A 559,096-nucleotide genomic window follows, 5' to 3' on the forward strand; every position below is an offset into this window, starting at 1 on the left:
GGCAGCCGCGGAATGAACAGTGCCGGTAAGGGACCGTCACCGTTCATTCCGGGTTGCCCTATTACGAGGTCTGCACTGGTCCTGCTAAGGAACACCTGGTCAGACCACGCATCCTTAGCAGGACCCGCTAGCAGACCAGGATGCTAACAACGGACCCGTTATTAACAGGCCCGTTGTTAGCATCCTCCCCATTCCCATTGAGCCCTTCAGGCTTCAGTGGGAATGGGGATTCATTTTTACCGGCGCCCAGAAAAGGGCAATTACCGGGTCCGCCAAGGTCAGCATTACCCGGTTATTGCCCTTTTTTGGGCTCCGGTAAAAATTCATTACCAGCGGCAGCCGTGTCCTTAATAAGGGTACGGCTACCGACAGGGTCGTAATGAGGTCCATTGTGTATCACACATACTTGCCTTTGTGGTAAAAGTCCTGGTTACCGATCAAGCAGACACTCAAGTCTTCTGAATCGGAGAACACTCAGATCAAATAATGCTAGCCTTCTGCAAATCCCAAAATCCAAAGTCTCACTTTTGACTGAGGGATCCTTTCCATATGCCACCCCAAGATGCTGGACTGTTCTTCCACCAGACCTGAGAGCATGCTCCTCCTTGGTTGGTTTCAAACAGGCTTTGAAAACAATCTTGTTTGGCTACAATCCTCACCCTCTCTGCTACTAAAAGCCATCTTGCTTCGGCCATGATCTTGTGATTCTTGTTCATGTCTAACGCTGCCATGCCTAGGGGCTTCCTGTAGTTTAGTACATTATAAATAAAATAAATAAGTACGATGGTGAGGCCTTACGAGGATCGAGCAGCCAGCAGTGTCAGGGAGGGGTTCCCTGGAGTTTCTCTTTGTATTTGTATTTATGTGATGCTTTAATCCAAGGCGCTTTACAAGAGTTACATGCATAATACAACAAGCAATACATGGCAAATGAATCTGACCCAGAAATCAGTACAAGGAACAATTTACAATATTGATAAGGAAAGGTGCTGATGGAGAGGGACTAAGTGAGAGAGGGGGTAGGAGGAGTAGGTAGAGGTAGAGTCAGTAGTGAGAGAGGAAGTAAAAGGATGGTAGGGGGGTGAGTGGAAGAGATAAGATTTTAGAGAAGTGCGGAATGAGGGGTAAGAGGTAATAGAGCAGACGGGGAGGGGTAGGTGGTTCCAATGGAAGGGAGCGAGAGGTTGGAAGGAGCGGAAGCGGGAAGGGGCACTTGGTGGAGGAGGTGGAGAGAGAAGGAAGAGATCCGCAGAACGGCGTGAACGAGAAGGAGTATAAAAAGTGAGGAGGGAGGATAGGTAGGGAAGGGTAAGGCCATAGAGGGATTTAAAGACTAGACAGAGGAAATTCAATTTGAGCTGTGAATGAAATGAGAGCCATCCTAGTGAGTTGAGAGAAGAGGAGATAGAGTCGTGAGGTGAGAGAAGGCAGAGGGAGTGGATGGCAAAGTGGTAGATGGATTTGAGAGGGGAGAGGTTAGAGGAAGAGAGTCCAAACAAAAGAGTGGAGCAGTAGAAGAGTCTGGAGAAGATAAGGGACTAAGAGTTTAGTAGTGTGAAAGGTTAGGAAGGAGCGAATTTTGCAGATGCTGTAGAGGTGGAAGCGGCAAGATTTGGCAGTGAGAGAGATGTGGTGAGAGAGAGAGAGAGGTGGGGGTCAATGTGGAGACCAAGGTTGCGGGCGTACGGAGAGTTGGGAAGGGGGGAAGAGGAGGAGGGGAGGGAGGAGGAAGAGTGTTGGCAGGGAAGAATAGGATTACAGTTTTGTCTGTATTAAGAGTAAGGAAGTGAGAGGACATCCAAGATTTAATAGCATATAGGCAAGAGGAAAGCTTATGGTGGATATCCGGAGAGAAGGAGGAGAAAGAGAGGAAGAGCTGGGTATCATCAGCATAGAAATGGTGCGAGACACCAAAGGAGGAGATAATGGGAGCCAAGAAGGAAGTGTAGAGAGAGACGAGAAAGGGGCCAAGGACAGAACCTTGGGGAACACCGTGGTTAAGAGGAAGGGTAGGCGAGGTGGAGCCACCCCAGGAGACTGAAAAGGAGCGGTTAGAAAGATAGGAGGAGAACCAATTGAGTACAGAGTCTTTAGGCCAAAAGAGAACTAAGGTGTAGATGGTGGTCAACAGTATCAGAGGCAGCAGTGAGGTCAAGGAGGATGAGGATAGAGGAATGCATAGAGTAGCGGGCAGAAAGGAGAGAGTTGAGAACAGAGATGAGAGCAGTTTCCGTGGAGTGTAGAGAGCGTAAACCGGATTGGGTGGAGGGGAGGAGAGAATGGTTGGAGATGAAGGTGGAGAGTTGAGAATAGACAATGCGTTCAAGAAGTTTAGAAAGGAAGGGTAGAAGAGAAGTGGGGCCATAGTTGGATGCAAGATGGGGATTAGCAGAAGGTTTTTTGAGAATGGGTATGATAGTAGAATGCTTGAAAGGAGTGGGGAAGGAGGATGTGGATAGACAAGTGTTGAAAAAGGAGGTGAGATAGGGTATGAGGAAGGGGTAGATTTTAGGAAGGAGGGAGGTGGGAATGGGGTCAGAGGGAGAAGCAGTGGGATGAGTTTTAGAAAGGAGGACAACTTCAGATTCAGAGATAGGGGTGAATGAGGACATGGAGAAGGGAGGGGGAAAGGTGGATGAGGGGAATAAGAAGGGGCAGAGAGGATAGTTTGGCAGAGATTGAGGACTTTGCTAGAGAAGAAGGTGGCAAGATTAGAGGCAGAGAGAGGAGAGGCGATGGAATGGTCGAGGGTAGGTGGAGAGAGAAGTCGAGTTAAGGTTTGAAAGATACGGCGAGGATGGGAACATTGAGAGTGGAGAAGGTCGAAGACGTATGTGCGTTTAGCAGAATTGAGACAAGAGTCGTAGAGAGTGTGATAGACGTAGGCAGCTTGGTTGGAGGGGGTAGGGTGCTTAAGCCAGGATCGTTCAAGGCGCCTAAGAAGGTGGCGCATAGAGGAAAGATGAGATGAAAGCCAGGGTTGAGCAGTTCGGCGAGAAGGGCGAAAGGAGGAGAGAGGGTAGAGAAGATTGTGATGCTGGAAATGCATCTGAGGGACAGGGCCTCTGAATCCTTGTCCTATTACTGTTTTTACCGTGTGTTCTGTTATGTTTTCTGCCCAGGAGTCCATGTGGGACTCCTGGCAGTGCAGCTCTCTCTTTTGGTTTGGTGAACAGACCCATGGGATACCCTTATGGCACCCATGGGTAGGGGTACAACCCTGTGCCCCTAGTGTATGTTTTTTGGGCACCTGTGGGTGGCCCACAGAGCAGGGTATGGGCTGGTGGCAGCTCCATGCTGAATTTGACAGGTGCTCTGGGTGTCCTCCATTTTGGGATACCCAGGCCCTGCCATGAGGATCAGTTGATTCCTGATAGAAAACAGGATGGCCCCTGTGGCCTCTTGCTTTCTATTGCCTGTTGTCTTGTTTTTCCCAAAGTCCTGGGAAGCCCTGACTCTGTCCCTTCCCCCTGACTGGCTGTTGGGTGGAAGTTCCATGTATGGTATTGTTGTGAAGGCCCAGCTAGACTGGCTGGAGCCTTCCCAGTGACTGTATGTTGTGGGTACCTCCTGTGGGTGGGACCTGGGTGAATGGAGTGTGTGACCAATATACACTTCTTGTTGTGGTTGTCTGGTTTCTGGCATGCGAGACAAAGACTGAGACAGCCCTGCCCGAAACTGGCCTGAATGCAGTGTGTAGTGTTGAATGGCTGGGTACTTGCCCCAATCCACATTCCTTGTTGTGAGTGTCTGAAAGGGAGGAGTGTGGCCTGAATGCACTGTGTGCCTGATTGGCTGGCTGACTGCATGAATGCCCTGCAGTATGATTGGCTGCTGAGTGTGTGCCAGCAGCGTGGATGAGAGAGAGGATAGTATATCTGGGGACCTCTCACCACTGGAAATTGTTCAGAAGCGTTCAGAAGCTGAGTCTCCACTCAAGAGTAACTGGAACTGCTGATCCTCGACGTCCAGCTGGAAGAAGAAGACTTGCTGTGGCATTTGCTTCGACCGATCCGAAGGCTGACGAATTCGTCAAGGGCTGACCCGAGAGAGGACCTGGTAAGGCGCCATCTTCCCGTGCTCCGAGGGACCATCGAGCACCGCTGAATCTTCGCCGAAGCGCCCTGGAAGTCAGACCCTCGAAAGGCTGCCGACCCGAGACAGGACCGCCGAGGAGATCGAAGTGCAGCACCCGGACATCGACGCCGTCGAAGTCCATTGCCGTCGACCAGGGTTCGCAGGTTTGTGTAACCGCTGGAGGCCCGTCGAAGTTGTGTTGCCCAGCCGTGGGAACCACTTGACGCCGTGCCGCCGACGACCGGAGCCGTCCGCTCCTTTGCCTAAGAACATTCAATCGAAGGACTCTCTCGACCACTTCGTCGACCGCTTATCCTGCCGGAGAAAGTCGAGGACGACCAACGCGCTGAGGAAAAACCTGCCGGTGGGTTTCCCGCCACCCGACGACCTCAAAGACTCGGACGACTTGACGCCCTTGCTGGGCTCCCGTCTCTACAATCTTTGCGGTCCAGAACTATTGCCATCGAGGTGCCCCGCACACCTCCGCCTTGCAGGACGCCGACGCCCCGACGCCGACGAGTACCGCTCGTACGAAGCTGCCGCCTCTTCGACATCGTTCTACCTCGTTTGTCGACGGACGTTCGACGCCCCGTGCCTCCCGCTTGAAAGGGAAGGCATTCAAGAAGGGCCGTCGATTCCCCGTCGCCGAACAGCGAGTCCCTCGACGTTTGTCGACGCCTTTTCGAGGAACTCGACTCCACCAGGTACATTGGGGGGGTAAAAACATTATAGGAGAGAATAAGACTTGCAGAGCAATATATGGACTGGGCTTGTGTTATATCTTTCTTTACAGGTTGCCCAGGTGGGGGGATCTCCACACAGAACTGTGCCTAGTGGTAGGGGTCAGTATTCTGCCTATTGCTCAACCATCTTATTTTCTCCCCTCTCTCTATTGCTGGTTTCCCTCTATTGGTCTGTGTGACATTGTACAGTATTGTTCATGCACTTCAATGAGATCTAGGGTAGTACCACTTTAGGATTGTAAATATTTGCCATTGTAGATTTTGCCAGAGTACAAAGTGAGTTACTATGATAAATGTACATAACCTTAACTATTGATTATATAAAGACTGTGTTCTAACCAATACAGAGTGTGGATATTCCTTTGTGGGGGCTTGGGGATACACTGTACTTAAGAACCAGCCTGCATCACCTCCTGAGAAGCTAAGCCTTGATTGCTCGACCATTGCTACCGAATAGAGAATCTTGGCTGGGGTCTCCTGTGCCTCTCCTCCACCATATAGGGAGTGGGAGTACAGACACCCCCCACCGGTCGTTGAGGCCCGTTCTCTCACAAAGATCAAGAGCGGAGGTGAGGGAGGAAGTTAAGGTGGAAGAGGCTTCAGTGGCTGAGAGAGAAGAGAAGTGGGAAAGGGAGAGGGAAGAGGAGCAGGAAGAGAGGAAGAGAGAAGGGTTGAAGTTACGTAGGACACGTGGGAAGAAGGGGTGTAGGAAGGAGGGGACATTGAGGGGGGTGAGGGAAAAGGAAAGTAAGGAGTAGTCAGAAAGATAAGTAGGTAGAGAAGATATTGGAGACGCGGTAAAGGAGGAGGAAAAGATGAGGTCAATGACTCTCACAGTGATAGTGTGACTCAGGAGTATAGGCTTCCCACTTATCTAAGTGAAGCTTACACAGACAAATAAGCACACAAAGAGTGTCCATACATAAAGTATATCACTGAAAAGCACACGCTTTAAAATATTGTAAATGAATAGCTAGATTGTCAGTTTCGTATTATAATCAGAAATAGAGTATTCAAAACAGTAAGGGGACCCCTAAAGGATAACAACAAATGAACCAAAGAAGTATTCAACAGTTATTAACAAGCAAATAACAATTTTCAATACTTGAAAATGGTGTAGATAGTTTCAGGGTTCACTCCTAGGAAGTAGTGAGGCAAAGTCAGCAGGCAGTAGCCAGCTACAAGGAAAAGGTGGTTAAAAGCTTCCTGGTTTAGATGATAGCTGCGGAGAGAGCAATTGATGGGCCGCTGACAATAGAGTACCCCACCAGAGTAGATGCAGAATAGAAGACAGTGAAAAAGAGGCCCTGGAAAGAAGCTTGCTGCTTTGACTACACAACTCCTGTGCGTAGAGTGGATGTTGCGGTGCCCAGGAAGGTGTTCAGAAGCAAAGCCCCAGGCACTGAAGAAAGGAACTAGCGACAGATTGGGAGCCTTCAGACCCAATACATTGACCAGACTGCTTGAGTGAGAGGAAGAAGTCCAGGAGACAAGAGTGCAGAAACCAGTTTCAGTGTCCGGTTTCTGATGGTCACAGCTATGGTTCTGTGCAGCAAGGACTGCAGAGAGATCCCCTAGCATCAAAGGGATGAGTCCACTGATGGAGATGAAGTCAAAGGACCCCCAAGAGATGACCCTAAAGTTGGTGGACATAGGCACATCAGCTTCAGAAGGATGTCACAACGCTTATCCATCAGGACAGATTATCTGAGGATCCAGGTAGGACTTTAGCACCAAAGGCAGGGCAACGATGAATCTTCTGAGGAAAGCTAGAAAGGTCTTGCATGAATGTTTGGGATGAAATCACTTAAGGACAGTAGCAACAGTGACATCCACACAGTCCAAGAGTTTCAGGGCAGCACACATGTAACGCTTACGTGCCAGGGGCACCAATGGAACCTCCGACGTCTGTCCTCACCACTCACACCCCCAATCGCATATGGCACTCAAGTATGCTATACAGAGTTGAGATAGGAGGGACAAGGGTTGTGATTCAAGGCGGCTTTCCCTGCACCAAGGTACCATAGTGTGAGACTTTGAGAGACCAACAGTGTTACTGGTAGGTGACCTAACACTCTACACCCTCCAAACATCCCTTGTAAGACTATAGGCTAGGCCTTAACGTGGTGCGAGGTGTGGGGTTCTTGAAGCTGCTTAACCGAGTTCCGTCATTGGGGCTAACGTCACTGGGGCTAATGACCATGGCAATGGTATTGTTTTCCATTGTTACCAGCCGTTTGTGAGAGGAGCTTTCCAGAGTAAGCCAGACTTCCTTTACAAGAGAACATGGCAGTGTTTGCAGAGTTGCTGCACTTTGAACTGCCAAGCGTAAAAACAGGGCGCGTCACAAGTGCATCTAAGTGCACGGTTTGGCTGGACTCTTGCCATGTGGAAACAGTCATTCTGCCATCAACTCTTTTCCCTGGTGTCTTAGTGGCTCTGCCCTCGTTGCACTTACCTGGAGGCATCTAAGTGCATAGTTTGCAGAGGTGCAGAGTTCCTGGACATCTGCTTGTGAGTTAATCGGAAGGATTACCCAAGGGGCTACCATTAAGTGCCTTTTGAAAACTCCCAGGTGTTAAGTAACTGTCAGCTGCGACTAAAGATCGCAGAGGCCTGTCAGAGTGATATAGGTTGTAAGGTAGGAAATCGAGTAGCATCCTAAATTTCGTCCGCACTGGCTTTTTGCCGACTTCATCTGGGTCACCATGCTGAGGAACGCCGAGGGGAAAACAAACAATTATAGTTTGCGCCAAAAGAATAGCAGTGCTAAAGAAATAAATATCTCTGCGGTAATTACCAATAATGTGGGTAACGGGAAGAAGCATGATGTTCCCACAAGTCCTAGTGTCCCTCCCCCATGATACAAGGTGGTAAGGAGCACAGAGGTGAAATTACGTCATTTTACTACTGAGGCTCCACTGGCTACAAGTGACAAGCCGACAGAGAAGGCTGCGAGTGGTAGTGAAGAAGGGAATTCAATACTAGTCAATAGCAAGGATCCGAAGTAATCCAAGTTTTCTACAATTGACAATTATGTGTTACTGGAGCTGTGCTATTCATTGCAAAAAAGTATTGCGGTTGCTGTTGAGGTAGACTGTATAGAAGTAACATCTAAAACCCCAGACCGTAGAGAAGGAGACACCTTTGATGAAACAGGCCCCCATTCAAAGGCATAGCCAAAGGTTCTCTGCCTCCTCTAATCTTTATGGGGAAAGTGAGGAGACGGAAAACTTTAGTGTTGGAAATGCCACTTCTGCAACAATTCATACAATTTGCAATGAAAATATTGTTAAAGTTGTGTGGAAAAATAAATGAGAATGTTAAAGCTTTGAGCGACTCCGCACAGGGTTTCGGGTTTGGCATAGACAGGATCCAAATTGAGGAGCTGTAGAAAATGATAAAGCACAGGAATCCAAAATGGGAGGAGCAATCAAGCAATGGGTAACTAGTTTGACAAACAAAGTCCAGATTGAAGTTATTACCTCGTTATCTAATATAACTGGAGAGATACACCTAACACGTAAACAACAGAAGAAAATAAGACAGCAGAACACACATCGCTCGCCAAATGATCAGAGGAATTGTAATGATCTTGACTGTCCTAAAAGTACTTTAGCTACTAATAATGGGGCAAATAAGCCAGGAAATGTGCTAATTGCAAGAGGAAAAAGACCATCCAAAAATGTGGGTACAAGGACATGCTGATTGGTTAAAGATAGGTCTTTGCGCCAAGTGATGGGATTGAAGATGACAGTGAAATTGAGGACACAGATGTTGTATTGGATGGCAGCAATGTTAATTTAGAGGACAAGTGCCCTACTCCTGACTAACATAGAAGTGTTTTGGAATGCATTAAAGGTACTACTGATGGTGACAAGATTGTACCCGAGTACTACAGGCACGGCCAATAGTCAAATCTTTATGATTAAATGCTTACGGGCCAAAAATCCAAAGAAGAGGATATACAGATCTGATTTATTACATGTGTTACAATTCATTCCACCGCTACGCGTCCTTGATACTAGGGACTTTGGCGTTATAGAGCCTCTTGATTGTGTAAAGACTAATGTTTCGCGTATCCATTGTTACTCTGTAGTAGGGGTGTACCGAATAGTAAATGTACTATTCGTCTGAATACCAAATAGTTGTACTAAGTATTCGGCCAGAACCAAATAGTGAGCCGAATAGTAGTTTACTACTAGAAATGTGTCAATATATGTGTAGAAATGTTCCTTTCAAATATAAATATAGGGAAATTGCATTAATTGGTCCGACAAAATAAAACTGATGGCAGGAATTCAATATAGCTGTACTATATATATAACAAAATCATACAGAGTGCCACCCAACAATGAGCAATGCAGCAGTAATTTGGTGGAGTAAGTAGAAGGCTGCTACCAGCAAAGGTATGCAACTACTGTGCGTATGTCTATTGTGTGCTAAACCGGCCATGTGATACGCATCGGGCGCAAACTAATAGCACAGTGTCACAGTTTGCTAAAAAAAACAAAGACAATATACATTCTGCAATATCGAGTTTATTATTTGAACGTATTTTTTTCAAGTTGGTATTTAAATGTTGTCTTAATTCATTAAAATGATGTTTACTTTCATAAATGAAACATTATTTAAAAAAATGTGGGGGATTACTGGGCAGGGACCCTATCAACAAGAACTAAATCAAAGGACCTTTTCAGAGGCGTCAATCAGAATGGGAGTTATTTGATTGGAACATGCTTGCGACCATCATTCAGAAATGAAGTGCGAATTATTTGAGAAAACACGCAGATTCATGAAAAACACATCAACTAACGGAATGGCCGGTCGAGTATCCTATTTAAGAACTCGTCCTCTTTTTTTGTTTACCATCAATAAAGCCCACAGTGCACACATTATACAGGAATATAATGCAAGCTGACACCGAGATGCACCCTTGGTGGAAAGAGGCTGGTGTTTTAAGTGCCGTGGGATAGCCATTACAATGCGGGCGGTGGGGGACAATGTGATACCCCCTCCCCTGGCCCTGAGGCAACACCTCAATGACACAGGCACATTAGCAGAAAAACAGGGGGGGAACAGCAAGATGAGTTACTGTTAATAGGGGCAGTTAGGCAGCAGAGTGGCATGTTCTATGGCAGGTGAATGGCAGTAAAGTTATGGGGACGGCAGGGGTCGGGTCTAGTCAGCTTAATGGCTGCAGGCAGCATGCATTGGCTGTCAATCAATCAGCTGACATTTACCCATGAGTTTATGCACATTGTGTAAGGTCGTGCACCCACAACCATCCCAGAGCTGTGGGGCGCTCACTGCCATGCACAGTCTCCCAGCTATGGCACTGCGCCCATCAGCCTCAACTGTGTGGGGGGGTACATAAATCCTCCCTCTCACCCCCTTTGGAGTCCCTGTGCTTTTTTTGCACTGCCCTCTTTCCCTTATCCTCTGTTCCCGGCCCCTCACCCGCTGCAGCATTGTGCAGTGCTGATTTGTAACTTGGGGAACCAGGCTTCCAGGGCTGTTTAGTCCTGACCTGCGCCAGCCTCAACACCACAGCAATGATCTGAGGGCCAGAGTGCAGCTCTGGGAACGACCACCAGTTGAGTGGCTTCTGCTGCCGCTGCTGTTTACTCTAGGAGACAATGGTATGTTTGAGACCACCAGTGAGGCACGCAAGTGATGAACAAGTGGCGGCTGGCAGGCCCCTGAGACATGTTGACGTTCAAACACAATATCGCAAGCCTCAGAATTAACAGTTTAGGAAGATGTTAATACTTCGGTAAACGCACATTTTCGTTTTCTCGCTTTGCCCACTGCGGTGCCATCTACTATGGAGCACTATTGTACTGTGTGCTCAATGAGGAGTGATGCACGCTCTTTGCAGACTTAGGAATAAGGGTGTTACAGAACTTCGGCTTCGAGTAAGGTTTCAAGTAAGTATTTGGCCGAATGCCGAATAGCTGTTTTTCAGCTGAATTTCGGTATACCCCTACTCTGTAGATACAGCAACTAGGATTCAATCAAATCTGATAAAGTTCCTAGAACTAGGTTACGAGCTATATATTAAAATTGACCCTACTACTGCCGTAGGTTGCTCTGAGGTAAATGAGTTATCAGAGAGCATGAAAATAACTAAGAATATTGGACGGAAAATGGTAACTAGAGAGGCCTTTCAACAGGATGCCCTGATGTAATGAAATGCTTCTGTGTTCCACAATGGACATTATAGATTGTCATATATAAAAAAAATCTACTGAAATGCTTTGCACAAAGAAAATAAGCATCAGCTAAATTTATAAAAAGCTGCAAATTTTGTAGAAAAGAATTGGAATTTTGTACATGATTACTGTATTAGAGATATCTGTTTGACAGCAGCAAGCATGCTTTTTCCTCCAACGGTTGCCCAAACTGCACGGGCACCCATAAGGGTCTAAAACCAGTGTGCACTGAATCCACCCTGCGCACCCCTAAGATCCATAGTGGGTAGGACAACCCCCCTTGTTATAGCTGATGTAATGAAATGGCTTTTAGGTCTTATGACCACATAAAAAGCTCCCATTCATGATTATGTAAAATCTCGACCTGGAATACTCGAGGCTATGGCCATCTAAGTTTGGGGAGCTCCCTAGACACATTATTGTCTAAGGATATCTTTACTACAGGAGTGCTGACTAAGTTCATGTTTCTATGCAGATGGCCATCCGATCTATCAAGCTTTTGAAGAGAAGGGAGCGATAGGCAGATCTTATGGTCGACTCCTAATCAGGGTTAAGAATACCATGAAAGCTGTGAGTGTTAAAGTGCTGAATAATGTGGAAATATTCTGGCTACTGAGATCATGGTCAGAAACGAGGGAGTGCCCTGTAGGTTATTGGTACTAAATATTTATGACCCTCCCCACCCCCTGGGGGTGTTGGTATGGAAGACATATTTGAAGGTATCTCTGAATTGCTGGGCGAGTGGATAAAGGAAGAAAATGGAGATATGATTTTGTTAGGTGGAAAAATGTACGTAGAGGGAGTAACCCAAGTGTTCTGCAGACATTCCATATGAATAGCTATTTTTAAAACGGGAACTAGTTCATCGCCTTCTAATTGCTGGTTGCTGGTATGTTATGTTACGGGGCATTTGTATAGCGCCTTTTTTAACATTGGTATGACCTTGTCAATATAAATGGGTAAATGTGTATATGAATATGACACAAGAAGTAGTGAGTTCTGTCAGTACTGTCTGTACTCTAGAAATAATCCATTGCACTTGGCACTTTACAGGGTATGGTGGATAGTTAATAAATGTTATGAGTGAATCAACAATTCATTTGGCAATAGTTTATTCAAATGGTCTAGTGTTTCGAATTTTAAAACATTGGTGTAAAATATTTGATGTATAGATGAAGTGATGGAAGATTATTTGTTGACTGTATTATATGTTTAAATGTTAATGAAATTATTTTGTGAAAAGTTTGTTTTAAACTCATCACATTATAATAATATTAAAATAAAAAATGTATCCGGTCTGTTCCTTTGCAGGGATCAAAATGCTGCACGAAGAAGTGCAGGTTCCATGAGCTGTGATATCAGGTAAGTGCTCTTCTTCGGTTCACGGTCCGTTGTTTCTTAATGGTTTGGGGGTTCTTGCGTCCTTTGGTTCTTTGTTTCAGGAATGCAGCGTGCTTCTAAGAACGCTGAGCAAATGCAGGAGGTTGGGCAGGTTTTATATAGCCCTACCCAACCAAAATGGCCCTTGTAATATGCAAATCCTGTGAGACTTGGAAGTCACTTTGTTTTGTATTTCTGGTACAGGCCAGTTGGTCTTGTTTTATGCTTCTGGTATATGGATCCAGTTGGTCTTTTTTTGTCTTCTTGGCACACTGAGTCAGCTGTACTTGCATGATGGCCCCCTCACGAGTCTCACCAGAGCCGCTCAGCCTAAATAGGCGTGTGATGGCCTAACACGCCCATGAGGTCCCTTATAAGGTATTTTACCCATGGCCTGGTCTTGCCACTTCTTTTGCCGGACCGGGGTCATGACAGCTGTAAGGAAGGCATGGTATCAAACAGTAAGACAGACACAAGTGATCAGATGTCAAGGGTGTTGATTGAACTTAATTTGTTCTGAAAAACGCCCATCTAAATCTAAAGATGGAAGCAAGCTACGACCGTCAAATAGTAATGCAGTCCTAGTAGAGTCTGCCAAAATAAAAGGGCCTATACTCATACACATATTGGTAATCCTTACTTCTAAATTCAAATAATGTGGAAAACAATGTTATGCAAAAGAAAAGTGTTCAAGAAAATTTATGTCAGGAAATTCAAGCCGTTGCCTTACCTTGCCCAAGTTTTCAGCACGGGACAAGACAGCACACTCTAGCTTAGCACACTTCTCTAGCATGAGGATGCAGTTAAAAACCTCAACATTAGGGCCTTCTGTGCCAATGTCTCTTTGCCATCAAAGTCTCTTATTTCAGAGAGCCTGATACAATACGACAAACATGAAAGTTCCTTTCTTCTTAGGATTTCACATATACAACTTCTCAGTTGATTGTCTGTTCACCCCGGGTCCCACTCTGCCGGGCTTAGACAAAATGTATCTACATTTCCAAAGTTTCTTTACTTCATCAAAATCAAAGACTTTCGACTGTGCGCAGGATTTTTCTCGACCCATTGCAGGACCACTTCGATTCACAATGACTCTCTTCTTGATATAACCTTTTTCTCACTTTTACTTTTGCCACTTCTCAGCTGGATACGTTACAGAGACCTTCGATTGAGCCCCCATGCAGTGCCGAACCACTCTGTCAAATGTATTGTATATTGCTTTTAAAGTTCAATCACTCATAAGCAGTTCAATTTTACTTGCATCTCTTATCACATGCGTTTTAACAATGGTCGTTCCAGCGCTCGCCACACAATGTTGCTGCTTGCAACATTCACTTCAACACAAACCGGTCTTTTATTGGTCTCCCCAACTCACCGGCTGTGTTGATTTAATTGATGCTGCTTTGATCTTGGAGCCAAGGATGGTACCACAGCGGCTGCTGCTTCTCCCCGCCTTGATTATTAACGCGAGAGGGCCCCAGATATCTCCAACACATAATGCAGGATTCTTCAGCCTGGTTTGCTGGTCTCACGCTTTCTATTCTTGAGGTTTCTGGAAAGTAACAGTTCCTTATCGAAAAAGGTCAAGGGAATTTCCTGCCTTGTGATCCCTTTCTGTTTTGCTGTCTTTCTTCTCTTGTACAGCTGCTGTCTCAAAACTGTGGTTTCCTCGTGTGCTTTGACTCGCTCAGAGTGCGCTCTCGTGTTCCACATTTTATCCGTGTGGGAAAGCTTAATGGGAGTCAGGCGGGTGTGATGGTCAGTGATTGCTGACCCCGCCTGATCACTGTATTAGGACACGTCAGTTATACCGCCCGAGTGTTAGTCTGTTTTTACCCATAGCGGGCTGTCCGTGTGAAAGTGTGCGTGTTGTAAAAGGGTGTGTGGATGTAGAGTTTCCTACACACATGAGACGGGGTGGATTTGTAGGGTAGTAGGCAAAGTGAGTTTGACTGAGACTGATACTACCAAGGCTGTAATGGAATAAAGTCCAATGAATCGTGGTAATAACGTCTGGGCCCTTTTAAGTCGAATGTGTCTTGTACTAAGCCATACTTGGTCTTCCACCTCATATGATGGGGCAGGCTTCCGTGTTTGATCAGCATTTTCTTTTCGTATAAACAGACTATTTCAAGAATGTCTTCAGGGTCATATGTTGAAGTATGAGGGTGCCAACCATGTAGTAGATAAAAATGGGTGTACCCTGTGGGTGCATGCAGTGTATTATTATGACATGCATTACTTACCGTAATAGCATTTCTGATGATTGTATCTGCTTAGATTCACATGCTGTGCATATAGTCTGACATCTAGTGGCAACTGCAGAGTATTGCATCTTGTCTTTCGAGGATCGAAAGGGGACGTCGACATGGGAGTTCCTCTAACGTGACGTGTAGTGTACCCAAAATCCCTCACGCGTCGAGGTCCCTCCGATTGTATTTTTTCTGCCGTGAGGAAGCCTTATGACTATCGTGAGCGAGTACAGAAAAGAGAGAATAGTAGTAAGATGTCTATGTTCCTTCCATCCAAGCGGGGAGGAAGGATGGGTGCATGTGAATCTAAGCAGATACAATCATCAGAAATGCTATTACGGCAAGTAATGCATATCTTCTGATGCTTGTCCATCTGCTTAGAATCACGTGCTGTGCATAGACTAGCAAGCAGTCCCCAGAGTTGGAGGTGGGTTGTGAGAAGGAACAGTAGTGAAAAGATGTCTTAGTACTTCTTGTCCCACCTGAGAATCAGACCTAGAATGAGTGTCTAGGCAATAGTGTTTTGTAAAGGTGTGTACAGAACTCCAGGTTGCCGCTTTGCAAATGGACTCAAGGGGAACATTTGCAATGAATGCTATGGAAGCCCCAGTAGAGTGTGCTCTAGGCTTGAAGGGCAGTTCTATCTTAGCAAGAGCATAGCAGAGTGTGATGCAATTGACAATCCACCTTGAGATAGCTGATTTAGAGACGGTATCCCCTTCTCTACCAGCTGCCACTGAAACGAAAAACTGGTTTATCTTTCTGAGTGGTTTAGTTCTTTCCAGGTAATACATGACTGCCCTGCACACATCTAGTGTGTGTAGGCTTCTTTCTGCCAAGTTAGTGGGGTTCTAGAAGAAAGTCGGCAGTTCTATAGACTGGTTCACATGAAACTTGGAAATAAATGTGGCCGCAAATTGAGGATGAGTGTGCAGAACCACCTTATCTCTGTGAACTGTAACAAAGGGGTCTAGAACAAAGGGGCTATAGTTCACTGACTTTTCTTTTTGGAGTGACTGCCACTAGGAAGGCGGCCTTGTATGTAAGAGCTTTGCGACTCGCTTTATACATAGGCTCAGAAGGAGACCCCCATAAGTCTAGTTAATACCACATTCAGGTCCCACCCGGGAGACGGGTTAGAAATGGGGGGAGGGGGTGAATCATTTTAACCTCTTCCATGAAAGCCTTAATAACTGGTATCTTCCACCACAACACTTTTTGTTAAGACCTAGTGTAGGCTGAGGGTGCAGCTAAGTGAACCTTCAGGGAATTAAAAACCAGGCCTGAGTCTAGTGAGTGAGTCAAGTACAACACAATATGGGTAGGTGAGCAGTCAACGGGATTGATGCTCTTGGAATTGCACCAGATGACAAAGCGCTTCCATTTGCCGGAGTAGCAATGTCGGGTGTTAGGTTTTCTTGCTTCCCTAAGTATGTCCATGTATCTCTGAGGAAGTTGGAGGTGCCCCAACTCTATGACTTCAGGAGCCAGGCCGCTAAATTCAGAGTTTGCGGGCATGGATGAAGTGTTTCCCCCTTGTCCTGAGATAGCATGTTTTATGGGCAAGGACGTTTCATCGGAGGAGAGAGAGAGACATCTCCATCAGATGGGATAACCAGGGTTGGCAGGCCCACAATCATGGTGACTGGTTCCTGGTGCATCTTGTGCAAGATCTTGTTGATTAGGGGAGTCGGGAGAAAAGCATAAACAAATTTCCCTGACCATGTTATCCAGAGACCGTTCCCCTTGGATTGGTTCTGAGGGTACCTTGTAAGTGATTTCAACCCGACACTCCACCTAAGTCAATGCCTAGCGTGTGATGCACAGCTGGAACCCTTAATTATTTATGTCTATAAGTTATTTTATTTCTGAATGATGTACCCTTATATCACGCCCCTCTCTTTGACTCCCCCCCGGTCACACTGACCCAGGAAGCAGGCTTTTTTGCAAAGTTAAAAAGATTTATTTTAGGTATCTTCACCATATATATATCTCACACTATTTCATGGTTTATACAATGATCACCAATGGGGTGATGTCACAATAAATCTCTTTAATCAGAAGGAGTAATGATAGGAAAAATAATGCAACATAGAATAATACTTTGTGTGGGTTCAATCAAAATGCAATGGGATTACTCTTTCCCCCTGCACACTACTCATTCCCCCCAATATGCAGTATAAAGAGATGGAAGTGAGAAAACAGGGTTCAGGAATACAGAATTCAACAAAGGAGTATCAATCGCAATTTCTCCCAGCAAACACAGAGAAAAACAGGAATGTTTGCAACTTGTCAAAAATGGTTTTAAAGTTGGCTTTGCATGAATGGTAAAAACACTGAAAATGGATTTAATTCACTAAAATGGTTTCAATACTAGTGGGAGCCGCATGGTATGGTTTCAAACAAACACTAGCAATGATTATTGAGTAACTAGCAGGTTGAAAACTTAATATTGAGGTCGGATGCAAAGAACAGCTATTTCACATGTGATAGATTTGAGCCAAACAAAACATTTGCGGCAAACTTTTCCGCGTGCGGCAAGCGTGATTGCGGAATAACTATAAGGAGTTGGGATGCGGTTTTGGGTTCCTTGGGACTTAAGTTTCTAGCATACACGATGTAGAAGGTTTTTTTGGAGGTTGTTTTTTTTCAGAAAGGGTCAAATAGCAAAATAAAGATGCGCTTTTCAAAATTAACAAACAAGATTTCTTTACACTAGGGAAGACTATCAAGATGCAAACTACACGACAGCGCAGTCACCAGCCCAGGATATCACTGGTTGATTTGGCCTGCTGAGACGCTCGCCTTTCTTCAGGAAAATATATTAGCGCAAAGATGATTTTAACACTAGTATTACCAAAGGACTATAGGGTCAGAGAAAGAGTTCAGGTAAGATAAAAGATTTTTACAATGCAGTTCTGGATATAGGAGAATGGGTTTGGATAGGATGACTTATGGATAATATATTTGCTAGCGACAATCCTATGCTATGGATACTCACTACCACTGCTTGGAATGGACCCATCAGGGATCTGGTCAGGGAGACTTTCTGGACAGGAATTCAGCTAGCACACCGGACTGGACTCAAGGCGCTCTGGTTCTGCAATTAGCACGGCACTCTGGACACTGCAAGGCAGGATTGGACTGGATCTGATGGGTTCTGGTTGGCAGCTATCTGGTCACAGCTCTGCTCTACTGGGTTGGATCTCTGGATTCTGGCAAGAATGCTTAGCAAGAAAGCAGCAACAGCGCAGCCAGGCTGTTCTTTTGTTCCCCTTAGAGGTCTGGGGTAAAATCTGGTTTCTGAATTTTTAAAGGCCAAGCTGAGAAGGGTTCAGCTTTGGAAATGGGCCTTTCTGATTTCAAAATTCTGGAGTATGGAGCCTCGGAAATGGCTTTCTCTTGCTAAGTGCTCCGCTAGCAAACGATTGGTGGGTGAATGTCTGTCCTTCTAGGTCCTAAGCTATCTCTATTTATGTATTTCCTAAAGGGGTGGGTATGCTGAATTATACCAGGCACACCCCTAGGGATTGTATTGGTTAGGGTATTTCCTCTCCCCTCATTTAAGAAGAAAACAGAGTGTCATGATGACGCTGTATTTTATGATCCAGGGAGAACCTCCCCTTTGTTTCTGCACATGAAATCTATTTTTCATACAAGACATATTTACAATTTTACAAACTTGCTAGCAACAGCATATTGATATCACAGATTTGATGGAGCAAGTATTCATCCGAGCCCCGTCTCGGTGAGAGCTTGGGTCTAGATTTGACACTTTATTGCACTTTTGGTCTGATACCCAATGTCAGATTTGTCCACATTTTTGCACATTTGTGCGCATGATATCTGGGCATAATCATATGAAGTTTCATGTTTCTGGCATCACCACAATTGCTACAAAACCACAAACTCTGTAGTCTTGTCCCTGAACATAGCACAGAGTTCTGAGTACTTTTAAAACGTGACCAGAATGTTCATATTAACAATACTGTCATTTTACATTTTTTATAATTTCGCACAGTACTGTGTCAGTCCTTTTCAAAAATATACTTTCTTGTGTTTTCAGAATATACAACACTGTCTGTCCCGCCCCCAAATTTTGGTGGGTCAAGAGCAATCCCTGCCTCTTTCCTCAGGCACGAGTTTCTGTTGACACTCGCATCTGCATATTCTTTTCAATCCAGGAAGCCCTTTATCTCTCCCAAGAGCAACAGGCCAAAATCTCCTCCCCTCTCCATTAACACCTGAATGGGAGTTCCTGGGGCAGAGAGCAGAAGGAAGGTGCCTTTTGTTTGGGGCACGCTGTGGAATTTGCTTTGAAGTTCTGTGGCTGGCATCAGAGGTTACTTTAAAACTCAAGTAAACGTATGAATAACCCGGAAGGAGACTGCGCCCAATTATCAAAAAGGTTTCTTTATTTTGAAGTGCCCTTTGAATGATGCACGTGTTTCGGTCTCCCTGAGACCTTTTTCAAATCAGGGCTATTAGTCTTGAATTCTTCTAGTGACCCTATTACATTTGGAATTAGTCCTCCACAATAAACGGGTTAGATCCCTCTTGTACCGATACAGCGTTTAATCGCGTGTTGCACAAAATCTCGAGGAGCCATGTTCGACCAAACCGCTGCAGCCAAGAGTTTCTGAGAAAATACTTTAAAACTTAATTTGTTTAAAATTGTCTTTGATAAAATAAACTTACATTTTCAAAATAGGCAAACAGATCTCTAATTCCAGTCTTTTTAAACATAGAGATTAAATAGTGGCAACCTATATTGCTTTTGATGGCAAGTCACTTAATTTCAACAATTTGATTTTCTGCACAAGTTTAAGCTTCCAATGTACTTAATTGACAGCTGTCACACAGGCAGCCGGCGGTACTGCGCCCATTTTCTGATAGATTTTTACAGACAAGCACACTTTTTAATGTGGATATTCTTGTGATGGAAACTGCTTTTCCTGACATTGTGTGCTTATGTGGATTCTTTGAATAAGGTAACGGGTAACACCCAGCAAGGATGTTGGATATTTTCTGAGGCTTGGGAACCATTATTTTGTAATTTCAGCAACGAAGGAAAAACAGATTTCAAAGCACTTCTGGGTTTCCTTGCAATGAAGCACTGCCTTTCATGTAGTTTCCATTTTCACTCTGTGGGCAGCCCAATGACAGGTCTCAGCAGTGTGGACTCCTTTTTCCACCACTGACACAGGCAAAGTAGATTGGCAGCCAACTTTCTGGGTTCACTGCACGATTTTCAAAGGTTTTAGCGCGCATAGGGCTTTTTGCAGCCATTTTGCTGGTTCTGGTGCCACCAGCACACAGCGATGTCGCAGAGATATGCCTAGTGGGTCAATACATCCCACAACCTGGAGGCGTAATCTTAGCATTGTGTGTTCTCCAGAGTTGCGAACAAGTCGATCTCTGGGAAGCCCCATTCTTCGAAAACATTGGAGACAATGTCTTCGTCTAGTAGCCGTTCGTATTCTAAGGGCAGTGGGAAGTCTCTGCTGAGCACATCCACCAGAAGATTGAATTCCCCTGGAACGTGTTGAGACAACAGGAACATCTTGTGTTTGAGTGCCCACTTCCAAATGTTCTGGGACAGTTTGGATAGCCCTGGAGAGTGAGTGCCCCCTTGCTTGTTCAGGTAGTACATGGCTGTGGTGCTGTCTGTGAGGATCAGGCCAGTTTTCCCCTGCAACTTTGTATGAAAGGCCTTCAGTGCTTTGAATACCGCTAACAGCTCCAACAGGTTAATGTGGTAGGACACTACCGGTTGGGACCAAACGCTGTGCGCCATCTGCTGAAGCAAGTGTGCCCTCTACCCCGTGAGAGATGTGTCCATCTGAGAGTGGCTTCTACTGCAGGTGTGGTGAAGGTTGTCCCTTTCAAGAGGTTTTCCCTCGACCACCACTGCAGAGAGAGAACAAGAGCTGCCGAGACACCGCCTAGATCGTCACATTGTCCTCTGGCCTGACCCAATCTTGCATGGGACGTATGCGCAAAGGTAACTGAGGAACTAAGTAAATGCAGGACGCCATCATTCCTAACAGTCGCATGGCCTTGTGTACCGTCACCTCTCGACTGGCTACATATTGAGGGATCTGAAAGAGCATGTTTTGTACCCTCTCGTTGGAGGGGAAGACAAGGCCGTCCTTTGTCCGCATTAAGGCCCCCAGGAACTGCTCGACTTGACTGGGGTCTGGGCTGGACTTCTTCTCGTTTATGGAGAATCCTAGACTGAATAAGACGTCTATCGTCTTTTGGGTATTCAACAGGCATGTGCCGTAGGAATTCCCTGTTATGAGCCAGTCGTCGAGGTAAGGATAAACTGGAATGGACTCTCTGTGCAGGTGTGCTGCTGCCACTTCCAGTACTTTTGTAAACACCCTTGGGGTGGGAAAGTCCTTCCGAAGGGAAGGACCTTGAATTGGTAGTGCTTGTCCTCTTTCATGAACCTTACTTATTTCCTGTGTGCCTTCAACATTGAAATATGAAAGTATGCATCTTTCATGTCCAATGTTGCCATGTAATACCCCTGTGTTAGCAGAGGAATTACCTCTTGTGTTGTGTGCGTCCCTGTCGCCGGAATGAAAATTCCGCATGGCAGGACTTTCGTCGTGTCTAGCAGGGCCAGGGACGGACGCCGTGGAGCGACAGCGTGCAAATGTAATGTCAATGGTGTCCGAAGTGGAGCCTTGGTCGTTGTTTATCTCATCACACTCTGCGGCTGCGGCGGCGGGGGAGCTACCCTCGGCCTGAGGCATAGCGCAGGCTGCCCACCGCTTTACTCGACGTCTTAGGACCTAGGAGCTTACAGGACACCTTGTCGTGATTGAGGGGAAGACATTTATTGCACCGACGGTGCTGGTCTTTCCATGTGAATTTTCCCTTATAGGAAGGCCAGAATCTAAATGGTCTCCTGTCCATAGCTCAGGAATTTAAAAGCGACGACACAACCAAAAGGGACAAAGAGAGGAGAGAAGGAAAGACATTCTTGAAAAGAATAGAAGCCCCAGACCTCACTCTCCCTACTGTATAGGCCGGCCAGAAGGCCCGACCACACGGGTGGCAGCGCTGACCAGAGCACCAGCCATCAAAGTTATTTTCTTAGCTGTCTTCGGCAGTGGTTCAGGAATTAACCGTAGAGAAGGGGATGATAATATAAATGTGACCGGAGGACGGGAAATATAACAATATTGGAATTTGGTAAGAGCTCTGCATAAGGTGACCAGCTAGCTGGGCGGAAAAAAACAATGTGAGGGACCTCGACACGTGAGGGATTTTGGGTACACTACACGTCACGTTAGGGATAGTGTTACAGGCACGCCCATATCGATGTACCCTTTCGATCCTCGAAAGAGAAGATGCAATACTCCCTAGTTACCACTCGATGTCAGACTATATGCACAGCATGTGATTCTAAGCAGATTAACAAGCATCAGAAAAGCGTATTCAGCCGCCAAGAGGTGGTCAAGCCAAATCGGTATTTGTGTTTCTCAACATACATAACAGGTATTGTGAGAGGTTTTGGTTGAACCTCTCCTTTTGTCTATCTGTTTGTGGATGGTGGCTCGTCGGGAGAGGGATGTCAATCTGGGCTGAACGATAGCAGGTCGAACAAAAAACAGGATAAAATTGACTATCCCTATCAGATATTAAGACTGATGGATCATATGGAATCCTGTGTAAGCGAACGTCATGTAGTAAGGCATGTGCTAGAGTGATGGATGTGGGTACCCCTTTCAAGGCAATAAAATGGGCTATTTTGGATAAGAAGTCCACTACCAAGAGGATAGTGTTGTACCCTAAACAGGTGAGTAATTCAGTGATAAAAATGCTTTGATACTGTATGCCAAGGTGCCGGGGGGATTGGCAGCAGGTGTAGGAGTCCCTGTGGACTTTATCGTAGAGGTTTATTTTGCACACACGTCATGTCCGCACTTATTGTGCTAGGTCCTTGGTCAAGGCTGGTCACCAATAATAACATTGCACCTTCATGGTAGTTTTCTTAATACCGGGGTGGTCTGCAAGCAACATATTGTGATGTGCTCTGACGACCTGTTCTTGTAGGGCTTTTCGATGGGTGTAGAGGCATTCTTGGTGATCTGGTAATCCTTTAAGTGAATGCGTAGGGTCCACTTGCACCCAGTTTCATAGTTTGTCCAGCTATAGTGCTCTTCGGAGGTGGTCTTGTAGAATGGTGAGCTTATATTGACCTGTGTTGAGCCTACCAATAATTTTATCTGCACTATTGATGGGTGGTGGTTCTGGGGGAGAATGTGCTTGTTCTTCCTCTTCTTGGTTACTGCTTATCCATGAAAGAGCATCTGCCTTCCCGTTTCCGACTCTAGGTTAAGAAGTTATCACAAAGTTAAATTTGTGAAGAACAATGCCCAAAGCAAATGGTGAGCAGAAAGGGCTCATGTGGATGCAGGTTGCAGTGATCTGTGTAAACTGTACCATGGTGTTTGGCCCCAAGCAGGTAGTGCCACGATTCCTTGAACGCTGATTTGATCGCCAGCATTGCTTTATCTGGGATTGCATAATTGAGTTTGGTGGTGTGCATTTCTTGGACCAAAATCCTACCTGCTGCAAACCACCCATTGTAGGATTTTGGAATAGCACTGCTCTCATGGTGATATTGGAGGTGCCCGTTTCCACCACAAACGGTGGTACCGGGTTTGGGTGCAGTAGGATAGGCAGAGTGATGAATCATTCTTTCAGAGTGTGAAAAGGTCTCTCAGCTTCTGGACTCCATGCAAATGGTTTGTTTTTTCTGAGCAGGGTAGTGATGAGCTACACAATCTTGGAAAAATCCGGGCTGAAGCGGCTATAAAAATTGGCCAATCCTAAAAAGCTTTGAACAGCTTTCACAGTTGTTGGTGACTGCCACTGGATGATGGTTTCTACCTTCCAGTTAGCCATGATTATGCCTTGAGGAATTTGAATAAACCCAAGGAACTCTACTCGTGTGACAAGGAAAGAGCATCTCTCAAGATTTACAAACAGGCGCTGTTGTTTTAACCATTCAAATACTGCTCTTACATGATGGACGTGCTCCCGACTGATTTTGGAATAGATCAGGATATTGTCAATATCCTGCAACGATTGCACAAACGTCATGTAGGTTGCATAGCACATAATTCATAAAATAATTGGTAGGCTGACGGGGCATTGCACAGGTCAAATGGCATCGACTGTTACTGGAAGAGTCCATATTTAGTACAGAAGTCTGTCTTCTTTCACCCGTACCAGATGGTGTAAGTTCCCCTAAGATATAAATTGGTATATATGGTAGCATACTTCACCTAATCAAAAAGAATGGGTATGAGGGGAAGTGTGTACCGCTTCTTGATCGTGATGTGGTTCAGAGCTTGGTAATCAATGCATGTCCACTGGTCACTTTCTTTCTTCGGGATGAAGAACGGCAAGGCAGCTGGTGATTTAGATGGCATGATAAAACCATTGGCTAAGTACTGGTCCAGATAGGCATGGAGATGTTCAGTTTCGGGTGCAGTGAGGATGTAAATGTGACTGCATGGTACTTGGGCGTTGGGCACTAGATCGATCTGGCAGTCATATGTGCAATGTGGAGGGAGAGTGTTGGCCTGTTCCTTTGTGGAATAGATCTTTCTAGTCATGACATTCCTGTGGCAGCGCACTCAACATACCCAATGTGGGTTTGTCAGTCCCAGCAAAGGAAGCGTACCAGTGTCTTGGGGAGGTCTTTTCCGCCTGCTCCATGAAACAGGTATTTTTCCAAGTCAGAGGAAAGTTAACGTTTTTCGTCTCCAGTCAATCTTTAGGTTATGCTGTTCCAACCAAGGGCCTCCCAGGATAACTGGAAATTGTGGGGATTTATCAGGTCAAAGGAAATACTTTCACAATGCCCTTCTTGAAATACCATAGTAAGTTCTTCGGTACAGGTGGTTACCGGGCCCAAAGCCAACTGCGTGCCATCCACAGCCTGTATGTTCTCCGGAATAGCTGATGGTTGTCATGATGCCTACCCCCGGGGACCCAGACCACGTCCAGCAACCCCAGAAGCAGGCATCAAGTTATCCTAAGCAAGCCCAACAACCCCTGCTAGGGGCTATTTGGGTCCAGTCCTGGCACCCATGGTGCCAGGCTCATATGGAGAGTCAGTCCTGGCGCCATAGGCGCCAGGCTCAAAGATTAAAACTTACCTGATGCAGACCATGCTGCAAACTTACCTGATGCAGACCATGCTGCAAGAGCTCCAAGCCAAAAGAGGCTTGGAAGGGACTACTTTACTTAGGGACAATTTTTTACTCGGGCGCGGCTGGGGAGGAATAGTTACCTAGGACTACTTTGGAGGCTATTTAAACCACGGCCGAAGAGCAGCGCACGCTTCACGTTATTCTGCATCCAGCAGCGTAACGCTCACCATGCCTGCAAGTTTGCATCCAGCCTTCTGCCACGCCCGCCTCGAGTTTGGAGCTCCTAGAAAAAGGGAGAAAGAAGGAGAAAAGGTTAGAACAAGAGCAATACCTTTAATCCTTACCTGAATTCCCGATCCATCGCGCCTTCGAGCTGGAAGAAAGAAGTTATTTTATGCGTGCCGCCTCGCCTGCTGCGGCGCCGTGCTGAACTCACCGGCCTTCGCAGCATCTTCACATTCCACCGCATCCTCCTGCATGTTCCCGCCGCACTCCGGCACCTAAGGAGAAGACAAGAACAGCAAGGTGAGCTAAGGGAATACACAGAGGAATATTAGTTAACCCCCCATAGACTTACCTGATTTTACCACCGGGGGTACTATTCCTCTTCACGGGTCGGCGCAGCTTCCACTGCTTCTTCGCCGAACCCCGGCCCCTAAGGGGAAACAAAGGACAGCAAGGTGAAACAAAGGGACTAACAAGGGGAACCCTCCTACCACAACAGACTTACCTGATTTTACCGCCGGAGGTATTATTTCCCAAGACTTCATACTTTCTCTCAGCGCCTGAATAAGGGAGAAAGCAACAGGTTACATATTGACTTTATTTTATCGAACTGTGTTGTAAAATACAAATCCTTACCAGAATACTACCGGTTGCCACGAGGAACTCTTCATTAGGGTCAAGCTGCAACCTGCAAGGAATCGGACAAGAGTGAAAGTCAGGCATTAGAACTCTTACGAACTTTATACTTACGGCGTCTTGCCGGGAATCTCGGAGTCAATATTGTTCTGGAACTCACCAATTCCTTCGAGCCAGTGAAGCAAGTGTTATAAACGCGCCCCTGCGCTCAATGCAGGATGGAGAGCTCATCTTTTCAAACCATCAGGTGAGACTATAAGAGGGGACATCAAAGGCGATCTGTGGGGAGAACAGCGGGGGTGGGGGGATTTACGCTCAACTCCACGGGTAGTTAATTCCCTTTCTCCATTTGCAGAAGAATATTCCTACGGGCCAAGCAAACAAAGCTAGGTGGGCCAGTCCAGTCCGTCATCTCGGCCCTACGCGTATCTTTGATGGAGACTGCAGCTGTCCGGTTCCGATTGACGCCACTGTGGGAGCCAGGTGAGCGTAACAATGGTTCCGCAATCCAGGAAGGCTTCAATGCCTGTCAATCTTTGATTCTCCTTAGGGACAACTAGCATGATGGGAATGACAAAATATGAGACCTGGGTCTTCTCTTTGCACAGCAGGCAGGTCTCCACACATGCCAGGCTTCTTTGTTTCCCGGCAGTGATGATTCACGGTCTAAAGGTCCTGCGATTTTCCATGGTGCCTTTGGGGAGCAAATCGCTCAGAAAATTGTTTGATCTCCCACAGTACAAGCAGCATCATTTTCCTTGGTTATGGGGCCAAGTACTCCCCCCTCACCCCCTAGCTTCAATGGTTCTGTGGTCATGTCACAGTGTGGGGGCTCTGTCCTTGGGTCATATATAGAGCCAGCGTGACTTATAACAGGTGCAATCTATCTTTCTTTTGGCTAACTGTTGATCGGGTTGCAGCACTATGTCAATCTAATCTGGAAAACGATCATTGGGGTTAACTACCTGGGCCAGGGCATCTTTGCGCTCACTTTGCAACCCGCAGAAGGGTAGTGCTTTTTTCTTCAGGCCAGTTTGTTTGTTACCAGGGGGTTGAATGTGGAGCTATAGGCCAGATGGTTCTGTGACCCTTGTTTCAAGCATAGAAGTTTGTTGCCCAGGGACTGCACTTGCGTCTTAGTGCAGAAAACGTTTCCAGCTCCTCCTGAAAGCCTGAGCTAACATGTAGCAGGGGTATGGACCAATTTCCGTCATGTTCCCATAAACATGGCAATATGAAGGCGACCTGGGTCTGATCATTGAGAAATGCATTGGGTCTCAACAAGAAATGCAACTTGCACTGGTTAATAAAGACTGCGTACGTCTGTGGGTCTCCTAAGAAGTGTTCTGGTGGTGCTAACGGGACAGGAATAGGGGAAACTACCTGAGACCGGCCCGACAAAGTGGATTCCTTGGGAAATGGGAGGAATAGCTAAATCCTCCTTTCTATCAAGATTTACCACCAACTTCAGGCATTGTTTTCCACCCTGGCTGCATGAATCTCAGCCCGGAGATAACCCAGCAATTGAGCAAGGCCATCAACATCAGAGGTTTCCATGGTGTCAGACAAGACAATAACATGGGCTCAGCGTTCTGTAACGGGTACCTGCCAGGCTCTTGCAGGGGTACTATTGGATCCCCCAATGTCTTTCCTCACCACTCACAGCCCAATCATGTATAGCACACAAGTATGCACATACACGATTGAGATAGGAGGGACAAGGGTTGTATTTTGAGACAGCTTTCCATTCACCAAGGTACCACAGTGTTAGGCTGTGTGAGCCAAACAGTGTTATTGCTATGTGGCCTAACACACTCCACCATCCCAACCTCCCTTGTAACACTATAGGCTGGGCCTTACCGTGGTGCCAGGCTGTTAGGATATCAAGGTATCATTTAAGCAATACTTGTTTTCAGTGTCATGGTTTGCATGTGCTTGGAATGTGGATTCCCACCCCGGGAGTTCCAGGTTCCAGGCACGAAAAGAAGGAGAATGGCAGACAGTGGACGGTGGTTGAAACCCTCCCGGGGGTCGTTGGATTTCATGACTTAAGTAATAAAAGAATATTACTTTTCACAAGCCTGAGTTCTGGTATCAATGAAACATAACAACTGGCGACGAGGATAAAGGATTTTCAGAGACGACCTCCGGCACAATATCAACCAACAACACTACATCTACGATTGTGAAAAGAGGAAGCAATCGGTCACCCTACGATACGTTATCGAGGTTTACTAGACAAGAAAAGAATCAGCGGGACACCGACAATACTTCAGGCAAGCACAGAAAGTGACTTTGTGCGAAGCAGTTTACGTTTAAAATACCTGCATGCGCATCCCAACGCCATTCCGAAATATGCATTAACAGCGTTCGGAATACATCAAGTGACGCAACTATTACAATTGAGAAAAGGACCCTACGGCGTAACGGACGCTGCAATTGACATCCTCACGCAACAATAGAAACACATAGGCGGGCCAGCGATCGCAAATAAACCAACGGAATCAGACTGATTCAGAAGAAACGCAACGATCCGGCGAGATGGAAGCAGAGTAGTGTACTGCAGGACACTGGATGAGGGTGCGACCCAACACCAGAGGAACTATAGCACCACATCGTACAAGTTGGCGGGTGAGTCACATTACGCAGGTATTTACATGGTTGATTTGAGGGAAATTTCAAACCGTTCCACAGCATAGCATATACAAGTACTGGTACAAGAATACAATGGCAAATGTTCCGGCCCCAGTATTCTTCTTGCCTTCACCTGGAGAACCTAGAATACGATGGACAGATTGGAAGGAAGGCTTCCATAAATATGCGTTAGCAGTATTTGGCCCTAATTATTCCAATGAAAGGAAAGAGGCCTTACTGTTTCATTGCCTAGGAACAGCAGGCCAGGAAGTGTTAAGGAAATTACCAGAGCCTACAGACATACCAGACACAGGCCCATATGAGAAGGCACTAGCCAAGCTGGACAAACATTACAAAGTAGAGGAGAACATTATTTTAGAGAGATACAAATTTGCCACCAGGGAACAAAAGGATGGTGAGAACATAGAAGACTTTATCACAGCCCTGAGGGGTTTAGCAGTGAAGTGTAGATTTACTCACTGTCAAGAAGAACACATACGGGATCAATTAATGATCAAATGCAACAATGACAATATTAGGAAAGAGCTTTGGAAGGAGAAGGACCCTACATTAGATAGAGCAATAGAGATCGCAAAGATGGTGGAACACACTGATAAATGTATAAAGTTACTGCAAGCAGACAATCAGATGAACATAGAGAAACCCAAGTTGGAAGAAACAGGGGGTGCAGTTCAGAAAGTATCAAAAGTTAAGGCGAGGATGGGCTCAGGTTTTTCTAAAAGACAGCTACACTATGAAAAAAGAGGCGAGGATCGACAGGAGAGCAGACCTCCAGCGGGGAAAAGTTGGAATCGTCAAGTGTGGGTCAAAGACAATAGGAATTTCTCCAGAGAGGCTAACTTTTCCAGATGTCCAAAAGAATCAACGACAAATAGAGATGCCCCGACAAGAAGGTGCTTTCGGTGTGGGAGTTTCTCACATGTAGCATCGGACAAGGAATGTTTTGCAACACATGTCATATGCAATAATTGTGGTATACGTGGGCACATCGCTAGATGTTGTAAAAATGTTAATTTCAATTCAGGTCAGGTTTTTGATGTCAGTGTAAATAATGAGGAGGAGGAGTATGTTGAGAATGGCAGAGAGGTAGTATTCATGGTGAATGCCATTGATGGGCAAGTGAAGAAGAAAAAGCCATATGCCATGGTGTTGGTTAATGGGATACAAATATTGATGCTTATGGATAGTGGGGCGGATTACACATTAATAGGAGTACAGGTATGGAAAGAGAGATTTAGTTGCTGTACATTGAGAGAAAACAAAGTTATGGTGAATGCATATGGTGACAAACCAATAGAGATTATAGGATACTTTGAGGCCAAACTGCAGTTTAAAGATAGAGAAGCCACCACGACTATTTATGTTGCCAACAAAGGGGGAGAGTTATTATCGTGGAGTGACCAAGCTGAACTGAAAATCAGACTTGAAGCAAGTCATCCGGAACAGGTCTTAACAGTGAATGGTGAGAGCGTGATAGAGAAAGGAAACAAGCTTGGATGTATGAAGGGATTTGTTCACAAAATACGATTAAAAAAAGGGGCGGTTCCCAAGATTGCGAAATTGCGCACCATTCCCCTGGCACTTAAGGAGGGTGTTGAAAGTGAATTAAAAAAAATGGAGGATGAAGGGGTTATTGAAAGAATTGAATCTTCAGAATGGGTGAGTCCCATAGTAGTAGTTCGGAAAGCCTCTGGGTCCTTGAGAATATGCATTGACTTAAGACACCTTAACAGTATGGTGGTAGCAGATAGGTTTCCACTACCCAGGATTGATGATCTATTGGTGGGTGTCTCTGGATCTAAGATATTTTCAATTTTGGATCTCAAGTCAGCTTACCACCAAATTGAGTTGCATCCAGATTCCAGAGATTTAACAGCATTTATTACTCCTAATGGTTTATTTAGGTGTGTACGAATGCCGTTTGGTTTGGTGTCGGCGGCGAGTGTATTTCAGAGTATTATGTACAAATTACTAGGTGGAGAGAAAGGAGTGATGTACTACCAAGATGATGTTCTAGTTTGTGGCAGAGACGAGGAAGAACATGACAGACGGTTAAAAAGGGTGTTAAACATATTAGGAGAAGCCGGTCTAACAATAGCATCAGAAAAGTGTACATTCAAAGCAAGTGGTTTATTTAGGTCACGAAATCACTGCTGAGGGAGTCAAACCTAAAGAGGAGGCTATTGAAGCATTAAGGAAAATGGAAGATCCCAAATCCAAAGCAGAAGTGTTATCATTCTTAGGGTTAGTTGAATTCTATGGTAAATTCATCAAGAATCTGTCAGACATGTCAAGACACATGAGAAAACTCACGCGCAAAGGTGTGACATTTAAATGGAGTGAAGACTGCAAGTGTGAGTTTGAAATGATAAAAAAGGCCATAATTGAAGCTCCCATTCTAAAAACATTTGAAGAAGGGAAACGCACACTACTTTTTGTAGATGCCAGTGACTATGGCATAGGTGCAGTGCTTATGCAGGAAGATTCAGAGGGGCTGCATACCATAGCGTTTGCTTCAAGGTCACTTAGAGATCCTGAAGTCAGATATTCAGTGGTGGAGAAAGAGGCTCTTGCTTGCATTTGGGGTGTTGAGAAATTCAAAAGGTTTCTTTGGGGAAGGAAATTTGACATGTGTACTGATCACAAACCGTTAGTTGGTATCTTTACCAAGGGTGGTTTGGAAGGTGTATCAAGACGCATAATGAAGTGGGTAACAGCTCTTCAAGGCTTGCAATTTACCATGATCCACATTAGCGGTGAAGTCAATGTCGTGGCAGATGCCTTGTCAAGATCTGTTCATAGAGAAGGTCACATCAGAGTAGAACAATCAGATCAGGAAGAAACATGTGAAATTTTTCAGGTGCATGAGTCTTTAAAAAAAGATGAGTGGGATAAAGCGTGTAGTGAAGATTCAATATATCAGAAAGTATTAACATTAGTGAGAGAAAATGGAGTAATGAACTACAAAGGTGATATGGGTGGATTTGCCAGAGTTAAAGGAGATTTATGGATTAATGATAGGTATCTATATAGAGGGCATCAGATGATAGTCCCGCAGGGAATTAGGAGACAAGTAGTTGAGATAGCTCATGAAGGACATTTAGGTATAGCTAGGACCAAAGGCATAATAAGAGCTGAGTTCTGGTGGCCTGGAATTGACAAAGAGATTGAAGAGCAGGTCAAGGATTGCACAGAGTGTCTGGAGGGAAACAAAGGCTTGAGAATACAAAAAACGCCCATGGTTATTAGGGAAACACCGAGGGTACCATGGGATGAGATTGCGATAGATTTGTTGGGACCATTTAATATAGGAGGGACTCGAGACAGTTACTTGTTGGTGGTCATAGATTTATTGTCCAAATGGCCAGAGATTTGTTTACTTAAAGATATATCTAGCAGCAGTATTATCAAATTTCTAGAACATCTATTCTGGAGAGAAGGTTTTCCTAGGAAATGTTTGTCGGATAATGGATCTCAATTGACATCCAAGGAGTTTAAAGAATTCTTAGATAAGAATGGTATCGAACAGGTAAACACTTCTCTCTATCATCCCCAAAGTAATGGGTGTGTTGAACGCTTCAACAGGACGTTGATGGAAGCCATAAGAATTGCAGTAGCAACTGGTGGGGATTGGTTCATGACGGCTATGGAAAGGACATTCCAGTATAGAATAACACCTCATAGTGTTACAGGATTGACGCCATTTGAGATGTTGAGAGGTAGGAAACCCAATTCCCATTTATGCCCTGGATGGATGGGAAAATCCAGGATGGTTGAAGTGGATGTGGGAAAAGTGAGGAGTAGAATGTTTGAGGCAGGAGTTAAATCCAAGGTAAGGTATGATCTAAGAAACTGTTGCAAAGAATTTAAGATTAATGAAGGTGATTGGATCAATATTAAGCTACCCATCAAGGTACGCAAAGGAGCATCTTTGTATTCTGAGCCCAAACAAGTGGTAAAGGATTTAGGTTCATCGGTATTAGTCAGAGGTGGAGGTGTTTGGAACAAGGAGAGAGTAGCAATCATCAAGTGCTCCAGAGGAAGAGAGTGACAGACATACATAAGGTTTTGCCATCACCACCACTGTACACATAGTTGCCATCTCACAATGTTTAAGATATAGTTAAAAAAAAAAAAAAAGATAGGCTGGAGTTAACTTATTATAGGCTCTTTATACCTGCACAGCAATATTCTATATTGGTTACGTTTTAAGGTTTTATCACAGTTATATCAATAACATTTGTTCAGTCATTAGAGGTACATTTATTATTTTCAAATGTTAGAAAGGAAGGAGGTGTTAGGATATCAAGGTATCATTTAAGCAATACTTGTTTTCAGTGTCATAGTTTGCATGTGCTTGGAATGTGGATTCCCACCCCGGGAGTTCCAGGTTCCAGGCACGAAAAGAAGGAGAATGGCAGACAGTGGACGGTGGTTGAAACCCTCCCGGGGGTCGTTGGATTTCATGACTTAAGTAATAAAAGAATATTACTTTTCACAAGCCTGAGTTCTGGTATCAATGAAACATAACACAGGCGTGGGGTTCTTGTAGCTGCTTAGACCAGTTCTGTCACTGGGGCCAATGACCCAGTCCTACTGTGTCCTGCTTCTGACCTCTCTTAACTTAATGTTCAGTAACATATATCCATGTCCGTTATGGCAATTGTTCAACTTGTCTTCAATGTTTGATTTATCCGGTCTGTTCCTTTGCAGGGATCGAATTTCTGTCCGGAGACATGCAGGTCCAAAAGCTGTGATATCAGGTAAGTGCTCTCCTTCTATTTGAGGTCTGTTTCTTGGTGGTTTGGGCTCTCGTGTCCATACATTCCAACATTCCCACGCACCTAGGAGGGAGATTGTGAGAGAAATGGGGAGATGTCATTTTCCCCATAGGAATGTATTGGCGCTGGAATTATTTTAGGTGGGAGAATGTGAAAAATAGCAATAGTAGAAGCCTGCACTCTGTGCTTCTCCTTTGTAATTGCCACAGCTTTCAATTCTCTGGCCAATCAGCAAGCTTGTAATAGAGGCTTTAACACCTGTTTAGATTGCATTGCAAGAACCCCTTTGTACACAATGGGCACTAGTCAAGGAGACATGGACACTGTCACAGGAAGCTCAGGTGAGGCTGCCCTTTATTCTGCATAAGCTTTAACTTTATAGACATTACCTTCAGGGCTCCATTTGTGATTTGTGACCTTCACTCTTGTAAAGTGCTTTCTCGTCCGGCTCAGGGCAACTAACTTAGATGACGGTCACCTCTGGGGCATACTCTAATGCTTCAATACGTTACTGCTGTTTTTTACCTTTTACATACAAAATAAAATGATTCAAGTTATTAACTTTCATTGAGGGCTTGTGTGGGATGCAGTATTGCTTAAAAAAGTGTCTGAAAACAGACTTGGTTAAGAGGGTTTTATTACACCAAAAGCTACTAGATAACAGCAATTAACCAAATATATGCTTTAGCAAGCAGAATTGGCTGCTTTAAATGAGTTAAATTTTACCAGAATTTGGATACATGGTTGCAATTACAATGTAGGCAGTTGTATGAAGAGACAGAAATAGTTGTTTTAAATCACCTTAATGTGACAAGCTCACATAAACCTCATACACCAATAATGTGTTCTTATAAAAGGTGATAAGTGGGACTTATATGAGCCAAAACTAAAACATAAAAAATAATAATCGCCCAGCCCAAGGTTTGTTAAAGAGCAAGTCAGACCATAGACAGGGAGGGAAATTGGAAGAAAGAGGCCAAGCCCATCACGCACATAGAAACCTAAATGTCATTGAGCCTGCATAACTTTTACAATGTGGATTCACCTCAATGCATTCCGCTCCTTTCAAGGAATACCACATAGTGCAAAATGGATTTGCAGATTTTCCTTTGAACCCCTAAATTCCCTTGATTCCATAAGTACTCTGAACCCGACTGCAGCATGGTGAGTGTGATACAATGAACAATAAAGGGATCAAAAGTAAACGATACAACAAAATAGGAAATACAAAAGGCACATTTTTATAAATGTTTTAATATATCTTTTTTTGTACAGCAAATGTCAAATAATAAATAAAATATTTATATGTACACAATTCTATACAATAACGACAATAATTTATTTTCGTCCCGCTTAGGCGGACGGACTACTGCTTCCAAAGATAGGTAAATGGTACTTAAAACCAACTCTTGGTGTGCCTCTTCACTGTGGAAAAAAGGAATCTTTTGAAGTTCTGCTACAAAGCACATTTAATTACAAATTCTCTACAAACAAATTAAGTGCACTAGTGGACTGCACAGTGTGTCGGGTATGTGCCCTTGCACTGTGCCGCTGCATGGCTTAACTCTAACCACTCCCACTCTGTGTTGTCGGTGAACAGGTTTTCCACCTATTTAAAAAACAGGCAAAACAAAGCACCATTTGGCCCACAGAAGTTCCTGTGGAACTAGATCATTTTTGCTTGCATGTCATTTTCTACACACAATATTTTCTTTTAGAAAGGCAGTGGGCTTAAAATACAAATAAGGTACACAAAATGTGGTTGTTTGTGCCTATGACTAGTAAAAAATTTACGACGGAATAGATGAAATTTGTACTGACTAAACTGGGATTGTGCCGTGACAATTAAAAGGATTTTGAGCGAAACAATTATCTGGGGTAAGATAATGGAGACCATTTATTTGCAACTGGAAATGGCACATTGGCGGGAATTTCTAAACTACCTTGGATTCCTTTGTACTGAAATGTACCCCAAAAGTAAACCAAAGTTACTAACTACCACTTCTGACAACATGGCTCCACATACGCTTAAGGGAAGTCCCAACTAATGAGTGCTGTCTGACTTCCCTTGGACACTCCTTCAAAAAAGAAACTATTTTTTCCACTTTTAGTTGTATGCCCCGCCTTTCCCACAGCAAAACCCACCTGTTTGTTGTGTAGCCCTCTGGGAAGCTCTTCCTCTCTGCATGGCTTGACTTCCTCTCCTTTGTATCCCCATCAGGGGCGATGGCCTCAGTGTATTGAAATGAGCAGCAGGCTTCCAGGTAAGGAGGTGGGGCTCAGACTGTGAACTTGGCCAAAGGCTGGGGTCACGGCTTGAGTGAGACCCAACAGGTGAGTCAAAGAACAACCACGCCTAGGAGAATAGGTGAATGTTGTCACAACAGGGAAAAAGACATGAGGCTGGATTGCTTTGAGTGGTGAACTGCCCCCCACGCACCAATGCTGTGAAGCCACTTGTCGGGTCATGCCTTTCGCTAGTCGGGGAGGGGGACACTATCAAGGAGGAGTGTCCCATTCAGGCCATGCATATTTTCAGTGTTCTGCTTTCTGTGATGAATCTGCCCACAGTATGCAGCCAACACTTATCTAGTAACAGACACACACTTTATTTAGGCACTCCTAGACAGTACGTGGCATGCTTGTTCTTCCCTCCTCAAGATCTTAACAGCGCCAGCAGTGGTAGTAACACTGTTGATGGCTACTGGTATCATTGAGGGGCCCATTAAACACACAGACATGCCCCAGGATATAGAGGGGGGATATCGGACTCCAGCCCCCCTTCACATCATAGACCAAAGGGAAAGACCCGCCGCATATCATCCTCTCAAGCCCCAAAGCCATTATCGGGAAGACTCAGAGGGTGGAAAGGAGGAAAAGCAGGGGCAAGGCAGGGACCAGAGGCAGAGATTACCCTTCCTTTTCATCCTCCTCTTCATTAGGCTCCTCAATCTCCCTCTTCTCGGCCAACGTCGAATGAGGAGTCGAAAAGATCTCTGGGGCAAGAGCCCGGATAGTGAGAGCGTGGGCAAGGTACTGGAACACGTCGCTGTTTGGAAGGACTTTACTAGAAGTGATAATCCTGACCCCATTACAAAACGGAAAGGCAGGCCATTTAAGTGCACTGGGCAATCGGTCCCCTAATTCCTGATTAAAACGACAAGCCCATAGAGGAAAGCCAGGCGCCGATCCGCTTTTGGTTCCAAGATTCATTGGAACGTGCTATACCTTGAGGGGAGAGTCCAGAGTCTCTTCCAACCTATCTGCAAGTCCAAAAGGGCACTGCTCTAGGGCACCTGAGGAAGCAGCCATACGGGATGCTGGCAACAAGGTGGTCGATGCCGCACTAAAGAATTCTGCATGCTCCTTTTGTCTCTGTGGGCTGCAATGTAAGCCTCCTATATGTACTCCACAAGGGCACCAGCCAGGGTATGTCAGACACTGCCAGAAGGTACCTACACGTACAGGGTTAGCAAACAGAAGCCTCCCAGAACGCTGCAGTGCGCGATCGCCCCTTTCCAGGGCCCCTGAGATTATGGAGAGCAACTTGAAGGAAAGATTCCTCCGATCTGCAAAGAGTAAAAACATTCTGGCACCCTCGGATGGAAACGCTACATCCTAAAACCGCAGGCCTTGCTATTCTAATGGGTCTAGTCTCACTGTAGCAGCAACATGGGGAATGCATGGATCTAGTAAGAAGGCCAGGGATTCCAATTGGCAGCCCTACCCACTCCCATCACCGGCGGGTGATGGGGTACAAAGACTCTTTCTGGGACATCTGGGCCAGCTCTGCCACAGATCCGTGGGCCTTGACCATGGTTCAAAAGGGCTACGCAATCAAATTCAGTGCATTCCCTCCAGACACATTGGCTTTCATTACCCCTTGGAGCCAAAGATCCAGGGACAAAAGTTGTAAAGCTAAGGGGGATTCTAGATGTACAACAGAAGAGAGCGACTGGTGCAGTCCCTCCCTAGGACAGCGGTCTGGGTTGCTACCCAAGGTCTTTCTGGTTCCCAAAGTGTCAGGGGGCTTCAGATTTGGTCTAGAGCTCAATGGAGTTAACACATGTCTCTCTAATATAAAATTCAGAGATTTGATATCTGCACTTTGAACACTTGATCATTCCTTTCAGCCTCTGCTTGGCACCAAGTGTGTTTACAAAGAGTAGGCACCCTTAGTGGGGAAGCTCCAAAAAGAATACTCCATGCCCCTCTCTGACTTGAGCCAGATCTCCTTAAGTTCCAGAAGCTTCTAAAAACCTTCCTTTTCTTCTCCTCCTTCCCTTGCTAGCCTCCACCTGCCGCTGCGACTGGTTGCCTGTGTCCCCTTTCGAGTCTTACCAGGGCCAGGCCCTCCTTTGGCAAGTCTTCCCCTGCACCCTTTTTACCAGCACTTGTCCTTGGGCACCCTTTCCGGACTAGCCTACTGTGTCTGGTCCACCCCTGTCCATGCACTAGTTGACCCCCTACCCCTGACCCACAAGGCACTTGCCCTCTGGTCTCCGCTTAGCACTTGTCCAGCCCCTGGATTCCCCATGCACATGCTCTCCTGGGCTCTCCTTAGCACTTTCCGTGCCTCTGGAGCACCCTCCCTGGCCCTCCTGCACTTCTTCCTCTTCCCCTTCCCCTTCTCCCTACCCTATCCCTTCCACCTGATCTGCACCCCCCCTGCTCTTCTTGTTACTGCACTTGCACAATCCAAATGTCAAAAGGCCTAGTAGGACCGTTATTGTTATTTTCTCTTATGTCCCCCTTTGAGAAACCAGAAGGTGTTTGACACACTAGTCCCGGGGTATCTGTCATCCAGGTGGCCAGGATACGGCCATTGCTTTTGGATCCAGTTCCTGGGGGTGCACCAGTGCGGGAGGATCACCTGGATGGGGGCGGGGGGTCTTTGGGGAGAGGGACACCGGATGGTGAGATGCAGTGTCCCCTTCCCTGTCACACCATTTTCCCCATTCTACCAGGTAGAATACTTAGGAACTCAACCCCCTCCCCCTTTCCCGACACAAATACTTTCTCACAGACATCTCTCTGCGAGAGAAAATGGACTAACACCCGAGCAGTATACCAGACATGTCCCAACACAATGGTCAGGCAGAGTCAGGCAATTACTGATAATTACACACACCCGACTTCCATCACACTTCCCAACATGGATAAAAGGCAGAGCACGCAAGTAGACTCTGAGAAAGGCAAAACACATGAGGAAGCAGCAGTTTGAATGTGGCAGTTTCATACAAGGAGAAAGACGTCAAGACCAGAGAGGGTTACAAAGAGGGAAGTGCCCATGACCTTTTTCAGAGAACAAATGCTACTTTCACGAGCCCTCCAGAATAAGAAGCATAAGACCGGGAACTAAAGCTGAAGAAAGCTGCATTGTGTGTCGATGGTACCCAGGGCTCTCCCGTGTCGATAGCAAAGGCAGGGAGGAGCGAGTACTGCCATGGTACTGTCATTGGCTCCTACAACAAAGCTGTATGAAGAAATTTGCAGAGAACAGTAAGTGAAGCGTGTGTGATGAGCAACGTGAATATAATTGAACATCCAAGGAACAACTGAACTTTTGAAGCAAAGATAGATAGCATATACAGAGTGGTCCACGTTGGTGCCCATTTGAAGGTCTCTGTTCAGTAGCCAACTGAAAGGTGTCAAATTAAATTGTGAAATCGAAGTTGTCCTGCAACGGATCAAGCTAAACCCTGTGCACATTCAAAAGTCTTTGATAGCTAAATCTTAACTGCAATTGGTCTGAGCCTGGCTGAGGGAGACTAATTGTGTAAGAGGAAGGATCTGAGCCCAGTTTAGGGGGATCCGGGGTGAACCGTGAGACACCAGAGAAATAATATTCTCTGAACATTGGAGAAAGGGGATCAGAGCCTGGAATAGGGGGATTCAAAGTAACGATTGTGTTCTAAAAACGTATCTGAGCCCGGCTCAGGGGGATCCATGGTGAAAAGTGAATCTCCTGACTTAAGTACTTGAAAGGGAACTTTTAGTTTGTTTTGGTGCATCAGGCCCTCTGAATCAAGAGACTTTGATAACTTAAGAGACTTGGGCACCCAAGGTCCTGATGTTGGTAATGGAACTGTGTCCTCGTGCCGAAGAAGCCCGAGAGTGTTCTATGCTCAAGTGAACCACCTTGTCTTGTGCTGAAAACACGGGCAAGGGAGACCAATGGCCTGAACATCCTGACATATTTTTGTGACCAATTTTCTTTTTCATTAACACTGCCCCACACTATTTGTATTTAGAGGTAATGATTGGCAATATGTTTTTTAGTATAGGACCTTTTATTTTGACGAGACTCGACTAGGACTGCATTATTATTATTTGATGGTCATAGCTTGCTTGTATCTGTAGATTTAGGATTAGATAGGCGTTTATCACACCCTTGTTAAAGTTCAATAAACACCCTTAAAATGTGGTCACTTGTGTCCGTCTTACTGTTGATGCCATGCCTTCCTAATACCCCCCACCCCTACCTTTTGCCTTGTGGTGCCTGGAAACACTTTTTGCTGTATAGGCACCATAAAAATGTTCAATAAATAAAATAAATAAACAGGAGGGAACTGGAGGCCATCTACCCTACTCCCCTGGGCGTTGTGCCCTGGATCAGGATCCAGTCTGTTTAAATTCTCTCAGACAACACATCATTGTTTTATGTGAACAGCAAGGGGGTGGGGTTCATAACCCTTCTCTGACTTGGATTGCCGCTTGAGCTACGATTCTGGGCAGAGAAGAATGTTTTGGTTCCCCCACCTCCTTTCATTATTCCAGTCTCCGCCTCACATGCTCCCTAGGCTTTGTCCTCCAATTCCTGCAGAAGAGTGGATTCTGGTCAGAAATTGGCTATGAGTTGCCTTGACCTTAAGAGGTAAGGACTCAGAAAGCAGGGTCTTTCTGCTCCCATCTCCTTAGTGGTCTAGGAATTCAGGTGCCCCTCTACTCTCCAGGCCTTTGCCAAGCACTGGTCTACTTTCTCATTGGGGTGCAGCAAAATATCCTCTTCTCCATTAGGAGTGTAGTCTGGCAGATTTTTTTCAGTTCAATCCTTCACTCTCTAAACTTAGAGCCCAGTGGGTGGCAATCTAAGCCTTCTGACCCCACTAGGCAGAGGCCAATTGAACCAACATTATGGATGCAAGTCTACTTCTTATCCCGTCTACTGTTCGTCCTAAGGTCAAATCTCTATTGCTCCCCTGGGATTTGCCACTGGTACTTCAGACTCTGCCGAGTCATGCTTTGAGACTCTTCTTCTGATGGTTTCGAAACATCTTACGATGGAAGCCACTCTGGTAGAGATCACTTGGGCCCGAAGGATCAGGGAATCACAGGTTCTACTTGGCCATCCTCATTACCAAGTTGTCATTCCGGAAGCGGTTACCCTGCCATGTGACCCTGCATTCAGCCCAACATTGGTTACCATAAGCGCTATACAAATCACCTAAGAGAAGTTTCTGCCGGCGCAATCGCCAAACCTTTCGGAGGTTGATGGGTCTTGTTGTCTTCTAGGGATATCAGATCATTTCCCTACATCCATCATGACAGGACTTTTGTTTGGGAGTATTAACAAGGGCCACAAGGCCTCCTTTATATTGATAAGTAATTGGCTAAAATGGCCTATGGTTTTTTCCAGCACATCCCCTAGCTAGTGGGACAGTGCATTTTTAGTAAAGATTTGGTATCACTCAATCCACTCTCCGGGCAACCATCCATCTGCAAGGAACTTTCGAGTCACCAGGGTGAATAAAATAATAAAAAAATCCTGATGCCTCCAATTTTGCACTTGTCATTTCTAGTCGTCTAGATCTAAGATTACGAGATTTAATCCCCCTCTCGCACTCTGTTTTATATAATAGTGCTGGTTGCCCCACTCCCATCCTGTTCCCCCCCCCTTCCATCTGTCAGGCTGTTGGTGACCAAAAAAACAACTCACACCAAGCCAGACTGCCCTCCAGTTAGGTAGCACGTCCATCATCGCCTGTGGCTAGATATCCCACACGACACCTCCCCCTACCCCCGGCTTCCCACCGGTGGGGTCTGGGTGTCTCAACAGAGCACCAGATCAGCTTTCCACCCTGTGTCCAAGAGAACAGGACCACCGTTCAAGCATTTCCATTAGTTGTTCTGTCTTGCCCTGATTGGCAAGCTGACAAACCTTTTTCCCCAGAAAACCGTCCCCTGTGTGCCTCTTCCTGGACCTGTGGCATACTAAATGTTTCTATGATCGGGCCAGAGGTCAAGGCGGTGTCCCTCATTGACATCAGTAGTACTCGCTGGGATAACCCAAGCAGGTTTGTCCATCACTACCTCTTTTTCCTTCTCAGGAGGTCTGACCATGCCTTTGCCTCAACTGTCCTGTAATCTGTTCTTGTGCGATGGCCCCATTTGTGTTATTGGTATTTAAAGGTGCACTGCATTTCACACTTATCGTTGGGTTGGTCTTATTTCGGGCCGATCTCTGATCTTTGGCATACTTCAATAGCTGAGACTGGGACAAGGAAGAGGGGATTGTTGTAATGCCAGGATTACTTATCAGTAATCTTGATTACACATAGCCCTTTTCTTCCTCGTCACAATTCCGGCAACCTTCCTCTCCTGCTCTTGGTATCACCCAAACTCCTTGCATATATGAACAGGAAGATTCTGGGCAAGTGTACCTTTAAGTAACCTGGTAATGGGAGGGGTGTATAATAAAAAAGACGAAACTACAGAGGATATTTTGGAAGAGAGCCTGAGGGAAGACAGACAGCCTGATTAAAGGGGACTGTGACGTGGAAGCGAATGAAGAGGTGTAATGAATATTACCCGTAAATAATCGGGGCATTATCTAATCAGACACCGTTTCTAAAGTATGAGAAAAAGGAAACCCTGTCTACCCGTTGAAATTATTCTACAGAGGGGACTTGTTTTAGGTATTTTTCTTTAAGTTAAAGTGCAAAATGTTGTAGTTTTAAACTAAGACACAAAAGATAATACAAGATTCAAATGGAATTAAAAAAAAACACAGAGGGGATTTTACAACATAGCATGAATGCCACATGAACAAAATTGTACGAAAGATGAATTAAAATACATACAGCATTTACACTACGTTTGATATGTTTCCTACAGAGGCTCTTATGTACAGTAGGTTAGAACAGATTTAAAGTAATACCTAATATGTCATAAATAATGATGCTGATAGCATTGCAAATCTAGAACTCTCTGAAATCCCCTACATGAGACTATGCACACAAACTTTGAGTTAGTTGGTCAATGGAGAGGGCTCGGTTGGGCGCTTTGTATGAACAATTTTCTGTTTTGGACATTTCATCTCGTCTTCCTCCTCCTCCTCGTTTTCGCTTTCACAAACATGGACAACGACGCTGGGTGTGGACTCGGTTCCTGCATGAAGTTCATACTTCTCTCCTGTAGCAGAAAAAACAAACCAATATAGGTATTGCAACCTCAGAGCACTTTAAACAGTCACATCACAATCATAGAGGAACACTACGAATGTTATAATCACAACCATTACACACCACTGGCCAAACCTCCCTGGCCTTTACAAATGGCAGTAGTATGAACACACCACCATTAGTAGCAACTGAGCAGGCCATAGACTCCCTCCAACTACGACAGGTGATCGGCTTGTCGGACAATATTTTTACATTAATAGAACCAAGCAGTATTAGTTAGTTGAACAAGAGTGTCTTGAGTTTTTTTCTGAACGGAGGATACAAGGGTTCAGATCGAAGGAAGAGTGGTAAATTATTATATAGGCTGGCCACCACTACTGGAAAGCTCAATACCCCTCTTCCCCCATCTCTTTTGTGCCTGAATCTTGGTAGATCTTGGAATGATGAGGCAGTGGCTATGGGTGGACCTTAAGGGTCTAGTAGGCATGTGTGTGATGAGCGTCTGAGCAACATATGTAGGGGCGTTACTTGACAGGCAGCAATGGGTGATAAGGAGGACATATCTTCTAGCTTCAGAGATGCGGTTGTACTTATTCAGGTCCAGTCCAGCACAGAGAGCATTGTTTTGAGGTCACGTGCAGCCTGTTTACATTTTTCCAGAGGTGCCGCACAACAGGGCATTGACAATAGTATAGCCTGTCCCACGTGGGCACGGGCAACCCTGACGCGATTATCTAAGGATAGGAATGGTTTGTTAGCTCGGATGAGAATCGTGGCGTATGCTGCTGAGGAAGTGAAGTGGTTCATGTGGCAGGACGTATTGAGAAAGGTATCAAGGTGGACACCCAGAGTTTTTACTGAGGTGGAGACGGGGGATCTTGTGGCCATCGGTGTTGAAGAAACCAAAGACGGGCTGGTGTACCAACTTGCAGAAGCTATGTTTTCTCATTGTTCAAGCAGAGACTGTGTAGGGCCATATAAGTTTGGACCATTTCTTAAATGTTACTCACCTTGGTGGAGTCCTGCACATGTTCCCCTGAGAGGGGGATGAGGATTTAGGGCCGTCAGCATAGTTGGTGAATGAGATTCCCAAAGAGTCAAGCTGGTCAAAAAGCACTTTTGTATAGATATTGTAGAGAGGGGAGGTGAGACACGGCGCCTTGCAGGACCCTGCAGGAGTTAAAAGTAGGGAGGGCAGCAGCATCACTTGCAAAGAGTCTGGATGGATGTTCTGTTATCGAGGAAGGAGGAGATTCCCCAAAGCTGTCAGTTGGGCCAAGCCTGCAATCGAGGTCAGGTGGTGGCATTAAATCCTGTGGTGGACAAGATCCAAGGACACCAATAGGTCGAGGAGCAGGCACAGTTTTCTTGCATCATTAGCATCGTCAAGTTGGTTCTTTAGGTCGATGAGGGCTGTTTCCATCTCATGTCTAGGGTGGAAGATGGACTGACGGGGGCTGAGGATGTGGTGGGTTTCTAGGAAATCTTGTATTTTGGTGTAAGTGACTGTCAGTGATTTTCAGGAGGAAGGGAACAGTGGTGATGGTTCTGTATTTGGTCTAGTGAAGGTTTTTTTGAGCATGGAGGTAACCCAGGACTCTAAGACGGGGGAACATTACTGGAGGCAATGGATGAATTGACGATGGTGGCGATGAGCGGGAGGAGGGGGTCTGCACATTGCTTTAACAGGACGGCGGTAGATTTGAATTTGAAGAGATGCGACTCGTCAAGAGAGATAGCCAGGGTGTAGTCAGGCAGGCAGCCCGACAATATGGCTGATTTGGAGTTGATTTTGCCTTGCAGTTGCGTAATTTTTCTGATGAGGGCATCTTTGAGTTTAGTACACCCGATGTTATCTTTCGGAACGATCATGGGGAGGGGGGCAAAGGGAGATTCCAATTCATGAAGGATGGTGAACAATTCTCTGGAGCTCGAGGAGACCTCTGCTATCGTCACTTGGATGGTTTGTTTGCATTTCATGGGTGCGTCTTATAAGAATGCTGTATTGGCAGCGGTAGGTGCCGTCTGCAAAGAGGCTTCTGCTTGTTTTTTTGCACATAACATTTGGAGCTATGCAGTGAACCAGGTGTTATTGTGTCTAGTATTCTTTTTGTAAGTTGCTTGAAGGGCGAGGTGCTCAACAGCGTTAGCTAGCATGGAGTTGTATAGTGCTCCACCTAAGAGTTGACGTTGTGGCGGGCAGGTATCAGAGTTATGGGGAGAAGACGGTCGCTACTAAGGGTGCGGGGGAGCTTTGTGATAGTGTGAGGGATAAAGGGGTGAACGTTTTGCTGTGGTGGGCAGTCCATGAGCAAAGTATGTTGGAGAGGATAGAAATGTTGCAATTGTGGTCCAGGAGCCAGTCTAAAGTGCGACGTTGTGAGTGGATATGGTTGAGGATGGGGTCAGACGTGGCTTTAGCGAGGGCTCAGGCGTCTGTGTCTGAGGGGTTATTGTAGCCCAGATTGAAGTTTTGCAGAATAATGAGCTCAGTAGTGGGTTAAGGTTGGCAGAAATTGATTGGATGAGGGCATCTTCGAAGGAAGCCAAAGGTCCTGGAGCTCAGTAGATAAGGTGGAGGGAGATTGAGGAGTTAGGTGACCAGTTGAGTTTGGCACAGATGGATTTGCAATGTGGGATTGGGATGATCACAATAGAGCAAAGTGGAACGGAGTTCTTGCAGATAAAGGCGACGCCACCTCCTTTGCTAGCGGGCCTGTCTTCCCAGAGTATGGCATAACCCAGAGGTGCCACGATAGATAGTGCCGCGCCAGCTGCGGGGTTAAGCCAAGTTTCAGTGATGGCCAGGATGTCAGTGTTGTTGGCAATTCTAAGTTAATGGATGTCTGCAGTGTGGGCACTAGATCTGGCATTGGTCTAGATGCATACGAATGAGAAAGTTGAAGAGAGGCTAGCGGTAACACAATCCAAATTCAGTAAAATTGTGTGTGTGGTGCATGAAGATATAGGTTGTTGGGGGTAGCCAGGGGCTGAAGTCCGGTAACTCACAAAGGATATGCCTGCTAGGATACTGCAAGAAGGAGCCTCTGTCATAGTGGCTGGTGGAATAGTGTGGACTGTGAGGTGTGTAAGGAATGATTTCTCTTTACTACACCTTTCCTTCCATCTTTATGGAACCCCAAAACTTGTTGCTTTTATTTTTGAATCCAACCTGTACTTTTCACAGTGCAGTGAAGCCTTAAACTTCACTACACTGGCCTTTGTGGATAGGTAATGGGGAAACCGATATGTCCTTCAGGCTGTCAGTACTGGGAAACCTGGTTTCCCTTAGTCGTGTTACTCAATTTCTACTTTTGGTTACTTTTGTATCACTTGTGGTAACTTTTTATCATTGTGCACAGCAGCTTACACTACAGTATAATGGGGTACATGTTTATTTTGCCCTAGACTAACACTCTGAGGATTTTTGGTTACTCTAGGTGTGCTAAAAGGATAAGCTGGTGGCAGCAGTGACTTTTCCCCACTTTTTGGGATTTTCGTTTTAGCCTTACCGTGTTTACCACGTTTGGCTACTAACTGTGGCTAGTGTCCAAACATGGTTTTTCACCTGTCCCTTTGCTATCTTGTTCTTTAGCATACTTCCTGGCCTGGGAGACCAGGAAAATCCTTTTGACAGGCTACTGGGGGGGCTGTGTGTGTTTGCTGGCAGGATGTGGGCTGGGTCTGTCTGACCCTGTGCCTTGAGCGGTATGCATGAATGTTCCTGCCAGCGGTCCTGATTGGACCACTGCTGGGGGGTGTGTGGGCTAGTCCTGCAATTGGCTAGTAAGGGCAGCAGCTCTTACCAGGCTTTTAGGATAAGAAGAGGACCTCTGCAGCCATTCTTCAGAGATCCTGGAGAAACCTGAAGGAGCCAAGTATCCTGTCCAGTTGTGAGACCAACGAAGAAACCCAAGACCTGACTGAAGGAGGCCTGGCAACCAACTTCTGCTGCTGTCTTGGAGGAGCCCAGTCTTGCTTGTGATCTTTAGCAGTCCTGCGAAGGAGCTGCGACCCTCGGAGTGGAAGGACCATCCATTCCTGACTCTGGTCGGTGCCCTGCCAAAGGAAGCCTTCGGATGTGCCCTGGAACCATCCTGTGGCTGACCAGCTTCTATTATGGACTACCGTGCTGCCGGCGTCACCGTAGCATGTGTCAGCCTGAAACAGGGCGGATCCTCAGCTGGCTCTACAAGACTACCTCCTGCGTAATTTCAGCATCCTAGCAACAAGAGGACCCGAGATGGGAGGGACAGTCCGACTTTGGCTGCTGAGTCCTGTTGCGTCACCGTCAAAGGTAAAAGGTAAAAGAAATGGGCCTTTCTTTTGCCATCCTTCTCACTCCCTTTGCAATGTATTGCATTGAAGCGTAAATGCTGACAGAGCTGTACGGAAACACAAAATTAACAAAAAGTAATATGGGCTTTTCAGAAATACTCCATGTAGCATCTCTGAAAATATCCATCCACTTCCATTGCATCCGCAATATTCTCCTAATAAAGTGTAGTGCTGGGATTAGTTCAGGCTGTAATGGGAATGAGTAATCCTAATATTTTGACTACCACTCCAATGCGGGGTCGGATTGGACTATCGGCCGTTCGGCCAGCCGAACACAACTGACCTTTGAAATATCCTTGTGCCGGTTTTATGAGGCACCCTGGGGCCGGTTTTAGCTGCACAAGATAAATAATATGCGTTCTTTTTTATTTTGAACTGAAGTTATAAGGAGTCATAATTTCTGCCCTGCCGCCGTGCTCCATCCATGCTGACAGGCCTGCATATGCCCTGTGATTATTCATCAAAGAAAGCTAACACTTACTTCCTAAGTGTTCACTTTGCTTTGATGAATGCAGCATGCATCACAAAAGCACTGGCAGAGTTGTTGCAAGCACAGGTCCGGCAGAGTGGTGCTGTGGTGCCAGCCAGCAGGTCCAACCGCACGTTCTCTCTCAGACTCTCAGAGTGTCAAGAAGTGAAGTTACACAGAAATGGTGGGCCTGGCCGGGATGTCTGTGTGAGTTGAGCTGTGCGTTCATTCACCTCACTCATACTTTGTTTCCTTTTGCTAAATTGGGGGCAGGGCTAGCCCTGGGCTGCCTGACTGCGCGACACCAGTCTGACTCCTGAGCCTTGACTCGAGGAGCGACAGGGATGGCCAGGGCACGGGCAAGGCCTGCTGTTGCTGCTATAGAGGCCAGAATGTTAGACGCCCATTAATCTCTTATTTGAAGCCTAAGCTTCTGTCCGTCTTTTATCTCCCGCATTGCACACCTTCTCTATACGTGCTTCACGCTCTATGCTTCAGCTTCCCTCACTCAGCTCTCCCCCTAGGTCTCTTCCTCCCTCCACTGCACCTCACCCTCTTTATCTACCACTCCTCTATCTCGTATTCCTGACTGTGCATCTCTGCCTTATCTCCATTCCCTCTCTGCCTGAGCCCGAACAAAGGTTGCTCTAGTGTGCTGTGGCCCGAGTCTCCCGCCGGCCGGTGCCATGCCACAATTTCTTGGAAGTCTGCTACCATGGGGGTCAGAGGTAGGCGGAAAGGAAGAGGAATCAAGGTTATTCTGTGGGGTGACCTCACCTTCCGCATGCCAGTCACCCCTGTATAACATTTACCAAAGCCTTATACATGCGAGTGTCCCCAGCCCCTGGAGTTCTGTAATGTTCAAGGCTTCACTGCAACCAGTGAATTGTGTGTTCCAACCCCTCCCCCATTGCTCCCTGCACTGGCAAGAACACCCTCTTCCCTGGCTCACACAATTCTCTGTAATAGCCTGCTACCCCTACCCTGTATTGATTGCCCCATTCAGAAAGAGATAGATTGCACTATCCAAGAAGCGCTACCCCCCCTTGCACTGGCAAAATGGTGGTGGTGGTGCGCTACCATCCCAGCTGACTAAACCATATCCCACACTGTTACGCTCACCTGGTCTATGCGGAGGCGTTGGGGCATGGTTGCAGCCCACCCGGGGGTGAGGTCGCTCAGGTCTGACTTCGCCCTCTGTGCTTATGTGGCGACTGGTGGTTATAGGTGATGTTGCTTGGGACTGCTCCTGCGTGTAGAATAGGTGGCGTGAGTATGCCACCTTGTGCGCCTGAACCCCTTCCAGACCCCTTCTCCCAAACCGTGGTACCAGTGGGATGCGCTGTCCTTAGTTTTGGCGAGCACTCCGTCCTGCTGCTTCTGGCAGGGGCGCTTGATCTGGACTGAGTTCCTTCACTGGTCCCTTGCACGTGGTAGTCCAGTCTTGCTGAGACTAAGCCACTATACTTCAGGTAAGTGTTCCGTTTGCCTTTGTCTTTCCTCATCTGTTTTTGTTGTATTGTAAAGTTTGTTGTCTTGTATTGCTGTCCGTTCCACTTTTGATGTTTGCTCTTTTGATTTCTTCCCTTGCAGGTGATGTTGCCGGCCCGGCAGAAGCTGTGGAGCTCGAGGCAACAGTCGGAAGGAATGAGGAATGAAGCTGCACTTCACTTGGGTCCTAGACCCTGATGTGCTGTTTTTGTGGGTTCTCCGCCCCTGTCTTATTCAATGCCCCACTGAACAGACCTGGTGTACTCTCCTACCAGGTACTGTTCTACTTAGGATACTCTGTAAAGTTTGTTCAAGCTTTTTCAGTTTATTTGTTAATTTCTTCTCAGGATATTGATTTTTTTTAATCTATTTTTGGTGCCCTCCGCATCCCACCAGCCGGCCCAACCCTTTCCCCTACGTTTGAGAAACATTGTTGCGGTCTCTGGTGTGTCTTGGGAGTTTAGCCGGGTGGGGCTTCTGCATTGCTTCTAGGGTCGGCAGAGGTAATCTCTCTCTCGCGTACTAGGCTGCGCTTCTTTCCTTCGTTGTGGCTTCTTCGGTTGGGTTTCCTCTTTCCCCGTCACCGGACAGGTTCCTGTTCCATGGAACCACAGGAGACACTTGTCTCTCGACAGCATCGAGTTCCCTTCTCCTTGGATCTCTTGCCATGGAACCAGCATCTGGTTCCTTGCTCCTCCAGGGCTGGCTTGACAATCTACACAGTACTTTGCTTTTTATGACTGGCAAGGTTTTTAGCAGACCAACGTGCTTTTTGGTTCCGTGGTGGGCTTTTGCCTCCTTGCCTCATCTTCGTATCAGTGATGTTCTGCACTCCACGTGTGTGAACCCCACTCTTCCTGGCTCCAGTATAATCTGTGTAAATGGAATCCTCTCCTCTACAGAGACACAGAGGTGTGGGGGACAATAGGGAACATAGTGGGGTAAAAGGATAGAGGGGATAGTGGTGAAAACCTCAGTCTCCCAAGGCTATCGTCACTGGTCCCATGGAGGGCTTCCTTCCCCATGAGATCCACCCGCTAAGTATCACCCCGCGGGGGGCTATCGTGTAGCGACCTCACCTCCCTGGCCTCATGGGAAGGTGCTTTCCCCATGGAAGCAGCAACAATACCGTGGGATTCCTCACGCCTGGTAAAACCTTCACTAAAAACCCTTCTCTGGGATTTGGAGTATTCTTTGCGTCATCTGTAACAATTGTTGGTATCCAGTGAAACGTGATTTTCTGTTACCCCCAGTCACTTAAATCCTTCAAACAATGGTTCCTTTCTCATCAATTTCACTTAGGGTTCTAAGATCAGGGCATATAGTGCAGCAAGACTTGTGACTATAGTTCTAAATCTTACATGAGAGCCATTCATTTACTATGACATACCTATCCATCTAGGAACACTACCCATCCCTTGTAGCCTGGACACAATTGTATATGACCAATTAAAACATTTGCACCTATATTGACTCATATGTCTGTCTGCAGGCCCGATGTAGCCCCCCGGTACCATGAGGTGCATCTTTGCCAGTTTATGTGCATGCACCTATTCTGCCTGTAACCATATACGTAATCATGCACTTCGCAAATGAACTATGCACGTTCTGTAACTGGCACCTAGGGCTTTGTGTGCTGAAATAAATGTAAAAATAAATAAATAAAACATGTTGCTCCACTCCACAGAGTTAAAGGACTTCATATAGCCTTTTAATCGGCAGATCATGCACAAATTTCCCAAACTCTTAGTCGTCACTACTTCTCTGCGAAGAATGAAGATTTCATCCCCTACCGTTTACAGGCAACCTCCTACATCTCAAATAGTTTCCGCATACCTAGCTTCCTCGTCTCACTCGGACAACAATGCCAAAAACTTGTCTCCTTTTCTACATGCTCATACATACTACAATGCCTTTCAAATTATGTAAAGTGTGGTTCTGTGGTGATTATGCCCTTAATCAGTATTTAATCTGAGGGTTTTCATCTCCCTCAAAGGGTTTTCCTGAGTCAGTGTTCCTCTATTTCCTTTTTAATCTTGTTGCCTACCATTTTCTTTCCTTTAATTCAGCTTTTCTCCAATGTGTACTGGGTTTGGAAGAAGTCATTGCCTTACCCCATAGCACCTTCTGGTACACATCCCATGACATATGTTTCAACTGGGAGGGTGCTGCAGTGAAAACATTCTTTTCACATGCTAGTGTCAAGACCACCTCGGCATCCAGTAGGTGAAACAAGTTAAGACTTCAGGTCCCATGTGGCTTGGGGGTGTCCCTGATGATTGAGAAAGTGAGAGGTGATTGTTCAGCTATCCCCCTCACCATTACTGTAACCCTCCCCGGTAGAAATATATAGTTTAGGCTGAAAAAGATCAAGGAGAAGAGGGATGTCCCCCTGTCTCCTTGGTGATTTTTATCTCCCATCCCAGGACTTGTTCCCTTGGTCATCAATCTATCTTCAGACAACAGATTCTTTATAAGGAGAATGCACAGCAAGATGTCCCCCTGACCACATGCCAAGGAGTGTGGATTACCTGCCCATTCATAAATCCTGCATTACCCCACGTTCTTCCCTGTTAAGATGGATTTCTAAACAGAGGTTTAGGAGGCCACCCTAGTTTAGTGAAACGTGGGAACCTTCCGGACAAATCAGACCAATCTAGGTAGCTTAGCAGGCGGTCAAAACCAGGTCTGAGGAGGGGTGAGAGTGATTGGAGGCCCACCATGAGCACACACAGTAACAAACCACAAATTATGATAAGTATCTAGACATTCATGGTCGGCCGGATAAATTGACACAAGTAAAATTCAGTTATATAAACACAGTTGCCACACAAATACTATACTAGACAATATATATACAATAAGTTTCCTAATGCGACATAACGCGATAGGAGTAAAACACAGCCACGACCTGTAAAGAGAAGGGTGTGTTAACACACTAGGAGCATTAGACAATTCTTTGGAGTCGGCCCCTAACTTTTGAGTCCAGCCCTAAGAAGTGGGGAGCTGTGTGCTCAACAGTACAGTTGTGCGTAAAAAGACACGATCGTGCAGGTAGGACAAAAAGCGGGTCTTCTTGGGGGAGCTGTAGCAAGTCAGGAAGAATTGGTTCCCACTACTCGAGTAGGGTCTGCCCTTGGCAGCAGAGCAGTTTTCTAAAGGTGAGAATAGCTGGGGAGCGCAGGCTAACCCAGACAAAAGTTAATACCTTTTTAGGGATATTTGTGCGTAAAAGAGATTGGTTGTGCCAGGGGACCACCGGTAAGTAACGCAAGTACTCACCGACCATCGGCACAGTCTGCACCAAATTTTGACAGTTTAGTTGAGGTCGCTAGTAGGTTCGAGTCCTGCATTTTTGCAGCGCTCTGCATCTCAGTGGCTGCGGGACAGTTGCCTTTTCTCAGCTTCCGAAGGAGACCCAAAGACAATTCCGGTGCAGCAGGCTTTAGGGCATGGGAAAGCAGGTCAGCAAGGCACCTACAGTGACCTGCACCAACAGGTAGTGACCCAGGAATCACAAATGTGTGGACCGTTATGCACTCTCCTAATTCGGGACCTAGAGGAGCCAATCCTAAAAAACTTGTTGAGAGAGGGCATGGGACCACAAGCAAGCGATGTCCAAAGTCTCGGGTTTCAACTCGAGGCGGCAGTGATTCTGCAGGATACCCCGAGGTAGAGCTCGACAGTTTACTGGATGGCCCAGGAACACTTCCGAAGGGGCTCGTTTGATGGTTAAGCAAGAGGCGCTGAGAGTAGTTATTCCCACTACTCCAAAGGGGCGAACCGCCCTGGCATGTGGCCTTGATCAAAGAAGAACACAGGGGTCCGACGGGACAGCAGAGCGTGAAGGGTGCTAAAACCTTGCATTGCGTGTCCGGCGGTTTCACAAGTACGTTTCTTCAGACTTGGATACTTCTGTAGTTCAGGGAGAACTCATGTGATCAACCTGGAATGGATGCAGACCCCTATTCTTATCCAAGGTTAGCTTTGTGCCAAAATGAAGGACTTCCAATCCAAGATAGCATCCCATTTGTGGGCCAATCACGGCCCACGGTGGTCCCAGTCATTCAGGCACTCCAGACATCCTAGCACCAGTAGTATGGATTGGGACCAGAAAGTCCCAACCTGCTTCCTGGGCACATACACGTGACATGCAAAAGCCCACAAAAGAGATTGGTTTTCACAGGAGGCTGCATGCCCAAATAAGGAAAGCCCGGGTTACTCGACCTGGGTGAAGGCAAGGGACAACAATGCCATGCGACAGAACAAAACACTTTGTGGCTCTGTCATTTTTGGACCTTGAACCAACTGCGGTAAAAGCAATGTGATCCTGTAAAAAGAAGTAAAACACTTACAAAAAGTAACTGCTGCCACCAGTTGGTCCCAGGCACACTTGTAGAATCACTAAAATCACAAAACACAAAATAAATTCCTTCGAGGGTCTCTAGGGCTATAAAACAAAAATGACCCCAGCACACGGTACTGGAAGGTACATTATGCACGGTTAAAAAGTTACCAAGAAATGGCAACATAGTCGAAGACTAAGGGAAACAGTTTCCCAGTACTGACAGTCTGAATGACGTGTCAGTTTCTCCATAACAAGTGAGCAAAAGCCCAGGGGATCCTAGCTGAAGGCTGTGCTCCACTAGAAAAGTCAGGATAGGATGGCCAAACAAATACAACAGGTTTGGGGGGCTAGAGTGCGGGGTCCACAAATGGAGAGGAAATGAATCATTGATGACATTTTTCCTAACATTCCCTTATAGTGAATGTCGAAGGGGTGAAATTCCTGCATTTATCAAACCCCAGGAACTCTGTGTTGGCGTCCCCCACCAAGAGCTGGTAGGTCGCTCCAGGTGCTCCATCGAGTGCCCTGAGCAAAGCTGCTTTCAGTCGCCTGCTCAGATATGCCTAGGGCCCTAACACCCACCTTTGAAAGTAGGGTGGGAGGAAGGAGGCTGAAACCAACAGTTAGGGTGCACCCCACCTCTTCTCTGTGAGCCAAGTGAGCAGCCTTACATGGGCACTTTGCCAACAGTGTTCAAAGTGACCACGTGGCCACCACCTTCCTCTGGAGCAGTGTTTCGACACACACCTGCTCAAAATGTCTTTATTTCCACCATGCCTCGTCACAGCCACAGCTTTGCTAAGGGATACCAAGCAGCCACTTAGTTCAGTTCAAGGTGTCTGCTGGATGGATTCTCAACAGATGGATGGGGGTGGGGGAGATCAGGTAGGAGTGTGCAGTGCTCACTCTCTCATTCCTCAGCTCTCAGCCATACCGCCCCAGATGTAACCCCATTCCGTCACCCTTAATGATGGGGAAGTCTTTCGAAGATTAGGGGGCCAGCTTTGTGATGTTCTTATTGGAAACAATGCAACAGTTAAAAGGTACCGCTTGGCTAGTGATGCATTATCACCATCTTTGTAGTGGGGCCAATAAATCCTTTACTATACTGATGTTTGGGTACTATTATTATTAGAACTTTGTGTGGAGGTGTTCCTATGTAGCCACCTGGAGGAAACCCACGTTTTGCTAGAGCAATTGTATCCCTGAAAGTGCTAGGGCATAGACAAAAGGTGAAAACAAAACAACAACAAACATTGCTGGTGCGGAATACACACAGTTTTCCACCTTATCCAATGACCCATGCAAAAAAGGATGCACGGTACCCTGTAGCCTCTCCCGGTGGGTTCCTGCCTGGCCATCAGAGAAGGTTACAACATGCCAAACGCTGAGTGAGTAACCGAGGGAAACACTGTATAGATATATAGGCGCTTTCATTCTCAGAGGATTAGGAAGGAATGCCCTATGTAATCCCACCACTGACCAACCCAAGAAACATACTGGGGCTCTTTGCCCTTGATCTTGAAAGCAAACCGAACTATCACTGGTATGGTGCATCCTGGAAAAAAACATTCCTTCTCAACCACACCTGTGGTGATGTGAAGTGCCTGCTCACCCTCGAATTTCGCTCCATGGCTAGTTGTTAGTTAGGAGTAATAATATGCCTTTAATTGTTTGGGTGTGACTTAGTATAGAAAGTTGAACAAATATAGCTTTCTCCCAACACTGAGCGGGTCTCAAAATAAGCAGTCACCACTAGGCGTTGGCTAGTGATAATTAAAGCTTGGCAAGTAAGAAATGGTGTGCTGTGTGTATCTGGAGAACTGGGGTAGTGAGTGACTTTATATGCAGAGTTAGTCATCAGACAAGGACAAGAGGTGGAGGTATCGCCATCATCTTTAACGCTAGCCTATCAGACTGCCTCCCCCCACACGACATACAATCCTGTGAAGTCATCAGACACAAACTACCCTTGCCTACTTCCCAGTCCCTTAATATTCATCTGATCTGCCATCCCCCAGGTCCAATTGGGACCTTTGAGGAAGATATCTATACAATACTATCCAAAAACCTTAAAAGCTCATCTCAAGTACTACTTCTAGGTGACCTTAACCTAGGCCTTAATGACCCCTCAGATAAAACTGCACTGACAACGGCTAATATCATAACTGAATTTGGCCTCATCCAAAGAATTAAATCTCCCACTCACAACAAAGGGAGAATACTTGATTGGATAGCAGATTACAACTGCCAGGCTAACATCCTTTCCATCTCCCCTCTAGCCTGGACGGATCACTTTCTCCTTTCATTTACCCTAGCTACTAATAGACCGCCACCCATACCGGCCCCCATTCCCCCCATCTACATTAACCAGGAACAAAAAAAACATCACAGCAGAAAGACTCATCCGCACCATTCTACCCACTCTCAGCTCACTCCCAGAGAGTACCAACCCCGAAACTATGGCTGAGGAATACAATAAAAGTATGGCATCCTCATTAGATCTGATCACCCCCTCAAAATGAGACCAAGTAAGCCTAACAAACATTTGAACAAGTGGTTCACACCTTTCCTAAAAAACCTAAAACAACAAAAGAGAAAGAAACTGTGAGGCCTCTTGGAGACTACTTCCCTCTGAAGCTGATAAACTAAAGCTTACGAACATCTCATCTCTCTATAAAAAAGAACTGTGCAAACGGGAATCTTACGACAATCGTATTTCTCAAGCTAACTCCAATATGAAAGAATTATTCACCATACTCAAAGAATTGGAGACTCCCATTGCTATACCAGACAAAAGAATTGGAGACTCCCATTGCTATACCAGACAAAAACTGGTGCTCAGATATTCAACACGCACTGGCCAACAAGGTATTGACAAAATAAAATATCCCAAAAAAAGCCTCTTTAAACGCCTGACCATCAAAATCCCTTGATAAATCCAAAATCCAACCCGTCCGTTTTAATTTTATGAAAACATCCACTATTGAGGTAGAAAAAATTATCCTGTCTCTTAAACCTTCCAAATGCCAGGGCAAACTCTGCCCAGCCCAACTTATCAAGGATGCAGCCTGTGACAATTCACCCTTCATCTCCAAACTTATCAACGCCTCATTTGCCACCGGCACAAGCCTCAAAGAATCCTAGGTGCTTCCTTTATTAAAAACACCCATGCTAGACGCTCAAATACCAACTACAGACCAATCACAACAGTTCCCTTTCTTCTAAAAGTATTGGACAAAGTGGCATGCACGCAAATCCAAAAATACCTGGAAATGCACCTCCTGCTAGGGGCAAGACGGTCAGGTTTCTGTCCTCAACACGGCATGGAGACCGCCCTTATCGACCTAAAGGCCCAGGTTGACTAACAGAGACAGCTGGAAATCCACCTTACTTCTCCTTCTTGACCTTTCAGCTGCTTTGATCTGGTGGATCATAAAGTACTATGTAACCATCTCGAATTAGCAGCACATTTCTCCAACGAGGCCATAACATGGATTAGTTCATTCTTAAGCAACAGAACCATGAGGGTCTTCTCGCCATCATAGGCGGCAGACCCTATACCCATCACTTGCAGGGTGCCATAGGGATCCTGTGTCTCGCCCACGTTGTATAACATTTTCACCAAGCCCCTTTTCGATAATTTGGACCATCTTGGTATCACCTACACTAACTATGCAGAAGATACTCAGATTCTCCTCTGACTTTCAGGGGAGTATGATAAGGAATTGGCCTTGGGAAATAGAGTGTACCTCATCATCCAGACATGGATGGCTACACATGGTCTATGCCTGAATGATGATAAAACAGAACTCATCCTCTTGGGCACCCCCAACAACCTAAAAAAAACTAGGCCCGACTACTCCTCGTTCATAATTGATGGTAACCTTATCAAGGTGGCCAAGGAGGTAAATACACTTGGATTCTATCTCGACTTCACCTTGTCCTTCTCTAAACAGGTCAACACACTAGCGTCTACTACCGCATACACGTGTAAACTTATTAGAACGGGTAAACCCTTTCTCTCTAACAATAGTTGCATTATCTTGGCCAGAGCCCTTATTCTATCCTGAATAGCTTGCTGCAATGTGCTCTACATTGGTTCGAACAAAACTATCATCAGGAGAATTCAAACTCTCCAAAGTAATGCCTTAAGAGCAGCACTAGGCATTGCCAGTAGAGATCACATCTCAGAGAGTAGGAGACAAAACAACTGGCTTTCAACCAATGATAAAATACTCCTAAAAACTGTGCTACTTACCCATAAATCACTCTTACTTACATCTCTGAAAGATTCCACAGACGGACTTCTGTAAGACCCTCCAGACTAGTCAACCTGAACTGTTTGTCCGTTCCCAGATTCAAATTATCCAAGGTAGGAGGTTGCAGCTTCCCTGTAAAAGCGGCCCAACTCTGGAACTCCCTGCCCCCCTCCCTCAGAGAAGACCAATCTTACCTGAACTTCAGATCAAACACTATCACATGGCTCAAATCCACTGACCTCTAACCTGCCAGTGTAATTTCCACTTGTGACCCTTTGCCTCGGTAGCTAAAACGTAACTTAAAATTACACCTGTAATTATGTGTGTCAAGACCGGTGGGGGGGGTCTGTACTTCCGCTCTCTATATGGTAGAGGAGAGGCACAGAAGACCCCAGCCAAGATTCTCGATTACGGTAGCGATGGACGAGCAATCAAGGCCTAGCTTCTCAGGAGGTGATGCAGGCTGGTTCTTAAGTACAGTGTATCCCCAAGCCCCCCACAAAGGAATGTCCACACACTGTATTACTGAAAACACAGTCTTTATATAATTAATATTCAAGGGTTATGTACACTTATCACAACAACGCACTTTGTGCTCAGGAAAACCAATAATGATAAATATCTACAATTCTAAAGTGGTACCACTAATATTAGACCTCATTAAAGTGCATTCACAATACTGTAAAAATGGCACACAGATCAATAAGAAGGAAACCAGCAATAGAGAGAGGAGAGATAAAAGATGGTTGAAACAATAGGCAGAATACTGGCCCTAGCTACTGGACACAGTTCTGTGTGGAGATCCCCCCACCTGGGCAACCTGTAAAATAAAGGGATATGACACAAGCCCAGTCCATATATTGTTCAACAGTCTTATTTTCTCCTACAATGTTTTTACCCCCCCAATGTACCTGGTGGAGTCGAGTTCTTCGAAGAGGCGTCGACAGATCCTTCTTGAATGACCCCCTTTTAAGCAGGAGTCACGGATCGTCGAGAGGCGTCGAGAAACGTCGAAGACCTCGGGGTTCGGCGACGGGGAATCGACGGCCCTTCTTGAATGCCTTCCCTTTCAAGCGGGAGGCACGGGGCGTCGAACGTCCGTCGACAAACGAGGTAGAACGATGTCGAAGAGGCGGCAGCTTCGTCCGAGCGGTGCTCGTCGGCGTCGGGGCGTCGGCGTCCTGCAAGGCGGAGGTGTGCGGGGCACCTCGATGACAATAGTTCTGGACCGCAAAGATTGTAGAGACGGGAGCCCAGCAAGGGCGTCGAGTCGCTCGAGTCTTCGGGATCGTGAGGTGGCGGGAAACCCACCGGCGGATTCTCCTCGGCGCGTTGGTCGTCCTCGACTTTCTCCGGCAGGGCAAAAGCGGTCGACGGTGCGGACGAGGGAGTCCTTCGAGTCAAATGTTCTTAGGCAAGGAGCGGACGGCTCCGGTCGTCGGCGGCACGGCGTCAAGTGGTTCCCACGGCTGGGCAACACAACTTCGACGGGCCTCCAGCGGTTACACAGACCTGCGAACCCTGGTCGACGGCAATGGACTTCGACAGCGTCGAGGTCCGGGTGCTTCACTTCGATCTCCTCGGCGGTCCCGTCTCGGGTCGGCAGCCTTTCGAGGGTCTGACTTCCAGGGCGCTTCGGCGAAGATTCAGCGGTGCTCGATGGTCCCTCGGAGCACGGGAAGAGGGCGCCTTACCAGGTCCTCTCTCGGGTCAGTCCTCGACGATTTCGACAACCTTCAGTTCCGTCGAAGCAAATGCCACAGCAAGTCTTCTTCTTCCAGCTGGACGTCGAGGATCAGCAAATCCAGTTACTCTTGAGTGGAGACTCAGCTTCTGAATGCTTCTGAACAATTTCCAGTGGTGAGAGGTCCCCAGATATACTATTCTGTCTCTCATCCACACTGCTGGCACACACACAGCAGCCAATCACACAGAAGGGCATTCATGCAGTCAGTCAGCCAATCAGGCACACAGTGCATTCAGGCCACACTCCTCCCTTTCAGACACTCACAACAAGGAATGTGGATTGGGACAAGTACCCAGCCATTCAACACTACACACTGCATTCAGGCCAGTTTCGGGCAGGGCTGTCTCAGTCTTTGTCTCTCATGCCAGAAACCAGACAACCACAACAAGGAGTGTATATTGGTCACACACTCCATTCACCCAGGTCCCACCCACAGGAGGTACCCACAACATACAGTCACTGGGAAGGCTCCAGTCAGTCTAGCTGGGCCTTCACAACAACACCATATATGGAACTTCCACCCAACAGCCAGTCAGGGGGAAGGGACAGAGTCAGGGCTTCCCAGGACTTTGGGAAAAACAAGATAACAGGCAATAGAAAGCAAGAGGCCACAGGGGCCATCTTGTTTCCTATCAGGAATCAACTGATTCCAATGGCAGGGCCTGGGTATCCCAAAATGGAGGACACCCAGAGCACCTGTCAAATTCAGCATGGAGCTGCCACCAGCCCATACCCTGCTCTGTGGGCCACCCACAGGTGCCCAAAAACATACACTAGGGGCACAGGGTTGTACCCCTACCCATGGGTGCCATAAGGGTATCCCATGGGTCTGTTCACCAAACCAAAAAGAGAGCTGCACTGCCAGGAGTCCCTCATGGACTCCTGGGCAGAAAACATGACAGAACACACGGTAAAAACAGAAAAAGGACAAGGATTCAGAGGCCCTGTCCCTCAGATGCATTTCCGGCATCACAGTCGCCCCCCCCAGACTGAGGTGGAGGGTGCCTAATCTCCCACGGGATAGACACCCTCATCCAGACGGTCAACATACCTTCTGGAAAGGCCATCTGCATTATCGTGACTCTTCCCTGGTCTGTGCTCTATGGTGAAGTCTAGCCCTTGTAGGCTAATCGACCACCTGAGCAATTTCGGATTCTCACCCTTCATCTGCATAAGCCACTTCAGGGGCTTATGATCTGTTTGGACCTTGAAGGTGGACCCCGTAAGGTAGGGCCTAAAACGCCTAAGGCTCCAAACTATACTAAAACATTCCTTTTCAACAGTAGCCCACCTAAGTTCTCTACCCTTGAGTTGTCTACTGATGAATATGATAGGATGTTCTCTCCCTTTGTCATCTAACTGGGACAAGACAGCTCCAATTCCGGTGTCGCAGGCATCCGTCTGGACGATAAAGGGTCGGCTGTAGTCAGGCGCACTCAACACAGGTGCCCTACACAGACTTTCTTTCAAGCCATCAAAGGCCCTCTGACAGTCTTCAGTCCAATTAACCTTCCTAGGCTGTTTGGGTGAAGTTAGAGCTGTCAGGGGTGCAGCTATGGTTCCATAGTCTGCCATGAAATTGCGATAGTACCCAGTGAGGCCCAAAAAGGCTCTCAGGTGGGTTTGAGTAGTGGGAGTCTCCCAGTTCTGTACGTCCTGTACTTTACTGGAGAGAGGTTGGATTTGACCCCCTCCTACCTCATGATCAAGATAGGTAACTTTCCCCTGAGCTATCTGGCACTTGGTGGCCTTGATAGTGAGGTTAGCCCTTTTCAAGGCCTGCAACACCTTATCCAGATGTGTCAAATGCTCTTCCCAGGTGGAACTGTAGACGGCAATGTCGTCTAAGTAAGCCACACAAAAGGCTTCCAGCCCACTGAGCGCATGGTTGACCAATCTCTGGAAGGTGGCAGGGGCATTCTTCAACCCAAAGGGCATGACCCTAAACTGGTAGAGTCCCTCAGGTGTGGAGAATGCCGTCTTTTCCTTGGCATGGTCCGTCAGAGCTATTTGCCAATAGCCTGAGGTAAGGTCAAAGGTGCTCACAAATTTGGCAGCACCTATAGTGTCCACGAGCTCATCAGCCCTGGGCAATGGGTGCGCGTCAGTTTTGGTGACGGCATTGACTCCTCGGTAGTCCACACAGAACCTCCAATCCTTGGTACCCGCCGGGGAACTTGCCTTGGGGACAAGGACCACTGGACTGGACCAGGGACTGGTGGAGGGTTCAATAACACCCAGATCCAACATCTTGGCGACCTCAGCCTGGATGTGGTTTTTGACGGTATCTGACATACGATAGCTCCTGCTTTTGACAGGCACACTGTCACCAGTGTCAATTTCGTGCTTACACCACGGTGTAAGGCCCGGTGTCAGTGAAAACAGAGGGGCATACTGCTGGAGCAAAGCCCGGCAGGCCCTCTGCTGCTCTGTTGTCAAATCTGGAGAGAGTTGTACTCCCTCCACTGAGCCATCCTGAGGGTTGCTATGCAGCAAATCAGGAAGGGGCTCACTCTCATCCTCTTCTTGCCCTGAAGCTAGCAAGAGACATGAGACCTCTGCTTGCCTGTGGAAAGGCTTGAGCCTGTTGACATGGAATACCTGGGGGGCTACCCCAGAGGCTCCCATGTCCACCAGATAATTGACTTCGCCCATCTTGGAGATGATCCTGAAGGGTCCAGTCCACTTGTCTGCCAAAGCTCTAGGCTTGGTAGGCTCCATCACAAGGATTTCCTGTCCCGGAGTCCAATCCACTTGCGAAGCTTTCAGGTCATGCCAGTACTTATTCAATTCCTGGCTGGCCTTGAGATTTGCTGTTGCCTGACCCATCATTTGTGTCATCCTCCGCCTGAGGCCTAACACATAGTCCCCCACTTGCTTGGCGGGACCTGGAGGGGTGGCTTCCAAGCCTTCTCGGATCAAGGCGAGGGGCCCCCTCACGGGATGTCCAAAGAGTAACTCAAAGGGGCTGAAACCAATACCCTCTTGAGGTACCTCTCTGTAAGCAAACAGCAGGCATGGCAGGAGGAGATCCCATTTCCTCCTTAGGGGCTCTTCCAAAGCACCTAGCATGCCCTTGAGAGTTTTGTTAAATCTCTCAACCAGACCATTGGTCTGGGGGTGGTAAGAGGTGGAGAACTTGTAGGTTACCCCGCACTCTTTCCACATGGTTTTCATGTAACTAGACATGAAGTTGGATCCTCGGTCAGAGACAACCTCCTTGGGGAATCCAACACGGGTGAAAATGCCCAGGAGAGCCCTGGCAACCACCTTGGCAGTAACAGTCCGGAGGGGTATTGCCTCAGGGTACCTGGTGGCATGATCTACCAAGACCAGGATGAACCGATGTCCACCTGAAGTGGGAGGGTCAAGGGGACCGACGATGTCGATGCCCACCCTCTCAAATGGTGTGCCAACCACTGGTAATGGCTGCAGTGGGGCAATGACCCTGCCTCCAGTCTTGCCAGACAACTGACAAGTTGGGCAGGTCCTGCAGTGGGACTCCACCTCTACTCCCATCCGTGGCCAGTAGAAATGGGCAGAGAGCCTCTGCTTAGTCTTCTTGGTCCCAAGATGACCAGCCAAGGGCACCTCATGCGCCAACTGCAGTAGGAAGGGCCTGTAAACCTGGGGTACCACCAACCTCTTGCGGGCACCAGGTTCGGGCTTAGTGGGCTCACTAACAAGGAGCTCACCCTCCCAATAAATCTTGAATGTCCTAGGCACTTCACCTTGTGCCTGGGACAGGGCCTGTTTCCTCAGGCCCTCGAGAGAGTGGCACTCTCTCTGTCCCTTACAGAAGTCTGCCCGGGAGGGTCCCCCTTCAGCTAACAAGCATTGAAGGTCGGGATGATCCTCCGGGTTGAGAACCTCTCCCACAGGAGAGTCTTCTGTCTCTTCTCCCACAGGAGTTGAGTTTGGGTTTTCCACTGGACCCAGCCCGTCCGGAGCATGGATCCCAATGGGTGCTGTCGGAACAGCAGGAAGAGAAGGTGTTCCCTCCACAGAGGTGGCCTTCTTGGTCTTCCTTCTTCTTGCCTTAGGCCTCGCCTTTGGCTCGGGTACCTGACTCACAGCCAGACCCGGTGTCACCTGTGACCTAGTGACTGCAGCAGCAGTCATGGGAAGACCATCCGAGATCAACCCCAACTCTACTAGATCATTTCCTAACAGAATGTTAGCAGGGACATTGTCCTGAACCAGGACAGGAAGCTTTGCTGTCTTGTCTCCAATCATGAGTGTGACTAGGGCTACAGGCGATAATTTGGGAGGCCCACCAGCTAACCTGGTGGTTCTCAGAGGAGCACCTACATAGTCCTCTGGCTTGAGCAGGGTCCTGTCCACCACTGTCATGCTTGCCCCAGTGTCTCTCAAACCAGTAGAAGGCTGGCCATTCAAGAGGACACTTCTCAAAAACCTACGGGTGTTCTGCGGGATAGTTGCCAGTACTTCTGCGTACTGGTCCCAGGCCCCAAGGGACACTAAGGAAATCTCTACCGGAGCACCAAATGTGATTCCTGTAGAGGAGGGGAGGACAGTGGCCTCCACCTCAGCCACGGGGTAAGGGTAGGTCAGGCTGACAGCCTGTACTCCAAGTGCCTTACCTTTACACTTGGGGTCACCCCTTTTGTGATCCAGAGCCCCACAATCCCAACAAGTGCCAGGAGTGCGGGGTACGGTACTGGAACCACTGGGAACCTGCTTTGCAGCAGGTGGACCACTACTCTTATTCCCACCCACAGAGGACTTATCCCCACTAGATTTTTGGGTCTTAGGAGAGGAAGGTTTTGGTTTACCCGACTGTGATTGCTTTTGGGACTCCTCAGCTTTCTGAGAGGTCCCCTTTTCTTTGTCCTTGTCCTTCCCACTGGAGTCCTTAGGGGACACCCGGTGGGAGACCCACTTGTCAGCCAACCTAGCCAGCTTAAAGGGGTCCAAAATGTTCTGGTCAGCCACATACTGACGCAGCTCTGGTGAACAGGCTTCAGAAAAATGCTCAAAAAACAAGAGGTGGGACAACTCAACAAAAGTTTTCACCTTGTAACCGTCAATCCACCCCATCATGTTCATGTGTGCAGTACTCACCCAGTCAACCCAAGACACATTCTCTCTTTTCTTAAAATCCCTGAACCTTTTAAGGTATTGGGTAGGTGTCTTGCCAAACTTGGCAATCAAAGCAGACTTCATACACTCATACTGACCCCTTTCTTCCACACTCAGCTTCAGAATACAGTCATATCCAGTTTGAGGCACTCTGCTTAACAAACACTTAGCCCAATCTCTTTTATCTACATCATGAATTGCACAAGCCATTTCAAACGCTTCAATCCATTGGAGGATATCTGAACCCTCCACAAACACACCAACCAAATCTTTCATAAACTTGGTGGCTGGGGACCTGCCACTCTCAATTGGTCTAGCTGAAGTCTCCACTCTAGCTCTCTCTAGCTGGATTCTCTGACATTCAGTGTCCTTGTCTTTGAGCGCAAGATCCCTATTCTTGAGTTCCACTTGCTGTGCCAGCTCCTCTTTCTTAAGCTCAGCTTCTATTTCCAACTTGCGATATTCAAAGGCCAATTTCATCCTTAATAACTCAAGTTCCATGGAATTGCTGGGGTTTGGAACAGAGGCAGCAGGAATGGTGGCATTCCCAGAAACAGATTCAGCGACAACCCCAGGGGCAGAGTCCTCACTGGTTGCATCCCCCCCTTCATCAAGGGTTTCACCATCAGTCTGGTAGTCCACCAGGGCAGCTATCAGCTCAGCCCTAGACTTATCCACAAAGTCTAACTCCCTGGCTTCACAAGCACTCTGGAGAGCCTCTAAGCTCATCCGAGTCAATTTACCATTTGCAATGGGCTCCATTGCCTGTAATGCAGTTATTTGGTACACACCCAAACCTTAATCTAATAAAGTGCGGATATTTTGTAAGTGGCACGGTTATACACTGAGTCTTAAAACCATAAGCATCCCACCGCTGCCACCAGCTTGTCAAGACCGGTGGGGGGGGTCTGTACTTCCGCTCTCTATATGGTAGAGGAGAGGCACAGAAGACCCCAGCCAAGATTCTTGATTACGGTAGCGATGGACGAGCAATCAAGGCCTAGCTTCTCAGGAGGTGATGCAGGCTGGTTCTTAAGTACAGTGTATCCCCAAGCCCCCCACAAAGGAATGTCCACACACTGTATTACTGAAAACACAGTCTTTATATAATTAATATTCAAGGGTTATGTACACTTATCACAACAACGCACTTTGTGCTCAGGAAAACCAATAATGATAAATATCTACAATTCTAAAGTGGTACCACTAATATTAGACCTCATTAAAGTGCATTCACAATACTGTAAAAATGGCACACAGATCAATAAGAAGGAAACCAGCAATAGAGAGAGGAGAGATAAAAGATGGTTGAAACAATAGGCAGAATACTGGCCCTAGCTACTGGACACAGTTCTGTGTGGAGATCCCCCGACCTGGGCAACCTGTAAAATAAAGGGATATGACACAAGCCCAGTCCATATATTGTTCAACAGTCTTATTTTCTCCTACAATGTTTTTACCCCCCCAATGTACCTGGTGGAGTCGAGTTCTTCGAAGAGGCGTCGACAGATCCTTCTTGAATGACCCCCTTTTAAGCAGGAGTCACGGATCGTCGAGAGGCGTCGAGAAACGTCGAAGACCTCGGGGTTCGGCGACGGGGAATCGACGGCCCTTCTTGAATGCCTTCCCTTTCAAGCGGGAGGCACGGGGCGTCGAACGTCCGTCGACAAACGAGGTAGAACGATGTCGAAGAGGCGGCAGCTTCGTCCGAGCGGTGCTCGTCGGCGTCGGGGCGTCGGCCTCCTGCAAGGCGGAGGTGTGCGGGGCACCTCGATGACAATAGTTCTGGACCGCAAAGATTGTAGAGACGGGAGCCCAGCAAGGGCGTCGAGTCGCTCGAGTCTTTGGGATCGTGAGGTGGCGGGAAACCCACCGGCGGATTCTCCTCGGCGCGTTGGTCGTCCTCGACTTTCTCCGGCAGGGCAAAAGCGGTCGACGGTGCGGACGAGGGAGTCCTTCGAGTCAAATGTTCTTAGGCAAGGAGCGGACGGCTCCGGTCGTCGGCGGCACGGCGTCAAGTGGTTCCCACGGCTGGGCAACACAACTTCGACGGGCCTCCAGCGGTTACACAGACCTGCGAACCCTGGTCGACGGCAATGGACTTCGACAGCGTCGAGGTCCGGGTGCTTCACTTCGATCTCCTCGGCGGTCCCGTCTCGGGTCGGCAGCCTTTCGAGGGTCTGACTTCCAGGGCGCTTCGGCGAAGATTCAGCGGTGCTCGATGGTCCCTCGGAGCACGGGAAGAGGGCGCCTTACCAGGTCCTCTCTCGGGTCAGTCCTCGACGATTTCGACAACCTTCAGTTCCGTCGAAGCAAATGCCACAGCAAGTCTTCTTCTTCCAGCTGGACGTCGAGGATCAGCAAATCCAGTTACTCTTGAGTGGAGACTCAGCTTCTGAATGCTTCTGAACAATTTCCAGTGGTGAGAGGTCCCCAGATATACTATTCTGTCTCTCATCCACACTGCTGGCACACACACAGCAGCCAATCACACAGAAGGGCATTCATGCAGTCAGTCAGCCAATCAGGCACACAGTGCATTCAGGCCACACTCCTCCCTTTCAGACACTCACAACAAGGAATGTGGATTGGGACAAGTACCCAGCCATTCAACACTACACACTGCATTCAGGCCAGTTTCGGGCAGGGCTGTCTCAGTCTTTGTCTCTCATGCCAGAAACCAGACAACCACAACAAGGAGTGTATATTGGTCACACACTCCATTCACCCAGGTCCCACCCACAGGAGGTACCCACAACATACAGTCACTGGGAAGGCTCCAGTCAGTCTAGCTGGGCCTTCACAACAACACCATATATGGAACTTCCACCCAACAGCCAGTCAGGGGGAAGGGACAGAGTCAGGGCTTCCCAGGACTTTGGGAAAAACAAGATAACAGGCAATAGAAAGCAAGAGGCCACAGGGGCCATCTTGTTTCCTATCAGGAATCAACTGATTCCAATGGCAGGGCCTGGGTATCCCAAAATGGAGGACACCCAGAGCACCTGTCAAATTCAGCATGGAGCTGCCACCAGCCCATACCCTGCTCTGTGGGCCACCCACAGGTGCCCAAAAACATACACTAGGGGCACAGGGTTGTACCCCTACCCATGGGTGCCATAAGGGTATCCCATGGGTCTGTTCACCAAACCAAAAAGAGAGCTGCACTGCCAGGAGTCCCTCATGGACTCCTGGGCAGAAAACATGACAGAACACACGGTAAAAACAGAAAAAGGACAAGGATTCAGAGGCCCTGTCCCTCATCACAATGTGAATTCATGCTCTATGTGTTTTATCTGTAACCTACACTAGATCTTCCAGTCTTCAACGATCCATGTATGTACTATATGTCGCTATATATAATTGTATCTCACTATCTGTAAATTTGTAACTAAGCTTTGCATATTCTTGTAACTGGGTCTGGTGCACATTAGAAATAATAAAACAAACAACAAACAAACAAACAGTGGGTAGCGACATGCCATTTTTACCCTTGCTCAGAGACAGGCTCACCAGCCTCTCATCAATAAGTCAACGCAGATGAACCCCTTGGTTTGGGAAAGTCTCCGAAACCCACCAGAAAAGATCATGTTGCAAGGCATGCATAATGGAGTCAAGAACGACTGATAATCTTTCTTTTGATCCCGAGAGCTTGCAAGAGGATTCATTTCTCTCTTGTGTTGCCCTGGCAGTCTTTGGATGCAAACGTCTTTGATACCCACCTCAGTCTGGACTCTGCAAACTGGTGCTGCTGCCAGAGAAGAATTGGTTTCATCACCAACCACATCGCATGTACTTACTCCAGAAAAGGGTAGACTTCCTCACTAATTAAGATCCAGTGATCTGGGACCATAGGGACGCAACAAATCTATATCCTGGACTAATTATGGGTCCCAAACCTAAGAGCTGGTTTGGGACTTCTTTTCAGATATTTCACAAGCTCCTCTGGTGAAGAGACTTCAGCAGTCATCGAGGTAGGGATATATGTGACTTGTCTAACCTCTCAGGTGTGCCAATTCTGGGGCCACTGCCCTTTTAAGCTGCAGAGTTCTCGGATATACCTGTAGGAAAGGCATACAATAGTAGACAACTTGCCAGAGATTTTACGGATGCAGAAATGCAGGTGTTATGAGCGGGCGGTGTAAGGAAGGCATGGTAGCAAACAGTAAGACAGACACAAGTGATCACAGTTCAAGGGTGATTAATGAACTTTCAAATGGGTTGGTAAAAACGGGCCTATACTAATAAACCTATTGCCAATCCTTACTTCGAAATATAAATAGTGTGGGAAACAATGTTATGCAAAAGAAAGGCGTTCAAGAACTGTCAGGATATTCAAGCCATTGGCTTCCCTTCTCCACATTTTCAGCACGGGACAAGGCGGCACACTCAAGCTTAGTAAAATCTTTGGCTTCTAGAGGATCGAAGATGCAGTTCAAAACCTCAACATCAGGGCCTTCTGTGCCAAAGTCTATTTGCCATTCAAAGTCTCTTATTTCAGAGGGCCTGATGCAACAAAAAAACATTAAAGTTCCTTTCTTCTCAGGATTTCACATGCACTATTTCTCGGATGGCTTACTGTTCACCCCCCGTCTCCCCCTCCGTCGGGCTCAGACCCACTTTAACAAAATGTTCTCAATTGGTCTCCCTCAGTCAGGCTCGGACCACGGGCCTCCCTCGATCGGGTTCGGACCTTTGATTTCACAGTTAAAGAAAGGTCCTTTATTTCCTTCTTGCTTCCTAATATCAGGGCCTTTTGAAAACGCACCTTATCTTTTCCCCAGCCCTGTCCGGGCCCATCGTGATATCCTGGCTGTGGCTTGTATCTCTGGTATTTTTAGTTTCACTTTTCACGTTTTTGCTTCTTTCTCTTTATATTCACACACTTTAAACTTCCAGTTCCACAATGCACTGCTTCTGCAGCCTTTTTATACTATTCTTTCTCTTACTTGGCTTTCAGCAATCTTGCTCTCACATACCCCTTCCTTGATGGCAATGTACTTCACATATATGTACCAGAAGGTTTCTTTCACTAGGTTTACTTAATCCTAATGCACACGCGCACCATGCTCCTCTGAGCTTTGGACACTCACCGGCTGTCGCGTGGCACTGTAACAATTTCCCTCCTTTGCCCTTGGGATAAGGGCTCACTCTCACGGCCCCTTCGACACCTGGCCTCTCTTTACCGCAGGGGAACAAGCACTTTCACACAATGTCCGTAGCAATTTCTTTGCCTGGTTCCAGCCCTCTGGAGACACGGCTCCCTTGCCGTGCGGCAGCCTTTCTCGCTCAGTGGGTCAGCGATCTGGCACGCCGTGCTCCTCCTCGCTTCCGGTCCAGCAGTCCTCTGCCTTGCGGTCTACTCAGTGTGAAACAGGTTTCAAGCCCGCTCACCGTGCTGTTTAGAACCACACCATAATACTTTGCATATTGGTTAAGTGAAGTCAGGTGTGGATGATTGAAATTAAGTGCCCGACTTTGCCTGACTTCATTAAGGTGACTGCATGGCCTTCTCCATAGGAAGCTGTTCCCTGTTGATCCCTATGGGAAATCTTCGTCCTTTTTCCTTACTCTTTTTCGTCCCAGTGATTGGGAAGTGGGATATGGGGTATGAAGGTAAGTGACCCCTCATTAAAAAGGAGAGGGTTCTGGCTTGAGTAGATGAAAAGAGGGAATCTCTAGTCTAAAGCCTACGTACTTTCCTCCCATTTTCCTGCTCTTAGTCAGTATCTGAGGCATTGTGGGACAGATAGTTTGTACACTCCTTTATGTTTTCTTACTGAGATGGGATGAACTGGGTACGGGATTTGTAAAAAGGAGGAGTAAACGGAAGAATACGATTAGGTTTCTCACAGTGGTCATCTTAACTTTCTACACATGGGAAATTCTATGACAAGACAGAGGAAAGCATTATGCTCATCTCTCATTATTGCCACCAATCCAGCATTTCAAACATCAAACATTTAAAAAGCATATTTCTCTGTTTGAGGTAGCAAAAAGAAGACATTTTCAGTTTAAAGTTTTAATATCAGTCTCTAAGGCTCCACACTGCCTAAAACTGCAGATCCAATGAGCCTCTCCGCTCCTGGTAGTCCATGGCTATTCACTCTCCACCTATCCGGTGCCTGCTTCCCCTATAAGAGTCTCCAGTCCAACTGTCCATTCCTCTCTCTTTGTGCTGCCAGTCAGTTAAGTGTTCCTCCTCATTACTTTCTGAGCAGCGTATGTATCTTGATTTATGGTATTAGTAATAAAGCTGCGCTTCAACGTTGATTTTGATATCTTTACCTAACAAATATTTTGATATATTATAATCACATCGGTGTATTTTTCTGATCCGAGGCAGCAACGCCGCCCCCACCCCTTTGGTGCCCATGTGCGACTGCAGCTTCTCCGCGGCCACACGCGCAGTTGTATTTTCGGAGATACTGTAGAGGTGGGGCCGGAGTCGCGAGCGCACACGCTGGCAGTAGGCAGCCGGCCCCGCTCCACAGCACGTCGCACAAGTAACGCGCTTTAGGACCCAGAGGAGCCTGAGCGCGGTCAGCCTCCACGGCGTCTCCCGGGCACTTCCGTAACACACGCAAACCTCATTCTGAGAGGAAACCATAGCGCGAAAGTCAGTGTTTGTGCCCAGAGAAGCATATTTTTTTAAAAAGCGAGCTTGCCGGAGAGCAGATCAAAGTCCGCTGAAAATATACATATACAGATGAATATCCAGAACGCGCAGCGCATCTCAACAGCTGCTTATGAGCGTTCATACACCAGTCAACAGCAGAATTACTGCATATTGAAGGCCTGCAGCAACAGAGCACAGCTGCTATATTTTGGTGGGTCAGCCAGCCAACACTCAATTGTTAGCTTTGCTAACTCAAAGGAAAATGGCCTAATATGGGGAGGATCACTCCACCACACCGGAGTACAGTGAGGAAGAATGGGAAGTTGAGTCCTCCCAGCAGGAAACAGGGCTCTCGCTCAGTTTTAAGACAGTGTCGCTGTCTCAAGCTATCGCAGAAGACGTTCAGCCTCTTGCAATCAGGTTAGACATGTTGGAAGCATGGATGCTAGATAAAGACCCAAGATCCTCCAGGAAAAAGATGGCGCCGAGCCCGGGAGAAGGCACGTTGGCAAGACACCCGCAGGAAGGGGTTGAGAAGGGGCGTACAGCTCAGAAGAGCAGAGACTCTTTGACCCCCCCAAGCAAGGAAAGGAAAATCGACTCCGACCCACAAGAGACGGCTGACCTTGTCACTCATCTAAAGAAGGCCTTCCTGGCAAAAACAGCAGAACGCCAGATCAGACCCCCTACCACAGGGGTGAAGAATTCAGCGGACATTGATGAGGGCTACTCGCCCGATGATGAGGGAGGTGAGGAAGAAGACCTCCCCGGGCACCCGATGCCAGTCACTCCGACCCTTGACGAAGAGGAAGGTACAAACGATATGTTCGATCCAGATGCCATCCGGCATCCCAAGTCAGCCGAATGGGTGCCGTCACCCAGAGTGGCGCTCTACATGACACAGCATTTGAGAAAGCCCATGGACAAAGAGGTGCGTTCGTGCATGAGAGCAGAATGCTCCCGCCCAGAATTACCCGATAAATTGTCTGATACCCCGATTTGGACCCAAAGATGGTCACCTTTGTGACTAAGGCCTCCAGAGCAGTTCGAAAGGGAGTAGACAGAGCATGGCGGGGATGCCAGGCCAAAGTTCTCGATTTAGCCGGGCCTTTGGCTAAAATCATGGACCTTGCAGAGAAGGCCACAGATACGGGGACCCCGATAGATCCCACCGCTCTAGCCAACTAGGCACAGCGTGCAGTTTGCCTGTTGGGTAATGCCAACTGCACCCTCTCATCAGAGAGAAGGAGAGGTGTTCTCCTAAAGATCGACTCCAAACTGAGCGACTTGCTGTCTTATGAGGCCGGTCAAGGCGCTAAAGGTTTGCTTTTCGGGGGAAGCTTTCGCCAAGGAAATGGCACAGTTCGTGGGAACCTACTCTGCCCTTGAGAAAGCACAAAGTTCGATACAGAGGCTCTTCCCAGGCCGTGTTTTTTCAGGGACCGGACGCCAGCGGGGTTGGTCGTCCGGTCGCTTTGCCTTGCATCGCAGACCCCAAAGCCATCGTGCACAATACTGGGAAGGGAGGCAGCAAGATGCCTTCTTCCCTTCCAGGGCAAGATTCCCGAGAGGTCACAGACAGAGATGAGCATACCAGCAGCCAGGTGCCGCCCGTGGTGAGTACATCGGATTGTCAAGTAGGGGGTAGAAACCTTGAATTTATGAGCGGATGATATACCTTTTCCAGCAATACATGGGTGCGCCACGCAGTAGAGGGGCTGCGCATAGATTTCCTAGGCGACCCTATCCAAGAGCGAGAGCCGCAAGCGATTCACATGCCAAAGCTAGAAGCGGCACTGCTCCAGAGCGAATTAGGGAAGCTACAACAAAAGGATGCAATAGAGCGAGAGACGCAGGCAGGCCCGGGATTTATCAGCAATATGTTTCTGGTACACAGAAAAGAGAAAGTCCGGCCCATCATCAACCTGAAAAGCCTGAACGAATGGCTAAGGTACAATCACTTCAATATGGAGGGTATCCATCTCCTCGGAGACCTGCTACGCACAGGAGACTGGCTAGCTCGTCTAGACCTCAAAGACGCCTACCTGATTATACCGATAGCGGAAGCTCATTGCAGATTCCTGCGATTCCTCTGGAACAGAGAGGTTTGGCGCTTCAAGAGCCTAACTTTCGGGCTCGCCTCAGAGTCTTGGGCCTTCACCAAGCTGATGCGTCCAGTAGCCGCAGCCATTAGAGAGACAAAGACTGATATGCAAATGGATATTTCCCATCTGTGAAAAGTACAGTGAGCAAAAAGCGTGTGCTGCAAACTCTCATCTCAGAACAGGTTATCATGCCATGTTCTTTCTGGAGAGGAGCGCCTGCTACCTTTTTTGATATATTTGAAAGGAACTTGGGGTTGGTCACCCTGAGTTACCTGGGGACAACCAGACCTGGACTCCCTGCTCACTGTGCTCAGAGAGGCGAAGCTTCACCTCACTGATGAGGCCCAACAATGCTGAAACACGTGTATGGGGTTGCTGTCGGTACTCTTGTTAAGAGAGGAATTGCCATAGCATTTCGGTGCTAGACTGCCCATGTGGGCGGGACAAAGACTGATATGCAAATGGATATTTCCCATCTGTGAAAAGTACAGTGAGCAAAAGGCGTGTGCTGCAAACTCTCATCTGAGAACAGGTTATCATGCCATGTTCTTTCTGGAGAGGAGCGCCTGCTACATTTTTTGCCATTAGCGAGAGGGTAATACGAATCATAATATACCTAGACAACATCCTAGTGCTAGGGGCGGACAAGGCCTCCTTGACCAGGGATGTTCGCTGGATCTTTTTCCTGTTGTCCTCGCTAGGATTCTTTGTGAACCTAGACAAATCGCAACTGCAACCAGTGCAGAGAGTCGAATTCCTAGGATTCATAATAGACTCGGTGAAGGCGACTTTGGAGCTTCTGACTCACAAAGTGAGAGCGATCAAGAGGGAGCTCAGAGCTGTTCTAGCAAAAAAGGTCTTCTCTCTTTGGAACCTAGGCAGGATAGTAGGGCTTCTAGCAGCTTCCATCCAGGCCATATTCCCAGGCCCCCTCCTTCAACGGACGGCTAAAAATAAGGCATTTGCTGGGGGCCGAGGACTAAAATACCACCAGTTGATCGAGCTAGGCGACGTTGGAACTATTTTGGTGGCTACAAAATATGGAGGCCTGGAATGGCTGAGCCATCTTCGGCGACGCTCCAGTCTAGGTGATAGAGACCGACAAAAGCAGGTTGGGCTGGGGAGACAGGTGCGAACAGACAGAAACAGGTGGCAAATGGTCCGAAGACGAGCTATGTCTTCACATAAACTGTCTCGAGTTGCTGGCAGGGTCCACTGCAGTAAAGATCTTTGCCAAAGGCAGAGCCAAGTGCTGTGTACTGCTGAAGATGGACAACATCTCATCAGTTCGCTATATCAACAATCTCGGCGGGACCGAATCGAAGATGCTAGCAGAGCTCGCGAAGGACTTCTGGCACTATTGCCTTCTACATCAGATAGCAGTGGCAGCGGAGTATCTTTCAGGAGCACAGAACGACATTGCAGACTGGAACTCACGGTATCTAGCAGATTCCAGCGATTGGAGACTGCTTCCTCAGATATTTCACAGGCTGCAAGAGGTGTGGGGACCTCTAGATACAGCTCTTTTTGCATCCAGGCTGAACGCACAGACGCCCAAATATTTAAGCTGCAGGATAGACCCGGATTCAGCCGGCACAGATGCGTTTCTCCTGTCTTGGGCGGGAGCGGTGCACTACGCATTCCCGCCATTTCTCATGATTATGAGAGTTCTAGCGAAGGCATGCAGAGACCTGGCGGAACTAGTGTTAGTGGTCCCGCTCTGGAAATCCCAGCCCTGGTTTCCAGTAGCGATGGAACTTTCCTCGGATTTTCTGAGAGTAATCCTGCATCACCCGGACCTCCTCCTCAACCCATCCGGCCAGGTTCACCTAGTGGAAGCGGGAACCCTGCGGCTGCTAGCTTGCAGAATTTCAGGAAGAGATGGGAACTGCCAAGAATTTCGCAGATTGCTGCAGACTGCATCAGGGACTCCCGGTTACCGTCCACAATCAGGAGCTATAGTTCAGCAGGGGAAACCTGGACGCGTTGGTGTGCGGATCAGCAGTTGGATCCTGTTTTGGCTCCTGTAGTGCACGTTCTTAACTTCCTAGAGGCTAAGTTCCAAGAGGGAGGCACGTATAGAACTTTAGGAGTACATAGGTCCGCCTTGTCCGCAGGCCACGATAAGGTAGAGGGTCATCCAGTAGGAGAGCACCCAGCAATTCACAGGTTGCTTAGAGGGATCAGGCTGAGGAGTCCTCCCGAGCCCAAGTAAACGAGTTTGTGGGATGGTTGAGACGTTCTTCAATTATTTTTGAGATGGCCAGAGAACGTAGACCTTTCACGCTCACAGCTCTCAGGCAAGCTAGCAATTTTGCTCTGCCCAACAGCATGTCGAAGGGTTTCAGATGTGAAAGTCCTGGAGATAGACAGGAAGATATTCTACCCAGAAGAGGTAGCTTTTATCATAGTAGAGAGGACTAAGACCGATTCTAGAGTAATCTCATACCCGTACTTCCCGAACAACAAAAAACTATGTGTGGCGCAGTGCATCAAGGATTACGAGGCAGCGACAGCACTTAATAGGCAGCCAGGCGTTACTCAGTTGCTGATTGCGCGTAGGAAACCCTATCATGCGATAGCTATAGCGATAATAGCCAGATGGGTGAGGGAAGTGATGCAATGGGCAGGCATAAACTTAACCTTGTTTGGCACGCACTCGGTACGTGGCGCGATGACTTCTAGAGCTTTCTCGGCTGGAGTGTCCCTCCAAGACAGCCGATTGGGCCTCTGAATCTACGTTTAAAACATTTTATGTTAAACCTGTATCAGACCTGACCAATGGAGTGGTGGCGAGCTTTGAAGAAGCATAATGCTCGCCTCTGTCTTGTCAAAGAATGAAGATTGACCATGCTAACTGCACTGGTCAGTCTTGATTCTATTAAATACAAGGAGGTGAGCATTATATCCCACCCAATTGAATGCAATGGAACTAATAGGCTTGGTATTTCTAATGAATATATTTGACTTGTGGCGAGTAGTCGCATTCCCACCCGCTCACGTTATTTTCTCTCACATAGGACATGAGCAGAAGCCGGCTTGGAGTCAGCAGAAGCAGCATGACTGAGCAGAGCAAGTTGTCCCGTTGGACCATAACACACTGAGGTCTAGAAGGAGTGTTACCTTCCAGTGGATGTTAGACAATAGTTTGATAAAGAGTTGAATTTTATTGTATGGCAGTCAAGAAACAGGAATGTACCTTGGGCAGGATACTCTTATAGGGGAAGCAGGCACTGGATAGGTGGAGAGTGAATAGCCATGGACTACCAGGAGCGGAGAGGCTCATGGGATCTGCAGTTTTAGGCAGTGTGGAGCCTTAGAGACTGATATTAAAACTTTAAACTGAACATTTATTCTTTTTGCTACCTCAAAAAGAGAAATATGTTGTTTAAATGTTTGATGTATGAAATGCTGGATTGGTGGCAATAAAGAAAGATAAGCATAATGCTCGCCTCCTTGTCTTAAATAGAATCAAGACTGACCAGTGCAGTTAGCAGGGGCATCTTCATTGTTTGAAATGGCACAGAATAAGACAACTGGGAAGAGTGATTCTTTAAATCGAAAGACATGGAATAGAAACTCTGTCAAAAGACTGTTGCTATGGCATCCAGAACCATGTATAGCATTGTTGCTACCTCTGTACGAAGGGCGTTTACTGCCTGCACTAGGGTCATTATAGGGTCACTTGCAGCCTCCATGAGCACTTTGCAAACCATACAGGCTCTTCAGTTTGTCAGACTGAATCTACCTGTGTCGCGGAGGTTGGACATCCAAAACAGAAACCTGCATGGTAGCCCAACCCACCCAACCTCTGTCACTACAGAATTCCAAATCCAACTGAGATTTTCCTAGTGACAGGTGGGAAAAAGAAACAGTATCACGGCCAACAACCCTCAAGCAGAAGAAGAGAGGGAGCAATCAGTACAAATACATATATGTTGGTAAGTAGTTATAATTAGTGGAGTAGCTACACACCTAACTCCCATTAGACTGAGTCCATAGACCAGCAAACCAGCACGGATTGTACGGGTGTGAGAAAAAGAAACAAAAACGCAAGCCCCTATCCCGGCGGAACCAGGACAAAACTATTGGAACAATAGGTAGGGTAAGGCCAGCAGAGGCATCAGCAGCAGGAAACCCAGGCATTCATAATCTAAGACAAATCCAAAAAACAGGCAAAGGTCCGGATATGACAAACAAGAGTAGCACCAAACGTAATCCAAAAGCAAAGTCTAATGAAACATGCAGGAGGTCATAACATAGTAAGCAACACAATTTGATCCATGAATGTAGTTTAGTAACACAGGCTGGGGTCAAGCAATAGGTAGAGAGGCTGAGAGAAGAAACTCTAAGAATGCTTGGGAAGCATAGAAAAAACAGGCACAGGAAGAACTCTAATAGACAGGAAGCAACAGCACAAGTGAGTGCAATACTTACTCACTGAGGAGCACTGCAGCCCAAATCCTCTTATGCTGCTGGAAAGTCTTGTTGTACAGAGCATGCTGCATGAGCACCTGACAGCACCTGCACCAGCTGACCAGTGGTGTGGTGCTGAAGTACCACTGCATCAGCCGATTGGAGGTGTGGTGCTGTAGTCCTGCCATGCGCAGAGCCTCCAAGTTGTGTCTCCATACCGAGGCGGTGCGGAAATCATGCAACAGCCTTTTCTTTGTGCTACTAGGGGGAATAAAATGAGGAGGAGAGAAAAGAGCTCCAGCGCCGCCTGCCAAGGATCAGGTTAGGTCACCTTGAGATATATGGGTGGTTCATTTGACCAGTCGCCTCCTCACAAAGGTGTTCCTGTGTATATGTTCCCTCTTAGAAAATGGTCTCAAAAAGACTTCACCAGTTTGCCTTGGTGCCTGCACAGATACTCCCAGGTAAATAGAATAGGCCACCATGCTATATTCCATCCCAAAAAGGGGCTGCCTACTTGGTTTCAGTCATGTATGAAAAGGTGGTCCATGAATTCCCTCTGTAAACTTTAGCCGAACACTTCTTTCAAGTGGTACAGTCATGACTGTCTGGCATGGAGATCATGATTACACAGAGTGTTCAGTTCTCATCTTCCCTGAAGGACAGAACGACAAAAGGCAGACTAAGTCGAGGGTCGCCACGAAATCTCCTTCCTCCACTTGGTGAAGCACGTGCTGCAATGCGACTATCCTGAATTTTGGGTATTTGACGAATGTGTTGAGGCGCCACAGGTCTAGAATGGCTCTCCATCCTCCAGACTTATTCCTTACCAGAAGGTATCTGGAGTACACTCTGGTGCCCCAGATAGTCCCTTTGTTTAGCATGGCTTGAACCTCCTTTAGCAGCTGTGCTAGATGCTGTTCTCGTCTTGAGACGGGAGCAATGCTAGGGCATTTTCCTGGAATTCCAGAGAGTGACCCTGTTGAAGGATATCAAGCACCCATTAGTCAATGGAGATCTTGCACCACGGGTTGGGGAATTGCAATAACCAGCCTCACACTGGGGTGCAGAGTGGGGGCGCAGGCCCTGGGCCGCTTCAGGCCTGCATCTGTATCCTGGATGGGGGGGCAACAACGCAGATTGCCACTTCTGCAGGACTGGGAATGTCCCCTATATATCTCCTGGGTGGTTGAACAGGAGAGCTGGCAATAGGGCAAGGTGAACCCTTTGGAGGACCAAGACATTTAGTTTAGAGGTGCAAAAGGAAGCCATCCTCTGCTGGAGAGTGCCCAAAGAACGTGCTGTCTCTGGGTGTGTCTTCTTGGCCTGCAGAGTGTCGTTGACTGCCTTCCCAAAGAGGTTGTCACCATCAAATGGCATGCCCACCACCTTTGTTTGCACATCCGTGCAGAAGTTGGTAGCTTTGAGCCAATCCTGGTGGCGGAGGTCCACTCCATAGCCCATCTGGCGAAAACCCCGATCAGCAATGTCCAGGGTGACGGTAATCGCATTGTCGGAGGCTACCTACCACCTCATGGAACAACGACAGGCCCTCTGCCTTCTTGTCGTCCAGAAGCAAGTGAAGGATGGGTCCCAACTTGTACCAAAGCTCTCTGTTATACCTCGAGAGAATGGCTAGGGCTTTGGAAGCCTTGAGAGTAGACACCGCAGTCGTGATGATGCGCTTACCAGTTGCATCCAGCTTCTTACCCTCCGGGACAGGGAGAACCAAAGAAGAGTAAGATGGGTTGGAGGACCTCATCCTAGCCACAGCCGAGACCACAGAGTCTAGTTATGGTTGGGGTCTGAGCATGTCAGGAACTGGGGCAGAATTAAATATGACACAAAAATAGTTCCTGGCATGAGTGTAACTCCACACTTGCTTCAAATCTGAATCTAGCAATTCAATGCTAAAACTTCAACAGGCAGTTTGAATTGGGTATATATAATTTATTTTTCAATACCTATTTTTAATCATTTTATTTCTTCATGATTACTGCTTTTCAAAGATGGTTGGGATCTGAGGCACTTCGGGGCCGAGTGTGGGACCCAGGACTTTTTCTCCAAATGATCCCTTTTTGACGCAGTTATGCTAGGGGAATTCATGACCAACAGGCCATCACCCAAAAGGGGAACTGAAACAATAGTCCTCTTGGAGGACTCCCATTGTTCGAAAAGGAAACCTTCCTTCTCCTCAGACATGAGGTTGAATAGCTTCGCCGCTGTTGAGATCATGGAAAGAAACAAACAAATCTCGTCTGCTGGAGAGACCCTAGTGTGCACCTCGAAGTCAGGAGGCTCCCCATCAGCAGGAAACCAGTCCTCCAACTCAGTCCCTTACGTATTCTGGGTTGTGACACTATTGGTCGCTGTCTGGGCTGCTGCTCTAACCACAGAAGGTGCAAGTGGCAATGGTCGAGGGGTATCGGGCTGGATGAGACGGCGTAAACTGGGCTCGGGAAGGCCTTGGAGGGCTCCTTGATGGAGCAGGTATGGGAGCAGCTGGTAGACGCTGCTGGATTTCAGACACCAGAATGTGTAGAGTGGTCAAAATGTCTAATGACCTATCCCTTGGTGCAAGAGCCAGTGCTGGGCCATGAGGTGAAGAGCTAAAAGGCGGAGATGGCTGGTGGGATGGAGCCCCATGTGTCGACACTAGCAAAATGGGATCAGGCTCCCCCTGACCATATTCCTGGTCAGAGTAAAATCACTCTGGCAGGTCCTCCTCAGAACTGGGGAAGTGCATGATTGGTGTGGTAACATCCTGTGAGGTGCCAAAGGAGACAGAGTAAAAAGCGGTGTGGCCTTGTTGGGCCTAGAGAGAAAATCGAGAGAGGGAAGCATCTTTCACTCCAAACTCGAGCCCCTAGGAAAAGAAGTGATGGCTGCAGCCTGCGATGCAGGAAAAGGTGCTGTCATTGACGGCTCCGCTGTTGGTACTGCTGACAGAGGTCTAGGCGGTAAGGCTCCTCCTCGCTGCTCCATACAATATGCTTACAATGCCCCAAAGACACCAGTACAGACTTCAACAGTTGTTTTTGCACGCAACAAATACATTACAGAAAAAAAAAAAAAAACTGAAAACACTGTCAGCATTGTCACTCCAGAAAGGCCTCACATGAGGACGTCACAGGCCACTGCAGCACCAGCACACCCCACCGCAGCACCAGCACAGATCTCTCAGTTTCGATTTGTTTTGTCCTAGTTGGACGTCATCAGTGAGGTGTGGCTTGGGTATCTGGGAATAGTGATCACAGAACACATGTCTGGAAAAAACTGCGGTGCCACTTGGGGCAACTTTTTAACACTAAAATGTGATGTATGGAAAGCTTTGAAATTATCAAACGCTCAGAACTGCCCAGCATGGCAAATATTGTGGACCTATGCTATTCCTGTGCAATGGGGGCGTCCTTAGATGCCCTGGATGCACTGCTCTGGTTGGTGGCAGTATCAAGATAGATCTGCAGGTGGTTAGTTCCCTTCTGTAATGGTTCAGGCCTGACAAATAATAGAATTGAAGCTGCAAAAAGGTATAGTGATCTCCCACAGGGACAGAGAATGTGAAGTACAACACAACCTTCTCTCCGTGAACGTGAGGCCACCTTGCATTTAGCGCCTGCCACACTAACCTGTCTGCAAGCTGCTGGGTGTCCATAACAGCAAGTATTATGAAATATCAATAATGACTAGAGATGGGGATGAGCGCAGCAGATGATTGGTGAAGGTGCGTCAAAGATGTAATGTCAATCACTTACAGCAATACCAAGGATGGGGATGACTTCAATGCTTTCCATCCATGAAACAAGGTGGAACACAGGACTATAAGGCAATATCTGTCCACATAACATTTATACAATATAAAAAGGGTTTCTGGATTTACTATAGGGTTAAACGATAAAATCTGATAAACCTCACCAAGATCAAAGGTTTGCTTTTCAGATAAGCATCATTTTCATGCCCACTGGATGTATTGTTTGTGTACTGCACATTTGCTGTACTTTCTTACCAGCCTGGAGCGGCAGCAGCTTTAGAAGGATCCGCTTATCTGTAGGAAAGAAGGTCTCAAATATGTTCTTTCATTGCTTCTGGCTCCACACATTTGCTGTAATAATTTATGTGCACCTTTTCCAGCTAGACACCAGACTCACCATTCCCATCCGCTCATTCCTCTACTGCACACCTATGGCAGCCCGTTATGCCTTCACCAAACTTTAAGGAAAGGCGGGCAGCCAATGGGTGTTTTGTGCTACAGTTTCAGTGAAACTGCAAAAGAAAAGAGTTGGCGCCCCGACACAATGGCTAACGTCAATGTTGTGTGAAGTATAATTGTATTATACAGAGCATTACTAGGGTTTACGTTTTTTGGGTGAAACCTGAAAAATCCTGGCAAAAGTCCCCAGAGATTGTTTTCTCTTGCCTCAGGAAATCCAGGAAACTCTGGTTTCTATTGTGCTTGGGGTGAAGTGTGACAGCAGACATTAGGTTTCACTTTGTGGAATGAGAGGACGTTGGGGCGCTCTTGGCAGGCGGTGCTGGTCAAGGATAGCGATGCATGTGCTATCGAGGCAAGAGCCATTTCAGACGCCTTGCTGTCCTCGGTCTGCAGTCTCTGCAGTGCCCTATTCTCTGTGATGTCGGCAGCTCAGGGTTCTCAGCTCAGGCTGAGCCTGCTTTGCAGCTTCTCTGAATGCATGCGGGTGACAGGGAAGCGCCACTCACAGGAAGGATGCCATCCCTCCCAAAGGATGCAAATTCCATGTCTGTGTGCTAATATCAAGGCATATTATTAACGAATGAGTGCCATTAATAAAGACTTATTGTATTGTTTAGTTAACATCATGCTTGAGAAAATAAAAACGATGGGCTCAGTGAAGGGGGTGGTGGAAATAATGGCCTTTGCGCAATGAGAGCGCGCTTCTGAAAACAGCCGTCTAATGCTTTCGAGCCCTGTGTGTGATACTGCTTCATCATGTTTCTTGATGGTGCACATTGCGTACTGAAAAAACTGTTCTCTGCAATTTTTTAAGGGCCAAACGGGAAAACAATGATAAACACAGATTCTGATCATTTTTTAAAACACTGGAAAAAGACACCTTAGAAGTTCAACAAAAAGAAACCCCAAAAACAGAAACCCCCAAGCTTTACACATCCATACCTGGACCCAGTTTGGACACGGCACATAGTAGGTCATAGTTCAGAAGCGGCATTGCATCATCGCCCTGCTTCCACCCAACCGGCGGGGATGCCGGAGGAGAGATCAGGAACTGCTTCACCGGCTGTGGCGGGAGGAGGAAAGCCTTCTCCCCATCATTTGATACCTGGATCTAGAGAAGAGGCAGAATGTTTAAAAACAAGTACATGTATTGTCCCTGCTCACTCATACCAATTCTTTATGATCTAGTTCTTGTTGTAAATATTTCACAGTAAGATATCATTGGAGTTATTTTTTGCTGTATAATTTGTTTGCTTCATTGAAGCAGGCATTTAAAATTCTTGCCATTGAGTTATTTACTCACAGTGCAACTAATAACAGCCATAAAGTGCCCACAACTTAAAGACTGCACCACTTTATTCCATATTTCCTAGTCAAGCTGTAGAAAAAGGGGACTGTTCCTTGGCAAGTTTAAGGTGAGGGGATCTTTGCACTAAATCATTGACCAGCCTGTGGGAAGAACCCCTGTACCAAAGTAGGGAAAAAAAACCAATATAAAATAAAAGTGAGATGCTATTCAGAAAGGAACAAGTTACTTACCTGTAACTGTTGTTCTCCAGCATGGGTCTGGCATGGATTCACATGCTCATGAATATTCCCCGTAGTCAGGCTGGGAATCCTCAGTAAAGAAAAAATCAGTTTCAGTTTCGTTTCTGAACTGTCTTTCTTCTAGTAACCAATCACTGGTCTTTGGGTCATACAGCCCCTAGCCAATGACTGCCCTCTACCTAAGCCCCTCCTCTGGCAGCAAGATTTGGTAGGACGTAAAGTGGCAGTAGGACCAAGAGAAGAGGGGTAGGAGGGAGGGTTTGCATGTGAATCCATGCCAGACCCATGCGGGAGAACAACAGTTACAGGGAAGTAAATTGTTCCTTCTCCAACATGGGGTCTGGTATGGATTCACATGCTCATGAATACAAGAATACATAGCAGTACACACATGCACAACCACAGGAGGTGGCAAGGCTCAACATTAAGCATTTCAACAACTCAACTTTAAGCATCTCTTACCTGTTCACCAGGCCCACCTTCAGGCGAACAGGTTGCGCAGCACTGCCTGGCCGACCCTGGACTCCTCCCTGGAATCCCGGTCGATGCAGTAGAATCTCGTGAAGGTGTGCGTCGACCTCCACGTAGCAGCCCTGCAGATGTCCAGCAGGGGCATTTCAGACAAGAACACCGTGGTAGCAGCGATCGCTCTGGTCAAATGGGCTCTCGGACTGCCGGGCAAGGGTCGGTTTGCCAACCGGTGACCGTGCATAATGCAGCCGGATAGCCATCTGGAAATGGAAGCCTTCGAGAGGGCATTTCCTTGGTTCACAGGTAAAAGTTCACAAACAGCTGTGATGTCTTCCGCAGACTCTTCGTGCGGTACACGTAGAACTTCAGCGCTCTAGCCACATCCAGCGAGTGCAAAGTCCTCTTGGCCAGCGACGAAGGGGACGGGAAGAAAAGAGGCAACACCAAGGGCTCGTTGAGATGGAAGTCCGACGGCACCTTGGGCATGAATGAGTGGTGCGTCCTCAGCACCACCCTCGCCTCATTTAAATGTCAGGTATGGAGGTTTACAGGAGAGGGCTGGATCTCTCCCACTCGTCGTGCAGAGGTGATGGCCACAAGAAACGCCGTCTTCCACAACAGGAACTTCATCGTGCCAAATGCAGAGGCTCGAATGGTGGCCCCATGAGCCTGGTCAGCACCACGTTGAGCTTGCACGCTGGGGCCGGAGCCTTCACCGGCGGGAACGATCGGAACAGTCCTTTCATGAACTCCTTCACCAGGCAATGAGACCATAGAGATGACCGCCCCAGAGTTCTGGTGTAGCGGGAGATAGCCGCCAGATGGATCTTGATGGAGGCATGCGCCAGCCCCGCCTTGGCCAGCGATAGCAAGTACGGCGGCACTTGAGGGGCCGTAATACGCAGAGGGTTAATCTTCTGTGCACGGCACCAGACAGAGAACCTCTTCCATTTGTGTCCATAGCACTTGAGAGTCAAGGACACCCTGGCCTGTGCAAGCACCTCCTCGCAGTCTGCCAGGATATCGTATCCTCTGAACAGGCCAGGCCTGCAGGTTCAGCTACCCCAGGTTCGTGGAGTAGGATGGCGCCTCCTTCTCTGGCGAAAAGATCTGTGGCCGTCGGCAGTTTGACAGGGGGGTACGCTGACATGTCCAAAAGGTCCGGGAACCAAATCTGCCTCGGCCACGCAGTTGCGACGAGGATCATCTTGCACCGGGACCGTCTGAGGTGACTGATGAGTCGCAGAAGCAACGTCAACGGTGGGAACGCATACAGGAACAGGCCGTCCCAGGGGAATGAGAAGGCATCCCCCATGCTCCCCGGCAGGGGAAACCTGCTGGTGAACTTCTGGCACTTGGCATTTGTCGACGTTGCGAATAGGTCGATCTGGGGATTGCCCCATCATCGGAACAGGAGATCACCTTGATCTTGCCGCAGCTCCCACTCGTGGCATGAGCACAGCTCCCTGCTGAATGAGTCGGCGATGGTGTTCTTGATTCCTGCCAGATGGAAGGGTACCAGAAACATCCCTTGGGCGACGGCCCGGTGCCACTGATCCTGCACTTCCTTAGATAGGGCTGGAGATCTGGTGCCCCCCTGCCTCCGTATGTAGAAAATTGTGGTGGTGTTGTCGGTGAAGACCCTTACCACCTTGCCCTTGAGGGATAGAAGGAATGACCCGAGGGCCCAGAACATGGCTCGAAGCTCCAGGACATTGATATGTCCAGGAGCCAAAGGCCTCTTGCGTGGAGATCTCCTATGTGCGCTCCCCATCCCTCCAGGAAGGTGTCTGTCGTCACCGTTTCCTGATGTGCCGGGGGCTGGAAGTCCATGCCTGCCACCAGATGCGTGCAGGTGCCCCACCAACGGATCGCTTGGCGGAAAATCTTGTTGAGTGAGATCCTGTCTTCGAAGCTGCCCGCTGCTTGCATCCAACGGGCGTCGAGGAACTCCTGCAGTGGTCGCATCTGCCGTCTGCATAGGCGCACGAGGTAGACACACGAGGACATCATGCCGAGTAGGGACTTGATGGACCTCACCCTGGCCACGTCCATGGTCAACAGCCGTTGTACCTTGCCCAGGATGGCCTTCGTCCTTTCTTCCGACGGCGAAGCCAACTGCGTTACTTCGTTGAGCCTGGCTTCCAGGAACAGGGCGACTTGCAACGGTACAAAGTGGGCTTTTGCGAAGTTGATTGAGAATCCCAGATCCGTGAGCAGTTGGACGGTCTTCGCTGTGTGATCGACGGCGAGTTCCCTTGACTTTGCTCGGATAAGCCAATCGTCCAGGTAGGGGTAGACTTGGATCCCCTGCAGGCGCAGCCGCGCCGCCACAGGTGCTAGGCACTTGGTGAACACCGTGGTTGCCGACTTCAATCCGAAGGGAAGGGCCTTGAACTGATAGTGTCGGCCTTGGACCACAAATCCCAGGAATTATCAATGTCCTTTAAGAATGGGGATGTGGAAGTAGGCATCCTCCAAGACCAATGACGATAGAAAGTCGCCTTTCTCCAGCTGTCCCAGAACGTGCTGGAGGGTGACCATCCGGAACTTCTGGGACTTGATGTACTTGTTTAGACGATGAATGTCCAGGATGGGTCGCCAACCGCCGGTCTTCTTCCGGAAGAAGGAAGTACCGCGAGTATACTCCGGAGCCCCGGAGCCTCTTTGGGACAAGCTCGATGGCTCCCTTTCTTAGCATCGCCCGTACCTCCAGCAGCAGTTAAGGGACGTGGTTTTCCTTCCTGGCCACGGGTGGAATACAGGGACACTTCTTTCGAAATTCCAGAGTGTGCTCGCGGGCCAGGGCATCCAGCACCCAACGGTCGGTGGAGATGGACTCCCACATGCTGTTGAATTTTGCCAGCCGGCCTCCCACCGGGGTGCTCAGGTGGGGGCCCGACACGACGGCCGGTTCAATCCTTTTTCATTGCGGCCTTGCCACCTTGGCGACGACTGGGTCCTCCCGTCTTGCCGCGTCCTCTATAGGCCTCCTGCGATAAGGAACGGACCGCTTGGTGGTAAGACGATGAACCGCCACCGAATCCTTTGGAGGCACCGCGCTTGCCTCCGGAGTTCCGAAAGGACAGCCGTCGTTGTTGAAGAACACCCAAGTGCCGAGCCGTCTCGGTGTCCACCTTGATGGCCTGCAGTGATTCGTCCACTGTCTTGCCGAACAGATTGTTCCCGTCAAAGGGCATGTCCAGAACCCTGGTCCGCACGTCCTGGTGGAAGTCTGTAGCCTTGAGCCAACTGCGTCAGGGATGGCAAACGCTGTTGCCCATCTGATGAAAGCCTGTGCTCGTGGCCACCGTAATGGTGTGGTCCAACGCCACTTCGCCTTCCTGTAGGATTTCCAGGGCCTCAGCCTTCTTGTCGTCCGGGAGGAAGTCCAGCAAGGGAGCGATCTTGAACCACAGCTCCCTGTTGTAGTGTGCCACGATTGCGAGGGCGTTGGTCGCTTTAATTTGTCGTCGCCGTCGACGAGATGACCCGTCGTCCCGTGGTGTCCAGCTTCTTCCCCTCGCCGTCCGGTGGGGAAGTTGAAGCCGTCACCCCGCCACTTTCTTCTTGGCCGCCGCGGAGACCACTGAATCCGGGGATGGTTGTGCCCTGAGGCACATAGGTGCAGAGTCCGGGACCCGGTACTTCTTCTCATACCGGTCTCTCTTAGCAGGAGCCGTGGACGGGTTCTTCAGGAGCGCCAGCCCCTCGTCCCAGATGTCGTCCAGTAACGGGACTGAGAGGACAGTTTTCCTCTTGGCCTCTCGCTGTTGGTAGAGGAAACCTTCCTTCTTCTGTTCTTCGAGGCAGAGCTGGAAGAGCTCAGATGCCCTGTAGATCATAGCATGGAAGGAGCCTATTTCGTCGGGGGGGGGCCCCGAAGAGGTGGTGAAGGGAGGTCCATTCTGTCATCACCACCGTCGTCGTCCGTCCCTGTCGTCGCCGTCTCCGTTCCAGTCTCATCCCTCGGGGGAGGGGATGGGATGAAGGCTGGAAGGGGGAGGAGGATGGACTTGTCTCCGCTTGTTAGGTGGGCTCCCCACCAGACCAGGCCCCGCTGGGTCGTCGGTGGGGTGTAAGGGCATCCTTGTCCTCACCTCCGTGCACAGATTCTGTATAGCCATCAAGATAGCTCCTGAATTTTCCTGTGGTACGGGCACCCGCTGCAACGGGACCGACGGTTGGGGCATGTGGTCCTCCGCAGTCCTATCTTCCTCATCTGCCCCCCCCCCCCGTTGCTCTCCTCGCCGGCCTCATCGGGATCCTTCCTGTGGGCCCTGGATTCCTCGAACTTCTTGTCCAGGATCCTTTGGACGCTCACCAACTCATCCTCAGAGGTGGTATCCGTGTCTGTTATGGCTACCGTGCCACCCCCCTCTTCCTCCTGCTGGTGTTTCACGGGGGTCTTCTCGATAGGCAGGAAAGATGATTCCCTCCGGGGTGGCAGGGAAACTCTAGCCCCTGAAGTTGTCCCCACTGGGGAAGCTTCCATAGGTTCCACCAGGGCCGCCACGACTCCCTCAATCGAGGCCTTAGCCGGGTGAATCAGGGCCTTCACGACCTTGGGCGTGCCTGAGGCCTTCACCTTGGGGGGTGTTGGGGAGTCACTGCCTCGCTCCCCCTCGACTGTCTCCGTCGGGATCGACCGGGGCTTCTCCCGAAGCTTACCCGGGTTCTCTGACTTCCTCTTCACCGAGCCAGAGCGTTGGCTCGTGGTTGATGGTGTCGGTGATAAAGCGCCCTGCCTGGCAGCCGAGGAGCCCGACTGATTGGCGCTCCCGGTGCCTGCGGACTCGCGGTGCTTAGCCTTTTGTTGGGCCCCCGTCACTGGAGCGCCCTCAAAGGTCTTAGAAGACCGCTCGGATTTCTTCTTCTCACCCGTTGCTGGGCTCTTCCCCTCCAGCCAGTTGGCGAGTCGAATATGACGATCCTTCATTGCCCACTCGGACATGTTCTTACAAAATGCAGAGTCCTTCTCCACATGCGATTTGTCATTGTGAAGGCAGTAGAGGCACCGAGAGTGCTCATCCTCAAATACGTTCTGAAGTACGCATCCAGGGCAGCTCCTGAACAGCTTGGATCCAACAGGCGTCATACTTCCTCTATCCTGGGCCATGTCCACGCGGGGTAGGCCTCAAAGATCTTCTGGAATCCTCAGAGAAGTGGAAAACACGAAGAAAAGATGCCCTTGAGGGGCGTAGAAAATTCCGAAAACGGGTCCACGTTGATCGGAAGTAGAGTTGGTGGAGCTTGAGGCTCTATTGACCGAAAATATAAGAGTAAACTCTTCGAAAAAACGCAAAACGCAGGAAAAGCTTGAGAGCTACAGCACGAGGACTCCCAACACTTGAACGTGCAATAAAAATCTGAAGATGGCTGCCAGAGGAGGGGCTTAGGTAGAGGGCAGTCATTGGCTACGGGCTGTATGACTCAGAGACCAGTGATTGGTTACTAGAAGAAAGACAGTTCAGAAACAAAACTGAAACTGATTTTTTCTTTACCGAGGATTCCCAGCCTGACGACGGGGAATATTCATGAGCATGTGAATCCATGCCAGACCCCATGCTGGAGAAGAACAAGTTACTCTCTTACTTGGTAACGTTCTTCAGATGGGATGGTCCGATGACGTATTCCAGATCTATGACAGCAATCACCACAGCTGTGCTGCTTCGGAAAATCTTTCGGCGTCTGCGTCCTGCAACGATGACGTCGATATGCCCGAGGGCCTCTGTCGAGACGACGTCACCGGATGTTATAAGTAGGATGCACGACGCCTGTCAGTTGTAGTTTTTTCCCAGAACGTGTGGCACCAATCTACTGCCCATATGACCACAGAAAGCCTTGTGGAAAAGTAAGCTGCAATCGCATAAGAAATTCTGTAGCGGAGAAGGCAGGGAGGGAGCGATATGGAATACGTTGTCGGACCATCCCATCGAAAGAACGTTACCAGGTAAGAGAGTGACTTGTTCTTTGAGGGGATTGGGTCCTCCGACGTATTCCATATCTATGACAGACTCCCAAAGCATTACCAACGTAAGGAGGTGGGGAAAGAATTTAGAATATACAAATTTAGAATGCCCAATCAAATTGCAGAGTAAAGGACCGCATTGCCAAAGGCCAGATCCTGCCCATGCATAGAATCAAGGGAGTAGTGACATACAAAAGTATGGACCTAAGCCCAAGTGGCTGCATCACAGATGTTACGAATAGGAACACCCCTCTGCAGGGCAGTAGAGGCAGCCATACCCCTAGTCGAATGAGCCTGTAAGCCTACCGGAAGATCCTTATTAGGCAGTAACATTCAGAAATTGCCAACATAATCCATCTAGACAAAGTCTGCTTAGTCACAGCTTGTCCCAAACGCCTTCCAGCGTAACCAATAAAGAGCCGATTGTCCACTCGGGACATGCGTGAAATGTAGAAACTTAAAGCTCTCCTAGGATCTAACTTATGGAGCCTCTCCTCGTCCTTACCAGGATGCAGAGGAGGATAAAATGCCAGAAGAACAACCTTCTGGCTCAAAAGAAATTCTGACACCACCTTCGGAAGAAAGGAAGGTCGAACTCGAAGGGCAAGCCTGTCCTTATGAAACACAGTGAAGGGTGGCTTAACTTAAAGTGCCTGTAACTCACTCACTCTGCGAGCGGAAGTGACCGCAACAAAAAATACAGTTTTAAGGGTTAAAACTGTCTCAAAGGACAAGAATTTTAGAAACCTGAGAACAAGGTTCAAATCTCAACTGGGCACCTGGAAAAGTGACAGAGGGAACACATTAGTGACCCCTTTCACAAACTGAGAAATCAAATGAATTTTAAAATAAGAACACTCCTCAGACGAGCGCTTAAATATGGACAGCGCCGCCAGGTAACCTTTAATGGCACCCACTTGCAAGCTCCTGTGGGCTAAAGAAAGCAAAAAAGACAGAACTACAGGAATGTCACATGAAAAAGGATCCACATTCTTAACCCTGCACCAGTCGCAGAACTTTCTCCAACAGCAACGGTACAGGGACTTTGTTGCCAGCCGTCTGGCCGAAAGCAACACCTCCATCACGTCTTCAGGGAGGTCCCAATCCGTATACCTCAACCTTTCAGAAGCCAAGCGTGAAGGTTGAGGGATCTGACCTCTGGATGGAGAACCTGACCCCCTTCCCGCGAGAGCAGATCGTCTCGGTAGGGAAGACGACGTGGAGGGCAGATGGACAAGTCGAGAAGGTCCGGGTACCACGCCCTCCTGGCCCAAGCCAGAGCAATGAGGATCATCTGGGAACCGAACCTCCGTAAGCTCCGCAGCACCTGCGAGATGACAGGGACTGGAGGAAATGCATACAGCAGTGGGAAGGACCACTCCACCACGAACGCATCTCCTAAGGCTCCTCTTGGAGGAAATTCCAGCGAGCAGAACCTTTCGCACTTCCGGTTGACAATGGAGGCGAAGAGATCCACTTGAGGGGTCCCCCAAAGGGCGAAGATCTCCAGGAGAATCTCCTGAGCCAACTCCCACTCGTGAGAGATCGCGCTCTGCCTGCTCAGAGTGTCCGCCGTCTCATTTTCGTCTCCGGCCAGATGAACTGCCGAGATCGAAATTTCCTGCTGGATGGCCCAGAACCAGAGCTGCATCGCCTCCCTGCACAGAGGAAGTGACCCTGCTCCCCCCTTTTTGTTGAGGTAGTGCATGGCCACTGTATTGTCCGTCAGGATCAGGACATTCTTTCCTCGCAGTCGGCAGAAAAGCCTTCAGGGCAAGCCTGACGGCCCTCCGCTCCAACAGACTGATATGGAGTCTGGACTCTGACGGAGACCAACGACCGCTTACTGTCAGCTCGTTGGCATGAGCTCCCCATCCCGTGAGGGATGCGTCCGTCACGATCGTCACCTCCGGCCAGGGCAGCCAAAATGGAGCCCCCCCTCATCAGATTGCCTTCGTCGGCCCACCACAGAAGGTCCTGAGCGACCAAGGGCGGCACCTGAACGGGGTCCGACATCCTGCCGGAGGACTGTGACCACTGCATCTTGCGAGCCCACTGCAAAGATCTCATCTGCAGTCGGGCCTCTGGCACCAGAAGAATGCAGGATGCCATGAGGCCGAGCAGCCTCAAGAACTCAAATGCCGGGAGACTCTGGGCATGTCAAAACTTGTGAACCATCTGCTGAATGTGAAGAGCCCTCACCTGGGGAGGAAAACACTGCCCCAGGGACGTGTCGAGCACTGCTCCGATGTACTGGAGCCGCTGAGTTGGCGTCAAGTGAGACTTCTTTAAGTTGAGGGAGAAGCCCAGCTTGTGAAGGGAGTGACAGGTGACAGACAGATGATCCAGGACTCGCTCGGGAGAGCGCGCCCTGATCAACCAATCGTCCAGGTAGGGGTAGACGTGAATCCCCCCTTTCCTGAGATGCACTGGCACAACCACCATGAGCTTGGTGAAAACCCTCGGGGCGGAGGTCAATCCGAACGGCAGGACCCAAAACTGAAAGTGCGAGTTGCCAACCGCAGACCTCAGGTACTTCTTGTGCTTTGGATGGATCGGCACATGAAAATAAGCGTCCTTGAGGTCGAGAGACACCAACCAGTCCTGAAGTTGAGGGCCTGGAGGACTTGAGAAAGAGTAACCATCTTGAACTTGTCCTTCCTGAGGAGCTTGTTCAAACCGCGCAAGTCCATGATGGGTCTCAATCCTTCGTCTTTCTTCGGAATCAAAAAATAAGGGGAATACCATCCCTTGTTCCTCTCCGCTACAGGCACCAGTTCTATGGCGCCTTTCTCCAGCAGGGATTGAAATTCCTGCGCAAGGTGTAGATCCGGACTCTTCAAAGAGAGGTTTCCTGCAGGATTGTCGTGAGGCCTCTGCCGGAAAGGAAGACAGTAGCCGTGGGCTATGATCTCCAGAACCCACACATCTGAAGTAATGGCACGCCATTCTACCAGATGCTGCGCCAGCCTTCCCCCAACCAGAGAAGCATGGGCCTCATGACTGAGCTGAAGCGGCTGCTGCAGTGCCTGAGGGCAAAGAGGCAATGGCACACGTGGCCTTGGCACCTCGAGTACCTTGTTTACCACCTCTGGCACTCCTACGGTTGCCCCTTTGACTTGCAGCTCCTCTCGATTTACTAAAGGATGAGTAATAACGAAAGGAACCTCCCCTCCATTGCTGTCCCCTAGGACGAAAAGGCGGAGGTTGGCGGACTGCAGCACCCAACGACTTTGCTGCAGCTTTCGAGGTCTGCAACCTCTCAAGACTCTCGTCAGCCTCAAAGGGCTTGCACATCCGGAGCAAAACCTGACTTCCGCAACCACGCAAACCTGCGCATTATGGTGCTCGCCGCCATGTACCGGCTGACGCAATCAACCATGTCCAAACCCGACTGAACGGATTCACACATGGCATCCTTGCCATCCTGCACGATAGCAAGGAAACCATCCCGTTCCTCCCCTTCGGGAATATGATCAGCCGCTAGGGAAATACAGTTCCACAGAGTGTGCGTGAAACGAGACAAGACACAAACTGAGTTGGCAGCCTGAAGCGCCATACCCCCAGAAGAAAATACCTTCTTCGCCCAACCGTCAAACGTTTGTCGTCCCTATCAGGAGGGATGGTAGGGTACGACGCCTGCTTTGCGGGGGCCGTATCCGCCTGCACCACAAAACTCTCCAGAGTAGGGTGCAATGTCAAGTAGCAGGGGTCGCCATTGGCTGGGCGATGTTTCCTCGGCAAGGACTTGCTCACTGCCAGGAGACTCTTCGGAGAAGTCCAAGCCGCAGCCACCCTTCTCTGCAAGGCCATATGGAATGGCAGCACCGGGTCAGTAGGACGACCTTGGCCAGATATCAGTCAGGTCATCCTGCTGAAAATCCCCAGGGGGGGCAGACCAACCCAGGTATTCAGTGACCCTCGACATGAGGCTCTGATATGAAGATTCGGCATGCGTGCCAGGCATCCGGCCTACCAAACTCCACCTCCAGAGAGGTGTCTAGACCACTGGCGTCGTGCAGCGACTGACGCAGATCCTCAAGTTGACTGTGACCAGAAACAATGTCATCAGGAACCAATACAGGAACCTCAACTTCCTCAGACCCCTCATCCACCTCAGAAATATAATCTAGAGGCTGGAAAGAGGGTACAGAAAAAGGAACAAAGACATGTTTAGCCTTAGCCATTGCCTTTCTTGGGGGTGCCACCGTGCCACGGGGTACCTCCGACAAGGCTGCCTCGAAAGGCGTCAATGGCGTCAACGGAATGGACATCCATGTCGAGCGCGGCGCCGACAGCTTCGACGGCATCGACACAGGCCTCGAGGGTGGAGCCCCAAGCGTGTCTCTCGACAGCCTAGGCTTCGATGGCGTCAACGACTTCCTCGGAGGCGGGGCCTCTAGAGAGTCCGTCGACGATCTTGGCACCGCCGGCGTCGATGTCTTCTTCGAAGACTTCGCAGAGTCTCGCGGTCTCGATGGCGTCGAGGACCGGGACCTGGAACGGGCATGCCTAGAGCGACCATCCTTGTCCGACCGGGACCTCAAAGGCGCCCGGTGGTCGCGAGGAGTGCTCGAGCCCAGGCGGACGAGCAGTGTCTCTAGCGCGGCCTCGACCGGCATCCTCAGACGACGCGGCCGGACCGGAGCCCTGCAATTGAAAAATCGCCAACATCTCCTTTCGGAACGAATCCCATTCCTCCGGAGTGGAATGCTTGTTGGGACAAGCTACCCGCCGACGGGCGGAGTACTCAGAAGAGGACGGGGAAGGCGACCTGCGACGGTGCTTCCTGGAGTGCCTCGAAGAGGCAGAGGAATGGCGGGACCGGCTCCCAGACCGAGAACCCCCGGACTCACGATGATGCAGAGTCGCCCCTCGAATCGTCTGTCGAAAGAAGGTGGAACTTCTGGGCTTGGCCACCTTACCGACCGACAGCTTCTTCTTACACTCCCGCAAGGACTTCGAAGGGAGCGATTTGCAGTCGACACAGTCGTCCGCATCATGGTCCTCCCCGAGGCACCAGTGGCAAGCGTCGTGTGTATCCGTCAGGGACATCTTGGACCCGCACACCCGACACTTCTTAAACCCGGACCGCGGGGTGGAAGAACCCGAAGACATCATATTCGATAGCAATGAAGAAACAGGTTCGAAGAACCGAAAGAACAGGATTCAGTAGAATCGAGGCGTGCCGAGATCTCCGAAGCGAACATGTTCGCGGAAAAAACGGAACTGAGGCTACGGGCGTCGTGCATCCTACTTATAGCATCCGGTGATGTCGGCTCAACGGAGGCCCTCGAGGACGGCGTATGGACGTCATCGACACAGGATGCAGACGCCGAAAGATTTCCCGAAGCAGCACAGCTGTGGTGATTACTGTCATATATATGGAATACGTCAGAGGACCCAATCCCCTCGAACTAATATCCACAATCTACTGCAACTTGTATTTAAAAACAGTGTTAATGCTATAAATAAAATTATGACATTTTAGTTGCACCTGTGAGGAATAAGGGCTGGAAGCGCACAGGAGTCACACGTTTTGTCTCTTAATCCTTTTTGGGTTAGTTTTGGAGGCAAAGACTACAATTCCCAGCAAGCCACGGGAGGTTGGTAGTTCTGTGCACAATCAGGAAGAAGGTCACGTGCGCATTGCCAGCTGCAGTGATTACAAACAGCATAAAGAGCAACGGCGCGTGAAACAGGTGTGGTTTATTACAAATCCAGGAGCGGTTGGCGTGAGGAGCATGTCGGCGAAACGCTGAGGAAACCATGGACGGCGAAGCTCTGCCCTAAAGCTACACGAGGTTTCGAGCGTTCTCTTGCACTGAGCTGCATGCGGAACTGCAGCATTTTCAGCATGCTACTAATCCTCCGAGGAGTCCCGCGGGGCCCTCAGAGCTCAGATAATTGCAGAAGGCATTGCGGGGTGGGATCTTATGATGCATATGTTTTCTCTCGCATGAAGCTGATACTTGGCAATCACGGAAGGGCTGAATTTGGGGATAAAGCAATTGGTTTTGTGTAATAAGACACGAGGACATTACGCAACATTTTTGGGGCATATTCTCTCGAATACAGCTCATTAAGGGTGACAAGAGTATTCACTCTCAAGGAGTGATGATGTGTATTAGTTTGTCTGGTTAAACAGCAAGGACATGCATTTATGTGTTTATGTATTGCAGTAGCAAACTTGCCCTACGGGCCATGTGTTTCGTTCTTCATTGATGGGAAAAGTTCCATTGTCCTGTATTCATCCCGCTGGCTACTACATGTGCATGTTTTGTGCTCTATGTTTGTTCTGGAGTCAGGGGCATATGTATTAAGGTGTGTCCTGATCTATGTTACTGGGTATTCATGTAGTCAATGTTACACTGTGTCAGGAACTAGGATATGCAGGTATATGAAAGGAAGGGTTTTTCCCCAGTGCTTCCCCCTACCTATCCAACTTAGGTTTTGTCCTAACCCTTTTCCCGGTTTCCCTAACTTCCCCTCTTCATCCACAACCTCTCCCTAACTCCTCTTCCCCCCATTGGCTGCCACGTGGTGTTCTGTGTTACAATTGAGGCACCTTTGCCAACCACAGTGGTAGGGTCGAATTCGTTCGGCTTCTGTGGTTCGGGGGAGAGTGTCGATTCTCTCCTCCATGTAAGTGTGTGTTTTGACAGGGCCTTGCTACTCAACTGTAATATGAACACACAATCACTGTGAACCAGAGGTAACTTCAGCAACTTCAGCAATTTAATTATGCCAACAACCCTGCGTTCCCTACGCATCCACTCTCTCAACCGCCCTCTCACCTTCTCACGAGCCTCTCGTTCCCATTCCCATTCCACCATGACAATCCACATTCCATACACACGCATACCGGAGCAGAGCTCAGGCACTAAATAATAAACCAATGCACTGCTCAATTTTGTATTACTTATTACAGTTGGTTGCTGGAAGTCTGATACAGGGGTTTGTCTTAAGATTTCCTTCTACTGGTCTGTTCTCAACTGCCTGTCACACCTCACAGCGATTAGTAGAGAAGGAATAAGGTTTAAAGTTACTTAACTGGAACTATTGTTCTCCAGGATGGGACTGGCATGGATTCACATGCTCCTGAATATTCCCAGTCAGGCTGGGAATCCTCGGTAAAAGAACAAACAGTTTCACTTTCACTATTTGTCCTCTAAACCAATCACAGTCCTCTGGGTCATACGGCACCCATCCAATGACCTCTCCATAAACGCCTCCTCTGGCAGCCATCTTCAGATTTGGTAAGCACGTAAAGTGACAGTATGACCAAAAAGAGCCACAGAGGGGACGGAGGGAGGGTTCGCTTGGGAATCCATGCCGCAGACCCATGCTGGAGAACAATAGCTACATGTAAGTAAGATAAACCGTCTCCAGTATGGGGTCTGGAATGGATTCACATGCTCATTAATAAAGAATACATAGCAGTACAACAATATACAACCACAGGAGGTGGCAAGGCTCAACAGAAGAAATTAATTCTTACCTCTGGACCAGTCTCGCCTCAAGCAAACAGGATACGTAGCACTGCTTGGCCGACTCTGGCCTCCTCCCTGGAATCCCTGACGACGTAGTAGAGCTTTGTGAAGGTGTGCGTGGACCTTCACGTAGCAGCCATGTAGATATCCAGCAGAGGCACAACAGACAGGAAAGCAGTTGTTGCAGCGATCGCTCTGGTGGAGTGGGCTCTCGGACGGCCGGGCAGCGGTTGGTTCGCCAACCGATGACCGTGCAAGATGCAGCCAGAGAGCCACCTTGAAATGGAAGCCTTTGACAAGGCCTTCCCATAGTTCACAGGACCAAAGTACACAAACAGTTGTGAGGTCTTCCGAAAACTGTTTGTGCGAGTCGTAGAACTTCAGGGCACGAGCAACGTCCCGCGAGTGCAAGGCCCTTTCCGCCGGTGAAGAAAGTTTTGGAAAAAAAACAGGTAAGACCAAAGGCTGGTTGAGGCAGAATTCCAACTGAACCTTTGGCATGAAAGAGGGTTGCATATGCAGCACCACTCAATTCGTGTAAAGTCAAGTATGGTTGCTTGCAGGATAGGGCCTGGATCTCACCTACCCTTCTGACAGAGGTGATGGCCACAAGGAAAGCAGTCTTCCACAAGAGGAACTTGAGTGGAGCCTGATGCATAGGCTCGAAAGGGACACCCATTAACCTCTTCAGAACCACGTTAAGTACCCACGCCCGGGCAGGGGCCTTCACCAGTGGGAGAGATCGAAAAAGCCCTCGAGAAACTCCTTGACGAGTCGGTGAGACTAAAGCAACGATCTTCCTGGAGACTAGTGTAGCGGGAGATAGCCGCCACATGTACCTTGAAAGAGGTGTGTAAAGACTGGAGGGGGGTGTCTGTACTCATGTTCTCTATATGGCAGAGGAGAGGCACAGAGGACTCCAGCCAAGATTCTCTATAGGGTAGCGCTGGTCGAGCAATCAAAGCCTACCTTCTCAGGAGGTGATGCAGGCTGGTTCATAAGTATAGTGTAGTCCCCAAGCCCCCACAAAGGAATGTCCACACACTGTATTAGTTAAAACACAGTCTTTATATATTCAATTCAATATTCAAGGTTATGTACACTATCAGAATAACTCACTTTGTGCTCAGAAAATCCACAATGGCAAATATATACAGTTGTAAAGTGGTACCACAATTCTTATAAGACCTCATTAAAGTGCATCAACTATACTCTGGTCAAATGTTACACAGATCAAGGAATAAAAGTAACCAACAATAGATATAGGAGGAAAGCAGTTGGTTAGACCAATTGGCAGAATATTGACCATACCAACTAGGCACAATTCTGTGTGGATATCCCCCCACCTGGGCAACCTGTAAATAAAGATATATCGTACAAGCCCAGTCCATATATTGTTCAAAAGAGTCTTATTTCCTTCTAAAATAGTTCTACAAACCCAATGTACCTGGAATGGCAGAGTTTATCGTCGGGTCGTCGGCGGATCCTTCTTGAGCGGTGTGAGAGACGGGCCTCAACGACCGGTGGGGGGCGTCTGTACTTCCGCTCCCTATATGGTGGAGGAGAGGCACAGGAGACCCCAGCCAAGATTCTCTATTCGGTAGCAATGGTCGAGCAATCAAGGCCTAGCTTCTCAGGAGGTGATGCAGGCTGGTTCTTAAGTACAGTGTATCCCCAAGCCCCCACAAAGGAATATCCACACTCTGTATTGGTTAGAACACAGTCTTTATATAATCAATAGTTAAGGTTATGTACATTCATCATGATAACTCACTTTGTACTCCGGCAAAATCTACAATGACAAATATTTACAATCCTAAAGTGGTACCACCCTAGATCTCATTGAAGTGCATGAACAATACTGTACAATGACACACAGACCAATAGAGTGAGACCAGCAATAGAGAGAGGAGAGAAAATAAGATGGTTGAGCAATAGGCAGGATACTGGCCCCTACCACTGGGCACAGTTCTGTGTGGAGATCCCCCCACCTGGGCAACCTGTAAAGAAAGATATAGCACAAGCCCAGTCCATATATTGCTCTGTAAGTCTTATTCTCTGCTATAATGTTTTTACCCCCCCAATGTACCTGGTGGAGTCGAGTTCCTCAAAGACGTCGACAAACGTCGAGGGACTCGCTGTTCGGCGACAGGGAATCGACGGCCCTTCTTGAATGCCTTCCCTTTCAGGCGGGAGGCACGGGGCGTCGAACGTCCGTCGACAAACGAGGTAGAACGATGTCGAAGAGGCGGCAGCTTCGTCCGAGCGGTGCTCGTCGGCGTCGGGGCGTCGGCGTCCTGCAAGGCGGAGGTGTGCGGGGCACCTCGATGACAATAGTTCTGGACCGCAAAGATTGTAGAGACGGGAGCAAACCCTGGTCGACGGCAATGGACTTCGACGGCGTCGATGTCCGGGTGCTTCACTTCGATCTCCTCAGCGGTCCCGTCTCGGGTCGACAGCCTTTCGAGGGTCTGTCTTCCAGGGCGCTTCGGCGAAGATGGAGCGGTGCTCGATGGTCCCTCGGAGCACGGGAAGAGGGCGCCTTACCAGGTCCTCTCTCGGGTCAGCCCCCGACGATCTCGTCAGCCTTCAGATCGGTCGAAGCAAATGCCACAGCAAGTCTTCTTCTTCCAGCTGGACGTCGAGGATCAGCAGTTCCAGTTACTCGTAGAGTGGAGACTCAGCTCCCTGGCTGCTGTAAGAGCACAATGGTCGCTTCTCAACCAAAGGTCCCTTCTGAACACTTTTCCAGTGGTGAGAGGTCCCCAGATATACTATCCTCTCTCTCATCCACGCTGCTGGCACACACTCAGCAGCCAATCATACTGCAGGGCATTCATGCAGTCAGTCAGCCAATCAGGTACACAGTGCATTCAGGCCACACTCCTCCCTTCCAGACACTCACAACAAGAAATGTGGATTGGGACAAGTACCCAGCCATTCAACACTACACACTGCATTCAGGCCAGTTTCGGGCAGGGCTGTCTCAGTCTTTGTCTCTCATGCCAGAAACCAGACAACCACAACAAGAAGTGTATATTGGTCACACACTCCATTCACCCAGGTCCCACCCACAGGAGGTACCCACAACATACATTCACTGGGAAGGCTCCAGTCAGTCTAGCTGGACCTTCACAACAATACCATACATGGAACTTCCACCCAACAGCCAGTCAGGGGGAAGGGACAGAGGCAGGGCTTCCCAGGACTTTGGGAAAACAAGATAACAGGCAATAGAAAGCAAGAGGCCACAGGGGCCATCTTGTTTCCTATCAGGAATCAACAGATCCCAATGGCAGGGCCTGGGTATCCCAAAATGGAGGACACCCGGAGCACCTGTCATATCCAGCGCGGAGCTGCCACCAGCCCATACCCTGCTCTGGGGCCACCCACAGGTGCCCAAAAACATACACTAGGGGCACAGGGTTGCACCCCTACCCATGGGCGCCATAAGGGTATCCCATGGGTCTGTTCACCAAACCAAAAGAGAGAGCTGCACTGCCAGGAGTCCCACATGGACTCCGGGGCAGAAAACATAACAGAACACACGGTAAAAACAGAAAAAGGAGTCCCAGCTGAGTCCCAGTTTGCCCAGAGTCTCTGTGTGTGTAACACTGTGAGGAGCTGCAGCGACTTGTGAGTCCCTTTTCTGCCTTTACTAGTGGATTTGCATAAAGACTGCATTGCCGCGCGGAGCGGAGTCCCGGCTGAGTCCCAGTTTACCCAGTTCGCCCGAGTGCGTCCGAGGGCTGGGACCAACTCTATATTCAAGGGCCGATGGCTGCAATGCAGAAGGCTCCTGCGTCGGGGGGGCCTCAGACACGTCATAAGACTTTGCTACAGCGTCGGATGCTTAACCCATGGACTCCCCTGACAAACCATGCAGTGGTCGGCCAGAAGACACAAGGTAAGCCGGCTACTTGCTTGAAGGAGGCCCCCTCAGCGCTTGCGAATCCTTCGGCAGCGCCTATCCAATTGATACAAACAACTGCACAGGTCCATCACGACGTTGCCCCTGTGGTTGATAGCTGTGCGGTCAATGTCATTGATGCAGCGGTGTCTGCAAGCACTAGTCTGGACCACAATACGCTTAGTGCGATTACACATAAGCCCTTGGTAAAACCACTATCTATGCTTTCTCTTGCTGACCTTGTGCCGATGCCACTCCCGCTGCCAAAGTCGCCGTCAACAGAGCACGTATTATCAAATGTGGCCCCAGCCACGCATTCTCATCCTTTCAAAATGTTCTCGCCATTTGATTTGACGGATGCAGAAATAATAAATGCGATTTCGGCCACACAGGAAAAGCTCAATGCTAATGAGAGCTCGCCGGTTCGAGTACATACTTCAACTATGCGACTAAAGACTACTGGACACGCTGTCCCTCCAATGCAGACGATCGCCAACTCCATGGGAGGTCGCTGCCTGACTGACTCTGTCCCTAGTGCCGCAAGCACTGGAGTCTCAAGTGTCCTCAGTGAACATCAGGAAAGTGGAACGGCCTCGCTGGAGCAATCTGGGGTGGCTCCAGAAAGTTCAGTGCCATGCCTAACAAGCACAGAAGGTGTCGATCACTCTGAACTCAAGCTCAATGCCCCTTTAATTTCACAAAAGTCAACTCTGACGACACGGGTTGATAGTGCCTTGAGCAACCCCTGAAAGGCTAAAAATGACCGATGAAGACCCGAATCCAACGTCTTCCAGCGACTCCTGCAATACCTCAACATGATCCCCTAATGATAAGCCTGCTGGCGCAACCGCCCAAAACAAGATAGCACATGATACTTCTTTGCTGCAGTTTTCGATCAATGACCGTCTGAAGTGCAGTGCCAGTCCGTCCTGCCCGTCGCAGAAAAAGCAGGTGCTCTTGTCTTCCATGAGGTCAGCGCCGCCATCATCAAAATCACGACTGGAACTTTCTGGAGCGCAGGACCAAGGGTTAGTTCGCCACTCTTTAGGAATGGCGATCTTATCTGAAGACAACAACACCACAAAAAGGCACAACGCAACTGATATCCTGCTAAAAAAGAATGCTCCATCAACAGCGCCAGCTACTCCGGCAAAAAGCACAACTCCTGTGAATGAGTTCTCACTAAATCAAACTCCGGGCAAAGATCTTTTGAAAACACCGACCTCGAAAATAAACCTGTCTGCAGGTGCAGCCATTCAACTACACACTAATGTTCTCGCTGCATCATCTCAAGCGATGATTCCGTTCGTAAAGCTCTACGAGACCTTAAATGAGACTATAAGAGACCAAGGCGCTCTCATTCTGAATCTCTCGACGAAATTGGATCAAATAGAGTCTTTTACCAAGCTTATCCAACTTGATGTTCAAGCCGATAAAGACACTAGTTCATTCTGGCAATCTCGTCTTAATGATCTAGTGACCCTGCAACAAGAACGACATGACTTACAGCTAAAATGTCTTTTAGAGGTACTGTCCGAACTAGTACCTCTGTTAAAGTCCGGTTATAGTCCTAACCGGCCCAATTCTGATGTACAATGTTCTGCCCCATTACAAAATGCTGAGCAAGGGTCCAAGCCTACGATGCAGACTATCGAACAATTGGTCACAACTACAGGCCAAACGGTTGGTGCAACACATAAACCGACGAGCTGTCACAGCGCCAAACCATCGTCTGTGGTTTGTGATGCTAATTCATCTGATTGCGTCCTCCTACATGTCTCCTCTGACATAGACATCCCAATAGGTGCCGCAATGGTACCCTCAGCTGATGTTACTCAGGCACATAAAGCAACAACACAAGCTCCTTCTCAGGATGGTGCGCCGTCCACATTTGGCATCTTTGTAGGTACGGCTAAATCTTTTGCACCGAATGGTACGGCCAAGTTGAAGGAGAAAGTGAAGCCCACCAAAACGACGTCTACAACCAAGAAAACAAAATTAGCAACTCATGCTGCAACAAAGAGCTTTATAAGAAACATGTCGACTCCACCAAGGCCGGGGCTGTTCAAGCGCCCATCGAACGGAGCAAAGGTGCCCCCCCCATCACAGCATACTGATCCATCTATATCTCTGAACCACGGTGTCAAGCGTAGATGTTTAAATTCGAGTGACAGCACGTCAGCCAGTAGGGTGGCAGCTGACGTTCATGACTTGTGTGACATTACTATATATTCCCACCGTAGCGACGAGGAGTCATTGCAACATTATATGGAAGAACAGCCACTGGATTTTAATCTGCCTATGAAATTTGACAATAGAAAACTAAGCTCCCCGACCTCAGAGTGGCAAGTAGTCCAAGGTCGCCGTGCCTCTACTATGAAAAAGGAAGTCATGCCTTCAAAGGATATTTCATCAAAACTGAACCCAAAATTCACATCTAATCAACGTAGCAAACAGCGCTGCTCCCCACCGAGGTCACAAAAGCAGCTGCTGCACCGCACAAAGGACAACAGATGTAAGTTGAGATTACAAAACATACTTAAGGATGACAATGACTTGAACCTCAACCGTGCAAATGTTTTGCGGTTATTTAAGCATATTCCACCTCTTCGACTGATTGAATCAGATGACATTAAAATAGTCGAGTATGTGACAGAAAGCGCCTCTGACGCGGTGCTCCTTCATATTGATGCCGTTGGGGTACGCAACACCATTCTTAAGGCAGCTGAAGATTTTCTGTTATTCGGCTTTGACATCTCAGTTGAACCAGACGTGGCCAGGAGAAGCTCAAATCCGGTGCAGAAAACTTCTGGTCCAAAATCGAAAAAACAAACAGTTGTGACATCTGTTCGTCACAGTATGTCTTCTGAAACACGTCAAGAAGACTCTCGTCGGTCCGAGAAACAGCTGGGGCGGCAGAGACAGTCGAAGCAGGAATAGCCATGATTGGACTTGCAGGAATCAATCTGCTCGATCCTATCATGGAACACTCGTGGCTCTCAACATTTGTTTCGGGAATTTGACATCCCATTGGATGATGTGTTTGTAATTTGTCTGCAGGAGACCTGGTTAGTTGATGTGCCAATCAGAGATGGCTTCAATATTTTTATCAATCCTGCAATACAAAATACTCAGGGCCGACCCTCGGCAGGACTCTTAACAATGGTTCGAATCTCACGAGTATGGTCTACTCCTATTTGTCGTAATCCTAATCCCTACGTCCAAGGTTTAATTATGCAAGCATGTTCAGATACTCTAAATACAATTGCAACTCTGTTGATCATAAATTGTTATTGGAATCCGGCCAAAATAAATGTCACAGAGTTTACCACAGCAATCAGCTGTCTAATGGAAGAGGCAGCCATGCAACATAATAACTTAAGCATCATATGCTGTGGTGACCTCAATGGCTCGTGGTTTAATTATGATCTCCCCAATCAAGTATACAGCCAGATTCCATATGTAGACTTAGGCGAAAAAGAACAACGTTGGTCAGATATTATGGAGACGTTTGACTGCGTATTGCTGAACGGCAATGTGCGTGGTGACATTCCAGCCCAGGCCACTTGGCATCGTGAATCCATGCACAGTATAATTGATTATTTCTGGGTGTCTAGTAACTTGGGGTCAAAGATTCTGACACTGCATTCACTGACAACGACTAAGAGCGATCATTCGCTGTTGAAAGTGAAATGTCTTCTGGCGGTGTCTGATACTTTGTCCCCATACCGAGGAGCAGTCGAAGTAAATATGGGTGGAAATCGATTGAGACTGAGCGCAAATGAGATCCGTGCTCTAACGGTTAATCTAAGTGAGCTGACTGATGATGTGGAATACACTCCACTGTTACAGAATCATATCACCTCGATCAAAGACAACGCTCAGCAACATAAGCTGCACACCCACCCTTTTAGTAAAGTCCTGGATGCTAATAAGAAAGTTCTAAGAAAAGATGTCCGCAAAATAAAAATGCAAAAAAATGTATCACCCAAGTCAATCCTGGAGAAAGTGAAGGCCAGACGAGCTACCTATAGAAACTGGTTGAAATCCCACAAAGTGATTGTAGAACAGGATTCCGCCGAGATTATGATGAAACTGATGGTTACTAAGAACACACGCGACATCTGGCGAATATTAAATAAGGGCCCCTTCAATGGTTCCAATTCCACGCAGAACACAATTTCAGGGGATACCTGGTGCAAACACTTTGGGTCAGTATTCAATAGCGTGCTGAAGGTTCCTAAATGGAAATCAGTGGATAGAATGGGTTCCTGGGATGTCCAGATGTCGCTGTCAGACATCATTGACGCTATTAAGGCCTTAAAAAACTCTCGTGCTGCTGGTCCAGATATGATAAGTAATGTCAGACTAAAAAAAAATCCAGAGATCTGGGCACCTTTCATTGAGTGTTTGTTCCACAAAATCGCAAAATCTAAGTGCTTGCCTAAATCGTGGCTAACAGCAATTGTAATTCCAATTCATAAGAAAGGCTGTTGGGACGCACCTGAAAATTATCGTCCTATTGCCCTATTAGACACCATTGGAAAACTCTTTGGTTCCAATTTGAGATGTAAATTGGTGAGTTGGGCTAAAAAGGCGGGAATCCTGGACATCCGGCAAACTGGATTCTCAAAGGGTACAGGTGTGGAAGTCAACCTTTCGATCCTGTCAGCTTTGAAATATCACGCATTACAGAGTAAAACCAAACTGCATTTAGGCTTTTGTAGACATGAGGCAAGCTTTTGATGGAGTCAACCGGCAGATGCTATGGGCCAAACTAATGAAATGGAAATGTCCTATGGCCCTTCTCAACCCAATAATGGCACTCCATACGGAGACCTCTTTTAGGGTACGCCTTAATAAACAAGGCATATTATCTGACAGTATTCCAACAACAAGGGGCGTTAAGCAAGGCTGCCCACTGGCCGCGGATTTATTCAAACTATTTTTGGCAGATCTCACACTTTTCTTGGAGCAAGCACACTGTTTTCCTCTAACTCTATTTCGGTATATTGCGTATGCTGACGATCTCGTGCTGATTGATAGAACACAAATCGGCCTTCAACGTCTGCTAAACTGCCTGCATGAATACACAGTTGCAAATGAATTGGCCATTAACCCAGACAAAACTAAAATTGTGTCGATTGGTTCATTAATGAGTAGAAGAGATCGTGCATTTAAATGGACGGTAGGTGGTCAAAAGTTAACGTCTGTTAATTCGATTCGCTATCTAGGCATCGAATTCAACAGCTCAATCGGGGAAGTCCAATGGCTAAATATGCTGAAACTGAAAGCAGTAAGACTGGCACTACAAGCAGCCCTGATTAATAAAAACTTTGGTAAATTTTCATTATCGCCGGTGATAACGTTCTACCGTCAAAAGGTTGTTCCTATTCTAACGTTTGGGGCAGAGGCGGGATGGAACATCAGTGAACAAAATTGGAATACTGTAGAGGGTCTTTTTTGGAAACGGGTTTTTAATCTCCCAAATTGTATTCCAATTATTGCAATACGCCACGAACTTTCGTTAAATTCTCTTTTCTCAAATGTGGTTTGGAAGTCCATCTCACTTTGGCGTAAGATGAGAGAAGTAGGTGGTGCGCCAGCATACAGAATACTCACCGCCCCCGACAATTCGCAAATTAGTATCTTGTTGGCACAATGGAGCTCAAGAGTGCAAGAGTGGATTGTAGCAGCGGACATCAATTACTTCGACCTGTTCTTACGCCCAAAAGTGGCAAAAAGAAAATTTGAATCCTGGGCATGGATCATAAATGTGGAAAGATACTCAAATCTTGATCTTTCCAATAAGATAGGTAACGTTCAGAAAAAATTAAATTGTCAACAACCTTACCTCCTGCAGTGCTACAATCGCCAATATCGAGAGCAATTTCTTCGTTTCCGTTTAAACACGTTGACCACGAAAGAAATTCTTTTCCAAAGAAGGCAGCCTGCTATAAACAACAATCTATGCCGTTTTTGTAAGGAATCGGTTGAATCACTGAAACACCTGATTATAAGCTGTCCAGCAATTGCTAATTTACGTTCTGTCCACCTAGGCGAATATGCCCCGCTAAATGATGACATGAACACCTGGTGGTGCCTGATAACCTCAGGCCAAAACATTAAACATGTCTGTGCGGTTGTAAATTTTATGAACGCTCTCCTGAGATGTCCCCCGTAATCAAGTGGGGCGATAGGTTGATGCTCAAAGTGCGTAACTGTTTATCTGATATGTCGACTGTTTATTTGACTTTGTTTGTCTGTTTGCTTGACTATCAAGTGTCTTATATGTTACGATGTTGTGCAGAAGAACCTTGTGGAAAGCATAATAAGACATAATGATGATGTTGTAACAATAATATGTATTGGAAGTTTACATGATTTGAAACAACTTCCACCCTGGTGTTGGAGGGAGAGAGGAGAAGAAACTGTAGCTTTTCAATAAAAAAATAAAAAAAAAAGAAAAAGGACAAGGATTCAGAGGCCCTGTCCCTCAGATGCATTTCCAGCATCACAAGCGGCTCCCTTTAAGGCAGGAGCCATGGATCGTCGAGATCCCACGAGGAAAAAGGGGTGAATGACGACAGCGAAGCGGCAGCTTCATTCCTAGCGGAGCTCGACGACGACAGAGTGTTGGCGTCTTGCAAGGAAGAGGTGTGCGCGGCACCTCGATGATGATAGTTCAGGGCCTCAAAGAGATTGTGAAGAACTGTGGCCCAGCAAGGGCGTTGAGTCGTCCGGCGTCTCTACGGTCGTTAGGTGGTGGAAAACCCACCGGCGGATGCTCCTTGGCGCGTCGGCAGCTTCGACTTTCTCCGGCGGACCAAAGCGGTCGACGGTGCAGGTGAGAGCGTCCTTGGATCAAATGTTACTTAGGCAAAGGGAGCACATCGCCTCCGGTCGGCGACGGTGGTCGTCGACGATGGACAACAGTGTCTGGGCGCTTCTCCTTGTGATTCTGCGGTGGTCCCCGTCTCCGGTCGGCAATCTCTCATAGGTCTGTCTACCAGGAAGCTTTGGCAAAGATCAGCTGGTGCACGATGGTCCCTCGTAGCTCGGAAAGAGGGCGCCTTACCAGGTCCTCTCTGGGTCAGTGCTTGGAGACACAGCAGCTTTCAGATTGATGAAGTAGAGTAGCCTCAAGACTTTTCTTCCAGCAGGGCTTCAAAGTTAAGCTTCAGTTTCAACTCCAGTTTCTCTTCAGCTTCTGAACACGAATTCTAACAGTGAGAGGCCCCAGATATACTAGTTGATTTCCCATTTATTCTGCTGGGTCACACTAAGGCAACGAATCGGTCAGAAGGGCATTCATGCAGGCAGGCATCCAATCAGGTGCATAGTGCATTCAGGCCATTCACTTCTCTCCAGACACTCACAACAGGTTATGTGTATTGGGACAGGTACCCAGCCATTCAACACTCCACACTGCATTCATACCAGTTTCGGGCAGGGCTGTCTCAGTCATTGTGTCAAACACCAGATACTAGACAACACAACACAGAATGCGTATTCGTCACACATTCCATTCACCCAGGTCCCACCAACATGGTGTACCCACAACATACAGTCACTTGGAAGGCTCCAGCCAGTCAGGACTGGACTTCACAACAACACCATATATGGAACTTCCACCCAAAAGCCAGTCAGGGGGAAGGGACAGAGTCAGGGCTTCCCAGGACTTTGGGAAACCAAGGTAACAGGCAATAGAAAGCAAGGGGCCACAGGGGCCATCTTGTTTCCTATTAGGAATCAACTGACTCCAATGGTAGGGCCTGGGTATCCCAAAATGGAGGATACTCTGAGCACCTGTCAAATTCAGCATGGAGCTGCCACCAGCCCATACCCTGCTGGGCCACACCTAGGTGCCCAAAAACATACACTAGGGGCGCAGGGTTGTACCCCCACCCATGGGTGGCATAAGGGTATTCCATGGGTCTGTACACCAAACCAAAAGAGAGAGCTGCACCGCCAGGAGTCCCACATAAACTCCTTCATGGAAAACACGACAGAACACACGATAAAAGGCAGTAACGGACAAGGATACGGAGGCCATGTCCCTCCAATGCATTTCCAGCATCACAAGACGTAGGATAGCAAGTGTGGAACGTCTGCGGGCCGTGACCCTGAGAGGGGTAATTTTCTGAGACCAGCACCACATAGTGAAGTGCTTCAACTTGTGACCGTGGCACTTGAAAGTCGATGACGCCCTGGACTTGGCGAGGACCTCCCTGCAGTCTGCAGGCAACTACTGTCCTCTAAACTCTGCGGCTGCAGTAGCCAAGCCCTCATGTTCAGCGACCCTGGGTTGTGATGAAGGATTGCGCCTCCGTCTCTGGTGAGAAGATCCAGAACCTCTGGCAGCTTGACCGGAGGCGACGCTGACAAGCTAAGATGGTCTGGATACCAAATCTGCCTCGGCCAAGCAGGGGCGATGACTATCATCTTGTATGGACACTGTCTCAGTGTGCTGAGGACTCGTTGCAGGAGAGGGAACAGAGGAAATGTGCAAAGAAACAGCCCTTCCCACAGCAAGAACGTGTCCCCCAGGCTCCTCGCTGGTGGAATCGGCTGGAAAAATTCCAGCACTTGGGAGTTTTGCTGCCTTGCAAACAGATCTATCTGGTGCTTGCCCCATTTGACGAATAGGTGGTCCGCCTGATCCTGACGAAGCTCCCACTCGTGGCAGGAGCGCAGTTCCCTGCTGAGGGAGTCTGCAGTGGTGTTCTTGACTCCCGCCAAGTGGAGAAGGACGAGGAACATACCCTTTTCCGACAGCGCGCCTGCGTTTTGTGGACAATAGTCGTTGCACCTTTCCTTGAATGGCTGCTACCCTCTCCTCCAAAGAAGACACCAGACAAGACACCGTATTGAGTCTGGCACCTAGTAACAGCGTATTCTATGATGGAGTTAAGCAGGAATTTGGATAGTTGATGGAGAATCCCAAATCCGTCATCAGCTGGACGGTCATCTCTGTGTCCGTAAACCAGCTCCCGCATGTGAATCAGTCAGTCGACAAGGTACAGGTATATGTGTATGCACTGTAGCTGTAGATGGGCCGCCACTGGTGCCAGGCATTTTGTGAACACTCTGGGGGCCAACTTCAAGCCAAAACGTACAGTCTTCAACTGTTTGTGCTGCCCCTGTACCACAAAATGTATAAACTTCTTATGTTTCTTGTAAATGGGGACGTGGAAGTAGGCGTCCTCCAAGTCCAATAACATCAAGAAGTATTTCCCCAGCTGGCCGAGCATGTGTTGCAACGTTACCATCCTGAACATTTGGGACTTTAGATATTTGTTCAGATGTCATAGGTCTAGGATGGACCTCCAGCCCCCTGCCTTCTTTCTGACCAGAAAGTATTTGGAAATGACTCTGGAGCCCGGAGCAGTTGGGGAACTAGCTCCATCGCCACTTTTTGCAGCATGGCTTGTACCTCTTCCAGGAGCCGAGGGATGTGCTGCTCCCGAGGGATAAGCGGACACCTACATTGAAACTCCAGGGTATGTCCATTGGCGAGAGTGCCCAGCACCCATCTGTTGGCGGTGATCTTTTTCCACTTGCGACGAACATCGACATGCCGGCCTCCCACCGGGTGCACGAGTGGGGGCCCCGATTTCCCGGTCGGTTCAGGCTTGCTTTGGCACCAGCGTCCTGCCCTACCGTAGGTCTGGGAACGGCCCCTGTAGGCTCCCCGAGTTGTGGCTCTGGTAGGTTGACAGTACGGTGTGGAGAAACCTTTGGAAGGCCTGCTCAACTTTCCCCTGGAGGAGTGAAAAGAAGAGTGGTGCTGCTAGAGAGTGCCTAGGGAACGGGCTGTCTCCGTATTCGCCTTCATGGCCTGGAGAACTCATCAACGACTTTCCCAAATAGATTCTCTCCATCGAAGAGCATGTCCAGCACCTTCGCTTGGACCTCCTGACGTAAATTTGGGACCTTCATCCAGCCTTGACGATGAAGGCAGACACTGTCCCCCATTTGCCGAAACCCTGTGTCAGTGACGTCCAATGCCACTGTGATGGCATAATCAGACGCTACCTCCCATTCCTGGTAGAGATTGATTGCCTCCATCTTCTTAACGTCGGGGAGGAAGTCCTGAATAGGCCCCAGCTTGTACCACAACTCCCTGTCATACCTGGCTAGGACCGCCAGTGCGTTGGCCGCCTTGATAGTGGACATTGCGGTGTAAATCACCTTCTTTACCATGGCGTCCATCCTCTTTCCCTCGCTGTCCGGTGGGACCGAAGACAAGTATGGGTTGGCCAACTGTTTCTTCGCAGTCACCAACATCACTGAATCTGGCGATGGCTGCGACCTCAGGCACCTAGGTGCAGAGTCCGGCATCCAATATTTCAGCTCCAGCCTATCCCGTTTGGCTGGAGCTGTGCAAGGGCTCTTCATGAGGGCCAGACCTCTCTTCCCAAACGTTGTCCAGAAGGGGCACCGCCATGATCATCTTCCGCTTGGCCTTGTGCCTCTGGGACAAGAAGCCCTCCTTCTTGGTTTCCTCCGGCACTAGCTAGAATAGAATAGCTCAGAGGTTCAGGAGATCATGGAGTGGAATGATCCCACCTCATCCAGTGGCGACACTATATGGAGCATTCAAATGCAGAGATTCGCCAGCTGCTGCGACAATATCCTCGTCATGGCCGTATCTGTCCCAGTTTCCGTGTCTGGGTCTGCTGGGGGAGACGGAACCCGACGTGGTGGCGGATGTTGAAATGGGGGCATCGGATGATGCTTCTTCGTTGGAGGCTGATCGGGGTCCTGGGAACCAGAGGTGCCGGAGTCAGATGCATTCTCATCTAGATCTCTGACACCAAGGTGTGCAGGGTCAACAGAATATCCAAGGAAATGTCCCTCGGCTGAGATAGCAGAACAGGAAAACTAGTCCCTGCGCCATTGTAGCCGGCGGCGTCATCCTCCTCTTCAACGTCCTCGTGGACCGCGTGTAAGGACTCCTGGTCTTCGTTGTCCATGGATAAGACCTCCATGGCTGGGCAACGGCCTGGGAGGGCTGTTTCGTGGTCTCCTCTCTCCCCTTTTCCTCCCCCCTGAGGGTCTTGAACGGGGCTGAGCCAGATTCCGTTTCTGCCCTACCAGCAGACCTTGCCAAACTCACTCCAGCAGTGTCGCGCCTTGGGGGTGGGGACACCAGAGCTGTGGGGGCTACCTTTGCAGGATCAGCGCCTCTAGCTGTCGTGGCAGTAGCAGTCGTCGACTCTGTCGCAGACGAGGTCTTAGCCTGTGCCGGTTGAGCTTGCTCGGGCTGTTCGGGCTTCTCCTCCGTCTGCGGCTTCTCAGATTTCTCACCTAGTTTAGCCGGGGTAGAGGACTTCCTCTTCGAGTAGGAGCTCAATTGCCGGCTGGCAATGGAGGTGGAAGGTGATGTCGATCATGCCCTATCCACCTTGGGACCCACTTTGGCGGCGCACCCAGTTTGTTTTGGTTATTCATTTATTTTGCACACCAGACCTCAGGGTATCAGGGCGCAGAGGTTACAGGAAGGTTCACAGCTTGGTTACACAGGCAAAAAAATAATACACACACTACAATACAAGGAAATGCAGAACATACAATGAGGATAAGCAGAGAAGAGTACATTTACAAGTCATACTGGTGAGGGCAATCCAACAGTTGAGGACTGAAGGTAGTGTCAGGCCTTACTGGTCAAGGGCTTTTAACCGAGTGATATGTTTCTGCCTGAACTGGAGGTATGGCTTGTCCGCTCATATCGTGGGAGGTAGAGAGTTCCATAGCTGAGCAGCTTTTATAGGGAAACTACAACCCCCCCCCATCTTAACTAGGTTGGTTTTTGGTACAGTGAGGCAGTTTGCATTTGCTGATCTAGTGGGTCTAGTTGAAGTTTTTCTGCAGAATCTTTTGCAAAGGTAGAAATGGGCTGCGTTATTAAGACATTTGTATGTGATTGAGGCAGTTTTCAGTTGGATTTTGTCGCACGTCGAGAGCCCGGTGCACTCAGGCTTGCGGGTCTTGGCCTTATATCTTTGACCCCCACAGATGAGGCGCCCTCAAAGGACGTAGAAGACCGCTCCTCGGACAGGCTGGTCCTGGGTCAGGCATGACCCTGCTTGGTGCATGGGTCAGAGGCCTTGGCGTTAAGCCATGCCACCAGTCTACTGTGCCTGTCCTTCATCGTCTTCTTGGAGAACCCAAGGCATATCTCACGCTCCACCTCCGTGTGGTCTGGGTGCAGGCAGTAGAGGCATTGTAGGTGCTTGTCTTCCACAAGTACATTCTGTAGCCCGCACTTGGTGGAGGGTCTGAAGTGGGACCTTCCCTCCTTCTCCATCATTGTCGGAGGGCGCGAAGTAGGTGCGATGGCCTTCTAGAATCTTTGGCGATCTTTGCCCTTGTGAGATGTGGAACTTCACTGACAACGGGTCCTCGCTGTTGGCAGGAGAAACAAAGAGCACACAGACTTCTATGAAACAAAAATAGAACTTTCTCCGTCAAAAACACGAATAAACGTAAAACTAGCTCAGAGACAAAACTCAAGGACTCCTAACACTCAAGCGTGCAGTACAAATCTGAAGATGGCTGCCAGAGGAGGGGCTTTAGAAGAGGACTGGCAGTATGACCCAGAGGCCAGTGATTAGTTTAGAGGAGAAATACAGTTTTAAAGTGAAAGTGAAACTTTTTTCTTTTACCGAGGATTTCCAGCCTGACAACTGGAAACATTCATGAGCATGTGAATCCATGCCCGACCCCATGCCGGAGAAGTTACTTACCTGTAACTCCTGTTCACCAGCATTGGTGTCCTTCGTAGATTCACATGCTGTTTTTCATCTGCAACTATTTCTCAAACAAATACATGAAGGACCAAAAGAGAAGGTTGGTGGCTTGGCTGGAGATTCTGGTCCTGTTCAGAGCTATGCTTCACTCTGCCACAGAAGACCCCAAGAGTATATTCCGTCTTTGAAGAGGTTGAAGACCCAAAAGGAGGTTTCCCATGGCTAAAGGGTGCAGGAGGATGCCACCCACACTCAGATTGCCCCATACACGACAGGTAGCACACACAGGTTCTCACATAAGCAGTTTGAGTGAACGTAGGCTGCAGCGACGGCTCCATTGACGAAGCCTTAGCATCCACATCTCTTTGTCCACGAAGCATTAGTCGGCAAAACCCTTTTAACAGATGACCCGTCAACGGCTCAAATGCATAAAGTCTGTGGACAACCCCGTCGACAACTTCTTCGTCCACCATTCCTTCGACGTTCAAGGCATCATTCACAGGGACGATAACCTAGTCGCTGACAAAATCTATCGACAGCAGCAACCATTTCAACAGTGAATAAATCTTCCACTGTTCTCATGCCTCCCGCCACCTGTCCATGGGGTCAGTCCACTACTTCGAGCTCTCCTACTCAGTAAAAACCATAGTTCGCACTGGCAAAGAAAGAGTTTGGCGCTCTAAGAGTATAGAGGAAGTGGATAGTAAGGCAGAAGCACCATTCAGACAAGAGTTGACCCTTAAAGAAGAAGTGGGGTAGAGAAGGAAGGAGAGGAAGATTGGAAGAGCAACATCATTATTAAAGTTCTACTGAGGGACAAAGGTTTCGAAAAACAGGACAGAGGTTGTTGGAAGAGCTCTAAAGGGTGAGAAAAAACAGCAAGAAGTTGGTAGAAGCCAGGACATTGGAAGAGGAAGAGGAGCAGAAGATTGGTGAAGGAGACTTTGTAAATGGAGATATCAGCAAGGATGTTGAACAACGATCAAGGTTACTTGGAAGGCCACGAGGTGTATTAGGGAGTACTCTAGGAGGAACAACCTGCAGGCCTAAAAATCAGATGGAACAGGAAGGCTAGAGGAGGCCTGGTTGGCATTAGATGGGGAGGAATAACAAGTCCTCGATAGAGAGGTTATAGCAGGATCAGGGAGGCAAAGGTCCCGAAAGATGAGGGAGCCTCCTCAGTGGCTTTGCCCATTGCCAAATGTCCATTGCATCCATTGGTGGAGGCCATGAGAGATTGTGAACACAAGCAGCAGCCCTGGTATAAACCTTAACATAGAAAGGTTTCAGGACCCCACAAAACTAGCAAACACTTCGAACGAAGACAACCATTAACCTGCAATAAATAAAAAGACTGGGAACCTCTCAAGGGAGAGAGATGGGCAATAACCCCAGACACGCAGTGGGGATAAAGAAGTGTTCAAGACCCTCCACAAAACCTGCAACGAGGAAAGACTGTAAACCTCTCAAGAGAGGGAGAGCGGAGGGACTGGCTTCTCGTTTCGCACCCTGGAAAAGGGTAACCCGCAGAACTGAGACACTGGGAGTGAAGTTGGTTTTCATGGGGGGAGGAAGGATAGCCCCAGGGCAACGTGTTTGTCTTGGAAGCAAGACAACAGCGCACAACACAGGTTTGAATTCTGATGCCCACGCTTAGAAACCACTCACTTGTATTAAGCACGTTGTAAAAGAACAATTATAGTCTATTTATATTGTTTTGGCAAATCATCTAAATCATTTCTAAGTAAAGCATGTTTGAGTTGAGTTGCTGGTCTTGGCTGTTTCTTCGACTGTTGTGAACATATGACATTACTTATTTCAAACCAGACATATTGCTTTGTAGGGTATGTTCACGGAGCTGCTCGCCATATGTTTGCTGCAAATTCCAAAATGCATTTAAGTGTTTTTTTTTACCAACTTTAACATTCAACATGTATTCTACCCAGGAGCTACTCGATATATTGAATTAGCATGCTCATCAAGCCTAGTACTGGGGGGAGTAAGAGGGTGAGTATGTGCTGCTCACCAAGCCTAGTACGGGGGAGTAAGGGTGTGGGTATGTGCTGCACATCAAGCCTAGTACTGGGGGGAGTAAGAATGTGAGTATGTGCTGCTCATCAAGCCTAGTACTGGGGGGGAAGTAAGAGTGTGAGTATGTGCTGCAAGGAGTGAAATGACAGGGTGCATATGTTAAAATTAAAAGGAGTGTATGAAGGAATTTGCCCTTTAGCCTCTTCCCTTTATGCATCAGGGAAATCTTATGCGACCTGCAATGTCCTTATCACGCATAGTCGGAGGCACTTCATTACATATACCATATATATCATGATTATTAAATTAACATCCCCATAAATGCAAATCAGAATCTGTTCAGTGATCCGGATCACTCCCATATTCATGCGATCCATCATTGGGGTCCAGTGGACCCAGGTGCGGGAGATATATATCTACCTACACAATGCATTGCACTGGTTCATTCTCAGAACGTGACGTCACTAGGACTGCATTCATGTAAAAATAGCCTATGTTTATCAATTATGGTAAGTAGAGAGAGGACTAGACATGAATGTAGTCCCAAGCGCGCTCACTTTATGCTCTCCTATGGAGTTGCATTGGGTTAGTGTGATGCTGGAAATGCATCGGAGGGACAGGGCCTCTGTATCCTTGTCCTTTACTGCTTTTATCGTGTGTTCTGTCGTGTTTTCTGCACAGGAGTTCATGTGGGACTCCTGGCGGTGCAGCTCTCTTTCTTTTGGTTTGGTGAACAGACCCGTGGGATACCCTTTTGGCACCCATGGGTGGGGGTACAACCCTGTGCTCCTAGTGTATGTTTTTGGGCACCTGTGGGTGGCCCGCAGAGCAGGGTATGGGCTGGTGGCAGCTCCATGCTGAATGTGACAGGTGCGCGGCGTATCCTCCATTTTGGGATACCCCGGCCCTGCCATTGGGATCAGTTGATTCCTGATGGAAAACAAGATGGCCCCGGTGGCCTCTTGCTTTCTATTACCCATTACCTTGTTTTCCCAAAGTCCTGGGAAGCCCTGACACTGTCCCTTCCCCCTGACTGGCTGTTGGATGGAAGTGCCATATATGGTGTTGTTGTGAGGGCCCAGTCAGAATAGCTGAAGCCTTCCCGGTGATGTATGTTGTGGGTACCTCTTGTGGGTGGGACCTGGGTGAATAGAGTGTGTGACGAATATGCATTCTGTGTTGTGGGTGTCTAGTATCTGGTGGTTGACACAATGACTGAGACAACCCTGCCCGAAACCGGTATGAATGCAGCTTGGAGTGTTGAATGGCTCGGTACTTGTCCCAATACACATAACTTGTTGTGAGTGTCTGGAGAGAAGTAAATGTCCTGAATACCTCGTGTGCCTGATTGGCTGCCTGCCTGCATGAATGCCCGTAGTCGTGATTGGATGCTTGAGTGTGACCCAGCGGAATGAATGGGAGATCAACAGTATATCTGGGGACCTCTCACTGCTAGGAATCGTGTTCAGAAGCTGAAGTCCACTACGACGAGTAACTGGAGTAACTGACGCTTGACCTTGAAACCCCCGCTGGACGAGAAGGAGTGCTGTGGCTCTCCCTCGCAATCTGAAGGCTGCTGTGTTTCCAAGGACTGACCCAGAGAGGACCTGGTAAGGCGCCCTCTTCCCAAGCTACGAGGGACCATCGTGCACAGCTGATCTTTGCCAACGCTCCCTGTTAGACAGACCTTCGACAGGCTGCCGACCCGATACAGGGACTGCTGCGGAAGTCCAAGGAGAAGCACTCGGACTGTTGTCTGCCACTGTCGACGACCGCCGTCGCTGACCGGAGCCGCCGTGCTCCCGTTTGCCTAAGAACTTTCATTGATCATCAGACGCTCTCGTCTGCATCTGCATCCGCTTGTCTCTCGCTGGAGAAGGCCCGACCGTCGACGCGCCGAGGAGCATCCAACGGTAGGTTTCCTGCCACCTACAGACCGCAGAGACGCCGACGACTCAACGCCCTTGCTGGGCCACAGTTCATCATCAGCTCTTTGCGGTCCAGAACTATCGTCACCGAGGTGCCCCGCACGCCTCTTCCTTGCAGGTCGCCGACGCTCTGTCATCGACGAGCACCGCTAGGAACGAAGCGGTCACTTCCCTGCCGTAGTTCACCCTGTTCACGTCAGATGTTCGACGACCCGTGACTCCCGCCTTAAAGGGAGGGCACTCAAGAAGGGCCGTCGATTCCCCGACACTGAACGCCAAGTTCCCCGACACCTCTCGACGATCCGTGGCTCCCACCTGAAAGGGAGGCACCCAAGAAGGATCGGTCGGGGCATCGTCGGAGAACTCTACTCCACCAGGTACATTGGGGGGGTAAAACCTTAACAGGAAGAAGTAAGACTATTGAACATTTGGACTGGGCTTGTGCTATATATCTTTATTTACAGGTTGCCCAGGTGGGGGTATCTCCACACAGAACTGTGCCTAGCGGTAGGGGTCAGCATTCTGTCTATTGTTTCAACCATCTTACGTTCCTGCCTATCTCTATTGCTGGTTTACTCGTTATTGATCTGTGTGACATTTTAACCGTACAGTTGATGCACTTTAATGAGATTTGATAACAGTAGTGGTACCACTCTAGACGTGTATATTCCAAGTACAAAGTGCGTTATTGTGATTGTGTACATACCTTTGAATGACAATGCATTACTTACCGTAAAAGCATTTCTGATGGTTGTATCTGCTTAGATTCACATGCTGTGCATAGGTCCGACATCCAGTGGTCACTGCGGAGTATTGCATTTTGTTTTTCGTAGTCGAAAAGGGGACGTCGACAAGGCGTGTCTGTAACACTATCCCTATAGTGACGTGCGTTGTACCCACAATACCTCACGCGTCGAGGTCCCTCTGTTTGTATTTTTCTGCCCTGAGGGAGCCTTTTAGCCATGAGTGAGTACAGAAAAGAGAGAAATATATATAAAAAGGATGTCTATGTTCCTTCCATCCGAGCGGGGAGGAAGGGTGGGCGCATGTGAATCTAAGCAGATACAACCATCAGAAATGCTTTTACGGTAAGTAATGCATTGTCTTCTGATGTTTGTTAATCTGCTTAGAATCACATGCTGTGCATAGACTAGCGAGCAGTACCCGGAGTTGGCGGTGGGTTATGAGAAGGAACAGTAGAAAAAAGATGTCTTAATATTGCCTGCCCAACCTGGGAATCAGATCTAGAGTGTGCATCTAGACAGTAGTGTTTTGTAAATGTGTGCACAGAACTCCAGGTTGCCGCTTTGCAGATGGACTCAAGGGGAACATTTGCAATGAATGCTATGGAAGCCCCCGTGCCTCGAGTGGAATGTGCTCTTGGCTTGAAGGGTAGTTCTCTCTTAGCAAGAGTGTAACAGAGAGTGATGCATTGAACAATCCATCTAGATATAGTGGATTTTGAGACCGCATCTCCTTCTCTTCCTGCTGCCACCGAGACAAAGAACTGATTAGTCTTTCTCAGTGGTCTGGTTCTTTCCATGTAGAACATGACAGCTCTGCGTACATCTAGTGTATTCAGACTTTTTTCTCCCGAGCTGGAAGGGTTTTGAAAGAACGTTGGTAGTTCTATAGTTTGGTTTACATGAAATTTCGAGATGAATTTAGGTGCAAACCTTGGGTGTGTGCGTAGAACCACCTTATCTTTGTGAACTGTTACAAAGGGGTCTAGTACAGAAAGAGCCTGTAGTTCACTTACTCTCCTAATGGAGGTGATAGCTATTAGGAAAGCAGTCTTAAGGGTGATATCTTTAAGAGTTGCCTTGTGCATGGGTTCGAAGGGAGGGCCCATGAGTCTGGAAAGTACCACATTTAAGTCCCATCCGGGAGCTGGGTTAGCTATCGGAGGGTGTATCCTCTTTACCCCCTCCATGAAGGCTTTGATAACTGGTATCTTCCACCACGACACTTTAAGTTGGGAAGTGGTGTATGCAGAAAGTGCCGCTAGGTGGACTTTAATGGAATTGAACACTAAACCTGAATCCAGTAAATGGGTCAAGTATAGAATAATGTCAGTAGGAGAGCAGTCAACTGGGTTGATGCTAGTACCTCTACACCAGATAACGAATCTTTTCCATTTGCTAGAATAGCAGTGTCGAGTATTAGGTTTTCTGGCTTCCCTGAGGATGTCCATACATCTCTGTGGGAGTTGTAAATGTCCAAATTCTATGATCTCAGGAGCCAGGCTGCTAAGTTCATGGTCTGAGGGCATGGATGCATTGTCCTGCCCTTGTCTTGTGACAGCATGTTGTACGGGCAGGGAAGTTTCATTGGGGGAGATAGGGACATCTCCATCAAGTGAGCGAACCATGGCTGCCGGGCCCACATTGGGGCCACTAGTATCATGGTAACCTGCTCCTGGTGCATCTTGTGCACCACTTTGTTGAGAAGGGGAGTCGGGGGAAAGGCGTAAACAAATTTCCCTGACCACTGAATCGACAGACCATTCCCCTTGGACTGGTTCTGGGGGTACCTGGAGGCGTAACTTTGGCATTGTGAGTTCTCCAGGGTTGCGAACAGGTCTATTTCCTGGAATCCCCATTGCGTGAAGACGTCTAAGACGATGTCTTCGTGCAATTGCCATTCGTACTCTTCGGGCAGGGGGAAGTCTCTGCTGAGTTTGTCTGCTAGCAGATTGAGTTCCCCTGGTACATGTTGTGATAGTAGGAACATGTTGTGTTTGAGAGCCCACTTCCATATATTCTGGGACAGCTTGGACAGTCCTGGAGAGTGAGTGCCCCCTTGCTTGTTGAGGTAGTACATGGCTGTGGTGCTGTCTGTGAGGACCATCACTGTCTTTCCTTGTAAGTGTTCCTGAAAGGCTTTCAGTGCTTTGAACACCGCTAGTAGTTCCAGCAGGTTTATATGCTTGGATGCTAAACTCGGAGTCCACACTCCGTGTGCCGTCTGATGGGATAGGTGAGCCCCCCATCCTGTAAGGGATGTGTCTGTGGTTAGAGTGGCTTCCACTGCGGGTGTGGCAAAAGTTTTCCCTAATAACAGGTTTTCTTTTGTCCACCACCGTAGCGAGAGAACCAAGGCCTGCGAGACCACCACTAGATCGTCCCATTGTCCGCTGGCCTGACACCACTGGCTGTAGAGCCACTCTTGCATTGGGCGCATGCGCAGGCGCGCGTGAGGTACCAAATAAATACATGACGCCATCATCCCTAGCAAGCGCATTGCTTTGCGTACCGTCACCTCTCGGCCTGCTACATAATGGGGAATTTGAAACAGCATGTTTTGGACCCTCTCGTTGGAGGGGAATACGAGGCCGTCCTTTGTTCGAATTAGAGCCCCTAGGAATTGTTTGGTTTGGCTGGGGTCTAAGCTGGACTTCTTTTCGTTGATGGAGAAGCCCAGTTGGGACAAAAGGTCTACGGTCTTTTGGGTATTGGAGAAGCATGTTTCGTAAGAATCCCCTGTTATGAGCCAGTCGTCGAGGTAAGGGTATACCGGGATGGATAATCTGCGCAGGTGGGCCGCTGCCACTGCCAGTACTTTCGTGAATACCCTTGGTGCAGATGCTATCCCGAAGGGTAGTACTCTGAACTGGTAGTGTTTGTCCTCTATTTTGAATCTGAGGTATTTTCTGTGCGATGTCAACATTAAAATATGAAAGTATGCATCTTTCATGTCCAGTGTTGTCATGTAATCCCCTTGTGATAACAGTGGGATTACCTCCTGTAAGGTCACCATACGAAACTTTTGGGGTTTGACAAATATGTTCGCTGGGCGCAGATCTAATACAGGGCGCATGGTTAAGTCCTTTTTGGGTACAAGGAAGTACACTGAATAAATACCTTCTGTTACCTGTGATAGGGGGACGGGCTCTATAGCTTCTTTCTTCAGTAGTTCTTCCACCTCTTGAAGAAGAATGGAGAGGTGTTGCGGTGTCATGCGCCGGTTCCGTGGGGGTTTGTACTTCGGGGAACCGTTGAACTCGATGCAGTATCCGTGGGCTATGGTGGATAATACCCAACGGTCTGACGTGATTCCCTCCCATGCTGAAAGGAACGATGTTAGCCGGCCCCCGACCGGTGATGCATGGGAGGGGACCCGAATTTTCGGGTCATTTGCTGGTATTGGGCGTGGAACCTCTGGGGCTGGAGCCACGACCTCTTCCTTTGCCACGGCGTTGGCCTCTTTGACTGAACTGGGTGTTACCCTGGTTAGTGGGCCAGTTGGAGCCAGAGTAATATTGTTGTTGTTGGTTCTGCTGCTGTCTTTGGCCACGAAAGGAGCGTTTATTACCATAGCCTCGTCTGTTAGGGGGCCTAGAAATTTGATCAAGAGTCTTGATGGTATCAAACTCTTTTTTAGCATGTTCTAGGGCCTCATCTACTGCTTTCCCAAACAGATGCGTCTGTTCAACGGGTTTGTTTATGAGGGAGGCTTGGGTTTCGGGCTTAAAACCTGAATTGCGTAGCCAAACGTGGCGCTTGAGAAGTATTCCCTGCACTAGGGAGCGGCCAGCCGTCTCAGCGGCATCTAGGGAGTTCTTAACGATGCCCTGGTTTACCAGTGTGCCCTCTGATATTATAGCTAGCAGGCGAGAACGCAGAGGTTCAGGTGCTTCCTCTGCTTCGCTGCGCAGCTTGTTCCACTGTGCATCTGCGTAGCTAGCTAAAAGTGAGTTGTTATTAGCAATTCTAGTAGAGAAGGCGGCGGAGGTCGTGATTCTCTTCCCCAGTGCGTAGAGTTTTTTGCCTTCTTTGTCTGGAGGTGCTTCACTAGTGGATAGTGGCACCCCTGCTCTTTTTCTTGTGTTGGTAACCACAAGGGAGTCCGGAATAGAGTGTCCTCTGATGTATAAAGGGTCAGAGGATGAAGGGCTGAAGAGCTTTTCTATTCTAGGGTTGACCCCTCTTACTAAAGCTGACAGGGGCTTTTTCTTTGATGACTTTTTCTACAAAGTCAATGTCTGGAAGAGTTTCCCCTGTATCAATCTCAAAATGCGCTGCTGCCTTGCGCAATAGTGCATTGAGGGAAGGTTGGTCATCTATGGGAGAGGAGTTCCCATGTGAATCCTTGAGAGGAGAAGGGAGAAAGGCATCAGGGTCTGAATGTACTGATGGGGATTGCCAAGGCTGCACTGACGGTGAATGACAGGGCTGCGAGGTAGCTGTATCCTCTTCAAACCCTGTAGCAGTGGTGTAAGGATCTTCTTCGAACCCCTCTTCCTCAAGTTCTACCTCTTCTTCTCCACCCAAACACTCCTCATCTTCTTGGAGGTATTGCTCCTCCTCAGTGAGGTCAACCAGCCTAGGAATCTTGACTCTAGGGTCATCCTGTGGCCATTCTCTTTGTCTTTTGTGAGCGGGTGGGTCTTGGTTTCCTAGAAACCTTTCCATTTTCTCCATGCAAGAATGGAGTCTTTCAAGGGTCTCATGGGGTACCCCTGAATAGTCTAGAGGGGGGAAATTAGTGTTTTCGCCTTCGAATCGTTTCGAACGCTCCCACAACGTCGACGAGAGGTTCCCGTCTCCTTCTGAAAAGCCTTCAGGTAGTTCGGAAGCGTCCTTTGGAGAAAGGGGCAGTTCCTGGCTACTTTTATGTTTTTTCGACGCGGTATTCGACGTTTGTTTTGTCGTCCGCGTACGTTTGTCTTCGGCGACAATTCTCGCTAGGCTCTCGGCCACGATTTTGTCCGTCGAGGGCTCTGGTGTCGACGTTGTGTGCGTTGCGCGTTGTACCTCGACGGTCGCTCTATGGAGCGTTGCGTCGGATGTTTTTGGGGTAGCGCCCGTGTTAGATGGAAGCCCAATCGCTGGTCGCGGCTGCGTTTGCGGGTGGGGCTTGTGACCTTTACGGTCTGCGGTAGACGCCGGAGTGCCCTGCGTCCCCTTCGGCGCTGATGGATCCTTCGTTCTCGACGAAGAAGAGCCGTGGGTAGTGTGTTTAGCCTTATGGGGTTTGTGTGCGTCCTTGTCGCCGGGGTGTTCATCCCCATAAGCAGGGCGTGAGCCGAGCCCGTCGTGGCCGGGGACGGACGACGAGGAGCGGGAGCGCTCCTTCTGGGGGTTCATGACTTCCGTAACGGACGTCGAGTTATCGCACTCCTCGTCACTTTCAGTAACAGCGGCAGCGGGTGAGGAAACTGACTTCGACATCGCGTAGTCCGCCCACCTCTTAACCCTACGTTCTTTAAGAGTCCTGGGTTTTAAGAGCTTGCAGGCTGCGCAGCTGTTCTCTATGTGATCGAGGGGTAAGCAACGATTACAGAGCTTGTGCTTATCTTTCCAAGTATATTTGCCCCTGCAGCGTGGGCAAAACTTAAATGGTGTCCTCTCCATAGCTGAGGCAATAATAGCTGGCGATAACAACCCCAAGGGAAAGAAAAGGGAGAAAGAAAGACATTCTCAAAGAGAAGAGACAAAGTTCTAACCCCCACTCTCCCTACTGTAAGTTGGCCGTCGAGGCCAGGCCACGTGTTCGGCAGCGCCGAAGGATCTCCTCCGCTCTTCCTCTCCGTCGAAAATCAGTTCGGCGGAGAAACAGCTTCACAGCTAACGTCGAGGGGGAGGGATCGTTATCAGTATATTAAGTTATAACAAAAGGACCGAGGTCCGTGGTAAGTATAGCAATGTCTCTCTAGGAGCTCCGCGAAAGGCGACCAGAAACTGGGCGGAAAAAAACAATCTGAGGGACCTCGACGCGTGAGGGATTGTGGGTACAACGCACGTCACTATAGGGATAGTGTTACAGACACGCCTTGTCGACATCCCCTTTTCGACTACGAAAAACAAAATGCAATACTCCGCAGTGACCACTGGATGTCGGACCTATGCACAGCATGTGATTCTAAGCAGATTAACAAACATCAGAAATTAATTATATAAAGACTGTTTTCAGTAATAGTGTGTGGACATTCCTTTGTGGGGGTTCGGGGACTACACTGTACTTAAGAACCAGCCCGCATCACCTCCTGAGAAGGTAGGCCTTGATTGCTCGTCCATTGCTACCGTAATAGAGAATCTTGGCTGGGGTCTTCTGTGCCTCTCCTCTACCATATAGAGAGCAGAAGTACAGACACCACCTACCAGTCTTTACAGTTAGTAAATTCAATATTAAGAAACATAGACAAGAGGTCGCTCGGTGGAGTCAATGTCCAAAATTTAATTCGGAGGCATGAAGGTTGCCCAACTGTTCAGTGCCACAATATTGTTCTGCCAATGCATTTCGGAGTAGGTCTGTCAAGAGGGCTCTAGGGCACTGAGCACGTTGCCCCCAATTGCTACGATGGTACATGGATCTCAGAGCGTCACATATCTTGTTACTCGACATCTGTTTGCCAAGCCGTAACGCTTAAGTCCACTAAATGAACCACATTGAGTGCCGCTCCAAGAAGCAGGCTTCTTGGAGCGGCCCTCTATGCAGTTGACTACACTGACAGACCCCTTGTCTATGTGATTTAGACTATGATTCTTGAATATTGAATGTATTAACTGTTGTAATGCGATTTGTCTTGAAATGGTTGATGTAACATGGAATCATCCTCTGACCATGGTTCTGATGAGGTCAGATGGTTCTTGTTTACTTTTGAGCATTCCAATATTGTCAGTTTAAGTTTTCTCTTGTTGCAGCTGGATCTCTGGCTGCGCTGGAGGTATTTATATCTTATATTTTACAATAAAGAACCAAAGATAATCGTACTTTAAGCGGCACCCATCTTTCTAACAATGGCGATGAGGATGGGATAAAGTAGACCCCCAGCAGCAACAAGAATAAATGCCACTCCGCTCCATCTGAGCGTAGCAGCGGCCATTGTGGGACGGTGGATCCAGTGCGGTATCCTGCTCCAAGCAAGTGCTCCCTGGCGTTCCCCTAGCCCCTCCGGGTCTCGGCGCAACACTCGCTTAGCCTTTCGGAGCCCCTGTCAGCAGCCGCGGCTGTTACAACGCTGCGCGTCCTTCGGCGAGCGTATCCTGGGCCCTACCGTATAAAATGGTATAGAGGCGCACTCGCAATCCCTGACGCACGAGCTGCAGCCTTGGAGCACCCTAATCACACACAAGCCCCTTTCACCACCGCAATTCTGTTCTTATTCCAAACTTGACCACCCATGACTCTCACAGCCCCTCTTAATACGGCAACAACTTTTACAGGCTCCGAATATAAGAAATCTCCTTTTCTCTTAACAACTCCCTTCTTGATTCTTACCCAATCACCACGCTCTACACGTAACTCATTACCTCTCCTTTCATTCTCACGCATATTCTATGGCGAGTCCTCCGTGGTTGGGAAGGAGCAGAGAGTCTGATTTGGTTGTTGATGAAGTGAGGAACATGTTGAAAAAAAGGAAGGAGAAATGGGTAATGCGCGAGAATGAAAGGAGAGGTAAGAAGGAGTTACGTGTAGAGTGTGCTGATTGGGTGAGGATCAAGAAGAGAGTTAAGAGAAAAGGAGATCTCCACTGGTTGAGCGCGTTTAGGACTAAATTAATTTCTAGTCCTCTCTCAACTCAGTAATAGTGCCCTTATGCCAAGGCCTCAAGGCGTGCTCCGATATACTTAACTTTGAATAGCCCAGCAGTGCCCACACATACTCCTTTCGATCAATTGTGGTAGGAACACTTGGAACTCTTATTTTGCTGGAAGCAGTTTATGCTGTGCCAGGCCTCATCATTTTACATTCACTGCATCACTGGCAGGGTAGGCATGGGACTCCACTTAGCCCCAGGCCAGTGCAATCAACACATGGCTACTGGCAGTGCTCTTGTCCTATGATATGGTGCATAAACTGTAGTTGTTCACAGTAGTCTGTTTTTCTGGATTTTTTCCCAAAAAATAATGAACAGATCCTGCAACCTATTCTTTGCATTCTTCTCACATTACAACATGCACGGTTCAAATTACAAGGAGGAATAGTGTCAATTTAGTGGGCGACACTGTTTTTATATTGTGCTTTTGGTTTATAAAATCCAACCTTGCAAAACTTCAAAATTACATCAAATGCACCATTTAATTTTTTTAAAAATGAAAAAATGTAAAGCGCTGGTGACATTAATCTAAAAATAAACCAGTCCAACAAATACAGAAATCCTTATAGAAATAGGTTCAAGAAAACAGTATGATTGTAACAAGAACTGAACCCTTCAAGTACTGGAAGACAACGTAACGTCAACCTAATAACTCTACATTGAGTTTTGCATCTGTATTTTTCAGACTAAAAGACACACAACATGAAGGACATTGCGATAAGGTTATCTGCTTGTAGTCCGTTTTGACACAGGCATTCAGCGTATTACACAAAATGTAAATAAAATCGTACGTTCTACAAAAACAAAACCTTTTTTGCATTGTGACAAGAGTAGCAGACATCATGTGTTATGTACTGAAACGGCCAAACCTTTTTGGGTAATGGGAGCATGAGCTGGAACGTTGTGATGTATGAACTCCGGGTGTGTGACCCGAGTGGGTGACCGGTGTTTGCAGAAACCAGTCTTCTTACTACTTCCTGTAACCTGATAACATTACCAGCATATAATGAAGCAAAAACTCAGTCCTACTTGTAACCTGGCCGCAGTCTCATCTGTGTGTGACGGCTTTCAATAAAATAGTTTGCACTGGGAGAAGGCGCATATGTGGCGAGCTAACTAGAGCTGTGCAAATGTGCACAACAAATGCTACCACCATAACACGCATAACATGCACAATTGTCCCATACCAGATGCCTGGATTAATTTACTCCAGTTCTCAGATAACTACACTGGCTTCCAGTCCCAACGTGCACTGTATTTAAGAGCTTAGGGATTGCACATAATAAGGCTTTTTAGATTTCAGTAAAATACGATTTAATCAGGATTCTGCCGGCCAAAAATAATTTTCCATTGTTGGGGTTAACCTGAGTATGACCGAAAAAGGCCACTAGATGGCAGCGCGGACCACGCTAAACATGGATGCCTACAAGTAGTCTTAAAAGGAAGGTCAGCGCTGCATCTAGTGGACATTTTCATTCTGAATATGATCGAAACAGAAATATGAAATATTCCATTACTATTTAATTGCATGCCCCATGCATCATTATTTTTAAGTAGCAATTTAGAGTTAACAATCTAGAACTGAAAGCACAAAAGAGAGCAGACCCTTAAGAGAAGCGAGTGTACGTACCACCGACACGAAATGGAAATGGATTTCGGAAACCTTTGCGCAAAATCATAAGAAATAGCAACAAAACCAAGGACCATATCGGATGGAGAAGAAACGCACCGGTCCCTTAAACCCTCCAACAAAACGCACCCTAAAAATGGCTTCGTGGAACACGAGAGGACACCGACATCTTACAACACCTAGTGACATAAATTTAGGTATGTTCGAACTGATCTGCCTTCAAGAAACGTGGTTGGTTCATAAACCAGCCATGGACGGATACGCAATAGAGGTCTCGCCCGCCTGCAAGTCCATTCTAGGACGCCCCTCCGGAGGCGTATTAAGAGCTATCCGGATTGGTTCAGGGATCACTCCAAAAGGGAAAATAGCAGAGGGTTATGGAATGCTAACGACGCTGACCACATGGTTCCACCAAGATTTAACCAGAGACGCTTGGATAAATTCGGAGTTAGGCATAATAAACCTCTACTGGAACCCGGTGAAAACCAGCACTACAGAGTTCTGTACCATGGTCGCCAATCAAATTGACGACCTAACGGTGGAGCGGAAAGTACCTAATATTATCATCTGCGGTGACTTGAACTCTAAATGTGAGGGGAGAGTGAAAAACAAACAAAGCCCAAATTCAACGATGGATGAAAGAGGTCGAGCCTGGTCCCTCCTAATGAAATCAAGGAATTTCCACAATGCATCATTACTCCAAGACCGAGAAACACAAATTCCTACGTGGGAAAGACTGAGCTCGACCGCCACGCTGGACTATATATTCGTCACTGAAGGGCTGATAGCCTACTTTACCGACTTCACGGTGGTGAAAACGCAGGAAAGTGATTAGAACTTCCTAAAAATGTCATGGAACGGAACAGTTCCATCAAGGTCCTTCTACCCAGCAGTGGTGGAATCTAACTTAAAACAAAACAGGCTCCGTTTAACTCTCGACAATGTAAAAAATTTTACGTCCAACATTGCGAGGAAAACTGCCCAAATAATGAAGAGTAAAAGCGATAGACGACCAGAATACGTCTCGGTTCTGGCCCTACACAAAACGAACTTCGCGGGAACAAAAACAGGGAAACCTACGCACATGCACTCTTTTGACATTGAAGTGGCGACAAAAAGGCTGAGTCTTAACAAATTGAAAAAAACGGCCGTGAGAGCTGACTCGCCGGAAACATGGTCTAATTATCGAGCGGAACAAAAGTCTTACAAATCATGGCTAAAACAGCACCGGTTGCTCATGTACCAAAATGACGCCGAAACAATGCTCCATACTTGTGCCACAAGGAACACTCATGACTTTTGGTCGCTATTGAAATCAATTAACGGGCAGAGGGCAAATGTGCTGGCTAACTGTGTCCTAGAGTCAAAGTGGATTCAGCATTTTACGGAGCTGTACCGCTGCCCCACCACCTCGTCATCGCATCCTCCTGTCCCCTCAGATTCCCCATGGATCACTCTCTCATCGGTTGAGGACATCAGAGAAGTGATCAACAAACTTAAATCCTCAAGGGCCCCAGGGCCAGACAGCTTGACTAACACTGACCTCAAGGAACATCCACTATTATGGGCGCAAGCAATTGGCGAAATATTCACCCAAACTCAGAAAACCAAAGAAATTCCCAAAACCTGGACAGAGGCTGTACTGGTGCCCATCTACAAAAAAGGAGACAGAGACATCCCCGCCAATTACAGACCTATAGTCTTATTGGACATTATAGGGAAGATTTTTGCAGCACTACTCCTACGCCACTTCAAAGTCTGGGCCAGTGCCTCCCCGGCAGCCGATATGTTTCAAACAGGATTCCAGAAGGGAGCAGGAACGTCAATCAACCTTCTGATTTTGAACATACTTAAAGCAAACACAAAGAGGGGCACTGGAAAGGTCCACATGGCAATGGTGGACCTGTCCCAGGCCTTTGACTTGGTAGACAGAGAAAGACTGTGGAGCAAGTTAGCCACCTGGAAATGTCCTGACCCGATTCTTGCACCAATAATGGCACTCCATGCAACCACTTCGCTCAGAGTTCGCCTAAACCAATAAGGCACACTCTCAGAGCAAATGTTTACAAAACGTGGAGTAAAACAGGGCTGCCCTCTGGCTCCAGCTCTGTTTATTTCGTTCATTGGAGACTTCCAAGACTCAGAGAAATTAGTAAGATCCTTCCCACCGCGAGTGGGCGTCTCTAAAGTCTCAAGATTGTGGTATGCTGACGATTTAATTCTGATTGATCAGACGGCAGTGGGCCTCCAGAGACAGCTAACAAACTTGGCCAAATACATGGAAGAAAATAATCTGCGAATAAATAAAAACAAAACCAAAATCCTGTCTTTCTCAAAAGGTACAAAAAAGACAAAGGAATGTCCAGCATGGTTTCTCGATGAAGAAAAAATCGAAGTAGTAGACGAGTTTCAGTATCTGGGCATCCAACTAGACAACACTCTGAATGACATTTCACTGCAAGCCTCATTATGGTCAAAAATCAAGAACTTGACAACCCAATCTCGAGCTGTTGACAGAAAATTCGGCAAGTTTTCCTGGACCCCGGTACTACAATTTTATAAAACAAAGGTAGTACCGGCCATAACATACGGCATGGCAGCCAACTTAACTTTACCTGTTGAATTCTGGCAGAGATTGGAAGGTTTTCTATGGAAATCGGTCTTGGAACTTCCTACCTCTGCCCCCATGCCTGCCATTCGGCGCGACCTTGGCCTTCCCTCACTGGCTTCAGTTGTTATGCAAAGTGCGATTCTACTTTATAGAAAAATACGGACTTCTGACTCTGCCAATTTTTCGGATATTAGAAAATGAACTGAAAAATGGGAAGTGCATACCACTCACTAACTGGGCGAAGAAAATTGAAAAAAAACTAGAAGAAGCCCACTGTACGGAGAACCTCCTCATCTCAAATCCTGGGCGTGTAAAGCAAAAACTTCTAGAACAAGATTGGATAAGTACTAATGAAAAAATCCTAACGTACAAATCCCTAAAAGACTTACCACCTACTTACAATCGCCCAAAGGTTCCGTTGAAATATTGTGAAAAATTTCCCGAAAAAAACTTGAGGAAAATTCTCCTGCGGGCCCGCCTGAATCTTCTGCACACGAGAGAAATTTTGGCCAAAAGAGCGCTGGCTAATTCTTCTTATTGCCGGGTCTGCCGCCTAGTTGATCAAATAGAATCAGTTCGTCATCTACTCACTTCATGTGTTGGACTGGCGCAGGAAAGAAGGGCTTATTTGACACCACTCATCACGTGCCCTTTTACACTCGACAAAGAGACAGTATGGTTCCGTCTAATTGCAGGCGACTCCACTAGATGGTCCAGAGCGGCAGCTAAATTTCTCGAAGTAGCTCTGGTAAAAGCTAGCTACATTGGCTCATCGCCTGCAACCTCAGTAAGAGACCTCCAAGGAAATTCGAGAGTGGTGTCGTGAGTCCTGGGCCAACTTCCAACTTCCAAAAGTAGTACAAACACAGTTCGCCACAACACAGTTTTGTAAAAAACCCTAACAGGTTAATAAACAAAAAAAAAAAAAAGGAAAAAAAAAAAAAAGAGTTAAATATTGGATTCCCTAAGCAACAAGGCTGAACAGGTTCAGTTAGCAACTTGTCAGGGAACACCCAAGTGGACTACTTGATCAAACAGTGCCTTGTAATCCAAAGATCCTCCATCAAACGCTTGTCCATTCAAATTCTTCTGGGGAAATGGGCCAAATAGAGGTCACTTCTATTCCCATAACGCAAAGGTTTCACCTATATGTGATTGTACCGTTCAGTTAAAGATTAGCTATTATTATGTTAAAGGTTCTTATACTGTGCACTGTTGCCACCCGGTAGGTCTCTTGGCGCTCTGTCAGATCTGTATTGCAAGGAGGGTGGCAGTTATGTTTGTAGGAATGCGCAAGGAAAAGAGCAAGAGAGCTGTGATGTGCTGTTGGCAGCTTTGCTTTGGATACACCGGTTACTGAGCGTAGGTGTGTTTTTTAGGTTGGCAGTCGCCATGTGGTGCTGGGCAGGATTATGTGTGGTTTGTTTAGTTCAGAGTTTGAAAGGTGTATGCAAAAGGGTGAGTTTTTAGTATGGTTAGTTAGTGGCAATAGGTTTCCTACGCTTCTGACTAAATACAACCCATATCCCCTCCCCCGTCATTTACTCTAGAGTGTAGCAATAACCGCCCTCACAAATTCCTCCAGGGGTAATGTGTTCCCTGTGTCCATGTTCAGGCCGGTTACTTTGTCCAGCCGTGTTCCTTGGTGGTCCGATTAAGTGCGACACAGCTCCCTCGCCTGTTTCCACCTTTGGCCCTCTATCAGGGTGGGTATACTTCAGGTCTTAAACCAGCCTTCCCAGTCAGACACCTCTCTTCTCCCCTGCCCTATGCTCCGGTCCGGCCTACTCCCCACTCCTTTTTTGTTGTGCATTCGTTTCATCATCCATGGATGTTGTTCAGTCATTTTCATCCGTTCTGAGCTGAAAAGCCACATTTTTAGAAGCTTTCTGAATTTAGGATGGTACTTCATAGTTCGTGTTTCTCTGGGGAGAGATTTCCAAAGTTTTACGACTAAGCAAGAGAATGTTGGTCCATCCGGTTTTTTCCTTGTGTATGGTTTAGGTTCTAAGCGAATGTCGTTGCTAGATCTAAGTGTTCTGTAATTCACATCAAATGAAATATCCAGCTCTTTTTCTTACTGGTTCCAGAATCCACTTAACCATCTACTTAGTAAATTTGCAAACTTTAAAATGGAACCTTTGGTAGAAATATATTTATTTATTTTATACATTTGTTAAACGCCCAGACCATGAGGTATCACGACGTAATTACAGACATCTTGGCATTGCTTTGGATTATTCAAAGCAACATGCATAAGAAAAGAATGATACAGACACTATTGAATAAACCTTTTGGCAAACATCAATTAAACATTACAGAGGCCATAAATATTGACATGTTCTAGAGAGAGCCTCCGTTGGGTGGGCGCCCAGCTAGACCTTACTTGGCTGTAAATTGTAATCTGTATGATCAGAAGATTAGTTCCCCACAAGTGTTTTGTTTAAAAACAGGCTACTTTGTCCTGCCTGCAACCTAATATGCAGGTAAACCTACTGCAGCCCCTCAAGCACCTGGCCCTCTTGAACACCAGGATTTATATGAACTTTGGGCAGTGGGTGTCTTGGGGTTCACAGAGCAATTAATGCAGTCTCTTACTTTGCCCCATGTCAGGAAACTGATACCATCAAGTCCTTATTCAATTATTTGCCTTTTTGTTTGTGTAACTTTCTGTTTCCGTTATAAATCCAGGACTAGAGAAAATCCAGCAAAGAGAAAGCAAGGACTTCACCAGCATAATCTGTGATGTGTTTTGCCTTAACAGAATTATAAATATACACAGAGCAATACAAGATAAAGGTTTGTCTACAGTGAAGAACATCGTTGTCTGAGATTTGTTTGATGAAAACAATTCGCTAAACACGGATTTTAAAAAAAGGTTTGAAAAACACCACCAGGTTCGGAAAAAGAAACACTGAAAACAGGACGCCCCACACATAATTCCCATGGATGGACAGAGCCTTCTTTTCTACTAGAGAAGCTTTCACTCTGCACGTCCTCTAGAGCATTGGGATCAGCCATCAGTCTCTGACTAGTTGAATGAAACGTAAGGTAATGGTGGTCCCCACCTACCCACCCCCCATCCCCCTTTAGCAATTTTACACCTCCTCCTTGGAAGAGTGCTCTCATTAACCTGAGAGCAGTCTCACAGCTCATGATCTTTAAGAAAAAAAAAGTTAAAGTGCTTCACAAATTACTTTGGGCACTAGTGTGACACGGCTAGTTTTCAGGGGGCCACCTGTCACAGCAGTGTGCCATAGAAGCAACGCAACATCACTCTAATGATCCATTCCCAGAGATGTCCATCAGCGACATGACGGCGGCACCTTTGAATGGTGGCATATGAAAGTAGAATGTATAGCTCGTGAAATACACATTTTCCAGTTTATAAAACCTCAAGTCTTAGAGGGCAGCATTCTTTAGTTTTACTCTGCCTTGTGGGTAGATCAGCAATGTCCAAAGCCAACCAGCATTTTGGGATAACGGGTTTATCATAGAGCACACTGGGGGTACTGCTGGACCGATTCCCTTACCTGGGGCAGAATCACTCACAGGAACGAGTGACAGATAGAAAGGGCTTCTGATTTGCTGAACCAGACATTGGTTCTGGTACCGCACGGCCTTGCCACGGTAAACATAAACTCAAAATCAAGTATTGGGCTCTTGCGGAGAGGGCGCTAGAGAGCCCAATCAAGATGGCAGACTCCTGTTGAGCTCAGGCACAATCTACCGCCGACGTGCGAGGAGAGTATAGTACGCCACCGCCCCCACCCACACTGTCCACCCACACTGTCCCCCCAAATTGCATAGCTGGCAGTAACCGGAGACCTGGACAAGGCTGGCCCATGGAGGCAGCTGCGAGGCGAAGAGGTGGGCCTTGCAACCGATGCTGGTGTGGTGCCAACAACTTGATCAGCGTGTCTGATGCAGTTTGAGGGCCGCCTGATAGTCTGCCTTAGGAAGCACAGTGGCTGGGGGTACGGAGCAGGGGGAGAGTTGGCTCGTAGGTGCAGGACCCGTGGCCGCCCCTGGAGGACATCTGGACAGTGCCTTCCCTCCTGAACTCAGCTGGCAGGCAGCTGTGGAAACCCTGGTGCACCACAGGCGGGTTGGAGATGTTGTGTTGCGATGCTGCGTGGCAGGGGTGTGGAGGCAGTGTGGAGCCCAATACGGGAGCTAGTAGGGTCATTGGACCACAGGGTGTGCTGGGTGTGACTGGGACCCGGGCTGTGACCCACTTCTGCTTCCCCTGACTCCACCTCCTGGGCGGTGGTGAGCCCGGGAGACCTCTGCGAACGTTGGAATAGCTGGGGGACAGCTCTGAATGCTCACTGACTATGGAGCTTGCCCAGAGTGTGGGACATGGCTTGGCGTGAAGGCATAAAGGCCCATCTAACTGTTGTCCCAGATAGGCCACTGGACCCCATTGCGGACCGGAGCAATGGTGGTATACCATTCCACTGTTGTCCCCGCAATCACATAAAAGAGGCTGCTGGGATGTCCCCAGCCCCCCTTAACAGTATTAGGTTGGTGGGGGGAGTGCTCCCTGTGAGACCATTCATCCATCTGGTTGGCCCAGACTTCTGCTGAGACGAACGTCCTCCCCAGGGGCTGCTCTTGCAGAACCTGAGTAGCTGCACAGTGCGGTATCACCCCCGCCCCTCGTGTGGGGCCTGCTCTGCCATTGGATCTTCCGGCACCCTTCGATTGTATTGAACCACTGACTGAGTTCTTCTCAGCCCCAGCCTGGTCACACGTCTTTCAGGGGCGTACTGAGTGAGAACCCTGGTGGTCCTTTGGTGAGGGCTCATTCCTGAGGTGCCTCGTGACCCCGGTCCAGCGGGGAGCCTAGAGGAGGATTACTGGTTCCTCTGAGACGGATCCTTCGGCCGGGTGTATTTTTCCGGGCATGCAGGCCTCGCAGGCAGCCTAGGGCCCGCGGTAGGCATCCTCTAATATGTGGAAATCAGACAAAACTCAATGGACGCTCACCTTGGGGGGGGGGGAGCCCTCCTCCTCCAAGACGCCAAGGCCAAAACCACAGTTGGCGGCATCAGAATCCATGGAAATAATGGCGGACGGAGCCGCCTGGATGCTGGGATTGGTCATTAGGGAAATGCTTTTGGATCTTAAAGCGGGCTTGAACTCCAAACTCGACTCACTCTTCTCAAAGGTCGACTTACTGGAACACCGGCTAGAAAATCATGGCGGACGGATAGACGAGGTGAAACAGAGTGTCCTGTCTGGAGGACGGATCATCTTTGCTTGTCACCAGGGTGTCCACTCTCGACGTACAGATCCGGTCGGTGACCGCCAAGAATGAGTATCTGGAGGGAAGGGCCTGCAGAAACAATATTCATCTGGTGGGCATTAGGGAGCAGCAGGGGCAGTCCAAGATGGAGGAATTTGTGGAAACCCTGTGTAAGGAGCTCTTTGGGAGGTCTGAGCCATCCCCGCTGTTCGTCGTGGCGAGGACCCCCTGTGTGCTGCCCGCACGACCAATACCTGGAGCGGCCCCCGCCCAATCATTGCTCGCCTCCTAAACTACAGAGACCGGGACACGGTCCTGCGTTTGGCCAGGCTGAATGGAGACCTCCAGTACGATGGGGATAAAATCCAAGTTTTTCTTGATTTTTCAGCTGTAGTACAGGCGTCAAGACGTTCCTTTGCAGGAGTTAAAAGACCTCTCAGAGACAGTAATATTCCCTACTCCATGCTGTTCCCACCGAAACTTCGGATCCAACATGAGGGGAAGAAACAGTTTTTCACCAAATCCTTCTTGGATGTGATTGGAGGGCGGCTCCCCCACAACAATCCAAGGCCCTGGGATGGAGCCGCGGGAGGGGGGCGGATGGATCCCTGAAATGAGGGCTCTCACAATCACAGTGTAATGGGAGTACAGGGCAGCTGCTTAACATTGGGAGGCCGCTGGCCTCTTTGTTATATAATCCAAGATGCCTCAGTCATATGTATACCACCCAAAGTCGCAGAGCTTTGCAGGCTTGGTTGCGCACTTGCGCCCTGAGCAGAGCACTGGTTTTGGTTTTTGGCATTGACGGGGAGAATCTAGCAGGTGGGTTGGGGGTTGCCTGCGGGGGGAGGAAGAACTGGTGGGTTTTGATTTGGGGTAGTGAGCGTGGGGGGATATCTGGGCCAGGTTTGGGTGGCTCATGGGGGTGAGGGCAGGATTATAGTTCAGTTAGCGGGTGAGGGGTTATTGCGGTTATGGAGGGGGAGGAAAGGGAGTCTGATTCAGTTGTCAGGAGTGCGATTTTCATCATGGCATCCCACCAACATGTCCTTCTATAACCATTTGATCCTGGAGGATGGGAGGCTTATAGACGGACAAAGGGAAGTAGTCTCCAACACCTGAATATTTGTCTTTGTTTTAAATGGTATTCTGGGTAGGCACGTGGAATATTGGTAGGGGGGAGGGGTCCAACGACTCAAAGATCCAGAAAAGGAGACATCGGGTAGAGGTGGCATTCATCCAAGAGACTCATCTCACCCCCTCCTTTTGAATATCAAGTGTGGTGCTCATTGGTGGATATCATAGGTATTTCTCCTCCTATTCCTCATATGCAAGGGGGGTAGCTATCCTGATCGGAAGTGGAGTTAACTTTAGCCTAATCACAACGGCGAGGGATGATGAAGGATGCCCTAATGGTGTATGGGGTTCTTGAGGGTGTGCTGGTGGCTTTGGTAAACTCCTATGGCCCCAATATAGACAACCCACATGTATTTGACTGGGTCATGGTGAAACTGGCCAGGTGTCAGGACGCCACCATCGTGTGGGGGGTGGGGACCTGAACACAGTGATAGACGCTCTCAGAGATAGCTCCGGAACGGGACAGAGCCCCGTCCCCAAGACGAGTTTGCAGATAAAACAGATATGCAAAACGTACAATCTCATTGACAGCTGGCAATATATCAGCACAGAGATGATCGTGACTATACCTACCCCCTCCTGGGATCACGGATCCAGTTCTAGGCTGGTGTCCTGTGGGTGGGAGTTTGAGTGGGGCAATAGTCGGATACTCCCTCTGACCCTGTCGGATCACTCCACTGTACTCTAGGAGTGTGGGTTGGGAAGGATGGAGAGGGAGGAGGCCATTCCCGGCGATTCAAATCGGATGCATAGCAGGACCCGGTATTCTGCCACAAACTACAAGAAGTGATTCAGTCCTTTTTCTACACCACAAGAGCTCTGTCTCCTCAGTGGGGGTGGTCTGGGAAGTTTTAAATCCTACATCAGAGGGCTGTGTGTCACAGGTTCAGGTGCAACGCTGATCAGGAAATCCGGTTACTGAGTCGTGGCCACCAGATACGCCAGTATGACGAGGGCAGATACCAGGGGCACTACTGGCCTGACAACTGGCGGACGATAAAACGTCCCCACATGTGACGTATATAAATGACGAGATAATTGATAATCACCATGCACACCTGTTTCACATTTGTATTTTTGAATATAGGAAAATACAACTCTGAGTAATTAGTTTGAAAGTAGTATACTATTTGAGGTGCAGGGGAGAAGTGCTCAGCCTTGGTATCTAGGCTGGGAAATATACATAGGGTAAATGGTTTCCCGATTGAAGAAACCCGCGTCCCCTGCACACTATCAACAAGGGCCGTGGCCCGTATGTTATTTCTTAGGGTACAAGTAGTAACCTTATTTATTTTCACAATAATTGGTTGTCTATTTCAGTAATTTTGTTTGCTTTGCTATGACCGCAAAATATTCTGGAGTCTCACAATTAATACTTGACAATTCATCTGTTTATCGAAAAGACAGTAATTTATTCAAAAAGGTTTAACAAAATGCATTCAAAATATGATCGGGCCCAACGTGTTTCGAGTATCTATTTTCACTCTTCATCAGGGGCAATGTGTTCTGTATTCTTAGTATAAAGTTTTAAACACTGGAGAAAAAATAAATTAAATTAATCATCTGATATTTATATTGATATTCATATGTGCATGTAAGGCAAAACAAAGTTCTTCAATGACAAGTAAGAAGCACATATAGATGTTTCTATATACATCATTAATACATTCTTTGAACTCAGGATCAGTTTCATTGCTTAAAGAAGTTGGCTAATGCTAGGAGCCTATAAAGGTAAAATACAAACAGATCTCGTAGTGGATATAACAGGTTTAAAAAGCTCCAATAGTTCCTATTGGTGGCGACATTTTGGAAAATGGCTGGAATCTTAGCCTGTATTAGTTATTGCGGAGAAATTCTGATCTACTGGACTCAGTAGTCTGTTATATGAGCAATTGAAAAAGCACTTACTTAAAGCTGTAGAAAAAATTCCATAGATTGGAAGGTTCACTTCAAACATGGGTGACAGAGATGTGGAGAATTCTAATTCTTAATAACCTGTGATAAATACTAGAATTAGGGTGGTGCAATAAAAATGACTAATGCACGCGTTAAATGGAATGGTAGATGGTATGGAACTTACTTGAAAAAGAAATGTTATGCTCCACAGGCAGGCATCTACTGCATCTCTGTGGATAGAATGTCGCTTTCTGGTAGTTTAGAAAAAGAAAAACATTTTGAAAATGGGATAAACATTGGCTAAGAGGCACAATGTGGTGGCTGGGCGGCCCTACTTATGTGGAAAAAGGATTTGCAGAATTCCCAGATGTGGCAGGAGACACTCGATCCGCTTCCGATTGAGAAACGAAAGCGCATCGAGTATTTATGGTCACGAGTGACGTCACCCGCGCATGCGCGGGATGACGTCACATCGCGGCCATTTTGTTTGTTCATCTACATTCGCGTATGTCAAAGAATGTAAATAGGGCATCTGGCCATTATTCATGACTCGCGACCATAGGACGAAGGAGTCTAGCCGGATTGTAAATGCCAATTTAAATTGGCTGTGTATCAACAGTATGGATGTTTGGCCATTTTACATGTAAATGAAAATGATTAATGTCTGATCTGATGATGTGGGCTAATGCAGATTAGCTGTATGTGTCAGATCTAACTGTATACTGAGCCATGAAATGAGAAAATGCTGATAAAAATGAAAAAATGGTATAGCTAAAAAGAAGATAAAGGAAACAGAAAAGAAAAATTACTATGGGAAACACAATTGAAAAAATCTAAGGCTGTTTGTCAAAAAACCAAAAGAGGCTCTCAAAAAGTAGCTAAAAGGTAATTAAGGTAAATAAAAAGAAAAATGTATAAGGGAAACACAGTTATAATAATATAAGGCTGTTTGTCATAGAACCACAAGAGGCTTCCATGAATTAAAAACAATAGCATTAAGACAATAGCATAGGCTGTGCATACAGTAAAATATATAACTTTTGTCTAACCCATTAAGGGGTGTACATTCTTATCGCCTAGTCATGATTTCTTGTGTATTTCTTGTAAATCAAATATCAAGGATATTAATGTGGGGTTTTACTCTTGTCTGGTCAAAAACCAAATAGTTTAGTCATAAATCTGATTTGAATTAAAACATAGGATAGTCACTAAAGAGGGGATCACTTGTCTATGCTTAGAGACATGTCTACAGAAATGGGCCCAAGTAGTACTCCTCATTTAGCCCAAGGGGGAACATAGCATCTAATTTTTGGATCCAATAAAGTTCTCTTTGTGCTAAAAGTTTTTGAAGATCACCTCCTCTTTGTAGTGGATGGACTACTTCCAAGACTACCATTCTCATTTGTTTGATATTGTGTTTTTGGTCTCGGTAATGTCTGTAGACAGGTGACTTCACGTTCTTTGTTCTTATGTTGGACTTATGTTCCGTCCACCTTTCTTTCACTTTCCGATTGGTTTTTCCAACGTAGTACATTCCACAGGGACAGCGGATCGCATAAACCACATTTTGAGTATCACATGTTGCATAGTCTCTTAAAGTTATTTTTTTTGCCTGTGTTTGGATGTCTCACATGGTCTCCTTTTATGATATTATTGCAATGTTGGCAATGTAGATGATCTCTGATGTTTCTACCCCGTTTGTATGCCATCATGGGGGGGATCTGGAAAGAGTTCCTTAAGGGTATTGTCTGTTCTTATTAGGTCACAATTTTTGTGGATAATCCGTTTAACTTGGAAACTTTGACTTGAGTACTTTAGCATGTGTATTAAACTTCTGGTTTCTTTCTTTGTGTGTCCTTGGAGGAGCTCTTCTCTTTCTTGTAAATTGGTTCTAGCTATTGCTTTGTCCACGGTTTCTGTCGGGTATCCTCTTCTTAAGAATCTCTGTTTCATGATGTCACATTCATTCTGTAAAGTAGTCTGGTCTGATTTTATCCTTTTGAGTCTTAATAATTGGCTGTAGGGCAAGTGTTCGTTTAGATGTGTTGAGTGAAAGCTTCTATGGTGAAAGCAATTCTTTACATCTGTTGGTTTTCTATATATCTTTGTCTTGAGTGTTGTCCCTGATCGTTCAATTGTGACATGCAAAAAATTGACATCTGGTCTACCGATCTCTATAGTGAAACCGATCCTGTCTTACCTGTTCAGGGATTCCCAAAATTTTATTGATTCGCTTTCAGTGCCATACCAGATCCCAAAGATGTCGTCTACATAGCGTCTCCAGCATTTCACTTTGCCTCTCCATAGTGGATTTTCTAGTACAAATTTAGTCTCAAATTGGTGCATGAAGATATTTGCATATGATGGGGCCACCGATGAGCCCATCGATGTTCCAGAAATTTGCAAATAGTATTGGCCATTGTATCTAAAATAGTTGTTGTAGAGGATGATATTGATAAATTCTATGGCAAAAACTCTTTGTATCTGTACTTCTTTGTTCAAAAGTAAAAACCATTCCATGGCTTCTATGCCTTCTTTGTGAGGGATTGAAGTGTACAAACTATTAACGTCCATGGTGAATAAAATGAGTTCTTCCTCTTGTAAATTAAGTGTGTTGATTATGCTCAAGAAATGTGTCATATCCTTCAGGTAAGTTTTGGTCTTTTGTACAAGAGGCTGTAATGCAGTATCCAGATAAATTGCTAAAGGTTGAAACACACTTTTTAAATTAATATGCAAAATGGAATTGAAAGTGTTTTTTAACAACATTGAGGATAACCTTAATCCATCAAGTAAACACAAATACCTAGAACTAAAGAACAAAAGCACCTTTCACCCTCAAGTGAATCATCCATTGATAAATCTATTCAAACAGAAGACCACTAAAGATCGAAGACGTATTAAATATGAATCATCAAGAACCAGGAATATCCGCCAACACCAACTATTAGTGATCAAACAACTAGCGGATGACAACACCTTCACCTTAAAACAAGCAGACAAAGGAGGAGTTCTCGTGCTAATGGATACCACTCTATACAACGCGGGATGTTTGAAGCTCCTTAAAGATATCAGGACCTACTTACCACTAGATGGTGACCCGATCTTAAAGATTAGAGGTCTCATCAAAAACATAGTTGACAAAGCTACAGATATGGATTGGATCAGTGAGAAAACAGCCGATTTCCTCATTCAGAAATATCCGGTTACCCCCGTGTTTTACGGGCTACCGAAAATACACAAAAATAAAGTAGACCCCCCTTTTCGACCGATTGTAGCCGGAACAGACAGTGTAGATGCCTGCCTGTGGAGCATAACATTACTTTTTCAAGTAAGTTCCTGTTGTGAAGTCACTGTGTACATACCCTGGATGATTTGGAATACTGACTTCGTCATGTTCCAATGAGGTCACAGATGTTATGCATTGCTTGTTTTCCAGCGTTCCAAGTTTTGTCAGTTGAGCTTGTCTGTTTACTAAGGGAGCCTATGTTATGCTGGGGGCCTTTTTCATATGTGTAACTTAATAAATTATATTAATTGAAGACATACCTGCCTCCTCAAGTGTCTTCGCAACAATGGCGACGAGGATGGGATGTTGATGTTCCGACCGAAGGCTCCCAGCAACGATACTAGGCCTGCTGCTCCGTTCGCCCAAGCGTGGTAGCGGCGGCCCAGAGAGAAGTTCCTGTGCACTTGAATCCACTAGGCTGGCCGCTCCGTTTTGGCCAAACGTCGAACAGCCGCCAAGAAAAAGAAGGAAAATCCTGCTGCCGGCTCCCTTTTCACCAAGTAAGAGCGTGCGCTGCCTTGCGAGACGCGAAAATTAAAAGCCGCCGCCGTAGCTGTCAGGGACGATCGTTGTGGAAGATCACTTATGTGACTGTGCTGCCGTTTGAAAAAAGCCGCCTGCACGCACATTCCTCCCGCAAGCTGCCTACAAGGACATTGCTGTCAGTGTTTTCGTTTTGTTGGTCTGTTCAGCTGACGGGTGGCGTCGTTCTTGACACCCGTTCGAAAGGGCGACGCGGCGACTCCGTTAAAGAGGAGAGCAAGGGAAATTACGGTATTGGATGCTGTAGAGGCGCATTAAGACTCTTGTGAAGGTATTCGCATGTGGCCAGTGCAATGAAGGGCTGTAAGTGAGACGGAGGATTGCTCACTCATGTGTTCTGCTGGACACTGAACAGCCATAGTGCCTATACTTTTGGAGTGTGGGTGAAGCAGAAAAATAAAGGCAAGCATCCCCCAACTTGTGTTGATAGATTCTGATCGCGCAGTGTCATAAAGGGAGAAGGATCAATATTGTTAAGAAGAGAGAGGGAGCGGGCAAGTGGAGGCATCAAAACAGGACAGTGGGCAAAAGTAAGCGCCAAAGGTGGACTGTGTGAAGCTTAATCCATAAGTGAAACAATCCCTTGTAGCAGGAGTCCGTAATGGCAGGTTTACCAGGCATAGCCGGCCCACCGATATTCATGCCTATACCGGGTTCTGCAAAAATTCCATGGGCTCAATGGCGCAAAGGATTTGCACATTATTTGAAAGCAGCCGGAGGATCATCATATTCCAGTGAAAGGAAGTTAACGTTGTTGCTGCATTTCTTGGGGTATGAGGGTCAAAGAATATACGAGACTCTTCCCCAACCTTCAGGTGATGGCGGTGGAGATGAGGCTAATGAGTTTGACTTGGCCTTGTTGAAATTGGATAAACACTTCAATCCCAAGACCAGCACTATATTGGAACGATACAATTTCCGCATGCGGACGCAGAGCCATGGAGAGTCCGTGGAGGAATATGTGACCGCGCTGAGACATCTGGCATTGTCATGTAAATTTCAGGGTGCCTTTGACGAACACATACATGATCAGTTCATGACGCATTGCAGATTGAATACAATTCGTGAGGAACTATGGTTAAGGGATGAGCCCAATTTGGATGAGGTGCTTGATGTGGCCAGACGTGTGGAGCATTCCCTGGCATGTGTTGCCAAGTTGTCAAAGTCTGAAGCGGGAGAACCGAAGGAGAACAAAATTGAAGTGTTGAGTGTGGGTGACACCAAAAGCAAGAGAAGGGGGAAGGGCAAGCAGACGAGTCGAACGGAGGCGGAAGAAAAGAAGAACCAGGACACTCCACTGAAATATGAAAGAAGAGAGGAAAAATTGTGTTTCCGATGTGCAAGCAGTACTCATTTTGCATCGTCCGTTATATGTCCTGGTCGCAAAGCTGTGTGCACAAAGTGTAAAAGGAAAGGACACTTTGCAAACTGTTGTAAAAATTATCAAATTGGACAGACTAGTCAGAAAAAGGTGTTATATGTCAACGAGGAAGAAGACGGAAGATCATCAGAGGAGGTGATAACGATTTCAATGCAGAATATTGTAGTCAATACTGTTAATGTGGTTTTGGAGGATGGAACTTTGAATGATTGCGAACGTCCGTATGCTGTGTTGAGGGTGAATGGTCAAGAGGTGTCTATGATGGCCAATTCTGGTTCAAAGATCACATTGGTTTCCAGAAATGTGTTCGAGAGAGAGATCAAAGGTGTTGTGTCTGATTTAATGAAGCCCAATATAAATCCGGGAGGTTACAATCAAGACAAGATTGAGCTTTTGGGTTATATGTAGAGTAATTTCGAATTTAAAGGACGGAGCTGCGATGGTAAAGTGTATGTTACAAAGAAGGGTTCAATCCTTACTAGGATGGAGAGAACAGAAGAATCTTGCCATCAAACTAGATCCAAATCAAGTGGAGCAGGTTTTGCAGGTGTTACCGTCATGTTCTGTTTCCAGCAAGTATGTGGGCAAATATGGCAAAGTGTTTGACGAAGCATTGGGTAAAGTGAAAGGGTTTCAGCACCAAATTTTGTTGAGGAAGGGTAGTGTGCCAGTAGCTGCAAAGTTGAGACCTGTGCCATTTGCTCTACGAGAAGGTGTCAAGAAAGAGATTCAAAAGCTGTTGTGCATGGGTGTCATAGAAAGAGCTGGAGGAGTTGAAAGGGTATCCCCCGTTGTAGTTGTAAAAAAAAGTTCAGGTGACTTAAGGCTATGCATAGATATGCGTAAACTGAACAAATGTGTGATGGTCGATGGACATCCCTTACCTAACATGGCTGAGATGTTGACCATGGTTGGGCGGGGCAAGGTCTTCTCAAAACTTGATATGGCCTCTGCATATCACCAGGTTGAATTGGAGGAGGGGTGCAGAAATATTACGGCTTTTATCACACATGAGGGAGTTTTCCAGTTTAGAAGGATGTCGTTTGGTTTGGCATCGGCCTCGTCAGTATTTCAAAAGATTATGGACCGGTTGCTCAGAGGAGTGGAAGGAGTATTCTGTTTTCAAGATGATCTGTTGATATGTGGCAAGACAATGGAAGAACATGACAGAAATCTAGATAGGGTGTTGAAAGTTTTTAAAGAAAGAGGCATTACCTTAAGGAAGGAAAAATGTAAATTTGCTGTATCCAGAGTGGACTATCTAGGTCATGAAGTGTCATGCAATGGTGTAAGACCTAAAGAAGTATTGTGAACTCAAAGGAAATTGAGAAGCCGGTTAACAAAAGTGAACTACGTTCATTTTTGGGAATGACTGAATTCTACCAAATGTTTGTAGTGAACTATGCTGATAAGATACAGGAGATTAGAAAATTGATAAAAAAGGGTGTTGACTTCAGGTGGAATCGCGAATGTGATTTAGAGTTTGCCAGGATAAAGGAAGAGATAGACATGGCCCGTCCACTAGGGTGCTTTGATACGGACAAATTAACCATCATCACAGTAGATGCTAGTGAGGGAGGCCTAGGTCCTGTTTTATCACAGAAACAGGAAGATGGGACAGAAGAAGTGATAGCGCATGCTTCACGTGTCTTGAAAGGTGCTGAGTTGAGATATTCGGTTATTGAAAAAGAGGCACTGGCGTGTTATTGGGCCGTTGAGAAGTTTAAACATTTTGTTTGGGGTGTTGAGTTTGTGATCCGGACGGATCACACGCCATTGAAGGAATTTTTGAGACAAAGGGACTGGATAAGGTTTCCCGAAGAGTAGCTGGATGGGTTACGAGGATGCAATCTCATAAATTCAGAATGGAAGTGATTCCTGGAAAAGATAATATACTTGTGGATAGCTTATCGAGAGTGAGGGTTGTATCACAAGATACATTGGAGGAAGAGAATATGGAAATGGTGTTTGTAAGCAATGAGGGAATTGTATCCAAGCAAGAATGGATGGATGAGATGAGGAAGGACATGACTATCAATAAGGTTATGTCTTATGTAATCAGTGCTGTGTGGCTTAACAAGGCAGATTTGACAGAATCGGAAAAACCTTATTGGGAAGTAAGAGAAGAGTTGTCTGTTGTGGATAACATATTATTTAGATGGGAGAGAGCGATTGCCCCTTTGGGTATTCGGAGCAGAATTATTGATCTGGCGCATGGTGGACATGTAGGTGTGACAAAGACAAAGGGTGTGCTGAGATCGGATTATTGGTGGCCTGGATTCGACAGAGAGGTTGAAAACCATTTGGGTGGATGTCAATTTAGCATCAGAAGTGGAAAAGGGAGTGTAGCTAAAAAACAGCCTTTGGTTGATGTAGGCGTTCCATTCAAAATATGGAGTGATATTTCTATGGATATACTGGGACCTGTCGACCTAGGATATGGCCGGGGAAAATTCATAGTTCTGGTTGTGGATTTGTTCTCCAGATGGACAGATTTCAGGATTGTGAGAGAAATATCTAGTGAAAGCATGGTTAAGGTGTTGCAAGAGATTTTCGCAAGTGAGGGGCTTCCAGAAAGCGTCCTCACCGACAATGGCACTCAGTTTACCGGGGGCACTCAGTTTACCGGGGGATGTTTCCCCACATATTTGAAGAAGTGTGGAGTGGTGCATAAGAGGGCAGCTCTCTATCACCCTGAAACGAATGGAGTGGTTGAGAGACTGAATAGATGTGTGATGGAGAGTGTTTGCATGGGAGAGGAGTGTGGTATTGATAAATTGGCGGCGATTCAGAATAGGATGTGGGCGTTGCGCCCCATGCGACCACAGGTTTATGTCCATTCGAACTCATGAGGGGTCGGAAGCCTTATTCCATGGCGTGTCCTCCATGGTCAGGAAGAAGACGGGAGAGTGATGTTGTGGTCGATGAGGCAAGAAATATCATGAGAGCAAAGAAGAGTGAATGGGTTATGCGAGAGAATAAGAGAAGAGGAAGACAAGAATTACATGTGGAGATTGAGTGAGGATAAGGAAAGCTGTGGTGAAGAGGAAGGGCGATCCTCTTTATTCTGATCCTGTCAAGGTTGTTGCTGTTATGAAAGGTGCTGTGCGTGTGGCTGGAGGACAAGTGTGGAATAAGGATAGAGTTGCTTCAGTTAAGAGATGTGAATTGCAAAGATGTTAAAAAAAAGGGGGAAAATGTGTTGTGAAGTCACTGTGTACATACCCTGGATGATTTGGAATAATGACTTTGTCATGTTCCAATGAGGTCACAGATGTTATGCATTGCTTGTTTCCCAGCGTTCCAAGTTTTGTCAGTTGAGCTTGTCTGTTTACTAAGGGAGCCTCTGTTATGCTGGGGGCCTTTTTGATATGTGTAACTTAATAAATTATATTCATCGAAGACATGCCTGCTCCTCAAGTGTCTTCGCAACAGTTCCATACCATCTACCATTCCATTCAACGCGTGCATTAGTAATTTTTATTGCACCACCCTAATTCTAGTATTTATCACAGGTTATTAAGAATTAGAATTCTCCACATCTCTGTCACCCATATTTGAAGTGAACCTTCCAATCTATGGAAACTTTTTCTACAGCTTTAAGTGCTTTTTCAATTGCTCATATAACAGACTACTGAGTCCAGTAGTTCAGTATTTCTCCGCAATAACTAATACAGGCTAAGTTTCCAGCCATTTTCCAAAATGTCGCCACCAATAGGAACCATTGGAGCTTTTTAAACCTGTTATATCCACTTAGAGATCTGTTTGTCTTTTACCTTTATAGGCTCCTAGCATTAGCCAACTTCTTTTAAGCAATGAAACTGATCCTGAGTTCAAAGAATGTATTAATGATGTATATAGAAACATCTATATGTGCTTCTTACTTGTCATTGAAGAACTTTGTTTTGCCTTACATGCACATATGAATATCAATATCAATATCAGATGATTAGTTTAATTTATTTTTTTCTGCAGTGTTTAAAACTTTATACTAACAATACAGAACACATTGCCCCTGATGAAGAGTGAAAATAGATACTCGAAACGCGTTGGGCCAGATCATATTTTGAATGCATTTTGTTAAAAAAAATTGAATAAATTACTGTCTTTTCGATAAACAGATGAATTGTCAAATATTAATTGTGAGACTCCAGAATATTTTGCGGTCATAGCAAAGCAAACAAAATTACTGAAATAGACAACCAATTATTGTGAAAATAAATAAGGTTACTACTTGTACCCTAAAAAATAACATACGGGCCACGGACCTTGTTGATAGTGTGCAGGGGACGCGGGTTTCCTCAATCAGGAAACCATTTTCCCTAAGTATATAAATGACCCCCAGATCGAACCAGTGCATACACAGGAGGGCATATCTGCGATAGTCAGAGCGTTCTACAAGGACCTGTAGAGATCCAAGAGCGCGCAGGATTTGGAGGCTCAGCAGCGCTATCTGGGGGAGGTGGAGTTGTACTGGTTCGAGACTCATCTTCGTGAACCTCTCAATCGTGAGATTTCACTAGAAGAAATAAGAAACATAATTAGAGAGCTCCCAGGGTCGAAATCACTGGGGCCCGATGGCTTAACCGGAGAGTTCTATAAAACATATGCCCCCATTCTGACCCGGTGCTTCTATGGGTGTATGAGGAATCCCTAGTAACCGGGTCGCTCCCCCCACGCTCCGTGAGGCAAACATAGTACTTCTGCATAAACAGGGAACGCCTCCCCAGGACTGCGCCTCGTATCGACGATCTCTCTCAATAAAATACTCGCCAAGATCCTCGCAAAACGGCTGCTCCTGCTCTCGGACCAGGCAGGGTTTATCCCTGGGAGGAACACCACATACGGTCTTCGTCACCTTTTTGGGGCTATTGAGGCACATGGGCATAGGACCCAGGCAATTGCCATTTTTTTAGATGCTGAAAAGGCTTTCGACTGTTGAATGGCCTTTTCTATTCGCAGTACTCCAGAAGCTGGGACTTGGCCCTTACTTTATCAGTTTGGTTGCTCTTTTATATACCAACCCCTTGGCCCAAATTGTCATTGGACGAGCAAGATCAGATGGTTTCGGGATGGGAAAGGGGACTAGGCAGGAGTGCCCCCTGTCCTCACTTCTGTTTGCCCTCGCAATGGAGCCATTGGCTGTGATCCTGCAGGAACATCACATGCACTCCCTCCACCCAGAACAGTCCGGTTTCCGCCCTGCCCACAGTACCGAGACAGCTATGTTAGATCTTCAGACCAAAATGCTCAGTATTATTGACAAGGGTAAGACAGGCCTTCTCATCCTACTCGACCTCAGCACCGCATTCGACCTCCTTGACCACAACTTACTCCAGAATGCTCTAAAAAAGTCCACCAACTGCTCTGATGAAGCCATCAGCTGGATAATGTCATTTTTTTAAAACAGAATATCCAGGGTGCACTGGGGGGACAAGTTCTCCTTGGAAAAAGAAATCCTTTGTGGAGTTCCCTAAGGGGTCAGCATGTCACCACTGCCGTTTAATCTCTACTTGAGGTACCTATGCCTCGTTCTCGACCATATGAACACCTACTTCACCAACTACGCTGATGATATGCAGCTTATATTTGAACTAAGTGACAATTATCAGAAAGACAGCGAGCAACTTAGCACGATATATAACCACGTGGAGCAATGGATGGACTCCAATTGGATGTGCCTTAACGGGAAAAAAACAGAGCTCATGATTTTTGGTTCAACCTCCGCCCGTGCTAAGTTATCCCCTTCCTACACATCCTTTCAGATCAAAGATACACCCATATCGGTCTTGAGCAAGGTTAAAACCCTCGGTATGCTGCTGGAAGCATCCTTGGGGTTTGATGCCCAAGCACAATACATAAAAGAAAACTGTTCCTACCATCTACGACTGATAAAAGCCATCAGACCATTTATATCAGAGGACAACTGCGCGACCATAGCAAGAGCCACCATCCTGTCGCGCCTCGACTATGGGAACGCCTTAGTCCTGTGTGCCTCCAAGCAGTGCCTACAAAGCTACCAAGTTGTACAGAACAATGCTGTAAGAATTTACACGCTCAAATCCAAAACAGAGCATATCAGCAACTCCACTGGCTGAAAATTGAAGATAGGGTGCCCTTTAAGACCATTGTGCATAGATGCATTCACGGAAAGGCACCAACATACCTAAAAATGAGGATCAAACCATACGTCCCAAATAGAACACTGAGATCGTCGCAACTCGGCAAAATTGCCATAGCCCCACACAAACTTAAAAGCGGCCTAGACAGAGCCTTTCCGACCCTAGCTGCCAGTCTCTGGAACAACCTCCCGGACCACCTAAGACTGAAACCCAACTACACTCGCTTTCGCAAAATGGTAAAAACCCACATATTCAAATAATCTGCCACCCTTCTAACTCCCATGTTAGAGTAATTTCTTGTGTTCGTCCCGTCCTATCCGTCCCACTACTTGTTTGTTCTGTCTTCTCATGTTCTTGTTTCGGCGCCCCAAAGCTCGTGAGCTACCGGCGCAATATAAATATTAAAATAAAAAATGCAGAGGGGATTAAACCTTGGCCAACCCAGGCTTATTCTCTCACTATATGTAGACAGTGTCTTTATTGACAATCCGGTGGATAACCTAAGGCCCGTGATGCGGGAGGTGCTGAGGTTAGGGGGATTTGTGGGCTTGAGGATCAATCATCGCAAGTCTGTGGTGTTCCCCCTCACGGAGGAGGCCAGAGGATTTGATGAGGAGTTTGGTCTTAAATGGGAGATAACTGGAGTTTGCTACCTGGGGGTGCTGGTGTCTCGTAATCGAGATGACCTATATCGGGACAACTATGGGAAGACAATTGGGAAATTTCAGGAGGCAGTGACGAGATGGTGGTCGCTCCCACTTACGTTACTTTGGCAGATCTCCATCGTCAAGAGGATTATACTCCCTAAAATTCTATACCTTTTCCTCAATGTTCCCTTGCTGTTGTCAAGCAGCTTTTTCCAGCGTTTGCGCGTGCTTACTCCTAGATCTGGTATGGGCCGGAAAGCAGGTGAGGCTGGCTTATACACCATTAATACAACCGATGGCAAGGAGTGGCTTGGCTCAGCCAGATTTTGAGCGGTACTATAGAGAGGCGCAGACGCACTTTCTTGGGCACTGGTATGGTACATGTTTTGTATGGCCGCACGTACAAGTGGAGAGAGCACTTGCTGCCTCAGACCTGCTGCGTGCAATGATTCTTGGGGCATCCCTAGCATCGCCCAATACCCTGAATATTGTTAAGATTGTCTGCGTGTTTTGGAAAGAAATGGCTGGGAAATTTGCACTCACTGCTCATTCCCGCTCATCATGTCCCAGGATTGACCATAACCACTTTGCGGAGCTACCGCCTGTGGGCAAATAAACTAGGTATTGAACCCTTGGGGATTTGTTTGTCAATGATGTATTCCTCTCGGTTCAGCAGGCAAGAAAGCGCTGGAGGGTGAGGGGGTGACTCAGCGCTGGATATTTTCCTGCTGTACTTTTGCTTAAGACACGTGCTTAAAACGCTTATCACCTCACTCCCGCTCAGCTCCTCCTCATCCCCCCATGTGCCCACTGTTGTATGGGGTGATCCAATCTCAGGGTGGGGCCTATTGGTCTCGTGAATTTACAGTACTATTATGTCGGAAACATCCTGGGAGGGTGGGACTCAGAGGAGATGGTAGGAGGCAGCCCTGAGGAAAACCATAGAAGATGAAGACTGGGCATATGTGTTCAGACAAACTCAGAAAGTAAGCCTCAGCTCGATATTGAAGTTGATACACTTTAACTTCCTACACCAGGTATGGCACACTCTGGCCAGACTCCACAGAAATGTTCCTACTAGCCCAGCTGCCTGGTGTGATTTTGCCCTGGCAGGATTTCTACATTTGGCCTGGGAGTGCCTACAGGTCTCCAAGTTTTGATCTTCAGTATTAACCAAAATCTCCTAGATTATTGGGGAACCGTTGGAGCCAGATCTGGTCTTGCCTTTATTGTGGTGCACAAGGGCCATACATCCCCTGGCGGGCCTGTTATTTGTGGTAGCTGGCAGAAGAGCGGCTATTGCTTGGGGGGGGGAGGGTCACCCTCCCAATGCACAGCGGTGGCTTCGGGATGTTGCTTATTGTCATGATGTTGAAACTGCCTTTATTGGATCTCTGCCATTGCATGCCCGTCCGACAGAGGTCTGGGCCCCGGATATTCAATACTTGATCACAATAGCGAATTGATGATGCTAAGAGTAGTGTCGACAGAATCAATGTTATGTGTGATGAGGTTAGGTATCCTGCCATAGTGGGTGGGAGGCGGGTGAAATCGCACTCCATGTACGTATGTTCTTGATAAACAATAAAATAAAGCATTACAAAAAAAGTATTGGGCCCTTGCTTCAGCACCGGGTCCTTTTTTGAAGGTGGGGCAAGTTGCGAGAACCTTGTGGTCATCTTGAGCAGTTTCCAGCCACAGGCAATCAACACTCCAGTTTCAGTGACAGCGGTTCCTGCGTTCCAATACCTGCGCAGTGGTTCTGGTGCAGCTGGTGATGATCTTGAATTAAGCAGAACAGCTATAGAGACACCGAGTATGCAAGAATGGAGAAAATGAGGAGGCACAGATGCAGTGACAAAAGAAGCAGACACAATGTAGCCGCAGCAGGTCATGTAGGCGAAAAACTTCTAGGGTTGCCACCATTCATTTATACAGTTAGCAGTATTTCTCTGCGTTGCGGCAGTCACAGGTTTTTGTTGCGGTTGGTTTTCTGTGCGCACGGGGTCTGGTGCTTTTGTTTTTTTTGCGATAGGTAAAAAGTCTTAACGACCTCCTAGTACCTTCTAAGGTAAAAACACCTAGAGTATTACCGGTCAGTTCTTCGGAGCCGTTTGGAGGAAAAATAGCCCCAAACCTATGTTTCATTTGGCAGACTTGGCACTGGGGCAGTGCGTCGTGGTCAGGAAGGGTCTTGGCAGGTTGCACTTTCAGGCAGGGCTTCCTCACAATCAGTTCTCGGACTAGTTGTCGCGGAAAACAGATGTGGCTCTGTTCACCAAATCATTAACAGCACAGTAGGTTGAACTCGGGACATGAAAAAAATATCCCCATACAATCTCATTATTTATAGCATTTCTACTACATCAGCCTCACTGCAATGAGGGGAAGATTTCATGAACTCACTAGAGAGTATTTCAGGCTTCCACAATGAACACAAGAACTAGTTACATGGAGCCGGGCAAACAGACACTCAAGGTCAGCTTCTAGTCTGCATGAAATAGCCCTTGCAGATGAGCACAGCAAATAAAATTAGACACCTTAGTATTCCTCTATCAGACATTTGCATGAAGAGCATGCCCCAATATTTGTTAGCAGTGCACGCAGATCTCAATGATATATGATATGATAGGTTATTTACAACGCGCTTAATACCCAGAGGTTTCCAAGCGCTGACCCGGGTTCGAACCTGTGGTACTCTGTGTCGTCTTGCATCCAAGGCTAGCACGTTGCCCCTGAGCTATACTTCCGAGACAATCTAAATAACTGGTCTAACGCAGCTGATAAAACCTACGAGTAAATACATGGTTAGTTGCCGGGCTGCCTTTCTCTATTCTTTGTGCCGACACCATTTTAAAAAGGATTTTTTCCTTAGCTACACTAGGCCAAATAACATTGAGGAAACCTCTTCGTCCAATGAACATGCTCTTTACAGTGGTGTTAAATTCACTCGCAATTACATTTTCCAGCAACATTCTTTAAGCACACATTTGCACCTGTTAGGCAGAATCACATGCAGTACCCTTGGGGAACACTACATGCAATTAAGACTACAAGTGTCAGTACAATTTCACCTTTGGTACATGCCTGTACTACACAGTTGTGGTAGCAGTGGCTGAGCAGCCAGACTTATCTCAAGAGTTGAGTGAGCAATAGAACAGGCTACACCATAGAACCAACAAATACAGTGATTCAAACAAACACTTAATCAAGGTTTCTTAGTAAAAGAATATACATGTATTTACACAGTCAGTTTGAAAACATTACCACTAGCAAGAGCAGCTCAATATCATATACTAATGAACCACAAACATACAACCAAATAAGTTACTGAAGAAGTTCAGCTCCCCTGAAGTGGGAGCAAAATGACACTTCAGATACTTTTTAAAGGGGTAAAAAGACAAGGATATAAGAATTAACAGCACAAATACTTGCATAGGCAGGGCAAAGGGTTTCAGTATATTACAGCTAGCAATTCAGTTCATAGGCCTGGCCCAAAGTCAATGGTTCAGAGTCTTTGGATAGGATAGCACAGTTCCGATAGTAAACGGTTAAGTCTTTGACACGGATCTTAGACGAATTTGGTAAGACGAAAAGTTAGACTAATGTTTAGGGAAGGACAAGCCTTCGAAGTTGGGAAAGTTTCACAAACTTTCGCCATGGCCGAAAATATTTCCGGACTGCATGTGCACAGTACCTTTAAAGTGAAGAAGAGTTAGCTGAGTCACTTGCTCCTGGCAGTTCGAACAGATCTCGCTGTTCCTGAGCTTCAGTCGTGGGGACAAGAAGGAGGACATCGGGAGGTTCATGCACTGCCCAGGGATGAGGCCACAACTTTGGAAAACGTCGGTTTACGGTCTGATTGCCTTAAAGTCCACAAGCTGGTTTCCTCCCCCCTGGCTATCCAGTTTTCAACAGCACTCTGAAGAAAATTCGACCTGGATGGGGACGGTGTCCAGGTGGCTTGAGAGTTGGTTGTGCCCACCAAACTCAAGAGAAGAAGTTAACCTTGAAGGGCTTCTCTGTTGATGGAGTTTCAGGCAATTCGGACCTGCAGCAGGGCTTCACCGGTCGTCCAGGAGTTGCAGCAGTCCCCTTCCTTCAGCTCATCTTCAGATCTTTCGTTCCAGTGGTCGACCCTGCTTTCTAAGTCCCAGAGACCTGCTTTTAAACAGTTTTCCCCCATTCATTCCAGCCTGGCTGTCATTCACACAGCAGGGTGGCTGTCCTTGCTGGACAGCCAGCCGGCCAATTATGCCAGAGTGCATTCAGGTCTCTTAGGAGACTAAGCAGAGTGAGTTTCGGGCACCTCCCTCACATCCGGTCCATCATAGACACTCAGGCGCCAGAAGAGGGCTTCAGCACTGAAGCCCGCCAAAGGCCAATAAACAAAGGGACCACACCTGGTTTGGTGCGCAGAGACAAACGGAAGAAGGACCTCTCCTAAAAGAAATGGCGATAAAAGTTGACCGGAGTCTTGGGCGTCATATTGGAAAACATGGCTGACCTTATTTTTAGCTACCGTTGTTAGCGGTCGGGAAAAATCATGATAGTTTGATCTAAACCACTGCCACCAGCCATTTAAAGTAGGAAAGGGTAACATTTGACTGTTACATGAGTGTTTTGACTCAGGGGAAGCTACGCAACCCCTCCAGCACTCTATAGGAAGATAGTGTGTGCTGGGTTTGTAAGTTTAAAGAAACTAGTAAAGTGAATTTAACTTTACATGCTCTGGGAGACAGTAGTCAGTCCCAGAGAAGGTATTTAAACCTTGGGAAGCCTAAAATACATCCCTGTGCCACTGCACTGAAGGTGCTGTGTGACAGAAAAAGATGATGCCTATGGAGTCGTTTAAAAACTCCATAACCAAAGAACACAAAAGTAAAACACATCAAAATACATGGAAGAGTGGGAAAAAAGGCTCACACTCTTCCCAGGTAAAAAAATCAAATCCTACAAATCCAGCAAAGTTGCTGGGGGTCTCAAAAGGTAAGGGAAATAAGCACATTTTAAGAATTCTCCCTAACAGCACCCCCTCCTCGCCCCAACACCTCCCTCCATGCAAAAGTGCCACATTTGTGCTTTGAGACTCATCCCCAACGGATACAATTTAAGGGAGCAGACCCACCCCTTTTATGAGCATTGGAGAGGAGGGGGCACCAACCCCCAATCACAGGGTTAAATCTATTTAGGGATTATGACAGGCAGACAATAACTTGGGGTGAATGTAGTGTGCGGTTCTACCTCATTTCCTTACCCCTTTCTCTGGGAATCCTTTAAATGCTGTAGTATACTGAAGACATTTACAGGCCAGGCTGATCCCTAGTACCTATGTAGAACACCTTCCTCAATGGAGCAGGCAAATCCACCATTTTCGACCCCAACCTCTGCACCTAGATCTCCCGTAAAACAACTTTCCAAAAGTACATGTTATTATATGGAGTGTTAAAGGTCTAGTATTTCCTGTTAAAAGATAAAACACCCAGACTCAATTGAGGACTCTGGATACCAATGGTCTCAGTGGGACGGGCAGATTTTGTACAGATTCTCAATACCAGCGCCGACAGCTCAGGTAGGTGGGTTATAGTAAAATGTATGATTGACATGACACTGCTCACAATTTTGAATCTTTATGGACCAAATCAAGCAGACTACAGATTTTGGAAGGAACTTCCTAAAATGGTACAGCCTTCAAGTTGGTGATCTCTAGTAATCGACAGTGACAGCAATGTACCTGTGTAGGTTGTGCCCGTCTACAACGCACAGGACATTTGAACAGTGTATCCCGAATAAGAAGATTCATAGGTGTGTGGCAGCTACGCAATCCGACGCACTAGAATGAACCTTTTTTCCCCCGCATACACAAATCTTGCTCATGAATGGACTATCTTTTTCTTACCAAGAGCCTGAAGACACATGTATATAGAGCTGAACTTTCACCCCTCACTCTTGGACCATGCCCCCGCGTTAATGGCTTTAGATTGGGAGGCGGTGTCCAGAAGAACCAATAAATGGCGTCTTAACATGGTTTTGCTAAGCTCTGTAGAATTGAAATCCTCGATTTTACTATTCACACAGGAAGTCTTTCAACTGAATAATACCGGAGACGCGCACCAGGTTCTGATTTGGGATGCTTATGAAGTTGCCATTTGAGGCCATATAATTGGGTATGTGGCATGCAAGAGCAGGGTGGCAAACCAGGAAGCAGCAAAGTCCCTTTGAGCTCTAAAGAATCTGCATTTGGATTACCTGCTAATGCCCTCGCCAGAAACATTAAAAACCCTCAAAGGTGCCAACACGGAGTATAATAATCAGTGCTCGTACAGCGTCCAGAACTCTGTTAAAATACTACGCCACCAAGAAAAGGAGGCACTCAACTTGCCTTATACCTAAAAACTAGGGAACACATTAACAACATTGCTGCCCCAACAGTGGAAGGCAAAGCCATTGTTAAAGAGAAGGATATGGTGAGCTCCTTTGCAAGCTACTACACACCCTTATGTAGCTCGTGAAACATATCTGCTTACCAGTCAAATCGAACCCTACCTACACAACATGCTATTTCACCAACAACGTTTACGAAATTAGGACACAAGATTACTTTGGATGAAACTAAGATAGCCATCACAAAATTGAACCAGGAAAATGTTGTCTTAGGTTTCTTTCATACACATAGAGACCCCCTTTCCCCTAGCCTTTGCATTTATTTGTATTCTACAGCTCTGATAATAAAGCACAAGGTACCTTTTGAGATTGTGATTCATGGTATTCCCAAACCTGGAAAAGGTTTTGTCACCGTTAAGGCAAAACCAATTTTTTCATATGCATAAATGGAGAGCAAACAGACACAACATCGTTCATCCATGGCAAGAAGAGAGGGATAAACCTGCACCAAGATTTGAGGGTCATCCGCATACGAGAAGCACTGAAACCCAAAAGAGTGAATCAATTTAACAGCCTGGATTTAGAGAATGAAAAGAAGAGGAGAAAGAGCAGAGTCTTGGGGGGCTCCACAGGAGGTGAAGTAAAAGGAAAAAGAGAAAGACTGCGAGCGGTCGTAGAGAAAGGACCCAAACCAGACCAGGACTGGGCCAGAGACCCCTGCTAGTGGCAGCCTGTTCATGAGGATGCCATGGTCCACATGCGGCAGAGAAGTCCAGCAGGATCATGGCACCAACACCACCCTGATCCACAGTCTGGGCCAAATCATCCACTGCCGACACGAGGACCGATTGTGTGCCCCGGGCAGGACGGAAACCAGACCGGAAAGGCTCAAGAAAGCCAGAATCCTCCAAGAACGAGCTAAGTGGGGTGACTAGAGCTTCCAAAGGTTTCATTGGGTAGGCCATGAAATGGGTCGGAAATTGGGAGGGATAGGTGAATCCAGAGTAGGCTTTTTGAGACGAGGGATAATCAGAGCATGTTTAATTGGAGCAGGGACATGGGAATTGGAGAAAGAAAGTTCAACATCTGCAGTGACAAGAGGTGCAATCACAGGGATGGCAGTTTTAAATAGGCTGAGCGGGATCGAGGCTGATTTCATATTAAGAATGGCTGGAACAGATCCCAATTACTGTAATTCATAGAGACCAATATCGTTATTAAACATCGACACGAAAATATTAGGGAAAATTCATTGCATCTCGACTGGAGAAAAGGGTTCCCAATATAGTACACCCAGATCAATGCGGTTTCGAGGGAGGGCGCAACACCTCCATGAACATCAGGAGATTGCAATTTGTAATGGAACAAGTCCAACACTCAAAGGAAGAACTAGTCTGGATGAAATTAGATGCCACTAAGGCCTTTGATTCGGTGGAGTGGCCGTGGCTCTGCTGAGTGTTAAGGGAGATTGGGATGGGACCTCAAATATTGTGGTAGATTCGGTTATTATACTCAAGCCCCCAGGCAAGAGTCAAAACAGGTGATTGGATATCTGAACAATTGACACTAGAGAGAAGAACCAGGCAAGGGAGGGTGGTATCAACAATCCTGTTCTCCATAGCTCTGGAATCCTTGGCAGACTACTTCAGGGAATACATATAGGAGACGTGGATAAGGGTTCGAGGCATTAGGCATAATATATCCTTATACGCAGACAATGCACTGAAATACGTTATTAACCCTATAGAAAATGTTCTGCTAATACTCGAGATATTAGCCAACTTTAGAAAGCTGTCAGACTGCGATGTGATCAGAGAAGAATCCCTAGTATTCCCATTAGGATCCATGCATACACAACCAGTAGATCTGCTCCTGCAACGGGGGATTTGTTGGGAACTCGAATCCTTTCACTACTTGGGAGTCACCATTTTTCATGAAATGGAGAAGACTTTCATGTTCAACACTGGGAGGGCATTGTCAAACATAGGAGACTAAATAGAATTCTGGAAATCCCTGCCACTCTCCTTGATGGGTAAAATTGCCTTATGTAAAATGGTGGTGTTAGCCAGACTGCTTTATTATTGTGTTAATATACTGTACAAGAATAAGAAAATGTTTTTTTTCAAATGATGGATGCTAAAATAGGGGAGTTGCTATGGGGCTGGAATCGCAGACGAGTGGCACTTACCACTCTTCATAGGCCATACACAGAAGGGGTACTCACCTTACCTGAATTTGAAACTTATTTAGCAGCGGCTAAAATTCAAACAGTATCTGGGTGGATAAACCAGAAGGGGATCTAAGACGACTGCTGTGAGACTTTGTCACACATGAAGGGAATATGATTGTTGTGGGACCTGATGGCATGCATATGGAAGAACGAAATGTATGCTGTACCAAGAGAGATTTGGAAACAAATACCAGGGAAAATACTCGGACCCCAGTTGTATATCCCAGACGTACCGTAGAGCTTTTGAAATCTCGATTCCTCTAAACTACGACATAAGGGGTGTACTAAACTGGGGAATCTTTAAAAAGAACGGAAACTGTTATAGTTCTAAGATTGGCACCAATGCTATGAAATGCCTCTAGGAGCTTTTTTGAGCTATGCCCAAATAGTGAAACGATTGGGCCGCTCTTTGGGACTAGACCCCAAAGGAACCGGAGCATAATCCCCTAATGCAACAAATGTTAGACACCGGAAATAGCAAGAGACTGATCTCGACCTTCTATCATAAAATTGGGGAATTTAAGCAAAATCCAGAATTATGAGTCATGGCTAAATGGGAAAGAGATGATTCGAATGTGAATGTGAAAGTGAAGATCCCCAAAGAACAATGGGCCAGAATATGGGAGCAAACTCGGAAGGTATCGAGAATTTGTAAGATTCCGGCTCATACAGTACAACTTTATACACAGGGTATACATGACACCAACTAGACTCCATATGATTAACTCACAACATCCACATACTTGCCCACGATGTACAGAGGCTTCTGGAATATGGTCTGGGATTGCCCAAAGATTAGGACATTTTGGGAGGTCTGGGATTGCCCAAAGATTAGGACATTTTGGGAGGAAGTGGTAAATCCAATTCCTGGGCACACAGCGTGTATACCTGCGCACCAGAAAACATGCTTATGGGGGATACTACCAGGAGGCAAGCTGGCCAAGACAAAAAGAAAAATAGTAGCTTTCCTATTTACACTGGCCAAACGTAGGATAGCAATCCCATGGAAGAACCTGAGAGACCCATCTATACAACTATGGATGAAGGATGCACACCGCTGGGGGATGGCAGAGATGGAGATACTAAAGACCACAACTGAGGCAGACGAGGACACGGGGATGGATTGGGGACAAATGTTGAATGAATTAATGAATACTCCAGATCTACGCCCACCATGATTGGGAGGAATAAAAAGAAGGGTGATCTAATGAGAATCCTAGGTCAATGTAAATTAGAAACTGAACCAAGAACAGTAACGACAATTTGTAATACTATTGCTGATCTTGTAATACTATTGCCGACCCGATTGCCCACACCTGATCAGTAATTATTTGCAACAACTAGCAACCCTTCACCCCGGCCGTGTAAGCTCATGTCATACATTGAAAAAGTTTAAGTTTTTATATACTGGTTTAAGATGTTCAATGCCAAAGGTAATGTTTGACAAATTGCAGAATTAAACATTGTTTATTGAAAATGCAACTGTGGAATGAAGCTGTCACAATTTAACCAATAAACACATTTAAAAGAAAAAAAAAAGAAAAAAGAGTAGCTCGAACAACATCTGCATCCTGAAAAACCAGAAAGGTGGACAAGGAATGGAGAGACTGCTAAGGGGCTGTGTCGGTTGAGAGTACTTCCGACGGGGCCAACTGGTCAGCAATATTCTGCCTGATAATGTTAATTTTGTCATCAAAGAATGAGGATAGAGTCACAGAGTCTTTGCCCTACGATGCCACGGACTGGACCAGAATTGTATTTCTTTAATACGCATCACCATTCTAGACCCTCAGTAATCGGGACTGGTATATTCTACCCCTAATTTGACCTGAACTGTGGCATGAAACAATGCTGCCCACTGTCTCTTCTATTTGGTCCATCTTGAGAACTGCTGTACAGTGGTTATTTAACCAATCGATCGAAGGTGTAGGTACGCGCTCTCTCCAAATTAAAACATCTCCATACACAGATTATATATTGACATGCATGAAAGACCTGTTCACCTCCCTCCCTGCCTTGTTAGATGAAAAATCATGTTATTCCAGCTTGTGTGGGTACAAATTAAACAGACAAAACTGAAAAAAATGACGCTAAAAAAGAAAATACTGCCTCTGGCAACATAGAAAATATGTTTCGGAAACCCCATGGTATTAAATGCAATTAATCTACTAACTAAATGGTTCAATGCTCCTCTCTTGGTGGCGCTGCGTGGAAACCATTACAATGTTAGTTAGCCCTGTAATCCTTTAAAATGATACCCTTGGAATGACCTCCTTCTCTTTTTTAAATATATTAATATAGTGCTTCCACATATTTTGTGGAAAGGGAAAACACCAAGACTATCACTTAATAGGCTTAGCTCACACCCTCCTCAGGGTGGATTTGGTAACCCCATTATAAGACAAACCACAACGCTTTCATGACCAATCAGCGAATGATATGGCATGAGACACTAGTCTCACCTGCACGCCTAGGTCGCTTGCCTTGGAAGCAGATTTTGCCATCCCTTACCTAAGACATGACATCCCCTACTTGAAAGGTAAACCATCACTTTCAGACATGCATAGAATGCTAAGCACCCGCAAGGATTTATCTGGGGATAATGTAGAGGAAGTGAGTTTGGCGCCCAGAACTCGCAGCCGCTAAAGTTCAATGAGTACCTAAAAATAGCGGACAAACCTACATTTTGGCTATCCAGGGCACAATTAGAGTGGGGGAAAATGTGGGAATTGAAAATCGTATGTACTCTCCTAGCACGTTACTGCATTATAATGCTTAATAGGCCCTGCAAACTGCCATGTTTAGGCAAATGTTACTTGCTTTTGCAAGGGGAGACTGTATTGTATTGCGCATGTACTTCCACGGAAGGCTCCTCGCACTGCACGTAGGAATGCTCGCAGTCACAGTTCCTGCTTGTGTCGGGTTTCCCTTTTGGCATATGTAAGCATGTTTTAGGCTCCAACTTTCTTGGGAAAAGCTGCATTGGTAGACAGAAGTCCTCATTTTTCAAGCGTTTTTCGCCTCCTTAAAACCGTGTGAATCTTCAAGTCATATAATCACCTTGACTAAATTGGTTACTATCCTGTCTTCCCTGATAACACCAACAAGAAATAACACAGCTGGTGCAAAAAGCCTGTATAAGGAGGCTTTGTTCTCTGCCAGCAACATTGTTTCAAGGTGAGCACTAGCCCTGTTGGGACCACCCCTTCCATTGAAACGCATGTGTTCCTTTGGGTCTCATTTGCACTGAAGTCTCATGCTGCCATTGGTTCAGTTTTGTTATTGTTTTTTTACTAAAATTGTTCACCAATCCACCAGAGCCATGAGTAGTCATTTTTTCACCACAATAGGTATAATATACATGAGGCAACTTTGGTCAAACTCTGGTTTAGTCAAATTTCTGCTCATACAGTCAACCTTTAATTACCCAGGAGGAGAATTGCTGAGGTACTTAAAACTAGTCTGGTGCAACCAAAAGCTAGAACAGAACCCGGATTCGAACCAATGCTGTTTTACTAGGACACCAACTTCAGCCTCTGCTGTTTACAAGATAATGACAGATCAACCAATCACACCCTAATCTCAAATGTGAGCTTGCTTGTGTTGGAGTAGTCAGGAAAGATCCCAATTAGAAAGAGGGGGACACGCGCCATAGTCGTGACTGGGGGAGCCGCGAAGTTGGCACAATGTTGCATTTTCCATGAATCTAGAGTAGTTAATGAGAATGGGATATGCGTTACATTTCGCGTTACTTTGTGTTTAAGTTGATAGATTTAATTTGCACGCGCGCAGCAAGATAAATGTCAAAACCAATGAGTGCCTAGAGACTGGACGAGTTTCATAATGCGCATGCGATAAAGGAGATGTCATGAAGGAACCTTTCTGAACAGAAAGCGGTAGTTTGAAAACATGCCTGCACCAGTATACATACATAGGAGTCTCAAGGGATATATGTTGAGGGCAGGTTGGGGTACATGGGGAATGTACAAATCTGTATGCTGTGCGCTTTTCATAGTTTGACCAAACCCTGCAGCCAGGTCTTTGCAAAGTGAACTCTGTGGGACCGGGAAAACAGTTTTTTTTCAAGGATGGAGGCTGAGTGAAGGCAACATTATCAGATGGTCAGTTACAGAGTTACAGCCGGGTTGGGGTTATATGATCTGGTATTCTTTCGGGAAGGAGATGCAATCTTTTGAAGTACATGATAGCCAGTTATTCATTGTTCAGATAGGTATGGCCATCTGTACGTGGCTGAGCAATAAACCTGGGGTGAAGAGATACCTAAGGGCGGTGTTGACAGTTTCAGTGTCCTTGCAAACCATGTGCAATCAGGTCTGGGGTTAAAAGGTCCCAGGCCAGCTGGAACTTGTATTGAATTATATTTATGTTTAAATGTATAACTATGCTACGACCTACCAGGAAAGGCGTGTGCTACAAATATGAGCTGATGGTAGATAACTGAATGTGACCAATGAGAACGTCGGAATTAGAGAAGACTGGATTTCTTTTGTATAGGTTTGACCAATGATGTGTGGAGGGATGATTTGTAATAAAATATGTGGGAGGTTTAACTGTTGCAAAAAGTACATAACATGAAGTGTTTTTGTGGTTCAGGGAGACTTGGGTTAGTGTGACTCGTGTAAGGAAGGCATGGTATCAAACAGTGAAGACAGACACAAGTGATCACAATTCAAGGGGGTTCATTGAACTTCAATGGGTTGAACGCCTATCTAGCCCTAAATCTAAGGATGGGAGCAAGCTACGACCATCAAATAATAATAAGGCAGTCCTAGTGGAGACTCTGTCAAAATAAAAGGGCCTATACTAATAAACCTATTCCCAATCCTTACTTCTAAATACAAATGGTGTGGGACATAAATGTCTGCAAAAAGATAAGTGTTCAAGAAATATATCAGGATAGTTGACCAGTTGGCTTCCCTTCCCCACGTTTTCAGCATGGGACAAGGCGGCACACTTGAGCTTCACACGCACTCTGGCTTCTCTGCCACGAGCATACAGATCAAAGCATAGGTATCAGGGCCGTCTGCCAAAGTCTATTTCCCTATAACAGTCTCTTATTGCAGAGGGCCCGACGTAACAAACAAGAACCAAAGTTCCTTTCTTATCAGGATTTTCACATTCACAAGTTCTCGGGTCCACTGTTCACCATGGGTCTCCCTCCTTCAGGCTTGGACCACTTAAGCATAATGTTCACAATTGGTCTCCCTCGTTTGGGTTCGGACCCCTTAAGCACAATGTTCACAATTGGTCTACCTCGTTCGGGTTCGGACCCCTTAAGCACAATGTTCACAATTGGTCTACCTCGTTCGGGTTCGGACCCCTTAAGCACAATGTTCACAACGGTTCTCCCCCGTTCGGACTCGGACCCCTTAAGCACAATGTTCACAATTGGTCTCCCTCGTTCGGGTTCGGACCATGTGATCTCACTTTCTAAGCTCTTTGTATCAAAAATCGAAGACTTTCGATTGTGCGACGGATTTTGCTTAAACCGTAGTGGGACCACTTTGATTCACTTCATTTCTCATCTTTTACTTTCACTTCTGACACTTCTTGGCTGGATACCTCACAAAGACCTTCGATTGAGCACACTCACGGTGCCAGACCACTGTCACTGGTATTATATCTTTCTCTGTTAAAGTTCAGCAATTAAGCTTTACTCGTGTCTTTCATCACACGCGTTACCAATCTTCGTTCTTGCGCTCTTTATACAATGTTGCCATTTACAACTTTGACTTCCACACAGACTGGTCTTGCATCGGTCTCCCCAACTCACCGGTTGTGTTGATCTCTCTGGCGCTGCTTTCATCCTGGAGCCAAGGAACGGTACCATGGCGGCTGCTGCTCCTCCCGACTCAGTCAGCCATGCAGGAGGGCCCCGGGTATCTCCGACACACAATGCAGGATTTCCTGGCCTTATGCTTTTTTAATCTGAAGGATTCTTGAAAGTAACGGCTTCTTGCCGGAAAGGCCAAGGGTATCTCCCTCCTTGCGCACCATTCTTGGTTTGGAAAATGCTATTCCTTTGTGTGCTTTGCCTCGCTCAGAGTGTGCTCTCGTACACTGCCTTTTATCCATGTGGAGAAGCCTGACCTTGCCTGACCATAGTAGAGCGACATGTCAGGTACAATGCCCAGGTGTGAGTCTGGCATCTCCCGAAGCAGGCTGTCTGTGTGAAAGTGTTTGTGAAGGAAAAGGTGTGGGGGGTTCCCGAATAAGATGGGGTAAAGGTGTTACAGGGAGATGGGATACCGTGTCTCACCATCAGGTGTCCCACTCCCAGAAGACCCCTCACCAGGCTGATGTAAATGGAGTAATTTTTCAGCACGACGATCATAAGTGTAAAGATATAGTATTTAATGTAAGCAGTGCTCGTTCTATTATTTGTTGTTCATACAATGGCAATACCTTGGTTTTACCTCATCCTAATGATTCACATATAAATCCACAAATCGAACAGGACCAAGAGCAACAGGCCTTATCTCCCTCTCTTGCAGCGCCGCGCATTCAGCCCCCACCCTTCTCCCCCTCCTGCTGGGTTTATGGCGAAAGGCTCTTTTCTCACTGATGCTCTGATGCTACAAATGTAACCTCTCACCCTTCCGCTGAGCCCGCACCAGGTATCCACCCCTCCCCTCAGCCCTTTGACACATGATGTCACCATGAACTCATCTCGCACCCCCAGACTCTGGTCAAAGAAATACGGACAATAAGCCCCTTACCCCAAAGCCTTTTGATGCAAGAACTGCATGCTCCATATCAATTTACCACCCCAGTTCACCCCAGACCCCTGATCCAATGTGTGGCAATATATTCCCCTCTCGATAACAAACAAACAATTGCCTTATGAAATCGAAAAGAATAGTTGATGAATGTGACCACAATCTTGTGAATAGGCTCAGCACCTGGACCCAGGTATTCTCACTTTTATTGTCCAGGTCAGACGTTAAGTGATATATTTCTCATATATCGAAATGCATAAATAACGTACAAGGTATGTGTGGCCACAAGGGCAATGTTAGATAGCATAAATTTTAGCTGCTCGGACATCATCCGACCCTGCGCATCACCCAGAAGGGCCCAGCTGACCTGCGCTCCCTGCGCTCGCACCACGTGGACCTCTGCCAATCCTGGAGCACTGTGCCTAAAAAATACATAATGTCTAGTCTGCACCATCCAATCCCCACAACTTATGTGCCCCCTATAGTTTACATCATCAATGACATACTTTTGTAACACTTTTGTAATAAATATGAATGTTTTTCTATGGTCCAGCAGAGAGCTCTCGGAGTTTGCGGAGTCCTCTGCTTGCCCTATTTGGTTTTAGATAAACTTTACTTTTTATCTTCACCCGCACTTGGTCTTGGTTTCATTCCCCTCCCGGGGCGTGTCCATTATTGACTCTCGTTGGGGAGTTATTACTGTATTTTGGGGAGACGCTCACTTTCACCGACATCCCTACACTTTGTATAGATTTGTTGCGAGGGCAAGTATAGGTTTTGTACTCAGAAAGATCAGTTAAACTCTTGAACTGTGACTTTCCTTAGTTTTGGTTTGGTAGCAGAATCCCACCATATTACAGGGCAAAATAGGCCTTTTTCCATCTTGACTTTTGTGAATAAAGTTTTATTGTTAATTCAGGAACTGTTGTCTGCGTCTTACTCCAAGATGCCTTCACAGAACAACTGTCTGGCTACTGATTCTAAGAATATGCAGCATCTCTCTTCCATTATCAAATTTCAATTCTCTGTGGAAGTGCTTATCCGGACTTCAGTGGAGACCCCATTCAAGTAACACTCCTAGATACTGTGAAGTAATCATAAACAAGAGACAGACAACAGATTCAAAATTCAAACAGAAGTGTTTTATTAACTTATATGTCTGGATAGTTGAAGGCCTTACTTGCCCTATGCTAAGGTGGGATTTCCCTACCTGAAGAAACTAAAGAAAATCTGAGTCAGCAAGTTCAACTTAAAAGTCTGTTGTGTCCAAAACCTATGCTTGCCCTCAGAACTACAGCTAAACAATGTGTAGGCATGCCAATAATAAAGGAATAGTGTTTCAAATAAAGTTCTGAGCTTCTTCCAGCTCCTGGTTTGCTTTTCAGCTCCCCTTCCCCAAGTTCAAGACAGTTACACAAACGTCTCAGGATTCTCTTCCCCAAGTAGACAACGCAGTTCCAACAGAGATCTCAGGGTTCCCTTCCCCAAGAAGATAGCATAGTTCCAAAAGAGATCTCGGGGTTCCCTTCCCCAAGTAAGCAACACAGTTCAAATAGTCACATGTTCCCTGTCCCAAGAATCCAGCTTATCAACATATTCTCCATACTGCACAATCAGCTCCAGATTGTTATCCTTTTGCTTCACTTCAGCAATCTTCGGTGTCCATTTGCCTTGACTATCGATATCAATACAGTTCTTTAGGTTTTCAAAAGAAGGGTATTCCTGGTCTAGGCACAGTTGTCAGACCACACGGTCTACCCATTGCGCAACCAGAAACCCTAAGCCTTTTAGCCCACACAGGTTCTTCTGTATCTATGCCTGTGTGCTAGTTTACGCTCACTTGGTTCTTCCTTGGCAGCCTCTTGGCTCTGCCAAAATGCTTTTCCTTCGTTGTCAGCCTCTTGGCTTTGTTACACAGTGGTTTCTCATGCAGTTCACTTGGTGGCACTCTCACTCCTTTACCACATTTGCTTTCATACTTTTCGGTAATATTCCACAATTGCTTTGTACTTCGTTTCATACGATTCGCTCTTGGCCTTTAATATACTGTATACGTGTTTCACACAAACTTAGCATTTGTTCATAACTGCTGCACAAGTTTCTCTTCAATTCTGTAGTCACCGATTTGGATTTCTCATTCTGTTAATCAAAGTTGAACTTATATTATTCCATTACTTTCGGTTCACGGTATTGTGCACATAGTCCTTCATTCATTCAGCATTTACTTTGACGTTCGAACAGCCCCCAGGAGTGCCCTGGTTCGAGTGCTCTTCCCTTTTCACTGACCGGTCCCTGGCGTCTCCCCCGGGGTGGCTGTTTCTTCGGCTCTCGCACTGCTGGTACAGTTTCTATAGATGGCGAGCCCCGCTCACACTTCGCCTTCTCTATGGGGTGATGGCAGCTCCGCCTTCTTCCCGCGGACGCTGTCAGTGACTCGCAGCTTGTGAATCACTTCCGTCCCCAAAGCTACTGATGCGGACACTCAACCAAAGAAGCTCCCACCTCTGTGACCCTCTCACAGCCCGTCCTGGCCTTGGCCACACAGCTTCTTGGGGGTACTTGCCGGAGCCCTGACTCTCCTGCAGGACCAAGCTTCTCTCCTCCCAGTCTCTCGGATAGCCTCTCTTTTTATACACCTGCAGCCACACGACAGGTGGCAGGTGAATCCCCAACCTCAGTTGCCTCACTCCAATTTGTGAAACCTTTTAGACATGCCCGACCCTTATACCAGTTAGCAGGCCTCTTCCTCGTCTCAAGACTAGAGTGGTGCAATGACAAGTCAGTATGCTCTGCTCTTAGTCGCCACTTACTCGTCCCAGTACTATGATGATCTAAATAAGGGAAAATGTTTTACAATAGACCATAAAGGCCGGGGGAGGGGGAGTTTGGCTCTCACTTGGGAAGGGAAGGGGGATACCATGTCTCGCCTGTTGATATCCTCTCCCCAATCCCCAAGGATCCTCCACCCAGGTGACCCTCCCTCACTTCTCCCCCTTCCAGGGTCAAGATCCAAAAGCAATAGCCTTTCCCTGGCCACCTGTTCACCTTCAAGCTGATCACATATAATTGGAAGGATTTGGGCCTACTTTCAATGACTAGTTGGTGGAATGAGAGAGCTTATACACATCAAACGGAGAGTTACCTCTCCCAAAAGCTGCAGTAGCTCCGGCGAAAGCATTGGTTATGGTCATTGCTGGAGGAATTTCTAAATATTTCTGCTGACTCATTGGTTTAACTACTGTTTGCCAATAATATCTCTCATGGATATATCTGTAAACCCTGTCCATACCTACATTTTGAAAATACTGATATTCGCTTTGCTACTAACAGACATCTTGATATACATGGTCTTGGAAGTGTACACAAAAATGGAATGCTTACAGCTAGTCAGATGCAACAATGTTCTTTGTAATACACACAAGCTGTGGAGATGGGACACATGGTCTATGCAACGCAATGATTTCGATAATCGCAACACACAATTATTACACTGCAGCTGGGAAGAACAATTATGATGGTACCAATATGCTGGTGTGATGCGATATTTAAATGGCTCAAAATACAAAGTTGATTCCCACTTCTCCGTACCGTATCTCTTCTCCATTTCATTTCTCCCTATGTTTCCCTTCTACTGTCCCTCGTCCTCTCTTTTTCTTCCCTCTCATCTTGTTTGCACGTCCCTTCTAATCCTAGCCATCCCACAAGCCTGATGCTCCTTCCTTGCCGCTCTCCTTTTCTCCTCCTTTGGTCACCTGCTCTACCAATAAGAGTCTTACTCTATTTATATATTCATGTTAGATTGCGCATGCCTTGCTACTGCGTTTCTTTTTTTTGTTTACTATTGAGTGTATACAGCTGCAGAGTATTACAGTTTGTTTTTCGAAACTCGAAAAGGGACGTTGAATAGCGCGTGCCAGTAATACTATCCCTAGTGTGACGTCCCCTGTATCCATGATCCCTCACGCGTGTAGGACCCTCAGATTGTATTAAACATATGTGGATGGAAGATGGTTTGGACTACAATGTTCAGTCAGTACTGGCAATGTTCATTGCAGACAATTGTATGACACAATATACTTAATAAAAGATGATGTATTTTAAAAAAGGTAACTCAACTGTGTAATTCAGTAAAATAGTGATGAGAGTACAGTGCGTGTCCCTATATGATTACTTATGCTGGACACTCTACGAGCATCAGAACCTACCTGTGCAAAATAAAGCTTCAGTTTTTTCCCATTAAAGTCCGACTCATGGAGTTCTATCCGGGCCCGGGCGGCAGCTTCAGGGTTGCTGAAATTGATCCGTACTCTCCGGAAGCTTTTAAACAGCTGAAACGTGACATGGCTGTCGTAGATGGTGAAAAGTGCTTCAAATCGCGCCTGCAAGGAGAACACAGCAGTTACACAACACTGGATTTAATTTATGGTTTCAGTATATGGTTTACATGGGGAGAACATTCTCCTGCTTGTTTTTAATCCCAGCTGAAATCTGGTTACCCCCTATGTCTGAATTGTGGGTCATATTAAGTAAAGTTAGGTCATAAAGAATCCTTGAAACTACTACTTGTGGCCTGCTGGTGGTTTTGCCTTCACAGGGCAAGTCTGGATTGTTCCATGAGGCCCTGGAGGTGAACACTCTAGCTTCCAGAGACAGGAGTCCTGCACAGCCTCTTGCACGGAAGCCCACGTGCTGCAAACTTTGAAGACCACGGAGTAGCAAATGCTATCGCTAAGGTCTAACATGGGAAGTCGGCTACTGCTCGCCCCCCATCTGGCAAGATAAGTAACATCCCGTTGTAGCCCACCTCGGCTAAATAACAAGGCTGCAGTTTATTTTAAACATTTCACACTATCACTTCAAACCAAACAATACCATCTTCCATACATTACTACAATCACAGATGATCGGCAGCACCTTTCTGTTTACACATTCCTTGGCACCCCCTTTTCACCTTTCTCTGTTCCTTCATTTATTTAGTCAGCTCTCTTTTACTCGTCCAATCCTTCGCAGCATAATTAGGCCACCACTCCCCGAAACTTCAAGAGCCTCTCGATCTGGCCAAAACACACTGGTCGGCGCCTCTGTGGGGCTGCAGGGAGTGGAGTTATGCTTTTCTTTTCCACCAGCCCAAGCTGGAAGCTGACGACCAGGGGCGCCTCTCCTGTTTATACCATGCACCACCCCGCTGTATTAGGCTAACAGGTGGCCAGTGACCCTTGGTCCTTTTAAACCTCCCGCAGGAGATTAGTTAGGCACTGCTCGATCGCCTGTATTGCCACAGCAAAAATGGGTTTCCGCCCCTTTGCCACCCCCACTCATGCCGAAAACTGCACTACAATCCTCATCCTAGCCTTCTCATGACGTCCACAAAGGTCTGAAAAAGAGGTACGACCCCATGCCTGACAGGGGAACCCTTCCTTCTCGTACTACCCAGGGAATCTAAAGATGTCAGCCAGAATGTGCCACCCTCCTTGTGACCCTCGGAATCATTTCTGACCAAGACAACTCGCAAGCCCCCCCAAGGCCTTGCTCAATGCCCACTTCATGGCGCACATATCATGCAGCAGTTGCCTTCTGCCTAGTTGTGCCAGGTCATTCCCCCTAAGCGGATCCTTACTATGCCAGGGGCCCTCGTCCATGAAAGTTCTGCCCATTTTCTCCAGTTCTTCCCCTCTCATTCCTTCCTTACCAAACAAATGGGAGTCGGTCTAACACAAGGCCATCTTCCTTCACTCCCCTTGACCCATTGCCCCTTTTCTCCCTGATCCGAATTTGCGCCCTACTAGCCGGATGGTCTCCTTCCCCTGGCTGCCGCTCAAGAGTATCCCGGATGCCCCCCCATAATAAAACGAGAGGGTGCTGTCTCCCGAGCATGGCAATGGTTGGGGACGTTTCCCTCGCCCTAAGTTCCACCTCCTTCGCTTGCTCCCTCTGCTTGAGGATGTGTTGCTACTCCCTTCTGCACCGGGCAGCAGTGTGCTCTCCGCTGCCTAAGCTGCACACTTGTCTGACCTTGAACTTGGCTCCCCACGTATAGTTACCCTTTTCAAATTTCCAGCAGGAGGTGTCCCTCCTCAATATGCTGTCCCTAGGCCAGGCACCACCCCCCACCATGAAGGGGGTGCCTTCCCCTCTCGCCATTCTGATAACTCCCATCTGCCCCAATTCGGATATTGACTCCTGCCTGGCCGCTGCTTCCCCAATGGTATGCTCTTGTGCCCATTGCTTACCTGGTAACGTTCTTTCGATGGGATGGTCCGACGACGTATTCCATATCTATGACATGTAATCACCACAGCTGTGCTGCTTTGGAAAATCTTCGGCGTCCTGCATTGTCGACCAAATGACTGGTAGCCCGGCGTATCGACGTCATCGACGCAGGAGCCGAAGATTTTCCGAAGCAGCACAGCTGTGGTGATTACATGTCATAGATATGGAATACGTCGGAGGACCCAATCCCCTCAAAATCATCTTATGGATGTATCCTGACACATCCTCGTTGTCCCAGTTCATGCTGGGAAACATTTGCATCTTCAACCTGAAACCCTCATTGTATCTGAGCCAAGCGTCCCATCCCCCCATGCTCCTCATGGGCCTCGTGGATGCGCTGTTCTTAAGTGATGAGCGCAGCAGCGTCACCCAGGCACTTCTCCACCATGGTGGAGGTGTACCTCCTAAAAGCATATAGCCAATTCAAGATGTTCCTTTCGTTCCTCACTCTCTTCCCGCTATTCCTCCTATCGTCGTCCTTCCTGTCCTCCTTTACTATGTCCAGCCCCACCTGCTCTAGCACGAGCAAAGTAAATATGTCGATGAACACTGGGTGCTGCTGCCCCTTAGCCTGTGCCTCCCACCCTTGATGGCTCCATCATTCTGCTTCTCTCCACCAGCGCTGCGCTCATGCACCCTTCCACATTTACCCCAGCCTACAACCAATAGTTATCCCAGCAAGCATTCTCTTGGCTGATGCTGGACGTCTCCCTCTTCCATGCCTTTTTAGAGCTGCGTACTATCTCTTTGGTGCTTCTCTGCTGCGGGGTGTCCAGCACATAGTCCTCCCCCTCGGTATCTTCCAGCACTACCAATGACGAGGAAGATGAGTGACAAGAAAGATAAGTCTCACTAGCCTGTGTGGTTGTTGTTGCCTCCACTTCCTCCTGCACGGTGCTGCAGGCCTATATGCAGACACCCCCGTTTCTCTATTGTCCCAGTGTCCTCAAACAAATCAAGGGATACACCTATTTGTGTCAAAGTCACTTTTAGTTACTGAATGAGGATACCATTCTTCTTTTTCCACACCCAAAATGACCACCGTGCAACCCCCATATGGTATGCTCCTTTCTTTATTTCAATTGCCCCTTCCAAAATGGCTGCCACGCTCTGGTCACGTTTTATGGGCTTTTCCTCAAATTGACACGTCTCTTTACAATTACTCGCCATGCCGCAGTACTCTTTCTACCGGCATTCCTGCTTTCTTGCTGAATGCAGTCTGATATTGTGCTGGTGGACAGATGGCTTGGTGGGCAGGTGGCTTGCTGGGCAGGGGTGGGTGCACTTACCCATGGCCTAGTACAGGTACAGTCGCCTGTCTGTTTCCATTTCCTTCCCATTCTCCCCCTCCCTTCCTTATCTATGTCTTAGCTCTTGCACTATCTGAAATGTCATCAGGCCGAGTACGATAGTTAATTTCACACCCTTACTGTTCATGGCCTGTAAGAATGTGGTTGTATTTTCCCTTGTTCCCTCCCTTGCCTTGAAGCACTTTGAAACACGTTGTGTATAGGCGCTATATAAATAAACAATCATATCATATCGTATCATGCCTAGCCCTCGCTTATGCTCCCGCCGACGGTGGTGCCGCTCTCTGCTCCGGCTCCCTGTTGGACACATGCAGGTTGCTACTTCTCTCCCTGCTCCGACACTCAGGATGCACGCGTAAAGAACGTGGGTTGGATGAAAGGATGAAGGATCTGCTGCCTTGCACCTTCAGATGGACATTAATCCTTCCCCAGCACTGACGGTGCTGCCTGCTTCAGCCACGGTCGTGCGCCTTGCTGCTGGTCCACGTCTACGGCAAGTTCTGCCAGCTGATAAAATGTTAGGGTCACTTGCGTCTACAACGCTAATCTTGCTGCAGGGGGAGCAGACAAGCAAAGAGGCCACTCCCCCTGTGCATGTAGCCTACATAGGGGCCATACTATATGGCCCCACTTCAATAACCTGCCTGCGTGTCCCATACTAAGACAGCAGGCGGGGCAGGGGGGCTTGGCCCCTCCACCCTGTTATCCCTTGGTGCTTCAAGCCCCTTTGGGTGGCATTATGTGCTTGCCTAGATCCCCAGAGAACTGCTAAGTGATTTAAGAACTCAAGGTCCACCTCTTCAAGGGATCTCTTCTCATCAACACCTAGGCCATCACCTCACCCTTGTATCACCTGACTCGCTAGGCGCTGCCCCTCCCCCATCTCCTCCGTGCTACCCGGTACAGCTGTACCCCTCCTAGGAACATCACTCTGTATCCTACACCCCGCTGTATATCTGTTCCGTTACCACTGAAAGGCACTCTGTTATGCATCTGTAATGTTGAACACCTTTGTAAAGCACTCCGTTATGGATATGTTTTGGTGTATACCTCTGTAAAGCGCTCTGTTGCTTCTTGAAATACAATATTAATAACAAAATCCGATTGCTTGAGTTCAAAGGAGGTAACCGCCGTCATAAAATGTTTCAGTGCTTATGGTCACTAAAGCAGTAGGCCATTTTACAGCTGCAATTCCACGGACCACCTTTTCACATGAAGGGAAAAAATTTAAACTAGAGCTCTGGGGGTCACAAGCTGTCCCCCATTAAAGGTAACCCAAACTAAGTGTAATGCCATACACAGATGCATCGCTCGGGTGAGGTCATGTGGGGCCCAAGTCCCTCCTATGAAATCTTGTGCCCCCCGCTCCCTTGCAAGACCGGGATATTTTTCAGAGGGACACCCCTCCCATTAGGAACCTCAATGAGGCTGCCCAACGGAAAAGGTGTCCCTCTTGCAGGACAAAGTGTGCTGAGCTATTGCGGCTCAGCATGTCATTGTCCTGGCAGCAGGACACTTAACCTTTCGGAACGGTAGAGGTGTCCCGCTGCCAGGACAATGTCCCAAGGAGCTCCAGGCAGCAGAAGGCCCTCACATTGATACGTGTCAACAGAGCATTACACTATGAGCCATTAGGCACTAGAGAGGGGGAGGGGGGTGAAAAGGGAGAACTATTAGCAGGGACTTTTGTCCCTTCAGAAATGGGAACGAGAGAAGTGATCAGAAGTGAGAAGGGTGCACAATGCTGCCTGCTTTATGACATTACTATGGCTTTAAAACCCAAAGGGGATTTGTTAGGCTCACGTTAATCTGCATGACGCTATTCTGACTTTGCAAGCAGGATGGGGAGAATAAAACTAAAGCCATACTCATTTACTCAACATATTTCTATGACAATGTATATAGTGTATAGTTGGTTTACTATGAAAGGGTAGTTTATTATGTAATGTGGTTTGTTTCCAAGACACTGCTATAAAGTATTATTTGAGCACATGAAGTGCAAAGCAAAACCTTAATATATATATATGAACTAAACCTGGGAAGATGTGCTCAGCATCCCGATTTCACCCAAAGTGTGTGATCCTGGGCAAATCATGTATCTGCAGCTCTGTAAGTGATTCACTTCATACCTTATGATAATAGATCATGCTGTCATTTAAACAAAGCCTAATGACATATATAATAAGAGTGCAATTGAGGCATTGTGCACTACTACCTCATTTGCCACTTGGCTTACTTATGGCAACTTACTCTAAAGTCTCATACGTCCATGGTGCCTCCAAGTATCAAAGACTGATGATGCTCCTTGCGATGACCATTTCTGTGAAGTCCTTTCTGTGGGTGCAATCCATATGCAAATTAGGTTTGCATGCATTTTGCGCCCGAGCGCCTGGGCACAGCTCTAATAGACAGGTTTCCTGCATCTGTAAGGTTTCTGGAGTCTTATTTTTTTGTATTGTTAAAATGCTGTCTGCCACTAATGTTACCAAAAAAGTAGATTGGGGCAGGGGTGGCCGATTTGGGGGAGGGGGGTGAACGAGACCGTATGGAATTGCGCGCACTGCATTTGAGGGGGAAAGTAGCAGGACTTTTTGTCTTGGCTCGCCCTCCACTCGTGCAATGCTGGATACTCCCCTGCCTCCCTTACGTGGGCCACTCTCTCTGCAGTGGCTGGCGTCGCCCGCATGGCACACACAGGACAGCGGCACAGAAGTGAAAGTCAGCAGTCGGTGTCCAGGGCTTGCCATTGTGACTGCGGGCAAGCACATGCTTGCACAGCTAGGTGAAAAGGCAAGCCCTGCCCTACCCGAGGGAGTGAGGGCAAAGTGAAGAAAGACCCCAATTTGAATTTCAACAATCAGGCCAGCTGCCAATAGTTAAAATTCAAATGTGGGGTCTTGCGGGTAGCTCTCCCATGACATGGGTTTCCAAGCTGAGCCCCCAGCTCCGATGAGGGAAGCAGGGGGCTTGATGATCTAATCTGCTATCTTCCTTTCCCCGGCCGCCACTTGCACCTTTGCGGTCCCTTTGCTCAGCCTGTTTTCCATCTTCTGGTCTGAAAGGGATACACTGCCCTCGAGACAGCACAGTGGCTCCATCTCTGCAGAAGACATTGCTTTAAAGGATCATATCTTGTCACTAGTTGACCGCTGGTATAATGCGCGCACACACACACACTGCGCTCCTCTAGTTCACATGCCTGCTCTGGATATTCTCAGCGCTCTTGCTACATTTGCACTATTAAATGTCCACACAAAGACACTGCTGAGAAAGCACTGCACTAACCCTCCAGAAAAGCACCTGCAGCCAGATGAGAGATGCACAAAAAGGCAGCGCGACCTCTGGATATTAATGACACACTTGTAAAAGGCCACCTACAGAAGATGCGTCCGGGGCACAATATGGACACTATCTTTTCAAAGTGCATAAAATGTCAGGTATCCATTAGCAAGAACATACAGAAAGTGCCCACAGTCTGTGGGACAACGCGTCCCCCGCACAGGTTGTGGCCACTTTTTGTAGGTTCTTGTACCGAGTGCAAGAGTTGTTATTCTCCCACGCACCCTCTATAAATATTAAGTTTCCATAAATATACTGAATGTAGGCGTGTTCCTCACCATTTTGGTCTTTTACGGTAAGGTGTCCATTACCAGCCAATGACCACAGGCAACATCTGAACAAATTGCCCATGAAGGCCCGATACCAGGAGCGAACTTAACTGGTGCTGTGTGTGTGCTGGGCAATATATCGAATGTTGGAGATAGATAGATAGATAGATAGATAGATAGATAGATAGATAGATAGATAGATAGATAGATAGATAGATAGATAGATAGATAATGAGAAAATATCGTTAACATTAAGATATATACATAAAACAGAATTGCTTTCCATATAAATGCACGATTTTTGCCACCCTCAGGCCACTTTGGACTACTTTGCCCGTGTCAATTTGGGAACAGCATACACATTGCCCTTTTATAGTCGGCTCCCCTACTGGTCTGTGGTCCCCTTTGTGCCCCCACTAAATTTGATTCCTGGAGACACCACTGCCTATGGAGTGTCAACGCCACACACACTGGATGTGTGCCGAGCGGGCTGGGACTGGAAAGGACAAAACAAGAAAATGGGCAGAGAGCCTGAGACAAGTGAGGGGCCATGATCTGGGGGGAGAGGGAGGTAGTGGAGGAGCGGGCAGCAATGGACAGAGCGTGTGTGGGGACATGTTTTGCCGAAAACATAACTTTAATGTGTCAATTAAGATGCTATACACGAGGGCCAGCCTAATGGCAGGGCGGGCCAGGCGACCGCTCGGGGCGCCATTGGCCCCCTGCCACACCAGCTCGCGACGGCGGGGCGCATATAATAAAAATAGATGCTTTGCATCAGCACCCTATTCAGATGATTACGTCGCTGCTCCGACGCTGGAGCGAGGAGGTTTTAATTGGAATATGGAGCTCATGCATTATCATGAGTGTCCTATTCCAGTGATCAACTCCCTCCCAGGCGTCGGAGCAAGGAGTTAGAAAATATATGTGTCTTTGCAGGAGACGCATACCTGTGGCCCTGGAGACAGCAGTGCAGTTAGTGGGTCATATCCACTGTGGCCGTCTAGACCCTGGGAGGCATCAGGATCTCGTAGCATTAAGCATCGGCCCCTTCGATTTGAGGAATTGTCTCCTACAAATGAAAGCCCATTCCGCAAGCAAAAACACCGTATGGTAAGCTATGGTAAAATCCAGGGCTTGGAATGATTGACTTTGCGTGACATAGAAACGTGGCATTGCCCACCTTGTATAGTTCCACCAACTGGTCTATTGTGACTTTGGTTTCTTTGGTGGCTGTGGAAAGAGTTCTCCAAGCAGCTCTGGAACCTAGTAACTGATATTCGTACTACTCAATTAGTTATTCCCAATGGTGATGAGCTGCGGGTTGTACCTAAAAAGATTGAGGCACAAAACCAGACAAAGAAGCGATCTGTTCACAAAGGTTCAAACCCAATCCGAGCAACAAAATAGCCATCTGACACCGGATGTGGTAGTCGGTGCACAGGGGCAGTTATTATTGAAGCATGGTTTAAAGATCGCGATGCTCCATTTTGTCATGGAATACGCGGGCCAGAATTCCTCTGTCTCTCACACAGACGGCACGGGGGCATTTGCCTCCGCGGACATATTTCTCCTACAAGAGACTTGGTTGAAGTCAGACCTTTTATTAGAGGGGTTTACAATTTTCAAGCGGCCAGCAACATTGAACTTGAGAGGTCGACCAAAAGGGGGGCTTTGCATTGAAGTACGAGCACACCTTGATGCAAAAATTTAACAGCATGCATATGAAAACTGTAAACAGTACCTCTCATCATAAATAATGTCCTTCTTGTTAACATTGATAGGCTAATTGTTAACATATACCATCCTCCAGGTGGCAAGCTGGCCACCTCCTTAAGAGAAGAAATTAATAAGGTTCTTGAACGGTGCCCCTACACTAATCCTGGGGGTGAAATTGTATTGGGAGGTGATTTCAATGCACCTTTTTAACCACCTTGGGAATTACATTTACGAGAGTGCGATCAATTATGCACTCGATTTAGTAAAAAGTTGGGCTGTTTGGGTGGATTTTTTGTTACCATTTCAATTAGATCCCCTAATCCCAAATCCAAGCTGGTTTAACTGCTTTCAACCTTGACTGCCTATTTGCCACCAACTCGGTCGATGACACGAGATCATACCTACATGTCTAATTGATCATGTTACGCTAAGGATCACCTTACTAGAACCCGAACAATTAGAGTAAGTACTTGTGCCCAGAATAATCGGATCATTTGAACCGAGGCTAATACGAGGAAATTGAGATGTGAGGCTGGTCACACAGGTCCTTGATTGACAAATGCAGTGGGAGGCTGCAGGATTCATTTACAAGCCGTGTGGCCTCCCATGCAGACAGTCAGGCGGGACTGGGAGCACAAGGAAAATATGCCCCATTTATTCAATGTAGCGATTCATGCCAAGAAGGGGGCTCAGAGGCTTCAGATTGCCTCTATTCGGCATAGTTGCTTAATGGGTGAGTCAATCCAAAAAAGCTAAAATTGCCACCGTTAGATCCATGTATAAAAACTGGCTGCACCAACATAAAGGTAGCATTTGTTCAGCTAATTGAAAGCTGATATATAAGCTGATTAAGGCCAATGACTCTCGCAAGGTTTGGTATCTGTATATTTATTTATTTTTAGTTTTACTAGCGCGTTACACACCCATGGGCCTCAGCGTACACACAAATGGACAGACAAGTTGAGTCAGGCAGGATGAAAGTGCACGTAACAGAGAGAGATCTAATCCAGACAGTTAAAGAGAAGAGTCTTGATCGCTTTCTTAAGAAAGGTCAGTGATGGAGATGATTTAATGAAGAGGGGCAAGGAATTCCATTCTTGGGGTGCCCTGACTTCGAAGCAAGAACCTCCAAACTCCTCCAAGCGGTATAGGTCTCATACGTCACAGAAGTCCAGTTCAGAAATTTTGGGGTAACGGAACAACAATGGACCCTACACATAGCTGAGGTCTACTAGCATTCAGGCTCAGCTGAAACTGTTGCCAATTTTCACGGTCCGGTAAGCGATGAATTAACCAACGATGTCAGCTATATGAATATTGAAAGCATTATTACAAGATCAAAATCATCACGTGCACCTGGAATGAATGGCCTGGCTAATATGCTGATAAAAAGGAGCCCTTTTTGGGAGGAGGTCCTGCATATGATGTTTATGGAGTTCCTACATGGCGAAGCGATTCCAGATAGCTGGCATTGTTCTATATGGATCCCGGTGTCTAAAAAAGGATCGCACAATGGCCCCAGAAATTATCGCCTAAGTAGAAACATTTTTGCAACAATCCTTCTTAAGCTACTGGAGGAGTGTGTGGAAACTTGCCATCTCCTTAGCTTACAGCAACTGGGCTTTCGGAAGGGCTGTTCGTTTGTCCAGGCTATATGGGCCCTCCAGGTGTTAGCGGCAGATGTGAGTGCACGACCTCTGTTTTGTTGACTTCTCGGCCATCTTTGACTCGTCGCTTCTGGGGAAAGCGTAGTGCTAGGGTAGATTGATCCCCAGTTGCAGGACTTTATTTGTCTCCTTTATATGGATACTTATGTCACTCTCCGATTAACACAAAAGGGCTTAGTTACTGCCCCGGTAGGCACTAATACGGGATTTAACCATGGTGAAGTATTGGCACCTCTCTTTTCAACCTTTTTGTGGCAGATATGGGGATGGCATTATCACAGTGTCGTAATTTCCCTCTACGTTTGGGGGCTTTGCCAATGGCATGGCTATCATAGGCAGACAACAGTGTGATAATTGACCTACCCCAGTGGGAGTGCAACATTCTTTGGGCACCTTATCTCAATACACAAAAGGAGAATTCCCTGAAAATCCACTGCCGGAAGACCAAACTATTACAACTCCATCGTAAGGGGGAAAAGATGATAAATCATAACTTGGATTGTATTGATGGGGCAAAGCTAGAAGATTTGTATCTATGGCTGGGCTGTCCATTCCCAGGTACCCCCTTTCCATTTACGTATGGGGGACTGACGTCCATTAGGTCCTTCATAAGCGGCAGGTATTGAAAAACGTTTTCAACAGGGCCGGGGGGAGAATCTGTGTAGGGTCTTTTGGAGCTAAACTCCAAATTGGCCATACTGAGTTTGCTTTATGGCCTTGAAACTGCCCCGGGAGTTACTATGGCTTGGCTCATCAGAATTGAGGGGAGAGTATTAAAGTCTATGTTGTGACTCCCTAAAATGGTCTCGGTGGTGGTCTTGGGAATGGAATTGGGTGTCGAATCACTCGCAACTGAACGGAAGTTGAGATGTACTAAACTTCTAATGAAGATTTTAGCCGCCAAGAGCAGTACACTACTGACGTTACTAGAAGTACATAGCACCTATATACCTAGTAGCATGGCAAATTTGCAATTGCTGAACATAGTCACTACATGTCTTCAGGACATTGGTTTGTTATTTCCTGATGGCTGTGATGTTGGAAATGCATCAGAGTGACAGGGCCTCCGTATCCTTGTCCTTTACTGCCTTTTTATCGTGTGTTATGCCGTATTTTCTGCGCAGGAGTTCATGTGGGACTCCTGGTGGTGCAGCTCTCTCTTTTGGTTTGGTGAACAGACCTATGGGATACCCTTACGGCACCCATGGGTGGGGGTACAACCCTGTGCCCCTAGTGTATGTTTTTGGGCACCTGTGGGTGGCCCGCAGAGCAGGGTATGGGCTGGTGGCAGCTCCATGCTTCCTTTGACAGGTGCGCTGAGTATCCTCCATTTTGGGATCCCCAGGCCCTGCCATTGGAATCAGTAGATTCCTGATGGAAAACAAGATGGCCCATGTGGCTTCTTGCTTTCTATTACCTATTACCTTGTTGTCCCAAAGTCCTGGGAAGCCCTGACTCTGTCCCTTCCCCCTGACTGGCTTTTGGGTGGGAGTTCCATATATGGTGTTGTTGTGAAGTCCAGTCCAGACTGACTGGAGCCTTCCCAGTGACTGTATGTTGTGGGTACCTCCTGTGGGTGAGACTTGGGTGAATGGAGTGTGTGACCAATATGCACTTCTTGTTGTGGTTGTCTGGTTTCTGGTATGAGAGACAAAGACTGAGACAGCCCTGCCCGAAACTGGCCTGAATGCAGTGTGTAGTGTTGAATGGCTGGGTACTTGTCCCAATCTACATTCCTTGTTGTGAGTGTCTGAGAGGGAGGAGGATGGCCTGAATGCACTGTGTGCCTGATTGGCTGACTGACTGCTGAATTCCCTTCTGTATGATTGGCTGCGGAGTGTTACCCAGCAGTGTGGATGAGAGACAGAATAGTATTATCGGGGACCTCTCACCACTGGAACTTGTTCAGAAGCGTTCAGAAGCTGTGTCTACACTTGAAGAGTAACTGGAACTGCTGATCCTCGACGCCCAGCTGGAAGAAGAAGATTTGCTGTTGCATTTGCTTCGACCGATCTGAAAGCTGCCGAATCTATCGAAGACTGGTCCGAGAGAGGACCTGGTAAAACGCCATCTTCCCGTGCTCCGAGGGACCATCGAGCACCGCTAACCTTCGCCGAAGCTCCCTGGAAGTCAGACCCTCGAAAGGCTGCCGACCCGAGACGGGACCGCGGAGGAGAACGAAGCAAAGCACCCGGACTTCGCCGCTGTCGAAGTCCATTGCCGTCGACCAGGGTTTGCAGGTTTGTGTAACCGCTGGAGGCCCGTCGAAGTTGTGGTGCCCAGACACGGGGACCGCTTGACGCCGTGCCGCCGACGACCGGAGCCACCCGCTCCTTTGCCTAAGAACATTCGAATCGAAGTACTCCCTTGTCCACGCCGTCGACCACTTTATCCCGCCGGAGAAGGTCGAGGGCGACCAACACACCGAGGAGAATATGCCGGTGGGTTTCCCGCCACCTCACGACCACAAAGACTTTGATGACTCGACGCCCTTGCTGGGCCACAGTTCTTTACACTCTTTGCGGTCCAGAACTATCATCACCGAGGTGCCCCGCACGCCTCTATCTTGCAGGACGCCAACGCTCTGTCGTCGACGAGCACTGCTCGGATCAAAGCTGCCGCCTCATCGACGCCGTTCTACCCTGTTCACCGTCGGACGTTCGACGACCCGTGACTCCTGCTTTAAAGGGAGGGCACTCAAGAACGGTCGTCGATTCCCCGACGCCGAACGCCAAATTCACCTTCCTCGACGCCTCTCGACGATCCGTGACTCCTGCTTTAAAGGGGGTCACTCAAGAAGGATCTGTCGATGCCTCTTCGAAGAACTCTACTCCACCAGGTACATTGGGGGGGTAAAAACATTATAGGAGGGAATAAGACTATTGAACAATATATGGACTGGGCTTGTGCTATATATCTTATCTTACAGGTTGCCCAGGTGGGGGGATCTCCACACAGAACTGTGTCTAGGTAACGGGCCAGTATTCTGCCAATTGCGTCAACCATCTTGCTTTCCCTCCTCTCTCTATTGGATGGTTTCCTCTTTATTGATCTGTGTGACATCTTAACATGATAGTTGATGCACTTTAATGAGACCTAATATTGGTGGTACCACCTTAGAATTGTAGATATTTACCATTGTTGATTTTCCTGAGCACAAAGTGAGTTATTGTGATAGTGTACATAACCTTTGAATATTGATTATATAAAGACTGTGTTTTCAGTAATACAGTGTGTGGACATTCCTTTGTGGGGGTTTGGGGACTACACTGTACTTAAGAACCAGCCTGCATCACCTCCTGAGAAGCTAGGCCTTGATTGCTCGTCCATTGCTACCGTAATAGAGAATCTTGGCTGGGGTCTTCTGTGCCTCTCCTCTACCATATAGAGAGCAGAAGTACAGACACCCCCCTCCAGTCTTTACAATGGCAACTATCTGGATCCTTTTATGGTTGACCAAAAGATAAAAGCTCTTCTTTGGGATCGGGTGACAACAACGGAAAAGGTAGGTCAACGAAAGTGATACGCTGAGTTTGTTAAACTGGGCTTCGCCTGGTACCAACCTCGTAGTTACCTCAAGAAATATTGTGGCTTAACACTACAACGCTTTATTTAATACCTACGTCTTAATATATTGCCTGTTTGTGAGATTGCGGGGGCCTGGATCCAGGAGCCCTATGAAGTAGGCTCTACCCCATCTGTATGGAGAAGGTGGAGTCTAGCATGCATATCTTAACGGGCTGCTCAGGGCTAACATCCCATTATGTCAAGGGTTATGTGAGATTTGCTCAGCCCATATGGGGTAGGAGTCCGATCAATTCTGGGCTACAATACATTCCGCGTTACCCTTGGTTATAGCTGCGGGCAGCATATCACATTTGGGAGATTGCCAAAGTTAGATTGTCTATCCCACCCGCCAGCAATATTGATTATTTGTGACTGACCTATAGCGAGGGGGGTGTTGGAGCGAGAAGCTCTTGGGAAAAGAAATGACTGAGCTTGAAATTGACACTATTGACCCGTCACTTTGTTTCTTCCCCTAAGATGCAATTGCATGGGTATGAAGTCCAAAGTCTATAATATATTCTGTTTTATTAAATTCTACGCGAGGATGAATTGATTGAACAAAGATTATTTTTTAAAAAGAAACTATTATGTTGATGAAATTTGATTGTATCAAATTGAATATGCAAAAGGCTTGAATTAGCCATAAGCATTAAATAAAAAATATAAAACAAAATAGTAAAAAAAGAAAAAGAAAATAGAACAATTAGAGATTTTCGGGGGGAATGCGATGTTCTTTATATGGAATTATCCCTGCTGTGTGAAGTCCCCTGGGAGTCTGCTGCAATGAGGCCGCTGGTTTAGATAAAGCAGTGCCAGTGGTTGCTTGAAATGCAGATGTCGCGGTTTTCCTTCCCCAACCCGGGTCTGTTTGTACTACACGAGGGCGACCATCCTCCATGGAAAGCGCCATATTGAGTTATGACATTGCAGCTTGCACCAACTCAAGCATGCTTAGTTAGTCCATGGAGAGCTTCTAAGGCTGGGGTTGGACATGGGGGTTGTTCCAATATACGCCAATAACCACTCGCCCCTGCAACAAGCACTCGCGGCTCTCCCGGTGCAGCCCCTGCAACACGTGTTGCACATTTTATTTTGGCTCTGTGGAGTTAATAAGCATTCGCGGCTCTCCCGGTGCAGCCCCTGCAACACGTGTTGCACATTTTATTTTGGCTCTGTGGAGTTAATAAGCACTCGCGGCTCTCCCGGTGCAGCCCCTGCAACACGTGTTGCACGTTTTATTTTGGCTCTGTGGAGTTAATAAGCATTCGCGGCTCTCCCGGTGCAGCCCCTGCAACACGTGTTGCACGTTTTATTTTGGCTCTGTGGAGTTAATAAGCACTCGCGGCTCTCCCGGTGCAGCCCCTGCAACACGTGTTGCACGTTTTATTTTGGCTCTGTGGAGTTAACAAGCACTCGCGGCTCTCCCGGTGCAGCCCCTGCAACACGTGTTGCACATTTTATTATGGTTCTGTGGAGTTAACAAGCACTCGCGGCTCTCCCGGTGCAGCCCCTGCAACACGTGTTGCACATTTTATTTTGGCTCTGTGGAGTTAACAAGCACTCGCGGCTCTCCCGGTGCAGCCCCTGCAACACGTGTTGCACATTTTATTTTGGCTCTGTGGAGTTAACAAGCACTCGCGGCTCTCCCGGTGCAGCCCCTGCAACACGTGTTGCACATTTTATTTTGGCTCTGTGGAGTTAATAAGCACTCGCGGCTCTCCCGGTGCAGCCCCTGCAACACGTGTTGCACATTTTATCAGCCCCTGCAACACGTGTTGCACATTTTATTTTGGCTCTGTGGAGTTAATAAGCATTCGCGGCTCTCCCGGTGCAGCCCCTGCAACACGTGTTGCACATTTTATTTTGGCTCTGTGGAGTTAATAAGCACTCGCGGCTCTCCCGGTGCAGCCCCTGCAACACGTGTTGCACGTTTTATTTTGGCTCTGTGGAGTTAATAAGCATTCGCGGCTCTCCCGGTGCAGCCCCTGCAACACGTGTTGCACGTTTTATTTTGGCTCTGTGGAGTTAATAAGCACTCGCGGCTCTCCCGGTGCAGCCCCTGCAACACGTGTTGCACGTTTTATTTTGGCTCTGTGGAGTTAACAAGCACTCGCGGCTCTCCCGGTGCAGCCCCTGCAACACGTGTTGCACATTTTATTATGGTTCTGTGGAGTTAACAAGCACTCGCGGCTCTCCCGGTGCAGCCCCTGCAACACGTGTTGCACATTTTATTTTGGCTCTGTGGAGTTAACAAGCACTCGCGGCTCTCCCGGTGCAGCCCCTGCAACACGTGTTGCACATTTTATTTTGGCTCTGTGGAGTTAACAAGCACTCGCGGCTCTCCCGGTGCAGCCCCTGCAACACGTGTTGCACATTTTATTTTGGCTCTGTGGAGTTAATAAGCACTCGCGGCTCTCCCGGTGCAGCCCCTGCAACACGTGTTGCACATTTTATATTTTGGCTCTGTGGAGTTGTACAACTCGCTCCAGTGCCAGAAGTTGCTGCCTCCAGTGCGATTAGCAGCGTGTCTGCCAGGCACTGCTGCCCCAGGACTGTTCCCTCAACAAGGGCCAGTCAATGACCAAGTCATCGCCCTTCAGGTCATTAGCATATTTTCGAGGTAAAGTGGAATTTGCACCTACAGGGCAGAAGGGAAGCCCGAGTTAACTTTTGCATAGCTTAGTGTATATACATGATGTCTGCTATTAAAGAGAGGCTCAGGCCTTCAACACTTCCTTCGGGTGTTTATAGTCTTTCATTCAGGATGCTCCAGCCCTACTCTCCTTAACATGTAGATTTATATGCTGTCAGATTGCTACTGTGTTCACTTTGCAACTAATCTCAGTTCTGGAAAAGCAAAACCTTTATTAGAGAACAGGAAGTATGTGTTGTGTTCAAGTGCCTACATTTTGGATCAGTAAAATTCCGGCTTTCCTGCTTAAAGAAAGGTTGCTATCCTGAGCAAATAATGTAATCTATCTGGGCTACATTTTTTAAGAAAGTGTGAATTTGCAACATTTGTAAAGCGGAGTGCAAAAGTGAACTGTAAAATGAGGCATAATCACATTACACCTCGCTTTTGCACTCCTTTCATAAAAGTGCAAATGCCGCCGGCATAACACGGAGTGGTTCTGCAGGTGGGGCTTGGAGGAGGAAACATACTTCCCCTCGCACATCCCACTGCAGAATATGGCAAAGATGTGTCGGATCAGTAAAGGGAGGCATGAAAGGGTTACACCTTGGGTTCATGGCTCGCTTTACCTCTGCGGGGCGCAGAACGTGAGCCCACTGTCTCTTATCAGGCATTGGTTGGGAGTCCCTATAGGACACTATCCATAAAATGCCTCGGTTGCAATGGGGCAGATTGAATGATTTTAGGGTTAGACGGGTGTCCTCATGTTTCTCTGCCCTGGTCTCCTCATGCCGTCTCCTAGACTTGGTCTATTGTAGGACTGACCCCTCCCCGCACGGCCCCCCACAGTTACCTCTCACTTGACCACACACTGACACACACACTGACACACTCACACACACACTGACACACACACACTGACACACACTGACACACACACACTGACACACACACACACACACTGACACACATACTGACACACACACACACACTGACACACACACACACACAGACACACACACACACACACACTGACACACACACACTGACACACACTGACACACACACACACACACACGCCCCCCCCAGCTGTCAGGTCACTAGAGTTTCTGATAATGCGGATGGACTGCAGGGGAAGCAACACTCATTTCCCGCCATGCCACTGCCAGTCACCAGAGTACCTTGGGCCAGGCAGAGCTCTTCCCCACAGTACAAGGTGTGCACACGTGCTATGCCCTGTAGTTATGTTGGTAAAGTGTCTTCTATAACACAACTTCTGCCAGTTCCCTGCCTTTTGACGTTCCTCTGTTGGATGTGAGCAAATCCTCATAGGTAAGCCGCAGTGTGGATTGGGTTACATGTTATTCAAGTTGTCTGGAGCAGTTGTTGGTGTACGCTCGAGGTTATATCAAATGTTTATGTGGTTGTCAATGTTAGATTAAATCATGCCGCTGGTCCCATGTTGCAGCTTTCTCTACCTACCTTATTGGTTTGGATTGGCTGGAGCCTCAACCAGAGTCAAGAGTAATGTCTCACTACAGTGAAAAGGCACATTTTATTTAAAAAATGGGCAAAGGTGTTCGAGTGTTTGCAAGTGATTGCAATGTGCGCGTGCGCACACAAGGCATTTTTAATGTGTGTGTGCGCCCGTTGCCGGGGCGGTGCACTGGTGCCATAATTAGGAGGGACTCATACCTTGAATAGGATTTACTGTGACATACAGATGTATTCTCTAGGCACCATTATTAAAGTGTTTTACAGTGCTAACACTAGCAATATTTTGGTAAAGTCAGCATGAAAAATGTTTTACATGGTTGTCGTGGCATTTATCGTAGACACAGGCATCATGAAAATTGGCTTTACTGTAGCACTGTTGGCATATATTGCGGACTGATCAGCCTCATGAGAGTGTTTTACAGTAGCAATATTTGCATATATTAGGTCATAGGCAACGTGTGTTTTACAAGGCAAAGGTGACAGAGACATAGGCACAGAAAGCACTTGCATCTCAGTGGCAGTGTCGGCATATATTGTGGGCACAGGCATAAAGAAATGCTGTACCTTGCTCAGGTGAACTGTTTGCGACCTGGCATTCATTTATTCGATTTTTTACAGAGCCAATTGTGAATTGCATGGCTTTCGACCCAGTTTTTAATAAAGTGTATGTGTAAAATTCACCGTTTAGATTCATGATTTTAAAAAACAATTCTTGGAGGGGAACAGAACACTCTCTAACCCTGTGACATTGCCTCCCCAGGCTCTTGCTCATTCACACACATTCAAGAAAAATATCCACTCTCCTCCAACAAAAAAGATCAACAGCCGTCACTAATCGTGCATCATTCATAATGGAAGTGCCTCATCAGCATCCCAGTCCCCCATCACCAAATTCTGCCTCCATTTCCGAGGAGCAGCAGTGCTGGCACAGGGGTAATGACGGCTGCGGCCCAGGTTGATGGAGAGAAAACCAGCCCACAGAGGACAACTCACTTTGATAACATGAATGGCCCCCAAAACCTATGCCCCTGAATTAAAGTAAGTATCCGCAGCATAACCTTGGAAGCCCACCTTTCATCTCCTCTTTACTTGGTTCATTCTCTTCTCTTGTACAGTTTAGTTGTTACAATTAATTTTTGAGTAAAAAGTGTGCGCACATTTGGTTTTAAAAGCAAGCCCATATTAAATATACGACTTATTTTTCATTGCGATGTTTCCACAAAACCATGCTACATATCAGGCACACACCTTGATCATACACTAGTCTCCCAGGAGGAGCCACAGATGACCATTGTTTCCCAATGATCAAACATGTTGAAGAGTCCGCCAGAGTCTACGGTTTAAAAAGTGCCTCGGGCCTGTATGTTCGTTCTGAATTCTCATAAGTATTGCTAACCACTAAGTGGTTAAGCAATACTTCCCTACTACAAGTGCCAACATGAATATGCAGAACCAGGACCTTCTGAAAGTAGGCCCCACTAGGCAGCTATGTGTCCTTTTTTACTGCTTATACCTCCTTTTGGGGGCATCAAATACATTAAAACATGTCCCTGGGTGTGCACGTGGGTTTCACAAACCTTAGAGAAGGCTTCACACACTCCAGAGGCACTGGCGGTTCTCCAGTTGTCGCAGATGCAGCCTGTGTTCCATCACTACATCCCTCTCCCCTCTACGCGCATCTAATACTGGTAGCAGCATGGCCTAGTGTTACAGTGGCAATGCCAGAATATATTCGCTGGACAGGAGGCTGGATTTTCTTTGGGCTTAAAAGGGTGGCAGCATTGGCATTGTTTAGGCCCCTTCTCACACGGGCAACTTTCTTTGGCACAGACTACTAGGATACATGTTGCTCTAACAAACAGAACTAGAGGAACTAAATGCAAATGAAGGACAGATTGAGGAATTGCTACTGCGCGCATGCTTGTGTCATGGGCAAACTCTGTTTTTGAAACTGCATTTGGTGTAAGCCCTACATTCATGTTTCGAGCACACTTTTGCCCCACCCCCTGGGAGCTCAGAGGGCAGATGAGGGCTCCTCAGCTGGGATCAGCGCCCAGCCAACGCGCCCGTGTAGCCCGCCATTGTCTGCACTGTTTTCAAGTACATTTAGGTACATTGTATAGGTTCTCTAAGTGACCACCAGATGGCACTGCTGCCTCGGGCACGCGTTTGAGATCAAAGCTAAAGCGCATTGCCACGAAACCAAGATTTGGTCAAGTCAAGCGTCAATCATTTGATGGTTGTTATTGTAATGGTGGGGTTATAAAGAGGGCTCTAGTGCCGCGCGCTTAGACTTCGGGACAGGACTTGGCACACTGCTGCGAGTAGACTAAATGGCGGTATGACTGTAGAATGCCAAAGCCTGTCGGATAGAAACAGCTAAATAAAGATCACGAGGAATTGAGTGCCAGCAGTGCCCAGGTTTTACCGCCCACTCCTGCACCTGAATGGCAGGCTCGAGATGAGAACCAGAACACGTGCTCCATGATCTGCCCAACATTTTAAAAGGGCATGGCACTTTACACTACTGGGGGCAATACACATACTACTGGAGGGCAAGAAGATCCTTTTGGAAGACAAACATTGCATGTAATGAAGCTGACTTCCCCCCAAACGAGCACCTGCACCAGGCAACCCTTTCTGCAACAAGAGATTGGGCAGGCCTTGCTGGAAGGACCAGGACTATGGAAAAATCTCAATAATGTGCCATTGTGGCCAGCAACCCTCTCCAGTTCCTGGAGCGAGCTTTACACACCCGGCATGAACATCACAATATGCAGAATGCCAAGAGCACTCTGCGGAGTCCCTGCCTTCTGCTGTGGCACAAAAGGGATGGGCAATCTGTCCTCGTGCCTCTGTCATGTGGGATATCGGCCACATGAGCTGCAATTACCTATGCATACGTTTGCCACATCATCGTGTAATACTAATACAAATTCGAATATCTGTATGGCTTACCAGCAACAAGGAATAGTTTTACAATCCATGGCACATACATACATATAGTATATACATACACATAACACGTAAAGTTCACATACAACAAATAAAATGCTTACTTTCGACAAACAGCTAGAAGATTGTGGAAATGGCCAGGAAGGGGATTTTTTTTTTCCTTTCTGTGATTTGCATTTCTTCACTTTGACATTCAGAACACTGGGCAGGAGTCACACTGGGCCCTGGTGGTCTAGCTTACCGACTGGGGGTAATGCTGCTCACCTGGCCCCCACCTCAAAGGGGTCAACCACACCGCAGCTAGCCTCATCATGTTACCACACCACGCCCACCTTCTGCGAGTGACACGGTCTCCGCACAGCGGCTTGGGTGTGGTTGAATACTGTGTGCCTCACTTGCAAGGCAGCCCTTTCCAGCAGCCCGGGCCCTTTGCAGCCGCCCGGGCCCTTTGCAGCAGCCCGAGCCCTTTCCAGCAGGCCGGGCCCTTTCCAGCAGCCCGGGCCCTTTCCAGCAGCCCGGGCCCTTTCCAGCAGGCCGGCCTGCCCGATTGCCAAACTAAAAACATTCAGTAGCACACCATCCTCTCGCATTAGAACCATCAGCAGACGGGAAACCAGCTGGTCTCACAGGGATGCAACTAGGAACCAGTCCTTCTCAGGCTATGCTCCGGTCCGGGGGGACCCCATCCCTATGCCAGTCTGGACTGCCCCAAGGAGGAGCTTGATGGAAACGTAGACTCGGACTCTCCTGTGCACACTCCCATCTGTACATTGTACTACTGCAGTTAGTAGTAATGTTTTGTTCATTCCTTGTTAAATTCTCACTCTTTCACCTGAACAGTGCTCTATTGCTTGTGAGCTACATGTACACTATAAAATATATCATATTAATCATAATAATAATCATAACATCCACTACGTATAAAAGGTTTTTGAACAAAACATACAAATAAAAACATATCTTTTTTTAAAATAGTAAGGAAATTGCACGTCCGAAATTATCTAGAGCAGAGAAGACAAACATTGCTCGCATTTCTATCTACTGGTTTTCAGCTGCGCTGAAGATAGGTGTGTAGTATAGTTTACTGCTGCCATCTAGTGGAGAACGCTTCTGCGTTCAAGCCATCATTTGGCTTCCAACCCAAATCCTCTCCCATTGTTGTCAGCAGCCAACAGTCAACACAACACACGCCTCACTTGAGGACATGGTGCACTCTCTCTTGCAAGGCGTCACTAGTTCCTGGGGAGGGCCCACTGTCCAGTGTCAAAATCCTAACGCTGTCCCTTACACACTAAGTTAACTAAATAAAAGGTGATGTCTTCTTGATCCAGAGATGTGACTTCTCCTGGACAAAAGGCAGTTCTGGTCTTAATCCGATTCTCTTTATCTAACTACAGCCACTCCTTGGCTGAAATGTCTCCTCAACCTTCCTCGGGCATAGAAATCAGTTATTTTGGGTCCCAAGCACTAGTTGGTAGCTTTAGCTTACCCTTACCAGCTACTGCGCTGAAGAGGAACAGCCAGGACACTCTTTCGAAACTGTCATGGGTACTCGACCATTGGGTACACCTGGTTCCCTCTCACCAACTCTGCTGTAAGGAACTCATGGTGGCAACAGTAAAGACAGACACAAGTGATCACAGTTTAAGGGCGTTTCTTAAACTGCATGAATGGGTGAGAAAATCACCTAATCTAAACCTAAAGCTAAGATGGGAGCAAGCTACGACCATCAAATAATAATAATACAGTCCTAGTGGCATCTTGTCAAATAAAAAAAGGGCCTATACTAAAAACAAACCCATTGGCAATCCTAACTACTAAGTAAAAAAATGTATATTAAAAAAAAGTGTGGGATAATGCTCAACAGTAAAAGAAAGAAGTGTTCACAAAATGATAAGTCAGGATTGTTTGGCTGGGTCTCCCTTCCCCATGTTTGAAGCACGGGACCAGGCTGGACTTCTGAGCATGGCACACAGTTCCATGTGTTATTATCCCTGCACAAATATCGCCATACAAAAATATCGCCATATTTTTGCGCCGATATTGAGGCATGGACCCTGCGGGGGGACACCCCTGCAACCTCTGCATTATTTCAAAATGTGCAGGGGACACCCCTGCAACCCCAGCTCCCACCATGGCGTTACGGACAACCATATACAAGGTGATATTTCTGGTGGGGATAATATATAGGGATACCTGGTACACTCCTGGGCCTCTCCGCACAAGGTTCACTATTCCATTCAATGATACCAGGACCTTCAGGGGAAAAGACTCTTGTCTACAAAGTCTCTTGCCTTAGAAGGCCTGATGGACCAAAACAACAAACTAACAAAAGGTTCCTTCAGTGACCTTGCACCTTTTGGCGATTGCTCTTCGCCCCTTGGATCTCCCTTCGCCGGGCTCTGTTCCTTCTTATAACGTGGGCCTCCCTCTGTCGGGTTCACTACAGCCTTGCACTCTTAATAATCAACAATGTTCTCGGGTGCATCATGCTTCTGCCCGATTCGCAAGCATCCCTCAACTGGGTTTGCATTTACCAATTTCACAGTTCACTTGCTTTTATCACAATGCAGGATTTACTTCTTTTAGCTTTTCCCTTGGCATCTCTCTGTCGGGTTCACACATGCCTTGATTCCTGATTTTCTCAGAAAGCGAGGGGGTGCGCTTCCGATAGAATTCTCTGGGCTACTGGTCAGAGATTTTGATTGTACAAGGGATTTAACGTAACCCTTGTAGGACCACTCTGACACCTCACGCCATCCTCTCCTGAGGTCTTCTGGTACTTGTAGTTTTAATGCAAACAAAAGGGACCAGTCAGAGTCCTTCGAATGAGCACTCCTACGGCACCTGACCACTCTGCGGCTGGCCCTTCTCTGGGTTTTCCAAAAGTTCAAGCATGCACACTTTGTTCATAAGTTTCTTGCCTTCACAAAATGTTGCCAACTGCAACCTTGGGCTCAAAACAATTTGGTTTGCTATCAGCTCTCTCTGACTCACCGGCTGTGCTGAACCCATTGGCTTGTCTTGCCTCTGGAGTCAAGGACGGTACCACGGTAGCCAGCATGCCTCCCAGCCTGTGTTATCAACGGGGGAGGCCCCTGTGTACCGTTGACATCTGCCACACCGCACATCAGCTGTACTCCCTGGTGTTGCAATTCCCTTTTCCGCGGCTTCGAAGGTCTGAGTTGATTAGGACAAGGGCAATTCCCTCGTCGTCGTCCTTTCAGGGTTCGCTGCTTCATCTTCTCTGCTTCAACTGCCGGTCCGGAATAGCTGTCTCCTTGTGTGTTCAGCCTTGCTCGTAGTGTGCTCTTGTGCCCCGCCTTTTATCCCTGTGGGGAAGGTAAAGGGTCGTCAGGTGTGTGTGACTTGTCAATTGCCTGACTCTGCCTGACCCTTGTGTTGGGACATGTCAGGTAAACAGCTCTAGTGTTAGTCCGTTGTCTGTCACGGTGTAAGAAAGTGTTTGTGTCGAAAAAGGAGGGGGGCAGAGCTTTGAAATATCCTACGGAGTATAATGTGGTAAAGGTGTTATAGGAAAGGGGGTACCATGTCTCACGCATCAGTGTCCCACTTCCACTCCTCGAAGACCCCTCATCCAGGTGATCCACCCCCAGGAACTGGATCCAATAGCGATGGCCGTGTCCGAGCCACCTGGATGACAGATCCTGGGGACTAGCAGGTCAAACACCTTCAGGTTTCTCACACTTCACAGAAGAAGCATGCCTGGACGCCCTCTCCAAACTGTCATGGGTCCTCGACCCTTGGGTGCAGACCTGGTTCCCTCTCACCAAATGCTGCGCAGAAGAAGCGTTGCCTGGATGCCCTCTCCAAGCTGTCATGGGTCCTCGACCCTTGGGTGCAGACCTGGTTCCCTCTCACCAAATGCTGCGCAGAAGAAGCATGCCTGGACGCCCTCTCCAAGCTGTCATGGGTCCTCGACCCTTGGGTGCAGACCTGGTTCCCTCTCACCAAATGCTGCGCAGAAGAAGCGTTGCCTGGATGCCCTCTCCAAGTTGAAAATTTGGTTCACTCTCCTGGGAAGCCTTAGTACAAATCCATGTACGATTTTGATGAGAGTCCCAGACTTATTGTCCCTTTCTGTAGACTTGGTTCACTCTCCTGCCAAGTCTTAGTACATGTGCATGTACAATTTGGGTGTGAGTACTAGACTCGCCTCTCTGGATTTGACAACAACCTCCTTGAGGTTCCCCACATACCTTGTGTTATGGTTTACACGAGTGCTGGCTCCCTCGCATAACTCTGGTAACTTTCCGGTACTTACTTCCCCCTGCAGCAGCTCTGCAGGTTTCTTCTGCTCATGAATGGCATGCTGGTGTGCTTCCCGGGTGTCTGTATCGCCTGGAGATTTGGTCCGCCCGTACTGAACCAGTGTCTGGCTGTCTGTCTGTCTCTCCCTCTCCCTCTCCTTCTGTCTGTCCCTCTCCCTCTCCCTCTGCACAGCGTCCCAGTCAGCACCCATCTGCTCGACGGGCTCTCCGCTCCTCCTTCGTTGGTTATGCTTGTTGTGCCCATCAATGTTCATGAACCACTAGACTGATGAGTGGTTACAAAGCATACTCTGTATTGCTCCACATTTCCTCCTTGTCTCAGTACGAGGTGAGTATTGAGATGGTTTTATTATCAAAAGAGGAAACCTGGTAGACCACTGTTCAAACTAGTTGGCAGTGTCTACTCCGTCTATATCCGGGTGGATCAAAATCAACATATAATAGAAGACAGAGCTAGTATAACAGGGGCTAGAGTCTAAAACTCAAAAAGGAGGGGACGGACCAGACACTTCACCGTTTAAAAAACATGATTAAATTCACAGGTCCACAATACAAAAACGTAACAAATATCAAACATAGGATTACGTAATGGGCAAAAAATGCTAGCTAAAACAAATTCAAGAAAAATTCAAGAAAAAACAGGGTACATCTAGGACAACTTGCCGTTTACCAAACTCCATTTGGATTAGTATATCATAGTTCCATGTCTCTGTTTTTAATCCAGAGAGCTGTCTCGACATGTTTCTGTCCATAAACACAAATAACGAACATTCATCAGGAGAGGGTAGTTACAACAAAAAACCTAGTTCCTATAGAATCACAGACTTGATCTGGGTCAGTCTCATAGCACCTGTAAAGTTAAAACAATAAAAACAAAAGATCAGCTGGTGAATAGCTTAAATACTTCGAAAGGTTCTAAATTAATGAACTAGAGAACCAAAAAAAGGATAAATTACCTTATCTGCTGCTCGTGGGGGCTCTCAACTTCACTAGATGAGTTGGAGTAGGATGATGAATCAAGTCCTACAAAATCAGCTTTTACACATAGCAGTAACTGTGCTCACAACACACACACTAAATCGGTAGACAACCCTAGAGGGGCAAAGTTACAAGTAGAAAAAAATACTACTGGTAAAACTGAGGGTGTAACGCTCACCTGCCTATATAGGTAGAGGGCAGGCAGCCAAAACCGTCATAGAACTGGTATGTGGAGATCTTCACTACATGATGCTGTCGTTCATTACCACAGGAACTCTGCTTGTCCTGTGGTAAGCATCATGTAGTGAAGATCTCCACGTACCGGTTCTATGACGGTTTTGGCGGACTGCCCTCTACCTATATAGGCAGGTGAGCGTTACACCCTCAGTTTTACCAGTAGTATTTTTTTCTACTTGTAACTTTGCCCCTCTAGGGTTGTCTACCGATTTAGTGTGTGTGTTTTGTAAGCACAGTTACTGCTATGTGTAAAAGCTGATATTTGAAGCTTTTCCTATATTATATATTTTGTAGGACTTGATTCATCTTGCTACTCCAACTCATCTAGAGAAGTTGAGAGCCCCCACAAGCACCAGATAAGGTAATTTACCCTTTTTTTGGTTCTCTAGTTCATTAATTTAGAACTTTTCGAAGTATTTAAGCTATTCACCAGCTGATCCTTTGTTTTTATTGTTTTAACTTTACAGGTGCTATGAGACTGACCCAGATCAAGTCTGTGATTCTATAGGAACTAGGTTTTTCGTTGTAACTACCCTCTCCTGATGAATGTTCGCTATTTGTGTTTATTATACAGAAACATGTCGAGACAGCTCTCTGGATTAAAAACAGAGACATGAAAATATGATATACTAATCCAAATGGAGTTTGGTACACAGCAAGTTGTCCTAGATGTACCCTGTTTTTCTTGAATTTTTCTTGAATTTCTTTTAGCTAGCATTTTTTGCCCATTACGTAGTCCTATGTTTGATATTTGTTAAGTTTTTGTATTGTGGACCTGTGAATTTAATCATGTTTTAAAACGGTGATGATTATTAAAAATGATGCTAATTTTTTAGAAGTGTCTGGTCTGTCCCCTCCTTTTTGAGTTTTAAACTCTAGCCCCTGTTAAACTAGCTCTGTCTTCTATTATATGTTGAGTATTGCGATGGTAACTTACTTGTACACTTCCTAGTCTCAGTACTAAGTGAGTATCGAGTTGCCTTAGCAAAGTAGATGGGATATGAGAGTACATGTGAAAAGGAATGAGGAGAGAAAGGAAAGGTGAGGTAGTTCTGAAAAGGGGCACAAGGGTCATGTGCTGTTTGGGAAGATCGTGTTCTCCCGATGTGGTCATCACTGGTCCCAAAGGGTGTCTCCCCTCCCATGAGATCCACAAGCAGAGTACCACCCCCTGCGGGACAATCGGGTAGCAGCCTCACCACCCTCGCTATCACCGAGAGGCCGGAATGGAGCATACCTATGCTCACCAATCAAGAAGAAATAACTAGTTACTTAACATTAACTGGTGAAGAGCAACGTGTTTATTATTTTTTTTTGTTTTAAACTTTTTATTTCTATCTTTTCCATCGACGAAAATAAAATATATCAAATATAATAAAAGTTACATTTTAGATTACAATATCATTAAACAATATCCCTTCAAATGACAGAATTTAAGGAATATAATAAATAATAATCCTGTTACATTGATTTCATCATCAACAATTTCAATATGTACTAATCTAAAACATAACCATGAATAAGAATCCGAAAACCACAACAAGCAGGACTACAACAGGCACAAAAAAAACACAACCCCCCCAACCCAACACACTTTTTAGTCATTAAAATAAACCCAAATTTCCAATAATACAAACCAGGATCATCCATAAAGTTCAATGAAGATTCCTCAGAGATCTTCATAAAGTTCCTCCTTGTGCTGTTTATAAAACATAATTTTCTCATATCTCGACAGAACTTGCACATCTAAAATCCAATTTTCTAACGATGGTTTCTTCCTTGTCTTCCAGACCTTTAAGATCTGTTTATTTGCCACCAACAAGACCTTCTTTTTTATTGTATATGGTAACAGATTTAACCTTTCACAAACATACAACATATTTAAAGTATTAATAAAACCAAAACTTAAAAGGAAGTAAATCCAAAACAAATAAATCAATCTTTTTTACAAACTTCAATTCTTAAAAGAAAGAGATAGTGAAAGCTGAAGGAGAAAAGAGGACGAAAGCAAAGATTGAAAAGAGGGAGAAAAAGAAACTTCCACAGAGGATCAATTGTCCAAGATTTAACATTCTCAGCGGGCAACATATTGAATTCCAGACCCTCGGGCAGCCTTTTGCCAAGATTTTACAGTTCTAGTTTGCAGCCCTCCAGCATCTTAACTACAGCGATCAGGCTTTCCCAAAGGTGGTCGTACCCCCAATATGTTGAATCAGAGATGTACCTGCTGAAGAACTGTTGCCTGGAGCTTCTCGCGCCCTCACACTCCAACATCAGTGTTTGGTGGATTGATTTTCTGGTTTAGCACAGATCTGACACAAATTCAAGGCTCGGGCTGCCAGGCCTCTTCTCGCTAGGATTTCCCCAGTGTGTAAAATATTTAATCTTAATCTCAGAAATGTATTCCTCAGTCTCCAATCTGGGAACTTAATTAGATATTTACTGAGGAAGCCCTGTTTTCTTTCCGACATTTGGAGTGGATCCGGATTAGGCCCTGATCTTATTTTTTCAAGGGTCTGGATCCAATCTATTTCCTCTCACTTTTTTTTTAGCCTTTGTTGGGTTTTCCTCCAACAGTTTTGTGTCTATATCCACGCTCCCAAGCAGTTCCTTCACCAGCAAGTCTAGCCTGCCCAAATATTGAGAGCTGCCCGCCTCCAGGTGTTTTCTCATATCTGCATATAATGAATCATCTTGGGTTGTCGTAATACGATGTTGCAGTATCATCAATTTCCACCTCGCTTGAGATTTTAATGATCTTAGGCCCAGTTCGAATCTAAGGTTATCCATGGATAAGCTCATTGGTAGACCCAAAACATACTTCCACAAAAGCCCTTTCCATATTTGTCAAGACCTATACCATAACTGAGGTTTGGCTTCAAGACCATATAACAGAACAGGGATAACTTTGGCCTGGTAGAACTTAAGGACTGGTATTATCGAAAATTTGCCATATTTCCAGAGAATTCTTTTCATCTGGGCTGCTAATGGTTTTATTTTTGCATCAAGGTCTGACTCTACCTTACATATCGCTGGGGGGGCATAGATTTTATACCCCAGGTAGAACAGGTCCTCCACACTTGTGATCACCCCCCCCCCATTGACCACCTTAGGAAGACAATTTGTTTGTTCTTTTGTCTGAATACCAACACCCTTGATTTGCTTGAATTTAGGGAAAGCCCATTTTCCACAGCATATTTGTGAATGCCATTGAGTAGACGTTGCAGGCCAATGGCCGTTTTATCCAGGACCACCACGTCATCGGCGTAGGCCAGCCAGCGTATTTTCTTACCATTTATGGATGGGCTGGCCAACGCAAAGGGCGCTAGGAAGTCCCCCATGTCAGCTGTGTACAGATTGAAAAATAGGGGGGCCCCTAGACAACCCTGCCTCACCCCCTAGTCTACTCTTACTGGTTCTGCCAAGTGGCCCTCTGCATCTAGTCTCACTCTGATGTCGTTTTCTTTATGGACTTCAATGAGCATCGCCAAGAGCCCCTCTGGGACACCTTTTGCTCTTAGCTTCAACCAAAACCTTCCCCTGTCCACTTGGTCGAAGGCCCTTGAGAAATCAACCCAGGCACCATACAATTGTTCTCCCCCCTTTGCCTGTGTTTTTTCACTCAAGAGGTTTAATGTCATGCCATTCACTGTGGTTGAGAGCCCCCTCCTGAACCCTGTTTGGCACTTAGACAGCATTCCAACTTTTTTTTCCCATGCTTCCAATTCCCCCAGCAAAATTTTCATTAAAATATTGCTGTCAATATCCAGCAGGGCGATAGTTTTTCGCAGGTTCCCTATCGCCCCCCCTTGAATAGTGGGATAACTGTAGCGGTACGCCATGATGTCGGGAGTTGTTTCTTCGCCAGGATTTCCCTAAAGTGCCAATTAAGCAATTTGGCCCATAGAGCCGAATATCCCTTCAATACTTGATAGGTCAGGCCGTTTAGGCCAGCCGCTTTCGAGGAGGAGGCCTTCATAATACAATCTTCGATATCCGAGGCATTGAACTCAAGACGCCAGGCAGCCTTAGTATTGTAATGACAGACTGTTCTTTCCGGCTTTCCAAAGACTAAGTTCAAATACTTGATCCAATCACTCTCGGATACCAAGTTGCAAAGTTGGGTTGTTTTATCCCCCTCCATCTCATGCATGTTGTCCCAAAACCCCTTTGCATCCCTCTTGCCCAGAACTTCTAGGATGTGCTCCCCGTCCTGTTGGAACCTTTTTATATTTTGTGCCACGGACCAGTGTTTATGCAAATTTTTTAACATTCTTATTTCCACATCTTGTTCAATCTTGGAGAGAAAGGAGTGTTTTTTATGAGTTTCAACCTCCTATTAAGATCTCATTTCTTTGCCATAGTTTCCTCGTCATAGATGTGCCGGTGGACTTGTTTACAGCCACCCACATTGGGCTTTGGAGGACAAGTTTGCCAGATAAACTTAATAAAGCCTGAGGGTGAGAAGTTCTCCTTTTGGACAGCTTCTGGCAAGGCTAACAGCCTTTCATTCAGGTTAGCTCCCCCTGCTTTATATTTAAGTAGGCGAACATTGCCTTTCCTGTCTACTAACCTCCGAGTATTGAGTGGCAAAATTATCGATGTTATTTCTGGAAAAAAAAGAGGTCCAGCCTAAAATGATCTCTACCGCACCCTTCTTTTATATTAAGACTTACTTTATGTTCGAAAAGGCCACCGGACAGAAAGAGATAATCCAGTATCGAGGCAGATGTGCCCTGAATCCTAGTTGGATTAGCCGGGATGTCTCCTGGCAGGTTCCCGTTTGACATTTTCAGGTCCCAATCATTTAACCAATCTACCCACAGCTGACCATTTTTAGTGATTCTTTTCCCAATTGGTACTCTTTGATTTCTTAGGAGATCAATGCATTGTGCGTTCAAATCGCCCCCCAGGTGTATGTCAGCCCCTGGAAATGCTAACTTCATTTCTCCTAGAGCCTTGGCTAGCTCGTCCAAAAATACATGGAGCACCGTGTTTGAGGGATTCCAATAGATATTGCAGAAAATCATCATCTGCTCACAACCCCGGTTTCTGAATGTTGTCTTGCATAATTGTAAACCTTGTATGTTCACTTCGGCAGAAACAACATCCTTAAATTTAGAGTTTTTAAAGGCGATGAGTAGCCCCCCCACTAGGCCTCCCTCTTGCTTTCTGTACCGCCCATTGGACTCTAATAAGGTACTCTTCTACTGCTATTGGATCGACCAGCCATGTCTCCTGCAACATCAGGACATCCCCCTCCTCAAAAAGATAATTCTTCATTGCCCTTGATGTGCAGTTGTTTGGCCCCTGTGTATTCCAACAAATGACTTATAGTCCTTCATTTTCAAAGATGTTGAGAACCTAGCCCCAACTTCTGAAAGACCTCAGAGAGAATGCTCGGTAAAAGGGCAAAGGTATTGTCCTTGTTGGAGACATCCGAAGGTTCACTGGTACCAGCAGACTTCTTGGTCTGGGATTGCTGTTTAACATCCACATCTAGGCGTTGCATATTCTTCCCTACTTCCGGGCTCATCAGCTGGTTGGTCTCTGGTTGGAGTCTTACGACTAATAGGTCCAGTTTCTTTAAGTCCAACTTTGCTTCATCAATTGCCATAAACACCTCCCTGGAAGCACAGCCCACTTCTGCCATGAATGGATTATTAGGGTCTGGGAATCTTACTGATTCTATATCTTTGCTGTTGAAAGACCTTAATAATCCAACACAATGTTACCCAATTAATATTATGCCCACCACCAAATAGTTGTAGAATAACCGCCAGGGGATTACGCGGGTATGCAATTTTCCAAACCTGATCAATTCTGTCCAGCACATCTCTCCAAAAAAGAACCACCCTTTCACAGTTCCACAACATATGGAGCAAACGACCCCTCTTCTTCCCGCAACCCCAACATTCCCAAAGTACACATACGCGCCGAAGTCCAATATATTCTACCTAATATTCTTTGGTGCATTTGGCGTAACTGCAAATCTACCTTAGCCTTTACTGGAGCTCTCCATTCCTTTTCCCATTCCACCAGCTTTAGTTCCCCTACCCAATTCCTCCAACCGCAGCAATCGTAACCTCCCCCATGAATCTAACCACCTCTCCTCTGGTTGCATAAAGTTTCATAATGTGTGATACCTTCTGCGGCCCACTAGTCAACACAGCAAAAACTTCTGGTTTCTTTGAGAATGGAACACTCATCATCTGCCTTCTTTCAGAGATTAAGCGTACCAATTCATTGTACCTTCTCAACTCCCTATTATGTATATCAAATCTCTCTACCAGACTCTCAAACGGAACCGGTCCTTCATCATCCCAGACATCACCAATCAATAAAATGCCTTTACTGATCCAGCTCCTCCAGCTCAATACCTTGTTATTAACTTGCAGCGCCGGATTATGCCAAAGAGATGCCTCTTTATACAAAAACAAACCTTGCCCACTATCTACTATCAAAGAAGTCAATGCATCCTTAGTCACCAAAACCGTCTTTAAGCTCCGTAACTTCCCAGGAAGCTTCCCAAACGAATACAGATTCTTAATATTATACGGCAAGAACTTCTTCAATTCAATTTGTACCCACCATGGCATTCGTTCACGTTCCCGCCAATGTAGCAAGATACCTTTTTCAACAAAAAGCCCTTCAATAATTTTTTAAAATAGGATATCTAAATCCTCCATCTTTAACACTCCTGACCATAATATACCTTGGAATTCTAGCCCTCTTTCCTTCACCCCATAAGGAGTTTTGAAACAACCTATCTATACGCCCAATAGCTTTCTTAGTGAAGGGTAGGGGTAACGATTGGATCATATACAAAACCTTCAGCAATAAAAGCATTTTAACTGCATTAACTTTAGCCCAAATGGTCAAAGGTATGTGCCCCCATTTTCTAATATCCTTTTGTGGGGTCTCAATAATTCTATCCACATTATACTGAACTATATTTCTAATATCCCGAACTAAATGAATACCTAAATACTTTACACACATGTTCTCCCATTTACAATTCCAGCCTAATAATTGTTCCCTTCCCGGTGAATACCGAATAGGAAATACTACCGATTTTCCCCAATTAATCCGATAACCAGATAATTTTCCTACTTCTTCAAAAATTTCTTTTAAGAGCTGACCTCCCTCCAAAGGATTATTCAAAATAACCACTACATTGTCCGCATAAGCCAATGCTTTTACCTCACCATCTCCTATACAAAAACCCTGAATTCCCCTATGCTGCAGAATGTAAGCCGAGAGATGCTCCAACACCAAATTAAACAAGGGAGATAAGGGACTACCTTGCCGGGTACCCCTATATAACGGGAATGAAGTTGAAAACCCCCCATTCACCCACATTTTTGCCGTAATCTCTGTTTGTAACGCTTTAATTGCATTAATAAACAAAGGCCCAAAACCCATGTTTTGAATTGTTCCCAGTCGCCTGGCTTGGAAAACTTGATACACAGACAAGTAATCGCAAGTAATGATTAACTTACCTTACAGACTATCCACCTCAATCGGCCCCTTTTCCCCAGGATCAATGAGGAGGGAAAGGCTTAAAGCTCCACCCACGGAAGCCATTTTAAATTCATAACCAAACAAGCGTGATGCATGTCAAGATATACAATATTACCAACTGCACAGGGGAGGATCATGGGAAATGGAATCTATTAAAGATACGAATGAGGGTGAGGTTGTTCCAACCATAGAGGGAGAAGGGGGGGGGTTGAAGGAGAGTCTGTCCAGCGGATATTTCGGCTCGAGTCCACATCAATGCAATAGTGCTTAATAAACATATGAGGTGTGCTGAAGATGGAAGCTTAGCAGTTCTACTGCAGGGATACACCCCAATGGAATGCCATGGGTAGAATTCTGTCTCATCTGTATACATGGAATGATCCAGGCCAAGGGGGCGAATCACTGGTAACCTTACATAGATCTGCAGTGTGCTTTTTCAAAATGATACAAGCACAACCTTGCGGCATCCCGAGTGCGATGGATGCATTCTGGATTCAGGAAAATGGTAGGCGATGGGCATTGCTGAAGAAAACGGGGAGTGGGTTTTAGAACCACATTCTCTCTAAAGTAATCTGTTCTGGTGTCTATGAGGGGTCAGAAATGAGCGGCAGACAGAAAGTTGGAATGTTCTCAATTTAAGACTTTTTATTAAACAGAAATGGGTTGGAAAAACGCCTCTCTGTCCCTATCCTAAAGAAGAGTTTCCCTACCTAGGAAAGGAAGACTAAAGGTCAGTCTGTGTCAAGCAGTTAGAAACTTAGAAACCGTCCTTATGTCCAAAACATTCTAATCTGCCCCTCACACTAGAAACATACAACTAAGGGTGCAAGGAAATGCCTCTGACTTAATGTTTAGCAAAGCGTGTTCATAAAAATAAAAAGATAAATCCAACAAAAGTGTTTCCCAAGGAGTAGCCCTTGGATCCAGAGGGTGCTTCCAGTCCCCTGGATTTGTAAGTAGGGTGGCAAAAGTGCTAGTTTTGAATAACAATGATCATACATGTTCTTCATCCAAAAATAGGAACGGTACAGTCCTACTAGGCCATGTGATATTCAGACGTGCAAGTGCAAAGCAAGAAGTGCGAAGGAGAGGGCAATGGGACGGAGTCTAGGAGTGGGAGGGGTGCCAGTCCACATAAGTAAGTGCTAAAGTGGGGAGTGAAAAGGGGAGGGGTGTAGAGGCTGGATGAAGTGCCAGGTCAGGCCAGTGGGCAGGTGCCATGGAATGGGTAAGTGTGGGGTGTGGGAGGGGGGCCTGGTACCCTGTACTACTCGGAGGGAACCAGGCAATCAGTCACTGACAGCAGAGTGAAGGTGTTAGCAGGGCAGGGAGAGAGTGATGGAGGAGGAGAACGGAAAGGTCTTGAGGAGCTTCCTGAAATTAAGGTGAACCGTCTCAAGCCTGAGAGGGGCAGGGAGGCCATTCCAGAGGGATGCTCCTGCAGAGAGGAGCTATCTACCCCCAACGCTTTGCTTAGAGAAGTATCTGGTTTACAAAGAGTTGGAGTTAGCAGACCGAAGAGCTCTAGAAGGGAAATATGTAGGGAGAGAGAGTTGGAGGTAGCAAGGTCCCAGGCCCCAGAAAGCCTTGTGGAAGATGCAGAGGGTGTTGAATGGGATCCTAGCTGCAACTGGAGCCAGAAGAGAAATTAGGGCTGGAGAGATGTGGTCCCTGGGCTTGAGGTCAAGGATAAGTATTGCAATCCTATTCTGGACTAGCTGAAGGGGGCAAAGGGAGGATGAAGCAAGATTGAGGAAGAGGTTGTTACAATAATCAAGTCTTGAGAGAACCAAAGCTCGAGACATTGATTTTCTGGGGGAAGGTGAGAAATGGTAGAATGCCTATGAGGAGATGAAGTTGATAGTGGGCCTTCTTGGCAAGGTCTGATGTGTGGGGTGAAGGAGAGAGAGCAATCAAAGATGGCACCAAGGTTTTTCTACCTTATAAGAGTGGGAAGGAAGGATCCAGAAGAGGGTGGCCAGAGGGAAGGATGAAAGGTAGGAGCTGGGGTCCCAATGAGAAGGATCTCAGTCTTACTGGCATTAAGACAGAGATCATTGGCAGCACACCATGAATGAATAGCAGTCAGGGATGACAGATGAGGAAGACGAGGAAGAGGTGGGAAGCTTGAAGGAGAGCAGAGTATCATCTGCATAGCATTGGAAGTGAACAGAGAAGGAACAGGTCAAGTGGGCCAAAGGGGAAAAGTAGATGTTGAATATTCACGTAGGGAGGATAGAACCTTGTGGGACCCCGCACATGGATAGAGGAATAGGGGAGAGGAAAGGGCCCAGTTGGACCTGGACAGGTTGGTTGGAGAGAACACAGGTCAACCAGTCCAGTGCCAGGCCAGTGATACCAAGGGTGTCACACAGCCGATTTATCAGGATGGCATGATTGGCTGTCAAGAGGAAAGATCCAGGAGGATAAGAGCGGAGGGAGAGTTGGAGTCAGTGTTTTAGAGCAAGTCATCACAGGTGTTCAGAAGAGAAGTTCCGTGCCTCTGGCTGCTCTGAAGCCAGATTGGTGGTCATGAAGACAACCAATGGATTCAGTGTGCTTGAACAGTTGGGTCAAGGTCAGCTTCTCCAGGAGTTTACCCAGGAAGGGGATAGTGTAGAAACGGCGATAGTTAACAGGGCAGGCGGGTTCAGCAGAGGGCTTTTTAGGTGGGGATGCACAAATGAGTGCTTGAGGGAAAGAGCGAAGGAGCTAGTGGCAAAGGAGTGGTTACAGAAATCAGCCATGGAGGGAGCATGGGAGACAATGTTATCCTGAATAGTTCTAGAAGAGCAGAGAGCAACGGTTTGAAGGAGACCTCCATAGAGAGGACTTGTCTAGAGACCTCATCCGATGCAATAGGCGCGAAAGAGGAGAGGGGGCCAGGGGAGGCATGGGAGCAAGGGTGCAGGGGGAGGGAAGAGGAGAGTGCGGACCGAATGTCCTGAGTTTTGGAAAGGAAGCAGGAGGCCAGAGAGGTTGAGAGGGTCAGGGATGGAGGGGAGAAGAGGAGACTGCAGAAGAATTGGCAAGTTGCTTGCAGAATTTGAACAGTTCGCCAGAGTTATTAGTAGTCCCAGAGATACAGGCTCGGATGGGAGCCCTCTTCTTAGAGAAGATAGAGAGTCTGTATTGCCTTTGGAGCTGGCGACAGGCCAGTTTGTCAGAGGATGTGTTTGATGGTGCCACTTCCACTCTGCACTTACGTTTCAGAGAGGCTAAGTCAGAGTCAAACCAGGTGTTGCGCTTGGAAGCAGGCTTCATGCGGATCCTCATACGAGGTGCAAGGAGATCAAGGGTGTTCGTGATAGACAGTTGGAGATTACCAAGGGCAGAGTCAATGTGAGAGTCTGTGGAAGGAGTGGGAGGGGGAATGTAACTGGAGGAAAAGGCAGCAACTGACACTCGCTTCATCTGCCGGATGACGGAGAAGGAGACAGGCAGTGGGGGTGGAGGTGCAGTCTGGGGACCTAAGAAATCCATACAAGAAGACAGGATGGAATGGTCAGACCAAGAGAGGGGAGTAGTGAGAAGGTTGGAGATCAGAAATATATGAGGAGATGAAAGAATAGAGTGAATGTTCGGCAGAGTGTGTCGGCCCAGAGGGATGAATGGGGAGGGAAAGAGCATCGCAAAGGTTGCGGAAGAGTCCAGAGACTGCCTCAGAATAATCAAGGTGAATATTGAAGTCACAGAAGAGGAGAAGTTTGGAGGTAGTAGCAAGAAGGGAGGAGGTGAGGTCAGACCAGGCAGAGAGAAAGAGGGCGACCGGACCAGGGGTTCTGTAGATGGTAGTGAGGGTCAATGAGAAGGTAGGAGAGACGCCAAGCTTGCAGACAAGGAATTCAAAGGAGGAATATGATTGAGTGGGAATGATGGTGGAGGGGATCCAATCGGGAAGATCAAGTCCACTCTGCCCCCAGACTGGTTAGGCCTAGGCTTGGAGAGGATCTTGTAACCCTCAGGGGGGAGAGTGTCAAAAGCAGGGACAGAGCTGGCAATGAACCACATCTCTGTGAGGGCGAGAACGTCGAGATCAAATTCTTCGAGAAGGAGACATATCAGAAGCATGTGACAGCAGAGCGAGAGTTAAAGGTAGCTAGGTGGAGCTGGTTAACACCTTTGAAGGTCTTCCGATGAGGTTTACAGAAACGTGGTACGCCAGTTAGAGAGGCAGAAGGAGCACGGGGGGGGGGGGTATTCGCAGAAGGAATGATGGGATGATGGGTGAAGGAAGGAAGTTGGTAAGAGACGGAAGACGTCTGTCCAGAAGGAGACGGTTGGGCTGAAAGCCCCGGGCCATGACGCTGCCATTGTGATAGACATTAATAATGCACCTGGAGGAAGAGAAGCCAGCCAAGAGAACTTTCCATCTGGTGCCTCTGGTGCCTCCATTAATGGGAGAGGAGGAGAAAGGAGAGAGGACAGAGACCATATGTGGAGTTCATATGGCCAGGGAGAGGTTGACAAAGAGGATCAGTGACGGTCGGTCTGGACGAAGCGTTGACATAGGTGTCAGCAATGGGTAGACCTGGATTGGAGACCAGGAGATCCTTTTTAAACTTTTCTCTTCCAGACTTTGAGAGGGAGGTAGGATAGGTGATAGAGTAGCAGTTGGAGTAAATAGAGGAGCTAGAGAGCTCTTGTTCGAATCCATTTATTAATTAATTGGGCTTATTCGCTGTTCAGTGCACTCTTAGTCGGCCCGCTACACTTGTTGCCGTTATTTACATTGCCTGCTGAGTCCCCTTGGACTCCGGCTAGTCCCCTCTCTATCTTTAAACAGGCGGCGGCTCTCCGCCTCAGTTTCATTTCCCTCCAGCACTTATGTGCTGGAGAGAACGCCTGCGCAGCGGACAGGCATCAAGGCGTCTCTCCCTCCTTTTACATCCCTTCCTGTGGTGGTTGACTGGAGTCCTGCAAGGATCAGCACTCTGCCCTCTGCTTTCGAATTTATACATGGTTGCCCTTGCCAGGCTTGTTGATAGATTTGGCGTGCACTTCTTTATGTATGCGGACGGCACCCAGATATTCTTTCGTCTCAACGCTCCCAACGAAAGTCCTTTCGAACTTTTGAGAACTTGTCTTTCAGCAGTATCTCATTGGATGACCGAAAATTGGCTTAAGCTGAATGGGGAAAAGACTGAGGTACTGACGATTGGTCAGTCACCCTATAGCTGGTCTTCTGACTATTAGCCGGCCTGCCTGGGACTCTTATCTAAACCATCTACTGTGGTCAAAAGCCTAGTAATTAAGATCACAACTCGGGCTCTAGAGGCGCAAATATCAGCCGTTTGCCAGAGTGGCATTGTTAATCATAGGGTTCTGAAGAAGGTGTTCCTGTCTCTTCCTACCGAGGCCAGGAGCAAGATCGTTATTGCTTCCATTATGGGTGCTATAGACTATTGTAATGGCATCTATTCTGGCCAGCCAGAAGCATTGCTTCAACGACTCCAGATCCTCCAGAATGCAGCAGCCAGATTGGCTCCTAATGCCCCTCACCTTACCCATTCTCAGGACCTCCTTCGGCGCCTCCATTGGCTGCCCGTTAGAACCCGGATAAAGTTCAAGGTCTTATGCACGGTACATCGTGCTATCCACTCCATGGGCGCTAAGTTCCTACAGGCCAAGCTATCCTTAATTCTACGCTCGGCTGATCTGTTCCGGTTCCCTGTCCCCCACTTTCAACGCTCTCGTGCGGGAGGCAGATCCTTTTCTGTACTGGCCCGACTCTGTGGAATGCTCTTCCTTTGCATATAAGGAGCATTCATGCCTTATCAATCTTCCGGAAGAAGCTAAAAACGTTTCTCTCCCCCAGCGCCTTGATGCCTTTTGGTCTTTGTTGCGCTTTATAAATTCTCATACAATACAATACAGAGAGCACCATGGAAGGAGGGAGAAAGCAGCTAGATATAAAGACGAGAGGATAGAGAGAAAGACTGCACAAATCACAGCTAACTCACCAGGTGGCCTAGCAGTGGAGGGATGACGATGAAGGAACAGGTGCACACTGGATTCAGAAAGTTCTTGATCAAATAATACATTCCATAACCTCTAACACATCCTTTGTCTCTTTGTACCAGATTCAGAAGGTTTTTTACCTTGAAGGATTATCTGGTGTACTCCTCTACCAGAAATCCTCCTACAGGCTTTTCGGATCTCCTGGTATACTCCCATGCCAGGTATCTTCCCAAAATGTTAGGGTTTTTCTACTGTTTCAAGTGCCTGGTATATTTGGCTACCATGACTTGTATCATGGACTTCCTTTTATGAACTTTTCAGATTCCCCTGGTAGAGTCCCCCGACAGGTATTTTGCCACAATGTTAGAATCTTTATACAACTTTGATGGACTGCCTGGGATCCTTCTCTGGGGTCTTGCAGATCCCCTGGCATACTCCCCTGCCAGGAATCCTTCCCTGGGGGTTTGCAGATCCCCTGGCATACTCCCCTGCCAGGAATATTTCCCTGGGGGTTTGCAGATCCCCTGGCATACTCCCCTGCCAGGAATCCTTCTCTGGGGGGTTGCAGATCCCCTGGCATACTCCCCTGCCAGGAATCCTTCGCTGAGGTTTGCAGATCCCCCGGCATACTTCCCTGCCAGAAATCCTTCCCTAGGGGTTTGCAGATCCCCTGGCATACTCCCCTGCCAGAATCTTCCCCCAAATGTCAGCTGCATGGTCTTCGTATTGGTTTCACTGTTTTTTTCAATATGCTATAGCTGCATCCACTTTGTGGTGCTCAATACATTTACTTAGGGTAACACCTGCTTCAGCTTTCCCCCAAAATTGACATCTCATGCATATGAATTTGTTAGTGATATGTTTCTGCTCTAACTTGTCTGTATTCAAATAATATTCTTCTTCTTGGGTGTTGAGTGGACATTGGATTTCGTCTGTAGTTAAACCGCCTTTGACCCTTGTCCATATTATCACCCTCCCACAGTTCATTCACTTGATTGCATGCGTGTCGGTGCGCTCCGAGTTCTCCATCGAATCTGGGCAGACTCACCGGTAATTCAGTGTCTCTGACTTATGGCATGCTTAGGCGGTCAAGCTTCCTCCCTGGGTCAATGCACTCCCTCCCGCAGAAGAAACTTATAATATTCCTCAGATGATTTGATGCCCTTAACAAAAGTGCTCAGGTTAAATGCAGACAGCTGCAGTAGCCTTGAGGTCATGGGACAGGGTCTGGCCCCAGTTCCTCATCAGAAGGCCTGGGTGCTCACTAAGTGCTATCAGAGGCTCCGTGAATAGAGCCAGGCACATTACATCCATACTTGTTTCACTGGGATAATGGTTATGAGGATCGGAGATTGTAGTCCGGAGAGGTCTCATGGTATGAGGGGGATAATAGAAAAGGTATTTCCAAGCTTATTCTAGGGTGAGCTCCTCTGTGGAAACATGGGTGTGAAGAGATGCTACTTTGGATAAAGCAAGCAGACCCCAAAAGTGGGTGAGGAGAAACATGCATAAAGCAGGGTTGAGAATAATCAGACCCCAACCCAGGGTAAGAACAAAGAAACGCCAAATCGAGGTGCAAGCCGTGAAGCATCAAGCAGGGATTTAAGCAAACAGGCACCAAGAGGGGGATAAGAGAGACAAGCCCAGGGTTGGTTGAGAGAAACCATATCACACGGATTATGAAACCCTGAAGACCCAAGGGGACCGGGGGGGTGAGGGGAGAATACAGAAAGCAGTGAGGAAAACACCACAAGGTTCCCTGGAGGGCGACCCACGAAGATAGACTGGTCTGACCCTAGGAACCAGGAGGTTTACCAAAGAGAAAGAAGGGTAGGGGTTAGACCGTATAGCAGTTATTCATTTTCTTCAGTGGTCACCGGAAAGCTGAACAAAACTTGTGACATCATTTGATGCAAGGATAGGATACCATTGGGTGACTAAGGCCACTGAGGTGCACCTGGTGCTATTTTAAGTGCCACATAGTTCTTCCATTCACCCTCTTCTTTGATTTTGGAGGGTATTTCACCTACATCTGGTTCTTCCACTACCTCAGCTTCCTCATCTTGAGCACAGAGCGAGGCATCTGGAACTTTTCTGTCACAGTTCTGCCCTTCATTCTCCTCTTCCTCGCATCAGGAAGGTCTCTAGAGGACGTGAATGAGGTTGAAGCCCAGAAGCTACTCCCACCAGATTCCAGTGACCACTGAGCATAGTGGCCGTCACTAACTGACATAGATAACCAGCTGGGGTCCCACGCGATGGAAAGCCAGCGGCGGCCTTTCTATACAAAATCCACCACTGGGTTGACCACACTTGCAGAGGCAGCAGTAGCCTTCAAATGCGTATGTCTTAATTTCCAAGAGTAGGCACAGCAGCAGCTGCAAGAACTGGAGCCTTAAACGATCCCCTGTCTCTCCAATGCGACTCAGGTCTTCAACGATGGGGATGGGCAATAAGGAGGTGTGGGCCGCTTCCTCCTCTGAATCCAAGTAGGAGGACAGCTCTACAGTGTGCAGAAAAGCTTCAGGCACAACTAGCAGTTGCACAAAAGGGGCAGATGAGCAGCAAGGACGTGGGTATATTGTTAGAAGTGGTTGCTCACTCATTGACTCTTCGACTTGGTAAGGGGATGGTCAATCAGAGTGATTAAGGATGGCGAAGTCGATGGGGGGGTTTGTAAAATCCATGGATTGTCACTGATGCCCTGTGACAGTGTCCTTGATGGTGTGGAGGCTGCCGTTGACAGACATCTTCTCGACAATGATGCAATGACTGGAAATGGACTCATGGAAGAAGCCATTGATGGAGAAGTGTATTTTGTCATTGGTCCTGCCAATTGATGGCCTAGTCCCCGATGGGAACTGGTGATTGACGAACTTGAGAGTCCATTTTTGGACCAGTCCACTTTGGATGGTGGAAAAGCCATGTCTAGGGTTTTGTAATCTTATTTTTAGAAGCGCTCAAAAACGCTTTAGATGAGGAGAGTAGATTGACCACAGGTTGACCCTCGGTTCCTTAGTACACTGGAAATGTATCTTTAGAGGCCCCCCCCCCGGTCCCCTCCCCCGATGTGCAGTAGTGTTTATCGCCCTTTAGTGCTTCCCATGGATTAGGGGCGAATTCCAAGAAGAAGGGACATTCTCTGAACTGAAGAATAGCATACATCTCCTGTGTATGTCCGAGTGTTTTAGATTAACCTCTTGCAGGTGGCGCAATGTTCAGGCGTGTGAGATGGGTGCAAAAAATACAGTCCCTCTCCATGGGGGTCTTTAAGCAACACATGGATTTCTTTGAAACAGGGTCCCCCCAGCAGTACCTTCATCTTCAGGAAGCTGAGGTGTGAATGGTGGGTCAAAATAAAAGTTCTTACGGTCAACAAAAATTATAAAAAATGCCGCCTCTATGTGGAAGTTAAGACCGCCCTCCCTCTTTGGTCAATGCAAAAAGATATTCAAAGTGGACAGCTTATACATTGACAGTTTTAGCTCCTGCTCATCGAACCTCAATTTTGAACCCTCAAGAGGGAACACAATCAGACACATCAGTGCTCAAATAAGGAGTCGCATCATCAAGTTGAAGTGTGTCCAGAAAAAGCGAATTGGGACGCCCAGGGTATGCAAATAGAGGGCAGAGGTCTGCAACCTTTGACTTTTCAGACAGTGCCAGCTCAACCACTTTTGGGGCACAGAGACTATTGAGAGCCCCCCCCCATTAAACCACAGAAATGAAGGGATACACAATACTGAGTCGCACCCCCTTATCGCAATCACAGTCCGTAGCTCGAAATGCTGTCTCACAGCAATCAAAATAAGCTTCCATACTCTCTCTGTCTCCTTACCCTCTTCATTATTCGCTGTCATCAGAATAATAAATAAGAAGCGTTTCAAGGGACACATTAGCAGTCCACGACAAGGGTACTTGTGTTCTAGCACAGGCGAAAATAGTTTCTTGACCAGATAATCAAGAAAATTGGAAGAACCAAGTATGTGAAACACATAAATGCTTTTTAGCTCGTGAGCCCCTCTGGTGGGAAGCCCAGTGTTGTTGTCCCTTCTCCCCCCTACGCGTTTAATTTTTGTTACTTATTTTGCTGTTTTTGGTGCGCTCTGCAACTTTTGCTTTAGTAGCCGATTCCCCTGCCCACCCATGTCCTCGTTTGCCTTACTCCCGCCTCCCTTTCTACCCTATGCCCGTGATTGGTCCCAGGTTCCTCCATCGATTTACACGGCGAGGGTCTGGGCCCTGAGCAACTCCCCTGAGCTCCTACTGAAGCTCCTGATTTGGCCTGCTCCCCTTTTCAGGCACACCTCCCAGGGCAGTATTACCAGCGCAGCCACCGGCTCAGGGCCCCATGGTGAAGGGCAGCTCCTGAAGAAGCAGCTCCAGCCAGTGTTTGCCCGTGTTCGCTTGGGAAGCCTGCCGCCATCAAACATCAGCAACTGACAAGGTAAGAGTGGTCTCGGTGGGGAATTTAGCAATCACTATACAATATTCCGGAAAATACCCATCATCCCTCTCACCTATATAACCTAGCTTACCAAGGCTTGCTCGCTAATAAGTAGTCATTCTATCACTGCTGCACTCCAACTGTTAAGTACCATTTCATCAACTCGTATCTCCATTTTAGGCGCTTTCTCATATCTAGGCGTTTCTGCATTTACTGTTGTGCCCTCATTTTAGGCGTTTCTCCCTCTATTCAGGTGTCCCAAATCTAGGCGTTTCTGCATTTTTTGTTGTGCCCCCATTTTAGGGGCCTTCTGAAATCTAGGTGTTTCTGCATATTGCGTCTGTGCCCACATTTTGGACGTTTCTCCCTCTATCCAGGTATTCCAAATCAAGGGTTTTCTACATTTACTGCTCAGACCCACCACCTACTCCCACACAACCCCAGCTGCACCAGCCATATGTGCGGGATCTCCCAATTAAGGATGCATCCTACCCACAAGATGGACACCACGCCACACACTCCCCAAATCAGAGCCGCATGCTGGCAAGCCATATGCCTAACTGTACCGACCAAACCCTAACGCAACCCTCTCCAACGCACAGCCCAACCCTCCACCTAGTCTCGCAGCCCCTCCATTACCCTGCAAAACTCAAGGTATATGCTGCACCCTTGCCCAACCCCCACAGGCGATCATACATCACTACACCGCCCGTCCGGGCCCCCTTCCCACTGCTCAGGCTCTCAGTCTAGGGAAACCACAGCTGGCGAAACCAGCCAATCGCATCACACCTAAAAACGATATTGAAGATTAACTACATCCGAGTTTAAGGTATGTATAATTGCACCACGTCCGTGGACACAGGCCACAGGCACGGCCACCCATCCATGCACTAGAGAATGTAGCTATGGCTACGCAAATCCTGTCTAGTAGCTCGCATTGCCGTCCACAATAAACACCTGACGTCCCTCAGCACCTCTGCCATTAGCACACAGTGACAACCTACAAAAAAGATCTGTCTAGCTGGGCACACAGTCTCGGGCACTAGTGCTCTATCCTAAACCACCAACAGCTCCTGCCCACGTGCCTGACCTCTGGGCAGCTTACTGGAGCCTAGCCAGCCTAAGTCCTAACCTGGAAAAATGCACACACACATCTTAACGTTAACTCTTAGAATCTCCCACACATAGATTTCGGTCCCAGAGAGCGTTCCAACTACAAAGCACATTGAGGCCTTACAAATGGGAAAAGGGTGCTATATACATGATAAATACAATACAAACATAATAATATGCTTACTCCTCCCTCTGCACCAAAAAACAATACAATGCAGCTATACCCCTCAATTAATTCAGACTAGCCGCACACATACTTTTACACCTCCACGATCACCTCAGCAGGCTCTAGAATGCAGCTACACCCCACGAAAATCGGTCTTGCTGCACACATAACCACATTCACAAACTATGCAGCCGCTAGAATGCAGCTACCCTAGTGCAACTGGCCTTGCTGCACTGCATCTCACACAACCACTGCACCACGCCTAGCAGTAGAATGCAGCTACACACCACTTAATCCGCCCTGGCGGCACACCTACCTAGTGCAGCCATGCACTTAACTACACTACTCTCTCCACTGGCCTGGACTACGGTCCCTGAGGGCATTCAACCCAGAGCACTTTGTAATCATACCAATGGTAAAAGGTGCTGTACAAATGCCCAATAACAAATGTGTTCAATATCCAACTGTGTTTAAATGATTGGCAAAACAAAGGCAAGAAAAGCGGTCCAATGTATTTCAGACAAGAGTCCATCTTCAGGGACCAAATCCTGCCCGTCTAAGTTCAGGTATTCATGACTGTGGGTTCTAAACTGACTCCATGAAAACGTTCAACACTGTAAAAGTGTGCAGTAACACACAATTATGTTGGTTGGGACTAAAACCCACATCGAAACGGTGTGCTCCCTTCTTCCGCTTTTCTTGCCTTTGTCTAGTCAATAAATGAATCACTAGCTTTTAACACTGTTGGACATCGATTCATCTTATGACATAATGTCCAATGAACTTGAGAAAATAGACAGTCTGAGCGTTCATTGAACACCTCTAACAAATACATGTGTTACATGCTAGGTATCTTCCAATTTTCTTGGTCATCTGGTCAAGAAAGATTTTTCACTTGTTTTCCTGGCCCCCCAGTACAAGGGCAGCCTCTTTTGGCTATAGGACCAGATAACGTGTATATGATAAGTGATGAATCATGTCGAGTCATCACTGAATCCCCGTGAAAGATCTCCCATCACATGGCCAGTGGACAGCAGCCCCTACCTGATTAGGACCTTGGGGTTGGTATTATGAGGGAGGATCATATGCAGGGAGACGGTTGTCAGGGGGAGGTGGTAACCCCACCAGGAGGCACGTGGTATTCTCCCCTTTTCTGGGGATGAAAATCTCTATACAAATCCCTCCTGTAGTAAAACCCCAAAACCCCTTGCTGCAAAACTCTCCAGGCAGAACACCATCCATGCCTCATATTCCTAAACAATATCACTTTAGAAGTCCCAGAAATCATATGCACTCCACTCCCACAAAGCCACAAGTACTGAGATGAAGGAGGAGGAAGGAGTTAATGTTAATTGAAGAAAACACCAAGCTATACATGCAGACTAGTTGTTGTAATGAAGCCCGGGTGCGCAGGACATTTAAAAATGGTGTCCACATTAAGAGGACAGGAGAAGAAGGAAAAAGAACCAAGGGAGAAGGCCGTGGCACAGGAACGAACCGTGCTGCAGAAGGCAGGCACTTCCAAACTGAAACTCACAAGCATTACCTAGCAGCGTGGCCAAAAGAGACACAGCAGGCACCGTAGGAGAACCGGAGAGCTGGCAGCAGACCTACCATGGACAAAGGTGTGCCAAGAAGCAGCAGTCTTACCGGTGGGTGAAAACAGAGCTGGCAGAAGGTCTGCAGAGTGAGAAATGACGTCCTAGAGAGGAAGCTTCACTGCTGCGACGTGCAATGCGTCAGGGACGCTGCCAGACACCAGTGAGTCGGCCCAGAGCCATTGGGGAGCCCAAGGCGTACCGACAGACATGGGAGCAATTAAACATTTTTGAATACTGACCAAGCAAAATACAAAGGCATAACTTACAGAAATCCTCATGCATGAGATGTCAATATGGGGAACGTAGGAGCAAGTGTTACCACGAGCAAATGAATACTAATGAAGAAGTTAAGACAGAAGTTGAACAAGTCGCTACATATGAGATATCAATGTGGGGAAAGTTGGAACAAGGAGGACCTCAAGCCAATGCAGTATAGACACAGTAAAATAATACAACCATGCCATACTAAAAGACGGTGAACTTAAAGTAGTCTTAGTGAAAGAAGCACAACAGGCAGTGAACATTTTTCAGGGAAGATACCTGACAGAGAAACATACCAGGATATCTACAAGACGCCAGAAGGAGATTCCTGGCAGCGGAGTACACCAAGCAATCCATTCAAAATATACGGAAGAATAAGACATTGTGGAAAGATACCTGGCTGGGGAGTACACCAGGGGATCTAAGAACCAGGTGAAAGGAAGCCCTGGCAGTCAAAACACCACGCAAGTGGAAGCTGAATAAAGCATGTTATAATTGTAGGAAGATGCCTGGCAGGAGAGTATACCAGGGAACCTGATGAAATTACTAAAGGATTCCTGACAGGGGAGTATACCAGGGAATCTGATGAACCTACTAAAGGATTCCTGGCAGGGGAGAATACAAGGAAGTGCACTTAAGTCATAGAAAGAAGGGTATTTATTTTGTAAAACACATGGCAAAACAAGTTTACCAGAGACTCTAAGATAACAGGCAAGTGGAAGTTGTGATATTGAACAAATACCTTTTCCTGTTGAAATCCAAATACCTGGTGGAAGGGAATCAGCAGAGACCTGAAGAGCTTACAGGAGGATTTCTGACGGGCAGGTATATCAGGTGGTCCGCTAAAATATAAAGAGGTTGAAGAGAACCATATGTGGAGCATCACATTGTGAATAAGACCCCTTTGCTTTGTGAACCCCGTGCAAAGAAACCCAGAATGAACTACACGGTGTGGGATATATTGTTTGCACAGAAACTTCCTGAACCAGGTACAAGGGACCAAAGAGACGGTTTCAAAAAGACACTTTTGTGACCCTACTTGAGATATCCCGGGGAAGGGAACTAACCTCTGGATTCAAGGATATCTCCTGGGGAAAGACAATTCCTTTGTTGGATGGATCTGCTTGCTTTAATTGTGAACTCTTTTTGCCAAACATAAGTCAGAGACCTTTTCCTTACACTTTTAGTTGTTCCTTTTCAGTGCGAGGGTCACATTATCATGTTTTGAACACGAGGACAGTTTATATAATGTTGACGACAAGAAACAGACTGATCTTTACTCTTTAGTTTCCTAGGTAGGGAAACTCTTCAGAATAGGGAAAGAGGACTTTATCCAACATTTTTATTTTAATAAAGATGTTCGATAATGAAAATATGACAAGTTTGTATCCGCCTCCCATTTCTGACACCTCACAGATATTTAGAATATAATTATTTTGCGGTGCCCACACTTGCCTTCCTACATCTCTAGCATAGGCACAGGACACATTTTTATTAATAGCAGCCACGAAGGAGGTAAATGAGCTGTAGTATAAAAGCAGGGGACATATGTATAGAAAAGGTGCACATAACGCAGTATAGACCAAGGTCCCTGTCCTCTTCGAATGAGGTCTTAAATAAGATTAGATGTCTCATAGAATGCAAAAGTGCTCATGCATGAATACAGAAGACCAATCGGAAGCAGGGAGAAAGCTTTGCATACTATAGCATAGATAGTGGATGCAGATTAGAAGCTACCAGGAAGGCGTCCATAGCCAGATAGCCTGAGATTAGCAGAGGATATGGTTTTCAAATGGTGTTGCATTTGAGAGCAAAGAAACAAGTGGTGGCTGTGTGAAATATAGCCATTGAAAATACGAGTGAAACTTTTTTGAAGATCCGAACCCGAGAAAGAAATCACTTTGAAGGGATGACAATTTTAAATGGTTCAGGGGCCGGCAATTTTGACCGGTTAGGCAATAGGAGATTACATGGGAAGTCCTGGATCACACATTGCTTAGCAGATGAAGCTGCGACGTGCAGTACGTACCATGAATTAAAATAATCCCATTTTATAGAACTGACTTGGAAAGTGTACAAAATTAGATAACCCAACATGACACATTTGTTTTTACAAATAAAAAGTTATAGAAGTACATTATGCAAAATGGGAATGATTCTAGCTTTATTGTCTCCATCAAGGGAACCATAACATGAGGAACAGCATGCTAACTGATGTGATCCAAAACAATTGGATTTCTCTTTTGTATTTTAAAAGGTTCAATACACTCAAAACACTGGTTGAGGTTTTTTATTCATGTCGTGCAGAAGAACCTTTGAATCGTAAAGCAAAGCAATACATTTTATGTGTGAAATAAAGAGATCGTACATATGCTTGCCAGAGGCCTTGTCTGCTCTTTTGTATCTAGAATCACTTCAACTGAGATGGTCTACCTTAAAAGAACAATTAGCATGGGTGAAAGCGAATTATACGGCACAGTACTGTCGCTGGTAGGAGCCGATTTTTCCAGGATCACTACATCGTCTGTGGGCAAAGACATGACATGAGTGCTTTAGTTCCACAGTCTTGAATATGGATGCCCAATCCCTTCCCCGGACTAGTCATCAATGGGGGTGGCTGCTTAGGTTTTACAAACTCCAATCTGAGGACAGCAATTTCTAAAACATCAACATTCTGATGCTATGTCAGTTTTTATAGCAACCATTATCTGGTGAAGGTGAACTGGTGATGACAGCACCTATTGTGCTAAAAGAACACAGCAGATCTACATGCAGGCATCAGTATTGGGCCTTCACATCAAGAGAGCACAGCCATTCAAAAGGAGTAGCCTCACACCAGGGTACTGCGTCTCCTAGGGCCTTTGTTGTCAGTACGAAGGGAAGGGTGCAGGATTGGGATAGGCAGGAGGGCTCTGATCAATGGGAGGTGGTTTCCACCATTTTGATTCTCAATGTCCCTTTATTGTCCCTCACTTCCTCTGGAGAAAAGCATTTTGGGTGTAACATCAACGGGGCAAAGTCCACTCTGTCCGAGAGCAGGGATTGGCCCACTAAGGCAGGCTAGCTTTCACATGAGGACTTTTGACTTTAAAAAGAAGGGGTCTTTGCCCCTTTTGTCAGATTTGCTCAGTTGCACTCGGATCATTTAAGGCTGCAGATTTGTTCTGAAGATCGCACTGGTCATCCTTTGGGAGAGTTGCACTTTCCAATGCTCTCAGCTTGAGGTGAAGAAAAGACAGAAGGAAGATCGGTTCCCTACCCACTCCTCCCAGGGCACATCAGGAGTAACCTCTGCTTTGCATCAGGACCTACAACTCTGCATTGGAATCTCCTGAGCTGCGAGAGCAGGCTCTAAACCAAACCATCCTATCCTAGAGTCCCCCTAAAAGGACCTTACAGCAACAGATGGACCATCCGAAGCTCCCTGTTCTAACACACCGAACCGGGCGCCCCGTGTTCACTTCACCTAGAACAAAAGGAAAAATCTCCAGCTGCTGCACTCCTCCACCACATCGAAGATTTCTTGCACCTTCGACTAGTTCGACACTGCATCTTGTCCCGGCCAAAGCTTGCCATCTTGTAGGGCCAAAGCAACTGCTCAGTGCCGAGACCCGAACAGAATCACTGGAGACTCACACGCCGACTCTAATTAGGAGTTACAACCACAGCTCGGCCCAGCTAGCCCATGAACTGCCGCCTCACCACCTTGACGACCGCCGACTCAAACCGCTGGAGCATTACTCATTGGCCCCCATCACGGCAGCTTAAGCCCAACTCGTCCTGGCCAACTGTGAAGCATTTCTGGGAGCACCCCAACATGCATCTGAGAGCCACTCTACGAACACACAAAGCATCCTACTTGATGTTACTAGAAGGGTGCGGGCCGAATAGGCCATTTTATCCCTGCTTTTTCATGTTCTCCTGTGGAGCAGAATCCAATTCATATCTCTCTCTCTCTCTCTCTCTCTCTCTCTCTCTCACACACACACACCCCAAACCCCCCCCCCCCAGGCCTCAGCTGCACACCATAAAATATTAAAATATCCCACCATATGCCACTTAAGTGTCTTGAACTATGGAAACTGACTTTTTTAGATCAGGCAACATTGTGCTCCCTCTTCCCCTGCTGCCTCTCCAAGGTGGGGAATTGGGGGAAGCCCCTTTTGCCCTCTCATTGACGTCTGCCTCCAGATGTTTTAGACTGCAACTCCCATCAGCCCTATACAGCACCTCTGGAGAGCTACAGGTCCCTGAACCCCAGCGGTGATTGTAGCTCGATTGACATTAGTCCCTGCACTGCCTTTCTGCTGCCCAACACCTTGACACACAAAGACCATTGCGTTAAACGGATCTACTAGTCTGAGATCATGGCCCACTCCTGCTCACTCTTTTACTGTAACCACGTGAACTGTCACTTACCCTCTGCTCTTCCACCTCGAACACTGAATCGTGCACGCTGCATGCAAAGAGGGATGCTGGCAGATCACTTAAATCCATCATTTCCTCCAGATCATCGTCGTTCTCCCCAAAAATCATCTCTTCCTCTTCCTCCTCTTGGTCGCTGCTATACAGGTCGGACTGGCTGTCACTCCAGGCCTTCATGCTGCTTCTTAGCATTGTGCTGGGGGAACCTCCGCTCTCTTCTTATGGCAGGATGGCGGAGCCTGGAGAAAAGAGCTGAGAGACAAAATAAAGGAAAGAGTGAGAAACTATGAAACGATATCTACTGCGCTTTGCCTTGCTGTGATGGACCGGGAGAATTGAAGGAAAGAAAGAGGAGGCACGCCTTAGGCTCTCAACTCCATTAACCTCAATCCATACACAACAGACGCCTAGAAAACGACACTCTGGAGTGTGCTACCACACATGGAAAATGCACTAAAGTGTAGACTTAAGGTTTGGGGATTATAATTAAAAGAGCGAATCAGTGAGAAGAGTTGAATCCTAATTGCATTTACAAGTGCTCAAACCCACCACCACCACGTTGGTACTTCAGCCTTCCTGTAGCCCCCAGACAGCCTGCAGGCCTGTGCCATTGCTCTGACCAGAGCCTTCCTACAAGGTGACAGTATAGTAGGAGTTCCTAAGACTTCCTGCAGGACAATGCCGCGTTGGGGCTCCAGCACCCCATTTTCAGTGCCTCAAACTTGTTGCAGGACAGCAAGGTGTCAGGGGCCCAGGCTTCCATGAGGATTAAACTATCTACGAGCCCCGGATGTCCTGTGAAGTCCCAGATGCTGGGGAGGAAGGGACCAAAAGCTTAAGCGGGCTTAGACCTCAAACAATGCTAAGAAAAGGTTAGTAAAGTATCCCTGTGCAGAGACGTCATCAGATATTGCAAGCCCGCGCTCCCAGCATCCCTGCAATTGCCGCGTCTCTCCGTTGCGGACTCAGCAGCAGACTCCTCCATCAGTGAGATATGACGTGCAGGAGAGGTGCTTTTTTCTGGTCATGTGCACCTTCAAGTGTTAATGTTTGCTTGGTAGCACAGACCTGGCACATATGCATCAATACCCCCTCTCCCCGGCCCGCCCCCTCTCTTGCCTTTTCAATCTGTGCTTATTGCTGAGTAAATTGAATCACAAAGTAATGCAAGTCTGCTTGGGTAAGAGTGGGTGAATTTTTCAAAAGGGGCTTTTTGGAGTTGCCTGCATGCCTTGCAGGCTATACAGCCAATAGGATAGAGAACAAAGATGTCAAGCTGTCCCATAACAGGTGTGAAATAATTAACCCGTCGTGGCTTTGAACGTTGCATTCTGGAACTTTTAGAATATAAAATGAAATCTAAAAATATAGGAGTGTCAGCTGTTTCATCACTCACTTCTGGCGCTATCCTGTGACGTTAGAGGGGAACTGGTGTGTCGGCATTTCTGAATGTATATGCTCAGCAGTTCTGCTATGCTACTTCCCATGCAGAAAACAGATGTACATCAGAAGTAAAGCATCTTTACGACTGACAATGAAATGGACTAATCTAGGTTCATGTAGATCTGTGGAGATCTGCCGAGATCTGCTCGAGTTCCAGCAGCGCTGTCTCTGCCTTCCCTCCGGAAACAGGGTTGGTTATTTGCCCATGAAGCAGCAGAAGTGCAGTAGCAAACATTACGCGAAAGCAGGGCATTGATATTACAGGGAATTGAGCCACGGAAGGGTGCCCTGCTCGAGAACATCTAGAGTTGGGCAGGTGGTCTCCCTCTACTTCTCTTAGCCCCCCTCTGGCCGCCTCTCCCTCTCCTCCTTTCTCCTCTTTCTCTCTGGCCACTCCTGACGATGTTTCTAGACAGTCCGATCTATGAAAGTGTCGTCCAAGCAGGTGCTCCCCTGCACCTCCAGAACCATCCAGGACCACAAGAACACCCTCGCTCTACCCTTGGCTGATTTCAGCAATCACTCTTGCGCCAGATCTTTTTCCTCTCTCCTCAAGCACTCCCTTGTGCACCCCTCTTGAAAAGGCCATCTGCCGATCGTTGCTGTCCAGCAAACTACCGCCCGATCTCCATCACTCCTTTCCTGGGCAAACTCCTGGAAAATATGGCCATCTCCCAGCTTACCCTCCACACTGAATCAGTTGGTTGTCTCCATGACCATAAGTCTGTCTTCAGAGGAGCCAGAGGCACGGAAACTGCTCTCCTGAACACATGTGAAGATCTGCTCTCTAATCTTGACTCTAGCCTTCCATCTCATCCTCCTTGATCTTTCCTCTGCTTTTGACACTGTCAATCATGCCATCCTGATCAATCAATGTTATGGAGAATTCTCAAGAATGTGCTAATTTCCCTTACCTTTTGAGACCCCGAGCAACTTTGCTGGATTTCTAAGATTTTTATTTTTACCTGGAAAGAGTGTGAGCCTTTTTCCCCACTCTTTCATGTATTTTGATATGCGTTTTACTTTTGTGTTCTTTGGATATGGAGTTTTTAGACAAACTCCATAGGCATCATCTTTTTCTGTGTGTCACACAGCACCTTCAGTGCAGTGACACGGGGGTGTCTTTCAGACTTCCCAAGGTTTAAATACCTTCTTTGGGACTGACTACCGTCTCCCAGAGCATGTAAAGTTAAATTGACTTTGCTTGTCTTTTTAAATTCAAAGACCCAGCACACACTATCTTCCTATAGAGTGCTGGAGGGGTTGCCTAGCATCCCCTGTGTCTAAACACTCATGTAGCAGTCAAATGTGACCCTTTCCTCTTGAAACGCCTGGTGGCAGTGGTTTTAGAACAAACTACCATGGTTTTTTCTGACCCAAACACTGGTAGATAAAAATCAGGACAGCCATGTTGTTCAATATGGCGCCCATGACCCCTCTGTAAAAACAGACTCCGGTCGACTTTTTTCACCATTTCTTTAAGGAAAGGTCCTTCTTGTGTTTGTCTCTGCGCGGCAAACCTGGTTTGGTCCCTTTGTTCTATGCTCTATGGCGGGCTTCTGTGCTGAAGCCCTCCTCTGGCGCCTGAGTGTCTGGGGTGGACAGGATGGGAGGGAGGTGCCCGAAACTCCCTGTGCTTAGACTCCTAGGAGACCTGAATGCACTCAGGCGTGATTGGCTGGCTGGCTGTCCAGCCAGCAAGGACAGCCACCAAGCTGTGTGAGTGACAGCCAGGCTGGAATGAATGGTGGAAAACTGTTTAAAAGCAGGTCTCTGGGACTTGGAAAGCAGAGTCGACCACTGGAACGAAAGACCCGAAGATGAGCTGAAGGAAGACGACTGCTGCAACTCCTGGACCGTTGGTTTGCCCGGTGAAGCCCTGCTGCAGGTCCAAATTGCCTGAAACTCCATCGACAGAGAAGCCCTTTCAAGGGCGACTTCTTCCCTTGAGCTGGTGGGAACAAGCAACTTGTAAGCCACCTGGTCACCGTCTCCATACTGGTCGAATTTTCATCAGAGTGCTGTTGAAAACCGGATAGCCAGTGAAAAGGATACCAGTTTGTGCACTTTAAGGCACTTGCACCTTAAAACCGACGTATTGCCAACCTTGTGGCCTCTTCCCTGGGCAGTGCAGGAACCTCCAGACGTCCTCCTTGTACCCGCAACTGAAGCTCAGGGACAGCGAGATCTGCAGGAACTGCCAGGAACAACTGCCTCAGCTACAGCTTTTCTTCATACTTAAGGTACTGTGCAAATGCAGTGTGGAAAACCTTTCTGCTGCGGTGAACGTTTGTGAAACTTTCCCAACTTTGGAGTCTTGTTCACTCCTAATCCGACATATAAAACTCTTTTTCTGGCAAACTACTTCTAAGAAAATTGGCAAAGACTTACTCGTTTACTACCAGAACTGTGCTATCCTATCCAAGACACTGAACCATTGACTTTGGCCCAGGCCTATTGAATTGAATGGCCTGCTGTAGTGAAATTAAACTATTTTCCCTGCCTATGAAAGTAATTGTGCTTGAATTATTTTAACCTTTGTCTTTCTACGCCTTTTGAAAGTTACTGAAGTGCCATATTGCTCCCACTTCAGTGGAGCCTAACTCGTTCAGAAATGTATTGCTTGTGTACTGTAGTGTATGAGATTGTGTTATTGACTTGCTTCTTACTAGTTGAATGTTTTCCAACTGACTGTGTAAATAAATGTATGTTCTTTTACCAAGAAACCTTGAATAGTGTTTGTTTGAACCACTGTCATTGCAAGTCCTTTGTTTAACATCTTGTACTGCTCACTACCCTCTTGAGATAAGTCTGGATGCTCAGCCACTGCTACCACATAACTGTGTAGTACAGGCTTGTACCAAAGGTGAGATCGTGCTTACACCTGTAGTCTTAATTGTGTGTAGTGTTCCCAAAGGGTACTGCATGTAATTCTGCCCAACAATCATCTCTGTGAGAACCTGGGCAACCCGGGTCCGGCCCTGGCCTGGTTGACCTCCTTCCTCCTGAACCGACCCTCCCTGGTCCAACTTGGGTCCTTTCTCTCCAGCATCGTTCTCTACACATGTGGTGTTCCCCAGGGCTCTAACCTCTCAATCGGGCTCTTCAAGGTCTACTTGGCCCCTTTGGCCCACCTTATCTCTACCTTATCCTCTAACTTTCAGTGTTATACGGATGACACTCTGCTCTCCTTCAAGCACCCCTCAGCCTCCTCTACTCTCTCGCTCATTCCTGACTGTCTATACGCGATTCAGGAGTGGTGCGTCTCCAGCGATCGCTGCCTTAATGCCAGTAACACAGATTCTTCACATTGGGACCCCTGCTTTCCCACTCTCACTCTTGGCGCCATCCTTGGGCCCTCTTCCTTCACCTTCCTGTGAGGCTAATGACCTTGGAGTCATCTTAGACTACACTCTCTCCTTCTCTCCTCACATCACAGACTTTGCCTTGCCAAGAAGTCCCACTACAAGCTGCACCTCCTGAGAGGTATTCTTCCTTTTCTCACTTTCCCCCAGAAGCTCACTGTCTCCAGAGCCCTGGTTCTCTCTAAATTGGACAGCCTCTTTCTGAATCTGCCTACCTCTACTCTCCGCCCTCTGCAGAACAGGACTGTGAGACTTGTCATTGGCCTCAAGCCCATGGACCTTATCTCTCCAGCCCTGAAATCTCTCCACTGGCTCCCAGTGGCTGCAGGATCAAGTTCAAGACCCTCTGCATAGTCCAAAGGGCTTTCTGGGGCCGGGGCACGCACTACATCCAACTCTCTCTTCCTAAACACCTTCCTTCTCAAACCCTTCGCTCAGCCACCTCCAACTCGGAGGGTCAGACTCTTCTCCATGCAGAGAGTGGGGTAAATCTCTCTCCACTTAGGGGCTGTCTCTGGAACCCTACCGTCCCCTGCCTCCCTGCACTTACCCAGAGCTGCACTGCCCTGGCTGCACTTACTCAGAGCATTGCTGCCCTGATTGCACTTCCCCTCGCCCCAACCCCTGCACTTTTGCGTATCCCACTTTCACGATCTGAATGACACAAGGCCTAGCAAGATCATTTGTTTTGTCCTCTCTCGGTCTTCCCTCCCTTATCTTATAACACCTAGAAACACTTGTGTACAGACGCGTTATAAATGACTTATCATACTTATCATATATCAATAGGTTTGGCTTATCAGTGGTGTTTTTAGTTTTGGCTATTAGGTGGTGCTAAAAGGGGCTGGTGTTTGACCACCCAATTTGTGTTTCCATGGGGGGGGGGTCCTATCAGTGTGATTGCTTTTCTTACCATAAGCTCGCCAATGAGTGCTCCAATATGAACCCAAGGGGCATGGCATTAGGAGCCCAAAGTGAGCACTGGGCAGTTTCTAGCCCCGGGTCGGGCCACCGCCTAGGTTGATATCGCCTATGGACTTGGAGAAAGGAGCTCGACATGCAGGCCCATACAAACTGTTCCAAGACGGCGACAGGCCTGCTCATTACTTGGGCATAAGGGCCAGTGGCACTGGGATAAAACACCTGTGTGTGCTGGGCACTTCGAGAGGTCTTTTGATAACAGCGAATTCTCTTCCAAGAATAGCCTCTTATTTGAGTTCTGGTTATTAGGTGGTGTTGCCTAGAAGACAAAACTATTGTCGGGGAAGTGAAGATACGTGAGAGAAAGGATGCGGAGGGGCACAACCTCGATATGGCAATTCCCACTAGCCACCCCTCGCTGCCCTGAGGTAGTTCTCTGCTTTTAAGAGCATGTGAATATTTTTGTTTTTATTTACACCTGTAAACCACCTCCTGGTGCAATACACATGTCTTTAAATGTACCTTCAGCCTTTTGGTTTTTTATTTTTTTTATTGATTTTTACAACAAACAAAACAAAACCATCACACCCGACATTTTCGGTCATAAGCCCCTTAGCATACATTTGCGTGTCATTATTGTCTTCCCCCCTCCCAGCCATAAGGTTTATATGCAATGTTGTGTGACCTCGGATCTTTAACTTGCAGGGGATTCCTACAAGCATTGACAAAGCCAAGAGTTTGCCTCTTGTGGAGACATTTGCCAGCCAGTGCCATAACAGCCTTTTTCCAGCTGTTGCCATCTTATGGCCAGGTAGAACCACCTCATACCTGCATAAAAGCCAATCCAGTTGGCTTTGGCAATGCTGATTCGCGGATCTCTCTGGTGTCGGGTTGAGTGCTGCTGGGCTGGTAATGAGCTCTTCCTCACTGCCGTGCATGCGCTTCTGCTGCTCTGCGAAGGCCCCTCTACGGCTGTGACGCAGCAGAGATTTCAGGCTGGCACGGGCCCTTCCCTGGAACCCCTCCCCACCCCTCCCTTTCCCTCTGACTCGTGCCCTTATGCTGTGCTCCCAGTGCCAGCTTGCAGGGCCCCTCGCCTAGAAGCCATGCAGTCGGTGCGCTCTTAGCAATTGCCCTATTATAATGGCCATCTGCAGCGGGTGTGCGTGAGGCTCTGCAGGGAGAAGAGGCACACGTGTACAGAAATAGTATTTCCATTTCCATGGGATCCTGTTTTGAAGAGGAGAGTCGTGATTCGCACGCAGAAGCGCCCTGATTTGCATGAAGAGCCCTCACGACCGCCACTTGGGTTGGCAGAGCTAGAGGGAGTCTGTCTCCCACCTGCCTGCCTCCGCTTCCCCCTCACAATCTACAAACAGGCGAGCAGGCATTTGCTCTCCCAGAGGGGGTGCAACGAGGACTACATGTGTACAGCTTCCATCGCACCCTTAAAAACAGCGCATGCCACGACACGGCCCGTGCCATTGGAAAACAGGACTTGGTGAAGAGGGCACGCATTGACGCTGCTTCCAGGGAGGGCACCGCGCGCGGGCAGCCTTCCCAAATATGCCACATGTCACAAAGAAACACCTCAACGCTCAAGGGATTTTAGGAGTCCTCGGCCACCCCCGCACCCTCCATCTGAGAGCACCACTTTACCAACAGGCGTCCTCCGCCCACACTACACCAATGCCAGCAGCCATGTCAACCTAAAGGCACTTTGCTTATAGCGCTAAACTCCCGCAGGCACTTGCTAGCCTTCTCTACTCTACCAAGTTCTAAAGGGGTATGTGCCTTGCAGACACCCTGCGTGATGCAGTCTTTCGGCTATCACTCACACTCGTCCCTCACATCGCCAGAGGTCTTCAAACTGTGGGGCGTGGCCACGAGCCCCCAGTCTGAAATGTAAAAAAAAAAAATGGAGGAAATGGGCAGGGGCGGCTAATAGGGTGAGACTGGAGCATAAACCAGTCTTGGCACCAGTGGAAAAGAGTCCGCAGTTGCAAATGGAAATTCATTCCGTTTAGTGACAGACTGTTCAAATAATACCCAAGGGGGTGTTTTCTGTTAAAATGTAAGCACATTGTGATATTTAAGGAATATATATTCAGCAACAACGGTCAAAACGACTAGTTGTATAGTGAAGTAACTCATCAAACTGGCCCACATTGGCCATAAAGGTGGCCCACGTAGACCAAAGAAACTGCCCCACTTTTGCATTTTTGGTTGGGGCATTGCCCTATTGACCACGTATAGGCCAGTCCAAGCCTGGCGGCTTATCCATAATGGGCAACGGGCATAAACTCAGTGGCCCCCCTCACCCATTATGGAGGAGACAGCCCAGTGAAACACTGAGCACTCCCTCAGCTGCTTTTTCCAGCTGAGGGAGTGCTCCTGGGCTGGCTGAACTGTCAAAGGGATACACTCTTTCCCGTTCCCCAGCCGCACATGCTCCCTGGGGCATGCCACGCTGAGGGCGTTTTGTTTCACTAGCGTTGCATAGCTCATTGGAAATGCTGGCTGGGGAACTGCATGTCGGGATGTGTGAGGGGGAGCTCCTGCTCCACCTCGCACATAAGGACAGAGCAGCCTGGAGTGGGGTGGAGCAAAGTGCTTCCGGTGTGAACGTGTGTGTTGGTGTTGGGCCGTGGAGCTGATTTTGGCGAGTGGGGCCTGGGGAGCGCGTGTGGGGGGACGGAGGGTTTTTATAACAAATGCACTTTAAAAATGCCTTTGATGCAATGCCCCTACTCCACCTGCCAAAATTAGCTCTGCTTCTGAGGCGCTGTGGAGCCACAGGACAGGGATAGTATTATTTTTACTGGGCATTGATCATAGATGTCCAGTCAAAAATACCATGCTTTCGCCCTGGTACCCACAGCGCCTTGCATACACACAATCATGTTGATTGTGTAAGGGCCCAGGGGACAGGGATGCAATCTTTTTACTATCATGGATGTCCAGTAAAAAAATCATATCTGCCCTCTGGTCCCCCCAGCGCCAATTGCAAACTGTTTGGCTCTTTACACAATTTTGTTGTAAGTATGCTCTAAAATGCAACATTTTAACTCATTATTTCTTTTTTTAAATCCCCGAAATCCCCTTGATTGGTTTGGTGCTACCTCGCTATGGTCCGTCGCCATGGCATATCTGGGTGAAATATGTATGCCCCTTCACTTAAAAAAAAAAATATCACAATCTGCCAATGGCCCTGGGACTGTGCAGGGAGCAGGGTGCGGGAGTCTTGGGACTGTTGTGTGAGCAGGATTGGAGGGAGCCATGGGATAATGGTGGGAGCAGGATGGGCGGGAGCCATGGGAAAGTGGTGGGAGCAGGATGGGCAGGAGCCTTGGGATAATGGTGGGAGCAGGATGGGGTAGAGTATACACTCTTTATCCACCTACCTTTACCTTCTGTACTCTCCTGATCTGTCCCTCCTGCTGGTCTCTTGGTATGCCCCCGCCTCCTCCGACCTCACCTGAACTAACCACAACTTTCTGTTTCCCTGCTATCCTTTTTATGGTTTCCCTCAATTGGATCACTGGCCCAAGCCAATCTGGCCAGATCTTCCCCCACCTGGTGAAAGTGGAAAAAATTACAATAAGCAGTTTAATCCCTGCCCACTTTCTCTACACGGGCCTGCAGCGAAACGGCAATGGCTGCCCAGGAAGTTGAATGTCCCAGTTCTTGTTAGGGGGCCCCCAAGGTAAGTATGGTTGTTGTGAGGGTTTGTGTCCCTTATTTCGGTCCCTGATTGTATAGGGTACTGGGTGGCAGCTGTGAGTGTTTGACCTATTGATCCCTAGATTTCTTCTTGGGGACTCCTCCTCATACGGTCCATTATTCCTCCACTTCTCATCTTTTATCACTTAACTGTTATCACTTTCATCCTATTTCCTCTCCTCCTCCTGATGTTTCCAGAACCTTTCTGGGCCTTCTTTTCTGCTCTACTCCATTATATCGGCTCCTTCCTATTCTCCAGGACGCTTTATGCTCTCCTTTTCTTCTCTCCCCCACCCTCTTCCTTCTATGGCAGCATTCTTTCACCGTCATCTTTGAATCCTCACGGTTTTCTTCCTCCCTTCTCTTGGTTAACTCTCTTCTTCACTCTCATTTCTCTTCCTCTCCACTGCACACCAATTCCTAGTCTGTTGTCTGTCTATAAATTTCTTATATGGCACTAGTCGCCCAAAGGCCTCAGGGCCCTCAATTCTTTCGGATACTGAAACATCCTTCCATCCATCTCGTGCTCATCCTACTGCTTCTCCCACAGACCCAACCCCATCATTTCTTTTCACTCTGGCTTTCCATCCTTCAAATCCTTTCTTAACTTGTATTCCTAATAATTCTTTACTGACTGCTTCATTCCCTAAGAAGGACTCATCACTGTTATTTCTATCCTCAAAAGCCTTTGCTCTTCCATTTCATGTATGTCCTTCTATCTAAAGTACTTGAGCGCATTGTCCAACATCATTCCCTTTCAGCCGGCCGGCAATCTCTCCGGCTTCCGCCCACATCATTCTTCTGAAGCTGCTCTCCCACACGCTGCTCTATACTTGCCTATTCTTGTCCTTCTTGATCTTTCTGCTGCTTTTGAGACTGGTGATCGCCATCGGCCTTCCTGGCACAGTGGGTCCACTTCCATCTATCCGACTGTACTTATTCAGGTCTTTTTTTCATTTTCCTCCCGAGTTTCCTGCACTCTAATCTTTCTGCCCAACTTTTCGCTGTCCATTATGACTCCACACTCATACCTCTTCTAAAGCTGACGTTTTATTCTTTTCTACCTTGAATTCCCCGCTCTACTCCATCATTTCTTTCTTTCTTTGCCTCCTCAACACCTCCTTCCATCTTCAGCCAGTAATCATGTCTTATTTCTGATCCTTTCTGCTGGTTTTCTCATCCCATCCCTAATGCTGTCCATTAAGGTCTTTTCCAACTTTGTAATGTATGTAAAGTATGTCCTTCTTTCATTTTATGCCACTAAATTCTTTATTTGTTCTTTGATGCTTGACTCGATTATTGCTCCCCCTTATGGTTAGTCTTCGCTCAGTACCCCATTTCCTGATTTGTGCTTTTTCCCCCTCTTGAACCTAGAGACTCTTCCCTTGGCTTCTTTCCCAGTCTGGTGTCATTCTCATTTCCTTTCCATGGTTTTTAAATGCATTCATGGTCTGGCTCCTCGGTGCCTCTGCACTTGCTTCTCTCTACAAACCCTCTCATTCTCTCCAACCCAAATATCTGTTTCTACTGTTCTCGCGCCATCCTTAGCGCTGCCTAGTTGTCTCTCCTTTTCCGCTCTAGTTCCAAAACACAGGAATCACTTCTCTCCATCTCCAAGAGCGGTCCCTTCCTTTGTTACCTTCAGTCTTCAACTAAACAGTATTTCTTCCATGAAACTCAATTACCCACCCATTTGATGTACTATTTTAATTGTGTACAGTACTTTGGCATTAAGCGCTTGATAAATTCAATAATCGATGTGGACAAACCTTGCCGACATGGGGGTGGGGAGTGGCTGGCGAAGATCTGAAAGCGCTTCAGTGGGTCGTTATCTCCTACTTTCCACGCTACAGTACTTGGAAGGTAAAGTGGCTTTGATCACCCTACTGGAAGTGGCCTCAAGCATGTTATGAGAACCCAAGGAATTCAGTGAGAGCCACCCCCTTTCCAGACTGGGGTGGTGATCCTACTACGTTTAGCACCCCCTACGAACAGGGCAAGTGGGATCCCATTGGGGGTGCCACCCCCCTAAGGGAACAGGAAATACCAAGAAAGGGATACAAGTTATCCCCCTTTCCCCCCAAACCCGAAAACCTTTGTTGGCCATGTGGGAGGTGAAATTCCCGATAATCTAAAACTTCCTGTTATAACAGCTGGTTTGGCTTCTGACTTCAGCTATCCACAGGGCTTGCTAGTAGATGGCTCAGCCCCCCCTGGAGGAGCATCAGATAAAGAGCCAACCAGAAGTGGCGAGATCCATCAAGCCTGCGGAGCTCGAGAGAGCAGGGATCCTCGTGGAAAGTATGGCAAGACAGAGCGAGAGTATGCCAGGTGTGGCGTTCCCACGGGCAGTCTGCACCGGAAGCCAGCGGGAAACTAGAGCAAGCTACGTCCCATGTGGAACCCGGGTGATGGGTAGCGCAGTGGCTCGGGGGAACCGGGAGGAGGGTGGCAAAGCCAAAGCAAACCACTCTGCCAAGGCTGACTATGCTTCTGGAGTGGTGAAGTGGAACGTGGGTTGCCAAAAAGCAGGCACAAGGTGTCAGGGATTATCCAGGGCCATTATTGGCATTAATGCCCTCTGTGACTATCAAAAGCAGGCAAGACAGGGCCGTTATTCATAGGCAGAAAATAAAAAGAATATTTAAAAAAACGATGTTCTGAGTTGCTTAAAAAACGCGCATTGGTTGTTAAATTAGGCCAGGATAGCCTCAGGTGGCGAGGATTGTTAAACTTCACTGGGCTGATGGCAAAGCTACGGTTAAACGCGGGCAGCTCTTACGCTGTCCAGTAGATCCCGGCTCTGTCCAATGCCCCAGCTCACCCTGCTGTCGCCCTCCTGCAGGGTGACTGTCGCAAGCAAGCAGGGCTGGAGTCACTAAGACTGGATGAATTGGACAAAATAAAAGGCAACATCGTCTGTGGGCTTTAATTTTCCAGGTGGAGGTATACATAGCTCTCAACCATTTGTCTCGCAAAGGCCGGTGAAATCACCCGATTTTGTTTCTGGCGGGTGAGACGCCCACTGAAATGAATGGGCGTGCAGGAGACTTGGCGAGTGAGTCAGCCCTTTGCAAGGCGGGTGACACCCGCCAAAAGCGGGTGAGTTGAGAGCTATGGGTATATGTCTGGGCAGCATTAATAAATAACGCACCTGTTGCTAGCGTCTCTAGCAGCTCCCCTCTGCGGAGTAAAATAAAATAGCATTTAAAATATGAACGGATGTGTGCTGGTGGAGCTGCTCACATCCCCGGCGAATGCGTTAACCTCTGGCCCTCTAACACTCTGCAGCAGGTACGCCTGTGAATGCAGAGAGAATGGCTTCTGAGCAGGGTAGCTGACCTCTGGCCCTCCAACACTCTGCAGCAGGTACGCCTGTGAATGCAGAGAGACGGGCTTCTGAGCAGGGTAGCTGACCTCTGGCCCTCCAACACTCTGCAGCAGGTACGCCTGTGAATGCAGAGATGGGCTTCTGAGCAGGGTAGCTGGCCTCTGGCCCTCCAACACTCTGTAGCAGGTACGCCTGTGAATGCAGAGACAGGCTTCTGAGCAGGGTAGCTGACCTCTGGCCCTCCAACACTCCGCAGCAGGTACGCCTGTGAATGCAGAGAGAATGGCTTCTGAGCAGGGTAGCTGGCCTCTGGCCCTCTAACACTCCGCAGCAGGTACGCCTGTGAATGCAGAGAGAATGGCTTCTGAGCAGGGTAGCTGACCTCTGGCCCTCCAACACTCTGCAGCAGGTACGCCTGTGAATGCTGAGACGGGCTTCTGAGCAGGGTAGCTGGCCTCTGGCCCTCCAACACTCTGTAGCAGGTACGCCTGTGAATGCAGAGACAGGCTTCTGAGCAGGGTAGCTGACCTCTGGCCCTCCAACACTCCGCAGCAGGTACGCCTGTGAATGCAGAGAGAATGGCTTCTGAGCAGGGTAGCTGGCCTCTGGCCCTCTAACACTCCGCAGCAGGTACGCCTGTGAATGCAGAGAGAATGGCTTCTGAGCAGGGTAGCTGACCTCTGGCCCTCCAACACTCTGCAGCAGGTACGCCTGTGAATGCAGAGACGGGCTTCTGAGCAGGGTAGCTGACCTCTGGCCATCCAACACTCTGCAGCAGGTACGCCTGTGAATGCAGAGAGAATGGCTTCTGAGCAGGGTAGCTGACCTCTGGCCCTCCAACACTCTGCAGCAGGTACGCCTGTGAATGCAGAGAGACGGGCTTCTGAGCAGGGTAGCTGACCTCTGGCCCTCCAACACTCTGCAGCAGGTACGCCTGTGAATGCAGAGACGGGCTTCTGAGCAGGGTAGCTGACCTCTGGCCCTCCAACACTCTGCAGCAGGTACGCCTGTGAATGCAGAGAGACGGGCTTCTGAGCAGGGTAGCTGACCTCTGATCCTCCAACACGCTGCAGCAGGTACGCCTGTGAATGCAGAGACGGGCTTCTGAGCAGGGTAGCTGACCTCTGGCCCCCCAACACTCTGCAGCAGGTACGCCTGTGAATGCAGAGAGACGGGCTTCTGAGCAGGGTAGCTGACCTCTGGCCCTCCAACACTCCGCAGCAGGTACGCCTGTGAATGCAGAGAGACGGGCTTCTGAGCAGGGTAGCGGACCTCTGATCCTCCAACACGCTGCAGCAGGTACGCCTGTGAATGCAGAGAGACGGGCTTCTGAGCAGGGTAGCTGACCTCTGGCCCTCCAACACTCTGCAGCAGGTACGCCTGTGAATGCAGAGAGACGGGCTTCTGAGCAGGGTAGCTGACCTCTGGCCCACCAACACTCTGCAGCAGGTACGCCTGTGAATGCAGAGACGGGCTTCTGAGCAGGGTAGCTGACCTCTGGCCCTCCAACACTCTGCAGCAGGTACGCCTGTGAATGCAGAGAGACGGGCTTCTGAGCAGGGTAGCTGACCTCTGATCCTCCAACACTCCGCAGCAGGTACGCCTGGGAATGCAGAGACAGGCTTCTGAGCAGGGTAGCTGACCTCTGGCCCTCCAACACTCTGCAGCAGGTACGCCTGTGAATGCAGAGAGACGGGCTTCTGAGCAGGGTAGCTGACCTCTGATCCTCCAACACTCCGCAGCAGGTACGCCTGGGAATGCAGAGACAGGCTTCTGAGCAGGGTAGCTGACCTCTGGCCCTCCAACACTCCGCAGCAGGTACGCCTGTGAATGCAGAGAGACGGGCTTCTGAGCAGGATAGCGGACCTCTGATCCTCCAACACGCTGCAGCAGGTACGCCTGTGAATGCAGAGAGACGGGCTTCTGAGCAGGGTAGCTGACCTCTGGCCCTCCAACACTCCGCAGAAGGTACGCCTGTGAATGCAGAGAGACGGACTTCTGAGCAGGGTAGCGGACCTCTGATCCTCCAACACGCTACAGCAGGTACGCCTGTGAATGCAGAGAGACGGGCTTCTGAGCAGGGTAGCTGACCTCTGGCCCTCCAACACTCCGCAGCAGGTACGCCTGTGAATGCAGAGAGACGGGCTTCTGAGCAGGGTAGCTGACCTCTGGCCCTCCAACACTCCGCAGCAGGTACGGGCTTCTGAACAGGGTAGCTGACCTCTGGCCCTCCAACACTCTGCAGCAGGTACGCCTGTGAATGCAGAGAGACGGGCTTCTGAGCAGGGTAGCTGACCTCTGGCCCTCCAACACTCTGCAGCAGGTACGCCTGTGTATGCAGAGACAGGCTCTGAGCAGGGTAGCTGACCTCTGGCCCTCCAACACTCCGCAGCAGGTACGCCTGTGAATGCAGAGAGACGGGCTTCTGAGCAGGGTAGCTGACCTCTGGCCCTCCAACACTCCACAGCAGGTACGCCTGTGAATGCAGAGAGACGGGCTTCTGAGCAGGGTAGCTGACCTCTGGCCCTCCAACACTCTGCAGCAGGTACGCCTGTGAATGCAGAGACAGGCTTCTGAGCAGGGTAGCTGACCTCTGATCCTCCAACACTCCGCAGCAGGTACGCCTGGGAATGCAGAGACAGGCTTCTGAGCAGGGTAGCTGACCTCTGGCCCTCCAACACTCCGCAGCAGGTACGCCTGTGAATGCAGAGAGACGGGCTTCTGAGCAGGGTAGCTGACCTCTGGCCCTCCAACACTCTGCAGCAGGTACGCCTGTGAATGCAGAGACGGGCTTCTGAGCAGGGTAGCTGACCTCTGGCCCTCCAACACTCTGCAGCAGGTACGCCTGTGAATGCAGAGAGACGGGCTTCTGAGCAGGGTAGCTGACCTCTGATCCTCCAACACTCCGCAGCAGGTACGTCTGGGAATGCAGACAGGCTTCTGAGCAGGGTAGCTGACCTCGGATCCTCCAACACTCCGCAGCAGGTACGCCTGGGAATGCAGAGACAGGCTTCTGAGCAGGGTAGCTGACCTCTGGCCCTCCAACACTCCGCAGCAGGTACGCCTGTGAATGCAGAGAGAGGGGCTTCTGAGCAGGGTAGCTGGCCCACTCCAAGTGGCAGGGACTGCTCTGCTCAAAGCACAAAGGACGGGAGGGCTAAGGACCTCTAGGGCCAGCACTGCCCCCAGCTGAAATGCAGGGCCGGCCACACCCTAGCAATATGAGAGAGCACCCAAGGATCTGCAATCAAGCTACGCAGCCCCCATATTGCCTGTGGGGTGCGGGAGGGACCGTAGACTATTTTGGAATAGTTGTAGTTGCGTTTGAACAATACTCATAGAGGTGGGCAGAATAGAAAGGCAAACAGCATTGGCACCTGGCATGCGTCGAGCTGCAGAAGAATAGATTTCCCCGCCCCGGATCTGTGCAGTGCTTTGCATTTCATTTCAGACTGCTAGAGTTGCACGTGGTTCTGTCTCTGGCCCACAATGCTTTGCAATGAAGCATGGCTGGATCATGCACCTGCAGCCGCTGCAGACATCAGCGCCAACTCTAGCGGATGTGGGCGGGGAAAGTCCCAGCTATGTATGTATGTATGTATCTCTCCCTCTCCTATCGAGACGTGTACAACTAAATAAAAGTTATGTTATGTTATTGAATTTGAACCGCGCCAAATCTCGAAGGCATCCAGGCGCAAAGCAGATAAGAGAGACCCGATGAAGAAGCCAAGACTAATTATTCATTAAGATGAAAGAGGGCGGTTCTGAGCTGCTTTCTAAAAGTCATATAGTTCTCCTTTTTTGCGCAGATGTACAGGAAGAGCATTCCAGGAGCGAGCGTCCTGGACGTGTAAGGCACAGGCACGTCCAAGGCCACAGGCTCGCCTGACGCGATGAACTTTTAAGAGACAGTCGCTAGATGATCGCAAATTTCTAGTGGATTGGTAGGTGCTTACCCTATCCTTAAGATAGTCTGGAGCACTACTGAAAACACATTTGTGGCGAATAGACAACAGTTTGAACTAAATCCGCGCTGCAACTGGCAACCAGTGCAGTGTTTTACGTGCCACGGAAGTAGGCTCAAAGCGTTTCATCTGAAAGATAACACAAACAGCACCATTCTGTATCTTTTGTAGTCCTTGAATATTGGCTCTACTGGCACCTCCCATCAGGGCGTTACAGTAGTCTACCCGGGGGAGGATAACTGCTCTGACAAGTTTAGTGCGGTTCTCAACGGAGACCAGTGGAGCCACTTGCGGTAGTACTCTTAGATGGTAGTTAGTGCTTTTAAAGATGGCAGCTAAGTGGGCCTCACTATCCAGACTGTCCTCCAAGTAAGTGCCCAAGGTCTTAACTTTATGAACAACCAAAACCTTACTTCCATCGATCTCGAAGCTGGCATACACATGATCTAGGTTGTCTCTATTGTGCCGAGGACCGAACAACATGAGCTCGGTTTTGGACGCATTTAGACACAGCCTAGGTTGACATTCAGCACTTAATTAACTGGTACACTGAGTTTAGAACTGCTCGTTCTTTCTCGTAATCCCCACTGATCTCCAAGACAAGTTGGAAATCATCAGCGTAGTTACAAAAGAATAGATCCAGGGGCTCCAAATCATTACACAGGGGGAGAATATATGTTGAACAACAGGGGGAGAGACAGGCCCCCTGTGGTAATTTTTCCAGATTGGACGCACTATCGTCCCAGTGAACCCCTCAAGACGACGACCCTGAAAGGACCTAAACCGGTCCAGTAAAATTCAGTGATCCAGTAAGTCAAAGTGGATATTATATTTAACCTCACAATGAAATGGTTGTTAGAAATGTATACTTTGCAAAGTTATCTTTGATGCATCACTTGGGAGAGGGTAGGCTCTGCATTCCGTGCCCACTGCGACTATACATCATTTGGGAGCCGATAGGCCCTGCATCCGTACCCACTGCGACTATACATCATTTGGGAGCAGTTAGGCCCTGCATCCGTACCCACGACGACGATCCAGGATAAAAGGACTTCCTTGCTCCCCATCACCCACTCACAGGGGCACGGGTGCCTTCCTGAATGATGGAGTGAGAAGGTATCTGGAGGCAAGAGTCTTCAGTCATCCTCCATGGAGGCTCCACTACTCAACGGGGTGACGTGCCATCCACCCGTTGTCGCAAGGATGGATCATTCTTTCACAGCGCCTCAAAAGCCATTCTGAAGTGGAGCACTACCGGACTAGAATGAGCCAAGGAGCCCAAATAGAATTTAGCCGCCGTTCAATCATAACCACTGTCTTGCAAAAGACTTGCCAGCACTGTGCCACCTCAGATGTCGCAAGTGCTGCCACTGCGAGTCTCCCTGTATTATCAGCATGGTGCTGGGTATAGAAGTGCCGGCACTGCGAGTCTCCTTGCATTATCAGCATGGTGCTGGGTATAGAAGTGCTGCCACTGCGAGTCTCCCTGTATTATCAGCATGGTGATGTGTCTAGAAGCGCTGCTGCGAGTCTCCCTGCATTATCAGCATGCAGCTAGGTCTAGAAGTGCTGCCACTGCGAGTCTCCCTGCATTGTCAGCATGGTGATGTGTCTAGAAGCGCTGCTGTGAGTCTCCCTGCATTATCAGCATGGAGCTAGGTCTAGAAGTGCTGACACTGCGAGTCTCCCTGCATTGTCAGCATGGTGATGTGTCTAGAAGCGCTGCTGCGAGTCTCCCTGCATTGTCAGCATGGTGATGTGTCTAGAAGCGCTGCTGCGAGTCTCCCTGCACTATCAGCATGGAGCTGGATCTAGAAGCGCTGCCACTGCGAGTCTCCCTGCATTATCAGCATGGAGCTGGGTCTAGAAGTGCTGCCACTGCAACTCTCCCTGCATTATCAGCATGGTGCATAGATACGTTGTTACAGTTACAGATGCTGGAGATGAAGAGTAATGAGGACCAGATTACAGAGTGGTTAATGTGGGAATGGGAACAGGATGGCAAGAGGCGAAACATACAGACCAGGTTACAGAATGGTCAGTGTGGCTAGAACATAGCAAATGGTTACAAATGAGAGCAGGTCAAGAGGATGCCTTAGGCTGGAGATAATCAACCTGGGGAGTTCCCAACAGTAATAATAAAAATAAATATAGCAATAGATATGGTACAGAGCGTTGTACAGAGGGGAGCAGTGAAGTGATTGTGCGGTGGTTGGTGTGATGCTGGAAATGCATCGGAGGGACAGGGCCTCCGTATCCTTGTCCTTTACTGCCTTTTATCGTGTGTTCTGTTGTGTTTTCCGTGCAGGAGTTCATGTGGGACTCCTGGCGGTGCAGCTCTCTCTTTTGGTTTGGTGTACAGACCCATGGGATACCCTTATGGCACCCATGGGTGGGGGTACAACCCTGTGCCCCTAGTGTATGTTTTTGGGCACCTGTCTGTGGCCCACAAGCTGGGTATAGGCTGGTGGCAGCTCCATGCTGAATTTGACAGGTGCTCTGAGTATCCTCCAGTTTGGGATACCCAGGCCCTGCCATTGGAATCAGTTGATTCCCAATAGGAAACAAGATGGCCCCTGTGGCCTCTGGCTTTCTATTGCCTGTTACCTTGGTTTCCCAAAGTCCTGCGAAGCCCTGACTCTGTCCCTTTCCCCTGACTGGCTGTTGGGTGGAAGTTCCATATATGGTGGTGTTGTAAGGTCCAGGCCAGACTGGCTGGAGCCTTCCCAGCGACTGTATGTTGTGGGTACACCCTGTGGGTGGGTGACTAATACGCATTCTGTGTTGTGGATGTCTAGTATCTGGTGTTTGACACAATGACTGAGACAGCCCTGCCCGAAACTGGTATGAATGCAGTGTGGAGTGTTGAATGGCTGGGTACTTGTCCCAATACACAGAACTTGTTGTGAGTGTCTGGAGAGAAGTGAATGGCCTGAATGCACTATGCACCTGATTGGATGCCTGCCTGCATGAATGCCCTTCTGACTGATTGGTTTCCTGAGTGTGACCCAACAGAATTAATGGGAGATCAACTAGTATATCTGGGGGCCTCTCATTGCTAGAATTCGTGTTCAGAAACTGAAGAAAAACTGGAGTTGAAACTGAAGCTTAACCTTGAAGCCCTGCTGGAAGAGAAGTCTTGATGCTGCTCTACTTCATCAATCTGAAAGCTGCTGTGTCTCCAAGGAATGACCAAGAGAGGACTTGGTAAGGCGCCCTCTTCCAGAGCTACGAGGGACCATCGTGCACCAGCTGATCTTTGCCAAATCTCCCTGGTAGACTGACCTACGACAGGCTGCCGACCGGAGACAGGGACCACCGCATAATCACAAGGAGAAGCACCCGGACACTGTTGTCCATCATCGTCGACGACCGAAGCCGCCATGCTCCCATTGCCTAAGTAACATTTGATCCAAGGATGCTCTCGCCTGCACAGTCGACCGCTTTGTCCCACTGGAGAAAGTCGAGGCTGCCGACGCGCCTAGGAGCATCCGCCGGTGGGTTTCCCGCCACCTGATGACCGTAGAGACGCCAAACGACTGGACGCCCTTGATAGGCCACAGTTCTTCACAATCTCTTTGCGGTCCTGAACTATCGTCATCGAGGTGCCCCGCACGCCTCTTCCTTGCAGGACGCCAACGCTCCGTCGTCGCCGAGCACCGCTAGGAACGAAGCTGCTGCCTCGCCATCGTCGTTCACCCCTTTTTCCTCGCGGGAACTCGACGGTCCTTGGCTCCTGCCTTAAAGGGAGCCGCTCAAGAAGGATCCGTCGACGACCCGACGACGAACTCTGCTATTCCAGGTACATTGGGGTTGTAGGACTATTTTAGAAGGAAAGAAGACTCTTTTAAACAATATATGGACTGGGCTTGTACGATATATCTTTATTTACAGGTTGCCCAGGTGGGGGGAGCTCCACACAGAATTGTGCATAGTTGGTAGGGGTCAATATTCTGCTAATTGTTCTAACCAACTGCTTTCCTCCTATATCTATTGTTGGTTACTTTTATTCCTTGATCTGTGTGACATTTGACCAGAGTATAGTGTATTGATGCACTTTAATGAGATCTAATAATAATTGTGGTACCACTTTAGAACTGTAAATATTTGCCATTGTAGATTTTCTGAGCACAAAGTGAGTAATTGCGATAGTGTACATAACCTTGAATATTGACTATAAAAAGACTGTGTTTTCAGTAATACAGTGTGTGGACATTCCTTTGTGGGGGTTTGGGGACTACACTATACTTAAGAACCAGCCTGCATCTCCTCCTGAGAAGCTAGGCCTTGATTGCTCGTCCATTGCTACCTTATATAGAATCTTGGCTGGGGTCCTCTGTGCCTCTCCACTACCGTATAGAGAGCAGAAGTACATACCCCCCCTCCAGTCTTTACAATTGGGATGTCAGTGGCCAAGGCTCTTCGAGGTGGACTGGACTGAGCAGGAGAGCAGACATCCCTACAAGGGTAAGTCAGCACAGATGGAGAGGTTGTGGTTTGGGAGCCGAGGGTTCTGTTGTAGTGAGGATGGGCAGGAGCTCTAGGAGTTATCTTACTACTGGGGAAGCGAGAACCAAATCTTGTGTTCCTCCAGCTTAGTAGGCAAGGAATCAAGGGTGTGGATGGCGAGGTGAAACAGCTGATCCATTCAACCGGGGAGATGGAATCTACCGGGGCGGTAGTAACTGTTTGCAGAATAGCTGTGGAACATGGATGTGGCAACTGGAAGGCTGGTAAAAATTTAGTTGGTGCTATGGAATGAAACAGAGGTAAGAGGGTCGCCATGGTGAGCGTTACTCTCTGTAGGGTAGCCATGTAGATATTGCAGAGGGCTGGCAAGGGATTCAAAGGTATCAAAAGAGGTGCAGGGTGCAGATAAGATTGGGAGCACAGATATACTGACAGAGCACAGTGGGGCCAAATGTAGGCAGTGGTAAAATGCTAGGCATCACAGATATGCTAAGAAGAGGCAATGGGCTAGGTACAGGCAGCGTGATGCTCGGGAGAACAAGGAGCCGGTGTAGGACACTTGGTTGAATGAAGGCAGGAGTTAGAAATCTGGGCAACACAGATATGCTGGCAATAATACAGGGCACACAGATACACTAGCAATAGAGCAATGGGCTACCAACAGGCAGCATAATGCATAAGTAAACTGGTAGAGCACACTTAATGTTGCATGTTGGCAGGGGTTAAAGTACTGGGCAAGACAGATATGTTGGTAATAATGCACAGGGCTAAATACAGGCCACACAGTTACGCTAGCAATACAGCAATGGGCTAGATACAGGCAGCGTAATGCATAAGTAAACTGGTAGAGAACACTTAATGTTGCATGTTGGTAGGGGTTAAGGTACTGGGCAATATGGATATATAGCAAAAATACGATGAGCTGGTTGAAAACATTGGAATGCTAGGGAACACATGCTACATGGGTCAAACCGTGGTAATGCAAAGACAAATTGATGTGATGCTAAATAGCAAAATAATGGATTGTGGAATTATACGTGATGCTCTACTTAGGGCAAGTGTCGAGGTGGGACCACATAAAGGTTGGTGTAGTCTTGTTATAGAGTTCACTGAAGTAATTGGTGTCGTTGTGGTCTCGATGGTGGCATAATGTGGAAAAGGGCCATGTAGTAGACAGTGGGTGAGTAGGTAATGCGTGCCAGCTCTAGAGGGGCATCAACTGATGAATGAGGAAGGGGGATAGTGGCATAGAAGTGGGTATAGTAAGAACTACAACTGCAAGTCTCCCTGCATTGTCAGCATGGTGCTGGGTCTAGAAGCGCGGCCACTGCGAGTCTCCCTGCACTGTCAGCATGGTGCTGGGTATAGAAGCACTGCCACTGCGAGTCTCCCTGCACTGTCAGCATGGTGCTGGGTATAGAGCGCTGCCACTCCGAGTCTCCCTGCATTATCAGCATGCAGCTGGGTATAGAAGCGCGGCCACTGCTAGTCTCCCTGCATTGTCAGCATGGTGCTGGGTCTAGAAGCGCTGCAACTGCGAGTCTCCCTGCATTATCAGCATGGTGCTGGGAATTTTAGCGCTGCCACTGCGAGTCTCCCTGCATGATCAGCATGGTGCTGGGTATAGAAGCGCTGCCACTGCGAGTCTCCCTCCATGGTCAGCATGGTGCTGGGTATAGAAGCGCTGCCACTGCGAGTCTCCCTGCATTATCACGATGGTGCTGGGAATTTTAGCGCTGCCACTGCGAGTCTCCCTGCATGATCAGCATGGTGCTGGGTATAGAAACGCTGCCACTGCGAGTCTCCCTGCATGGTCAGCATGGTGCTGGGTATAGAAGCGCTGCCACTGCGAGTCTCCCTGCATGGTCAGCATGGTGCTGGGTTTAGAAGCGCTGCCACTGCGAGTCTCCCTGCATTATCAGCGTGGTGCTTGGTATAGAAGCGCTGCCACTGCGAGTCTCCCTGCATTATCAGCATGGTGCTGGGTATAGAAGTGCTGCCACTGCGAGTCTCCCTGCATGATCAGCTGGGTAACCACCAGAACCAAAGAAGTTGATGTTGGTCTCTCAAAACTCTGGTCCCAAAAGAATCTAACCAATTGTAATACTGAGTACGTGGTATACATGATTACATGCATATGTGGACTGCATTATGTTGGAAAAACTGTCAGAAAAGTAAAAACACGCATTATGGAACATCGTAGCTGTCTGAAGAACAGAACAGAGAATGCCCCACTCGTGAAGCATTTCAACCTCCTGAAACACAAACATGAGGACTTCACTTGGACGGTCCTCCTGGCCTTGAAAGGAACGAACAATATAACACGCGAAAAGAAACTGTTGAAAATGGAACAGAAGATGATTTTTACCCTTCACAGTGATGTGACGGGTCTCAATGAGTCAATCGACTGGCACCATATGTAGTTTGCATTTGTGTTATCTTTACGGATATGATCTGACGGGGCTGAATGAGACATTCGTTTTACATTTGGTCTCCGTTTGTAATTTTCTACAGATAAGGTCTGGTGTTCTCCCCTACATTTCACCAGTGTTTTTCGTGCAATAAGGGCTATCGCTCGTTCGCGCCCGTAGTTTCCCTTTAGGGCTAACACTTACGCTACCTTTGTCAGTATGGTTTAGTCCACTCCAAAATGGCCGCCGTTCCGCTGCCAGTAATCGGCACTGTGTTTTGGGATCATCACATAGCAATAGGACCATATGGGTCGCCCTGACGACCTGTCAGCATCGGCAGCGTCTCTCATTCTCAAGTCTCTTTCGGCTGGTTGCACACGCAAGACTTGCATCCCGTGCACCTCTTCACTCAGGGTAAGACACTCGCCAGACGCTTCACATTACAAATCCCCCGTTTCACTAGGCTGCTTAATGGTAACACGCACCTAGTAATGTTGTCCGCTCTATTTTGACCTCCTTTTTTCAGCACGGACCGCGGATATATTCCCGCTCGCTTACCAATGGATGCCTTAGGTAAAGTGTTTTGCATTGTTTGTTCCCGACACCGGACACTGTGGGAATGCATGTTTACACTTTTCTGGTCTTTATTTCTCTCCAGACACGGATTGATCCCCTGGTAACTTCCGAGTTCGGGCTATTTACTTGCAAGGGTTACTACGTTTTGTAGATCGCCACCTTCGCGGTCACCCCACGCTCTTCTTCGCCCTTGAGACACTGATTTGTAACACACTACCATCGGCTACAGGTCTGACTTTGAGGTACTTACATTTACTGATACTCTCCCGGGTGCCATACTCTAGGTATTTGCTGTCATGTTATATGTGCTAGTAGGCTGGATTGTGTATTATTTACCGCAATTTTCATCCACATCTTTTGTAGGGTTGCGATGTCCGCCTCCCTACACCTACTAATTTAAGTAGAGAGCCCCCACCGGCACCACCATAGGTAAATTTACCCTTTTGTTGTTGCCTAGTTCATTGTTTGAACCTACCCAAGTACATAGTGAGTCATGAACTAACTCTTGGATGTTTATTGTTGTTTTTATCCCTTTCAGGTACTATGGGGCTCGAATGAATTTGTGAACCACCATTTCTTGTAAAATAGGCTATACTGTTGAATTGTTACCTCCTGATGAATGTTCCACACTCTGTCATACGGAACAGAAACATGTCGAGACACATCTCTGGATTTTAAACAGGGGTTATATTATATGACATATTGATACATTTATGGATGGGTACTACACTTTGTTGTTAGACGAGTACCCACATTGGTCGTATTGCTTTGGGAACTACTTTTGGAAAGTAGCCATATAAGCCTGTGACGTATTTCCTATTTGTTGTCTGTACATTGATACCTTTCTATATGTTCTGGCATGGACCAATTTATCTAATTGGATGTTTTAGACTTGCCGATTTCTTCGCTATTATTAAAATGTGATACTATTTTTTAATTCCAACTGGTCCCCCATATTGTTTTGCTATAAGTGTTAATGCAAGGCTCCTCTAGTACACGACTTTAAATTTTGTCTCCCTATACAGTGGGTATAGAAGCGCTGCCACTGCGAGTCTCCCTGCATTATCAGCATACTGCTGGGTATAGAAGCGCGGCCACTGCATGTCTCCCTGCATGGTCAGCATGGTGCTGGGTATAGAAGCGCTGCCACTGCGAGTCTCCCTGCATGGTCAGCATGGGGCTGGGTCTAGAAGCGCTGCCACTGCGAGTCTCGCTGCATTATCAGCATGGTGCTGGGTCTAGAAGCGCTGCCACTGCGAGTCTCACTGCATTATCAGCATGGTGCTGGGTCTAGAAGCGCTGCCACTGCGAGTCTGGTGCTGGGTATAGAAGTGCTGCCACTGCGAGTCTCCCTGCATTATCAGCATGGTACTGGGTATAGAAGCGCTGCCACTGCGAGTCTGGTGCTGGGTATAGAAGCGCTGCCACTGCGAGTCTCCCTGCATTATCAGCATGCTGCTGGGTATAGAAGCGCGGCCACTGCATGTCTCACTGCATGGTCAGCATGGTGCTGGGTATAGAAGCGCTGCCACTGCGAGTCTCCCTGCATGGTCAGCATGGTGCTGGGTCTAGAAGCGCTGCCACTGCGAGTCTCCCTGCATTATCAGCATGGTGCTGGGTCTAGAAGTGCTGCCACTGCGAGTCTCTCTGCATTATCTGCATGGTACTGGGTCTAGAAGCGCTGCCACTGCGAGTCTGGTGCTGGGTATAGAAGCGCTGCCACTGCGAGTCTCCCTGCATTATCAGCATGGTGCTGGGTATAGAAGCGCTGCCACTGCGAGTCTGGTGCTGGGTATAGAAGCGCTGCCACTGCGAGTCTCCCTGAATTATCAGCATGGTGCTGGGTATAGAAGCGCTGCCACTGCCAGTCTGGTGCTGGGTATAGAAGCGCTGCCACTGCGAGTCTCTCTGCATTGTCAGCATGGTGCTGGGTATAGAAGCGCTGCCACTGCAAGTCTGGTGCTGGGTCTAGAAGCGCTGCCACTGCGAGTCTCCCTGCATTATCAGCATGCTGCTGGGTATAGAAGCGCGGCCACTGCGAGTCTCCCTGCATGGTCAGCATGGTGCTGGGTATAGAAGCGCTGCCACTGCGAGTCTCCCTGCATGATCAGCATGGTGCTGGGTCTAGAAGCGCTGCCACTGCGAGTCTCCCTGCATTATCAGCATGGTGCTGGGTCTAGAAGCGCTGCCACTGCGAGTCTCCCTGCATTATCAGCATGGTGCTGGGTCTAGAAGCGCTGCCACTTCGAGTCTGGTGCTGGGTATAGAAGCGCTGCCACTGCGAGTATGGTGCTGGGTATAGAAGTGCTGCCACTGCGAGTCTCCCTGAATTATCAGCATGGTGCTGGGTATAGAAGCGCTGCCACTGCGAGTCTCCCTGCATTATCAGCATACTGCTGGGTATAGAAGCGCGGCCACTGCATGTCTCCCTGCATGGTCAGCATGGTGCTGGGTATAGAAGCGCTGCCACTGCGAGTCACCCTGCATGGTCAGCATGGTGCTGGGTCTAGAAGCGCTGCCACTGCGAGTCTCCCTGCATTATCAGCATGGTGCTGGGTCTAGAAGCGCTGCCACTGCGAGTCTCACTGCCTTATCAGCATGGTGCTGGGTCTAGAAGCGCTGCCACTGCGAGTCTGGTGCTGGGTATAGAAGTGCTGCCACTGCGAGTCTCCCTGCATTATCAGCATGGTACTGGGTATAGAAGCGCTGTCACTGCGAGTCTGGTGCTGGGTATAGAAGCGCTGCCACTGCGAGTCTCCCTGTATTATCAGCATGGTGCTGGGTATAGAAGCGCTGCCACTGCGAGTCTGGTGCTGGGAATAGAAGCGCTGCCACTGCGAGTCTCCCTGAATTATCAGCATGGTGCTGGGTATAGAAGCGCTTCCACTGCCAGTCTGGTGCTGGGTATAGAAGCGCTGCCACTGCGAGTCTCCCTGCATTGTCAGCATGGTGCTGGGTATAGAAGCGCTGCCACTGCAAGTCTGGTGCTGGGTCTAGAAGCGCTGCCACTGCGAGCCTCCCTGCATTATCAGCATGCAGCTGGGTATAGAAGCGCGGCCACTGCGAGTCTCCCTGCATGGTCAGCATGGTGCTGGGTATAGAAGCGCTGCCACTGCGAGTCTCCCTGCATGGTCAGCATGGTGCTGGGTCTAGAAGCGCTGCCACAGCAAGTCTCCCTGCATTATCAGCATGGTGCTAAGTATAGAAGCGCTGCCACTGCGAGTCTGGTGCTGGGTATAGAAGCGCTGCCACTGCGAGTCTCCCTGCATTATCAGCATGCTGCTAGGTATAGAAGCGCGGCCACTGCGAGTCTCCCTGCATGGTCAGCATGTGCTGGGTATAGAAGCGCTTCCACTGCGAGTCTCCCTGCATGGTCAGCATGGTGCTGGGTATAGAAGCGCTGCCACTGCGAGTCTCCCTGCATCATCAGCATGGTGCTGGGTATAGAAGCGCAGCCACTGCGAGTCTCCCTGCATGGTCAGCATGGTGCTGGGTATAGAAGCGCTGCCACTGCGAGTCTCCCTGCATGGTCAGCATGGTGCTGGGTCTAGAAGCGCTGCCACTGCGAGTCTCCCTGAATTATCAGCATGGTGCTGAGTATAGAAGCGCTGCCACTGCGAGTCTGGTGCTGGGTATAGAAGCGCTGCCACTGCGAGTCTCCCTGCATTATCAGCATGCTGCTAGGTATAGAAGGGCGGCCACTGCGAGTCTCCCTGCATGGTCAGCATGTGCTGGGTATAGAAGCGCTGCCACTGCGAGTCTCCCTGCATGGTCAGCATGGTGCTGGGTATAGAAGCGCTGCCACTGCGAGTCTCCCTGCATCATCAGCATGGTGCTGGGTATAGAAGCGCAGCCACTGCGAGTCTCCCTGCATTATCAGCATGGTGCTGGGGCTAGAAGCGCTGCCACTGCGAGTCTCCCTGCATTATCAGCATGGTACTGGGTATAGAAGCGCTGCCACTGCGAGTCTCCCTGCATTATCAGCATGGTGCTGGGTATAGAAGCGCTGCCACTGCGAGTCTGGTGCTGGGTATAGAAGGGCTGCCACTGCGAGTCTCCCTGCATTATCAGCATGCTGCTGGGTATAGAAGCGCGGCCACTGCGAGTCTCCCTGCATGGTCAGCATGGTGCTGGGTATAGAAGCGCTGCCACTGCGAGTCTCCCTGCATTATCAGCATGGTGCTGGGTCTAGAAGCGCTGCCACTGCGAGTCTCCCTGCATTATCAGCATGGTACTGGGTCTAGAAGCGCTGCCACTGCGAGTCTGGTGCTGGGTATAGAAGCGCTGCCACTGCGAGTCTCCCTGCATTATCAGCATGGTGCTGGGTATAGAAGCGCTGCCACTGCGAGTCTGGTGCTGGGTATAGAAGCGCTGCCACTGCGAGTCTGGTGCTGGGTATAGAAGCGCTGCCACTGCGAGTCTCCCTGCATTATCAGCATGGTGCTGGGTATAGAAGCGCTGCCACTGCGAGTCTGGTGCTGGGTATAGAAGCGCTGCCACTGCGAGTCTGGTGCTGGGTATAGAAGCGCTGACACTGCGAGTCTCCCTGCATTATCAGCATGGTGCTGGGTATAGAAGCGCTGCCACTGCAAGTCTCCCTGCACTGTCAGCATGGTGCTGGGTATAGAAGCGCTGCCACTGCGAGTCTGGCGCTTGGTATAGAAGCGCTGACACTGCGAGTCTCCCTGCATTGTCAGCATGGTGCTGGGTATAGAAGCGCTGCCACTGCGAGTCTGGTGTTGGGTATAGAAGCGCTGCCACTGCGAGTCTCCCTGCATTATCAGCATGGTGCTGGGTATAGAAGCGCTGCCACTGCGAGTCTCCCTGAATTATCAGCATGGTGCTTGGTATAGAAGCGCTGCCACTGCGAGTCTGGTGCTGGGAATAGAAGCGCTGCCACTGCGAGTCTCCCTGCATTATCAGCATGCTGCTGGGTATAGAAGCGCGGCCACTGCGAGTCTCCCTGCATGGTCAGCATGGTGCTGGGTATAGAAGCGCTGCCACTGCGAGTCTCCCTGCATTATCAGCATGGTGCTGGGTATAGAAGCGCTGCCACTGCAAGCCTGGTGCTGGGTCTAGAAGCGCTGGCACTGCGAGTCTCCCTGCATTATCAGCATGCTGCTGGGTATAGAAGCGCGGCCACTGCGAGTCTCCCTGCATGGTCAGCATGGTGCTGGGTATAGAAGCGCTGCCACTGCGAGTCTCCCTGTATGGTCAGCATGGTGCTGGGTCTAGAAGCGCTGCCACTGCGAGTCTCCCTGCATTATCAGCATGGTGCTGGGTCTAGAAGCGCTGCCACTACGAGTCTCCCTGCATTATCAGCATGGTGCTGGGACTAGAAGCGCTGCCAAAGCGAGTCTGGTGCTGGGTATAGAAGCGCTGCCACTGCGAGTCTCCCTGAATTATCAGCATGGTGCTGGGTATAGAAGCGCTGCCACTGCGAGTCTCCCTGCATTATCAGCATACTGCTGGGTATAGAAGCGCCGCCACTGCATGTCTCCCTGCATGGTCAGCATGGTGCTGGGTATAGAAGCGCTGCCACTGCGAGTCTCCCTGCATGGTCAGCATGGTGCTGGGTCTAGAAGCGCTGCCACTGCGAGTCTCCCTGCATTATCAGCATGGTGCTGGGTCTAGAAGCGCTGCCACTGCGAGTCTGGTGCTGGGTATAGAAGCGCTGCCACTGCGAGTCTCCCTGCATTATCAGCATGGTGCTGGGTATAGAAGCGCTACCACTGCGAGTCTGGTGCTGGGTATAGAAGCGCTGCCACTGCGAGTCTCCGTGAATTATCAGCATGGTGCTGGGTAGAGAAGCGCTGCCACTGCCAGTCTGGTGCTGGGTATAGAAGCGTTGCCACTGCGAGTCTCCCTGCATTGTCAGCATGGTGCTGGGTATAGAAGCGCTGCCACTGCAAGTCTGGTGCTGGGTCTAGAAGCGCTGCCACTGCGAGTCTCCCTGCATTATCAGCATGGTGCTGGGTCTAGAAGCGCTGCCACTACGAGTCTCCCTGCATTATCAGCATGGTGCTGGGACTAGAAGCGCTGCCAAAGCGAGTCTGGTGCTGGGTATAGAAGCGCTGCCACTGCGAGTCTCCCTGAATTATCAGCATGGTGCTGGGTATAGAAGCGCTGCCACTGCGAGTCTCCCTGCATTATCAGCATACTGCTGGGTATAGAAGCGCCGCCACTGCATGTCTCCCTGCATGGTCAGCATGGTGCTGGGTATAGAAGCGCTGCCACTGCGAGTCTCCCTGCATGGTCAGCATGGTGCTGGGTCTAGAAGCGCTGCCACTGCGAGTCTCCCTGCATTATCAGCATGGTGTTGGGTCTAGAAGCGCTGCCACTGCGAGTCTGGTGCTGGGTATAGAAGCGCTGCCACTGCAAGTCTCCCTGCATTATCAGCATGGTGCTGGGTATAGAAGCGCTACCACTGCGAGTCTGGTGCTGGGTATAGAAGCGCTGCCACTGCGAGTCTCCGTGAATTATCAGCATGGTGCTGGGTATAGAAGCGCTGCCACTGCCAGTCTGGTGCTGGGTATAGAAGCGTTGCCACTGCGAGTCTCCCTGCATTGTCAGCATGGTGCTGGGTATAGAAGCGCTGCCACTGCAAGTCTGGTGCTGGGTCTAGAAGCGCTGCCACTGCGAGTCTCCCTGCATTATCAGCATTCTGGTGGGTATAGAAGCGCGGCCACTGCGAGTCTCCCTGCATGGTCAGCATGGTGCTGGGTATAGAAGCGCTGCCACTGCGAGTCTTCCTGCATGGTCAGCATGGTGCTGGGTCTAGAAGCGCTGCCACTGCGAGTCTCCCTGCATTATCAGCATGGTGCTGGGTATAGAAGCGCTGCCACTGCGAGTCTGGTGCTGGGTATAGAAGCGCTGCCACTGCGAGTCTCCCTGAATTATCAGCATGGTGCTTGGTATAGAAGCGCTGCCACTGCGAGTCTGGTGCTGGGTATAGAAGCGCTGCCACTGCGAGTCTCCCTGCATTATCAGCATGCTGCTGGGTATAGAAGCGCGGCCACTGCGAGTCTCCCTGCATGGTCAGCATGGTGCTGGGTATAGAAGCGCTGCCACTGTGAGTCTCCCTGCATGGTCAGCATGGTGCTGGGTATAGAAGTGCCGGCACTGCGAGTCTCCCTGCATTATCAGCATGGTGCTGGGTCTAGAAGCGCTGCCACTGCGAGTCTCCCTGCATCATCAGCATGGTGCTGGGTATAGAAGCGCTGTCACTGCGAGTCTCCCTGCATTGTCAGCATGGTGCTGGGTATAGAAGCGCTGCCACTGCGAGTCTCCCTGCACTTTCAGCATGGTGCTGGGTATAGAAGTGCAGCAACTGCGAGTCTCCCTGCACTATCAGCATGGTGCTGGGTATAGAAGCGCTGCAACTGCGAGTCTCCCTGCATTATCAGCATGGTGCTGGGTATAGAAGCGCTGCCACTGCGAGTCTCCCTGCACTGTCAGCATGGTGCTGGGTATAGAAGCGCAGCAACTGCGAGTCTCCCTGCACTGTCAGCATGGTGCTGGGTATAGAAGCGCTGCAACTGCGAGTCTCCCTGCACTGTCGGCATGGTGCTGGGTATAGAAGCGCTGCCACTGCGAGTCTCCCTGCATTATCGGCATGGTGCTGGGTATAGAAGCGCTGCCACTGCGAGTCTCCCGGCATTATCGGCATGGTGCGTGGTATAGAAGCGCTGCCACTGCGAATCTCCCTGCATTATCGGCATGGTGCTGGGTATAGAAGCGCTGCAACTGCGAGTCTCCCTGCATTATCAGCATGGTGCTGGGTCTAGAAGCGCTGCCACTGCGAGTCTCCCTGCATTATCAGCATGGTGCTGGGTATAGAAGCGCTGCCACTGCGAGTCTGGTGCTGGGTCTAGAAGCGCTGCCACTGCGAGTCTCCCTGCATTATCAGCATGGTGCTGGGTATAGAAGCGCTGCCACTGCGAGTCTGGTGCTGGGTCTAGAAGCGCTGCCACTGCGAGTCTCCCTGCATTATCAGCATGGTGCTGGGTATAGAAGCACTGCCAATGCGAGTCTGCTGCTGGGTCTAGAAGCTCTGCCACTGCGAGTCTCCCTGCATTATATAGCATGGTGCTGGGTATAGAAGCGCTGCCACTGCGAGTCTGGTGCTGGGTATAGAAGCGCTGCCACTGCGAGTCTCCCTGCATTATCAGCATGGTGCTGGGTATAGAAGCGCTGCCACTGCGAGTCTCCCTGCATTATCAGCATGGTGCTGGGTATAGAAGCGCTGCCACTGCGAGTCTGGTGCTGGGTATAGAAGCGCTGCCACTGCGAGTCTCCCTGCATTATCAGCATGGTACTGGGTATAGAAGCGCTGCCACTGCCAGTCTGGTGCTGGGTATAGAAGCGCTGCCACCGCGAGTCTCCCTGCATTATCAGCATGGTGCTGGGTATAGAAGCGCTGCCACTGCGAGTCTGGTGCTGGCTATAGAAGCGCTGCCACTGCGAGTCTCCCTGCATTGTCAGCATGGTGCTGGGTATAGAAGCGCTGCCACTGCAAGTCTCCCTGCATTGTCAGCATGGTGCTGGGTATAGAAGCGCTGCCACTGCGAGTCTCCCTGCATTGTCAGCATGGTGCTGGGTATAGAAGCGCTGCCACTGCGAGCCTCCCTGCACTGTCAGCATGGTGCTGGGAATAGAAGCGTTGCCACTGCGAGTCTCCGAGCATGGTGCTGGGAATAGAAGCGCTGCCACTGCGAGTCTCCCAGCATGGTCAGCATGGTGCTGGGTATAGAAGCGCTGCCACTGCGATTCTCCCTGCACTGTCAACATGGTGCTGGGTATTGAAGCGCTGCCACTGCGAGTCTCCCTGCATTGTCAGCATGGTGCTGGGTATAGAAGCGCTGACACTGAGAGTCTCCCTGCATTGTCAGCATGGTGCTGGGTATAGAAGTGCTGCCACTGCGAGTCTCCCTGCATTGTCAGCATGGTGCTGGGTTTAGAAGCGCTGCCACTGCAAGTCTCCCTGCATTGTCAGCCTGGTGCTGGGTATAGAAGCGCTGCCACTGCGAGTCTCCCTGCATTCTCAGCATGGTGCGGTGTATGGAAGCGCTGCCACTGCGAGTCTCCCTGCATTCTCAGCATGGTGCTGGGTCTAGAAGCGCTGCCACTGCGAGTCTCCCTGCATTCTCAGCATGGTGCTGGGTCTAGAAGCGCTGCCACTGCGAGTCTCCCTGCACTGTCAGCATGGTGCTGGGTCTAGAAGCGCTGCCGCTGCGAGTCTCCCTGCACTGTCAGCATGGTGCTGGGTATAGAAGCGCCAGCACTGCGAGTCTCCCTGCATTATCAGCATGGTGCTGTGTATAGAAGCGTTGCCACTGCGAGTATCCCTGCATTGTCTGCATGGTGTTGGGTATAGAAGCGCTGCCACTGCAAGTCTCCCTGCACTTTCAGCATGGTGCTGGGTATAGAAGCGCTGCCACTGCGAGTCTCCCTGCATTATCAGCATGGTGCTGTGTATACAAGCGCTGCCACTGCGAGTCTCCCTGAATGGTCAGCATGGTGCTGGGTATAGAAGCGCTGCCACTGCGAGTCTCCCTGCATGATCAGCATGGTGCTGGGTATAGAAGCGCTGCCACTGCGAGTCTCCCTGCACTGTCAGCATGGTGCTGGGTATAGAAGCGCTGCCACTGCAAGTCTCCCTGCATGGTCAATATGGTGCTGTGTATAGAAGTGCTGCCACTGCGAGTCTCCCTGCATGGTCAGCATGGTGCTGGGTATAGAAGCGCTGCCACTGCGAGTCTCCCTGCATTATGAGCATGGTGTTGGGTCTAGAAGCGCTGCCACTGCGAGTCTCCCTGCATTCTCAGCTTGGTGCGGTGTATAGAAGCGCTGCCACTGCGAGTCTCCCTGCATGATCAGCATGGTGCTGGGTATAGAAGCGCTGCCACTGCGAGTCTCCCTGCATTATCAGCATGGTGCTGGGTCTAGAAGCGCTGTCACTGCGAGTCTCCCTGCATTATCAGCATGGTGCTGGGTCTAGAAGCGCTGTCACTGCGAGTCTCCCTGCACTGAAAGCATGGTGCTGGGTATAGAAGCGCTGCCACTGCGAGTCTCCCTGCACTGTCAGCATGGTGCTGGGTATAGAAGCGCTGCCACTGCGAGTCTCCCTGCATGGTCAGCATGGTGCTGGGTATAGAAGCGCTGCCACTGCAAGTCTCCCTGCATTATCAGCATGGTGCTGGGTCTAGAAGCGCTGCCACTGCGAGTCTCCCTGCATTCTCAGCATGGTGCTGGGTATAGAAGCGCTGCCACTGCGAGTCTCCCTGCACTGTCAGCATGGTGCTGGGTCTAGAAGCACTGCCACTGCGAGTATCCCTGCACTGTCAGCATGTGCTGGGTATAGAAGTGCCGGCACTGCGAGTCTCAATGCATTGTCAGCATGGTGCTGTGTATAGAAGCGCTGCCACTGCGAGTCTCCCTGCATTGTCAGCATGGTGATGTGTATAGAAGCGCTGCCACTGCGAGTCTCCCTGCATTATCAGCATGGTGCTGGGTCTAGAAGCGCTGCCACTGCGAGTCTCCCTGCATTATCAGCATGGTGCTGGGTCTAGAAGCGCTGCAACTGCGAGTCTCCCTGCATTGTCAGCATGGTGCTGTGTATAGAAGTGCTGCCACTGCGAGTCTCCCTGCACTGTCAGCATGGTGCTGGGTATAGAAGCACTGCCACTGCGAGTCTCCCTGCACTGTCAGCATGGAACTGGGTATAGAAGCGCTGCCACTGCAAGTCTCCCTGCATTGTCAGCATGGTGCTGTGTATAGAAGTGCCGGCACTGCGAGTCTCCCTGCATTGTCAGCATGGTGCTGGGTATAGATGCGCTGCCACTGCAAGCCTCCCTGCATTGTCAGCATGGTGCTGGGTATAGAAGTGCCTGCACTGCGAGTCTCCCAGCATTGTCAGCATGGTGCTGGGTATAGAAGCACCGGCACTGCGAGTCTCCCTGCATTGTCAGCATGGTGCTGGGTATAGAAGCACTGCCACTGCGAGTCTCCCTGCATTGTCAGCATGGTGCTGGGTATAGAAGCACTGCCACTGCGAGTCTCCCTGCATGGTCAGCATGCTGCTGGGTCTAGAAGTTCTCCCACTGCGAGTCTCCCTGCATGGTGCTGGGTATAGAAGCGCTGCCACTGCGAGTCTCCCTGCATGGTCAGCATGGTGCTGGGTCTAGAAGTTCTCCCACTGCGAGTCTCCCTGCATGGTGCTGGGTCTAGAAGCGCTGCCACTGCGAGTCTCCCTGCATTGTCAGCATGGTGCTGGGTCTAGAAGCGCTGCCACTGCGAGTCTCCCTGCATTATCAGCATGGTGCTGGGTCTAGAAGCGCTGCCACTGCGAGTCTCCCTGCATTGTCAGTATGGTGCTGGGTCTAGAAGCGCTGCCAAAGCGAGTCTTCCTGCATTATCAGCATGGTGCTGGGTCTAGAAGCGCTGCCACTGCGAGTCTCCCTGCATTATCAGCATGGTGCTGGGTATAGAAGCGCTGCCACTGCGAGACTCCCTGCACCATCAGCATGGTGCTGGGTATAGACGTGCTGCCACTGCGAGTCTCCCTGCATTGTCAGCATGGTGCAGTGTATAGAAGCACTGCCACTGCGAGTCTCCCTGCACTGTCAGTATGGTGCTGGGTATAGAAGCGCTGCCACTGCAAGTCTCCCTGCACTGTCAGCATGGTGCTGGGTATAGAAGCGCTGCCACTGCGAGTCTCCTTGCATTATCAGCATGCTGCTGGCTATAGAAGCAGTGCCACTGCGAGTCTCCTTGCATTGTCAGCATGGAGCTGGGTATAGAAGCGCTGCCACTGCAAGTCTCCCTGCATTATCAGCATGGTGCGGTGTATAGAAGCGCTGCCACTGCGAGTCTCCCTGCATTGTCAGCATGGTGCGGTGTATAGAAGAGCTTCCACTGCGAGTCTCCCTTCACTGTCAGCATGGTGCTGGGTATAGAAGTGCTTCCACTGCGAGTCTCCCTGCATTGTCAGCATGGTGCTGGGTATAGAAGTGCTGCCACTGCGAGTCTCCCTGCATTATCAGCATGGTGCTGGGTCTAGAAGCACTGCCACTGCGAGTCTCCCTGCATTATCAGCATGGTGCTGGGTCTAGAAGCGCTGCCACTGCGAGTCTCCCTGCATTGTCAGTATGGTGCTGGGTCTAGAAGCGCTGCCAAAGCGAGTCTCCCTGCACTGTCAGCATGGTGCTGGGTCTAGAAGCGCTGCCACTGCGAGTCTTCCTGCATTATCAGCATGGTGCGGTGTATAGAAGTGCTGCCACTGCGAGTCTCCCTGCATTATCAGCATGGTGCTGGGTATAGAAGCGCTGCCACTGCGAGACTCCCTGCACCATCAGCATGGTGCTGGGTATAGACGTGCTGCCACTGCGAGTCTCCCTGCATTGTCAGCATGGTGCAGTGTATAGAAGCACTGCCACTGCGAGTCTCCCTGCACTGTCAGCATGGTGCTGGGTATAGAAGCGCTGCCACTGCGAGTCTCCCTGCACTGTCAGCATGGTGCTGGGTATAGAAGCGCTGCCACTGCAAGTCTCCTTGCATTATCAGCATGCTGCTGGCTATAGAAGCAGTGCCACTGCGAGTGTCCCTGCATTGTCAGCATGGAGCTGGGTATAGAAGCGCTGCCACTGCAAGTCTCCCTGCATGATCAGCATGGTGCGGTGTATAGAAGCGCTGCCACTGCGAGTCTCCCTGCATTGTAAGCATGGTGCGGTGTATAGAAGAGCTTCCACTGCGAGTCTCCCTTCACTGTCAGCATGGTGCTGGGTATAGAAGTGCTTCCACTGCGAGTCTCCCTGCATTGTCAGCATGGTGCTGGGTATAGAAGTGCTGCCACTGCGAGTCTCCTTGCATTATCAGCATGGTGCTGGGTCTAGAAGCACTGCCACTGCGAGTATCCCTGCATTATCAGCATGGTGCTGGGTATAGAAGCGCTGCCACTGCGAGTCTCCCTGCATTATCAGCATGGTGCTGGGTCTAGAAGCGCTGCCACTGCGAGTCTCCCTGCATTATCAGCATGGTGCTGGGTCTAGAAGCGCTGCCACTGCGAGTCTGGTGCTGGGTATAGAAGAGCTGCCACTGCGAGTCTCCCTGCATTATCAGCATGGTGCTGGGTATAGAAGCACTGCACTGCGAATCTGGTGCTGGGTATAGAAGCGCTGCCACTGCGAGTCTCCCTGCATTATCAGCATGGTGCTGGGTATAGAAGCGCTGCCACTGCGAGTCTCCCTGAATTATCAGCATGGTGCTGGGTATAGAAGCGCTGCCACTGCGAGTCTGGTGCTGGGTCAAGAAGCGCTGCCACTGCGAGTCTGGTGCTGGGTATAGAAGCGCTGCCACTGCGAGTCTCCCTGAATTATCAGCATGGTGCTGGGTATAGAAGCGCTGCCACTGCGAGTCTCCCTGCATTATCAGCATGCTGCTGGGTATAGAAGCGCGGCCACTGCGAGTCTCCCTGCATGGTCAGCATGGTGCTGGGTATAGAAGCGCTGCCACTGCGAGTCTCCCTGCACTGTCAGCATGGTGCCGGCTATAGAAGCGCTGCCACTGCGAGTCTGGTGCTTGGTATAGAAGCGCTGCCACTGCGAGTCTCCCTGCATTATCAGCATGGTGCTGGGTATAGAAGCGCTGCCACTGCGAGTCTGGTGCTGGGTCTAGAAGCGCTGCCACTGCGAGTCTCCCTGCATTATCAGCATGGTGCTGTGTATAGAAGTGCTGCCACTGCGAGTCTCCCTGCATTATCAGCATGGTGCTGGGTATAGAAGCGCTGCCACTGCAAGTCTGGTGCTGGGTCTAGAAGCGCTGCCACTTCGAGTCTCCCTGCATTATCAGCATGGTGCTGGGTATAGAAGCGCTGCCACTGCGAGTCTCCCTGCATTATCAGCATGGTGCTGGGTATAGAAGCACTGCCAATGCGAGTCTCCCTGCATGGTCAGCATGGTGCTGGGTCTAGAAGCGCTGACACTGCGAGTTTCCCTGCATTGCCAGCATGGTGCTGGGTATAGAAGCGCTGCCACTGCGAGTCTGGTGCTGGGTCTAGAAGCGCTGCCACTGCGAGTCTCCCTGCATTATCAGCATTGTGCTGGGTATAGAAGCGCTGCCACTGCAAGTCTGGTGCTGGGTCTAGAAGCGCTGCCATTGCGAGTCTCCCTGCATTATCAGCATGCTGCTGGCTATAGAAGCAGTGCCACTGAGAGTCTCCCTGCATTGTCAGCATGGAGCTCGGTATAGAAGCGCTGCCACTGCAAGTCTCCCTGCATTATCAGCATGGTGCTGGCTATAGAAGCGCTGCCACTGCGAGTCTCCCTGCACTGTCAGCATGGTGCTGTGTATAGAAGCGCTGCCACTGCAAATTTCCCGGTACTGTCAGCATGGTGCTGTGAATAGAAGCGCTGCCACTGCGAGTCTCCCTGCACTGTCAGCATGGTGCTGTGTATAGAAGCGCTGCCACTGCGAGTCTCCCTGCATTATCAGCATGGTGCGGTGTATAGAAGCGCTGCCACTGCGAGTCTCCCTGCATTGTCAGCATGGTGCGGTGTATAGAAGAGCTTCCACTGCGAGTCTCCCTGCACTGTCAGCATGGTGCTGGGTATAGAAGTGCTTCCACTGTGCGTCTCCCTGCATTGTCAGCATGGTCCTGGGTATAGAAGTGCTGCCACTGCGAGTCTCCCTGCATTATCAGCATGGTGCTGGGTCTAGAAGCACTGCCACTGCGAGTATCCCTGCATTATCAGCATGGTGCTGGGTATAGAAGCGCTGCCACTGCGAGTCTCCCTGCATTATCAGCATGGTGCTGGGTCTAGAAGCGCTGCCACTGCGAGTCTCCCTGCATTATCAGCATGGTGCTGGGTCTAGAAGCGCTGCCACTGCGAGTCTGGTGCTGGGTCGAGAAGCGCTGCCACTGCGAGTCTCCCTGCATTATCAGCATGGTGCTGGGTATAGAAGCACTGCACTGCGAGTCTGGTGCTGGGTATAGAAGCGCTGCCACTGCGAGTCTCCCTGCATTATCAGCATGGTGCTGGGTATAGAAGCGCTGCCACTGCGAGTCTGGTGCTGGGTATAGAAGCGCTGCCACTGCGAGTCTCCCTGAATTATCAGCATGGTGCTGGGTATAGAAGCGCTGCCACTGCGAGTCTGGTGCTGGGTACAGAAGCGCTGCCACTGCGAGTCTCCCTGCATTGTCAGCATGGTGCTGGGTATAGAAGCGCTGCCACTGCGAGTCTGGTTCTGGGTCAAGAAGCGCTGCCACTGCGAGTCTGGTGCTGGGTATAGAAGCGCTGCCACTGCGAGTCTGGTGCTGGGTATAGAAGCGCTGCTACTGCGAGTCTCCCTGAATTATCAGCATGGTGCTGGGTATAGAAGCGCTGCCACTGCGAGTCTCCCTGCATTATCAGCATGCTGCTGGGTATAGAAGCGCGGCCACTGCGAGTCTCCCTGCATGGTCAGCATGGTGCTGGGTATAGAAGCGCTGCCACTGCGAGTCTCCCTGCACTGTCAGCATGGTGCTGGGTATAGAAGCGCTGCCACTGCGAGTCTCCCTGCATTATCAGCATTGTGCTGGGTATAGAAGCGCTGCCACTGCAAGTCTGGTGCTGGGTCTAGAAGCGCTGCCACTGCGAGTCTCCCTGCATTATCAGCATGCTGCTGGCTATAGAAGCAGTGCCACTGAGAGTCTCCCTGCATTGTCAGCATGGAGCTCGGTATAGAAGCGCTGCCACTGCGAGTCTCCCTGCATTATCAGCATGGTGCTGGGTATAGAAGCGCTGCCACTGCGAGTCTCCCTGCACTGTCAGCATGGTGCTGTGTATAGAAGCGCTGCCACTGCAAATTTCCCGGTACTGTCAGCATGGTGCTGTGTATAGAAGCGCTGCCACTGCGAGTCTCCCTGCACTGTCAGCATGGTGCTGTGTATAGAAGCGCTGCCACTGCGAGTCTCCCTGCATTATCAGCATGGTGCGGTGTATAGAAGCGCTGCCACTGCGAGTCTCCCTGCATTGTCAGCATGGTGCGGTGTATAGAAGAGCTTCCACTGCGAGTCTCCCTGCACTGTCAGCATGGTGCTGGGTATAGAAGTGCTTCCACTGTGCGTCTCCCTGCATTGTCAGCATGGTCCTGGGTATAGAAGTGCTTCCACTGCGAGTCTCCCTGCATTATCAGCATGGTGCTGGCTATAGAAGCAGTGCCACTGCGAGTGTCCCTGCATTGTCAGCATGGAGCTGGGTATAGAAGCGCTGCCACTGCAAGTCTCCCTGCATGATCAGCATGGTGCGGTGTATAGAAGCGCTGCCACTGCGAGTCTCCCTGCATTGTCAGCATGGTGCGGTGTATAGAAGAGCTTCCACTGCGAGTCTCCCTTCACTGTCAGCATGGTGCTGGGTATAGAAGTGCTTCCACTGCGAGTCTCCCTGCATTGTCAGCATGGTGCTGGGTATAGAAGTGCTGCCACTGCGAGTCTCCTTGCATTATCAGCATGGTGCTGGGTCTAGAAGCACTGCCACTGCGAGTATCCCTGCATTATCAGCATGGTGCTGGGTATAGAAGCGCTGCCACTGCGAGTCTCCCTGCATTATCAGCATGGTGCTGGGTCTAGAAGCGCTGCCACTGCGAGTCTCCCTGCATTATCAGCATGGTGCTGGGTCTAGAAGCGCTGCCACTGCGAGTCTGGTGCTGGGTATAGAAGAGCTGCCACTGCGAGTCTCCCTGCATTATCAGCATGGTGCTGGGTATAGAAGCACTGCACTGCGAATCTGGTGCTGGGTATAGAAGCGCTGCCACTGCGAGTCTCCCTGCATTATCAGCATGGTGCTGGGTATAGAAGCGCTGCCACTGCGAGTCTCCCTGAATTATCAGCATGGTGCTGGGTATAGAAGCGCTGCCACTGCGAGTCTGGTGCTGGGTCAAGAAGCGCTGCCACTGCGAGTCTGGTGCTGGGTATAGAAGCGCTGCCACTGCGAGTCTCCCTGAATTATCAGCATGGTGCTGGGTATAGAAGCGCTGCCACTGCGAGTCTCCCTGCATTATCAGCATGCTGCTGGGTATAGAAGCGCGGCCACTGCGAGTCTCCCTGCATGGTCAGCATGGTGCTGGGTATAGAAGCGCTGCCACTGCGAGTCTCCCTGCACTGTCAGCATGGTGCCGGCTATAGAAGCGCTGCCACTGCGAGTCTGGTGCTTGGTATAGAAGCGCTGCCACTGCGAGTCTCCCTGCATTATCAGCATGGTGCTGGGTATAGAAGCGCTGCCACTGCGAGTCTGGTGCTGGGTCTAGAAGCGCTGCCACTGCGAGTCTCCCTGCATTATCAGCATGGTGCTGTGTATAGAAGTGCTGCCACTGCGAGTCTCCCTGCATTATCAGCATGGTGCTGGGTATAGAAGCGCTGCCACTGCAAGTCTGGTGCTGGGTCTAGAAGCGCTGCCACTTCGAGTCTCCCTGCATTATCAGCATGGTGCTGGGTATAGAAGCGCTGCCACTGCGAGTCTCCCTGCATTATCAGCATGGTGCTGGGTATAGAAGCACTGCCAATGCGAGTCTCCCTGCATGGTCAGCATGGTGCTGGGTCTAGAAGCGCTGACACTGCGAGTTTCCCTGCATTGCCAGCATGGTGCTGGGTATAGAAGCGCTGCCACTGCGAGTCTGGTGCTGGGTCTAGAAGCGCTGCCACTGCGAGTCTCCCTGCATTATCAGCATTGTGCTGGGTATAGAAGCGCTGCCACTGCAAGTCTGGTGCTGGGTCTAGAAGCGCTGCCATTGCGAGTCTCCCTGCATTATCAGCATGCTGCTGGCTATAGAAGCAGTGCCACTGAGAGTCTCCCTGCATTGTCAGCATGGAGCTCGGTATAGAAGCGCTGCCACTGCGAGTCTCCCTGCATTATCAGCATGGTGCTGGCTATAGAAGCGCTGCCACTGCGAGTCTCCCTGCACTGTCAGCATGGTGCTGTGTATAGAAGCGCTGCCACTGCAAATTTCCCGGTACTGTCAGCATGGTGCTGTGTATAGAAGCGCTGCCACTGCGAGTCTCCCTGCACTGTCAGCATGGTGCTGTGTATAGAAGCGCTGCCACTGCGAGTCTCCCTGCATTATCAGCATGGTGCGGTGTATAGAAGCGCTGCCACTGCGAGTCTCCCTGCATTGTCAGCATGGTGCGGTGTATAGAAGAGCTTCCACTGCGAGTCTCCCTGCACTGTCAGCATGGTGCTGGGTATAGAAGTGCTTCCACTGTGCGTCTCCCTGCATTGTCAGCATGGTCCTGGGTATAGAAGTGCTGCCACTGCGAGTCTCCCTGCATTATCAGCATGGTGCTGGGTCTAGAAGCACTGCCACTGCGAGTATCCCTGCATTATCAGCATGGTGCTGGGTATAGAAGCGCTGCCACTGCGAGTCTCCCTGCATTATCAGCATGGTGCTGGGTCTAGAAGCGCTGCCACTGCGAGTCTCCCTGCATTATCAGCATGGTGCTGGGTCTAGAAGCGCTGCCACTGCGAGTCTGGTGCTGGGTCTAGAAGCGCTGCCACTGCGAGTCTCCCTGCATTATCAGCATGGTGCTGGGTATAGAAGCACTGCACTGCGAGTCTGGTGCTGGGTATAGAAGCGCTGCCACTGCGAGTCTCCCTGCATTATCAGCATGGTGCTGGGTATAGAAGCGCTGCCACTGCGAGTCTGGTGCTGGGTATAGAAGCGCTGCCACTGCGAGTCTCCCTGAATTATCAGCATGGTGCTGGGTATAGAAGCGCTGCCACTGCAAGTCTGGTGCTGGGTACAGAAGCGCTGCCACTGCGAGTCTCCCTGCATTGTCAGCATGGTGCTGGGTATAGAAGCGCTGCCACTGCGAGTCTGGTGCTGGGTCAAGAAGCGCTGCCACTGCGAGTCTGGTGCTGGGTATAGAAGCGCTGCCACTGCGAGTCTGGTGCTGGGTATAGAAGCGCTGCTACTGCGAGTCTCCCTGAATTATCAGCATGGTGCTGGGTATAGAAGCGCTGCCACTGCGAGTCTCCCTGCATTATCAGCATGCTGCTGGGTATAGAAGCGCGGCCACTGCGAGTCTCCCTGCATGGTCAGCATGGTGCTGGGTATAGAAGCGCTGCCACTGCGAGTCTCCCTGCACTGTCAGCATGGTGCTGGGTATAGAAGCGCTGCCACTGCGAGTCTCCCTGCATTATCAGCATTGTGCTGGGTATAGAAGCGCTGCCACTGCAAGTCTGGTGCTGGGTCTAGAAGCGCTGCCACTGCGAGTCTCCCTGCATTATCAGCATGCTGCTGGCTATAGAAGCAGTGCCACTGAGAGTCTCCCTGCATTGTCAGCATGGAGCTCGGTATAGAAGCGCTGCCACTGCGAGTCTCCCTGCATTATCAGCATGGTGCTGGGTATAGAAGCGCTGCCACTGCGAGTCTCCCTGCACTGTCAGCATGGTGCTGTGTATAGAAGCGCTGCCACTGCAAATTTCCCGGTACTGTCAGCATGGTGCTGTGTATAGAAGCGCTGCCACTGCGAGTCTCCCTGCACTGTCAGCATGGTGCTGTGTATAGAAGCGCTGCCACTGCGAGTCTCCCTGCATTATCAGCATGGTGCGGTGTATAGAAGCGCTGCCACTGCGAGTCTCCCTGCATTGTCAGCATGGTGCGGTGTATAGAAGAGCTTCCACTGCGAGTCTCCCTGCACTGTCAGCATGGTGCTGGGTATAGAAGTGCTTCCACTGTGCGTCTCCCTGCATTGTCAGCATGGTCCTGGGTATAGAAGTGCTGCCACTGCGAGTCTCCCTGCATTATCAGCATGGTGCTGGGTCTAGAAGCACTGCCACTGCGAGTATCCCTGCATTATCAGCATGGTGCTGGGTATAGAAGCGCTGCCACTGCGAGTCTCCCTGCATTATCAGCATGGTGCTGGGTCTAGAAGCGCTGCCACTGCGAGTCTCCCTGCATTATCAGCATGGTGCTGGGTCTAGAAGCGCTGCCACTGCGAGTCTGGTGCTGGGTCTAGAAGCGCTGCCACTGCGAGTCTCCCTGCATTATCAGCATGGTGCTGGGTATAGAAGCACTGCACTGCGAGTCTGGTACTGGGTATAGAAGCGCTGCCACTGCGAGTCTCCCTGCACTGTCAGCATGGTGCTGGGTATAGAAGCGCAGCAACTGCGAGTCTCCCTGCACTGTCAGAATGGTGCTGGGTATAGAAGCGCTGCAACTGCGAGTCTCCCTGCACTGTCGGCATGGTGCTGGGTATAGAAGCGCTGCCACTGCGAGTCTCCCTGCATTATCGGCATGGTGCTGGGTATAGAAGCGCTGCCACTGCGAGTCTCCCGGCATTATCGGCATGGTGCGTGGTATAGAAGCGCTGCCACTGCGAATCTCCCTGCATTATCGGCATGGTGCTGGGTATAGAAGCGCTGCAACTGCGAGTCTCCCTGCATTATCAGCATGGTGCTGGGTCTAGAAGCGCTGCCACTGCGAGTCTCCCTGCATTATCAGCATGGTGCTGGGTATAGAAGCGCTGCCACTGCGAGTCTGGTGCTGGGTCTAGAAGCGCTGCCACTGCGAGTCTCCCTGCATTATCAGCATGGTGCTGGGTATAGAAGCGCTGCCACTGCGAGTCTGGTGCTGGGTCTAGAAGCGCTGCCACTGCGAGTCTCCCTGCATTATCAGCATGGTGCTGGGTATAGAAGCGCTGCCAATGCGAGTCTGCTGCTGGGTCTAGAAGCTCTGCCACTGCGAGTCTCCCTGCATTATATAGCATGGTGCTGGGTATAGAAGCGCTGCCACTGCGAGTCTGGTGCTGGGTATAGAAGCGCTGCCACTGCGAGTCTCCCTGCATTATCAGCATGGTGCTGGGTATAGAAGCGCTGCCACTGCGAGTCTCCCTGCATTATCAGCATGGTGCTGGGTATAGAAGCGCTGCCACTGCGAGTCTGGTGCTGGGTATAGAAGCGCTGCCACTGCGAGTCTCCCTGCATTATCAGCATGGTACTGGGTATAGAAGCGCTGCCACTGCCAGTCTGGTGCTGGGTATAGAAGCGCTGCCACCGCGAGTCTCCCTGCATTATCAGCATGGTGCTGGGTATAGAAGCGCTGCCACTGCGAGTCTGGTGCTGGCTATAGAAGCGCTGCCACTGCGAGTCTCCCTGCATTGTCAGCATGGTGCTGGGTATAGAAGCGCTGCCACTGCAAGTCTCCCTGCATTGTCAGCATGGTGCTGGGTATAGAAGCGCTGCCACTGCGAGTCTCCCTGCATTGTCAGCATGGTGCTGGGTATAGAAGCGCTGCCACTGCGAGCCTCCCTGCACTGTCAGCATGGTGCTGGGAATAGAAGCGTTGCCACTGCGAGTCTCCGAGCATGGTGCTGGGAATAGAAGCGCTGCCACTGCGAGTCTCCCAGCATGGTCAGCATGGTGCTGGGTATAGAAGCGCTGCCACTGCGATTCTCCCTGCACTGTCAACATGGTGCTGGGTATTGAAGCGCTGCCACTGCGAGTCTCCCTGCATTGTCAGCATGGTGCTGGGTATAGAAGCGCTGACACTGAGAGTCTCCCTGCATTGTCAGCATGGTGCTGGGTATAGAAGTGCTGCCACTGCGAGTCTCCCTGCATTGTCAGCATGGTGCTGGGTTTAGAAGCGCTGCCACTGCAAGTCTCCCTGCATTGTCAGCCTGGTGCTGGGTATAGAAGCGCTTCCACTGCGAATCTCCCTGCATTCTCAGCATGGTGCGGTGTATGGAAGCGCTGCCACTGCGAGTCTCCCTGCATTCTCAGCATGGTGCTGGGTCTAGAAGCGCTGCCACTGCGAGTCTCCCTGCATTCTCAGCATGGTGCTGGGTCTAGAAGCGCTGCCACTGCGAGTCTCCCTGCACTGTCAGCATGGTGCTGGGTCTAGAAGCGCTGCCGCTGCGAGTCTCCCTGCACTGTCAGCATGGTGCTGGGTATAGAAGCGCCAGCACTGCGAGTCTCCCTGCATTATCAGCATGGTGCTGTGTATAGAAGCGTTGCCACTGCGAGTATCCCTGCATTGTCTGCATGGTGTTGGGTATAGAAGCGCTGCCACTGCAAGTCTCCCTGCACTTTCAGCATGGTGCTGGGTATAGAAGCGCTGCCACTGCGAGTCTCCCTGCATTATCAGCATGGTGCTGTGTATACAAGCGCTGCCACTGCGAGTCTCCCTGAATGGTCAGCATGGTGCTGGGTATAGAAGCGCTGCCACTGCGAGTCTCCCTGCATGATCAGCATGGTGCTGGGTATAGAAGCGCTGCCACTGCGAGTCTCCCTGCACTGTCAGCATGGTGCTGGGTATAGAAGCGCTGCCACTGCAAGTCTCCCTGCATGGTCAATATGGTGCTGTGTATAGAAGTGCTGCCACTGCGAGTCTCCCTGCATGGTCAGCATGGTGCTGGGTATAGAAGCGCTGCCACTGCGAGTCTCCCTGCATTATCAGCATGGTGTTGGGTCTAGAAGCGCTGCCACTGCGAGTCTCCCTGCATTCTCAGCTTGGTGCGGTGTATAGAAGCGCTGCCACTGCGAGTCTCCCTGCATGATCAGCATGGTGCTGGGTATAGAAGCGCTGCCACTGCGAGTCTCCCTGCATTATCAGCATGGTGCTGGGTCTAGAAGCGCTGTCACTGCAAGTCTCCCTGCATTATCAGCATGGTGCTGGGTCTAGAAGCGCTGTCACTGCGAGTCTCCCTGCACTGAAAGCATGGTGCTGGGTATAGAAGCGCTGCCACTGCGAGTCTCCCTGCACTGTCAGCATGGTGCTGGGTATAGAAGCGCTGCCACTGCGAGTCTCCCTGCATGGTCAGCATGGTGCTGGGTATAGAAGCGCTGCCACTGCAAGTCTCCCTGCATTATCAGCATGGTGCTGGGTCTAGAAGCGCTGCCACTGCGAGTCTCCCTGCATTCTCAGCATGGTGCTGGGTATAGAAGCGCTGCCACTGCGAGTCTCCCTGCACTGTCAGCATGGTGCTGGGTCTAGAAGCGCTGCCACTGCGAGTCTCCCTGCACTGTCAGCATGTGCTGGGTATAGAAGTGCCGGCACTGCGAGTCTCAATGCATTGTCAGCATGGTGCTGTGTATAGAAGCGCTGCCACTGCGAGTCTCCCTGCATTGTCAGCATGGTGATGTGTATAGAAGCGCTGCCACTGCGAGTCTCCCTGCATTATCAGCATGGTGCTGGGTCTAGAAGCGCTGCCACTGCGAGTCTCCCTGCATTATCAGCATGGTGCTGGGTCTAGAAGCGCTGCAACTGCGAGTCTCCCTGCATTGTCAGCATGGTGCTGTGTATAGAAGTGCTGCCACTGCGAGTCTCCCTGCACTGTCAGCATGGTGCTGGGTATAGAAGCACTGCCACTGCGAGTCTCCCTGCACTGTCAGCATGGAGCTGGGTATAGAAGCGCTGCCACTGCAAGTCTCCCTGCATTGTCAGCATGGTGCTGTGTATAGAAGTGCCGGCACTGCGAGTCTCCCTGCATTGTCAGCATGGTGCTGGGTATAGAAGCGCTGCCACTGCAAGCCTCCCTGCATTGTCAGCATGGTGCTGGGTATAGAAGTGCCTGCACTGCGAGTCTCCCAGCATTGTCAGCATGGTGCTGGGTATAGAAGCGCTGACACTGCGAGTTTCCCTGCATTGCCAGCATGGTGCTGGGTATAGAAGCGCTGCCACTGCGAGTCTGGTGCTGGGTCTAGAAGCGCTGCCACTGCGAGTCTCCCTGCATTATCAGCATTGTGCTGGGTATAGAAGCGCTGCCACTGCAAGTCTGGTGCTGGGTCTAGAAGCGCTGCCATTGCGAGTCTCCCTGCATTATCAGCATGCTGCTGGCTATAGAAGCAGTGCCACTGAGAGTCTCCCTGCATTGTCAGCATGGAGCTCGGTATAGAAGCGCTGCCACTGCGAGTCTCCCTGCATTATCAGCATGGTGCTGGCTATAGAAGCGCTGCCACTGCGAGTCTCCCTGCACTGTCAGCATGGTGCTGTGTATAGAAGCGCTGCCACTGCAAATTTCCCGGTACTGTCAGCATGGTGCTGTGTATAGAAGCGCTGCCACTGCGAGTCTCCCTGCACTGTCAGCATGGTGCTGTGTATAGAAGCGCTGCCACTGCGAGTCTCCCTGCATTATCAGCATGGTGCGGTGTATAGAAGCGCTGCCACTGCGAGTCTCCCTGCATTGTCAGCATGGTGCGGTGTATAGAAGAGCTTCCACTGCGAGTCTCCCTGCACTGTCAGCATGGTGCTGGGTATAGAAGTGCTTCCACTGTGCGTCTCCCTGCATTGTCAGCATGGTCCTGGGTATAGAAGTGCTGCCACTGCGAGTCTCCCTGCATTATCAGCATGGTGCTGGGTCTAGAAGCACTGCCACTGCGAGTATCCCTGCATTATCAGCATGGTGCTGGGTATAGAAGCGCTGCCACTGCGAGTCTCCCTGCATTATCAGCATGGTGCTGGGTCTAGAAGCGCTGCCACTGCGAGTCTCCCTGCATTATCAGCATGGTGCTGGGTCTAGAAGCGCTGCCACTGCGAGTCTGGTGCTGGGTCTAGAAGCGCTGCCACTGCGAGTCTCCCTGCATTATCAGCATGGTGCTGGGTATAGAAGCACTGCACTGCGAGTCTGGTGCTGGGTATAGAAGCGCTGCCACTGCGAGTCTCCCTGCATTATCAGCATGGTGCTGGGTATAGAAGCGCTGCCACTGCGAGTCTGGTGCTGGGTATAGAAGCGCTGCCACTGCGAGTCTCCCTGAATTATCAGCATGGTGCTGGGTATAGAAGCGCTGCCACTGCGAGTCTGGTGCTGGGTACAGAAGCGCTGCCACTGCGAGTCTCCCTGCATTGTCAGCATGGTGCTGGGTATAGAAGCGCTGCCACTGCGAGTCTGGTGCTGGGTCAAGAAGCGCTGCCACTGCGAGTCTGGTGCTGGGTATAGAAGCGCTGCCACTGCGAGTCTGGTGCTGGGTATAGAAGCGCTGCTACTGCGAGTCTCCCTGAATTATCAGCATGGTGCTGGGTATAGAAGCGCTGCCACTGCGAGTCTCCCTGCATTATCAGCATGCTGCTGGGTATAGAAGCGCGGCCACTGCGAGTCTCCCTGCATGGTCAGCATGGTGCTGGGTATAGAAGCGCTGCCACTGCGAGTCTCCCTGCACTGTCAGCATGGTGCTGGGTATAGAAGCGCTGCCACTGCGAGTCTCCCTGCATTATCAGCATTGTGCTGGGTATAGAAGCGCTGCCACTGCAAGTCTGGTGCTGGGTCTAGAAGCGCTGCCACTGCGAGTCTCCCTGCATTATCAGCATGCTGCTGGCTATAGAAGCAGTGCCACTGAGAGTCTCCCTGCATTGTCAGCATGGAGCTCGGTATAGAAGCGCTGCCACTGCGAGTCTCCCTGCATTATCAGCATGGTGCTGGGTATAGAAGCGCTGCCACTGCGAGTCTCCCTGCACTGTCAGCATGGTGCTGTGTATAGAAGCGCTGCCACTGCAAATTTCCCGGTACTGTCAGCATGGTGCTGTGTATAGAAGCGCTGCCACTGCGAGTCTCCCTGCACTGTCAGCATGGTGCTGTGTATAGAAGCGCTGCCACTGCGAGTCTCCCTGCATTATCAGCATGGTGCGGTGTATAGAAGCGCTGCCACTGCGAGTCTCCCTGCATTGTCAGCATGGTGCGGTGTATAGAAGAGCTTCCACTGCGAGTCTCCCTGCACTGTCAGCATGGTGCTGGGTATAGAAGTGCTTCCACTGTGCGTCTCCCTGCATTGTCAGCATGGTCCTGGGTATAGAAGTGCTGCCACTGCGAGTCTCCCTGCATTATCAGCATGGTGCTGGGTCTAGAAGCACTGCCACTGCGAGTATCCCTGCATTATCAGCATGGTGCTGGGTATAGAAGCGCTGCCACTGCGAGTCTCCCTGCATTATCAGCATGGTGCTGGGTCTAGAAGCGCTGCCACTGCGAGTCTCCCTGCATTATCAGCATGGTGCTGGGTCTAGAAGCGCTGCCACTGCGAGTCTGGTGCTGGGTCTAGAAGCGCTGCCACTGCGAGTCTCCCTGCATTATCAGCATGGTGCTGGGTATAGAAGCACTGCACAGCGAGTCTGGTACTGGGTATAGAAGCGCTGCCACTGCGAGTCTCCCTGCACTGTCAGCATGGTGCTGGGTATAGAAGCGCAGCAACTGCGAGTCTCCCTGCACTGTCAGCATGGTGCTGGGTATAGAAGCGCTGCAACTGCGAGTCTCCCTGCACTGTCGGCATGGTGCTGGGTATAGAAGCGCTGCCACTGCGAGTCTCCCTGCATTATCGGCATGGTGCTGGGTATAGAAGCGCTGCCACTGCGAGTCTCCCGGCATTATCGGCATGGTGCGTGGTATAGAAGCGCTACCACTGCGAATCTCCCTGCATTATCGGCATGGTGCTGGGTATAGAAGCGCTGCAACTGCGAGTCTCCCTGCATTATCAGCATGGTGCTGGGTCTAGAAGCGCTGCCACTGCGAGTCTCCCTGCATTATCAGCATGGTGCTGGGTATAGAAGCGCTGCCACTGCGAGTCTGGTGCTGGGTCTAGAAGCGCTGCCACTGCGAGTCTCCCTGCATTATCAGCATGGTGCTGGGTATAGAAGCGCTGCCACTGCGAGTCTGGTGCTGGGTCTAGAAGCGCTGCCACTGCGAGTCTCCCTGCATTATCAGCATGGTGCTGGGTATAGAAGCGCTGCCAATGCGAGTCTGCTGCTGGGTCTAGAAGCTCTGCCACTGCGAGTCTCCCTGCATTATATAGCATGGTGCTGGGTATAGAAGCGCTGCCACTGCGAGTCTGGTGCTGGGTATAGAAGCGCTGCCACTGCGAGTCTCCCTGCATTATCAGCATGGTGCTGGGTATAGAAGCGCTGCCACTGCGAGTCTCCCTGCATTATCAGCATGGTGCTGGGTATAGAAGCGCTGCCACTGCGAGTCTGGTGCTGGGTATAGAAGCGCTGCCACTGCGAGTCTCCCTGCATTATCAGCATGGTACTGGGTATAGAAGCGCTGCCACTGCCAGTCTGGTGCTGGGTATAGAAGCGCTGCCACCGCGAGTCTCCCTGCATTATCAGCATGGTGCTGGGTATAGAAGCGCTGCCACTGCGAGTCTGGTGCTGGCTATAGAAGCGCTGCCACTGCGAGTCTCCCTGCATTGTCAGCATGGTGCTGGGTATAGAAGCGCTGCCACTGCAAGTCTCCCTGCATTGTCAGCATGGTGCTGGGTATAGAAGCGCTGCCACTGCGAGTCTCCCTGCATTGTCAGCATGGTGCTGGGTATAGAAGCGCTGCCACTGCGAGCCTCCCTGCACTGTCAGCATGGTGCTGGGAATAGAAGCGTTGCCACTGCGAGTCTCCGAGCATGGTGCTGGGAATAGAAGCGCTGCCACTGCGAGTCTCCCAGCATGGTCAGCATGGTGCTGGGTATAGAAGCGCTGCCACTGCGATTCTCCCTGCACTGTCAACATGGTGCTGGGTATTGAAGCGCTGCCACTGCGAGTCTCCCTGCATTGTCAGCATGGTGCTGGATATCGAAGCGCTGACACTGAGAGTCTCCCTGCATTGTCAGCATGGTGCTGGGTATAGAAGTGCTGCCACTGCGAGTCTCCCTGCATTGTCAGCATGGTGCTGGGTTTAGAAGCGCTGCCACTGCAAGTCTCCCTGCATTGTCAGCCTGGTGCTGGGTATAGAAGCGCTTCCACTGCGAGTCTCCCTGCATTCTCAGCATGGTGCGGTGTATGGAAGCGCTGCCACTGCGAGTCTCCCTGCATTCTCAGCATGGTGCTGGGTCTAGAAGCGCTGCCACTGCGAGTCTCCCTGCATTCTCAGCATGGTGCTGGGTCTAGAAGCGCTGCCACTGCGAGTCTCCCTGCACTGTCAGCATGGTGCTGGGTCTAGAAGCGCTGCCGCTGCGAGTCTCCCTGCACTGTCAGCATGGTGCTGGGTATAGAAGCGCCAGCACTGCGAGTCTCCCTGCATTATCAGCATGGTGCTGTGTATAGAAGCGTTGCCACTGCGAGTATCCCTGCATTGTCTGCATGGTGTTGGGTATAGAAGCGCTGCCACTGCAAGTCTCCCTGCACTTTCAGCATGGTGCTGGGTATAGAAGCGCTGCCACTGCGAGTCTCCCTGCATTATCAGCATGGTGCTGTGTATACAAGCGCTGCCACTGCGAGTCTCCCTGAATGGTCAGCATGGTGCTGGGTATAGAAGCGCTGCCACTGCGAGTCTCCCTGCATGATCAGCATGGTGCTGGGTATAGAAGCGCTGCCACTGCGAGTCTCCCTGCACTGTCAGCATGGTGCTGGGTATAGAAGCGCTGCCACTGCAAGTCTCCCTGCATGGTCAATATGGTGCTGTGTATAGAAGTGCTGCCACTGCGAGTCTCCCTGCATGGTCAGCATGGTGCTGGGTATAGAAGCGCTGCCACTGCGAGTCTCCCTGCATTATCAGCATGGTGTTGGGTCTAGAAGCGCTGCCACTGCGAGTCTCCCTGCATTCTCAGCTTGGTGCGGTGTATAGAAGCGCTGCCACTGCGAGTCTCCCTGCATGATCAGCATGGTGCTGGGTATAGAAGCGCTGCCACTGCGAGTCTCCCTGCATTATCAGCATGGTGCTGGGTCTAGAAGCGCTGTCACTGCAAGTCTCCCTGCATTATCAGCATGGTGCTGGGTCTAGAAGCGCTGTCACTGCGAGTCTCCCTGCACTGAAAGCATGGTGCTGGGTATAGAAGCGCTGCCACTGCGAGTCTCCCTGCACTGTCAGCATGGTGCTGGGTATAGAAGCGCTGCCACTGCGAGTCTCCCTGCATGGTCAGCATGGTGCTGGGTATAGAAGCGCTGCCACTGCAAGTCTCCCTGCATTATCAGCATGGTGCTGGGTCTAGAAGCGCTGCCACTGCGAGTCTCCCTGCATTCTCAGCATGGTGCTGGGTATAGAAGCGCTGCCACTGCGAGTCTCCCTGCACTGTCAGCATGGTGCTGGGTCTAGAAGCGCTGCCACTGCGAGTCTCCCTGCACTGTCAGCATGTGCTGGGTATAGAAGTGCCGGCACTGCGAGTCTCAATGCATTGTCAGCATGGTGCTGTGTATAGAAGCGCTGCCACTGCGAGTCTCCCTGCATTGTCAGCATGGTGATGTGTATAGAAGCGCTGCCACTGCGAGTCTCCCTGCATTATCAGCATGGTGCTGGGTCTAGAAGCGCTGCCACTGCGAGTCTCCCTGCATTATCAGCATGGTGCTGGGTCTAGAAGCGCTGCAACTGCGAGTCTCCCTGCATTGTCAGCATGGTGCTGTGTATAGAAGTGCTGCCACTGCGAGTCTCCCTGCACTGTCAGCATGGTGCTGGGTATAGAAGCACTGCCACTGCGAGTCTCCCTGCACTGTCAGCATGGAGCTGGGTATAGAAGCGCTGCCACTGCAAGTCTCCCTGCATTGTCAGCATGGTGCTGTGTATAGAAGTGCCGGCACTGCGAGTCTCCCTGCATTGTCAGCATGGTGCTGGGTATAGAAGCGCTGCCACTGCAAGCCTCCCTGCATTGTCAGCATGGTGCTGGGTATAGAAGTGCCTGCACTGCGAGTCTCCCAGCATTGTCAGCATGGTGCTGGGTATAGAAGCACCGGCACTGCGAGTCTCCCTGCATTGTCAGCATGGTGCTGGGTATAGAAGCACTGCCACTGCGAGTCTCCCTGCATTGTCAGCATGGTGCTGGGTATAGAAGCACTGCCACTGCGAGTCTCCCTGCATGGTCAGCATGCTGCTGGGTCTAGAAGTTCTCCCACTGCGAGTCTCCCTGCATGGTGCTGGGTATAGAAGCGCTGCCACTGCGAGTCTCCCTGCATGGTCAGCATGGTGCTGGGTCTAGAAGTTCTCCCACTGCGAGTCTCCCTGCATGGTGCTGGGTCTAGAAGCGCTGCCACTGCGAGTCTCCCTGCATTGTCAGCATGGTGCTGGGTCTAGAAGCGCTGCCACTGCGAGTCTCCCTGCATTATCAGCATGGTGCTGGGTCTAGAAGCGCTGCCACTGCGAGTCTCCCTGCATTGTCAGTATGGTGCTGGGTCTAGAAGCGCTGCCAAAGCGAGTCTCCCTGCACTGTCAGCATGGTGCTGGGTCTAGAAGCGCTGCCACTGCGAGTCTTCCTGCATTATCAGCATGGTGCGGTGTATAGAAGCGCTGCCACTGCGAGTCTCCCTGCATTATCAGCATGGTGCTGGGTATAGAAGCGCTGCCACTGCGAGACTCCCTACACCATCAGCATGGTGCTGGGTATAGACGTGCTGCCACTGCGAGTCTCCCTGCATTGTCAGCATGGTGCAGTGTATAGAAGCACTGCCACTGCGAGTCTCCCTGCACTGTCAGCATGGTGCTGGGTATAGAAGCGCTGCCACTGCAAGTCTCCCTGCACTGTCAGCATGGTGCTGGGTATAGAAGCGCTGCCACTGCGAGTCTCCTTGCATTATCAGCATGCTGCTGGCTATAGAAGCAGTGCCACTGCGAGTCTCCCTGCATTGTCAGCATGGAGCTGGGTATAGAAGCGCTGCCACTGCAAGTCTCCCTGCATTATCAGCATGGTGCGGTGTATAGAAGCGCTGCCACTGCGAGTCTCCCTGCATTGTCAGCATGGTGCGGTGTATAGAAGAGCTTCCACTGCGAGTCTCCCTTCACTGTCAGCATGGTGCTGGGTATAGAAGTGCTTCCACTGCGAGTCTCCCTGCATTGTCAGCATGGTGCTGGGTATAGAAGTGCTGCCACTGCGAGTCTCCCTGCATTATCAGCATGGTGCTGGGTCTAGAAGCACTGCCACTGCGAGTCTCCCTGCATTATCAGCATGGTGCTGGGTCTAGAAGCGCTGCCACGGCGAGTCTCCCTGCATTGTCAGTATGGTGCTGGGTCTAGAAGCGCTGCCAAAGCGAGTCTCCCTGCACTGTCAGCATGGTGCTGGGTCTAGAAGCGCTGCCACTGCGAGTCTTCCTGCATTATCAGCATGGTGCGGTGTATAGAAGTGCTGCCACTGCGAGTCTCCCTGCATTATCAGCATGGTGCTGGGTATAGAAGCGCTGCCACTGCGAGACTCCCTGCACCATCAGCATGGTGCTGGGTATAGACGTGCTGCCACTGCGAGTCTCCCTGCATTGTCAGCATGGTGCAGTGTATAGAAGCACTGCCACTGCGAGTCTCCCTGCACTGTCAGCATGGTGCTGGGTATAGAAGCGCTGCCACTGCGAGTCTCCCTGCACTGTCAGCATGGTGCTGGGTATAGAAGCGCTGCCACTGCGAGTCTCCTTGCATTATCAGCATGCTGCTGGCTATAGAAGCAGTGCCACTGCGAGTGTCCCTGCATTGTCAGCATGGAGCTGGGTATAGAAGCGCTGCCACTGCAAGTCTCCCTGCATGATCAGCATGGTGCGGTGTATAGAAGCGCTGCCACTGCGAGTCTCCCTGCATTGTCAGCATGGTGCGGTGTATAGAAGAGCTTCCACTGCGAGTCTCCCTTCACTGTCAGCATGGTGCTGGGTATAGAAGTGCTTCCACTGCGAGTCTCCCTGCATTGTCAGCATGGTGCTGGGTATAGAAGTGCTGCCACTGCGAGTCTCCTTGCATTATCAGCATGGTGCTGGGTCTAGAAGCACTGCCACTGCGAGTATCCCTGCATTATCAGCATGGTGCTGGGTATAGAAGCGCTGCCACTGCGAGTCTCCCTGCATTATCAGCATGGTGCTGGGTCTAGAAGCGCTGCCACTGCGAGTCTCCCTGCATTATCAGCATGGTGCTGGGTCTAGAAGCGCTGCCACTGCGAGTCTGGTGCTGGGTATAGAAGAGCTGCCACTGCGAGTCTCCCTGCATTATCAGCATGGTGCTGGGTATAGAAGCACTGCACTGCGAATCTGGTGCTGGGTATAGAAGCGCTGCCACTGCGAGTCTCCCTGCATTATCAGCATGGTGCTGGGTATAGAAGCGCTGCCACTGCGAGTCTCCCTGAATTATCAGCATGGTGCTGGGTATAGAAGCGCTGCCACTGCGAGTCTGGTGCTGGGTCAAGAAGTGCTGCCACTGCGAGTCTCCTTGCATTATCAGCATGGTGCTGGCTATAGAAGCGCTGCCACTGCGAGTCTCCCTGCACTGTCAGCATGGTGCTGTGTATAGAAGCGCTGCCACTGCAAATTTCCCGGTACTGTCAGCATGGTGCTGTGTATAGAAGCGCTGCCACTGCGAGTCTCCCTGCACTGTCAGCATGGTGCTGGGTATAGAAGCGCTGCCACTGCGAGTCTCCCTGCACTGTCAGCATGGTGCTGGGTATAGAAGCGCTGCCACTGCGAGTCTCCTTGCATTATCAGCATGCTGCTGGCTATAGAAGCAGTGCCACTGCGAGTGTCCCTGCATTGTCAGCATGGAGCTGGGTATAGAAGCGCTGCCACTGCAAGTCTCCCTGCATGATCAGCATGGTGCGGTGTATAGAAGCGCTGCCACTGCGAGTCTCCCTGCATTGTCAGCATGGTGCGGTGTATAGAAGAGCTTCCACTGCGAGTCTCCCTGCACTGTCAGCATGGTGCTGGGTATAGAAGTGCTTCCACTGTGCGTCTCCCTGCATTGTCAGCATGGTCCTGGGTATAGAAGTGCTGCCACTGCGAGTCTCCCTGCATTATCAGCATGGTGCTGGGTCTAGAAGCACTGCCACTGCGAGTATCCCTGCATTATCAGCATGGTGCTGGGTATAGAAGCGCTGCCACTGCGAGTCTCCCTGCATTATCAGCATGGTGCTGGGTCTAGAAGCGCTGCCACTGCGAGTCTCCCTGCATTATCAGCATGGTGCTGGGTCTAGAAGCGCTGCCACTGCGAGTCTGGTGCTGGGTCTAGAAGCGCTGCCACTGCGAGTCTCCCTGCATTATCAGCATGGTGCTGGGTATAGAAGCACTGCACTGCGAGTCTGGTGCTGGGTATAGAAGCGCTGCCACTGCGAGTCTCCCTGCATTATCAGCATGGTGCTGGGTATAGAAGCGCTGCCACTGCGAGTCTGGTGCTGGGTATAGAAGCGCTGCCACTGCGAGTCTCCCTGAATTATCAGCATGGTGCTGGGTATAGAAGCGCTGCCACTGCGAGTCTGGTGCTGGGTACAGAAGCGCTGCCACTGCGAGTCTCCCTGCATTGTCAGCATGGTGCTGGGTATAGAAGCGCTGCCACTGCGAGTCTGGTGCTGGGTCAAGAAGCGCTGCCACTGCGAGTCTGGTGCTGGGTATAGAAGCGCTGCCACTGCGAGTCTGGTGCTGGGTATAGAAGCGCTGCTACTGCGAGTCTCCCTGAATTATCAGCATGGTGCTGGGTATAGAAGCGCTGCCACTGCGAGTCTCCCTGCATTATCAGCATGCTGCTGGGTATAGAAGCGCGGCCACTGCGAGTCTCCCTGCATGGTCAGCATGGTGCTGGGTATAGAAGCGCTGCCACTGCGAGTCTCCCTGCACTGTCAGCATGGTGCTGGGTATAGAAGCGCTGCCACTGCGAGTCTCCCTGCATTATCAGCATTGTGCTGGGTATAGAAGCGCTGCCACTGCAAGTCTGGTGCTGGGTCTAGAAGCGCTGCCACTGCGAGTCTCCCTGCATTATCAGCATGCTGCTGGCTATAGAAGCAGTGCCACTGAGAGTCTCCCTGCATTGTCAGCATGGAGCTCGGTATAGAAGCGCTGCCACTGCGAGTCTCCCTGCATTATCAGCATGGTGCTGGGTATAGAAGCGCTGCCACTGCGAGTCTCCCTGCACTGTCAGCATGGTGCTGTGTATAGAAGCGCTGCCACTGCAAATTTCCCGGTACTGTCAGCATGGTGCTGTGTATAGAAGCGCTGCCACTGCGAGTCTCCCTGCACTGTCAGCATGGTGCTGTGTATAGAAGCGCTGCCACTGCGAGTCTCCCTGCATTATCAGCATGGTGCGGTGTATAGAAGCGCTGCCACTGCGAGTCTCCCTGCATTGTCAGCATGGTGCGGTGTATAGAAGAGCTTCCACTGCGAGTCTCCCTGCACTGTCAGCATGGTGCTGGGTATAGAAGTGCTTCCACTGTGCGTCTCCCTGCATTGTCAGCATGGTCCTGGGTATAGAAATGCTGCCACTGCGAGTCTCCCTGCATTATCAGCATGGTGCTGGGTCTAGAAGCACTGCCACTGCGAGTATCCCTGCATTATCAGCATGGTGCTGGGTATAGAAGCGCTGCCACTGCGAGTCTCCCTGCATTATCAGCATGGTGCTGGGTCTAGAAGCGCTGCCACTGCGAGTCTCCCTGCATTATCAGCATGGTGCTGGGTCTAGAAGCGCTGCCACTGCGAGTCTGGTGCTGGGTCTAGAAGCGCTGCCACTGCGAGTCTCCCTGCATTATCAGCATGGTGCTGGGTATAGAAGCACTGCACTGCGAGTCTGGTACTGGGTATAGAAGCGCTGCCACTGCGAGTCTCCCTGCATTATCAGCATGGTGCTGGGTATAGAAGCGCTGCCACTGCGAGTCTGGTGCTGGGTATAGAAGCGCTGCCACTGCGAGTCTCCCTGAATTATCAGCATGGTGCTGGGTATAGAAGCGCTGCCACTGCGAGTCTGGTGCTGGGTACAGAAGCGCTGCCGCTGCGAGTCTCCCTGCATTGTCAGCATGGTGCTGGGTATAGAAGCGCTGCCACTGCGAGTCTGGTGCTGGGTCAAGAAGCGCTGCCACTGCGAGTCTGGTGCTGGGTATAGAAGCGCTGGCACTGCGAGTCTGGTGCTGGGTATAGAAGCGCTGCCACTGCGAGTCTCCCTGAATTATCAGCATGGTGCTGGGTATAGAAGCGCTGCCACTGCGAGTCTCCCTGCATTATCAGCATGCTGCTGGGTATAGAAGCGCGGCCACTGCGAGTCTCCCTGCATGGTCAGCATGGTGCTGGGTATAGAAGCGCTGCCACTGCGAGTCTCCCTGCACTGTCAGCATGGTGCTGGGTATAGAAGCGCTGCCACTGCGAGTCTCCCTGCACTGTCAGCATGGTGCTGGGTATAGAAGCGCTGCCACTGCGAGTCTGGTGCTTGGTATAGAAGCGCTGCCACTGCGAGTCTCCCTGCATTATCAGCATGGTGCTGGGTATAGAAGCGCTGCCACTGCGAGTCTGGTGCTGGGTCTAGAAGCGCTGCCACTGCGAGTCTCCCTGCATTATCAGCATGGTACTGGGTATAGAAGCGCTGCCACTGCGAGTCTCCCTGCATTATCAGCATGGTGCTGGGTATAGAAGCGCTGCCACTGCGAGTCTGGTGCTGGGTCTAGAAGCGCTGCCACTGCGAGTCTCCCTGCATTATCAGCATGGTGCTGTGTATAGAAGTGCTGCCACTGCGAGTCTCCCTGCATTATCAGCATGGTGCTGGGTATAGAAGCGCTACCACTGCAAGTCTGGTGCTGGGTCTAGAAGCGCTGCCACTGCGAGTCTCCCTGCATTGTCAGCATGGTGCTGGGTATAGAAGTGCTGCCACTGCGAGTCTCCCTGCATTATCAGCATGGTGCTGGGTCTAGAAGCACTGCCACTGCGAGTCTCCCTGCATTATCAGCATGGTGCTGGGTCTAGAAGCGCTGCCACTGCGAGTCTCCCTGGATTGTCAGTATGGTGCTGGGTCTAGAAGCGCTGCCAAAGCGAGTCTCCCTGCACTGTCAGCATGGTGCTGGGTCTAGAAGCGCTGCCACTGCGAGTCTTCCTGCATTATCAGCATGGTGCGGTGTATAGAAGTGCTGCCACTGCGAGTCTCCCTGCATTATCAGCATGGTGCTGGGTATAGAAGCGCTGCCACTGCGAGACTCCCTGCACCATCAGCATGGTGCTGGGTATAGACGTGCTGCCACTGCGAGTCTCCCTGCATTGTCAGCATGGTGCAGTGTATAGAAGCACTGCCACTGCGAGTCTCCCTGCACTGTCAGCATGGTGCTGGGTATAGAAGCGCTGCCACTGCGAGTCTCCCTGCACTGTCAGCATGGTGCTGGGTATAGAAGCGCTGCCACTGCGAGTCTCCTTGCATTATCAGCATGCTGCTGGCTATAGAAGCAGTGCCACTGCGAGTGTCCCTGCATTGTCAGCATGGAGCTGGGTATAGAAGCGCTGCCACTGCAAGTCTCCCTGCATGATCAGCATGGTGCGGTGTATAGAAGCGCTGCCACTGCGAGTCTCCCTGCATTGTCAGCATGGTGCTGTGTATAGAAGAGCTTCCACTGCGAGTCTCCCTTCACTGTCAGCATGGTGCTGGGTATAGAAGTGCTTCCACTGCGAGTCTCCCTGCATTGTCAGCATGGTGCTGGGTATAGAAGTGCTGCCACTGCGAGTCTCCTTGCATTATCAGCATGGTGCTGGGTCTAGAAGCACTGCCACTGCGAGTATCCCTGCATTATCAGCATGGTGCTGGGTATAGAAGCGCTGCCACTGCGAGTCTCCCTGCATTATCAGCATGGTGCTGGGTCTAGAAGCGCTGCCACTGCGAGTCTCCCTGCATTATCAGCATGGTGCTGGGTCTAGAAGCGCTACCACTGCGAGTCTGGTGCTGGGTATAGAAGAGCTGCCACTGCGAGTCTCCCTGCATTATCAGCATGGTGCTGGGTATAGAAGCACTGCACTGCGAATCTGGTGCTGGGTATAGAAGCGCTGCCACTGCGAGTCTCCCTGCATTATCAGCATGGTGCTGGGTATAGAAGCGCTGCCACTGCGAGTCTCCCTGAATTATCAGCATGGTGCTGGGTATAGAAGCGCTGCCACTGCGAGTCTGGTGCTGGGTCAAGAAGCGCTGCCACTGCGAGTCTGGTGCTGGGTATAGAAGCGCTGCCACTGCGAGTCTCCCTGAATTATCAGCATGGTGCTGGGTATAGAAGCGCTGCCACTGCGAGTCTCCCTGCATTATCAGCATGCTGCTGGGTATAGAAGAGCGGCCACTGCGAGTCTCCCTGCATGGTCAGCATGGTGCTGGGTATAGAAGCGCTGCCACTGCGAGTCTCCCTGCACTGTCAGCATGGTGCTGGCTATAGAAGCGCTGCCACTGCGAGTCTGGTGCTTGGTATAGAAGCGCTGCCACTGCGAGTCTCCCTGCATTATCAGCATGGTGCTGGGTATAGAAGCGCTGCCACTGCGAGTCTGGTGCTGGGTCTAGAAGCACTGCCACTGCGAGTCTCCCTGCATTATCAGCATGGTGCTGTGTATAGAAGTGCTGCCACTGCGAGTCTCCCTGCATTATCAGCATGGTGCTGGGTATAGAAGCGCTGCCACTGCAAGTCTGGTGCTGGGTCTAGAAGCGCTGCCACTTCGAGTCTCCCTGCATTATCAGCATGGTGCTGGGTATAGAAGCGCTGCCACTGCGAGTCTCCCTGCATTATCAGCATGGTGCTGGGTATAGAAGCACTGCCAATGCGAGTCTCCCTGCATGGTCAGCATGGTGCTGGGTCTAGAAGCGCTGACACTGCGAGTTTCCCTGCATTGCCAGCATGGTGCTGGGTATAGAAGCGCTGCCACTGCGAGTCTGGTGCTGGGTCTAGAAGCGCTGCCACTGCGAGTCTCCCTGCATTATCAGCATTGTGCTGGGTATAGAAGCGCTGCCACTGCAAGTCTGGTGCTGGGTCTAGAAGCGCTGCCACTGCGAGTCTCCCTGCATTATCAGCATGCTGCTGGCTATAGAAGCAGTGCCACTGAGAGTCTCCCTGCATTGTCAGCATGGAGCTCGGTATAGAAGCGCTGCCACTGCGAGTCTCCCTGCATTATCAGCATGGTGCTGGGTATAGAAGCGCTGCCACTGCGAGTCTCCCTGCACTGTCAGCATGGTGCTGTGTATAGAAGCGCTGCCACTGCAAATTTCCCGGTACTGTCAGCATGGTGCTGTGTATAGAAGCGCTGCCACTGCGAGTCTCCCTGCACTGTCAGCATGGTGCTGTGTATAGAAGCGCTGCCACTGCGAGTCTCCCTGCATTATCAGCATGGTGCGGTGTATAGAAGCGCTGCCACTGCGAGTCTCCCTGCATTGTCAGCATGGTGCGGTGTATAGAAGAGCTTCCACTGCGAGTCTCCCTGCACTGTCAGCATGGTGCTGGGTATAGAAGTGCTTCCACTGTGCGTCTCCCTGCATTGTCAGCATGGTCCTGGGTATAGAAGTGCTGCCACTGCGAGTCTCCCTGCATTATCAGCATGGTGCTGGGTCTAGAAGCACTGCCACTGCGAGTATCCCTGCATTATCAGCATGGTGCTGGGTATAGAAGCGCTGCCACTGCGAGTCTCCCTGCATTATCAGCATGGTGCTGGGTCTAGAAGCGCTGCCACTGCGAGTCTCCCTGCATTATCAGCATGGTGCTGGGTCTAGAAGCGCTGCCACTGCGAGTCTGGTGCTGGGTCTAGAAGCGCTGCCACTGCGAGTCTCCCTGCATTATCAGCATGGTGCTGGGTATAGAAGCACTGCACTGCGAGTCTGGTGCTGGGTATAGAAGCGCTGCCACTGCGAGTCTCCCTGCATTATCAGCATGGTGCTGGGTATAGAAGCGCTGCCACTGCGAGTCTGGTGCTGGGTATAGAAGCGCTGCCACTGCGAGTCTCCCTGAATTATCAGCATGGTGCTGGGTATAGAAGCGCTGCCACTGCGAGTCTGGTGCTGGGTACAGAAGCGCTGCCACTGCGAGTCTCCCTGCATTGTCAGCATGGTGCTGGGTATAGAAGCGCTGCCACTGCGAGTCTGGTGCTGGGTCAAGAAGCGCTGCCACTGCGAGTCTGGTGCTGGGTATAGAAGCGCTGCCACTGCGAGTCTGGTGCTGGGTATAGAAGCGCTGCTACTGCGAGTCTCCCTGAATTATCAGCATGGTGCTGGGTATAGAAGCGCTGCCACTGCGAGTCTCCCTGCATTATCAGCATGCTGCTGGGTATAGAAGCGCGGCCACTGCGAGTCTCCCTGCATGGTCAGCATGGTGCTGGGTATAGAAGCGCTGCCACTGCGAGTCTCCCTGCACTGTCAGCATGGTGCTGGGTATAGAAGCGCTGCCACTGCGAGTCTCCCTGCATTATCAGCATTGTGCTGGGTATAGAAGCGCTGCCACTGCAAGTCTGGTGCTGGGTCTAGAAGCGCTGCCACTGCGAGTCTCCCTGCATTATCAGCATGCTGCTGGCTATAGAAGCAGTGCCACTGAGAGTCTCCCTGCATTGTCAGCATGGAGCTCGGTATAGAAGCGCTGCCACTGCGAGTCTCCCTGCATTATCAGCATGGTGCTGGGTATAGAAGCGCTGCCACTGCGAGTCTCCCTGCACTGTCAGCATGGTGCTGTGTATAGAAGCGCTGCCACTGCAAATTTCCCGGTACTGTCAGCATGGTGCTGTGTATAGAAGCGCTGCCACTGCGAGTCTCCCTGCACTGTCAGCATGGTGCTGTGTATAGAAGCGCTGCCACTGCGAGTCTCCCTGCATTATCAGCATGGTGCGGTGTATAGAAGCGCTGCCACTGCGAGTCTCCCTGCATTGTCAGCATGGTGCGGTGTATAGAAGAGCTTCCACTGCGAGTCTCCCTGCACTGTCAGCATGGTGCTGGGTATAGAAGTGCTTCCACTGTGCGTCTCCCTGCATTGTCAGCATGGTCCTGGGTATAGAAGTGCTGCCACTGCGAGTCTCCCTGCATTATCAGCATGGTGCTGGGTCTAGAAGCACTGCCACTGCGAGTATCCCTGCATTATCAGCATGGTGCTGGGTATAGAAGCGCTGCCACTGCGAGTCTCCCTGCATTATCAGCATGGTGCTGGGTCTAGAAGCGCTGCCACTGCGAGTCTCCCTGCATTATCAGCATGGTGCTGGGTCTAGAAGCGCTGCCACTGCGAGTCTGGTGCTGGGTCTAGAAGCGCTGCCACTGCGAGTCTCCCTGCATTATCAGCATGGTGCTGGGTATAGAAGCACTGCACTGCGAGTCTGGTACTGGGTATAGAAGCGCTGCCACTGCGAGTCTCCCTGCATTATCAGCATGGTGCTGGGTATAGAAGCGCTGCCACTGCGAGTCTGGTGCTGGGTATAGAAGCGCTGCCACTGCGAGTCTCCCTGAATTATCAGCATGGTGCTGGGTATAGAAGCGCTGCCACTGCGAGTCTGGTGCTGGGTACAGAAGCGCTGCCGCTGCGAGTCTCCCTGCATTGTCAGCATGGTGCTGGGTATAGAAGCGCTGCCACTGCGAGTCTGGTGCTGGGTCAAGAAGCGCTGCCACTGCGAGTCTGGTGCTGGGTATAGAAGCGCTGCCACTGCGAGTCTGGTGCTGGGTATAGAAGCGCTGCCACTGCGAGTCTCCCTGAATTATCAGCATGGTGCTGGGTATAGAAGCGCTGCCACTGCGAGTCTCCCTGCATTATCAGCATGCTGCTGGGTATAGAAGCGCGGCCACTGCGAGTCTCCCTGCATGGTCAGCATGGTGCTGGGTATAGAAGCGCTGCCACTGCGAGTCTCCCTGCACTGTCAGCATGGTGCTGGGTATAGAAGCGCTGCCACTGCGAGTCTCCCTGCACTGTCAGCATGGTGCTGGGTATAGAAGCGCTGCCACTGCGAGTCTGGTGCTTGGTATAGAAGCGCTGCCACTGCGAGTCTCCCTGCATTATCAGCATGGTGCTGGGTATAGAAGCGCTGCCACTGCGAGTCTGGTGCTGGGTCTAGAAGCGCTGCCACTGCGAGTCTCCCTGCATTATCAGCATGGTACTGGGTATAGAAGCGCTGCCACTGCGAGTCTCCCTGCATTATCAGCATGGTGCTGGGTATAGAAGCGCTGCCACTGCGAGTCTGGTGCTGGGTCTAGAAGCGCTGCCACTGCGAGTCTCCCTGCATTATCAGCATGGTGCTGTGTATAGAAGTGCTGCCACTGCGAGTCTCCCTGCATTATCAGCATGGTGCTGGGTATAGAAGCGCTGCCACTGCAAGTCTGGTGCTGGGTCTAGAAGCGCTGCCACTGCGAGTCTCCCTGCATTATCAGCATGGTGCTGGGTATAGAAGCGCTGCCACTGCGAGTCTGGTGCTGGGTCTAGAAGCGCTGCCACTGCGAGTCTCCCTGCATTATCAGCATGGTGCTGGGTATAGAAGCGCTGCCACTGCGAGTTTCCCTGCATTATCAGCATGGTGCTGGGTCTACAAGCGCTGCCACTGCGAGTTTCCCTGCATTGTCAGCATGGTGCTGGGTATAGAAGCGCTGCCACTGCGAGTCTCCCTGCATTATCAGCATGGTGCTGGGTATAGAAGCGCTGCCACTGCAAGTCTGGTGCTGGGTCTAAAAGCCCTGCCACTGCGAGTCTCCCTGCATTATCAGCATGGTGCTAGGTATAGAAGCGCTGCCACTGCAAGTCTGGTGCTGGGTCTAGAAGCGCTGCCACTGCGAGTCTCCCTGTATGATCAGCATGGTGCTGGGTATAGAAGCACTGCAACTGCGAGTCTCCGTGCATTATCAGCATGGTGCTGGGTATAGAAGCGCTGCCACTGCGAGTCTCCCTGCATTATCAGCATGGTGCTGGGTATAGAAGCGCTGCCACTGCGAGTCTCCCTGCATTATCAGCATGGTGCTGGGTCTACAAGCGCTGCCACTGCGAGTCTGGTGCTGGGTATAGAAGCGCTGCCACTGCGAGTCTCCCTGCATTATCAGCATGGTGCTGGGTATAGAAGCGCTGCCACTGCGAGTCTCCCTGCATTATCAGCATGGTGCTGGGTCTACAAGCGCTGCCACTGCGAGTTTCCCTGCATTGTCAGCATGGTGCTGGGTATAGAAGCGCTGCCACTGCAAGTCTGGTGCTGGGTCTAGAAGCGCTGCCACTGCGAGTCTCCCTGCATTATCAGCATGGTGCTGGGTATAGAAGCGCTGCCACTGCAAGTCTGGTGCTGGGTCTAGAAGCGCTGCCACTGCGAGTCTCCCTGTATGATCAGCATGGTGCTGGGTATAGAAGCGCTGCAACTGCGAGTCTCCGTGCATTATCAGCATGGTGCTGGGTATAGAAGCGCTGCCACTGCGAGTCTCCCTGCATTATCAGCATGGTGCTGGGTCTAGAAGCGCTGCCACTGCGAGTCTGGTGCTGGGTATAGAAGCGCTGCCACTGCGAGTCTCCCTGCATTATCAGCATGATGCTGGGTATAGAAGCGCTACCACTGCGAGTCTCCCTGTATGATCAGCATGGTGCTGGGTTTAGAAGCGCTGCAACTGCGAGTCTCCGTGCATTATCAGCATGGTGCTGGGTATAGAAGCGCTGCCACTGCGAGTCTCCCTGCATTATCAGCATGGTGCTGGGTCTAGAAGCGCTGCCACTGCGAGTCTGGTGCTGGGTATAGAAGCGCTGCCACTGCGAGTCTCCCTGCATTATCAGCATGATGCTGGGTATAGAAGCGCTGCCACTGCGAGTCTCCCTGCAATATCAGCATGGTGCTGGGTATAAAAGTGCTGCCACTGCGAGTCTCCCTGCATTATCAGCATGGTGCTGGGTCTAGAAGCGCTGCCACTGCGAGTCTCCCTGCATTATCAGCATGGTGCTGGGTCTAGAAGCACTGCCACTGCGAGTCTCCCTGCATTATCAGCATGATGCTGGGTATAGAAGCGCTGCCACTGCGAGTCTGGTGCTGGGTATAGAAGCGCTGCCACTGCGAGTCTCCCTGCATTGTCAGCATGGTGCTGGGTATAGAAGCGCTGCCACTGCGAGTCTGGTGCTGGGTATAGAAGCGCTGCCACTGCGAGTCTCCCTGCATTGTCAGCATGGTGCTGGGTATAGAAGCGCTGCCACTGCGAGTCTGGTGCTGGGTACAGAAGCGCTGCCACTGCGAGTCTCCCTGCATTGTCAGCATGGTGATGGGTATAGAAGCGCTGCCACTGCGAGTCTGGTGCTGGGTCAAGAAGCGCTGCCACTGCGAGTCTGGTGCTGGGTATAGAAGCGCTGCCACTGCGAGTCTCCCTGAATTATCAGCATGGTGCTGGGTATAGAAGCGCTGCCACTGCGAGTCTCCCTGCATTATCAGCATGCTGCTGGGTATAGAAGCGCGGCCACTGCGAGTCTCCCTACATGGTCAGCATGGTGCTGGGTATAGAAGCGCTGCCACTGCGAGTCTCCCTGCACTGTCAGCATGGTGCTGGGTATAGAAGCGCTGCCACTGCGAGTCTCCCTGCACTGTCAGCATGGTGCTGGGTATAGAAGCGCTGCCACTGCGAGTCTGGTGCTTGGTATAGAAGCGCTGCCACTGCGAGTCTCCCTACATTATCAGCATGGTGCTGGGTATAGAAGCGCTGCCACTGCGAGTCTGGTGCTGGGTCTAGAAGCGCTGCCACTGCGAGTCTCCCTGCATTATCAGCATGGTGCTGTGTATAGAATTGCTGCCACTGCAAATCTCCCTGCATTATCAGCATGGTGCTGGGTATAAAAGCGCTGCCACTGCAAGTCTGGTGCTGGGTCTAGAAGCGCTGCCACTGCGAGTCTCCCTGCATTATCAGCATGGTGCTGGGTATAGAAGCGCTGCCACTGCGAGTCTCCCTGCATTATCAGCATGGTGCTGGGTCTACAAGCGCTGCCACTGCGAGTTTCCCTGCATTGTCAGCATGGTGCTGGGTATAGAAGCGCCGCCACTGCAAGTCTCCCTGCATCATCAGCATGGTGCTTGGTATAGAAGCGCTGCCACTGCAAGTCTGGTGCTGGGTCTAGAAGCGCTGCCACTGCAAGTCTCCCTGCATTATCAGCATGGTGCTGGGTCTAGAAGCGCTGCCACTGCGAGTCTCCCTGCATTATCAGCATGGTGCTGGGTCTAGAAGCGCTGCAACTGCGAGTCTCCCTGCATTATCAGCATGATGCTGGGTATAGAAGCGCTGCCACTGCGAGTCTGGTGCTGGGTATAGAAGCGCTGCCACTGCGAGTCTCCCTGCATTATCAGCATGGTGCTGGGTATAGAAGCGCTGCCACTGCGAGTCTGGTGCTGGGTATAGAAGCGCTGCCACTGCGAGTCTCCCTGCATTGTCAGCATGGTGCTGGGTATAGAAGCGCTGCCACTGCGAGTCTGGTGCTGGGTACAGAAGCGCTGCCACTGCGAGTCTCCCTGCATTGTCAGCATGGTGCTGGGTATAGAAGCGCTGCCACTGCGAGTCTGGTGCTGGGTCAAGAAGCGCTGCCACTGCGAGTCTGGTGCTGGGTATAGAAGCGCTGCCACTGCGAGTCTCCCTGAATTATCAGCATGGTGCTGGGTATAGAAGCGCTGCCACTGCGAGTCTCCCTGCATTATCAGCATGCTGCTGGGTATAGAAGCGCGGCCACTGCGAGTCTCCCTGCATGGTCAGTATGGTGCTGGGTATAGAAGCGCTGCCACTGCGAGTCTCCCTGCACTGTCAGCATGGTGCTGGGTATAGAAGCGCTGCCACTGCGAGTCTCCCTGCACTGTCAGCATGGTGCTGGGTATAGAAGCGCTGCCACTGCGAGTCTGGTGCTGGGTATAGAAGCGCTGCCACTGCGAGTCTGGTGCTTGGTATAGAAGCGCTGCCACTGCGAGTCTCCCTGCATTATCAGCATGGTGCTGGGTATAGAAGCGCTGCCACTGCGAGTCTGGTGCTGGTTCTAGAAGCGCTGCCACTGCGAGTCTCCCTGCATTATCAGCATGGTGCTGTGTATAGAATTGCTGCCACTGCAAGTCTCCCTGCATTATCAGCATGGCGCTGGGTATAGAAGCGCTGCCACTGCAAGTCTGGTGCTGGGTCTAGAAGCGCTGCCACTGCGAGTCTCCCTGCATTATCAGCATGGTGCTGGGTATAGAAGCGCTGCCACTGCGAGTCTCCCTGCATTATCAGCATGGTGCTGGGTCTACAAGCGCTGCCACTGCGAGTTTCCCTGCATTGTCAGCATGGTGCTGGGTATAGAAGCGCTGCCACTGCAAGTCTCCCTGCATTATCAGCATGGTGCTGGGTATAGAAGCGCTGCCACTGCAAGTCTGGTGCTGGGTCTAGAAGCGCTGCCACTGCGAGTCTCCCTGCATTATCAGCATGGTGCTGGGTATAGAAGCGCTGCCACTGCAAGTCTGGTGCTGGGTCTAGAAGCGCTGCCACTGCGAGTCTCCCTGTATGATCAGCATGGTGCTGGGTATAGAAGCGCTGCAACTGCGAGTCTCCGTGCATTATCAGCATGGTGCTGGGTATAGAAGCGCTGCCACTGCGAGTCTCCCTGCATTATCAGCATGGTGCTGGGTATAGAAGTGCTGCCACTGCGAGTCTCCCTGCATTATCAGCATGGTGCTGGGTCTAGAAGCACTGCCACTGCGAGTCTGGTGCTGGGTATAGAAGCGCTGCCACTGCGAGTCTCCCTGCATTATCAGCATGATGCTGGGTATAGAAGCGCTGCCACTGCGAGTCTCCCTGCAATATCAGCATGGTGCTGGGTATAGAAGTGCTGCCACTGCGAGTCTCCCTGCATTATCAGCATGGTGCTGGGTCTAGAAGCACTGCCACTGCGAGTCTCCCTGCATTATCAGCATGGTGCTGGGTCTAGAAGCGCTGCCACTGCGAGTCTCCCTGCATTATCAGCATGGTGCTGGGTATAGAAGCGCTGCCACTGCGAGTCTCCCTGCATTATCAGCATGGTGCTGGGTCTACAAGCGCCGCCACTGCGAGTTTCCCTGCATTGTCAGCATGGTGCTGGGTATAGAAGCACTGCCACTGCAAGTCTGGTGCTGGGTCTAGAAGCGCTGCCACTGCGAGTCTCCCTGCATTATCAGCATGGTGCTGGGTATAGAAGCGCTGCCACTGCGAGTCTCCCTGCATTATCAGCATGGTGCTGGGTCTACAAGCGCTGCCACTGCGAGTTTCCCTGCATTGTCAGCATGGTGCTGGGTATAGAAGCGCTGCCACTGCGAGTCTCCCTGCATTATCAGCATGGTGCTGTGTATAGAATTGCTGCCACTGCAAGTCTCCCTGCATTATCAGCATGGCGCTGGGTATAGAAGCGCTGCCACTGCAAGTCTGGTGCTGGGTCTAGAAGCGCTGCCACTGCGAGTCTCCCTGCATTATCAGCATGGTGCTGGGTATAGAAGCGCTGCCACTGCGAGTCTCCCTGCATTATCAGCATGGTGCTGGGTCTACAAGCGCTGCCACTGCGAGTTTCCCTGCATTGTCAGCATGGTGCTGGGTATAGAAGCGCTGCCACTGCAAGTCTCCCTGCATTATCAGCATGGTGCTGGGTATAGAAGCGCTGCCACTGCAAGTCTGGTGCTGGGTCTAGAAGCGCTGCCACTGCGAGTCTCCCTGCATTATCAGCATGGTGCTGGGTATAGAAGCGCTGCCACTGCGAGTCTGGTGCTGGGTATAGAAGCGCTGCCACTGCGAGTCTCCCTGCATTATCAGCATGATGCTGGGTATAGAAGCGCTGCCACTGCGAGTCTCCCTGCAATATCAGCATGGTGCTGGGTATAGAAGTGCTGCCACTGCGAGTCTCCCTGCATTATCAGCATGGTGCTGGGTATAGAAGTGCTGCCACTGCGAGTCTCCCTGCATTATCAGCATGGTGCTGGGTCTAGAAGCGCTGCCACTGCGAGTCTGGTGCTGGGTATAGAAGCGCTGCCACTGCGAGTCTCCCTGCATTATCAGCATGATGCTGGGTATAGAAGCGCTGCCACTGCGAGTCTCCCTGCAATATCAGCATGGTGCTGGGTATAGAAGTGCTGCCACTGCGAGTCTCCCTGCATTATCAGCATGGTGCTGGGTCTAGAAGCACTGCCACTGCGAGTCTCCCTGCATTATCAGCATGGTGCTGGGTCTAGAAGCGCTTCCACTGCGAGTCTCCCTGCATTATCAGCATGGTGCTGGGTATAGAAGCGCTGCCACTGCGAGTCTCCCTGCATTATCAGCATGGTGCTGGGTCTACAAGCGCCGCCACTGCGAGTCTCCCTGCATTATCAGCATGGTGCTGGGTATAGAAGCACTGCCACTGCAAGTCTGGTGCTGGGTCTAGAAGCGCTGCCACTGCGAGTCTCCCTGTATGATCAGCATGGTGCTGGGTATAGAAGCGCTGCCACTGCGAGTCTCTGTGCATTATCAGCATGGTGCTGGGTATCGAAGCGCTGCCACTGCGAGTCTCCCTGCATCATCAGCATGGTGCTGGGTCTAGAAGCGCTGCCACTGCGAGTCTGGCGCTGGGTATAGAAGCGCTGCCACTGCGAGTCTCCCTGCATTATCAGCATGATGCTGGGTATAGAAGCGCTGCCACTGCGAGTCTCCCTGTATGATCAGCATGGTGCTGGGTATAGAAGCGCTGCAACTGCGAGTCTCCGTGCATTATCAGCATGGTGCTGGGTATAGAAGCGCTGCCACTGCGAGTCTCCCTGCATTATCAGCATGGTGCTGGGTCTAGAAGCGCTGCCACTGCGAGTCTGGTGCTGGGTATAGAAGCGCTGCCACTGCGAGTCTCCCTGCATTATCAGCATGATGCTGGGTATAGAAGTGCTGCCACTGCGAGTCTCCCTGCAATATCAGCATGGTGCTGGGTATAAAAGTGCTGCCACTGCGAGTCTCCCTGCATTATCAGCATGGTGCTGGGTCTAGAAGCGCTGCCACTGCGAGTCTCCCTGCATTATCAGCATGGTGCTGGGTCTAGAAGCGCTGCCACTGCGAGTCTCCCTGCATTATCAGCATGATGCTGGGTATAGAAGCGCTGCCACTGCGAGTCTGGTGCTGGGTATAGAAGCGCTGCCACTGCGAGTCTCCCTGCATTATCAGCATGGTGCTGGGTATAGAAGCGCTGCCACTGCGAGTCTGGTGCTGGGTATAGAAGCGCTGCCACTGCGAGTCTCCCTGCATTGTCAGCATGGTGCTGGGTATAGAAGCGCTGCCACTGCGAGTCTGGTGCTGGGTACAGAAGCGCTGCCACTGCGAGTCTCCCTGCATTGTCAGCATGGTGCTGGGTATAGAAGCGCTGCCACTGCGAGTCTGGTGCTGGGTCAAGAAGCGCTGCCACTGCGAGTCTGGTGCTGGGTATAGAAGCGCTGCCACTGCGAGTCTCCCTGCATTATCAGCATGCTGCTGGGTATAGAAGCGCGGCCACTGCGAGTCTCCCTGCATTGTCAGCATGGTGCTGGGTATAGAAGCGCTGCCACTGCAAGCCTCCCTGCATTATCAGCATGGTGCTGGGTCTAGAAGCGCTGCCACTGCGAGTCTCCCTGCATTATCAGCATGGTGCTGGGTCTAGAAGCGCTGCCACTGCGAGTCTCCCTGCATTATCAGCATGATGCTGGGTATAGAAGCGCTGCCACTGCGAGTCTGGTGCTGGGTATAGAAGCGCTGCCACTGCGAGTCTCCCTGCATTATCAGCATGGTGCTGGGTATAGAAGCGCTGCCACTGCGAGTCTGGTGCTGGGTATAGAAGCGCTGCCACTGCGAGTCTCCCTGCATTGTCAGCATGGTGCTGGGTATAGAAGCGCTGCCACTGCGAGTCTGGTGCTGGGTACAGAAGCGCTGCCACTGCGAGTCTCCCTGCATTGTCAGCATGGTGCTGGGTATAGAAGCGCTGCCACTGCGAGTCTGGTGCTGGGTCAAGAAGCGCTGCCACTGCGAGTCTGGTGCTGGGTATAGAAGCGCTGCCACTGCGAGTCTCCCTGAATTATCAGCATGGTGCTGGGTATAGAAGCGCTGCCACTGCGAGTCTCCCTGCATTATCAGCATGCTGCTGGGTATAGAAGCGCGGCCACTGCGAGTCTCCCTGCATGGTCAGCATGGTGCTGGGTATAGAAGCGCTGCCACTGCGAGTCTCCCTGCACTGTCAGCATGGTGCTGGGTATAGAAGCGCTGCCACTGCGAGTCTCCCTGCACTGTCAGCATGGTGCTGGGTATAGAAGCGCTTCCACTGCGAGTCTGGTGCTTGGTATAGAAGCGCTGCCACTGCGAGTCTCCCTGCACTGTCAGCATGGTGCTGGGTATAGAAGCGCTGCCACTGCGAGTCTCCCTGAATTATCAGCATGGTGCTGGGTATAGAAGCGCTGCCACTGCGAGTCTCCCTGCATTATCAGCATGCTGCTGGGTATAGAAGCGCGGCCACTGCGAGTCTCCCTACATGGTCAGCATGGTGCTGGGTATAGAAGCGCTGCCACTGCGAGTCTCCCTGCACTGTCAGCATGGTGCTGGGTATAGAAGCGCTGCCACTGCGAGTCTCCCTGCACTGTCAGCATGGTGCTGGGTATAGAAGCGCTGCCACTGCGAGTCTGGTGCTTGGTATAGAAGCGCTGCCACTGCGAGTCTCCCTACATTATCAGCATGGTGCTGGGTATAGAAGCGCTGCCACTGCGAGTCTGGTGCTGGGTCTAGAAGCGCTGCCACTGCGAGTCTCCCTGCATTATCAGCATGGTGCTGTGTATAGAATTGCTGCCACTGCAAATCTCCCTGCATTATCAGCATGGTGCTGGGTATAAAAGCGCTGCCACTGCAAGTCTGGTGCTGGGTCTAGAAGCGCTGCCACTGCGAGTCTCCCTGCATTATCAGCATGGTGCTGGGTATAGAAGCGCTGCCACTGCGAGTCTCCCTGCATTATCAGCATGGTGCTGGGTCTACAAGCGCTGCCACTGCGAGTTTCCCTGCATTGTCAGCATGGTGCTGGGTATAGAAGCGCCGCCACTGCAAGTCTCCCTGCATCATCAGCATGGTGCTGGGTATAGAAGCGCTGCCACTGCAAGTCTGGTGCTGGGTCTAGAAGCGCTGCCACTGCAAGTCTCCCTGCATTATCAGCATGGTGCTGGGTCTAGAAGCGCTGCCACTGCGAGTCTCCCTGCATTATCAGCATGGTGCTGGGTCTAGAAGCGCTGCAACTGCGAGTCTCCCTGCATTATCAGCATGATGCTGGGTATAGAAGCGCTGCCACTGCGAGTCTGGTGCTGGGTATAGAAGCGCTGCCACTGCGAGTCTCCCTGCATTATCAGCATGGTGCTGGGTATAGAAGCGCTGCCACTGCGAGTCTGGTGCTGGGTATAGAAGCGCTGCCACTGCGAGTCTCCCTGCATTGTCAGCATGGTGCTGGGTATAGAAGCGCTGCCACTGCGAGTCTGGTGCTGGGTACAGAAGCGCTGCCACTGCGAGTCTCCCTGCATTGTCAGCATGGTGCTGGGTATAGAAGCGCTGCCACTGCGAGTCTGGTGCTGGGTCAAGAAGCGCTGCCACTGCGAGTCTGGTGCTGGGTATAGAAGCGCTGCCACTGCGAGTCTCCCTGAATTATCAGCATGGTGCTGGGTATAGAAGCGCTGCCACTGCGAGTCTCCCTGCATTATCAGCATGCTGCTGGGTATAGAAGCGCGGCCACTGCGAGTCTCCCTGCATGGTCAGTATGGTGCTGGGTATAGAAGCGCTGCCACTGCGAGTCTCCCTGCACTGTCAGCATGGTGCTGGGTATAGAAGCGCTGCCACTGCGAGTCTCCCTGCACTGTCAGCATGGTGCTGGGTATAGAAGCGCTGCCACTGCGAGTCTGGTGCTGGGTATAGAAGCGCTGCCACTGCGAGTCTGGTGCTTGGTATAGAAGCGCTGCCACTGCGAGTCTCCCTGCATTATCAGCATGGTGCTGGGTATAGAAGCGCTGCCACTGCGAGTCTGGTGCTGGTTCTAGAAGCGCTGCCACTGCGAGTCTCCCTGCATTATCAGCATGGTGCTGTGTATAGAATTGCTGCCACTGCAAGTCTCCCTGCATTATCAGCATGGCGCTGGGTATAGAAGCGCTGCCACTGCAAGTCTGGTGCTGGGTCTAGAAGCGCTGCCACTGCGAGTCTCCCTGCATTATCAGCATGGTGCTGGGTATAGAAGCGCTGCCACTGCGAGTCTCCCTGCATTATCAGCATGGTGCTGGGTCTACAAGCGCTGCCACTGCGAGTTTCCCTGCATTGTCAGCATGGTGCTGGGTATAGAAGCGCTGCCACTGCAAGTCTCCCTGCATTATCAGCATGGTGCTGGGTATAGAAGCGCTGCCACTGCAAGTCTGGTGCTGGGTCTAGAAGCGCTGCCACTGCGAGTCTCCCTGCATTATCAGCATGGTGCTGGGTATAGAAGCGCTGCCACTGCAAGTCTGGTGCTGGGTCTAGAAGCGCTGCCACTGCGAGTCTCCCTGTATGATCAGCATGGTGCTGGGTATAGAAGCGCTGCAACTGCGAGTCTCCGTGCATTATCAGCATGGTGCTGGGTATAGAAGCGCTGCCACTGCGAGTCTCCCTGCATTATCAGCATGGTGCTGGGTATAGAAGTGCTGCCACTGCGAGTCTCCCTGCATTATCAGCATGGTGCTGGGTCTAGAAGCACTGCCACTGCGAGTCTGGTGCTGGGTATAGAAGCGCTGCCACTGCGAGTCTCCCTGCATTATCAGCATGATGCTGGGTATAGAAGCGCTGCCACTGCGAGTCTCCCTGCAATATCAGCATGGTGCTGGGTATAGAAGTGCTGCCACTGCGAGTCTCCCTGCATTATCAGCATGGTGCTGGGTCTAGAAGCACTGCCACTGCGAGTCTCCCTGCATTATCAGCATGGTGCTGGGTCTAGAAGCGCTGCCACTGCGAGTCTCCCTGCATTATCAGCATGGTGCTGGGTATAGAAGCGCTGCCACTGCGAGTCTCCCTGCATTATCAGCATGGTGCTGGGTCTACAAGCGCCGCCACTGCGAGTTTCCCTGCATTGTCAGCATGGTGCTGGGTATAGAAGCACTGCCACTGCAAGTCTGGTGCTGGGTCTAGAAGCGCTGCCACTGCGAGTCTCCCTGCATTATCAGCATGGTGCTGGGTATAGAAGCGCTGCCACTGCGAGTCTCCCTGCATTATCAGCATGGTGCTGGGTCTACAAGCGCTGCCACTGCGAGTTTCCCTGCATTGTCAGCATGGTGCTGGGTATAGAAGCGCTGCCACTGCGAGTCTCCCTGCATTATCAGCATGGTGCTGTGTATAGAATTGCTGCCACTGCAAGTCTCCCTGCATTATCAGCATGGCGCTGGGTATAGAAGCGCTGCCACTGCAAGTCTGGTGCTGGGTCTAGAAGCGCTGCCACTGCGAGTCTCCCTGCATTATCAGCATGGTGCTGGGTATAGAAGCGCTGCCACTGCGAGTCTCCCTGCATTATCAGCATGGTGCTGGGTCTACAAGCGCTGCCACTGCGAGTTTCCCTGCATTGTCAGCATGGTGCTGGGTATAGAAGCGCTGCCACTGCAAGTCTCCCTGCATTATCAGCATGGTGCTGGGTATAGAAGCGCTGCCACTGCAAGTCTGGTGCTGGGTCTAGAAGCGCTGCCACTGCAAGTCTCCCTGCATTATCAGCATGGTGCTGGGTATAGAAGCGCTGCCACTGCGAGTCTGGTGCTGGGTATAGAAGCGCTGCCACTGCGAGTCTCCCTGCATTATCAGCATGATGCTGGGTATAGAAGCGCTGCCACTGCGAGTCTCCCTGCAATATCAGCATGGTGCTGGGTATAGAAGTGCTGCCACTGCGAGTCTCCCTGCATTATCAGCATGGTGCTGGGTATAGAAGTGCTGCCACTGCGAGTCTCCCTGCATTATCAGCATGGTGCTGGGTCTAGAAGCGCTGCCACTGCGAGTCTGGTGCTGGGTATAGAAGCGCTGCCACTGCGAGTCTCCCTGCATTATCAGCATGATGCTGGGTATAGAAGCGCTGCCACTGCGAGTCTCCCTGCAATATCAGCATGGTGCTGGGTATAGAAGTGCTGCCACTGCGAGTCTCCCTGCATTATCAGCATGGTGCTGGGTCTAGAAGCACTGCCACTGCGAGTCTCCCTGCATTATCAGCATGGTGCTGGGTCTAGAAGCGCTTCCACTGCGAGTCTCCCTGCATTATCAGCATGGTGCTGGGTATAGAAGCGCTGCCACTGCGAGTCTCCCTGCATTATCAGCATGGTGCTGGGTCTACAAGCGCCGCCACTGCGAGTCTCCCTGCATTATCAGCATGGTGCTGGGTATAGAAGCACTGCCACTGCAAGTCTGGTGCTGGGTCTAGAAGCGCTGCCACTGCGAGTCTCCCTGTATGATCAGCATGGTGCTGGGTATAGAAGCGCTGCCACTGCGAGTCTCTGTGCATTATCAGCATGGTGCTGGGTATCGAAGCGCTGCCACTGCGAGTCTCCCTGCATCATCAGCATGGTGCTGGGTCTAGAAGCGCTGCCACTGCGAGTCTGGCGCTGGGTATAGAAGCGCTGCCACTGCGAGTCTCCCTGCATTATCAGCATGATGCTGGGTATAGAAGCGCTGCCACTGCGAGTCTCCCTGTATGATCAGCATGGTGCTGGGTATAGAAGCGCTGCAACTGCGAGTCTCCGTGCATTATCAGCATGGTGCTGGGTATAGAAGCGCTGCCACTGCGAGTCTCCCTGCATTATCAGCATGGTGCTGGGTCTAGAAGCGCTGCCACTGCGAGTCTGGTGCTGGGTATAGAAGCGCTGCCACTGCGAGTCTCCCTGCATTATCAGCATGATGCTGGGTATAGAAGTGCTGCCACTGCGAGTCTCCCTGCAATATCAGCATGGTGCTGGGTATAAAAGTGCTGCCACTGCGAGTCTCCCTGCATTATCAGCATGGTGCTGGGTCTAGAAGCGCTGCCACTGCGAGTCTCCCTGCATTATCAGCATGGTGCTGGGTCTAGAAGCGCTGCCACTGCGAGTCTCCCTGCATTATCAGCATGATGCTGGGTATAGAAGCGCTGCCACTGCGAGTCTGGTGCTGGGTATAGAAGCGCTGCCACTGCGAGTCTCCCTGCATTATCAGCATGGTGCTGGGTATAGAAGCGCTGCCACTGCGAGTCTGGTGCTGGGTATAGAAGCGCTGCCACTGCGAGTCTCCCTGCATTGTCAGCATGGTGCTGGGTATAGAAGCGCTGCCACTGCGAGTCTGGTGCTGGGTACAGAAGCGCTGCCACTGCGAGTCTCCCTGCATTGTCAGCATGGTGCTGGGTATAGAAGCGCTGCCACTGCGAGTCTGGTGCTGGGTCAAGAAGCGCTGCCACTGCGAGTCTGGTGCTGGGTATAGAAGCGCTGCCACTGCGAGTCTCCCTGCATTATCAGCATGCTGCTGGGTATAGAAGCGCGGCCACTGCGAGTCTCCCTGCATTGTCAGCATGGTGCTGGGTATAGAAGCGCTGCCACTGCAAGCCTCCCTGCATTATCAGCATGGTGCTGGGTCTAGAAGCGCTGCCACTGCGAGTCTCCCTGCATTATCAGCATGGTGCTGGGTCTAGAAGCGCTGCCACTGCGAGTCTCCCTGCATTATCAGCATGATGCTGGGTATAGAAGCGCTGCCACTGCGAGTCTGGTGCTGGGTATAGAAGCGCTGCCACTGCGAGTCTCCCTGCATTATCAGCATGGTGCTGGGTATAGAAGCGCTGCCACTGCGAGTCTGGTGCTGGGTATAGAAGCGCTGCCACTGCGAGTCTCCCTGCATTGTCAGCATGGTGCTGGGTATAGAAGCGCTGCCACTGCGAGTCTGGTGCTGGGTACAGAAGCGCTGCCACTGCGAGTCTCCCTGCATTGTCAGCATGGTGCTGGGTATAGAAGCGCTGCCACTGCGAGTCTGGTGCTGGGTCAAGAAGCGCTGCCACTGCGAGTCTGGTGCTGGGTATAGAAGCGCTGCCACTGCGAGTCTCCCTGAATTATCAGCATGGTGCTGGGTATAGAAGCGCTGCCACTGCGAGTCTCCCTGCATTATCAGCATGCTGCTGGGTATAGAAGCGCGGCCACTGCGAGTCTCCCTGCATGGTCAGCATGGTGCTGGGTATAGAAGCGCTGCCACTGCGAGTCTCCCTGCACTGTCAGCATGGTGCTGGGTATAGAAGCGCTGCCACTGCGAGTCTCCCTGCACTGTCAGCATGGTGCTGGGTATAGAAGCGCTTCCACTGCGAGTCTGGTGCTTGGTATAGAAGCGCTGCCACTGCGAGTCTCCCTGCATTATCAGCATGGTGCTGGGTATAGAAGCGCTGCTACTGCGAGTCTGGTGCTGGGTCTAGAAGCGCTGCCACTGCGAGTCTCCCTGCATTATCAGCATGGTGCTGTGTATAGAATTGCTGCCACTGCAAGTCTCCCTGCATTATCAGCATGGTGCTGGGTATAGAAGCGCTGCCACTGTAAGTCTGGTGCTGGGTCTAGAAGCGCTGCCACTGCGAGTCTCCCTGCATTATCAGCATGGTGCTGGGTATAGAAGCGCTGCCACTGCGAGTCTCCCTGCATTATCAGCAGGGTGCTGGGTCTACAAGCGCTGCCACTGCGAGTTTCCCTGCATTGTCAGCATGGTGCTGGGTATAGAAGCGCTGCCACTGCAAGTCTCCCTGCATTATCAGCATGGTGCTGGGTATAGAAGCGCTGCCACTGCAAGTCTGGTGCTGGGTCTAGAAGCGCTGCCACTGCGAGTCTCCCTGCATTATCAGCATGGTGCTGGGTATAGAAGCGCTGCCACTGCAAGTCTGGTGCTGGGTCTAGAAGCGCTGCCACTGCGAGTCTCCCTGTATGATCAGCATGGTGCTGGGTATAGAAGCGCTGCAACTGCGAGTCTCCGTGCATTATCAGCATGGTGCTGGGTATAGAAGCGCTGCCACTGCGAGTCTCAATGCATTATCAGCATGGTGCTGGGTATAGAAGTGCTGCCTCTGCGAGTCTCCCTGCATTATCAGCATGGTGCTGGGTCTAGAAGCGCTGCCACTGCGAGTCTGGTGCTGGGTATAGAAGCGCTGCCACTGCGAGTCTCCCTGAATTATCAGCATGGTGCTGGGTATAGAAGCGCTGCCACTGCGAGTCTGGTGCTGGGTACAGAAGCGCTGCCACTGCGAGTCTGGTGCTGGGTATAGAAGCGCTGCCACTGCGAGTCTGGTGCTGGGTATAGAAGCGCTGCCACTGCGAGTCTCCCTGAATTATCAGCATGGTTCTGGGTATAGAAGCGCTGCCACTGCGAGTCTCCCTGCATTATCAGCATGCTGCTGGGTATAGAAGCCCGGCCACTGCGAGTCTCCCTGAATTATCAGCATGGTGCTGGGTATAGAAGCGCTGCCACTGCGAGTCTCCCTGCACTGTCAGCATGGTGCTGGGTATAGAAGCGCTGCCACTGCGAGTCTCCCTGCATTATCAGCATGGTGCTGGGTATAGAAGCGCTGCCACTGCGAGTCTGGTGCTGGGTATAGAAGCGCTGCCACTGCGAGTCTCCCTGAATTATCAGCATGGTGCTGGGTATAGAAGCGCTGCCACTGCGAGTCTGGTGCTGGGTACAGAAGCGCTGCCACTGCGAGTCTCCCTGCATTGTCAGCATGGTGCTGGGTATAGAAGCGCTGCCACTGCGAGTCTGGTGCTGGGTCAAGAAGCGCTGCCACTGCGAGTCTGGTGCTGGGTATAGAAGCGCTGCCACTGCGAGTCTGGTGCTGGGTATAGAAGCGCTGCCACTGCGAGTCTCCCTGAATTATCAGCATGGTGCTGGGTATAGAAGCGCTTCCACTGCGAGTCTCCCTGCATTATCAGCATGCTGCTGGGTATAGAAGCGCGGCCACTGCGAGTCTCCCTGCATGGTCAGCATGGTGCTGGGTATAGAAGCGCTGCCACTGCGAGTCTGGTGCTGGGTCTAGAAGCGCTGCCACTGCGAGTCTCCCTGCATTATCAGCATGGTGCTGTGTATAGAAGTGCTGCCACTGCGAGTCTCCCTGCATTATCAGCATGGTGCTGGGTATAGAAGCGCTGCCACTGCAAGTCTGGTGCTGGGTCTAGAAGCGCTGCCACTGCGAGTCTCCCTGCATTATCAGCATGGTGCTGGGTATAGAAGCGCTGCCACTGCGAGTCTGGTGCTGGGTCTAGAAGCGCTGCCACTGCGAGTCTCCCTGCATTATCAGCATGGTGCTGGGTATAGAAGCGCTGCCACTGCGAGTCTCCCTGCATTATCAGCATGGTGCTGGGTGTACAAGCGCTGCCACTGCGAGTTTCCCTGCATTGTCAGCATGGTGCTGGGTATAGAAGCGCTGCCACTGCGAGTCTCCCTGCATTATCAGCATGGTGCTGGGTATAGAAGCGCTGCCACTGCAAGTCTGGTGCTGGGTCTAAAAGCGCTGCCACTGCGAGTCTCCCTGCATTATCAGCATGGTGCTGGGTATAGAAGCGCTGCCACTGCAAGTCTGGTGCTGGGTCTAGAAGCGCTGCCACTGCGAGTCTCCCTGTATGATCAGCATGGTGCTGGGTATAGAAGCACTGCAACTGCGAGTCTCCGTGCATTATCAGCATGGTGCTGGGTATAGAAGCGCTGCCACTGCGAGTCTCCCTGCATTATCAGCATGGTGCTGGGTATAGAAGCGCTGCCACTGCGAGTCTCCCTGCATTATCAGCATGGTGCTGGGTCTACAAGCGCTGGCACTGCGAGTTTCCCTGCATTGTCAGCATGGTGCTGGGTATAGAAGCGCTGCCACTGCGAGTCTCCCTGCATTATCAGCATGGTGCTGGGTATAGAAGTGCTGCCTCTGCGAGTCTCCCTGCATTATCAGCATGGTGCTGGGTATAAAAGCGCTGCCACTGCGAGTCTCCCTGCATTGTCAGCATGGTGCTGGGTATAGAAGCGCTGCCACTGCGAGTCTGGTGCTGGGTCAAGAAGCGCTGCCACTGCGAGTCTGGTGCTGGGTATAGAAGCGCTGCCACTGCGAGTCTGGTGCTGGGTATAGAAGCGCTGCCACTGCGAGTCTCCCTGAATTATCAGCATGGTGCTGGGTATAGAAGCGCTGCCACTGCGAGTCTCCCTGCACTGACAGCATGGTGCTGGGTATAGAAGCGCTGCCACTGCGAGTCTCCCTGCATTATCAGCATGGTGCTGGGTATAGAAGCGCTGCCACTGCGAGTCTGGTGCTGGGTATAGAAGCGCTGCCACTGCGAGTCTCCCTGAATTATCAGCATGGTGCTGGGTATAGAAGCGCTGCCACTGCGAGTCTGGTGCTGGGTACAGAAGCGCTGCCACTGCGAGTCTCCCTGCATTGTCAGCATGGTGCTGGGTATAGAAGCGCTGCCACTGCGAGTCTGGTGCTGGGTCAAGAAGCGCTGCCACTGCGAGTCTGGTGCTGGGTATAGAAGCGCTGCCACTGCGAGTCTGGTGCTGGGTATAGAAGCGCTGCCACTGCGAGTCTCCCTGAATTATCAGCATGGTGCTGGGTATAGAAGCGCTGCCACTGCGAGTCTCCCTGCATTATCAGCATGCTGCTGGGTATAGAAGCGCGGCCACTGCGAGTCTCCCTGCATGGTCAGCATGGTGCTGGGTATAGAAGCGCTGCCACTGCGAGTCTCCCTGCACTGTCAGCATGGTGCTGGGTATAGAAGCGCTGCCACTGCGAGTCTCCCTGCATTATCAGCATGGTGCTGGGTATAGAAGTGCTGCCTCTGCGAGTCTCCCTGCATTATCAGCATGGTGCTGGGTATAGAAGCGCTGCCACTGCGAGTCTCCCTGCATTATCAGCATGGTGCTGGGTATAGAAGCGCTGCCACTGCGAGTCTGGTGCTGGGTCTAGAAGCGCTGCCACTGCGAGTCTCCCTGCATTATCAGCATGGTACTGGGTATAGAAGCACTGCCACTGCGAGTCTCCCTGCATTATCAGCATGGTGCTGGGTATAGAAGCGCTGCCACTGCGAGTCTGGTGCTGGGTCTAGAAGCGCTGCCACTGCGAGTCTCCCTGCATTATCAGCATGGTGCTGTGTATAGAAGTGCTGCCACTGCGAGTCTCCCTGCATTATCAGCATGGTGCTGGGTATAGAAGCGCTGCCACTGCAAGTCTGGTGCTGGGTCTAGAAGCGCTGCCACTGCGAGTCTCCCTGCATTATCAGCATGGTGCTGGGTATAGAAGCTCTGCCACTGCGAGTCTGGTGCTGGGTCTAGAAGCGCTGCCACTGCGAGTCTCCCTGCATTATCAGCATGGTGCTGGGTATAGAAGCGCTGCCACTGCGAGTCTCCCTGCATTATCAGCATGGTGCTGGGTGTACAAGCGCTGCCACTGCGAGTTTCCCTGCATTGTCAGCATGGTGCTGGGTATAGAAGCGCTGCCACTGCGAGTCTCCCTGCATTATCAGCATGGTGCTGGGTATAGAAGCGCTTCCACTGCAAGTCTGGTGCTGGGTCTAAAAGCGCTGCCACTGCGAGTCTCCCTGCATTATCAGCATGGTGCTGGGTATAGAAGCGCTGCCACTGCAAGTCTGGTGCTGGGTCTAGAAGCGCTGCCACTGCGAGTCTCCCTGTATGATCAGCATGGTGCTGGGTATAGAAGCACTGCAACTGCGAGTCTCCGTGCATTATCAGCATGGTGCTGGGTATAGAAGCGCTGCCACTGCGAGTCTCCCTGCATTATCAGCATGGTGCTGGGTATAGAAGCGCTGCCACTGCGAGTCTCCCTGCATTATCAGCATGGTGCTGGGTCTACAAGCGCTGGCACTGCGAGTTTCCCTGCATTGTCAGCATGGTGCTGGGTATAGAAGCGCTGCCACTGCGAGTCTCCCTGCATTATCAGCATGGTGCTGGGTATAGAAGTGCTGCCTCTGCGAGTCTCCCTGCATTATCAGCATGGTGCTGGGTATAGAAGCGCTGCCACTGCGAGTCTCCCTGCATTATCAGCATGATGCTGGGTATAGAAGCGCTGCCACTGCGAGTCTCCCTGCAATATCAGCATGGTGCTGGGTATAGAAGTGCTGCCACTGCGAGTCTCCCTGCATTATCAGCATGGTGCTGGGTCTAGAAGCGCTGCCACTGCGAGTCTCCCTGCATTATCAGCATGGTGCTGGGTCTAGAAGCGCTGCCACTGCAAGTCTCCCTGCATTATCAGCATGATGCTGGGTATAGAAGCGCTGCCACTGCGAGTCTCCCTGCAATATCAGCATGGTGCTGGGTATAGAAGCGCTGCCACTGCGAGTCTCCCTGCACTGTCAGCATGGTGCTGGGTATAGAAGCACTGCCACTGCGAGTCTGGTGCTGGGTATAGAAGTGCTGCCACTGCGAGTCTCCCTGCATTATCAGCATGGTGCTTGGTATAGAAGCGCTTCCACTGCGAGTCTGATGCTGGGTATAGAAGCGCTGCCACTGCGAGTCTCCCTGCATTATCAGCATGGTGCTGGGTATAGAAGCGCTGCCACTGCGAGTCTGGTGCTGGGTATAGAAGCGCTGCCACTGCGAGTCTGGTGCTGGGTATAGAAGCGCTGCCACGGCGAGTCTCCCTGCATTATCAGCATGGTGCTGGGTATAGAAGCGCTGCCACTGCAAGTCTGGTGCTGGGTATAGAAGCGCTGACACTGCGAGTCTCCCTGCATTATCAGCATGGTGCTGGGTATAGAAGCGCTGCCACTGCGAGTCTCCCTGCACTGTCAGCATGGTGCTGGGTATAGAAGCGCTGCCACTGCGAGTCTGGTGCTTGGTATAGAAGCGCTGACACTGCGAGTCTCCCTGCATTGTCAGCATGGTGCTGGGTATAGAAGCGCTGCCACTGCGAGTCTGGTGTTGGGTATAGAAGCGCTGCCACTGCGAGTCTCCCTGCATTATAAGCATGGTGCTGGGTATAGAAGTGCTGCCACTGCGAGTCTCCCTGCGCTGTCAGCATGGTGCTGGGTATAGAAGTGCTGCCACTGCGAGTCTGGTGCTTGGTATAGAAGCGCTGCCACTGCAAGTCTCCCTGCATTATCAGCATGGTGCTGGGTCTAGAAGCGCTGCCACTGCGATTCTCCCTGCATTGTCAGCATGGTGCTGGGCATAGAAGCGTTGCCACTGCGAGTCTCCGTGCATTGTCAGCATGGTGCTGGGCATAGAAGCGTTGCCACTGCGAGTCTCCCTGCATTGTCAGCATGGTGCTGGGTATAGAAGCGCTGCCACTGCAAGTCTCCCTGCATTATCAGCGTGGTGCTTGGTATAGAAGCGCTGCCACTGCGAGTCTCCCTGCATTATCAGCGTGGTGCTTGGTACAGAAGCGCTGCCACTGCGAGTCTCCCTGAATTATCAGCGTGGTGCTGGGTATAGAAGCGCTGCCACTGCAAGTCTCCCTGCACTGTCAGCATGGTGCTGGGTCTAGAAGCGCGGCCACTGTGAGTCTCCCTGCATTATCAGCGTGGTGCTTGGTATAGAAGCATTGCACTGCGAGTCTGGTGCTGGGTCTAGAAGCGCTGCCACTGCGAGTCTCCCTGCATTATCAGCATGGTGCTGGGTCTAGAAGCGCGGCCACTGCCAGTCTCCCTACATTATCAGCATGGTGCTGGGTCTAGAAGCGCTGCCACTGCGAGTCTCCCTGCATTATCAGCATGGTGCTGGGTATAGAAGCGCGGCCACTGCGAGTCTCCCTGCATTATGAGCAGGGTGCTGGGTCTAGAAGCGCTGCCACTGCGAGTCTCCCTGCACTGTCAGCATGGTGCTGGGTCTAGAAGTGCTGCCACTGCGAGTCTCCCTGCACTATCAGCATGGTGCTGGGTGTTGCCACTGCGAGTCTCCCTGCACTGTCAGCATGGTGCTGGGTATAGATGCGCTGCCACTGCGAGTCTCCCTGCATTATCAGCATGGTGCTGGGTATAGAGCACTGCCACTGCGAGTCTGGTGCTGGGTATAGAAGCGCTGCCACTGCGAGTCTCCCTGCATTGTCAGCATGGTGCTGGGTCTAGAAGCGCGGCCACTGCGAGTCTCCCTGCACTGTCAGCATGGTGCTGGGTATAGAAGTGCCGGCACTGCAAGTCTCCCTGCATGATCAGCATGGTGCTGGGTCTAGAAGCGCTGCCACTGCGAGTCTCCCTGCACTGTCAGCATGGTGCTGGGTATAGAAGCGCTGCCACTGCGAGTCTCCCTGCATGATCAGCATGGTGCTGGGTCTAGAAGCGCTGCCACTGCGAGTCTCCCTGCATTATCAGCACGGTGCTGGGTATAGAAGCGCTGCCACTGCAAGTCTCCCTGCATTATCAGCATGGTGCTGGGTATAGAAGCGCTGCCACTGCGAGTCTCCCTGCATGATCAGCATGGTGCTGGGTCTAGAAGCGCTGCCACTGCGAGTCTCCCTGCATTATCAGCATGGTGCTGGGTGCTGGGTGCTGCCACTGCGAGTCTCCCTGCATTATCAGCATGGTGCTGGGTCTAGAAGCGCGGCCACTGCGAGTCTCCCTGCATTATCAGCATGGTGCTGGGTCTAGAAGTGCTGCCACTGCGAGTCTCCCTGCACTGTCAGCATGGTGCTGGGTCTAGAAGCACGGCCACTGTGAGTCTCCCTGCACTGTCAGCATGGTGCTGGGTCTAGAAGCGTTGCCACTGCGAGTCTCCCTGCACTGTCAGCATGGTGCTGGGTCTAGAAGCGCTGCCACTGCGAGTCTTCCTGCATTGTCAGCATGGTGCTGGGTCTAAAAGCGCTGCTACTGCGAGTATGTTGCTGGGTATAGAGCGCTGCCACTGCGAGTCTCCCTGCACTGTCAGCATGGTGCTGGGTCTAGAAGCGCTGCCACTGCGAGTCTCCCTGCATTCTCAGCATGGTGCTGGGTATAGAAGCGCTGCCACTGCGAGTCTCCCTGCACTGTCAGCATGGTGCTGGGTATAGAAGCGCTGCCACTGCGAGTCTCCCTGCATTCTCAGCATGGTGCTGGGTATAGAAGCGCTGCCACTGCGAGTCTCCCTGCACTGTCAGCATGGTGCTGGGTATTGCTCGGTAGTTTCCATAGGTACATGGCAAAAGCTGCCTGAAAATCTGCCTTGCCTCAAGGAGACAAGGGAGTTTGGATGCCCCTCCCCTTGCCCCCCAGATAGAAGGACCCCGTTTTCCCGGTGTAGCGTTTCACAGGGGAGGGTTCCCATGCCCAAAGTGCCTGGAATCACGTGCATTCACGCCCACGGATAAGCGGACACATCTGCAAAAGAGACCGAAACTACATTTAAAGAAGGAGTGGACCCCCTTGAAATGCCGGGACATTCGCTGCTTGGCAGCGCCCCTTCCTTCCCCAGCGGGGCTCAACTGGTCCACTATGCTGTAGGCTGGCACTCTGGGAGACCCACCCATTTCCACAAACGCCAGAGCAGGGTGCGCAAACATCAGCCGGAAGGGACTGGCGCTCACAGGTGACCAGCAGACGGGGGTAGAAGGGAGATTGACCCCCGGAGGTCAAGAGGCAGGATGTTGCAGCGGAAGAGCACTAGAAGGAAACATGATCCTCCGCGGGGGACCCACGGGTTGGCAGGTGGGTAGTGGCCATCTTCTCACAGAACAGAGCTCCGTATGGAGAAGCTGGCCACAGGGCTAGTGTCCTATTGAGGGAGAATGTCCCATCGGAACTGAGATGAATGGGGGGGTGGGGAGGGCGAGGAAGAGGTTGCAAAGCAGTCGAGCGTGCGGAGGACGGCGTCTTCAACCAGGGTCTGCACAGTGGGAAACGCAAGGCTGTCATCAAATGAAGGGATGAGTAGATGTGTCTAAAACCCTACTCAGCTCCACACCACAACCAGCCTAGCAGTGACCTCCATCATAAAGGCGAAACGGGAGCAACAGCCTGGGGTGCTAGCCGGCAACGAAGCCTCCAAAAGAGCAATGATGCTGCGGTACCAAAATACATGTGAGATGATATGATAAAGTATTTGAAACGCGTCTATACACACGTCTTTCAAGGCGCAACGAGGCAAGGGAGGGGGAACAGAGGGAGGACAGAGAACGATCTTACTAGGCCCAGTGACATTGAGATTGCAAGTGCCGAGGGAGGGGGCAGTGCTATACATGGGACCAAAACCATAACAAGATGTGCGGCCAGCAGATGGCAAGTGCAAAGTTAAGTGAAGAAGCGAGGTGTCCAAAAGTGCAGGTATGGGGACTGTAGAGTTACAGATACAGATCCAAGTGCAAGGGGTGCCGGGAGGCAGTGCGAGTGTGCAAATGGGCGGGCAGGGACCTGGTCCCCGAAATCAGAGGGTAGGCAAGTGACCAGTGCAGTATCAGACAGGAAATCAGCAGGGGGGAGGAAGAGAGAAGCCAGAAGCAAAGAGGAAGGTCTTGAGGTGCTTCCGGAACCAGGGATGGTACTCCGAGTTTCAGAGAGGCAGGGAGGCATTTCCAGAGGGAGATCTCAGCCGAAGAAAGGGATCTACCACCAACTTGTTGCTTGGAGAAGCGACTGACCCTGAGGGAGTTGAAGGAGCGAAGAGCTCCAGTAGGAACGTATTTACGAAGAGAGAGTTGGAGGTATTGGGGACCCAGGCCCCAGAAGGCCTTATGGACAATGCAGAGGGTGTTGAAACTTAATCCTCGCAGCCAATGGGAGCCGATGCAGAGATTTCAGTGCTTGAGAGATATGATCCCTGGGCTTGAGGCCAAGGACAAGTCTTGCACTCTTGTTCTGGATGAGTTGCAGAGGGCGGAGATGTTCAATTGTTAGGCAGAATCCTGTGCAGTTCCCTTGGGGAACAATGCAAAAAGATTAAGACTACAGGAGTAAGCAGTAAACCCAATTGGTAGCAGTCTGCACCACCCAGATTTACCTGGTAGCTGTGGCTGAGCAGTCAGACTTCTCTCAAGAGGAGTAGGGCAGTATACAGAGCATACACAATAGGGCCAAAAACACAGTGGAGCAAACAAAAACTGACCAGAGCTTGGTAGCAAAAGTATATAATTATTTATTTAAAACACACTTTAAGAAATACACTAAGCACTATAGATCAAAGCAAGTTCAAACACAATTAGAAAACGTATACACACCTCCCTTAATACTTATTTAGACAAGTCTAGGTCAAGACACCACTATTTGTAAAAACAGATGCGAGCGCTTAACTTAGATGGCACTCCAATAATTAAGTTAGAGGGAGAGAAAAAAAGACAAGTCATGAAAATAAAACAGTTCCCAATACTTTTCTAATACCAGAGCAAGTTAGTGAAGGCAGAGTCTACTGTAGAGCCAAAGTTCATAAGCCAGGGCCACTTTAAATGGAACAAGGTGAAATGTGCCCAAGATCACACAGTTTATAAAAAAGCACTCAAGTCTTTGCAAAAATGTTCAAAAGAAGTTGGTTTGATGCAAAAGATAAAGTTAGGAGGTCTGGGGGCAAACCCAGTTGGAAAGCCAAGGATTTAAGGGTCACCTTTAGCGATCCGAAGAAAGGGAGGCCAGGCGGAACACAGTACCTTTAAAAGTGAGGAAGCTCCAGCGGTGGCAATTGATCCTGGCAGCGGGTGCAGTTCGTAGTTTCGACCAGGGGAAGAGAAGGTCTCGTTGAGGAGGAAGCTTGGAGTCGTTGCACTGCCCAGGGATGAAACCAGCCGCGGAGTTCATTCGGTTAAAAGGTGCGTTCCTTTTATTCGCGGTCCCAGTGGACTGAAGCTTGGCTCTCCGGCCGCCGGGGTGCTTAGCACTGGCGATTCGACCAAGGGGCATCCTGGAAGGCGAATGTCGAACTGGTTGTCCCCACCAGCTCAGAGGTAGAAGACTCTTGCAGCTGAAGATCTTCTCTTGTCGTCGGGAAAGTGGTGAGGTCGTTGCAGCAGGGCTCCACCGGTGGTGTCGTCGTTGCAGATGGCTCAGCTTCTCCCCTCTTCGGATTTCTTAGGTCCTGTGGCGACTTCTGAAATTCCAGTCCCAAAAGCACTGCTTTTATGCAGAAAAACTCCCATTCAACAGCCTAGCTGTCACTCATACATGCTAAGTGGTGAGCCGGGCGGCTCACCACTGGGCCAATCAGAACAGAGTGCGACTTGGGTTGCTAAGGCAACGCAGTCCAGGGTGTCAATTCCCCCACCCACACATCCTGTGGAACCCAGACAGAGTGGCACCATTTGGAGGGCTTCTGTGGAGAAGCCCGCCAAAAAGTGGAACAAAGGACCCGACCTTGATTGGAGTTACAGAAACGGACACAAACGCCATTTTGGAAAAGAGTTCTGGCGAAAAGACCCAACCGGTGATTTTATATTAAATAAATAAACCGGCGGTATCTTTAACATTGCACCAAAAAGTGGCGAGTTTAAAATCAATGGGGAAATCCCATAGGAAATATTCTGGTGGAATATTTCGCGTGGTAACCACTGCCACCAGCCGGAAACTCGACAAGGGGGGCCTGGACAGCGCCCCCTTGGAAACAGACCAAGGGGCAATCTAATTAACCCCTTCCAGTACTTCCACAATATGATGGTTTGTACTGGTTCTGTTCACAATTTTGGACTAATAAAGCCAATGGTGACTTTACATGCCCTGGGAGACAGTAGTCAGTCCCAGGGTATGGAGTCTATGTTTGGGGGTCACTATGACACCCCTGTGTTACTGCACTGAGGGTGCTGAGGGGACATCTACCAAAACAGATGATACCCTATGGAGTAAAAGACCCCATAGCCCATAAGCACATACCAAGTCAAAGACATACCTCACGTCATGCCTAAGAGTGGGAAGGAAAGAGTCTCACTCTTAGCAGGAGAAAAAAAAAAATCCAGCAAAGCTGCTGGGGGCCTCACTAGGTTGGGGAAATTAGCCTTATAAGAGAATTCTCCCTAACAGCAATCATGATGCAAGGCTTTAACCATTCCAAGAGGACAGACACACGAATAGAAACACTAGCAGAGAACTGTAATGAAACACACAGCATATGACCTCTCTCGGTTGAAAGGGGCCCTCTTGGTAAGAAGGAATTTGTCTTTGCATACTTGCCAACATGACCCATTCCAATCTGTAGGTGCTTATGCAGTCCTGGATTTTTTGTTTGCATTGTGGTAAAGAAGCTACACTTTTCCCCATTATAAAATTCAGACTACAAGTCTCAGAATGCAAAGGAAAAATGAAGCACCTACAGATTAGAATGGTCATGTTGGCAAGTATGCCTTTGCAGAAATATTTAACTTCAAGTATATGCTTTTAAAAAAGGTTAAGATTGGGATCTTAAATGTCATTCGGCACTTGAAACCAGTCTAGGGGACACAATCACTACAGATACCTTTCAGTCCTGTTCTTTGGGGGCTCGACAGCATCGATCCAGGTGTCTGGGCACTAGTTGAGCGATTAGGATTGGGTCCAATACGCGGTGCGTTCCAAGCAGCGGCCACATGACTTGGCGCAGGCTCACGAGTGCTCGAGACAGGGACGGTGAGCCTCAGGCAGCTTCTTTTCTTCCTGGGGAGCAGGAAGGCTCTGCCTGGTGCCTCTGAGGAAAGCAGAGCCAGTTTGCCATTTCCTGCCATGAAGATTGCCAGAGGGAACTTGCAGGGTCCGACTTCCAGTGAGGAGTCTATTAGCAGGTCTTTCCCAGTGCTGTGAAGACAGGCGAGTGTATCCTCCTGCCTTGCCTGTTCATGAAGGTTGCCACGTCCAGTCGCCAAGAGTCTTGGGGCCCAGGGTCTCAGCAGACAGGTTTCCCAAGAAGCAGGTCATTCCAAATGTTCCCCTGGAGTCGGTGGGCGGGGGTAAGGCGGCAAGGGTCTTGCTTTTTCCTCTGGGACCTTATCTTCATCTCACTGCTGAAGGCTTTGGGTGTCAGTAGCCAAATAGAATTCCAGCAAAAGCCCTCTGCTTAAGTCCAAAGATTATTCAATTAAAGCTGGGGGGCTTTGCCACAGCGGATTGGTCTATTTGAAGCCTTCTGTAAGTGGTGAATCTCAGCTGCAATGGCAAGAGTATTTTCCTTCCGATTCCAGACCTAGAGTGCTCTGCAGCAAGTGGGATGGAGGAAAGCAAGTGTGGGTGGGTTAGGAGTTTCCAAGATAGTGGAACCCCTCTCCTGTTTGTTACTTCTTCCATGCGATAACACTGCTCCCCACTCTCTCCCCACCTGCCTTACAGTTAAGATACCCCAGTCACTATACGTCTGGCGTTACCTCCCTATTATGCTGGCACGGTTGCCCTTGAAGCAAAGGTTGCCACCCATGGGTTAGATCCTTCCCCTTTGAGAAGGTGTCCAGCCTTCCAGGTATATAACAAGTGAAGCCTCTAGGCCTGGACCCAACATGCTGTTCGGCGACACCTGACCCAGCAATTAGTACACAAAGCAGGGGGTCACTGGAAAGCCAGTCTACCAAAAGACATCGAATGCGTTTAAGTAACTTATACCCATCTTTCCAAACCCCGTTATATCAGCCCATGGCTAGCTCATGATGACTATGTTTAAAGAAACCGCCACCAGGCCTTGTGGACACACAGCTAACACTCGGAGCCAGCGGCTTTACTTTCAGAGGGTTTGCCATGTGTACCCCAGCAAAGGCCAATGTGAAATGCCAGTGGGAAATCCTTTGGAGGGCACCTCCCTAAAGTAGTAGTCACTGGTTCGCCCACTTGGTAGAAGGCGGCCACATTCGTAGTAGATGTGGCAATGGAAAGGTGTCTGCAGCCCCTTTCCCGAAAGGCCCATTGCTTCCAACATGCTGCTGGCTTGCCAGACCCCGATGGATGCTGGTAAACTCAGGTATACACCCAATCACGCCCTTCTGTGTAGAAACACAGAGCGCTGTCTGAAAGTGGGACTGTTTATTATACCCGAGTGATGCCCTCAAGCAGAGGGCCATCTTTCTGAAGGACATGATCCCACACTGTGAAATTCCAGAGGGTGGTAAGGGGCTGCAAGCTAATGTAGGCCAATGGCCCTGTTTTATATCAAAGTGGACCGTGGGGTTTGGGCAGAAGGATGGCAGTACCAGAGAGAATGCTCATGATCTCTGGCTTTGGGGTGTGTTCAGCATTGGGGTTCAGTTGAGAGGCAATCAGTGGCTCACATCTGGGGCGATGAAGCTACGGAGGTCGGTGATGTAGGGAGAGGAGCGCATTAGGCTGTATGCTTAGGTCAGCAACCCTAGGATAGTTTCCTACATTATGCCTTGTAGAGAGCCCGCTTGATAGTGCCCAATGATAGGCAACTGGTCTTGGCCTGCATGGGCTCCCTTTGACTTGCATAGCACCCGTCTTCAACTCCTTGATACGCACCACCTGAAAGCCTTGCGCCGGGCAGTGCTTCTCGCAAGCGCATCCCAGGCTTCCTTCATCTAGCTTCCTATTACAAAGGAGGTAAATATTCCACCAGATTTCCCCGGCTCGGCAAGAGTGATGGTGGCTGCCAGCGGAGTATCCAATCCAGGAGCCGGCCCTCACACACATTTGGAATGTTTATCATACATGGGTCCGCCCTACCCGGCCAGTACACTGGCTTGGATCTGGCACTCAGCAGTGGGTACCTTTCTACGGCGCGAGTTCATCAGTCCATGGCGGCCAGCTGTGCAATAGCCGCCCGATCGGAATTAGAACCACTACCACACAACGTGGATTTAAGCGCCGACTGAAACAACTTCTTGGGTATTTCCATGTGTGGCTTTTTGATGTGCTATGGAGTAGAACTGTATTTTTTGTATTTGGCTGCACAGCGCCCTGATCTAATTTGGGATTGGTCATCAGTACACGCAACACTACTCGTCTCAGGCTCCATGATGAAGGCGGTCATGGCCACAGTAGTGATCTTCAGGACAAGACTTATGCTTTATAGGAAATGATACTTCCTGTGAGTGATGGACATGACCGTGGTTCTCCGGGGTACCTCTGCGCCTAGCCATGTGACACGTCTGTAATCCAAGCACTGGTCAGCACCTCTTGCCATGATCGGCCATCTAGGTCCCAGAGACACCTGCTGCTCACTTCCCGTCGGAAGCAAGGGGAGCACCCGCGTTCTCTGAAGAGAGTGTGTACCCATGACAACCAGCCTTGCAGGCAAGCAATTACAGCTTTCTTGGAAATGGCCTCCCAGCAGATGCACCAAGTAAAAGTGCAATCAAGTGGTACCGCGGCACAAGAGCGGAGGGAGCAGAGCCTAGAGCTGACCCCATGCATGGAGTGCGTGAAGCAAGTGCAAGAGGAACAAGCCATCCATCCTAAGCAAGGACACTTTCCAGATCTAACGTCAGTGAAGAGCAGTTCTCTGTCAATCACAGGCTGGGGAGCTCTGATCTCTTGCTGGCACTTGCCATGAACCTGCTACCAGTCAAGAGTCATGGTATGGGGGGCACAGGGGCACATGCAAGCTAGCCAGGAGAGGATTCCTGCATCCTGAAAGCCCATAGAAGGAAGGAAGGGGCACAGTTATCATATATTTATAGCATCTATCCACTAACTAACGGCCATCGCAATAGGCTGGGGTTGTGCGGCTCTCAACCTCCGGCACACACCAACATCTACTTGCCAGGTTCTTTTCACCTTTGCTGATCAGCTTGTGTACTTGAGAGCAATATTAATGCATAGTGGAGCTCATTCTGCCGAATTACCACCACAATCAGATACCATTACAGCCACTTGGTCCCATGGAGTTAGCATGGAATTACAAGTAGTGGAAGGGCAGTGGGCTCCATTGGTGATTTTTGGCAGAATTACCAAGTTTCCTCCAAAAATCAAAAGGAATTAACAATTGGTAATTCCACTTGTGAAGATTCCATCAAAGCTTGCGATTTGGCTGTGTGGGAAAAATGGAGGTAATTCTGTTACAGCCAAAAAAAGTGGCTGTACCAGAATTACTGCCACTTTTTTTAACCGCACCACCAAACTCAGAAGGCGCCTGTTAAGTGTGTTCTTGGAAAAGGAATCGATCACACAGCTGTCGTCTTCTTATTCACGTTTGTTTATTAGGAGAGTTCCCCACTGCGTCCGCCATCTGCCTTCCTCCAGCCGAGTCTCTCTAAACGAATCTCGGCTCGAGGAACGCGTCACCGAACCGCAGCATGCAAAGGTTCTATAAACCTTCACATCATAACATCTCCCCCCCTTAAACAATCCCAATAATTACATACAGAGGAAAGGAGGGAAATGGAAACAAAAGCAACACAAACATAAAATGCAAAATCTCATCAAAATGTTGCCAGTGAAAGGATACTCGTTGTCTCATCTTCATTAAGTCATTGGGTTACATAGGTCTCATATAACCCGATCAATAATAATAAATGAAGTCTTCTTTCACCCGTGGCACCCTTCTCCTGGATTTCAACCCAGGGACATCATTGTTCCTTAGATTACTATGGTATGCAGTTTTGGGTGATGTGTATCCTTCTCTCTCCACCACATCTTTCCTCTCCCCCATGATGTTGTCATCCATCATTTGTTTCTCTCTTCTATCTATTACAATAATGTCATCACATGACCATTTACTGTCATCTTCTAGTGTTACAGATTTATTTGAACAATTCACTACTCTTTGTGGTTGACGATATCTAGACTCTCCTTTCAACACTCTCCTGGGTTCTTTCACTCTGATCCAGTCACCCACTTCAATCTTCATCTCCTTCACATGTTTCTGTCTATCATAATATTCTTTGTATTTCTCTTGTTTATCTTTTACTCTCCTGACCACTGCATCCATGTCCACAGATTTATTCTTCTTCAGCGGCAGCCAGGCAGGTCTCAACCTATTTGTAGCAACTCTTCCCCTCATCATAGTAAATGGTTCTTCCTCTGTCGTAGAATGTGGCGTGACCCTATACGTTACTAAAGCTTCTTTAAGAGTCTCTCTCCAGGGCAAGTTGTTAACTACAGCCAGTTGAATGGTATCTTTAATAAAGCGGTTCATCCTTTCCACCAATCCGTTCCCTATGGGATGGTATAAAGCTGTGGTTCTGTGCTTAATGGCCCTTTCTTTGAGAAACTTCTGTATCTCTGCGGACATAAATTGCGCACCATTGTCTGATATCATCTCTTGAGGTTCCCCTTCTCTATTAAAAATTTCTTCTAAAAACGTTTTAACTTTCATGGCTGAAACTGACTCTTCCATTATGCCACATTCCACCCACTTAGAAGTGTAGTCCATCAACACAATAATATAGATTTTGTGGGGTTCCAATATTTCAAATGGGCCTGATATATCAACAGCCAACTTCGTCCACACTGAGTCTGGTATCATTATAGGCTGTAACGGTGTGGCTCTAGTCACTTTACCTTTGTCACTCACTGCACATGCAGAACATTCCTTTACAATGTTTTCCAGATCACTCCATATATTGGGCCACCAAAATGTTTCTCTGACTCTCCTTTTAGTCAGGTTTCTTCCTATATGTCCTTCATGCGCTATTTCCATTATCTTCTCTCTTAAGCCCAAAGGTGGAACTATACGATCTCCACGGTATATACACACCTCATCGCAAGACATTTCATCTTTCTTGCTTTCCCAAGAAACAATACTTTCTGTTACCTCTCTCCAATCACTTCTAATTGCCCTTCTGAGTTGCTCTTGCTCATCATCCCTCTCGCTAGCCTTGACCCATTCTTCTTTGGAAAAACTGGGGTGTACTTGTGCTATCACACAATCCATTTCCATCTCTTCTTCTTTGGCCACATCATTGGTTGAGGAACATGGCAGCCGGGATAAGCAGTCAGCAACTCTGTTCCTTTTGCCAGGGGTAAAACTAACCGTGAGGTTGTATTGCATTATAATTAGAATCCACCTTCTGATGCGAGGAGACATCAAATGTGAATTTTTGGGACTTAGGATGTGTATGAGAGGCTTGTGATCTGTTTTAATTTCAATGGGACTTCCCCAAATCAACCCTTTAAAATGCTCTAAGATCCACATCACTGCCAAAGCCTCCTTTTCAATTGTGGAATAATTTTTTTCTGCATCCTTTAATGTCCTAGAGGCAAAAGCAATTGGGACACTTGTTCCATGTTGAACTTGTTCCAATACTCCTCCTAAGCCCACATTACTTGCATCAACTGATATAATGGATTTGGCTCTGCAATCAAACATCTTCAAAACGGGGGCCTTGTTTATCGACATTTTGATGTCTTGCAGTTCTCGCCTGCATTCAGGTGACCAATCAAAACGTACACCCTTCTTCATTAAGCTCCTCATGTGACTCGTCCTGTGCGTATAGTGATCAATAAACTTAGAGTAGTATTCTGTCAATCCCATCAAACTCCTCAATTGATCCTTATTAGATGGTTCAGGCATTTCTAAGATCGTATTTACAAGATTTTCTTTAGGCCTTATCCCTTCTGCATCAATGCAATGGCCCAGATACGTTACTTCTTTTTTTTTTATTTTACACTTCTCTATTTTTAATGCGAGTCCTTTTTGTTGTAAAATCTGTAGAACACCCACAAGTTTGGCATCATGGTCTTCTTCTGATTCGGCTGATATCAGAATGTCATCTTGAAAAAAATAGACACCTCTTAAACCTTCAAAAAGGTACTGCATCAATCTTTGGAATACAGCAGCAGCGGATGCTAATCCGAATGGCATCCTTTTAAAGCGAAAAGCACCTAAAGGGGTTATGAAAGATGTGAGGTGCCTAGACTCTTCTTCCAACACCACTTGGTGGTATGCCGAAGATAGATCTAGTGAAGTGAAGTATTTAGCTGGTTCCATAGTGGAGAGCATCTCTCCTATGTTAGGTAGCGGATGCCGATCAACCCATATATTGTTGTTCAAATCTCTTAAGTCCACACACATGCGAATCTCTCCCCCTGGCTTCCGTACAATCACAATAGGGGACAACCATTCAGAGCTCTCTATTGGCTCAATAATGTCTTGAGAGCACAGTCTTTCTAACTCCTTCTTCAAAGGTTCGCGGGTACCAACTGGTATATTCCTTAATTTATGTACAACAGGCTTTGCTCCTCTTTTTAGAACAATGCGATGTTTGAAACCCTTGAGTAAACCTATGCAGTTATTGAATACATCTGGAAAAGACTGCACCAAACTGGCATCTGAATTGCAGCACTTATCTGTGACACTCATGATGGGAATATTTTCTCCCGGATGGATTCTGATTTTCAAAGCCGCTTGTTCCCACCAGCCGACTATGGCAAACCCTTCGCGGGCAACATATAACTTGCAATATGTTTGTCTCCCTTCAAAAGCCAACTGGACCCACACATAACCAAGAATGTCAATAGGAGACTTGCCGTAACCCGTCGCTTTGACTCTGCTGAGGCATAGATCCTCACATGTTTTCCTAAGAATTCTTTGAAATGTGTTCACATCCACTATGGTATATGGGGATCCTGTATCCACCATTACTTGTATGGTAATCCCATCAATAGACATTGATACCCAGGAGCCAATATTATTTTCCTTAGATGAAAGGGTTAGGATTTGCACCACATCATCCATTTCTTTGGTGACTGCTACTGTATCATCAGAACCATGTGTCATTTCCACGGCTCTCACTCCCATCATGTTGCTTCTGGTAGGCTGTCGATAACCCCTGTTGGCACCTCCTCGCAAGAAATTCCTTCCTCTCCATCTGATATTTCTACACATTTTTCCATAGTGACCCATCTGGCCACACTTGAAACACTCCATACCGTTGGCTGGACAGTCTCTCTCCGGATTAACATGTTTGTGCCAACCACACCTACCGCAGTTGCCTTGATTCCATGGTTGCATCTCCTTACTTTGTCTCATGTTTTTGTTCAGATCCGATCTTGCCAATTTTTTCACCATGGCAATTAAAGTCTCTTCATCTCTATTCACTTCATCACTTGCTACTGCTTGAATAGGGCCTTTGTCAAACACTTCTTGCTTACTCTGCACTTCTCGCATACATTTGTCACCCAGCTCGATGGAGCGTGCAATGTCTAAAGTCTGTTCCAAAGACGGATTCTTCGCCTGCCACAGTCTTTGTTGTATTTTGGGGTCAGCAACATGAAGAACAATCTGATCTCTCAAATATTCATTTGTTAACCCAGTAAATTCACATGTGGCTATGAGACCTCGTAGTGTCGCTACATACATGTCAATGGACTCATTTTTGAGTTGTCTTCTGGTGAAAAACCTGTACCTTTCTAACACCACATTAGTTTTATTTCCAAAATGTTTGTTTAATTTTGACAAGGCAATATCGTATTTCCTTGAACTGGTTGAGGTATCACCAGAACCACTTGCAGTATCACCACCATCAGGTAATGTCCGAAATATTCTTAAGGCTTCAGCCCCAATACAACTGAGTAAGGTGGCCTCTTTTGAATCATCACTGAACTTTGCGCCACCAATGGCCCGCATGTAGACCTGGAAATTGTCTAACCATTGTTCCCACGACAAGGTTGGTGTCCCCGGCTGTGGCAAGAACTTTTCTGGCGCTGCTATGCTCTGCATGGTAATATATTAGAAATGTCCTTTATCCTTCTGAATATCGTTGTTAAGTTTCCCTTTTTTTTTTATTTTTTTTTTTTTATAGAATGTATGTATACTTGCTTCACGTGTACTTAGTCATGAGCATTTAAAATTCTGTGTTGATGAATGTGTACTGGCACAATGTACTTAAACCACTTGTATCAATGTTCAACTGACATTTAATTATCCTGTCACATAAATACTTTTGTCTAAGTTGGCAAACTATGAATTCATCTTGGTATTGTATGCTTGTTATATAATTCCTTTCAAATTGTCTATCGTTAGTGTACATCCGCATACACTGCATTACAATGCATTGTTGAACTCACTGCTTCGTTTTTTTTTTTTTTAAAATGGCGGCACGTACAGGACGTTGCAAGGTCCTTTCCTCTAATTACGTCACTCCGTGCCTCGCACTTGTGAACGCAGTCACATCAACCGCAGCTCTTGCTGGTTTTTAAAAAATGCTCCACTTATATAGCAGGTATTCTCCTAACTGTATTCATAAATTTACTTTCATAGTACTTCTTCTTATTTCAAATTTACATTTCCATTGTGTACCTTTGTTTGAGTCAAATCGTTTTTTTTCCTGTGGTGTATTCCCGTATCATTGGTAGTTGGAGGTTCTGGCCGCCCGCTCTTCTTACAATTCTGCCTCAGGAACTCTCCTTAGTGTGAATCAGGCGGCCATCCTCGTCGCCACTTGTTAAGTGTGTTCTTGGAAAAGGAATCGATCACACAGCTGTCGTCTTCTTATTCACGTTTGTTTATTAGGAGAGTTCCCCACTGCGTCCGCCATCTGCCTTCCTCCAGCCGAGTCTCTCTAAACGAATCTCGGCTCGAGGAACGCGTCACCGAACCGCAGCATGCAAAGGTTCTATAAACCTTCACATCATAACAGCGCCTCATTGTTTGTGTTCTTTGCGCATGATACTGCAGTTTCAACGACACAAATTAGCACTATTTCGGCACCAAAATAGGCCTTAGATGTGGCCGATGGTGTGACAGTTTCGTCACAAAGTGTCTTCTTGTCATTCAAGAGGTATTGTTACGTACATTATAATGACGTCATCAACGGGCAAAGGACAACATCAACGTGTGAACGCTGAGTAAGGAGGCAGACATTTCACAGACGTACCTTTGCTCCACCATTTGACGGGCTTTCAAATAAAGGGCTATATGTAAAATGCAGTTTATCACAGCATAAGCATCGTTACCATATACTCCGAACATACCGTACCATACAGTAGGTGACGTGCATATTCAGAAAGGGAATTTGCAGTCTTGAGGGAACTGCTTGTGGCAGTGGAATGACTCAATGACTGTGTTTTAGCCAACTTTGATGACCAATGCCAAGGAGGGAACTATAGCGGACATGGTCATCAATAGTCTGGCTTAATAAAAATACCTCATTCGGTCACTCCTAGATGACCAATGCTCTTTTCCTTTTTTGTACACCACAGCACAACAGTGTAAAAACATTGGAGATACAGCATGTAGGTAATGTTTCAACCTTTCAAATACCATAACCCCACGGGACAAATTATCTTTTCTTTTTATTTAATGAACCTCTGCCAAAATGTAAAGAAAAGAAATACCTTTCAACCACTATGAAGTAATGGCACATGCGAGGCCTCAATTACAATTGCCCATTCATCATTAACCGTCAACTGAATAATTACAATCTCACCTCGAACAGAACCTATCCCTTATAATTCCCAGGCTAAATCCCACACTAGTTCATCATTTTAAAGAATTGCTTTAAAAATAAACAGAAGACTCAAAAGGTTCTTGAAGTGTTCCTAAGAACTTCAAATAGCAGAAAGAGCCAAAGGCAGTTTCATTTGTTCCTTGGGGGGTCCTGTGAGGTCCTTTACCAGGTCCCAGAGGAAAGGAGAGTCCATATTCTGCCCATCCTTCCCAGAATTCAGACTTTTGCTTTCTATCAGGCTGAGCTATTTTATAGGTACAGGTTCCTGTCTGCTCTAGCGCCTCATAGGGCTCATGTCACTTTGAGACAAGTTTATTTTCCCAGGTGTCCCGAAGCATGTCTAAGACATCTCTTGGTTCTCTCCCGTAAAGTAACTCAAAAGGGGAGAATCCAGTGGATGCCTGAGGGGTCTTTCTTACTGCAAATAGGGTCCATGGATCATGCAATCCCAGTCCTTCCCATCCTCCTCTACCATTTTCCTCAAAATCATTTTAAGGGTTTTGTTAAATCTCTAATAATCCGTCCGTTTCAGGGGTGGTAAACTGAGGTTCTTAAGGTGATAATGTGTAGTAACTCCTTGACTTCACCCATAATCTTACTCATGAAATTGGATCCCTGATCCGTCAGAATTTCCTTGGGCAAACCAACCGTAGAAAAGAATGGTAGTAGCTTTTTTTAAATGTGCCTGGTTGTGTTGTTCCGCATGTGGGAAGGCTTCTGGTTACCAGGTGGCGCACTCAAGGATTACGAGAACATATTTGTTACCCAGTCTAGAAGTTTCCAACGGTACAATGATATCCATCCCAATTCAGGAGAAAGGGACTTCCATTATCGGTAATGGATTTAGAGGGGCAGGTAGGGGAATATATGAGCTGGTTTTCTGGTATATCTCACGTGTCTTAATGATGTTCTTTATGTCCGCATGGATACCCGGCCAGTAGATTTTCCCACGGATGTGAGCTTGGGTTTTAGACAGTCCCAAATATCCCCCTGTCAAATGAGAGGCTGCAATCTCTAGCACGATCTTGCGATGGGTTTGGGGTATTACCAACTGAGTTTTAATTATCCCTTCTCTGGAGGTTTCCCTTTTATAAAGCAATCCCTGTTTCAGGAAGAAAAAGTGTTTCCCCTTCTCGTGTCCCTCTCCCTCAGGAATCACCGGTAAGGAAGCATCTGCAAGTACTGGATAATTTCAGAAGGCTAGATCGGGAGGGATTGTAGGTTCTTCTTCCCTTTTTGTCTCAGTGATACATGTCTCATCAGCCTCTTCACAAAATTACCTCTGGTTAACTTTCTTCCTCAAAACGGGCAACTAGAGCATTCGCAAGAATTCCCTGTGCTATTTTGGCCCCACTGTGTATTTCAAATGGAGTTTCGCCATTGTTCAGTAGGAGAACCGTTGTCTCCCCGAAATTATGGATCTATAACTCCTGCTTGGACATCTAAGCCAAACTTCCAGGACAGGCCAGATTTTGGGGACAATCTTATGTAACAACTCGCAGGGTGTATTAGGACTAAGTCCGTGGGAATCATCCCTCTTTTCCGGGAACAGTGGCTTCTCTGCTGTTTGAAATATCAAAGCCTATGGATTCTTTTGTGGCGGTAGAGGGGTTTGTGGCTCTGTGACTAGGTTTCTGGAATTTTAAGGTTCCCTCCCAATTTGTCTCAATTGAGTCGTATCCCACCTCTAACACCATAAGTAGGGAAGGCATGGTATCACAAGTATGACACTGACACAATAGGTACAATTTGTAAAACCTTTATTGAAGTTTCTGGGGTTGGAAAAACTCCTACTTTGCCCTACAACTAAGATGAGAGTAGTCTCGACCATCAAACGATAAACAAAACAGTCCTGGTGGAGTCTGTCCAATCAAAATGGCCTATGCTAACAAAACCTAATGCTTGCCCTAGCTCTTGTACAAAAATTGTATAAAAGAGAAAAGTATGTACAAGAAAAATCTGTGTTCAAAAGAATAAATGTTGCTCAATCAGCTCGTCTCCCCATGTTAGACCACACTGAGTAAGGAGGTCCTTCTAGGCAGGATAACACACTCTGTCTCAGGGGTTCAACACAATAAATGCTTCAAAAACATAGATAGAGGCACGCCTGGCCTTCCACATAAAGTCTTTCCAGTCTTCCAAATAATGTTTCAACAAAAGGCCCATGTAGGCCCCCCCTTTGCCGGGCTCAGACCTCTTCAACACAAAGTTCAACAAGACTTGCAAGGGAGGGATCCCTTCGCCAAGCTGATTACCCTTCAAATCTCCCTCAGTCGGGCTCAGACCGCTTTCAGATGTCGAAGACTTTCAAATGTGCGTGGTTTTCTTTACAGACCTCCGCAGAACCACTTGGACTAAAAGTTCAACTTTCACTCTCCCCTTCTCTAGGAGTTATTTTTGCTTACTTCGCTTTTGCAGTTAATTCGCTTTATCATTACAAACAATGCACCTTTCACAGAGACCTTCGAGAAGGCTGTTCCTTTCGCCAGACCACTCAGTTTCTCAGTATTGCTGATTTCAACGCTGTCCTTATTTCAAAGTTCATTCACAGGTCTCTCTCTCCTCGCATCCAATCTACACACATGCAGCCTTCACTTGCGAAATAATGTTGCCACTTCAAACTTTCTTTAACACACACCGGTCACTCAGGTCGCTTGCCAACTCACCGGCTCTGTGTGTTTCTTGCTTGGTTTTCCGATTTCCAATTCACGAGTCAAGGTTAGTACCACATACTTGGCCTCGCCTCCCCAACTCTGCTGTTCACACGGCAGGATCGCTGGCGTCCTTGAAACACAAGGCAGCCTTCTAATTTGGGATCTGGCCTTCTCCATGTGTCTTTCGCGACCTGTCGGATGCAACAACCTCCAGTAGGGAACTCTTGGGTTTTTCGTTCCGCTGCTCTTCTCGTCCCTAGGTCCGTCGCTCTGCTGCAGTAGGTTTGCCTTGGCCCCGGAAGTGCTGCTCGTACTCGTGTTCTGCCTTGCTCAGAGTGTGCCTATAGGTTCTGCTTTTTATCCATGTGAGGAGAGCTAATTGGTATCAAGTGTATGCACTTAAAGGCAAGTGCCCGACTTTGCCTGACGCGATTAACAGCACATGTCCAGTACGATGTATGAGAGTTAGTCTTGTTACTCTCAAGTTACCCTCTTCCTCGGCCCAGTGTTTGTGTAAAAAGAGGGGGGGGTTAGGACCTTAGAGAATCCTAAAACATAGAGTGGTTTAGATGAACAAAAAAGGTGGGAATACTGTGCCTCACCAACAGCTGCCTCACCCCAACTCCCGTCAGATTACTGGGACAGAATGTCATTTTCCAGGCTCTGGCTCTTTACCTTTCTGGGTCACCTAAGCATTTTGCATGCTGTTTGGTTTTTGAACTTTTCTTTTCAGGCCAGGGGCCCAGATGCATGCCACTGCAATGCTTTTCTGGCCCTTAGTAGTTTATAATGGATAAAAAGTTAAGGGTGTTTTTTTTAACACCCCTTTTTGGTGCTAGTGCAATTGTCACCCTAAAAGCATGCTGTCAAGTTGGCTAGTGGTGAAATTTAGGTTTTGGCTATATCATGCAAGTAGCACCCCTTTAAACACATTAGTAGTGCAATGTACCTATACGGTAGACGATGGGGGGTTGGCCGAATGCTTTTTTAAAGTCCTACACACTGACGCTTTTTGGCCATTCCTTTGTCTGTGTGACCCACAAAGCAGGTTTAAGAGGGCCATTGTGCAGACATGGGCTCACCCTGAGCCGACCCCTTACAGATCTCCTAATCGACATGCTCTATAGGTGGGCCAATGAGTGAGGTGGTTTTTAGGTCCAGCCTTTCTGGGTGGCTGCCAAAGTCTTTGTGAGCTGCCCTGTACTATGATTGGTGGATTATCAGTCGGAAACCGTGTATTCCAAGAGCTATTCCCAATTTCTATTGGTTTTACTCTAGAAGACTGCTTCTCAGGATGGGCTATTGGTGATGAGGATCTGGCGTTCCCACACTGACAGGACCCTTTATTGGCTCCTTTATCCTTGCACCCCGCTCCTTCTCCGCTGGTGGAATCCCATGCCAGGATCACTTCCTGGGAGTTTACGGTCATCTTGTTAGTTGACTGGACGGGCGGTTTCTTTGTGGAATTCTTTTTCTGGCCTCTGCAGTGCTGCATCCCGGCAAAGCCTTCTGGCCCGAGAGCATAAGGTGGGGATTCTAACTTCTCTGGATGTTTGGTGGGTTGCTATTGCCCTGCTTCCTTCGGCTCTGTGCTTGGAACATCCCAGGTCGCCTCCAGCTATGGTTCTCATTGTGTGGCAGTTTCTTGCTGCCAGCTGATACCCACCTGTCACCCTGAGCTGTCCTGGGACCTTGTCTGGTTCTTCCACGCTCCAGTCACTGTCCTCGTGGCGGCTGATGATTCTGTCTCCTGGGTCACCCTCTGTTGTTCCTTGCTGGGTCATGGATTTGAGTCCCTGCTATTCGAGTGGCCAACCGCTGCTGCTAGCAAACTGGATGCCTAAACTCACCTGTGCACTGCCGTTCCTAGGACGATTTCTTCAGACCCCGAGGCTTGAATATTTATCTTGTGGCCCAGTATGTCCTTATAGTTTCACATCAAGAGTCCCCTTGCAGAAGAGTAGTGGGTTTTGGGGGATCCCACCTCCATGTACACTTACCTGCCGATTGTCAGTTCCAGGGCTGTAACTCTTCCTTGGGGTCTCCTCGGTTGGCTGGCCCTTCTTTGGAATCTGTAGTGTAGAGCGAGAACTTACCCCCACTTTATCCTAGAACCACGGCAGACTTATAGGATTTGGATCCATTCATTCCTAGGGGAGAACATATGAAACATCTTTAAACTCCTAAGTGACTTACCAAGTTAATAGATTACTTACCTGCAGTCCTACAGATAAGGGGTGGAATTGGCCACTTTTACTCTGCAAAACTAGGCAAATATGCCCAAAAAATAAAAATGGAGAGTAAATATATTCCCAACAAAAATAGGAAACCGACACATAGGAGCCTGATCACCTGTTTTCATCCATGCAGCTCCATGAATATATTTGGCCCAGTTATACACGCAGTGCCACAAAAAAGTACCATTACTACCTGATCCGGAGAGGTGAAAAAGTATCTTTTAATAAGCATGAATAACTAGGTGCAAAGTAATATTTATCACCAAAACAATGCTGCCTTATTGTTTAAGTATACCTTTTCTTGCTTATAAAATACTCCCATTTGGAATGGCATTTACTGTTTTACTCAATCATTAGCACCCAGGGTGGGGAGAGCAACAAATCAGGTCGCTCAGATCATGGTCTGAAACTACCAATCCAAGCCTGCATTCCAAGTAAAATGATGGCTGCGTCCCCCAACATGCCATCGCCCCCCCCCCTCTCTCCCTTCCCTTCTTAATTTGAATCCTCCCCCCAGTCCCACTTACACAATAATTGCAGTGACAAGCCCCGTATTCCTGATCCATGGCAGCCATCTTTAGTGAGTATTTTGTTGAATGAACACGCCATCCCGTTCATTCAAACTAAATGCATTGCTCTCAACACCCCTTTTTACCAGATTGGCAACCTGGGTGTTACTAGCAATAATCACCTGTTCCAAGTGCTGGACCGGTTGCTAACAGCACCGGGGACTCTCGTTAAAGGCCATTATCACCTTTTCCAGCCATTGAAAGAGGCGATTATTGTTAATTTCAACTCGAAAATTATAAATATAGGGAGCAAAATTGTTCCACTTCAAAATCTCACCTGGAGCACTGCTTGCCTGAAATGAGGCAATTTGCCAAGTCCCCTAAATGTCCTCGGAGCTTTCAGGGCTAAGACTGGGATTTTGAAATGTACCCATGATTTATTATAGGTTATATGCACTTTTGAGAAACTGAGAAAAATAAAAGAAAACCCTATCTTGCCCTAGCTCCATGAGGGCTTTCCCTGCATCAACCAAATGAACTAATGTCACAGTCAGGATGTCAAAGCAAGAGCCCACAGTCCTATGTCAGAATCCTAGCTCTTTCCCTCACACTCTACGCTAAACCAAATAAAGGAAGAAAGGAAGGATATATTTCCAGTTTAGAGGAATGACTCCCTTCCCCTGAACGAAAAAGACAGTTCCTGGTTTTTAAAGTTCTCAAAGTACGGTCTCAAATGCTCGGGGACTGTCTCCCCTTCCCCAGCCTTCCTCAGGATTCTGGTACAGTTCATCAACTGCCGGCCTTGCTCTGGCTTCTTCTCCATCTCTGGGGTTCCCTGACCCGGGTTGGCAAACTTGGTTCTCTTCTCCCATGTACTGCGATGAAGAGGAGTGGTTTGGATGTTCCTATATACTGTGGTGGGTTCCCAGACCCTGGTCGGCAAACTTGGTTCCCTTCTACCAGGTACTGCGACTTAAACACATACTTGATTTACTCTCCCATGTCTTCATATGCATTATTCTCACAGTTCTCTTCACGGTTTCTTAATCTCACATGCAGACTTGATTTACTCCCCTGCCAAGTACTGCGTTCACAGGAATTACTCAAGTCCTCCTAATCTTCTGCTCTCTTATTACTGTCACGAAAAAGATTAGGTTTCCTTGTTACGGGTTATGTCCTTTTTCTGTAAGAGTCCCAGACCCTAATCTCTTGGTTGTAGTGTCTTGATAGTAATTCTCTCAATGTCCCATATGGGTTATCCTCTTATCATCACTTTTCTTGCACTGTCATCTTTAGGGTTCCTTATACCCACTGGGGACCATCCCATATATAGGCTCAGCCACCGAAATAACTTTAGGGTCTTTGCTGCAGTCCTCCGATCAGTCGTGGGCTTCCATGTGTCTCTCTCTGGGTCGCCAGCGCTCTGGGACTCTTCTTGGCTTGCCTCTATGGCTCTGCAACTTCTGACCCTGTTCGGTGTGTCTCTTCGAGTCGGACTGAGTTGTCCTGCAGTGCTGCGCTGCCAGTGCTCTACCCAGCCAGCCTTTTGTTTCTCCATGGAGGATGTGACACACTGGTGACTCCATTGTCAGTCTTTATATCGGCATCCAGTAAGATCTGCAGTTGGAGACTAGACCATTCATGCAGGTTCATCTGAGTAATTCCCTGCGAATCTGCACCTCTTCCTAGTCACTGTTTGCTTGGATCTTCAGGATAGCTACGCCTATTCTTCCTCGTCTCAGTCCTTGCTACTTCGTGGGTCTTATAGAAGTACATGGGATAGGAGGGTAGGGATGGAGAGAGTGTGGGTGAAGGAGAAGTGTAGGTGTTAGGTGGATACCGCGTGTTAGGCATGATTTCCATATATGGGCAATATTCCCTCCAGTTGTGAACCCAACCCCCCCCCAACCTTTTGCTGTTGTCTGACCATCCTAGCCTGACTTTTACCAGTGAGCCCAGCCTTCTGCTGTACTCCGCTGGGCTTTTGCTCATCTTGTTAAGGGGAAACATGACCTTCAGACTGTCAGTACTGGGAGACTTTTTTTCCCTTAGTCTTTCACTTTGTTGCCATTTCTTGGCAACATTTTATCAGTGCATACTGTACCTTCCAATACAGTGCGCGGGTGTCTCATTTTTAAGGCCCTAGACACCGTCAAATGATTTTTGGTGAATGTACAAGTGTCCAGGACAGAGCTGGTGGAAGCAGTTACTTATAAAGCATTTTTGACTCTTCAATGGTCCAAACCTCGTTTGGCCCAGGATAGTGGCCAGTGCCTAAAATAGCCAAGCCACAAGGTCCTCTGTTCTGTCCTTTGGCCATTTTGTCCCTTTGCCTTCCCCAGGTCGAGCAGACCCGGGAAATTCCTCATTTGGTCATACAGACCCTGTGCAAACTTAAGCTTTTGCAGTCTTCTGCATGCTTTGTATCTGTGCTCCCAGGATGTGGGGTGAAGCGGTCTAGTTCCAATACACATCCTGGGTGGCAGGATGTCTGGTATGCTGGGATGACTGGGGGACCATCATGGTCCGTGATGGTCCACGTCTGGAATGATTGAATGTGAGCAGATCTATTGGTTTCTCTTAATTTTGGCACAAAGGAGATTATGGATAAGACAAGGCACTCTAAATCTACTCCAGGTCGATCGTCTGAGTTCACACCGAACTTAGTAAAGGAGCCAAGTATCATGAACCGAAGAAGAAGATCCGTGGAACCGCTGGTGACCCGCTGTAAGGTTTGGCACCCTGACTCCGCTGTTGTCTCATCGGAGCCCCCGTTTCTCATCGATCGTAGAAGGCCTGCAAGGGCACTGACCCATTGGAGTAGTGGGACTAACTACTCTCTGCGCCTCCTGCGTAACCTGCAAATGAGCCTCTTCAGAAGTGTTCCTGGACCGCCCAGTGAACTGACCAGCTTGTACGGGACCTTTGCCTTGGAAACACTGCTGTCTCGAGTTTCAGCCTGAGACTTTGGGAACCATAAGCTCTTGGTAGAAGGCACTCTTCTGCTGAGTTCTGGACACCTGGAATTAGGAGAATATCTCCCCGCTGTGGTGACGAGCTCCGTGGGTGCCTTGATGCTATGCCCCCCTGTGTCCTAAGACGGGCTACAGTGGAACTTGCCCAATCCCTTCCCCAGAAGCAGAGAAAACGCCTCCATCCCGCCACAGACTGAAGTCCCGGAACGCAGCCCCTGAAAGCTGGAGAGATGTGCAAATACTGGACTCGAACCTGCAAGTGAACTGGGCTTGACTGGGCAAGTTTGGTCTGGAGTGTGTCAAGGTTTGATGAATACTTGCAACACTTACTTGTGGCCCCTGGCACATCCATAGACTTTTACGCAAGAGTGTCCCCAAGGGCCACTCTCCTTTGTTAGGGTAGCCTGTGCTACCATCCTATTCCAGATTCCTGGAAATAGCTTTGCCCCCTTGTGGAGATACTCCTTGAATAGTGGAACTTTATTCTGCCTCACCTCACCCACCTTCCGGAGACACTACAGCCCCTTGAAGAGACCCGTTTTGTACTTAACCGCACAATCGAGTGCTGCCGCACTGAACGTACTTTTGAGAACAAGGCTCCACACTTTATAGGGATTGCACTGCCTAATACTTAGGGTTTGAGTGTTGAAGGACTGCCTGAAGTATATGTGCACTGTATGAACCCTTTCTGTTTCAGGTTGTGGATCTCTACTTGTTGAATATTACTTTAGACGAACAAGTTACTTCTTACCTGGTAACGTTCTTTCAATTGGATGTTCCTCCGACGTATTCCTTATCTTGATAGACTCCCATAGCAGTGGTGTGTAACTGGAGGTGGGAGTAAAATTGCCATGTTTCCCTTCATTAATAAACAGAGTGCAACACAGCTTTGCCAAATCTAGTCTCTTGGCTAGAGGAGGAATCCAGGTTGTAAAATTTTGTGAAGGTATGTGCAGACGACCATGTGGCAGCCGCACATATGTCTCGAATCGGTACCCCTCTTTGGCAGGCCGAAGAGGCTGCGATACCCCTGGTTGAATGAGCCCTAAGATTTTGAGGCAGCACTTTCCCTGCCAGTTTGTAACATTCCAGAATGCCCAAAATAATCCATCTGGAAATGGTCCGTTTTGTTATCGGTAGTCCCAATTTGTGCCCTGAGTAACCTACGAACAGTTGGTCTGCTTGCCTAATCCTAGCAAGTCTGCTGATGTGAAAGCTTAAAGCCCGCCTTGGGTCCAGCCTATGTAGCCTTTCTTCCTCTTTCCCCAGATGGGGAGGCGGATAGAATGAAGGTAAGCTAATCTTCTGAGTGATGTGGAATTCAGAAACCACCTTTGGGAGGAAATTAGGCTTCACTTGTAGGACAACGTTGTCTTTATGAAAAATTGTATGAGGGGGTTTACAAGATAGAGCTTGTAATTCGCTCACCCTCCTAGCAGATGTCAATGCGACTAATAAGACAGTTTTAAGGGTGAGAAATCTTAGCGAACAAGAGTGGAGTGGTTCAAAAGGAGTACCCATCAGGAAATTTAAGACTAAATTTAAGTCCCATAAGGGAACTTGGAATGGTCTTGGAGGATAGACATTGGTTAATCCCTTCAGAAATGGTATTACTAAGGGTAACTTGAAATACGATGGTTCCTCTGCAGTGCGCTTGAAGATTGATAGCGCTGCGAGATAACCCTTGATAGTGCCAACCTGAAGGCCCGAATTTGCCAAATAGAGTAGAAAAGTACACCGTTGGTGTACCACATGAAAAGGGATTGATATTCTTTTCTCTACACCAGCTGCAAAATGTGTTCCAAAGGCAGCGGTATAAAGTCTTTGTTGCTGGCCTTCTGGCCGAAAGTGACACCTCCATGACATCATCTGGGAGGTCCCAATCCTTGTATCTCAACCTTTCAGATACAAGCGTGAAGGTTGAGGGTTCTGATGTCTGGATGGAGAACCTGACCTCCCTTCTGCGAGAGAAGATTCTCCTTGAGTGGAAGACGAATTGGAGGGCAGATGGACATGTCCAGAAGGTCCGGGTACCACGTTCTCCTGGCCCAGTACAGGCAATTAGGATCATGGCTTTCCGGAATCTTCTCAACCTCCTGATCATTTGAGGAATGACAGGGACTGGAGGAAACGCGTACAGAAGTGGAAACTCCCAGTCCACTACGAACACGTCCCCTAGAGCTCCTCTCGGGGGAAATTCCCTTGAACAAAACTGAGGGGTTCCCCAAAGGGTGAAGATCTGTTGAAGGTCTTCCTGAGCTAGTTCTCACTCGTGGGAGACTGTACTCTGCCTGCTCAGAGCGTCCGCTGTCAAGTTTTTCTCTCCAGCTAAGTGACCGCTGATAGAGAGATTCCTTCTTGGATTGCCCAAAACCAGAGCTGCATCGCCTCTATGCACTGAGGCAGTGATCCTACGCCTCCTCTTTTGTTGAGGTAGTGCATGGCCACTGTGTTGTTCGTCATTATCAGGACATTTTTCCCCCTGTACAGATGGCAGAAAAGCCTTCAGCCCTAGTGGTATGATTCCTCTCAGCTCTAACAGGTTGATATGTAGTAATGGCGTCGATGACACAGATTTACGCGTCGAAGGGACTTTCGACGATGGCGTCCATGGCACAGTGCCTTTGCTCGAGGGTTTGTGACGCTCTCGAGTAGTTTCTTTCGCCGGGTGCAACGACTCGCAGCGTTTCGATTTTTCGGGTCTTTCACCCAGGGTATCACCCTCAGCTGTCTTCGAGGGGGTAGAGGCGCTTTCTCGAAGACGCTAAGCATCCTTATACGGAATTCCTCCCACTCAGCCTGAGAGCTATATTTTGTGGGGCAGGTGACTCTTTCCGGGGAAACAGAAGAAGACGAGGAAGGGGATCTTCGACGTCTCTTACTCGAATGCTTGAATCTCAAAGAGTGATGGGAACTGCTTCGAGACCTAGAACGAGAATGTTTCCTGTGTCGGCGAGGAGACTAATGTCTCGACTCTGCCGAGGAAACTTTCAAAGGAGTTTTAACTGTCTTACCTCTCTCAAGCTTCCCCTTACGCTCCTTCAAGGCTTTCGCCGTCATGGACATGCAGTCCTCGCCCTCCGAACATTGGTGCTCCGATCCCAGGCACCACAAACAGATCCTGTGAGGATCCGTCAATGACATTTTCTTTCCACAGTTTCGAAATTTTTTGAAGCCAGGCCGTGGAGTCGTTGGTTCGGATGAAGAAGCCATCGAGTAATAGTTGGTATTCTCGAGGAATAATGAAGAATATATCTGAATAACGAACTGAGCAACACGATTCCGAGGCCCACGAAGCGCGGAAAAACGGAACTGAGCAACGGACGCTGCGCAAGTCTATTTATACGCATGATGACGTTGGCGCCGATACGGAGGCTGTCGAGGGACATCGGCTCGAGGGACGTCGACGCGCAGCGCCCTCTACTGAAAAAAAAATTCCGAGGCCAGCAAGCTGGAGATGATCTATCAAGATAAGGAATACGTCGGAGGACACAATCCCTTCGAATAATAGTTACTGTATATATGTTTCCTAGTACAGTGTGTTAGCATTGTTAATATTGCTGTGCTTTCAACTTGTGTTTGAGTTAAAAGGACTTTAATAAATGTATATGTATTTTTGATATATACGCCCGACAGAGTAATTTGGGATGTCGTTTAATGTGTGAGCTCATTGTGAACTTTCGATCACCCTCACCCCTCCCGAGGCTAGTCTTTAATGCCGCCAACGTTACCTTTATTAGTCTGGCTTGTTCAGAAGGTTACCCTGTTCCAAGAAACTAGGCTGGCCTTCTGAACCTCTGCCGACTAGGTCAGAGTTCAGAAATCCATCTTAACACTGCGTTCTTCCACAATATTAGTCACTTGTCCCATAGGAGGCTTCCCCTCCCATGAGATCCACCGGCTGAGTACCACCCCGAGGGAGACTATTGAGTAGTGGACTCATGTTATGTTATGTTACTGAGCATTTGTATAGTGCCTTATATACCATTGGTATGATCTCAAGTTGTTGTGGGCTGAATGCCCTTGGGGACCGTAGTCCAGGTCGGTGAAGAGAGTAGGGTAGTAAATAGTGCTCGAGTGCACACAGCATGTGTGCAGCAAGTGCAGTTTACGTGGTGTGTAGCTGCATTCAAATTCCAGGCATGGTGCGGTGGTGCGAGATCAGTAGAATGTGTGCAGCAAGGCAGTTTGCCCCACAGTCTGCATTCTGGCGGTGGTGGAGCTTGTGTGTGAGATTATGTGTGCAACTACACCAATTTCTTCCAGGGTATAGCTGCGTTCTAAAGACTGTTAGGTGTTCATGGTGGTGTATAGGTATGTGAGCAGCTCTGCCTAAATTGGTTAATGGGTATAGCTGCATTCTATTGTTTGTTGGTGTATAGGTGTCAAGATTAGTCAGGCGAGTACAAAGGCAGCGAATATGGCAAGGGAAATGTGCACCCAGGAACTACGACTCAGGTATGCTAGAACCCAGGAGTGCAAATAGAGTGTGACATCAAAACCAATATATGAAAAGGGATGTGGGGTAAGCACCTGACCGCGAGGAAAGTCGGCAAGCGCCTTACCCCCAATTGCTGTTACAGGTACCGACAGCGCTAAACCCACGTGGAGGGCAAGCAATGACAGGATCTGTGTACTAACACTCTTGATGGTATTACATAAGGGAACTTAAGAACTGTACTCACGAGGACGAGATAAACCTCTTGAATGTCAGCTAGCCCACGAATCCTGTTGAAGAAACTGGGACCCTGAAAGGCTAGAACAGCAATGGAAGGAAAACTAAATACCTAAATGGGAATAGTGTTTGCAAAATAGTGAGGAAAACATAAGCATTCACACAGGAGCTAGCTACTACCGCACACCACACCTAATAATCAAAGGGAAAATAAATGCAGAAGTGCAGTGGAAACATGGAATGGATCCTCTAGGAAGTAAGGATCAGGAGCAGGGAAAAACGAAATAACCTATGCAAACTACTCCCTACCCCTCCAAGGAAAAGACAGGAAACTAAACTAAGAGGAAGGCTAAGGCAAATGGGTAACAGCAGCAAAGGACAGAGTCAAAGAAATATAGAACACAGACAAACTGGGCTGCATCTAAAAGGGGAAAGCACTGAAAATTGCTGCCTGCAAACAGAGGAAGACAAAAAGGGAAATCAAGGGAGCAGAATTCAATTAGCGCATGAATCCGAAATTCAGGGCGGGGGAAACAAGAAAACAGGAACAAGGAAGTAGGTACAAAGGCAAGGAACCAGGAACCAGGGACTAGTCAAAAACAGGAACACTGCAATCGATGACCAGCGCTGGACTGAAGTAAGACTGAGGCTTTTAAAGCTGCTTAACGAGCACACGCCTCGGGTGTGCTGATTGCTGCACCTGCCGCCACAGCTGTTACCTATCCTCCACCCAACCTTGTGTTGCAAGGGTGGAGGTGGAGCAGTGGGCCAGGCATTCTGGGAAGCATAGTCATTTGGTTAAAGAAGCATGCTGGCTGCCAAAAACCTGGAATGGATCCGGAAGGGAAGTAGCTGGGAAAATAGGGATTTAGCGCTCCCAAATCATCACAGCACTGTAGCATAAAGTTCGGAGGAAAAGTCCAGTAGGGAATAAACCCCAAATCATGCCCCCAAATGGTGGGAACGGGAGCGAAGGGAGCGAGTCGTGACAATAGGAAAGAGTGAGCATATCTGTGTATGTAAATGTCTGTGCAGATTAGTGGGAGACTCCTATTCCAGATTACCTTCTAGTGCCTGCTGAGCTGACCGTACCTATTCTAGAGGTTGACCATTGGTTCTTTGACACAAGTTCTCTGTCTAGTGTGGAGTTTGCTCTGATTACGGCGGGGGTCAGGGTGTGGGTGTTTGCACCCGTGGGAGAGCCTTTCACTCCCTTGATGTCACCAAGCTCCTGAGACCCCACCCCCAATAGAGTACACTGCTGTGTACCCCTGAGAGGGTGAAGCCTGTTTGCACACGTGGGTATACGTGCTTGGGGGTGGGCTGAAGGATGTGCCACTTGGAAAGTCCTTGAGGCCCCTTAAAGACATTGGCCTCATTATGACCGTGGGGCCACGGTTCATTCTGGGCCGCCACATTACGAGTTCTGCAGCGGGTCCCGCTCTGTACGCCTGGCCAGATCAGATGTGCAGAGCGGGACCCGCTAGCAGTACAGGATGCTAACAACGGGCCAGTCATTAACAGGCCCGTTGTCAGCATTCTCCCCTATGGGGGCTCAAATGGGAATGGGGTCTGGGTCCCGCGAAAGGGAATTACCGGGCCCTCCAAGGTCGGAATGGCCCGGTAAATCCCCTTTAGCGGGACCCGGACCAGAGTTTGGGGGTAGCCATGCCGCTAAAAATGGCATGGCTACCTTCAAACTCGTAATGAGGCCGATTGGATCCTGCGTGGCGCATGTGGAAGTTCCTCCGGTGAAGAAGCGGATCGGGAAGAGGAGCTGGTTCTCGAGGGCCATGCAGGTAGCAGGTGAGAGCCCTCCATCTAGCCATTCTCTATGACACTGGGTTCGATACTGAGCGACGTATGATTAACCCAGGAAACTAAGTGACTAAAGGAAGATACTAAAGTAATAATAAGGAAAGTGGCCCATGCTTTGCACATCCCTCTTCCCTTTTCTTAAACAGAAGGTCCAGCGAGCCTACAATGTAGGTGTTAATCCCGGACACCCCTGACGTGCAACCAAATCCTGCTAATCCGGCACCAGTGTTTCCATCCTTATGCAAACAAAACATTTTACAGTTAAAATGAAACTCTCAGCACCAGACTAATTGCCAACAGCATGCACCAAAGAGTCAAACACAGCTAATGATGATCGATCTTTTGGTGAAGCCCACTCTTTAATAACTGAAATCAGTAACTTGCTGGGTTTGTTGCCCCTCCCCCCCCTACCCCACAACTTCCCTTCCAACTGGTGTGGACCCATGTGGAAGGAGATCAGTTGCCAAAGTTACTGCTGACATCGCTGACTCTGCTGAACTCGGCAAAGCTGAAGAAGTTGGAAGCCCGAGCTTATGCCAATCTAATAAAGATATGGGCCATGTGTCATTGTTAATATCTGTAGGTGTCCCCCCAGAATGGAATTGGGGGTGGTGGGAGGGGGGTTACTTCTGATCTTGCGCCTGACCCTGGGATGTCCAACCTTACCAGCTGCAAAATGACCGTAACCCCTACAGCTTCAGATCTCCCACCGCCGATAACTGCGATGGGGGAAAATATAATGTCTAGGAAGCCTGTCCCTGATGAATCCTCTCAACCTGCAAAGTCTTTGAATAAGACCACACGATTGGATCGGTGTTCCCAAAGGTCAGCGGAGGACAATTAATCATTTGGGCCCGTGCACAAAGGAATTGAGGGTTTGGGGCCAAAGGTGGTACCTGTAGAAACTATTGGCGATTTGTTACCAGTGAAAAGGCAGTGTGGTTTTTCGCCTCCCTGCGACAGTGGACAACGGATGAGAGGGGCCCAGTGCCTAACATTTGCCAGCGGAGAATTGTTTTGGCTGAAGCTTTCCAACTCAGGACATTAGTTCTCCATCTGACTAAACTCGTGGGCAGTGGTATAAGCAAGCAGGGGCCATCGACTGGTTTGGGGGCTGAGAGAAGGGCCCAAGTGACCCAAGTGGAGGATGGGTTGCCTGTGCCCGTGTCAGTCACTGGTCCTGAGGATACTGTTACCAATTTCAGAGATGGAGGACCGTCAAACGGGCTCAAAATGAATATCCAACCCTTAATTGGTCCAGTAGGAGTGGAGGCATTAGCCACGTTGAATAATAATACCTACGTACACAGTGGGACCTCCCATCGCCTCTCCCAGTCCTCATTGCTGTACCCTCCGGGCCCAGATGCAGGCAGGATACCCAGGGCAATAAATAAAACCAGGAAGGACAATACCCCAGATGGGCTACGCTTTCGCAAGATTAATTGACAATAGTAGTAGGCCTTCGTTTTTACGAGCTGGGAAGTCACTTTGCCTCCACAAGGTCCCCAAGCTTGCTCTGAATTACCATGAACCCAGAGATGCCCTTCTAAACAAAGATCTGCACTGGATCCAGGTGGCGAGTGGTTGCTCATTTGTCAACTGAGACCACATTATACATGGTATCGGGTCTTGCTTCCAGGGATCCAATTTGCATGACACTATTAGAATTGATTTCACATATCCCCATCTAGTTGAGGGCATATTACGTTTTAATAAATCAAGTGGTCATTTGTCATAAACTGCAATAGTACTGTGTTGGCACCCCCTATTGGTCTGCGCTCACAGGAACAAATGTGGCCCTGTTGGGGAATAGGCCCCACAAGAGAGGATCGGCGGTTAATCCTATCAAGATTTGAGGTCACCGACATGGTTCAGAATTCCAGTTCTAATGTAGATAGTTTCTCCAAATCCAGTCACTTATGTCTTTGCTAAGTGAGACCTGGCTTATCTCTAATGTAATGCTGTCATTACCTTTTTTGCATTCCTATGGGACAACCACGTGTGATGCAATTGTAGATTGTTGAATTGTGTGTTAAACCTTTATGGCTTTACAGCCGAAATAAAAGTTAAAGGATGATGATGATGACCAGGCTCGAGGTTGTCTTTCCCTGCTTGGCAGTGTCATCGTTGTTGAGTTGCCCGATTCCTAATCTTTATTGGTTAAAGCGACTTGCAGGTCTATGGCCGTCCCTGTGTCTCGTTGAGTAACAATGCCATACATTATTGGATGATACCTACTCCTTGTGCAGGTAGCTCCCGTTCTGTTCCGTCAGTCTTATGAGTACTAACTAGATTCGATGATTGGTGTTCAATGGATGCAGGGTCCAGCATCAGCGTTATGGTCATCCCTGTGTCTCGCTGAGACTGTGATTGTTTATAGGATGACACCTTCTCAGTGTGCATTTACTTCATTTCTGTTCTATCAGACATAAAGGTACATCCTAGGTATGGAGACAGGTACTCAGTGAACGAAAGTCCGGCAACAGATCAGGCAGTGATGTTAGGGGTGTGTCTGACTGGCATTGTTACACGCAACAGTGCTTACAGAGTTCTTGATCTGGTGTGTGGTTAGAGTATTAATGACCGGCGGCAGCACCTCAATGTCACATATAGGACCTTGCCCTGCCAAATTCCTCGCCTGATTCAGAGTGTATTCACTTGAGGTGGAGCAGAGTACGTCCATTTCTGAAGCTGGGTTAGAAGTGTGAGTGGGCCGATTTTGCAGGTCCCGCACAATTGTTTATAGCGAGTGGGTATTCCTGTCATAGTTTTTGGTTAGAATTCTGGAATTATACTGCATCATTGTCCCTTGCAAGAGTTAAGAGTGCCAGAGAGCTCATCCGATTGCAGAGCGTAGTGCATATCCGCAAGAGACAAGAAATGATGTCCAACCAAAGCATAGTTGATACTGTGCACCAGGTGAAGGAGCGCATGGCATCAGTTCCCAGGCAGATCGGATAACATGAGTAGATCAGAGACCCCTTTGTAGACCGGGTGGATAACAAGATCTGGCCCAGTCGTAATGTTTGAAACATAAGTGCTATTAGGCTATGGGTTTGTATTTTTGCGCATTTATTCATAGATAAGATAAACAGATCTTAACATTTCATGGACTGATAACACAAAACATACTTGGAGGAAGATATTGATTAAGCTCAGCCTTGGCGAGGAACGCAAGTGCTATTAGGACTCGGGTTAGGAGTCAAGGTTATTAGTTCTCAGATAGATCAGTAGATATAAACATGGCCTGGTCTTCGAGTGTGGTGCATGTCCAGTCTAGGGCAGATGAGCTAGCCCAGTCTTAGCGTACAAGTGTTAGGCAGAATTATATGCAGTACCCTTTGGTAACACTACACACAATTAAGACTACAAGTGTAAGCACAATCTCCCCTTTGGTACAAGCCTGTACTACGCAGTTATGTGGTAGCAGTGGCTGAGAAGCCAGACTTATCTCAAGAGTAATGTGAGCAGTACAAGATGTTACACAAAGGACTAGCAATCACAGTATTTAAAACAAACACTATTCAAGGTTTCTTGGTAAAAGAATATACATGTATTTACAGTTGGAAAACATTCCACTAGTAAGAAGAAGCTCAATATCACAATCTTAATACACTACAGTACACAACCAATAAGTTTCTGAACAAGTTATTCTCCACTGAAGCGGGAGCAAAATGGCACTTCAGTAACTTTCAAAAGGGGTAGAAAGACAAAGGTTAAAAGAATTAAAGCACAATTACTTTCATAGGCAGGGCAGATAGTTTCAGTTCTCTACAATAGGCCTGGGCCAAAGTCAATGGTTCAGAATCTTGGATAGGATAGCACAGTTCTGGTATTAAACGGTTAAGTCTTTGCCATAGTTCTTAGAAGTAGTTTGCCAGAAAAAGAGTTATATGTCGGTTTAGGAGCAAACAAGACTCCCAAGTTGGGAAAGTTTCACAAACTTTGACCACGGCAGAAAGGATTTCCACACTGAGTTTGCACAGTACCTGAAGTCTGAAGAAAAGCTGTAGCTGAGGCAGTTGTTCCTGGCAGTTCCTGCAGATCTTGCTCTTCCCGAGCTTCAGTCGTGGTGACAAGAAGGACGTCGGGTGGTTCCTGCACTGCCCAGGGAAGAGGCCACAAGCTTGGCAAAACGTCTTTAAAGGTGAGAGTGCCTTTAAGTCCACAAACTGATATCCTTCTCACTGGCTATGCGGTTTTCAACAGTACTCTGATGAAAATTCGTCCAGTATGGAGACGGTGTCCAGGTGGCTTACGAGTTGGTTGTTCCCACCAGCTCAAGGGAAGAAGTCGTCCTTGAAGGAGCTTCCCTGTCGATGGAGTTTCAGGCAATTTGGACCTGCAGCAGGACTTCACCGGGCAAACCAACGGTCCAGGAGTTGCAGCAGTCGTCTTCGGTTCTTTCGTTCCAGTGGTCGACTCTGCCTTCCAGAGACCTGCTTTTAAACAGTTTTTTCCCATTCATTCCAGCCTAGCTGTCACTCACCCAGCAGGGAGGCTGTCCTTACGGGACAGTCAGCCAGCCAACCACACCAGACTGCATTCAGGTCTGCTAGGAGACTAAGCACATGGAGTTTTGGGCACCTCCCTCACATCCTGTCCACCCCGGACACTCAGGCACCAGAGGAGGGCTTTAGCACTGAAGCCCGCCAAAGGGCATCGAACAAAGGGACCAAACCTGGTTTGGTGTGCAGAGTTAAACACAAGAAGGAACTTTTCTTAATTGAAACATCGAAAAAAGATGACCGGAGTCTGTTTTTACAGAGGGGTCATGGCTGCCATATTGAAAAACATGATCCGATTTTTAGCTTCTGGTGTTTGCGGTCTGGAAAAATCATGGTAATTTGTTCTAAAACCACTGCCATCAGCCATTTCAAGAGGAAAGGGTAACATTTGACTGCTACATGAGTGTTTAGACACAGGGGATGCTAGGCAACCCCTACAGCACTCTATAGGAAGATAGTGTGTGCTGGGTCTATGAATTTAAAAAGACTAGCAAAGTCAATTTAACTTTACATGCTCTTGGAGACGGTAGTCCGTCCCAGAGAAGGTATTTAAACCTTGGGAAGTCTGAAAGACACCCCTGTACCACTGCACTGAAGGTGCTGTGTGACACCCAAGAAAAAGATGATGCCTATGGAGTTTGTCTAAAAACTCCATATCCAAAGAGCACAAAAGTAAAACACATATCAAAATACATAAAGAGTGGGAAAAAAGGCTTACACTCTTCCCAGGTAAAAATAAAAATCCTAGAAATCCAGCAAAGTTGCTGGGGGTCTAAAAAGGTAAGGGACATGAGTACATTCTTGGGAAATTTCCCTGACAACAAGTATAAGTGTTATTATTCCCCAGGTTAGAAGTCGTGGGCATTAAGGTTGTAGCGTGGTTTGGGGTGGCGCGGTCAGCTTATTGGCACATGGGAGAAGCTAAGCCATCGATAGCCGAGCCTGTAGCTTCCTAGAGTTGAAATGAATTGATCAATAGAGCTGGCTTCCGCATCCCTTGATTGTTCTTACCGCCCTGTGTTCATGTGGTAACAGCCATTTCTGGCCATTGGTGGTAGGTCGAGTGGCAAAGCGGATTTAGGGAAAAAGCCAGGCTTTGAAGGCTCTCCGAAAAGACATGTAGTCTTGGCTTTGTCGCATGTGGGGAGTAAATGAGTTCAACAATGTTGGCGCCAGGGTTGAGTAGGCGGACCCTCCAATCCTGGCTGAATTGGAGGCGTAAACCGGTATCATCTTTTCTTGTAGGCATTTGGGGCCGGCTTTGTGCCCAGTGAGTATTGCACAGGTTTCTGAAGGTGGCCCTTCATCCAATTGGGAGTCATTGTAGGGTACGGAGAGCAGGTGAGAAGTGATCCCATCGTATCCGTGCAAGATGCAGCCTGTCAGAAGTGTTTTGGCTCTTTGGAGTTTTAGTTGGTAGACTGGTGCACCCAGGTAGAGGGAGTTTACATAGTCACATCTGGACAGGACAGTGGACATAATGCAGCCAGTCTGCTAGGGTAGGAAATGTAAGAGAAGGTGCGCTTCAGGCGCCTGAGGTGGTAGTGACAGGATTTGGAAACATTATTGATGTGGTGAGACAGGGTTAGGTCCGAGTCTGTTATGCAGCCAGGGGTTTTGACAGTGGTGGAGGTGGGGGTGGGGGGTGGTTTTGGATTCTTGCTGAGTTGGTGTTGGGTGAGGTTGGAGAGTTTGGCACTATGGGTGGCCGTCCTCTCTAGGGCTATATTTTGTAAGTGGTCAGCGAGGGGGTTGCAGAGCCTTTGTGTAGAGGTGTTTGGAGCAGATGTGCAGGAAGGGTTCAGGAATTCCGCAACGATCCTGGGGAGCGCTTTGCTGCTGCTGCAGCAGCTCTGGATTTTTTTGTTGCAATAGGCTTTTTTGTCCTTTTGGATCTGATTTGTAGTTTGGGTGATTGTGGGCGAACGCTGACATGCTTTGAGGGGTTCTGGAGGCTTGACATATGCATTAATGGGAGCGATTATGGGTTTTGAACTGCGTGGGGGTGAACCAGGTTGATCCTTTGCGGGAGGGGTGCAGTATAATGTAGAGTGTGCAGTATAATCGTTTAACGATCATGGGAAGGGGCTCCCCCTATGGAAGCAGTGGCAAAGCAAAGTACCCATTGTGTAGGCCCTTTGTACTCTCACCCCCTTTTTTCCATCCTTTTTAGCTCCTTCAGGATGTGCAGTGTTCAGTATAATGGTTTGGTAGTAAACTTGTTTTGTGCTGTGAAAGTGCTCCGCCATCAGGGGGAGGTGGTGACCGAAGTCTCCCCCATGACATGTGTTGTGTTAGCACAGTGGGGTGGGAACAGAAGGGGTCAGGTGGGTTTTTTTTACTTTGAAATGCAATGTGAACTTTGAAAGTGCAAGCAAGTGAACTGCAGGAGGCATACAGGAGATCTCCCCTCTGAAATGTGTGACGAGATGTGACAGGTCAGCAACTTTTGGGGGGGGAGGGTTAGCATGGGTTTTGTGTGTTAGTGGATTGTTCATCGGGGTGTTTTAAGGAGTCAAAATCTGATCAATTTTGAGGATGGCTGGGTTTCCTTATTTTGAGGCTGCTCTATGCTGGCACAGACGCAGCACTTCGCGACATTCTCGACTACCTCCAGAGCACTAGCGACAGTGCCAAGGTTTTGCTTTCAGCCTGCAGGACATTTCCTCGGCTTCGGGCACTGATGGCAACTCCAAAAAAGCGCCTGCCCTCAAGGGGATGCCCTCTACCACAGACCGCACATAATTCATCTCCACTGCTGTCATCACCAGCTGGTAGCCTCTCATGTGGGGTCCCCCGAGATCTTGCTGTCACCCCACTCCTTTTCAACCTGTCCTTGTGCCGACCTGCTGAGGTCATCAGAGCAGACAACCTTGAACATGATCTAGAAGTTATGCAGCGACTGGAAAACAGCAGGTCACTCTATCCTCCAACCTCAGCCACTGCGTCCTGCACTCAACCTTCAAACTGAGAAGAAGATCCACCACCAGGACCAACATCATGCGATTCTCTGCTCTGGTCCACCCGCCACCCAAGCGACGTCTTGGGACCTGGATTACTTACTCCATACAAATGCGTGCGGCCTGCCCTAGTTAACCTGGTTATCCCCGATGGAAGCAGAATGTCCATGCAAGTCTACGGCAATGCTCATCTCTTCTTACAATCCTCCACAGGAGCTTCGCTGTCCATGCCTTACGTAGCCAAGTACCATTCATGGAGGTCATCGTATCAAATCGTTTTTGGGCCTAAATGGTCGTCAGTGCAACACAAGGCTGGGGGTTAAAAATGCAGCCGGTCTCCTCCTCACTGGTAACTTATCACCAAGACCACATCACTGCTGCTCTTACCATGTGCCCCTCCTTTTAGTGCCCACAAGAATCAAGTCCAAGACTCTGCATTGTGCAGCAGGCCCTCTCTAACCAACATCTTGTATTCCTCTGTAGCTACTTTCATCACTACATCCTCCAGAGGCGATAACTCTTAGCTGGGGTAGTCAGCCTTCCCACAAAGCCATCAAAAACAGCCCATCCCACTCGGTTTGTGGTACTTTCCTCTGCCAGGATGGGGGCTATTGCCAATTCAAAGGATCCTTCGAAACCATACTTTCAACCCACTCGTTTCCCCAAAAGCACTCCTACCGATACCCATACTTTCTTTAGCGGAATCATGCCACTGGCATGTGGCACTAAACATACATCACATTACACAATAAAAGCTCAAGATCCCCAACAAAGACATTGCAAGCAGCTTTATTCAGAAGCACTTCCATCTTCACAGAACTGCTGAATACTTAATCCATCTCACGCCCATCCCTGAGACCAGCAGACAACACGTATTAGAGAGCTGTAGTTAACCTTTCTTTGCCTCCGAAATGTAGTGGAATGTTTAACTATTTCCAGAGTTTGATGAAGGAAATATTATTTACGATTCAAAACCAGAATCCTTCAGAAACCCAATCGGCATGACATCGGTGGAACTCACAATCACAGACGACGGAAGTATGACACCAAAAGAATGGATGAAGAATGGGCCTATGTTTGTCCATCACACCATGCTGACTTGGAGAACTCAATACATTGAGCCATTAATGCCAAATCATGTACAGGTGCAGCACGCGTCTCCGGAATCTTCACTAGGCAAAAACTGGTTCCACCCAGGATTTGACACCACTGCCGATTTTCAAACATTTACACTCCACCTCGGTTGAGATTGTGTAAGTGGTACTGCTTGAACTGGGTTTAGGAAAACTATATTGACCAAATTAGGTTAGACTATATTGCACATTTCAAACTGTTTTCAATATATGAGCGCAACAGCACAAGGTACATAGTTCTGAGATGTGGGTAGAGGGTTTGCGAGCACTGGAGACTTATATGTAGGCAAGCTAGAAAGATAGTGTCTGCAGGATACAAAAGGACAAGCCCACCAAGGTGACATTGAAGATCCAAAGACTGGCCACAGCAGACGAGTGGACGGGGCATCTGGTATCTGACTGAACGCGGGAGGCTGAGTTCAAAAGTAGCTAGTGGCTAGCAGGGTCTTCCACCTGATCTCAAAATGGCCGCACATTGTATCCCTTCATCACACCGCCTACCCACAGTAAGAGGCGCGACTAGCAATTCAACGAATGGGAACGCCCCAAACAAAAGACCTTCATGTCAGGCCAATCAAGAGCAGGGCAAGAAATAGAGACTCTGGAAGAAACCTATAAAAAGGTGCCAGAAACAGACCAATGGGTGTGCTCAGTAGAATTGAAAGCAGTGAACTAGACAGTGAACGTGAAGAAGAAGAAGAAGTGGAAACCTGGGGAGGAAGAACTCCTGGGAGGGCCCAGAAGGTGCAGCAGGAAGTATCTTGTGTATAGATGGTACCAGTGGGCTTGACAATCTGAACAGAAACCCAGGAGAATTCGTGTTCTGTTGTAGATCAACATCTAGTCCCAGTGGGCCTTCGTCCTAATCATTTCCTTTATGTAGATGTGACCCAAGAGGCAGCGGGACGCTATATCCCAGGCAGCGGAGCGCGATAGATCCCAGGCAGCGGAGCGCGATAGGTCCCAGGCAGCGGAGCGCGATAGGTCCCAGGCAGCGGAGCGCGATAGGTCCCAGGCAGCGGGGCGCGATAGGTCCCAGGCAGCGGGGCGCGATAGGTCCCAGGCAGCGGGGCGCGATAGGTCCCAGGCAGCGGGGCGCGATAGGTCCCAGGCAGCAGGGCGCGATAGGTCCCAGGCAGCGGGGCGCGATAGGTCCCAGGCAGCGGGGCGCGATAGGTCCCAGGCAGCAGGGCGCGATAGGTCCCAGGCAGCAGGGCGCGATAGGTCCCAGGCAGCAGGGCGCGATAGGTCCCAGGCAGCGGGGCGCGATAGGTCCCAGGCAGCAGGGCACGATAGATCAACAGCTGGGGAAACCTGAACACTTGCTCATTTGAGCCATCCTACCACTGTAGATGGGGCAGTCAGTTTTTACAGAAATGCAACTGCTAGCGATTCATCTCCTGCATATTTTCCACCCACACACAGCACCATATTCTCAACATTCTTCTTGCTACAGTTCTCTATTCTGTGAGCGGATTTTTAAGCTCCTAAAAATACAGTTTGAAGCTAGAAACGGGGTAACATGGGATCTCGGAGAGATCACCTACCCATTAAGCATCGGGCCAGTTAGTTAGAGTTGAGGACAAATGCCTTCCAAATGATAACTTGCAAATTACAGAGAAAACTGGGATGCTATTTTACATACATTAAGCCAGTCTACCTCGATCTGATTATTTAACGATAAAAAGAAGACTTTTAGATTTTGATTGGTGTGTATCCACTAGTAATGCTCATAACTATAACCATTCATTGGCCTGGGGGGCGTGGCTAGATGGCCGCGAGCTAAGACGTGATCTCCGGGAGCTCCCGTTGATCCGTGCACGATCCGATGGAAAAAGAACACCCACAACCGACGAAAAGCTGAGCAAATACTGGAGAAGATTGATGAAAATGCCAGGCATGCAGCGGTGCTGAGCGTTGGGCACATAACGTGGGGAGAGTGAAGCAGCGTGACGACGAAGAGTGGAAGAAGCAGTCTGCCGAGGAAAGAAAATGGCGCTTGGCCAAGAACAAAGGGACAGAGGAGCGCCGCCGGATCGAACAGCAGCGAGCTGAGAAGTTTGCCCGACACAGCTGTCCCGTGCAACCAGGCAATACGAGTGGAGTGAGGCAGACCGAATGTTGCGGCTGGCGTAGGCACACAGGGCTAAACAAAGCAGAGCGGCGGATACATTGTCTCAGCATACTGCAGGCGGGGGCCAGAGTGAGCTACACGGCACGGCGCTGAATACATTGTAACAACGGGAAATTAAGTGCAATGGTATGCTGGCAAAGTAGGAGCGCGCATAAAAGCATATGCCTCATAAAAGCGAGCAGACGAGGGCTGCAACGACAAAACATCACGTTTCACTGAGCCACGTGAAACCATATGGGGAACCGCTGTAGATAGAATGGACACTCAGAAGGGGCAACATTGCTGAAACTGGCTAACACTTAAAGTCAGTTGGACGGAAAGGCAGCTGAATTGACAAACGTCCTAAATAAACGCTATAATTCTACCCCTGCGCATGGGCAAAGGCGGCGCCAACATAGCTAGTACAGTGGGAGGACACTGGACTGACACGAAGGGCCGGTTGAGGCAGGAGGGAACTGTTTTTGCGGCTGGCAATGGGCCCCCTGGGATCGTGTGGCGTGTTATGGTCCACTGGAATGCATGGAATTGATAAGCCCTTATGAAGTGCACTTTCGCACGCTGCACATGAGACATTGGCACGGACATTGTCCTGGAGCGCCCAGATTGAAGTGACTGGAAAGGGGCACCCCGCAGCCACGAAGGTACTCAAGTTGGCACAAGTGAGTAAGCAACGTGCATGGCACCGGAGGCCACCGTGGGGCATCCGCATTTAACATCAGCACAGTTGCGATCTCCTGAGGCTGGAGGCATAAAGAGGAGGCATCGGGGCTAGCAGCGCTGGGCACTGGATGACCTTGGGATCGGCAAAGCGCTGTAAAGCAAAGCAGGGGATCAGAGAGCCCAGGCAAACACAGGCCACCGAAAGAATAAGACAGACTGGAGCTACGACCGACTAGTGCGCAAGTACGTGGGAGGACACAACCAATTCTGGGGTTGAGCGGAGCGACAAGAACACAATTGGACATAGTTGCAACGGCCCTGAACTGCTGAGAGCGGCCTGGTGCCACGTAAACGTTTGTGCGTGAGGAGGCGCAGCTGGCTCACATTTAGACCACACAGCAGGATGTCCTCTAAGGTTGTTCGACCCAGGATCAAACAGACCACGATGGAGGCCTATGCCAAATCACCCCCAGTGGCGGAGGGGGGCAAGAGCAAAGAGACCCCTACGACAGCGGCGGAGACACCGGGTACGATCCGGGAGATGCTGGCAGCAATTGCTGACTTGAAAGTGGCCTGGGAGACCAGGCTGAGCCTGGCAATGGAAGAACTGAAGGTGGGTCTGGACCTCAAGATCGGAGCGGTCCAAGAGGAAGTGAGTCTGCTGAGGCAGGATGTGCGGAAGATTGCGGAGCGCACAGGGAATTTGGAGAAGGAGATGACCCCGACCAAGGAGGTGTGCGCCGCGCACACTAAGGAGCTCCAGGCCCTCGTGCAACGGGTGGGCAACCTCGAGGACAGAGCTGAGCAAGCCGAAGGGCGCGCCAAGCGCAACAATATCCGCATAGTGGGTCTACCGGAAGGGATAGAAGGGCCAAACCCCACAGAATACGTGGAAACCTTGCTCTTACAGGAGATAACGGCCGGGATGCTGATCCAGGGGTTCGCGGTGGAAAGAGCGCATAGGGCCCTGACCAGGAGACCGGCCCCAGGAGCCCCCCACGACCGATGATCGCAAAGATCCTGAATTATCGAGACAGTGAGAAGATTCTTGAATTTTTTAGGAAGGGTGGAACGATTGAGAGGGGGTCAGCAAAGATTACAGCGTACCCGGACTATACGCTGCTTGTACAGCATAGTAGAATGAACTTTGGATCGGTAAAGAGAAGGCTAAGAGAAGCAGGCTACCGCTACATGCTGCTCTACCCAGCCAAGCTGAAGGTGTTTTACAAGAACAGATCCCTTTTCTTTGATTCGCCAACTGAAGCGATGGACTGGCTGGACATGCAGGGCCGACCTCAGGAATCGGATGCCCAGAAGGAAGCTGCAGAAGATAAGTAGCGTGCTGCTGCGGCACCCAGGGTGACACAGCTGAGACATTGGGTCTAGAATATAGTGTTGTATTACGTTTGTGGGGAGTTCTGGACCCGTAGGACGTTTTTCTCCTAAAATAGACGATAGGGAGCTCTTGGTAGGCACCTCTTGACCCCAATAGTTGTATACTTAGTTAGGTCACTGATAGATTGGTGACGCCGCGCGGGGTCCTAGTCCTCGGATAAGAGACAGGACCAGACGCGGGTGGGCCTGAGATCCAGGGATGGAGCTGGGAATTTGTTGGGGTAGAGTAGGGAGGGGGGAGGGGTTGAGCTGTGTGCTGTGGTGGGAAGTTGGGGAACAGGGAGGGAGGGAACTGTTGTCAGAGGGAAGGGGGGGAGTCGGAAAACAAATCATCAGGGAGAGCATTGAAGGGAGTGGTGGATTAGGAACAGACCGAGTAGATGGCATCGGGTAATCTCCGCATTGTGACCTGGAATGTACGGGGCCTAAACAATTATTTGAAACGTAATAAAGTGATGTTGTACTTAAAGAGGATGCGCATTGATATAGCCCTGCTGCAGGAGACTCATCTCACCAGGGAGAAGTTAGAGGTGGTTAAGAAGAAATGGAGGGGTGACGTGGTGGGGGCCACGTACTCAGCGTACGCTAGGGTGGTTATCACCTGGGTGGCGCCACACGTGCCGTTTCAGGCGCTTAGCTCAACGATAGACCCGGATGGTAGAATGGTGGAGGTAACGGGGCTCCTGGAAAATAGGGAGGTGCACATTATTAACCTGTACGCCCCTAACCATGATACTGCGGCTTATTTTAGAGCCCTTTATGGTAAACTGGGCCCCCTGGCTGGGGGTACGACGGTGTGGGGAGGGGACTTTAATTGCAACCATAACCCCAAACTGGATAGGTCAGTTGACAGGGCGGGGAGAGTGGCGCCGGCGGCTAAAGCGCTAGGGACATTGTTGGAAGACCTGGGCCTGGAGGATGTGTGGAGGAGGCTGCATCCCACAGATAGGCAGTACTCGCACTACGCAGCGCAACAAGACTTACATAAAAGGCTAGATTATAGGTTTGTAACGGCTGAAACAATGGTAGAAATGGTAGGAGCCGAATAGAAGGCCCGGGTATTATCCGACCACTCGCCTCTGGTAGTGGAGTGGCTACATCAGCCCCCCAGATCGCGGATCCCGACTTGGAGACTTAGGACAGAAGCACTGCAGGATGAGGGGTTCCGGGAAGATCTGAGGGATGCCATTGAGGAGTACTTTGATATAAACACGGGCAGCGTACGATCTGTGGGAACGCTGTGGGAGGTGTTTAAGGTGGTGGTACGAAGAGTAGCCATTTCCAAGTCTAAAGGGCTCCAGGGGGGTATTGAAAGGGAACTGCTAGAAACGGAGAGGGAACTGGAGGGTCTAACACGACAAGAGAACACAACTTGTGATAATAGGGCTAAGATAAAGGACCTACAGTTAACCTGCTGTGCACTTTGGGATAGACTTTGCAGATTAAACTACAAGAAATACACTGCGAGGCTACACGCAGGGGGCGATAAGCCGGGCAGATTTCTGGCCTGGCTATATAAGAGTGAGACCCCCCGCTCAGTGATCCGGGAAATTAGGGGCGAGGGAGGCCGCATCTGTAATACCCGGGAGGGGGTAAACGGGGAGTTCCTCAAATTTTATAGACATTTGTATGAGGACACGGGGGAGGACGTGAGTCAGGATATACGGCACACATTAGAGCATATAGAGCTGCCCACCCTGGATGACCTAGAACGCGCGGAGTTGGATGCTCCGGTCACCTCGGACGAGTTGGAGGTGGTGATCCAGAATCTGCCCACGTGCAAGGCGCCGGGTCGGATGGGTTGCCTAGTGAGTTTACAAGACATATAAGCAGGAGCTGCTCCAGCCACTGCTTGCCATGTTTAACGAGGTTTATGAGAAGGGGGAACTTCTGTTGTCCCTTCGCGAGGCTGTGATCATCCCGCTCCTGAAGCCAGGCAAGCCGGCCGGAGAGTGTGGGTCTTACAGACCTTTGTCCATGCTCAATCAGGACAGCAAAATACTTACGGCGGTGCTGGCTAACAGGCTAAAGAGGGTGATCGGTAAGCTGATACACTCAGATCAGATGGGCTATGTCCCAGGCAGGAATATTACTGATAACCATAGGAGGCTACACCACATTATCGACCAAACTGAGGGAGACACGAGTGAGCTGGCCATCGTGTCGCTCGACGCAGTAAAGGCCTTCGATTCTGTATGGTGGCCTTGGCTGAGAGCGGCCCTGAGGGGATACGGAATGGGACCTGGATACATCAGATGGGTTCAGCTGTTGTACAGCACCCCAATGGCGAGGGTCAAGACGGGATCCATAGTTTCAGATATTTGGCAACTCAGTAGGGGGACCAGGCAGGGATGCCCCTGGTCACCCATGCTATACATATTAGCACTGGAGCCATTGGCGATATGCCTGAGGCAACAATACGGGGAGGTGGGTATTCGCACTGTAAGTGGGAGACACTTGGTGTCACTGTACGCGGATGACATGCTCCTCTATCTGCGTTATCCGGAGGAGAACTTGCAGTATGTGTTGGAGGTGATGGACCGTTACTCCACCCTCTCGGGCATATCAGTAAACCCTGGATAATCTAGTCTGTTTCCATTAGGCAGGTACAGGGATGTCCCGTTGAAGAGATTGCCTATCCTGCCAATACCATGGCAGACAGAGACATTTCGGTATTTGGGAGTACATATTTATCACAGGATTGAGGCGGAGCATAAACATAACACGGAGAGGGCAATAGAGGGGGTCAAGAACAGCATGGTGTTTTGGTCCAGACTGCCCTTAACTATGATGGGTAGGGCGGCCTTGCTTAAGATGGTGGTCCTGCCCAGACTCCTGCATTTTTTTGTGAATGTCCCGTTTCTGATCCCCAGGAGCCTATTTGTGAGACTTCACAGTATGTGTAGGGGGTTCGTGTGGGGTAACTCCAGAAACAGGGTGGCCCTGTGGAAACTCCAGAACCCGTGTGATAAGGGGGGCATAGGCCTGCCAAACTTCGAACTCTATTACCTGGCTGGGCAACTGTTGTATGTGGCTAGGTGGCTGTCAGATGAAGATTCGGCGGAAGCCAGGCTTCTGCGGGGAGACTCAGCCCCATACTTTTTGAGGGAAGTGGTGTGGTCACGGAAGGACAAATTGGTGGGAAGAGGGCGGCTTTTGAGACTGGGCTGGGAGATTTGGCATAGGACATGGAGAATGATGGATGACTCGGAGCCGGTCTCCCAGCAGGCCCCACTAGTGGCGCTAGTTTATTCGAGTCGGTCTGCAGATACTGGGAACCGGTGGGCCTGGCCACACTGGGAGACATATGGCAGGAAGGGGCGGCATTAGACTTTCAGAGGTTGCAAAACGAGACAGGGGTACATAGAGGCCAGTATATAACCTATGCTAGGCTGATGAAACGGGTTAGAGAGAGATGGCCCGAGACGGCACTTGCTAATGACCCTGATGTCTCCCTGGAAACTATGTTTGATGTCTCGGAGGATGGGCATGAAATATCGAGGATATATGAGCTCCTTAGCGTGAGGGCTGGGAGAGAGCTGCTCCAATTGAGACAGGATTGGGAAGAAGAAGTAGGCGGGTCCTTAACAGACAGACAATGGGAGAGAGCCCAGAGGTACCATAAAAAGGTGTCCCGGAATGCGAGATTCCAACAACTTCAACTGTATGTCACGCACAGGGCTTATTTAACTCCTAAGAAAGTTGCGAAGTTCGGCGGCTCAGTTACCCAGAAATGCCCCAGATGTGGGGAAGTGGAAGCGGGGCTACTGCATATGTTTTGGGCTTGTCCGGAGGTGCACAGATTTTGGGAGGAGGTTAAAATGAAACTGGGTGGTGGGGGAGTGGTGTTGGACGTGGGATCGGCTTGGTCGTGCATGCTCGGGATTTTCCCCAGGCCCCGGGGCTTGGAACATATAAGCAAGATGAAGGACTTAGCTTATGTCCTGGCCAAGCGCAGAATTGCTATGAGCTGGAAAGCGGCCCATAGACCCAGGGTGGAGCTATGGTGGGCGGACCTCTTGAGATGGGCGGAAGCGGAATCTGTAGTTTGGTTTGAAGCGGTCACTAGGGGGGGTGTGGAAGAAGTAGGGCCCCTGCTGGCCTGGCGGCAATTGGTGGCCTCTATGGCCAACCCTCACCAGGGTGATAACGAATCAGAGGACTCGGATGATGAGCGCATAAGCACTGCGCTACCTGACAATGCTCCTGTAGATGACACTAATGAGCCGGCTCTAGTTTAAGGGGGGGAGGGGGGAGGTGGAGGAATTACACTGTGCAAGGTGATGGTTTAATGATAGTAATATATGTTGATATGATTGTATTGTGTGAGGTTTTGTTTGGTTTTGAAAAAATAAAAACAAATTTTAAAAAAACCAAAAAAAAAACATTCATTGGCCTTTTTAAGCACGGAAAAAAGGTGTACAATAATCCAACGCTACTTGAAGCAATTTCCGAAATGCATTCTGGGGAGCGCAGTTTTGCTTAAACCTTCAACCTACTAGGAGATTATTAGTATTTGCCGTAACAAACATGTGACTGCCTCCTGTTTATGATGCACAGATGTTGAGACTGCAGAATCTCCACACCACTTATCAGTGGAATGCCCCGCTCTGAACCCCTTCCAGTGCAAGAGAGAGATTTGTGCACCAGGTCGAGTGGCCTTCCACCAGGGCTTGAAATGGAGCTCTTGCGTCTAGCCTAGAAGAGCCTAGATAAGCTTGAAAGCAACAGCTTCCAGGAGCTACTTTTGTTTACCCGGGCAATGGGTACTTTTCAAACATGCAAGTGTGACATTATTTGGGTATTTGAAAATGCTAAGAAAGAAGAACTAGGATACAATTTTTTTGGTATTTGGATCACGCTCAGGATACACTAAACAGTACAAAGACACACCGGGTTCAAGAAAGTAGACAACTAGTGCAGAGACAAAGCAGGTAAGTGAAAGTACACGCGCCCCCCCACTCTACTTAAAAAGGCACGTTTTGAGGGCTTTACGAAACCGATACAAATATTTCAGTGCTGTAATCTCCAGCGGAAGGGAATGCCAGAGTCTGGGACAGTATACTGTGAATCTTATCTTCTGCCCCCCTGGAGACGCAGGAAGAAGATGGAATTGCCAAACGCAGCTGATCCCCCTGAGCAAAGGGTCCTGGCAGGCGGGTATCTAGGATGTTATCCATTAAATAAGATGGGGCAAGGCAGTGCAGGCTTTTATAGATCAAACAACTCGCCTTAAAATCAGCTCCTTCCCCCACAGCCAACCCATGCAGGGACCGCCCCCCAACTTGAAATGCTGCACAATGTATCCCGCATAATGGGCAAAAGGTTAACGTGTGCATCCCAAGTGGAAGTAAGATTCACGGCGCGCCGAGTACTTGCTCGTGGTTCCCCAGTGCCAGCTCCTACCTACTGGGCGATGCCCGACACCCAGAAGCTGGTCTACGCTCATGCTCATTGGTTCTTAATTTGGAACCCTGCCCACTGAAGAATTCTGGTATAGGTTGTCAGCCGGACAGGCGCATTTTTTAACTAGCGCAGTTTTCAGATTTTTAGCGGCAATTCAATTGATCGAATTAGGAAATAATATACAAAATTGTAGACTTTACAGTACAGGGCAGTGTTTATGTACTGGATTGATTTGAGTGCAGCGTGATCATTATCATGTCCCCGTCCCCCATTTACTTTGTTCCTCTCTATTTTATGAGAACCTGTTTTAAAAATGTATTTAAGTAATGATTGATTGATTATAATATGTTTGTATTTGGTGTAAGGTGTATTAATTAAACCAAACCACCATTGAAATAATGTTAACTTGGACATAGGTATCAGTGCACAGATGGTGTAGGCATTGCACTGCCATCTTATCTTGCCTACGTGCCCAGAGACCACTCATGGCATATCATGGCATGCAGCAGGGGGCGAATGCAAAAATACACAAAAACATGTGTTCACAACGTGTGCCTGTAGCAAGATGACACATTGAACAGTTGGCTAGAGTAAGACGTACCCATGGAGTCAAAACGGAGGCCTAGGCACCTGTGTGTAAGTGCGTGCGTGTAGGCACGGTAAATAAAAGGGAGACGTTGGCCAACGACAAGCAACCCTGTTAGCGCCTACAGTAGGCAGTAAAAAACACAATTAACACTCTCCGAGGCAGTAGAACACAGGAGGAGCTGCTGCAGGCCTTCCAGCAAGAGCTCCGGCACACAGGTGAGAAATTGCCGCTAATTGAATTGGAGGCGATGGAAGTTTCCAGCGCAGGGCTCGCTCCCAGAAGAGTAGAGGCGCACCGATGGCCTGTCTCCACCAACACCAGGACTCTCTGGAGCTCTCTCCCTGGAAAAAAGGGCTTCAAAGTGTCATCCGCAAAATGCACGGTGATCGGCCTACAGGCATCACACCCCGCATCAAGTGCATTTCATTACACAAATAGATGCGAGTGATGGTTCTTTCAGCTACACAAAAAGAGGATTCCCACAATTGCTTGGAAGTTAGCCCTCTTTTAGTTAATATGCTTATTAATCAAGGATTGCCAAAAGTCCACCAATATAATGACTGCATTACCAAAACACTGGAGACAAGCTGCTTTCTATCCAGAAGTCACCTCTGATGTAGAAAGGACCACCGACTCTCCTTGTAAGGCCCCACAATGTGGAACAACCCATCAGCTTCCCTTTGATATGATATGATATGGCATTTATAACGCGCCTATGCACAAGTGTTTCAGGGCACGAGGACAATCAAAAGGTCAGTCCAAATACAGCAACAAAAGCCACTATCCTCAGTCTCTCCATGGCCCTACACCTCACAATTGTGTGCACTGTCGATACCAACAAAAACACAAATGCCAAAAAACACAAAGAAAATAAGTGCTATTTTTCAACATTGTTAAAGGAACAAACCACAATAGAATGGAGGGATCCGGAATCTATTTTGAAATAGTATTTAATCCCTATTTTCCCGTTGGGTGTATAATGTGCTTTACTGCCCCAATTCTAAAACCGATACCCTTTTATGCTCAATTGCCCGTAGAACTCCAGCAAGTTAAAAACTGCACTCTTCCCTTGAAGTTCCTCTCCAAGATGGACAGTAGCAAAAGTGAAAGCTGCAGCAGTGCTGCGTGGGCCACAGATTCGAAATATCTGTTGCTGCAGTGACTGAAGCAAGAGAGTAGGCACTTGTGTTATGGTTTCCCGTGCTGTACTTTCACTGCCTAATTTTACTTTATGTAATTCTTATAAAGCGCCGCACGCCCATAGGCCTCAGAGCGCTATCTTTTGCTGTGAGCATTTGCATTGGGCCCAGGCGATACAGGGAGAGTTCCCTGAGGAGCCGACCTTGTGCCCTGTGACCTGGTGCCTCACTACAGGCCTGTCCTGTAGGGTGGGCTCTTTCTCATCTGTCGGCGAGTTACAGCAGGTCAGCGCTACAAGCCCTGGGCCTTCCCATGTCCCTGGAGAGACCGTGCAGGGCAATGATTTGGCAACCCCTCCCCACTGAGCAGGCCCAAACAGGGACACCTTCCCTTTCAGTAGTTGGTTTGGTCTGCGTCAGTTTCTTCATGATGGGGTAATAGCGGCTTGTTTACATGTTGGGGGATTCTCCCCAATGTTATTGATGTACTGAATACGCTTGGCAGACGTATGGGTAGCTAAGACCGAACCATTGAGGCGCACCTCCCCCCACCCCACCTCAAAATAGAAAAAACAGAATTCGAATGTTTTTTTTCATTCAAACAAATCTGCAGTAAAAACCCCAGCGAAAAAAACAATCCAGCGATGAAATCACATGGAAGCGACAGTACAGCGTTTTGCAAACTTTGCAAACTCGCCACAATAGATAAAGAAGCCTGCAATAAAAACATGTCGGGGACTATCTCGGGATCAGCATTAACAGGAAACAAGGCCATCCGTTTAAGATGCCTGTAGTGCACCTGAGTTTACCCCAGGCAGAAGGATTTGTACCTTTAATATTCACTCTGAAAGTAATAAAAGTAGCAATTTCCAGTGAAAAGGCTGGGCAGGCCCCTGGACCCGGCGAAATACTGATCAATGGTTTTATGTCAGATAGCGAGAATTGGGCTCTGGTCTTTCTCGCTGCTTCAATGCAGTGGCATCCGAGTCCATGGTTGCACCGTTCCAGTGTCACGGACCAGAGCAGAAACAGTACCACTTTATAAAAAGGGAGACAGGGAGGACCCCGCAAATTACCAGCCAATATCGCTGCTTGATGCAATCAGGAAAGTCTACGCAAAGGAAGCGCTGTCCAGCTTGACTGATTGGGTAATGCAGGAGCAGGTTTTGAGCCCCCTGCAGGCAGGGTTCACATCAGGTAATAGTGCGGTCAATAGGCCCTTTTTACTGGTCGAATAAAATGCCGTGCTACGGAAACCGCCTTGGATGGGGTACCCACAGTTAAACTCTAGGAAGCATTGGAAGATGCAGGGGCCCCATCCAACATTCCTAAGGACATTCAAGTGTTATATTCTCAAAATACTGCTACGTTAGATGGAGTCTCTCGGGTGAACCACTACGTACTTCGATTAGAAAACAGGCGCCAGACAAGGTTGTGTGCTAACACCAACGTTATTTTGTATTTTATTAGAAGAATTGACTGAAATAATTGAAACAGGGGGAAGGAGGTTTGGCTGGTAGGATTTATAAACAGATTGTATTCTGTGACAAAGAGAATGTTCAGCCGCGGGAATAGTACAGTTTGAGAATCGGTTGTGACATTTCGTCAACGCTTTGGATGAGAATGTGCCAAAATGTCACATGTTGTTCTAGAAGTTTGGGAGGAAGATCCCAGGAGATCAACATGTTAAACAGGGTTTATTGGACTTCTGGAGCGTTTGTATAAGAGAGGTCTTTCAGACAAGAAGGATTGTTGGGGTTGTGTACATCAAGTTGGGACACTGGAGCATATGATGTGGGATTGTGTGAGTGCATGGTTTCTGGCTGGAGTTTGGGGCAATTTGTGAGAAGGAATTGGAGGTGAAAATTGATTATGGTTTGAAGACATTGATTTTGGGTGGAGATGAACTGCTTGATGAATTAACTACTTGTCAGAAGAAATTGCTATTTCGAGGTGCTGTTATGGGAAAGAAAATTATCCTAACAGGTTGGAAATCTAATGCCTAACTGAATATTGAAGCTTGGATAGATTAAATGCACAGGATGGCCGAAATGGAGAAAACAATATATAGGAGAGAAAGCAAATTCTCTTTTTGATAAGATTTGGGGGAAGTTTATGCATTTGTACTATACTCTGCTTATTTATATTGTGGATGGTGGGTGGGAGATGTATTTAATTTGTTTAATGTACTTAATTTTGTTATTAGTTTATACCTACTGTTTTTAATATGTGAATTAATTGTACTGATTGGAATATTTATGTATTTTGTATCCGAATAAATTCCAATAAATCCAAACAAAAAAACAAAACAAAAAGAAATGCTTGCATTACAGCCATGGAGTCAGACGCTCCAACATTGGGGGCAGACAAGATTGTGCTGTTGCAAACAACGCTGTATTGATATCTCGGACACCTGTGGGCATTGAGAATCAACTCCATGCCTTCAACTGGGGAGCACACACTTAGTGGTCGGACCATCCATCTGGGGGAAGAGCAAGGTCATACATCCTGCCCACAAAAAACCACCACGTACGCAGCATACCCAAAATAATGGTAGCTTAGAAAACTATATCTGTACTGATATTTAGGTGTTCATTTTGCAGGATACACTAAATGCTGGGAGCAGGTTGAGAAAGTTAATCCTACTATTGAAAGGAACAGCATTGCAATTCAAAAATTCTATAATGCAAATGGTAACGGGCGCTTCACCTAGCGTACACCATTTAGGACATTAAAACCATAGCTGCATCAATCTAAAGTTCTGAGGTTGAGTCACTATGATTGCCCGAAAATGCAGATCACAGAAAACAAATACCTCAAAAATGTGCTACATCTCCCAGCAAGCACGGCTAATGTTCTGGTGCCGCTCGATTTGGATCAAGTTCTTATAAGTGATACAATCGCTTGCAGACCAGTTTTATACTGGGTTAGAGGAACTCTGGGAAAGTACAAGAAGCTTTATGGGACCGATCACAGGAGGGTGGGCGTGATCTACCATGGTGCATGCATGTGAATAACCAACTTAACTATTTATGGCATAACCCCACTAGCATTACCACAGACATGAAGGGGATACTTAAATCAGCGTATCGTACTTCCTTGAGGGACACGCTTCCTGTATGTTGTAACAACCACACCTTGGCCCGCTCTTACGCTCAATGTATGAATCAAACTTTGGGTTTGAAGCTCACTTAGATGAGATGGCGCATAGGTACATACGTACATTACATATGTTTGGTTTGTGAATCTATAGCAGGACACAAATCCCTGCAGCATCCAGGCACTAGTCACAGTACAAGTGCAGGAGCCCAGTCCATAGTAAACAAGACTAAGCATAAGTTACAAGAGAAGGGTAGGTTGAAAGTGCACATACCGGGAGAGCCTCACCCCATGGTACGGGGGCTACATCGGGTGTACAGGTAGGCACAATAAGGAACAGACAGTGTGAATGCACATACCGGGAGAGCCTCACCCCATGGTACAGGGGACTACATCGGGTGTACAGGTAGACACAATAAGGAACAGACTGTGTGAATGCACATACTGGGAAAGCCTCACCCCATGGTACGGGCGGCTACATGGGATGTACAGGTAGGCACAATAAGGAACAGACTGTGAATCCACATACCGGGAGAGCCTCACCCCATGGTACGGGGGCTACATGGGATGTACAGGTAGGCACAATAAGGAACAGACAGTGTGAATGCACATACCGGGAGAGCCTCACCCCATGGTACAGGGGACTACATCGGGTGTACAGGTAGACACAATAAGGAACAGACTGTGTGAATGCACATACTGGGAAAGCCTCACCCCATGGTACGGGCGGCTACATGGGATGTACAGGTAGGCACAATAAGGAACAGACTGTGTGAATGCACATACCGGGAGAGCCTCACCCCATGGTACGGGGGCTACATGGGATGTACAGGTAGGCACAATAAGGAACAGACTGTGAATGCACATACCGGGAGAGTCGTACCCTATGGTACGGGGGCTACATGGGATGTACAGGTAGGCACAATAAGGAACAGACTGTGTGAATGCACATACCGGGAGAGCCTCACCCCATGGTACGGGGGCTACATGGGATGTACAGGTAGGCATAATAAGGAACAGACTGTGAATCCACATACCGGGAGAGCCTCACCCCATGGTACGGGGGCTACATGGGATGTACAGGTAGGCACAATAAGGAACAGACTGTGAATGCACATACCGGGAGAGTCGCACCCTATGGTACGGGGGCTACATGGGATGTACAGGTAGGCACAATAAGGAACAGACTGTGTGAATGCACATACCGGGAGAGCATCATCCCATGGTACGGGCGGCTACATGGGATGTACAGGTAGGCACAATAAGGAACAGACTGTGAATCCACATACCGGGAGAGCCTCACCCCATGGTACGGGGGCTACATGGGATGTACAGGTAGGCACAATAAGGAACAGACTGTGAATCCACATACCGGGAGAGCCTCACCCCATGGTACGGGGGCTACATGGGATGTACAGGTAGGCACAATAAGGAACAGACTGTGAATGCACATACCGGGAGAGTCGCACCCTATGGTACGGGGGCTACATGGGATGTACAGGTAGGCACAATAAGGAACAGACTGTGAATCCACATACCGGGAGAGCCTCACCCCATGGTACGGGGGCTACATGGGATGTACAGGTAGGCACAATAAGGAACAGACTGTGAATCCACATACCGGGAGAGCCTCACCCCATGGTACGGGGGCTACATGGGATGTACAGGTAGGCACAATAAGGAACAGACTGTGAATGCACATACCGGGAGAGTCGCACCCTATGGTACGGGGGCTACATGGGATGTACAGGTAGGCACAATAAGGAACAGACTGTGTGAATGCACATACCGGGAGAGCCTCACCCCATGGTACGGGGGCTACATGGGATGTACAGGTAGGCACAATAAGGAACAGACTGTGAATCCACATACCGGGAGAGCCTCACCCCATGGTACGGGGGCTACATGGGATGTACAGGTAGGCACAATAAGGAACAGACTGTGAATGCACATACCGGGAGAGTCGCACCCTATGGTACGGGGGCTACATGGGATGTACAGGTAGGCACAATAAGGAACAGACTGTGAATCCACATACCGGGAGAGCCTCACCCCATGGTACGGGGGCTACATGGGATGTACAGGTAGGCACAATAAGGAACAGACTGTGAATCCACATACCGGGAGAGCCTCACCCCATGGTACGGGGGCTACATGGGATGTACAGGTAGGCACAATAAGGAACAGACTGTGTGAATGCACATACCGGGAGAGCCTCACCCCATGGTACGGGGGCTACATGGGATGTACAGGTAGGCACAATAAGGAACAGACTGTGAATCCACATACCGGGAGAGCCTCCCCCATGGTACGGGCGGCTACATGGGATGTACAGGTAGGCACAATAAGGAACATACTGTGTGAATGCACATACCGGGAGAGCCTCACCCCATGGTACGGGGGCTACATGGGATGTACAGGTAGGCATAATAAGGAACAGACTGTGAATCCACATACCGGGAGAGCCTCACCCCATGGTACGGGGGCTACATGGGATGTACAGGTAGGCACAATAAGGAACAGACTGTGAATGCACATACCGGGAGAGTCGCACCCTATGGTACGGGGGCTACATGGGATGTACAGGTAGGCACAATAAGGAACAGACTGTGTGAATGCACATACCGGGAGAGCATCATCCCATGGTACGGGCGGCTACATGGGATGTACAGGTAGGCACAATAAGGAACAGACTGTGAATCCACATACCGGGAGAGCCTCACCTCATGGTACGGGGGCTACATGGGATGTACAGGTAGGCACAATAAGGAACAGACTGTGAATCCACATACCGGGAGAGCCTCACCCCATGGTACGGGGGCTACATGGGATGTACAGGTAGGCACAATAAGGAACAGACTGTGAATGCACATACCGGGAGAGTCGCACCCTATGGTACGGGGGCTACATGGGATGTACAGGTAGGCACAATAAGGAACAGACTGTGAATCCACATACCGGGAGAGCCTCACCCCATGGTACGGGGGCTACATGGGATGTACAGGTAGGCACAATAAGGAACAGACTGTGTGAATGCACATACCGGGAGAGCCTCACCCCATGGTACGGGGGCTACATGGGATGTACAGGTAGGCACAATAAGGAACAGACTGTGAATCCACATACCGGGAGAGCCTCACCCCATGGTACGGGCGGCTACATGGGATGTACAGGTAGGCACAATAAGGAACATACTGTGTGAATGCACATACCGGGAGAGCCTCACCCCATGGTACGGGGGCTACATGGGATGTACAGGTAGGCATAATAAGGAACAGACTGTGAATCCACATACCGGGAGAGCCTCACCCCATGGTACGGGGGCTACATGGGATGTACAGGTAGGCACAATAAGGAACAGACTGTGAATGCACATACCGGGAGAGTCGCACCCTATGGTACGGGGGCTACATGGGATGTACAGGTAGGCACAATAAGGAACAGACTGTGTGAATGCACATACCGGGAGAGCATCATCCCATGGTACGGGGAGGAGGCTACATCAGATGTACAGTAGGCTAAGATGCATAGACGGGTAGGTTGCAGTCAAAATAAAAATGCAGCACAATGCTGACAAAGTCATACACGATGCAAATGCAAGGCGAGGCTGAAAAGACATAGCCAAGTAGGTTGCAGGTGCAATACATATGCAGAGCGAGACTGATGAGTCAAAGTACAAAATGGGGAGCAAGGTTGAAAAGGTATGGTCAGTTAGATTGTAGACAAAATACAGATGCAGCGTGAGGCTGAGAGGAATAGTCAGGTAGGTTGCCGACAAAATACAGATGCAGTGTGAGGCTGAGAGGCATAGTCAGGTAGGCTGACGACAAAATACAGATGCAGCGTGAGGCTGAGAGGCATAGTCAGGTAGGCTGACGACAAAATACAGATGCAGTGTGAGGCTGAATCAGCATAATCCAGTAGGATGTGGGCAAGACACATGGAATAGAACGGTAATACTAGTCCTGAGAAGGTTCAAATGTGAACTCTCCGGTAAACCCACAGCCCTATGTAATGGGGGCTACTTCGGAAATGCAACATCAATGTATAAGATGGTAGCAGAAAAATGTAAGTTCTGTAGGGATCATAAGTAAATACTCCCAAATGCCATGTTCACAGGTGGTGGGTGTAGAAGAAGCGCACACCAGAGGGGTGTGTCTGTACTCCTGCTCTCTATACAGCAGAGGAGAGGCACAGAGGACCCCAGCCAAGATTCTCTATTGTGGTAGCAATGGTCGAGCAATCAAGGCCTATCTTCTCAGGAGGTGATGCAGGCTGGTTCTTAAGTACAGTGTAGTCCCCAAGCCCCCACAAAGGAATGTCCACACACTGTATTAGTTAAAACACAGGTTCCAGGTTATATACACAATCACGATAATACACTTTGTGCTCCGACAATTCTAAATTGTTAAATATACACAGTTCTAGGTGGTACCACGATTACTCCGATTCTGTTAAAATGCATCAACTGTACTCAGTTCAAATGCATACGAATCAACACAGTAAAACAATATCAACCATAGACGTTTCTCCATCAGGAATCCACCGATTCCAATGACAGGGCCTGGGCATCCCAAAATGGAGGACGCTCAGAGCACCTGTCAATTCAGCACAGAGCTGCCACCAGCCCGTACCCTTCTCTGTGGGCCACACACAGGTGCCCAAAAACATACACTAGAGTACAGGGTCGTACTCCCACCCATGGGTGCCATAAGGGTATTCAAAGGGTCTCTTCACCAAACCAAATACAGGAAGAGCCGCACTGCCAGGAGTCCCACATGAACTCCTGCGTGTAAAACAAGTCAGAACATACATGATAAAGCAATAGAGGACAAGTATTCAGAGGCCCTGTCCCTCTGATGCATTTCCAGCATCACAGTTGGGGATTAGATGATATATAATAGGAGAAGTGGAAGGTTATGACTAGGCCTCCAAATAAGCATCATATCAGGCCTTTTTACGCATTAAAATATTCCAAATAGGACAGCTTTATTCTTTTCATGCATACATTTACGCACAGGTGTAGAGCAGAGGGCAGTGCACAGGTCAGGTGACTTGATAGAAGCCAGAACGCTTCTTTTGGATTTTTATCTACATAGCTGTAAAGGAATGGTTTCTTCCTGTTCAGCTTCTGCTGTGTTGAGTGTAGATGCTCAGGGAGCAAAGAGAAGCATTGTGCATATTTATTTTCCTAGCATTTTAGGATCGTATAATTAATAAGATGGAAAACTGAGTTACAATTGTGAACGGTTTTGTTTCTAATGGGTCCTATTCATTTTCAAGTTTTTTCATGTTTTGATCTGTTGCATACTTCTCACTCTCTTGCAGAGGCAAATCACCTTTACACTCATTTTAATTTACACTCCAACTATAAAAACAGTGCGTAAATTGATGAGTTTGCAAGGTCTAGTTTACATCCATTCAACCTTAACTTGCAGTCAATGGGGCACTGGTTAGTGGCAGCAGACTTCTTGTTCAAGGGTGAGTGATTGGAATTACACCAAGATGTTACAGCCTCTTTCAAATCTCCAAGACTACAATTAAAACATCCCAAACCGGACTCTCCAGGAAGTGCAAGGGCTGTTCATTTTAAACTGAAATAGAAACGCAGCAAAACCTGTCCCTGTAGAGATAATCCAAACTTTTTTTATGTAGCGCTTCATGAATGTTTCGTACAACTTCTAGGCACTGCGATTATTATACCTCAGTCGATAGTCAGTTTACTAACCCCTGAGGATGTTAGCTGGTAAGATAGCTCAGCGCTTACTGCCGCTATCGACACACGATCGCAGGTTTGAATACAAGCAAGGCCCACTCTGCCGTTCATCCTTCCAAGGTTGGATAACAATTGTGTGTAAATATGTTCTATGCACAGTGCTTTGCCATAAGCGCTATATAAATAACAAATCATACTCAGTCCAGCCAAACGGTGACCATGAAATTAGGTATGGAATTTAGCATGGAGTCATTAAGTCTCTGCATGGTTATATCAGAACATTGGCATACCACTAGGTAGAAGTAGTTCCAGGAAATTAGGTCTTTCATTAAACATGAAACAACAACCATCGAACCTCAGAAAACACACAATAGAAAGCATTTTTTGCTTTACTGTGTAGTTGGCTAGGTTTTTGTGTTTTAAAAATTCAAATCTATACAGCAGAGAACCAATTGCCAGACTGTAGAAAAATAATGAAAAGCGTACTAAGTGACTATCGCCCTGTATTAGATTAACATCCCCTCTGGCAACATGTTTTAGGAAGCGAACCAGCTGTAGAGTGGTTAGGAATTGGTATAGAAATAAATGTGCTCCTTCCCATTACAGTTTACTGGATACCTACTATGCAATGCTTTCCTGATTAGAGTTAGTTTGCATATTTTCACTTGTTGCTATCCATATTATCTTAGTTCCAGCTTTGAGAATCTTGCACTGCTGCGGCAATTAACTGTTCCTGTTGCATGTAGGTGGTTCTCCGACTGCTGTATCAGTGATGCATATGTGGGGAATGTTCTATGTGGGCTGTTCTCCCACTGCTGTATCAGAGATGCATATGTGGGGCATGTTTTATGAGAGAGCTTCTGCCACTGCAGTGATGCATATGCTGGGCATTTCTATGAGGGAGCTTCTCCCACTGCAGTGATGCACATGCGGGGCATTTTCGATGAGGGTGGTTCTCCCACTGCAGTGATGCACATGCCGGGCATGTCTTGTGAGGGTGGTTCTCCCACTGCTGTATCAGTGATGCACATGCCGGGCATGTTTTGTGAGGGTGGTTCTCCCACTGCAGTGATGCACATGCCGGGCATGTTTTGTGAGGGTGGTTCTCCCACTGCTGTATCAGTGATGCACATGCCGGGCATGTTTTGTGAGGGTGGTTCTCCCACTGCTGTATCAGTGATGCACATGCCGGGCATGTTTTGTGAGGGTGGTTCTCCCACTGCTGTATCAGTGATGCACATGCAGGGCATGTTCTTTGTGGGCAGTTCTCCCACTGCTGTATCAGTGATGCACATGCAGGGCATGTTCTTTGTGGGCAGTTCTCCCACTATTGCATCAGTGATGCACATGCCGGGCATGTTTTGTGAGGGTGGTTCTCCCACTGCTGTATCAGTGATGCACATGCCGGGCATGTTTTGTGAGGGTGGTTCTCCCACTGCAGTGATGCGCATGCGGGGCATGTTGTATGAGGGAGCTTCTCCCACTGCAGTGATGCACATGCTGGGCAGGTTCTATGTGTGTGGTTCTCCCACTGCTGTATTGGTGATGCACATGCAGGGCATGTTCTATGAGGGTGGTTGTCCCACTGCAGTGCTGCACATGCTGGGCATGTTCTATGTGGGTGGTTCTTCCAATACTGCATCGATGATGCACATGCAAGGCATGTTCTAGGAGGGCGGTTTTCCCACTGCAGTGATGCACATGCTGGGCATGTTCTATGAGGGAGATTGTCGCACTGCAGTGATGCGCATGCGGGGCATGTTGTATGAGGGAGTTTCTCCCACTGCAGTGATGCACATGCTGGGCATGTTCTATGTGTGTGGTTCTCCCACTGCTGTATTGGTGATGCACATGCAGGGCATGTTCTATGAGGGTGGTTGTCCCACTGCAGTGCTGCACATGCTGGGCATGTTCTATGTGGGTGGTTCTTCCAATACTGCATCGATGATGCACATGCTGGGCATGTTCTATGAGGGAGATTGTCCCACTGCAGTGATGCACATGCGGGGCATGTTCTATGAGGGCGGTTCTCCCACTGCTGTGTCAGTGATACACATTCGGGGCATGTTCTAGAAGAGTGGTTCTCTCACTGCTACATCAGTGATGCCCATTCGGGGCATGTCTTTGTGGGGTGTTCTCCCACTGCGATATCAGTGAGACACATGCAGGGCATGTTCTTTGTGGGCTGTTCTCCCACTGCGATATCAGTGAGGCACATGCAGGGCATGTTCTTTGTGGGCTGTTCTCCCACTGCTGTATCAGTGATGCACATTCGGGACATGTTCTAGAAGAGTGGTTCTCTCACTGCTGCATCAGTGATGCCCATTCGGGGCATGTCTTTGTGGGCTGTTCTCCCACTGCTGGCAGTGATGCACATGCGGGGCATGTTCTAGAGGGCCCGTTCTCTAACTGCTGTACAAGTGATGCACATTCCGGCCATGTTCTTTGTGGGTTGTTCTCCCACTGTGATATCAGTGAGACACATGCAAGGCATGTTCTTTGTAGGCTGTTCTCCCACTGCTGTATCAGTGATGCACATTCGGGACATGTTCTAGAAGAGTGGTTCTCTCACTGCTGCATCAGTGAGGCACATGCAAGGCATGTTCTTTGTGGGCTGTTCTCCCACTGCTGTATCAGTGATGCACATTCGGGACATGTTCTAGAAGAGTGGTTCTCTCACTGCTGCATCAGTGATGCCCATTTGGGGCATGTCTTTGTGGGCTGTTCTCCCACTGCGATATCAGTGAGGCACATGCAGGGCATGTTCTTTGTGGGCTGTTCTCCCACTGCTGTATCAGTGATGCACATTCGGGACATGTTCTACAAGAGTGGTTCACTCACTGCTGCATCAGTGATGCCCATTTGGGGCCTCAGCTCAGCATCCACAGCAGTTTATGCACCTGAACGACTTCTCAGTCTCTTCCAATGCAGTCAAAGCCCAACAGGGGTTATGAGCACAGGACCACTTCAGAACCTGCAGGTGAAATCTGCTCTTCTCTTGCTCCGACGTCCCTTACATGGTCACACTTACTAGTTAAATGCCAGCCTTGTGCTCTACTTTTCCCTTCTACCCTTACTGTTGACCTTCCAGCTCCTGCTCCAGCTTCTTTCTAATGCTTCTTTCTACTACTCGTTTCTGCTGCAGCCTTTTATGCCTCTCAGGTGGGGCAATTAGCTACGGGTGCAGGCCCTTGGTATTAATTGCCTGACCCTGGCAAAGGCTGTTAGGCCTGCTTGCATATCCTTTACCTCTGCATGCCTCTTTGTCACAGTCCCTGAGGGATTCTGGGACATGTAGTCCATTTTAGGGAAATTAGATTTCCTACGTCATTTCTACTTTTAACCAAGGTTTTACTTTCCTTGATGTTTTTAGAAGAGGGATTAAACGGTGTAACATTATTAGAGACGGAATAGAAACTGTCACATTTCTGTCATTCTTTTTGGAATACCTTTGGTGTTGGGAAGGATATGTAATTTTAGGGGTACAAAAGACCTTTTCTTTGAATACAACACTTTATTGGTTACACCCTTGAAGTTTACACTTCCATCCTTGGTAGGAGGTGGATTCTATATATATCAAAATGTCAATAAGCCAGTTCCCCCTTTAACCTAGTGGCAAGAGTATCCCTCCCTGGGCCTTATCTCCAACCAGATGATTCTCCCGCAGTACACCACCCCCAAGATTGGGATCAGGAAGAGACTGCCTTCTCCTGTACAACGTTTTTGTCAACTCTCATGGAAACTCTAGTTCCCAATGCGATACAGGACCCCAGAGCGCCACACCACCAGGGTTTGTTATCCCCGACTCTGGTGGCTCTTGCCACAAGGCCCACACATGCCACCCTCCCCCGCTCACCCCACAAAAAAAAAAAACAAACCTGCATAGATTGGATGCCTCTTCGCTGCCTCATGCTAAACTCTTCAAAAACAGAAATCTTTCTCCCAACCTAGAATGCCACCCCGAGTGTGGATCGAGCGTTGGGTGTAACTGGTGTTCCAGTATGCACCTTGTTAGAGAGTCATCAGTCTTAACCCAAAGAGAAGGAGCCTGTACCTACAAACGCTCTGGCCATGGCGGAGTGTGGATCGCGTGTTTGGCGTTGTGTGTTGTGTGGGACGTGTGGCGGTGTAGCAGGATCCCGACGTGTGACCAGAACACCCAGAATGACTGACTGCGATTCGAGCACCTGAAAGTGAAGAAAGTGGCCTTTGAAAGCTGAAACCCAGCTCCACGTAGCAGCGCTCTTCTATAACCGATGCTCGCAAACATCGGGCTCGTATTCAACGTTTAGACCTTGAGTGTGTGGCAACTGTGGGGGGTGAATACCCATTTGAGCCCACGAAGCAACTGAATGCTTTGTTACATTAAAGGCCTCCTCTAAATAAATTCAATACTATACACCGGAATTAAGTAACCATGCAGTGACTACGGGGAAAAATCCCCTTTGAGCCCGCGGTTTTGGAACTCAACTTGGCCCTTCTTGCAAGCCAGTCAGCGCAGAGGACTGTAGCGGCGCGTTACCATTTACACAACGATGAGTCATGTGTGATCTGTAAACCCTGTGCGGTTTGTTTGGAATAACTGGTATAAAGCCTCCCCTTTTATCCTCATGCCCGGTAAAATGGCCCCCAAATTAGGGAACTACAACTTGAGGAAACAGAAGCCCTACGGGACGAGCAATGGTAACCGACAGGACCCGGCAGGGGGCTCAAATGATGGTATAGTGGGTGAGCCCACTTTGGAAGTAAATACTCCAACCTTGTTTGAATCATCAAAAAGAGCCCCTACTAAAACCAAAGAAATAACGTCCTTTTTTGCAAAAAACAGGTGGCTCCAGAGACAGTGCCTTCAGTTGGCCAGAGTGAAGTAAATACAGAGGTACGTGATGACCCAGCTGTAAATAAATAGATAATAACTGGCTACTGGACCTTGTCAGCAACTCTATGAGACCCCCGTTGGAGGAGCCCCTGGAAGCTTCTAACAGTGCTTCCACATTGTCAAGCATTTTCAAGGTCAACAGAGATGGAAGGACGGATGGGGTTTTCCGGTGCACTATTGACCCAAAGACTATCTGGAACCCCTAATTTGGTGATGGACGATACGCCTCGGACGGTGTGCCGTGAGGTGTCAGATGCAAACAATGATTTAATCACCCCCAATGGATCACTCTAAACCAAACAGCAGAAGATAACGTGATACATTTTTCAGTAAAGGTCTTACTGAAACTCTGGTCGTATTCACAGTGATGTGGGAAAATACGGAAATAAGCTGGATTGGGTGATTGGAAAACTAAATCTCCCTACCCCTGAAGATGAGAGGTAGGTGGTGCCTGTCCAAAAGCCCCTTCTACCTCCCATTAATATTGAGTCTCAGGAGGAAGCTATTAATGAAATCCAGCAAGTAGAACTATCTCCCTTAAATTACTCAACCCATCGGGTGAGGCGCAGAAGAAAACGGCTCCAAAAAGGTACGAGGAGAGTGATGAATCCCGATACATTGCAGTCTAACGGAATTGACAAACCCCTGAACTCAACTACCACTAACAGATGTTCTACCACAAAGAAAATTAGAAAGAAAGAAAGAAATGCGAAGGAAGATGCGTAGTCAGCAAAAAGTGGGTACGCTCACGAGTTGGCTCTTAAAAGACAATCTTTCCGTACAAGGCAGCGAAACTGGCTGACGTCTCGAATCAAATCACTGAGAACGCTAATGAAGCCCTAGTCTTGGAACCTTCAGTGGCACCCAGAGACGATACATCCAGGGTGTGCGCAGCCCCAGCATGTACAGCTCCAGGATCCGTTACCAATGAGGGTAACGGACGCATAGTGACAGTTTGCCAGACGACATCTATCATAAAAGATCTGTCATTCGTCCAGCACTCCTTAAGATGTTCACTAAGATTCCAGCTATTCGTATTCTGAACTCTAGCGATTTGGACTTTGTGCAACCTTTAGGCCCACGTTATGACGATATGTCAAAAATTCCCTGTGCCCTTCCTGCTACGGCAGCAGAAATTGGAGCGCAGTTTGATTCCCTGAAATTCTTAGGCTGGACAGTGAACCCGAGCTAAAACCAGGGGATGATGTATGTGTTAATGTAAAAACTGTAAAAAAAAAGATAACTTGGTCAGGTCTGCTCCCCCCCCACCCACCCGCACCCGAGTAAGGTTGTGGTGCAAGGTTTTGACAGTAGGCAGGTGTGGAAGTGGCTTCAGAGTATCATCCCAAGGATGAGAACAAAAAATGTATTAATTTAAAAAATATATAAATAATCGCATGATTGAATTAAAATTCTGTCTTGGAATACTCTGGGCCATTCACATTTTTCCTCAGAGGGAGGGTCGTTTCCATCAATAGTTGCCTTCGACATATTTATGCTACAAGAAACTTGGATGCTGAAGAAACTTTGTCTTAGACGGATATAGGATTTACCAGAGTAAGGCAAAAAAGGGATCGATGGGAAGGCCCTTGTGGGGGGTGCACTGGTGGGGATGTCGCATGCCTTACCCTCTGGGATTGGAACTCCTTTAGAGGAGGGGGGGTAATGTTTTGGCTATTGAAATCCACCTGGTGCTGGAAAACAAAAGTATACGTTTGTTGGTGGTATGCGTGTATGTCCTCCCTGGGAATGAGAAATCTGAAAGCATTTCTGAATATTTGGATAATCTGTTTGTGAGGTGGGTGGATGATCACGAGCGTGACATGATATGTGGGGACTTGAATGCAAAGTGTGGGGAATTCACTACAACAGTGCTTGCTAGCCACATTCCTAAAAGAAATAAGATGGTTTTGAAAGCACAGAATGTCAAAGGAGAAGAATGGGGAAAATTCTGGGAGGGATGGGAATTGCCATCTTTAAATGGGCGAGTTGGAAGCGATATACCAGGACAACCCACCTGGTCCACGACTAACAAGGAAAGCACCATCGACTATATATGTATGAACGGCCCCCTAACTGCACATGCAATCGCATTTCATACTGACCCCACAATGGAAACTTGCGTTGAGGGAAAAGGCAGGAAACAGACTGACCTTGACCCGGGTGTTATTGCACTTAACCAGGAAGGCAAAAGAATTTGTTGGTCGGAAGGTAACATCAGAAGGGCTGGTTAATGCTTGTCTAAAATTATGGTGAAGGAGTTTGACCTTTTGGGTAACATGGACCCTGATGGCATTGAAATCTGGATCAAAGAAATGACTAACAAAGTAGGGACAAACTGGGGTCAACCCAAGGCTTCACTAGGGTAGGGAAAAACCAAAGTGTTTGATAAGGAGATTCAAGTGGCCAAACGAAATCTAAATAGACAGGATTAGAATTTTAAGATCTACCTGCCCCAAATCACTCATTGCAACAAACATACAGAAAATAAAAAATTGCTATTGCAATTGGCAAAAGCGGCGGAAAGTGCAGGTCTGAATAAAAATTGGTAGTTACTATTGCAAGTTATGCGGACACGTAACCTGAAAAGTATGTGGCAGACTCAGGCGCTAGAGTGCGATAAGTCCCATCCCAGAAGCTATTTGGCGCACGTTTATTGAAGCTAAAATGCTTGAGAATTGTAAAGGGGATGAAAGGAAAATTGTTAAGGTGAGCGGCTGGCCCTTGCACTTTAATGGTGATTGTAAAAGAATTTGAGGGCCCCTGGACCAAATGGGTTGGCAGTGGCAGTAATGAAAGCAGAGCCAGTGAGATGATCAAATTTCCTTTGTAATATGTAAGACAAAATATGTCTCCTCAAAAAGATCCCTTCATCTTGGCCAAGCTCAATTTTGATTCCGGTATATAATGCCGGTGACAGGCTAAATCCGGAAAACTATCAACTACTATCGCTACTGGATACTACTGGCAAAGTCTTCTCTGCATGTGTAATAAATCACTTGCAAGGATGGGTCGATGATAAAAATCTTCTTCACCCACTTCAAACTGGCTTTCCGATAGGGGGGGGTGTGTGGGGGGGGGGGGAGTACTAAGCTAAATCGTCTCATGGCAGATCGTTTAATTAACCAAGCTAACACGAAAGCAAACCCTGCCCTGTACCTAGCGTCCATGGATTTTAAATCCGTGTTCGACTGTGTGAAAAAGGAACAACTCTGGGACAAAATACAAGAGTGGGGGTGTCCTGGGTGGCTACTTGAAATCCTGGTAGCCGTACATAAGAAAACGACCGCCAGAATCCGATTGGGCAATAGAAACTCCTGGTCAGAGGAAATTGGCCTAGGTAGGGTTGTGAAACAGGGGTGTCTGTTGGCCCCCCTACTTTTTAATTTATATCTTGCTGATCTGATGAGATGCTTGGAAGCATTGGTCATTTGGTCCCTGAAGATTGGCCACAACCATATGACTGCAATTTTGTATGCAGACGATTTAGGGCTCTTGAGTTATACGGTCCAGGGTATAAAGTTCTCCTGGAAAGTCTTGTTAACTATGAAAAAGAAAATGCTCTTGTAATAACAAGACTAAGATACTGCTAGTTGCCCAAAAAAAAAAAAGTAAACATGGTCTGTATTGATTTTAGTATAGGGCAAATCAACTATGGCCCATACTAAAAGTACCTAGGTTTAAACCTAACGGAGAATGGTTGCTACAAAAATAAGATAAATGTGCTAAGGCACGACAACTAACTTACTTGATAAGATGATTCTCCAGGGATAACGCAGGGTTCTCAGGGGGACGCTTGTGCTCTGCAAGCAGTGGTTTTGTCCAACTATTCTGTATGACCTAGATGGCCTGGAATTTCAGAAGTGGGAATGGCTAAAGCGAATGCAGGGCTTTTTTGGCGCAAGATGTTAGGCTTACCTCAAAGTACACCAATAGAATATCTGCGTTTAGAGTTAGGACTACTATCCTTCAAAGCACTGGTGCTACAAAAGAAGGAGTAAAGCTTTACTAACGTACCCAGATCATGAAGCAGGAGTCTTTGATGGCTTGAGTAGCAGGATACAAACTGGGGGCGAGCAAGAAAAATGATAAATTCCTGAAATCAATAAACAAGTTATTCACAGAAATAAATTGGTGGCCAGACTTTGCTCGCGGAACCAATTATCTAAAACTGAAAAAGTATTATCTAGGAAAATAATGCAGTGGGACTGGACATGTAACTATGCTCACCTGGAAACACTGTATGGGTACGTTCAAGTGTCCAGGGTGACCCACTGCTTCATGCGCCCACAGACATACCTGTTGATCTGTCCAGATCAGAGAGCAAGATGACTTCAACTCCCAACAAGGATCAATCAGCTCCCCATTCGTACAACTATGAGGGGGGTAAGGGCGATTGAAGCTTAGTCCGGAGATTCGATTTTGTAGGATATGTAAAAATCCCGGTAACACAAAAATAGCAAGGCATATCTTCTCCGGATGTCTTAAATTAGGCCATCTATTTATGGTTCGTTTAGGCCAGCTGGTCCATAACTATGAATCAATTTTGAGTGATGACTTTTGGACCCACTGCCTGAACACAAAATCCACATGAGCACATAATGCTTTGTACCAAATCTGGTTGAGTATCAAGCAATATTTTGAGTAGAAGGATCATGATTTTAGAACTAGACAGAAAATGCTATGGAAATCTCGCGCCTGTGAAGACGAGGCGAATGCCTGCTTGTTTATGTAATACTGTACCCGAATCTTTATTCCTTTTAGGTGATATCAATAGTGTATGCGTATCTAGGCACAACCCAGTGTATGGCATTGTGGTGAATTGAAATGAAATGTTGAATTACACAATGTATGATATGTGAATTTTAAATATTACTACTTTTTTTTCTTATGTGAAATATGAATATATATGCACAAGGTTCTATGAACTGAAACGTATGATAAATAAACAATGCCATCCCTACTGTACCCACCCCTACTACTTCCCATCTGGCCTTGTTGCTAACTCACCAAGGCTTGCAATGTTGGGGGGTGGTCTTTGATAGTGGCCTACTACTGCAACAAGCCATCAGTACCACTGCTAAGGTAAGTTTGGGAAGGCTATTGGTTTCCCCAGTTTATAAAAAGCATGGTCTCCTCAACATTAGGAAAATTCCAGTTTCTTACTAACTATTCTACAAAAACTCGAATCGCCACTCTGGTGTTCAGCAAACTGGACTACTGATTACGCCTACTCCTTGGCATTCCTCTCTATTCCGTCGCTCTAGACAAAGTCTTCAACGCTGCGACCCACACTATCTACAACCTAAAGATTCTCTCCCACATCTACCTACTGGCAACATGCTGGTTGGGTCTCCATGCACAACCACTCTCTTTTCAAGTTCCTTCTCTTAGTCTGCAAAGCTATCAACGGTCTTGCGCATCAGTATCTATCAGATTGTAGCTTCGTTCCCTCACTATCCCGTTCCCCCTGATAGTCCTCTGCACTCAATCTCGCCGTCCAATACCCTCCCTGTGCCTGCTCTCACTTCAGCTCTTTCTCCCTACTCGGCACGCTACGCAGGAACCCAACGCACATAAAAATCAAAGACAGCCTAACTGTGGATCTCTTCAAAGCTCAGCTTAAGCTACTTGCTAAAGAGGGAGCTCCCCCTGCCCACTCTAACATCCTCCCTAACTACCACCACCACTGCCTCCAGTGACGCTTAATAACGCAATGTTTTATATCAAATTAGTACTCCTCTTTAGTTTGAAGAACTTGCCCAAACTAACGTTAATGTTACTTTTGTAAGGTTATATGTTCCTGTATATGCATTTTATTTCTGCTTGTTTTGTCCATGGTAGGAATCTAAATGTGTGAACCATTAAAAAGTGGCTCACTACTTGTTCTCATCTTGGCACCCTTGGTGGGAATGCTTCTGTCATCTGTAAATGTGTTATTACAAGTCATTTCTGTTCGAAATTGATATCCCTGATCTACAAATAAATACAGAAAGACCAGCGAGATAAAGGCTTTAGCCTGCTCGGAACATCACATATTTTCATAAAGACAAGGTGATCCTTCAGACTCATCTGAAATTTCCAATCAAAGATCATCTCGTCCTTTTACATCAACCAAGACATTACTCTCCCAAGTGTCCTTTCCTAACCTGCAGCCAGAAGCCATGTGCTGGTCAAAAATGGGCTCGCCCTGCTCTCATGGGCCTCAGGCATGGAGGAAGGGGGCAATCGTACAGCTGACACTGCAGTGTACTACTGTTTTACAATTGCCGACTAAGCATCCCTTGCATCAAATGAACCACTGAGGACATGTGTAAAGGCACCCCGACAGGGACTGCCTGTGGCGTCTTTATTTCTTCTCCCTGTGCGATCGCACACTGCTACCTCAGACAACAAATCAATACAACTTAAAAAATGATAAATTAAAATCATCGACCTGTGCTTGATAACTTCAGCCGATCCGAATATTAAGGAGGGATGACACACCTTTGTGCATAGCCATGTCACACCCCCAGTCCTAGTTGTCCTTTCAGAAGAACAGGCATTTTCTTAAACCTGTTCCGAGCGCTATAGACTTGAATGTAGCAATATAAATAACCATCTCCAAGACCCAGTTGGGCGGTTAATCGCCTAGCATCCCAGCTAGGGAGCCACTCAAGATTAATGACCGGCATTACTCGGGTAGTATGCTCTTGATCCCTCCGTTAGGGAGAAATCTCATGAATGTGCTAATTTGCCTTACCTTTTGAGACCCCCAGTAACTTTGCTGGATTTCTAAGACTCATTTTTACCTGGAAAGTGGGCAAGCCTTTTTTCCCACTCTTTATGTATTTTGATGTGTGTTTTACTTTTGTGTTCTTTGGATATGGAGTTTTAGACAACTCCATAGGTATCATCTTTTTCTTGTGTGTCACACAGCAGCCTCAGTGCAGTGACACAGGGATGTCTTTTAGACTTTCCATGGTTTAAATACCTTCTCTGGGACTGACTACTGTCTCCCAGTGAATGTAAAGTTAAATTGACTTTGCTAGTCTTTTTACATTTCTAGACCCAGCACACACTGCCTTACAGCAGAGTGCTGGAGGGAATACCTAGTGTTCCCTATGCCTAGAAAACTCATAACCCTCAAAAGCTACCCTTTCCTCTCAGAATGGCTGGTGTCGGTGGTATTACCATGATTTCCCCGACCACGGCCCGTTTAAACGCTCCGGAAGCTGAAATCCACCGGAGCCATGTTTTTCAAGATGGCATCTGAGCCCCCTCTGTAAAAACAGGTTCCGATCAACTTTTTTCACCATTTCTTTTTGGAGAGGTCCTTCTAGTGTTTGTCTCTGCGTGCCAAACCAGGTTTGGTCCCTTTGTTCTTTTGCCTTTGGCGGGCTTCTGTACAGAAGCCCCCCTATGGCCCCCGAGTGTTTGGGGTGGACAGGATGTGAGGGAGGTGACCTGAATGCATTCTGGCATGATTGGCTGGTTGACTGTCCGGCAAGGACAGCCACCCTGCTGGGTGAGTGACAGCAAGGCTGGAATGAATGGGGAGAAAACTGTTTAAAAGCAGGTCTCTGGGGCTTGGAAGGCAGAGTCGACCACTAGAACGAAAGAACCAAAGACTAGCTGAAGGAAGACGACTGCTGCAACTCCTGGACCGTTGGTTTGCTTGGTGAAGCCCTGCGGCAGGTCCGAATTGCCTGAATCTCCCTAGACAGAGAAACCCCTTCAAGGACAACTTCTTCCCTTGAGCTGGTGGGAACAACCAACTCACAAGCCACCTGAAAACCATCTCAATACTGCTCGAATTTTCTTCAGAGTGCTGTTGAAAACCGTACAGCCAGTGAGAAGGATACCAGTTTGTGGCATTTTAAGGCACTCACACCTTAAACCAACGCTTTGCCAAGCTTGTGCATCCTTCCCCGTGCAGTGCAGGAACCTCTCGACGTCCTCCCTCTTGTCCCCACGACTGAGGCTCAGGAACAGTGTGATCTGCAGGAACAACTGCCTCAGCTACAGCTTCTCTTCATTCAAAAGGTACTGTGCAAATACAGTAGAGAAATCCTCTTTGCCGCAGTGAAAGTTTGTGAAACTTTCCCAACTTTGGAGTCTTGTTCGCTCCTAGTCCGACATACAACTCGTTTTCGTGCAAACTACTTCTAAGAACATTGGCAGAGACTTAATCATTTACTACTAGAGCTGTACTATCCTATCCAAGACACTGATCCATTGACTTTGGCCCAGGCCTATTGAGTTGAACTGCCTCTTGTAGTGAACTGAAGCCCTTTGCCCTACCTATGAAAATAACCATTTGATTCTTATAACCTTTGTCTTTTCACTCTTTTTGAAAGTTACTGAAGTGCCATTTAGTTCCCACTTCAACTTATTGGTTTGGTACTGTAGTGTATTATAGCGGAATATTGAGCTGCTTATTACTAGTGGCATGTTTTCCAAGTAATTGTGTAAACACATTAATATTGTTTTACCAAGAAACCTTGAGTAAGTGTTTGATTGAACTACTGTGATTGCAAGTCCTTTGTGTAACACCTTGTACTGCTCACATCCCTCTTGAGATAAGCCTGGCTGCTGAGCCCTGCTACCACAAAACTGTGTAGTACAGAATTATACCAAAGGTGATTGTGCTTACACCTGTAGTCTTAATTGTGTGTAATGTTCTCAAAGGGTACTGCATGTAATTCTGCCCAACACTCTTGTCTAGAATCCCAGCCAGGGCGCCACTCCATATCAATGACTGGCAATACTCGGGCAGGATGCTCTTGATCTCTCCTCTAGCATCCCAGCCAGGGTGCCACTCCATATCAATGACTGGCATTACTCGGGCAGGATGCTCTTGATCTCTCGTCTAGCATCCCAGCCAGGGCGCCACTCCATATCAATTACCAGCATTACTCAGGTAGGATGCTCTTGATCTCTCCTCTAGCATCCCAGCCAGGGTGCCACTCCATATCAATGACCGGCAGTACCGTATAGCATCCCAGCTAAGGTGCCACTCCAGATCAATGACCAGCATTACTCGGGTAGTACTCTCGTCTAGCATCCCAGCTAGGGCGCCACTACATATCAATGACCGGCATTACTCGGGCAGGAGGCTATTGATCTCTCGTCTAGCATCCCAGCCAGGGCGCCATTCCATATCATTGACCAGCATTACTCGGGTAGGATGCTCTTGATCTCATCTAGCATCCCAGCCAGGGCGTCACTCCATATCAATGACCGGCGTACTCGGGCAGGATGCTCTCTAGCATCCCAGCCAGGGCGCCACTCCAGATCAATGACCGGCATTACTCGGGCAGGATGCTCTCTAGCTTCCTAGCCAGGGCGCCACTCCAGATCAATGACTGGCATTACTCGGGCAGGATGCTCTTGATCTCTCGTCTAGCATCCCAGCCAGGGCGCCACTCCATATCAATGACCAGCATTACTCAGGTAGGATGCTCTTGATCTCTCCTCTAGCATCCCAGCCAGGGTGCCACTCCATATCAATGACCGGCAGTACCATATAGCATCCCAGCTAAGGTGCCACTCCAGATCAATGACCAGCATTAGTCGGGTAGTACTCTCGTCTAGCATCCCAGCTAGGGCGCCACTCCAGATCAATGACCAGCATTACTCGGGCAGGATGCTCTCTAGCATCCCAGCCAGGGGCCACTCCAGATCAATGACCGGCATTACTCGGGCAGGATGCTCTTGATCTCTCGTCTAGCATCCCAGCCAGGGCGCCACTCCATATCAATGACCGGCATTACTCGGGCGCCACTCCATATCAATGACCGGCATTACTCGGGCGCCACTCCATATCAATGACCGGCATTACTCGGGCAGGATGCTCTTGATCTCTCGTCTAGCATCCCAGCCAGGGCGCCACTCACTCCATATCAATGACCGGCATTACTCGGGCAGGAGGCTATTGATCTCTCGTCTAGCATCCCAGCCAGGGCGCCACTCCCATATCAATGACCGGCATTACTCGGGTAGTATGCTCCTGATCTCTCGTCTAGCATCCCAGCCAGGGCGCCACTCCATATCATTGACCAGCAGTACTCGGGTAGGATGCTCTTGATCTCATCTAGCATCCCAGCCAGGGCGTCACTCCATATCAATGACCGGCATTACTCGGGTAGGATGCGCTTGATCTCTCGTCTAGCATCCCAGCCAGGGCGCCACTCCATATCAATGACCGGCATTACTCGGGTAGGATGCTATCTTGCATCCCAGCCAGGGAGCCACTCCAGATCAATGACCGGCATTACTCGGGCAGGATGCTCTTGATCTCTCGTCTAGCATCCCAGCCAGGGCGCCACTCCAGATCAATGACCGGCATTACTCGGGCAGGATGCTCCAGATCAATGACCGGCATTACTCGGGCAGGATGCTCTCTAGCATCCCAGCCAGGGCGCCACTCCAGATCAATGACCGGCATTACTCGGGCAGGATGCTCTCTAGCATCCCAGCCAGGGCGCCACTCCAGATCAATGACTGGCATTACTCGGGCAGGATGCTCTCTAGCATCCCAGCCAGGGCGCCACTCCATATCAATGACCGGCATTACTCGGGCAGGATGCTCTCTAGCATCCCAGCCAGGGTGCCACTCCAGATCAATGACTGGCATTACTCGGGCAGGATGCTCTCTAGCATCCCAGCCAGGGCGCCACTCCATATCAATGACCGGCATTACTCGGGCAGGATGCTCTTGATCTCTCGTCTAGCATCCCAGCCAGGGCGCCACTCCAGATCAATGACCGGCATTACTCGGGTAGGATGCTCTTGATCTCATGTAGCATCCCAGCCAGGGCGCCACTCCAGATCAATGACCGGCATTACTCGGGCAGGATGCTCTCTAGCATCCCAGCCAGGGGCCACTCCAGATCAATGACCGGCATTACTCGGGCAGGATGCTCTTGATCTCTCGTCTAGCATCCCAGCCAGGGCGCCACTCCATATCAATGACCGGCATTACCCGGGCGCCACTCCATATCAATGGCCGGCATTACTCGGGCGCCACGCCATATCAATGACCGGCATTACTCGGGCAGGATGCTCTTGATCTCTCGTCTAGCATCCCAGCCAGGGCGCCACTCCATATCAATGACCGGCATTACTCGGGCGCTACTCCATATCAATGACCGGCATTACTCGGGCAGGATGCTCTTGATCTCTCGTCTAGCATCCCAGCCAGGGCGCCACTCCAGATCAATGACCAGCATTACTCGGGCAGGATGCTCTTGATCTCTCGTCTAGCATCCCAGCCAGGGCGCCGCTCCATATCAATGACCGGCATTACTCGGGCAGGATGCTCTCTAGCATCCCAGCCAGGCCGCCACTCCATATCAATGACCGGCATTACTCGGGCAGGATGCTCTTGATCTCTGGTCTAGCATCCCAGCAAGGGCGCCACTCCAGATCAATGACTGGCATTACTCTGGCAGGATGCTCACTAGCATCCCAGCCAAGGCGCCACTCCATATCAATGACCGGCATTACTCGGGCAGGATGCTCTCTAGCATCCCAGCCAGAGCGCCACTCCATATCAATGACCGGCATTACTCGGGCAGGATGCTCTCTAGCATCCCAGCCAGGGCGCCACTCCATATCAATGACCGGCATTACTCGGGCAGGATGCTCTTGATCTTTCGTCTAGCATCCCAGCCAGGGCGCCACTCCATATCAATGACCGGCATTACTCGGGCAGGATGCTCTCTAGCATCCCAGCCAGGGTGCCACTCCATATCAATGACCGGCATTACTCGGGCAGGATGCTCTCTAGCATCCCAGCCAGGGCGCCACTCCATATCAATGACCGGCATTACTCGGGCAGGATGCTCTTGATCTCTCGTCTAGCATCCCAACAAGGGCGCCACTCCAGATCAATGACTGGCATTACTCCAGCAGGATGCTCTCTAGCATCCCAGCCAGGGCGCCACTCCATATCAATGACCGGCATTACTCGGGCAGGATGCTCTTGATCTTTCGTCTAGCATCCCAGCCAGGGCGCCACTCCATATCAATGACCGGCATTACTCGGGCAGGATGCTCTCTAGCATCCCAGCCAGGGTGCCACTCCATATCAATGACCGGCATTACTCGGGCAGGATGCTCTCTAGCATCCCAGCCAGGGCGCCACTCCATATCAATGACCGGCATTACTCGGGCAGGATGCTCTTGATCTCTCGTCTAGCATCCCAGCAAGGGCGCCACTCCAGATCAATGACTGGCATTACTCCAGCAGGATGCTCTCTAGCATCCCAGCCAGGGCGCCACTCCATATCAATGACCGGCATTACTCAGGCAGGATGCTCTTGATCTCTCGTCTAGCATCCCAGCCAGGGCGCCACTCCATATCAATAACCGGCATTACTCGGGCAGGATGCTCTCTAGCATCCCAGCCAGGGCGCCACTCCATATCAATGACCGGCATTACTCGGGCAGGATGCTCTCTAGCATCCCAGCCAGGGCGCCACTCCATATCAATGACCGGCATTACTCGGGCAGGATGCTCTTGATCTCTCGTCTAGCATCCCAGCCAGGGCGCCACTCCATATCAATGACCGGCATTACTCGGGCAGGATGCTCTCTAGCATCCCAGCCAGGGCGCCACTCCATATCAATGACCGGCATTACTCGGGCAGGATGCTCTTGATCTCTCGTCTAGCATCCCAGCCAGGGCGCCACTCCATATCAATGACCGGCATTACTCGGGCAGGATGCTCTCTAGCATCCCAGCCAGGGCGCCACTCCATATCAATGACCGGCATTACTCGGGCAGGATGCTCTTGATCTCTCGTCTAGCATCCCAGCCAGGGCGCCACTCCATATCAATGATCGGCATTACTCGGGCAGGATGCTCTCTAGCATCCCAGCCAGGGCGCCACTCCAGATTAATGACCGGCATTACTCGGGCAGGATGCTCTCTAGCATCCCAGCCAGGGGCCACTCCAGATCAATGACCGGCATTACTCGGGCAGGATGCTCTCTAGCATCCCAGCCAGGGCGCCACTCCAGATCAATGACTGGCATTACTCGGGCAGGATGCTCTCTAGCATCCCAGCTAGGGCGCCACTCCATATCAATGACTGGCATTACTCGGGCAGGATGCTCTCTAGCATCCCAGCCAGGGCGCCACTCCATATCAATGACCGGCATTACTCGGGCAGGGTGCTCTCTAGCATCCCAGCCAGGGCGCCACTCCAGATCAATGACCGGCATTACTCGGGCAGGGTGCTCTCTAGCATCCCAGCCAGGGCGCCACTCCAGATCAATGACCGGCATTACTTGGGCAGGATGCTCTCTAGCATGCCAGCCAGGGCGCCACTCCGGATTAATGACCGGCATTACTCGGGCAGGATGCTCTCTAGCATCCCAGCCAGGGTCCACTCCAGATCAATGACTGGCATTACTCGGGCAGGATGCTCTCCAGCAACCCAGCCAGGGGGCGCCACTCCAGATCAATGACTGGCATTACTCGGGCAGGATGCTCTCTAGCATCCCAGCTAGGGCGCCACTCCATATCAATGACCGGCATTACTCGGGCAGGATGCTCTCTAGCATCCCAACCAGGGCGCCACTCCATATCAATGACCGGCATTACTCGGGCAGGATGCTCTCTAGGATGCTCTTGATCTCATGTAGCATCCCAGCCAGGGCGCCACTCCAGATCAATGACCGGCATTACTCGGGCAGGATGCTCTCTAGCATCCCAGCCAGGGGCCACTCCAGATCAATGACCGGCATTACTCGGGCAGGATGCTCTTGATCTCTCGTCTAGCATCCCAGCCAGGGCGCCACTCCATATCAATGACCGGCATTACTCGGGCGCCACTCCATATCAATGACCGGCATTACTCGGGCGCCACTCCATATCAATTATCAATAACCGGCATTACTCGGGCAGGATGCGCTTGATCTCTCGTCTAGCATCCCAGCCAGGGCGTCACTCCATATCAATGACCGGCATTACTCGGGCAGGATGCTCTCTAGCATCCCAGCCAGGGCGCCACTCCATATCAATGACCGGCATTACTCGGGCAGGATGCTCTCTAGCATCCCAGCCAGGGCGCCACTCCATATCAATGACCGGCATTACTCGGGCAGGATGCTCTCTAGCATCCCAGCCAGGGCGCCACTCCAGATCAATGACCGGCATTACTCGGGCAGGATGCTCCAGATCAATGACCGGCATTACTCGGGCAGGATGCTCTCTAGCATCCCAGCCAGGGCGCCACTCCATATCAATGACCGGCATTACTCGGGCAGGATGCTCTCTAGCATCCCAGCCAGGGCGCCACTCCATATCAATGACCGGCATTACTCGGGCGCCACTCCATATCAATGACCGGCATTACTCGGGCGCCACTCCATATCAATGACTGGCATTACTCGGGCAGGATGCTCTCTAGCATCCCAGCCAGGGCGCCACTCCAGATCAATGACCGGCATTACTCGGGCAGGATGCTCTCTAGCATCCCAGCCAGGGCGCCACTCCATATCAATGACCGGCATTACTCGGGCGCCACTCCATATCAATGACCGGCATTACTCGGGCGCCACTCCATATCAATGACCGGCATTACTCGGGCAGGATGCTCTCTAGCATCCCAGCCAGGGCGCCACTCCAGATCAATGACCGGCATTACTCGGGCAGGATGCTCCAGATCAATGACCGGCATTACTCGGGCAGGAGGCTCTTGATCTCTCGTCTAGCATCCTCCATCGCCTTTTCCAGTGTTACACTTGGGGCTTGGCCAGGTAAAGAGGGGAGCCTATTGGGGACCCTGAGTGTATGAACAGCACGGCCCACGTGTTGTGGGAGCTACAGTGCAGCACATTAACGCTCTCGGTTCCATCGCTACCAGGTCAGTGAGCCGAACACAAACAGCTTATAAATAATGCGGGGCGTCACGTGGTAGGACCAGACTCGGTGCCGACAGAATGCCATCCTGTACCCGCGCCGTTCGGGTCCGATTACCGTCTACTCTCAGCGGCTTTCCTGCATGCTGGCATCAATGTTCTGTGGAACAGGACAAACACAACGTGGCGTTTTCCATTACAGACAAACAGGGCGCCTGCAACTCAGCAAAATGCCAATGCCCGGCACCTCAAAACTCTGCAGTGGCAGAATGCCTGTGCTGGCAAGACACCCCGTGGAGGCTCTCCCGTGGCCCTCATTTTTATATATGCCCAAAGCAATAGAGATGGCTCGGTAAAGCCAATGGGTGCCGCTGCCCTATAGCCATTTGCCAGGGACTGCCATAATCAGACCTGGGACTCGCACCAATTGCCAGCTGTTGCCACCCCCGTGCCATATCCTACCATCATGACCATAGTATGCCCATGAATACATCACATGGCAGACATGGCCATCATGCACCCGTGCATGCTATTGGCATGCACTGCCACTGAAAGGCAGATACTCGGAGCATCGCATGCAGACTCGCACAGGCAGTTCTCCTGTGCATCGCATGTGCGCTGTAGAAGGAGGGTCCGGTTGCCCTCAATTCCCCATTAATCAGCCACTGGATGCACCACCACGAGACATTTAAAACGTGTGCAAGTGTTAAAAGAGAGGGCCTTATGAGTATACTATGCACAATGGTACATACGTGTTCTGTATGTTGCAGGCTGAGCGAATGTATCCTGCCCTTTTCGATCGGTGGCCCCAATCATTCTCGTGTAATTCGCTGCCAGTGTCCACACTACGCTTCCATAGGTGCTGGGCACAGTTTAATACTGCACAGTGCAGGCTTCAGCTCCCTACATGCTCGCATCCTATGGTGGATCCAAGTCCAAACGATCAATGCAGAATGTATAGCGGGGGTTTCATGCATGGCTACAGGTCAGTCATGTCGGACTAATAAAATACCTGCCCCCCCCACCGACTCCCTCCCTCCTAAACAAATCAGTTTCTCATCTTTCTATTGAGGGGTGGGGGGAGAGGTTGGGACTAACTGATCCATCTAGATCCTTGGACGCAGCTGATCAATTGGTAGAATATTAGTACATATGGGCACTACACCAAATACTCTTTAAGCCCAGCCCTGCCATATAGAACGAATACACCTGTGTAATGTATGCAGAGGTAGTGAGGCTGACATACTAACAGCAGTACCCATGTTGTGATTTATAGCATGTTCAGGATTCTAACATTTCATGATCAGTAGTATAACCATCATTACCCACATGCAGTAGCCAATTTATCAACCGCAGGATGATGAAGGGCAGAGCCTTCCCGACCGGGGAAATCAAACACATCACGGGGACCTGTTCCCAAGGCAAGCAAGCTGCACTTGCGCTATCCAACCAGCTATCCACCCAACCATGCCAAGAAGGAAAGGAGTTCATCTACACTGTGGCCATTTATCCAGTCTCGGAGATGGATAGACAAGCCACGCCCAACCACCCACCAACCACTGCTGGAAATGTTCGGGATAGCTAGCCCTGTATAGGGGACCCGCGTCATACAGAAGAAACAAGACACCCAAGAATCCATCGCTTCATCACTAGCACTTTGATGGATCTAGGTTGACATTAAAGCCCAAGGCCACAGTCTATAAACATTTGAAGGTTTCAGGGAAGTGCATAGAGGTCACTGGTACCACCACAGTCAATATCACAGCACCAATCAACAAGGAGATGGTATACGAGCGCCCTCCATATGCAAGACTCTTTATCCCCTCAAGATCAATACATTTGCACTAGTTGCCATCCCTGATGAGTAGACTAAACGTTAGAGAAAAGAAGATGCCATTCAGTAAATCCAGGCCCTTGGCACAGCACGCAGTTCAAAGACTGCCTTGCACAAACTTCACTGCAGAGGCTGATCCTTCCTAATTCCCAGTCCAGGAAAATCCATTTGACACAGTAGAAGACCTTCACTGCGTTATATGGGTAAGCTTGTAATCTGAGAGTTACAGCCCCACCACAAAGCCCACCTCTCATCTATGGCCTTCGCTAAACCCGTATCCAAGCTACTGACCAAAATGTAAGCAAACTGTACAGTTTGGCCTCTAAATCCCAGGAGATGCAGCAGTAGGGACTATAGTCCTTGCTTGGTCTCGAGCTCAATGAACACCACCCCACCCATTGATGATACCAGAGTGAAAGGTTCCATCAATGAGTAATACAGCGCGACTTATAGGGTGTTACTGCAAGATTTGCAGCGTGCTGCGGATAATGCCGTCTGGCCTGGGACTTTATTCCAACCAATCCCTCGTCATTGTCCCCAGTCTCCGTCTCATTAGTTAGCTCCCCCTACAACACCTTGTATACCACCTCATCCAGGACCCTAGGCATCTGTAAACGCACCCTATGTTATACATCCCTGTTGCTCAATACAAAGAAAAGAAAGATGGTATGGCTTGAATCGTCACATCTTTGCTAAACGGGACATCTACCATGTCTGAGCATCAAGCATGATATTGGGGAGCCTTGTTCATCCAAAGTGTCCCCCATACTTTCTTCGGGTCACTCTCAGCTGCATTGTGTTTCGGATAATATTCTTGAGACAGGGTTAAGGTTCCCTTATTTTAAGTAACCCGGAGGAGCATCTTCCCATTTACCCTCCTGAGCGTAGCTCAGTGCAGCCCTCTTCCTAGGTTTTGAGTCCAACAGCTCATCGGGTTGGTTTTCCTTCTCAATGGAAGTCGATTGGGTTCATAAGGTCTTTGAACTGTAAGCCAAGCACCATGGGAACTGCAGGAGCCTTTTCAGTCTGGCTGGAGGGAGCTTTTCCTGACTGTGATAGAACTAATGAAGGCGCAGAAATGGAAGGGATCTGGTGTCAGTAGGCTACCTGGGCATTCCCAATCAGTGCATCCGGCCTAAAGGTATTCAACAGCAGCAGCCATTTTGTGAGGATCGGTGGAGCCGGGGTCATCTCGCAGCATAAAACAGTCTATATTGGGGAGCGATTTGTGGAATGATTTTACGTGCAGGCTTTGATTCTATGCTGCTTGGGCAACTAAGGTGTTGTTTTTTTTTTTTACTTTATGCTGCGTTAGGCAGAATTACATACAGTACCCTTGGGGAACACTACACACAATTAAGACTACAGGTGTAAGCACAATCTCCCCTTTGGTACAAGCCTGTACTACACAGTTATGTGGTAGCCGTGGCTGAGTAGCCAGACTTTCTCTCAAGAGGGATGTGAGCAGTACAAGATGTTACACAAATGACTTGCAATCACAGTAGTTCAAACAAACACTATTCAAGGTTTCTTGGTAAAAGAATATACATGTATTTACAAATTTCGTTAGAAAACATTCCACTAGCAAGAAGCAGCTCAATATCAACCAATGTTCCCTCTAAGCTGTGCGCATGTGCGCTTGCCCAGCTTCCTTCTGGGTGCCACTCAGAGGATTTCTAGCAGCGCACACAGACAACTCTCACCTATTCGAAAAGATTTAATAAGGCACAACAAGCCACAGCAATTACCTGAAATGTTCTTTCTCTTAAAATAAGCAAATAGTCTTGATATTCTGCTAATGTGCATTACACTACTATGCAACTAAAATCCCTAACAGCAAAATACAATATAAGAAATTAATAACTAAATGAAAAACTGGCTCCATGAACAGACGAATCTAACCAAGATATGTCTGCACACATTAAACAACAATGTTCCCTCCCAAAGCATTACTCCACCACACCTTATGACTAACTTCTGCCCCAGAATACAAGAGACTACCGGACAACCTTGACTCTTCCTCTCTTGGCTCTGTGAAAGGTTAGCAGACATGTAGCTACATCCACTTATTTTACGTGTGTTTTAACATGAATAACATTCACGTGCCAGAATTTCTGTTACTCATTGTGCCTTACCAAAAGCGTCACCCACACTATATAATCGAACTACCAGCTCGTATATCGGATACTGACTATAAGTAAGCAGGCTACTTGGATGTGTTACCAAATCCCATTATTCCTCTTCTTTGAATATATGTAAAGCAAGTGCTTTGAAGCAGCCCCCTTGTACATTAACGCATCATAAACCTCAAATATTAATTTGTCCTCTAAAGATTTTGAAAAGACAAATGTGATGTTCAGCATCTCCTACTTTAGCATTACTAACATTACCCTGCAAGTAGAGAGCAACCTTGCAATATCATTTACTTAGCCTACAAGGGATAATGTGTAGAGACTATGCCTGGGATTACTCGTCCATAGTATCAGGGCACCGGATATTCAGACAGGAGAATGCTTATCACACATTCTACATCGTTTCCAAGTGTTCAGAGTTCCTTTGGGCATAGACCGTCACACATTATATAGTAACTTGCTTCTATACAAAAACAGTTTCACTGAGCACTTGTGTAATCCTACACAATGAAATACGGGTGGGGTATGTTTCAAACTATCTTGTATGCACTGGAAAAGAATTGTGTACATGCAGAGTCAGGACATTCTTAAAATGCACATCGTATGTTGAGGCATTTAAATATGCCTTTATTGCACAGTATTGTGGGTCTTCAAATATTCCAGTGAGTGTTTATGCTACATTCCCTCCCTTTTTACAGTGCTCTAACAACTTGTATTGGAGGCAAGCACGGGGCTGGGGAAGGATATGGGAGGATGCATCACTCCTTGCGGGTAATGAACGAAGCAGCACATTTCAAAGACCGAGTCAGACGTTTCGGCAGTACACTGGAGGAAACGTGTAGCATGTTTGCTAAAGGATAGGACATACTAGTACCCCTCTAGACAACAGCACCTTCTTTTTCTTTCTATGCTCAACTGCTGAGGGTTTTTCAATATAACCATGTGTTCTGTGTGTGCAGTCTCTACCACCTCCCTGCATCTTATTTAACTGATGACAAAGAATTACAGAAGAGGGATCCATATTTACAGAAGAAGGCACTCAATCTGTTGTATCTCTGATGAATTGATGCAATTAATTTAAAAGGCATGTATGCGTGATTTTCTTCAATAGGGCTCCATAATAAACCTCAGTAAGGCTCTTGTTTATTTTGATCTAGGCTGAGGTGCAGAAGGATGGGCAAAACTACACACTTTATTATCTGCCCTGCCATTTCACTCCCTATTTTAGGGGTACAAGCAGGGCTCTAATCGGATTTGGCTCCCTACTTGGGGTCAAATGATTTTTCAGGGAGTAAAAAAGTCATTAGCTTTGCTAATCGGGATACTTTCTTCTTATTAAAAGATGTTCTTTCCCCATAAAACTCCTTTTGAGATCGGGCATTAATATTATTAGAGTTCCTTCCTTCCTATGCCACTGCTCTACTGGACACTAAATCGAAAAAATATCAGTGGAGCTTTGTGGGTTGTAGCACATTTTCCTTTTTTAGGAAGTAAAAATGCATGGTGCGTATATCGCTTAGCTCGAAGGCTGGTGTTATCACTACTCACAGGAGAACATAATGTGGACAGTAACCAGAGGCACAGGAATTTTGGATCATCATAGTCTAAGGTGCAGTTATTCTGATGCAATTATCATCCTTACACAAATTATTAGACGCATGTTCTCATGGCCCTTGAATTACTTCATTAAAGTGGCACTTGAACTCCTTTCAGCATGTTTTTGACACATTGCTTTTAATTGCCATTAATCCATCGGCAAATGTATTCTGTCTGATTTTCTTGACAGACACATCAGTTATAAGAGATATTCGAAGGCCACAAACGCCAGGGACGTCGTTCACAGCAGTAACGGGCTGACAAGCCAGCCTATTTAAGGAGTGGAACCCACCTACCCCAACACATCACCAAGAGCTAAACTACCTAACGGTCAATGAAGAATAATGCACCCACCTTGGTAAAGACCCCTTGGGTCGAAACACTTTTCGTCTGACCATGAGATTATCGCATCAAAAATAAAATTCCCTTTTTTTGAAAAATAAGAATACAAAAAGGAGCATTTCTTGAAGAATAAATATTGTTTGCGCAAGATATCTGGGAACACAACTAAGATATTTGTGTTTTGTAATACAAATTAGTTATTTTCCAGTGGCATAAAACATATAGAGCCTCAATAAGATTTGGGGCGGTATCCCGGTGTAAATCCACCAGAATACCACCCAAACAAATTACTGTTATCACCACTTGGTCCGTAGGAATTTCCGCCGGATTACAACTGGTGGAGGCGGTGTAATTACCCATTCATATGGAGTCCATTGGACTCAATGTGGCTTTTTTGGTGGAATTACCATAGTGCCAATTCTGACGATTTCTGCGTTGAGTTGAGGATTTACCTTCAATATTTTCCGGGAGGCAAATATTCAACTCCAGACCCGAAATCGTAATTTGATGTAGTGGTAAAGTTGGCAGTAATGGAGTGACCACCAAACTCTTAATGAGACCGACATTTTTCTCTGCGCATAAGTACGTTTGCAAGGTACTGTGGCAGATATGGAAGTCTTGGACTGGTTGATGAGTTTTCTGTATAATCACATATGACATATTTAATTTAGCCTATGTGTTTTGAAAAAGTGTTGTAAGTTTTTTAAAGAATTGCAGTGGCTGGGAAGAGGAAATAGCTTTCCAAACTATCTTCTGCAACGGTAGCTCACAAAGTGGCTTATTTAGCAAAAGATCTGGAGAGCTCGAAGGTAGAGGGAAATAACACTTGGGTGAGAATTCTCCCTAACATGCTGCACTATAAATTGATTTACTAGTAAAAATAGGTAGGCTCTGAATCTGTAAGAGTCATTCTCAAGCAGTATTTCATCGGCTTTATTTTAGAATGGATAGTCAACCAACTGTTGCATCTCCAGCAGCTGACTGGCGCAGAAAGGTAAACCTACACCCATAGATGTATTTATTAATTATTTTTTAAGTCTATTTATTGTTTTTATTACAACTTAGCTAAAAAGAAAAAATGGCAGCAGTAGACACAACAACATAAAATGACCAGAATCCTTTGCAATCACATCTTTGAATTGCATAGAATAATACCCCAAAAGTTAGACCCGAAATCGATATTAAGCACAGTCCCAGCACATCTAAAATCTCACCTCTGGACCAGCACCACACATTACACAACCCACCCGTATTCTTGTTCCCCCAATGACCACAGTGCGTGAACAATGGAAGAATTAAGAAAGAAATAAAAAAAAAATTTAAAAAAATCATACAGGACGAAGCAAACCAAATCGCATTGTAAACAACAGTAAAATCATTAATATATTCATGCCCCCCCACAATGAATATGATGTGGCTGACCATGTAGGGGGTCCCATTCACATTAAGAACATACATTCCTTTCTTGCAATAGGCCACATATCTCCCTCCCCATCCCCCCCTCAACACGTTCATCCACACATCCCTTTCCAGGGGCAGGGGGTGGGGGTCCGATATCAGATTAAGTTTGCACCTTGCCCCAAAACTCATGCCACACACTGTATGAGACTGCCCCCCCAGCCCTTCCCACCCCCCAACAACCTGAATATCCACATTCATCATGGACAACGGCCTATAGGATCCACAATATGGATGAGAGCGCTATATAAACACAATAAGAGCGCTATATAAACACAATACATACAATCAGCTCCGTCCCTGCCTGCTTTAAGGAGGGCTACCCCCAAACCTCCAGCGTAGAAGCCGGAATCCAACCAAGGCAAACGCTTCCAAATAAACCTCCTGAAGCTTTGGAGCAAGAAGATACTTGTAGACCTTGTAAAACACCCACAGTTGGGCCATCAATTAGTGAAGTGTTACCCAAATTGAAACTATCAACTGCACCCACCACATCCTGCAGCACTATAGGGGCAGCAAGCTGATCCCTCTGTTCAACCATCAGTCTGTTTAATCTAGTGTCGTCCAACCATCCAAACCAAACCCATCCCTTCTAAAGTACAAGCACTCGTTAAAGTCCATAAACTCAGTGCAAAATCGAGGCGCATAAGGTAAATGTATCAGTTTTCAGTACAACAAAAATGTGCAAGCATTCAAACTTCTAATTCTCACAAAGCACTCCTTGTGACCAAGGTTTTATTCCCTTTCCCTGAATCAACTGAAAAAGTACTGATTCAATTAGGTTCTTTTCAGTTCAATGCAAAGTTTCTTTTCCATCCAAGGTCTTTCAACTTGGTAAAGTACATGTATCTTTCACAAAACACTTGTTCAAAACGAAAGCAATGGTTTCTTCCACAAATTCTTCTTCCCAAGATGTAAAGTGGTTATAAGAATATCACAATTATCACTATTCTTCCGGTGGAATACTTTTGTCAGGACAGCAAAGCAAATGTCTTTATTTTTTTATTTTTTTTAATATAACAGTTTGTCTGGATGATGAAGTTCCTAGTTTCTTTCCACAACACATTAATTACCACAACCACATTTCTTCAAAGCAAATATGTCTTTCCTAGTTTACTCGCCTGTCATGAAGAAAAAACTCCTATAACTGTAAATGGTCTGTTCTGCTAGTAGCAATATTTGTTCCAGGTTTCTCCACACCAATATCCCATGTGAGGCAGGTTGTACAATGTTTGCCTGTGTCTCGACTATTGGCAAAGTGGGTTACAGGTTTACAGAAACTGATCTCACTAGAGGAGAATTGCACCCGTGTTGCCCTTCTTTTCTACTTGTTCAGTAGTCAAAACTATCTTTCACTGAAAAATATTCTGCTCGGAGCGCCCCGGAGTTACCTCTCGATTCGGGCCAACTCACTGGCTTCTTTCGGCATCTCTGCGTCACTCTTGGATGCTGCGTTGTATCGATGAGGGCAGGATGTCAGTGAACTGTCAGACCCTCTGTGGTCCAGCAGTATCGTTGACAACTCTCCTGAAACTGCCATTGCCAGCACAGCCCTTCTCTGGATCTCCCCAGGCTCAGTCGGGTCCCCGCGTCCTCCAGCACACGCGAGTGACTCCCATCTAGAGCAAGTCTCCCGTACAGTGGGCTTCTCTCCCCACGGCCGTCTTCCCCGATTCTGCTTCCTTCTGCATGTGCGCATTCTCTTCCCGCATCATTTTCTGCTGGCGCTTTCCCTTCTGCTTCGACTTGGTTTCCCTCCTGACTGCTTCTGCTACTCCTTCCTCCACCTGTATATCATTTGCACATTTAAATGTCCCGCTTAGGGGATGTGACTTGTAACAACTAGACTGCATGATCTTCTTAGTGACACCATTGATCATCATTAATTCTTTGTCCCTCTTCCTCGTCCCAGCACCATAGGCATTATGGATCTTGAAGTCCATAATGGTTTTAGGTTCTCCATGGTTATTTAGTTGAACTGAAAGTAATCACAGCTAGGAGACTTTATGTGAATAGCAGTTACATTGCTTGGCTCCACTTTCTAATAGGCCATCAATGTTTTAGGGAGAATGGAGGAATCATGAGTCAAAGGAGTTACCACTTTCTCCTGATAGGAGTTTCTTCCGACTTGATCATCCCTCATAATACAGCTCCCAGGGTGAGGATCAGTAGTGGCTGCCGTCCCCTGGCCACGAGAGGAGGCCCATACCGGTGTTCTAATGATGATTTCATCACAGTAGCTGGTAAAAAGCAACATGAGAAGCTAGAATGTCAAGGAGTATGGGATCAGCTCATAGGATGAGCACCAGTTGCACAGAAGGTCACAGAACTAGGTTTTCCATTACAAGCATTTGAGCGTGTGATCATTTATACTCTCAAAAGTGTTCAATTGTCAATACGATGCATATTCCCCAAACAAAATCAATTGTAGGAGACAATGAGATTTAGATGCACCAACATAAGCTTTGCTGAAGAAATACGAGACAAAGCAGTGTTTTAAAGTAGAAAGGCCGTCATTATGCATTACATATCAATAAATGTGTTTGGAATGGATTTGCAGGACGTTCTGCACTTTGACAAACATAATATACTGAGCTTAATAAAAGTATCATCTTGATTACTTCTGCTTAGCAATTATTTGAAATAGTAATAACCTTTCTTGGCTAGCGTTCCCTTTGGCACTTTTAAGAGTGGAGAAGGTGCTAACTGCGGGACTCTCTGCCCGTTTACCCCTTTGGGGGGGTGTTAGGCAGAAACCTGTGCAGTTCCCTTAGGGAACACTGCAAAAGATTTAAGACTACAGGTGTTGGCAGTAAACCCACTTGGTAGCAGTCTGTACCACCCAGATTTACCTGGTAGCTGTGGCTGAGTAGTCAGACTTCTCTCAAGAAGAGTTAGGCAGTATGCAAAGTATACAGAATAGGCACTCAGAAACAATAATACAAGCAAACACTGACCAGAGCTTTGGTATTAAAGTATATAATTATTTATTTAAAAACACAATGTTTGAAACACTCCAGCACTCTTATTGTAAAATATTCTAAACACAGTTACTATTGTAATATATACACCCCTTTTTCCTTATCAGATAAGTCACTGTAAAACACCACTTATTTTCATACAGAGGTGAGCGCTTAACTAGATGGCACTGCAATAAGTTTGTGAGAAAGGGAGGGAAAAAGACAGACTATGGAAAGGTACACCACTCTAAGATTCAGGAACACTGTTAGCAAGGCAGAAGAGCAAAAGTCACTGGTGAGCCAAAGTCCAAAGGCTGGGCCCACTCTTAGAGAGAGCAGAGCACAAATGCGCCCAAGATCACACAGTTACACTAGGCTTTGAAAGTGTTGCAGAGGGTTCAAAAAGAGTTTAGAGAGGCTTAGGAAAGTTTAGCCAGGGTGTCCCAGGCTAACCCAGGTCCGAAAGCCGGGGGCTAAATCTACCCCGTACAGTCGGTTGCAATGGCGGTACCTTAAGTGGGAAGGATCCTCCAGCGGTGGCAGTTGTTCCTGGTAGTGGGTGCAAGTTGCGTCGTCGTCCAGGGGAAGAGAAGATCTCGACTTGGAGGAAAGATGAAGGTCGTTGCACTACCAGGGAAGAAACCAGCCGTGGAGTTTTCCAGTTAAAGGTGGTACCTTTGTTTCGCGGTCGTGGTAAAACGTGGTATCCCGGTTTCCGGGGTGCTTGGCACAGGCAAGGCGGCCACGAGGTACGTCGGGAAGGCGAAAAGACGGTGGAACTGGTTATCCCCACCAGACAAAGGAAGAAGACTCTCCGGCGGGAGATCTCCTCTGTCATTGGGAAAAGTGGTGAGACGGTCCAGCAGGGCTCCACCGGTGGTGGTGTCGTGGCAGGTCGGCTCAGCTTCTCCCTCGTCGGATTCTTAGGTCATGTGGCGACTTCTCAAGTTCCACTCCACAAAGCCCTGCTTTTATGCAGAAAACCCCCATTCACTCAGCCTAGCTGTCACTCAAACATGCTAAGTGGTGAGCCGGCTGGGCCAATCAGGACGGAGTGTGACGTGAGTTGCCTAGGCAACTCAGTCCAGGGTGCCTAAATTCCCCTCCACCCCTCCTAAGTACCCCATACAGAGTGGCACCACTTTGGAGGGCTTCTGTGGAGAAGCCCGCCAAAAAGTGGAACAAAGGGCTCAACTTGGGTTGGAGTCACAGAAGAGAACACAAACGCCATTTTAGAATCAAGTTTTGGCAAAAAATACCAACTGGAGAATTAATATTAATTAAATAAACCAGCGGTATGTTCGAGGCTACCGTAAATAATTAAATAAAGGTAGTAGCCTAAAACAATGGGAAATCCTATAGGGAAATATTTGCGGTTGAATATTAAAAGTAGTATCCACTGCCACCAGCCAAAACTCGATCAGGGGCGACGGAGACGTGCCTCCTTGACTAACAGACCCTGGGGCAATCGAATTGCCCCAGCCAGTACGTCCACAATATGATGGTTTGTACTGGTTCTGTTCAGAATTTAAGACTAGTAAAGTCAATGGTGACTTTACATGCCCTGGGAGACAGTAGTCAGTCCCAGGGTATGGAGTCTATACTGGGGTGTCACTATGATACCCCTGTGTCACTGCACTGAGGGTGCTGTGTAACACACATCACAAAAACACAGGAAGCCCTATGGAGTAAAAGACCCCATAGCCCATTAAACACATCTAGATTCAAAGAAACACACTCAAATCATGTCCAAGAGTGAGGGTAAAAGAGTCTCACTCTTGGCAGGAGAAAAAAATAAACCCCAAAAATCCAGCAAAGCTGCTGGGGGACTCACTAGGTTAGGAAATCCTGCCTAAACAGAGAATTCTCCCTAACAGGGGGGGGGCAAAGGGCAAGAGCCAAGTAGGGTGAGATGTATTCTTTTTGAACAGGGTAAAGTAAAATCACCAGCAGTGCTAAACAAGTGTCAATTTAATTAGCAGCCCCACACAATTATATGGCAAATTGCTATGCAACACAGCTCATTTTATGCCCTGTGAGTCTCCTGCAATAGAAGCAAATCAACCTTGTGCCTAAATCAAATGGGAATATATTTGACTTCACTTCAGAGCATTAATTAATTTATCGCATATTCCAGATAATAATTCTTAGTGTGGTCATGTGCCCATAACAGTGTTTCTGCTGCGCCGCCCCCTCCCCCTGCAAGGATTCTAATAGAAAGGACTACTCGCCCCATCAGCATCTCAGCAATTGCTCCAAGACTAGAAAACCCAAAAAAAAAAATAAATAAATAAAAAAAAGACACCAAGCACAGTACAAACCCATATACCAACCCTGATCCCACCCCCCCTCCCTGCATCCACACACGCAACACAGAGACACAAACCCCCTCCTCACACATCCCAGGCAACAGGTCCTACACTCACCCAGTCAATCAGCAGTTACCAGGCCAACACCAGCCGCCTGTCCAAAGGGCTAGCAACCTCGATAGGGGGAAGGAACTCTAGAGTGGGCAGACTCAGGTTAGAAAACAGGAAGCGAAGCATGAGAGCCCAGCCAGCCACCCACCCACCCAGACAAACCATCGACCACACCCTACCACCTCTAAACAAGGAAAGAATAACTATCCCCCCACCCCCCCACCCCAACATAAAATCAGTTTGTGCATATGTGGAATGGTCCATTAGAACACCCCAGCATGTCTGCCCACATTGGCACACCCCGCAGAGCACCAAATAATATCAACCTCACACCAGAAGCAAGCAGTAACCATGCAACCCATCATTCCACAGCTCCTACACTCTTCTCAGCCCCCACTGAGATCAAGAGACCCATCATCATTCACCACCACCCTCCCTGAGGGTGCCCCCAAGAGCACAGACGCAGCAGGTGAAGGATGAGACATAGTCCCAGGGTTGTCCACACCAGTCTTCCTCTGCAGAACAACACTCTTTTCCCAGTTCTCAACCAGTCCCTTGCCTCCTGCGTAGAAAAATAAGGACCTATCCTGCGTCAGCACCTTCAGCCAAGCCAGATAGAACATTGTGTACTTAAAGCCTTTAAAAAGTACTTCCACTGCATCTGTACTTCCTGCTTGAAGTCCAGAAATATCAGAATCCAGGAGGAGCCCATACAAGCGGCCTCCTTCCAGGCACCCTGTTAGCCCTTCTGATGGTGAACCATTACGACAGTCCCTGTACAACCAATTAATCAGTCAACGGTTTTTCAAGATACAATTCTGCGCTGTGTCTTTCCTCACCTACCGCCATTCCAAGTATCCTTACATTGCAGCATTATGAGCGGCCCTCTATGTCTTCCGCTCTGATTTACAACAGTCTTGGGGCGCCGTGAGAGTATCAACCTTAGACTTCAACACGGACACCAGATCCTCAGTGTCGCTCACACTCTGCTCGACCTCAATGACTGTCTCGTTCAACTTTTTAAGATCCATCCGCACCAGGGAGACTTCAATGTCTACCATCTGCACCTTTTTTTCCAGTGAGGTCCTCGAATACTGGATGGATGGTCATCATAACGCCATCCAGCGTAATTGCGCCGACCACAGGGGCTGTTGCCACAGGTTCCTCAGTCACTTCAGCATGCAGGGCCTCCTCTTGCCACTCACAAATGGGTCCAATTTGTGCTGTCCCTTCACCATCCTGACCACCCCAGAAAGTTAGTGGGTCATCGGCCCCCTCTCCTCCGATAGTTAACCTGCACACAACAGCTCACCAAGTGCAGGCCCAACAAGATGTAGCCAACAACAGCACTATAGACTTAGCAGGATAACGCACAAAACGCAGCAGCTGCAACTTCTCAGTGTGCCACAGACAGCGAACCTAATGACAGTCCTCGCTTGAGCTGCCACACCGGACACAAAATGGCAGCCGCAACATATGGCCAGCCCACTATTCGCCACCCACAGAGGATCCCACGGCACGATTCTTCCTGGCATGATGTGGATGTGATCCTGTGGAAGTAGACGGTTAGAAGGTGGTCATTGCCGGAGTCTGATGACGGATATTTTTCAGGATTTATTCGGCTGCGCATACGGAGCTCAGCAAGCTTACATTCTCCTTGTCCAGCACCTCCCCATAGATTTAATGGATATTGACGGCTATGGTTCACCAAACAGACAACGGTTGTCCTAACAATAAAGCAGCATTGTCATGAGCCGACTCGTGTAGAGAAAGCGAAGCTGCACGTATTACGGAATGGACATTGAAGGCTGCCCTTCTTCACAGCTAACACACGCTCTCAATATGGATAACATACAGCCAGAGAATGCATTTAAAAAAATTGTTATTAAATATTACAAGGATGAATATTAGCTAAAATGCCTACTCAGCCCGCACACGTCTACAAACCAACAATGAACCCATAAACAGGCACATCTAAGGGAAATATCACTTTTGCTTTTTGTGGTAACGTGGACTGAGCGAAGGTTATACTCTCGGGGGTGTAAATGTGAGCCCGTACCAACCCAAACATTAATAGAATAAAAAGGTACAAAATAAAAGAATGTCCAAACATAGTTATATCAAAATGAATACATTAATTAAATCAATTGTACATTTAACTATCAAAAAAATTGCAGAGACCCAGCCCTGTAAAGGAAGCCGAGAAATGCGAAATGTCATGATGTAGCACTCCGGAGTACCATTCCTGGTGGAAAACAGTGCAAAATGGAGTTCAGCACTCTCTAGGGGCCAAACTGGTGCTCCAGGGCAGACAGGGTCACTTCAAAGTACCCAACTGCAAGTTTAGGTTGTTCTTCAGTGGCAAGGCAGCCGCAGATCTGTTATGCTTGTGGGTCGAATCGGGTTCGGTAGCAGCAATTCATGTTGATCTCAGGTGGAAATGCAGGTCTAGTGGGTCACCAGGAGCGGTTTGACAATAGAGCATGTTTCGAAACGATGAGTACCGCTGGTTCGGGTCAATGGTCCAGAGGATCGAATCGGGCTGCAATGCAAAGTCCTGGTGGATGGAAGTTGTCTGCAAGGAGCACTGGTTTTGGGTCTCTGCTGGGAGAGGCAGTGCTGAGATGGTTCGATGAGGTAAGCTTGGTGGCTTGAAGAAAGTGTGAGTGCAAAGGAAGAGCTGGCGGATCCAACTAGTTGAAATTCAGCAAAACCTGGGATTAAAGCTGTACTGGTCATCAGGATGCTCCGAGACCCCCTGCAGAGGCCCTTGGACAGTGCAAGTTCTTTCTGGTTCTGCTCTCCCAATCTAAAGAAGATTACAAGCAGAGTGGCAGGTCCTGATCCTTAGCAAGAGCCACCACTATGTGTCCTGCGAGTGGGTAGGGAGCAGAGCTTGACTCTGCCATGGGCCACTCCATCTCAATGGCTGAGGGTATTGGAAAGATCAACTCTCCCAAAAGTATTCTTCCTCAAGTTCTGGGTGGTCCAAAGGTGAACCAACAAAGGGGTGGGATAGGCTCCCTTTTAGAAGAAAATATCCTATGGCATTAGAGAAAAGCGAGCTTGCTAGAAAGGGGTCAATCCACCCATGTCTATGTGACACATGGTCTTTGCCCAGTTGCATCATATCAAAAGTGCTTTGTGCTAAAGGAGATGTAGGAGACGGGAAGGAAGCAGAGGTACAGAGAAAAACTAGATGGGCAATCCTTCCCTAACCGCACTGAGCTCCCTCTTGCTACACTAATACCACCCATTCTCAGACCTATAGCATTCAAAGGCCCTTTTCTAAGCAACACCCGGGTGTGAAGGCAGTCCTTTTGTTTAGGGTGTGCCTTAGGTTCAAGTTTCCCAGGACAGCTGGCTATTGCCCTGCTATGTGCAGCAGAGACAGCCAGACTAGGGAGGATGCACATAGCCAATGCATGGCTAATCTGGGCTCACTGGGTTGAAATGTGACACAGATCAGTTGTGGCTTTAATAATGAGAATCACCAGATGCCATACTCAGGAATGTCTTATTTTGAAAAACTAAACTGCTACTAGGACGGCAGTTCATCGTAATTATGTAGTTTTTGAAACTGATGAAGATTTCAAATACAGCCTCTTGGCTGAAGTGATTTTGCGGTCACCAAAGTACTCAGTCAGGGCACCTGTGACCTCTGAATCTGCTGTGCCACTGGAGAGCAGGTGCTGTACACCAGGATATTGATGCAGCAGGGCACAAGTGTACACTATGAAAGAGGGATCTGGTTAGCAGACCCCTATCCCCCACCCCCCTTCCGGAGGTAGAATTACCTTCATCATTATATTATTAAGAAAAAAACAAGCCAGTGCTTTTCCACCCTTGCCAGATGGCGATTCTTCACAGTCATGTTAAACAGCTGTTTCTCAAGCAGCCAACAGATGCCCTCATAATGGGCATCCCGAAAGTGCCAAGCTTGGATGACAAGCAGCTACCTGAAATAAAATGGCATTCATCCTAAAAGGTCATCAATCTAAAAAGGAGGCCATCCAAGGGTGGCTGGATTACAAGCACTTTGATGGATTCACGCCATGCATTAGTGACAGAAATCTACCCTTCCTGGAACATATCAGCAAAAAAGCCAAGCTGCCCTGTATCAACGAGCACCGGTCAGACTATTAAACTCTTCCTCCCACATGAGGATTTCTAAACCCGGTCCAGGCTCCTGTAATCTCACACGTCAATGGAGGAAACATCCTCCGCACTGGGGTCCCGGCAGCACACCTGGACCCCATTAGGGTTGTTCAATATGTGCTGAAAGCCTCATAAGAGGAATTTTTCAAAAAGTGCATCCTAAGAGAATTACACTGGCTACAATATGTGCACGAAGCTGCAAGACAGCATGAGGCCTCTACAAGGAAAAGCAGAGATCCAGGCTGCAGGCTGGCTCACACATGTATTTCTAATGCGCACTTGGCAGATGGAAACTGCGAGTTAGCCCTTCTCTCTGACCTGTCATTCCTTCATCCTCTGTTCCCCAGCATTTTCCCCTATTTCATTACTGATTTGTTCACTTTTGCACCCTTTATTTATTGTCTAGCCCTTTTCTCTCCTCTATTCACCAGACCCTCTAACATTCCCCTCTTTTCACTGGCCAAATTTGCTGAGCTCTATATTCCACTCAAACTGCAATTACCCTGGATATGATAGGCTTGCATGATGCAGAGCGCATGTGAAAGGCTGAGTGTGCACATGTGCATTTTTGGTGTGCATGCATGTGAAAGGCTATCGTTTGTGTGCATTCAAAGCTGTGCTGCATGTGCAAGGCTAGGAGTGCACACGTAAGGTTGATGTGTGCACATGTGAAAGACTGCATTGCTCGTGCAAAGCTGTGCTGCCATCATATGTGTTACTGCGGGTATTGTACAGGTTACCATTTGGACCCCATCTTAATTCCATGACCGCACCATGGTTAAGCAATCTATTGCCAGGTTCTACAGTCCAGACCAAGCGTGCGACACGTATGCTAGTCTTTAATCCGCATGCCATATTATAGGAACTTGGTGTGTATGCTGACATCAGACTTCCATGCCAAACATGAACTTTCCATTCCATTGAAAGTTGTCATTTGTGTGGCTCTGCAAAAAAAAATACACTAAGCCTCCCCTAATTAGCATATGTATCGACATAGCTGGAACGGATACCACAGAAAAGGACGTCATGTAGTTTGATACTCAATGGGATGATGGTAAATTACATTACAAAATGTTTCTATATTATATATGAAGAAGTACATTGAGTGAGCTTTTGTGTAGTGTACACAATTCCCCCGAAGGGTTCATGGGCACTTCTAATTTTGGCAGAGAACACAGTGAGATAACTTTGTTTGCCTAGGATCACACATTTTAGTTAATTGTGAAGCCGGGATTTGAGTCTGCAACATAAGGCCCTTAACGAAATATCCCCTCAGCTTTATAAGGCAGAAATAGTTTTTTGGTTTTAAAGATTACTCTGTTTTGTAGAGATGTTTTGAAACTTACAGAAAATCATCACCCACGCTCAGAAATATAGACATCCATAAAGAAATACGCTAAGAAGAAAGAATATGGTTGCAGCTTTATTTACCTACCAGCAGGTGTCCCCGTGCTTCGCAAAGGAATTCCTAGGGCTGACGCATGTACACTTGAAGTGCCGTACCCGTGCTTGTACGGCTGAAGCATGTACGCTTGAAGTGCCATACCCGTGCTTGTACAGCTGAAGCATGTACGCTTGAAGTGCCGTACCCGTGCTTGTACGGCTGAAGCATGTACGCTTGAAGTGCCGTACCCGTGCTTGTACGGCTGAAGCATGTAAACTTGAAGTGCCGTACCCGTACTTGTACGGCTGAAGCATGTAAGCTGCGTACTGTTGAGATGGCATACATTCAACTTCCATGGGGAATGAAGTTCCCGTCATTATCATGAGAGATTTGCCACAATGTGACAGACAATATAATTGCGGAAACTATTGAAGAGACGTGCACCGTTTCCTGTAACCCGCATTACTACAAAAGCACCATTTTGTGTCACTCGCAAGACTTCAAAAGGGAATGCCGCTAAGGTCAGCTAGAATGCAGATTGTGTAGAATGTTTGGAACAATGAACTGCTGAACTTTGGAACAATGAACGTAGTAGAACTACGGCGCAGAAAGCCATATGGCAGAGGTAAGTATTGGACATTGCTTAAAAAAACCACATCGTAAAAAGGCATATTTCATACTTGCTACATTGTCTACGCCATCGAACCTACCCACATGCCATATTTCAGGTTTGTAGCATGTTGGGAAATTTGCTGAACATTTCGAACAGACACACACACCCATCCATTTCCTATATATAGAGATTGTTGAATGGAAAATTAAAACGAACGAAGAGTAATGTGAAGATAAAAAACATCCTATGAATTTGGGGATTGTACATTCAAGACTTAGGTATGTTGCCTTCTTGTAGTCATTATTTGACAAAATCATGCTTGCTATTGCATATTATGTGATGGGAAAGTGAACACCTGTCAGAAACAATGGTTCATCAATGAACTATCACTAATAAGGCATTTGCCATTTAAAATACTACTCCAATTACAAAGTGTGTTTACTGTTTGTGAGGCAGTAATGGGAAGCCCAGTTCAATTTGCAAGGGCAGCAGTATCCAGTCACATGTCCAACAAAAGGCCTCCTCATAGCACCAGTGGCAAAATAAACCTGTGAGGTTCCCAGGCCCTCTGCTGCCATACAGGGGGCACATGTCTTGTAGTGGCCCGATTGAAAGTAAGGATATACACATTTGCTAATCATATATGTTGAATTGTGTGACGGCTCTGAAATGTGAGGGGGACAACTTTGTAAAGGTTTTTCATAAAATGACAACACCTCACTATACTTACCTTGATGAGGATTCCCCTGTCAAAATAAACTAAAGGAAACACTAACAAAAGGAATCCGTCCCTCACACTTGTACATACAACATACAAGGTAATATATGGCCATTGAAAGACTACAGAAATGATAGTTATGTTCGAAACCTGATAATCGTTTCTCCTTGTGACCTGGGTGAGTTCCCCTTTCCCAGATTCAAACAGGATTTACATTCAGCAATTCAAAACAGAAAAGTTATGTCTTGTAACAAAGTTCTAATAAAGTTCTTCTTGCTCCAATAAGTCCCTCATTTGGACTTGACCAACAGTTCAAAATATTCAACAAGTCTTGTCTCTCCACGTGTGTCACAACTATAAAAAAAAAAATAAGTAAACTTCCACAGTTCATCAGTGTCAACAAAAATACTTTTGTCAGATTATTTAAAATAACAAAATCTAGTATACAGGAAACAACTCAAAAAAATGATTTGAAATTTACTGACATCTTGAGAAACCAAAACTACAGTCTGAGTAGTTTGTGCCAACTGACAAGGACTGTAACATGGTACAGCAGGCCATCACAAATAAAAATTGTGTCTGCACCGAGTTCCCAGTCTCCCTGAATGACAACACCAATTACTCGACTTTGATTTCTCAAAGCGAAATTGCCCAGAATGCTGCCTTTTCATTTACACATGTATCAGAAGAAGAGTTGCACATGATTCTTAAATCTATTTGCCCTTCCTCTTGTTTAGGTGAGACTCCACCTCCAAATTCATCCTACAAAATTCGAATATCTTCATTCCCTTTCTGGTACGATTTGTTAACTCCTCCTTTAGTTATAGTAATGTCCCAGACATTATCAAACACGTAGTGGTAACTCCATTACCGAAGAAACCTGCCCCAGCCCAAAAGACTTCCTACATCCCATTGCAGCTTTAACAGCACCGGGAAAAGTCAAATATTTTCCATTTAAAGCAATCTGCCTTCCGTGCTCATCATGGCACAGAAAGCGCCCTGCCGGCCCTCCAGACACACATGCATAACATCATGGATGATAGTAGGTCAGGGCACGAATACTTTTAGATGTGTCAGCTGCGTTTGATTTACTTAATCATAAGCGCCCTGCCGGACCTCCAGACACACATGCATAACATCATGGATGATAGTAGGTCAGGGCGCGAATACTTTCAGATTGGTCAGCTGCGTTTGATTTACTTAATCATAAGCGCTTGCTGGACACTTTATCCCCTTTAAGTGAATGCTCCAGAGAAGCGACACATTGGATCTGCTCCTTTCTGAGCAATAGAATAATCACAAGTGTGTTGAGGCAAAGCCTCTTCAAATATTGAGCAAATACGCTGTGGCGTTCCACAGGGGGCGTATTTGTCACCAACATTGCTCAATTTGTACATCAAGCCTTCTCTGTAACCTTATCACCTTAGACAACCACTTCACTAATTACGCAAATGACACTAAACTCCTTAAGAGTTGAGTGGAGACTACAAGTCTGACTTAGCCTGGCTTAATAACATCTACGGCCTTGTGAAAGGTTGGATGTCCCATAATTGGTGTCCCTGAACCCAGCTAAGACTGAACTAATGATTTTTGGCTCGACACAAGCAAGAGCTAAGGTAAGCTCTGAATACTAATGTATGAGCATCGAACATATCAAAATCATGGCTAAAGTAAAAACCCTGGGCGTGCACATGAAAGCCTTCCTTAGCTCTGATATCCATGTTGATAGGGTAGTTGGTAGGTAGCTTTCAATACCAGCTGAAAGTACCAAGACATGCTAAACCCCTTCTGTCTCTTACCAACCGGCTACCTTTGGTTAGGTCAATCATTATGCCTCGTCTATACTATTGTAATGCTCTCTTAGTTGATGCAAGTAGCAGCTGTTTAAGGAGACTGCAAGTTCTTCATAATGAAGATGTGCGCATCATCTAGTACATCCCCAAGAGAGAGAACGTCTCATATACCAACTTCATTGGTGGTCTGTCACTGCAATGCTCCTGCTTACCTAAAGGAATAATTTAAGTCTTCCCTCTAGACAACTTCGTTCCAGTTCGAGTAGACTGCTGATCATTCCCAGGACCAATAAAACCAGAGGTCTTGGAAGATCTTTTCCTGTCCTTACTGCTCAAGCTTGGAATACACTACCTTCGACACTATGCTTGTAATTGCATCTAGTGGATCGGAAACATCTAAAAGACACATTTGACTGATTATCTCTTGATCATTAACTGACTGTTTTCGCTGCCTAGGTGTTTATGTTTTTGTCCTTTTTTATAAGTCCTCTATGTAGATGTAACGCCCTGAAGCCATGTGATCCTCCTGCAGAACAATACCCCAGGGTCATGATCAGGAAGCGTCTTCCATTCCCTGGCCACATGAGATGGTGCTAGGATCCCTTGTATGGGGTTTCCGCGTTACTATACTAACACGCATCAGTTATTGCCCAAAGGACACCTATACTTGCAGCAGAGATGTGCAGTAACTGAACAGCAACCATGGCACGCACAGCATGTGGCGGTGCTAACAGCAACCAGTGACACATCTAGATGCGTTACATTCAGTCACAAGAACGGATCATGTTATCACACAGCATTAGTCAAGCATGACATTTACGAGGAAGTAAAAACAGTGGGAAATTAAGCCTCATCGTTCACACAACGGTGCACTACTCGTTGAACCAGATGAACCCGTTTCCGAGCAGCCTAACCAGGTATTTATTTAGGTATTAAGACTTCAGTATTAAGCTAAACAAATAATTCCCTTTTCATGCTATCCCGCTCAGCCTAGCAACCAGGGGGTTTCTCTTTAACGTTCACTTCCCTCATTTCCCTGGGATATGTTGACGTCTGGATTTCATACTATGGCACGCTGCCAAAAGGATTCTCATCAACCCCTCCACTTGGCACCATGCTGAGATACAGTAACAACAGGTAAGCTCTACCCAAACTTGTTGTGTAGGTTTACAGACTATATCTTGCATTCATGGCATCCATGTTGTTCCACTTTTACAGCTCCTGTATTCCCTATTGAAGTCAATGTTAGGAGGTGTGTCTAGTAGCACTTCCACCAGAGGAAAGGAGGCACACTGTATCGTATCGTTCTGTCGGTAGGGATTTTACACTTTGGTTTGGAGCGCATTTGCTCCACGCGCCCAAGAGATTTTCACTTCTTTTATGATACACCCATGTGAGCATAACAGAAGGGTCCCAGGCCAGGTTTTCTGGGGGAATCAGCTCCAATTCATCACAGTTGCTAATAAAAATATTTTGATTTGCATTTTTGACTATCAATTTTGCAAGACCAATCTTTGCCTTGCCCAACCATCCCTATCGCTATGGCGTGTTCCCTACCTATATGAATAACTAATGTGCTTGTCAGTCGTCTGTGAATGTGCAAAAGGAATACAGCCACTGTCCAAATGCTAATGCTTACTGACCTTGCCACCTACTTAAACTACAGTCAGGAGAAGGACTCCCTTCTGCTGATGTATGCATCACCCACTTCTCTTCTTAGTATTTATGCTCCTTGTTAATATGCAATTTTTAAATAGTCTCTCATGACTCTTTTCTTATAAGGTTGTGTAGCTCACTCACGAGATTGTGGACTTTACTTTCCTCTTAAGAAATGGCTTTCCTTGGCTCTGGTCGAATCCTTAGATAAATCTTAATGGGTTGGCAAAGTTTAGCTGCCTGGATGATTCTCGTTTCCAGGAGACTCAATTGTTCAGCTTTTCCTGGCCCATTGTTTTTGTGGTTTATTTATCATAGAGGCTTCTCCGGAATTCAGAGCATCATATACTTTCTGTCTAATATTCCATTCTTTAACTCTTGATCCATGCGCTTTCCCCTCTTTCCAGGGTAGTCGTATCCCAGTCTTAGTGACCTCCCTCTCAGGGATGTCTATTATTCTCTCGCTTACATTAAGGTGCTTCAATTGTCTTAACTTTGGTTCCAAGCTTTTCTCACTTCTACTGAGATGAGTTTCTTGGAGCATACAATGAATCCCCTTTGGCCTCCCGTTCATCCTGGGTTTCCAGTTACGTCCCCTATTGTTTGGGAACGTCTGCGGGATACTTCCGGGCTGGGAATCTTCTCCTGTTCTCCACCTCACGTTAGGCACATTCTCTGTCTTCCTTATCGTACAACTTCTCTGTATCTCAATGAGATGTCGTGCCGTTTGCTATGGCTTATCTGGGGTGGTGTCGGCATGGATGCAAGGGCAGCCTGCCCACTGCAACTATCTCGTGGTCACACCAACGAATCTCGGACTCCATTGGCCTTGCTGCCCGTCACTCGCACACGCCGGATTTCCAGTGTTTGCTTTCCTGGTCCAGAGCAACTCTGTATCTCCAGGGCTCCGTGTTCTGCGCCTCTGCCTTTTGCTGATGTTACGCTACCTGGGGACCTCCCTGCTTCAGTCTGCGCTGCTATCTCTCTCGTTTGATAAGTATTAATTCTTTAACCTACTCATCTGTGGATTGGCGATTTCTATTAAATCGACAACTTCTTTCTTCCTGAGGATAGTACATTTTAACTTTCTCTTCAGTCAAGTCTCTGTACTTGAAGTATATGAAATTCTAGATAGTACCATGTATGCCATCAAGTGTATTGGTTTGGGGAGTTCCTCACAGCAATGGGAGTCTTTGTTCCCAAAAGGGGAGTCTCTTCCAGTGAGGTTGCCTTGAGCCCTAGGGAGGGTGCTGCATAGCAGGCTCACCTCCCTAGCCTCACCGGAGGGTCTCCCCCTTGGGGAGAAGGGACGGATTCCCTCAATTCATCACATACCCTTCCCCGTATGTTTGCGAGTTTCCCCTTCTTGATGCATAGGAAAGCAGCTTATGAAATCGACATTCCCTTGTTCTTGCCCCTTTCAACACCAAAACAAAAAAAGTTGTAAGTCCAAAAATGATCTAATTACTCTGGCATTGGGTGTCCATTCGTAAGCTCATCCAAGTCAAGGGAGAGTGGCCTGTAATTAGTCACAACTTCCTGGCAGTCCAAGGCATAAAATAAGCAGTGTCGCATATCAATTTGCTACGCACTTTTGTACGTTTGCTAATTAAATTGGCTCTTGTGTAGCAAAGTTAGCTATTTAAGTTGCCCTGTTCAATGAAAGAGGAGCTGGCTCTGCATTCCGCTCTTGCCTTCAGAGATCCCCCTGCTCTCTATTCTGTACTTTCAAAGTGCTGCGGGCCTGTGTGGGAGCGCTAGGTCTGCGTGGGAGTGCTAGGCAAGAATGTTTTATTTTATTTTTAAAATAATTGCATACTAGAAGTAATCAGGATGATACTTTTACTAAGCCAACTATATCCTGCATTGCAAAGACAGGTATGTATTCATTTAGTTTTTTTTTTTATTTATTTTTAAAGACAGTCCTGCAATTCCTTTCCTAGGAATGCGAGTTGTTATATAATGCACAATTACAGTATTGCTACTGTAAAACACGGGATTGTCTCAATGCTTTACAGGAAAGTTTAAGTTGTGTATCTAAATCTTACATTGTCAACTAGATTTCATTTTGCTGGTGAAGATGCATCATATTGACAATTGAACACTTTTGAAAATGTACATGATCACACAACCAAATGTGTTTGATGTCAAAGCAAGTTCTCTGACCTGCTCGTTACACACATTGTGCAACTGGTGCCCATGGATTGATCACATACTCCTTGACATTCTAGCTCATCAACCTGCTGCTTTATGCCAGCTACCCTGAAAGGGAGATGGCCGCAAACTACAATATTCACCTAGTTTTCTGCCTGCTATGCCATCCAATCTGCTTAGTCTCTTACTTTCTTTCCTCTTACACAATGAATATCGACTGCACTAGCATACACTGTAGTTAGCTTCCAGCGCTTGCTTTGCTCTAGTATTAGGATTGAATATTTATTACCACCTGCTTTCAGAGCCTTTCTATCATACCTGTATCCTTTCATGCAGCTAACCTTTTACATTTTATAGGCACTCTTCCAGGGCTAGCAACGTTTCTTCTCCCACTCGAATAGTAGAGTAGATTTAATGAAGGGCACGTACCATTTGCAGAGGATGTTTGAAACTTATTTATCATGTACTTTGCAGTAAATGTCAAATAAGTTTCACTACACATTACTGGCCTCTGTGTGGCAGCAGAGTGCCAAATAAAGTAGATTTGTGGTGAAATGTATCATTTTACAGAAGGCACATTTAACTTTGTTGTCATCCGTTTCCGTTGGAAATCCTACTCCTGAATGAAAAGGTGGTAGATGTGAGAATATTTGTTGCGTCGTATTGTTAGGCATGGGAAAGGCTCCGGGATAACGAGTGACATAGTGCACGATTACCAGGATAGAACCATTTCCTATTCTAGCTGTCTCTTCTAAAGGGCCCCCTACAGCCATTGCAATCCTTGAAAAGGGGACATCACGGATGGGTAAATGTTACACAGGGGTGATTGGGAATCGAGTGGTTGCCAATTTCTTACTTAGCTCACATATCAGTAGGACATTTTTAATATCAGCAAATATTCCCGGCCAATAGAATCTAGGAGTTTGGGGTTTCCTACTTCTTCATGTGCTGCTGTTAAATGGAAATGGGCTATGTCTAATAAAATGTGCCTGTGACTCTGTGGGATCAATAGTTGTGTTTGATATACTGCCTCTAGATTTACATCGCCTGATACAGTAGCCCTTTTATTTTTCTCTTTTTTAAGAAGAGACTAGTCTACCTGTGTCCTGCTTCTTCTGTGGTCACTCTCACAAATAAAACGAGCTCAATGAGAACGGGGTTGTTCCTCTGGGAGAATTCTAGATTAGATAAGGGGGTGGGCAACCTCTTTGGATTCTTCGGGGCTTTCTCGCTCCGGTGAAGATCTGCTTCTCCAAACCCTTTTGATCCCCTGCCACTACCTCTTGGGGCATCTGTAATTTTTCCAGTATCCCTTTGGCCACATTCCTTAATGGTATAGGGATTATATCCGTGATTGTGTAGGAGAAACTTAATATCACCTCGGAAGGCAGGATCGATAATTCCTGCCATATCATCCAACACATATCTGCAAGTCAACCCATATTTACAAGCTAATCTATCAGCTATGGATCATGCATCTCTCTCCAAAGAATATTACGATGTATTCAGTGCTTTGTAGGTTAAACCCTATGGACTCTGCTATGGCAATCATAGGGACTTGGGACTCAGTTTAGAGAACAGTGCAGGTCCCCAACTTGAATCAAGTAGATATACATCCCACTCTTAACACCAAATGTGGCAGATCAGAAGAACGACATCAACTCCAAGGACATTTACAGGCTGTATTTATTAATAATAATTCAGCATTTATATAGCGCTAAGAACCCTCAGGTATCTGAGCGCTGCTTATTATTACCCACGGTGTGTGGTGATTAAATAATAGTATGAAAGCCTAACCATCAATATAACATGGAGTGTTCCCTACAGATATGAATAACTAAGGTGCTCATCAGTGATCTGAACGTCCAAAAGGAATAGGTCTGCTGTTCAAAAGCTAATGCTAACTGACCCTATCACTGACTTAAATTAATGTCAAGAGAATGACGCCCTTCTCCTTAAGTATGCTTCACACCCTTCTCTTCTTAGGGCCTGATTCACAGGGTGTTTTCCAATGGGACTGCACCATTATAAAATGATTCCATGAATCAGGCCCTTTGTCTTTAGGCTTCTTGAGATTATGCAATGTTTACATAGTCTTTTGTGACTTTGCTTAGAAGGTTGTGTAGCTCCCTCATGAGATTGTGGATTTTACTTTACTCTCTAGAAATGGATTTCCTGGTTGAATCCTTCGATCAATCTTAAAGGGTTTTGCATAAGCTGGCGGAGTATATGGAGGATTCCTATTTCCTGGAGACTTAAAGTGCAGCCTTTCCTGGCCTGGTCTGTCATGTACTTTATTTATCAAAGAGGCTTCTATGGCGTTCAGTTCATTATATTCCATTCTTTGATTCTTGATCTAACGTTCCCAGGGTAGTGGTATCCCAGTCTTATAGTTCTCCCACTCAGCGATGTCTATTATTCTCCTTCTTACATTAAGGCAGATCAAGTTTCTCAAATTGGATTCCAAGCTTTTCTCACTTCCATTGAGACGAGTTTCTTGAAGCATATAATGAATCCCTTTTGGCCTCCCATTCTCCCCGTGTTCCCCGTTACCTTCCGTATTGTTTGGAACGTCTGTGGGATTCTCACATGCCAGGATCTTCTCTGTCTCACCAGCACCCTTGTCACATGACACTCGCTCTTTCTCCCAGCTTCTCTGTATCTAGACGGTGAGACGTGTCGTTTGCTCTAGCTTCCCCGAGAAGGTGTTGTTCCATGGGCCTCTGCTTCTGATCTGTTCCGCATGCCGGGCTTCCAGCATTTGAATTCTGGTCCAGAGCAACTCTGGATTTCGCCGGCTCCGCCTTCCACTGTAGAACTACTTCCTGCAGGTGTTCTCCCTCTCTCTAAGTGGATTAAAGAGAAAACTTTTTTCTTTCCGATGATAGCACAGTTTAACTTTCACTTCAGTCAAGTCTCTGTACTTGGAAGCATTTCATATGTAAAGATAGTGAATTGGTATAGGGAGATCCTCAGAGGAATGCAAGTCCTAATCCCCTAAGGGGGGGCCTCTCCCAGTGAGGTCCCAGTGTATCGAGCCCTAGGGACGGTGTTGCACAGCAGGCTCACCTCCCTGGCGTCACAGGGGTGGGGGGCTCTACCCTGGGTAGATGGGACGAATTCCCTTAATTCCTCACACTACCCATACCCAGCAATCATACTGTTGATTAATGCTTGCAAACACTGCCAAAATACCAGCTTACCCGGCCACAAAAAGTAGGCTCTCAGGTGGGATAAGTTACGCGAGGAGCCAGACTACTGCGCCGCGTGCGAACCAACTAGCATGAAAAGACAAAACCAGTGTATAGGCCTTCAATTGCTATGCCATAGCCTACTGAAACACCATCATAGTTACAATCAGGACTACGACATCATTCCTGCAATTCAGGGAGGAACTCACACCCCTGCTCTTAAGGGAATACTGGGATAAATGACAACCGGTTACTCCGAGGGATAGCTGGGATTTCCAAGCTACTGTAACCTCCCCTTCCACCCACCTCGGTTAAGGCCAAATTACGTGTACAGCATTACGGTGATTCCTAAATAAGCTATATATTCTCAAAAAAAAAAAAAGTTTAATACGTTCCTTGCAGATGATGGCCCGTAACAATGTTTTTGGCCACCTGTAAGAGGGGACTTGTGGTATCCTGCCTACAATTCCACCAGACCAGAACTAGAGCTGCATGAGTTCAGCGAGTACATTATTTACCACTTAACATTATACGTTGAAATATACCACAAGCTCCAGGAAACTTTCACTTTTATGGTATGTTGCTGAGAGGTTACAATCATAGCCACTTCTGTTGCAGTAATTTCAGGAACGCCGGCATTGCAGGTCCTTTACAGGGGCATACTTAATTGAGGTAGGACTTTACATGTGAACGATAGGATAAAGGAATCCCATCAGGGCGGACTGCCAGAGAAGTAGTGGGACCCAAGGGAATGCCCATTTGTATTTATTTGAAGAACAGGGATGTCAATTTCAAGCAGAACTTACAATAACACATTTACAGATGGTGGAGGCATTCCTATGGAGGAGGGTGTCTGTACAATAGCACAAAAAGGAGAACATGTCGCAAGCCAGTTAATGAGGGCGTAATGAGGGCGTAAAACAGTGGGACATATACTAGGGACAAACCAATATCAACAGAAAAAAAAAATATGTAAGAAAACAGGTGACTTACAAAAGTAATCCTAGAGGTCACCCGAGTCAGAAAACCCAGATTCATTTCCCAGGGTAAATCGTTCCTAGAAAGGCCTCTTCACCCTTTATTTGGGCATCTGTGCCGATATCTGCTGTAGCGCACCTGTACAAGGGGCTAGTCATGCACAGAACTGATTCAAAGACCTTTCAAAAAAACAATTTAAAAAAAAGTCAAATGACAAGAATTACACAAGTCAGTGCCATCCAGGCAGGTTTTAGTAGCTTTTTTAACAGTTTATTAAATGAGCGCTGTGCACAGAGCAGACCTGCTGTGGTAGCTCTCCGGGTTCATGCATCTAGGGCCATGTTGTTTGAGATCTGCAGGCCATGGGTTTGAAGCTATGCATGTTGATAATGTGTCATTGAGTTGGGTAGTGGCAGCTGAACTATGTAAAACCAAGTTTTCGTTTGAGTTTTGCCTGCCATTGCTAAACCACCAAAGTGTGCACCGGACAGTGTAGAATACACTAGGAGGCGGGGTGGGCTGTGCTGCCTGAAAGGGGACAATGCCTTTCAGAACTAAAACAATGTGTTTGTGTTGCAAGTCTGCCCTTTCTGGTAAATGCAGTCGACTGCCCTGCTTAAATGCGGGCTCTCTTTTGTGACATGCTGTTACATATTGTACCCAGCAAAGACATTGGCCCTCATAATAACTTTGCCAATGTGGAATTAACGTGCCGTATTACCATATACTGACACTTTTCTGGACCGGTAAACTACAAGTTTGCCAGTGGGGTACCGGGAATTACCTCCAGCTAAAACCTGGAGGACAATCTGGCATCCTACTGGCAAAAATCACTAGTATTACCGGCTTCGGTATGACTGGTGCCGCTAATACTGGCAATTCACCCATGGGGTCCTATGGGACTCCATAGAATGGAGCGTTTCCACAGTTACCGGCACTTGGAATACGGTGGACATTCCAACATCACAAATGCCGGTAATGTTATTACTGTTTGCCGGTATCCTGGTGGTTTTACCACCAGGATACCGGCAAATGTATGAGGGCAATTACACTTCATTAGCTATTTGCTCCTTTATTGATTTAACATCTGTGATGTCATCAAATATGAACAATCATACAATTTGTACGTCCCTGAAGGTGCCACGAGTCTAAACACTTCACGCGCATGTTGAGTGAAAGGAGCCATGTATCTAGAGAGCGACCAATCCTTCCCCAGCTGCTTAGCTGTCCTGTCCACCTCTGCATTTCTAGACCGGTCGTCCTCTCGTAAGCAGCGCAGGGGCTCCGTGATTGCTAAAGGAGGGCTGGGGCAGGCAGTATTTCATGGGAACGATCGATTGCTAGCTTGCAAGGGAGTGTTATTTTGCGAGATCAACCCTCTTTAATCTATATCATATGGAATCTCTGGCTCCAAGTCCCCAGATTATTAATTCATTCAAATGCATGAGAATATCAGAGAAATATCATTAAACCTTTTAAAGGTCCTATGAGATGCAGAGTAGTTCCAACAAGGAGCCCAAGAACAGTCAGCCCACAATCCACATTGCTCCAGCGACTTCCATGTTGCTGGGGGGCTGGCTGTCCACTATTGGGCAACCACCGCCAAGTTTCAAAATTCCAAAGTGTTCTTATTGGAGTGCTGGTGTTGCGCCCAGCCCATTTTCTGGATACAAGGAGACGGGCTGCACCGAGGAACCAACTCGAACAATGGAGCAGAAGAAATCTGAAGAAGTACACACCCGAGGGACACTGTAGGACTGCTGCAGAAACCAGCATTGGCTCACTCAATGCCACTGTATCACGCACCTCTACCTTCTAATCCACAGGGAAGACCTCTGTGAGGTGCTTTCCTCCCCAAGACTGGTGGGACCAACCAATCCACTGTCCTGCTTGAGGTACATCACCTATTTTCAGACATCGGAGCAGGTCTCTTCGCATTTCCTCTGCAAAGCCCGGATTCAGCTGGGCAAGGGCTTCCGGCTGGAGCTCTACCTGGGCATCCTCGAGCCTCTGCTGGGTCTCTAGAAATCCATTGCGCTGCCCTCTACCACGAGACGAACCTGCAGGAAGATCAAAGTTCTACTGTCAAGTAGCAGAGTGCCTCCTGACTCCACCCGGGGTCAATGCAAGATGTGCATATGTGAAGATCTCTATGAGGGTCTCTCCATCCTGGAACCAAATGTGGAGTCTCGTCTCCATAGGAACCGAAAGAACAATGGCAGCGATCGCCCTAGAACCTGCGACCCAACGGCCCTGTATGCAACCACAATGGTGAGACTTGTCTTCCCTGCGATTTACTGTTGCCTGGGGATTGATTACCTTTCTAGGTGCTTGGGTGCCTGAATTCACATATCTCTTGAACCACCACCCTCTCTATTGGGTTTGCATTGGAGGCAAAGTCCTGTTTACCTTAGCGCTATTTGAGGCTGGCCGTGGTCACCCTCCAGAAGCCTAGGGGTGGTAGTTGCTACTCCTTTCACTGAAACTGAGCTTAAGAAGTCCCTACTTTGCATAGTGCATGGCGCTGCAATTACTAACTTCAGTATTTTTATATTGCACTAGCTGAGTGGGCGTTCCTGGGCTACTCATCTCGGGAATCTTTTGGCACACTTAAAAAACCACTAGAGGCTTGTAAAGGCTACGGCTGGACGTCCAAAGTTGTTGTATTTGGTGATGGGTGCATTATAATTATAAGGCCTAGGTCTTGAAATGTGCTTAATATCTTCTCCCTACTTTCGTGGATGCATTTATTGTTTAAAAAACTGCTTGTGATTCCAAAGTAGTGTGCAACCCATACATAGTAGGTTATCCAACTGTGAGTTGTATATGTACTAAAGTAGAAATATTTTAAAAGTGTGCCTTAGTGCAGTATTGTAATTTTTTCACGATTATTCTACTGTTCTGTATTTGTTTGGTCTTCCCGTTTCTCACATAGCTCCTCTAAAGTCTGTTTTTAATTCCTCCATTCGTCTCTTGTATTCATGACTATTTCTAACTCTCTGGCCTCTTTTCAATGGCTATCCTTTCATTCTCAACTGAAATTCAATTTCCTCTGCAGTGTATTTCAGTCCCTCTATGGCCTTGCTCCTATTGATCTCACATCTCTTGGTTCTTTCCATGTTGCCTCTTGTGCTCTTTGCTCCCAGTCTCACTTTCTTCTAACCGTACCCCGTCCCCCATGTGCATCCTCACGGTTCCGCACGTCCTCTTTGCTGGTTCTTCTCTTTTGGAATGCTCTCCCACATTCCTACTTTCTGTGCTGACCTGAAAATATTCTTACTTCAACCTTAAATTGTATTTTAAGTCTCACTGTGGTTTTTAATTGCTGTCTATTGTATTAGTATCTTTGTACTGTAAATTGGCCTAGGTGTAAGGTGCTGTATAAATTATGAATAAATACTAAATGAATCTTATTTTTACTATGTTATTGTTCATAACATGAACAATAAAGTAATCACACCTCACATGGCACAGACTGGTTAATAATCACTGATACAGAGGTTTGTCCAGATGTGGAGCGGAAATGGGTAGAGGAGGTATGTGGCACGGATACAAGTAGAGGAGGGATGTGACGGCAGATACGGGTAGAGGAGGGATGGCCAGCAGATACGGGTGGAGGAGGGATGGAGAGTTAGTGGGGCTAACTACATGCTGGTTTTTGAAATTGCTACGAGCTATTCAACTACTGTGCCTACCCTAGGAGAGCCTGGCTAACTTAAAACCTACAGTTACCAGTAGCTACTTTTCACTCCCCAGGCCAACTGGTGCCTTTCAAACATGCATGTGTGATGTGAACTTTTGAGTGTTTCAGCGTGTAAATAAAGAAAAATTAGGACACATTTAAATATAATGGCTCATACACTATGGGCAAAAAGTGTGCATCTGGAACATAGAATTTGAGTATACTGCGAACTTGCTCCTGGTCACCCAGCAGTAGCTTTTGCCTACTGGGCCATGCCCAACACCCAGGAGCTGGTTTTCTGCTCATCGAATCTTAATTTCGAACCCTGCGTGGGCTAAACGTTTTCAGCCCACCTCTTCCCCCCCCCCCCCCCCCAAAATTTCCAGAAAGGGCTGGTCCTCTGTTGGCATTAATAAAAAGGCAGGAATGGGCAGCAGGGGGTTCTCTCGGGCATCGATTGTTCTCAGCGATGCCTTGGCATTCAGAGCAGTGAATGCCCAGTCAGAAGTGGGATGGGAGACCATTTACACCTTATTGAGAAATCGTCCCCTTCTGAGCGCACTATAGATTTCTCGTTGATCTATTAATGATTGACTGCATGGGAAGCATGATAACATTTGAACTTTGAATAGAAGTACACTTGAAGTAGTATTTACTACAAAAATAGGCATCTCCAAGCTCTGTGGATGTGCCACTGAACTGTTCTCTCCTGGGCTGCAACCTGTAGTCACATCATGTATTATGAACAGTCACATGACGTCTGTATGAAACCATGCCTTAGAGCAGGTGTAAAACTCCAGAGAGATTATATGCACCACGAGTTAGGCCATATGCAGTGTGAAATGCTCAACCAGTCCTGGCCTTTACTCTACCATCACAGTATTGATTTATTTGCATTTTTAAAGCGCTCACACAGCCCGTGGGCATTGAGGCGCTGTTTCAGGAATTGTTCTTTTTTTTAGTCGTGTAATATTTTTTTTTTGTCTTCTTTTGCTTAACTATTACGCGCTTAAACACCCAGAGGTTTCTAAGCACAGACCCGGGGATCGAACCTGTGTTGCTTCGTGTCGTCTTGCTTCCAAGGCGCGCACGTTGCCGCTAAGCTATCCTCCCGGGACAGTGCATTTCGTTACTTTTAGGTATGCGTTTATAGTGGCAAGCAACGTGTCTCCTCATAAGGACGATTCGTGCAGCTTCTCAGCACTGTAATAACAGTTATTGTATTCACCACAATTAATGGTAGCCAGTTTATCGACCTCAAAGGCTAAAGGGCTACGCTGGCCCTGCTGTGGGGTTCAAATGTGAAGACCCCATGAGAGTGGAAAGCACTAAACTTGCGACCCGTCTGCTTGTGAGACAGCCGACCTCCCAAACCCCTCAACCCCAATCTAGCCCCGACCTTCGGAGGCAGAGAACCCCGTCCGTTGGTGCCACTACTGGCTCAAAGTTTGCAGAAAGGTCACAACACAGAAAATGAATAAGTGGACACACATGTACAGTGTAAACCCTTGCCAGGCTACTATGCAGAAAAAAACATTGTATGGCAGTGCATACCTAAAGATGCAAACCTACAACATTGCAAACTGTATAACAAGACAAAAAAGAAACCCGAGCTCATCCCCAGGCTTCTTCGCTTAACAAAACCATGTGTTCCTGGGCAAATCACTCAACCCACATGGGTCGCATGTTCTGTGACTGCCAAAAGGTGGAAATCCTAGAAGCGGCGCAGCTAAGTGTGCAAAGCATAAAGAGCCTCACTCATACATGGGCGAAGAGACAAGGTTACGCTTACGTCATATTGAACAAAAAGATAAATGCTCCTTATGTAATAATACTGACTATTAATATAGGGCACAGCATGGGCTGTGAATCCCACCTTAGCCTGTTCCTTGCACCACTTTTGCGGCTAAGGCGATTGCCTGGTGCAACGGCCTTATGCATGCCTAGACCTGGTGCACGCCACCGGTCACAGACCACTTCTTCTCTCCCAACGCCCAGGGCGTGTGGGTGACTGCGCTCGCTGGGGCCCACTTGTGCCTGTGGGGAGGGATGGGGGGGGGGAGGCTATGAAGGCGTAAGATTACTAGCAGCTCAACTTTGCATGCTATTCTCCAGCGCCCCCGACCAACTCAAGGTTACTGAGTCCATCAGCCTCAAAAGGCTAACATGCATTGCTGGCTCATACATAATAAAAACATGCAACCTGCAGCTTGGACGAATATGGGCTGCCACCAGGGCTTTAAGTGGGCCGGGGCCTGCCGGGTTTGAGGGGGGGCCCACTAATCTCCCCTGGCAGCCCAGGCCACTACACGAACGTTTTTTTTTTTCTAAGGCCTAAGCCCTCGCACGTGTGCAAGAGTTTCAGGCTTCAGAAAAAAATGTCTTTCAGGCATAATGGTGGCGCGGCACCTGCGAGTCATCCCTTTAATCAAGAGATGCCCGTGGGCAGCGGGCACCATTATGGAGAAAACGTGAGGCCACTGGAATCAGAGGCCTTGTTTTCTACATCTTGAAGCTCCCGTGGATTCGCGGTGTTTCAGTCTTCATGAAAACGGCCTCTGCTTCAAGCGGCCTCACCCTTTCAGCCTTAATGGTGATGCTGCCCTCCCCAGCTGGCGAGGGCCAGCGCCACCATTAAGGCTGAATAGGCGAGGTGCTGTCCCCTGCCAGGCAAGCCTATAGAATATAAATGCAGAGATCAGCACCGCATGTGAGAGGGTGCTGATCTCTACTAAAGGTTGCCTGGCAGGGGTGCCAGCAGCCCATTGAGCCGGGGCTCGTCAGGGGGGCGTGGCCTAATGAGCCAGCAGACGACCCGAACCCCCGCCCCACCTCGCCGTTAGGCCACGCCCCCTTGTTTTGTAGTGCCATTTAAGGCACTGGCTGCCCCTACATACGCACCGTGCTAATTGTATACAATGGTTCTACTGGATGTGTTGAAGTGCTTAAGGATACAGGAAAAAACATAACAATTGATAAACGAAAGAGAAAATAGAGTCAAGTCAAAACGTGAAGGGTGGCAAGTGTTTGAATGAATCATAACCCTTATCAATTGCTCTGGACAGCCTTTCCACACCATCAGTTCCATACCGCCTGCACCTTTACAGAAAGGGACTAGCCCTTCACAATTCTTTATTCATGCTTGTGCCACCTAAAGGGGCAATCCACTATGAACTGCTCAGCCATAGGTCACCTGCATGAGACTACAAGCAACCACAGCCATGTGTTGGCCTTGTGGTCTAGCAGTACGATCACATAGAAGGCCGCCCGGAGCAATACTGCTGGTTAGGATGGATGCATGCTCAGGCGTGGCTCCCTCGGTCGTTAAGCCTAGGTGATTAAGCTCCTCCTCCCAGACCACGTCCAACTAGGCTAAAACATGTCTATGGTAGCCTTTGTGCCCATGCAGCTCCAGCAGGACTGTTCCCCTTGGTGAGAGGACCAAGAGTGGCTTGTAAACGGAGTACCCCCTTTTGAAATGGTGCAGCCCTAGCCGTGAAAGATCTGAAATGGCTTGACATACTTGAAGGGCATTTCTGGAGAAAGATGTTGAACCTTCTGCCTTCTACCCCTATGGAATCTTTACGCCTCGAGTTGGGACTCGTTTCCCTCCCTAGTCAGGCATTGATGCGTAGAGGGTGCCTGCAGATTAAATCCCGAGCTAGTCCACTCTGCTCCATGCTTAAAATACTAAGGGCTCTTCAGAGACCTCCTTTCTGCAGCAGAAGGAAAGGTAACTTGCTACCATAAATGAGGCCCACTCTGCACTAATACATTGGCAGTCTGATCTCGCAAAGGGCACGAGATTCCCGATGCTCAAATACATCCGGAAAAAGAAAATCTAGCAATGGGACTGGATACAGAATTATGACCACCTAAGTAAATGTTGGTAGAATCATACATGTCTCCCTTAAAGCAAATATCTGCTCCAGTCCCTGAGCCTGGCCATCCGCAATCTGAGTTTACGACAAAGAATTAACCAACTACCTCTGGGAGGGTGCCGGGGGCTTACCTGAAAATACCCTGCAGCAGTGCTTTTCCTCAACTGTGTAAAAAAACAGGACTTACTGGAAACGCCGAGACATATTTTCAGGAAATGTTGTAGGACTTGATCTGTTTACATGAGTTTGCTGGGCCAGCTTGTTAGCCATTATGACTCGATTAAATGCGATGAATTCTGGGATTATTACATTAACACTGACCTGGTCACCATGCATATTGCACTTTATAACGTATGGCGGCGTGTCAATCTGCTACTGATGAATGAATCAATGAAGGAGTTTTAAGATCTAAGTGTTAAGTGACATGGTACATTATGTTTTATTACTCAATATTTTATTCTCTCACTTTACGGTGAAATTTTATTAGTACTACAGGAGATGTGATTTTAATGTATGTATGTTTACATACATTGTATGAACTAATACAAATAAAAATAGGTAGGTTGTCACCCACAGTTTCAGGGCACACAAACAGAGGGAGAGGTGAGGAAGGAGAGGGAGAGATGGCGAGGGCACACAGGCAGAGGCAGAGATGCGGAGGGAGAGGGAGAGATGGGGAGGGCACACAAACAGAGGGAGAGGTGCGGAAGGAGAGGGAGAGATGGCGAGGGCACACAGGCAGAGATGCGGAGGGAGAGGGAGAGATGGGGAGGGCACAGAGGCAGAGCGCATACAGGTGGAGGCAGAGATGTAATGTAAGTGGTCTTGTATGGGACCCTTCTGTTATGTTATTGTGATGTATATCACGCGCTGCTGCCATTTTCATGGTCTCCAGGTGGATCTGAAAAGGAAGAGGGGGGGGGAGGGGGGGGTTGGATGGTTTAGTTACTGGGATTGAGAGGGAAGAGAGCTTTGATGTGCTGTTGGTTGTTTCAGTTCATAGAAAACGGTCATTGTGTTTGGAAGGTTTTCAGTTGCTCGACTTGGTGTGGTGTTTGGTGGGTGTTTTATGTTGGTGTTTTATGTGCATCTTGGGTGTTGTGGAGAGTCAGAAGTGTGCTAGTATTTTTCAGTTTTTGCTTTTGTGGCAAAGATATGCGTCTTGTTGCTTCAGTGTTGGGTTGCGGGCTTGCAGAGTATTAGAGAAATTTTAGTAGGGCTAGTCAGGGGTCGTCAGATTTTTCCTGTGCGTTGGGTTGATTCACTGAGTTAATCTTATTCTATGGAGTTAGGGGTTGAGTGTTTTATTTATCCGTCCAGTTTCAGATTTTCTTGTGTTGCATTGGCAGTTTTCCTTCACTAATGTTCCCTCTTTAACTTGGGGAGTTAAAGAGACATGGGGCATCAGTACGACCCTAGCGGTAGCCGTGCTGGTAAAAATGGCACGGCTACCGCTGAAGTCGTTTTTTTCCCGGCGCCTGGCAATGGGAATTACAGGGGCATTACAACCCCGGCGGTGCCAGTAATTCTCCCATAGGACTCAATGGGAATGGGGAGGACGGATGCAATGGCACTGTGTGCAACAGTGCCGGTGCATCCGTCAAGGTCTGCGAGCGGGTGCCTTTCCGCCCGCCTGGTCAGACCTGGCAGGCGGAAACTCACCCACACGCAGAACTCGGAATGTGCCGGTCAGGTAACAACCGTGGCGGTAGCTTACCGGCACCATTGTTACCAGACCGGCATACTCATAATGAGGCCCATGGTTTTAACAATTTCCTGAATTTTAGGTGACCTTCTGTTGTTCGTATTTCCTTGGGGAGCGAGTACAAAAGTTTCACTGCTATGCAGGAGAATGCAGTAACCCTGTATTTGTGCTTTGCGTATTGTTTTGTTTCAAGACAAATGCTGCTGCTGGATCTTAGTGTTCATGTTGGTTTGTAGATGGAGATTTTTCAGTGAATGAAATCCACTCCTTGACTGGATTGCTCTGTTAGTTATGCAGAACGTTTTGGAAGATACTTTTTTGTTTTTCTACCCCCAAACACCCACCCTAAGCACCACTCTGTCTACCTTCACCCACCCACTCTAGAAAGCACTCACCCTACCCCGACTCTCTGCTGTACTCCCACTACCCCACCAACCCAACTTTCTCTACCACCTGACCACCCACACTACCCCCACTCTCTATCCCCTCATCATTTCTCTCAAACCCTTGCTTTATTTCTTAACCTGTCACTCTCAACCTTTTTCACTCACATTTCCACCTGCTCATCACCGATGGCACCCACAATCGTTTCCTCCCTTGCCCTATTCTCCTTCCTCTGCCACTATTGGTAGCCTCACTGTTCCTGTCTCAGTAAGAAAAAGGGGGTCCTTAGTGGGACAATGGGTGAGCCTGTGGTGTTGATGGGAGCAGCTTGGAAGTAACCGGTTCTTGTGTGCCAGTCTGTATGCTATCCATGAGGAAGATCAGGTATCGTAGTCTATCAGGTCTGTTTAGCAGCTGGGAGAGTATGATAGAGCAAAAGAGGATACATCTTTGGTTTGGTTAGTGTTGATGTGCTAATGCCAAGGCCTGTGGCTGCTGTCTGAGTGGATTTGTGTGTGTAGATAGGAGATCTTAGAGGGGAGTTGGTTAGTCAGGAGAAGCGGAGTCGGCCTAACAACCCTTATGATATGATATGATATGGCATTTGAAACGCGCCTATACACAACGGTTTCAAGGCGCGACGAGGCAGGGAGGGGGGAACAAAGGGAAGACAGACAATGATCCTACTAGGCCAGGTGTCATTTAGGTCGCGCAAGTAAAAGGAGAAAGGGAGAGGGGAAAGTGCAGTACAGGGGTAGAAGAAAAACAAGTGCAAGTTAAGTGCAGACAAGTACTGGGAAGGACCGTGCACTCCTACCACTTGCCTCTTGCAGAAAGGCTCCATTTTACTAGCTCACGTTGTCTCGCTCTCCATTTAGTTTGAGCTATTAGGTGGCGCTTGTGCCACCTAGAAGCTGAAAAGATTGCATTAGAGGACAAATAGGGAGGAATAGCACATGAAGAGGGTAACAAAGCTTGTGGGTGTTGTTTGGCTATTCACCCAGCCATTGACTGCCCATGGCCATGCTAATCCAGATGGCCGTTCCCACCAAGTTCCTGCCCCTTCCTGCCCAAAATTCCTCTTGTTGGAAACTGAGCTCATTTTAATGATGTCTTACCATCACCCTTTCCACTCGAAGTGCCTGCCAGTTTTTTTTCAAAGCAGTCTTCTGAAAGTTAATGACCCGATTGGACGTGTAAACTAGATACTGGTGTAATTATAATGTCTTAACCGGGTATGTCTTCAGCCACTCGAGTTATAAACACTGTGAGTCATTCACTTAAATCCTATTCAAAACAAGCACTGGCTAAGCCAGCAGTTTTGGCTTGCTGGTAGCACGTGGTGGGTAATGATATCAACTGTTATTAAAGCGATTTGAGGCCCTTGGATGAGCTAGCACTATATACAAACTGGTATTATTGCGTACAAGTATTAGGCATTTGCCAAGCACTGCCCTAAAATACCCAGGTAGCCGCACTATTTTGCAGCTGCTACCATCAATGCACAGTTAATACCACTACAGCAGTGCCTGGCAAGTGCCTTTCCCATTGCTACACAAAACCCCAAAGTGTAGTTATTACCAATGCTTTGTTTCTCTCTCTCTCCCACACAGATACGTTGTTTCCCACGTGCAACAAAAGTGTTTGCGAGTTGGCAGAGGGCATGGGAAACTACCATAAATTACATGCTAAGGGTAATGGGCGCAAAGATAAAGAAGGACCGCTTGAAATGCGACAGCAGCCCCTCAGTTCACCTTCTTCAGTATGTGTAGTATTTGGGTTCTGGTAGCTGGTACAGTTAAATAGAGATGCTGCTGGGCGCAGGTAAATATAAAGGGAAAGTTGTCTTTATTGAGTTACAGGGCAGGTTATTAAAGGGGGGGCAGGAGCTAAGGTATACACACCCTCTCCAGTTACTTCTCCCATCCTGTGTCCCGAACTATCATTCCTGGAGCCTTGATGTACTGTAGATTCCAGGCTACTCAGCTACATTCCAATGCCTGCATTGGTGCACTCAATGCAAGACACATACTACACTATGCTGGTTGGCAGGCCGAGTCCCGACTAATAATGGGGACCCCGATTCCAGTTTTCGCCTTTACTTTATTGGTGAAATGTGGGTCTCCGGTGTACTCCCTGGAGAGTGTGAGAATTCTATTCCCATATTTGAAAGCTTTGTTATTCCAACACAGGACACAGTCTGTACAGCTATTTTTGATACACGGGGTTAGGTGTGGCATTTCAGAGCTGGCAGGCGAGTAGCTGTGGGGTGATGTGGAGGGGCAGAGTAAACAAGGCCAGGGGTGAAATAAACACAGGCAGGGGAGAGATGTGAAGGCCATTTGGCTACAGTTGATGTGAATCCGGTGTGATGGATAGGCAGGCAGCAACACACGAGCAGGCATCCTTCCCTCCTCTCAGCACACACCTGGGAATAGCAGGCAGCAACACACGAGCAGGCATCCTTCCCTCCTCCCCATCACACACCTGGGAATGGCAGGAACTGGACTTACAGGAATCAGGTGCGATGGATAGGCAGGCAGCAACACACGAGCAGGCATGCTTCCCTCCTCCCCATCACACACCTGGGAATGGCAGGCACTTGACTTACAGGAATCAGGTGTGATGGATAGGCAGGCAGCAACACACGAGCAGGCATGCTTCCCTCCTCCCCATCACACACCTGGGAATGAGCAGGCATCCTTCCCTCCTCCCCATCACACACCTGGGAATGAGCAGGCATCCTTCCCTCCTCCCCATCACATACCTGGGAATGGCAGGCACTGGACTTACAGGAATCAGGTGTGATGGATAGGCAGGCAGCAGCACACGAGCAGGCATCATTCCCTCCACCCCATCACACACCTGGGAATGGCAAGCATCCTTCCCTCCTCCCCATCACACACCTGGGAATGGCAGGAACTGGACTTACAGGAATCAGGTGTGATTGATAGGCAGGCAGCAGCACACGAGCAGGCATGCTTCCCTCCTCCCCATCACACACCTGGGAATGAGCAGGCATCCTTCCCTCCTCCCCATCACACACCTGGGAATGAGCAGGCATCCTTCCCTCCTCCCCATCACACACCTGGGAATGAGCAGGCATCCTTCCCTCCTCCCCATCACACACCTGGGAATGGCAAGCATCCTTCCCTCCTCCCCATCACACACCTGGGAATGGCAGGAACTGGACTTACAGGAATCAGGTGTGATGGATAGGCAGGCAGCAGCACACGAGCAGGCATGCTTCCCTCCTCCCCATCACACACCTGGGAATGAGCAGGTCCTTCCCTCCTCCCCATCACACACCTGGGAATGAGCAGGCATCCTTCCCTCCTCCCCATCACACACCTGGGAATGAGCAGGCATCCTTCCCTCCTCCCCATCACATACCTGGGAATGGCAGGCACTGGACTTACAGGAATCAGGTGTGATGGATAGGCAGGCAGCAGCACACGAGCAGGCATCATTCGCTCCACCCCATCACACACCTGGGAATGGCAAGCATCCTTCCCTCCTCCCCATCACACACCTGGGAATGGCAGGAACTGGACTTACAGGAATCAGGTGTGATGGATAGGCAGGCAGCAGCACACGAGCAGGCATGCTTCCCTCCTCCCCATCACACTCCTGGGAATGAGCAGGCATCCTTCCCTCCTCCCCATCACACACCTGGGAATGAGCAGGCATCCTTCCCTCCTCCCCATCACACACCTGGGAATGAGCAGGCATCCTTCCCTCCTCCCCATCACACACCTGGGAATGGCAAGCATCCTTCCCTCCTTCCCATCACACACCTGGGAATGGCAGGAACTGGACTTACAGGAATCAGGTGTGATGGATAGGCAGGCAGCAGCACACGAGCAGGCATGCTTCCCTCCTCCCCATCACACACCTGGGAATGAGCAGGCATCCTTCCCTCCTCCCCATCACACACCTGGGAATGAGCAGGCATCCTTCCCTCCTCCCCATCACACACCTGGGAATGAGCAGGCATCCTTCCCTCCTCCCCATCACACACCTGGGAATGGCAAGCATCCTTCCCTCCTCCCCATCACACACCTGGGAATGGCAGGAACTGGACTTACAGGAATCAGGTGTGATGGATAGGCAGGCAGCAGCACACGAGCAGGCATGCTTCCCTCCTCCCCATCACACACCTGGGAATGAGCAGGCATCCTTCCCTCCTCCCCATCACACACCTGGGAATGAGCAGGCATCCTTCCCTCCTCCCCATCACACACCTGGGAATGAGCAGGCATCCTTCCCTCCTCCCCATCACATACCTGGGAATGGCAGGCACTGGACTTACAGGAATCAGGTGTGATGGATAGGCAGGCAGCAGCACACGAGCAGGCATCATTCCCTCCACCCCATCACACACCTGGGAATGGCAAGCATCCTTCCCTCCTCCCCATCACACACCTGGGAATGGCAGGAACTGGACTTACAGGAATCAGGTGTGATGGATAGGCAGGCAGCAGCACACGAGCAGGCATGCATCCCTCCTCCCCATCACACACCTGGGAATGAGCAGGCATCCTTCCCTCCTCCCATCACACACCTGGGAATGAGCAGGCATCCTTCCCTCCTCCCCATCACACACCTGGGAATGAGCAGGCATCCTTCCCTCCTCCCCATCACACACCTGGGAATGGCAAGCATCCTTCCCTCCTCCCCATCACACACCTGGGAATGGCAGAAACTGGACTTACAGGAATCAGGTGTGATGTATAGGCAGGCAGCAGCACACGAGCAGGCATGCTTCCCTCCTCCCCATCACACACCTGGGAATGAGCAGGCATCCTTCCCTCCTCCCCATCACACACCTGGGAATGAGCAGGCATCCTTCCCTCCTCCCCATCACACACCTGGGAATGAGCAGGCATCCTTCCCTCCTCCCCATCACACACCTGGGAATGGCAAGCATCCTTCCCTCCTCCCCATCACACACCTGGGAATGGCAGGAACTGGACTTACAGGAATCAGGTGTGATGGATAGGCAGGCAGCAGCACACGAGCAGGCATGCTTACCTCCTCCCCATCACACACCTGGGAATGAGCAGGCATCCTTCCCTCCTCCCCATCACACACCTGGGAATGAGCAGGCATCCTTCCCTCCTCCCCATCACACACCTGGGAATGAGCAGGCATCCTTCCCTCCTCCCCATCACACACCTGGGAATGGCAAGCATCCTTCCCTCCTCCCCATCACACACCTGGGAATGGCAGGAACTGGACTTACAGGAATCAGGTGTGATGGATAGGCAGGCAGCAGCACACGAGCAGGCATGCTTCCCTCCTCCCCATCACACACCTGGGAATGAGCAGGCATCCTTCCCTCCTCCCCATCACACACCTGGGAATGAGCAGGCATCCTTCCCTCCTCCCCATCACACACCTGGGAATGGCAAGCATCCTTCCCTCCTCCCCATCACACACCTGGGAATGGCAGGAACTGGACTTACAGGAATCAGGTGTGATGTATAGGCAGGCAGCAGCACACGAGCAGGCATGCTTCCCTCCTCCCCATCACACACCTGGGAATGAGCAGGCATCCTTCCCTCCTCCCCATCACACACCTGGGAATGAGCAGGCATCCTTCCCTCCTCCCCATCACACACCTGGGAATGGCAAGCATCCTTCCCTCCTCCCCACCACACACCTGGGAATGGCAGGAACTGGATTTACAGGAATCAGGTGTGATGGATAGGCAGGCAGCAGCACACGAGCAGGCATGCTTACCTCCTCCCCATCACACACCTGGGAATGAGCAGGCATCCTTCCCTCCTCCCCATCACACACCTGGGAATGAGCAGGCATCCTTCCCTCCTCCCCATCACACACCTGGGAATGAGCAGGCATCCTTCCCTCCTCCCCATCACACACCTGGGAATGGCAAGCATCCTTCCCTCCTCCCCATCACACACCTGGGAATGGCAGGAACTGGACTTACAGGAATCAGGTGTGATGGATAGGCAGGCAGCAGCACACGAGCAGGCATGCTTCCCCCCTCCCCATTACACACCTGGGAATGAGCAGGCATCCTTCCCTCCTCCCCATCACACACCTGGGAATGGCAGGAACTGGACTTACAGGAATCAGGTGTGATGGATAGGCAGGCAGCAGCACACGAGCAGGTCCTTCCCTCCTCCCCATCACAGACCTGGGAATGAGCAGGCATCCTTCCCTCCTCCCCATCACAGACTTGGGAATGAGCAGGCATCCTTCCCTCCTCCCCATCACAGACCTGGGAATGAGCAGGCATGCTTCCCTCCTCCCCATCACACACCTGGGAATGAGCAGGCATCCTTCCCTCCTCCCCACCACAGACTTAGGAATGAGCAGGCATCCTTCCCTCCTCCCCATCACAGACTTGGGAATGAGCAGGCATCCTTCCCCCCTCCCCATCACACACCTGGGAATGAGCAGGCATCCTTCCCTCCTCCCCATCACACACCTGGGAATGAGCAGGCATCCTTCCCTCCTCCCCATCACACACCTGGGAATGAGCAGGCATCCTTCCCTCCTCCCCATCACACACCTGGGAATGGCAAGCATCCTTCCCTCCTCCCCATCACACACCTGGGAATGGCAGGAACTGGACTTACAGGAATCAGGTGTGATGGATAGGCAGGCAGCAGCACACGAGCAGGCATGCTTCCCCCCTCCCCATTACACACCTGGGAATGAGCAGGCATCCTTCCCTCCTCCCCATCACACACCTGGGAATGGCAGGAACTGGACTTACAGGAATCAGGTGTGATGGATAGGCAGGCAGCAGCACACGAGCAGGTCCTTCCCTCCTCCCCATCACAGACCTGGGAATGAGCAGGCATCCTTCCCTCCTCCCCATCACAGACTTGGGAATGAGCAGGCATCCTTCCCTCCTCCCCATCACAGACCTGGGAATGAGCAGGCATGCTTCCCTCCTCCCCATCACACACCTGGGAATGAGCAGGCATCCTTCCCTCCTCCCCACCACAGACTTAGGAATGAGCAGGCATCCTTCCCTCCTCCCCATCACAGACTTGGGAATGAGCAGGCATCCTTCCCCCCTCCCCATCACACACCTGGGAATGAGCAGGCATCCTTCCCTCCTCCCCATCACACACCTGGGAATGGCAGGCATTTGACTTACAGTGATGAGGCGCAGGTGGAAGCGGCTGGGCGGTGTTCCAGCGATTCCTGCAGCTGGATAAGGTCACCCTCTGTCAGGGAGGGCGCCAAGGGAGTTCTGCCTGAGGCCAGCACTGTCAGCCATGCCGGTGCCAGTGCTCAGCCCTTGCCCTTGCTGCCCCTGCTGCCCCTGCTGCTGCTCCTGCTGCTGCTGCAAAGGCTCTCCAGACACAAGCTGTCAGCGCTCTGCTGCCTCACTGGAAGGCACGCGCTGGAGGCAGCCAATGATCGCCGACAATGCCGCGTGACCGGGGTCAACCAATGAACGGGAACGAGGCACGAGCTCACAGTGTGAACTGAAGGGCAGAATGAGAGCGAGCGCATCTCAGGCTGGCCAATTACGAGCTCTCACAGGGTCTCGCGCTTCAAAGCAGGCTGTGAGGCATCCTGCGATTGGTCAAGTGGGACACCTGCGCAATGGACACAAAAGGAGGTATTCTAATTGGGCACTCTTTCCGGGGGGTGGTCCTTCTGTGTTTTACGTAAGCTGCGTGCACATGACCTGTGCGGTTTGCTGTGATTACATCCTGGGAGCGCGAGCGTAGCCTGCCTGCTACCCTGCTTTGACTGCCTTGGTGGCGTGTTTACGCATATGTGACAGAGGGCATGCTTATCACCTTTTCATGCCACCAATGGCTCTCATGCCAAACTGCCAACATCCCACATTCCATTCGGGGATATTAGTTCAGTCCCTTCTGTCTGTGATTTGTGTCTAGTCATGTGTCTATGCAAATAAAACACGCACTTCTCAAGCCAATAGTTTTCATCGTGTGTAGGCCTGGGCACACGTTTTCCAGACAGTCATAATAGTACTGCCTCAGCATATTATACCTGTGCCCTGTGAATGCCTCTGCAAGAGCAAAAACTGCTGGCTTTCATTAAAAAATCTTTTTAAAGGAATTCAGTGTTAAATGTTAAAGGTATTTGTACCGCGCACCGTCACCAACGGAATTGGTCCCCAGGCGTTCTGGCGGATCTGTAAACGATAAGGTGGGATGGGTTAGTAAGGTGAAGAGGGAGTAGGATAGTGAGAGGAGTGGTGTTCTGTTGGCAACTTCAGCTCGGTATACACCAGATACTGAGCTTTGGTGCAGGTATTGGATAGGTGTCAGTCCGCGTGTGCTGTTGCTCCGGCTTATGTGTGCTGTTGCTCCGGCTTATGTGTTGTTGCAGTGTTGTGAAGTGCGTGCGGCTTGTGATGCGAGAGATGGTTGTGTGAGTGTATCAGTGAGATAAGTATGCAGAGTTTGAGGTTATATTGGTTAGTGGGTTACCTGACCTTTAGCATGGCAGCATTCACAGTTTTCTCTGAGTGTGGCACTTGTTCGCCTTTTCATTCTTATCCAGAAGCGGCGCAGGCCAATGTTCAGAGTTCTATCTAGGTGTGTGCATGTTAACATTCACAATCCTGTCTAGGAGCGGCGCAAGAACAGACATGCATACAGCCCATAAATCAAGTGGGCAAAGCCATACTTTTTCATGCAGTTTTATTGCCTCAGGAACTGGTTTATAGCTGCATGTATTCCTTTACACTTCAGAAGACTGCTCAGAAAGCACATCCCCTTCAACAACCTTTAAAGCTAGTTGATAGTATCCCTTTTTATTCTGTAACTCATTACTCCATGATATCCCTCAATATCCCATTGCAGACACCTTGTGTCAGTGCTCCCTCTAGAGAGATCTTCACTGACATCCTTTTCTCTGTCCCTTCTCCTAATATCTTGCCCCCCCCCTCATCTTCACTCTTTCTCCCTCCTCACACTCCTCCATTAACGGTGGCTCTAAGTGGGAAGTCCTCTCATTGCTTTGTTAATGTCTATCACACTGACACCATCCTGGTTCAAGGTCCACAACCCAACCTCCTTCTTCCAGTGGCCGATTTAAGGCAAAGGGCCCTCACTGGCGTAACAGGGGCTCCCGCACCCCTTGTGGTGCAGGAGGGCCCACAACCACATGTTCTGGAAGAGGGCCCCACTTGGAGTAAAAAAAAAAAAGAATTTCAACATTTTTTTTTTTTACATTTTCTTTTTTAATTCACTCTGCATTTCTAAAGAAATTATTTCTGTAACAGAAATAATTTCTTTATGAAGGCAGAGTGAATACAAAAAGTCTGGTGGCTGCCCCCACCCCATGACATGAAGACCCTAGGCTGGAGGCATCCATGTAATGGGGTGGGGAAGCCCTATGACTTCAAAAATAAATAGTTTATTTCTGAAGTCACTATGCCTTCATAAAGAAATTATTTCCATTATGGTTCAGTCCTTAACAAAATAATTTCTTTATGAAGTCAGAGTGACTTCAAATAGAAACAATGGGCCTCATTACGGACATGGTGGTGCTGTGCCTGTATGGCAGGCACGGCTACCGCCATGCTCGCTACCGGCACCGCCTCCCGCTATTGGGCAATAACCGGCCCATTACGAGATGAATGGGCTGGTAATTGCCCATTCGCCGGTGGCGGGATTGCTGGGCTCCCGATCCCAATAGGGCAGAATGGCGGTGGGGAGCATGGTTGCGCCGGCACCGTTGTTAACGGTGCCGGCCCAATTACGAGTTATGCTTGCTGGTGCCACACAGCCCACCAGGTAAGACCTGGCGGGCTGTCAGGAACCAGCGAGCAGAACTCGTAATGCGGCGGGACGGTATGAACGGTGCCAGTGCCTTACCGCCACCGTTCACACCATCACCCCCAGGGTCCTAATGAGGCCCAATTTATTTTATAAGTATTATGGCTCCCCTCAACCAATGATGTGTGCGTGTGTGAGTGTATGGTGAAAGAGTGCACACAAATGTATGGGTGGCTGGTTATGCGTGTGTGTGTGTGTACGGTGAAAGAATGTACACTTAAATGTATGGGTGGCTGCCTGGGTGTGCCTGTATGGTATAAGTGTCCACACTTAAATGTATAGGTGACTGTGTGAGGGTATGGTGAAAGGGTGCACACAAATGTATGGGAGGCTGGGTGTGCGTGTACGGTGAAAGGATGCACACTTAAATGTATGGGTAGGTGCGTGGGTGTTTGTGCCCGTGTGGTGAAAGGTTGCACACTTAAATGTACGGGTGGCTGCCTGGGTGTGCCTGTATGGTGAAAGAGTGCACTCTTAAATAAATGGATGGCTGGGTGTGCGTGTGTATATATGGTGAATGGTGTGTGTGCTTGTGTTCAGGGGCGCAACAAAACCTACATTTCAGGGGGGCTAACCGTTAAAATGTTGGGAGAGGTGCCAACTTCACATTTGGTGGAGAGGAGAAAACCTATTTGTGTGGGGGCATCTAACTTCTTTACGCATTTTAATGAGACTATTCTAGTGCAGCTTCAATGTTACAAGCAGTTAACTCTCTCCTTTAGGTCTGAAAGCACCCAATTAGGGGCTGCTGTGAGAATGACTGGCCTCCTGTTTCCTCTCTACCCTTCCAATCACTCCCCTGGCATGCAAGTACTAAACCCACATCACAATTTCAATTGCTTAAAAAATTTGGCATTTGAATGCAGGTACTAACAGTGAAATGCTGTACATTAGTAATTGCTGGGCCGGGCCCTTGTTAACTGCAAAACACAGGTGCCATTTTAACATCTGTGACCTTTTCTGTCGGCAACTGCTCTGTATGTCAGCCAGGTCAAGTCAACATAGCCCACAATTTCAGTGGGGCCGGGGGGAGTGCTGAAGCCCAGTCAGCTCAATGGTGTTGCACCACTACTTGTGTTTAATGCCTTGATTAATTATTGGTAATCTTCTTTACACCTAGCCCTATTCTTCCTCATCCCAGTACTTGTGTATGAGGCAGTACTTGTGCATGAGGCACTATGCCTCATACACAAGTACTGGGATAAGGTAGAGGTACATGAAGGTAATGCCTGACTTAGCTACCTGTAATCTTTATTACTCCTAGTCCCACTCTTCCTCATCCCAGTACTTACAAGTGAGGCAAGGAGCCTCATACGGAAGCACTGGGACAAGGAAAATGGACATGGAGGTAATTCTGGGCCAATGAGCTGATTTTGGAGGTTGGGGTAGGGGATGGGAGGGAGAAGGGATGTGTGGGGTGTGGGGTTTTGCAATAAATCATAATGGTCGCCCATGTCCATGCTAAGCAGGCATGATATGTGGTATTGGTGGCTAGAGAGGCATTTTGGTGCAGCCAGTCTAGTTATTCCTCAATTTGGTATGACTTTTTTAACTGGCCGTTTCTGATAAAGCAGTCCTGCTAAGTGTAATTACCTGGCTAGACTGGCATTTGGGGTCTGCCAGTCTAGCCGTTTCTTACTGCGGCACTGTATATTTTTTGGGCATCTATAATAAAATGATATGTTATGATATGATAAGTCATATATAACGCACCTGTACACAAGTGTTTTTAGGCACGACAAGATAAGGGAAGGAAAACTGAGGGAGGACAAGACAAATGATTTTACTAAGCCTTGTGTCATTCAGGTCGTGCAAGTGCGAGAACAAGAAGTGCAAGGGGAAAGGGAGGAGGGAAGTGCAAGGGAGAGGGGAGGGGAAAATAGGGCAGCAATGCTCTGAGTTAGTGCCGCCAGGGCAGCGCGGCTCGGGGTAGTGCAAGGAGAACAAGGGACTGTAGGGTTACAGTTACAGCCCCTAACTGCGTGGTAGGCCTGGAGGCAGTGCAAGGGTGACTTATCAAGAAAGTGCCTGGCCTCAGTGAGACAGAGGGTAGCCAAGCAACCAGTTGGTACAGCGGACAGGTAGATCAGCAGGGGAGGGAGAGAGAGAAAGCAGAGGAACATTTTGAGCTGCTTGCGGAGCTTCAGGTGGTCCGGCTCAAGTTTGGGAGGGTCAGGGAGGCCATTTCAGAGGGAGGCACCTGCAGGGGAGAAGGATCTACCCACCCCCCACTCTCTGCCTGGAGAAGCATCTAACCCTTAGGGCTCGAGAAGGAAGGTATTTTGGAAGATAGCGTTGGATGTAGTGCGGATCCCAGCCCCAGAAAGCCTTGTGGACAATGAAAAGGGTCTTGAACTTGATCCTTGGAGCCACTGAGAGCCAGTTGAGAGATTTCATGGCTGGAGATATACAGTCCCTGGCCTTGAGGCCAAGGATAAGTCTCGCAGTCCTGTTCTGGATTAGTTGCAGAGGGCGGAGAGTAGAGGAAGGTAGTTTGAGAAGGTAGCTGTTGCAGTAGTCCACCCTAGAGAGAACCAGAGTTCTGGAGACAGTGAGCTTCTGGGGGAAAGTGAAAACTGGAAGAGTCCCTTTGAGGAGGTGCAGCTGGTAGTGGGACTTCTTGGCGATGTCCGAGATGCGCGGAGTGAAAGAGAGAGTTGAGTTGAAGATGACACCAGGAATGAGCGAGAGAGGAGAATAGGCTGAGGGGAGCATGAAGGAAAGCTGAGTGTTATCCGCATAACACTGTAAGTTAGAGGAGAAGGTAGAGATCAGGTGGGTAAAAGGTGCCAAGTAGAGGTTGAAAAACCAGGGTGAGAGAATAGAGCCCTGGAGAACGCTACATGTAGAGAGAGGTGGCGGAGTGAAAGGGACCAAGTTGGACCTGGGAGGGGCGGTCCAGGAGGAAGGAGGTCAGCCACTCCAGGGCCTGATCCATGATGCCCAGGTTCTCACAGAGTCAATTGATCAGGATGGCGTGGTTGACCGCGTCGAAAGCAAGAAGAAAGTTCCAGGATGATGAGGTCAGAAGGAATGCTGGAATCAAGGTTAGAGATCAGATCTTCACAGGTGTTCAGGAGAGCAGTTTCCGTGCCTCTGGGAGCTCTTAAGCCAGACTGATGGTCAAGGAGCCAACCAGCAGATTCAGTGTGGAGAGTAAGCTGGCAGTTGGCCAGCTTTTCAAAGAGTTTGGGAGAAGGGAAATTTCCAGTGGCAAAAGAATGATTACAGAAATTGGCCAAGGCTGGATCAAGGGTGTCAATGTGGTCCTTAATGGTTCGGGAGGAGCAGGCGAGCACCTGTTTCGCCAACACTTCCATAGATGGGACTTGTCTAGAAACCTTGTCAGGTGTTAGAGAGAAATAGGAGAAAGGAGGAGGAGAGGGAGAGATGCCCAAAGGGGGCAGAGGGAGGATGAAGGAGTGGAAGAGGAGATAGTGGACAGGATGTCCTGAGTTTTAGCAGAGAAGCGAGAGGCCAAAGCTGTACAGAGGGCCTTTTGAGGGAACAGGAGAGGTAGAAACTGAAACAGGACTGGCCAGTTCCTTGCAGATTTTAAAGAGTTTAGCTGTGTTGTTAGAGGCCGCAGAGACGCAGGCTTGAATGTGTGCTCTCTTCTTGATGAGTCTTATTGCTTTGACTGCCATTTTGGTACAACCAGTCTAGGCATGTCTTAATGTGGCTTGGCATGCTTTACTGTAATGTATTGGATTGCTGTTACCCTACACAACAATAGCAAACAGTGGCTTTTTAGCCAATTTTTCTCAGAAAGTGTGCTGTATATTGCATTAAAACACATATTTATATCTTTCTCCTAGTGCAGTGTGTGGCATACCCCTTCAGCAACACGCTTGTGCGTATTGCGCAAGCGTGGTAATCTAGGACGGCCCAGAGTGTGGCGCTACTCGTGATTTGTTGCTGAGTTGGGGGGCCCCCTCAGCATGGCTTGCAGGGGGGCCCCCAGGCCTTGTGTTACGCCACTGAGGGCCCAGTGGCCAAAAATGACAGAGGGCCCCAAGTGGGTGGGTCATGGAGGCGGAGCCTAGAGAGAGCAGAGTTGCACAATGATGAACTATAGGGATAAATGATTCCTTTTTGTTAAGTTGTGTTTTTTGTTAAATAGTTTTCGGTGTTTGGGGTTTCTGATTTTAGCTAGAGACAGCTGGGCCTCCTCTCCAGGTTTTGCTGTCATTGGTGATAATATTGAAAGATGAAGACTGAAGCTAATGTTATTAAAGATAAGGTTCAAGGTAATGGGCAATGGGAGAGGACAATACAGGAGGTGATACCATGGTATAATTCCTACAACATGCAGATCAATTTTGTACATGTCGCTAGTGGCCTTACCGCTCACACTTGAAATAGCATTAAACATCACAGATGTGATTAAAGGAGTGTGCCCAAACTATAGAGTTGTTACAAATTAATAATAGAAGTGTCCATTCATTTATTGCACACCACAAAATTATCTTGGGTTTACACAGGAAAACCTGACATCCAGGATGGGGAAAACAAATGTATAATCAGATTATTTTGCTTGACCTGTTTCTATAATGTACATATATATTGTCAGTTTAATTTATTATGTACTTACCCCTACATTTAACATCAACTTAACCCATGCCCCTACATATATATATGCAGTGAAATTGGGCTTTAAAGATTCAGCAATTTCGGATTTGCAGTGTTGAGCTTCGATTCTTTTTGCAGAAATACTATAAAGTGTAGAAGTTGCGGATGAACATTCAGTCTAGTCATTTTATGCCACAAGATGCTTCTCTTAGCTGTATCGAATACCAACCGAAAGTCTACAAATAAAAGCATAACGGGGTTATCTAGAGTACCAGTGGAACCAATAAAGGCATTTAACGTGAGCAAGTTGTGTGTAGTGGCAGGATGTTATACAGAGCGGTAAGAACATCTGCCGAGGACCATATTCGCCAAGCCTTCTGGTCCATGGACCCTCAACTGTTTAAGGTGTCCTAACTGCTGTAACACTGTATCTGTAATTAAATGTCCACATGGAACTTTATAAGATGTGGTATCAGGGCAACCCCCTTCCACGTCCTTGCCCTTGTATTTACTATTTGTGAACTCCTCACATTCGACTTTACTTATGGGATTGGTTTTATAGCTGTCTTTACTGCCTTTAACCTGTTGCAGTGTTTCCCAGATAATCATATGACCACCCCTGCACAATGATGAAATAAACCATTGCCACTTGACATTCCGTAGAGACCAGCTCTTCACACATTTTTTTAAATCTATTTTTTATGTATCGCAATCAGAAAGGGGTTTGGGGGGGGGGGGTTACAGTTTTTAATACGTCTTAATTGTTGCCTGAGATGCCTTTTTTTCATTCTATCCTGTTCATCATATTTATCAAATTCATCCATAGTGTGTCATCCTGTGGAAACAAATATAGCATGGGTCTCACTTCCCCCATCTCCCAAAACGTGTCATTCCGAAGGTTAAAGCCAAAAGTCCCTGTATGGCCACACTTCCCCTTTAGTGTTTTCTCTCAGCCTACACAAGGGCCCACCTGTATTGAACCACGGACCTGCTTACAAACAATGGGTGTGACTGTGACACATATTTTGACTGTGCACAAGATAAAATGGTGGTTCCCGCTGTAGTGAAATGGGCCTGCTCCACTCTGCATGGCGTAGGCAGCAGACTAGACACAAAACAAGTTTCCTCGATTTTCCTTCTGTTCATTCTTGAAGAAAATGCTACAAACCTTGGTGTTGCCTGTTTGACTCCTTGGAAGAAAAATGACATTCACGTGTGGTGGTAAAGTCGGACAATACCTGAGCTCAGGGAAGCTCCCTTTCAAAGTACAGGGAATTCCGATCCAAAACGGCCCTTTGAGCCCAATTCTGGTTTTAGATCTGGAAAAAAAACTTATATAGTAATGACGTTGTTTTCCAACTGTACTGCAAAATCACAATAGACAGATCATCCCTATAGCAGAGAAAACAAAGTGATTTTTTGCCTCCATCCCTCATTTAAAAAAAAAATATTCTGCTGTGTGGGACAATACTGGGATGCTTCTGAATAGAAACTGCTCATCTCTGAACATTGTAGGTCTTTTGTGAGTGGATAAGGCGCTGTGCCAGTGGGGGGTTGTGTGCTCGGGAATGGAAGCCCCCTCTGTGCGCCTCCGCTCTTTTTTTAATTCCAGAGGCTGGAGCCTGGGCCGCCCGCACTGTCTGCCAGGTGAGGTGCCCCTGAGCGCACAGGGGGCAGAATCTTAACGCTCACCCGACACCACCTCACACTACAGTAGAACAAAGAGAAGCAAGAGTCACTCAACACATAAGTTAAAGAAAAATCTCTCACTGAAACGGTTATCGTGGTCACCTCCAGGCTCCAGCCACCTCTGAGCTTCAGTGAAGGCTGGCTCCCAATTCTTGTTGGGGCTGTCTCTACACTCCATGGCTAGTGGTGCATGGTGCGACACTAACACTGGCGGTCTGCGTATTACATCTACAATAAAGGCTTTGTGTCGCAGGTCTGCGTCATGCTGCAGCTCTACTTTCTCAGCCCCTGCTCCCTACAGCATAAGTGGAATCCTCTGCTTACATGCCCCCTCCCTGCGCTGCTGCTGTCTGGCACACCACAGAAACCAAAAGCTTGCAACTCACACCAGGGAAGAGACCGAGGCCAAAATTCCACCCAGGTTGCCAGGTCTCCCGTGTCCCCAGCTTGCAAGCGGAAAACAACAGGCTGTCTCGTGTCTTAGTGAGAGACTGGGAAGGGAAGGGAAGGGGTGCGGAAGGGCACAGAGGCCTGCTCGCCATTTGTCTGCCTGGCGACCATTAAATCCGCCACTGACTTCTTCTTGACTGCATCTTGCCTTCTCTCATTAACTTCCTTACTTTGCCTGCATCCCCCCGTTCTCCCTCTCTCCCTCCTCTGAATGGTGTACCATGCCCCTGTACCCCACCTTAGAAAACCTTCAAGATCACTGACCACCTCCACCTGGCTCACTCTTAACACCCGCTCAGCCAACAAACACTCCTGTGACATCTGTCTTCTTCTTGAAGACATTGACATACTCGCTCTTACCGAGACATGGTTCAATGCCAGCTAAGTCACTGCCTTTGACTCCCTCCTCCCTGAAGGCTTCAAGATCATCTCCAAGCCTTGATCTCATTCTGGAATTGTTGAAAGTAACTGTAACCTCGTGCTGGCGAGGCCCAGGAGTGTGCTTTTCTCAAAGGTCGTGCCTTGTCCCGTGCTAAAAACGTATGGAAGGGAGACCACAGCCATAACAACCTGACTTATCATTTTGTGAACTCGTCTTATTTTTTCTGTGAACATTATACAACACTATTTTGCAACCTAGTTGTAAGGATTGGCAATAGTTTTTATTTTTAGTATAGGCCCTTTTTATTTGACTAGACTCCACTAGGACTGCCTTATTATTATTTGATGATCGTAGTTTGCACATAGGTTTCCCTCAGTAGGGCTCGGACCTCTCAAACAACAAGTACCTGACTCAACACAGATCTCCCTCAGCCGGGCTCGGACCTCACAATCACAGCACTTGCAGGGGTTCCCTCCCACAAGATCCATTCACATTTGTTAGGGACCTTTTACTGATGTCGAAGACATTAGAATGTGCAAGGCTTTTACTACAGACCTCCACAGGATCACTTCGACTTTCTCAAAGTTCGCTATAGGTCTCCCTCTGCCGGGCCCAGACCTCTCAATCACTCACAGTTCATAAGAGGTCTCCTTCAGTCGGGCTCGGACATCTCACTTTGCAACTCAACGTGATTCACTTTCCTTAGGCTTATCGTGCCTTGAAACCAAACACCGTTCATATCCTTTAGGCTCACATCAGAACTCACTCAACAGAGACTTTCAACTGGGCACTGTTGCTATGCCGGACAACTCTGTTATACTGTATCACTATTATTCATCTCTTGCTCACTTCAACTCACCGGCTGCGTTGGTTTCTTTGTTTGTATTCTTGATTTGGGAGCCAAGGACAATACCACAGTTGTGGCTTCACCTCCCCAACTCGGCCGTTCACCCGGGAGGGCTGCTGTGATCTTTCAAATGCAATGTTGGAGGCACTGTTCTATTTCTCTCTGTCCTCTCAGGGGTCTCCCTCAGCTGGACTCGGACCCCTTCTTAAAGTTTTTCACACAGTCTCCCTCAGTCGGGCTCAGACCCCTCTTTATCTGCAAAGTTTTAAAGTCTTTGGAATTTCTGTCCCAGAATGCACTTTTCTTATTTCGCTCTCACTTTGTCAGCTCCCCTATACGGCATTCCAAGGTTTTGGGAGCTACAGGAGGTAAAGAGGATGACTTGTTGAGATCAGGCTCAGTCCACCTGGCCCTCAAAGACCTGGACTTTCCTGTTTTTCCCAGGGGAGGAGCTATGGTGTGGGCACTGCCAGGTAACCCCCAGTTACCGCTGGTTTGGCTCTCTGCAGTTAGAATTCCCTCTCCACTCTGCAGCCTCCCCTGTACTCACAAGCCCAGCAGTTAGGCAGTCTTTCTTCCTCCAGGCTTTCCAGGGTATCTCTAGCTCGAATTCCCTCCTCTCAGCCTCTGTGCACCATCCAGCATACCCAGCTCAGTGTGTCTGTGTGTTCCACCTTCCTGGGAGAGTTAACATGTTTCAGGTCGGAATGATTGTAAAGGGAGGCCTGACCTTGCCTGGCCTCATTCCTGGGACAAAATGGCCACTTCCCATATGAATCCCTGGTGCATTGGCTTCTATGGGTAATCTTCATATCTCCCTCTCGCCTCTTCTTCATCCCAGTGGTTTTGTAAATGGGATTTCTAGAGTGGAGGTAGGAATTGTGGGGGTTGTAGTTTTTTCGAAAGGTGGTAAAAATATTGTCAGAAGAAGGGGAACGATTTTGTTGTGAGATATAGGGTGTTGTGTTTGCTCTACTACCCCTTCCTTTGATGTGGGTGCCTGTTGGAATTGGGGACGGGGCAATGGGACAAAACTTACAACAACCTATGAAGATGGAGGAAGTGTTGGGTAGGGTGTGTTGTGAAGAGGGTGATACTGCGTCTTTCTATCGGATGTCTCACCCCCACTCCCAGAGGACCCCTCACCCAGGTGATCCTCCCGCTTGTCCACCCCCATGGTCTTGATCCAAAGGCGATGGCTGTGCCCTAGCCACCTGAGCAAGAGATCCCTCGGGTCTAGATAGTGAGACACCCTTTGGTTTCTCAAATGCCCTTCCCTATGCTGGCTGGACCATGGTGTTTCACCCGGAGATTCTCCTGGGGAACAACCAGAGATCTGATCGAAGCAATCCAGCAAAGTTGAATCTGGGTGTGTTGTATTGTGCTGTGCTCAAGTACTTAGCCCACAACTTGGTGTGCACAACTTGGCCGCGCGCGCTCCCTTGATCCCTAGCCGTGTGCACTCCCTTGCATCGTAGTTCCTGCATCCTGTTCCATCCCCCCTCCTGCGTTTCCCTTCCTTCCTCTGGCATGTTAGCACTTCCCTCTTCAATCTATTGTGTAATATTCTGACACTGTCTCATGCTGCACTGTTTTTCTGGCCTTACTTTGCATTGCCTGCATTCTTCTTCTGGGTTCCTGTTGTGTTTTGTGCCTTGGTGATTGTATTCACTTTGTGTTTGCTCTCTACGGTTCTTCATATTGTGTTGCTATCCATTCTTTGTGGCATCACATTGCAATTGCCTGCATTCTTCACGTCTAGGTTCCCTGCTGACCTCTGTGTTTTGCTTTTGGTCCTGTATTGCATCTGATTTCTTTAATTCCAGGTTCCCTGTTGTTCTTTGCCTTGGTTCTGTACTACATCTGATTTGTAGGTCTGTTGTTCTAGTTCTTTGTTGTTCCCCCCTCTTTTTCTTGTGTCCCCTCTGTGCCTCCCTCCTGTCTCCTCCCCACGCATGACCTTCCTTCCCCCTTCCCCTGCCTGGGCTCTCCCTACCCCCATCTTTTCTTTCTCCCTGCAAACCCTAAGGTGCTCTCTGTCTCACCTATCTTTTCTAACTGCTGTTCTATCTACTATCCTATCCCTCTCACTACGTCTGACAGGAAGAAGCTCAAAAGAGACATCCTGGTCTCCAACTCGGGCTTCCCTATTGCTGATAACTATACCAGTGATTCCTCCAGACAGACCCTTACCGACATACACTGTGTCGTTCCATCTCCATGCCTATGGACCCCCCATATGGTCTCTGTTCTCTCTCCCTCTTCCTCTTCTCCAATTAATGATTGCACCCAGTGTGAGGCCCTCCTGGCCTCCTTCCACTCCTCTAAGACCATCATTAATATCTACTTAAATGGCATCATCTTGGACAGGGCCCTGAGGCCAATCTCCTCCTCTTTGATAGACGCTTTTCGCGCCTTATCAACTTCCATTCCTCTCCTGCTATCCCTTCTTAGCCCTCTAGGGCTCCTCTGCTGCCTCCTTACTCTGACACCTCTTCAGCACTCCCGGCTGCTTCTCTGGCCACCTTGTTGACACCCTCCTATGCCATCCCTGTGGCACTCTCGTCTCCCTCTCTGACTACCCTGCCTTCTCTTCCTTCCTCCTCTGCCCATCATCGGGCACCTCCAACACTTCTGCAGGGTGTATCTCTGACCTATACCCCTCCCCAGAAGTCCTTCAAATGTGGCAACCTGCTGCACATCGCTACTGTCAACTCTTGTTTAGCTGTCAAACACTCCTCTGACATCTGCAGTCTCCGGGAAGAGCTTGATTTGGATGTATTCGGTCTCACTGAGACTTGGTTCACAGCCAGCTCTGTCACAAGTTCCTTCCCGATGGCTACAAGATCCTCTCTAAATCCAGAACCAACCGTCCCAGTGGGTGTTTAGCCTTGATTTTCCATGAGTGGATCTCTGCTTCTATCATTCCAATGCAGCACTACTCCTCCTTCGAATGCCTGGTCTGCAGGCTCTCTATCTCTCCTGACCTCTCTCTCACTGTGGCCACTATCAACAGGCCACCTGGCTAGGTAGCCCTCTTCCTCTCTTAGTGGGCTGACCTCTCCTCCTCGCTCCTTGCCTCTACCTCTCAACTTCTCCTCCTCAGAGAACATTCACCTGGATCCTACCAACCCTACTTCAGGACTCTTTTCCACACTCTGCGATTCTCTCTCTCTCCCTCTATTCTTCCTTCTCTCCTGACTCACTCTGCAGGGCACACCCTGGATGTTCTGATCTCCTCAGACATCCCCTACTCTAACCCTCTCTCCACTCTTCTCTCTTGGAGTGATCACTTTCTCCTTTCTTCCAACCTCTCTCTCTTCCCTGCAGGTCAAGCCGACTCCAGCACTGCCACCTACCTTCTCAGTTACCCGATCCATGAAGCATGTGTCAGTTGAGGCGTTTGCCGCTACTTTCTCGCCTCCTCCTGCACCGTTGGCTGACTCACACCCTGACACAGAGCTCTCTAACCTTCATCTCTCTATTTCTAACACTCTGGATGTCCTTGCCCCTATCATTAGGATCCTCTTGAAGCCAAAATCCAAGTTCAACTCTTGGTACAATTCCAACCTCGCCGCCCTTAAATGCAAGTGTAGGGCGGTGGAAATGAAGTGGAGGTCATCGGGCGAACCCCCTGATAAACCGGCCTGCCGCCTGCTCCAAAGGCAGTACAGACTCTCTGTCCTCTCTAAGAAGAGAACCTACATCCAAGCCTGCATCTCTGCGGCTGTCATACCCCAGGGGAACTGGCGCGTATGGAATAGATGGAGACCTCGCCTCCATTGATTGTTCCGTTACGTTGTTCCTACGTTAGGTTTAGCGGTCTAGTGTTTTTGCAACATGGCTGCCGCCGAGTGCTTTTGTTTCCACAGTCCTCGGCGACCGGCGTGCTGCAACGTTCTTGTGATTTCTCCTTGGTTGTAAGCGCTCTTGTATCATTTCTCACAGCAGTGCTCTGCCCCTTACTTATTTTTCCCCTTTTGCTTCTGACTGTATTTCGGCCTTTCTCCCCTCTTCGCTCCTCCGGCACTCTCCAGCTTTGTGTTCTTTCCAGCGCATTTCTTCTATTCTCGGAGCTCCTTCCTGCTTCGGCTTGGTTACCCTCTCAGAGCTGTGTGTTTTCTCCGCTACTCTCGTTTTCCTCTTGTCAGCAGACCTGCTCGTCCTGATATTCCTTTCCCTTTGTGTTACCTCATTTTTGGTTCTGTGGCTCCATCCCCATTACGCGGTGCAATCCAGCTACCGGTGCATTGCGTGTGTATTTCCCGGTACTCCCCGTCAGTTACGTAGGATTCTCGAATCCCGGCAGCAACTAACAATCAGATTGTTCAATCATTTTGGTTTTTTTATGCCTTGTGGCTTTTTCCCCACAGAATTTGGCTGCTCCGGAAGAGAGGTCACTGGAACTTCGGGTCACAGTGGCTTCCTCTCGAGGCAGACCGTTTCTGCATTAAAAAAATAAGGAGCTACTGTCACACCCTCTCCACACTTAACTGGCTCAACGGCGTGCAGGCGGCGGAGCGGTTTGCGGGTTTCTACCACTGCCTTGTTCGCTCGACCTCAGGGAGGACGCCACACTCCAGTGCTTCCCTGGCGCTGGTTCCCATGCTCATGTTGGGGCTTGCCCTGACTTTTGCAGGCACGGAGGGGGCTCCGTTCTGCGTTGTGGTCCTCTGCTGACCACTGTATCCCACGGAGGAAGGCCATGTGACCCGTAATCGGTCACGTGACCAGGAAGTTGCGGGCAATAGGTCACCCGAGCGGTCACGTGACCAGAAAGGAGCAGTCACGTGACCAGGAAATCACCTGCAATTGGTCACCAGACCCGGAAGAACACAATAAGAAGGGGTTAGCCCTTCATTTCATTGCTTCTAAACGCTGTGTATACAGCGTTTAGCTATCCTGTGCTCTGTGCTTCGTTGTTTTTGACCTTTTCGGATTTTGGACTTTGTTACTCTTTTGGATTTTTCTTGGTTTTGGTGCTTGGATCAATTTAGGACTGCCCGCTCCTACTGCCTGGGTTTTTGGACTGGTTCTTGGATTGCTATTGAATTACCCCTTGGACTTAGATTATTGTGGACTTCCTTCCTGAACTGCTCAGACCTTTGGAACTACTCTCAAGGATTGCTTTTTCTTATCCCTTTGAATCAAGTATCTGGATTCAAGCCTTTTGTTCAGTGTAATACATCCAGAACCCTTGGACCCATCTATTTTGAAGTTCCCTTCCTTACCTCTGAACCAGCCCACCAGACCTTCAGGGGGAAACAGTTAGGTGCAAAGCATTCCTCAGTCATCCCAAGGGTAGGTGATTTTACTGTCTGTCTCTTGATGCTTGTTGTGGATACCTTGTAGCCTTTAAGCTAACCTCGTGTATTCTTTGCAGCCATCCGGGACCCAGTGTTTCCTGTTTCTCCCACCTGTGGCCCCAATAATCGGTCAGTGAGTCTATTTGCTCCTCTCTGACTGGTGCTTGGGGACGGAGGTATTCTAATCCACGTGGACCTCAGATCGTGACAGACTGAGAAGCCTCCCACCACTGGGTTATGGATACGTCCGCCGGGGACCAGGTGACTGCCCTTGTACAAGCAATCACAGTCTTAAGGGCTGATATGACGGCCACCACTACGGCCATTCATCAGCGGTTAGACGCAATACAAATCGAAAGACATGCCTTGCTTCTAGATGAGGATGCACCCCCACAACCAGAACCCCCTGCTGTGGCGGTGGCACCTGCCCCAGTCTATGTCCCCACTCCTTTCCCTTTGGCTGCTGAAAAGTTCCAGGGTGACCCACGTAAATTTCACACCTTTCTGAACCAGTGTAAACTACACGTCTTGTGTCGACCACAAGCATTCCCTGATTCTACCACTAAGGCTGCCTTCACCTTATCCCATCTAAGCGGCATTTCCGCTACATGGGCTAATCCGTTGTTGGAAAATGATAGCCCCGTTTTGTATGACTTTGACAGGTTAGTGACAGAAATTACCAGGGTATTTGACACACGCCATAAAGCACATACTAGGGACCTAGAATTACTTGATCTGTCCCAAGGGAAGACCACATTGATATAATACATAACACGGTTTAACCAATTGTCTGTCGAGACTGCCTGGCCCGAAGATAAAAAAGCAGTTGTGTTCTATGTGGGGCTCAGCGAACGTATGAAGGATGCACTTGCCGTGGTACCCACATTACCTACCAAACACCCTGAATTTCTGGACCTGGCACTCCAAGTCGATGCCAGGCATACCGAACGAAAAACAGAATCCAAAAGAGCAAGCCCTTTGTTCTCTCTGGGGTCATCAACCACAGAACAAGTTAGTGAACCCATGCAAATTGGGGGTATTCGCAGTCCCATTTCGCCTACAGAGAGGGAAAGACGCAGACAGGCCAACGCCTGTTTTTACTGCAGAATCAGTGGTCATTTCGTCAAGGAATGCCCCCGGGGACCCAAACAAAAATCAACGGGTTTTCTAAAGGCTCGTCCCTAGATCATGGGCACCCACGAGCCTGCCAGTACACCCATACGTGCCCCCTTCATTGTCCGATTCAACCCGGCCCTGGTTACTTTCTGCTCTTTTGTCTTCTGCTGACAACATCAAACATCAGGTACACTTGGTCATAGATTCCAGAGCGACGGGCAACTATGTTGATAGTTCATTGGCTGCTTCCTTAAACCTACCATTGCAGAATAAGAAACACCCAGAACCTGTACAAGCTGTAGACAGTTCCCCACTGATTTCGGGTCCTATCAGACAACAGACGGCCCCAGTAAGTCTTGTATTACAGGACACACACCAGGAAACCCTTACCTTTGATCTGATTACTACCCCTCAATACGGTATTATCCTTGGCATTCCCTGGCTACGCACACATAATCCTATCATCAACTGGTCCTTGGGGTCAATCGCCTTTGTATCCCTGTTCTGTCAAGAACATTGCCTGGCATCCCCAGAACAGGTAACCGCACCGGCACAAGCCCTAGGAGCACTAGCTCGGTTGTCCAGACATGAACCTCAACAAATGGACATCGACACCCCAGGGCATGTGGTAGGCCTTGTCTCGGCCCAAATACCCTCAGAATACCATGATTTTCTGGAAGTGTTCGACATAAAGTCCTCTGAACACTTGCCTCTGCATCATCCATACGACTGCCACATAGATCTGGAACCAGGGGCTCTCGTACCATGCGGACGCATCTACTCCCTCTCCCCGTCTGATCCTAAAGGAGTACATACACCATTCATTGCAATTAGGTCACATGAGGCTTTCCCAGTCCCCCGCAGCCAGTCCCATCTTTTTCGTACCCAAAAGGGAAGGTGATCTTCGCCCCTGTATTGATTAGCGTTGCCTCAACAGCATCACGATCAAGAATCGGTACCCTATTCCACTCATCACCACATGGCTGGACCGTCTTACACATGCTTCAGTCTTCACCAAGCTCAACCTACGAGGCGCGTACAACCTTATACGCGTCCAAAAAGGGGATGAATGGAAGACAGTTTTTTGTACAAAATACGGTCTCTTCGAGTATACTGTTATGCCCTTTGGGCTCTGTAATGCGCCTGCAACCTTTCAAAAGTTCATGAACGAGATCTTTCATGATATCATCGATATGTATGTGGTGGTATACTTAGACGACATCTTGGTGTTCTCCCAATCATGACAAGAACACGTCACACATGTACAGGAAGCGTTGAGCCGACTGCGCACCCACTCCCTTTACGCCAAACCTGAAAAATGCTTATTTCAGGTCTATAAGTAGACTTCTTGGGTTTCCACATTACCCCAGGAGACCTAGCTATGAACTCTACCAAGGTCCATGCAGTCACTAACTAGCCTGTTCTACAAAACGTTAAAGAAGTGCAGTCCTTCCTTGGTTTCGCTAATTTTTACAGGCGTTTCATTGCAGGGTTTTCAGCCGTTGCTGCCCCTTTAACCCAACTCACAAGCCCTCGTACACCGTTTGTTTGGATCCCCTTGCAGCAGAATGCTTTTTCAGCCATTAAGACAACATTCACCACTGGCCCTATCCTACAGCACCCCAACCCGGACCTCCCTTATATCCTTGAAGCTGATGCCTCCTTATGTGCTTTAGGAGCTGTTTTGTCTCAATCATGTCCATCCACGGGCCTCTTACATCCAGTCGCCTTCCATTCCCGAAACTTTACATAAACTGAAACTCATTACACAGTCACAGAGAAAGAACTCCTCTCAGTCAAAGATGCCTTCCAGGTATGGCGTCATCATCTACTTGGGGCCAAACATCAGGTCACAGTCTACACCGATCACCGCAATCTCTAGGACTTGGCCACATCTAAGTGTACCAACAGCCGACAAGTCTGCTGGCATTTGTTTTTCTCAGCTTATGACTTTGTTATCAAACACTGACTGGGCGCAGCACATGGCAAAGCCAACGCTCTTTCTCGTATCCCTGGGGGAACCTCCCTTCTGGTTTTTACGGAGACCTTGTTAGAGAGGAAACACGTCATATGTCTCTGCACTGTTACGCTCACCTGGTATCCACAGGGTCGCCACCCAGCCGGGTTACTCGCTGGTATGCTTCTCAGCTTTTCCCTGTTGTGGTCTGCGGGAAAGTTCTGCCTGAAAATACAGGAGGACTGTGTTCATGACTGACCGACTGGGGTAAGTATCCTCCCTCCACCCCCAAATGATTTCAGTCCCTCTGGCGCCCTCTCCGTCCTGCCTTCTTTGCAGGGGCGCGCTGTCTTTCATGGGCGAGTGTGGTCCAGTTACTTCACTGACGCCGGCCCGTTGGATATTTTTCAGGTACGTCTTATTGCTGTTCTTTAGTTTTGTTGCTATCCTGCATGCCTTTCTTTGTTTAAAATGTCTCTTTTTCTCCCTTAGGTATGCGGAGCTTCAGCGCGGTGAACTGGCTTGGTTGAGCCCAGCTGGTAAATGATGGCACATTAAGAGCGCTATGATGCGGTAAGTAAGCGCTATTCGCAGTGCTGCGAAGTATTGCCTTTGCTAACCTGTGTTTTCCTTCCTTGTAGGTCGCAGTGTTCTTCAGCGCAAGTGGAATGTCCGGAGTGGTGCCAGCCGAGAGGCGACCAATCAGGTAAGCCTTTTGAGCAGTTCATAATTTGTAAATGTCTCTACTGCTTTCTTTAATGTTGCCTCTATCTTCCTCTTTCAGGTCGTTCTGTCTGGGAGGCGTGCAGATTCGAGGAAGCTGTTCTCAGTAGCTGCAAGTGTTTAAAGATGAAGGCTGCAGGTAAGATGCTGCTGCTAATGATGTTCCTTTTGTCTTCATGCAGGTTCTGCTTCTCTGAGGTTCGAGGGAATAGCTGGACACGGTGAGCGTCAAGTTGCAAGCTGCAAAGTAACACAAAGCGTGTTGTCTTGCTCGTGTGTGGGTTAAATAGTCTCAACAAAATAGTCCAGGTAAAGTAGTCCCTAGGCTACCACACCCAAAACACTAGACCGCATAGCTTGGTTCTTAGGAACCAAGCTATGTGTGTGGATGCCTCCATGTTGGCTGACAATACAATAAAGTAGTTCCCAAGCACATTGTTTTTCATGGTGTATGAGCCTGGCGCCATAGGCCCCATGAGGGCTTTTGAAGAAGATGCCAGGCTCTAGAGGCCCGAGTCCTGACTCCACCTGGCCAATGGGTTTTCCAGAGGGGGTTTTGGGCGAGGGTCGTGACAGCACTCCCCCCTAAGGCCCCTCCCATGGTGTTCCTTCTGTCTGGCCCAGGTTTGGTTGGGAAGTTCCGATGGAATTTCCTGATTAGACGTGGTGCGTGGATATTCTCACTGGGCTCCCAGGATCTATATTGTGGTCCAAATCCTTTCCAATCGATGAGATAATATAGCTTGGTCCTAGAGTATTTAGAGTCCAAGATATCTTTGACTTCGAATTCTGGTTCTCCGTCAACAAGTATGGGCTTAGGTGGTGTCCCAATCCGTGTGCCGGGTTGCATTGGTTTCAGGAGGGACACATGGAATACCAGGTGGATGGGTAGATTAGGTGGTAAATCCAGTTTCACGGCTGCTGGGTTGATAATTGCCTTAATGGTATAGGGTCCTAAGAATCTGGGATGAAAGGTCCGGGTTCCCTTGATGGGTAGCAGCTAACCAAACTTTGTCTCCTACTTGATAATCAGGGGCCTTTTTCCAGTGTTGGTCGGCGAATCTCTTTTGTTTTTCTTTGGCATGAATAAGGTGTTCCTTTGCTCTTTTGAAAGCCTGAGTAATGGTTGTGTGTAGAGTCTTTACCGCTGGCATTTCCAAGCTGGCTGGAAGGTCTAGTTCAGAGGTACGTGGATGTCTGCCAAAAAGGGTATAGAAGCACGTTTGTCCCGTGCTTGAATGCCAAGAATTGTTATATGCATATTCGGCTATCCATAGTAGGTCTTTCCAATTCCTTTGTTCGTGGTGCAGCATGCACCGTAAATATTGCTTGAGTATCTGATTGGTTCTCTCGGTTTGTCCATTCGTTTGGGGTAGATAGCCGAACGTCGATCTGCGCCAATGCACAACATTTTTTCGAGAAGTTTGAAACAAACTGGCTGCCTCGATCAGAGACCAGAACCAAAGGGAAGCCATGTAGCTTAACCACGCCCCCCAGGAACACTTTTGCTAAAGTGGCTGCGTCTGGGAGGCCTTTCAGAGGAATAAAATGGGCCATCTTTGAGAATAAGTCCACAACTACAAGGATGGTGTTGAACCCTTGGCTTGGAGGTAGATCAGTGATAAAGTCAAGGGAAAGAGTGTGCCATGGAACTGGAGGAATGTCCAATGGTTGTAGGAGACCAGATGGTTTTTGTTTCTGTGATTTATTTTGTGCGCAGACACCGCAGGACTGAATATACTGAATGATGTCCTTACGCCAGGTAGGCCACCAAAAGTTCTCTTTCACCTTAGCTAGGGTTTTGGCGATCCCAGGATGCCCTTCGATCAGTGAATCATGATAGTTTGAAATAATATGCTGTTGTAATTCCTTCTTGGGTACATATAGGCGATCCCTAAAAAAGGGTGGATGGTCCTTGATGGTATATTGTTCTCCTTGAGTTTGCCATGCGAGGTAGGCATCAGGATTCATTGTCCGTTGGATTTCTTTTCGTAGCTCTGCTTGTGTTAAGGCTGTCGTGATACCCAAGAGTTTGTCTTATGGTATAATAGGTACTAGGACTGGAGTTGTATATACTATTTCATCTATGCCCATGCGAGATAAGGCATCCGCCTTTCCGTTTCTGACTCCTGGTCGAAATGTAATTACATAATCATATTCGGCGAAGAAAAGGGCCCACCGTAATAGGCGCGAGGACTGGGCCTTGGCTGTTTTTTGATATTGCAGGTTTCGGTGGTCTGTGATGACTGTAATGGTGTGTCTAGCCCCCAGACGGTAGTGCCTCCAGGCTTTAAAGGCAGATTTGATAGCCAGGAGTTCCTTGTCCGTGATGGCATAATAAATATCTGGAGGTGAGAACTTTTTCAACCAGAAGGCCACAGGATGTAGCTGGCTGGTTTCTGGGTCTTTCTGTGAAAGGACAGCCCCCATTGCGAGACTAGACGCATCAGTTTCAACGACATAAGGGAGGTCTGGACGAGGATGTCGCAGGATTGGAGCGGAGGTAAACCTTTGTTTAAGTTCCTGAAAGGCTTCTTTTGCTTCTTTGGTCCAAGCAAACTTTTTATTTTTTTTTCGTAATAGTACTGTGATTGGGTGCACAACCTGAGAGAAGTCTGGGATGAACCGGCGGCAGAAGTTCGCAAAGCCCAGCATGCTTTGTACCCCTTTCAGAGATGTCAGTGAAGGCCATTGCAGAATGGCATCTACCTTGTGCACGTCCATTCTGATGCCTCCTGGAGTAAGGATAAAACGAAGAAATTCTACTTTGGTGACGTGAAAAAAGTATCTTTCAAGCTTTGCAAAGAAGCGATGTTGACAGAGCTTGGTGAGGACTGAACGAACATGCCTGACATGATCTTGTTCCGAGGCTGAGTATACTAAGATGTCGTCTATGTACACTAAGGCACACACATCAATTATCTTCCTTAAGACGTCATTCATGAAATATTGGAATGCCGCAGGAGCGTTGCATAACCTGAAGGGCATGACTTGATATTCAAACAAGCCGTACTTAGTACGGAAGGCGGTTTTCCATCTCCTTTCCTGACTCAGACCAGGTGGTTCGCTCCAGGTGGTTCGCTCCTCGAAGGTCCAATTTGGTATAAATCTGGGCATCTTTAACTTGGTCTAGCATCTCAGGGATAAGCAGCAAGGGGTAGCAATCCTTCACAGTGATCTGGTTCAATGCGCAGTAGTCAATAAAGGTTCTCAAGTCTCCTTCCTTTTTCGGTACGATCAACAAGGACTGGCTGCGGGGGACTTCGAAGGACGGATAAATCCATTTGCAAGGTACTCGTATAAATAGGATTTCAAATGAAGGTTTTCGGCTTCTGTGAGAGCGTAGATCCTGCCGCAAGGAATTTGTGCACCAAGAACAAGGTCGATCTGACCGTCATAGGGCCTGTGCGGCAGCAATGTATTGGCTTGGTCCTTTTCGGAAAACATCCTGGAAATCATGGTATTCACTTGGCAAGGTATTAGTTGCTCCCAGGGTTGATACTGTCGCACCGGGAGTCATGGGGATACAGACGTCGGGTTTCTCCTCTTGGTAATAGCAGGCAGGGGAGCAGTCACCGGGGAAGGTTAATTTTCGTGCCCGCCAGTCTATTAAAGGGTTGCGAGCAACCAACCATGGCATCCCTAGTATTAGCCTGAACTGAGGTGACTTGATGAGATCGAATGAAATAGACTCCCGATGTCCGTCCTGGCACAGCAAGGTTACCCTGGCTGTGCACTGGGTTACTGATCCGGAAGCAATTTCTGTCCCATCCACTGTGGTTACCTTGTCCATAGTTGGCTTAGAACACAGGAAGCCCCAACTCTGCTGCCAGTTCTTGATCAATATAATTTCCAACTGCTCCGCTATCGATGTATGCTTCAAGGGCATGCATTCTTGACGACTGCTGGTGGTTAATTGGTATTGCAAAGTGCGAGGTCAGAAACTCTTTCTTCTCACTCGACAAACTGACCTCTACGTTTGCCGAGCTTGATAGTTTTCCGATTCCTTAGCTTCATCCTTCTCTGCGGCCCGACTGTTCTTCTTGGTGGTTTTACTGGTCAGTCCTTCAGGAAATGTCCTGGTTTCCCACAATACAAACAAAGCTGTTGTTGTCTTCTTTTGTCCCGCTCTTGTTTTGTTAATGGAGGCCATATCCCTCCAATCTGCATGGGTTCTACAGCATTTTCAGGTACACGGGGTGTGTTTTCCCTTGCTCGAACATACACAGTACGAGGGTCCGTCTTAGACCGGTCTGCCTTTCGGTCCTGCAACCGGTGGTCTAGCTGCACGACCAGATTTATGAATTCTGCACAGTCTCTGGGTGGATCAACCACCTGGGCTAAGACGTCCTTTAATTCGCCTCGTAAGCCTCGATGGAATAACGTGGTTCTTTTGTTTTCTGGCCACCTATCTTCGGCAACCAGTCTGTTGAAGGTAGCAATGTACGTTAACAAGTCCTGATTCCCCTGTTGGAGGGACAAGAGTTCATTGTCTACTGCTTGTTCCTGGGTCTGGGGAGCAAAAAGGTTTTCCATTTCTCTCTGGAACCCCCCAAAGTCATGTAATAGAGGATGTTCATGGGTTACCAATGGCACCGACCAATCTGCTGCACTACCACTCAGGTACGATAAGACAAAAGCTACCCGAGCTTGGTCGTTTGGAAATGCTCCAGGCCTACAAACAAAATGAAGGCGGCACTGATTGATGAATGCTGCATACTTCCGTGGGTCGCCTGAGAACCTTTCTGGTGGTGCCAGGGGCACTGTTCCAGGTAACGTGATCTGTACCGGAGTGGGTGGTATGGCAGGGTTTTGCATCGTTGGATTGCTTCCAGGTAGAGGCGTCTGTCCTGCCTGTAATTGCAAGTATTGCCTGCCAATCTCTTCAGTGTGTTCTTTGGTCACTATTAGGTCTCTCCGGAATGCATTAGTCTCTTGTCGGGCAGAATGAACCTAAGCACAAAGCTCTCCTAGTAATTGGGCCAATTGGTCCATTTCTGATATCTCCATGTCGCCCAGGTGGATTTGTTATGGTAGGCTTTGCGTTCTGTTATGCTCACCAGGTATCCACAGGGACGCCACCCAGCCGGGTTACTCGCTGGTATGCTTCTCAGCTTTGCCATGATGTGGTCTGCGGGGAAGGTTCTGCCTGAAAATACAGGAGGACTGTGTTCAAGACTGACCGACTGGGGTAAGTATCCTCCCTCCACCCCTGTATGATTTCAGTCCCTCTGGCGCCCACTTCGTCCTGCCTTCTTTGCAGGGGCGCGTTGTCTTTCATGGGTGAGTGTGGTCCAGTTACTTCACTGACGCCAGCCCGTTTGATATTGTTCAGGTAGGTCTTATTGCTGTTCTTTAGTTTTGTTGCTATCCTGCATGCCTTTCTTTGTTTAAAATGTCTCTTTTTCTCCCTTAGGTATGCGGAGCTTCAGCGCGGCGAACTGGCTTGGTTGAGCCCGGCTGGTAAATGATGGCGCATTAAGAGCGCTATGATGCGGTAAGTAAGCGCTATGCGCAGCGCTGCAAAGTCTTGCCTTTGCTAACCTTTGTTTTCCTTCCTTGTAGGTCGCATTGTTCTTCAGCGCGAGTGGAATGTCCTGAGTGGTGCCAGCTGAGAGGTGACCAGCCAGGTAAGCCTTTTGAGCAGTTCGTAATTTTTTAAATGTCTCTACTGCTTTCTTTAATGTTGCCTCTATCTTCCTCTTTCAGGTCGTTCTGTCCGGGAGGCGTGCAGATTCGAGCAGCTGTTCTCAGTAGCTGCGAGTGTTTAAAGATGAAGACTGCAGGTAAGATGCTGCTGCTAATGATGTTCCTTTTGTCTTCTTGCAGGTTCTGCTTCTCCGGGGTTCGAGGGAATAGCTGGACACTGTGAGCATCACGTTGCAAGCTGCAAAGTAACGCAAAGCGTGTTGTCTTGCTCGGGTGTGGTTTAAATAGCCCCAACAAAATAGTCCAGGTAAAGTAGTCCCTAGGCTACCACACCCAAAACACTAGACCGCATAGCTTGGTTCTTAGGAACCAAGCTATGTTGATGCCTCCATGTTGGCTGACAATACAATAAAGTAGTTCCCAAGCACATTGTTTTTCATGGTGTATAAACCTGGTGCTGGAGGATGACAGGCTCTAGAGGCCCGAGTCCTGACTCCACCTGGCCAATGGGTTTGCCAGAGGGGGTTTTAGGCGAGGGTCGTGACATGCACGCCTTCAGCGGATTTATTGACCCTAATAAGACAATTGCTTGTCCTACACCCAGAACAAATGGAGTGGGAGATAGAAATGCATGAAGGCCTACCATATATACAGGGGAGACTATACTTACCTACACCAGACACATGCTCAATAGCATTAGAGTGGTCACATGAATCAGTCATAAATGGTCACCCCAGCCAAAAACGCACACTGGCCTTGCTCCAACGTTGGTGCTGGTGGCCCTCCATGTACAGGGATACAGTGTCGTAAGTGTCCTCTTGTTCTGTGTGTTCCCAGTGTAAGAACAGAAAAGGCCGTCCTCTGGGGCTCTTACAACCATTACCTCTCCCAATGAAGCCATGGCATACTGTTACTATGGATTTCGTCACTGACTTACCCAAAGTAAAAGGGTTTGATACTATTTGGGTGGTAATCGATTCCTTCACTAAAATGGCCCGTTTTCTTCCCTGCACTGGCATACCCACATCTCCTGCCCTAGCTGATCTGTTTTTTCGTCACATTTTTTGTCTCTTCGGATTACCTTCCATCGTGGTATCTGATCGGGGTTCCCAGTTCACCTCACAGTTTTGGCAGTCCCTTACAAAACTCTTAGGTGTAGACACGCGCTTCTCGTCCTCCTACCACCCAGAGACGGACAGGCAGTCCGAACGTGTCAACCAAACCATAGAGCAGTACCTCCGCTGTCTTTCTTTAAAACATCAGCAATCTTGGTATAAGGTCCTGCACTTAGCTGAGTTTGCTTACAATAATGCACTCCACTCATCCACTGGCTACTCACCTTTCTATTCATTGTATGGTCAACACTCTTTCATACTCCCGATCCCGGTATTAACACCCACACTGTCTCCCTCTGTCTCCTCATGTATGCAGAATCTAAGGGACATCCACAGTCAAACCCTACTACATCTCCGAGAATCACAGGTCTCAATGTGTCGGGCTGCCGATAAGAAACGCCAATGGCTCCCGTCTATGCAGTTGGGAATAGGGTATGGCTTTCCACTAGATATCTCCCAATACCAGGCTGCCGTAAACTCCTACCACGTTTTGTTGGTCCATACCAGATCACTAAGGTTATCAACCCTGTAGCCTATCGAGTATCCTTGCCTGCCAGCTGGCGTATACACCCAGTTTCCACACATCCCTCCTCAAACCATGTCCAGGTTCCATGCGCATCATTCTACCCCCTTGACCTGTGATGAAAGCGGCCTCTGAAGAATATGAGGTCAATGACATTCTTGGGTCTCGTATCACTAAGGGTTGCCTCTATTACCTGGTGGATTGGTTGGGTTATGGCCCCGAGGAAAGGTCCTGGAGCCCACTGATCAGGTTCATGCCCTGTTGCTGTTTTCACATTTCTATAAGAACAACCCACATAGCCCACAGGGACGTGTGCCCTTGGGGGGGACTCTGTCATGCCCTCTCCACACTTACCTGGCTCAACGGCGTGCAGGCGGCGGAGCGGGTTGCAGGTTCCTACCGCTGCCGCGTTTGCTCGACCTCAGGGAGGAAGCCGCACTCCAGGGTTTCCCTGGCGCCGGTTCCCACGCTCATGTTGGGGCTTGCCCTGGCGCTTGCAGGCACGGAGGGGGCTCCGTTCCGCGTTGTGGTCCCCTGCTGGCAGATGCATCCCACGGAGGAAGGTCATATGACCCATAATCGGTCACGTGACCAGGAAGTTGCGGGCAATAGGTCACCCAGAGCGGTCACGTGACCAGAAAGGAGCAGTCATGTGACCAGGAAGTCACCTGCAATTGGCCACTAGACCCGGAAGAACGCAATAAGAAGGGGTTAGCCCTTCATTTAATTGCTTCTCAGCTGTGTATACAGTGTTTAGCTATCCTGTGCTCTGTGCTTCGTTGTTTTTGACCTTTTCGGATTTTGGACCTTGTTACTCTTTTGGATTTTTCTTGGTTTTGGTGCTTGGATCAATTTAGGACTGCCTGCTCCTACTGCCTGGATTTTTGGACTGCTTCTTGGATTGCTATTGGAATTGCCACTTGGACTTGGATTATTGTGGACTTCCTGCCTGAACTGCTCAGACCTTTGGAACTACTCTCAAGGATTGCTTTTTCTTATCCCTTTGAATCAAGTATTTGGATTCAAGCCTTGTGTTCAGTGTAATACATCCAGAACCCTTGGACCCATCTATTTTGAAGTTCCCTTCCTTACCTCTGAACCAGCCCCCAAGCCTTCAGGGGAAACAGTTAGGTGCAAAGCATTCATTGGTCATCCCAAGGGTAGGTGCTTTTACTGTCCGTCTCTTGATGCTTGTTGTGGATACCTTGTAGCCTTTAAGCTAACCTGGTGTTTTCTTTGCAGCCATCCGGAACCCGGTGTTTCCTGTTTCTCCCACCTGTGGCCCCAATAATCGGTAAGTGAGTTTATTTGCTCCTCTCTGACTGGTGCTTGGGGACGGAGGTATTCTAATCCACGTGAATCTCAGATCGTGACAGCTACCTGTAAGAAGACGGAAGAAGATAGTGGATTCTTCATCAATTTCCTCAGGTGAGGAGGAAGGGTGGAGAGGGAGTCTTTACTCTTTGAGGTAGAAGAGGATATTTCAGACCCACCTGATAGTTTGCAACGCCAAGAAGTTACATGGCTACTGCTCGGCAAATTCAAGAATTGGTAGCAGCCGTACAGATTCTGAATTTAGAAGTACAGAATCTAAAGACAGAAAACACAGCCTTACAACAGAGGATGGCTGCCAGAGAGCAACAAAGCTCTGATCACCCTCCCATGGCCCTAGTTTCTGGGAAGTTTGATGGTTCCTCCAAGAAGGTCAAGGAATTCTTAGAAGCGTGTAACATTCACTTCGCTTTTAGAGCCAATGCGTTTTCCTCGGACCACGCCAAGGTGGGATTCATGATCACAAATATGACTGGTAATGCTTTGGCATGGGCCACTACCTTAGTGTCCCAGACTGATCCTGTTTTGCAAGATTATGGTGCCTTTAAAACACTCCTTCAACAAACATTTCAGAGAACCGAGAACACATGTGTCGCTTGCGAAGACTTATTGGATGTACGCCAAGGCAGCTCTGACTTGTTATCTTACATCACAACATTCAAGCAATTGGCCGCTGATCAGGCTGGCCTGAGCAGGCTCAATATACTATCTTTCGAAGAGGTTTACGAGAGGACCTAAAGGACGAACTTGCTCGTATCCCTCGCCCTACTATTATTTTTTCAGACCTTCTATCAGCGGTGCTTCATATACATTTCTGAATGACCGAACGAAGAATGGAAAAGAAGAAGAACCGTGGGTCTTTGACATATCCTGAGACCATTCCACTGCCCTCCTCATCTGCGACGCACCAAACAAGGGACGAACCTATGCAGATAGGAACCACCAGATCTCCTCTTCCGCCAGAAGAGAGAAAGAGAAGAAGAGAAGGACGCCTTTGTATGTACTGTGGCGCTGCCACGCATCTATTGAGAGATTGTCCTGATGTGCCTCCTAGAAGGTCGGGAAATGAGCACCTGCGATAGTTAGTAGGACGGACTATCGAGGGGTTTCCTCTAGTCCCTACATTACTGTCAGTGTATCCTCTTCCAAGATAGCCGAATATTCCCGTCTCATGGTGTTAGCTGTCAAGATTCAGTTCGGTGAAAAAGAAGTGGGTACTCAGGCTTTATTGGATTGTGGGGCACCTGGGAACTTTATCGATACCGTCTGGGCAGACACGGTAGGATTGCTAAGATTTGCAAAGAAGGAAGACCAAAAGGTTGAAGGGGTTGATGGAGAACCTTTGAGCTCAGGTCTTATTACTCATCCCACAGAAGAATTGAAGGTCATAATTCAGCAAAATTCCGAAAGGTTGACTTTTGACATAATCCGTGCTGCCCACTTTTCTGTGATTTTAGGGAGCGGATGGCTCCGGAAGCACAACCCTACCATCAATTGGACCAATAATCTACTGAGTTTTCACTCCCTTTATTGCAAAAAGGAATGTCTTCCTGAACCTAGATTCGAAACTGTTATGACGGTCTGTACAACCGATACCAGAAGCATACATTCTATCCCTAGCCATCTGGCAGAGTTTGCAGCAGTGTTTGAAGAAAAGGTTCCTATGGAGTTACCACCGCACCGACCTGAGGATTGTTGTATTGATCTGGTCCCCGGGGCTTTAGTTCCGTTTGGCAGAATGTACCCTCTATCCGTAGGTGAAAAGAAGGTGCCCAGAGACTACCTAGATGATAATCTAGCCAATGGTCTCATAAGGCATTCACGATCGCCTGTGTGTGCATCACAATTTTTTATTCCTAAAAAAGACTCTAAGGAATTGAGACCTTGTATAGATTATCGAGGGCTGAACAAACTAACCATACGGGACCGATACCCCATGCCCATCATCTCAGAAATTATGGAGGCGGTTCAGGGGTCCACTATATTCACCAAATTAGATCTCAGGAACGCATACCATCTGCTCTGTGTCAGAGCTGGTGATGAGTGGAAGACTGCATTTCGCACTCCCTTCGGACTTTTTGAATACCAGGTGATGCCTTTCCGACTGGTCAATGCCCCCTTTGTATTCCAGAGATTCATGGACCGTCTGTTTTCCGATCTTCTTGGTCAATCCACCATAGTTTATCTAGATGATATTCTGATCTTTTCCCGTAACCAGGAAGATCATGAAGAGATTGTCAAGGAGGTCCTACGCAGATTACAGTCACACCATCCTCTGGTTAAATCATAAATATGTTCATTTTCGAAGTCTTCCATTTCCTATTTGGGCTTTGTATTATCTGACCAAGCCATTACCATTGATCCTCGGAAGGTTGAAGCCATTCTTGAAAGGCCATCTCCCGCTTCAGTAAAAGAAGTCCAAAGATTTCTCGGACTGGCAAATTTCTATCGAAAGTTTATACCTGAATTCTCCCAGCTAGTGTTACCTATCACCTCTTTGCTCAAGAAGACGTCTTCTTCTTTCCACTGGTCGCAAGCAGCTGAAGAAAGTTTCTTACAACTGAAACAGCATTTCTGCTCCGCACCCATCTTAAGACAACCAGACCAAACTCAACCATTTATTCTGGAAACTGATGATTCTTCAGCTGCTGTAGGGGTGGTACTTCTTCAATCTTATGAAGGTACTGAGTATCCCATTGCATACTTTTCTAAGACTTTGAATCCCAGCCAGAGAAACTATTCAGTGACTGAAAGATAATTATTGGCCATGAAATTAGCATGCCTTGAATGGCGGCATTTACTCCAAGGAGGTAATCATCCCTTCCTAATACGTACTGACTACAAGAATCTGCAAGTACCCAAACAACTAGAGTGTTACAACACCCGCCAGGCAAGATGGGCTAATTTATTTGCCCAATTCCATTTTAGTATCACATACATTCCAGGTTCTCAGAATCCGGTGGCTGATGCCTTGTCTCACTGCTGTGAGCGCTATACCAACCATGATCTGGAAAAGGAGCTTATGTTTCCTCATACTAAGATCATTACTCTGGTCTCCTCTTTCCTGCAACAAGTTAGGGAGGCGACTATAGGAGTGGAAGAATATATGTTATCCCACAAGAGGGGTCCTTGTGAAAAGAAGGAAGGGCTCTACTTTGTAGGGAAGCTATATTTACCCACTCAGAACCTAAGACGCTCTGCTCTTGCTTGGTGTCATGACTCCAAGACTGCAGGTCACCAAGGTCGCAGAGGTACTCTAGACCTCCTTAGATGCTCCTTTTACTGGCCTAGTATGACAACTGATACCATTGAGTATCTACAGACATGTCAGGTTTGTCTTCAAAGTAAGCATCAGATACGGAAACCCTTGGGTCTTCTTGAACAAGGTCTGGTGCCACCTGGTCCTTGGATGCACATTTCTACAGACTTTATCGTCGACTTACCTGTTTCCCAAGGTTGTTCTTGTGTGATGGTAACAGTTGATTCTTTCTCCAAGTTAGCCAATTTTTCTCCACTGGAGGGGGTGCCCACAGCCTCTGCGATGGCAGAAGTCTTTCTTAAGGACATTTTTCGTCTTCATGGTCTCCCCCAGAAGATAGTCTCCGATCGGGGCAGCCAGTACACCTCGCAATTTTGGAAGGCCCTGTGTGAAATACTGGGTATTGAAAGGGCTTTGTCTTCTGGTTTTCACCCCCAGACCAACGGACAGACAGAGAGACTAAATGGAACCCTTGAACAGTACCTTCGTTGTTACATCAACCTTCAACAAGATAACTGGGTTTCTTAGCTACCAACTGCTGAGTTTACCTACAATAACTCGATACACACTGCTCTAGGAATGAGTCCTTTCTTTTGTACTTATGGGATACATCCCCAGTCCATCATTCCATCTTTACCCATAGGATCCCATATACCGTCCATTGAAGCTTCCCTTAACCAAATTCAAGAAGCTCATAGAACGGACAAAATTAGCTTACAAGAAGCTTGTGACCGTTACAAGGTTCAGGCTGATAAACACCGGAGACAGGTACCTGAATGGGAAGTAGGGTCCAAGGTTATGCTTTCGAGTAAATATCTGCCTCGTTGGGTTCATCCCTCAAAGCTATCTCCCCGTTATATTGGGCCATACGAGATAGCATCAAAGATAAATCCTGTGATCTTTCGTTTCAGACTCCCTAACAGTTTACGACACATTCACCTTGTATTTCACTCTTCTCTGTTACGTTATTACCAACCAGACACTTGGGCATGCACAACTCCCCATTTAAATCTACCAACCACTCCATCTCTCGACGAGTATGAAGTATCACAGATTTGTGATTTCAGGTATCGTAGGGGTCGTTTGGAATATTTGGTACATTGGAAGGGACATCCTTGCTCTGAAGATTCCTGGGAACCCAGTTCTAACATTCATGCTCCTCTCTTATTGAGGAAATTCCTTAGGTATCATGCAGGCAAACCAGGAGGGTTAGGCCTTCGGAGGCGGCATACTGTCATACCCCAGGGGAACTGGCGCATATGGAATAGAAGGACACTTTGCCTCCATTGATTGTTCCGTTATGTTGTTCCTACGTTAGGTTTAGCAGTCTAGTGTTTTTGCAACATGGCCACCGCTGAGTGCTTTTGTTTCCACAGTCCTCGGTGACCGGCGCGTTGCAACGTTCTTGTGATTTCTCCTTGGTTGTAAGCGCTCTTGTATCATTTCTCATAGCGGTGTTCCACCCCTTACCTATTTTTCCCTTTTTGCTTCTGACTGTATCTCTGCCTTTCTCCCCTCTTCTCTCCTCCAGCACTCTGCAGCCTTGTATTCTTTCCAGCACGTTTCTTCTATTCTCGGTGCTCCTTCCTGCTTCAGCTCGCTTACCCTCTCAGAGCTGTGTGTTTTCTCCACTACTCTCGCTTTCCTCTTGTCAGCAGACCTGCTCTTCCTGATATTCCTTTCCCTTTGTGTTACCTCATTTTTGGTTCTGTGGCTCCATCCCCATTACGCGGTGCAATCCAGCTACCAGTGAATTGCCTGTGTATTTCCCGCTACTCCCCTTCAGCTACGTAGGATTCTCACATCCCGGCAGCAACTAACAATCAGATTGTTCAATCATTTTGGGTTTTCTTATGCCTCATGGCCTTTTCCCAACGGAATTTGACTGCTCCGGAAGAGAGATCACTGGACCGCCAGGAACTTCGGGTCACAGTGGCTTCCTCTCGAGGCAGACCGTATCTGCATAAGAAAAAGAAGGAGCTACCTGTAAGAAGACGGAAGAAGAGAGTGGATTCTTCATCAGTTTCCTCAGGTGAGGAGGAAGCGGTGGAGAGGGAGTCTTTACTCTTTGAGGTAGAAGAGGATATTTCAGACCCACCTGATAGCGGCATCTAACAACTCGGCCAAACTTTTCAAAATCTGCAAGGAGCTGGCCAATCCTGCTGCAGTCTCTACCTCCCCTGCTGCAGTCTCTACCTCCCCTGTTCCCTCCCAGTCTCTACCTCGCCTTGGCCTCACATTTCACTACTAAAACTCAGGACATCCTGTGCACCCTCTGTCACAAGTCTCTCCCCTTCTCACCTGTCTGTATTGTTTACTCGTGATCTACGGAGATGTCTTCTTTCGCACAGTTCGGGATTTATATAACCCTGTGCGTGGGTCCTCGGATCCCAGTGTGTGGTTCGTGACCCAACTCCAGGATGTGTTTGGAGACCAGGAAATAACGAGGTTCGCACTCGGAGACCCGAATGCGATAGAAATCCAGGATATGCAAAGGTAAGGATAAGGGGAAGGAAGGAAGGAAGAACAGGAATTCAGGGAACCGGGAACCAGGAATCAAAGGTAAGCGCTGAACGAGCTCCGGCAACACACGTCCGACTACTGCAAGCGGTAGCGTTGAGACGCGCAGAGCCGCGGGGGCATGTCTTCTTTGTAGAACGTAGAGCGTGTAACACAGAGACTGGCAAACAGCGTTCCACATTCAGCGGCCATGTTGGGAGGACGACTGAATTCAGTCCCCTATGGGTCAGGGACCACAAAGTCCAGAAGGGACGCGAACAGCGGTTCATGACAGCATGCCTCCTCTGAAACCCAGCTCCTCCGGGTTTGCCCGGATGTACAAGGTGGTATCTTCGAAGCAGCCTGGGGGCATTCATGTTTGAGACGGGTTCCCAGGTGCGTTCACTGGGAGGGTACCCTTTCCATTCGATCAGATACTGTAGCTGACCACGTCTGTACCTAGAGTCACATATTCTGGTAACTTCATATTCTAACTGATCATTGACAATCACGGGGGTAGATCTTGGAGCAGTTCGAGAGGACTGGACGTACGGTTTCAACAGAGAAGTGTGAAAGACTGGGTGGATCCTTTTCCAAGATTCTGGTAGTCGGAGTCGAAAGGCCACTGGGTTGATGACTTCTTTTATGGAAAAAGGGCCGTAATACCTGGGAGCCAATTTATTTGGTCGTAGGTGTCGGGGAAGAAGTTTCGAGGACAGCCAGACCTTATCACCCATTGAGTAGGAAGGCCCTGATCTTCTTGTGGAGTCGGCATGATGTTTAACGTCTTTTCGGACCTTTTCTAGTTGTTCCTTTGCTTCTTTGTGTATGTTGATAAGGGATTCAATCCAGGAATCAACTGTAGTAACTGGGGTAGGATGTGGGAGAATGGATGGTAGAACCGAAGGGTAGAATCCTTGACTACAGAAGAAAAGGCTGGTTTTGATAGCCGAGTGATCCGAGTTGTTGTAGGCGAATTCAGCCACAGGTATTAAGAGTGACCAATCGTCCTGGACCTTGGTGGCGAAACAGCGAAGATATTGTTCTAGAGTTTGTTTTACGCGTTCAGAAGCTCCATTGGTCTGTGGGTGATAACCTGAGGATAAGGCACGTTGGATTCTCAATATACGACATAATTGTTTCCAGAACTGGGATATGTACTGGGGTCCTCTGTCAGAAATGATCTTGGAGGGTAGTCCGTGGAGTTGGAAGATGTGTTCCAGGAAGATTCCGGCAAGTTCAGAAGAAGATGGCAGTTTATATAAGGGTGTAAAATGAGCCATGTGAGTGAAGAAATCAATGGTAACCATGATAGTTGTGTAGCCCCTGGAAGGCGGCAGTTCCACAATAAAATCTGTGGCGATGAATTCCCAAGGTCTTGTTGGTATCGCTGGTTGGAGTAGGAGACGTTCCGGTTTCTTGTTATCATGTTTGTTTTGATTGCAGACTACACATGTTTGGATATAAATCTGGACATCATCCTTCATCTTCGGCCACCAAAACTGTCTTTGTATTAGACGGAGGGTGTTGGTGATGCCACAGTGTCCTGGATGAAGGGTATCATGACATAGGCTTGTGATCTTTTGTCTCAGTCTCTGAGTGGGAATGACCAAGCGATTGTCCTTGAACAAATATCCATCCTTCGATTTGAGATTCCATCGATTATTACCATTAAACTCCCTCCAGGTCTCAGAGGACTGAGTTTGAATCCGAATATCCTCCAGGAGGTTGATTGCTTGGGCAACAAATATTGTGTGGGGAAACATCTTTGGGAAGGATCGATCTTCAAGGATTCCGTAGTCAGGATGTCGGGATAAGGCATCGGCTATTATGTTGTGTGTATCCAGGAACATGATGGATTTGAAATTGATATTGAGCAAAAAAGAAGGCCCAACGGCTTGATGACTGTTTCTACATTCTAGGGATTGCAGGACTTGAAGATTCTGATGGTCCGTGTGGACCTGAACAGGGTGTTTTGCTCCCAGGAGTAGATTACGCCAATCAGTGAAGGTTTGACGATGGCTAGCAATTCTTTTTCTAGAACGGAATAATGGGTTTCGCTTGGAGTCAAGCTGCAAGAAAGATAGGCGATGGTGTGCTCTAACTTGTCATCCAACTCCTGTTTCAGGACTGCCCCGATGGCGTAGTTAGAGGCATCAGTTTCCACAAGAAAGGGTCGATCAATGTCAGGTTGGGCTAAAATGGGGCTTGTGTGAACTCCAAGATCGTGAAGAAAAATAAGTGGGCACCACTATGTGTAAATTAGTATTTCTTAGAATTTTTCTTCATGCACGTTAGAATACGGGAGGGAGATTTAGAAAAAGATTCACAGGAGCTGGCTGCGATGAGTCTGGAGACACCCTGACTCGTATAGCAAAAATGTCCAAGTAGACCAGGTAAAACATCCTGACCACATAGCCGCTCTCCGTATATTGTCCCAACTAAAGGGTAATGTAATTCACAAGGATGGTACTGTTATCAGTATTAAAAAATTCCTTTTGTAGAAGTATATTTAGGTAACGTAGAATGAATCACTGGTCTGAATCAAGGTTTCATTTATTTTTAAAGCAAAAAAGGATTGAAAGTGATGACTAATATAATCTTAGTCGGTATGCGGCTACCATCTCATATAGTTGTAATCAACCAATAGAAAACTACCCTTTACGAAACGCGCATGTCCAGTTTCCAGGCAGCATCAGAGACTTGCCCTGATGAAGGAGTGTTATGCTCCGAAATGCATTGGCACTATTGGTTGATTACAACTATATGAGATGGTAGCCGCATACCGACTAAGATTATATTAGTCATCACTTTCAATCCTTTTTTGCTTTAAAAATAAATGAAACCTTGATTCAGACCAGTGATTCATTCTACGTTACCTAAATATACTTCTACAAAAGGAATTTTTTAATACTGATAACAGTACCATCCTTGTGAATTACATTACCCTTTAGTTGGGACAATATACGGAGAGCGGCTACGTGGTCAGGTTGTTTTACCTGGTCTACTTGGACATTTTTGCTGTGTGAACTCCGACTTTAACCGTTGAAACGCCTTATCTTGGGCTGCTGTCCAGTGAAAGGGAGTATTCTTTTTCAACAATGTAATGATCGGATGTACAATCTCTGAAAAGGAGGGTATAAATATCCGGTAGACGTTAGCAAGCCCCAGGTAGGATTGAATTTGTTTTACTGTAGTTGAAACAGACCAGGATAGAATGGAATCTACTTTCGAGGGGTCCATTCCACTTCCTTTTGGGCTAAGGACGAATCCAAGATAGTGAACATTAGATACATGGAAAAGGCATTTCTCGGGTTTAGCCAGGAGTTTATGTTCACGTAGACGTTGTAAGACTCCCTTTACATGCTCTTCATGCTTCAGATGGTCCTTAGAGTATATCAGTATGTCGTCCAGATATACAATGACGAAGAGGAACAGCATATCCGAGAACACCCGGTCCATAAAACGTTGGAAGACCGCTGGGGCATTGGCAAGTCCAAAGGGCATAACCAAGTATTCAAAATGACCAAAGGGTGTTCTAAAGGCTGTTTTCCATTCGTCACCTTCCTTTATATGGATAACATGGTAGGCACCTCTGAGATCTAATTTTGTGAACACTACAGCTCCTCTTACTGCTTCCAAGATATCCGAGATAAGGGGCTGCGGGTAGCTGTCCTTGAGGGTGCATTGATTAAGGCCACGGTAATCTAGACAGAGCCTAAGCTCCTTCATATCTTTCTTGGGAACAAAAAACAACAAAGCTCCCGCCGGGGACTTGGATGGCCGTATGGTGCCATTTTCCAAGTTAGTATCCAGGTATTCTCAGAGGGCTCTTTTCTCAGGTTCTGATAGAATGAACATCCTCCCAAAAGGAATCACTGTAGAGGGTTCAGTATAGATGGCACAGTCCTCAGGTCTGTGAGGGGGAAGGGCTTGAACTATGGCAGTCGAAAATACATCTGTATAAGCCTGATAGGCCCTGGGAATCTGGGTGATATTAGAGACAGTGAGTGGACCTTGCTGGTTTGCTTGCAAGTCCTCAGAGGATCTTGACAAGGAGTCTAGGGATAAACAGTGGAACATACAATATTCTGAACCAAGAAGCAAGGATCCTGCTGCCCAGTTGATGTAGGGGTTATGTTTCTGTACCCAGGGCATGCCTAGAACCATTGGGTAAGGGGCAGATCTTATGATGTCGAATTTGGTTCTCTCTTGATGGTGGTTTATAGAAAGCAGGATCTCTTTAGTTCTAAGGGTTATGGGTCGGGTTGCATGATCTCTCGAGTTTCATATGGAATATTATGAGTAGTCACCCAATCATGATCTATGAATATCCTCATGGCCCCGTAATCCGCTAATGCCAAAATGGGGTAAGATTCTTTCTTGGAAGGCGATAGAAAGGCCTGCAGAATCACAAGGTTGTTTTGTCCAGGAGAGTTCAAGGATGGAATAGAAGTGGAGCAAACATCTCTCTCCCAAAACTGTGCTCCATCTAGGATCGGGAGCTGGCGTTTCCCGAACGCCGTGGAGGAGCAATAGGACACTCTCTCACAAGATGCTTATCAGAGGCACAATACATGCACAGACCAGTGTGAATCCGTCGCATCCTCTCTTGCAGGGTTATGGGTCAGCGGAATGCCCCAAGTTGCATGGGTTCTGGGTCCATGGTCGGAGAAGCTGAAGGCTCAGCTCTAGAAGTATGGTCAGTAGTGGCCTTTTGGAAGGGTAACTTAAATTTCTTCTTCTCTGCCTTTCTTTCCTGGATACGAAAGTCGATTTGCAAGGAAAGATCCATGAGAGCCTGGAAGGAACTTGGGTGAGCTACTCTGGCTAGCTCGTCCTTTATCTCTTCATTCAATCCTCTTCGAAAGAGGGTGAAGCTGGCCTCTGGAGAGCAGTCTGCTTCATTGGCTAGTTGTTTAAAGCGGGTCACATAGGTAATCATATCCTGGGATCCTTGTTGAAATTCTAGTAAACGTTCTTGAGCACTGTAAACCTGCTCTGGGCGATCAAACATGGCCTTTAGCGCCTGCACGAAGCCATCATAATCATCCAGGAGGGCGTCGCCCGAATTAACTAAGGGAGTTGCCCGGTCAAGGCATTACCAGTGAGGTGTGAGATCATAAACCCCACCTTTGCTCTGGGAGTGGAGAAGTAGTAGGGCTTAAAGGTGAAGTGTACTAAACATGAATCGAGGAAGGCACGAAGGGTCTTCGAAGAGCCATCATATTTATTCACTACTTCTCCCAATAACACGCTTTCTTTGGTTGCAGTGTCACGTGACAAGACCAGCTGTTTCAACGCAGCATTCTCAGACTTAAGATTTTGGACTTCTGTTGTTAAATCCTGCATGCCTCGCATGAGGTCTTGAACTGCGGCCTCCATTTCAGTAACTGTATCAATTTGTTGGCATCTCAATCTGTCACAAGTCTCTCCCCTTCTCACCTGTCTGTATTGTTTACTTGTGATCTTCGGAGATGTCTTCTTTCGCACAGTTCGGGATTTATATAACCCTTTGCGTGGGTCCATGGATTCCAGTGTGTGGTTCGTAACCCAACTCCAGGATGTGTTCAGATTTCGGAGACCAGGAAATAACGAGGTTCGCACTCGGAGACCCGAATGCGATAGAAATCCAGGATATGCAAAGGTAAGGATAAGGGGAAGGAAGGAAGAACAGGAATTCAGGGAACCGGGAACCAGGAATCAAAGGTAAGAGCTGAACGAGCTCCGGTAACACACGTCCGACTACTGCAAGTGGTAGAATTGAGATGCGCAGAGCCACGGGGGCTTGTCTGCCTTGTAGAACGTAGAGCGTTTAACGCAGAGACTGGCAAACAGCGTTCCGCGTTCAGCGGCCATGTTGGGAGGACTACTGAATTCAGTCCCCTATGGGTCAGGGACCACGAATTCCAGAAGGGACGCAAACGGCGGTTCATGACACCCTCTCTTCCTCTCCCTCCTCTACTCCTCTTCCAGCGCTCCTGGCCCGTCTGAGACCGTCTCTCCTCCTCCTTTCTCCTCCTTTCCCCTGTTCACTCCTGATGATGTTTCTAGACGATTCCGATCTATAAAAGTCTTGTAAAGCAGGTTCTCCCAGGCTCATTCAGAACAATCAAGGACCACATTGATACGCTTTCTCTAGCCTTGGCCGATTTTCGCAATCACTCCTTTGCCACTGGAACTGTCCCCTCCCACCTTAAGCACTCTCTTGTGTACCCCCTTCTAAAGAAGCCCTTGGCCGCTCCTTCCTCTCTGGCTAACTATCACCCGATCTCCATCACTCCTTTCCTGGGCAAACTCTTGGAAAAGCTGTCACTCTCCCAGCTTAATCTACATACTGAATCTGTTGGTTTTCTCCACAACCACCAGTCTGGCTTCAGAGCTGCCAGAAGCACTGAAACCGCTCTCCTGAACACCTGTGAAGACTTGCTCTCCAATCTTGACTCTAATCTCCCTTCTGTCCTCATTCTCAACAATCTTTCCTCTGCTTTTGATATGGTCAACCATGCCAATCTGCTCAATCGTTTCTGCGACAAACCTGGTATTACTGATCAAGCCCTGGCCTGGTTGAACTCCTTTCTCACTGACCGACCCTCTCAGGTCCAACTTGGGTCTTTCCTCTCTTCTATCACTCTCTTTACTTGTGGTGTTCCCCATGGGTCTAACCTCTCTCCTAGGCTCTTCAACCACTACCTGGCACCTCTTGCCGACCGCATCTCTACTTTCTGCTCCAATTTTCAATGTTATGCGGATGACATGCAGCTCTCTTTCAGGCTCCCCTCAGACACCTCTGCTTCTTCTCTCATATCTAACTGTCTGGATCTGTATCTGCAACCCTACAATCCTTTCTTTCTGCATTTATGAGCCACCCGCTGGCTGCTCTTGTGAGTTAACTGCACTTCCCCCTTACCCTCACCACTGACACCTCTCCCCTTCCTTTTTCCCTGCACTTGCACGATCTGAATGACACAAGGCCTAGTAAGATCGTTATTTTGTCCTCCCTTTGTTTCCCCCTCTTTGTCTTGTCGCGCCTAGAAACGCTTGTGTACAGGCGCGTTATAAATGCCACTTCATATCATATCATTCAGCCCCGAGTGGGTAGGTTAGTTTGGGTTTTGGAAGGGTCTTTCCCTGTGATCATCCCTTTGACATGATCTTCGCAATCTTCCGGGAAATCTGCAATATATTGATCCTCTTCAGCTGTGATTCGGGCTTACTCATAGGTCTCTCTATCTCTAGGGAATCGTTGTGGGGTGTCTCTGGAGAGGGAAACTCATAAGGAGGTCTCCATGACACTAGAGTATTTCTCCCTCCTTCCTGGGCCCTCATAAGTTCTTCCTCCATGTTCCGGGGGCAGATCTCCAGGTCATGGCCCAAATCCCCACAGAATAGACAGCACTCTAAATAGATGGATTCTACGTCCTCTAAGCAGGTAGTAGAAGCCTTAAATGTGGGGCTGTTTGATGAGGTCTCAGGATTAGTCGTGGGCCCTCTTTCTATAAGGGAGACTGCCGCTGTTCCTGGAAAAGTGGATCTTTTAGTATTAAGGCCTTTTTTTCTTTTTTGTCAATAGGGAATACAAAATGTTTCCAGGGGTGGTGTTGTCTCCAGTCTTTACTTTAGTTGCCCCACTGAGTGATTCCCAAGGGATATCGTAGACTAGGTTTCCCAGCACCTCTCCCCTACAGATCTTTTTGGGATTGGCCGAGAAGTTGAGTAGAACTAATCTTATGTCATCTCGACAAGCAAAGAGAGGTAGTTAACTCTCTGTTACCGTAGGGCATCATATAGACCATCATAGTGATGGGAAAATTGATACGTATTCCTAAAGAGATCATGGTCTTATCTCTCCCTGGTTCTACATGTTTTGGGGACATATTGGATGATAAACATTGCCCTACACCACTTTCCTTTCAAGAAGGATCACCTGGGGATTTAACGGATGGAAGGTAAACCCCATTCTAAAGGCGTAATCACTGTGAGCTTTGTCAACACTCTTATTAATGGAAAAGAGTTCCGGTGTAGGAAAAAAGGTCTTATCTGGTTGCTTAAGGTTTGTTATGGTCAGGGAAAACACTGGGTTACCACTTTTTGGCTTGATTCGGTTTTAGGGGGTTCCCATGAATTTGCCATAGATTTCTCCCCATTGATGGAAAAGGAAGTTTGGGTATATTGTCTTTATTCAAAGGAAAAGGACTTAGAATGTTTCTTGAGAGAGCTGTAACTGCTCTGCTCTCATCCTAACAATCTTGGTAAGGTGTGGGATTTCATGGTTGGTCTTGTGAGGAACTCATGGTGACAACAAGTAAGACAGACACAAGCTATCACAGTTCAAGGGTGTTTATTGAACAATTAATGCTGTGTGTAGGTTGGGAAAACGCCTAATCTAAACCTAAATCTAAAATGGGAGAAAGCATCGACCATCAAATAATAATAAGGCAGTCTTTGTGGCATTGTGTCAAATAAAAAGGGCCTCTATACTAAGAAACCTATTGCCAATTAATACAAAAAAGGGTGTGGGGAAATTCTCAAGAAAAAGAAAGAAGTGTTCTCAAATAATATGTCAGGATGCGGTAGCCTGGGTCTCCCTTACCCACGTTTTGGACACGGGGTAAGATGCGATCTGGAATCACAAGTCCCCTCCAACCCCACACATCTCCAGGACCTGCCCTGGGGTTCATGAGACCCGGAACAGCAATCTTCTTGGACCCACCCAGGGCAGCCTTCCAGGATAAGGACAATTCCCTATTTGCCTGTTTGCCTGGTGCCCAGACCTGCACTGAAGCACCCATTGACTCATGGAATCACTTTGAATAAGGAAGGAATTGTGGGATTAATCCCAATTAAAAGGAATACTACTAACTCAATGAGCGAAAAGACGCAACATTACATTGGTTTTGTGAAGAGTACAGTTTCACTGCAATTTGTTAATCTAGTTGTGAATACTAGCCCAGATTTGAGAAAGGCTCTGCTGAGCCGGAACACATGTTATCACTAAGGGCACCTTTACGGAATAAAGTACAAACATCTGTGACTACATAGAGAACCTATTGCTGCAGGAGTTAGGCCCTGGCACGCTGCCACAGGGTTTCACAGTGGAGAGAGCCCACAGATCACTGGTCAGAAAACCCCCTCTGTGTGCACAACGGAGGCCCATATTTGCTAACATTATGAACCTTAAAGATCCTTGCACTCTCCAGAGAAGGTGGCAATATCATCAGAAGCTCCTCGAAACTGGCTATCTACCCAGACTATACAGCATATGCGCAGAAACGCAGAGCAATGTTCGGTCTGACAAAGGAACGCCACAGAAATACATGTTACTGTGCCCAGCCAAACTAAAAGTGCTCTCCAATGCTAGATCTTATTTCATGGAGACCACTGTTGACACACACACCTGGATGCATGAGCATGGTATCCCCCAACCAGAAGAAAGTCACAACAATGGCAACGCACCTGTGTGACCACCATTTACATATCCACTGCCAAGCCCCAGACGGCATATGGGTCGCCATGACAGGATAAAAAACAGGAGGAATGGATCTATTGAAGGTAGTGGGAGGTGGCTGGTGATAGTACACAGCCTGCTGGAAAATAGGGACGTTTGCCTGATAAATACTTATACCCCAAATCAGGACGCCACTGGGTTCTTCAGAAAAATAGGCCCCTAGTTAACACCATATTGAGGAGCGACATGCATCTGGGGGGGGGGGATTTTAATTGCACACTCAATCCAATACTAGATAGATGGGACACTAAGCACAGAAGGCCAGCCCCACTAGCCAAAACCTTACGAACCCTTCTAGACCACATTTGCCTAGTGGATGTCTGGAGGGAAAGGCACAGAGAGGACCGGGGATACTCCCACTTTTCTGCCCCACAGAGTATACATACGCGCATAGATTATGTGTAAACTGGATTGGAAACACTGGGCAAATTCACAGAGATCGAATTTAAGGCATGGACCCTTTCGGGCCACGCCCCTTTAATGGTGACATGGATGCACACCGCCACGAGGGCTCCCATACCAAAGTGGCAGATGCATGCAGAGGCCCTGCTGGACGGGGAGTTCCAGGATCATATGTCAGATGTGATAGATGAATATTTTCAGCTGAATACAGGAAGCGTACGTAGGAAGAGTACACTGTGGGATGCTTTTAAGGTGGTGGTGTGGGGCGCAGTGATTGGGAAAATGGGGGGCCTACGAAGGGACATGATGAGGGACCTACAGGAAGTGGAGCAACACATATCAAGTGAAGATGGCTGGACTAACGGGGTGGCATCGGAGGAGTTGATAACGCTGAGACTAAAATGCACTAATATTTGGGAGCAACTAGGGAGACTAGACTTTGCAAAATACACACAGAAACTGCATGCTGAAGGCGATAACCCTGGCAGGCTGCTTGCTTGGCTCACTAGGCAAGAAATGCAGAGGGACGTGATCAATGCGATAAGAAACCAAGAAGGGGAGATTGAGAGATCCCAAAAGGGCATTAAAGAGGTCTTCTCTTGAACTATATTCTCCCGTTCTGAGCCCAGAAGGGAGAAATGTGGAATTGCCAAAACTGACTGCGGAGCATGCAGAGCCTTAAATGCACCGTTAACGCTAGAAGAACTGGAGGCAGCGATTAGGGACCACCTGACAGCTAAAACCCTGGGACCCGACGGACTCCCGGAGGAATTCTTCAGGAAATATAAAGAGACACTAGCGCCTAAACTCTTGGAAGTGTATTGGGAAGCATACGAACATGGTAGGCTACCCGACACCACGTGAGAATCACTAACCATTCTGATCCTGAAACCAGGGAAGCAGCCACTCGATGGCGGATCATACAGGCCCCTCTCTATGATTAATCAAGATAGTAAGATCCTAACTGCAGTTCTCGCTAATAGACTAAAACAGGGTATAATGACCCTAGTACATACAGACCAAACAGGATATGTTCCAGGCCGCAATACATGGAATCTGCGAAGACTCCATCATGTCATCGATCAGACTAATTCTGCACCAATGGACAGTGATGTGGCCTCCCTCGACAAAGTAAAAGCCTTCGATTCAGTGCGATGAGACTGGCTGCTGCTGGTACTAGCACACTTTGGAACAGGCCCAGTATTCCTGAAGTGGATCGAGCTGATCTACACGGAACCAAAAGACAGGGTTAAAACAGGGAGACAAATCTCAGCGGCATGGGAGATTCATAGAGGTCCGAAACAGGGCTACCCATTGTCTCCTATGCTCTACATACTGGCCCAGGAACCCCTTGCAGCCTTCCTTAGGAAAGAATACGTCAAAGCAGGCTTACGTATCAACAACATCACCCACCTCATTCTCTATACGCGGATGATATACTTTTATATGTGAACGAGCCGGAAGTGAACTTACAGCATTTGTTAGAAGTCATAGCAGAGTTTGCCATGGTGTCAGGTATACAGGCCAATAACAAAAAGTCCTGCCTGTTCCCCCTAGGAGCGCTAAGAGAGGTGAGACCAAAGCAGCTACATGTCTTAGGTCTACAATGGGCACAGGATTCCTTTCCCTCCCTGGGAATAAACATTCACTACGACCCGGAGGCTTCACACCGTAATAATACCCTGGTGGCGCTTAGGCTGGTCAAGACTTCCATGACATTCTGGAAGACGATGCCCTTGAGGGTACCAGGTAGGGCCGCGCTGCAGAAAATGATAGTACTCCCCCCGCCTACTATATCATTTTGCCAACATTGCCGATTACATACCCCATTCATTCTTTCATCAGCTGAACACAATCATTAGGGAATTCCTGTGGGGAGGGCATTAGAACAAGGTAGCCTTGTGTACATTGCAGAGGGAATATGACCACGGCAGGTTTCAACTTCCGCATTTCGAGTTATATTACTTAGCAGGCCAAGTACAGTTTATTGCACAATGGTTAGGAGATGAGCTGTCTCTCGATACCTTACTCTTACAGCCTGCGATTGGTCACTTCTACCTGAAAGAAATAATATGGAGGGGTAAGACTTTGGGACTTTGGATGGACTCCTTCTACTTATTACACTCGGCCAAGCCCTATGCAAAAAAGCCTGGAGAATCTTAAAGACCCCAGACCCTTGCTCGATACAGATTCCCCTGGTGGGACTCATTAACAGCGCACATTCAGGAGACATTGGGAGGCCAAGGGCATTGCCCATATCAGCGGCTTATGGGAGGAGGCACAGTGGATAGAGTTCCAGAGACTAGTGGAAGACCATGCTATACACAAATGTCAGTTTGTGTTATACACATGTATGAGGGGGACGTTGAATAAAAGATGGCCAGGGTTGAATGAGGGTCAGGGAACGAGTGAAGTGCTCAATACATGGTGTGTAGAGGCGGGATATACAAATTGCCCCTGCACAACCAAGGGATTACAACACTGCCCACACAAAGTAGATGGGAGCATGAGCTGGGGAGGCCACTAACAGATATGTATTGGGGTAGGGCATTGATGTATGTTAAAGTGTCTAGAAACGCTAGATTTCAATTAATTCAATTAGACACAATCAGAGGGCGTACTTGACCCCACACAGACTATCCAAAATGGGGGGCAGGGTTTGCTCAAGCATGCCCACAGTGCACCTTCGACAATGCAGAGATGCTGCATGTGTTTTGGACATGCCCAGTGATTGGGAGATTCTGGGAGGAGATCACAACAAGAGCAGCCACTGGAAGTATTCGACTGCTCGACTGACCGCCTGCATTTTTTCTGCTGGGCCTATTCCCAAGAGGAAAAAGACAATTGGCTCACACTGCTACAATGTGCATCCTGGCAAAATGCATAATTGTGATGTACTCGAAATCTAAAACGGGCCTTGAATTTGGAAGCAAGGATGGGCAGACTTGAGACGCTGGTCGCTGGTGGAATCAGCGTTGTGGCATAATGTACTGCTAAGGAGAATGCACGAGCGCAGCGTGACGGTTGACGCTAGGGACAAGAAAGTGCAAACAATGTTCTCCCCATCTGCAGAGTCAGTCAGAAGTGCCTTCAGCGAGTAGACTATCGAGCAGTGCTATTCCCCTGGACACAGTTTGGAAGTATACCGCTCATCCTGGCCGACCTACTGCCATGACTGCAAACAGCGTGGTCGTACTTGTCAGCCCTCACCCTGCAGCGCATGACTGTCGTCCCCCAGAAGACTATGCAAAGTCATAAGCGATGACGACAAGTCCTGGGCTCCCAGATGTTATATAATACTTAATGGAATACCTGTCTGGTGCATGCATGTATGGTTTGTTTGTCCACAGGTTCTGAATGAAACTCAATAAAGTGTTTTTTTTTTAAAAAAAAAAATGTGGTTCAAACTTGCCACTTTGCACTTTTCATTCAACACAGCCCGGTTCTTATCCATTCTCCCCTCGACTCACCGCCTGTGATGAACCGCTTGGCTTGTCTTCTTCATTGGAGTCAAGGCTGGTACCATGGTCACGGGAGCTTCCCTCATTCCTGCTTATCGGCATAGGCTTGCCCCGTGTACCTTTGATATCTGCTACAAGACTATTGTGCTATTGTTCGTGCTCTTAGGCTCTCTACCACAAAGGTTCCGCTGGCCTGGGATGAACACGGCGAGATCCCTTCTCTCCTCGCCACCCTCTCGATTCTTGCTGCCTTTCTCCTGCTCTTGAACTGCCACGTCTGCGTAGCTGTGCCGTTGTGCTCTCTGCCGTGCTTGCCTCGCTCGTACTGTGCCCTCCTGCTCCACCTTTTATCCCTGTGGGGAAAAGGAAGGTCCATCAGGTGTGTGTGGTTTAGGTTAATTGCCGGACATTGCCTGACGGTAGGGTTGGGACAAGTCAGGTGAACAGTTTCATTACCAGTCCATTGTTTTCTACTTTAGGGAAAAGTGTGGGTGTCAGAAAAGGGAAGAGGTAGAGTTTGTACATGTCCTATGGGGTAGGATGGGGATAGGGAAGGTTTGTGAGAATTCAGAGTTCGGAGAATGATAATCAGGACAGGATTGGTAGGGTTTGCGGGGTAAACAGGAATACCTGGGATCAAGAAATTAACCAAGGGGTTAGTGGGAAGGGTAATGCTTTATCTGAGCCTGTTGGGAGTGTGGGAAACAATAATCAGACGGACATGGAGAAGAACGGTTGAAATCATTCAAGTAGGAATTCGAAAAACAAGGATTCTGGGATAGATACTCTTTGTGGTAATCGGGTTTGAGATTTTAGAGGGTTGGTTCGGTATGGAGGGGTTGTGGGATCTGGGTAGGAGAGATTTAATGGGAGAAAGCAATGTAGATGTAATATAGCCTATAAAAGCTTCAAGGATATTGTCTGCCTCTTTCTCTACCTTGTCATAGTACTGCATTTCACTGCATTTCCTTTCGTACAACCCTGGGCTCTCTCACCCCTAGAGTTGGAGTCTGAGATGACTGGGCCTTTGTTTGCCACCTGAATAAGGGTTTCTCGTGGTTCACTATTTGAGATATCCTCGGGTATTTCACATTCTCCTTTTGTAGGGGTGGGCTCCCCAACTTGTTTCAATTGGGTTGCATCCCACGAATAACACCATATGTAAGGGAGGCATTGTATCACATGTGAAGCCAGACACAAGAGATGCAAGATTCAAGGGTGTTTATTGAACAACAAGGGTTGGAAAAACTCCTATCTGGTACTATATCTAAAGAGGGGAGCACGCTCTACCATCAAATAACAGTCCTAGTCAAAGCTGTCAAATCAAAAGGGCCTATCCTAAATAAACCTATTGCCTTCCCTCATGCTATTACAATAAATGGGTGCATGGAAAAAGATGTATGTAAAGGAAAATCAGTGTTATAACATAAAAGATCAAGATGGCTGAGTCAGCTCTCCTCCCACGTTGGACAGCACAGAATAAGGCGGCCCCTGTAGACAGGATGGCTCAGGTTCTCAAAACAAAGTCAGTTCAAAACGTGGATCGAGGCCCATCTGGCCTTCCATGTTAGAGTCACTTTTCCAGTGTTCCAAAAGTTCTTTCACAGTTCAACAAAAAGTTCACATGGGTCTCCCTCCGTCGGGCGCAGATCTCTCAAAGCTTTAACAGTTCACATAGGTCTCCCTATGTCAGGCTTGGACATCTCAAACAACAAGTACCTGATTGAACACAGATCTCCCTCAGCCAGGCTTGGACCTTGCATTCACAGCACTTGCAGGGGTTCCCTTCCTGAAAATTAATTCACAGTCGTTAGGGGTTCCCTTCCACTAACTCATCACAATTCTGGTTTCCCTCAGTCGGACTCGGACCTTTTACTGATGTCGAAGACTTTCGAAAGTGCAAGGCTTTTACTATAGACATTCGCAGGACCACTTTGACTTTCTGAAAGTTCTCTACAGGTCTCCCTCTGCCTGGCTTGGACTCTCATTCACTCACAACTCATCACAGGTCTCCCTCAGTCGGGCTCGGACCTCTCACTTTGCAACTCAGTGTGATTCAACTTCCTTAAAATTCTCTTGCCTTGAAACCAAACACAGTTCATATCCTTTAGGCACACATCAGAACTCGCTCAACAGAGACTTTCGACTGGGCACTGTCGCTATGCCGGACCACTCTGTATCACTATTATTCATCTCTTGCTCACTTCAACCTACCAGCTGTGTTGGTTTCTTTGTTTGTATCCTTTATTTGGGAGCCAAGGATGATACCACAGCTGTGGCTTCACCTTCCTAACTCGGCTGTTCACCCTGGAGGGCTGCTGGTATCTTTCAAATGCAATGTTGGAGGCACTGTTCTCTATCGCTCTGTCCTCTCATGGGTCTCACTCAGCTGGGCTCGGACCCCTTCTTAAAGTTTCTCACACGGGACTCCCTCAGTTGGGCTCGGACCCCTCTTGATTTGCAAAGTTTTGAAGTCTTTGGACTTCATGTCCCAGAATGCACTTTTCTTATTTCGCTCCCACTTCATCAGCTCCCCTCTACAGCATTCCAGGGTTTTGGGATAACTAGTTGAGGTCAGACTCTCACCACCTACCCCTCAAATGCCTGGCTTCCCTGTTTTGCCCTGGGGAGGAGCTCTGGTGTGGGCACTAACAGGTAACCCTCAGCCGCCCCTGGTTTGGCTCCTTGGCGTTAGAACTCCCTCTACACACTCCAGCCAAATATCTAGTGGGGATAAGTCCTATGTGGGTGGGAGTAAGAGTAGTGGTCCACCTCCTGCAAAGCAGGCTCCCAGTGGTTCCAGTACCCTATCCTGCATTCATGACACTTGTTGGGAATGTGGGGCTCTGGACCACAAGAAGGGTGACCCCAAGTGTAAAGGTAAGGCACTTGGAGTCCAGGCTGTCAGCCTGACCTACCCTTACCCATGCCTGAGGTGGAGACCACTGTCCTCCCCTCCTCTACAGGAATCACATTCAGTGCTCCTGTAGAGATTTCCCTAGTGTCCCTTGGGGCCTGGGACCAGTACGCGGAAGTATTGGCGACAATCACACAGAACACCCGTAGGTTTTTGAGAAGTGTCCTCTTGAATGGCCAGCCTTCTACTGGCTTGAGAGACACTGGGGCGAGCATGACAGTGGTGGACAGGACCGTGCTCAAGCCAGAAGACTATGTAGGTGCTCCTCTGAGAACTACCAGGTTAGCTGGTGGGTCTCCCAAATTATCGCCTGTAGCCTTAGTCAACATTACGATTGGAGACAAGACAGGGAAGCTTCCTGTCGTGGTTCAGGCCAACGTGCCTGCTATCATTTTGTTAGGAAATGATCTGGTAGAAATGGGGATGATCTCGGATGATCTACACATGACTGCTGCGGCGGTCACCCTATCACAGGTCACACGGAGTCCGATTGCGAGTCCGGTACCCTCGCTGATGGGGAAACCCAAGGCACGAAGACGGAAGAGCAAGAAGGCACCTCTGCAAAAGGGACCTCTTCTCTTCCTGCTGCTTCGGCAGCACCCACTGGGATTCATGCTCCAGACGGGCATGGTCCAGTGGAAAACCCAAACTCAACTCCTGAGGGGGAAGCGGCAGAAGACTCTCCTGCGGGAGAGGTGCTCAACCCGGAGGAACACCCCGACCATCAATGCCTGTTGGCTGAAGGGGGACAATCCCGGGCAGACTTCTGTAGGGGACAGAGAGAGTGCCACTCTCTCTCTCTCTCTCTCTCTCTCTCTCTCTCTCTCTCTTTCTCTCGGGTTTGAGGAAACAGGCCCTGTCCCAGGCACAGGGAGAAGTGCCTAGGACATTCCGGATCTATTGAGAGGGTGAGCTCCTTGTTAGTGATACCACTAAGCCTGAACCTGGTGCCCTCAAGAGGTTGGTGGTACTCCAGGTTTACAGACCCTTCCTACTGCAGTTGGCGCATGAGGTGCCCTTAGCTGGTCATCTTGGAAACAAGAAGATAAAGCAAAGGCTCTCTGCCCATTTCTACTGGCCACGGATGGGAGTAGAAGTGGAGTCCCACTGCAGGACCTGCCCAACTTGTCAGTTATCTGGCAAGACTGGAGGCAGTGTCATTGCCCCACTGCAGCCGTTGCCAGTGGTTGGCACCTCATTTGAGAGGGTGGGCATCGACATTGTCGGTCCGTTGAGCCTCCCACTTCAGGTGGACATCGGTTCATCCTGGTCTTGGTTGATCATGCAACCAGGTACCCTGAGGGTATACCCCTTCAGACTATTATTGCCACAGTGGTTGCCAGAACTCTCCTGGGCATTTTGAGCCATGTTGAATTCCCTAGGGAGGTTGTCTGTGGCAGAGGATCCAACTTCATGTCGAGTTACATTAAAACCATGTGGAAAGAGTGTGGGGTAACCTACAAGTTCTCCACCTCTTACCATCCCCAGAACAATGGTTTGTTCGAGAGATTTAATAAAACTCTCAAGGACATGCTAGGCGCTTTGGAAGAGCCCCTGAGGAGGAAATGGGATCTCCTCCTACCATGCCTGCTGTTTGCATACAGAGAGGTACCTCAATAGGGTGTTGGTTTCAGCCCCTTTGAGTTACTCTTTAGCCATCCAGTGAGGGGGGCCCTTGCCTTGATCTGAGAAGGTTTGGAAATCACCCCTCCAGGTCCTGCCAAGCAAGTGGGGGACTATGTATTAGGCCTCAGACGGAGGATGACACAAATGATGACCAGGCGACGGCAAATCTTAAGGCCAGCCAGGATTTGAACAAGTACTGGCACTACCTTAAAGCCTTGCAAATGGATTGGACTCCAGGACAGGCACCCTTGTGATGGAGCCTAAAAGACTAGAGCTTTGGCATATAAGTGGACTGGACCCTTCAGGATAATCTCCAAGATGGGCGAAGTCAATTATCTGGTTGACATGGGAGTCCCTGGGGTATCCCCTCAGGTATTCCATGTCAACAGGCTCAAGCCTTTCCATAGGCAAGCCAAAGTCTCATGTCTCTTACTGGCTTCAGAGCAAGAAGAAGATGAGAGTGAGCCCCTTCCTGGTTTGCTACATAGAAACCCTCCGGATGGTTCAGTGGAGGGAGTGCATCTCTCTCCAGATCTAACGAGAGAGCAGCAGAAGGCCTGCAGGGCTTTGCTCCGGCAGTATGCCTCTCTGTTCTCACTGATACCAGGTCTTACACCGTGGTGTAGGCATGAAATTGACACTGGTGACAGTGTGCCTGTCGAAAGCAGGTGCTACCGTATGTCAGATACAGTTAAGAACCACATCCAGGCTGAGGTCGCCAAGATGTTGGATCTGATTGTTATTGGAACCTCAACCAGTCCCTGGTCCAGTCCAGTGGTCCTTGACCCAAGGCAAGTTCCCAGGCAGGTACCAAGGATTGGAGGTTCTCTGTGGACTACAGAGAAGTCAATGCCGTCACCAAAACTAACGTGCACCCATTGCCCAGGGCTGATGAGCTTGTGGACACCATAGGTGCTGCCAAATTTGTGAGCACCTTACCTCAGGCTATTGTCAAATAGCTCTGACGGACCATGCCAAGGAAAAGACTGCATTCTCAACACCTGAGGGTCTCTACCAGTTTAGAGTCATGCCTTTTGGGTTAAAAAATGCACCTGCCACTTTCCAACATTTAGTCAGTCATGCACTCAGTGGGCTGGAGACCTTTTGTGTGGCCTACTTAGATGACATCGCCATCTACAGTTCCGCTTGGGAGGAGCATTTGACTCACTTGGACAAAATGTTGTAGGCCTTGAAAAGGGCTAACCTCACTATCAAGGCCACCAAGTGCTAGATAGATCAGGGGAAAGTCACATATCTTGGTCATGAGGTAGGAGGGGGTCAAATCCCACCTCTCCCCTGTAAGGTACAGGATGTACATGACTGGGAGACTCCCACAACTCAAACCCAGGTGAGAGCCTTTTTAGGCCTCACTGGATATTATCATAAATTCATGGCGGACTATGGAACCATAGCTGCCCCTCTGACAGCTCTGACTTCGCCCAAACAACCAAGGAAGATTAATTTGCCAGAAGACTGTCAGAGGGCCTTTATTGGCTTGAAAGACAGTCTGTGTAGGGCACATGTGTTGTGTGAACCTGACTACAGCAAGCCCTTTATCCTGCCTGCGACACCGGAATTGGAGCTGTCTTGTCCCAGTTAGATGACAAAGGGAGAGAACATCCTATCATATTCATCAGTAGACAACTCAAGGGTAGAGAACTTAGGTGGGCTGCTGTTGAAAAGGAATATTTCAGCATAGTTTGGAGCCTTGGGCGTTTTAGGCCCTACCTTACAGGGTCTACCTTCAAGGTGCCAACAGACTATAAGCCCCTAAAGTGGCTTATGCAGATGAAGGGTGAAAACCCAAAACTGCTCAGGTGGTCCATTAGCCTGCAAGGGCTAGACTTCACCATAGAGCACAGACCAGGGAAGAGTCACGATAATGTAGATGGCCTTTCCAGAAGGAATGTTGACCATCTGAATGAGGGTGTCGCTCTTGTGGGAGATTAGACACCCTAACCTCTGTCTGGGGAATGGGGGCGACTGTGATACTGGAAATGCATTTGAGGGACAGGGCTTTCATATCCTTGTCCTTTATTGCCTTATCATGTATGTTCTGACTTGTTTTCCATGCAGGAGTTCATGTGGGACTCCTGTCAGTGCGGCTTTCGTGTATGGTATGGTTAACAGACCCGTGGGATACCCTTATGACACCCATGAGTAGGAGTACAACCCTGTGCCCATAGTGTATGTTTTTGGGGCACCTGTGTGTGGCCCACAGAGCAGGGTATGGGCTAGTGGCAGCTCTGTTCTGAATTGACAGTTGCCCTGCGCATCCACCATTTTTGGATGCCCAGGCCCTGTCATTGGAATGAGTGGATTCCTGATAGGAAACGAGATGGCCCCTGTGGCCTCTTGCTTTCTATCGCATGTTACCTTACTTTTCCAGAAGTCCCGGGAAGCCCTGACTCTGTCCCTGCCCCCTGACTGGCTGTTGGGTGGAAGTTCCATATATAGTACTGTGGGGAAGTCCAGGCCAGACTGGCTGGAGCCTTCCCAATGACTGTATGTAGTGGGTACACCCATGGGGTGGGACCTGGGTGAAGGGAGTGTGTGACGAATATGCATTCTGTGTTATGGGTGTCTAGTATCTGGTATTTGACACAATGACTGAGACAGCCCTGCTCGAAACTGGTATGAATGCAGTGTGTAGTGCTGAATGGCAGAGTGCTTGTCCGAATCCACATTCTGTGTTGTGAGTGTCTGGATGGAGAAGAATAGCCTGAATGCACTGTGCACCTGATTGGCTGCCTGACTGCCTGAATGTCCTTCTGAGTGATTGGTTGCCTGAGTGTGACCCAGCAGAATGAATGGGAGATCAACAGTGTATCTGGGGGCCTCTCACTGCTAGAAATCGCTCGGAAGCTGAAGTTGAAACCGATGCTTAACTTTGAAGCCCACTGGAAGAAGAAGAACCGCTGCTGCTGTCCTTCGCTAATCTGATAGCTGTTGTGCCTTCAAGGAACTGATCCAAGAGAGGGCCTGGCTAGGAGACCTCTTCCCGAGCTATGAGGGTCCATCGTGCACCAGCTGATCTTTGCCAAAGCTCCCTGGTAGACAGACCTACAGAAGGCTACCGACCCGGAGAAGGGGACCGTCGAGGAGAACGAAGAGAAGCACCGGACAGCCGTCCCCCGTCGATGACCGCCTTCGCCGACCAGAGCCGCAGTGCTCCCTTTGCCTAAAACATTTGATCCAAGGACTCCCTTGCTCATCCTCGTCGACCGCTTTCGTCCTACCAGAGAAAGTCAAGGCCGCCAACGACCGAGGAGAATCCGCTGGTGGGTTTCCCACCACCCGAAGACCTCAGAGATGCCGACGAAGCTACTGATCCAGCCGTGGTCACGTCCCATTTGCCAACGCCAGACGCTGACGACTTGACGCCCTTGCTGGGCCAAGGTTCTCTCATTGACTCTTTGCAGCAACAAACACTTGTCGTCGAGGTGCACCGCACGCCTCTTCTTCACAGGACGGTCACAAGCTTTTGTCAACAAGCACCACAAAGATCGAAGCTGCACCCTCCATGACAACATTCACCTCTTTCTTCACCAAATCTCGACGACCCGCGGCTCCTGCCTGAAAGGGGGTGCGCTCAAGAAAGGCCTGTCGACGACTCACCGAAGAACTCTACAAAACCAGGTACTTTGGGGCAGTAGAACTTTTGTAGAAGGAGATAAGACTTTAATAGACAATACATGGACTGGGCTTGTAGTGCATCTTCATTTACAGGTTGCCCAGGTGGGGGATCCACATACAGAACTGTGCCTGACGGTAGGGGCGGAGTATTCTGCCAATTGTCTAAACCAACTTGTTTTCCTCCTAAATCTATGGTTGATAACGTCGTGCTGTGTTGATTCGTATGCTCTTTGAACTGAGTACAGTTGATGGATTTTAATGGAATCAGAGTAATCGTGGTACCACCTAGAACTGTATATATTTACCCTTATTGTCGGAGCACAAAGTGTATTATCTTGATTGTGTATGTAACCTTGAACCTTATTTATATAAAGACTGTGTTTTCATTAATACAGAATGTGGACATTCATTTGTGGGTGCCTGGGGACTACACTGTACTTACGAACCTGCCCGCATCACCTCCTGAGAAGCTAGGCCTTAATTGCTCACCACGTTTACCAATATAGAGAATCATGGCTGGGGTCCTCTGTGCCTCTCCTCTACCATGTAGAGAGCAGGAGTACAGACACCCCCCTCCGGTGCTTTACAGAGTTGGAGATGGAATTCACAGTGGATGCAAGCCCTGTAGGCCTGGGGGTTATACTGGTGCATTATAAAAAAGGATCCAGCTCAACAAAGCTCTTTATTTCCTATGCCAGCAGAAGCTTGTCAAGTACTGAGCGTGCTTACTCACAGCCAGAAAAAGAAAGCTTGGCTGTGGTGTGAGCCTGTGAACACCATCACCTGTTCCTATACTGAAAGAAATTCACCATCGTAACCGATCGTCAGGCCCTACCATGTACAGCAAGCCCAATGCAGAAATGCCCCCCAGAATTGCACGGTGGGGCCTCCATCTACGGGAGTATTCATTTCACATTGTTCATAAACCTGGCAAGGACAACAACCGGGCTAATTTCCTTTCCCGTTTTCCGCTCCCGGATGCCGTAGAGGCTCAAACCTCCAAGGCAGACCAGTATGTCAACTACCTGGTGAACAAGGCGCTCCCCACGGTGTCCAGACATTTGGTCGACCTAAAACTGGTCGAATGACATTTGGTCGACGCAATTTGGTCGAAAACCAAATGGTCGAATTTGTTTTTTTAATTCTATATTTATTTTTCGGGTTTTCGTTTTTTACAAAAATGGGTTTTTAGAAAAAAAACGGGGTTGGGGGGACCCCCCCAAAAAAAAAAAAAGGGGTGAAAATATAAAAATAAAAAATTCGACCATTTGGTTTTCGACCAAATTGGTTCGACCATTTGTCTGGTCGACCAATTTTTTTCGACCAAATGTCTGGTAACCCTCCCCACAGCTTTGACGATCCAAGAGATTGTCCAGGAAACAGAGAGGGGTGCTCTGTTATTGCTGGTCAAAGAAAAGATTCTTGCAGGATGATGGCTCACCACTGTACATGGGTAAGCCATTCTCGGCAGCGACCAACAGAAGAGAATGCATACTTTCACACTCATGAGGGATGTGCTTTCCAGGTCGGTGCAAGGTTTAATTCTCAAAGAAAATTGAATCGTTATTCCCCTTTCTTTACATAAACGCATCATTGAACTCGCACATGTGGGTCATAGAGGAATTGTGTCCACCAAACACCAATTGAGGACCAAGGAGTGGTTTCCCAACATGGATTCCAAGATACAGGCAGCCTTGGAAGACTGCCTGACATTTGAAACTGTTGCCCCACATATTCCCTCAACACTTACAAATCCCATGCCGTTGAATGTGTGGGACGAAGTGGCAGCCGACTTGTTTGGGCCATTGGAAAATGGAAAATATGTATTGGTGGCCAGTGATGGGGTGTCGCGGTACCCGAAAGTTCATCTGGTATCATTCACGAGTGGCATGCCATCATCCCAGAACTCAACAAGGCCTTTGCGGACTATGGTGTCCCCTTGGTGGTAAAGACAGACAATGGACCCTCTTTTAATGGCCAGGAATTCACCATGTTTGCTGAACATCTAGGTTTCCAACACAGGAAAGTTACAAATTGGACAGTCGAACGATTCATGTCCAATATCAAATGCACACTGCAAGTATGTACCATCACAAATGGTTCGTTCATACAAGTCATCTGTGTGCCACTAAGGTATCACCGGAACACCTCACACAGCACCACAGCATCACAGTGGTCGGTCCCTCTGGAACTCATGTTCAACCGCAAGATCCACACCTGCCTCATGTGCCAGGCATGGCACCGGAAGAAGATAGGACAAGACGTGCTCGTGAGTGAGACAGTGCAAGCAAGCAGAAGATGAAAGCACAAAAGCATGACATCCATATAGGAGACCCTGTGCTGGGGTGTCAGAGGCAGTCCCAGAAGGACATGTCCACGTTTCACCCGAAGCCATTGCGAGTGACGCACATCAAAGGATCAATGTTCTCCGCGGAGAATGATGCTCTCTCCATCACCCGCAAGTCGTCTGTTTTCTGTAAGGTTGGTCATCCTCTCGCTGAGGGGATATCATCTGAGGACGGAATTAGTGACTACAATCCGTTGGATGGCTGTTCCGAATACATGGATGGTGATGTGGACACAGGTGGCAACAGAGACTATGGGGGTCGTTACGACCCGGGCGGTAAGGGATTACCGGTACCGGGTAGGGCACCGGTACTGGTAATCCCTTACCGCCCTATTCCGAGATCCCTTTGCGGGTTCTCTCTCAACGGCTGGTTTTACCAGCCGTTAAGGACGTGACCGGCAAAGGGACTTTGGAGACAATAACGGCACCGCAATTTGCGGTACCATTATTGCCGCCTTCCCTATTCCCATTGAGCCCTATGGGGGCTCAAATGGGAATGGGGAAGGGCCAGTGGTGAATGGGGAATTACCGCCCCGCCAACCTTGGAATGGGGCAGTAATTCCACCATTCACCATGACGGAATCGGTAGGGTTCCGGCGGCAACCATGGCGCTAGTAGCGCCATGGTTACTGCCTGGGTCGTAATGAGGCCCTATGTAGCAGCAGAACCACCCTGTAGCCGAAGTCCATCTAAGAGTGCTATGCATTGCCCCACAAGGTGGACTGACGAGATGGAATCAGTAACTGCATGTTATGGTTTATGTGGGGGGGAGATGTGATGTTCTAGTTGTTTCATTGGGCTCACCTGCACACCCCGGACCCGATGACCCGGGGCAGCTATCAAATGTTGTTGCACGGCCCGGCCCTCTGCAAGGCTCAATGCCCGATAAGGAGCCTGCAGAAAGCCGCTGCACTCAAACGCCACCGACGCCCCACAAAAAGGATCCTCCATGGGGCCAGCAACCGTAGCCCTCCATGCAACGCACTGAAAACAGACGTGGCCGGAGGCCGGGAACATTTGAACTGGGGCTTGTGGGTAAGGAGGGGGTATTATACAGCAAAAGAAAAGAAAGTGAATAAGGGTTCCTGAGTCGGAGGTGAGGCCTCAGAGGTAAGTACTGGGACGAGGAAGAGGGACGTGGAGGTAATGTATGTTTTCCTATAAGTGATGACTGTGCACCTATCACAGACAGAGACTATGCACCATAGCCACGACTATAGATATGATGTAGCAAGAACCACAAAGTAACACGACTGATTGTCTCTGCCCGAGGAACAGGCAAGCCCAGTGACGCATGCCACGTGAGGTATACTTACGTGATGAAGAGATCATCGGCATGCGAAGACTGTGTCACATGGGTGGGCCAAGTGGAATGGAACAGCCCACCTAAAATGGCGTTGGTAAGCCAATGCCGTCAAGCTTCTAGAATGTCCTGTTAGGCATAGCTCTCAACTCACACGCTTTTGGCGTGTGTCAAATGCCTTGTAAAGAGGCACCCGCCAAGCCTCCTGCACGCCCATTCATTCCAATGGGCGTCTCACCCGCCAAAAACAAAATCGGGTATTTTCACCCGCTTTTGCAACTGAAATGGTTGAGAGCAATGTGTTAGGACACTCATTGTTAGTGTAACCAACAAATATGCTGATAGTCTGTATGAAGCCCATTGTGTAAAGCCCTGACATGCTGATAGTCTGTATGAAGCCCATTGTGTAAAGCCCTGATATGCTGATAGTCTGTATGAAGCCCATTGTGTAAAGCCCTGACTGCTGATAGTCTGTATGAAGCCCATTGTGTAAAGCCCTGACTGCTGATAGTCTGTATGAAGCCCATTGTGTAAAGCCCTGACTGCTGATAGTCTGTATGAAGCCCATTGTGTAAAGCCCTGACTGCTGATAGTCTGTATGAAGCCCATTGTGTAAAGCCCTGACTGCTGATAGTCTGTATGAAGCCCATTGTGTAAAGCCCTGACTGCTGATAGTCTGTATGAAGCCCATTGTGTAAAGCCCTGACTGCTGGTAGTCTGTATGAAGCCCATTGTGTAAAGCCCTGATATGCTGATAGTCTGTATGAAGCCCATTGTGTAAAGCCCTGACATGCTGATAGTCTGTATGAAGCCCATTGTGTAAAGCCCTGATATGCTGATAGTCTGTATGAAGCCCATTGTGTAAAGCCCTGACATGCTGATAGTCTGTATGAAGCCCATTGTGTAAAGCCCTGACTGCTGATAGTCTGTATGAAGCCCATTGTGTAAAGCCCTGACATGCTGATAGTCTGTATGAAGCCCATTGTGTAAAGCCCTGATATGCTGATAGTCTGTATGAAGCCCATTGTGTAAAGCCCTGACATGCTGATAGTCTGTATGAAGCCCATTGTGTAAAGCCCTGACATGCTGATAGTCTGTATGAAGCCCATTGTGTAAAGCCCTGACTGCTGATAGTCTGTATGAAGCCCATTGTGTAAAGCCCTGACTGCTGATAGTCTGTATGAAGCCCATTGTGTAAAGCCCTGACTGCTGATAGTCTGTATGAAGCCCATTGTGTAAAGCCCTGATATGCTGATAGTCTGTATGAAGCCCATTGTGTAAAGCCCTGATATGCTGATAGTCTGTATGAAGCCCATTGTGTAAACCCCTGACATGCTGATAGTCTGTATGAAGCCCATTGTGTAAAGCCCTGACATGCTGATAGTCTGTATGAAGCCCATTGTGTAAAGCCCTGACATGCTGATAGTCTGTATGAAGCACATTGTGTAAAGCCCTGACTGCTGGTAGTCTGTATGAAGCCCATTGTGTAAAGCCCTGACATGCTGATAGTCTGTATGAAGCCCATTGTGTAAAGCCCTGACATGCTGATAGTCTGTATGAAGCCCATTGTGTAAAGCCCTGACTGCTGATAGTCTGTATGAAGCCCATTGTGTAAAGCCCTGACTGCTGATAGTCTGTATGAAGCCCATTGTGTAAAGCCCTGACATGCTGATAGTCTGTATGAAGCCCATTGTGTAAAGCCCTGACATGCTGATAGTCTGTATGAAGCCCATTGTGTAAAGCCCTGACATGCTGATAGTCTGTATGAAGCTGTAGTGATACACAAAATTGCAACCTTGCCATTCAGGGCTTTAGATGACAGCATTAGCCGCTGAAAGCCAATAGTGTATTCAAAGTATGTGCTAAAAATGCTGACAGTAGTCTGTTGTAGCACTTCCATTATGCAGTAGTGAGCTACAAGGAATATGCAGGCCTAGTATGAGTGATAGGTCACATTATGCATTGTTGATAGACAGGCAGGGAGAGGGCCCTAGCTCTGTAGCTAATAGGTATTTTTGGAGTGTTTGGAACATTATGGCACCTATATAGCGCTTAGATGGCCAGTCTTAAGCGCTATAAACACTAAGCTATGAGTGCATGCCTTTTAGAGCTTGCAGATGGGGTTAATACATCCCTGCTTCCCTTAGAATATTCTGCCTCACTAATGGTAGCCCTGCATGGCCCCAAGCTAATCTCCTTTTCTCTGGGAAGGCACTGATAAGACATTCCTGAGCTTTGGCAGATGGGCTCCAGGGAGCCAGGGAGGGGCTCAGAAGAAGGAGCAGTGGAAATTAACAGAGTTGGGTTTTTTCCATGAGCCAGCCTATATTTTGCATAGGGAAAGTTCTGGAACTGTGCGTCACGGACGGGCAACACGAGATTATAAAATATACATGCTCACATGACTCGGGTGGGAGATCGTCCTGTGGACTTGGTTCGAGCAAGATCAAGATCCCGGAATTTGCAACTCTGACGGCATCCAGACAGCGCTGTCCTCTGAGCGGGGCTTGTTACAGCTAGCTTATGAGGGCCAGGGTCTCCCAGTGCTGATTGAAGGGGCGTAAGACTGTGTTTCTCTATGTTTATCTATGTTTATCTAAATTCTATGTTTCTCTATATCTTGCATTTCTCTAAGTTTTGTGCTTTGTAATCTTCTCTAACTTGAATACCAAATGTATATGAAATTCACTGTTTAGAATAAATACTAAAACTTATTGAAGGTGTCATTTGTCACTAGCATGAGATCACTGCTCAGCACAATAGAACCTGTATTTTGGGCTGAATTGGGTATTTTTTGCTCTCAAAGGGCTGGCCCCGAGGAAGATTTTGCCCATATCAAGACATTTGGTGGCAGATTTGTGGGATTTGTGAAGAGCAGTGCCTTGCTGTGAAATGACAAATTGTGTGAGAGAACACAGTGTAGAGTGAGGAGCAGGCTCTCGCATTTCCTTGGTGGTCTCACTGCAGCTCTGAGACTTCAAAAGACAGCAGCGTTTTGTCGGCTTGCCGTGGCCGATAGCTTGTGTGGTTAAGACTCCCTTCAGTAAATCAGTCGTGACTGACTTATTGCTTGGGAATGGAGCCAGGGAGTACAAGGCGATAAACAAGCGGGAAATGGCTTTGTTTAAAGCACTCCGATGAATGGTCAAGAAAGATATATGTTCAATTAGGAAAGAATTTTATCATGCGGTTTCCCCAGTTTAAAGTTGTAATTTGAAATGCAAAGTGAGACGGAGTTCTCAACTCTATTCTGTCATGAGGGCAGGGAAAAATACTTGCAAGGATTTGACATGCAAATTGTGAATAGTAATCTAACCATTGACTCAGCCCCAGTGTGCTAGCGAGTGGGGGGCTGTAATGTTCGGAGGCGAAGGTTTGCTTTTTTGATGTATGCTTTTGAAGTGTTGACATTCCTGAAAAATAACGTGGGGAATGAGCCGTGCTTAGGAGAAAGAGTAAAATCTGTGTTGAGAGCCTAAAGGGTTTGTTTTTCTTTTGGCAACTGTAAATTCCATGTGCTGGTGGCGAATTCTGTTTAAAGGAAACACACTAAAATAGTTATATTGCATTTTAAGCTGTGCCATGCTTATAATGGGTGAGAGACTCACTTAAAAAAGAAAGTGAGTGATGTTATTTGGATTTTCGATTTTTTGTGTATTGATTTGAAATTGCAGAATCAGTTTGCAATGGTTTGGGGGGAAAAAACAATTTATATTTTTCTAAATTGCCTCTAAATTGCCCCTGGAGTATTTTTGACTGTTCCCACGCTATGCTATGGATTTGTACTGTTGCCTTATAAGTGATGCATGTTTGGAAATAGTGACCTGTTGACTGTGATACATGGTGAAAAAATGTTGTTGACACATTTAACAGCCCACAAGCAATATAGAGTGTGGGTTGTTATTGCAGGAAAACCGTGCAGGGAGCTGCACTAAATATGGCATATTTTAAATGCACTGAAATAAGTGGTTATATTCTGGCAATGGTACAACAGAATGAAAAATCTGTGTGTGATAAGATAGCACAAAGATTTAGTGGGTTGCGGGTTCTTTTGAAAGATCGCACATTGCATTGGAGTGAGCTCGTGAAGCCAAACTACAAGGTTACGAGGAAAAATGAGAAAAAAAAAACGTATGCTTTTAAATGAGACATTAATCAGTTCAAAACAGGCTAAAAGACGCTTTGACATTTTGCAAAATTACATGGAGTAGAATCTGATGAGAAGAAAAAGTGCCTCTTTTGAAAATAAGAGTCTTGCTGTTTGTGCAGAGCTTGTGCCTTGAAGCTGTCTTGGGCGAGGTGCAGGAAGGCAAACAAAAGCAGAATACTGCACTTCTGTTTAATGAAATGGTGGCAGATATGAGAGCTTTTCTGAGTTGCTGGACAAAAGCAGTGCAAGAAAGAGTTAATCTGGATGAACTGTCTGAAACGAGTGCCTTTCCATTGAAGCCGCCACAGTTTAAGAGTTATAGAGCAAAGAGATAAGCTTGCTGCGCGAAAAGATAAACATTGACATTCCTGCATTCCATCCCCTGTGAGAGACACCCAGTGTGAGCAAAAAACTGAGGAGAGGGGGTGCAAAGACAGAAATGTTTATCAGAAGTAAAGAATTTGCCCAGTAACACTGGAAGGAAAACAAAGGCTGCATGCAGGATGGCAGACGGGCACATCACATCTGAACATTTGGGGAACTTGTGCATCTGTGAATGGGCTAAGAAAAGACAGCTGCCCATTTCAAGAGACTCCGTGCAAACCGCATTCCCATGCACCATGTGATGTGATGTGAAGTGAAACGCTATTGCTGTGCAAGCTGCATCCCAGTGCTCCATGTGATGTGAACTGAAGTAAAGCGCTGTGCACTGGAGAAGAAACCTCTAGGCGCTTTGAGAAGAGAAAATACACAGCTGGCAAAATGCAAGCTACATTGCCAGGGCTGGAGTAACTGACAAAGACATTATGGCATTCCAGATGGAAGCAAAACTGACAAAAAGCGCTTAGCCGTTTTGCAAGAGACAACATGCAGAGCGGGGCTTTGGAGTACAACATGAACACTGCACATTAGCCATGATCCAGAAGCCTCACGGCTTAGTGCAAGAATGAATGATTTGTTGAAGCAACAAAAGAAACTGACTTAGACTATCGCGCTCAAAGGGGTGGGCCAAGAAAACAGCAAACACCCTTTGAGAAAATGACAAGTGAAAAACCAGAGGCTTGAAAGACACTAGCTGTATGGAGAAAAATAAACAAAGCTGCTTGTGCAACTGCAGGCGATATTGGACTGAAGGACTTTACCTTTGAAAAATGGAGTGATGCCAGCAGGGCAAACTAAATCAAGATCATGAGACACTGGAAGCAAGTTGGCGCCTGGCATTCGTGATCGCTTTGGTAAAAAAGAAAAGCATTGTGCGACCTGGGTACTTATCATATGGCTTTTGTAAAAGCACAGATCATTCTGAGGTACCATTGACCAACTATGATCGCATTGCACAAATGAGTTTGTGATTAGGCAGTTACACCCCGTATGGTTGAGTGTAAATAAGCCCCCAAAAACATGCAGAATGGTGATAAATAATTGCAGTAGCAATGATAAAGTGTGTAGTTACCTGATGAGACTTCTGAAGATGGGGGTGGTGTTCAGGGAAGGGGTGGATAACGCTGATATTGATGAATAATGACATTGTACTTTTAATGGCATCCTAACATTTTTGTTTGTATTTTGCCTAGGCAAAAAAGCAAGACAATAGCGCGCCATTGACAGAAGTAGATGTATTCAATTTGTGGGTGACACTGATCAGTCAAGCAAACTGTGCTCAGAGAAAGCGAGTCAACTTTAAGCGTGTCCTGCACCGCACTCAATGCTGCTAGCATGCATGACGTATGAGGACATTTGTTCTGCAACCTGCGAAAGGTGTCCAACAGAGTAATAACTTTTGCTGAACTGGCACGGTGTAGACTTGGCTAGTTATCAAATATTTGATGCTGCACATTCAAATGATTCAGTTGCTGGAATTAACTTAATTGACATGTCTTGCCTTTCTTGTTTAAAGAACTGTGGACAATGAGTTGTGGACTATAAGATCATGCACCACAAACAGCTGTGTGACACAGCACTTGAATGCTAACACATTGAAAAATGGTTTTTAAATGCACTTTTTGAGATGAATCTGAAAAAACGAAATGGTTTTGCTCTTCCAACTGAATTGCTTTAACCAGAGATGCTTTGCTTTTTGAAAAAAAAAAAAACTTCTACGTTGCACGTAGGCAGGAAAATGATTTATGAATTGTTGGGGCAGCAGGATTATGCAAGCAGGAGCGTAATTTATTTTGAGATAAAATGAGTGCGCACATCAAAGTCACCTGTGCGTAGGTTAAGATCCTTAATTGAAGTAATGCTGCCAAGTGTGTGAGCTCTAATTTGAGATGGTAATCTTTGAAACACTGGATACTTTTACAGCCAGCTTTAAGGCAGGTAAATGAAACCATGACTGACTTGATGTTTGATTTTATGACACAGAGTGTGACATGGTTTTTGTTAAACCAACCAGTTTCATGTTTTTGTGGGGACAGCTGTCTCCAGCACACTAATGCAAAGAGTCACCTTTTGACTGTAGACATTTGGAATAATTCTTTGGAAAAGCGCTACAAATGAGTATCCACGTGGAATTGCTAGCGTACTGGCCTGGCACATTGTCAGACATCTTTTGTCACTGAATGGATACAACGATTTGTTTAATTTGTTTAATATGATGTTGTTTTTCTGACCAAGAACTGCAGCGAGTGTTCTCGCCAAGATTTTATGGACTATAACTTGACTAAATGCATTTTACACAATGGTGTGATGAAACAGCCACTGCCGGATGGTAGTATGGTGTTTGTGGCTAAAACTAATATTGTATATGGTAGATATCCCACTTGAAGAAGGGTATTCTCCAAGTCACAATAGGTAGACACTGTGAACATGTTAGATTTTCCAGTAGTAAGGCAACATGTAAATTGTAGGCTGGTAATGCACACCTCCATTATTACAGTGATACACTTAGACATAGATTTATCATGAGGCAATGTTTCCTTAGTACTACCAAGCTGCTACAAATGGAGTCCATTTCTATGGCCCATCACTAGAGTGCGCGTAGCTAGGGAGCTAGATTCATTAATTGCAGGAGCTCTATATGTTTGTGACATAGAAACTGTGCACAATAAGCTAGCCACTATGGGTTCTGATGCCAGTTCTGCTATAGAACTTCTGGCCTAGTGGGGCCTATTGATACGCCCAACACTGCTACAAGTATTGGCAACCACTGAAGATGGCAGAATTTTAGGTATGAAGACATTTTTTCTGCCATAAGGCAGGTCAACAAGACTGCTAAATACACACGATGCATTGTATGGCAAACATTGTTTAATCAGCAGGTGTTGGCTTTTTACTGGGTGGGGGCGACCATCCTCCACACACTGGCACGCAGAGCTACAGTTACCAGCATACATATGGATCAAATTGCTTGCTTTTGATTGCATGAATAACACATGCCATGCTTTGATGCAAATTAGTAGAATTATTTTTATTTAGATAACCTGGTGCCCATGGGTTCACCTTGTTCACGAAATTAGATGGTTTCTGGTTGGGTTCCACATACATGGGGGAAGTGTCTAGTCACACAGCCCATAGTCACGTTTGAATGCCCTGGGATCAGGGGGAGGGTAGGCCCTTAGAGTGAAAGGTTGCCAGGTTTTAGAATTGGTAACCATACATAAATGCAATAGTGCATTGTAGATTAGACTACACTGGATTGCCTTGACATTCCAACTGCATGCTGCTTTTTAACTGACAATCAGTTATACAATAATATTTAGGTATTTTTGTGTAGGCCAGGTTTTGGCTAGAGTAAATGTCCATGTTCACTTTGTGTAGGTATTTTTGTGTAGGCCAGGTTTTGGCAAGGGTATATGTCACTGTTCACTTTGTGTACATTCTTGTTTAGGTAGTGTTTTACCTTGCATGCCACGCTGACTAACCGCTAGAAGATAGTTTGCTTAAACCTCTTGCAAAGCCCCAAGGTCTTTATCACTGCACTAAATACTATATTGATGTGTATTAGTCAGCATTTGTCGCACACACGTTGAATAGGGGTGGAATGTAGTGATACACAAAATTGCAACCTTGCCAATCAGGGCTTTAGATGACAGCATTAGCCGCTGAAAGCCAATAGTGTATTCAAAGTATGTGCTAAAAATGCTGACAGTAGTCTGTTGTAGCACTTCCATTATGCAGTAGTGAGCTACAAGGAATATGCAGGCCTAGTATGAGTGATAGGTCACATTATGCATTGTTGATAGACAGGCAGGGAGAGGGCCCTAGCTCTGTAGCTAATAGGTATTTTTGGAGTGTTTGGAACATTATGGCACCTATATAGCGCGTAGATAGCCAGTCTTAAGCGCTATAAACACTAAGCTATGAGTGCATGCGTTTTAGAGCTTGCAGATGGGGTTAATACATCCCTGCTTCCCTTAGAATATTCTGCCTCACTAATGGTAGCCCTGCATGGCCCCAAGCTAATCTCCTTTTCTCTGGGAAGGCACTGATAAGACATTCCTGAGCTTTGGCAGATGGGCTCCAGGGAGCCAGGGAGGGGCTCAGAAGAAGGAGCAGTGGAAATTAACAGAGTTGGGTTTTTTCCATGAGCCAGCCTATATTTTGCAAAGGGAAAGTTCTGGAACTGTGCGTCACGGACGGGCAACACGAGATTATAAAATATACATGCTCACATGACTCGGGTGGGAGATCGTCCTGTGGACTTGGTTCGAGCAAGATCAAGTGCCCGGAATTTGGAACTCTGACGGCATCCCAACAGCGCTGTCCTCTGAGCGGGGCTTGTTACAGCTAGCTTATGAGGGCCAGGGTCTCCCAGTGCTGATTGAAGGGGCGTAAGACTGTGTTTCTCTATGTTTCTCTATGTTTATCTAAATTCTATGTTTCTCTATATTTTGCATTTCTCTAAGTTTTGTGCTTTGTAATCTTCTCTAACTTGAATACCAAATGTATATGAAATTCACTGTTTAGAATAAATACTAAAACTTATTGAAGGTGTGATTTGTCACTAGCATGAGATCACTGCTCAGCACAATAGAACCTGTATTTTGGGCTGAATTGGGTATTTTTTGCTCTCAAAGGGCTGGCCCCGAGGAAGATTTTGCCCATATCAAGACAGAAGCCCATTGTGTAAAGCCCTGACATGCTGATAGTCTGTATGAAGCCCATTGTGTAAAGCCCTGATATGCTGATAGTCTGTATGAAGCCCTGACATGCTGATAGTCTGTATGAAGCCCATTGTGTAAAGCCCTGATATGCTGATAGTCTGTATGAAGCCCATTGTGTAAAGCCCTGACTGCTGATAGTCTGTATGAAGCCCATTGTGTAAAGCCCTGACATGCTGATAGTCTGTATGAAGCCCATTGTGTAAAGCCCTGATATGCTGATAGTCTGTATGAAGCCCATTGTGTAAAGCCCTGACATGCTGATAGTCTGTATGAAGCCCATTGTGTAAAGCCCTGATATGCTGATAGTCTGTATGAAGCCCATTGTGTAAAGCCCTGATATGTTGATAGTCTGTATGAAGCCCATTGTGTAAAGCCCTGATATGCTGATAGTCTGTTTGAAGCCCATTGTGTAAAGCCCTGATATGCTGATAGTCTGTATGAAGCCCATTGTGTAAAGCCCTGATATGCTGATAGTCTGTATGAAGCCCATTGTGTAAAGCCCTGATATGCTGATAGTCTGTATGAAGCCCATTGTGTAAAGCCCTGATATGCTGATAGTCTGTATGAAGCCCATTGTGTAAAGCCCTGACTGCTGAGAGTCTGTATGAAGCCCATTGTGTAAAGCCCTGACTGCTGATAGTCTGTATGAAACCCATTGTGTAAAGCCCTGATATGCTGATAGTCTGTATGAAGCCCATTGTGTAAAGCCCTGATATGCTGATAGTCTGTATGAAGCCCATTGTGTAAAGCCCTGATATGCTGATAGTCTGTATGAAGCCCATTGTGTAAAGCCCTGATATTCTGATAGTCTGCATGAAGCCCATTGTGTAAAGCCCTGACTGCTGATAGTCTGTATGAAGCCCATTGTGTAAAGCCCTGATATGCTGATAGTGTTAAGATTTAGAGTTTAGATGAGTCTCCCTCCAACACCACACAACAAAAAGGAAACTTCCTACCTGGTCTTCAATTAGTGGAATGAGGCTATCAGGAGTTCACCTGTTACACCTTCCCTCCGCCTCTAACTCGGCAAAGGAAGGATGTGGCAGGGAAACCCTTAGTGAAGGGAAAGAACCCTGTGTCACTTGAGAGCGTTGAGTGGATCGGAATTCAAGCCCTCTGCTGCCGCTTTGCGATGGAAATGTTAGTCGTGCAGCTATTTCCGAAGTTTCTTCAATAGTTCGCCGATTGCTAAGCCGACTCTCGGAGGAGGGTTTGTAGAGAGGTTTGGAACCGGCGGGAACTTTGGAAGAGGAAGAAAACAAGGTCAGTGCTCTATTTTATGTAGAAAAGACGGGTTGTCTGAGTGTGTAAGAGTTTTGACTCAACCTACCCCGTCTGAGTATGCAGGTGGATGTGAAAGGTGATTTCCGGAATGAATGATGGGAGATGTAGTTTGGAGATTCCTATTCAATATACATGAAGGGAAAGTAAAGAAAGGTAAGTATAGCACGGGGCTTCTTGATTGAAGAAATATGAATCGAATGGAGAACCTACGGGCAGTGAGCGGTTCAGAAGGCGACTTCACCAGTAATGAGTCTTTGAATGTTATGAAGTGACAGCGCTTGATAACAGTCAGCCTGTGAAAGAGGAAAGATGAAAAGACAAGCAGGTTTCAATAAAGGGAGGAGGTGGAAGGTAGGAACCAATTTGGAAGTGAAATTCCAGTATTTCTCCTAAGCGAAGACTTACGGAGCGTGACCACTAAGAACAGTAGCAACGCGCTGAGTCTTCCATTCCGGTGGTTTAAGTACCGTGATCGACTCACAAGGCGGAGTTTCCTCAATGGCTGGAATGGGTTCTAGACCGTCCACTCCATTACGCGACGCCATCTTGGGGGTGACGGTGTGAATGGATGGCATGAAGCGCCATCGGCGTAGAAAGGACCACCGTTGAGAACGGTTCGTAACAGTATGCCCCCTGCCAAAGGAGGCGGCACCCGGTCTACCCGGGTGCCGGCGATAGAAGGCCCGAATCAAACGCGGAGCATGCACCGCAGAGGCGGGCTCCCAGGATCTCTCAGCCGGTGAATAGCCCTTCCAATCGACCAGAAATTGTAGAGATCCCCTGTGAAAACGTGCATCACATATATCCGATACCTCATATTCTGGACCGGAACTTCGAAGTATCGGAGGGGGTGTACCGGCAGGGACAAGATGAAAACGATTACGAACATCTGGTTTCAGTTGGGAGACATGGAAAGTAGGGTGAATCCTGCTCCATGACTTGGGTAGCTCCAATTTGAATGCCGCTAGTCCCTTCCGCTCCAACACTTTAAAGGGTCCAAAGTATTTAGGGGACAGTTTAGAAGGGATGAGTCTTCGAGGCAAAAACTTTCCGGCCAACCATACACGATCCCCTATGGCAAGAGGAGGATCCTTGGATCTGTGTTTGTCCGTCTGTGCCTTGCTTCTATCCTGTGCAACCTTTAAGGCTTCCAATGCCCTTTGGTGTCCTTGACGAACAGAGTCCGAAAGCTTCCCCAAGCTTGGGAAGATTGAGGAAGAAGGGGAGACTGATGGAAATACGGAAGGGTGAAAGCCATAAGTACAGTAAAAAGGACTGACTTTGGTGGCCGAATGCACAGCATTATTATATGCAAATTCTGCAAGAGGTAACAGGTCTTTCCAATTGTCTTGTGCCGCCGAAATATAGCATCTGAGGTATCCCTCTAGCGTCTGATTCAGGCGTTCCGTTTGTCCGTTAGTTTGCGGGTGGAAGCCCGAGCTCAGAGCACGTGAGATTCCCAAAGTTTTACACAAATGTTTCCAGAACTTGGAGGTGAACTGGGGACCCCGATCAGAGATAATCGTTTTGGGAAGACCATGTAAAGAGAAGATGCGATCCAAAAAGACCTGGGCCATTCGTAGGGCAGAAGGTACAGATGGAAGGGGGATGAAATGTGCCATTTTAGTTAGTGAATCCACAGTGACCATAATGGTGGAACAATGATCCGATTCGGGAAGGTCCACGATAAAGTCTGTGGATATGATTTGCCAGGGTCTATTGGGTAGTGGCATTTGCACTAATTTCCCCACAGGAGGTCTGCGAGGAATTTTAGTCTGTAGACAAATCGCACAAGAAGCTATATATTCCCGTACATCCTCCTTAACCGTGGCCCACCAAAAATGTCTGAGGATCAGTTCTATGGTATTGGAGATTCCTCTGTGCCCAGCGATCCGTGAATCGTGGCATAGTCGTAGTACCTCCAATTGAAGGGTTTCATTTGGGATGAATAGTCTATCTCCTTTAAACAGGAGACCGTTATCAACAGACAACTCGTGCTGAGTGATAACGTCTGGATTGACCGTCAACATCCTCTGTGTCTGATCATGGATCTTCTGCATAAAAAGATGTATGACTGGAATGAACTTAGCCATGGGGAATAAGGGCTCTGGTTTAAAGCTTTTATGATCCTTGCCCTCCCGTCGAGATAGAGCATCTGCCTTCAAATTACTTCTCCCGGGAATGAAGGTGAAAGTAATTCGGAACGGTGAGAAGAAATGAGCCCATCGAGCTTGGCGGCTATTGCATGTTTGAGCATACTGTAAGGTTCGTAAATTTTGGTGATCTGTCCTTACTTCGATCGAGTGTTTCGCTCCCAAAAGCAGATGTCGCCACTCCTCAAAAGCTCTTTTTATAGCCAGGAGCTCCTTCTCCAAGACTGTATAGTTGAGTTCTGCTTGAGTGAGGGTTTTTGACAAATAGGCGACGGGTCTTTCCAGATTCTGTGCATCCGGTTGTAATAGTACTGCTCCTAGTGCCGAATGGGAAGCATCTGATTCTACTATAAATGGTCTTTTTTGATCAGGAACAGCTAGAATGGGTGCTCTAATGAATATAGATTTCAAAGCGTTAAAAGAGGTCTGGGTTTCGGGAGTCCAAACAAATGGGACCCCTTTCTTGAGCAGATGTGTCAGTGATTGAGAAAGAGAAGAGAAGTGTGGAATAAACCGTCTATAAAAGTTGGCGAATCCCAAAAACCTCTGTATATCCTTGATGGACTTGGGGGATGGCCAGTCTCTAATGGCGGAGATCTTTGTCGGGTCCATAGAGATTCCTTGCGGTGAAAGGACATACCCCAAGTAAGTGACAGAAGACTGATGGAATTCACACTTTTCTAATTTACAAAATAGATGGTTATCTTGTAGACGGGAAAGGACCCTTTTGACATGTTGAACGTGTGTAGCTTCATCGGGAGAAAAGACCAGGATATCGTCCAGATATACGATGACATAATGTAGTAATATATCTGCGAACAAGTGGTCCATGAACCTTTGAAACACCGCGGGAGCGTTGGTAAGGCCAAAGGGCATGACTTGGTACTGATAGTGACCAAAAGGGGTGCGAAAGGCTGTCTTCCACTCATCCCCAGATTTTATGCGTATTAAGTGGTAGGCTCCCCTGAGGTCTAGTTTAGTGTAAATCTGTGCACCCCTGACCGCCTCCAATATGTCAGGGATTAAGGGCATAGGGTACCGGTCTGGGACTGTAATCTTGTTCAACCCCCGATAATCTATGCATGGGCGAAGTTCGGTAGAGCCTTTTTTTGGAATAAAAAACAAAGAAGCTGCTGCCGGGGAATTTGACTCGGTAATCAACCCATTCCGTACATGTGTGTGGAGGTACTCCTTCAATACTTCCTTTTCTTTGGCAGAAAGTATATACATTCTCCCAAAGGGGAGAGGACTGTCAGGGATTAAATCGATAGCGCAATCATCTCTGCGGTGTGGTGGAAGAGAGGAGTACTCTGTCTGTGTAAAGACTTCCTGAAATTGTTGGTAAACAGGGGGAAGAATCTTCACCTGATGGACCCCTTGGTGGGACATGTATGGGTTTAAGGACGGGTTGTTTGATCCTAAACAGTGTTGAACACAGTGTTCTGAGCCTAGGAACAAAGTACCGGCAGTCCAATTTATGTAAGGATTGTGTTTCCTCAACCAAGGCAATCCGAGGATTAACGGGTAATGGGCTGTCTTGATAATGTCTAATACCAGAGATTCCTGGTGATTAGAAACGCCCAACTTTAACGGGCCAGTATGATTAGTAATGGGTCCAGAGGTTAAGGGGCTACCATCCACGCTTTCCACTGGGATGGCTATGGGTTTTGCTTCTCTCGGAATACCATGTCGTGCTGCCCATATGTCGTCAATAAAATTCCCTGCAGCTCCGCTGTCTATGAGAGCAGACACTCTTTGAAGCTGTATGTTGTTCCAGGATAGGGTAACTTCTAACACAATCATGGCGCTGTCGGGGACAGGATCGGGATCCGAGTGAATGGTCATTAGGGAACCAGTAACTGTCAAAGAGCCCTGAACCGTGGTTCCCCTCACGGTCGGGCGCTGGCGTTTCCCGACTTTCTTTTGGGAGTAAGAGGACACTCTTTTACAGTATGTGTACTAGCCCCACAATACATGCACAAATTTAACGATTTTCTTCTGTACCTTTCTTCTGGAGAAAGAGGACCTCTAGTGTAACCTAATTGCATCGGTTCTTCTGACACTGAAGTCTTGGGTAGAGGGACTGTTCCTTCAGAAAAGGCTTTTTGTGAACGAACCTTGCGTCGCTCTCGGTGTCTTTCCTGGAGGCGATAGTCTATTTGCATCGTTAAGGCAATAAATTCTGTTAAGTTGTGGGGACGGGGAATACGTGATACTTCGTCCTTTAGGTCTTCAGATAACCCTCGTCGATATATGGTTACGAGAGCGTCGTCCGCCCAGGAAGTGTCGGCGGACATCTGCTTAAACCTAGTAATGTATGTCAAGAGGTCCTGACTTCCCTGTTTAAGGTCCAACAGACTCTCTTGTGAGGCTATTGTGATTTCTTGCCTGCTAAACATGCTTTTGACACTGTTGCAAAAGGCGGGATACGAGTCCAGAATCGGGTTATTATTGGTAACAAGGGGGGTCGCCCATGCTAGTGCTGCGCCCGTCATATGGGCGATCATATGGCCTACCTTGTCGCGATCCGTGGGAAAAAAGGCCGTCTTAAAGGCAAACTGAACTGTGCAAGCCTCTAGGTATTCCTTAACTGCATGTGGATTTCCATCGAATTTACCGAAAGGAAGAGGACCCGGAGGCACCTCTGAGCTATGGGCAGACCGACCCACCTGTTGTCGTAATATTTGGTTTTCCTGTCTAAGCTGCTGGACCTCCCCTGAAAGGGTTTGTACAGCCGACATCAACTGTTGGACCTGTTGCTCCATATTGCTCTGTGGTGAGGTAGAGTACTCTAAGAGAGCCAAAACGCTACCCAGTCACCCTTATCAGGCGTTGCTATCTGTTAAGATTTAGAGTTTAGATGAGTCTCCCTCCAACACCACACAACAAAAAGGAAACTTCCTACCTGGTCTTCAATTAGTGGAATGAGGCTATCAGGAGTTCACCTGTTACACCTTCCCTCCGCCTCTAACTCGGCAAAGGAAGGATGTGGCAGGGAAACCCTTAGTGAAGGGAAAAAACCCTGTGTCGCTTGAGAGCGTTGAGTGGATCGGAATTCAAGCCCTCTGCTGCCGCTTCGCGATGGAAATGTTAGTCGTGCAGCTATTTCCGAAGTTTCTTCAATAGTTCGCCGATTGCTAAGCCGACTCTCGGAGGAGGGTTTGTAGAGAGATTTGGAACCGGCGGGAACTTTGGAAGAGGAAGAAAACAAGGTCAGTGCTCTATTTTATGTAGAAAAGACGGGTTGTCTGAGTGTGTAAGAGTTTTGACTCAACCTACCCCGTCTGAGTATGCAGGTGGATGTGAAAGGTGATTTCCGGAATGAATGATGGGAGATGTAGTTTGGAGATTCCTATTCAATATACATGAAGGGAAAGTAAAGAAAGGTAAGTATAGCACGGGGCTTCTTGATTGAAGAAATATGAATCGAATGGAGAACCTACGGGCAGTGAGCGGTTCAGAAGGCGACTTCACCAGTAATGAGTCTTTGAATGTTATGAAGTGACAGCGCTTGATAACAGTCAGCCTGTGAAAGAGGAAAGATGAAAAGACAAGCAGGTTTCAATAAAGGGAGGAGGTGGAAGGTAGGAACCAATTTGGAAGTGAAATTCCAGTATTTCTCCTAAGCGAAGACTTACGGAGCGTGACCACTAAGAACAGTAGCAACGCGCTGAGTCTTCCATTCCGGTGGTTTAAGTACCGTGATCGACTCACAAGGCGGAGTTTCCTCAATGGCTGGAATGGGTTCTAGACCGTCCACTCCATTACGCGACGCCATCTTGGGGGTGACGGTGTGAATGGATGGCATGAAGCGCCATCGGCGTAGAAAGGACCACCGTTGAGAACGGTTCGTAACAGATAGTCTGCATGAAGCCCATTGTGTAAAGCCCTGATATGCTGATAGTCTGTATGAAGCCCATTGTGTAAAGCCCTGACATGCTGATAGTCTGTATGAAGCCCATTGTGTAAAGCCCTGACTGCTGATAGTCTGTATGAAGCCCATTGTGTAAAGCCCTCACTGCTGATAGTCTGTATGAAGCCCATTGTGTAAAGCCCTGACTGCTGATAGTCTGTATGAAGCCCATTGTGTAAAGCCCTGACTGCTGATAGTCTGTATGAAGCCCATTGTGTAAAGCCCTGATATGCTGATAGTCTGTATGACGCCCATTGTGTAAAGCCCTGACTGCTGATAGTCTGTATGAAGCCCATTGTGTAAAGCCCTGATATGCTGATAGTCTGTATGAAGCCCATCGTGTAAAGCCCTGATATGCTGATAGTCTGTATGAAGCCCATTGTGTAAAGCCCTGACTGCTGATAGTCTGCATGAAGCCCATCGTGTAAAGCCCTGACTGCTGATAGTCTGTATGAAGCCCATTGTGTAAAGCCCTGATATGCTGATAGTCTGTATGAAGCCCATCGTGTAAAGCCCTGATATGCTGATAGTCTGTATGAAGCCCATTGTGTAAAGCCCTGACTGCTGATAGTCTGTATGAAGCCCATTGTGTAAAGCCCTGACTGCTGATAGTCTGTATGAAGCCCATTGTGTAAAGCCCTGATATGCTGATAGTCTGTATGAAGCCCTGATATGCTGATAGTCTGTATGAAGCCCATTGTGTAAAGCCCTGATATGCTGATAGTCTGTATGAAGCCCATTGTGTAAAGCCCTGACATGCTGATAGTCTGTATGAAGCCCATTGTGTAAAGCCCTGATATGCTGATAGTCTGTATGAAGCCCATTGTGTAAAGCCCTGACATGCTGATAGTCTGTATGAAGCCCATTGTGTAAAGCCCTGACTGCTGATAGTCTGTATGAAGCCCATTGTGTAAAGCCCTGACTGCTGATAGTCTGAATGAAGCCCATTGTGTAAAGCCCTGATATGCTGATAGTCTGTATGAAGCCCATCGTGTAAAGCCCTGATATGCTGATAGTCTGTATGGAGCCCATTGTGTAAAGCCCTGACTGCTGATAGTCTGTATGAAGCCCATTGTGTAAAGCCCTGACTGCTGATAGTCTGTATGAAGCCCATTGTGTAAAGCCCTGACTGCTGATAGTCTGTATGAAGCCCATTGTGTAAAGCCCTGATATGCTGATAGTCTGTATGAAGCCCTGATATGCTGATAGTCTGTATGAAGCCCATTGTGTAAAGCCCTGATATGCTGATAGTCTGTATGAAGCCCATTGTGTAAAGCCCTGACATGCTGATAGTCTGTATGAAGCCCATTGTGTAAAGCCCTGATATGCTGATAGTCTGTATGAAGCCCATTGTGTAGCCCATTGTGTAAATGTTTGTGCGCCAGGCCCTCTTTTCTTGGAAAGGCATATTCTGCTGATTTCTTTGCCGATTCATACACAGCTGCTTGGAAATAACCCCGATTCTGCTGCCACTTCCGGGTTTTCCCTTATTGGATTTATTGGCAGGTTTCTAAATCTGTGTCTATTCTAGTTCTGGAAAACAAACAAAATCACTTTGATTTGTTGTCAGCCGCATTGACTCACTGCATTTGCAGGCAGTGCTTTCCAGTATCACTTCCCTTCGGTACTTACTAACTGTGCAAGTTACTAGAGCACTGGGAAATGACATCACTGTCAATTCCATGTCCCGATATAGTACTTCCAATTCTTCCAGTGGTTTCATCATAAGCATTCAAGCCTAGAATACCGGAAGTGGACACGTCCATTCCTTCAATGGCCAGTGGGGGTCGCCCTTCACTTGGGTAAGGTTAGAGGTCCTGCTCCGCTTACTCACTGCGCATTCATCTCTGGCCTATGTACTTGCGATTCAGTTGGTCTTCAATGGTTAGGGCATAAATGCGCACAATGTGTCATGCAGATTGTTGAGTATTTATGCATTGGGCTTATTATCAAGTGTTACTACCAATTAATCATTGAGTCTCCTTTTTACACGATTATGTGGTCGTGTACGTTCCTTAGGTGTCACAAATTTTTCCAGAAAGGTGTAGTAGGTGTTGATTTAATTTGATTTGATTTGTTTGTCTGTAATGCGTCGGTAGCCGCACGCATCAGGGCGCAGAGAGACAGATTCATGTTAGGCAACAGATAGATGGGCAGCTAGGAGGTGGCACGCTATTTGAAGAGATATGTCTTCACATTTTTCCTGAAAATTAACAGATTTGGCTCTGCTCTCAGAGTAACTGGAAGATTGTTCCACTGCTGAGCAGCGCAGACGGAAAAGATTTCCCAGCACCGGTGGTTCGGGATGCCTGGGGTACCTGTAACTTGCCTAGTGTTTCAGATTTTAGTGCCCCATTAGGGATATATCGTTTAAACTTGGCTCTAAGATAAGACGGAGCCACTCCATATAAACATCTGTGAACCAGAGTCATGGATTTGAAGAGGATTCTATCCTCTACTCTGAGCCAGTGGAGGGACCTTCTGGCCTCTGTCACATGGCTTCTTCTATCGATCCCTTTTATGATCCGAACTGCATTGTTCTCCATTATCTGGCATTTAATGATGCATTTTTTAGATGCTCCCAGCAGCAGTGAGTTGCCGTAGTCAAGGCTTGCCAGTATACTGGCCCTGGCTATTGTGGCTGCATTGTTTTCTGTTAGTAAAGGGCGTATGGCTCTCAGTAGCCTGATATAGTATGCATTATTTTTATGAAGGTAGTTGGTTTGGGATTCTGATTCCAGGGACGCCTCCAGCATCATCCTGAGTGTTTTCACATGGGGACCACCTTAATGCATGAGTCTTTGATAGTAAATTCTTCGAAATCTTTACCAAGCTTACCCCTCGCTTGACTGGAACCGAAAATCATGAGTTCGGTTTTTTTGCTATTCAAGCGCATCCAATTGTCTTCCATCCATTTGTCTATTAGGTTGTAGATGGTTGTAATATTTTCCTTATCTATTTGATAATCTCCCTCCAATTCAAACACCAGCTGTGTATCATCGGCGTAGTTAGTAAAATGAACGCTGTTGGATTCTAGGAGTACACATAGATATTTCATGAATAGGTTGAAGAGAAGAGGAGAGATACTGGCTCCCTGCGGTACACCTGTGCTTATAGGAGTAGATGTTGAGAGCTTCTCTTCCCAGTGTATTCCGGTTACTTGGTCTGTGAGAAAGGATGCTAACCATGCCAGGGCTGCCTTGGAGCACCCTGCTGTTTTCTCCAAAACTTGTTGTAGAAGTGTATGGTTGACGAGGTCAAAGGCAGCACTTCGGTCCAAAAGCATTAGGTTCCCTGTTTTGCCCTTATCTATTATGGAAAGCATGCGTGTTTGGAGATCCAGCATTGCGGTTTCCGTGCTATGAGCAGCACGGAAGCCCGACTGTTGCTCATGCAGAATATGCAGAATATTGTTGGCTTCTACATGTGCCTGCAATTGTCCTGTAGCAATTTTGTCCATGATTTTCAGCACAAAATTGGTATTCGTGATAGGGCGCATATTATTAGGATCTTTAGGATCTAGGCCTGTTTTGTTTTAACAGCGGTGTGATGGTCACCTTTTTTATGGCTTTAGGAATCTTACCTTCATGGGAAGATGCATTAATTATCTTGGATAGCACTGGAGCGAACAGTTCTTTGTTTTCCACGATAATTTTGGAGGGGATTAAATTTTCCACGCAGGAAGATGGTTTCATTTTAGCCAGCACCTTCACCATCTCAGCCTCTGAGATTGGTCGAAAATTTAAATTGTCCAATTCATAGGGCTGTAAGTTAGCCAGGTTAGGAAGATGGAATTCCTTAGTGGCTTCTCTGGCCAGGATGATGGCTTCTCTGGCTTTTTGAGTTTTGTTTTCAAAGGCCTTTTTTACAATTCCACAGTCCTCCTCTGTGGGAGTGTATGGGGGAGACATGGATTTAGGTTTCTCATACAATTTGAGAATATCAAAAGGCTTACTGGCTGCATTGGGTGCAGCCTCAATCTGCTTATTGTCGTGTTCTGCTTTAGCAGTTGTGATGCAGTTTCTATACTTAACGTTCGCTTGATTCCATTGCTCCTTGGATTCGGGACCTCTATCTTCAGGTCGCGAAGTGTACTGTTTAACCAGCTTTGATAGTTACTGGTTTTTCTAACCATTTTAGATTTAAGGGGGGGGCCTATTGATTTACCATCTCTGATATATGGTTAGTGTAGATGTGTAGCAATTGCTCGCATGTATCGCCAGTTTGAAAGCATTCGCCTATTTGGCGGAGGCAGGGTTCTAGCTGTTCTGAGCCTATACCTTTAAAGTTTCTGCTCATAGTTTTAATGTGAGGGCTATGTTTGTGGCTAGGAGCATCTGGTACACAGATCTCAAAAAGAACTTTAAAGTGATCCGACCAAATACACGGCTGGGTTGATATATTCTGAGTAGTAAGGTTATGTGTTACAACTCAATCTAACTGATTGCCCTTCATGGTAGTAGGGTCGTTATTCTGGACTGAGAAATCAATATTTTTTAAAGACGTTTCGAGGCTAATGGCCTCTTTATCCAGGGGATTTTGATACCATCTGTTGAGGTCGCCGACTAAAATTGAGGAGGAGTTAGTAGATTTCAGTGCACTGAGCTGCTGGGTAATCTCACAGCTGAAGTCTGATACCAGCGAGGGGGGTCTGTACAGTACAATAAAATTGATGCACACTCTAGGGGTTGGGGAGTATTTGAGGTGTAGGGTTTCGCAGCCAGTGCAAGACATTGAGGCTTTAAAGAGACTGATTGATTCTCTTGCAATTAAGGCCACTCCACCTCCTACCCCTTTTTCCCTGTTCTGGTTGTATAAGGTGTATCCTTCTGGGACTGCTTTATTACACACAGGTCCAATGGGGTCTTTAAGCCATGTTTCTGTGAGAAATAACATATTTAACTTTTCTTCCATAATAGGCAGACTTTAAGAGTCCCCAAGACCTGCTGTTGGGAATTAGTCTGCTCAATACTATTGTCTTTTTGTTCCTTTTTCTCGGAGCTAGCTAGTGTTATAGGGGCTTCGGAGTATGGTAGATGTGTGTTTGCATTAATGGCCCCTCTCTCTTGCCGTGTTGTGGGCATCATACTCAGAGCAATCCCCAAACCTTCCCTCTATGTAGCCTAATGGCTAGTAAAAGCCAAGTGAACTCACCTAAGTACGAAGTAACTGCTTGGGGGTTATCCTGGTTAGACACATTTGGTTCACTCTTATGTGTGATCTCTCATATTGTTATGGCTATTTGTAAGCGCATTAGTGTCTAGGTGTTCCGGCTGAGGAACCACCTGACCCGGAGCCGTGCAATACGCTGCGCAGTAACTGGACGGAGACCGGTGTGCTCTAACACATCTTTATTCTTTAACCTCCTACAGCGTACTGACTTGACCCCCCTTCCCACGTCACTTCCCTCACTGCCACCCCCGCGCCCCATCCCGCACCTCTGCCTCGGAACTCCATTGTCAACATGATATCCCCCCAAATTAAACAGTTACCCTAACGGGGGTAGAGCATATTCCCAGGAGGAAAGCTCAGGGGCAACACGCTTGTCTTGGAAGCAAGATGACGTGGAGCATCACAGGTTCGATCCCCGGGTCCGCGCTTAGAACCTCTGGGTATTAAGCGTGTTATAAATAACACATTACAATTATAATTACAGCATGAACCTGGGATGATGAGGCTCACCCCATCTGTTCAATGAGTCTTCAAGGCTTGTCCCTAGCCCTTTGAGGTCTAGAGTTCTCAGTCCCCATTGTGCACCTTCCCTCAGGCTCTTGCAGGTCCTCAACATCTGAGGCGTCCGAGTCTTCTCGAACTCCTTGATAGGAACTGTCCGTTAGATACTCATCAGTCACATCTCCACTTCCACCTAGCCTCCGTGGGCTGGTTAGTGGAAACCTCTTAAAGTGTGAGGAGTTTCGCGTAGCGGATCCATGGTCGCTATGGGCCGTTATCATCGAACCTTTGTTTGCAGTGATGAGCAATGGTGCATCCTTGAACACTGCAGTGTGTTTGTTGGTCTGTGGTTGTTTCACTGTCATCACATCCCGGAGGAGGCCCCAGATTTTCTTCGCAAGTCTGCATACTCTTTCATTCTTTGCTTGGCGGTTCAATCGTGATCTCTCAATTCTGCGTCATCAGGCCGCGCAGCATCTTGGGGTCCGTGCTGGGGTAGCCGGGTACGAACATTTCTCCCAAACATTACTTCTGCTGGATTTTTTCCTGTGGAGCGATGTGGGGTGCTCTGATAATCCATTAGCAGTTGATGGAGAACCTGTTCGGAGGGCTGTCCCATTAAGTTGGGCCACTTGTAGTGCTCGTTTGAGGTCTGCCATGAAGTGTTTGATTATGACATTTGCCTGTGGCCACAGCGGCGTGATCTTCTGGTGATTAAATGCCATGTATTCAATGAATCGTTCGACGTTCTGGACAGTAAAAGGGGTCCCATTGTCTGTTTTCACTCTTCTGGTTATCCCATATGGGGTCAAGATGCAGTCCATTACTGGGATGACATGGTGGGCTGCCATGGATGACACCATCTGCACCTCAGGGTAGCAGGAGTACTCATCCATTACAGTCAGGACATATTTTTCTCCTTCGATGGGTCTGAAGAAATTGGCAGCTTCTGCTTCCCACATCCGTCCGGTAGCTCAGACATATGTAGCGGTTCTGAATGTCTATTTGATGTAATGAGACAGCATGTCGGACACTCTCTCAGGATGTCCTCCACCAGCGAGTCCAATTGTGGGAACCACACCTTTTGTCGTAACATGTGGTTGGTGGATACGATACCTCGGTGCCCCTCATGGGAAAGTTCAACCACTTTTCCCTTTGACGGAGGCTGGAATCTCCATCTTGTGTTCTTTTAGTAATATGTTGTCCTCAGAGAAGCTTATTCCCTCCTTCACTTGTATGAGTCTGTCCACCTCTCTCCTGATGTGATCTGACTTGAGGCGGCCCCTCTCCTTATCTCTTCTCCAGCGCCTTGACCTGAGTCCCTCGCTGATTATGTGGTCCACTATGGATGATTCAGGTGCACCTCCACTCCTCGGATGACGGGACAAGAAGTCGCCCAGGTTTTCCTCCTTTCCATGCCTGTGAACAATTTCAAATAAGTAGTCTTGTAGTCTGAGTCCCCACCCCATGTGGGGTGGCATCTTGGCCTGGGGGTTGCCGTAAAGGAACGGTAGGGCCTGATGGTCTGTTACTACTTTGGAGGGCTTTCGTACAGGGAGAGATGGAAATGTTTGCATGCCCATACTACGGCGAGACTTTCCTTTTCAGCTTGAGAGTACACTTGTTCTGTCGCCGAGAGACTGCGACTGTCATACGCAACAATGTGAGTGTGCCTTGGGTCTTCAGGGTTAATCTGGACTAGGATCTCCCCTAGGCCTGACTGGGCTTGCAACTACTGTCAGTTCCTACTCCCGGTTAGCGACAAAATATTTAATGTTCTCAGCACGTGTCACCCTGTCGCAGATTGTAGTGAAGGCTTGCTGGCAATCTGCAGACCAGTTGAAAACAACGTTCTGTTTGGTTGGAGCTCGAAGTGGTTCACTGACGGTGGCAAAGTCCTTGATGTACCGTGTACAATAGTTAGCAAGACCCAGGAAGGATCTTAATTCGGAGCCATTTGTTGGCGGTGGCGTTTCGCTGAGTGCCGCGTTTAACTGCTTGGGGGTTATCCTGGTTAGACACGTTTGGTTCACTCTTATGTGCACTGTCTCTTTATTTCCTTTGGAACTCCTCTGAATACCTTGTACGGCCGCCTGCAGTGGCACAAGCACCGTGGTATCACAGAAGAAAGAACGGGGAAAGAGAGAGACTCTGTGAGATGGGCGCCACGTGGTACGAGCCCCGTCTGTCTCTTCACCTAACTGTCTCACTCACTGCTGTGCCTGTGAGGATCACCACCGCGGCTCAGGCTGATACCGACTTCGGTTTTTTCTGCGCGCCCTGCGCGTGCTTTTCCCTTCGCCAGTGTCTAGGTGCTCCGGTTGAGGGACCGCCTGACCTGGAGCCGTGCAATGCACAGAGACTGGTGTGCTCTAACACATCTTTATTCTTTAGCCTCCAACAGTGTACTGACTTGACCTCCCTTCCCACGTCACTTCCCTCCCAGCCACCTGCCCTGCCCCATCCCGCCCCTCTGCCCCGGAACACCATTGCCAACATGACATCTAGCATCTGGCTTTAGCAATTGTCAATCATATTGATGAAATCCGTTCATAATATCCTATTTGCACCATGAGACCCCAGTTATTGCAGCTGCTACTGTGGTTAGTTGTTGCTGGAGTTGCTCAGGTTAAGATGCCCGCAATGCTTAATTTGTAGTATACCACTACATGTTGTGGGGCGGCTCTTTGGGCACACCGGCCGTCGCCATCAGTGCGGGGGGGGGGGGGGGGGCGCAGCACCTTCCTTAGATGCTGGGATCACCCGGACTTGGTAGAGCTGCAGGGATGAACTTGCTTGCTGTGGTCACACAGGCATGGGTTCCGGGGCACCGCGTATGCTGGGGGCACCGAGTCAGAGAGTGGCCTGGGCAGACCCGGGTCACATGCTGATCTGGGGGGCCGCAGGGCAGCAGGGGATGCAGTACCGTGATCACACAGCGTCGACAGGGAGACAGGAGCTGTGCGTGCAGGAGCTCCTTTTATTAGCCTCCAGCTATGAAGCAGCCATGACACTCCTTAAAAGAGCAATACACATATTTAAAGGTGTAGTCCCACACTAACCATACTCGTCTTGGGAGGATGGCTCAGTGGCAATGTGCTCGCCTTGGAAGCAAGACAACATGGAGCAACACAGTTCGATCCCCGGGGTCCGCGCTTAGAAACGTCTGGGTATTAAGCGTGTTATAAATTACCTATCATATCATATCATAGAGGGTACTTTCATCCTGCCACTCTTCTGTAGATTTTAGATGCATGGAAGAATATTTTGCTAATCAACAATACTCGCATTGGCCACTGGGGGGCACGCCCACTCTAGAAATAAGAGGGAAATGCTTTAGGCGACGGCTCACTTAGAAAACATGAGACTGTTGCCACTACAGCTTTAAAGCCACTGGAAACGGAATAGGAAAATATTTAGCCTGGGCCAATCGCTCTATTAAAGAGTGCGAACGTTCACTTTACAGCCACGATGCCACCATCAGATTCGGACTATTTTTTTGCTGTTATCACTTCAGAAATTGTTTTCTAATCTCCTCGCACAACTACAAATGTTTGGACCCTGGTGGTACTCAGTCATCCCTGTAAATACCGCACCCCCGAACCCCTGCTTATTATTGGGAAACTCTGGGGCTCTCCAACCGAAATTTCCAGGCAAAACCTTTTAATGACTCAATTTACAATGATGATTTGTACTATTTGGTCTTAGTCCGCCCTCTGCTGGTCAGACAACGGTACACACTCTCCCCACTTATTAATGAAGCATTTTGAAGGAAGCCAGGACTTGCTCAGCCTTCTCTACTCGGGTTTAATCCATCCAATGGTTTCCTCTGTTACCCAGGGTTACACCATAGTGGGAATCCTGGCAAAGATACATTTGAAAGAAACCGTAGCACCACAGAGGCTCCGAGGTACAACGTCAACACATAGCCACTGAGGCGACCATCTCCCATTTCCCGTTGTGACACTACATATCCAGCAACTGCGACCAGACAGGCAGACACCCTCATCGCCCAGCAACACGCCCTGCTTCTAAAATCGCAGTCAGCTATACACCGTCTTATTGGACGAGAACAGCCCAATAGCGCCAGTTGGCGCTCCTCAAACTCCTAACATCAACCTACCCGGCCGCGCCCTTTCCTTTCACTCCTGCTCCTCAAACTCCTAACATCAACCTACCCGGTCGCGCCCTTTCCTTTCACTCCTGCTCCTCAAACTCCTAACATCAATCTACCCGGCCGCGCCTTTTCCTTTCACTCCTGCTCCTCAAACTCCTAACATCAACCTACCCGGCCGCGCCCTTTCCTTTCACTCCTGCTCCTCAAACTCCTAACATCAACCTACCCGGTCGCGCCCTTTCCTTTCACTCCTGCTCCTCAAACTCCTAACATCAATCTACCCGGCCGCGCCTTTTCCTTTCACTCCTGCTCCTCAAACTCCTAACATCAACCTACCCGGCCGCGCCCTTTCCTTTCACTCCTGCTCCTCAAACTCCTAACATCAACCTACCCGGCCGCGCCCTTTCCTTTCACTCCTGCTCCTCAAACTCCTAACATCAACCTACCCGGCCGCGCCCTTTCCTTTCACTCCTGCTCCTCAAACTCCTAACATCAACCTACCCGGCCGCGCCCTTTCCTTTCACTCCTGCTCCTCAAACTCCTAACATCAACCTACCCGGCCGCGCCCTTTCCTTTCACTCCTGCTCCTCAAACTCCTAACATCAACCTACCCGGCCGCGCCCTTTCCTTTCACTCCTGCTCCTCAAACTCCTAACATCAACCTACCCGGCCGCGCCCTTTCCTTTCACTCCTGCTCCTCAAACTCCTAACATCAACCTACCCGGCCGCGCCCTTTCCTTTGACTCCAGCCCCTCAAACTCCTAACATCAATCTACCCGGCCGCGCCCTTTCCTTTGACTCCTGCTCCTCAAACTCCTAACATCAATCTACCCAGCTGCGCCCTTTCCTTTCACTCCTGCTCCTCAAACTCCTAACATCAACCTACCCGGTCGCGCCCTTTCCTTTCACTCCTGCTCCTCAAACTCCTAACATCAACCTACCCGGCCGCGCCCTTTCCTTTCACTCCTGCTCCTCAAACTCCTAACATCAACCTACCCGGCCGCGCCCTTTCCTTTCACTCCTGCTCCTCAAACTCCTAACATCAACCTACCCGGCCGCGCCCTTTCCTTTCACTCCTGCTCCTCAAACTCCTAACATCAATCTACCCGGCCGCGCCCTTTCCTTTGACTCCAGCCCCTCAAACTCCTAACATCAATCTACCCGGCCGCGCCCTTTCCTTTCACTCCTGCTCCTCAAACTCCTAACATCAATCTACCCGGCCGCGCCTTTTCCTTTCACTCCTGGTCCTCAAATTCCTAACATCAATCTACCCGGCCGCGCCCTTTCCTTTCACTCCTGCTCCTCAAACTCCTAACATCAACCTATCCGGCTGCGCCCTTTCCTTTCACTCCTGCTCCTCAAACTCCTAACATCAACCTACCCGGCCGCGCCCTTTCCTTTCACTCCTGCTCCTCAAACTCCTAACATCAATCTACCCGGCCGCGCCCTTTCCTTTGACTCCTGCCCCTCAAACTCCTAACATCAATCTACCCGGCCGCGCCCTTTCCTTTCACTCCTGCTCCTCAAACTCCTAACATCAATCTACCCGGCCGCGCCCTTTCCTTTGACTCCTGGTCCTCAAATTCCTAACATCAATCTACCCAGCCGCGCCCTTTCCTTTCACTCCTGCTCCTCAAACTCCTAACATCAACCTATCCGGCTGCGCCCTTTCCTTTGACTCCTTGCCCATTGCAGTTCAGTTCGTTGTTCTTTGGCGCTCTGTTGTAACGGGCCCCTGGCCAAGAATGACTCTGACATCGTTGTAGGAGCATTTAACACCTTTACTGTGTTCAGGCTCCAGGTACAGGTTACAAGTCACATCAGGTAAGTAAATAGGGACAGGAGCATCCACCAGCATCCTCTCTCAGTCACCCCACCTTCTCAACTCATAACATAACATTCTCTCACTCAGCATTCCACGTCAGTCACCCACAGCATTCCATCCATACCAAGCAGGGAGCAAGTAAAGCTAAGACACAACACTCTCCAGCTTCTTTGTCCCATCAACTGACCCTTTTCTCCTCACTTTCTATACAGGCAGATCCTTCTCTACACTCTGCGCCCACTTCACTTAATAGTCTGTCGTGACTGAAGTTCCTGTGTGAACCTATACCGTTCTCCCCAAGTACCAGTCAGGGAGAACTAAACACACCCTCTAGTCAGCAATTGGGACCAAGGTGGAACAGGTGCCACCAATACAATCATACTAAAATACATATATATAATTCCAAGTGGCCAAAAGGATCAAAAGCACAGAATGGGTCCACAACCTAAACAGGGGATGAAGCAGGCAGTGCAAAGAGTCTTTAGGCAGTTCTGCAGTAATCACAATCCTAACTGAAAGGCAGTCCAGTCCCTACGATGAGGGGACCCTATTGCTCAAATGTACTTCGAATGCTGGCGTACGCGGTTATGCAGATGGGCGAAAACGGGGTCTCTTGTAGTGTCTGTAGCAGCTCAGGAAGGTGGGTGAGGTGATGCAGAATAAGTTCCCACTATTTGTGGAGGGTCTCCCCGAGAGGGCGGAACAGGTTCTAGGAGTTGGGAATAGTTTGATAGCTCAGGCTATCTGCAGAAAGGAGAGGGGCCCCAGGGGCCGCTCATGCGTAAAGATGTATGGATGCGCTTGGGGCCACTGCTAAGGGTTGCAATTACTCACCGACCCCAGCGCACTCCGGACCAAACTTCGGGAGTGGAGTCCACTTTGTGTGCAGGTTCAAATGCAGCAATCGTGCGGCTCTACGGCTTTCAGCGGCGAAGTTCCAGTGATGATTCCAAATTGGGACAGTGGTGATTTAACCGCTCCTGGTGGATGGATCAGGCCGGTTTCACTGCAGCAGGCTTCAGGGCACAGAGGGGCACAGCAGCAAGGTGCCTGCGAAGTTCATCACCATGGCTGGGTGACACAGTAACCGTGTGTACTCCGGTTCTGGTGCTCTCTCTTTACTCCAGACCTGGGAACGCCAAGTGTACGAAATCCGGTGTGAAAGTCTTGTGAACAGAGAGCTTGCGATGTCCCAGGTTTCAAGGGTCTCCTCGAAACGGTGGTTGTGTCAGAGCAAGGGTCCTGCGCAAGCTGGTCAGCCCACTGGTTGGCCCAGGGACACTTCCGAGAAGGCTTACTTGCAGGGTTTGATGAAGGTGCCGAGAATAGTTGATCCCACCATTTCAATGGGTCGAAGCATCTTCGCAGACCTAGTAGTTCGATCAGATGCAGATGGGTCAAACCTTCCAGCGGGTCACCACTGGTTCCTCGATTCAGCTTCTTGGTTTCAGGCTACTTGGATCCTATCCTTCATTCAGTGGGAACTCAGGAGATCGACCTGGTATGGGTGTTTGGAGCCTTCTCTTATCCAGAATCTCCTTTGCGCCAAAACGAAGAGGACCCAGTGGGAGATCTGCTCACATACAGGCACACCATACGTGGACCAATCATGAACCACGGTGGTGCCACACATTCACAGCACACCAGACTCTCTGGCACCCAGGATGTGTATTGGAACCGGACAGTCCAGCCCACATCCTGGGGGCACACACACAAGGCATGCAGAATCCTGTGAAAGCTTGATATTTCACGGGAAAATGCATGCCCAAATAAGGACTGACCTGGGTTGGCTCCACCTGGGGAAGGTGAAGGGGCAAGATGGCCAAAGGTCAGGACAAAGAACCTCGTGGCATGGCCATTTTGGAGCCAGGCCACCTTTCTGTGCCAAATGCGGTAAACGTGATTTGCATCGCAATAACGGGTTAAAAATACATGAAAATATAAGCTGCTACCAGCCCTGTCCAAGGCACACCTGCACTTCTCCTAAAAAATCCTTTGAGGGTGTCTAGGACCCTGGGAAATGACAAGAGGCCCCAAGTGCACTGTACTGTAAGGTACATTGTGCACTTGTAACATGTTGCAAAAAAGTTGCAACATTGACAAGGACTAAGGGAAACAAAGTCCCCCAAGACTGACTGTCTTTAAGGGCATGTCAGTTTCCCCATAATAAAGTGAGCGAAACGCCCAGAGCAGTACAGCAGAAGGCTGTGCTCCCCTGGCAATGTCAGATTATGGTTTTAAACAGCAGCAAAAAGTTTGGGGGTTACACAACTGGAGAGAAAACTTCACATAAATGGGAATCTTTCCTAACAATAATGTCTCTGAGTCTCTTGGAGTTCCCTTCCCAAAGCTTCGATCCTTCCAGTTTCAAATAAAAAGACACAGTTCCTGTTAGGCCTCTCAGGGTTCCTTTCCCCAAGTCTAGGCCTCTCTTCACAAAGTTCAACAATGTCTTTTGTGGGCGTTTTAGGGTTCCCTTCACCAATCCTACACCCCTCTAATTTCAAACGAAAGTTCACCTTGTCAGGATGCACCATTTTAACACACAGTTCTTTCCATGTGGTAGTGTCAGAGACTTTCGAAAACGATGTGATTTGGCGCTTTCCCTGAGCAAACACTCTTACTTCTGACCCCTCTCTTTGTACTCTGTTTCTTCCTTCTGGCACCTTTCCCTCCTGTGCCCTTTTTCCACTCTGGTTTCTCTTCTCTTTCACCTTTCTTTCCTTCTGTTATGCACACCTGCACCCTCTTCTGTCATTACTGTGCCTCGTGCATACTCCTCTTGGCTTTATCGTGGCCTTGGCACACTCTGTTCTTTGGTTGTGCACCCTTGCACCTTCCTTTGTTTGTATCGTGCCTCTTGCACTTTCCCTTTTCAGCCTTTGGGTCGCTCGTACCCTCTTTTCCTGCTTACGGGTTGCTTGCTAGGTGACTAAAGGGACTGCTTGGTTAAGTCGGAGGACTTTAAGAGCTAAAAACTTTGGCAACAAAGGTGGCATCCTGCCATGTACATTTAACTCTTTACATAAACATTCCCTGTAAAGACTTTCTATTTTTCATGCTTTGTATTGCTATAGACAAATCTGTTTCTTGCTTTCAATCAAAGTAGAAGAGTGAAAACAATATATTGAGTGCACATAGCTTTTTATTATTTAGCTAGTGTCTGAATTGCAGATATTTCCCAACACTTTGCTTTTTTTAGATTAAGAAAGTTTTTTTGGGTAATTCAAAAAGATTTGCATTTATGTTGTGTTCATACTTAGTAATAAAAAGAAACATATTTGGTACAGAACCAAGTGAACAAAATAGGTACAAATATATACAAACATGCAAATCAATTGCTGGACAGTGTAAACAGTTTCAGTGAGCCTTTTTTTACAAACAGGTTTTTTGCAATCAGTACAATAAAAGGCAAAACAGTGCTAAGTTTAGAGACAATCATATTCAAAGGTTGTCATTAATATGTCCTTCATTGATGTTTTTAAAGGGCACTGGGTGGTGAAAGATGTTTTTTGACAAGCGGAGGGGTGACCTAGTCATCGGTCTACGTCTAGATGTAGATCAACTAAAAAAGGAAGTGACAGAGGTATTCACACTCAAGGTGTTCTGTCCCTTGACGTTTTGGCAGGATGGTCAAACAGCCTTCATCATGGGCCTAGAACGGGTCTCCCTAGGAGGGGGAACAAAATAAAAAGGAACTCAATTAGTGTCAAGCTCTTATTTACTGGGGCCTAAGGGCTCAAATCCACACATGAAAAAATATGGATAAAAATCCGAATTCTGGGAGATGTGGAGTTGGAGCAATTCCCATCCCACTGAAGCTTAGAAACCACAGTTTTAACACATAGTTCTTTCCATGTGGTAGTGTCAGAGACTTTCGAAAACTATGTGCTTTGGCGCTTTCCCTGCACAAGCACTCTTACTTCTGACCCCTCTCTTTGTACTCTGTTTCTTCCTTCTGGAACCTTTCCCTCCTGTGCCCTTTTTCCACTTTGGTTTTTCTTCTCTTTCACCTTTCTTTCCTTCTGTTGTGCACACCTGCACTCTCTTCTGTCATTACTGTCCCTCGTGCACACTCCTCTTGGCGTTATCATCCCCCTGGCACACTCTGTTCTTTGGTCGTGCACCCTTGCACCTTCCTTTGTTTGTACCATGCCTCTTGCATTGTTCTGAATTTAGTTATTTCTGAATTTCAAAAATCACACGCAGCTCGCCAGACTCTTTAATCGCACCACGCCAGTTTCCAGGCATCTCGCGACTATGCCCATCACTACCTCAATTCAGGACATTGTGAAACCAAGGAAAGGGTGGACACACTATCACTAACTGCAGACAACGCTGTATTTAAACAAGATAAGGCATGCAGTCTGGCGCCTTTGATATCCCTGAAGAAAGTGGTACATTTACATCAAACCACTGAAACCGGTCGGCTTATAACAACCCAGTCTAGTGAGATACAGAAAATATCACAGCTGAGGGTTGTGTTTCTTTATCTCTTTCTAAGAAACTAACAGAGAGACATCACGAACAGCACGAACATTAGACAGAGTGACCTAACGATCTGTAGTAATCTCTGGTAGTGAAGTGGGGTCCTTACTCTACTAACTGAAACCAATCACATAAACTACAAGTAATTCCTAAAACAGTGAGTCTTCCGTAATGGTACACGGACGAAGTATCATCTAACACCAGATAAGAGCACAACTTTTTCTCAATTCTTTTTAGACAACCTTTTTGTAAGTTTATTTTTTTTATTTTTTCCTTTTGTTTTTTAACTGATTCTGCTGATAGCAGATGACACATGTCTACTCCTTCGGTCTAGCATGTGCCTTTTAGCCAAAAACTCATACTGTTGCAGTGAGAACCTGTGACTACTGATAGGGCGAGTTTCCACTTCCGGCTGTCCCGCCACATCCTGACGAGGACTGAACGGAACGCTGTTAATAAAGGCAAGACTGAAATAAGGGCAACACATGGTGGTGCACCTGAATTGTTAGAAATAATTAACCTGTGTGGTTTTTTGGTGTGATAAGAGACTTGGGTAACCCTCATATGGTAACCCCGAACAGTCCTTTCTGTGTTTTGTAATACCTAACTGGCCATCGCTCTAAAGGGATGGTTCCCTCAAATGATGTTTCTAAGGGCTGTCGATGTCTGAAAGTCCAAAATAATAATCCGTCTGTGTCTAAACCTATGCTTGCCCTCACTCTATACATTGTCAAAAACGAAAAATAGCAGTTCAACGAGAAAAAAAGGAAACCAGGGTTTGTTTCCGGTGGCCTTCTTTCCAGGTGTGGTTTAAAGCTCACAAGAATGAGTTTAATTAAACAGGGCTGCTTGCAAGACCTTTGCCACAGGGTCCTTGCAGTGATTTCAAATACCTTCAGTGTCTTGGAGTTGCTTCCCTTCCCCAAGATTCCACTTATTCAAGTTTCAAACACCATAACATAATTGTAACAGTTCCTTTTGAAGGTTCCTGTAGTTCCCTTCCCCGTGCTATGAAGACAACCAATAAGTCTCCAACTTGGCCGGCGCTCTTAGGGTTCCATTCCCCAAGCTCAGGCCCCTTCCAGCTTTCAACACAAAGTCAGTCTCTCATTCTCACTGGTTTGGGGTTCCCTTCCCCAAGCTTCAGTTCTTCAAATGTAACATAAAGCAATTTAACACAGTTCTCTTTATCACTCAGGGTTCTCTTCCCCAGGTTTCGTGCTCTCAAATGGTTGTACACAACAGTTCTTATTTGGTAGGCTTCTCAGTGTTCCCTTCCCTAAGTCTTAAGCTCTCAGGGATTCCAAAACATGGTTTACTTTGTTAGGATACGCTTTTAACACATGTTTTTCACAGGGGTAGTGTCAAAGACTTTCGAGAACGCTGGGCTCTTTGCTCCTCTCAGTCGCGACCACTCTGACCTCCATCCCCTCTCCTTATTCTCTACACCTTTCTTCTGGCACCTTGTGCTTCTTTCTCTTCTTCCTTTTCAGTCCTGCACACTCCCATCTTCCTTTCACTTTACTGTGCACTGTGCACGTGCACACGTCTGTGCCTCTTTCACTCTGCTCTTATTCTTCTAGCACTTTTCTTTATTTTTACGTGGCACCTTTGTGCCCTTTTACATTGTTCCCACCTTTCCTGTGCCCCCTTGCACCTTCTTTTACTGTTAACATTTGTTTGGGAATACTTTTCTCTTGCTTAATACTTGACTTTCAGTCTTGGCTTTGATCTCGCAATCTTCTTAGATTTACGTATTTTAGGTTTCTTCACTACGAATCCCAAAATGCTCTTCTTCTTAATCCCAACCTCCTTAGTTTAGCATATGTTCGCTTTCTTCACTACAAACCCAAAATCCCTTTCTTGTTTTGACAATGTGGTTTCACAGTTCAGTTTACTACAAATCCAGAATGCCTCTCTTCCTTTGCCTTTCAACTTCAAAATTAACCTCAGTTGTCTTTCACCATTTCTTCTGCTTACAGACAGTGGAGTAACGTTGCTGAAAATGTTGGGGGGGGGGGCATCACATCTGAAGAAAAGGTGCCGCAACAAATTAATGGGGACAAAATGGTGTGCCATGAAGGTTGGGGGGGGCAAACACCCCCACCCCCATAAAATTACGCCCATGCTTACAGAGTTATACAGAATGTCATTTTTGCTCACTTTTCACTTTCAGATCTCTGGCCTGCTTTAGCTTCATGCACACCACTGGGTTTCGTCCTCTCTAACTCATCCAGGTATGGCGCTGGCGGGCGGCACCTCAGGATCTGTGGGCTGGTTCAGGGTCTCGCCGCCTGCCCTTCAGACACCTCTGGGACCAAGAAACGTCACAGAGGAATGAGTACTGGCCTGAACACGGCCAACAATGAGCAGCACGCCTTATTCCTCACCATGCTGCAACCGTCCAGCCACACCTGGCAGCGTCTCAGCGTCCCGCTCTCCTCCGGTGCTTCCAGGCTTCCTGTGCCGCAGCTTCCACCTTCGAACCAGCATCCCCAGCTCGCTCAGATTTCTTGGCAGGAATGGTCTGGGACTGAGACTGAGAAGGGATCCCCTGCTGGCCTCAGCCACATAGCAAAAAGAAGTTGTCCCCTTTCCCATTCTCAAAGTGTGAAATAAAGCTCCTCCTTACATAGTGGGGGCACAAACTTGTTCCAACCTTGTCCTTGTCTATATCATCACTTAGTATTGGACAAAGGGACTAATGAAGAACCCGTCACATTTCTTAGTATCAGTCAAGGTCAATGTCCATTTGTTAGGACAGCCTTGGCCAAACTTCTATAATGTACGTTCTATGTATGGCAAACAAGAAAAGATTTTAAAGGAATGACAAAATATAGAACAAACGTTTATTGCAAGAGCAATTTTATATATACAAAGTGTGTGATGCAAAGACATACATTTACAGTGACACATGTATTTCGTGTGAACGGAAAAAACAAATTATAGATATATTTCACTTGCAATTCTTAGTACAAAATTTCCAAAGTTTAAGAAACATAAATGCAGCCCTAGTTGGTTGCAAACAAACACATATATGAAAGCAATAAATACAATCTTAATAGTGATAAGGAAATTCCCACATTGATTCTGAGGAGCAATATCCTCTGGGGTTTGCAATTTGAGCAAGGTTCAGTGGGCTAAAGAGTTGCTTATATGTGGACAAGCTAATCTTTCGTTGCTTACTCCATTTCTTGTAGTCCCTAAGCTCAAATTCACAAGTAGACCTTTGAGGTCTGGGTCTTTGGACTATAAGGATATCTCAACTTGTAGTCACATAGTCTCCCTTCTGCTCTCTGTGAGAAACCAGAAGGTGTATCACCTGCTAGTCCCCAGGGTTCTGTCATCCAGGTGGTCAGGACACGGCCATCACTTTTGGATCCAGTTCCTGGGGGTGGACCAGTGCGGGAGGATCACCTGGATGAGGGGTCTTTGGTGAGTGGGACAACGGGTGGTGAGACGTATCCCCTTACCTGTAACACCTTTTCCCCATCCTACCAGGTAGGATACTTAGAAACTCAATCCCCCAACCTTTCCCAACATAAACACTTCCTCACTGATAGCTCACTGTGAGAGACAACAAAGTAACATCCAAGCCATATACCTGACATGACCCAAAAAAAGGGTCAGGCAGAGTCAGGCAATTACTGATAATTACACACACCTGACTTCCAAAACACTTCACCACACGGATAAAAGGTAGAGAATGAAAGCACAATTAGAGCAAGGCAAAACCCACAAGGAAGCAGCAATACCAACATGGCAGTTTAATATGAGGAGAAAGACGGCACGACCATAGAGGGTTGCAAGGAGGAAATTATCCTTGACCTTTTCAGAGAATAAATGCTACTTTCACAAGCCTTCAAGAACAGGAAACATAAGACCTGGCATTAAAGCGGAAGAGACGTGCATTGTATGTCAGAAGTTCCCAGAGGCTCTCCCGCGTCGGTAGCCAAGGTGCATAGTTTGATTGCCACCTTGGTACTGTCCTTTGCTCCTACAACAAAGCAGCGCCAGTAAAGTCAGCACAGCCGGTGAGTCAGGGAGACTGATAGCAGACCTGTCCGTTTTAGAACCAAGGTTGCAAGCGGCAACATTGTATGAAGACATCTGAAGAGAACAGTGTGTGAAGCGTATTTGATGAGCCACGCAAATATAATTGAACATCCGAGGAATGACTGAACTTTTTGAAGCCAAGATCGATACCATATACAGAGTGGTCCGGCACCACGTGGGGCTAATTTGACAGTCTCTGTTAGGTATCCAACTGAGAAGTGGCAAATGTGTACTGTGAAATTGAAGAGGTCCTGCAACGGGTCATTCTAAACCCTGTGCACATTTGAAAGTCTTTGATAGCTAATATGAACTGTAATTGGTCCGAGCCCAGCTGGGGGAGACTAATTGTGTAAGAGGAAGGATCTGAGCCCAGCTGAGCTGGATCCGGGGTGAATCGTGAGTCACTCATGAAAGGATATTCTCTGAACATTGGAGAAGGGTATCTGAGCACAGAAGAGGGGGATCCAGGGAAAAGAGTGAATCACCTTACTTGAGCACTTGTGAGAGGAAAGGAACTTTTCATTTGATTTGATACAACAGGCCCTCTGCATCAAGCGATTTTGATAACTTAAGAGACTTGGGCACAGGAGGCCTTGATGCTGGCAATGGAACTGTATCCTCATGCCGAAGGAGCCTAGGCGTGTGCTATGCTTGAGTGAACCATCTTCTCCAGTGCTGAAAACGTGGGAAAGGGAGGCTAATGGCCTGAACATCCTGACATATAATTTTTGTGAACACTTCTTTCTTTTTCATGAACACTACCCCACACTATTTGTATTTAGCGGGAAGGATTGGCAATAGTTTCTTTTAGTATAGGCCCTTTTATTTTGACGAGACTCCACTAGGACTGCATTATTATTATTTGATGGTTCGTAGCTTGCTCCCATCTATAGATTTAGGTTTAGATAGGTGTTTATCACATCATTGTGAAAGTTCAATAAACACCCCTGAACTGTGGTCACTTGTGTCTGTCTTATTATTGATGACATGCCTTTCTTACATCTCCCAACTGCATCTCCCCTCCCTGTGCAGAACCACACCTTTTATAGTTCTTGGTGGAGTCAGGTGTGAATGATTAGTGAAAACTACCTGACTCGGCTTGACTCTATTTGTGGGACAGTGGTTTTCTCTAAAGTAGGGTTCCCTTAATTTCCCCACACTATTCCTATGGGTAATCATTATTGCTCCTAGTCATCTCTTCTTTGTCCCAGTGCTTTGTGGACATGGGTGGGGAGTTTAATGTGGCTGTGCGCTAGATTTGTTTATTGAAACAGTGACAGGTGACTGATTGGGGATATAGGAAAGCCCTCTAGTTTGGGCTTTGTTTGAAGGAGTAGTTTTCCCTCTCAGTAGGTCACTTTGTATTGCTGACCTAGTAGCATACATACATGGGACATGATAATATTACCTGTACTCTAGAGTAGGAGGAGATAAAGGGATGCTTCCCTTAAGACCATGGGCCTCATTACGAATGTGGCGGTAAGGCAACAACAGTGCCGGTAGTGCTACCTGCGCTGTTATTACCATAACACCACATTACGAGTTCTGCTTGCGGGTGCCGCTCTGAATGCCTGGTCAGACCATCGGACATCATATGACCCCTGCACCCAATGCTAGAGTGTCCAACAGGGAACAGCCCAGCCACAGTCCTCTTTCTCAATCGGACATCATATGATCCCTGCACACAATGCTAGAGTGTCCAACAGGGAACAGCCCGGCCACAGTCCTCTTTCTCAATCGGACATCATATGACCCCTGCACCCAATGCTAGAGTGTCCAACGGGGAAAAGCCCGGCCACAGTCTTCTTTCTCAATCGGACATCATATGATCCCTGCACACAATGCTAGAGTGTCCAATGGGGAACAGCCTGGCCACAGTCTTCTTTCTCAATCAGACATCATATGATCCCTGCACACAATGCTAGAGTGTCCAATGGGGAACAGCCTGGCCACAGTCTTCTTTCTCAATCGGACATCATATGATCCCTGCACACAATGCTAGAGTTTCCAATGGGGAACAGCCTGGCCACAGGCCTCTTTCTCAATCGGACATCATATGACCCCTGCACCCAATGCTAGAGTGTCCAACGGGGAACAGCATGGCCACAGTCCTCTTTCTCAATCGGACATCATATGATCCCTGCACACAATGCTAGAGTGTCCAACGGGGAACAGCCTGGCTGCAGTCTTCTTTCTCAATCGGACATCATATGACCCCTGCACCCAATGCTAGGGTGTCCAACGGGGAAAAGCCTGGCTGCAGTCTTCTTTCTCAATCGGACATCATATGACCCCTGCACCCAATGCTAGAGTGTCCAAAGGGGAACAGCATGGCCACAGTCCTCTTTCTCAATCGGACATCATATGATCCCTGCACACAATGCTAGAGTTTCCAATGGGGAACAGCCTGGCCACAGTCCTCTTTCTCAATCGGACATCATATGACCCCTGCACCCAATGCTAGAGTGTCCAACGGGGAAAAGCCTGGCTGCAGTCTTCTTTCTCAATCGGACATCATATGACCCCTGCACCCAATGCTAGAGTGTCCAACGGGGAACAGCATGGCCACAGTCCTCTTTCTCAATCGGACATCTTATGATCCCTGCACACAATGCTAGAGTTTCCAATGGGGAACAGCCTGGCCACAGTCCTCTTTCTCAATCGGACATCATATGATCCCTGCACACAATGCTAGAGTGTCCAACAGCAGACAATGCTTTGGGGACTTTTCAATGCTCTTATCTCTCTTTGCACTCCCCTGGGCCTGTGCTTCATTTACATAAACTTGCAAGACCTACTTCAAGTAACACACTCACAATGTCTCTCCATTGTTCTATCCCACCCAGGAGCTACCACATGCTATCCCAATCCCTGCTCAACTATTTGAAACCAGTTCTACCACAACAAGGGGCCTGCAGCCATCCTTACTTCCTACTCTTAATTGCACTTCTCCCTTGCGAGCTACAATCGTGCCCAACTACCTCCTCAAAGGAGCTTCCTAATAGTCCCTCCCTTGGTAATCTCAGCCCCCCATCCTACAATGCTTCACCCGCTAGCAAAGAAAGAAAAAATAGATTATGGGCCCCCCGGTGTCAACCGCTGCTCGCCTTAATGTTAGAACCTGGGGGAAACACAAAGATACACTTCATGACTTCATTTCGGAAGATAGGCCTCCACTTTTATTTTTGACCAAACCCTGACTCAAGGTTTCAAGATCAGCCTAAAGGACAGGCCACAGCGAGCAGGGGGAGAAGCACCTGCTTCTAATAGAGCCCTCTCACAGGCCCCTGTCCCAGGTGTTGCCTCCCCTCCCTGTCAATCTATTTTCATCAACCGTAAGGTTTCTTATCCCTAATTTGTTTTCTTCCTTCTTACTTATAAGCCTCTGGGCTATAATGCAACACCTGGAGAGGTACTTAATGGTTATGTCACCAATGAGCTGCCATCACACCCTAACCTCTTCATCCTAGAAGATTTGTACCTCTTGCTGGAAATTAGCCTCATACCAAATCATCAGAATCTAGACTTGCACATTCAGAGCACATAAGCAGCCCACTGAGCTGGGTGCACATGAGAAGCCATTTTCTTTGCTCCAAGCCTTGTGCTTACCTTACTTTGGTCATATTACCCTAGGGTGACTGCTCTGCTGTACTCTTCACTGTCATCTCTCAAACACACCCAGATACACAGGTCTCAGAATGTAAAGAACATGAAAGAGATTGGAAAGAGATTAATATTATTGAAGACCTCTCTCCTTTATTGACTATCCCGGACCAGTGGATTCCTCACTGACTGGCCATGTCATTGGTATAGGGGCCTTAGATTCACGGATAACAGGAGCGCTCTACTCTATCGCCATGGCCCAAATCTCAAATACTATGAGGAAAGATTGCAAATCCCTCTGGCCGACAGGGGAACAGAAGAAAACCAAACTTTCCATGGCAACACAAACAGGGGAGCAAAACAAAGCCTCTAAAATGAAGTATGTATAACCCAGAAGAGGTTCCCACTTGAACATCGAATAATCAACATCTTGGTTCTATTCAGACTGAGTAGCAAAGGACAACAACTCACAAAATAAGCTCTGGTGCTCACCATTCTTCTGCCCTAACAACTAACATCACACCATCAAAATGTACTGCTGTAGAAGTAGACTCTATAGTCAAACACTTCCCTCTGACAAACTTTTATTGTAACACCCAGATCAAAAACAAGGTATCTGTGTGCCCACCCGCTAGGAGACAACTCCCTAGAACCCCTTTGCCTGTGCAAGACTCTCTGATTTTTTTGGAATTACCAAACTTGTTGCTGGAAGTGCCTCGGCTGGGTCACCTCACAATACATGCCAATCCTCTTTCTCCAAAATTATTCTAGAACTCCTTTTAGTAGCCAAAGTGGCCAGAGTGGCCAGAGTCATCATCAATACCTCTTCCTCTACTGTGCACGTAAGGCAAGAATTTAGGAAAGTTTATTGTAAACAACTATTAAAACAAGCAGGCCTAGATCCAATGGACCCCCATATTTTTAGATACATTTCTAAAAGGAGATTTCTAGAGAAACTACTTGATGAGGCGGCATGCTTCCAGCACGTGCACTACATGGAGGTAATCAGTTACTACAGGCTGCACATGCATGTTTCAGACCGAGGCACATCACTGAATCAGTTTTGCTATCTATTGGGGACAATCGGAAATCAAATGGGGAACAGTAGAGTGTGGTTGCTCTCCGCCTGCTTGTCATTTCAGCTGGTTTTGACATGGCAGATGAAAGTATGCTTCGTTCCCGTCTATTTGATCTTGGTATAAGTGAAAAAGACCTTGAACGGATCATGTCTTTTCTTTCACAGTAGATCATCATTTAATCTGGGATCCTCCTCTTCCCCACTCATGTTCAATTCCTGCCTCCAGCCCCCTATTCCTTTCAGGGATCTTTCGACCTATTCTGTCTTGTAGATATGAGGCTGATGCACAACTAATCTTGAGACTTCCAAACACCGCAGATACGAGCAGTGCGAGATTCCTCTGCAGGAGCCTCGCTGCATACTTTCAGCTATACGGAGGAGTACTAGTATCACCTGTGAAAAATGAGTGGAAAGTTCTTGCTCACCATCGGAGCAGACACCGGCACCTGCAAAATCTGAAGCACATTGTTGACGTAGAATGGCTCTATGTCGAAATAGAGCGAAAATCAGTGAAAAAGAGAGAACTTATCTTGCTTACTTTGGAGTGGACACTGGCACCTACACAATAGAGGCATTCTGTCCAATTCACATCCTATCAACACCTGCACAGTGAAAGCCAGAGTACGCTGTGCCATATCTTATGGGTGAACAGATTCAGTCTCTTAGATTTAAGAAATTGGTCCTGAAGAAGTTGACATATGAAAAAAGATGTCATTGAAACCGGTCGACCAGATGTTTTGGATGTCTTCAAACTAAGGGGAACACAGAGAAAAATGAACAAACATACTGACTATTGTATATCACGTAGGATATTGTAGTCTTGTTTTACTTTATCCTCTGTATCTCCTTAAAGATAAGTCTGAGGATGCACAAGGGTGAGAGAAAAAGTAATCTGTTTGAGAAAGAGATATGTGTAACATTGAAATAGGGAGACAACTTGCACTAATCGTTCTCTTCTTATCGTGTGGTTTTTAGTACATATACCATTGAGTTAACCAAGCATACTTCACGGAGGGTGAATAAAGTGTCATCTAGACACATAGTCCCGCGTGAACTGCCTGTCCAACTGATGAATGCAGTATGGGAATAGTTACCCCAAACTCTTTTTTATCGTTTAGCTGTGTAGTCAAGGCTGGGAAACATTTAAAGTGATTAACTCATTGCAGTATTAGGGCTAGTTCCCTCTACCTATCCCTCTTAGATATGCGTTGCTAAAGCGTTACCTGGGGCTAATTAACATCACCAAGGGAGAGGCCCCATGTCCTTGTCTTACTTGTCCGAAAGGACATAGCCAATCGGCAATCTAGCTGTATGTATAATATTTTAGCCTGCCAACTGTTCAATCAAACCTGTGTGAAACTAGATGACCCCAACATGAGATCATTGTAAAGTGGTGGTTATTAGAATGGTCACGAGGGATAGGATAGGCCAATCGGGCTAGGCTTTTGGTAAATATCAGCAGGAATCTGGGCCACTTTTGCAGACACTGGTCTGACAGGGACATGGGGCTGAAATCTGGGACTGTCTCCGTAAATCGGGTATGTATGGTAACCTTAGAAATAAGGCACTGAGGTGCATGATATACAAGTGTTTAAAACTGGGTTAATTAGAAATCCAGATAATTCTGTTTGCGCCATCTACATATGATGTTGCAATTTGTCATAGAACAATTTTGCCCAAGATTACAAGGAACTCGAGTGCAATCCCACTAAACGTAAGGCCCTTTGGGTAGCATGTCATGCAGTGGATGGGAAGCAGAGTAACTCTTACACCAAAGAACGGAACCAACTCAGAAAGATGGCAAAGGTTTTTCTGTTTTAATATCAATTGGCTGAAACAGGGAGTTACAACGGACATCAACGGACATCGCACAAGCTTTTCTCGTTGCATCATACAGAAAATGACATTCATATAGCAAGAAATTGTCATTCGTGATGTCATACTACATGGCAAATAAGGGAAACCTACAGGGGGTGTGATATACACTCAAGGAGAACATCTAGGTAAACTTTCTATAAGGGTTGGGTTGTGATTGGATCTCTACTGTGAGGTGGACATCTTGTGCCCACATCTAGTGCAAGTTATCTTCAGCATTATTAAGTACAGAGTATATCATTGGCTCTCAAACTATAAGGCCCTTCGTTATACAGCCATCTACAATTGGTTGGCACGCTCATGCCAGTAGGTGGACTTGGCTGTACCTCCCCACCCAATTTGCCCAACGTCTCTCATCACGCATGCCTTCTGCCATGAAGATTGTCTTTGAACTTGGCCGTGCAAAGTATCCTTGTCTCTGGGAATATAAGGTAGTGCGAGCATGCACTATAGTTGTTCTCGAATTCTTCACCTGCTTTCATGTCCAACTTTGGCTCACGTGACAGGAGACCACGATCTGGTCCATTTTACTGCATTTAATTGATTGTCTTTAATGAATAAAACTTGCCACTCCTGGTGTTTTTTCCTTGCACCTTAACAAGGGATGATTCAGCATCTCACGTTCATTGCCTTCAAGAATAGATAAGCAGTCTTGGCTGCTTCAGCCTTGACACCAGACCAGACAGCCCTTACAGACTCACCCAGGCTATCGGTTAAATCTTTGCTGCGACACAGCTTTCGGCTCTTCTCTCCATGGGTTTAAGCTTACTAAAGCTGTGAGAACGATGTTCAGTTTCTATATAATGGAGGCTTTGCCTGCAGTCTATTCACTACTCATAGCTAGCTTCCAAGATTACTCGATCTACTTGCATTACAGCATCTGTACAGTTATAAAACGACTTGCATGTTCTGCATTGCTCTTCACACGCGTAATCTTATTTTTCCATATGAAAGTTTACTCGATTCTTTATTCCGTCATCAGTTTCTATAAGGGTCATACATTTTCTTCAGCCAGTCTTCTCTGTGCGTCACCCTCGCTTCTTGTGACGTCACCAGCTCCTTTTCTTGCTCTCTTTCATATTCCTTCGTGGATTCGCTCCATGAGATTGTCATCTCTGCGATAGGGTTTTCTTAATGGATACCTTTTCTATTTAAAAAAATAAAAAAATGTCTTTATTGTATTTTATAACAGTATAAGAGTCAACGTAAAACAACAATACAACAAACATCAAAACATAACAAACTAATGGCGCTGCTTGCAGGGAGTCTCTCTGAAATACGATAATCAAGGCACTTGCTCTTATCAGTATTCGCAATTCACCGGTATTCCTTGTCAGGCTGCATGCCCGCTCGCCCAACTCCATGAATGTTAGGACCAGACCCTCAGCTGGTTAGACAGCTACATTAGAACTTCCCTTACAAAACTGCAATTATCCGTAGATATGTGCACAACCTCCATTAATTGGTAATATAATTAATGCGTACAAACGCCACAAAATCCCTTCCAAAAGGAAAACCCTACTCAAAAAGGCTACACATTGACATATCATATATTAAAAACCAAGTCTAGAAAAACACATACTATCGAAAAACACACATATCATATCAAACCAGTGACCACATCTCACACAGTATTACTCACATCCACTTTCATCCCCATTCACACAACCAACCATTGGTACTTGTGAAAAAAACACAATTTTAGTGATTCTGTTCTGAGAACAGAACTCCCATCTACTAGGGCTAAATCATTTATCTACTGAAAAAACATAATTGATGATAATTTTTCTCTAAAAATCAAACAAGGCAAATTTTCAAGGAAGCTTGCTTATGAACATGTTGTCAATTGCCACATTATTTTTAAAAATTAAACCCAAGTTTGACCCACCTCTAAAAAGAGTGGGCTCTGTGGTGATATCTGCTCGAGTTTCGGTCTCCCAGACAGACATGTGCCATTTCTATCTGGTGCACCTCATCAGGACATATACATTTTAAATCACAACCAGTTCTTGTTGCCGTAATTCAGCTTGATATGTAGTAAGTGTTGTCCAATGTTCAGTATACAATTTCTTCTCATTTACAAAAGTCCGTGTTTCTATAGGTCCTCCTGTGTTACTGTGGAAGCCACTTATGCCAAGATGGAAGAAGGAAAGAGAAACAAGAGGAGAAAAAAGAACAACATTTCTACAATCATTCTCTTCCATATCCTCTATATTACAAGCGTATGTCGTGGCTTCTAAGCACTTAATTTCTAAAAACACAGAACACTGTACTTTGTCTTGTCCATGCCCCTCCGTGGTTATGGGCCTGGTCCAATCTGGGTCCTTATACCCGTATTAAAAACAAGGGAGACTGTGTCCTCTCCTTGGATTCATGGGAAGGTGATGTCACTGAATACTGCTGAACATCATCCTCCCCAAAACATTTAAGGCAACACACACAAAATAAGAGACCCAAGGTCTCTAGGATGAAAAACACCCCCCTCTCTCGCCTGGAGTCCCTCCCAGATCCATTCAACGTGTGTCTCCAGGAGCTCTCACAACCCGGAGGACCCATACTTGAGTAGCCATTCTCAAAGCCAATGAGGTAAATAGTTCAAACATTATCTCACCCACTGTTTCTCTGCAAACCTGTGCACTGCTGTGCCCAAAGTATACTGTGCTGCCTTCAAATGGATATTCTCCATGTAGTTGTTCTATCTTGGCCACAATGACGAAGAATAGCTTCCTGGCTGGAAGATGCTGTTTCCATCTGTTGATATAAATACATGAATGCCATATTAGGCTTTTGTATCCATCTTGTTGCTAATGTCATATGGTTTGAATTGCCATGGCCATGGCCCTACGTTAGAAGGTGTTCCATTATACACCTCTGAGTGCCTTGCCCCCCTCATCATTTACCTTGCGAGTGTGGCCCATTACCTCAGTGTGGATTTCACCTAGCCCGGTACTTGAGCTGGCCCAAACAACTAAAAGGAAGTCAGCATCCATTCGCCACATCTTACTCCATATTGACCCTCCTTCCATTTTCCTTTCCCTTGCTGTGTGTGTCTTCCGACACTGTGAATAGAGAAAGGGAAGGGGATATAGAGGCGAACAGGAGTTAAAGGGAGAACACGGGGTCGCAGTGCCCACTCTAGTAGAGCCAACTCCAGGCTCTTGTCGGTCGTTATCCCGTCACGGGAGTCAGCCTCCCAGGGAAGCAGCAAACTGGTTGCGGCGCACAGTCAGCAGCCAAAGAGGGAAGAGGAACACCCTGCCCAAAGACCCGTAGAGTTTGTCAGCAATGCTAAGGGCTCGAACTCGCCCATGCAGCTGGACAGTGTCTAACTTAAAGCTGTTTTCTTACCTCGTATCCTTAATTGGGGCTATGCATCCGCGACGTGTGATGTGAACTGCTCCAGGTTTGCTGGGGTGTGCTAGCAAAATCCGGCACATGCGCGCCATTTAACCATATACAAAACAAATACGCCCGCGTTGCGTCAATTAGGCCTAAGGTTCCAGAGGCGGGATCGACAATCACATCCGGGCCGAGTTACGTGTTAGTGTGTTCCCAAGGAAATGAATTAAAGGGCAAGTTACTCCCATACAGAATACTGGCTCCTCTGCTGAGTCCAGCACTTCACCTGTATCTAAATCCACACACAACTCAGTGGAACATTGCTAAACAGTTCCTGAGGAGAATGGAAAGGTACCATACAACCCTCTAACCTAATATTTCACATGGCACCCGTATTTGAGCTGCCCATTTAGTCAGATAACGAATTTGGCCCATTGGTTTGATGTTTGACACAAGAGTATGTCTGGTGTGTCTATTGGCAGACACCGCCCACATTAGAACTTCCAACCTGGTCCATCGGGTACGGGACTCCAGTTTCTGACCCCACCGGGTCCTCAGTGTCAGTGTTCTTTCTGGATTTTCCTGTAGAAGTGTGTTCCAAGCCAACAACCTGTTGCTGCTTTCCCTCAACCCTCTTTGTATCGCACTGGTCCATACTACTCTCTCTGCCAATGCCCAACGATTCAAGTCGGCCCACCATGCTTCTATGCTGGGCCCTGTGTCGGTCTACCATGCCATAGAGATCCAGCTTTTCACCAGGATGCACATCAGGTCCTTCATCTAGGCTATGTGTGTTTGTTGTGCCCCACCCTTTGGGAATAGTCCCAACAGGTAGCTTTCTGGATCCCATTGCTGCATTTGTCAAAGGTTTCCCCCCGGCTCACCTGAGTTCTCTTCTTGTGGCGTTCCGCGGAGGACTCCTTCTCCCGGCCGGACCGGGACTTGTATAAGTGCGCCGTGAGTCGAGTCTGACTCCAGCGCGAGCGTTCGAAGTTCCAGGAAGTCGCGTGTTCCAGGACATCCAGGAAGAGGATCGAAGAAAGGTAAGAGATACTGGAAACAGGGGAAAAGGGAAGAAAGAATAAGGGAGTTTGCCAGGAACTTGGAAGGGTAACGCCGAGCAGCACACACACGTCGAGACACTACCTAGAGATAGCGTTGAGAAGCGCGGAGGCGCGGGGGCGTGGCCCATTTATAGAACGTGCCGTGTCCGATGTACAGGCTAGTACAGAACACGGCACTGGGCACGGCCATGTTGGAAGTATCAAGGAGCACACTCTCCGTCTGGACCAGGACCAGGAAGACCAGAAGGGGCTATGTCCATGGTTCATGACAGCATGCCTCCTCCAAACCCCGTCCCACCAGGCTTGCCAGGGTGTATGAAATGGAATCTTCTCAGCAATCGAGGGGTGTTTAGGTTGGATAGTGGTTCCCATGTTCTCTCGCTAGGAGGATAGCCTTTCCACTCGACCAGGTATTGAAGCCGACCCCGTTTGTACCTGGAGTCACATATTCTGGATACTTCATATTCCAGCTGATTGTCCACAATCACAGGACTGGGTCTGCTGGTTTTCCGGGTGGAGTGGATGTAGGGTTTGAGTAGAGAAGTGTGAAAAACTGGATGTATTCTCTTCCAGGAGTCTGGTAGCTTGAACCGATAAGAAACAGGATTGATGATTTCTTTTATGGAAAATGGACCATAATATCGGGGGGCTAACTTGTTAGGGCGTAGATGTAGTGCTAATAGTTTCGAGGACAACCAGACCTGGTCACCAATAGAATAAGAGGGTGCTGGTCTTCTTTTGGAATCAGCATATAGCTTAGTGCGAATCTGGGCCTTTCCCAATTATTCCTTGGCTTCCTTATGGATGTTGAGGAGAGTTTCAATCCAGGAATCAAGTGAAGGTACTGGAGTTGGATGTGGTAGAACTGAAGGCAACACAGAGGGATGAAAACCTTGACTGCAATAGAAGGGGCTAACGTTGATCGCTGAGTGATCTGAATTGTTATAGGCAAATTCGGCCAAGGGTATAAGGAGGGACCAATCATCCTGTACCTTGGTTGCGAAACAACAAAGATATTGCTCCAGGGTTTGATTAACACGTTCTGTGGCCCCGTTGGTCTGTGGGTGATATCCAGATGAAAGAGCGCGTTGAATCCCTAGAACACGACAGAGATGTTTCCAGAATTGTGAAATATATTGCAGTCATCGGTCCGATATGATCTTGGAAGGGAGTCCATGAAGACAGAAAATGTGTTCTAGGAAAATTGCTGCGAGCTCTGAAGAGGAAGGAAGTTTATAGAGAGGCGTGAAATGTGCCATATGAGTAAACAAGTCTATGGTTACCATGATGGTCGTGTAACCCCGGAAAGGTGGTAATTCCATGATGAAGTCTGTAGCTTTACATTCCCATGGTCTTGTTGGCAGTGTAGGTTGCAATAGAAGGCCCGCCGGTCTCTTATTGTCGTGCTTGTTCTGACTGCAGACAGTACAGGTCTTGATGTACTCTTGTACCTTGCATTTCATTTCCGGCCACCAAAACTGTCTTTGTATAAGACGGAGCGTGTTGGTTACACCACGATGTCCAGAATGAAAAGTATCATGGCAGAGAGTTATTATTTTATGTTGAAGTTTCGGTGTGGGAATGACCAAGGCATTGTCCTTGAATAAGTATCCTTCCTTGATTCTTAAGTTCCAGGGATTCTTCCTAGAGACGTCCTTCCAGAGGTCATAGGACTGGGTTTTGGCTCGAATCTCTTCCAAGAGGTTGATCGCTTGAGCTATAAAGATTGTGTTGGGAAACATGATAGGATAGGTCCTATCTTCAGTGGTTAAATAGTCAGGACGTCGGGACAAGGCGCCCGCAATCACGTTTTGTGATCCAGGAACATGAGTGATTTGGGATTCGTACTGGGCGAAGAAGTAGGCCCAACGCGCCTGACGACTGTTCCTGCACTCCATAGATTGGAGAATTTGTAGATTTCGATGGTCCGTACGGACCTGGACTGGATATCTAGCACCCAGGAGTAATTGTCGCCATTCTGTGAAGGCTTGGCGGATTGGCAACAGCTCCTTTTCCAGGACAGAGTAATGGGTTTTGCTGGTTGTTAGGGTTCTAGAGAGGTAAGCCACTGGGTGGTCCATCTTGTCCTCAAGCACCTGTTTCAAGACTGCTCCTATGGCATGGTTGGAGGCATCCGTTTCCACTATGAAAGGGCGATCTAAGTCAGGCTGAGCCAGAACGGGGGCTTGCGTGAATCTTGTCTTCAAGCGTTGAAAAGCCTTCTCTTGCGAGGAATACCAGATGAAGGGAACATCCTTCTTCAGCAGAGCAACGATCGGTTGGACGAGCTCAGAAAAGGTAGGAATGAACTTTCGATAAAAGTTAGCAAGTCCCAAGAAAGACTGAACCTGTTTCACCGATGTAGGAGCAGGCCAGGCCAGTATGGCCTTTACCTTTGAAGGGTCCATTCCAACTCCTTCTGGGCTGAGGATGAATCCAAGGTAATTAACTTAAGTCACGTGAAAAAGACATTTCTCAGGTTTGACCAAGAGCTTGTTTTCACGGAGCCGCTGTAGTACCGCCATGACATGTTCTTCATGTTTCAAGGGATCCTTGGAATAAATCAAAATGTCGTCTAGATAGACAATGACAAAGAGAAAAAGCATGTCAGAAAACACCCTATCCATGATACGTTGAAAAACTGCAGGGGCATTAGCTAATCCAAAGGGCATGACTAGATATTCAAAGTGACCAAAGGGCGTTCTAAAGGCGGTCTTCCATTCGTCCCCTTCCCGGATACGGATTAAGTGATAGGCACCCCGGAGGTCCAACTTTGTGAATATTACAGCGCCTCTGACAGCTTCCAGGATATCTGAAATCAGAGGCAGAGGGTACCGATCTTTGAGGGTGCATTGATTTAGACCACGGTAGTCGAGGCAGGGTCTGAGTTCTTTGGAATCCTTCTTAGGAACGAAGAACAATGAGGCACCCGCTAGAGATTTTGAGGGTCTTATGGTGCCATTTTCCAAATTGATGTCCAGGTATTCTCGGAGGGCCTTTTTCTCAGGTTCTGAAAGGATAAACATTCTGCCAAAGGGAATTACTGCCGAGGGATCTGTCTCAATGGCACAATCTTCGGGTCTGTGAGGGGGTAAAGCCTAGACTATGGCAGTCGAAAAGACATCAGTATATCCTTGGTAGACCTCTGGGACTTGTACAATGTTGGAAACCATGAGTGAGGTTTTTGCTCTCCTGAATGTTCCATAGCTGGTGTTAAGGAGAGATCCAGGGATAAACAGTGGGACATACAAAACTCAGAGCCCAGAAACAATGACCCTGCTGTCCAATTAATGTACGGATTATGTCTTTGAAGCCAGGGCATACCCAGAACCATTGGGTAATGGGCTGATTTGATGATGTCGAATGTAATCTGCTCTTGGTGGTGGTTTATGGATAGACGGACCTCTTTTGTCTGTAGGGTTATGGGTCCTGAAGAGGGAGGTCTCCCATCAATTGCTCCTACCGGCTGTTTAATGTTCCGTGACTCATATGGTATTTTATGTCTGATAACCCAGTCTTGATCAATGAAAATTCCCATAGCTCCACAGTCCTCCAGGGCCAGTGTGGGATAGGTCTTGTGCTTGGAGGGCGATAGAAAGGCCTGTAGCACCACCAGGTTATTCTGTCCAGGAGAGTTCAAGGATGTGATTGATGTGGAGCAGACATCATTCTCCCGAAACCTCGCTCCATCTAGGGCCGGGAGCTGGCGTTTCCTGAACGCCGTGGAGGGGCTAAAGGACATTCTCTAACGAGATGCTTGTCTGAGGCACAATACATACACAGGCTGGTGTGAATTCTTCTCATCCTTTCTTGTGGAGTAATTGGCCCACGAAAGGCGCCTATTTGCATTGGTTCGGAGTCGTTATCAGGGGTTGAGACAGGATCGGATTTCACAGTCGACTCCGGAGGGGTTCGTTGAACGGCAGTCTTAGCCTTTTTCATTTCAGCCCTTCTTTCATGGATACAAAAGCCTATTTGTAAGGCTAGATCTACCAAAGCCTGAAACAAAATGGGGCGAGCCACTCTGGCTAATTCATCCTTGATATCGTCATTTAGACCCCTGCGAAATAAGGTGAAACTCGCTTCAGGGCCCCAATCAGCCTTCTATACCAGCTGTTTGAATCTGGTAACGAACGTTAAGATATCCTGGGATCCTTGCCGAAAATCAAGTAGGCGTTCCTGGGTGCTGAACACTTGTTCGGGGCGGTCAAACATAGACTTGAGCTCCTGGATAAATGCATCATAATCGTCCAGGAGGACGTCTCCAGAGTTCACTGGGGGAGTGGCCCAAGATAACGCATTCCCTGTAAGATGGGAGATTATGAAGCCCACCTTGGCCCTGGAAGTTGAAAAATAATAGGGCTTGAATGTAAAATGCACCAAGCAGGAATCCAGAAATCCACGTAAGGATTTTGGTGAGCCATCGTATTTGTCTACCACTCCACCCAGTATTACGCTTTCTTTATTGGCAGAGTCACGTGACAGCACTAATTGTTTCAAGGCTGCGTTCTCTGCCTTTAAGTTCTGTACCTCGGTTGTTAGCTCCTGCATGCCGCGCATGAGGTCCTGGACCGCTTTCTCCATAGCGGTATCAGTGTTGATCGTTTGGCGTCTCAATCTGTCAAAGGTTTCCCCCGGCTCACCTGAGTTCTCTTCTTGTGGCGTTCCGCGGAGGACTCCTTCTCCCGGCTGGACCGTGACTTGTATAAGTGCTCGCGAGTCGAGTCTGACTCCAGCGCGAGCGTTCAAAGTTCCAGGAAGTCGCGTGTTCCAGGACGTCCAGGAAGAGGATCGAAGAAAGGTAAGAGATACTGGAAACAGGAGAAAAGGGAAGAAAGAATAAGGGAGTTGGCCAGGAACTTGGAAGGGTAACGCCGAGCAGCACAAACACGTCGAGACACTACCTAGAGATATCGTTGAGACGCGCGGAGGCGCGGGGGCGTGGCCCATTTATAGAACGTGCCGTGTCCGACGTACAGGCTAGTACGGAACACGGCACTGGGCACGGCCATGTTGGAAGTATCAAGGAGCACACTCTCCGTCTGGACCAGGACCAGGAAGACCAGAAGGGGCTATGTCCATGGTTCATGACAGCATTTGCACTCCGCCCCTAGCCGCCCTTGCCATGATTTCTTTCCCCAAATATTTGTATTATCGGGCACTCCCAGAACATGTGGAGCATGTCTGCATTTTCTGTGGCACATCGTGGGCAGGTGTGGAAGTCCCTGTTCCCCATTTTGGACAGTCTTTGGGGAGTGAGGTACACTCTGTGGGTGATGTAAAGCTGTGTCTGCTTGAATCTCGCATTTCTCAAGACCGTTTTTGTATATCTTGGAACCCTCTACCATTTCTGATCCGTGAAGGGTTTCTGGAGTTCCGCCTCCCATTGGTCTCGCACCTGCAGTTTCTCGGCGTTGTTAGATTTCATGAGCTGCTCGTACAGCCTTGATGTCGTGTGTCCTCCTTCTGAGATGTCATACTGCTTATATAGGTCCTCCTGTAGTTCCCCGACCTCAGTGGAAACCAGCCATCTCCTTTTAATAGTTTGGACCATGCTGTGGGGGAGCATAAATTGCCCTTTATGTAGTCCGTTGTCTTCTGTGAGGGTGTTGAAGTCCACCCAGTTTACCTTATGCCATAGGTCTACAACCTGTGCCACTCCTTTAGCCTCCCAGTGTGTCCTGTAAGTGGCCAGAGCGTCTGGTCTGGTGGCCACCAGTCCCGCCAGGGGGATCTGCAGGAAGCAGGGGTCTTGGATTCCCTGCAACCTCCACGCCCTTTTCCATAACATTAGCCCCAGTTTGAGCAGGGTACGGAGTCGTTTAGCCCAGGAGTTTCCCATCCAGATGATTTCACGTAAGTAGTAGATTCCATGGATTCATCATCCCCTAACCATAGGACCACACATTGCAGCTGCCCTGCTAGATAGTATCTTCTGCACATTAATTCCCCCGAACAGGCAGTCACTTTTCAGAGCATGTAAAGCTAGTCTGTTCCACCCTCCTCCCCACAGGAATTCTCTCGCTATTGCATTCAATATCTTTAAAAATGTCCCTGGGATATTGTAGGGTATGTTCGTGAAGTGATATAAGAGTCGGGGTAGGCTCGTCATTTTTAACAGCGGTGCCCTCCCTATTATCCCCAATGGCAAAGTCCTCCAAAACTCCATGGACTTCATCGTTTTTTCTAGTGCCATTTGTGTATTAGCAGCATGTGTTTGTGCGGGGTCATGATATACGGAAGGTGCATGGTGCCCCTTGAGACCTAGGTATGGCAAGTGCTATATGGGAAGTAATCCGAGTTCTGCAATGGGGTACAAGATGGATTTTGCTTTGTGCATGGAGATACCCGATAGTTCGGCGTAGGCATCTATTGCCTCCAGTAGGTCGGGGAGGTTGTAGCGGGGGTTTGTGACAAACAAAAGTATATCGTTAGCGTATAGTGACAAGTGATGCGTGACATTGTCTATGCATATCCCTGTATCTGCATATGCCGCCCGCAGGAAGACCGACAGGGATTCCAGGGTCAGTATATAGAGCAATGGGGATAGCGGTCAACCCTGTTTCATGCCTCTGTATATCCTCCATACTTCCAAGATATGTCTCCCTGTCTTAACTCTGGCCCTAGGTACTTTGTACAGCAGATGCCATTCTGTTATGGACTTGATGGTCGTGCAGAGTATGAATACCTCCGTCCCCAAGTACCACACAGACAACACCAGAAATACTGCCTGTGTGGTCTTTGAGGCCACAGGTGGTAGTCCGTCGGGCCTGATTCAGGAACAACCTGAAGAACCCCTTGAACGCTGTAAAGCTAAAGGATTATGAGGTTATGCACAGAACAGGAAGAATAATACAAGAACACAGGTAACTTGGCACTGCTTACCTATGTGTACGAAAGGTTGCCCAGAGATGTGAGGAAGGACTGAACCCCAGGGCAGGAGCTGTATGTGGTCAGGAGTGTAGACAGGTAAACAGCTAGCGTGGGGGCCTGATGCCAGGTTCCAAGACAAAGAGACGTGATCCGTAGAGTATCCAGGGACGATACCGTGGTCAGGCAACAAGAGGACCAAAGTTCGAACAGTAGAAGGGTGAGGCAGAGCAATCCGTGGGGCAAAGCGTAGTTCGGCAACAGGAGGTCCAAAATTGGAACAGTAGCAGGGTGAGGCAGAGCAGTCCGTGGAGCAAAGCGTAGTTCGGCAACAGGAGGTCCAAAGTTCGAACAGTAGCAGGGTGAGGCAGAGCAGTCCGTGGAGCAAAGCGTAGTTCGGCAACAGGAGGTCCAAAGTTCGAATAATAGAAGGGTGAGGCAAAGCAATCCGTGGAACAAAGCGTGGTCGAGGAAACAATCCGTAAGTCAAGACGTAGAACTAAGCGTCACGTGATCCAGGAGGAAAACAGCTGTGAAGCAACGCTCCTTGTTTCTGGAAGCCTTTTAAACAATGTCAGGAGTCATGTGATACATGACACGGAAGCGTTGCTGCGTGATGGAAAATCACGTGATCCGTGACGCGCGGGTCTCCGTGGGCAGCGTTTGGCGTTATGGCGAGATGAAATCCTCCAGTTCAGCTGCCAAGAACGGGAGGGGCGATAGACGCCAGGTCTGCCATGCTGCAATCTACCATGATGGGCGAAGGGATGCAAGGGATTACGTGAGCCAGGGTACGTGTGTGGGGTAGTGGGAGGAACGGAGGCCGAGGGCGGAGAAAGAGCACCTGTAGGAGATGCACTCGGTGCGGGAGACGTGACAGAGTCCCCCCTCAAAGGCCCACGACCCCGTGGGCAGGTAGGGCAGTCCCTATGAAAACGGGCAACAAGAAGCGGGGCATGGACATCACGGGAGGGAACCCAAGAGCGATCCTCGGGACCATAACCCACCCAGTCCACGAGATACTGAAGGTGACACCTGTGAAAGCGGGAACCCAGGATGGCACTGACCTCGAAGACATCCGGGGAGGACACCGAGACAGGGGCGGGTGGAGCACTGACACGGGTAGGAGCAAGGCAGGGCTTGAGGAGAGAGGTATGAAATACCGGGTGGATCCGCCAAGAAGTAGGAACAGCAAGGCGGAAGGCCACAGGGTTCAGGACCTTTGCGATCTTGTAGGGACCCACGAAACGAGGCAGCAGCTTGCGACACCCAGGGATACGTAAGTGCCGGGTCGACAGCCACACCCGGTCACCCACGCGATACTCAGGGGCCACTGACCGCCTCCGGCCAGCCTTCGTCTTCATAACCATCTGGGCCTCACGGAGATGGATAAGGGTCTGAGCATGGACATCCGCCAGGTCGCGAACGCAGGCGTTGGCAGCAGGGGTGGCGGAGGAGAGATCAGGGAGCTGGAGGGTGTGTGGATGTTGTGCATACATAGAAAAGAAAGGGGAGAAACCAGTAGCTGAGTGTCGTGAGTTGTTATATGCGAATTCAGCAAGGTGGAGCAGATTGGACCAGAAGTCTTGGTATTGAAGGGTCAAACACCGCAGGTACTGTTCCATGGCCTGATTCACTCTCTCGGTCTGCCCATCACTTTCTGGGTGATAGGCACAGGAGAAGCGAGCATCAATACCCAGGAGCTTGGTAAGGGCACGCCAGAAACAGGAAGTAAACTGCGACCCGTGATCCAATATGATGACCTGCGGAAGACCAAAGAGACAAAAGACTGTCTTGAAGAATAAGCAGGCAAATGTCGGGGCTGAGGGTATGCCGGTACAGGGAATGAAGCGGGCCATCTTAGTGTAGGAGTCCACGATAACCCAGATGGTGTCATAACCTTGTCTGCGTGGCAGGTCCGTGACAAGATCCATGGAGATAATATGCCACGGTCGGGGGGAATGGGCAGCGGCTGGAGTAAGCCGTGGGGAGGTCCTCTACGTGACTTGCATTGGGCACATATCGAACAGGTGTTTACATAGTTCTCTATATCCCTTCTCATGGACGGCCACCAGCACCACCGGTGTAGCAGATCCAGGGTGCGTTGCTGCCCTGGATGACCGTTTATGGCATCATCATGAGACCAGGCAAGCGCTTGGTTGCGCACATCGCACGTGGGAAGAAACAACTTGCCCTGGACAAACGCCAACCCTTCCCGAAGTACAATATCCCATTCCGTGAGTGCATGTGGGTGTTGGGAGACCCATTGTCTAATGGCGGTAAGCAGGGGCGGGGATGGTGTACACAAACAAATAACATGGCCCTTCCCCAACAATGTGTCTGGGAACGAAGACAGTGGTCCCCCCCCCCCCCCGGGAGAGTGGGAAAGGGCATCCGCCTTACCATGAACAAGGCCTGGCCTGTGCTTAACCACAAAATCAAAGGCAGCAAAGAACAAGTGCCAATGCACTTGTCTGCTATTCACACATTTAAGAGAGGTCAGGTCCTGTAGGTTCTTGTGGTCCGTGTATACTACCGTCTGGTGTTTCGCCCCCATGAGGTGGTGTCGCCATGATTGGAGGGCGTCCTTGATGGCCAACAGCTCTTTCTCAGTCACTGTGTAGTGTGACTCGGCTACGGTGAACTTCCGTGAGTGATATGCTACCGGATGCAAACTACCCGTGGCTGGACATGGCTGGGACAGTATGGCACCCAGAGCGAACGAGGAAGCGTCTGCCTCTACTACAAATGGGAGGTCCGGGTCAGGGTGCTGCAACACAGGGGCAGAAACAAACCTGGATTTAAGCGCCTCGAAGGCCTCCTGATGTACAGAGGACCAGGCGAAAGGGACAAGAGGGCTGGTCAGCACGGTCAGTGGAGATACAATGGAAGAGAAGCCGGCGATGAAGCGCCGGTAAAAGTTAGCAAAGCCGAGAAAAGATTGGAGTTGTTTGAGGTTGACAGGGACTGGCCATTCTGTGACAGCACGGACCTTTGACTGATTCATGGATAACCCTCCAGGGGTGATGTGAAAACCCAAGAATTCCACCTCCCTCGTATGAAACAAGCATTTCTCGGGCTTGGCGAATAGAGCGTTCTTCTTGAGGCGGGAGAGGACTTCTCTGACATGAGCGATATGTTCTTTCAAGGAGGACGAATAGATCAATATGTCGTCCAAATAGACCACCACGTACGTATCCAGGATGTCAGAGAATACGTCGTTGATGAAACGCTGGAACGTTGCAGGGGCATTACAGAGCCCGAAGGGCATCACAGTGTATTCAAATAATCCCTGTCGGGAGCAAAATGCCGTTTTCCATTCGTCTCCATGCCGCATGCGGATTAGGTTGTATGCCCCTCTCAGGTCTAACTTGGTAAAGAGGGACGCCTTCGTCAACCTGTCCAGTAGCGTGGAGATGAGCGGAATGGGGTACCTGTTCTTTACGGTGATAGCATTTAACCGTCTGTAGTCTACGCATGGGTGCAGATTGCCTTCCTTTTTTGGGACGAAAAATATAGGACTGGCAGCTGGAGAACAGGAAGGGCGGATATGACCCAAACGCAAGGCTTGCTGGATGTATTCTTTTAAGGCCCGTTCCTCAGACTGCGATAACGAGTAGATCCTACCCCTTGGTATGGGAGCATCCGGGAGAAGATCAATAGGACAGTCGTAGGGTCTGTGTGGAGGTAGACCTTCCGCTGTGACTTTGTCGAAAACCATATGATAGTCGTGGTAGTCCACGGGAATGCCTGCCATAACAGCTCCCACGGTATGTGATGACGTGGTGTCGGGAACTATGTCCTTGATACTGGAGGAAGCCAAAGCACCGAGGATCCTGGCGGGAGAGGAGAGTGATTCTGGTTCTGTTAGGCAGAAGTGCTGGCATTCCTCCGACTCGAACGTTACTTGTCCCGTTCCCCAATTAATCAAAGGGTTGTGGTGCCTTAACCAGGGGATACCCAAAATAACACCGAACTGTGGCGTGGTGATGAGGTCAAATGACAGGTTCTCCTTATGAGTGCTCTGTATCACCACTTCCAGAGGCGCAGTTTGGTTTTTAATCGGACCAGAGGCCAAAGATGTGCCATCGACTGCTTGCACTGGTTCCGGGTGTTCTTTTTTAATCAGGGGCAGATTGAGACGATGGGCTACTGCGATGTCTATGTAACAACCCGTGGCCCCGGAGTCGATCACGATCTGAACAGCATGGACGATCTCCCTGGTAGGTTTCAAAAGGGCATGAACCACAACCGGTCTGATAGGACCGAAGGCGGGTTCAGTGGGGGTCGTGGACAGGCTCGTCGGTGCCCCCTGTATCATGGGCGAGCCTTCTGAAAACCCGACGCCTTGTTCTTTGGTCGTCGGGGCATTCCCTTACGTAGTGTCCGTTTAGCCCGCAATAAAAACAGGCGTTGTCGGTTCTCCGATGTTCCCGTTCGAACTGTGTTATTGGGCTTTGAATCCCGCCAATTTGCATGGGTTCGGAACCGGCGGGAGAAGGGGTCGGGGTTGACTGGCCGGCAAACGTGGTTTCTGCCTTCCGTTCGGACCTCCGGGCGTTCACCTGTAGTGCAAGGTCTACACGATCCGTGAACACAGAGGGAAGGGCAGGAACCACTGACAGAGCGTCCTTCATGGCGTTGCATAAACCTCGGTAGAACACAATCGCCTTCTTTTCCTCTGGCCAGGAAGTCTCAGCGGCGAGCTGATTGTACCGGGTGATGTACTCAATTAGTGTTTGCTTACCCTGTGAGAGATCTAGTAGTTCCAGGTCCCTTGACTGGGCCTTGTAGCGGGTGTCAAACACTTTAGCCATCTCTGTTACGAGAAGCTCGAAATCGTATAAAGCAGGGTGGTCATTTTCTAGCAACGGGTTTGCCCAGGTAGCTGCTACTCCGGATAGATGAGACAAAAGAAAGGCGGCCTTTGTGACAGAATCGGGGAAGGCTTAGGGTCTGCACAAGAAGTGAAGTTTACATTGGTTTATGAAGGTGCGGTATTTACGTGGGTCCCCCTGGTAGCGTTCTGGGGCAGCAAGAGGGAAGGAGGTTGGGAGCAACACAGGAGTGGGGGCGGGGGCTGGAGCAGGGGCAGGCTGGACTGGAGGGGCAGGGTCCCCGAACTCGGTGTCTGCAGGTAGAGGATAGCGTGTGCTCTGCAAGGCGTCTAGGCGATGGTGAATGGCGGTCGTGGCTGCGGCCATGTCGGTCCTAAGGGCCGCTACGGCCTGCATTAGAGCGGTCACTGGGTCCCCGGCAGAGGGATTCATACTCTGAACGGCCAAGGGCTTCACAGTCTGTTATGGACTTGATGGTCGTGCAGAGTATGAATACCTCTGTCCCCAAATACCACACAGACAACACAATAAATACTGCCTGTGCGGTCTTTAAGGCCACAGGTGGTAGTCCGTCTGGCCTGATTCAGGAACAGCCAGAAGAACCCCTTGAACGCTGTAAAGCAAAGGATTATGAGGTTATGCACAGAACGGGAAGAATAATACAAGAACACAGGTAACTTGGCACTGCTTACCTATGTATACGAAAGGTTGCCCAGAGATGTGAGGAAGGACTGAACCCCAGGGCAGGAGCTGTATGTGGTCAGGAGTGTAGACAGGTAAACACCTAGCATGGGGGCCTGAGGTCAGGTTCCAAGACAAAGAGACGTGATCCGTAGAGTATCCAGGGACGATACCGTGGTCAGGCAACAAGAGGACCAAAGTTTGAACAGTAGAAGGGTGAGGCAGAGCAATCCGTGAGGCAAAGCGTAGTTCGGCAACAGGAGGTCCAAAGTTCGAACAGTAGCAGGGTGAGGCAGAGCAGTCCGTGGAGCAAAGCGTAGTTCGGCAACAGGAGGTCCAAAGTTCGAACAGTAGCAGGGTGAGGCAGAGCAGTCCGTGGAGCAAAGCGTAGTTCGGCAACAGGAGGTCCAAAGTTCGAATAGTAGAAGGGTGAGGCAAAGCAATCCGTGGAACAAAGCGTGGTTGAGGAAACAATCCGTAAGTCAAGACGTAGAACTAAGCGTCACGTGATCCAGGAGGAAAACAGCTGTGAAGCAACACTCCTTGTTTCCGGAAGCCTTTTAAACAATGTCAGGAGTCACGTGATACGTGACACGGAAGCGTTGCTGCGTGATGGAAAATCACGTGATCCGTGACGCGCGGGTCTCCGTGGGCAGCGTTTGGCGTTATGGCGAGATGAAATCCTCCAGTTCAGCTGCCAAGAACGGGAGGGGCGATAGACGCCAGGTCTGCCATGCTGCAATCTACCATGATGGGCGAAGGGATGCAAGGGATTACGTGAGCCAGGGTACGTGTGTGGGGTAGTGGAAGGAACGGAGGCCGAGGGTGGAGAAAGAGCACCTGTAGGAGATGCACTCGGTGCGGGAGACGTGACACATTCCTAAAAATTATCTAACGGCAGAAATTGAGGTTGGTGTGGGAGCTTCTACGAGTGCTTGTACTTTGTCCAGATCCGGTTGTAGACCTTTGTGCACGAAAATGTGCCCAAAGAATTTGTGCGCCGATTTGCCCACACTTGTCAGCGTTTAATGTTACGTTTGCCTCTTTGAGTACCATGCACACCCTCCTGAGCATGTCATTGTGTGCTTCTTGTGTGGTCCTTAAAATGTAAATATCATCGCTGTAGTTCAGGCAGTGAGGAATGTGCTTGATAACTTGGTGTATCTCTTTTTGAAAGATCTCTGCAGCAGAAGATACCCCAAAATGAAGTTGTTTATACCTGAAGAGCCCTAAGTGTGTGGAGAAGGTGGTTATCTACCGAGAGTCCGGATGTAGTTTGAGCTGATGATAGCCTTTATTTAAGTCAATCTTGGAAAATACTTTTGCTCCATGCAATAAATGCATCATATCGGTCATTCGGGGGGGCTAGATGTTGGTCTCTTTCTATTGCCCGATTGGGGGCTCTCATGTCCCGACAAAGGTGAATACTGGTATTTTTTTCCTTTCTTGTTACATGCACAATGGGGGACACCCAGAGGGTGGGTCCCGATGCTGGTTCAATCATAACCTGATTTAATAGCGACTGTATCTCGTCTTGCACGTGTTTTTGAATGTTGAGGGGTATTCCCTGATAATGTTGAACTGTTGTTTGAATGCAAGTCTTGATATGGAACTTGATTTGCTTCCCTTTTAGTTTTCCGAGACCTTTGAATAGTGCCAGGAACATTTTCGTCATCATCTCTTTCGGGCTGGTCATGTAAGCTGACATCTGGATGGCCGAACGGAAACTAAGAATGCTTTCACCTGGAACTTCACCATTTACTACATATATCGTGGCTTTCATTCTTTTATCTTTGTATGTATACGTGGCCACGAACATTCCCATGCAGTCAACCGGTGTGTTTGTGCCATACGGATATATGCCAATGTACGCTTTCTTCAGTTCTTTCTTGTAGTTGAGAGACTTGTTGGTCTCTTCGTTGATGACGTTCACTGTAGCACCGGTGTCTGTTAGGAATTTGCGTCTCTGTCTGTTTATTTGTAACAGCAGAGTTGGGCTGTATTCAGTTGCTGGGGCATTCCCTATGGCATGTACATATCCTCTTTTCCGGTCACTACTCGATGACGATGAATTAAACTCATGCCTCCGACTCGGCAAAGCTTCCCGGTATCTTAGTTTCTGTCATGGCGCACGTCTCTGTGATTCACTCTTGTCCCTGTGAGACAAGTCTCTTGCTCTGCTGTGCTAGCTGTGCCTGCTGGGCGCTGGAGATCATCATGTTTTTGGTCGAGGGTTTCCCCGCCACGGGCGATGGCTTTCCCGCCTTCTGGTGTCTCTGTGACCATCGGCTGACTGAAAGAATTTGATGTTTTACACACTGATTGAAAATGATTTTCCCTCCACACTTGTCACATTGGTGACCTACGGCTGGGCATGGGCCGATGTGTGGGAAGTTGTATCCACATCTATAGCATTTCTTCTGTTCCTGGTTGCGTTTGGACGTCCGCACGGGGCTGACGATGCAGTCTGTGTAATTTTAATGTTGCTTAATGATTCTGTCTTCAAGGACAATGCAGAGTCTGCCCTGGTGAGTTGAAGAATTTCTTAGAGGGTACAGCTTTTCTGCAATAATTTCTTCCTAAAGTCAGGTGATTCACATCCTGCAATGGATGTGATTTTAAAGCCTCCTCTGTGGAATAGCGGTTGAAGTCGCAGTATTTTGCCCTTTTCCGCAGTCTCATGACTAAGTTGTCCATGTTTTTCCCTTTGTCTTGCGTAGATGTGTGGAAAATGTAGCGCTCAAATCATAAAGTTTTTAGGGGGGCAAAATAATTATTCAGTGAGTCAATTATGCCCTGGAAAGTGTCAGTCGAGTTTTCCGGCATTTCAAATACAATGGCCCTCATTCCAGGGTTGGTGGTAGTCATGGCGCTATTAGCGCCATGACTACCACCAATAACGGGACAGTGTCCGCCCTCGTTCAATGGGGACTTACCGGTCCAGTCGGACCTTGTCAGGACCGGTAAGTCCCCATTGAAAAAGCCATTCCCCATTCCGATTTGAGCCCCCATAGGGCTCAATGAGAAGGGGGAAGGCGCTAATAACGGTACTGCAGTTTGCAGTACCGTTATCAGCTCTGAAGTCCCTTAACGGGCACCGTCCATAATGCCTGGTAAAACCAGGCTGTGAATGAGGGACAGGCAGCCAGGAGTAGAACTAAAGTAAAACCTTTATTCAGGATACAGGAATTCAAAAGGAACAAAAAGTTCAAGAATGCTTCTTCTTTTTCTTGGAATATGGATGTGGCTTCTCGACCTTGCAGCTAGTCCTCGTAAGCCCACAGAGTCTCAGGCACAGCTCTCTCTCTCTCGAAGTCCTAGAAGAGAATGGCAAAGAGACACCCAGTCCATCATTTGTTTTTACCTTATATAGGCCCAGCAAGACCGGGTCCCCGCGAGGAACCCCCGTCGTGAATAGGCCTGGCACCCTCAAGGTCTCTGTGACGCTTTCTGAAGGTGAGTGTTGGCGGTGAACTCGGAAGCGGGTCTCTGCCTTCCACGTCACTGGGTACGGCCTCAACCGTGTTGTGAAAGGAACCGCGTGGGAAGCCGGTGTCTGCCTGTGAAGGCGTTCGGCTTGCCACGGTCCATGCTGCACTCGGAGTGGAACCCCGCCCCGGTAAGCCAGCGGTTGTCTGGGAAGGACGGCCCAATCGCCTTAGTTCCGGGTTTTCCGTTCGCTGGAACAAACTCTTCCCGCGTATCCTATACTCATGTAAGCGGTGTCAGCCGTAGTCCTTTTGTCCACGTGTCTCTTAATGCTGTCTTCCGGGGTCCCAAGACTGTTAATTATCTGGACTGTGCTCTCCCGACCTCGCAGCTTGGTCGGTTGGTACCCCCTCTCGGGTGGTCTTCCTTCGATCGGGTGCTCCCTCTCATGTGGTTCCTCCTCTCGCCTCTTCCCTTCCATGCCGTCCATATCCCTCCGATCACATACTCCCCCCGAGGAATCGAGCCGCTCGGGCCGATCAAGGCTCCTGGAAAGGTAATCCGGAACCACCTGGAAGGATGCGGGCTTGTGTAACGTTTTAAAGCGATATTCTTGTAGAGTGAGGAACCATTTTAGCACACGCTGATTCGAATCTTTCTGTACGGCTAACCACTGTAAAAGCGCATGGTCAGTAAATACAGTAAATGTCCGACCCAGGAGATAGTATCTCAGAGATTCGATTGTCCACTTGATCGCTAAACACTCTTTTTCTACCGTTAAGTACGGCTCTTCGTGGGGAAGCAGTTTACGGCTGATAAAGGCGATGGGATACAGATCCTCCTCTGTTCCTTGTGAGAGCACCGCGCCTAAACCAGAACCAGACGCATCAGTCTGTAGGAAGAATTCTTTATTGAAGTCTGGACAACATAGGACAGGTAGGGCTGAGATTGAATTCTTCAGATGGTTAGATGCCCTGATTGCGTCAGGATCGGAACAGACGTCCTTCTTATAGGTGCTTTTTAAGGCCTCTGTCAGTGGGGCTGCCACTGAGGAAAACATGGGAATAAACCTTCTGTAGTAACCCACAAAACCCAAATAAGCCCGTATTTGTTTGCGATTGCTAGGCATGGGTAGTTTCTGAATGGCTTTGACTTTGTCAAGTTGGGGCCGGATCCTTCCCATGCCTACTAAATGACCTAGGTAACATGTCTGTTGGGCCCCGATGGTTGTTTTCCTTGGGTTGATTTTCAGTCCGGCCCTCTCCAGTTCTTTTATAGCTCTTCCAAGATGTTCAAGGTGTTCTTCCCAGCTCTTGCTGAACACTATAATGTCGTCTAAGTAGGCTGAGGTGTAATCGTTGTGTGACATCAGTACTTGCTTCATCAATGCTTGGAACGTAGCAGGAGCCCCATGGAGACCAAATGGTAAAACTGTGAACTGGTACAACCCTGATGGGGTAGAGAAAGCAGTTTTAATCTTATCTTCTTCCCGTAAGGGTATCTACCAGTAACCCTTAGTAAGGTCTATGGTGGTTAGGTACTGGGCGGCTCCAAGTCGTTCCAGTAACTTGTCTATCCGAGGCATGGGGTAAGCCTGATAGGTTGAGATCTCACTAAGTTTCCGATAGTCCATACAAATCGAGTCGTGCCATCAGGTTTGGGCACCAGGACTATCGGGGAAGACCAATGACTTGTCGATCTCTCGATTATGCCCAGTTTCAGAATTTCTTCGATTTCAGCTTGCACCAGTGCTCTTTTAGTCTCAGGAAGTCGGTAGGGTCTTAACCGGACGAACTGGTTCGGTAGGGTCTCGATTCAGTGTTCTACTAGTGGAGTTCTGCCTGGAAAGAATGAGAAGACCTCTCTCAGAGGGTTAAGGACTTCTAGGAGTTCCGTTTTTTCTTTTTCCGACAGGTTCGGTCCCCATTGCACTGCCTGCAGGACGGAGACCTCGGAACTACTGTCTGGTGTATCGGAAAAAATTACATTCATTCCGCTTGGAGCTGTGCTTGGCTCTTTCCAAGCTTTCAGTAGGTTGATGTGATAGTTCTTGGTTTTCTCTTTTCGGTCTGGTTGTTCTATCAAGTAGTTGACCGGCCCGAGTAAATCCAGTACGTGGGCAATAGTACCAGTACTTTGTCGCCTTTCTGAAAGGACCTTACTCGGGTGTTGCGGTTGTAATATTTTTCTTGTGTCCGTTGTGACCGGCTCAGGTTCTCCCTAGCCAGCTCTCTCATGTGTGTTAGAGTATCCCGAAGAGTAATCACATAATCTGTGAGTTGGGTTTCTTCCTCTTGGTTTTCCCATTCGCTGCGTGCTAGATCAAGTACTGTTCGGGGTTTGTGACCAAACAACAACTCAAAAGGGGAGAACCCGGTGGACGATTGTGGGGTATCACGTAACACCATGAGTACCCAGGGTAATACCCGGTCCCAGTTAGTGTCGTGACTTGCCGCGTAGTGAAGAGTAAAGGGGCCTCTGTCCACAAATCACCCACATGGAGAGAGTAAAGGAACTCCCTGTGCGAGCTTTGAGGCCACAGGTGGTTTGATGATTCGCTGGATCTGATGACGCCGAGGATCCCAGAGGCTGTTAAAAGGAAGTTAGGGTTAGCACAGGCAAACACAGTACTTTGATATGAAAGAGTGTGCAAAACTTTCTTACCTAAATCTAGCGGGATGGAGCTAGGGTGCCTAGGGTCAGATGCGAGGGAGCGTCAAAGATCCAGACAGCCGTGTCCCAGATGGTAGGTATCGGCTGATGCCTGTAGCCCTTCCGTAGCCAAAGGGAACTTGAAACTGATCACGAAGTCTATGGTTGGAAGATCAAAAGCCAGAAGGGGAAAATCCAAAAGCAATCCGTTGAGCGTAGCAAAAGAGTCCAGAGTATCAAAATCCGTACAGGGTTCCGAGTGACAGTATCCGTGGAACAAGAAAGCCAAACCGTGGTTCGTAAGCCTGAGTCCAAAATCCGATGAAGCAAACAACGTAAATCCTGAAAACGCCAAACAGAGTTGTGAAACAGCTGTGAAGCGGTGAGCAACTCGAACTTCCCGGCTTTTACGCGCGTCGGCTCCCAGTCACGTGAGCGGAAACTTGAACACGTGATCGGGAAACCGTCGCGAAACCAGGAAGTAACCGTGATCGGGTGCTCAAGCCCGAACGCAGTCTCCACGGGAGTTGCCAATGAAAACGAGTCAACAAACCGGGCCGGCCTCTGCGCACGGCCCGAATCCGCCGTTGATGACGCCTCCCTCGCACCATAGGTGAAGTGATGACTTGGGAGGCAGACTGTGACCCGGGGAGTCTAGCAGTGTGTGTCGGGGTGTCAAGCAATATGGTGCATGGTTGTGTAACTGATTTGTTGTGTATGACAATTAGTGCCCATGGGCTCAGTTGCCTTTTTTAACATTTGTTTGATAGTCTTGTTATAACGTTCTACCAACCCATCCGTCTGTGGATGATAGACGGTGGTACGGATCTGTTTTATGTTCAG

General features: G+C 48.5%; 1 protein-coding gene across 1 annotated transcript; it reads right to left on the reverse strand.

Annotated features, from left to right (window-relative positions):
• Positions 1-34,381: 34,381 nt before the first annotated feature.
• RCAN3 (RCAN family member 3) lies at positions 34,382-433,041 on the reverse strand. The gene is made up of 5 exons (XM_069643243.1): positions 432,777-433,041; positions 222,395-222,652; positions 170,376-170,549; positions 82,603-82,771; positions 34,382-42,559 (listed from the first exon to the last, which is right to left on the reverse strand). The coding sequence occupies exons 2-5, from the start codon at positions 222,590-222,592 to the stop codon at positions 42,396-42,398; spliced, it is 705 nt and encodes a 234-aa protein (XP_069499344.1). The 5' UTR covers positions 222,593-222,652; positions 432,777-433,041; the 3' UTR covers positions 34,382-42,395.
• Between the last annotated feature and the right edge of the window lie 126,055 nt (positions 433,042-559,096).

This window comes from Ambystoma mexicanum, chromosome 1p, assembly GCF_040938575.1.
Source record: "Ambystoma mexicanum isolate Mex_15411 chromosome 1p, UKY_AmexF1_1, whole genome shotgun sequence".
Lineage (NCBI taxonomy): Eukaryota > Metazoa > Chordata > Amphibia > Caudata > Ambystomatidae > Ambystoma > Ambystoma mexicanum.

Excerpts from the sequence above, each read along its gene's own strand:
- RCAN3 (XM_069643243.1), bottom strand. The coding sequence starts at position 222,592 with ATGCTAAGAAGCAGCATGAAGGCCTGGAGTGACAGCCAGTCCGACCTG. Across the intron at positions 82,772-170,375 it reads TGAAGCTTTATTTTGCACAG|ATCCAGGTATCAAATGATGG; the intron begins GTAGGTTCTGAT and ends CCTCTTCTCTAG. Across the intron at positions 42,560-82,602 it reads CGTGTCCAAACTGGGTCCAG|GAGAGAAGTATGAACTTCAT; the intron begins GTATGGATGTGT and ends TTTCTGCTACAG.